Source organism: Epargyreus clarus, unplaced genomic scaffold, assembly GCF_041222505.1.
Source record: "Epargyreus clarus isolate Ecla_fem2 unplaced genomic scaffold, WU_Ecla_fem_2.2 ptg000035l, whole genome shotgun sequence".
NCBI classification, from domain to species: Eukaryota; Metazoa; Arthropoda; class Insecta; order Lepidoptera; family Hesperiidae; genus Epargyreus; species Epargyreus clarus.
The window spans coordinates 3,176,405-3,753,120 of record NW_027332240.1 but is presented as its reverse complement, the minus strand read 5'-3'; the positions used below and the strand labels follow the sequence as shown (position 1 = coordinate 3,753,120).

The following is a 576,716-nucleotide window of genomic DNA, read 5'->3' as shown; positions in this document are numbered from 1 at the left end:
GAATAGGGCTACGGTAACCCCCGCCTGTCGTAAGAGGCGACTAAAAGGGGGCTTTCGGTCTTGCGGGCGGCAACTGTGGGAGCTCGAGCCGTCCAGTAAGCGATCCCAGGAAGGACGGCGGTATGTGTGGTCGCATACTGTCGTGAACACCAGATGGTGCGGGAGGAGCAAAATCTGCTCCCCCAGGACTCCGGTTGTGTTCCGTCGGAGATCACGAAATTCTCCAACAAGCGTTGAGGACGGCCACCGGCGGGTTTTAGTGCGGTAAAAATCCCACATAACCCGGGGTCGCTCTCACGTCGTCGGGTACCTTTTGAAGGTTTCCTCCTCCTCAGGAAGAAAAGATGTAATATACAAATACCAAGAGTCCATATATTGTAGGTATGCGTTTCATTATTATTTGCTATCATAATTATTTGCTAAGTTCCAATCGAACTCGTCATAGCACATTTTTTTTCTTTGGATATTTCTTATCACAGCAGCTAAGTAAGCAGAAACGAACGCTTTGTGAAAATATAAAAGTCTACCTATAACTGTCCAATACATAAACGAAAAAAAATATTCTTAAAAACGGTAAATGATGGTACCGGTGAAAACCATACATGAAGTTTTACTTAAATGCACGTTATTCATAAAAACCTTGCACGACAATTGACAAATTGCACGTTATTCGTAAAACTGCACGGAAATCGTCTACAATGCACATAATTCATGAAAAAGTTGCACGGGAGTCGCCTGGGTCGCACGTTATTCATAAAACTGCACGGGAATCGTCTACAATGCACATAATTCATGAAAACGTTGCACGGGAGTGGCCTGGGTCGCACGTTATTCATAAAACTGCACGGGAATCGTCTAAAATGCACGTTATTCATAATAAAGTTGCACGGGAGTGGCCTGGAATGCACATTAGTCATAAAACTGCACGATAATCGTCTAAAATGCACGTTATTCACAAAAGACTTGCACGGCAATTGACAATTATGTGCGTTCTTTGTACAAACTTTGCATAGAAGTGAACTAGAGTGGACATTCATATAAAACTTCCGCCAGGATTGCCTGAAACGCATTTTTTTCATAAAAACCGCGAATTTAATCGTAAATATTATTATATTTCTAAAATACTCAGGTGATTTGCTTATTTTAATACCACATAAATATTATTATATTACGTAAGTGTTACAAAGGAATTGCCCTAGATAAAAAAAAATATCGTAATGATAAAGACAGTGATAACAAAAGTATTATATAAATAGACCTGATTATGATATGCTATTATTTATACATATTTAAATATTAAAACATACCACACAACAAGCACAGTTGGGGACCGCATAATTGTAACTGATTTATTATTTATCTACATGTATTATTTATCAATGAATAAAGGAATTAATCAATAAAATACTTATAATTCAATCAAACTAAGTAATTGATATCTTGGTAAGCTTGTTTGACATTTTTTTATAATATAAGAGTAGCAGACGAGCATGCAATCCACCTACCGCTCATGGACGTCTGTAATCAACCCCACATACGGTTAGATTCCTACCTGAGATTCCCCACAAATGAGCCGCTACCCCTGAGAACTAAGCTGGAATACTTAGGATCAGTATGTCTCCCTTACACACCCTTCAAATCAGAACACAGCAGCGTTTCAGACTGCTGTTATTAGAAATAGATACCGCCGGAATAGGGAATATGCACATTTTTATTTTATTATTTTAAACCAATTATCACATCGTTTTAACATAGTAAAAAATATAAACAATTTTATTAGTGTTTGAAATAGTTTTTTTTTTTTATTATTTAAAGTATCAATAAAATTTGACACATTTGAACGCCGCCATTTTACGCGCTCTCTGAATGACGTCACGTAGCGTGATTTGTATTGATATTAAAGATAACTGTATGCACATAAAGTTATTATTTAACGTTTTCAGGTTTCATCGCTATTTACATCATGGGAAAGGCTAAATAACCACTTTATAAATATTTCCTAGAGTTATTGTGCAAACTACTACTATAAATACATTAGGTATATAGTGTTTTTTTCTGTTACAAAAGATGCAAAAATACGAAAAAAGTGGTGCATGATTATAGGAAACAGATAAAGTATCTCCAAAATCGCATTAACATTTGCATTTACAGTAACAAACAATAATTTTAGGTAAACAATTTTAAAATATTGCATTTATCAGTTACTTCGTACTTATCGACTTCTACATAGAACACTATCATTTGAAACACACATAATGCATTATAATATTATAATAATAGGTGAATAAAAGTTATGATCAGTTTAATATTTCTGAATTGACCTATGCATAAAAACCAGTTTATCCATTTTGCATATTTTAGGTATATAATCCGATTTTGATTTGACAAAACTACTTTCAATCATTGTTCTTGATTATTCCTAATAATACTATGTAGAAAAATCGCACTAGGCAATAAATAACACTGTAGGGATCTACACGAAAACAATTTTTCTCTCAAACAGTTTGAATATCGGCGCCGATAACACGCTATGTGACGTCATTTTTCGATTCGACCAATGGGAATGCGTTTTGCAATTTGAATATCGCTCGCATAATTTACGATTTTTGATTAAAGTTTTAAACAATTTAATACGAAATAAAGAAAAAATAACGGTGTAGATGTAATTTCAGGACCGTAACGTACCGAGGAAAAAAATAACAAGCAAATCTAAATCACATGCATATTCCCTATTGAACCACAGAGGATTATTCAAATTAATGATCCCCTTGTTCTATCCTCGATGATGATAACATTTCTGATTAGATGTTTAAACCCTTTTCGTGTAATAGTTATGTTTATTTATATTAAACTGTAAACATTTACACTGTAAGCATTTTGTATTCCATACTCCTCTCAGAATGAGAAGGATTAGACGATAGTCCACCGTTGTGGCCAAGTGGGTATTGGTCCAAGACTTCCCAAGGTGTGCAGGTTTTCTCACGATGTTTCGATGATGCGATGATTCACCGTTTAAGCAAGTGATTATTAATTTCTAATACGCGCATAATTTTGAAAAATCAGATATGAGTGCCTGGGATGTAAACCTCGGACTCCTTAATCGAGTTTCCTAACCACTAAGCTATCACTGCCCTTGTGATACGTGATCACTATACGAGTCTTAAATGCAGAGGGTTCGATTGCCTTACAGCTAAACATCTAAATGGTAGATTTCTACGACACTAAAGGCAATAACAACACAATTATACAATAACAACCCTACCCCTACCCTACCCTATTTCCCTAACCCCTACCCTACCCTACACCCTACCCTATTTCCCTAACCCCTACCCTACCCTACACCCTACAACCCTATTTCTACAATAACAGCAGTGTTAGGCGCTGCTGTGTTCTGCTTTGAAGGGTGTGGTAAGGGAGACATACTTTTCCGAGGCGTCCCAGTTTGTCCTCAGGGTTAGAAGTTTACCAGCAGCCAACCTCAGATAAGGGGATTCAGTCTAATAAAATTCTAATGGGGTTGACATTTCAATGGGAGTGACCACTAATCATTAGTCGGACTACATCGTATTTTTTATTTAACTTCTTACACTATTATATTTAGTACTATGAATTGTTTATTGACATAAATTTCGTAATAAAACACAGTTAAGTATAAAAAAGTACTTTATTTCTTTAAAATTTTCTCTAACTTCAACAACGGTTCATTCTTTCCTTTCCTCTTCTCTTTCTTCAGTTCCCCGGTTTCTATAGCCTTCTTCATTACCTGAAAACATAATGGTTATTATACACTTCTATTAAAAACTATGTTAAGTTCTTAACCATAGATTAGTAAAGATACTTCGCCGCCTTGAAATTGAATGAAGCCACAAATGGCTTATTATCGTAAGTTCTTTTTTTAAATTCTTGACAAATAAAAACATTTTTAGAGAAAATTTACGAATAAATAACTAATACTGCGTAATTTACATGAATTTACATAATAAATAAATAATTATTTCAAATAATTTAGGGATATTTTAGCACGGAGACGTGGCAAAACTTTTTTACGCAAGTATTTCAATTTTCAAAACTGGGTACATTTTCTAGTTAGGAGTGAGTAGTCTTTACTAATCTATGTTCTTAACCACGTATTTTGGATGCCAGCTGATTTACGTATCGAGGCGATCATTTCAGTCATCATTATCGAACCTTATCGGAACTAAAACTTCGCATTATGAGTTTTAAAATGCTGAATAGTCAACTGTAACGACATTTAATTTTACAAATATAAATAGAATGCATTTATTTTTACATTTTTCATTTAACTTTGATAGCGTTAGAGTTCCGTTTTTTAAACTTTTACTCGAATTTTAGTTCCGATACGGTCCACGGGAGCGCTGTACGAACGAATTCATAAACGTTGAACGTTTTCGAGCAAACGTAAAGACTCGTACTAAGGGTACAGAACTGGGAACGGTAGCACTACCATGAGTTGGCATAGAAACGTCACTATAGAAATTGTAAATAGAAAACTATTGTCATTTTGCTAGTGAATAACATAACTACTATCGTTACGGTATTTCTTGACAACGTCTGTCAAATTAATGACTCATGGGACCGAATTTGTATGGCAATAGATCATAATGACATTCGCTAGCGATTTGATTTCGATAGGTTTTTTACGTTACGAGTGGCTCACACTACGGAATTTAGTTCTACGAGTAACCACCAGAGGCGCTGTACAATTTTTCATACATTTATTTTACGCAGTCGCTAGCGAGTAATACTTTTGTAAACTCATGGTAGTGCTACGGATCTGTGATATACTTCAGGTAGACTGGTCTGTATGAAACTGGTTACACGTAGATAGTGGTCACTGCCTTTACATCAGCTGCTTGCTGCATAAAGGTAGAACCTTTTCTGGTTCGACTCCGGCGGCACCAGTATTAAACGCTGCTGTGTTCTGGTTTAAAACGTTCCAACTTAGTCCACAAGGGGTAAGAACGCATCTGTGGCCGACTTTACGTCTTTTATTCGTCTTTTCCACTTATTATTTTAATTAAAAGTGTAATTTTATAAAGTTTAAAAATATGTCACACGAACAATATGAGATTCTCAGTCATTTTCTTTCCATAGGGAACCCAAAAGCCAATACTATGTGTCCATTATATTTGGAAAGGGAGGGAAAAAAGATTTTTGGCAAAGGGAGATCTCCCGCCATGGTGGGTGATCATGCCCGGACAGTGGCCGTGCTCCGCCAGTCTCAGCTCGGAGCTTGTATATGTAAAAGATGTTTAGAAAACTTCGATAGCGTAATTCAGTAGCGCCATCTCTTGACGAGTAGCGGGAAGTCGCTACAGATCAACCAAACTTACCTGCAAAGCATTTTCCTTAACACCAAAGGTGCTATCATTATTCAACGTTGGATATTTGAAGGAGAATCCCTTAGGGAATAAAGGTCTTGTTAAGAGTAGATCTAGTTGCTTCTTCTTAGCGCTTAACGCTTTGTCTATGGACGGGTCTACTTCTGTCATTGGTCTGTGGTAAAGTTAAGGTTATAAAATAATAAAAGTGTTTAAATACAAAAATAAATACGCTTATTATATGGCAACACAACGTTTGCCGGGTCAGCTAGTAAATGATTAATATTTACAGACTTATATTGAATCGTAATGCCCAAAATATCCGTGTTAAGTAAACAATGCATAACCTTGTAACCTCATTAAGTCATACAAAAGCCTATCAGGATTATATCTGTATAGCCCGCGCCAAACTTCTAGTACGCTGTGAAGTTGTTGAGTGCAGGTGTCAGAGAGTCAATCCAGTCAAACACTACTACAAGCATATACTCCGTAGCAACGTAAGGGCACACTAACGCAGCTATGTACCCGCGGGCGAGAGCAGCGGAGGGTGCCGGAGGATCCCTCGCTGTCTTCGTCCCGCTAATATCTACAATTTGCTGTTGCGATGCGACTCGTTATATATTCAGAGCGAACTAGAAGTTTGGCTCGGACTGAATGAATGAATGAATAAACAAGACGAAAATGCAAAATTTACATTATAGAAATTTACAAGTTGTTTCACACCCTAAGAGAGACATACTTTTTCGAGGCGTTCCAGCTTAGGCCTCAGGGGTAGCGGTGCATATGTGGCCGACCTCAGGCAGGAATATCTCCTATATAATAGAAATATAATCCTACCCTACAGATGTTCATGGGCGGCAATAGCCACTTACCATCAGGTGAGCTGCATGCCTGCATGCGTCTACTCCTACTATATTATAAAAAACACGTATTTATTTTCAAAGGATACACATCGTCCTCATCTATGATGATGTCCATTTCCTTGGCCGCGCGTTCTCTCCAACCAACCGCCTGGGCGGTCCGCTTCTTCTTCAGCATCAAGGCATCCAGGGCTCTCGCGGTGGACACCAGGTCCTTGAGCGTCGTGATGCTAGAGTGGGGTATTGGGAAGGTCGGGAGCTCTGTACCTGGTCACGTAAATAAAAAATAAAATGAACAGAAAATACTATAAAAAAAAACAAAACCTGACGGCTAAACAATTATTAATTGACAGTTAGGTAAGTAAGTTAAGTTAAAAACAAAAATATTGCCTATGTCACGCTATCAAAGTACGCTTAAAAACCCTTTCATGGTTCAGTTTTAGGAAACAAAATATGTATATTTTAAAAGTTTTATAATAATAGCAATATAAAGTTCTGAAGTATTCGATTATTACTTATCAAAAAAACGTTTATTATTTAATCAGTAAATAGATGGCCTTATATAGGTTTAGAAAATTGTATTTACAAATACAACAATCACATTTAATTATACGTTTTCCAATGTTTCTCGATTAAAAAATCTATTTTAATTATAACAAGTAAAATATCTCAATAGGTACTTACTTTTATTAAGTGTCCTACAGATTTTAGCATACAGATACGCTTCAGAGGAGTCCATCATAAGGATTGTGAGACCCTCCTTATTAGCCCGAGCCGTCCGTCCGCTCCGATGTACGTAGTTCTAAATGTTTAAAATATAAAAACTAAGTATAATATTTATTCACACATTTTAATTAAAGAACTTGTAGTCCCAGTGGTAAGGGCAGGTAAAATATAATTAAATGAATATATGTTGTTCAGATTTTCTGTATTATCAAAATAGCGACATGTACACAAAAAAACAGGTTCAAAACAGATATTTTGCGTTTAGCTATCTGCGCGATCGGGAATCGAACCCAATATCATCTGCGCATCGAACGGGTATTATTACCGCTGTTCTATGAAATTGTCAAAACTGGGACGTCCACTTAAATCAAAGGCTCTCCTATAATTAAGAAAATCCTTTAACATCAGGGAGGTCTCCGAATATCGGAGTCTCCTAAAATTAAAGATATCGCTTAAAATTAGAAAAGTCCCTTCTAACAAGGATCCCCTAAAATCAATTAAATCTCTTTAAATCACAGAAGTTCCGAAAAAACAGTAATTCCCTAAAATCAAAGAGGTCCCGTAGAATCAGAACCAGAGTCACTTCCTAAAATCAAACAGGTCCGGTAGAATCAAACAATTCGAAATCAAGAGAAGGTTCCCTAAAAACAATGGCATACCTCAGCGGTCTTCGGCACCTGGTAATGCACCACATGGTCCACATTGGGTATGTCGAGACCGCGCGCCGCTACGTCAGTTGCCACTAGAACACCGTTGGGATCGTCCCGGAACCTGCAAATAATATTTATGGCAATTAAATTCACCATTTCACCATTGTTTACTTAGTGAATTCAAGAAACATTGACGATTAAGTCGACAACACTTAATTTTGTCAATTATTTTGAACTATAGGTTATTACTCAATTAATAGATTAATTATTTGTTATATTGATTAAATATTTGGAAATGTATTGATCACCTGTTTATCTATAAGCAACGCTTAAAGATTGGTTATGGTTAAAGTAATTTAAAAATTGACTTATCGGTGAATCCCCTTATATTTGGGGTACGTAGGCATAAAATTCGAATGTAGGACCCATGGCGTAATGTACTATATATTTTTTGTTACTAAAAAATAATTCCGTTTTTATAATTACCTTTCTAGATTTTTCAATCTTTGCCTTTGCGGCATGCTCGCGTGCAACGGCAGAGGGCGACACTTGAGTATAGTTAAAAGTTGTGCTAATCTGAAAATAAAGTTAACTAAAATGATATAAGTTCAATTAAATAACTTTAATGAAATTACATTACTAAGTGAGTATACAGTCCATGTAGGTAAGCGGTAATTGCCGCCAAAGGGCATCTGTAACTGGCGCGGTTGTGTTGTTATGTGAAGACTACGTTGGAAATGCCTTGAGTAAGGCCGTTTGTCCACCGCCACCGCCACCGTCACCGAGCCGATACCGAGAACGAGATTATTTCGGGCCGATTTTAATATGACGTGACGACGATAGTTTGTCCACCGCGACCGATATCGGCGGTTTATTTTGCTCCAGCTGTCACGCGTGTTACGGCAGTCACGCGGATCTACTCGAAATATCGGCGGCCGGATGACGGTGCTCGGGTGACGGACGTGCGATGGACAAGCGGCTATAGTAAATGCATGTACGCTACTTCGGCGTCGTCATTAATTATCGGTATCGGCTCAGTGACGGTAGCGTTGAACAAACGGTGTTACTAGTCAAATAAGGGCAGTCAACTGTTTACATTAGGTAATTTGGCCGTATTCGTCTAGAAACAATTTCGGTCGCCGACAAATATAAACCGACACTCGAAATGTAAACTGTTTTGCCGGAGATCTCCCTGTGGGCTACGTGAACATGCCCGAGGAGCGGCCGTGTTCCAACAGTCTCAATTCGGAGCTAGTATATGTACAAGATATTAAGATAACTTCGATAGCGTGATTCAGAAATGTAACGCCATCTATTGACGAGTAGTGGGAAGTCGCCACACTGTTATTTATATTTGGACCCATTCGGTCACATTGGTTCACCAAGCCAATTCAGTTAAACCGAATGCGCAAACTTATAATTCAGAAATAGGTGCAATAAAGTGTAACTTTTACATTTTAGCAAATCATATAAAAATCTTACAAAATTACCTTCTAACACTGCCTATGGAATTACAGAATACAATAGCCCTTCCCGGGTGCATCTTCAGTACATAATACAGGTAAGCGTCCTTATGATCCATTGAACATACTATCCTACATTCTGTTAGTGTTTCTGCTGTACCTGTGGACGAAAATACCAAATATAATATATTATACTATACAGGGTGAATTTTTAAAACGGGCCTTCAGGGCCAAATCCGAAACTATAAGGATTAGCGAAAAATGCTGAAAGGAGTTACGAGGCCGATTTGAATAAAAACTAAAACTGCATCATTAGTTTTTTTTAATATTTTTTCCTTAGCCGGGAATCGAACGAGTTCATTTTGAAAAAAAATGACACCTCTATATTATTCCACTTTATCTACAAAGATGTAATTATAAGAGTTTCACATTACCCATACTTGATTTATAAATTTCTTACCTAAATTTTGTGTAGTGATATCGACGACCTTAGGCTCAGTCATGCCAACCAAGTCTACAAGTCTTTTAATTTTTTGTTGTGGTGTCATCTTCTCTATTTTTCTGTTTAGGATCTTACCCCTTTTTGTTACCTGTAAATACGTGAATAGGCTAATACAAAACAGTAGTATATTAAATTGCACAACGAAAATCGTTAATCCTGATTCCCGACGATCCTGATAAGGAGAATAAGATAAAATTATTAAAATCGTGAATTGTCATCGGTTCTTGATAATTGTTCAAAATTTTAAATTAATCGGGCCGTTCAAAGTGGATCAAATTCGAGTTCAAAGACTCCGTTACATACATACATACATATATACATAGATAAAAACAACCTAAGCTAATAAAAGCGTGTTAAAAATGGCAGTATCTATGTATGTAACTATTATGAAACATTACCTTCTTTCCCTTCATATGCGAGGGTAGATCGTGGACAAGCGTGAGAGTGGCTGAGAAGACGAAGTTCTGTCTTGTGGACCGATGCGCATCATCAGCATTGAGTCTCTCCAATAAAGGAGTCAGCTCATCGAAGTGACCTCGCTCAATCATACGGTCAGTCTCGTCTATCGCCAGGAATCTGGAATTTAATATTTTATATGTGGGATGGTGTTAGTAAAACGTGTGTCAAGAGAGCGAGTAGGAAGATAGTAAGTTAGATGGGTAGAGAGAGATGGAAGAATGGAAGACTTATCGAGTGAAAGAGATAAATGAAGTAATTTCAAAATGGAGTGTTATTGGGTTACTGGGATTACTGGGAGTTTACTCAGACGTTTGGTGATAGTAAAAAATAAAGGTCAGTGAAAAGAGTTAAATTATCATTTTATTCCAACCGCACCACGCCACATATATTGGAAAATATTTATTTATAACAAAATAGTAACAAATGACTGTTTATGACTAATCAAAGCTAGATAGGATTATTGTCCTGAGGTTGGCTACAGGTGTATTGTAGGTGTATTACACTTGTTTCAGTCTTATTTACTTAACAACATTGTTATGTGTGTTTAGGTTAGGTTAGGTTGGGAAATCCGAAACATGCAAGTTTCAATTTAATCTTCATATAAAATGCATCTCTGACTAAATAAGACTGCAATCCATTACAAAGTTAATTATTCAAATATCTGTGAAAAACATGTGTGATATATGTACTAATATTATAAAGAGGTAAAGTTTGTAACTTTGTCTGTTTGTTTGTAAGGGCTAATCTTCGGAAATACTAAACTGATCATGAAAATACTTTCACAATTAGAAAGCTACACTATCCAGGAGTGCTATAGGACATTTTATTATGATTGAACAATAAACGAGGGAAGCCGCAAGTACTGCTAGTTTTTAATAAATAAATGAAATAAAATTTAATGAATTAAAGAATTGAACAGATGAATGATATACACAAATTGTTTCATCTACTTACTTGACGCTGGCCAATTGCTGCAGATGCGGTTGACCCTGGGTGATCAGCTCCCACAGCCGTCCTGGAGTCGCCACCACCACCTCGGGCCCGCAGCGGAGCACCCGCTCTTGTTTCACCGCCGCCATGCCGCCCACTATTGTTGCTATCCTTATACCTAAGGAGATTAAAGTGAATTTGCAAATGAGCATAGTCTGAAGGTGGTAGAACCCTTTGTGGTTCAACTTCGGCGGCACCACCACACCTATTTCTGTGTTAAGTGTGCAGTGTTAAGCGCTGCTGTGTTCTGATTAAAAGGCTGTGATAAGGGAGACATACTTTTCCGAAGTGTCCCAGCGTAGTCCTCAGAAGTAGCAGAGCGTCTTTGGCCGACCTTAGGTAGGAATATGTAATCCTTGGCCATGTACCCCAAATACATATGAAATAAATGCATACTCTAATAAAATGTGAACTTTAATATTATTGAGAATTTTATGGTGTACTCTCAAACATAGATTTCTTCCATTCTTTCCATGTCCATTAAAGCAAATAAAAATCATAATACTTTCTAATAAGGGGAGGTAGCAGATGACTCCCCCAAAAGATCCAAAAAACGACTTTTTTCAGTTTATTGTTGCCAAGGGGAGCAGATGCCCTCTAAATAAAAATGCAAAAACTGTAAAGGTTTTTGCATGTATGTATTTATTTTTTTACTCCACTATTATGTCAGCTAAAGGTTCATTGGCTTGCGACTCCATTGCTTAATGATAAACATATAATTAAAAAAACAGGTCTAATATTCCAACTATGGACCTCACATTTGAGACCGAATTCCTAGCGACCACGACTTTTTATGCATTTTTCCTTATAATAAGCATAATATATAGATTTCGTAAACTAATCTTACCTGTATACTTAGCAACAGCTATCAAATGCCTGCTGATCTGAATAGCCAGCTCTCTGGTCGGAGTCAGGATGAGGGCGTACAGTGGTTTACCAGTCTTGGTCACCACATTGCCTGGTAGCTGCAAGTCATCAATGACTTTCACACAACCTATACCTATTTACAAAGAATGGGTTATTAACATAATGATTATATATGGTGTTTTTCAAGTATAACATTATTAGATTTGTTAAAAATATAGTATAAGGCTTAGCGAATAATGTAAATTAAATGGTTTTCAGCAAGGTAGTATGTATTTTCCAAAATGAAAAGCACCTTGTTAGATTACCAGCGATAAATAAAAAATCATTTTTTTTAAATAATTTTAATTTTAATTATTAAAGTATTTTGGTGATTGAATCTTCTATATAAAATGAATTAATGTTTGTCTGTATGTCCTTTATAAAATCGTAAACTATGCATTTGATCATGTGATGATCTTTAGCAAAGTTGTTTTATATGAGCCCACGAAGGTTTCTGAGTTGGCACAACCAATCGACAGATTGTGCCATCTTCAAATTCCTTATAGTGGTGGCATAGCAACGCCGGCAGGGTACAACTAATTATATAAATAAAATTACCTTTCTTTTCAGTATCCACTTCATCAATACCATCTAATTCTTCATCTTTTTCACCATCCTGACCATTATCAAGTGTTTCATTAACATCACTAGTTTCATCACCCAATTTATCACTGACTTCATCATCTGAATTTTCATTCTCATCATCCGAACCATCAGAATCCAACAAATCTGATAGATGAACGTAATTATCATCATCGCTATCATTGCCTTCATCGACTGACTCTGCTCTCTTTCTTAAAGGAACTTCAAATTCTTCTACAAATTCTTCTTCAGTACTTTTATCTTTATCAGCTTCATCAGCAGAACTGTATCCATCTTCTGATGAATCTTTAGTTTGTTGAACATTTTTATCTTTACCTTTCTTTTTATTATCTTTCTTAGGTTTACTTTTGACAACTTCTCTTTCTTTTTTCTTAGCCGATGTTTTTTTGTAGGGTATTTCATAAACATCTAAACCCTTTGCTAGAGCCTTTTCTTTGAGTTTCATGATACCAGATAGTATTGGAAGGCCGAATGCTAGTGTTTTACCGCTACCTGTCTCTGCTGCGCCGAGGATATCTCTACGTCCTGTAAAAGTATAAATATACTTACTTAATAATTCATTAATACTTTTAAATCATACATTGAACTTATAGATAATATGCCTAATATGGATGTAAATTTGAACAGAAGAATATGGTGGAGATAGGAAACAAAATATATTTCTTTGAAGAAAAATGCTCAGCCCATGTGAATATGATATGATATATATCCCATGTGATTATTGCGACCAGCAAGAGAAATAAGGATATAAGGCTTACTTCTCGTCATTCTATAAAAGTTTGCAAACAAGTTTTTAAGGTGGTAGAACCCTTTGTGGTTCTTCTCTGGCGGCACCACCGCAGCAGTGTTAAGCGCTGCCATGTTCTGGTTTGACGGGTGTTGTAAGGGAGACATACTTTTCCGAGGCGTTCCAGCGTAGTCTTCAGGAGTAGCAGCGCATCTGTGGCAGACCTCAGGTAGGAATATCTAATCCTATCTGGGGTTGATTACAGATGTCCATGGGCGGCAGTAGCCACTTACCATCAGGTTGTCTGCTACTCCTATATTATATAAAAAAAAAGTACATAGTCCACCTGATTGCAATTGGTTACTTGGTAAATGAAATTAACCCCATATAAAATTAGGTTTCTACTTAGTTATTTTATTTTTAACTCTGTGGTAAATAGAGTCAGTCTCTTAAGTTAGCAATTAATTTTGTTAATACATCATTAATATAAAAGAGTTTTAATTGTTATATGCAATACTTTTTATGATGTCATAAGTTGATCTAACAGGTACATTACCATGGATAGCTGCTGGCAACGATAACTGCTGAATTTTAGTTGGTTGCTTGAAACCTAACTCCCCTAATGCTTTCAATATTTCCTCCGGCAACTTAAACTCTGCCCAACTTAGCATATCTTCAGACGTCAAATTTGAAACTTGTTCCGATATATCTTCACCTAGTTTTTTTCTTAATTCCTTATTTGAAACCTTTTTGTCTATGGTTACTTCTGGTTCTATTTTTGAATTCTTTTCTTTTTTATTTTTAGGCTTTTTAATTTTCTTCTTGTTTTCCTTTTGTGTTTCATTATTCTCCTCTTCTAATGCATTTGTTAGTGATGGTGTGACAATGTTGCAGGATTCTACTATGAAGCCATTGCTCAGTCTTTGTTTTTTAGGTGGAATCTCTAATTCTACAGGCTGTGTATCATCAGAGCCTTTGCGCTTTTTATTCTGCTTTTTCTGAAATAATTAAAACCTTAATTAGTATTGGTAGTAGCACATAGCACTGGTAGAAGATTTGTCGCCTGTTTCTTACATTATTCTTGACAATACAAATATTTCTTTACAATATTAACAGAACTACTATTTACTTTCAAGCTACTTATATTATAAATATATTCAAAATAAAAACTTTCAATTATGTTCTTATGCAGTTTTACGGAAGCGATATGATAAGATACTGATTAAAAAGAAAATTAAACAAGTAATTTTATCATACAGAAAAACGTTTTATTAAACAAAATAACCGGCTACCCTACCTTTCGTGCATTTTTCTTCGGTTCTTTATCCAAACCATAATCGGTACATTCTTCTAAACCAACAAAACCCTGTAGTTGTTCCATGGTCATTGGGAACCCATCTAGAGGTACTGACTCCCATTTTAGACTTTTCACCTTCTTGGACATGGTAAAATAATTTATTTTCACCGTTCTACAGTAACTTTTATAACCTCTTACAAGGAAACGACGTGATTTTGACAATCAGCCTTGTGTGACAGTTTGTGTACGATTTAGTTTCGTTCTGAAACAATGCAAACACGCTTTTTAACATTTTGAAAAATATCATCTGTATAATATAGTTAAAGAATAACCGATATAAAATACTTATATATTGTTTCTTTTTAGCTCTAATTTATTTATCTTTAAGTGACACATTTATAAAAGTAAATAAAGGTTATTCCTAAACGTTTACTAAAATAGTGATGTAATAGTACATTAACGGTGTAACCGTGGTGTAACCGGTACTTAATTATTATTATAGATATTTTGGATACTTGGGTAATTTGCTATAAGGCGTTTTAATAGTGAGGGAATTTAGTTCTATTAAAGCAACTTTTGTGTTAACATTTGAAGAGTTATTTAATAAAGCATTAAGTATAATATCTTATACTCTTAGAGCATCTCACTACTGCTACATTAATTATAAAATTTTCTGTATAAAATTGATCGATCATTTAATACAATTAGATCATAGCTAACGATAATATTTGTGAATATTTGGTGAAATAGGTAACAAATTAAATTACTTTTTTAGGATGTTTGGATGCAATTATTTGCGATTGCTTTTCGAGCGAAGAAAAAAATTAAATAGCACGCTGCCGCCACAACCATAGATAAAAGGAGGGAGGAAGTTTGTGAGTGATCGATTTTACACCGGCCTCCTAAAAACTTCTCAACGGCATTTCTTTGTTTGCCCGAACGCGCGTGCATAATACCCAAACAGTAGTAGCTAGATCGCGTCGTGTTTAAAAAATGGCGAACATGTTTCGCGGGGTGACGGTTTCGGCCGTCAACAATGACGGTGCTTTAACACCGCGCTTCAATTTCCCTACAAATGTAAACGTGGATTACGACCCTCAGGGGTTGAGTGTTAAAGTGATACGTGCGGATCCCGTGTTGGCGCAGGAGGTGCTAGAGTTCCCCGTCCACAGCCAGAGTGAGTGTTCGCGAGTCGCTGGCCAGTCCTACATCTTCACGATTGACAATGAGACATTATTTTTCAAGTTCGCGTCCGATGTGGACTGTCAGAACTTCCATTTGCTGGTCAGCAAGATCAAAGCGGGTCGCTCGTCGTCGGTGTTCACCGTTCGGACGGAAGACTCGTCGGCGATGCAGTATTTTCAATTTTACGGATACTTGAGCCAGCAGCAAAATATGATGCAGGACTACGTTAGAACGAGTACGTATCAGCGCGCGATACTGTCGAATATAAACGATTTCAAGAACAAAGTGGTGTTAGACGTCGGCGCGGGATCAGGTATTTTGTCATTCTTCGCGGCTCAAGCGGGCGCGCGTAAGGTGTACGCGGTCGAAGCGAGCAACATGGCTCATCACGCTCAAGCGCTGGTGCGAGCGAACGGCCTCCACGATCGTATAACGGTGGTCGCGGGGAAAATCGAGGAAATCGAGCTACCTGAAACTGTCGACGTGATCATATCCGAACCCATGGGCTACATGCTTTATAATGAACGTATGTTGGAAACGTACTTACACGCTAAGAAGTGGCTGAAACCGAACGGTAACATGTACCCCACTCGCGGAGACTTGCACATAGCGCCGTTCACAGACGATGCTCTCTTTATGGAACAGTACAACAAAGCCAACTTTTGGTACCAGACATGTTTTCATGGTGTTGATTTAAGTGCCTTACGCACGGCTGCCATGAAGGAGTACTTCAGACAGCCAATCGTAGACACCTTCGACGTCCGCATATGCATGGCGAGATCTGTGAGACATGTGGTAGACTTTTTAAATGCAAACGAGACTGATCTTCACCGTATCGAAGTGCCATTCAGGTTCGAGCTAACACAATCCGGCACCTGTCATGGGTTGGCATTCTGGTTTGATGTACTATTTGCAGGCACCACACAGCATATATGGCTGTCCACTGCCCCAACGGAGCCTCTTACACATTGGTACCAGGTCCGTTGTCTACTAGAGACTCCAATTTTTGCCAAACAGGGACAAGCGCTCAGTGGGCGTGTCTTATTATTAGCCAACAAAAGACAGAGTTACGACGTCACTATGGAGATGAGCTTGGAAGGCACGAACATCACTTCATCAAACACGTTAGACTTGAAGAACCCTTACTTTAGGTACACGGGCGCACCAGCTGCGCCCCCACCGGGTGTGAATAGCACTTCCCCTAGTGAATCGTACTGGAACTCGATCGAGTCGACCGGTTCCTTGAGCAATGGACAAGGTGTGATCCTCACGGACGGCACACAGCAGTACTGTTCGACGCCCGATCAAACCATTACTTATGGGCCTCACACAAACATGATAAAGACAGTGATGCTGCAAGAGGAGTTCATCAAGAGGATCGGGATTAGTCAAAATGGCGACATTTAATCCGCGAAGTCGCGCCGAGCGCGCCTTAGGGCTTTAAGGAACCGTCATAACCGGTTGTGAACATTCTTCCGTTCAAACTCTATAGTGTATAAGCGGACTTATTTATTAAAGAAATGAAACATCACAGTGACTACTGCAAAATCGTGTAACTGACGAATTCTAGATATAGGGCGGCTTGCCTTATAAATCTAATCTCCCACTAGGGGTGATAAGTATGATATGCAATAATAAACATTGTGACTCTATGGGCGGTTTTGAATTGACATTTTTTAATATATGACATATGTGCACTGAGCGTTAGACTAAGAATCTCTTACTTTCTTAGTACATAATCGGATTGATTTGATAGACTTGCAATGTACAAAACCGTCTGTAGTTGTGTATTTAACGCTTTTCGGTGTATGTTTTGGCCTCAGTTCTTGGATGACGCTTATTAGTGTAATTCGACACTCCACCTGATATAATGTAAAAGTTAGTTATATTTTTTTTGTAAATATACTCTCCAAACCAGTGTTTTTTGTAGACAAAACATGCCAAGAAGCGTTATAACTGGGCTATGGCAGCTCTTTAGGTTGTCACTGCTTTCTTCAGTACCTAATAAACAACTTTTTTCTCAAGAGAATTATTTTTACAGTGCCTTTTATCAAAGCAATACTGATATAATTTGTTAGTCTTAGTCACACCTATTATTTCCATTAGATAGTAATTAGTAACTATCAGTAAGTTTTTGTGAATATTCTTTTTTCATAAACCAGTCTCGATTACATCTTTTTTTGGACATTAGTCCAGCCAAATGTTATACTTCCCCCTTTTTGGGAGACCAGTAATAAAATTCAGACCTGTGCTTGTAAACTAGGGTTCCATGTTACAAAATGATACTTCCTGGAAAAAATAGAGAAAAAGTAAGAAATATTTTGGCTACAAACTAGAGTTACAATATAAATCAATAATTTGTTCATTCCTATTTTAATATGCCCATTTTATTACATGACTTATCAAACTTGAAAATGACCCTAGATTACATGACATTGCATATACAATATTTACTAATTTTGAAGGTCACTGAATTGAACAATTAATTCTAGTTATTTGAATATTCTTTATACACCTAAAGTAAGGTTTATCAGGTACTGAGGCGACAATCAAGTAATGTCCCTGTAGGTTAAGTTATTAGAGGTTCAAGTACACCTAGTATAAGCAATAAGTGCTGAAATGATGATGCTTAACATGATCAATACTCATTATCATTAATGATTTGTCGTCATTCGGTTTGATACATGTTTTGAACCTGTAATTTAAATGTTTGTAACATCTGTCTGCCGGTCTGTAATTTCAGATTGTATTAAATGCGTGTATGCAATCACATGACTTGCACATTTGTTCTTATGTACACATCCTGTACTTACTTGAGTGATTACAGTTGAAAATTCCTAAGTATTATATATTGTATAAAAGTACCTTATTATAACTACACATTGCTACGGTTTTGTCTCATAATGTCATGTCAGTAGGGAAAGTAGTAATAATTATAAAAACAATAAACTCGACCGCTTAAAAAGTAATTCACTGAAAAGGGAAGTAAGGGAGCAGATGTCACTCACAATTTAGATGAATCCACATACACTTCATATTCAAAATCCGTCAAGCCGCTTGTGCTGTAGGGCGTGCTAAAGAATGAGACGTACATAACTACGCTCGGAAAACATTACTCTCCGCCGTCGGATAAAAATCACAATAAAAAGGAAAATGTGATACTGAAAAATAATTTTCCATTTATATGTAAACTTCGTGAGACTCTTTTTCTCAAATTCAATTTCTTGTTCCTTTGGAAAAGTAGATAAACGTACTTCTTTTGAGAAAAACAATATTGCGCGAAACATAAGCTTATTTTGTGTTTTGCAGGTACATATATATGGAAGCTGATTTTCATTACATAAAATATACATAGGAATTTACATTACTTCTGAGGGATTTTCAATTTTAATTACTTTTGAGTAAGTTCAGTGGATACTCATACAGATTGCTTTTGTAAATATAGGATAGTTTAGGTCCATTAGTTACGCTTGAGTGAAATGAGGCCATTTCCTTCACTTTATTTATCAGTATTTGATTCCATCATTTTTGTAAACAGAAGTATTATTGTTGTGAATGAAAAAGGTATTTTTTTTTCGGCAATCCATTATGGTCCCACTGCTGGGCACAGGTCTCTTAGAATGAAGAAGTGGATAGTTCATAGCAGCAGCCAAGTTCAAATTAGAGACATCACACCTTTGAGAACTTTTTTATAGAAATCTGAGGCGTGTAGATTTTCCCACGATGATTTTCCTTTATCGTTAAGACAGTGATAATTAATATCTAATACACATATCATTTTGTAAAATCATTGTGATACTCGAACTTCGGATTCCTCGATTTAGAGGCTGAGTTTCAACCACTACGCTTAGTGCATTTGATTTGAGGACAGACTAAAATTCATTTTATTTCAGTTGTAATTGTATTTATAATCAATTAATTATTATTGGTGTTCCATTATTGGACATTGCTCTATCAGAATTTTTAGTACACAACTTCATGTTGCAAGCACGCATATTCACTTCATACACGTTAGGGCTTTATAAAAAATATACAAATCTCTTATTTCCCTTGCGATAAAAATCTTACATAAAAATAAATATTAATCCATGCTTCGAACTCTAGGCTTTCTCAAAATTCAGGCCACGACAGTCGCTCATCGTTCAAATATTTGTAATAACATCAAACATGCTATGCAAGTAGGTACCTTACCTTGAACTTGGGAAACTGCCAAACGCCCGCTGAAAATGTCTCGCCTACATTGAAAATATTCGTTCTATTTAATAAATGGATCGAGTTCATGTTGCAAATGTGTAACACATTTTTCGGTTAGGTACATTTCTTTAAGTAGGTACTTTCTTGTACAATAAATAAAGTTTTCAAAGGTATGTGAAGTCTACCAATACTTAGCCATCGCGGTGGACTATGGCCTAATCCTTATTCTGAGACGAGACCCGTGCCCAGCAGTGGGACAGTAATGGGTTGATGATAACGTAAGATTTAAGTGGGAAATCAGTTTCCCACTTACCTATAAGCCCTGGCGGGGGGGCAGAGGCGATTCGCCCTGGCCTCTGGTCCTGGGGAGTCTCTAAATGTCTACCTGTAAAAGCTTGTAAAATGAGATCAGCTACGATGATGATGAGTGGACCCTTTTTGTAATTTGTTTTTTACGTTGAATTAATAGAGTTGAACGAACCTATTGATATTTTGCGTTAAGTATTTTTCGGATTTTGATTGTGTGGCACTATTTCTCCCACTCATTAGCAAGTTTAGTTATCTGTCGCCATTTTGTGTCCCACTGCTGGGCACGGGTCTTTTCACACTACCACGCACCAAAACTAGGGGAGTGTTACTTATACCAAACCAGGGCAGAAATGTATTGCAAAAAAATAATTGACCTCTACAACGACGCCATCTATCAAGTCAAAAACGAAGAATTTTATGTAGTACAATATTTAGTCAACTGTTTTTTTCTTTTCATTCACAATAATAACATTTCTTTATTTTCCTTTACAAGCACCTAAGCCATCATATCCTATTAGTTGTTAGTGTAAAAATGATTGTTTAGTCGGATTTCTGAAAGAAATTGCCTGCAATTTGTATTATAACCGATTTGGTGCTTAGTCCTGTGTCTGCACAAATTTCAAATAGATTTTGCTCGTAACTCTACTACCTCATGATTTGGCAGACGGATTGAAATCATATAATAAATAAACGGAAGTTGTTTTATCGCATGACTGTGTTTAGTGTTGCCACTACTGAGAATTATGTTTTTTTTTTTCATTCCTTTCATCGGTATTACAAACATTGTAATAAATAAAACAATTTAGAAATATATTATATTTTTTTCTATTGCAAAGTTGCATGTGATCAATTTTTTTCTAGTGAATTATTTTTATAACTCATTTGTGGCAACCCTACATTAATCACAATAAAATGGAAGCCAAAATCACTTGCCATTATAAATGAAGTTCAGTTTTTTTTCACGAAATTATTTGTAAAGGTTTAAATGTGGCACTAAATTCATTAGAATAAGATGCGCAAATAATCATTTCTCATAATCATGTTATTCATAATTAGTATAACGATGACGATTGTACTCAGCCGTGTACAATTAAATATTGTACCCAAATTGATAGTGAATTTTTATTACAAGAAAGCATGACTAGAATATATCAAATCTTTGTTAAGGTTTGGTAAGGCATAGACAAAGTTACCAAATGGACCTCTAATTGGTAATAATTTTTCATACGAATTAGTACTTTACCGAGCCAATCGGTAAAGATAGCTACAATATTAATCTTGCATAAAAAGGCTCAAAACGGGCAATGAAAATTGCAACTTGCTGGCAATATTGCAAAAAACTCCGCAATATTGCCAGCGAAACTCTTTGGATGTAATATTTCCTGTGTTATTTTGTAACACAGCCACTAGACAGCAACGCATTATGGTTACATCAAACTATAACTGCATTAGGGCTAGTAACGGTCTGTCAAATTTGCACCTTGCTGGAAATATTCCTGAAATCCTCCGCAATATTGCCAGCGATACTCTCCTCTTGTAATGCTTTATTGTGCAACACTGCTACTAGATAGAAATGCATTGGTGTTACATCAAAAACTGCAATATCGCCGAGCTTTATTGAGATTGCAGCAAGTATAATACTTTGCGAGATAAAGATTCATCTTGCGGAAAATGTTACTATAAACTCGGCAATATTGACATACTGCAATATCGCCGGGCTATATTGATATTGCTACTTTGCCCGGTAAAGATAACTATGATTGGCAATTTACAATACATTTGCAGTTAAAAATGCCACAAAATAAACGGTTTTGTGCTAAGCTCATTTATAAAGTCAGTCAATTTGGTTACTTTGTGTATACCCACTTCATACACATTTGGTTATATTTGACATGTTCGGCGTTATTCGTTGAAAAAGAACTCCATTAAAGAAATATTTGTGTCTAGTATTTTGACTTATTATTGCAGCCTTGATCAGTCTACCTGCCTAGAACAATAAAATAAATATTTTCGGCAGCACGCATTAAGATATTATTCAGCAAAAATCTTCAAAATATTTTGAAAATAATAATAATTATTGTACCTAATTAAACCCTTATTTTTAAGTCGATCAGTAAGCTCTTACAATTCTAGATATCTAGATAAAATGCGTCCTTAAGGAATGACATGAAGTTAATTCTAGGGAGAGATCATTCAGATTCAGATATAAATGAAAATCACTGCCAAACCATAAGGTAATATTATTACACTGTTAAATCAGTAAAATCACGATAAATATTTTTGTTATCAAGCCATTTTTTGGAAATCAAAAATAAATAGATGTAAAGTTACTTTTGGTCTCCATGTTCTGCCGTTTAACGCCGAATATGTTTACCCTAAAGGACTACAATTCAATGGTAACTTAGACAAAATTGTAATTGAAAATACTCTTATTTATATGACTTATGGGTATAATATTATGGAAATGTGGGTGAAAATTAAACAAGTTTTTGTGAAATGAAATGAGTTTGTGTGAGTGAAATTGGGGGCGTTTATACACCACGTGACGACAGGGGGCGGGACGGGTGACGAGTACCATGTCGTGGCGTTGCAACGGTTACGGATTAAATATTAGCGTGTCAAATTTATTTCTGTAATTTTAAATAGGATGCTTGGATATTGGCCAAATATTAAGATTAAAAAAAGACTACAAATGTGACTAATACACATACGCTTATTTCGCCACCTTGTTGAAAATATTGTACATATAATTTCAATGACGTCACATATTTAAAAATTTGACCAATATTGTCTACCATTCTAATCGTAGGAGTTTACCCCAGCTTGATATCACCCCCATTTAACCCTAAGTTTTGTCTTCATGAAAGAGTGAAAATAGAACGAAAGTGGTATATAAACGCCCCCTTTAACTTACCCAAGGAACATACTACAAAACATACCTAAATGACTACACAATATTCTTAATATCACTACTTAGTTTCATATTGGGAGAACACATGCTCAGTGTTAGAATAATTAGTATACATAAATGGCATTGGAATTATGAACAATGGTCTTGGAAATTAAATGAGGAATGGCGAAATTCTTTCTTTTAATTTGAATCATCAATCTTCAATTTGACGGTTAAAAAAGGAAAAATTACCTATATTCGTTTAGGCGTAAATCAGTTTACACAATTAGTGACCATGTATGGTCATTTGTAGGGGAGCCCACGATGCTAAATGTGTACAAACTCGAACGTCATTAGGACCTATACCATTGTGTAGATTAGACGTTAGAATGAAGAGGAGGTTATATGATATTTTTTGATTAGCGGGGGTTTTTCTTATTTGAAAAAAAAATATAAGTATGTTTGAAGATTAATGTATTTTCTTAAAAAAATAGCCTTTTCGTTTACTTTGTGATATATCATTACTTCCCAGGGATTCATGCTAATAAGTGAAACTATGAGATAGCATAATAATACAGGGTGTTTTTTTTTTTAATATATTTTTTTTCACTACTTCGATGTGTGGTAATCGGCAAATTATGATATTTCTCGTTTTTAGCATCATTTCCTTTATATTAAAAAGAGACTTGACCGCGCTCGAGCATATCCAGTGATCGATTTTTTTTGCCTTTGCAAACTCCCCGACATAGAAAGCTCATTTATGGTTTGGATGTATGTATGTAGGTATGGATATTCTACAGTGTGTGAGGTATCTCCCATATATTAGTCTGTCGCGCTCAACAAAATCCCGAAATTCCCTCTTGGGCTCCCCAGCTACATTCAATACATTAAATATAAAAATACGCTTTCTACATTCATAACCCTACATTAGGATACTGTGTCCATGGCGGACACATACATAACCGAACACCTAAACCCAGAAGAGAAGCCTAAATTAATCATAGATTTCTGCTTGCCGGGAATGAATCCGAGACCCATGGCGTGTCAGACCGGTATGGCGACAGTTCCGTTAAGCGCATTGTCAAAACAAAAGATTTAGTACCAAAAAGCCTACATGCCTACTTCCATCTTACGAGTTATAATCACGTCTTTAGTTCGAGCGACTTCGCTTCCAGAAAGAGAAATAAATTATATAAAGAGTAAGGTATCGATATTCATAAGTAACAATAGAGTTTAAGTTAATTAAATTCTTTATTTCACTTTACATAACTATAACAATAGATAAATTCAAGCCTTAAATAAATTAATAATATTTTATTATATGCCTACTTCGGTCATATGAAGAATAATATATAGTTTAATATCTATTATGAGTGGTTACAACGTCTTATAGATGATAGAACCATAATTTTCTTTTTTTTTTTGCCAAAATAGAATGGTGTTTACATTTCTATATTAATTAATTTTAATTATTTCGTAGTAGACACAAATATACTGCAAAGTTGTAGATTAAAAAATCGCAACAAAATATACCACATATGACTGATAGAGACGACGCCTACGATGCAAAAATCCTGTTAAAATTCTTAAGTACCTATAACTACAAATTGATTTTTTGTGTCACAAGATTAGTGTTTTGCAAGTTGCAACTATATTTAAGTAGTTATCATCCTTAACTCAACTTCAAGCATTCCGCTACATTGGGTATAGTATCACTCTTATGTTTACACAGCATCCTCAATAAGTTGAGTTTCTTCTCCTGTGTGTTAGAGGACTCCAGTTCATATAGAGTGCAGAGGTTGGTCAACAGGCTCTCGTTTAGACCTCTCTCAGGGTCAGAGTGGATAGCTTTCTGTAGCACTGCTATGGCTTCCTTTAGACGACCCATGTAGAGGAGGCATACTGCTAGGTTGTTAGCTACCTGTAATAGAAAAATGCTTAAATTCAAATCAGATGTGACAATTTTTTTTAATTATCTTTGTATTCTTTTCGTTTGGCCCAAGTATATTTACATAATTATTGTATTTGTTATAAATTACACAAAATATTTGTTCAAAAGTAATTCTGAATGGTATTTATTAAAGAAAAATTACGCTTTTACTATTACACTGAAGGCTTAAAAAATGTGACAGCCATAAATCTTTAAGGAATTACTTTACATTTATCCAGTTATCTGGATCTCTGAATAACTGACACTGCTATCCATCCCGTGTATTGATTTCCATTATGGTTATATGAAGTGTCTCATATAACCACCAAAAAAGGAGAATGGGATGAGATTAATAAAATCGTGTATTGTCACAGGTTCTTGATAATTGTTCAAAATTTTAAATTAATCGGACCGTTCAAAGTGGGTAAAAATCGAGTTCTAAGATTCCGTTACATACATACATACAAACCAAGCTAATAAAAGCGTGGTAAAGATACTAACCATAATATTAGTAGGCTCCTGGTCTGCAGCTCTCAAGAAGTTGTTATAAGCATCCTGATACTTCCCCATGGCTATGTCTATTAATCCCAAGTCTATATACTCTCGTACGTCTGGAGTAGGACATCTGCAAAAAGGAAAGTAATGATAGAATTCTTTTTTTAAATAGTGACAACCTTGCATTGCCAGATTGCGAAAGGTAATATTTTTGGGCTACTTGTATTTCATAGAAAAACATTATGCTGTAAGTAATAGTATGGTGTAAATTAATTACTGTTTAGAAATAGAGCTTATAGTCACTCACAATTTAGATGAATCCAATAACACCAAAGTCAAGACGTTTGACTTTGGTGACGACTAACTGGTGACGACTGTGGGGGCTGATGTGTTCTGATTTGAAGGGTGTGGTAAGGCATACTTTACTGAGGCATTCCAACTTAGTCCTCAAGGGTAGTGGCACATCTGTAAATGACCTCAGGTAGGTATCTAATCTTATCTATGGTTAATTTTGTTATGTTAACTTTTGATGTCCACAGGCGGCAGTAGTCACTTACCATCTACATCACTGAATGCTTGTCTGCTACTCCAAACCTTATAAAAACTCCGACCAATACTCCTAAATACCTCGTCCTCCTAAATTTGTTATAAAAAAGTTAAGTAAAAATAAGATGGCTATGCAAAATAACTCACAAATGCAGCCTATACGTTTTAGAGTCCTCCACATGTGCGGTGGCGGCGCGAATGTTCCCCGCCAGTAGATGCAGCCGGCAGAGGGCGCTCGCGATCGCGCGCTTTTGCATCGGACTCGGTGCCTCCTCCTTCAGGGATTGGAGGATGTTGCTCGCTAAGCGGTAATCCTAGAAATATAGTAGTTGTTGAGAAACTGTCTGTAGAAAACATGTGTTAATTATCATTTTAAATTGTTTCAGGGGTGTCTGAAGTAGGGTTACGTCAATAATGTATATGATGGCACCCTGCTAATATTATAAAGGCATCTTTATCTACATGATCAATGAAACTCTTTTGTTTAGATCCGATTCATCAAATCAGATTACTATTCAGATTTCTGTCTAGTAGAAATTGTTAAGTAACAATCTTTAATAGGCAAAAATGGACAAACTTGTTATTTATAGTAAGTTAATAAGGTTCTAATAGAGGTTCTTATTTCATTTTGAGGCAATACATATACACAATATGATCAGTCACAACATATTGAAATAAGATAGCGATATATCCACACTTTTGCAATGTACCTACCTTGAAAACAATAATTTAACACCAAAAATATTTGTTTTCTTCCTTATATCACTTTTAGCAATCTTGCAGGACATAATACAAATTTTCTTAAAGGCACAGCCCTGAAATACATTACTTAATATAATGATAACTTACCTTCAACGCTATAGCACAATTTATTATAGAATGTTGGACTCTAGTGTGTCTTCCCGTCCAGAGGCGTATGGATTCAGTCTTATCCTGTTCTGATGTCAATGTGCCCGATCCATCTTCTGTCTTGCCGTTCCGAAGGTTTAAGAGCATCTGTAAAAAATAATTGTATTATACATATGTATATATTAAATATTTAAATAACAATAACACACATTTTACGTATTAATATACAAAATAGACATTCAAAATTATTTTTTATTTATATTTTTATCTCTTATTTTTTATATCTATATATAAAAGGAGCATTGTCTAAGGTTAGCCGCAGATGTGTTTCTCTTATTACCCCTGAGAACTAAGTTGAAATACCTGTTGTAAGTCTTCTTTACAATCTTCAAACCAGAACACAGCAATGTTAAAATGGATATAGACATGACAGTAATCACAAAGGGATTCGCCTTCTTTTAACAATCATCGTTACATTCAATATTTTTTGTATCATACTATTACAATACCTTATTAATGACATCCAGCATAGCATACAATCTGTCCATCGCTTCCTCGTACTTCCCGACGTGCCCCGGCAGCTCAGCGATTAGCAAACGGAGGGAAAATGGAGCTATAGAACCGGTTCGATCTCCATAAGTGTCCGGATAAAACTGAAAAAAGTTATAAAATTAAATTAAGTGTTTGTAACACAGCCCCATCAGAGTACTCCGTGTTGTGTCTATCGCGAACACACAGAGAAGGGCACAAACACATTGCCCCAGAATGAAATGGATTTATTTTTATTTTATTTAGTTTTAAATCTCTGTCTAGACGGAATCGAACCCGAATCTTTCGCCTATCAGACTATTCCACCACGCGAGTCATTAAACTTTTGAACAAACATTAATAACAAGAGTCAAAACTTTAAGATGATTAAAATGGCGAAATTCTTTTTTTCTATAAAACTATTGTTTTAGAAATCCCAACCAAAAATTTTAAATTTATATTAGCCAATATTCACTTGCTATATAATTTATTAATATTATTGCTATATATAATTATTGCTACATAATATGCTATTTTATTGCTATATAATATGCTATTTTAATCGTATTTTAAAATATTGTAAAGAATTAAAATGCATAGATACAATAATTATCATACACCTAGTCTATGTCAATCCCTTTAGGCGAATCCAACGACACCTCATATGTTAAAATCAGTCAAAGCGTTTGATATGTAGGGCGTACCAAATAATGAGACTTACATACATAATATAGTCCCCGCCAAACAGCTAGTCCGCTCTGAAGTTGTTGCGAAGAGGGGTATTCATACAATTTATTATGGCGACGCGATTCATTTCTATATTCAGAGCGGACTAGCAGTTTTACGTATTACGTAGCAGACTATACATGCATACGTTCGATTAACATTACCTCCCACAGTTGTTCTAAAAACAAATACATACCTGATAAAACATATCCGGCTTGCTTAAATCGCCAAACGGTTCCGCCTCCTTCATTAGCGGCTCATGCAACTTGATGCGTATCATGACCGCGAACCTGGTCAGCCACAGCTGGAGTGACCGCGGCGTGTGCTTCGTCGGTCTGTGCATGCGGCCGGGGCCTAAGATGTTATTTCTTATTAAAAATATGTTTGAGAAACTTATATGCAATCATCATCATCAACTCATTAATATCCCACGGGTTTCCTCTCAGGATGAGAAAGATTAGGCTATAATCCACCGCGCTGGCCAAGCGAGTATTGGTAGACATCACATAAGTTTTAAAACATTTTCTTTTTTTTAGATTACTCAGCTATGCACGTTTCCTCACGATGTATTCCTTCACCGTTTAAACAAGTGATAATTAATTTCTAATAAGCACATAACTTTGAATAGTCAGAGACCTTGGATTTCCTTGGATAACCTTTCGGCCGAGGGTCGAGGCCCTTCGATCAAAAGGCAGAGTTTCTTAACCACTAGGCTATCACTGCTTATATTATATGCAATGGTATTGGTATAAATCGGTTACAGATGCAGTGGTCTAATTGAAACTCCTCGTAACCAAAAGCGTTCTACGTTAGACACTCATTAGTCCAAAACACCACACGCTATATTATTTTATTAGTCACTTTTAAACACGACCAATTGAAATTCATGAAGTTAATATCTCTATCAGATTTTTATTTGAATGATAACTACACAACAACATATTTTGGACATTTAGTTGCAGTTATAAAACAGTAAAATTAAAAAAATATTGCATCAACACAGGATTTCAAAATAATTGACAACGTAAACAAAGCAAGTCTATTACAAATATATCGGATATCGGAAATAAAAATATTTTATAACTACCCCCATGTCATACAACATTTTCAGTTCAAATATTGACCAACAGATGTCACTGTACCAATCCCTGAATCACGCTGTTGAGATTTTGCCACAAAAGTATAAGACCCATGTGATATTAGGTATGTTATGGTTACACTGACTTTTATTGTTTTTATCTTGTAAGGGCTACGATCTGTCGACGGATTGTGGCCTTCGCAAACAAATAACGGTACAATCTAATAACTGCCTAATAACTATGACGAATGTAGTCATAAAAAATCTAAAACATATTAAAATTAATAATTTGTATAATTAAAATTAAGAAAATTATATATTTGTGTTGAAAGAACTGTAAGTTAAGCCTATGATAAAACTTATTATTTAAAAAAATGTATATAATATTATGTACATCCTTATTTATGAAGAATTATTATAATAGTAGTAATTTATTGTTTATTGACTAAGCGCATAACACCTTAATCAATATATTTTTAATGAGAACCCGAAACCCAATTATTCAATTCATATTTTAATTGTTTACCTCATTAGTGATAAAACCTGGAGCCCTCTCAAATCATATGGGTATGATGATCTATTATTTACGTCAACTTACTGACCTCCTGAAGGATGCATACTTATGAGTATCAATACTTCGGAATACCATTAATTTTACTCCCAATACACTGCTATTGAATAAACTGCCCCCTGAGCTCAGTCCCAGGTATTGCGCCACGATTGAGCATCAACCTACCATGCATCAACCTACCATGCGCACCGTATTGCGACTGCCCGCTGAACTCACGCCCAGGTACTGCACCTCGACTGAGTGCAGTACATCCGCCTACAGTGTGATCATTACCCTGTCCCGCAGCGGTGAGGTTGGCAGCGGCGAGGTTCGCAGCAGCTCGGAAGCAGCCGGCGCGCAGCAGCTCCCGCAGCCCGGGCTCGTCGCGGGCCACGTGGTCAGCGCGCACCGCGTTGCGACTGCCCGCTGAGCTCACGCCCAGGTACTGCACCGCCACTGAGTGCAGTGCATCTGCCTAAGGAACATGTTAGGTACTAGGATCACAATACCGCCATCCGATTATCAAAAGGCCGCTATATATACAAATGTTTGTACTAAAAAGTGGGTAATAATCGATTGAACTTATTTTTAACACCCTTTTTAATTTTGCAAAGCTTGTAAAGTGACGTGTTGTATCATTTGCAGTTATGATAGTGATGATGATGATGATGATTATTAGGTAATCATGATATTAGGTAATCATGATACATAATTGGAATGCCAGTAAAATGATATACTTAGTTGATGAGGTTGTCACCAGATATTGGTAAATAGAACAAGGATGTGAAAATACAATTTTTAACTTAACAAATGCTTGATGCTTGTGATTGTGTAGACAAATCACTTACCAATTCTTCCTCCAAGACAATACCAGGCATAGTAAGTACTTCCCTCTCAGGGAAAAATGACCCTTTCGGAGAGGATTGTGCCTAAAACATATAAGGGCATTGTGAATTCAAATATAATATTTTCTATCATGGTCATTGTTTATAATAGCTATAGATTCATAGTCAATATTAGGTACACCACATACCTTTATAAGTGTCTTTTTGGCCTCCTCAGTGGGAATCCAGGCATCTCTTCGGCGATCGGCTTCCTTGTCTACAGGTTGATTTTGCTAAAATATTAATAGCATGTGTAATTATTTAAGAACTCTATATTACTAAAAGAATAGTAAAATTTATGCTTTTTTTTAATCTATTTTCTCGCCAAAAATGTTTCTCTGGAACTCAGGAGGTTAAGAGACTTGATAAAAAAAAAACTTATTACTTTTACATTTAATCCGTCCACAACTTCTGTGATCGGCGGTGGTGGTAGTTTACTTTTACTAGCCCTCATTGGAGGCTCTGGGCCAATGGTGTCGAAGAACGTAGACGGATCAGGCAAGCTGGCTGCTGGGATTGCTGTGGTGTGTGGCCCGGTGAATGGTCCACTAACGGTTGGGAGTATGAATGGGTCATCTTGCTGAAGCGAGAATCCTGATGCCTGAGAGATGGTCGCTGGTGGTTGGGGAGCTGTGGAGTTGAGTGTATTTTAGGTGATTTATGGCTAATATTATTGGTTGAGTGATACGTTTTGATATGTAATCGGTACATATTGAAATATTTGATATATCTAATAGAGACCATCTGGTATGTTTGTTTAAACACTATACAAAGAAATAATTTCCTTTTTAGAATTTAGGAAGCAGTAACATATTATTTTTTTAATATCCTGTCTGTAAACGAATGAAATTAGTTCAATAACTTTTGATCAATAAGATCAGGTAATATTTTTATTATTGTGCAGAACTATGTGTGGCAATGGTTTCTACAGAGTCCTACAATCTACGCTTATTTTTAAATTACAGGATATTCAAATATTCAAATCACTTTTACCTTCAGACTCTCCAAGATAGATACTTTGTATCATAGGATTATCAGATGGAGACGATCCAATTTCGTCAAAGAACTGAGAAGCAGGAGGCACATCGGAACCGCCAAAGTACTGGCTCAACGACGGCTTATTCTCCATTTTGAGCTATTTTAGTTATCTTTAAAGATACATTTAAATACTAGAACATGAAAGATGAAAGTAATGTTTACGTTTTACGAGAAAAACTGACTTGGCCATTCATTGATTGGCTCAATGACAATGTCAACATTGTCAAGTAACAGATAAGGACATTGAAGCTTATTGCTCTGAGTATTGAAGAGTAATCTTGACATTATTGACCGAATCAACTGATCAATCATCATTTTTTACCAGATTTATAATAAATTAATAGAAAAAACATAAATCGATTATACGATTTCTGAAAATAATTTGAATTTTAAAATAATTGGAGCTCAATATGGCTGGAATAAAAAAAAGGAGTCCATAAATCCATAGAGTTTAAAAATGTAACCCGAAAAAAATTTAAATGTCAATTGTCAACGTCAAACAAAAGTTACGAACCTGGGAAACGGAATTACGGATACGGACGGATATTCCGGAAAGTAAAAACATACACCCACTTGACGAGATTTTTATTGGAAGAATCTTTAATAGTGCTAATTGTTATCCATTTTTCTGTGGTGTAACTAGTGTAAGGTAATAACCCGGTCAAGTTAAGTACAAAATAATTGAAATCAAACTTAGTAATTAACAATTGCATACTGTTAAAAAACGATTACATATTTGTTTTGCATGTACAGAGTACATTTACAGTGTACAATTACCTATAGTAATATAAGTTGGATGTATATTTTTACACATACGAAAAAGACTAATAAAAATATTATGATTATAAGTGTTATGTGTTACTGTTTTCTAGTTTGGAGGGTGTAGTAAGGCTCTTCTATGATTTCGACATAGTCTTCAGAGGAATCTGTGATCTTGACCTTAGAACTCCAATACTAGGGGTTAATTAAAGATTGAATTGCAGAAGTAGCTAATTAAGATATGTCGTCACTCGTGGAGACTAAGATAGTCCCCTCATTTGTAAGGTGTATCCACACTCTTTCACTGAAACAATAACTGCTTCACTCTAGAAATAGGTCTCACATCATTTGGGCTGAATCCTCCATTGGTTTATTTTTAATCCTACATTTGGGCCCAACACTTACTCCAAAAAAAAGTACATACAACAGACATAAAACCTCCTTTTAAAAGTTGGTTACTAAGTATTAATTTCTATTTTCTCCGTGCACAGGCAGTCAGATGACGAACCAAGCATCACCAGTGGAGGAGCAGGAGAAGCTCCTCGATGAGGCTCTCAATGTTGTTAAGGCTCAGGTAAGTTAGCATCAATCTTTTCCAGTCCTTTACATACTAGTTACAAAACACATTTATAAACTTTATTTTAAATGTTATTTTAACAACACAAATCAGTCGAAAATTATTACATTTTATCTAGTTCAAATATGGGTCTAATCACTTGCAGGCATAGAGCCTTGGTGATGTCACGCCTAACCTTTTTTTTTATATATTTATACCTATACAATGAGGCAGACGGCTACTTGATGAAAAGCAGTCTCTGTTGCCTATGGAACAGCAGAGGAGCCAATGCATCACCAGCTTTGGCGGAGTGTTTTTTTTGGACCTTATTGGAGAAGCCCCATGTCATAGCGCTCTGGGAATACCTCAAGAGGAATTGCATGTCGGTGGCAAAAATTTTTAATGAAAAAAAAATTCAGCGAAATATTGTATAATTGCACAAAGGCATGATATCATTTGCTTGATTGTATTAAACGAGAAATAATTGTATTACTCTATTACTTTATGTCTTTAAATATAATGAATTCTTTGCAGGCTTTCCAGATGAAGAGATGCCTGGACAAGTCCAAGCTGATGGATGCTCTGAAGCATGCTTCCACTATGCTGGGAGAGCTGAGGACTTCCTTGTTGTCGCCCAAGAGCTATTATGAACTTTGTATCCTTTACTAAATGATTATGTTGCTTGTTACCTCCTATGTAGGCGTATATACTTCTAAGGTATATTTCATATAGTGGCATGCGACCCCTCCTAAAAGTTTCGTCATTATTATCATCATCAACAACCCATTGCTGTTCCACTGCTGGACACAGGTCTCCTCTCAGAATGAGAAGGATTATATCATAGTCCACCGTGGCCAAGTGCAAATTGGTAGACTTCACATACCTTTGAAAACTTTTTTTTTAAGATTACTCAGGTATGCAGGTTTCCTCACAATGATTTCCTTCACCGTTTAAGCACATGATAATTAATTTATAATATGCATATAACTTTGAAATATCAGAGGTGCGTGCCTGGGAATTGAACCTCAGAACCCTCGATAAAGAAGCTGTGTTTCCTAACCACTAGGCTATCACTGCTATCTGTGCTGCATAAAAAAGTATAGAGAAGTAAAGTCTACTTATTTGCAGTTAAACTATTTACAGTAAGTCCTACTATAACAATTATGTCCTAAAATATTAGCTAAAATGAGTCATTGAATAATAAACTATATCATCTTTTGCAGTAGTCTGCTGCTTTTGAATTTGAAGGCACCCTTCGTGGTTCAACTATGAAAGCACCATTGTCATACCTATTTCTGCTTAACTGCTACTGTGTTCTTGTTTTCCACTTACCATCAGGTTGACTACATGCTGCTACTTTAATATTATCCCAACAATGTCAGATTAACTGTTTTCCTTAACCACCTCCTAGACATGGCCATAACAGACGAACTGCGTCACCTAGAGCTGTATCTCCTGGAGGAGTTCCAGAAGGGACGCAAGGTGGCAGACTTGTACGAGTTGGTACAATACGCTGGGAACATTGTACCACGGTTGTACCTACTCATCACTGTCGGATTGGTCTACATCAAGACTAATACTAACTTGAGGCGTGATTTGCTTAAGGTAAGCATACAACTGTTTTGTTTACAGGAAAGTATTGTTATAAATTTAGAGCCGTCCAAATGGAAAGACGTCATACGAGTGGTGGGAAGGGTCTGGTGGTCTGAAACTTGGGACATATGGATGTCTAGTGAGAAGGCCTACATCCAGCAGTGGGTGATAATGGGCTGAAGTAGAAGAAGGTTGTTGTAAATAAACGAATAATTATTAACTTAGAATGAAATGCAGATTGAATACATAATAACCTATTAATAATCATGAATAAAGGCAACACAGACTTATGAATAATCATGAATCAAGGCTGTCTTGTCTTTATTCATGATTGACATAGATTTTTAAGGAAGAAATTACAATTTTTGAAGTTATATGGCATTTAGGGCATTCGGGAAAAAGAATGTCATGTCTCTCATGTATAGAGTATTGCCAATACTAATTTAACAAATGTATAAAGTATTTTTTTATCGTTATGAAATGTTATTTTAAGGATCTCGTTGAGATGTGCCGTGGTGTTCAACATCCTCTCCGGGGCCTCTTCCTGAGGAACTACCTGCTGCAGTGTACGCGTAATGTGCTGCCTGATACTGCTGAAGCTCCTAATGAGAATGAAGGGACTGTGAGTTACGCTTTGTTATATATCTTAGCTAACACATTTATTTGGCTGCAATACTTCTTACTGTAAACTACTCAGAACATGGGTTTATTTTCACAATTTAAAATGCCTTGGCGATTTTACAAACACTTCAACTATTTGGAGTATTTCCATACTCGTTAAGCTTGGGGCAACGACTATTAGCTTCTACCACGTTGTTACGCCAGATTGGCCGTCGGATGTCCAGTAGTGGCAAATCGATCACTTATGGGACATTATAGATATTTGTTTTATCTGCAGGTCCGTGACGCCATTGACTTCGTATTAATGAACTTCGCAGAAATGAACAAGTTGTGGGTTAGAATGCAGCATCAAGGACATTCGAGGTATATTGTATTTAAGTATAATTCATTATAAGACACCTCCAAATTTTTATATATTTTAGCAAGAAAGATGTGTCATGAATATCATACAATTTTCATGGTATAAAGAAGAACATTTTAAATATTTTCATAAGGATAGATTACTTATTTTACTATGAATTTATTAGCAATCTTACTTTATTTTCCCTGTCATTAATGCTTTTGTTGCTATTCAGAGTTTTTCCTGCACTTATAGTTTATCTTATTGTTGCACTTATTGTTACTCTTACAACCGTTATTAATACTCAATCTATCCAAATTTTGTATGTCCATATCCTGAATTTCCTCCTAATTTTTTTCACTTCCCCAGGGACAAGGAGCGTCGTGAGCGCGAACGTTCCGAGCTCCGTATCCTGGTCGGCACGAACCTGGTGCGCCTCTCGCAGCTGGAGTCCGTGGGCGTGGAGGACTACCGGCGGCTGGTGCTGCCCGGCATCCTGGAGCAGGTGGTCAGCTGTAGAGACGCGATCGCGCAGGAGTACCTCATGGAGTGCATCATACAGGTGATCTTACCTACATAGGTAGCTTGTAGAACCCCCTATAGTTCTCCCTGTAGTAGTAGGTGGTAGAACATTGGGTGGTAGAAAAATGGGTGTAACCACCCATTTTTGCTTTATAATGTTTTTATTAGCACTGTTGCCTAAAAAAGTGTGGTAGGATACGTATGAAACAAAGGAGGCCCCCGACATATGAGGAGCCTTGAAAGGGCAATATATTCGCTTACTAGAGAATAATACAACCTTAATGTAAGTTACATATTTTTCCTAGTTAGCAATGCGTCTATGATCAAACAAATGTAAGACAAAAATCCTAATTGAGGTTTAAAGAGATCCATTGGTAGTTAAATTACTATCAGATGCACTTCATGATCTTGCCCTTATAAGACTTTTCAAACTAGAACAGATTTGGTAGTGGAGTCTCTGGAGTCAATCTAACTCTAATTTCTTCCATTCTCCTACTATGATAGAAAATATAGTGAAGAAAAGGTGTGCTAGCAGTTCAATAACATATAAGTAATTCTCCACAGGTGTTCCCCGATGAGTTCCACCTGGCCAACCTGCAGCCTTTCCTGAAGTCGTGCGCAGAGCTGCAACCCGGCGTTAACATCAAGAACATCATCATATCGCTGATAGAGCGGCTCGCGTCCTATAGTCAGGTGAGAAGATGATATAAACAATTGACTAATGACCAATTAAAGGCCAGGCATTATCCATTTTTAAGATTCCATACCCAAAGGGTAAAAACTGATCCCTATTACTAAGCCTCTGCTGTCTGTCCGTCTGTCACGTGGCTCTATCTCTGGAAGCATCATAGATAGATACTTGAAATTTTCTATTTGTATCTGAAAATTTCTTGCAAGTTCATCTCGCAATATAGGTCAATTATTTACATTATAGGTACACCTATATTAGGCAGACTAACATGCGGTTCACCTAATGGTAAGTGGATACTGGCAGCCATGGACATCTGTAATCAAGCTATTATAGGAATTTAAATTTCTACCTGAGGTCGGCCACAGATGCGCCTCTACCCCTGAGGACTAAGCTGGATCGCCTCGGAAAAGTATGTCTCTCTTATCACACTCTTCAAACCAGAACACAGCAGTGTTTAACACTGCAGTTATTAGGCAGAAATAGAATAAAATTTAGTCCTCATTAATATCTATAGACATTGAATATATAAGACATATTATACTTTTATATAGAGTTGAGATTTGTTTATTTTCAGAGGAACGAGGGTAACGTTAATCTGAGCGTGGTGCTTGAAGATGGGAAGGAGCAAGAGGTTCAGTTGTTTGAAGTGTTCTCCGACCAAGTAGCTGCTATCACACAGGTATTCATATTATTATTATGATCGACAGTGGTGTAACTATAGGGTGGCAGAACAGGCAAAATGCCATGGACCTCCGGCCTGATAGCGCCAGCGGCGAGTTCAGAAGTGTCCATAAAAATCTCTGAATTGTTTATAAATCAGCTAAACATACATTCTCTTGAAATGTTTTTAGGTAAATGCATTGAAGAAAAAAATGTCGCCAAGACAAAAGAATGATCAAATTATGTATTTGTGTGCGAATATAGGGCACCATGCAATTAATTTGCCACGAGTCTCATACAGTATTGTTGTGTGGTATAGTTACACCATTGCTGAACGAGACTAACCAACTGTTTTGAAATTAAATATGTATATAAATTAATATTCTATATAGTTAAATGTACAATTGAGGCTAAATAATGAATTTCGGTCTAATTTTTATAGCTTTTTATTGGTACCAAGTAGTTGACACATATTTAAACTGACATTGCATATCGTGTACAATACGGTATATGTGCGTGTATGATATATGCATGTGAAAAGAGTTATTTACTTATTCAATATATTCGATATTATCTGTGTGTTAAAAATTAATGAATTATGCCTGATTTTAGTCATTTTATCTATTCGTTTTATAACATTTATATCTTTCTATTAAAAAAAAGTCACAGAGAGCATACTTAGTCTGATTAGTAAAATCGTAATTGTTCTTCAACAGAGTCGCACAGATATGCCTCCTGAGGATATGTTGAGTCTTCAACTGGCCTTATTAAAATTGGCCCAACGCTGCCATCCGGACAAGTTGAACTATGTGGACAGAGTGCTGGCGCATACTGACAAGATCTGCGCTGATATACATCAGAATAGGTGAGATTTTTTATGATATTTAAAGATTAATTTATTTATTAGTGACCCACCGAAATTTCGGTTTAGGTAACATTTCGGCTAATAAAGGTAATTCGATGAAGGTTTCGGTTACAACCAAAATGGACCGAATTTTCCGGCTTACCTTTTGATGAGTGGGCGTTTCTTGTCCACTTGATCTTGAGTACGCCGGCGAGCCGCGTCTGAAAAGTCAGAGTTTTGTTGCTATTCTTTTTATTAAAATACCCCTATTAAATCAAACAATGTAAATAAATTTTAATCAAGATTGAAGAAAAAGGAAGCATTTTCCTTAAAATAAGATCTGTTCCTTAATTTATATTATATGGATGGTGATTAGGTATGTGATTTGTAGGTATAATAATTACATTACAGCAGCAAACCCTACCTAGAACACAACACACCGGTCTTCAAGGAGCTAATGAAGATCCTGAAGCTGCCAGCGGACCACTACAAGAACATCCTAACGTTGATTAGACTGCAGAACTACGCGCCACTGATCAACAAACTGAACCAGCCCGGTAGGCTGATGATAGCGGTTCATCTGGTGAACGATGTGCTGGAGAGTGATACTACTGTTACTACGCCAGAGGATGTGAGTGCCTGAAAGGTTCAATTATTTCAAGGTTGACCTCCATTGGCTATGAGCGTTTAGCACAACTGTCAAAATGCTGTCAAACTGCACTATGACGTATGTGACTATCTCGTATAGTTTCCGCCAAATTGCTAGTCGGCTCTGAAGATTTTGCGAACAGGTGTAGTCATACAATTTGCTATGGCGACGTGATTCGTTTCTATATTCAGAGCAGACTAGCAGTTTTACGCGGACTATACCTTATGTGCATACAGACACATACATTACGTGTAATCGGCTGTCTAAGACTAAGGTAAGGCTGTCTAAGACAAACAATTAACCAATGATGTCTTGGTTTAATAGAGATATGCCAAGTTTCTTAGACTACAATCAAACAGCGTCAGAGTGTAATGTGAATATTTAAATATTATTATGTATTAAAATAAAATAAAAATAATGTTATCGGATATTTTCAGGTGGAATCAGTTCTGTCAATGCTGGATGTTCTAGTGAAGGATCAACCAGATCAAAACTCCGCTGACTCCGATGTGGAGGACTTCATGGAGGAGCAGGGCTTGTTGGCAAGGTAATCATCACATCATCGTAAGTAATATAGAAGTAGCAGAAAGAACGCAGCATCATTTGATGGTTAGTGGCAAGGTGTCTGTGGATATTGGCAATCAACGCCAGATAGTATTTGAGTTCTACTGAGGTCAACCGCAGAGGTTGCTACCCCTGAGGACTAAGAAAAAATTTATTAGCTAAATATTACAATAACTTGAAAACAAAAACATTACAATCATTTAAATAATATAAAAAAGATGAAACATATAATATAACAATGTTAATTATATATACAAAAAAAAATAATGACTAAGTTGGAAAATATTGAATAAAAATGTCTCCTATACCATACCCTTCAAACTGGAGCGCAGTAGCACTGAAGAGTGATGTCGTTATGCAGAAACAGTTGTGGCGGTGGCGCCTCCGGACTTTAAACTCAAAGGGGTCTACCACCTTTAAATCCATCCAGAATGCAGCCAGAATTTAACCACAGAGTTGAAAATTACTTAAAAACTAAAATCAATAAAATATATTACTAAATATTCAATTTAAATTAATAAATCTTATATGCTTCCAGATTAATCCACCATTTCAAATCGGACTCAGCGGACCAACAGTACCTAATCCTGAGCGCGGCGAGGAAGGCCCTACAGAGCGGCGGGGCGCGGCGCATACAACACACGTTCCCGCCCATCGTGTTCCACGCGTACCGACTGGCGTTTGTCTATAAGGAACTCGAGAATCAGGTGAATGCACATGTTAATGCATTACATTTCGTTTGTGCGAAATCGTTAACTTGTTTATTTATTTATTTCTATTACACTAGCTGATCCGGCAAACTTTGTACCACCTCAGAATCTATTTATGTAATATTTAATATTTACTCACCTTTTAAGCCTTCCCTGGACTTCCACAAATTGTTCTAAACTAAAATTTGCCAAAACGGTCCAGTCGTTCTCGAGTTTTAGCGAGACAAACGAACAGCAATTGATTTTTATATATATAGATAGATTTATATGCTTAACAAACATGTCTAATGTGTTTATTTAGCCAGAAAACGCTCGAACAAATTTGCCGGCCGTACTACGAAATATGAATTTATTCATATTTTAATTGTAATTGTAATTTAAATATGAATTTTAATAATACAAAAATAAAATAGTTGATGGGTTAACAATAACATAAGTGTCTAAATACATAAGGTAGTTATAATCGCATATTTGTAACCTGAAAGTTACACTAGGTAAAGAATAATCAATTCATCTGTGTTTTGTGATCAGATAAGATTAGAACTACTCTACATTTTCCTAGTTATAGGCCAACTTAACCTAAAGTGGGAACCGGTTATTAATAATTCTATTAGAGTCAGTGCAATCTAAATATATATAACTCAAAGGTGACTGACTGTCATAGTGATCTATGTGCACACAACGCACAGCCCAAACCACTGGACGGATCGGGCTGAAATTTGGCATGCAGGTAGATGTTATGACGTAGGCATCCGCTAAGAAAGGATTTTGATCAATTCTACCCCCAAGGGGATAAAATAGGGGATGAAAATATTACTTCGTAACGCGAGCGAAGCCGCGGGCAAAAGCTCGTTAAGCATATAAACAAAATAGCGTAAAAAAATCTTTAAGCGTTTTTTGTCTACTCTACCTATAAGCTAATATTATGATTCTATCATTAACATTGTACTTTATTTATTGCGTCTATTAAACGTCTTTCAGGATGAAATGTGGGAGAAGAAATGTCAGAAAATCTTCCAGTTCTGCCATCAGACCATCAGTATGCTGGTCAAGGCCGAGTTGGCTGAGTTGCCATTGAGGTATGTATTGGAAAAATCCTGAAAATATTGTACCTATATTAGATTTTGTAACCAATATCAGATAGAATTGTTGTAGTATTTGCTAGCGGCCATAGTTATGCAGAACTTATTACTAATACCTTGTTAAAACAAAGGGTAGGGGAGAAAGGAATGGCCTTATACCTCTGTTTTACCACAATTCCTCCACAGTAAGATTGTGTGGGATTTTAAAGCGACTTTACATTCTCGCGAAAATCTCGTGAAAACGCTAGAAGAGCACGAGAAACGAGAATGTGGAGCCTATACGAAACCGGTTTTTCTCGCGTTCTCACGAGGTTCTCGCGAGAATGTGGAGCAGGCTTAACATCTGCAGCTACAAAGAGCTCTATCAACTAAACTACGAAGGACTATACCACAACCATGGATAAATCTGCTATTTTTAAATCATAAAAGGCTTCAACAGTAAAGGGCTCTTCTACCTTCAGCCGCGAAAAGTTCTACTACCTTCAATATCTCATAATGTTTCTATCCACAGATTATACCTCCAAGGCGCACTGGCGATCAGCGAGATCGGCTTCGCAAACCACGAGACAATCGCATATGAGTACCTATCTCAAGCTTTTTCCCTGTACGAGGACGAAATATCTGACAGCAAGGCGCAGCTGGCTGCCATCACGCTGATCATAGCCACCTTCGAGCAGATCAACTGCTTTGGTGAGACTAACTGTATCTACTTAAGAGCATGTTAAGCTTTATATGTAATGACTGTGGCAAAAGGTTCGTGGGCTACTAGACATTGTACATAGGCGACATTTGGCGTTTTTGGACACGTGCTTACAAGCGGGCATTCATTGGCAAATGTCAAATAATTTTTCGCAAGATCAAAGTGGAACTGCTAGAGGACGTTTTTAAGCTATTGCATAGCTTCTATCGCGGGCCTTGGGCGTGGAGACCGAATCCAGAAATTCCATAACGAAAAAACCTAACACCCCCCACTCCGACCGGCACAGCGGTGATACTTTTTAGTAGCGATCTGTGCGCCCCGGGGCGCACACGCCAGTTGACAGGTTAATGACTTTTTGCATACTGCATAAATAAAATAAATATATAATTGTAATTGCATAAGTTGATAAAAAAATGCTATGCAATAGCTTTACCGCGGCAGTCTCCGAGTGCCACACGTATTTTTTTTTTAAATAATCTTGCTATTACATTAAAAATAAGAATTTTGAAGAATCTCGGGTGATTTAAGAGGGCGGTGTCGCGACCAATCTTACATTGTCAAAGTACAAAAATTGGGTGGGAGGCGAAAAATTGCCTAAACCTTTCACGAAATTAATGTATGCCCCTTAATTGCTTCAAAACGCATAATTTCTAGAAGTTGTTACCAGATCTATTCTCTGTAGATAGAATTAACCACTACTTTTACTTTTCAATATTTAATAGATACGAATTTTCAATAGGCCTTTGTGTAGCCATCTGCATTAACTCCATACTGTGTAATAGGTGCTGAAAATGCAGACCCGATGCGTACAGCGTGCGCTCTGGCCGCTAGCAAGTTGCTGAAAAAACCCGATCAGAGTAGGGCGGTGGCGTTGTGCGCACATTTGTACTGGAAACCGCCTAAAGATGGAAAACAGGTATAGTATTATATTTGTATTATTTTTTTGTTGTTTGAAGGTGGTAGAACCCTTTGTGGTTCGACTCCTCTGAGGTAGCGGCGCATCTATGGTGACCTCAGGTAGGAATATCTAATCCTATCTGGGGTTGATTATAGATGTCCATGGGCGGCAGTAGCCACTTACCATCAGATGGACTGCGTGCTTGTCTACTACTCCTACGTTATAAAAAATAAATAAATCTTATATATAAAATTCTCGTGTCACAATGTTAGTTACCGTATTCCTCCGAAACGACTTTACCGATTTTCTCCAAATTTTATATGCATATTCAGTAGGTCTGAGAATCGGCTACTATCTATTTTTCATATCCCTAAGTAATAAGGGTTGTTCACCTTTAACGTTTTTATTTATATGGCAACTCAACGTTTGCCGGTTCAGCTAGTATATATATATTTTCTAAAATGTATTTACGCTAATTCTCAATAAATGAATAATTTTGTCCCCAGTGGGCACTAAACGAGCCGTCCCGCGCGCTGGACTGCCTGAAGAAGGCGGCGCGCGTGGCGCAGCAGTGCATGGACGGCGGCGTGCAGGCGCAGCTGCTCGCCGAGCTGCTCGGCCGGTACGCGCTGCTGCGCGAGCGGGGCAACGCCACGCTCACCACCAACCTCATCGAGGCTGTACGTACATGTGCATTTTTATTTATGTAACAAGCGGATTGGTGCGCTGGAGTGTCTGAAGAAAGCAGCTTATGTAGTCCAGCTGCTCGGCCGGCACGCGCTGCTGCGGGAGAGGGGCAACGCCACGCGTTTTATTTTTAAATCCTGCGTGCTGGAATGCCTGAAGAAGGTAAAACACATGGTCCAGTTGCTCGCCGACCTGCTCGGCCGATACGCGCTACTACGAGAGAGGGGGAACGCTACGTTGACCACTAATCTTATTGAGGCTGTACGTATATGTGCATGTTTATTTTCAAATCCTGAGTACAGGAATGCCTGTAGAAGGTAGGGTGCGTGTGGTCCAGCTGCTCACCGAACTGTTCGGACGATACGACTTGCCAGGAGAGAGGGCGAACGCTACGCTGACTACTAATCTTTATTGAGGCTGTACGTACGACCTTTCCTAAGAAGGGCGTATTCAAATTAGCTGGTTATGTGTAACACTTAAAAGGCTATCGTGAAACTGAAGAAATAACACCATTAAAGTTAGAAAATAGATAGAAACTGTATAATTCGACCGGGAATGAGAGAAAGGGGGAGGTTTCCACTACTATACCTTTTTCTAGCGTGAATAGTGTGAAAGGTAGCTGTCATATATATAACACAAATTTCTTAATGCTCAGAAGGGGCAAAATCGCTATTTAAAAAGGGCAGAGATAGCTAGCCCAAAATATACCAATTTAGTCTACAAATTATAGTGTAGCCGGCTTCTATATTATTTGTACATCATAATATCACCAGATACACTGGCACTACATTTAATATAATAAACTATCGTGTACCATGTATCTGATAATAATAATGATTTCATTTAAAAATGTATTTGTCTAATCCTAACCCATCTCTCCAGGTGATCCAGAAGATCCGCGAGGAGCTCGCCAACCTGGACCAGTCTGAGGAAGTGGAACAGATCACGAAGCACTTCCACAACACGCTGCAGCACTTGAAGAACAGGATGGAGTGTCCCGACCCTGACGGCTTGGGTTATGATGGATTGGTTCTCTCGTAATTGAATAGGAGAAAGAGTAAGAGTGGGTGATTAGTTGTTGTTGTTTGGAGATGTGTCCGGGAGCCGATTATCGCGTTTTTCATTAAAATTCAGTTTTTATAAATGAATCGTAGAATCTTTGTGGTTCGAGTCCGGCGGCACCACCGCCGCAACCAAGTCTGCGTAATAACGACAGTGTTAAGTAATGCTGTGTTCAGATTTTAAGAGTGTGGTAAGGGACAGACATGCGATAGTCACTGGTAGCAACGTCTCTGTGACTGACCTTAAGTAGAATTACGAAACTATCTGGGGCTCATTATAGATCTGTATGGGCAGCAGTTGCCACTTACCATCAGGTGGACTGCATACTCGTGCCCTACCTCTATAGAACACATGTGAAATAGTCGTCCATTCGATAAATCGCGATAATAACTCCAAACTGTTCGAATCATTTTCAAACATTAATAAAAAGTAAGGTAAAATGTAAGACCTGAGTTATATCTGATACATATAAAATGTATTTATTATTAACACATTTTTAATATTTTAGTTTATAGGTATATTTAAAGTGAAAGATATGAAAGCAATATATTACTTGTTTTACATTAATGTGCTTTTTTATTCCAAACCCTAATACCGAAATGCCCAATAATTTTTAATTGTTGCCTTAGACTGGAGAGGTCTTCTGAATTGTCTCCGTAATTAATAATTAAATAAATCTATTCTGTATTTTTCCTACCCAATATTGCTATATGACAATTACTAATACCACCCGTTTTGATACCAAGACATAATTCCTATAAAACATTGTCCAATATTTCGTAGATCTTTTTCGATAATCTTTAGTAGATCAAAATTGGATAGATTGATTATTAATTACGGGCGTTAGTCCTTAGAGATAGCAATGTATCTGTAACCAACTTCAGGTAGGATTAATCTAAATACCCAAATCCTGTTTGGAGTTGATTATAGATGCCCATGGGCGGTTGTAGCCACTTCCCAATAGGTAAACTACATACTAGTCAGCTAAGTATATTATAAAAATATAAATAAAACCCACATAAAAAATACATAAATATATTCTACAAAATTCTGTTCCCTTGCACATTATTCTTATTGTTCATCATGATCTTCTCCTGTCGTTTCTTCTCTTCTTTGAATGCTTCTTTATTGGCTTTCTTCTCTACTCTTCTTTCTTTCCTATACTCCTTGAGAAGACGTTTTCTTTCTTTCTTTTCGCCTGCTGACTCGTCTTTGGGCCTGTTACGAAATTATCGATATTATGTAAAACATTTTAATTAGAACTCAGGAATTTAATCCTATCTATCTAATATATGGTGGTAATTACAGATGTCCATGAGGCGGTAGCCACTTTACCATCAGGTGGACTGCATGCTCGTCCGCTACTCCAATATTACAAAATGAAAGTCGGACTACCGTGTTTTAGTTCTTATTACTGCTTACATATATTTCTGTCTTATGATTGCAGATTGAAGCTGCTATTTTGGGGAAGGTGTAAGAGCCCGTTAGTATTATGTCAATATACTAATTTACATAAACTTCTATAAAAAGATAAGTGATTCCTAATTTGCGTAAATTTAAAATCGTAATTTACCACATTAAGGTATGGCACACTTACCGTATCGACAAAACACTTAAGGTCGACAGCACACTCTCCGCATTCGTGCGTCCATCGTCATCTGAATCTTTGACTGCATTCTGTTGCAACGAATTGAACTTGGCCAAAGACTTCATCGTCAACTTATTGTCTTTTCCCAGTGTGTCTTCTGGTATGCCTGTTTTGGGGTTGATTTTGATTTTCCTCTGTGACTGAAAAGGCATAAAATTTTAAAAACACATTAAAAATGTTATGAAATTAGTACGCCATCGTGTATACGACTTAAGAAGCATGTCATATTTTTTACTATTAGCAAAATATAAATAATAGAGGTCGCGTTAATAGACGTATACGCGTGCAAATAACTTATATTATTTTCCCAGTTCTATGGGACAGCAGTTTTCGCAATGTGACGTCATATCTCGCTTAGTCGCAACCGCAACATAAACACACATATGTGTGAGGCTCAAGCTACTTTGATTGAGCCTCACACATATGTATTCACACACAATTTGAATGAAACAAAAACACCGTGTTTGTACCTTTGGTTCCTCGATAACTTTCGGATGATTATACAGGTTGGAATAAGTGGACAGAATGGTCTCACAGTCCCACTTCTCCTTGGGCTGCACTTCTAGCGTCACCAAATCATCTTCCTCTGACTCCTCCGCTATTTCTTGGAGACGTTGCAATCTGTAAATAAAATGAACTTTATATCATTTATTATTTCAAACAAATCTTGAGTTTATTGTGAATTTTCCTATCATTCAGCCGAGTTATAGCAACTATGAATGTGTTGTTTCAAAGGTGTGTGGGCCATATATTTTCGCACTAATTTACGCGAATGTCAATTTGGCCGTCAAAACTTTCAAGCAACTCTAAAATAAATGAACAAGTTTTGTTAAAAGTTGTAGAGATAAATATCAGGGATATCACTGTAAACCAAGTGGCATTGCATGGCAATTCTGACCTGACGTTTCCAAATCCATAGTTGAAAAATTAGACACACACGCACGCACGCACACAACACATTCCCAATTCGTAACATATGTGCATATGTTCACATTTCACTTTCAAACCACTCAGTGGTGGACTAAGGTCGTCCTAATGATTGGTGGCCCTCAGCTTAAAAAGTGACATTTTTCTATTACTGATATTATACACTCTTCACAGATTATTTGGTTCTGACCACCTTGTTTTAGCAATTGTGTTTGGAGGCCCCCTAGGATCGAGGGCCCAGGGCGAGCCGCCCCTTCCGCAATTAGACCGCTAGAGCCACCACTCACCTAACAATCTCCTTCTCCCTCTCGAGCTGGTGCCGCCGCCGCGACTCCTCGAACTCCTCCGCCGCGCGCAGCAGCATATCGTGCGACTCCGGCATGAAGCCCTCGATCTCGTCCAGGTCCAGAGCACCCACTTCCGTGTCGTCGTAGTCCGCGAACATCTGCAAAACGAATATACTTTTTTATAATGATTTCTAGATGGGCTTTTTGATGGAATGGATGATAATTTATAAAGATTTTAATCGCAAGTAGTCCAAAAATCATTAGATTTTAGATAGATCATTAACTTAGAAATTGATTTCACGTGTTAAACTATAAAATTTATATTATTGACTATGCACTAAGATTCCCTTGTGTCGTGAGCGCTATGAAGTAATACAAAGACGAGTATACATCTGATGCAACTCTGAATTGTAATCATCGTTTAAATTTCTACCAAACCCAGGATCGAATCCAAAACCCTCTGCTAATTAGATCCCGTAGTATGTCGCGTAGAAAGTTTATGGTTAAAAATTTAAAGTAACTTTGAAATGACATGGCATATTTTTGAAGGTGGTAGAACCCTTTGTGGTTCGACTCCGGCGGCACCACCGCCACACCTATTTCTACCTAATAACAGCAGTGATAGGCGCTGCTGTGTTCCGGTTTGAAGAGTGTGGTAAGGGAGACATACTTTTCCGAGGCGTTCCAGCTTAGTCCTCAGGGGTAGCGGCGCATCTGTGGCCGACCTCAGGTAGGAATATCTAATCCTATCTGGGGTTGATTACAGATGTCCATGGGCGGCAGTAGCCACTTACCATCAGGTGGACTGCATGCTCGTCTGCTACTTCTATATTATAAAAAAAAAAAAAAAAAAAATTACCTTTTCAAACATATTGTCCAATAGTGTAAGGCCTTGATTACGTTTAATGACGCTGGAAGACATGGAGTATTGTGAGAAGCGGGATTTCGTGTCGTCCTTGTCGCCCCACTCTGGCATTCTTGGTCTACCACGCTGAAATAAATAAAAAATATGAAATAATATAAAAAAAAACCCTAAAATCTCCTAAATAAAAATAAGATTATTAATAAAGAAAAAATCTTAAAAAAAATCCTTGAATACAAGTAAATTCACTTTACGCGGATTTTAGCTCATTGATATAAAATCTATAATATAGTTGTGGCTTAATCACCACCAACCCATATTAGAGCATACGGGGGATAATCCAGACCTCTACCAGTTGTGGGGTGAAATCGGGACAAAATAATGATGCATTAAAAGACTAACATTAACATAACAATCTATTTGACTTATGTGATAGCAAATTTATTTTTGTTCACTCTTTGTTTTAATTAAAATGATGATATACTTACCCTTTCCTCATTATCATCATCAGAATCCATGTCAGACGCAAACGCTTTCTCTGAGTCATCATCACCTGACACACTTTCACCATCTTCATATTCTTCATCACCTGTAAACATTTTAACGTTATTTTAAATAAGCTTTGATCTGCAAGAAATAATATTAGATGTAGAGCTATTTTAACTACAATTTTATGCTCTGTTTCATGTGTTAAGTGACAAAGGTTTAGTTTTATATAGAAAATATAGGATAACTAAGTGTGAATACGAATTTATCATAACGAGGGCCTCATGAGGTCACAAATAGTTTATTTTATAAGAGAGTACAATCACTGACATAAGAAAATATATGTTAATTTTCATATAAATACATCAAGCATAGGAAAAAAACAAAATTCTTGAGATTTTACAATTGTTGTAGGAGAGCATTGTTGAGAATAATAATGGTAAAACAATTACAAAATGTAATTTGTCAAAATAACATATACATTACCTTCACCCATAGCCATTTCTATGAAGTTATCTTCAAGTTGATTGTCAGGGTCATCAAAGTCGAAATCTTCATCCAGGGCCGCCACAACATCTGGGTCCAAGTTCAGACATAACCCTGAAACAATACCATTATGACATAACGCTGATTAAGACCACTTATGATTAACCGTCAATCTATTTCAGGGTTGAAAAGGGCTTAATTATGATGTATAAAACTCTTCATGCCCAAATGTTCTTCGCTCCCTTTGAACACCAAAGTATCATATGTGCAATATATACTATCAAAGAACAAGTTTTGTCAAAATTGAATGTGTGCTCCATGCTAATGCCAAATTTCAAGTGCCTATTTATTTATTTATTTATTTATTAAATGGATTACCCACATAAGAAACAGTATTTACATGAATACATTTTAAACAAGCTCAAAGGATACATTCCAACTGTTACTTACTATTACGAGTAATCACATCATGCATTATTAGGTACGTGTTACACATTTTAAAATATCACATTAAGTACATAAATTTAATTTCTTAAGGTAAAAATAATTAATAAGTCAAGTACATTGGAATTAAGTTAGATTGAATGAATGAATTGAATTAAATTTATTACGGTCCAAGAGATAGAGTTCTGTGACAGACATATAGACAGTGAAGGCCTTAGTAATAAGGTTCCATTTTTATCCTTTGCCTAATGATCCCTAAAAAACCTTGTTGGAAAGTTGTCCTTATGGGAAGTTGTCATTTTGGGAAGTGGTCCTTTTGGGAAGTGGTCTTTTTGGGAATTGTCATTTTGGGAAGTGGTCTTTTTGGGAATTGTCATTTTGGGAAGTAGACCTTTTGGGAAATGGTTGTTTTGGAAATAGACCTTATGAGTCTAAAGGGTTTCACCCGCATTACGTTAACATGTCTTTTAGTTTCATATATAAACTTAATTTATAGCCTATGTTAATGCGGCAATTCCAGTGTACTCATAAATATTTTTAAAAACAATTTTAACTTGGTCCTGTAGTTTTTGTGTTTATTCATAACAAAAATACAAAAATATAAATAATTCTTCTTTTTAATATCAGTTAGGATACCTTGAGAAGCAGCCTTGTTCAGCAAACCGACATCTTCCTCCACTTCTGAGGCAAACACAGAACTAGGCAGGTTTAATGTTTCCGCCACATCTGTGCCACTTGACTCTATGGTAGTGTCAACTGTTTTCTCTTTCCTTTTGTGTACTGGTTTCTGGAATACAGACGTTAATGATTAATATAATGTCCACCTCATTGTATTAAGGATTATATTATATAAAGGACATAATTATTGCAGGCTTCAAACCATAGAGGTATACGTAAAAGTGTTTGTTTTTGGTATATTATGTCATTTGTATCCAAATTTGGAATACATAATCTCTCAAAAGATCATTATAATAGATTAATTATTAAAAAAAAAAAAAAAATATTAAGTTTTGTGTGTGTTTTTTACATAAGAATAGCAGACGAGCATCAACTCTAGATCAGGTTAAATTCCTATTTGAGTTCAGCCCCGGTTGCTACCCTGGAAGTCTTACCGGCTGTACCACCATAGTGACCTCTCTGGTGTCCTTAAGATGTTGTAAGTAGTTGTAGTCATCATCAAAGTAGATGCCATACTTCTGTTGCTCCTCTCTTCTCTGTTCTGGTGTAAGATCCTAGAATATACATGCAAATAATGAATTATCATATTATACCACAATTCTTACATCCTATAGGCACACACTACATATACAACTATGTCTATGTCTACATAGATATTAAAATTTAACATTTATATATATAAAGTTTAACTATAGGATAGGTTCTATAAGAATAGAACAAGATACTAATTATACAGACAACAGAGTCAGTACAATTTTCTATTGGGTAGTATTTAGACTAGTGACTGCAAATAAAAGTTTTAAATGACAAAAATAATGACATTTGGTTATAGTATTACTAAGTGAGCGACTGGCTGCGAGTGACGAGAAATCAACAGAACCCTGCACGCCCTGCACTCTTAATTTTATATTGTCTTATATGTTCCAACCTAACCTAACTAATTCAATTAGAAAAACCTAATCTACTTACTAATCACTACTACTATCACTTAGCAATGTAGTCGCACAAGTTATTAAAACAGTATATCATTATCAGTCACTAAGTTTTTTTTTCTTCGATCGTTTTATAATTTCCCTTTTCTATTTAAAATAAGTACACAGATGCATTACTTCCTTTTACATTTTTTTATATTAAAAAACAGTTATAAGCACACTTCTATTAACTTAAAATGAACGGAATACCACTATGTTTATGTTTGTTCTATTTATTGCTGTTTACATGTCTAAAATGAACTATATTTAGCTATTTACGCATCTTTATCAACAAATATTTGTTCACAATTTGTCAACAATTTGTTTTATGAAGGTTATGATGCTACTCACTGGGTCCTTCTCCTTCTTAGCTGGTATATTAGCATTTACAGGCACCAAGACACGCTGCGGCGCGGTCTCATCAGCCACCAGAGGATCTCTTTGAGAACGATGCACCAAGTTGAACGTCACTGCTTTCTTACGATCTATGAACTTCTTCTTAGCTTTCGGCTGAAACATAACAACTTTATTATTAAGTGACAAGGAATTTATACTTATAGTTTAGAAATATTAAAGAGAAAATTACCATTTTGTTAAGTTTTTAATTGAAAATCTGTTTGAGAAAGTGTCCAAAACATGTGTTGTTTTGGCAAGCACAGGTTAAAAAGAAAAACATTTAAAATGACAGCCATTTTAGTTCCTTATGTCAACAATGTAACGTTTACGGATACCGTTTGAGAATCAAGAAAAAGATAAAACTATCAAAATGTTTGCATGTCTTTTTTTATATTTTTTGCGGATTTAAGAGTGATTAAAGATCCAAATCAAAATTTAGCTTAAATACGAGTAAAATATTCCATAAAACATAAATCAATACCTAAAGCAAAGCTGGTCATCACTGTTCAATGTCAAAGTCAAATTTGTCAAATTACATAAACGTCAAAACAAACTAACCACAAAATATGCTTGCCGTTAGAAATTTTACAGATATTTACTTAAAATATCAAAGAATACACACAAAATGGGTCTGTATTAACTGCATAAGAACTAAGAGTTCCGCCGAACCTAAAACCAAGACCTACTCCCATACAATTTTGTTTCCAAAAACTAACTTTCCGGCGAGGTCTAGCAATGCTAAGAAAGAAGAAATCCAGAAGGTAAATAAGATTTTCTATGAACTCTATTCTACACCTACGTTTTGAGTAATTCATGTTTTATTTATATTATTAATTTCAACTTGCATCAATAATAAACGATTTTTAACTATGCTGCAACGATCAACGCTTCTCTACTGAAGTGCGGTAAATGTTATTTTAGAAACAATTTGACGTAGTGCGTGTTATTTAATATCAATATCAAGAATTGATATAAATATCAATTCTCGTTGACGTTGACGTGACGTTGATTCGTTGAACGGTTGATTTAACTTGTTCGTTGATTCAACGACCACCGTTACAAGATACAATTTACGTTGAAAATAACGAAACGTTCCGTTCAACGTCGTTGACGTATTTAACTAGTTGATTTCTATTGGATTAACGTTGATTCGTTGAAAGTGAATCAACAGTTGATTTAACTAGTTCGTTGATTCAACGACCACCGCTAATTTATATACACATCTTTTAAAATGCAATCAGGGTAATTTATTTGAATTTTCAATTATCATTTGCCATCCCATTACTGGGCTCTAATCTCTTTAAATGTAGACGTATTTAGGCTACAGTCTACCACCAAATGTGTATTGATTAATAGGCATATATAATTTGAATAATATTAATTATAAAGTACAAATGTTGTTTCGTAATATTAAGGACATTATTTATAAGGAAAATATGAAATTGGTGTTGTTCTTTTCAGACAGCCCAATTCTCTGAACTTTACAGCTGGCAAAGACAGCATTTAACTGGTAAAGAGTTTGTACTCCATGATGGACCTCCCTACGCTAATGGAGATTTACACATGGGCCATGCTGTTAATAAAGTAAGAACTTTTTATTATTATAGAGTTGCAACCTTTTTATGTGCTACTGTTGGGTACATGTCTCCCACAACTGAAGGGGGACTTAGAGCGTCACATCACCGTGCTGTATTCATTGTACTGTTGTACGTTGGTGTAGATTTTAGACATACATTTTGCATAAAATTAGTATTTGTGACATTGAAGTATAGGATTGAGTGTCAATCATCCACTAAGTATCTTAGTAATTTGTGATGGTCTTCACCAATTTACTAAATATGATGGTAGGTTCAAGTTTTAATAATTGTGATTGTAATTTCAGATAATAAAAGACATAAATAACAGGAGTCAAATCTTACAAGGCAACAAAGTGCATTACGTCCCTGGATGGGACTGCCATGGCCTGCCAATAGAGTTCAAAGCACTCCAAAAAGCCAAGAAAAGTGCCAACAAAAATGAGCCACAAGACCCTATACATACTAGGAAAATTGCTAGAGAATTTGCCCTCGAAACAGTTGAAAAACAAAAGAGGGTGTTTGAAAGTTGGGGTGTTATGGCCGATTGGGAGAATCAGTGTTATTTAACGCTGAATAAAAAGTACGCTCAAGATCAGTTGTGGCAGTTTTATAAGATGTACAAGTCTGGATTGATTTACCGAGCTCTGAAACCTGTGTACTGGTCTCCGTCGTCTAAGTATGTTTAAATATAAATTAGTTTATAACCTAGTTGTTATGTCCTGTTATGCTCATTATTATGAATGATCAATTTATCTAATGTTTTGCTTTCCATTGATCAATGTTTGACAACTTATTCTGCTAGACAAGATCAGATATTATTATTTTTCTATCTGTGATTGTTAAAAATTAGATAGATCAACTATTTATTAAAAGAGGCGTTATTAAGCTTTGTATATATAGAATTTATATGTATCATATAACTTAGAATTTAATTAATTTTGGCATGGTGGTAGATTTTATTCATACATTTCTTTTCATAAAGCTCGTCAAAAGCTCCCAAACAAAGTGTAAAAAAAGAAAATTGGTTGACAAAATAAAAGGATAATGTTTATAGTTGTTTTACCTAGCCCAATATAATTTAACAATGTTCTTAACTGTTTTATCTTGTATGTAATGATTTTATATTTCAGAACAGCATTAGCAGAAGCAGAGTTAGAGTATGATCCTCAACACAAAAGCACACAGGTGTACTTGACATACCCTATGGAAAGAGTGCCAGATATCGTCAAGGAGACAACTGCTGGGTATGTGAAATTAAGAATTAATTTTTGATTACCACAAAATATTTGTAAAGGCACTTTTCTGAGTTCCATATGCAAACCGGATCTTCTCAGTAGAGGTCGCGTTCCGATCTGGTAGTAGTTTAAGAAAATATTGTAACTGACAATTTGTAAGTGCCGCCGTTGGCCTATACAAAATAAATATATTTCATTTCATTTCATTTCAAAAGGAAACAGAAATCGGTCCGTCTGATAGGGCCATATCTCTTGAATGTGTCCAATATTTTGGCGAAAATCTCCAAAAAAGATGGTTTAAATTTTCACAGTGCACTTGCTATTACTATGTTTTCTGAAAATTTGGTGGTACAGAATTCTCCATGTGCGAATTCGACTTGTACTTGGCCAATTATTAAGTCTTCGATTTTTCATGCACTGGATGAATATCATATTTTTGTATCTGATTACTACTTCATAACTTAGAAGGCATTGTTACAAAGTATTAAAATCTTAATCTAATGGTGTTCAAATATGTTTAAAAAGTTCATTGAACCTGTCGTTTTCATGTTTTCATAATGTTAAGAAGTAGAGGTATTCCATTTTTAGTCAAAGTTCTGTGGATGAACTATCTAATCTTAAAAAATATTTACAGTGCACCAGTATCAGCGATTGTCTGGACAACCACACCCTGGACCCTCGTCGCCAACAGGGCCATATGCTACAACCCTCAGATGAAGTACAGTGTGGTCACATTGGCCACTAGACCAGACTTATTTCTGGTGGCCAGTGACCAGATTGAAGACCTCGGGAAGATATTGGCTACGGAGATTACAAAGCTTGTGGAGTTTAGTGGTAAGATGGAAATTTAAAAATTCAGATGCAGATTTATCGTATTGAAATTACGTTCTTTGTATAATTACTCTTAAAATATATACTACCTGTTTCGAATTTCTCTTATTCATGGAATTATTTATAGAAGAAGTAGCTATTAATCCATAAAGCGCGAGTTGTATGCCCATGAGGCAGGAATATTACCCAAAACACACCTGTTTTAAACCTGTGTTCCACAAGAAAGTTATTTGATTTGAGCTTTGCATACAAAATCTGACTTGATTTACTCTTTCTTCATATTCTTTTCAAATTTCTCTTGCTTTTTTCATAATTTGATTTTAATTTGGTCTAGACTAGAGTTTTTCTCAGCAATATGTTTTTATTTTCTTCTGGTTACTTATTTTATGGACAAATGATCCTACATTGCAACTCTTTCAGTTTGATAGCATCTTTATCGCATTTGTTTCCACAGTCTATTACTATTTGAATAGTAAAATTTATTTGTTATTTACCTTCAGGGGATAACCTCAAAGGCAGCACCTATAGAAGCAAGCTAACGGAAGGTGTTCTACCGTTTCTTGAAGCAGACCACGTGACCAGGGGCAAGGGAACCGGATTGGTTCATACGGCGCCTGCGCACGGTCCTGATGATTTTCTTGTAGCATTGAAGAACAACATGAGTGTAGTAAGTAATAACAACTCAAAGGATTTGTTTCGCATTGTAGATGCTCATTAAATAATGTGACATGTTTGTAATATAAGACAGATATACCAATAAAGTTCTGAATCGTATAAACGCGTCCATTTACAGTCAATTACAAATTTACATGTGGTTGGTTTCAGAACTTTTACTCCATTGGCACCACTAACACACCTATTACTGTCTAATAACAATGTTAAGTGCTGCTGTGTTCTGGTTTGAAGGGTAAGGGAGACAGAATAGTCATACTGCATTTAATTAAAACCTTGTTACGCAGTTGAAATACCTCGGATAAATATATCTCCCTTACCACACCCTACAAAATGGAACACAGAGCGCGGTCTACTGCTGTTATCGGGCAGAAATAGATGCGATGGTCATCCCTCCGGAATCGAACCGCAAATGGTTCTACCACCATCAGTGCCAAAACTAAAATTGTTTAAAATTTAAACCCTACAAAAAATGTATTTTAACCTTTTTTCCAGGAATGTAATGTAGACGAACTCGGTCGTTACAAAGATTTGCATCCGGACATCAACGGGTTACCTGTCCTTACTGAAGGGCAAGAGGCAGTTATCAAGAAACTGGGCGACTCTGTCCTGTACAGAGGCGTGTATATACACTCGTATCCATTGGACTGGCGTACGAAGAAACCGGTGATCGTTAGGGCAAGTCAGCAGTGGTTCATTGATACTGATGCGCTTAAGGAGAAGGCTTTGGTAAGTAGAACTAGGGAGAGAGGATTATTGTAAAAAATATAATTAATGTAACGTTTTTATATGTTTAGTATTATAATAGGGTTATGTGTAGCGCGTGCTATGAACACACACAAAGGCACATACGAACAAAGACACCTGAAATAGAAGAATATAATAAATAAATAATTAATTGTAAAACATTTATATTCATGTGTAGTTTCTATTACAACAATATATATTTTTTTGTATAATACGAGGAAAAAGTCCACTGATGTCAGTCATTTGATCACGGTTTTAAAAAATACGTTATTAATATTAATTTATAATTTTCAATTAATTATTTAAAAAAAATATTTATATTATTATCTGCCTATTCGCAACATGTAGAACTAAAAATATGTAAGTACATGTCTGACCAAATACTATTTTGGTATTCTTCTGCTAAAATAATTTTTTATGTAAATAAATTAATATTTCTTTTTTTCAGGCAGCATTAGATAAAATTAAAATCCTGCCACCATCTTCAGCGGAGCAATCCAGGATAGGTTTTCGAGCGCAATTGGAAAAGCGGCCGTACTGGTGCATATCCCGACAGAGGTCCTGGGGCATTCCCATTCCTGCAGTGTACAAGGGGGATGAGCATATCGTTGATGAGTAAGTGTTTTGTTTTAGTATGTTTTAGTGTAAATTATGTTTATGTTTTTATTTTTGTAAAAGTCAAAAGAAATTAAGTTGTTAACCAACTTGGTCCTTGAACGCCTCCCTTCTTCCCTTTCTACCCTATCGTCAGACCGATTATCAAACTTTCCCTTTCAATCTATCTCTTACTACTATTACTTTCTACTACTACTTATACATGGGATTTTCACTTACACTCACACATTTTCTCGTGAATGTCTGGAATATCGGTTTAGCTCCTCGCGAATGTCCGGAATATCGGTTTAGTTGCCACGCACTTCACTCTATCTTCTCGTAAAGGGGTAAATGGGTGCATCCGTTTTCAATAAGTGACCATGGAAGCCAGATAGCAGTTAATTAAATCCTGAGTACGCAAAACCTGACTTAGAGGAGGCTTCTAAAGGCTGGTTTTTAATGAAGATATACATTTTTCAGGGCTATTATCAAGCGACTATGTTCGCTAATCGACAAACATGACGCAGATGTCTGGTGGACGTGTGCTGTTGAAGATTTGGTATCGGATGACGTTGCTAAGAAACACAATTTAAACATCCAGGAAGTTGCTAAGGGGAAGGTATTGTTACTTAATTTGATTGTATATTTCATTTGCTGCACTTATAGCATTTAGCTGGATTTCTTTGTGTAGTAGATAATACAATATTGTAACCTATGGTTAAACCAGGAAAAACATTAAAATAAATTAGTTTAATGTAGTAATATAAAACCTTAAAATATTTTTATAGACTGAAGACTATACAGGGTGAATTTTTCAAACGGGCCTTCAGGGCCAAATCCGAAACTATAAGGATTAGCGAAAAATGCTGAAAGGAGTTACTGATTTTTTTAGTTTCGATCAAAATCGGGCTCGTAACTTCTTTCAGCATTTTTCGCTAATCCTTATAGTTTCGGATTTGGCCCTGAAGGCCCGTTTGAAAAATTCACCCTGTATATTCGGTAATCGATTGCTATGGCCTATGCTGTGCTATAATAGTCACCTGCATAAAAAATCTACACATTTGCATGGTAGTGTATTCCATTTTTTTAAAACGCTACGATGATTTTTTATACACTGATTGTAATAGTATGCAGCAGGGTTACACAGATTTAATGCAACAGTGCCATCTGTTGTCACAATATATAAATAGAAGTAACATAGACATGTAAGTTACACCTAAGACCTCGTTATTTCACGAGATGGCGTGAACTGGCGAAACAAATTATTTTAAATACTTTTATGAGGAAGTTTCATTCTAACACCTATTTACATACATACAAAATAACTGCACCTTTAAATTTACTAGTTACCCCTACCATCTCAAAAATAATATCTATCGTTACTTTTAGGATATAATGGACATCTGGTTGGATTCTGGGCTATCCTGGCAAACGCTGGACGGTCGCAAGGCCCAGCTGTACTCCGAAGGCGTGGACCAGCTGACTGGGTGGTTCCAAGCGTCTCTGCTCACTTCCTTGGCGTTGAGAAATGAGGCACCTTACGAGTATGTATTTTTATATTCTCAGTTTTGGTAAGATCTCTCTGTGCTGTTGATATTCGCTTCATTGATACGTAGATCTAATACGTCATCAGCTCAATTCGGTCCTAAAAGAATCCTCTCAAAGTGAGAGCTGTCTGTGCCATAGTCCGCCGCGTTAGCCAAGTGCGGATTGGTAGTATTCACACAGTTTTGAGAACATTTTTTTTTAAATCACTCAAGCATGTAGGAAGTTCATGATGTTTTCCTTCATCGTTTAAGCAAGGCAATCCTAATTTCTAATATGCACTTAACGTTGAGAAATTTTCAATTCCTTTTTCTTTACTTCTTAGTATCTTTCATCTTATATCATAATATTTTTAAGGTCGATATTCGTGCACGGTTTCGTGGTGGATGACAAGAAACGCAAGATGTCCAAGTCTATTGGCAACGTCATAGACCCAGTTTCAATTATCAATGGCGACAAGAAGTCGCCGGCGTATGGCGTGGATACTTTAAGGTAACTTTGTATCTTTTGGTTATATTTTTTGATTATATTGAAGGTAGGTGGCACCAACGCTACACCTATTTCTGCCTCATAACAGCAGCGTTGAGTGCTGCTGTGTTCTGCTTTGAAAAGTGTGGTAAGGGAAACATCAGGGGTAGCGGCGCATCTGTGGCCGACCTCAGGTGGGAATATCTAATCCTACCTGGGTTTTATTACAGATGTCCATGGGCGGCAGTAGCCACTTACCATCAGGTGGACTGCATGCTCGTCTGCTACTCCTATATTATAAAAAAAAAACAATCCAAAACTTTTTGTACACAGATGGTGGGTTGCTAGCCACGCGACACAGCACTCCCAAATCGTGATCAGCAAGAAGCTTCTAGAAGATTGCCAGACCGAAGTCATCCGATTACGGAACATCATCAAGTATCTCCTAGGAGTTGTCAACGACTTGGAAAAGTCAGATTTTGATCAAAAATTACAGTTAAACTTCTTTGATCAGTATTTAGTTAGAGAAAGTCATACGTTTTTGAAGCAAATAAATGACCATTATAACAATTTTAGATATAATCATGTCGCACAAAGTATACTACATTTTGTTAGTAATAAGGTCTCTGGTTTGTACTGTCATTGTATTAAAGATAGGTTGTATTGCTCGCCAAAGGATTCGAACGAAAGGTTATCCGCTCAATTAGTAATTCATACGATATTTGCCGTTCTAGCCAAAACAATAGCTCCCATTTTGCCCCATTTAGTAGAAGAAGCATGGCAACACCATCCTTTGCGAGAAAAACCGTTTTATTTCACCCAAGAGTTGCCAGTTTTGCCGCCAACTGAAGTCGACACGTCACTTATGGACGCCATCTTGGAAATCAAAAGGGACGTTTGTGTCATATCGAAGAATGAAAATTTAAAAAAGTACGAAATGCATTTAAAAGTTAATTCTGAATTGTTTGATAAATTAGTTGTAATTAATAAGTCTGATGGTCTAAATGATAGTGTTTTATGCGAAATTCTAGAACTGTCATCGGTTACATTAGAAGAGGTTAGAAATAGCGGGAAATGTTGGCAGATCGAAATGTCACAGAGTAAAAATAGTCAGTGCTTAAGATGTAGGAAATATAATGCCATAGATAATAGTGATAAATGCTTGCGATGTGAAAAAGCTATCGCTTTACTATAGAAGTAATAATTATTAATCTGCATATTCCACTTAACTGTCAGAACGAACGTCAATTATTTTTACATATTATTTTGTGTATTATGATGTTAATTAAGTCAGGACGGCTTAGGCGTTCGAAAATAATGGAATGTAAAAATTTGTAGTTGTTCAAATGATATAAAAATAAAAATGCATTATTATTATCCAATCTAATAGAATGTTCAACTTATTTAGAACTACACGAGACTATGAAATAAACTACAGTTATATTAGTTTTAAGGTAGTAGGTAGGTAATTAACTCTGTAATGAATAAATTAATAATTTATTGCATTTAATAAACTATTGTTGTTGTTAATATTCTGGTTTTCGTTTTATGACATAAGGCACCTCTAAATACTAGTTAGATATCCTCTAAATACTATTAACATTACTTTGGTTAGAAATAGAATTCATTAAATTAAGTTTTAGGATTCGATTACGCCGATAGAGTCCGCGCCAAACTTCTAGTCCGCTCTGAATATAGAACCTAATCGCGTCGCAACAGCAAATTGTAGATAATAGCGGGACGAAGACAGCGCGGGACCCCCTGCACCCTCTGCTGCTCTCACCCGCCGGGACATAGCTGCGTTAGTGTGCCCTTACGTTGCTACGGAGTATATGCTTGTAGTAGTGTTCGACCGGATTGTTTGTCTGACTACACCTGCGCGCAACAGCTTCAGAGCGGACTAGACGTTTGGCGCGGACTATACCAATGCTACTCAGTAACACAAATGGCTTTTTAATCGAAGCGTGAAGTTCTTATCTAGTAGTTATTGTCTTGTAACTCAATGAATGTAAGAAAAAAAAAACAATTTTCTACTGTTTCCATATAACATAAGTTTCGTGTCTGAAACGTTTATTGAAGGTTCGCCTATGCTTAGGCAGTAAATGTTCCTGTCGTAAGAGGCGACTAAAAGGGGGCTTCCGGGGTTGCGGGCGGCAAGAGTGGGAGCTCGAACCGTCGTACGCACTAGACGGTGTGGCGAGCGTCAAGCTCACCAGGGCGGAGCCCGACGGGGCAACGCGCTAAGAGGACTCCGGTTGCGTTCCTTTGGAGATCCCGGAGCCCTCTACGCAGCGCCGAGGACGGCCACCGGGGGGGTTTTAGTGCGGTAAGAATCCCACATAACCCTATGTCGCTCTCACGACACCGGGTACCTCAAAAACAAAAAAAAAGGCAGTAAATGCAACCTGTGCCTTAGGTTTACGTATTTACAATCCTTTGCGCTATTACGCTACGCCTCTGTCTATATAACTCCTTAGAGGAGGACAGAAATATCAATATTTCATACTTCAAAAATCAAAGTTTAAGTAACAGGAAGTCACAAATAAATCCCCATTCGCACCCATACATACATGCTCAAAAACCCTTCTATGGGAAAAGATAACATAATATAAACAATAAGATATCACCCGAAACGTATTGTTTATGTGAAGGAATATTAAAATATCACAAACTCACATGGTATTTCAATAAGAGTGGGAATGTGGCGGAGGGGAGCTTACATACCTACTTGCTCCCATAGTCAGACCAAAAGAATAGACTACGCATCTGAAACAAAATATGGAAGTTAATACATTTGTCGATTTGCGTAAAATACACGTGTTACATAAATACAATTCAAATCATCTCGATTGTATTAATATGAAGCGAAATCTGAGATGAGTTACGTTATTGTATGATGTTTTAAAATTTCTGCTTCAGATGTCCATCAGGTAGACTGCATGCTCGTTCGCTACTCCTACAGTATAAAAAACTAACTTGCAAACTAACTAGAAAACTAATTCAATTGAAAAAAATATAATAAAAATCTTCGCATATCATTAGGGGGCAAATATTTCGACACTACATAAAAATCGTCATAAACCTTTTACGTGACACTTACCAAGTTGTGCTTTGAAATAATGTTCTACGAAACGAAGTCTTTCTTTTTTGGTCTGAGTTCATATATTGCAGAGTTGTGTAGTTGTTTGAACAATTTCCTAAACAAATGTTTGCGGCTACTGTTTTCTCTCTTACAATTTCTGCACTCATATTTGAATTAAATTTGATATACGGGAATCCCTGCAGCGTAGATATTTTCGAATAAAAAGTTGCGAAATACATTAAATATCACGTTTAGTTATAGCGTAATCTGCTATAGATTAGGAAAGTATTAGGAAAGTAAATAAACGTTTTAGTTCGCGTTCCCATCAAAACTTCAAATTAAAAACACTCAAGATATGTAACGTTACTTAGAAAAATATGTCATTTCATAAACTATTTTTCGTTTTTTTTTTAATAAAGAGCATAATATACCTATCTAAAGCACTAGCGGACTAAGGGCTAAGGACTAAGGGCGCATCAGGGCCTCTGGTCCTGGGTGCCCTCTAAATAATTATGTAAAAGCTCCCTTGTAGACGGTTTTAAAAGCTTGTACTTAAAATTAGATAACTTTAGACGGGGCCTCTTTCAACTTATCCCCCGGACCTCCATCTTAGTGCGCCACTGCAACATAGATAAACGTTAAAAGGTAAAAGGACTAGGGATAAAAAATTAACAACACGTACAAGGTACATAAATATCTATCACCATTCCCTAGATTTATTTTACCGTCGGAGCGTCGTGCCGATGTATCCTGCGGGATCTTAAATCGGCAACGATGTGCGATCGCTTGAACTGGAGCTAATGGCTCTTTTACAGAAATACGAGGTTCAGTTACATTTCGTTCGTCTTACCTACAACTGGTATTATAAAATTCTGTAGACTTAGAATTTTTCAGAAAAAGGTTTGGTGCCTAATTCCGTCGGTTTAGTAAGAATCTAGTTTTCTCTAGTAAGAATAGCGCTTTTCGAACCTGATAAATGCACCCCACGCTTTTTTCACAATTATACTATTTACCTACTGTTCCTTAATTGATTCTTAGATTGAAAATTATTCTCTACTTTTTAGTTGATTTCTTTGCTTTAAGTTAAATTGACAAGTTACTCGTACTTCTTATTATATATAATAAAAAGTAATCTCCATGCTTCGTATTATTTTAGAAGATAAGATTAGATTCTTACTTGAAGTCGGGCACAGATGCGCCGCTACCCCTGGAATAAGCTGGAATACCTCGGAAAAGTATTTAGGTATATTTATCTTACCCTTCAAACCAGAACACAGCAGCGCTTAACACTGCTGTTATTAGGTGATAGGTGTGGCGTTAGTGCCGTCGGAGTTAAAGCACAGAAAATTCTACCACCTTCACGTACATACAAGACCAGTAGCGAATTAAAAAAAATTAAGGTCTAGGCTGTACAGTTTTTGCCGCCCCTGCTTCTACAATTGTCATGTCTTACTAGAGGTGAGGCGTATATACTGGAACAGGTTCAGGGACTAGGTAGTTTCTGGACTAGGTAGTTTATCGGACTAGGTAGTATATCGGACTAGGTGGTATATCGGACTAGGTGGTATATCGGACTAGGTGGTATATCGGACTAGGTGGTATATCGGACTAGGTGGTATATCGGACTAGGTAGTTTATCGGACTAGGTAGTTTATCGGACTAGGTAGTTTATCGGACTAGGTGGTATATCGGACTAGGTAGTTTATCGGACTAGGTAGTTTATCGGACTAGGTAGTTTATCGGACTAGGTAGTATATCGGACTAGGTGGTATATCGGACTAGGTTAGGTTAGGTTAGGTTAGGTTAGGTTAGGTTAGGTAGTATATCGGACTAGGTGGTATATCGGACTAGGTGGTATATCGGACTAGGTGGTATATCGGACTAGGTGGTATATCGGACTAGGTAGTTTATCGGATTAGGTAGTTTGTGCTCCTGGTTTTTTTTTTGCTCGCCACGTCGGCTCAGAACATGTTTCCCGTTTTTTTTTTGCTCGTCACGCCGGCTCGTGACACGGTTCCCTTTTTATTTGCTCGCCGCGCCAGCTCATGATATTGCTCGTCACGCATGAACGAACTAGCTTCCTAATTAGCAAAAAAAAAAACTTCGGTCCCCAAATTTGCCGCCCCCCAAAAATCTGCCGCCCTAGGCTGAAGCCTACTCAGCCTGCTGGTAAATCCGCCACTGTACAAGACTATAGTTGAATTTTTTTGTTTGTACATAAACACCAAGCGCCATTTGTTCGATTTATTGTTTGGGTTCCGAAAATATATTTTGCAATGCCCTTAAATCAGGAGCAATGTACGATCGTTTGTTTTGAGAACATTCGTTTATTTTCCCCCCAAAATTAATAGGTATTACGTTTGTTATCTATTACCTATTCTGTCTTATTTAATACTCTTTTTATTTTTGGCTAGATTTAATAACAATACGGCTTAATGCTTTTGGTATTTGTAACTATCATTTCTTATTAATATATAGAAGCTTTTTTTTTTACATTAAAAGAAAAAAGGTCTCTGCACTTGTACATATGTAATATCTGAATCTACTTCAAACATTACTTATAAAAGAATCCTATCCAGATATATATATAAAAAAATATAATTTTATGGTCCCGAAATCTCTGGCATATAAGTATCAAGTATTCAACAGAAAACGTTGCTATCTTAGCCCTTAGGACTAAATTAGAACGCCTAAACTAAAATAAAGTTTAGTTCTAAATTATTGAAATAGTTTAAGTAACTTTTAAACAATGGTCTGTCTTTAATAAGGCTTCCAATATAATTATGACAAAGCAGCAAATAGTAAAAATATCTAAAGTTAAAAAAAAATACTCCGTCTTCATGCAGGTATCAATAAAATTTTGTAGGTAAATCTTGTACGATAAAAAAATGCTATTTATATAAATAAAAAAACTGACTCGTGAAGGATTTGAACCTCCGCCCTCCGATGATCAAATTTGCTTTATATATCGGCGCTCTAACCTACTGAGCTAACGAGTCTTATAGACGAGTGGCTAAAATACGGACACTATCGTCAATATGACGTCATTCCTCACGTACCGCTTCGATGAGTTTCATTAAATGACGTCACGCCTGTCGTCAATATGACGTCATTATCGCAATTACTACTTCAATCATCAAATGACGTCACGCCACTTACCTCCACGCGACCCTACCAACACTATATTCGAACATATATACCCGTATTAGATTTTGTTTGTTATGTTTGAAAAACTTTTGTCAAATTTGGATTATTTTTATGGCTTTAGCTATTTACTGGGAAAGATTTTAAATTGTAAGTAATTCATGAAAATCGGTAACCTAAAACCGGTTATGCAGCTTGACCTCTCTGAGGACGAGGTCTCTTAAATAAGAGAGGCCTATAAAAATGGTCCTTAATTATTGAAGGTCGTTAATATATTAAGGAAATTGAATTATACGTTGTCACGTTAAAATATACTTTGTATACGTGGATGGAACCTTAGGAAACCGTTTATAAATTACTAGCTGACCCGGCAAACTTTGTACCGCCTCAAAATCTATTTATCAAATATATTTCATATAAAATATAGCCTATGTTACTCGTGGATAATGTAGCTTTCGAATGGTGAAAGAATTTTTAAAATCGGTCCAGTAGTTTTTGAGCCTATTCATTACAATCAAACAAACAAACGAAGTTTTCCTCTTTATAATATTAGTATAGAAAAAAATTTATACAGAAAAAATGCGTCAGAGCAATATGTGGCGCTTCCCCAAGTGATTCATGGAGACCGCTATTTAAAAAATTAAATATACTAACTTTAACAGATATATACATCCTGGAAACATATAGTTTTGTAAAAAGGCATAAAAATATTTTTAGAACAGCCAAGGAAATTTATCTTAAAAATACAAGAAATCCTGACAGACTGGTTTTTCCTGACCCACCACGTACATCCCTGCTCCTAAATAATGCATACAGCATGTGTATAAAAATTTATAATGGACTGACGGACTGACGGAAAAATCGTTTAAGTTAAAACTTAAAAAAATCATATTAGAACATAACTTTTATGACATTCGTGAATTTATGACATTTAATATAAATTAGTTAACGTTTAATATAGTAATAATATATAATGTAATGTTAAATCTTTGTTGAATTCATTGTATTTAATTATATTGAAATTTAATTGTAATATTTGCATGCTATTAAATTAATATAGCTGAATATGATACAAATGTATATATTGTAAGACCTGTAATGACTAATATTCATGGCAAATAAATGATTAAATGATTAAAAAAAAAGAAGGTTGACTCGTGAAGGATTTGAACCTCCGCCCTCCGATGATCAAATTTGCTTTATATATCGGCGCTCTAACCTACTGAGCTAACGAGTCTTGTGAATCAGTGGCTAAAATACAGGGAAGATCGACAAAATGACGTCATTTCTGCGCGTACCACATCTATGAGTATCGTCAAATGACGTCCCTCTACCACCGCGCAACTCCGCCAACACACTACTATTATATTGTTTTGAGATTTTTTTCTGTCTAGACCAACTATTTGTGGAAACGATTGAATCAGCTTTAAGACGGTGAACGGAAACGCAGATTTTTTGTAATTCATATTGACGAGTGGCGCAGTGGTTACAATCTGACAGGCAGTGTGGTTTCGATTCCCAGCTAGACATATAAATATCTAGCTTTGCCTTAGCTACCTTACCTCGTAGTCGACGATACCAATAGTTGTATTATCTATCCGTCGGGATCAGTATTTTTTTGGAATAAAAGCTTAGTCCTCTAGAGTAGCGGCGCTTCTATGTCTCAGGTAGGAAACTAATCTTATTTACGGTGATTACAGATGTCCATGGATGGCAGTAGCCACTTACCATCAGGTGGACTGCTTGCTCGTCTGCTACTCCTGTATTATAAAAAAGTAGTATGTCTGCAAAGGCCCTATCGCTGACATTACCATCCATATACTCGTATCATTATTATAATTATTATCTATTTATCAAACTATGTCTTATCAGTGCCCTTATAGCGCTTATTGTAATTTAATTAAGTACCTGTTTACCTTAGTGGTAGAAAAGGACAAAAGATGAGATATAATTGTATAACTGTAGGGATCGGGAGTTCGAATCCTCATATTTGCAGCTCTGAGATACCCTAGTGGTTTATTTTCGGTTTTTAATCAGCAGGTTGTAGGTTCTAATCCTAGGCCAGTCCACTCAATTGGTTATATTTTCAAGCACCCGTCTATTTTTATTTTTGTAATAATTCTGTAGTCAAAAACAATAATTTTCATGTGATGTTGAATTATTGCACTCAATAACACTCGATGGTACTTAAAATAACTTATTTTAAAATATTATTTTTCGTACTTTATATAGGAACCCTTTGTGGTTCGACTCCGGCGGCACCACCGCCACACCTATTTCTACCTAATAACAGCAGTGTTAGGCGCTGCTTAGTTCTCAGGGGTAGCGGCGCATCTGTGGCCGACCTCAGGTAGGAATATCTAATCCTATCTAGGGTTGATTACAGATGTCCATGGGCGGCAGTAGCCACTTACCATCAGGTGGATTGTATGCTCGTCTGCTACTCCTATATTATAAAAAAAGTGAACTGCAAGTTCATTTGCTAAAAATTGGTGTTCTTCAATATATTATTCGCAAAGATAATAAGCTTTTTAGTTCAGAGCGCAGCGATGTGTACGAGGGATCTGAATTTTTTTAAGCAAAAATAGATAATACATAACGCTATAAAATGGACATAGTCAAGATTTTCATAGAATGGCTTTCATCTCGGGGTAAATACACACATACCTATAAGAAAGAAAGAAAGAAAGAAACATTTATTCGGATAAGACAGATTGGTTTACTACCAATTGGTAATAACTCGTGGATTTTCTTTCCCGTTGTCCGGTTTTGTCACAGATATAAATCTAAGCAATTTATTATTATTAAATTTATTTGATATTAAATCAGTTGTATTGTTCAATGACTGGATTGTCTTATTAATAACTTAATATTCACAACGAAACACAAATCTAATTTTACTAACTGCTTTTGAAATTTACTAAACAAACCCTGAAAATAATAAATCAATTGAATACAAAATAATAACGTCTTACTCGCCTAAAATAAATTGCGGCCAATTAGAACGTCTTATTTGAATTCGGAATCCTCTTCCAGATTTCGAATTTCGAATTTGTGTTTGGAATGAAAACGCGACTAATTCCTTTGATTAGCGCGTATTCATTATTTGAAAGCGTTCATTTAGAACTTTTTCTCCTGGTTTCATCGAAGAAAACGTAATTCTATTCAGCCAATTAAAAATTGAAATGTCGTATTCGCATTTTATGAATATCATTTTATCGTACAAGTGATAGGTAAATATTAATTATAATTATTACATCGTATTTAAAAGCACATTTTATTTTATGATACAATGTATTTAATAAAAAATTCAAATTTAAATTATAAAATTGTTCTTTACAAGGCACCTAAGTATGCAGTTCTCTCTTTAGTCGTTCACTCTTGACAGAGCGGTCGTGGTTTCACGATGTTGCATCAGTTCTGGACGATTCCGCCCTTGCGATGCGCCTCCACATGTTGCGGTCTTCAGCGTTGCGGCAACATTGGATAATGGACGCTTGTGTGGTACTCTTTATTAGGTCTGTCCAACGCGTAGGAGATCGTCGGCGTGACCGCTTGCCTTCCATGTGCCCTTGGACAACGAGCCGTTCCATGGAGAAACATTTAAGGATTAGTTTTTGTAACGTCGACGATAGCTCTCGACGATCTCTTTAATGTTAAGTTCCTCCAAGATCGAAACATTGGTTCGAAACGCTGTCCAAGGGATCCGCAGCAATCTCCGCCAGCACCACGTCTCAACGGCGCGCGGCCACGGCGAACCGTCCAAGTTTCTGCACCATACAGAAATATTGGGAAGTCACTCTCACACAAACTTCTCATAAGGCGTACTTTTGTGGCTTTGGTGATATTGCGGTTGCACCATATTCTTTTGAGCTTGTCTACGGCAGATCTTGTGATAGCACATCTCCTTCGTATCTCGTCCTCACATCCACAAGTATGCAGTTATTTCTTTGCATTTACGTAGATCTGTTTAAATTTAAACATTAAATATTTAATTTTATCAATAATAATTAGATTACTCATTACTAATGGTTAGTACTATTGTTTTCAGTTATTATTAAAGTTTTATAACCAACCTCAATTGTCGCCAATACCGTCATCAAATAATATATTTTTTACGGAATGACAGACGTCAAATTGTAATATTCATTTCATAGGCCTTCACAATGAACTGAAATGGAAAAAATGTAGACTTTTTTTATAAATAAAAACTATAATTACAGCCACCCAACACATAAAAATGTTCATCATCAAAATTTTACTCTCATTTTAATTATAATACAAGTTGTTTCGTTTCAATAAAATGGGTAAGGTGCCGTACATATGTACAGATTCTGATGAAACTGAAGATACATCCAGCTCAGTGGAGAATGTGAAGAAGAAGAAAAAATTGTCGTAAGTATTTTTATCATATGAAACGTGAAGATTGTTAGAGCATTTGGTAAAACCTCGGAGGCACCAACGCCGTACCAAATGTTTTTTATGATATACGAGTAGCAGATGAGCATGCAGTCCACCTGATGGTAAGTGGCTACTGCCGCCCATGGACATCTGTAATCAACCCCAGATAGGATTAGATATTCCCACCTGAGGTCGGCCACAGATGCGCCGCTACCCCTGAGGATTAAGCTGGAACGCCTCGGAGAACTATATGCATTTCGAACACGAAATTTTCCGATACTAAGAAACAAGTACATTAATGTTTCAAAACTTTGAATTATAAACTTCCATCGAAAGTTTCGAAGCGATTTTCGTAGAATATCGTAAAATATACTTGCCTGTTATTACGGAAGAGTATTGTAGACGAAAAATAGAGTATATACCTATCGTTTCTTTGCTCAGCAATAAATTTTAGCAATCAACTACCTATAATATTTTCCTAAATAGGTACCACTTCTGCTCTACTACATTTTTATAGATACTTTCTTAGTCTTTTAAATGCATCAAAATACAATGTTTCTACTCCATTTTGGCTTAATCATCGATGGTATAAATTTATATGGTATTTATATCCATAAAGCTTTTACAAGGCAGAGTTTTACGATTGTTGGGATACTCTTATGCGTTCAAAATTAGTTCATAATCATAATCATTTATTCATTTGTCAGTAAGGATTACAATATTGGATGTTTGCACTTTGGGAACAACGCTTACTGTACCAATTATTGGCGTACAAATGATAACAAAATTTCTAATCTAATTAAAATTACAACAATTATTACAAGTTTATGTCAAATTATTACAAACACCACAATTACAAACACTTACAAATATTGATAACAATGAAAATTAATTTAAATTTAAACATTTTGCGCTATTTAGTAAATCAGATATAGATATATGTTACGTGCATTAGTTGTCATTAAGATATTCATTAACTGTGTAGAAACATTTCTCTACAAGGTATGTTCGAAACTTTTGGAAGTTCTCAGGGATAGCAACGCAAGGGCAGACCTGAGATAGCACTAACCTTATCTGGGGTAGATTACGGATGTGAGTAAGGCGGCAGTAGCCACTTACAATGACGTGCTCCTTTACGAATTTCCTTTAAGAATCTTAATTTACACCCATATTATTCTCTAGTATCCTCAAATACACACACGGGAATTTCCGCAAGAAGAAATGCAAGCTGCACACCAAATCGGAACCGGACGACTCCGATTACCGGACACGGAGCCGGACCAGCCACGGCAGCGTCAAGAGCAAGCTGCCCGGAATACTGAAACACAGAGAAACTGAGAGAGAGTTATGTAAGTTGGAAGGTATTGGTATTATATCTTTAATCTTTACTATAGTCGTCACAATTTAATAGGCCCATTTTGACACATGCCATCCCAATGTCATTAATGTCTTAAACTAACTTTTTAGTAGGGAAATTACGACCACGTGACGGTTAGAGCTTGCAGCTACAAAGCATTCGGAAGAAACCATTAACGATTAACTTTCAAATAATCGAAACTTAGAATTACCAATAACTAATTATTTATCCCTTTTTCATTATAACAACAATAAAATAATCAAAACTTTGTTTCTTAGTGAATGATAAAACGAAAAAAAAAATACAGTTTACGACCGATGCTTCATTTAATCTTCTAAAAAGGATTAAATTTTTAAATTACACTAGAATTTATTTTCTATTCTCCTTTTTATTGAATATTTAGATGATTTAGAAAAATATAGAATAACTATTCTGTTTACAAAATATTAAGTAATTTATACAATACGATGTATGGTTTTAATCGATTTGACGTAAAAATTGGTTTCTTTGGTTATCGATTTGTATGTCACATGCTTAGAGCCTAGCGATGGCATGTGTCAAAATGGGCCTATTAAATTGTTAGACTATAATTGAATTAAAATGACGCTATCCCTCACACCCCCAAATTAAGATTTCTGGTGTGGTGGGTAGCCTAAATACACAACCACTCATACTCATACTTTAAAGGTGGTAAAAGTGTAGAACCCTCTGTGGTTCAACTCCGGCGGACCACCGTCGGACTTATTTTGCCTAATAACAGTAACGTTAAGTGGTGCTGTTTCTGTGAGAAAGACGAGGTAAGTAAGACATACTTTTTTGAGGTATTCGAGCTTAGTTCGTAAGTTATAAACCTAACCCATTCACTAGTAGGCTGTATGTGTCTTGGACAAATAAGAATCGATACTCTTTCTTAAAATAGACTACGCGTTAGGTCTCCCTCAGATGAACGTACGTAGAAAGTGTTGTAATGTTCGGATAGTTGGTAAGTATAACTGAAACGGCAGTGATAGCCTAGTGGTTAAGAAACTCGGCCTCTCGATCGAGGGGTCCGAGGTTCAAATCCCAGGCACGCACCTCTGATTTTTCAAAGTTATGTGCGTTTTAAAAATAATTATTACTTGCTGAAGGTGAAGGAAAACATCGCGAGTAAACCTGCATACCTGAGAGATTTATAAAAAAAAAGAAAAGAAATCTCGAAGGTATGTGAAGTCTACCAATACGCACTTAGCCAGCGCGGTGGACAATGGCCTGATCCTTCTCACTCTGAGAGGAGACCCGTGCCTAACAGTGGGACAGTAATGGGTTGATGATGATGATGATGATAATGATGATGATAATTGTAACACGCGCGTTATGGTTGAAGGATTTATCTCAATCAATTTTTACTACACTGTAGTTTAGTAAAAATTGATTTCGATATGTATTCCGTTTAAATTTAATTAGAATTATTACCTATGACATATTTGCATACCCTTTGGGTTAGGGTAGGAGCACAAAACTAATGTATTCCATATATAATGTACTTCACCTTATCCTGCAATAAATAAATGAATTGAATTGAATTGAATAAAATATTATTAAATTTATCAAAAGCCGTAACCGACATTTTAAATTACTATGTTATTATCTTTTCGTAATTTCGGGTGGAGTACGAAATAATAAATCTTTTGGATCAATACTGAACAGCAATGGATTTATTGATATTGATGTTTCGTTTCTTCGCCAGAGTCGCAATTAAAAACTAAACGCGTGGTTACAACCTTACAACTGCACATAAGGATCCGTTTACACAGACCGGCTCGGAGAGGAGAGCAGATTTTTTTTTTTTTTTTTTTATAATATAAAAGTAGCAGACGAGCATGCAGTCCACTTGATGGTAAGTGGCTACTGCCGCCCATGGACATCTGTAATCAACCCCAGATAGGATTAGATATTCCTACCTGAGGTCGGCCACAGATGCGCCGCTACCCCTGAGGACTAAGCTGGAACGCCTCGGAAAAGTTTGTCTCCCTTACCACACCCTTCAAACCAGAACACAGCAGCGCTTAACACTGCTGTTATTAGGTAGAAATAGGTGTGGCGGTGGTGCCGCCGGAGTCGAACCACAAAGGGTTCTACGAGTACCACCTTCAAGATTTTTGATCACTTTGGAAACAGAGATTTGAGTACCTAATAGTATTAAGGTTTATTTTTGCATGTGCACTTCTTTTGTCACTAAGAATGCTTGAACGCGCTACGTGTGAAATAATAAGAGGAGCCGGCCGGCTCTGATTGCGTGCTCATTCTCCCTCGCGCAGCCGATCGGCTCCGATTGCGAGCGCACCCGTTTTCAGATCGTTACCAGCCGGTCTATGTGAAATAGTTGGCGGCTCCGCTCCGGTAAATTCCAAGCGTATACGATCCGATCTGTGTGAAAATAAAAATGCGGGCCGATGCTCTCTCTGTGTGAACGGACCCTAACTGCATGTAGTTGAACTTAGTATTGGCGATCGTTTTTTAATGCCGACCTCATGCGCGCAATCTGTCTGCGGGAGTCCTTACAAGTATCGCGTCCCGATATAAATATCATTTAATAAAGTTTCACGCCAATCCGTACAAACCTATACTTATATTATCGTTGTTATTATTCGAACCTTCAAATTGTTACCTATCGTAGATCGATCAGTTGTCGATCGATTTGGTAAGCAAAAAATTGGACAGATTAATTATTAATAACGGGCGATAGACATTCTGAAATGTTTTAGTAAGTACTGATTTATTATTTGATAAGTAGATAGGGATAAGTACGTTAAAGTGACGTCATTTTGTATGAATAGTCTAGAGACTAAGAACTAGGTTAGAGCGCCGAATGTCCTACGGTCCTTGTCTACGGTATCCCCTGCCTAAAAGGGGGCTTCCGGAGGTGCGGATGGCAAGAGTGGGAGCTCGAACCGCCCGGCCAGCGGCCCCGGGATGGACGGCGATATGTGTGGTCGCATACCGTCGTGCACAGCAGACGGTGTGGCGAGCGTCAAGCTGGGCGGAGCCAGACAGGGCACCGCGCTACGAGGACTCCGGTTGCGTTCCGTTGGAGATCCCGGAGTCCTCTACGCAGCGCCGAGGACGGCCACCGGGTTTTTATTAGTTTTTTTTTTTAATTTATTATTCCCTAATTAACCCCAGATAGGATACCTAGCTCGGCCACAGATACGCCGCTACGAGAACTTAGCTGAAAAGTATGTCTCCCTTACAAGAAAACCCTTCGGAAACAGAACATAACAACGCTTAACACTTTTAATATCTATTGTCCAAGCCAAAAAAAGTATCAAAATTTGACAAACATTTTTCAAAATTAGAGTGTTCAAACAAAACCTATTAAGGTATAAATGTTTGTATATACAGTGTTGGTAGAGTCGTCTGGTTGTTAGTGCCGTGACGTCATATTGACGATACTGTCTGTATTTTGAGCCACTCGTTCATAAGACTCGTTAGCTCAGTAGGTAAGAGCGCCGATATATAAAGTACATTTGATCATCGGAGGGCGGAGGTTCAAATCCTTCACGAGTCAGTTGACGGACCGATTTAGTTCGTTTTTATAATTTTAAAATTTATGTTAACAATTCTACTATAATTTAATGTAAATCCCATTCGAATCGGGTTAGCTATATTATTTTTTAATAATTCATTGTACAAGTCTACACGGCGAACTGTACTCTTAGTACATCGTGGATACAATGCCATCTATTGACGAGTGCAGTAACTATACATAAAGGGAAACATTTTGACTTTTTTGACACTTTAGCTATGTAATTGGATGAGGCCTGGAGTCTGTATTTTTTATAATATATATACACGTAATAAATGTGCATTGTGCATATACTCCACATGTAAGTGGCTAGTGCTATCCATGAATATCAAGATGAGATACGCATAGAGGTCTACCAGTTTACCATCAAACCGGAACACTGCGGCACTTATTACTGTTGTTATAAGGTACAAATTGGTATAGCGGTGGTGATTTCGGATTTGAACACAAAGGGTTATGTCTACCTTCACCCCATAGCGATTCCTTTTATTAATAATCAATCTATCCATTGGATTGGATGAAGGATTGAATCGTAAACTATGCATTTGATCAAGTGATGATCTTTACCAAAGTTGTATTCCATGAGCCCACGAAGGTTCCAGATTTGGTACGACCAATTTTCGCCAGATGGTGCCACTGTCGTTCCAATGAAGGTACGAATTTTCAGTTTTATGTATGTTAGTATGTCATATTATTTTCTTGCGGGCGAAGCCGCGGGCAAAAACTAGTACCTATTATATATTTTCATACTTGGATCTTTGGTAAGTGAAAAATTGTCAGAATTGATTATAATGGGCGTTTGTGGGTAAAATTATTATGTAATTACAGCACTTAAGTAAAGATACTTCGCCGCCTTGAAATTGAATGAAGCCACAAACGGCTGATTTGTCAGTTATTTTTATGAAGTCTTAACAAAAAAAAAAACATTTTTAGAGAATTTTTACGAATAAATAATAATATTGTGTAATTTACAAAATAAATAAGTATTTCAAATATTTTAGGGGCATTTTAGCACGGAGAAGTGGCAAAACTTTTTTACGCAACTATTTCAATTGTCAAAACATTTTCTTGTTAGGAGTGATTGTTAAAACTGTGACATTTTTTTTGTTAGAAGTGAGTAATCTTTCCTAATCTATGTTACAGCATCAGAAGATGAAGAAGACAGCGAGCCGGCCAGGCCACTCCGTCCTCTGGACAGGTACCTGGTGGGGCGTGTCCCCCGGCCCGCGGGGGCGAAGCCCGGCCGCGGCGGCGGCGTCGCTATCATCGTGAAGAAGAATATTAGTGTGAGTTTGTTTATTGTATTCTTGTATATATATACCCCCCTCCCCACCCCCTTAAGCCGCGAGAGCTTATACGTTCGAACTTAGTTCTCAGGGATAGCGTCTGTAGCCAATCTCAGGCGGGAATCCAATCCCCTTTGAGATGGATTACAGATGTTTACTATCCTTTGATCAATTTATGCAGCTTAGGCCAATTTCCGTCAAGTGGACTGCAAGCTCGTTTGCACCTATTTTACCATTTTATTATCTTATATATAAATTTATTTTGTAACAATGTTAGTTACCGTACTCCTCCGAAACGGCTTTACCGATTTTCACCAAATTTTATTTGCATATTCAGTAGGTCTGAGAATCAGCTACTATCTATTTTTCATATCCCTAAGTGATAAGAGTTGTTCACCCTTAACATTTTTTTATTTAAATAGCAACACAACGTTTGCTATGTAAGAACATTGTTTCTAAGTTCCCTAGATAAGATACATCAATAGTATAAAACGACATTAATGTTATTTTTCTGCTATTATTTTCAAATTTAATCCAAACTTCATAAATAATAGACATGAACAAAAAGATATTTAAATCATAGACAATAAAAAATATTAAAGAAAATAAACTTTTTATTTACAAACATTACATTCAGACAGAATTACAAATATATATTACACAGTATCTTTCGATTAATGTAACGGTCTACAATCCAGGATATTCGACTAATAGATTCCCGTAGCGATAACTCAGACAGCGCTGGGAAATTGCAGATTTATCACTCTCCGTAGAATCCATCTAGCTTGCTGCTAACGGGATTTTACTTGCAGATTATAACGGGATGCTAAACGCTTAAATATATCTAGCTGAGTCGACATATATCTAGATTAGTCGTTCGTATAATTCAATTTATTGCAATTATATTATGACAACGAGCTAAGCACCGCTGTTTTATCCGCGTTAAAAATTATAAATATTCTTGAGATTACAATTATTTTAATTTTTATTCGCGGAACCCTAATTATTTTTCTTAAATAGAATTTAACCAAGTTGCACCTCATATCATTAACTTACTGCTAGTAAAAATACCTTAAAAATCGGTTTAGCCGTTTCTAAGATTAGCCAGAAGAAAATGACAGAAGTAACGCATAGATCTACTTTCATATGCTGTTATACCGAATTTATAAACAGAATCATTAATGTTATTTCTTTGTATAGACATTCGGTACCTATATGTGTACAGAATTACAAATATACATTACATAGTATCATCCGATTAATGTAACGGTCTACAATCCAGGATATTCGACTAATAGATTCCCGTAGCGATAACTCAGACAGCGCTGGGAAATTGCAGATTTATCACTCTCCGTAGAATCCATCTAGCTTGCTGCTAACGGGATTTTACTTGCAGATTATAACGGGATGCTAAACGTTAAAATATATCTAACTGAGTAGTAGTCGTTCGTATAATTCAACTTATTACGATTGTTATTACAATTATATTATTATAATTTTAAAATTCTAGAGTTTTCTATTCTTTTTTTAAGGAATTTATCATAGAATATTCTGGGATTTGAACCTCGTTCGAGAGGCCCAGTTTCAGTACAGTACACTGACGTGGAATACTTTCCATTCTTTCCCTCCTTGTAAATTTCAACGTAAAAAGTTCCTGCAGTAACGTTCCACTTTTAATTATTCATTTTTACAGCTGTTAGTGAATCTATAGATATGTGTAATAAACTTAGTGTGTGTGAATTTCAAAGTATCTTCCTTCTTTTGACCGATTTCCAAAAATGATCTAATAATGTACTGATTTCAACGGAAGCCTAAATAACGATCGTTACTTTCTTTGCTACTAACTTTGTTTTTCAAATAGTCTATAGTTCCCGCGTTAAAATCGAAGCACTTTGCACGGAGGTGCACTAGCGTAGCCTCGAAATCTCGTAAGTAATACATTAGCAATGCAATCCTCTCGGACATTGAAACCTTCGCACGGAGATAACGCCTCCTCTGAGACCTCTCAACTCTGTTACGTTGACGTGGAACACTTTAGAGGTACCGAGAGTTTGCCTTTTAAATAAAATATTGGAGCTGACTGACTTATGTTAATTGGTATACAAAATTAAATAGTAGAGACTTTCGTGGTTTGGTTGGTGCTACTCGCAACTATTTTACTTTATGACAGCAGTTTCACGCGCTGCTGTGTTCACAGAGACGGCTTACACGAAACATTCTTAGACCTCAAGCGTAGTAAAGCATCTTTAATTAATCCCAGTTGGGACTCTCAGAGTCGTCTGAGAGACACCACGGCTTCTTAACGTTGATAGAAAGTATAAATTAGTGGTCCGTCAAATAAATTATTGTAGATATATTTCTAAGATTCATGATACAGTTTATCATCTTCTGTCCAGTCTAGCCTATTTCTGCTTAACAACAGCAGTGTTTAGCGCTGTTGTGTTTCGGTTTGAAGGGTGTGGTAAGGGAGACAGACTTTTCCGAGGCGTTCCAGCTTAGTCCTCAGGGGTAGCGGTGCATTTGTGGCCGACTTCAGGTAGGAATATCTAGTCCTATCTGGAGTTGATTACAGATGTCCATGGGCGGCAGTAGCCACTTACCATCAGGTGGACCGCATGCTCGTCTGCTAGTCCTATATTATAAAAAAAAGCTTTTTGGTCATGGAAAACATCTGGCCTCTATAATTTTCGTACGGCAACAAACCGAAAACAGTTTGAAACTTGCAGAACATTTTTCCATACAAATCCACGGCGTAAAGCCTTGACGAGCGGTGGTTATCCCGAGGGAGGCTCCCGATGTTAATGTTCATCCCGGTGTCGGTGTGTGGCTCTGATCCCGGGATAATTAGCCTCCAGAGTGCTGGAGTCTTGGAGATGTAGTTGGCTCATTTAGGTTTTTATGATTATGGTTATGGTGTAAGTATCTGACTATTGTAAATGTGAATGAGAGTTTGTTTGTTTGCCTTTCACTCCTTTACTATATAACCAATTGTGGTGAAATTTTGTACACACGTTGTTCAGGGTTCAGAAAAGGACATAAAGTACCGTTGATCTCGTATAAAACACCGATCCCAAGAGATAGATAAAGTCCTCTGAATGCGAACGAAGCCGTGGGTAAAAGATAACCAATAATTTAAGAAGAAGTCTGCGCTTTCTACACTCACCGCTCCACACTAGAATTACCTGTGATGTGTGTGTCGTGGACACATACATAAATGAATACACAAACACAGCCGGAACCAGAAAAAAATATAAATGCACCATTTGCACATACAAACTCCGCGTCAGAACGGTATAGTGGACCATCAGCCACGCGGGTCGTATACGTTTTGTAGGTATATCTGAAGGTGATAGAATCTTTTGTAGTTCGACTTCGGTGGCACCACCGTCACACCTATTTCTGTCTAATAACAGCAGCGTTAAGCGCTGTGTTCTGGTTTGAAGGGTGTGGTAAGGGAGACACACATTTCCGAGGCGTTCCAGCTTAGTCATTTGGGTTAGTGGCGCACCTACGGCCGACATTCAGGCCACATAATCCATAGGTTTTCCAGGTGTAAGATAAACTTTTTTAAGTTGTCTCATGTATGCAGATTTCCTCACGAGGTTTTCCTTCACCAATAAAACAAGAGATCATTAATTTCTTATACGCACATGACTGAGAAATTAGCGATGCGTGCCTGGAATTCGAACCTCAGACTCCAAAAACTCCTAAATTAGATCTTTATTATTTTAAATCAGAGAGCTAAATACCAATTTTTATCGAGTTTGCTTTAAAATTGACGGACTTTCATACTAACTTTCAACCCCCTATTTAACCCCCTTAACGGTAGAATATCAAAAAATCCGTTCTTAGTGCGCATCTACATTGCTAAAATGAAGCTATATTCCAAATTTCATGATCCTCGTTTCAGTAGTTTAGGCAAAACCTTGATTAATACGTTTTGAACGTGAGTATCTTTTCGTTTTTATATACTCGTTTATAGATAGATGTATGCGATTCGTTTGTGGATAAATGGACGAAATCAGTGTACATGAGATACTGTGAGAGAGATGTTTGACTTGTGCGTCTTTAATTTAATGTAATTGGTTTTGTACCGTATAAATTAAAGTAAAATAAATAAATACCCTCAATAATTTACGACCCGCGTTGCGGAGCGGTCACTATACTGGTCTGACGCACAGAGGGTCTCGGGTTCGATCCCCGGCCAGACAGAAATCTCAATGGTGAATTTAGGTTTTTGTTTCTGGGTCTGGGTGTTTGTGTATTTGTCTCTGTGTGTGTCCATAGCACCCACGATATAGGGAATCTTCGTGTGGGGCTGTGAGTGTAGAAAGCGTCTTAAATAAATGAGTTAATATATTCTTATTATCTATTTCAGAGCCTTCAAGCCCAGCAGAGTTCCACAAGCAGTACCAAGAAACGACGTCCTGCCAAGAGGCTTGCAAGAAAGAAGTCATATTGAAATGAGAGAAGAGAAGTAGGTATGAAATAAAGTCAAATTTTAATATGCAGTCCTTTTTATTCAACTATTTAGGGTAATGTTTTTCGAGCGTATGTCTGTATGTTTCATTTTTTGGTATGCCCTTAGTATAAGTTTTTACGTTTGCTCGAAAACGTTCATGGTTTATGTTTTTGGACATACAGCGCCCCCGTGGACCGCATCGGAACTAAAATTGCGTTGTTAGTTTTAAAAACGGAATAATAATTGTAACGACATTTAATTTTACAAATATAAATATAATGCATTTATTTTTACATTTTTAATTAAATTTTGATATCGTTATTGTTCCGTTTTTGAAACTTATACTGTGGAATTTCAGTTCCGATACGGCCAAATGGCTTCACGAATTTTAACAAACGTAGCAATATGAGCTATCGTTGGGTTAGTAGAAATTGTGGGAGTGACATATACAAAATTTTAAGCAGTCTGGCTTTTGTTTTTCTAATAAATCTCTAATAGAGAATTACTACTTGTATTATGACAATGGAATTTTAATCACGGCGTGAACAATAGCATTGATAATTTGGCGTACTCACCGTAAGTCAGGATGGCCGAGCGGTCTAAGGCGCTGCGTTCAGGTCGCAGTCCACTTCTGTGGGCGTGGGTTCGAATCCCACTTCTGACATTCATCTGGAACCACATGGCTTTTTTTTATTCATAAGAATGTACTTATTAAATTTATTTAAGTTACATTAAAAATCGATAATACCCAAGTATTAATAGTCAGTTTTTGATCATTTTATTAACTGAAAAATATTTACAATTATAATTACACTTAGAGAAAATAAAAAACAATAAATTAAACTATAAATATAAAACAACTTATTTACAAATTGTCTTTTAAATTAATTAAATCTTAATTGTTTCAGATTGTTAGCCGTTTTTACTACGTGGCACATTATTGCAACGGAAAAAATGATGTTGAAATGTAATATTATATTTTAAAATAGACGCCATTCATTTAAATTTATTTCATCTGATAGACATAATACAACAGATTGCTTAACGATAGAATATAAATGTAACCAAAGATTTTTTGCAGTTTTATTTTAAGACTTAGATTTGTAAAATATAGATTTATCACTCCTAACAAGAATGTGTAACCAGTTTTGAGAATTGAAATTGTTGCATATATAAAGTTTTGCCACGTCTCCGTTCTAAAATGTCTCTAAAATGTTTGAAATATTTATTTATTACGTAAAATACGTAGTATTTACTATCAGATAAATACATAAAGGACAATGCCCATGAAAGTATGGACCGCCGTCCAGAATTGCATCAACTTGAAACTTGTTGTGGACGATGTATAATTAACCAAATACTACCACCAATAATTATTTTTTAGATCAGCACCCGGGTTCTGAACTTATTTTTACCGAAATGTTACATAACCTCAAAATCGAAAATATCCGATAGTAGGTAGCTATAACGTAGTTCGATTAACATATTCCATTTACTTTTAAAGGTAAAAAACCTAAAATAATCCTAATAACCTAAAATAATGAATTCCGAGTATAAAATACCGCCATTTTAATTTTTAAGAACAACAATCAACATTTAGTCTTATTTTATCTTAAATGGAATCCCCTCTTGAATGAAACTATTCTGATCGACATTATATGTAAAAAAATAATTTTAATATCACTTTCATTTTGGCGCATGAGAAAAATCATTAGTCAAAACACTAATAGATCTTATTGAATTCCGAGTATAAAATACCGCCATTTTAATTTTTAAGAACAACAATCAACATTTCGTCTTATTTTATCTTAAATGGAATCCCCTGTTCAAAGAAAATATTCTGATCTACAAATTATGTAAAAAAATAAAAAAATAATTTTAATATTAAGTACTTTCATTTTGACGCATGAGAAAAATCAGTACCCAGAATGGGCATTCTCCTTTTCATTCATTAATTTTTAAAAATAATACATTAAAAATATAAGCGTACCAATGTCGAATCGGAGTCAAAAATGCAAAGTAAATCCTTTCTCAATTCTTTACATATGTTCGATAGCGTAAAGCTTTAAGTAGATTACAAGACGCAGATGCACTGTCTCAGTGTTATCAAGATGAGGCTTTAATCCCAGCGTGAAGGGGTGAAGGGTACAAGCTGTAGGACAGGGAGTGACAGGCGGACACCTGGGGCTAATCTACTTGAGTATTCCCTGTATTTCAGCGGTTAACTGACCTCTATATTGTTGGGTTTATAGTAATCTAGGTCGGAGTTAACTTATACTACCCCACTGGTGGGCAAAGGGTTCCTCTCATGCAATGAGTTTGGCCGGTAAAACACAGTGACCTAGAGAAAACTGTTAGACTTCTAACGCCTTGCGATATTATTATTTAATAAAATAAGTTGGTGCGACATCTCATAGTGGGACTCCCTAGGTCCTGTACCCTTACCAGGAGTTTTTACGTTTCGATAAATATGACTGTTTTGGTATTTGTTAACGTATTGGCCCATACAATTTCCAAGTTCTGATATAATCCGCTAGGGACGTTGATTGGAAATAGTATGGGTAAATACGTAAACAAATACCAAAACAGTCATATTTGTCAAAACGTAATAACTCATGGTAAGGGTACTGGCGACGTTTTTCTTTTTTAGCTCGCAGCATCTCAGGCTGGAGGCCGTGGCATTTTGTCAGTCTTGCAACACTATAGTTATGTTGAAGCTATGTAGCTTAAGTAGACGTTTAAATAACAGATGGCTTCTTTACTAAACGATGTCGCTGGGTGGATTCGCCGCTTCTCCTATGAGCATGCATGGTGCATGGTGTGGTCGTACTGCTCGCGCCTTATGCCCGCCCCTAACTACATTATATATTTTTACCCCTGAGGACTAAGAACTGAGGTTAGAACACCTCGGATATGCACATCCTTTAATCAGAATATAACAGCGCTTAATACTGACTGTTTGACGTTCTTTGATTGACGTTCTTTATTTAACATATAATTTACTTTATGTCACAAATAGATGTCTCTGTACCAAAATTAGAACACGGTGACGAGATTTTTTACTGGGCATATATATACCCCAAAGAAATAAATATCAGTGCTCATTTGGAAAAGTTGTTTCATTGCGTTTGCTCCCCTTTGGACCCTTGGACATTATTTTGGTCCTTCGAGCCGGATATTAAGACTAGTTTTCCATGTCCGGGTCCAATTTTTGTTAAGGCACAGAAACCAGTGGCCAATTGTCACTGAAGTGCCTGAGTGCTGCACGAGTTGCAGCCTCACCCCAGCAGCGACCGCCGAAGGTGCTGCCGCGCGTCGCTCCGCACAAGGAGTCGACGGATTGTTCTGGCAGAGGGTGCCACTTGGAGGTGGTGTCTACTGTCTATCAAGGAAGCAGACGCAATAAGATGTGGAATCGGATGAAGCCTTAAATGGAATATCAAGTGGAGTAAACAACAAAGGTGGTTACTTGGCAACAGCGTGAGTTGACTTTGAATAATTTGTGCTGTGCTCAAACAATTTTCAACTTTATCTTTTCGGTCAGTAGAGTCATTTTATTGTGTGTGTCCTTACTAAAGACTTGTAATTTTTTAGGTAGAAATTGGACTTAGAATATTTTCACTAAAATTGTTCAGACGTGGAATCCATGTCCAATTTTCTATTTCTTTAAATTAATTTTAAAAACACTTGTAAAACTTGCAATTTTCTTTCCTTAATATATTTGTGCTGTGCTGATTTTAGTTTAAGTCAAAAACACTTGTAATTTTTTCGGTTCAACAATACTACAATATTTAAATTTTAAATAATTATACAATTATGGAGTCTTTCCTAAAGGTCCAGTTTGAGAACAAAAAGTTAATTGAGAAGGCGAGAATTAATTTTAAAAAATTACCAAAGGATAGGCTTACTCAAGTCTATCTAGAAACGCGATTAGAATCACTTGAAGACCGCTGGAAAGATTTCATTAAAATCCATAAAAATATTATAGAAGTAGCTACTGATGACGATTTAAATAATTCATATTTTACGAAGGAAATGTATGACCAAACAGAGGAATTTTATTTTATGTATAAGACTGAGTTAAAGGAGTGCATGCGTGGTAGCACGTCTGTAAGTAGTGAAGGTAAACAGGTTAAAGCAAATAATAGTAACGTAAAGCTACCAAAAATTTCTTTGCCAACATTTTCAGGACAATACACAGAATGGACGACGTTCCGTGATTTGTTTCTCTCACTTATTGATAAAAATGATGCATTAGATGACGTTCAGAAGTTACATTATTTAAAGAGTCATTTATCAGGGGAAGCAGAACAACTGCTACGCCACACTCCAGTAACTGCTTCGAATTATAAAGAATGTTGGTCAATTTTAACAAAGCGTTATAATAACAAACGGTTTTTGTCTAATTCTATGTTAAAACGTCTTTTTAATCAACCGACAATTTCCAAAGGATCTTCATCAGCAATAAAAAATCTGTTAGATACTACTGTGGATTGTCTTCATGGCTTGCGCACACTTGATATTAATCTTAACTCTTGGGATACTATTATTGTCTTTATTATAAGTGCCAAACTAGATTTTGAATCTCGTAAGCTATGGGAGTCACAGATTAGCGCAGGCGACGAATTAGCTACATTTGATGATTTCAAAGATTTTTTAGAATCTAGGTTTAGATCGTTAGAATACTTAGATAGCAAATCGGAAAAGCCTAATGTTAACCGATATAATACAAGGTCTTTCCATGTAGCTTCTCAAATATGTATGTTATGTTCCGGCGATCATAAGTTATGCCATTGCAAGGACTTTGCAAAAAAGGACACTGACTCTCGTCGTGAGTTCGCTCGAGTTAATAAAATATGTTTTAATTGCTTGTCTAAAACTCACAATGTTTATTCTTGCCGCCAAGCCACTAGATGCCATTTATGTAAGAAAAGGCATCACACACTACTTCACCCTAAATCTATCACTACTGCTGCAACAATTAATACAAATAATTTTGTTGCACCAGTAGCCGCATCATCCAACCAAATTGAGCCCACCGCTGGTGTATGTTGTTACGCAGATGTTCACAACCATGGACTGTTAGCCACAGCCTTGGTCGACGTCGAGTCAAAGACTGGATCACCTATTGTTTTAAGGGCCCTGATGGATCAGGGCTCTCAGGTCTCTTTTATTACAGAGTCCGCGGTTCAGTTGCTCGGCCTGAAGAAAACATCAGCTCACACTGACATTATTCGACTAGGCGATGATGAAGGTGCTACAATGCCCTCTAGATGGATAGTAAGTTTTAAAATACAATCACGCCTAGATCCCAATTTTGTTTTACCCGTCAGTGCTTATGTGTTGAGAAGACTCACATCACTTCTTCCTGAAAGGAAGATTATTCAGGTTTTACCATCATCGTTTGCATCCTTAGAATTAGCTGACCCATCGTTCAATACTCCTGGGAAGATTGACTTACTGTTGAGTACGCGTGTAGTGGGCGAGATTCTTCAGGAAGGTTTAGTTAAAGGTCCACCTGGTACACCTATTGCGCAGAAAACTAAGCTTGGGTGGATTTTATCAGGCGAAGTCAGCAAAACGATGACAGTACCAGTATGTTGCAGCGTAGTCGCACGTACAAATGTTGACGAGCTTTTGCGAAAGTTTTGGGAGCTAGAATCCGACGAGTCTTCAACCCGACATCAGGTCATACTGACAGAAGAAGAGCAGAGATGCGAAGACTTCTACTCTAGCTCAACTATACGTGATGCTACCGGAAGATACATTGTCAAGCTGCCCTTCAAATCTGAAGAGCCGCAGAGTCAATATGGTAGATCAGAGGAGATAGCTCGAAAACGTTTCCACATACTGAAGAAGAAGTTTATGAAAAATCCTGAACTGGGAATGCAGTACAAGTCTGTCATTCAAGAGTATCTTCAACTGGGACATGCTGAGATTGTTCCCCAGTCGGAAATTGAGAAGATTGCGGCATATCTACCGCATCACGCCGTGGTACGCGAAGATAAGAGTACCACTAAGGTCAGGGTCGTCTTCGACGCTTCTTGTTCGGGATGCAATGGAGTTTCGTTGAATGATGATTTGATGGTAGGCCCTACCTTACAACCCGATTTACGTCATACCATCATGCGTTGGCGTTGCCATCCAATATGTTTAGTTGCTGACATCGTGAAGATGTATCGTCAAATAAAAGTGTCCGACGAACATGTGGATTATCAGCGTATCTTATGGCGCGAAAGCCCAGATACTGAATTGCTACATTTGAGGTTATTACGTGTCACATTTGGTACGTCCTCAGCTCCTTACCTTGCAGTTCGCACTCTTCAACAGGTAGCATATGATGAAGGAAAAGATTTCCCTTTAGTGTCAGAACGAGTTTTAAAGGACTTCTACGTTGATGATTTTCTCTCAGGTTGTGAATCTGTGGCGGAAGGTGAACAGATTTATCATCAAATGAATGAGATGCTCGGTCGAGGAGGTTTCCAGCTTCAGAAGTGGTCGAGCAATAGCAACGATCTTCTGACTAAATTACAATCCTCCGAATCGAAAGGTGACGAAACTCTTCATTTTGAAATAAATGCGTCTTTGAAAATTTTAGGATTGAAGTGGAACAGAAGTTCAGACGAATTCCAGTATGCTGTCCATCTCCCTCCACTGGAGACACCCGTAACCAAGCGAAGGGTGATCTCTGATATCGCACGCCTTTACGATCCTCTTGGTTGGATTGCACCTGTAATAATAACAGCTAAGGTGTTCATCCAACGACTGTGGCTCTCAGGCATTGGTTGGGATGAAGAATTGCCTAATTGCCTATTAAGAGATTGGCTGGATTACAGAAGTAACCTTCATAATCTTCAGAGCTTTCGTCTGCCAAGATGGATTCATACAAGTCGTCAGGACAAGTCTCTTGAATTGCACGGGTTCTGCGATGCTTCTTTAGATGCATACTCAGCTGTTGTCTACACGCGATCTATTGATTCGAATGGCTATGTTCACGTCAGTCTAGTAGCCTCGAAAACTAAAGTGGCTCCCATCAAACAGGTTTCTATACCACGTTTGGAATTGTGCGGCGCTGTGCTGCTTTCAAAACTTCTGCTAGAAGTTTTAGACACTTTAGGAATTGTGAGGGATAATATACAGGCTTGGACTGATTCTTCAGTGGTACTTGCTTGGTTGAGTAGCCACCCCAGTCGTTGGAAAACGTTCATAGGCAATCGAGTGTCAGAGATTCTTAGAGTTATGAATAATAATCAATGGTTTCATGTCCAGTCAAAGGAAAACCCAGCAGACTGCGCGTCACGTGGGGTGAATCCGTGTGATTTAGACAAACTTGATCTATGGGTGTCCGGACCTAGTTGGGTTAGAAATGAAGTGATTGAATATAAGAAGAGTTCATTACTTGATACTAATTTAGAAGAAAGAAAATCAAATGTTGTAGTTAGAGCAAGGGGAAAAAGATGATTTTATATCGAGATTTTCAACTTTACAGAGATTAACTCGAGTAACTGCTATCAGAAGAAAGGAAAAATCACTTCATTGTGTCCTTATTTACTCTGACATTCGAGGAGATGACCACGGTTCTTGCATAAATCGAGGCGTGTCTAAACTCTAGGCCCCTCTCTGCTATCAGCTGTTCTGCAGAGGATCCATGTCCTTTAACCCCTGAACATTTTTTGGTTGGGGAACCGTTGTTACTTGTCCCTGATGCTAATTTTGAAAATTCAAATATAAGCACTTTAAAAAGGTGGCATTTGACTCAACGTATGGTCCAGGACTTTTGGCACAGATGGTCTCGTGAATATCTTGTTCAATTTCATCAAAGGCATAAATGGTCACGCGATTCGCCTGAACCAAACGTGGGTGATGTAGTGTTAGTCATTGAGGATGACTTGCCTCCTGCAAGATGGCTTCACGGGCTTATTGTCGAAAAACATTGCGGTCCAGATCACATTACGAGAGTCGTGTCTTTACGTTGCAAAGGGTCTATAATAAAAAGACCTATTTCAAAACTAATTTTATTACCCATAGCATGTTAAAAAATCATATTTTCTTATTAGATTATTCTATGGCGTAATTTTAAGGCTATTATTTTTATTTCAATTGAATGTTTTTTTTAAATTTAATTTAAGTTATTGAATTGTATACAGTCCGCTTATTTCGAAGTGCCCAATTGTCATCGTTTTTCATGGTGGGCGGTAATTTGGAGACATGATGTACTTAATTAACTTTAAGATTATGGACATTTTGTCCATGGTGGGCGGAATGTTTGACGTTCTTTGATTGACGTTCTTTATTTAACATATAATTTACTTTATGTCACAAATAGATGTCTCTGTACCAAAATTAGAACACGGTGACGAGATTTTTTACTGGGCATATATATACCCCAAAGAAATAAATATCAGTGCTCATTTGGAAAAGTTGTTTCATTGCGTTTGCTCCCCTTTGGACCCTTGGACACTGACTGTTGTTATTAGACAGAAATAGGTGTGGCGGTGGTGCTTGCCGAGCGGTGTCAAGCACTGCTGTGTTCTAGTTTGCAGGATGTGGTGAGGAGGCATACATATCCGATGCGTTTCAACTTTTTAAAATTTTCAAAGAAAACTTCAAAGTAAAACATTAGATGGATTGTTTATTAATAACGGGCCTAAATTGGACTTAACAGCTCTTCTAAAGCAGTGGTCATCACACCGATCTGACACGAGATCGTCGAAGGTGGTACAACAACCTTTTATGGATCGATTCTGGCGGCACCACAACCTATTTCTGCTTCATAACAACAGAGTAAAGCGCTGCTGTGTTGTGGTTTGAAGGGCGTGGTGAGGGTGACATAATTTTCCGAGGCATCTTAGTCCTCAGAGGTAGCGCATCTGTGGCCGACTTCATGTTCGAATATCCAATCCTATCTGGGGTTGATTACAGATGTGTTATATGTATGGGCGGCATTGATTAGCCAATTACCATCAGATGGGCTGCATGCTCCTCTGCTACTCCTACATTATAAAAAAAAACACGCTGAGGATTCCAGGTTTAATCCCTAGTCAGACAGACCCATAATATGATGAATAAACATAATGTTTTGGAAATGGGTGTATCCGTTATTGTGTGAGTTCATTGCAGGAAAAATGAAGGTTGTTCTATTAGTGTAAAAAGTCCATTCTAATTTAAAAAAAGTGTAGATACGTATAAAACATTCGTACAAATAAAATTGAAATGTCTATTTTAATGTCAGAATAACAGCTTTTAACAGTTTAAACCATATGAAAGTTTTAACATACAGTAATTTCGTATGCATATATCGAGGGGTCCGATGTTCAAATCCCAGGCTCCTCTGATTTTTTAATCTGCGTTTTAGTAATGAATTGTCAATTGGTTTATTGGTGATGGAACGCGTGCGGAAACTTGCATATATGAGAAATTTAAAAAAGGGCATTGTATTGGGATTTTATGAAAGCGCGGTGGACCATGCCCTAATTATTCTAAGAGACTCATTCCCAGCAGTGGGACAATGATGGAGCGATGATAATAATGATTAATTTTTTTTACTGTTTGTCTCTTTATTCTGACTTATTTCCGAAACAGATAAACTGATTTTGACGAGCACCTAGCTGATGGTACACGGAGTAACTTATAAAGTTTGATTTTAGGAAAAATGTTTAGCGCAAAAAAAAAAAATCTCCCACTCGTTTCAATATAAGAATTGCTTAATATGAATAAATTCGAGTAGATCGGCATACGGAATTTGGCGCTACAATCATGTGTCAGGATGGCCGAGCGGTCTAAGGCGCTGCGTTCAGGTCGCAGTCCACTTCTGTGGGCGTGGGTTCGAATCCCACTTCTGACATTCATTTGGAACCACATGTTTTATTTTTAATTTATAAAAACGTACATATTCATTTTTTTCTTTTTTTACAACTTAATATGAAATGTAACCTACTTCCACTTCTGATACACGTAAAAAATGTTAAACTTTTTCATGAAATATGTGATTTTATGAAGTGCTTGAAGCGTCTTTATAGTTTAACTGGAAGGTTAGAAAATTGGATCGTAACAAAATGGTCTACATTATCTCGCTTAAATCCTTCTTTATAAAACATAGAGAAAAAACTTTGGTGTCAATAACTCAATATATTGATTATATACAGTAGAAAGAACGAAAGAAAGAAGCACTTATTCACTACCAAGTACCACAATAACATTCCTAGAAATATGAGAAATTATTCAAGAAATGGTAATGCTATATATAAGTGAGATGTAATGCTTACATAGAAAAAATTGTCAAAATTGTAATCGACAAATTTAGATTTTTGCTAGTCATATTCATCATTGGTTGATTAAAATCTTGAGTTTCTGAATCAGATTGATTAAATTCAGTATTTTCAGTCCTTGTTTGATTTTTTATAAATAAACGACCCGCGTGGCGGAGCGGTCACCATACCGGTCTGACGCGCAAAGGGTCCCGGGTTCGATCCCCGGTCAGACAGATATATAAATGATGAATTTAGATTTCTGTTTCTGGGTCGAGGTGTTTGTGTATTTGTCTCTGTGTGTGTCCATGGCACCCACGACGCAGGGAATTCTAGTGCGGGCCGAGTGTCGAAAGTGTTTTTTTTTAATTAGAGTAGATACGGATAGAGTATTTGGCGCTACAATCGTGTGTCAGGATGGCCGAGCGGTCTAAGGCGCTGCGTTCAGGTCGCAGTCCACTTCTGTGGGCGTGGGTTCGAATCCCACTTCTGACATGCGAGAATCGACGGTTGTTTTTTGGAGTTTACTCCTTAAGAAACGATTTGAGTTATAAGGCCCGGTACGGAAATTTTATGAGGAGTAAAATCAAGTGTAACACGAAAAGTTGAGGCGTAACGGTAACCAAAATATGAATCAAGAGTGCTTTTATTAATTTAAAATACAGTAAGTTCAAATCCCATATGAAAGTAATTATTACAATAAAAATAATTAGCAATATATAAAACGTCATTAACTAATTTGTTTACATTTTTGCATAAATTAAGTTATAGGTTTGATCATTTATAAACACTGTGAAAAATATGAACATTGGCGCCATAATATGATTAACAATCTTTTATGAACGTTTTTAAAGAAGAGTAACATATAAAATCAGTAAGCAATTGAATAAGATATAATATTAGCAAAATAAGTTTTTAACATAAAGAGGCTTTTGTAAGTTACTGATATATTAATTTAACTTATAAAAATGGATGCATTATTGATCAGCACCATCTATCAACGATAAACGGGCAAAATCAAAACAGTATTATTTAATATTTATTACAGAATTATTGCTAATGAATTATGTTCAAAATAAGTTATATAAAATTAGCAATACGTTTTAAATGAATTCTAGAATTATAAAACATTCAGAAACAATCCAAATTACATATAATAACATGTTTATTGAGTCTCTATAAATTTCATCCGTAAATTGCAACAAGGATATTTTATAGATGGCAAAGAAATTATAATTATTAAGTTTTAAGTTATAAAACGTTTAACATTGTTTTAAATATAAATAATTATATTATATTAAAATTTACTTTAATATAATCAATTATATTAAGTTACCATTATAATATTTGGAACCAAAATACATAGATTGATAAACTTGCAAACTTACAATTTATAAAACTTGCCACTAGATGGCGCTATTTTATATTATTTTGTAACATACTTTATGTAATACGCATTATTGAAGTTATATAAATAATCCGAATAATTACAGATATATGTTTGTTTCTCTTATCATTTTAGCAGATGCGTTCATTTACCTACCCTTTTTTCTATTCGATATATATCATAATTATCATTCGTAAGGAGTAAACTCCAATCGTGCGTCGTAGCTGACACACACACACTTTTTTTTTTCTATACTAATATTATAAAGAGGAAAACTTTGTTTGTTTGTTTGTTTGATTGTAATGAATAGGCTTAAAAACTACTGGACCTATTTTAAAAATTCTTTCACCATTCGAAAGCTACATTATCCACGAGTAACATAGGCATATTTTATATGAAATATATTTGATAAATAGATTTTGGGGCGGTACAAAGTTTGCCGGGTCAGCTAGTTTATTTTATTTTACTTAACCAAAAAATAAATTATTTACCGACTTAAGAGAAATGTAGGCGGAATAGAATTATTACAGTTGAATTAATTAAAATACAATCTACGATATTTTTTTATGTTATGTTTTTTTTTGCATTCAAAAGAAAAATGACGAAATAAATTATTCATCAAATAAAACAATGCAACAGAAGTAAATATATAAAATAATTAATCCTACTATATTTTCTTACATTAAAAAATATATTCAAAATATTATATATATAAAAAATATATTGAATGTCGTCCACATAACCCACCGCGCCAGCTAAGTGCGAATTGGTAGATTTCGCACACCTTTGGGGAGATCCACAAATTACGTGAGGTGTTTTTTTGAATTTTCTGTCCCTCCCTCCCCCCTGGTGAGATGTCGTGAGATTTTATTCAACCCCCTCCCCCATCCCCCAATCTCACGTGAGATTTTTCAAAATGTGCGTTTCTTACATATGTAAACGCGTTGGAGTGTTATTGTAAAAAGAAAAAAAAAATTGCTTCGTACTTTTATTTACGACTAGTTAAGACTAGTAATCAATATTGCTGAGTTATAAGTGTAATAAAAAATTAACAATAGAATATTTAAATCGTAACTAATGCGATTAAAAAAATATATCTACTCTAATTCAGTCCATAGAGAATCATGCGTGGTCTCAAGAGAGACTATTGGAACCAACATGTCCATATGATTTTCAATAAAATCATCTGCTCCTTCAACTTCGTTCTCACTGTATCGTAAACTCTGATTAAATTGAACTATTTGGTATAAAACAAATATGGTACTTTGACAGTCAGTAGTAATGTATAACGTCGAAGTATGAATGAAATTATTTTCTTTCGAACGAATTAGTGAATGATCTTAATCGTATTACAGTTATGCTTAAATCTTAAGCATGTAGAATCTGGATAATGGGTCAAAATAGTATAGTGTTTTTTTGTTTCAATAAGAAAAAAATTGCGTGATATTTGCCGAGACCCCCCCTCTCTCCAACGTAAGATTAGATGAGATTTGACTCGACCCCCCCTCCCCCTTAACACGTTAGCTGCGGAACGCGGCTTAAAACACCTCGTCCATGTCTGGTCGTTATAGCGGTAAGAAAAAACTTTAACTTCTCTGTGGGGCGAGAGGAATAACTTCCGTCTGGTTCAGTGTAGGAGAGTGATAACTATATGTTTGTGATGTGCTACTGATTCCTAGTTCTATGGTACACCAACCTAATGTCGGGTTTGTTAGACCTCGTACCGCACTGAACAAATAATAATGCTAACACAGTGCGGAACGAGGTTGGGAACGCCTCGTTTCCCCACGCACCTCGTACCGCACCCCACGCTAGCTTTACGTGGTTAGTGTTGTGCAACGCAGTCGAGGCTGCGTAGCGACTAAGTAGGACCGCTGTCTTTATGTTGAAAATTATCATGTCGAAGCGTTGCCGAAAAAAGTTGATCATGGAGGAAGATGAAGAAAAACCGGTTGAAAAATCTGAGCCAGAATCAGAATACAGGAAGATATTTCAAAAACAGGTAAGTCACAAATATACTCTGTCTAGGTGAAAGTCCAGTAGTGAGACTTGGCAGGCTAGGCGTATATCCGTATAGTAAGAAATTACATTATAGATAATTACGTTTCCTTTTATGGTTCAAACAAAAGTTAAGTAGCTACATTATTGATATAGGAAACGTAGGCAAAATCGTTACCGAGTATTCCGATTACTCTTTACCGTAATCTACTCGCTCCTACTTTTCAGAATCCACTGCAAAGAAAGCACATCATCTCGATAAGGGTCCAAAGAAGAAGAGATGTGTCGGATGCTACGAAAAACTCCGCACATTCTTGACATGTCGTGAGGCAGACAAAAAACCAAAAAAAAAATCTCACGGAATGCACTGTTTGCAAAAAACCTTATTGTCTGAAATGTTTCAATAAAAAACATCCATAACTTTTCCCCTTTTTGTATTCATTCTGTCCATAACGTTGATAAATAAAAACAATAAAATAAAATCGATACTTATTTTCCCATCACTAAATTATATGGAAACCTGCCATTTTTCAGTGCGGTCCGAGGTGCATTAGACCCACATTTTATTTTACCCATAGAATCTAAAGTAACGAATTTAACCAAGGGCGGCGGCAGTTTTAGGTTAATCAACTCATTGTTAATAATAATCAAGACAAAAGCCGTCGATTTTGTCTTATTTGGCGCCAAAAAAAGGATTTTAGTCTCCTTCGGGCGGTGGGAGTTAACACGCCTCGTGCCGCCACAATGTCGGATATAGGACGAGGTTTAAAACAACTCGTAATGCAGTAATGGAAAGTACAGAAAAATCTGTGCCGCAGGGAACGTGTTAAACATCTCACGTAATTTGTGGATCTCCTTTAAGATTTTTTTGCAGATTTCCTCACGATGTGTTTTAATTTTATAATTGTAATGTTTTTGTTTTCGTATTATTCTCATGTTCTGAATTTAGAGAGATATTTTTATGAAGCGAAAAATACGTACTGATTTTAGGTTTAAAGAATCTTTATTTTTCTCATAAGATATGTATATGTTGTGTTATCTATGTATGTGTTTGTGTATATCGTATACGTTCGTGTGTGTGATGTATGTGTGCGTGTGTGCGCATGTATGTGTGCGTGTGTGTCTGAATGTGTGTGTGTAATTTTTATGTATAACGCATACATACTTGACATTGTATTATTTATGTATTTGTATTTTTTTTGACTGCTTGTTATATTAAATGTTAATATTGTATTGTATGTTTATTCGATGTTGTTGAGAATTTTTAACCGACTTCAAAAAGGAGGTGGTTCTCAATTCGGCCGGTATATATTTTTTTTATGAATGTCACGAATTACTCCGCCGTTAGTGGACCGATTTTAATTATTTTCTTTTTATTATGTAGAGACGAGCTAGAAGTTGGTCCCATTCCATCTATGGGTTCTGCAGAAAATGAAAAACTCCTCAACCCATATAAATATAACAGTCATAACTTCGCCGTTTCTAAACCTTTTAATGCCTTTAATTTCGTGTGTGGTCAATTGCTACAAGTTGGTCCCATTTAAATATGATGAGGATCAGAGTGGGTTCTGGAGACAAAATATATAACTCCTCAACCGATGGGTATAATTGTTACAAATATCAAGTATAGTTAACGTTTACGTTGTAGTTTTTCTTGGTGAATTGGACCGAGTCACTCGCAGAGTTTACCACTTAGTTAGATTTATTTTATTTTCTGTCCCAACCTTACCTAGCCAATAATATACTATTTCATATAGCCTCGCCCATAGTGTTTCGTATTGAATTGGTTAGGTTAGGTTGGAACATATAAGACAATATAAAACTAAGCGAACAGGGCCCAGCAGCGCCCTGCGAGCGGGTGGTTCCAATCCGTATGAATTTAGACCTTACCTTTATTCATGATCACGTTTATACAATTTTATATAATCTATATATATTAACGGTAGTATGTCATCACTAAAAAGGGTGAAATTTTTTTTTTAACAAAAATACAACCGACTTCTAGGTCACTACAAAGTAAAAAATAATTCAAATAAATGTTGGTTTAGTTCATAGTTCTGAAGTTGGCGCTCAATATATTTCGTTCGATAACGGCGTAAACAGCGAGTCCAATATGAGCACCGACTAGAGAAATCGGTTGTATTTTTTGTTAAAAATTTTTTTTGAAGTCGGTTAAAAAGGATATGTATCGATACTTTTTCGAGTACGGTTATTTTCGATACCACTAATGAGCACAGTATCGATACTTTCTGTTCGATACTCTCACTACTTGCAAACATGTCAACAGATAAGTTATCAAAGTGCTGAGGTCAGAAGTGCACACGATTGCACCTGCATTTTTGTCATTCTTGAATCAAAATGGTTGCAATGAAGTTGTTTCTCATTGCGTCATTATTTTGTTTTACGAATGGTGATATTCAGGGTTTTCTGGGAGAGTGGTCAGTAGCAATGACCTTCCCTGAGTCTCCAATGACGCGGGTGTGTAATCGTGTACAAGTAGGTATGTATACTATCGCAGTGAAGGCGGTGGTACCCACTGTGGTTCAACTCCGGCACCACCGGCACACCTATTTCTGTTATAACAGCAGTGTAGCGCTGCTGTGTCCTGGTTTGAAGTGTGGTAAGGGAGACATTTTACGAGGCGATCCAGCTTAGTCCTCAGGAGTAGCGGCGCGTCTGTGGCCGACCTCTGGGAGATATACCCAATGCTATCTGGGATTGATTACAGATGGGCGACAGCTTACCATCAGGTGGACTGCATGCTCGTCTGCTACTCCTATATTATAAAAAATACATATATAAAAGACAGAAATGGGTCAATGATGATAAAAAAGTCAGCAATCGTGGATTGATTTTAAAGTCATTTGATTTGTAGATCTGGATCGTTCCACATGTATCTGCAATGGAACGACTGTTGCTGTAACCAGAGCTCGAGTACTCGCTAGAACTTTAGCTGTGGCAAAGCTACCAACTGTGGTGGTAGATACCCCAGAGGACGTGACCATCGCCTTGTCTCAAACCTGCGAATGTGATGGGCGGAACCTTCCAATTATTGTGTTTAGAAGAATCAATGATAACTGCTTCGTTCAATATGAGAGGCATGTGGGAAGGAAATACACTGAGAAGGAGCCAAATCATGCCCATTTGTTGGTCAAGACAGCGCCGAAGACTCTGCAAGAATTTGAAGAGCTCTGTAAAGTTGAGGATTTGAAAGATAGGTCTGGACATTTATTTTGTCCGAGTATGTTCTCTGATTAATACTTGTGGCTCTGAAGGAAAGGGAAAAGACTGGATTTCGCAAAAGGCGTGCGGTTACTTCCATAAGAGAAATAAAATATTTCGAAATTTTGATTTTACTTTTTCATTTATTCGACTTTTTCATTTTTTCATTTCTGCCCTCTTTTGCATTTTATCGATTAAACTTGAATTTAATTAAAAATTATATATTTTTTGTTTAATTAATTTGTATTTTTCTTTTATATAATGTCGTCTTGTTTAAATATTACAATAATTTTCTATTAAAATAAAATAAAGATTACTTACCTGAGTTAAGTGTAAGGGACAGCCCTACACGTTTGTCCCTGTAGTTCCGGGACCAGAATAGGGCTACAGTATCCCCTGCCTGTCGTAAGAGGCGACTAAAAGGGGCTTCCGGGGTTGCGGGCGGTAAGAGTGGGAGCTCAAACCGCCCGGCCAGCAACCCCGAGAAGGATGGCGGTATGTGTGGTCACATACCGTGGTGTACAACAGACGGTGTGGCGAGCGGCGTGCTCACCTGGACGGAGCTCGACGGAGCAACGCGCTAGGAGGACTCCGGTTGCGTTCCTCTGGAGATCCCGGAGTCCTTTACGCAGCGCCGGGGACGGCCACCGGGGGGGTTTTAGTGCGGTAAGAATCCCACATAATTCTGTGTCGCTCCCACGGCACCGGGTACCTTTCGAAGGTTTCCCCCTCGAAAACATAAAAAAGCCCTACACGTTAATACCTCGACGCCCAGCTCCCATAACTCCTGTCATAATAATTATTTCGTTTCATTGTCGAGTACCTACCTATACCTACTTATTCTACAACGGCTTCGAAAATTTTAAAGAAGTAGGCATTATCAATCAAAAATTTATACGTGTAACATCTTGCAATGAAATATTATAAGTATATGTAATATAATATTATCTTTACTAATATTATAAAGAGGAAAAATGTTGTTTGATTGTAATGAATAGGCTCAAAACTACTGGACTGATTTTAAAAATTCTTTCACCATTCGAAAGCTACATTATCCACGAGTAACATAGGCTATATTTTATATGTAATATATTTTATAAATAGATTTTGAGGCGGTACAAAGTTTGCCGGATCAGCTAGTAGTTAATAAATTTGTACAAAAGTATCCGGCAGTAGTTTAGTTTTTGACATTTTGTGAAAAAAAACGGGTCTGTTATCATGTTACGTTTATTGTCATAGCTCCTATAGTAATCATTATGTGTAGCACATCACTACACACTGTCCATGAAGTACAGTATTATCTGTGTGACATTTTAACGTAAATAACACGAAATTACATGGGCTTCGATCTGTCATCGAGAAAATAAAGAAATGGAAATAGTATAATAATAGTGTGCCGTTTATATACACCTGAGTACGGAACTCTAAAGAATTCTAACAAAAAAAAAACAACCGACTTCTATGTCAATACAAAGTAAAAAATATTCAAATAAATGTTGGTTTAGTACATAGTTCTGAAGTCGGCGCTCAATATATTTCGTTGGATAAAGGCGGAAACGTGTCCAATATGAGCGCCGAACATAAAAGTCGGTCGTATATTCTTGTTAAAAAAAAATTTACAAAGTTATATACGTATTAGAATTTAATCCTTATCCTTATCGTTATTTCCTTACTAATATAATAAATCCGAAAGTAACTCTGTCTGTCTGTCAGTCTGTCTGTCTGGTCGTCTCTTCTTCACGCCCAAAGCACTGAACCGATTTTAATGAAATTTTGTACAAAGATAGTCTGAGACCCGAGAAAGGACATAGGATATTTTTTATCCCGGAAATCCCACGGGAATTCGGGATGGCGATCTAAGGTCGATTAATCGGAGAATCGATTTTTGGACCCAAAACATCGATTATTTTAATCGATATTAGTAAGGATTGAATCGTAAAGTATGCATTTGAACAAGTGATGATCTTTAGCAAAGTTAAAGGTACAAATTTTCAGTTTTATGTATGTTAGTATGTTATATTATTTTCTTTTAAATGCGGGCGAATCCGCGGCAAAAAATAGTTATGATTAAGTTACGTTTTTTTACATTATAAAAAACCAAGTGTATCGTCGTGTATGTCATATATTAAAACGTCTCCAAATGCCACATATTCCCAGTTTCCCATCCTCAAACATACGCTACTTTATTTAGTTTCATACCGAGCGCCGCCCGCGGCTACATGTTTATCTTGAATCGGGACGGCTCCGCACGCTACATGTTCCGTTTGAAATGTATCAGCCGAGTGTAAATGGAACACGTATTCAAATGGTTTCGCTTAGGATTACGTCAGTCTTAGATAAAATATCTATTGTATGAGTACCAATAAGAGGCTTCTTATTGTTTTTTGTGTTTTTTTATATATCTCTTTACCTATAAAGAATGGTGACCTAGTAGTAAAAACTCTGCCTCCCAATCTGATTTTATAAAGTTACTAGTTTTTGCCCGCGGCTTCGCCCGCGTTTAAAAGGAAATAATATGACATACTAACATACATAAAACTGAAAATTCGTACCTTCATTGGAATAACAGTGGCACCATCTGGTGAAAATTGGTCGTACCAACTCTGGAACTTTCGTGGGCTCATGGACAACAACTTTGCTAAAGATCATCACTTGATCAAATGCATAGTTTACGATTCAATCCTTACTAATGTGGATTAAAATAATCGATTTTTTGGTCCAAAAGATTGATTCCCCGATTAATAGATCTTAGATCGCCATCCCTAGTTCCCGTGGGATTTCCGGGATAAAAACTATCCTATGTCCGTTCTCGGGTCTGAGACTATCTTTGTACAAAATTTCATTAAAATCGTTTCAGTGGTTTAGGCGTGAAGAAGAGACAACTAGACAGACAGATAGAGTTACTTTCGGATTTATAATATTAGTAAGGATATGCGTATTACAATTAAAATCCCGTCTTTTTTAATGGAGAAGGAAATTAAAGCCAAAAAACTTACATTACATCTTCGCACGGCGACAAATTTCCTCTCTTTTTATTATAAACATTCGCACAGAGAAACAAAAGTAGTATTTTTTATATAATATAGGAGTAGCAGACGAGCATGCAGTCCACCTGATGGTAAGTGTCTAACACTGCTGTTATAAGGTAGAAATAGGTGTGGCGGTGGTATAAATTTGTATTATTGAAATAAATTTTTAAATTAACATACATGCTTCGAACTAGAACCTTTTTCAGAACAAGGTTTAGATCTAAAGCTTAAAATAATTGGGTGGATGTTGTAAAAGCTTAAAATACGGCACTTTGAAACGTAGAGCAATCTTCTTACGGGGCGTGGGAGTACGTGAATTAATTCCTCGGTAATTGGTACAAGATGGAGGAATAAGCGTTATGTGAAGGTAGACTTTGTGGTGAAGGTGGTTGGACCCTTTGTGGTTGGAGTCTGGCGGTACCATGCTACATCTATTTTTGCTTATAACAGCAGTGTTGAGCGCTGCTGTGTTCTGGTTGAAGGGTGTGGTAAGAGAGACATACTTTTCCGAGGCGTTTCAGCAGTCTTACGCGATTTGTAACAGACATCAGGTAGAAATCCAATCTAATATAGGGTTGACTACCGATAGCCATGGGCGGTAGTACCCATTTACCCCTAGGTGGATTGCATACTCGTCTGCTACTTATATTATACTATCTAACCCGGCAAACGTTGTGTTGCCATATAAATAAAAAAAATGTTAAGGGTGAACTACCCATAGCACTTAGGGGTATGGAAAATAGATAGTAGCTGATTCTCAGACCTACTGAATATGCATATACGTACGGTAACTAACATTGTGACACGAGAATTTAATATATAAGATAGAGCGTAGTAATAATAAGAAACGCTCTAAAAACATTACACTTCTTCTGGAGGGTATACATATTCGCTACAGCTTATAAATTAATCACCAAAAGTCTACATTTCAAAGTGTATCAATCGATAGGGAGTCAGGATTTATTATCAGAATCAATTTCTTTAATCCCCACACTGAAAGAGCTACGGTTATGTGAATTGAATTGGAAAAGTTTTTTTTTTATTTTTTACAGAAAGACACATTAAAGTCACACACACATTATAAGGTGACAAACGTCGGGTATTATTACTTGCTTAAATAGGGTAATAAAGGACTTTTGATTTGATTTTTTTAATAATATAGGTGTATCAGTCGAGCATGCACTCCACCTGATGGTAAGTGGCTGCTGCCGCCCATGGCCATCTGTAATCAACCCTAGGTAGGATTAGATATTCCTACCTGAGGTCGGCCACAGATGCGCTGCCACCCCTGATTATCAAGCTGGAACGCCTCGGAAAAGTATGTCTCCCTTACCACACCCTACAAAACAGAACACAGCAGCGCTTTATGCTGTTATTAGGAAGAAATAGGTGTGGCGGTGGTGCCGCCGGAGTCGAACCACAAAGGGTTCAACCACCTTTAATTTTTTAATATAGTTAAGTGTATTACATTTATATGTAGGACGTACGTGTAGGTATAACACCTGAATTACTAAATCGATTCTAAAAAGCAAGAAATTTGCAAAACTCATGAAAACATGGCGCTGATTCGTATAAGTAGGAGTTTTACTTCAATGCAAAGTCCTGCTACCCGAAGTTTTTTAATTTGACAAAGTAATGGATATTTTTGCTTAAATCATACACTTATGATTATGTATTTCTGTTTGAACAAAACAAACGTTTGTGATGTCATATCTATAAATTTAAATACAAAATCTATCTTTAACTGATATTACTTATTTTTGGACAAATAAAATACCTTACGCATTTTAAGTTAAAAAAATTCCCAGGTATGTTGAGAATAAGTCTTTATAATAAATACATAGGTTATTTATTTTAAGCTACGTCGGCGCTACGAATGGTCTACGAGCTAACACTTTAGCTACGTAATACGATACGTAAGTACGATGACCTGTGCTACGAGCTACGACAGTGCTACGAGATGTTATCACGAGATGGCTTGATCGGTTCATCATAATAATTAATAGGTGGCGCTACCAGTTTACAAATTTAGTACTAATTAAACTACACACACCTATTAAATCATGATAAGTGCGTTACATTGAGTTTTTTATTAATTGAAGCAACAAATAAGCTTGCACTTGATCGTATGTCTCTGTGAGTGCCTGAGTTTCAGTAGAAACTGGATCACAAATGTGATACTAACTAGAGCATTGAGTAAAAGTCAAAACGCCTGGTCCCGACCTTACTTCAATTTTCAACTCAGAATAACTCAATACTGCTATTATAAGGCAGATATAAGTATGATAGTCTTTGATATCAAAATAAGAACGGTTCTATGCATTGGAAAAGGTTTAATGTAAAGGGATATATAGAGCGAAAATGATAAAGATTTTCATTCAAAAATTGTTATCCCACTTCGCCCGTATTGATGGACATGTGACAAATATATATTTCAAAACTTAATACCAAGTACTAATAAGTTGTGGACGACCTTGTCATGTCCCGTCTATTACTACTATATAGTTGAATGTCTTTTATACGCATTACTAATTAAGATTGTTTTTATAATATAGGAGTAGCAGACGAGCATGCCGTCCACCTGATGGTAAGGTGCTACTGCCGCCCATGGACATCTGTAATCAACCCCAGATAGGATTAGATATTCCTTTCTAGGTCGGCCACAAATGCGCCGCTACTCTTGAGGACTTAGCTGGAATGCTTTGGAAAAGTATGTCTCCCTTACCAAACCCTTCAAACCAGAACACAGCAACGCTTAACACTGCTGTTATAAGGCAGAAATAGGTGTGGCGGTGGTGCCGCCGGAGTCGAACCACAAAGGGTTCTACCACCTTCAAAATCACTTACTATCAAGTGGACTGCATGCTCGTTCTCTAAGAAGCTTGTAGTGTAACGTTATTCTATTACGAAGAACGTTAAACTACAAAACTTCGCAGTCCAATAAATCAAAGAAGGAATCAATCGTCGACAATAGCAATTTTCTCGAACATCGATTGCTAAACAGTGGTACATTCGCACGTATCCCACGGGAAATTATGTTCCCTACAATGACGTTAGACTGCGTTACGGCTTAACCGACAGTGTGACTAGACTGCTCTAAAAACAGAAATGAATTGTTCCAGCGTAAATTGATAAAAGAAAATGTAAAGAAGACATAGTAGAAATTAAAAAATATAATATGGTCTTTCTTACTATGACGACATGTAAACAATCATAATATCGACCCCTTCTACGTATAATATCGTAACTACAAAATTACAACTTTACAGGAAAGCGTTTCAAAGTTTCAAATATGCTAAAATGTGCATTTCTTGAGCTGTCTCTATGAAATTTGGTATGTATATTTTATTTTATACGCTTGAAATTTATACATACTAAGTATATTTTATTTTATACGCTTTATAACGTTACTTATGTCGATAAACACATTAAAATAAGGCAATTTATGCAATAAAAACGAAAAGGTACGTTTTGGGGGTTACGATATTATACGTACGACGGGTCGATATACCAGCTGACAAACATATACCAGCAAAGTTATCAGTAGCCTTACCAGGAGTTTTTACGTTTCGACAAATATGACTGTTTTGGTATTTGTTTAATGTTTACGTATGGGCCAATACGACTTCCTAGTTCTGACACAATCCGCTAGGGGCGCTGATTGGAATTTGTATGGGCAAATACGTAAACAAATACCAAAACAGTCATATTTGTCGAAACGTAAAAACTCCTGGTAAGGGTACAGGAGTGGCAATGCATCTGTGATGGACATTTTGTAGATCCATAGACTTAAGTTTTTTTCGCTACGCTAGTAGAATCACTGTTTTATGTAGAGTTGGTTTTACATTGCCATATACGGTGCCAGTGATCACTAACCATCAGGATCAACTCCTGTTCCACTGCTGCACGCGGGTATCTTCTCAAAATTGAAAAGATTAGGCAATAGTATACCGCGCTGTCAAAGTGTGTTTGATTGTGATTGTGAAGCGGTATTAACCCTTACCATGAGTTTTTACGTTTTGACAAATATGACTGTTTTGGTATTTGTTTACGTATTTGCCCATACAAATTACAATCAGCACCCCTAGCGGATTGTATCAGAACTATAGTGTCAGTACCGTAACATTAAATGTCTAAATTGACAAAATGGCGCTTTATGTCTTGTCTCCCTCTTTTGCGAACATGTGAGGCAGACAAAAATACTTGAGCACTTACTTATTGTTACGTTTACTCTACTGAAGCAAACGGAACAGACTAATGGATTGAGTAAACGTAACGTAATTGTGGGATGTTTTGAAAACTCATGGTAAGGGTACTGTTCTTTCATTATAAATTGAACTCAGTATACTATTTTCATCTCTTGCACCTTCAAAAATAACAATTTCGTTATTACAGTATCAGAAAAGATAACAGCCATTTTCAATTTCAGCCAAAATCGATTGCTAAACAGTGGTGTTTTTTCGCACGATCCCGCGGGAAATTATTTTCGCTACAATGACATTACAGTGCGTAATCCGACAGTTTTGTTATTGCCCTTAAAACCTTGAAGGATCTCGAACGTAAAAACGTCTTGAAATAATCTTTTTAGTGTATTCGTTGCGGTCCACGATAATGGGTAAATCAATACTGGAGAAAATATCTGCTTTTCTTATCACTTGCAAAATTTGTGGTTTGACTGCAAAGGTTGACTTTTGTACAAAAGCGGTGAAGTATAAAGGATGTGGGCAATTTAAATATAAAGAATATGGCAAATTCTGAGGACAACGCTTCTTACGCTTCTTCTTATGATCGCCCTTAGATAGAACGGTTTTGTTTGAGATCGGTTACAGATCATTTTGAAGGTGGTAGAACCCTTTGTGGTTCGACTCCGGCGGTACCACCGCCACACCTATTTCTACCTAATAACAGCAGTGTTAGGCGCTGCTGTGTTCCGGGTGTGGTAAGGAAGACAGACTTTTCTGAGGCGCTCCAGCTTAGTCCTCAGGGGTAGCGGCGCATCTGTGGCCGACCTCGGGTAGGAATATCTAATCCTATCTGGGTTTGATTACAGATGTCCATGGGCGGCAGTAGCCACTTACCATCAGGTGGACTGAATGCTCGTCTGCCACTCCTATATAATAAAAAACAAAATCATAGAAAAAATGTTTTGTAGTTTAACATTGATTTCTTACGCTTTAGGTTCGGGATTTTTCAATAATAAGTGCGTATTACATAATATTATTTCCTCCCTACCTTTTACCACGCTTTTATTAGCTTCGCCTGCATATATGTATGTAACGGAATATTTGAACTCGATTTTTACCCACTTTGAACGGTCCGATTAAATTTTATGAACAATTATCAAGAACCAATAACAATACACGATTTTAATAATTTAATCCCATTCTCCTCATCAGGATCGTCAGGAATCAGGAGTAACGATTTTCCTTGTGCGATTTCAGCGTGCTTTTTAGTTTTTAAACTATAATTATTTAAATTCTCAAAGTTGTTTGACGTCTGTCATTTTGCACATGGTCAGTGCGGTAGATGGCCTATCCCTCTCACTCTGAGATCCGTGCCCAGCAGTGCGACAGTAGCGCGTTTACCAACCAAACTAAAACAAAGGGCATTCGACCGATAACCAATATCGGTAATTTGACCCCAAAAACTGTCAACCATCAATAACGCAAGGTGACCCGCCGGCTTACGCTCAAACATTGAATATTAAATTTGCTAACGAAAACAAAACTTCCATACAAAGTTGTTGTTATAGCTTTAATAAAATACGCTACAGTTAACCTGGTTGATGTTAATAATTAACTGCTATTAAATATAAACTATAATAATGAAGGAAATATTGGGAAACCTACACACCTGAAAGTGTATAGGCGAGTATTTGAAAGTTCTCAAAGGGTGGATTCGGCCCAATACAGCAAGGCCGTTTGTCCACCGCACCTCCGTCACCCGAGCACCGTAATCCCGGCCGCCGATATTTCGAGTCGAGCAAAGATGGAGTGCATAAGCCCATGAAGGTTTCTGAGTTGGTACGACCAATTTTCGACAGATGGCGCCACTATCATTCTAATGAAGGATAGTGGATAGTCTTCTACACATTTTCAGTTATAACTATGTCATGTCATTTTTTTTAAACGCAGGCGAAGCTGCGGGCATTAGTAGTTACTGAAAAAAGTCGTATTTAGTCCAAATCAAACTATCGCATGTCGAGTTCAAAGATTCCGTTACATACTCAGATAAATATAGATTAAGCTAATAAAAGTGTGGTAAAAATATAAACATAAATATATCAGTTTAATTAATGTCATTTAAATTCATGTTGTTTCATTTCATTTCCAATGTATTGCTTTTCTATTGCTAAACTGTATGCCCTTTTGTTATTTTCACTAAACCCCGACTTAACAAAGTAGTTTACACAAAAGTCGGCTCACAAAGGCCCATAACAGTTTAAGAAAAGTTCTCAGAACATTACCTTAAACGTGGAACTACCAAACTAATATAAGTTGGCCGATCCGGTAAGTTTATCGACAAAAATGAAGTTTGGTGAGATAGGTATCGTAAATAGAATATTCTCGAAGAAAATTGATTATTTGACGTATTTTAATAATAGACCTCCTGCCTATATAAGAATATATAAGAATAATATTATGTAATGTAAAATATAAAGGGAATAAGTGATTATAACTGATATAGTTAAATTTAATTACGATACGGATTAAGCTGCGGAATTTCGAATTAGAAATGGGATCTTGAATGATTTTAATTATGAATTTTAATTGTATCTGGTGTTGTATAAAATTTCTGATTTAATATTTATCTGAGTGAGTATTAAGGATGGGAATTAAATTAATTTTAATCAGCACGCACTTTCAACGGGAAGCAATGTTTAACACTGCTGTTATAGAGCAGAAATAGAGGTGTCTCCGGAGTCGAAAGTAGGAGACGAGCATGCAGTCCACCTGATGGTAAGTGGCTACTGCCGCCCATGGACCTCTGAAATCAACCCCAGAAACTGAGGACTAAGCTGGAATGCCTCTGAAAAGTATGTCTCCCTTACCATACCCTTCAAAGCGAACACAGCAGCGCTTAACACTATTGTTGTTAGGCAGAAATAGGTGTGGCGGTGGTGCCGCCGGAGTCGAACCACAAAGAGTTCAACCACCTTCCAAACTATGGCAGTTAAACCTTATTACTATGGCAGTAAATAGATATACTATCTGGGTTAATATATTTAATATTCAACATAAACACTTTAAATAGGAGGGGAAGAAAATCTGGTACCCTGCTTTTGTTTTCTCACATTTTATCATGTATTATTCAGCTCAATCTTTGAAAAGTTATCGGTAAAAAAAGGCTAAGTGTGAGTCGAACCTGCACACGAAGGGTTTCGTGTCAAAATCATTTATTTTGTTTTAAATCTTTGTCTAGCAGCTATAAAAGTAAATGCGCTGACGACCCGCGTGGCGGAGCGGCCACCATACCGGTCTGCCGCGCAACGGGTCCCGGGTTCGATCCCCGGCCAGACAGATGTATAAATGATGAATTTAGATTCCTGTTTCTGGGTCTGGATGTTTGTGTATTTGTCTATGCCTTGCTAGTGCAGTTCAATAAATAAACCGAATAATAACAGTTTCTTATATGGCGACGTCATTTATTATTACCCAATTTATTTCTGGTCTTTCTGTTATACCGGCCAAACTAGAAAAATATAAAGTATACGCATTCTATAAAAAAATTAGTGTCTCTCTATTACGATTCAAGAGATAGAGTCCTGTGAAGAACAGCGGATGCATATTACGGTTCAGTTATGACCCTATGGGTACGGAACCCTAAAAATGAACTTTTGTAATATCGTCGCCTCGTAAATAGGTTATACGAACAGATTGAAAGTTCCTCAGAACTTTGTTCGGAGTTTTGTTAAAAAACAACGCCTTTTCTGCGTCATTTAATTCTTTATTCGATTAAACATTCAATTATTTACGGGCTACTTGAACCAATGTTGCATTAAATGTCTATTTAAAATATTATAGATAAGTAGATTTTTATAACACTGAATGTAGAATCTTTTAGACTTTAGTGGCACCGCTGCGACACCTGTGTCTGTCTAATAACAGCAGTGTTAAGCACTGCTTTCTTCCGCTTTGAAGGGAGGTAAGGGAGGATACCCTCAATCAACGATTTCCAATCAGTCCTCAGGAGTAACATAAGTGTGAACATAAAACGCATCTTTTGCGGATCTTGGGAAGGAATTTAATCTTATCTAGGGTTGATTACAGATGTCCATGGGCTGTAGTAGCCACTTACCATCGGATGGGCTACGTGCGTGCAACTTCAGTATTATAAAAAAATAGTAAATGAGCTTGCAGTCCATCTGGTGGTAAGTGAATACTACCGCCTATGAACTGTAATCAACAACACATAAAATTACATTACTACCTGAGGTCGGTGCCAAATACGCTGTTGCCCCTGAGAACTAAGTTGGAACGCCTTGAATACGGATGCCTCTATGACTTTTTATACATTTTAAACCAGATCGGCGTTTAATATTGCTGTTGTAAGGCAGAAATTTATGTGGCAGTGGCTCCGGTCGAACCACAAAGGGTTTAATCCCTCAGATAATAGTTTCTTAACAACGTGCATAAGCTACAAGGCCATATAAAACGACTTGTATTATCTTAGTGTAATTAGATACTTGGACACGAACAAAATACATTGACACGTCTGTATAGACTTCATTAAACAGAACTTGTATATAACTCGTCATGTACTAAGCTGAAGTAATAAATACATTTTTAATAACCCTTTGACAATAAGCAAACATTCGGTGCGAGGATCAATAAACAATGAGCATCTGTCGTCTGCGCTCATTGACGACACTCATTAGTGAGGGCTCAGTGCAGAGCAGTTACTCATAGAGAATGGTTTTGTGGCTACAAGTTTTGCCAGTATTTAGTTAGTTGTCAACCCATAACTTAGTTTTCATGATAACTTTTATCAGTGACAAGTCGTTGTCAACCCTTTTCTGTTGCACTACTGGGTTAGAGGGTCTTAGAGTGAGAGAGGTAACTGCGTTAGCCTGATGGGGTTTCAAAAACCTTTAAAAACGCCACACTTACTTCTGCCTAATAACAGCATTGTTAAGCGCTGCTGTGTTCCGTTTTGAAGGGTGTGGTAAGGGAGACATACTTTTCCGAGGCGTTCCAGCTTAGTCCTCAGGGGTAGCGTTAAAGCTAGGTTTTCTATAACTTAGACCTTTTTCCGTCATAATTATAATAAGGAATAATTAATTTCGAAACTACCATCCTGACCGCAATAGAACTACAAAAAAAAAATTAACTAAAAAAATAAAACCTTTTTCTATGTCACTACAAAGTAAACAATAATTCAAATAAATGTTGGTTAAAAATGGGTTAAGACCTAATATTTTCAAATTTCTACGAAATGGGACCCTCTGTGAAACTAGCCGCAAATTGTGTTACAATTGTGTTGACGATAAGTCGCGGCATCGTGAAAAAATCACTGGACGTACATAAATATATACATACATATATATATATATATATATACGTGTGGAATGTATAACGTGTCTTCTGTGGGAATTTGGTTAAAAAAATTATCTCTTTTGAATAGTCTGCATATTAGTGATGACTATATGATTTTAGACTAAAATATCGGCAATAAATAAATTAAAACCGCGTATCGTGAGTATCCTTTCCATATTAAAGTGATTACTCTGTCTAATCTTACTCTATATAAGCTGAATTATTAAGCCAGCTGTGTCCGTTTGTCGCGCTTATAATCCTAAGTAGCAGTGCGACTCGTCTGCTTTCGACTTAAGCACGTTTGGCGGTTATTTTATAATTTAAAACGTTCTGTTATTCTGTTTTCGTTAATGGGAATATTGAAAGGTATTCATTAATGTGATGTTCCGTCTAACAAACAGTGTTTTGGGCGTTAAATATATACCTTATTCTATTTTAAACATTGCAGTCTTTATCTTATATTTGAGATGTTGTCAATCCATGATTGTTCCACTGCTGGGTTCGTGTCTCTCTCAGAGTTTATCTCATATACCTATGAGACTGTTTTCGTTTTACTTCGCCGTTAAATCAAGTTATAAATATGTTTTTATACTTATATGTTTTATTATAAATTACCATTAAGTTATAGACTGAAGACTAAGTTGGAACGGATAGGAATGACTCCCTTACCACAACCCTCCAGACCAAAAAATGAAGTGCTTAACATTGCTGTTCTAAGGCAGCAAAAAATGTGACGGTAGCCTGAGCCAAACGTTTAAATAAAAGTCTACAAAAATGCCACAATTAATATCTATAAAAGGCCGTGTCTCATACAATCTTGATACAACTTTTTCAACATAACTTACAATCCTGATAATATACCAGCGGAATTGGAATCGCGGAAAGTTTCAATAGTTTCACCAAACTCAAATTTACCTTTAACTATAACTTGCCGACGTTAATATGAAAACTTTAATTCCATATCCCATATTACCGTTCTGCACCACTGCGGAAGAGTAAGCGAGAAGCGAGTAACTATTCACTCGCTTGGAGATATGTTTATATTTATGTTTAAATTGGTTGAACGCGCTCCAAGCTGCCTCTTAGTTGTGTGGAACTGTGGAACATAAAAATAATTTCATAAGAATATTGATTGTAGTTTAGGCCATTTGTCCCGACATTTACAAAGTTTGTTGAGAGCAAAAAATACGAGGCTACGGTGTCGCAGTTGTTAAAAGTTTATAATTTTTTCAATATGAAGTAACAAATGAGCAAACAGCATGGCACCTCATTGAAGTGCTCACTTAGAAGCCTATGGACATCTGCAACCAACTCCATATACAGCTGGATTATGTTTGTAGCCTCGCATGTAACTCAGCTTGTTTAATTTGTTTTAACAAAGATTTTTTGTTATAACGTAATGATCATGCCTAGCGAGCTGCTGTGCTCATGATGCTGGCATATAAAAAATCTTCGTTGGCGTTATCCGAGATTGTATAACGATCTCTCTTGTCAAGGAACAAAATACCACATTCGTTTACGGATCTGTTTGAACCCTAGTGACAGTGTACTATAAGGTAAATTGCTATTTATTATATAAGAAAATACCAACGGGCGTGCTCGCCCGTTGGTATTTTCTTGTTCTTGTGCTCGCTTATCGCTTTACGACGGCAGTAAAACAAGACCTTTATACTTGAGCACTGTGTGGAATATAACAAAAGTTGGGAAAGTTTCTAGTATAAGACTTTTTCTGTTTGAAGGACTATAATCAAATTTTTGAGGATCTGATACCGAAGTTTCTACGTTTTATTATTTTGGTAGTGGTTTATCATATCATTTTATGGTTCTAATATGACAATCATCATAAAATCTTCATTTTTATGGAATTGTTTGTGGTAATGGTAAAAGCCTTTGTTGGGCTCCGGCGGCACCACCGCCACACCTATTTCTGCCTCATAAAAGCAATGTTAAACGTTGCTGTGTTCTGGTTTGAAGGGTGTGGTAAGACATAATTTTCGAAGGCGTTCCAGCTTAGTCCTCAGGGGTAGCGGCGCATCTGTGGCCGACCTCAGGTAGGAATATTCAATCTTATCTGGGGTTGATTACAGATGTCCATGGACATCTAAATCTCGTCTGCTACTCCTATATTATAAAAAAGTGGACTCTGTCGTCGATGGACATACTTCTATATTATGTGGTCTATTAAATATAATTTAAATCCTGAGGTTGGCCATAGATGTTGTTGTTCCTACGGACTAATTGTAGATGCCTTGTTAAAGTGTACTCGTATTTCCAATTGCGCCGTGACCACAATCCATGCAACTGGGTCGAAATATCGGCAATGAAGAAATTTAAAAAACCGCATATCGTGAGTATCCGTTATGTAGTAAAATGTCTCAATTCCGTGATAATATTTGTCAAAAATCATGTAATCCCAATACGAACCCTTTAACACAACAGCGCTTAACACTGTTGTTATATGGCAAGTATAGGCGTAGTGATGGTGCCTCCACATTCGGAACTTGAATAATAAATAATTAATTTCGTTCAAGCCTTGTCAACTTTTAGGTGGGTAGATGTAAAATACCTAAGTTGTCGTTTAATGTGACGTCTTGCGACTTGTCGTATTACGCTCGGCGAGATCATACATACGTTTTGTATTTGTCCTCTCGCTCTTGTTTCCCGCGTGAACTAGCCGTGTTACAGCGTGTCTTGTGAAGTGCATAGAGTCTACTCCTCAGGAAGACCAGGCCGTGCCTACTTCGTTGTGGTCTGTGATAGCGCTCTCGCCCCTATTTTTAGGTGGATTAACCGTGCTACCGCGTGTTCCTTGTGAAGTGCATAGTGACTACTTCTCAGGAACACCAGGCCATGCCTATTTCGTTGTGATCTGTGACTGCGCTCTCGCTCCTATTCTTTACGTGGATTAACTCTGCTACGGCGTGTGCCTTGTGAAGTGCATAGTGACTACTCTCTCTGGAACACCAGGCCGTGCCTACTTCGTTGAGCTCCGTGACGTCATCGAGCCCATCAGGTTTGACATAATTCGAGTCGCAGATCGGCTTGGAACGCAAGGTAGGTTTTATCTATTCATTTGCTTTGACGAGAAATGTGTTACATCTCTTACAATCTACACAAAACAGTCTCCTATGTCGTTAGGTAGGCGTACGAGGCCTATGTGTAACACACGTTGTACCATTTAATTAAAGATGATAATCTTTTCTTTTAAAAAAAATGTTCTTTTAATATTTTAAACCGATAATTGTTACTTGTAAATATTCCAAGAAATGCATCGCCATTTTCAACCATTTTCAATTTACAATTCCCACAAAAGCGTGTCACAGGCGTCGGAGACATCGTGATAACAGACGATCTATCGTCGCCTCGAGCGATACGTATCTCTTAAAAACGTGTCGCAGATAAGATTACGAAATAACATTTTTGCATTTTGTTTTAGAAGATACTTATGTGAAAATAGAGAAATTTGTAACATAAAAGTGTTTTTGATGAAACATCAGAAGTATACGAGTATACTATAGTATGGAGCTTTTTCTGTTTGAAAGAATATAATCAATTTTTTGAGAATCATATTGTAACACTCTTTAAAAAATAATTGTTTAGCGCTTAAAACCTGTTTTAGGATTCGAACCGCGAAGTGTTAATAATAAATTTATGTATTTAGTTAAAGAGGATAATTCTTTCATTATGTCCTTTATATCACATTTAAAACGTTATTTTATAATATTTTGTATCGATTTGTAAGTTGTTTTAAATTTCAACAAATATATTTATTTACAATTCCACTATAATATTTCAAAAAATTCATAGTCATTTTCAACCATTTTCAATTTACAATTTCCACAAAAGTGTGTCACAGGCGTCGGCGACATCACGATAACAGGCGATCTATCGTCGCCTCGAACGATACGTATCTCTTGAAAACGTGTCGCAGTGTAGTAGCTATTATTATCTATCGCATATAACAGAAGATTACAAAATAACTTTCTTACATTTTGTTTTAGGAGATATATTTATGAATATCGTGTAAAATTGGAACATAAAAGAGTTTTAAATGAAACATCTGAAGAAGATAATATATTCTAGTAAGAGATTTCTTTCTGTTTGAAGGAATATGATTAAACTTTGATAATCTGATTGCGACACCCTCTAAAAAAGAATTTAATATTGCTTAACACTATTATTTTTAGATAGAGATAGGTGTGTAGGTGGTGCCTACAATTTCGAACTGCGAACTGATAATCATAAATTTATTTATACGATTAAAGAGGATAGTCCTTTATTTACATCCTTTATATTATATTTTGAAACTTTCTTCTTATAACATTTAAAACCAATATTCGTAACTTGAAATATTTCAACAAATATATCACCATTTTCAATTTACAATTCCCACAAAAGTGTGTCACAGGCGTCGGAGACATCGCGATAACAGCGATCTATCGTCGCCTCGAGCGATACGTATCTCTTGAAACGTGTCGCAGTGTAGTAGCTATTATTATCTATCGCGTATAGGAGATTATGAAATAACATATTTCGTTTTAGAAGATAAATGTGAAAATACTGAAGAAGTGTTTTTGAATGATAGGTGAAAAAGATCTACAGATGAAGTAAACAGGTAGACTCCTAACATAAAACGTGTTTCTTGTAATACTTCAGTCAAGTAGTAAAAGTAGTAGTAGTAGTGTTAATATATGACTTGTTTATCAGAGAACCAATTAGAGTGTAATTTGAGTTTAGCAAGCTGGAGTCTGGAGAATTATTATTTATTGTGGCCGTTATTCGTCGATATGAGATGTTCGTGGTTCGTATTACGTATTACAACAATGTAAGATTGATCGTCATCAATTTTTTCTACCAAAGTTTCAATGTTTTCCATTCCTAAATAGTCAAATATCGAGTCATAGTAGCTTTTTTAGTCCTAATACGTTCTTACTTTGTTTAAGACAATATCTGCACAATTTCTGTTAATTTGGAATTAAAATACCAGTTCTATAAACAAATGAAAGTATATAAATTATTACCTACAGCTAGATAATAATTTATATTTCTCTTACAGTCTCTTAAATATTTTTTACAATAATAATTTAAATAAGAATCGATACTTTACAAGAAAACCTTACAAAAGGAGTAGCTATTTTCTTCTTAATTTCATGGTTACTGTCTATGAAATCCTTACTTCCTTACTAATATTATAAATCCGAAAGTAACTCTGTCTGTCTGTCTGTTTGTCTGTCTGTCTGTCTGTCTGGTTGTCTCTTCTTCACGCCTAAACCTCGGAACCGATTTTAATGAAATTTTGTACTAGGATAGTCTGAGACCCGAGAAAGGACATAGGATAGTTTTTATCCCGGAAATCCTACGGGAACTAGGGATGGCGATCTAAGATCGATTAATCGGAGAATCGATCTTTTGGACCCAAAACATCGATTATTTTAATCGATATTAGTAAGGATTGAATCGTAAACTATGCATTTGATCAAGTGATGATCTTTAGCAAAGTTAAAGGTACGAATTTACAGTTTTATGTATGTTAGTATGTTATATTATTTTCATTAAAACGCGGGCGAAGCCGCGTGCAAAAACTAGTATGAAATAATAAAACCCGGGTAAGTAAATATTCATTGTGTTCACCGGAAATTAAGTCGGACTTTGCAAAGTTAAGAGCTTCTAAGATCGGACTTTCTTAAAGTAAAGAGCCTCAGATTGATCTTTACAAAAATAAGGTTATTTTTATGCGTAGCGTCGCGCCAATACAACAATCCCTTTTGGTTTTTGCTTTTGATAGAAATTATTGCCGACAAAAGGGGGTCAGTTGGGCAAGCAATGTTGAAAGATAGCGTTACGAACATGAAAATTTATTGTTTGTCCCAAAGAACTAGCACTCGCTTAAGTTAAAATTATGTTAGCGAATACAGATAGTTATGAAGGTGGTAGACCCCTTTGTGGTCCCCCCCCCCGATTCCAGCAGCACCACCGCCACACCTATTTCTGCCTAATAACAGCAGTGTTGAGCGCTGCTGTGTTCCGTTTTGAAGGGTGTGGTAAGTTAGACATACTTTTCTGAGGCGTTCCAGCTTAATCCTCAGGGGTAGCGGCGCATCCGTGGCCGACCTCAGGTAGGATTATCTAATCCTATCTGGGGTTGATTACAGATGTCCATGGGCGGCAGTAGTCACTTACCATTAGGTGGACTGCATGCTCGTCTGCTACTCCTATATTATAAAAAAAATAAGTAAACTTTAAATACCGTAAATTGCTGCTGATAACCGACTGCAGAAACTACCTTGCTACTGAAGATTAAGTGCGTATTCTATAACAAAGTAAAATAACAACAGATACTGTTAAGTTACGAATTTGGATTGCCTTTTCATGTTCCAGGGTTTGACCTCAGACATGTTTTTCAAAGTCAGCTGTATATTGGAAAAATGTAATTTGCTTTCACATTAAATTATCGTAAAAAAATACTTAACATTTCTTCACAATGTAGTATGTGATGTACTTATCTGTATGTGACCCATTTCATTAAAAGATACCCTTGACGAGTGGTGAAACAGTTAACGGTTGGTATTGAAAATAAAGGCGATACACTCTACCTACAAAGATTCTAAAATGTAAAATAAAATATTGTTAGTCATAATTTTCAATAAAGAACTAATGGCTTTCGATTTCGTAACAAAGTTCCTCACCGCTTCGCTTACCAAACATTGTGTGCTAGCCCCAAAGCATTATTTCAACTTTCAATATTTCGTTCCGTATTCGAACGGGAATAAATTCTGAAAGAGGCTTTTTAGATGCTGCACGGGCTGCGTTGCTTTTTTTGGCGTTTTTTTTATAATATATTGTAGGTGTAGCAGACGAGGAGTCTACCTGATGGTAAGTAGCTACTGCCGCCCATGGACACCTGTAATCAACTCTAGATAAGTTAAAAGTCCTACCTAAGGTAGGCCACCTTTGAGACAAACTTGGACTGCCTCGAAACGTGAAATTTGAAGGTGGTAGAATCCTTTATGGTTCGACTCCGCCGGCACCATCGCCACACCTATTTTTGCCTTATAACAGCAGTGTTAAGCGCTGCTGTGTTCTGGTTTGAAGGGTGCGGTAAGGGATACTTTTCCAAGTCGTTCCAGCTTAGTCCTCAGGTGTAGCGGCGCATCTGTGGCCGACCTAAGGTAGGAATATCTAATCCTATCTGGGTTGATTACAGATGCAGCGCTTAACACTGCTGTTATTACGTAGAAATACTCGTAAGTGTGGCGATGGTGCCACCGAACACAAAAAACAGAGGGTTCTGCCATCTTGAGCTTATTTCGGCGACATTTTTATAATGTAGGAGTAGGTAACGAGCATGCAGTCCACCTGATGGTAAGTGGCTACTGCCGCCCTTGAACACCTGTTATCAACCCCAGATAGGATAGAGGTCCTACCTGATGTAGACAACACCTTTCTATCCTTGAGACTAAGTTGAAATGCCTACGGAAGTATGTCACCTTCATACCAGAGGATAGCAGTGCTTAATACTGCTGTTATTAGGCAGACATAGGTGTGGAGTAAAATAAGAGTTTTGCCTGAGGCAGGTAGATGCCTTGCTACCCTTGAGACTAAGTTGGATAGCCTCGGATAAATAATTAAGTATGTCCCCTTACCAATATCTATGTATCTACGGCCTTTGGAATTATTTATTAGGCTTTGCCGTATCGTATTGATTAACGGCAGAATACTAGTGACGTCATAGGTATAATATGTGTGTCTTTAGATATATTTTGTAGCGTGGCTTATGTAGATTGGAACTGATTGTCTAAGTTGAAACTGATTGCCAAGCAACGCTGGTTGTGGATTGGATGGGTGACTGATAGTACCTAGGAAGTTTTGTACGAAAGCGCTCAAAACAATTGGCCTTTTTATTTTTGGATGTAAGTCCCATGCCATTACATGCCATCCGGTATTTAGCACGATAGGTTCAAATTAAAATTATGTCTGTCAGTGACTGTCTTAAGCCGCAAACGCAAGTCGCATAAGCCGCAAGCCGTAAGCCACTTTACTGTAAACTCCAATAACGGTTTATCAAAATCGTTGTCGGTTTAACGTTGTCCCTTCAAACCATAACAGAGCAGCGTTTAACACTGCTGTTATGAGGCAGAAATAGGTGTGACGTTGGTACAATTTAGTCTGTGACTGTCTCAAGCCGGAAACGCAAGTCGCATAAGCCGCAAGCCGTAAGCCGCATCTCTTTACTGTAAACTTCAATAACGGTTTATCAAAAACGTTGTCCCTTCAAACCATAACAGAGCAGCGTTTAACACTACTGTTATGAGGCAGAAATAGGTGTGGCATTGGTACAATTTAGTCTGTCGCTGTCATAAGCCGCAAACGCAAGTCGCATAAGCCGTAAGCCGCATCACTTTACTATAACTCCAATAACGGTTTATCAAAAATGTTGTCGGTTTCCAGAAAATATTGCCGATTCAATTTACGCTACGCTTTGTATCGGTGCTTTGTGGGTTTAGATAACTGAATTCATGTTTTTAAAACGACGCATCTTTTATCAGGGTTTACCTGGTGAAAAGTATGTTTTTGAAAACGAAGTTACGGATTCGCCTAAAATTCAATTTGAAGTATCTATGATGACAACTGTCAAGTTATTTTGTTTAATCTACACACTAATACTTTTTTCCAAAACCCTGGCAGGTGTATTTTGGGATCTTGGGCAATATTATCCGATGAAGCTATCTTTTCTTTTTATTTATTCGTCTCTTTATTTATTTAGGAAGGGATTTAGGAATTTAGGTGTATGTAGAGTAGGCTGCTAAATAACAAATATAATTGATTTTTTGTCACCATCTGATACAAACATCTCTAAGTGATTTGGAATAGGGAATGTCCAATTTTCGAACTATACTAAAGATTTCGTATGTAAGTAACCAGCGGAAGAAGATGTCCGAAGTTTCGAAGGAAGTTACGGATGTTTGCTAACAATAGATTTCCTGATTGATCCTGAGTACTAAACAAAAAATTTAGAACGAAACTATGGATTTCGTGCCTACATTATTTTTTTTTTCGTGGGGAAACCCATCATGGGTTCCTCTCAGCCGCGAGGGTAGCGGAGAGGATATGCCGGTCTCCTAACGGCTAAAACCCCATGGTATTCCTTTGAACGCCTCGGGACTGCGGGTACGCTACTACGTCTACGTGCCTACAGAACCTAGACCAAGACCTACTATGTCTTTCATTCATAACTCGTAGCATCCAATAGGCCTGACATTTGAAAGTATGAAGGTGGTAGAACCCTTTGTGGTTCGACTCCGGCGGCACCACCGCCACACCTATTTCTACCTAATAACAGCAGTCTTAGGAGCTGCTGTGTTCCGGTTTGAAGGGTGTGGTAAGAGAGACAGACTTTTCCGAGGCGTTCCAGCTTAGTCCTCATGGGTAGCGGCGCATCTGTGGCTGACCTCAGGTAGGAATATCTTATCTTATCTGGGGTTGATTACAGATGTCCATGGGCGGCAGTAGCCACTTACCATCAGGTGGACTGCATGCTCGTCTGCTACTCTTACATTATAAAAAAAAATAAAAAAAAAGTTCCGTTTAGCATATTTCGGGTATTTCCAAAGTTTTGTATGAATCAACGTATTCGCGCTGTAAAATAAAGCCGTGTACTGTACGGCTTTATTTTACATGTTTCCATGCTAAATCCATTCTTTTATGAACTTGACAGGCCGATTTAGATAAGCCCATAGTTTTATGTTACCGGCTCCCAGACAGATTCAATTTATATTTTATTCATCTGCATTTGTTTATTTTAGTGTCAAAAGGGATTTTTGAATGTGTGATTGTTTATTTACTAACATTTACTTCGAATTGGGAATGTTTTTCTTTTAACATTATAGAGACTATCGTAAAGGTTCCGTGAAAAGTGAAGTAACTAGATAAATATTTTTAAACAAAACCTGATTACTTAAGTATAATAGTCTTCGGTTACTCCCGCAATTAAGACAAATCCAACGACACCTTATATATCAAAATCATGCCGTAGTGGCTCCAGAACATGCCTGAGAATGAGACAAACATATAAACATACGCTCGAAAAACATTACCCTCTGAATTTTCAGGTAAAAATGTGGAAACCCTTGTCTTTAAAGTTCTAAAAGAAGTCTTCCAATTCCCATTTAAACTGCGTAGACTGTGACTTAAGCCTTACTCGTTTTATAACGAAACCGATGCCCAGCAGTGGGACAATAACAACTCTAGCTAGCTGTAGGAAGTATTACATAATGTAAGTGACAAGGAGGCAAGACGGACAATAGAACGAAAACGGATGGGTGTGCAACTGTCTCAGCTCAAGTTGGATTAATTGATGTAATATTAATTGGTCCACTCTAACTTGGAGTTGTTTGCTCCCTTCGGACCTGTGATGTGTGGTGCAAGTCACAAGCTTAAGGAAATTTCACTTTATGTAGCTTATTAGTAAAAAATAAATAATCAATGACACCATAATATTTCTTGAGTGTACCAATCCCAATAAAAAACAATTAGGTGTAGATATTTTATAAAATATTAAAAACATTTTTTTTTTCAATTTTCAAACAATAATGATAGCTCCGCCGGATGTCAATCTTCTTTCTTCATGTTTCTTCCCTTTGCTTCACTCTATTCGACACATTAAAGCACCTCATCTTGGCAGGCAAAAATTGTCTGAGTTTGATTATATAATTCTAAATCAATTATATTTCTCTCTTTATACGTACTGGTTATGCGACATGAAACGAAATGACACGGGACAAGACGATACGAGGCGGTACGGAACGGAACGTAATGAAACGTAATGAAATGATTTATTGCGTAATCTGTTATTTACATTTACAACACAATGTAAGTGTTTGTCGCTATCATGGAACAGAAGTGGTCGCTATACTCTAACATGTCATGCAATAGTATATCGCATGATATAATATTTTGGATTTCTTAAGAATATGTTGCCAATAGAAACATGGTCTTGGATTCATTAACAGTTGAAATATATGACAGAGTTACTTACTACCAAATGGTAATAATTCGTGTACGACATTTTTCCTTACCTTCTTTAAATGCCTGATCTATTGATACTGTATGTTTGTCTACCATACATTATATTTCTAACGAGCTTTTGCCCGCGGCTTCGCTCGCGTTACGAAGTAATATTTTCATTCCCTATTTTATCCACTTGAGGGCAGAATTGATCAAAATCCTTTCTTAGCGGATGCCTACGTCATAACATCTACCTGCCTGCCAAATTTCAGCCCGATCCGTCCAGTGGTTTGGGCTGTGCGTTGATAGATCACTATGTCAGTCAGTCATCTTTAAGTTATATATATATCTATTTATAATGTTTTTTTTTATTAAGCTTACTTCCCTGATTCAGTCCAAAATCTTGTAGTTTGTACCAAGGGCTATGCACTACAAAGTATTTATTATAAATGGGCAAGGTAAGGACCTAACGGCAGTTGGTTGTTTGACCTTAACTTAGGTAAAATATCACCACACCGGAGTACTATTTTGGGAGATATAAATTAAGATACGATTACGCCGAGTAGTAATAAAAATTAATGTTCTATCGATAACTATGACATGTGTTCCGGTTTGAAGGGTGTGGTAAGGGAGACAGACTTTTCCGAGGCGTTCCAGCTTAGTTCTCAGGGGTAGCGGCGCTTCTGTGGCCGACCCCAGGTGGGAATATCTAATCCTATCTGGGGTTGATTATAGATGTCTGCATGCTCGTTTGCTACTCTTATATTCCCGCCCGTTATTATTAATTAATTTAATTTTTTACCAACGAAAGATATAAATTTGACAATGTTAAGTATGCAGAAATTGCCTTTGAAACGTGGTGGTCTAATAAAATTGCAATTAATTGCAAATAGATTGAGGTCGACATGCAATGGTCTGCCATAGTTATCGAGTTGGCCAAGTGCGAATTGGCAGTCTTCACTTTTATGTGTAGGGTTTATGATGTTTTTCTTCACGGATTGGACACATATTTCTGAGATTTGAGAGGTGCATGCCTGGAATTCAAATCTCGGACTTATTGACAGATGAGTACTTGATAATTGTATTTGAAATATGACTTGGTTCATTAAAAACTGTATATCAAAATGTCGCGTTTTGTGTATATAAATTTCTCAGTCGCATTTATAGAGAAAATGCAATAAATAGAACACCGCCATTTTGGATAACAATCCTTATTGAACCGCATTATACGAGTACATAGGTAGTTGACCGAGTACAGGTAATATTGCAAGGTATCTGTTCATATATTAATGCAAGCTTCACTAACTAAAACTTCAGTAAACTTACACGTTGATCCAGCGAACTATTAACGTAAGTTAGTTCTTGTCTAGTATATTGTTACTTCGGTACTCTGAGCTACTTAGATACCTACTCTCCAATATAGTCTGAGAACTGATACTTTCGCACCGGTGCACTGGGACTTGGTTCCGTGGTAAGAATAATGAATTTGTGATTTTAAAAATGATTCCTTGTTTATTTTAAAATGGAGAATAATTTTATAAAGTCCAGATAAATGTATATTGAAGCCAAGGGGTATAATCCAATAATACAATTTTCTTTCTTTTCACTACTGTCCAGTACCCATACCATGAGTTTTTACGTTTTGACAAATATGCCTGTTTTGGTATTTGTTTACGTATTTGCCCATACAATTTCCAATCAGCGCCCCTAGCGGATTGTGTCAGAACTTGGAATTTGTATGGGCCAATACGTAAACAAATACCAAAACAGTCATATTCGTCAAAACGTAAAAACTCATGGTAAGGGTTTGATCTCTAGTCACACCATCGGATAGTGCAATAATGTAGAATACTGTTTTAAATGAAGTTGTTCGATTCCTGGTTATGACAACAAATTACAAACAACTTATTACGTAGTTGTAGGCTTCTAGTAGTCTTAAAGCCTCCTTTGAATATTTTTAGTTACGTCCTATATTTTTGAATTAGACTATTTAAGCAAGATTAAACATTATTTTGTTTATTATTTATTTTGATCAAAAACTTGTTTTGAAAAAATATGTATTCTTTGCAGAACAATCCTTTAGATCTCAAGAATAGTTATAAATTTACATATATTCCCCAAATGACTAAATCTATATACATATAAATAAAATTGAAGTGTCTGTATTTAATATAGAAATAACCGCTTTTTACTACATGCATATGAATATACATACGGTACATACACCAAAATAACATTTTTTTCTGTCTACTATGTACTGTCTGTCCGTTTTATGTTCCGGCTAAACTCTGAAATGACTTTATTGTTAGATTTCCTTTTAACGCGAGTGAAACCGCGAGGCACAGCTAGTGAAGAATAAATTTTAAGTAACTCATAAGTGAATATTACACTTGAAACTTACACAACACGTGTGCTTGCAAGCTAATAATCGAATTTAGCTCGTGGGTTGTGTACTCGTACTAGAGTATAACTTTGATACTTCGCTAAGTAAAGATCTAACTTAGTCTGTTGTTCCTATGTCCTCGATTCAGGTAATTGTATGATATTGCAAATTGTTTGTGAAAATTATATGTTGAATAACCTTCACATAAAAAAACAATAATTTTATTCGAAAATTCATTGTTATTTTCGAAGTTCTTATTTGCATTTTGTACGCCGTAAATTATTGATGAAGTAAAACGATAAAATGTGCTGATTAAAGGTGATAGAACCTCTTGTCGTTCAACTTTGGAGGCACCATTGCCGCTCCTATTTTTGCCTAATAATAGCAGTGTTATGCTGTTACGCTTTGAAGGAAGTGGTAAAAAGACGATTTTTTTTCGAATATCGAATTCCTTTTCGAATATCGGGTAGGAGTCAAATCTTATCTAAGGTGACAGATGTCCATGTGTGGCAGAAATCACTTAATATCAGGAATCCGTGCTCAAGCTCATAAGATTGTATGATCGGAAAAAAATATTTAAACTTATTTTGTTCTAACACATCCAATTTAGGATTAATAATGTACACGTTCAAAACATCATTTAGTAAAGCAGTATTACAATGTAATGCTAATACATATGAAACGTAACACTCAACATTGGATCTTGGATTGTTACGATACAGAATGTTAAGGGGCGCCTTAATGTAATGCACTTAATATTCAAGCTAGGTAACATTGTACATGTTGCTCACAAGCTATCAATTTAGGTTCAACCTTGTTCATCGTGTTATACATTTGTCATACTCCACTAAACTGAGTTAATTACACAACTGCCCTGTATGTTTGATTAAAGATCTGCTAGCATAGATTATAGGGTGAATACAGATGGAGCATAAAACTCTAGAGAGGGAGGGACGAGGAGAAGGGAGGAGGAGGGAAACACGTAAGTATATTTATTTGAAGTATTTTTATTATAATATAGACATAGCAAAGAAATACCTGAAAAGCAAGAACACCTGATGGTAAGTGGCTTTTGCCACCCATGGACATCTGTAATCAACGCCAGATAAGATAGAAGTCCTACCTTACGTCAGCCACTCGTTTCTACCCCTGAGGACAAAATTATAACGCCTCAGATAGGTATGTCTCCTTCAAACTCATCAAACCGGAACACAGCACTTAACGCTCCTGTTATGAGGCAGAAATAGATGTAGCGGTGGTGCTACCGAAGTCGAACCACAAAGGGTTCTATCAGCTCTTCAGTAAGTGGCTTTTGCCGCCCATGGTCATCTTTAATCAATCCCAGATAACATAGAACCTAAGTCCCTATCTAAGTTCGGCCACAGATGCAGTGCTACCCCTGAGGACTAAGCTGGAACGCCTCGGAAAAGTATGTCTCCTTTACTAGACTTATCAGATCGAAACATATAAACGCTAAAACATTGCTGGTATAAGGAGCAATAGGTATATTTGTGGAATCGCACCACTTTCAGTATAACCTTACAAAATACACGTAGATTCGTTATGAAAAAGTTTGTTAATTTTTGAGACAGAACCAGCGAATGCAGACTCGTTTTTGCGAGTACAAGTTCAAATAATTTTGGAATCGTAACTGTGTAGGCATGAGCGAACATTTTTAACGATATTTTCAATAAACTTTTTGTCGATCTCCCGAGTAACTAATTGGAATTAAAACGAAACAAAAAATGCTCTGCTCTTATAGCCTTACAAGTACACAATGATTTTAATTTTTTAAGTGCCAATGTATATGCATGAATGCACACACACATGAATGCACGCACGCACTCACTGATGCACACACGCATGCACGCATGGTCGTACGCACCAACTCACACAAATATATTCACCATATATGTGGATTGAACTTCCTCCTAAGGTATACTCGGAACGCTATGACATGGTGCTGTTAAAAAAATATGCAAAAAGTGCTCTCCTTCAAAGCTCTGGTGTTGCAAATGTTCATAGGCGACGCTGACTCCTGGGACGACAGCTTTATCGTTAGGCTAAAATATAAAAAAAAAACACAAGCAGAATAATGCAGACTCAAGAATAGATTTCCAAATTAATTTTATACTTTTATACAGGGTACGTATAAAAGTAAAACCACACTGGGATTCTTTCAGTACATAGAACTTTTTTATTTATATTATAAATATTCAATTATGAATGTTCATGGGATACTTACTGATAAAATTTATCTTGATTTTCTATTCCAATCTTATGAAACTTTATAAGAACGGTATGATTAAAAATGGTTCAGAGATTTTTAATCTATACCCGATTTCGGCAACGTTCTCTTTCAGCATGAGTAACCAGTTTTAATGATTACCTGAAAAGAATTCCCAGTTAATCCAGTGAGTTAAATAATTGAGAAGTAATTGTACGAATAGTGAATTGAGTGAATAATTTTGAATGAAGTTTAAATCGCAAAAGAACATACAGTTCATGGATGGTAAGTATTTATTGCCTGTAATCAATGCCAGATAATTATAGTTTAAAAACTAAAAACCAGGCTAAAATCGCACAAGGAAAATCGTTAATCGTGATTCCTGACGATCCTGTTGAGGAGACTGGGATAAACTTATTAAAATCGTGTATTGACATCGATTCTTGATAAGTGTACCATTTTAAATTAATCGGACCGTTCAAAGTGGATAAAAATCGAGTTCAAAGATTCCGTTACATACATACATATATACAACCCAAACTAATAAAAGTTTAGTAAAAGTGGATACACGAGATCAACTGCAGGTATATTGCTACACCTGAGAAGTAAGAATGCTTTGTATCAGTGTCATTTACGACACCCAAACATACAGGAGCTTAATACTGCTGTTATGAGGCAGAAATAGATGTGGCAGGGGTGCCTCTGGATTCGGACCAAAAAGGGTATAAGAAAATCAGGGTATTATTATAGCTATTGTAATTTTTAACAGACTGCGGAAGGCATTTTTTTAATGTATGTATCGCTATGACACTTTTATTGATGCGCCCTGCAGGACAAACGGTTTCACGGATTTTATCATATGAGGTGTTATTGGAGTCTTAGGTAGTCTTACTATAATTTTAAGTGACAGTGTTTTTTGTTTTTACAATATATCTCTAAATATAAATGCAATTTAGTCGGCTCTATACGCAAATGATGTTACTTCTATAAATAAAATCAGAGGTACAAAAATTATAACCAGAATACAATGTAGTACAAAATTAATTTAGATTAAATCCCAGAGTCGCAATGAAAGCGTATACATTGTAGCTAGCAGTAACATACATCCATCACGCGATATTAACTTACTTCAGACACAGAGAATAGGCTAGGAGTCGGATGTTTATTCTGTTCACCCATCAATGCAGTTTCAGATCCATTAATAAAACAGTTTTTTTTTTATAATATAAGAGTAGCAGACGAGCATGCAGTCCACCTGATGGTAAGTGGCTACTGCCGCCCATGGACATCTGTTATTAACCCCAGATAGGTTTAGATATTCCTATCTGAGGTCGGCCACAGATACACCGCTACCCCTGAGGACTAAGCTGGAACGCCTCGGAGAAGTCTGTCTCCCTTGCCCCACCCTTCAAACCGGAACACAGCAGCGCCTAACACTGGTGTTATTAGGTAGAAAATGGGTTGTTTGAATTATTGCTTATTTGAACTCTTCTTTTGTTATTAAATGATTTTTATGCGTAAACGTAATGATGAGGTAGGCGAGCTACTTGATGGAAAGTAGCGTCTCCTATGAACATTTACAACAATCGAAGAGTAGCCTCCAAAGAAGGACTCTTTTTTCATATTTTTTGAAGATCCCTTCATAAAATTATTTTATACAATTTACACTATTTATGGAGTTTTCTGCTTTAACATAACTGAGAAAAATAATGTGAGAACTGTTATTGTTCTTGTATTAATCGCGGAACTCAAGTAGAACTCTAATTCCATCTAGAGTTGATTACAGATATCTATGAGCAATGTTTTGCCACTTTGATTTTTGAATAGAGTGTTTTTGCAATAAAATCTGACAATTTCTTTGGACTGCAAGCTCGTATACTACCAACAAAATAACACGAAGAAAAGTTTTATAAAAATACTAATAATACTTCTCAATGGATAACGACGCAAGCTCTCAGCCTACGCCACCCACCGTGTATCGTCATACATCATTCATATTTGACTACACCTGTGTACCCCGCGAATCAAGAGGGGAAATTTCAAAAACTACCCAATTATGTACCGTATGTGCCACCTGAGGCACGCTTTACGAAATATCTATTGAAAGCTGGAGATTTATTTATAAAAATCTGCATATTGTAATATTTCTTTTGCTTTTTACCATGAATATGGTAATATACGCGTTATATTTGCATGCATGCAGTCCACCTGATGGTAAGTGGCTACTGCCGCCAATGGACATCTGTAATCAATCTCAGATAGCATTAGATATTCCTACCCGAGGTCGGCCACAGATGCGCCGCTACCATTGAGGACTTAGCTGGAACGCCTCGGACAATTATGTCTCCCTTACCATACCGTTCAAACCAGGACAAAACAGGCGTTCGGGGGCGTTCCAGCTTAGTCCTCAGGGAAGCGGCGCATCTGTGGACTCAGGTAGGAATCTAAACCTATCTGGGGTTAATGTCCACGCGCGGTTGTAGCCACTTACCATCAGATGACCTGCTCGCTCTCTACTTCAATATTATACAATAATCCGAAGTTTTAAGTGTAAATTGGAACTCAATTAGTTCGTAGCTCAATGGTCTTGTTGTAAAAATACAGTGGTTGTGTAACCGTTGAGCGAAACGTTTCGCTTTATAGACATTTCGTTCCATTGGTTCATTAACGTTCATTCAAACAGATCGGTCAGGCTTTATATTGTTAGCGATCCGCGAACCGACGGTAACTGTAAATGCATACGTTGGCACAACTGGGAACGGCCTGAAGCTTTAATATTAGTGTAGTTATGGGTTTATGGCTAACAAGGCAAATATTATCGCTACTACAATAAAATACCCGACCACATTTTGAATCTCATAGAGAAAAAATCAAACATGTCATTAAACAGACGCTGTGTAAAAAAGCGTACTATAAACTAAGCGATTATTTAACTGACAAAACCGTGTGGTCTGAAGTAGCTCCAGCTCCACATGTACCATTACATTAAGTTTGTCATTGTATATTACTTTTTTTTTAAATATGTGTGTTATGGAGTTTCTTTCGCCGCTTCTTCTCCATAACGAAACACCTTGTGAAGTGGTGGTAGTTGTATTGACATTCAAAAAGTGCTCTGTAAAGAACCTATTTAGAATTTAAAAAAATGATTTGATTTTTGATTAGAGGTGACAAATGAGTTTGAAGGGAAGTTCAAGGTGGTAGAACCCTTTATGCATTGACTCCGGAGTCACCACCGCCTCACTTGTCGGTGCCTAATAACAGCAGTATTAAGGGCTGCTGTGTTCCGCTTTAAAGGGTGTGGTAAGGGAGATATACTTATCCGAGGCGATTAAACTTAGTCCTCAGGGGTAACAACACATCTGTTGTCAAACTCGGGTAGGACTCTAATCCTATCTGGGGTAGCCACTTACCATCAGATGACCTGCTCGCTCTCTACTTCAATATTATATAGTACAATAATCCGAAGTTTTAAGTGTAAATTGGAACTCTATTAATTCGTAGCTCAATGGTCTTGTTGTAAAAATACAGTGGTTGTGTAACCGTTGAGCGAAACGTTTCGCTTTATAGACATTTCGTTCCATTGGTTCATTAACGTTCATTCAAACAGATCGGTCAGGCTTTATATTGTTAGCGATCCGCAAACCGACGGTAACTGTAAATGCTTACGTTGGCACAACTGGGAAAGGCCTGAAGCTTTAATATTAGTGTAGTTATGGGTTTATGACTTCATGGCCAACTCTTTTCGTTTAAGCAAATAAGTATGAAGTTCAAGGTGGTAGACCCCTTTGTGGCTCGTTTTCAGACACACCACCGCTACACCTATTTCTTCCTTATAAGTGTACGCTTACCATGAGTTTTTACGTTTTGACAAATATGACTGTTTTGGTATTTGTTTACTTCATATATATGGTAAGGGTACAGGAGTGTTAATCGCTGCTGTGTACTGCTTTAAAGGGTGTGGTAAGGGAGACATACTTTTCCGAGGTGTTCCAGCTTAGTCCTCAGGGGTAGCGGCGCATCTGTGGCTTTATATTGTTAGCCGCCGCTAGGCGTGTCTGTGGCCGACTTCAGATAGGAATATCTAATCATGTCTGGGGTTGATTACAGATGCCCATGGGCGGCAGTAGCCACTTGCCATCAGGTGGACTGCATACTCGTCTGCTACTTCTATATTATTAAAAACGGTGGTAGAACCCTTTGTGGTTCATCCTTGGACGCACCATCGCTGCACCTATTTCTTCCTTATAACAACAGTGTTAAGCGATGCTGTGCTTTGGTTTGGAGGGTGTGATAAGGGAAACATAGTTATCCGAGGCGTTCCAGCTTAGTCTCGTGGGTAACAGCATGTCTGTGGTTTTATATTGTTAGCGATCCGCAAAAACGGACTGTAACTCTAAATGCACACGTTGGCAGATGTAAAGATAAAATAAATTGGCTCTTTATGCCCACTCTTGGGCATGTGCTAGGTTTGAGAAAGGCTTGAAGCCTTAACATTGGAGTAGTTATGGGTTTATGGTGAATAATTTTGCTTTTATTACATAGAAGTAGCAAATTTAATGTATGGGAAACCTTATTTTTTCTAACCATAAAGCCGGTGACAATCTTTAACGACTGCTACAAGGACCGACAATTCTGCGTCCTTACTAAAGCATGGGAACCCGCATGTTATCCACTCGTGGGCACCCATCCAACCTACATCCTCGACCCGCATATTATTTACTCGCGGGCACCCATCCAACCTACGTCCTCGGCCGACGTTGCTTAACTTTCTTTACACAAGCCGTAGCTGCCCGTGCTTCATAGCTACTTACATAAACAAGGTACATAAGTATTTTTTCCTTAAATTATTACATAACCATAAAAATTAGTCGTAGTAGTTATATGTGTTTCAATGCCAAGGGACGGCCGAGGAGCTTTCTAATAATATTATTTTAGGACTAATACCATACATACAGAGACTATGAAGCTGTATTTGTAAGGCGTGTTATGTTATACTTAGAATATATCTAGACTATTCTAGTATAAGGCCCTTATAAATCTAATACATATATAAATAGGTATAAGCTATAATAATATTTTAAATTAGTCGTTCACCGGATTTTTACCCTACGGCGAAAGGAAATGTTTTAGTATCTATGTGTGTGTTCGCATGCTCTGCAGCCCAAACGGCTAGATGCTAAATATGGTTAAATCGCTCAAGCTGTTTGGGCGGTAGGCCACTTCAAAAAATATAAATATAAATATATTTTAAATATAAATATATTTTATTGATCTTAACACAGTCACATTTACAAGTCGCAAGAGCCCTGTACGTGGTTCTAGACCTGTGTTACAGGTACCCCGCTCATCCACCGGAACTTCATACAGTGTGTTATTCAACAAACATGACATTAGATTTTGTTAAAAAAATTACAAATGATACATACATAGGTACGCTTAAAAACATTACCCTCCGCATGTAATATGCGGACCGATGATTAGTTTTTATATAAAATAGTGCCAACTCCAGTAATGTGTGTCATGTAGCGTTCTCACGGACAGAGCTTCATTCTCGATACCAACATCGTACGAGTTTCACTATAGAATAATTAAGATTTTAGTTTAGAATATAGTATTATATCTTGAAGGTGGTAGAACCCTTTGTGGTTCGACTCCGGCGGCACCACCGCCACACCTATTTCTACCTAATAACAGAAGTGTTAGACGCTGCTGTGTTCCGGTTTGAAGGGTGTGGTAAGGGAGACAGACTTTTCCGAGGCGTTCCAGCTTAGTCCTCAGGGTAGCGGCGCATCTGTGGCCGATCTCAGGTAGGAATATCTAATCCTGTCTAGGGTTGATTACAGATGTCCATGGGCGGCAGTAGCCACTTACCATGGACTGCATGCTCGTCTGCTACTCTTATATTATAAAAAAAAAGAAGTATCCATTGTAGAAATTTAATAAAAAGTTTAAGTAACCATCGACATCTCTCAATCAAACACCCTCGTCTGCACCCATACGTAACTCGCAGCATAATAAAAATATTATAGCATCACAGACAGACGCTTAATTTTTATTATTTTGGTATTTCGTGTTTGGCAGCATCAATAAAGTGCAAATATTGGATCGCCATCAATCAGGCGGCCTGTTCCGTTTTGAGTGTTCAGCTGTTTCTTGTTTATTTGAAGTTTATCGAGGGTTTTTATTATAGACATAATTTATTTACTCAATAGTAAAAAATAATAATCAATCTCAATCAATATTTGCCCACGAAAATTCCAAAATTTTTAAGTGTACGGTGGTATCTTCCCGATTGAAATTGCTGGCTCTACCTCTTACTGTTATGAAAATCAGCGTAGTTTGAACATATATTAAAAGTTAGACGTGCGCCTGATTTTTACCCAACTGCGGAGAGGAATGTTTTTCCGGCGTATGTATGTAAGCCCAAACGGCGTGACGCTAAATTTGGTTAAATCCGTCAAGTCGTATAGGCTGTACGATGCGTCAAAGAATTAAACATACATGGCATACGCTCCAAAAACATTACCCTCTGCAGCATAATAAACATATTTTAGCAGCACAGACAGACGCTTAATTTTTATTATTTTGGCATTTCGTGTTTGGCAGCATCAATAAAGTGCAAATATTGGATCGCCATCAATCAGGCGGCCTGTTCCGTTTTGAGTGTTCAGCTGTTTCTTGTTTATTTCAAAATTTATCGGGAGTTTTTATTATAGCCATTATTAACTTACGACCGATAGTAATAATCAATCTTTTTGCTAACCCCAGTTCAATATTTGAAAATTTGTTGGCATTTTTATAATTTTAATCACTGATTTTTTGCCATTTTTGTGGGCTAAGAAGGTCGCGTCTATGTATGTCAGCTGGCATCCACATTTTAACGAAAGAACTGCTTCACGTAAGAAATAGGTAAGGTGATACCTTCGCGATTGATCCATACTGACTCTACCACCTCTTATACCATGGAAATGTTTTTCCTAAATATAAAATTACATAAGGCAGACACGAAGCATTGAAACTTAGTGTTCAAATTAATGCATTAGAATGCTTACTTAGGGCATAGATTAGTAAAGATTACTCACTCCTAACTAGAAAATGTACCCAGTTTTGAGAATTGAAATACTTGCGTAAAAAAGTTTTGCCACGTCTCCGAGCTAAAATATCCCTAAAATATTTGACATAATTATGTATTTATTATGTAAATTCATGTAAATTACGCAGTATTAGTTATTTATTCGTAAATTTTCTCTAAAAATATTTTTATTTGTCAAGAATTCAAAAAAAGAACTTACGATAATAAGCCATTTGTGGCTTCATTCAATTTCAAGGCGGCGAAGTATCTTTACTAATCTATGACTTAGGGTAAGTATCTAGGTTGGTTGCAGGTTATAGGCGGACTGACCATTCAACATCAGTTGGCATACCTTCACCTCCCACAATTTAAACGAATCCAACGACACTTCATATTTAAAAATCTGTCAAGCCATTTGAGCTCTAGACAGAGCCTAAGAATGAGACACTTACAATTTAATTATACATGTACACACAAACATACAAATATACATACATACGCTCCAATAACATTACCCTCCGCAGTCGAGTAAAATACACCGTTAAATAAAAAGCAGTACCGTCATTTTATATCGGATCGGATGACGTGAAAAGGCTTTATTTAACCATACTTCGATATTCAAGACAAGATTTCCAACAGTGACAAGTAGCGGGTGGCAGCTCTCAATATGTCACCGAGGATTATTCCATCCTATCGCGTTTACTGCTCTACTCCACTATAATAGGATAAGCTTGAAACGAGTATCGCTTTGTTGCAAGTGTTTTAAATACTAAAATACTATAATTTCCAACAGTGACAAGTAGGTGGCAGCTCTCAATATGTCACCGAGGATTATTGCATCCTATCGCATTTACAGACTCGCTCCACCATGATAGGGTAAGCTACAAGCGAGTATCACTCTGGTGCAAGTTTAATAAATACCAAAATACTATAATTTCCAACAGTGACAAGTAGGTGGTAGCTCTCAATATGTCACCGAGGATTATTCCATCCTATCGCATTTACAGACTCGCTGCACTATAATAGGGTAAGCTAGAAGCGAGTAACGCTTTTCGCAAACTAATAATTACTAGATAATTGTCACGTTTTCATGTTACTATCACTCATTGCTGTCCTAAAATAATTCATATTAGTCCTTTTTGGGGACTGTCGTCAAGTACAAAGATCGTGTGCTTGTGTTGTCCTAAAATAATTCATATTCTTAGTCCTTAGTCCTTTTTGGGGACTGTAGTCAAGTCCAAAGATTGTAGCTTATAATTTTTTTTAATTAATTTTATCTTATTTAAATGACAACGTTATTTACGCCCTTTATTAACAATCAATATATCCATTATTTGCCTACAAGAAATCGACATTTAACAATTTATTTTAGTTATATGATTTTAGTTATTGACATGTTAGATAGAGATGATCTGACAGATATGAAATATGTCAGAAATTTTCGTTATATTTGAACATAGGCAGAATGAAATAAAGGCAGTGATAGGCTAGTGGTTAAGAAACTCGGACTCTCGAGCGAGGGGTCCGAGGTTCAAATCCCAGGCACGCCTTTGATTTTTCAAAGTTATGTGCGTATTAGAAATTAATTATCACTTGCTAAACGGTGAAGGAAAACATCGTGAGGAAACTTGCATACCTGAGAGATTTATAGAAGAAAAATCTCAAAGGTATGTGAAGTCTACCAATACGCACTTGGCCAGCGCGGTGGACTATGGCCTAATCCTTCTCATAATGAGAGGAGACCCGTGCCCAGCAGCGGGACCTTAATGGGTTGATGATGAAGACTCTCACCTCACATCTAAGTCAGCTAACGACACCCTTCCATTAAAACAAGAACTGCCTCTCGGTAAAAATAGTTGTGACGGTGGTACCATTATATTTGGTGTTAATCAGACAGTTACCTAAGATCCTAATGTGTTTAGTACTTGGCATGCAAACTAATGCACTTAGTGTTGTAGTTGTTGCAGCAATATTATCTTACTAGTTCTTGTGCCAAGTGTAAAATAACACGAGTGGAACATAATACGTTGTTAGAAAGTGATTGTTTAAAGTATCAAACGAGTGTGCAGTTTTAATGGTAAATGGTGATTACCGCCCATGGATTTGTAACAATGCTACATAGAAAAGAAGTTTTACCAGAAGTTGATCATAAATGCGTTGCCATTCCTGAGGATTAAGATGCTCACATCATCCTTACTAATATTATAAATCCGAAAGTAACTCTGTCTGTCTGTCTGTATGTCTCTTCTTCACGCCTGAAGAAGAGACATACTCTCTTCTTCACGCCTAAACCACTGAACCGATTTTAATGAAATTTTGTACAAAGATAGTCTGAGACCCGAGAAAGGACATAGGATCGTTTTTAATCCCAGAAATCCCATAGGAACTAGGGATGGCGATCTAAGATCGATTAATAGGAGAATCGATCTTTGGGACCAATAAGTCGATTATTTTAATCGATATTAGTAAGGATTGAATCGTAAACTATGCATTTGATCAAGTGATGATCTTTCGCATAGTTGTTGTCCATGAGCCCACGAAGGTTTCAGAGTTGGTACGACCAATATTCGCCAGATGGCGCTACTGTCATTGCAATGAAGGTACGAATTTAAAGTTTTATGTACATATGTTAGTATGTCATATTATTTTGTTTGAAACTCGGGCGTAGCCGCGGGTAAAACTAGTAATTAGTATAAGATGTAAATACCGGTTCATTATGATGAAAATATGATTTAAATAGATGGAAGTAGAATCCTTTGTGGTTGGAGGGAGTGTCATCGCCACACATTTTTCTGCCTATACTATTTCCATTTCTTTATTTTCTCGATGACAAATCGAAGCCCATGTAATTTTGTGTTGTTTACGTTAAAATGTCACACAGATAATACTGTACTTCATGGACAGGTAGTGATGTGCTACACATAATGATTACTATAGGAGCTATAACGATAAACGTAACACGATAACAGACCCATTTGTTTTTTACAAAATATAATAAACTAAACTATTAATTTATTAACTATAATATTATATTACATATACTTATAATATTATATTTCATTACAAGATGTTACACGTATAAATTTTTGATTGACAATGCCTACTTCTTTTAAATGTTCGAAGCTGTTGTAAAATAAGTAGGTATAGGTAGGTTCGACAATGAAACGAAATAATTATTACGACAGGTAATATTTATTTATTTATTTTAATCAAAATTTGATGAATCATCACTGTCATATACGCGTTAGATATCATTGCTTATTTGGTCACAACATTACAAAGAACTGTCATCGAGAAAATAAAGAAATGGAAATAGTATACTGATAACAGTATTAAGCGCTGCTGTGTTCTGGTTTGAAGGGGTGACAAGGGAGACTTATCCGAGGTGTTCCAAATCAATACTAATGGTAACAATGTACCTATATGTGGCCAAATTTAGGTAGCACTCCAATCTTATCTGTGTTTTATTACAGATGCGCATAAGCGGCAGTAGCCACTTAAACAAACAATACGGCATATAAGCGACAATCAAAATTTTAAAAATAAATTACACGAATATCTCATTGACAAGTCCTACTACCATATTAATGATTTTTAAAATGACATTAACTGAAACAATTATTTTTCTATTATATCTTGTCTGTTTTAAGTATGAGCCATTATTTTATAATAAAATATTTTTATTTGTACTGACATGCTATTTTGTTGTTTAATTATTAATTTAATATGATGATTTCTATTAATTTTATTATTGTATCCATTTCTAGTTCAATAATATTATTTTAATTTAATTTTAATTAGAATTATTACCTATGACATATTTGCATACCCTTTGGGTTAGGGTAGGAGCACAAAACTATGCATTCCATATATAATGTATTTCACCTTATCCTGCAATAAATAAATGAATTGAATTGAATTGAATTACCATCAGGTGGGCTGCATGCTTGCTTGCTACTTCTATATTATAAAAACGTGCCCAGTAAATGCGGTGTGACAATTGTCTCTTTGCGGTCGTTTCCGCTTTCCCACAGGAAGCCACAGTTTCCTCTATTCCACCCTACAATGACAACGGGAACTGATTGTGCGATGCTAAACAGAAGTGACATACTACAATAGCTAATTACAATAATGACAGTGTATGTTGTTGGTTATCTAGCTATTGAAATACATAATTATTGAGATTTGAAATATCTGTTAAAAAAAGAATTAAAAAATGTGAATAACTGTTTGTAACAAATTGCAACGGCGATGCTAATATTTTGAAAAATAGATTATTTTAGAGAAGCTACAAATTTCGTTTACAATTTTCGCTACACGACTTCTATCATCTTTAAATCAAAAGTGATAATTAATCTCTAATACGGACATAATTTTGAAAAATCAGAGATGAGTGCTTGGGATTTGATCCTCGCACCGCTCGATCGAGAGGATGATCTTCAACCTAGGCTATCGCTGCTTTTTTGCAAGTTTTTTAAGGTTGTAGAACCCCTTATGGTTCGACTCCGGTGGCACCACCGCCACACCAATTTCTGCCTCGTAACAGCAGTGTTAAACGCTGCTGTGTTCTGGTTTGAAATGTGTGGTAAGAGTGACATACTTTTCCGAGGCGTTCCAGCTTAATTCTCAAGAGTAGCGGCGCATCTGCGGCCGACTTCAGGTAGGAATATCTAATCCTTTATGGGGTTGATTACAGACGTCCATGGGCGGCAGTAGCCACTTACCATCAGGTGGACTGCATGCTCGTCTGCTACTCCTATGTTATAAAAAAGTCAGTTGCCACTCTCATACTCGTATTTCGTAGAGATCGACGTTAAAAATTCAAAGCGACGAGGCAAGACGGAAGAGGATTTTCGAGTCCTGAAATTTCTTTTTTTAGAAAGCTTTTGTTTGCTTTTCTTAATGCATGTGTAAATTTATAATGTGTTAAGTGATAAGAAATACGAAAACACACTCTATATTTGGCTTTAAAAAGATGTAGCTAAATTAAGCAGGAATTATAAATCTATTTTACTAACCTTCAACATGCAACCGTAATATAAAATATTAACAAGGTATATTTTTTATTTTTTGCCATAAGTATAACAGAAATTTTGATAATCACTAGGATTAGGAGGTCCAAATCCCAGGCCACTGATTTTTCAAAGTTATGTGCATTAAGAAATAATTATCACTTGCTTAAACGGTGAAGGAAACATCATAAGGAAATTTGTATACCTGAAAAATCTTAAAATAAAAGTTTTCAAAGGTACGGTAAGGTGGTAGAACCCTTTGTGGTTCGACTCCGGTGGCACCACCACCACACCTATTTCTACCTAATAACAGCAGTATTACGCGCTGCTGCGTTCCGGTTTGAAGGGGAGACAGACTTTTACGAGGCGTTCCAGCTTAATCCTTAAGGGTAGCGGCGCATCTGTGGCCGACCTCAGGTTGAAATATCTAAACCTATCTGGGGTTGATCACAGATGTTCATGGGCGGCAGTAGCCACTTACCATCAGGTGGACTGCATACTCGTCTGCTATTCCTATATTATTAAAAAAAAGATAGGGTCGTCAATACTATTCGTATTAAATATAGTACCTAAATTAGTAGGGAGGGATTTCGTCCGAAGAGGTGCCACCGCGGCAGGCAGAACGTTGCATGCAACGTTACAAAACAAAACGATAACTACCCGTATATTTATCCTAAGTAACTTCTTCTTAAAGTGCCTCTCCAACTATTGAAGGTTGGCTATCAGCTTCTTGCTATCCTCTTTGCTTTTAGCTCTGCGAAATAGCTCAGCGGCGCTGGCTATTCCGGTCCACTCTCGGATGTTACGTAACCACGACTTTTTTCTCCTGCCAACGTTCTGTCTTCCAGCGACCTTTCCCATCAGTATTAATATCACTTGCCTAATTTATTATATCACTTACGAGTTTTTGACCGCGGCTTCGCTCGCGTTACGAAGTAATATTAATTAATTAAGAAAATTTATGCAAACTTTCATCCCATATTTTATGCCCTTGGGGGTAGAATTGATCAAAATCCTTTCTTAGCGGATGCCTACGTCATAACATCTACCTGCATGCCAAATTTCAGCCCGATCCGTCCAGTGGTTTGGGCTGTGCGTTGATAGATCACTATGTCAGTCAGTCACCTTTGAGTTATATATATGTATTTAGATTATTATCACTTGCCGAAGTATGTACTATGTTGTTTAATTTGTGGATTGAGTAAGACTTGCAGTTATTTCAGCGCGGTTCTTATTTTACACATTTTAAATATTTTATGGTGTTTTTATTATTTTTTGGCGATTTACAATTTACCATTAGGTGGATACTGCTCGTTTGCAATTTAAATTTGAAAAGTAAAAAAGTAAAGCGCAGAATGACAGAAAAATTAATAAAGAAAGCTCCAACAAAGCTTCGCGAAGGAAATCAGTAGATCGGAAAGGAAAAGGGGTTTTCCTTTTTCCTTTGCTTTCCGTTAAAGTTTTTAATGAATTTATCACTTGTTGTGATTGAAAATGTCGTTTTTGTAATGTTGAAGTAGCGAGCATGGTAGCAACCTGATGGTAAGTGGCTACTGCCACCCACGAATATCTATAATTAACGCCGGATAGGATTAGATACCTACTTGAGGTCGGTCACAGATACGCCGCTACCCCCTGACGACTAAGCTCGGAAAAGTATGTCTCCCTTACCACACCTTTCAAACCAGAACACAGCAGAACACTGCTGTTAAGAGGCAGAAATAGGTGTGGCGGTGGTGCCGCCGGAGTCGAACCACGAAGAGTTCTACCACCTTAAATTGAGTGGAGGTAATTAAGCACCATACAACTTATTCTTTAATAAATCATTTCGTTACATTGTAAACATGCAATAGTGTGTTACATTTTATGTTAGTTTGCGTGACGGAGCTAATTGCGAGTTACTTAAAGATTTATGAATGTGTTACAGAAATGTATTAAATTCCGTAAGAATTATAAAGGGATATAAAATGATTTATCTTTAATAAATTATTGAACGGGATTGAAAAGGTATGGAGTGGGCATTGTCAAGATTATGTTAAGAGATCGATTTACTACTAATTAGTAATAACTCGTGGATGACACGCTTCCTCCTCTTGTCCGTTCTATTGCTGTATAGTTGAATGGTGAATAAACAGAATCTTATATCTTGAAGGTGGTAGAACGCTCTGTGGTTCGACTCCGGCGGCACCACCGCCACACCTGTTATTGCCTAATAACAGTAATGTTAGGCGCTGCTGTATTCCGTTTTGAAGGTTGTGGTAAGGGAGACATACTTTTCCGAGGCGTTCCAGCTCAGTCCTCAGGGGTAGCGGCGTATCTGTGGCCGACCTCAGGTAGGTAATCCTACCTGGGGTTGATGACACATGTCCATAGGCGGCAGTAGCCACTTACAATTTGGTGGACTGCATGCTCGTCTGCTACTTCTAATTTATAAATATATATTATATATATATATAGATATAGTTTGGTATTTCAGTAATTAAAACATTTAAACCACCCTCCCTACCTCTTTTATATAGGCTTCTAAATGACTTCTCATTAAGAGACAGCAGGAGTCCTTTTGTTGCTTCCCTAAAAATAAAAATGTAACTGGCAGTCTACAACGATTTCTACTTATTGAAAACCCGATACCTAAATATTAAAAGGAAATTACTTTCTTCGTTCCATGTTTAAATTGTACCTATTTTATTTCAATTGTAATCGACGATTCGAATTTTAAAAGAAAATGGAAGGCCAGTGATGTATGTGTTCAGTTCTAAAAAAGTATTCAAATGGAAAAGGGCACGTCCAGATTCGGACTCCAAGATTCTATTAGATCCGACCTCTTTCAAACGATAAATAGATAATTAAAAAAACCATTAATTATTCCCGTGGCTACACCGAATTTGCCGAAGTGTGGAACGGGCATTGGTAACATTTTTGTTTTAAGAACGTCCCTACATAAACTAGTGTTGTGTCAAATGGAACTCTGTGTTGTTGTGCAAAAGCTCAATCGACGTTGCGAGTATTTCAGTCATGCGCTTTACTAGAAAATTTAAATTAGGAACGGTGTACTGTCATTTCTCGTAGGTATCCAGCAGTTTCCCTCCGCCAGCCGAGGAGGGTGGACATTTCGGGAGAATAGGCGATTTCGCTCCGCGCGCCATAGACGTGTGTTGTTGAAAATAAAATCGTATGAATTGTGAGTTAAAGTGCATTTCATTTTGTTTTTATAACGGTGTGTTCAACTAAAGTTTTGCCGATTCGAACGTTAAAAGGTGAGTTGAATAAATTATAACAAAGTTTAATTCAGCTAATTTACGAAACAAGTTTAATTTTTGAGTAAACGGTTTTCGGAGTAAATTTTCGTTATAATAAATATTTAATCTTCTTACGCGAGGGTCCATTTAATCCCTTGAGCTTTTAAAGAGTTTTCTTTTCGAAATTGTAAGTACGTAGGTACTCTCTTTGGTTAGGCACTTTGACTTGATTATGTTTTATTTGAGAAAGAAAATTGTTTTTCTTTCTGTAAATGTGACTGCTGAAAAATCCGTATGAAATTTAAGAATGAAATCAAAAATTTGTGCTTAGAATTCTTCATTCTTTATTACTATTGGAGTTTATATTTATAAACTCTATTTAGACCATAAGTCTAAACAGTACTATTTTTCTGTACATTTTTACGCCTAAAGTAATATTTAAATAAAATATAAATATTAAAACCTTGGAACACTGAAATTGAAGGACGATTTCAGAACTGTAAAATATATTCACAATCTTTGTGTAAAACATTAACAATAGAAATGGTATCCCTAGAGTAATAGCAATTTTCGTGTAAATACCATTTTCTACTAGAAACAAGTACTTGCAATAGATAATTAATCTGAAGCCGAATAAAATGCATTGAAGTACATCTAGAATTAACGAGAGTCAATTCCTTAGAAGGTATAATCCGGGAATATTGTGCATGTGATGTCGAATTACCCATACTTTTATGTTTGTACGACTAATGCCATAAAATGACATTTTTCCAAACGTTTAATAACTTGAAACAACGTTCTGCTTTACTCAATCGAATCCGGATGATTTCATGTGTTTGTGTACGCGTATTTCGTGTATTTATTCAAATAAATTATAGAAGGAAGTGAAAATGTACTCCACGTGATGATAAGTGGTTTCCGTATCTCATGAATATTTGTATTCAACATGAAATAGATTCGGAAATCTATAAGATCATTAATAGATGCGTTACATCCTCTGAAGACTAAATGTGAACGTCTTATTCAACTGTGGTATTCTGACAGGCAGAAACACTTAATTAAATGATTCTAATGGAGCTTTTAAGGGCTTATTTATATAAATGTGTACCTAAATTCGGTTACGGTTTTCTCCGATTTAACCAGTTATTAATTATGTAGGAAATATTTATTAGACATTTATTAGAAGTGTTTTTTTTAAACTTCGAATAACGCTTGGGATTTTCTATTTTCGAGGAAACATGATCATAAAGAGTATGTAAAAACTCTCTTATATAAAATCAAAACGTTGTGTAAAAAATTAAAATCAATCCATGCAGCAATTATTGAATTTTGCGGTTTAAAACAAAACAAACCACAATTTTATATGCAAAAGATTAATCAGTCAGCAACCCCTTTGAAAAAGTCACCCTTTCTTCACGTTTGCATAAAATGACTAGGAAAGTCGCGGTGAAACTAACTTTTTGTTTTTAATTACCAGTTTTTGTGTGAACCGTGTAATGCCAGGTAATGGTCATGCCTGGTTGTAAAAAGTTCCTTCATTATGGAAAAGTTATGCGAAGCATGAAGGCAGTGAGTTATTACACAAAACAGAATAAAAAGGATTAAATTTCCTTTGATTCTTTCTTCTATTTTTATAAGGAAGAAGTAGTAGAATAGCTTATTCCACCTGGTGGTAACTGGTAACTGCTTATGTACATGGACATAGAAACACTACTCTTGGGAACTAAGTTGGAATGCCTCGAAAAAGTGAAACTAATCGAATTTGCCAACTTTTCGCTACTCGTTAATGGTGTCACACGGTTATGAATCACGCTGTCGAAGTTTTTTCAAAATCTCTTATAAATACAAGCGGCAAGAGTGAGAGTTCGAACCGTCCAGCAAGCGATCCCGGGGAGGACGGCGGTATGTGTAGTCTCATACAATCGTAAGCACCAGGTGTGCGGGAGAGTCAGATAGAGCATCGTGATCGGATCACTCCGGTGGTGTTCCGTCGGAGATTCCGGAGTTCTCCACCAAACGCCGAGGACGGCCACTGGGGGCTTTTAGTGCGGTAAAAACCCACATAACCTGATGTCGCTCCTCCAGCGTCGTGTACCTATTGAAGGTTTCCCCCACGTGAACAAAAAAGATTGAATATAACTATGGATGTATTACATAAAATATACATATTTACATCTACGCTTTCGTCAGGCTTCACGTGTTCTTCGCAAGGAACTAATTTAGGTTTATTAGTAGTTATTAACCTCAAGGTTATACCAACAGAATTAGGTAACTAAATTAGTGTACACTTAACAAAATGGGGTATTAGAAGAAAATTGCCAGTCCTCGTAACCCAATCGTTAAGTTTCATAAAGGCTCGTTTTGGGCCATAACGCCATACTTATTTTCCATGGCTATGTCGAAGGGTACAGCAATTTCCATAATCTTTCCCATTCGTTTCTGAGAGCAGTAAATAGGCAATTTTTCATTTTGGTATTTAAAGCAACATGGATTTGAGCTATGAAGATTGTTTATGGAATTCACATATGAATTTACTATGCAGTGCACCTGATGATAACTGCTGATGATTTCACTGCTGTTTACTGACTTGTCACCCCATATAGATTTTATGTATTGCTACCCCTGGGAACTAAGTTTAAATGCCTGGAGTGCCTAAGTGTCTTTTCCTACCATACCTTTCAAATACAACACAACAATCCAACACGGTTTTATATAGCAGTAGGTGTACCGCTAGTGCCTTCAGAGTTTTTATATGTATTAGAGTGCAGATTAGTAGTGCAGTTTTTTTAATAATATATGGAAATAGCACACTAGCATACTTTCCACCGGATGGAAAGTGTACTCTGCCGCCCAAGGATTTTCGAAATCAACTTCAGATAGAATTAGTGCCCTACCTGAGATCGCTCACGAATAACTTGACTACTGAGGATTAAGTTGGACTCTCTCTTGTCACACCCTTTAGCAGCGTGTAACTGTTGTTATTAGGCAGAAATAGGTGGTGCTGGCGTCCCTCGAAGGGTTATACCCTTCAGTATAACATAAAGTAGTTGTAGAAATGAAAGCATAATATCAATATAGTTTGGCGCACTAGAGGTGACTTGTAATAATCTATTTAGATTTTCATGAAAAAAACATACAACGAGTAGTTGTGCCAAGTTTTATACCGATCGGTCAAATGGTGGCGAAATCTATAAATCTCACATTGTTATTTCTTATTGCTTTACGTAACAATAAAGATAGACAAACAAAAACAAATTATCACATAATTATGCGCTATATTTCTTAGATTTCTTTGATTTAATTTGTTATGCCTACAGACATAATAAATTACATCCTAGAGAACCACCGCTACACCCGTTTATGCCTAATAAGAGCAGTGTTAAGTTTTGCTTCGTTCTTATGAGAAGAGCGTGGTAAGGGAAACCATACGTATCCAAATTGTTCCAACTTGTTGAAGGTGGTGGAACCCTTTGTGGTTCGACTCCGGCGACACTACCGCCACACCTACTTCTGCCTAATAGCAGCAGTGTTAGGCGCTGCTGTGTTCCGTTTTGAAGGGTGTGGTAAGGGAGAAATACTTTTCCGAGGCGTTCCAGCTTAGTCCTCAGAGGTAGCGGAGCATCCGGGGTTGATTACAGATGTCTATGGGCGGCAGTAGCCACTTACCATCAGGTGGACTGCATGTTCGTCTGCTACACCTATATTATAAAAAAACTGTGGTCAACTTCAGATAAGACTGATCTTGATTTGGGGTTGAATATAGTTGTCCATGCGCTACAGTGGCTGTTACAGTGGTACTACTTCTATATTTAAAAAAAATATAAGCCAGTAGGCGGTCAGTTTTAATATTACAGCATTATTAGTTTTTATGTATCCCTCGGGAACAGTAAATTTTTCTGGAGATAAAAGATACCCCCTATGTTTCATTCTAAACCCCTGACAACAGGTGTGCAAAATTTCATGACAATCGGTTATTACGCTTCTTACAGTCACAGTCCCCACATTAGGATTCCCTGTGTCGTCAGTGCCGTGGACGCACACAAAGCCGGATACACAAACACCCAGACACGGAATAAAAATGTAAATTATCATTCAGCTATCTATGTGGCTGGGGATCGGACTCAAAACCCTATGCGAGTCAGACCGGTGACCGCTCCGCCACGCGGGTCGACAAACAAACAAAGATTCGCATAATATTAGTGGGGATAAAGTCGAAAATTGCTGCCAAAATCTATCATATTTGGCAAGTTTAACCATTCTTCCAGCATAACCTTAATCCTTCATGATAAGGCAAATCCGTAAGCCTATAGCCTTAAACGACCTCAATTTGCTAAAAGCTTAGCTCAATAAAGCTAAAGTTTTACCTAAAAATGATTGATAGGATATTACATGAATGCGGCATTACGCATAGGAAGGGGGTTGAGGGGTGGTAAGCAAACTATTGGTTGTAAATAAACTAGTTCTGATTGAAGGATTAAATGTATTTGTGACGGCATAGACGATGGCATAGATTTTTTGTATTTTAGAGGAAGTAAATGAGTATGCAATCTATCTGATAGTAAGTGACTACTGCCCATTGACATCTCTTGTGAATTCCAGATAGTATTGGACTCTTACTTGAGGTTGGACACTTTGCCTCCTCTAAGAGCTGAATTAGAATGTCTCGTATGTCTCGTCACTCTTATCATACCCTTCCTGACCAGAGCACAGCAGCACGAGTTAAACACCGAAAGTTAAACCAATTTCATGATATTTGAAGGTGGTAATTTTCTTTTTGGTTTGACTCTGAAGCCACCACCGTCACAACTAACCTAACCTAACCTAACCTAACCTAAGCACTGTTAACAGTCTAATAGCGCTTTAACAAGTTGTGCTGTGTTCTGCTTTGAAGAGTGTGCTACGGGAGACATTCTAATCCGAGATGTTCCAACTTAGTCCTCAGGAGTAGTAACGCATCTGTGGCTTACCTCATGTAGGAATTTAATCTTATCTGGGATTCATGACAGATGTCTATGGGCGGCAGTACCATTTACCATCAGGTGGACTATATGTTCCTTTATTTCTTCTATTCATGCCTTATTTTTAAATATTCTGCGTATTTGACATCAGAAAATAGTTAAGTTAATTAACCCCATACCAACATGACTTAACAGCTGACTAACGTGCGTTAGTTTTATCTTGCTATATAAAGATTGATATGACGTTGAAAGGATAGCTATTTAGTAATTGGATCACCGTGATTCGCATATCTTTTGTAGCAACCTTTCACTAGTTCGATCCTTCGGTGTCGCTTGTAAAGGTATTGTGTAGGAATTGTATACCTGTATACCTGTTTCGGTCCCTTTTCCTTTTTCGTAGAGTTGCCAACTGTACTGCATTCTTCAGGATATGGTTCTGTTTTTTAGAGTTTTTTGGGTGGTAGAACACTTTGTGGTTTCGTCTTTGGAAACACCACCATCACTCTTAGATTTTTGCCTTATAACAGCTATGTTAAGCGTTGCTGATACAATTATTCTTTTTAGGATTTTTTTATATAGCGTTAATAATTTAATGTATGTATAACGATACGCTTTAAAATAAAAACATTTATATCGGAAATATATATTGTACTATACATAAATATCTACTACGATAAATCAATATTGAAGTAAATGTGTGAAAAAGGAAGGCGATCTTTTCGTGAGGCGCCAACGTGGGGCATTGAATAATTTCGTATACTGAAAAGTTCGATACTAGTGATGTGAAATAATATTAACCGACGAATACTCTTTATACAGTACATTAAAACTTAATTTTTAGACTAAAAACTTCATGCGTCGCTTATAAATCTCTACTGCCTATAAATAAGATGTATTCTGGTTTTAATTTTTAACTGTGTTCTAAAGTATGCAACAGGATATTATTCTTGTCTGATATTATTGTCTACGACTTATTCAATATTTATTATTGAATACGTAGCTTCTTTATACATTTTTAATATATGGATTTGTGATTAGTAAATAGCCTACATATTCTGGTCGTTATTCTGATGTATTTGAAGCATATGCAAGGCACACAAAACATAGCTCTCATACAAAGCTGGCGATGCATTGGCGACTCCTCTGTGTTGCAAATGTCCATAGGCGGCGTTGACTACTTTCCATCGGATAGCACGTCTACCTAATCGTTAGATTAAACTATAAAAAAGCCGTTTCAACCGAATACTCAACGCTACGCATTTATGATCATGTTTAGGTAGCACTCTAATCCTTTTGAATTGATTAAAGTGTTCATGGGCAGCAGTGACTTCAAGCATCAGTAGACTGCAAGCTCGTTTACCATTCCAAGTTTTTTAGGGTCCCGTATTATAAATTTTATATTGCACTATTTGAAAGTGGTAGAATCCTCTGTTCGACTCCGGCAGCATCACCGCCACCTATTTCTGCCTAATAATAGCAGTTTTAAGCGCTGATGTGTTTTGATTTGAAGGGTGTGGTGAGGGAAATATAGTTTTCCGAGGTATTCCAGCTTAGTTTCGAGCGATGCATCTGTAGCCGCCTTCAGGTATGAAACTAATCTTATCTAGGGTTAATTACCGATGCCCATGCGCGGCGTTAGCTACGTAGTATCAGGTGGATATGTAATAGCGCTCAGGGAATACCTCAGGAGGAAGTTCATACCACATTTTGTACGTACGCGGCAAAAATGACCGTGTAAACCGAACCGCGGAGTACCGCCACGGGTCCAGTTGATGTGGATGGAACTTCATCTTCTCTTCAAGTGGTGGTGGACTGTACTGTATTCTGGTTTGTTACTTCAAGTTTTAATTAAATCGATCGCATCACGAAGTTCATTTGTCGTTCATTCAGTATTCGTATTCAAACAGGAACATCACTAGCGCGGATTTAAATTAATTAATGTCACGGAGAGCCCTGTTTTTGTACTTCTGAGAGCACTTTCGTTTTTTGCAAACAAAGTGAGAAGTGTCTTTTACTTTTTATAGGATAAGGTGACAAACGGGAGTGAAGTCCACTTTTTGTGTTATTGTAAGAAGCAATTTATCGGATACGAGCTTTAGCTCGCGGCTTCGCTCGCGGTTCGAAGTAATATTTTCATCCCCTATTATCCCCTTGGGGGTAGAATTGATAAAAATCCTTTCTTAGCCGATCCTACGTCATAACATGTACCTGTATGCCAAATTTCAGCCCGATCCGTCTAGTGGTTTGGACTGTGCAATGATAGATCACTATGTCATTCTGTCACCATTGAGTTATATATATTTAGATTGAAGATTGGTTTTAAATAAAATGTTTTATTTTTGAACATTTTCGTACCGGAACTAAGGGTATGATATTGTGGTTTGACTGTGGCGAGTAAATAACCACAGCTATTCAGACATTCGTGTAATTAAAGTGAGGACTATTTAAGAACGGCTTTCATTTTTTAAGGTGACTCCAGCAGCACCACAATATTTCTGATTAATCACAGCAGTTTTAAGCGCTGTTGTGATCTGGAAGGAAGATATACTTTTCCGAGGCGTTCTAGCTTAGTCAGGTCGGAATATGTAATCCTATCTGGGGTTGATTACAGATTACCATGAGCGGCAGTAGCCACTTACCCTTAACCCTTTAACCCTTAAAACCTTATCCCTAGCTTAACTATCACTGCTTCTATCCATGATGATAACTACGATTATTTTCTAGAATTGCAGTATTTCGTCTAATAAAATTATAATTCTAGATAAGCAGCTTCGAGGTGGCAGTACGAGGATTTCGCCACCTCGAGGGAGAAATAAAACATTTTTAAGAACATCCCCGGACTCAGAGATTTAAATTAATTAATGTTACCGACACTCTGGTGTCGTTTGTTCTTCCGAGATGTTTGAACACTTTTTAAGCTACCTTCAACATTGCTATAGTTTTTATAAAAGATAAATTTTCTTTCGTTTAATTAAGTTTGGATTTCTGAGTACAATTTCTTAATTAGTTTACGTTTATGTTAAAGTTTTTAAGATTTTCTAGTTTTTGTCATAATGACCCATTTCGCAAAGGAAAAGTAGGCTCTACTATTAGTAGCATGTTATTTGCTGTTTACAATACCTATAAACCAGAAAAAATAGAGCTTAACTGGGTATGTTATGTATATTATTTGCTTTAAACATTGTGCAAATTTCGATTTAATATGACGGAAACCCTTACCTACAAATTTCTCCTTCATAGTAGTTGTATGGGCAAATATATAATTTGAATTTAAGGTTTCATTTACCTACGTCTATATCTATAGATATAAAACGTGTCGTAGCAGACTTTCTGAAGTGAATTTTTGAGATGCTACGCACTTTTTGTGATGAGTATAAAATATTAAACTCGCGTCAGGACACGTGACCTGATCTAAAATTCGTAAGAATGTTTGTGTACGATAGCGCAATAAATGAAAATTGTATTTTACCACATAAATTATAGTACTTGTATACTGATCATTACAGCAATTTATGCAAAATTATTCCCTAACCATTCCAAAATATCAAAAATGCAAATCGTTCATATTTAAGTTATCATTAATGCCGGTACTCCCGGAGTGCAACCCGTTGATTTCTTTAATATAAAATGTGTATTGACGAATTTATATCTATACTGTGTAAGAAATAATCATATCTTTTCCTCGTGTTAAGGAACATATAAATACGTTCATTCTTCGTTCTTCGTACTTCGCACATTGTATGGTACGAGTACATAATGTTTTTTTTCTGCCACGGCCTATAGATACAAACTGCGCCTGGTCCCTGTAGTTATGGGACCAGAATAGGGCTACGGTATCTCCTGCCTGTCGTAAGAGGCGACTAAAAGGGGCTTCCGGGGTTGCGGGTCGTAAGAGTGGGAGCTCGAACCGCCCGGACGGGAACCCCGGTAAGGACGGCGGTATGTGTGGTCGCATACCGTTGTGCACACCAGACGGTGTGGCGGGATGGGGCAACGCGCTAAGAGGACTCCGGTTGCGTTCCTCTGGAGATCCCAGAGTCCTCTACGCAGCGCAGAGGACGGCCACCGGGGGGGTTTTAGTGCGGTAAGAATCCCACATAACCCCGTGCCGCTCCCACGGCACAGGGTACCTTTTGAAGGTTTCCCCCTCGTAACAAAAAAAAAAATAAATAAAGAAAATAAAAAAGATACAAACTGCGCCTAAGACATTAAATTCCTTACACACGACACTCTCCTAATCCTCACTGTGTGCCCACCATTTTCCTTCGTATTCACCCCCAAGCTTAGTACACAAGCTTGGGGGTAAATACCACAAGTGAAGGGTTCCCATATACTTAACGTTCAGCGTTACATAATCCTAAACAAATCGCAAACACGCCGACGATTTATTACCAACGCGACCGAATTAAGTGAGCCGTTTAGAAAAGCGCGGATGTAAACAGAATTTACATATCTGTGTAGTCATCACGCCGCCTACTTGACTCTGCCGTTTAATTTTGGCAAGAACGGAGCATCTTTAGCTGGTAAAATGCTTAGGAAGATTGGGTTATGTAATATTTTTGACAGAAAAATGCATGTTCTTGGAGACTTTCAAAGGTAGAACCAGTATGTTCTGACTGGGAAGGTAACGCTGCCACACCTATTTCTGCCTAATACCAGCAGTATTAAGCGCTGCTGTGTTCTGGTTTGAAGGGTGTTGTAAGGGAGACTATACTTTTTCGAGGCATTCCAGCTTAGGCAGGTAGCGGCACATTTGTGGCCGACCTCAGGTAGGAATCTAATCTTATATAGGGTTGATTACAGACGTCCACCGGCGGCAGGGGCCGCTTACCATCAAATAGGCTGCATGCTCGTCTGCTACTCCTATATTAAAAAAAAGGTTTCTGCTATGCCACTCGGTAGCTAATGTTCAGTAACTTTTGAAAGAACTATTAACTTTTAACAAAAGGTCACCAGGTAAGAACCCTTTACGTTTTAACCTTACCAGTACGTAAACCGAAGTTTAGCAGCGCAAATGTTGTTGCTATCAAACCAATACTGTCCCACTGCTGGTCATGGGTCTTTAGTTAGAGTAAGAGGGGTGAAGGCCATAGTCCGCAGCGCTAGCCAAGACTGCAAATACTAAGTCTAGGAGATATCGTAGCCCAGAATTGGGACATGAAACTTGAAGCCAAATTAGACATAGGTGTGGCGGTAGTGCCTCTAAGCCAGAAAGTTCAAAAACCCTTTGAATTAGTGGTATAATTTAGTACAGTGATTGTGCAAAGTGACTCACAGAAAATAAGAATAATTAGCTAACCTCTAATGTATCCATCCATCAATCTTTAGAAGTCCAGCTCTGGACAAAGGCCTTTAGGAATCTAATCCTGCTTGGCTATACGTGTCATCGACATTGAGAATTATTTTAGAAAAAAAATCAGCTTTTAAGGGCGCTATACCTATAGGGAATTTGGTTATTTAGGGGGTATTAGTATAGTATGAATAATTATTGGTAGAGGCCTAGTTTGGAATTTAAAGCATCTCCAGCAGAACGCCTCATGTGCAATGTTAATTAAAGCAATGGTACATTGGCAGTTGGGAAGGAGACCGGATGGTAAGTGCCTTACTGCCACCCATAGACATCTGTAATCTATGTAAGATTACATTTCTACTTGAGGTGGGCCACAGATATAGTCAGCGTAAAACTGCTAGTCCGCTCTGAATATAGAAATGAATCGTGTCGCCATAGCAAATTGTATGACTACACCTGCTTGCAACAACTTCCGAGTGACCTACTAGTTTGGCGTGGACTATACGCCGCTACACCTCACTAAGCTGGAATGCGAGGGAAAAGTATGTCTCTCTCACCACACCCTTCAAACCAGAACACAGCAACGCATAACATTACTGTTATTGGGCAGAAATAGGTGTGGCGATGGTGCTTCCGGAGTCGCACCGCAAAGAATTCTAGTAGTCAACACTAATATTGTAAAGAGGAAAACTTTGTTTGTTTGTTTGTTTGGTTGTAATGAATAGGCTCAAAAACTACTGGACCGATTTTAAAAATTGTTTCACCATTCGAAAGCTACATTATCCACGAGTAACATAGGCTATATTTTATATGAAATATATTTGATAAATAGATTTTGAGGCGGTACAAAGTTTGCCGGGTCAGCTAGTGTGACATAAAGCACTAGTAGTAGTACCAAAAGGGTAGCCTAGTTGTGACTTTGCAGTCGAATCACGAAAGGTTCTTTTTACCTTTAACCCAATGTAATTATGATTTCGAATACCCTCGATATAACTATTTCACCTTTACAATGTAGCAATAATGATGTTATCATTGCAAAGGGTTGGGTTGGGACATTTAATATCTTCATTAAAATTTATGGTACAGAAAAGGTATGTTTGATAACAATTGGAACTTATATGTTACGATAACCTCTTTTCTGTTGATAGGAATATGTGTTTTTTTAATTATCAGATTTATTTTCTATTATGTGTTCCGATAAAGTTTTTTAAATGATACGTATAAAATAAAAGTTTAATTTATTAATTTCTTCAACTTAAAATAATAAGTGTGGTACCATTCTGAAATCTCTATTAACTAGACATATTTTGTGAGCGATGTGCACTTATAGTTCAGTACATTTTCTTTTCACCGCGAATACACAAAGTTGAGAAAAAAATAGTAAATAAAATAAAATCTAAAATACGCCCTATTTTTTTTTATAGTTACTTTACATTTTTTAACCAATTTACATGTCAATAGGGTAGACCAACTATCTGATAGTATTTAACAGAAAAAATAAACACTGCATCACCAAATTTGTACATGTAGTTAACGAAAGAAGATGAAAAGGGCTTAATTAAAAAAATATAAAATAATCGATAGTGCAAAAACGGTGACACTTTTAATAAGGTTTTTTTCTCTCAGAGAGGACAGACCCTAACCTATGCTATCTCCAAGTTTGTCGTGGTACTTACGGGACACCTTGTATATACAGTGTATACGATGATATTATATAACCCTTACGCCTGCTACCGTATCACCAAACCCTTTATAATTCCTAATACATTAGATATATTCTGTTCATAGATAATTAGATATCAGAATCTATCTCAAATTATCACTAATGAACTCATGGTTCAGTGAACATAGTTAATTATCGTATTTCTATTACATATTATAAGTGCGTTTATAGTATATGGTTAGGATATGTGTAAACAATACGTTAAACCAGAAAGGCAAAAATGCCCTCTAACAGCGGTGTAGTTCGTGATTCGGAAGGTGGTAGAATTCTTTCTGGTTCGACTCCGACGACATCACCGCCTTCTGCCTATCAACAGTAGTGTTAAGAGCTGCTGTGTTCTGGTGTTGAAGGGTGTGGTAAGGGAGACATACTTTTGTGAGGCGTTCTAGCTTAGTACTCAGGGGTGGTGGCGCATCTGTGGCCGACCTCAGGTACGAATATCCAATCCTACCTGGGGTTCATTACAGATGTCCATGGGCGGCAGTAGCCACTTACCGTCAGGTGGACTGCATGCTCGTCTGCTACTCCTATATTATAAAAAAGTGTGTATATTATTCTGTCATTTTGGGAATTAATTTTAGCAAACTTCCCATTTAAGGAAATTTCCAATATGTGGCAATCAATGTGTATATCATATTATTTGCGCATTTAAAGTAACCCGCCAAATTACATTATAATAACATTATTCCGACATATCGGGAATTAAATTTAGCAAATTTCCTACATAAAATGACGGGTTTAGGGAATTTTCCAATCATCTGTTTCGTGAGTAGTTAAATGAAAATCGGTCTCGCAGCGCGATGAAATCTGTGTCCAGGGATTGTGGTTTAAAGTTAATGGGTTCAAAGTTAATTTGTGTTCGTGTATCGGAATTAAATTAGTAGATTATCGTGTGGACAAAATTAATAAAGTTAATATGACATATGGACGTGTGATTTTCTTTGCAGTTTTTCGTTTTTATCATACATTTCATATACAGGATGAGTTTTTCAAACGGGCCTTCAGGGCCTAATCCAAAACTATAAGAATTAGCGAAAAATGCTGAAAGGAGTCACAAAGCCGATTTTGATAAAAACTATAACTGCATCATTAGTTTTTTAAAATATCGAATCGAACGAGATCATTTTGTTAAAAAATCACATCCTATATTTTTCCACTATCGAATAGTGTCGCTAACAAGGATCTAATTCTGGGAAGTAATGATATATGAATCACTAAAGGAAAAAGCTTATTTTGAAGAATATAAATACATACCAAACAACCATAAAACAGTCAATAAGTCATAAGTGGTAGCTTAAGAACTAGTACACGACAAGGAGTAAGTAATGAAAATCGAAAGAACTACTGAAAACTAAAACAAACTGACTGGGGTTGTAGAAAGTAAATAAACTTCTCGATGGTAAAGACGCGTCGATTAAAGTTTTGCAGACGTTTCTAAGTTATTTATTAGTTTTAGCTGTTATATCGTAAACGAGAAGTAGTAAACGAAGATGCATTCATCTGATATTAATTGGCTACTGCCGCTTATTGTATTTATAATTAAATGTCCTTCCTAAGGTCCTATCTGAGATCGTCTGTAAATGCGTTGAGACCCCTGTTTGGCTAAGTTGGAACGCCTCCATCACCATATATCACCTATCTGAAATTTGCATATCACACATTACATAATATAGAAGAAAAAAGTCGCTTTGACCTTTCGTGTAGTACACAGTACTGCGTGCATTGCCAAAATTTGGGAAAGCACTCCGTGCTTATTTTACGGTGAATCGTCAGAAAACTTAAGAGATTGTCATTATTTCTCATAGGTAAATACCAAAACCTGCAGCAGGGTAACGTTCATTGTCCCTGTAGTCTCGGGACTAGAATAGGGCTACGGTATCCCCTACCTGTCGTAAGAGACGACTAAAAGGGGGCTTCTGGGGTTGCGGGCGGCAAAGGTGGGAGCTCGAACCGTCCAGCAAGTAACCCCGGGAAGGACGACGGTGTGTGTGGCCGCATACCGTTGTAAACACTAGGTGTGTGGGAGGAGCGTAAACTGCTCTCCCAGGGAAGAGCCCGATTGGGGCATCGCGCTCGGAGGACTCCGGTTGTGTTCCATCGGAGATCCCGGAGTTCTCCACCAAGCGCCGAGGACGGCCACCGGAGGGGTTTTAGTGCGGTAAAAATCCCACATAACCCGGCGTCGCTCCCACGTCGTCGGGTACCTTTTGAAGGTTTCTCCCTCGCAAACAAAAAAAAAAAGGGTAACGTTCATATAGTTATAATACAGTACCCTTACCCTGAGTTTTCAAAACATCCCACAATTTTACGTTACGTTTACTCGATCCATTATTCTGTTCCGTTTGCTTAGTAGACTGAGTAAACGTAACAATAAGTAAGTTCTCAAGGCTTTTCGTCTACCTCACATGTTCGTAAAAAAGAGAGACAAAACATAATGGATCATTTTGTCAATTTAGATATTTAATTTTACGTTACTGACACTATAGTTCTGATACAATCCGCTAGGCTGATTGGAATTTGTATGGGCAATACGTAAACAAATACTAAAACAGTCATATTTGTCAAAACGTAAAAACTCATGGCAAGGGTACTGTTAGCAACGACGATAGAAGAAAGAATATAAATTGTCCAATGAGGATATTAACTAACAATAGATCTAAAAATAGATAGAACACTGTAGATCGCCTTCTGGGCAGTTATTTTCTGATTATTGTAAAGAACGATACTCTGCCGTTTTTTGTTGTCGATTCTATAATTTGTATGCTTACTTGTTATTTTGTTAACTTAGTAAAGTAAAATGTTCTCGGTCTACAAAAGTTGTTTATAAATAATTTCCTAACGAGTTTTTCCTGACAATACATTTACCTATATCAAATATTATTAATATTACTGCAACAAACACAGTACGTTAAATGTTCTAGGAATCGTGCAGTTAACAAATATACGGGAATAATTGTAAATATTTACCTCATTATTTCAGGAAGCGCTTTGATCAAATAAGGTAGTGTATACAACGGTAATATTACCATGTAATATGATACATATTAACTCTGAATTTATAATGTAAATATATTAATATAGTTTTACTAAATACTGCATTATAACAAGGCGCTTTGAGCAAATAACGTAGTTGTGTGGTACAAAGGTAATATTACCATGTAATATGATACATATTAACTCTGAATTTATAATGTAAATATTTTAATATAGTTTTACTCAATACTTTATTATTAAAAACGAGCTGTGGCCTGCGGTTTCGGATGTGTTTAAAAGTGAAAATAGTTTAGAGATTTTATGCGTTTAATTTGTTACGAGGTTTCCTAATTCTTTTTAACACGCTTTTCTTTTTTAAAATAAAAGTAACCATAGTAACAAATAATACACTAAATTGTTTCTTTTTGTTATAATTTCAATTAAATTGTGTATGGTTGCTTATGGCTTGAAATACACGATACTTTTGGGACCAAATACTTTAAAAAAATAATTATATGTTTTATATTTGCTGTAACAACTTAGTATGCAGGTATTCTAGTAGAATACCCGAATTAAACACGTAAAGTATGCCAAATACTACGACAAACAAACATACGAAAAAAAAACCCTTTGCAGTCGGTTCAAAGTACATTTTTTCCATACATTTTTGTTCCAACCATATGTATTTTTTTCTCATGGTCTAGCTAAGATTGTAGTCCACCTACTTCGTTATAAGCATTATCTACATATAATATTGTAAACTTGTAAACTGTCTCGTCAGCTTCTCAGCCAGAGGGTCTGGCCCACTCGAAACCGTCAATATTTACTCGAGCACTTCGCAAAGGTTCGCCCTTCCGGATCTTTTAAAGGTCGGCTTCTAATACAAACAAATTTCTGAATACATTTACTGAACGAAATGTTTTTACTTATAAATAAGTGAAACATTTTAGCGGTATAATAAATATGCTTGAAAGGTTTTTTTTATAATATAGAAGTAGCAGACGAGCATGCAGTCCACCTGATGGTAAGTGGCTACTGCCGCCCATGGACATCTCTAATCAACTCCAGATAAGATTAGATATTCTTACCTAAGGTCGGCCACAGATGCGCCGCTACCACTGAGGACTAAGCTGGAACGTCTCAGAAAAGTCTATCTCCCTTACGACATCCTTCAAACCGGAACACAGCAGCGCCTCACACTGCTGTTATAAGGCAGAAATAGGTTTGGCGGTGGTCGCCGGAGTTTAACCACAAAGGGTTCTACCACCTTCAAAGTACCTTGTAGAACCATTATGTTTTGGCCTGAGAAGTACTACTGTCATAGCTATGAAGGTGGTAGAACCTTTTGTGGTTTGACTCCGGTGGCACCGACGCTACACATATTTCTGCCTATTAACAGTGTGTCAAGCGCTGCTGTGTTCAGGTTTGAAGGGTGTGGTGGAGAAAACATACTTTTTCGAGGCTATCTAGCTTATTCCTCAAGGGTAGCGGCTTATGTGTGGCCGACCTCAAGCAGGATTCTTATAGATAGATAGATTTTATTTATTTTAAGAACTTAAGCAACAACAATAAATTATAATACATAATAAACAATGAAATCCAAAAACATACATACAAAAATACACACGAAATTATTTATGAACAAAATTTTCTTAAGAAATAAAGTTTCACAAAATATATCAACACTAACAATAATAAAATTAATAAAAAAGAAACAAACAAAATAAAAAACTAACAAACAAAATACATAATCAAGTATTGCAGCTAAACTCTATGAAGAGGGTTACGGAGCTCAGAAAAAACCGAGTTTGGATCACGGCAACTGATTTTCAGCCCGGACCGTATGCGAACGTTGCTCGAAAGGCTGTTCACTGTACAGTACCTCACCATGAGTTTTTACGTTATTACAAATATTACTGTTTTGGTATTTGTTTACGTATTTACCCATACAAATTCCAATCAGCGCCCCTAGCGGATTGTATCAGAACTATAGTGTTAGTACCGTAACATTAAATGTCTAAATTGACAAAAAGGTGCTTTACGTTTTGTCTCTTTTTTGCGAACATGTGACGCAGACAAAAAGACTTGAGCACTTACTTATTGTTACGTTTACTCAGTCTACTGAAGCAAACGAAACAGAATAATGGATTGAGTAAACGTAACGTAAAATTGTGGGATGTTTTGAAAACTCATGGTAAGGGTAATGGAGTTCATTACAGATGTCCATAAGCATCAGTGGCCACTAACCACAGATGGATTGCATGCTCGTGTGCTACTTCTTTATAATAAGGCAAAAATAGGTGTAGAGGTGGTGCCTCACTGTCAAACCACAGAGAAGAACTTCACTAGCGAAAATATCAATATTTTTATTTATTTAATAGTTTATCTTTCAAATATTAAATGTAATTTACTATCTGTAGTCATAATGATTTAGAAGTAAAAGTCTCAAAGAAATATTTAATTTATTTTATACTCAGAGCAAAGAGAAATGGAAAAGGATATAGCTCTTTGCAGCTATTTTCAATATTCCGAGAAGGTATGATTAGGTACGGCTTAGACTGTAAGCGAGTAACTAGAAACGATAATATAATAGTTTTAATAGTTTCATAATATAATAGTTTTTAAGTTGTTGTTCATGAAAGGACCTTGATGACCCGTGGCGCAGCTTTCCATTTAGCAACATGCTGGGTACCTTATTCGATCTCTGGTCAAACACATATATAAATTACGACCGGAAGTTCCAACTTTGTGATTGGGTGTTTGTGTGCTCGTCTTTGTGTGTGTACATGGCACTACATAGATGTTTTTTCCATGTTATTAGCTATGCACAATAAGAAACTTATTGTACATCATCATCAACTGTTCCATTACTGGGCACGGATCTCGTCTTAAAATGAGAAGGATTAGGCCATGGTCCACCAGGTGGCCAAGTGCGAATTCGTAGACTTCACATACCTTTGAAAACTTTTAAGATTTTAATTTATGCTGGTTTTTATATAATGTATTCTTTCACCTGTTAAGCAAGTGATAATTAATTTCTATTACGCACATAACTTTGAAAAATCATAGGTGCGTGCTTAGGATTTTAACTAGGCTATCACAGCTTTCCTTATTGTACATATTTTTTATCTGTCATATAAACTGTTTCTAAATATCGAAGTAGTCATCATAACGGTCTAACACACAGAGGGTATCAGTTTCGATCCCCGGTGAGACAGATATCGTCATGATCAATATAGATTTCTTTTCTGGGTCTGGGTGTTTGAGTAGCCACTATACAGAAAGTATGCTAGTGTGGAAGCTTTTTTTATAATATAAGAGAAGCAGACGAGCTTGCAGTCCACCTAATGGTAAGTGGCTATTGCCGCCCATGGACATCTGTAAACAACCCCAGGATTAGATATTCCTACCTGAGGTCGGCCACAGATGTGCCACTACCCCTGAGTACTATACTGGAACGCCCCGCATAAGTATGTCTCCCTTACCACACCCTTCAAACCAGAACACAGGAGCGCTTAACACTCCTGTTATGAGGTAGAAATAGGTGTGGCGGTGGTGCCGCCGGAATCGAACCACAAAGGGTTCTACCAATGTGTCTAGCTATGTGTGTAGAAAGCATTATATAGCTAGTGCCTTACTTAAAGCTGATCATAACTACCATGTAAATGTAGGACGACCATCGCCTACCATTAGACATGCCCCAGATAAGTACAAATTTAGTATTTCAACTATGGAGTTCTATGAATTTCTATCCGTATATAATCCGTTTACACAGAATCCAGTCTGAAGACGATGTTAATGATATCTTCCTTGAAGCGAATTATTAACTAAAGTTGTCTCAAAGTTTACCGTAGCCAACAAGACAAGTACCTAACAAACGGTATAGAAGTGAATATACAGTGTTGGTACAATTATGGAGTTAATTACTCGCTCTGTTAATTTTGTTTTCAAATAGGACTTCTAAACACGATTGTACCATCACACATTGAATTTGTCTGCGCGATTGTACCGTACATTAAGTTCTCATATTGTACCGGTACAACGTACAATGGTCGTTTTGATTATGTTTGCCTAATTGAGTTTCAATGAAACTTAACATGCTGTTAATTGTTCGCATAATATGTAACAAATTGAACTTTTAACGCAATTGTACGTTAATTTGAGGTACTGTTACGTAATACGGTGTAAAAAGTGACATAACAAGTTTTGTGCGTGATTGTACAAATATAAAAAGCTAGAAATATAAAGAAATAGAATTTATACAGTATTATAAAGTAACACATTTTACTGACTGCTATTCTTATTGTAATAGAAAAATAAACTTTGTCTATTATATGGAACGTTGGGCCGTCCATTTTAAAAAGTATTTAACTTAAAATAATTGTATATTACAATATTGTTTCCATTAATTATGAAAATTTATAAAATTTTACATATTACATAAGCTAATAAATATTGTAAAGTGTATAGAGTGGAATAAATGTTTTTCTTATTCTAAATTAATTAAATATTACTAGTTGACTTTTCCGAATTTTCTATTTTTCATAATAATGTAATAAGAAGATTCGTGAAAACTTTCTTTAAAGGACAACACTACCGATCCCTTAAAAGGTATACTGATAAAACTAACTATTTAGTTTGACAGACTATCAAAAAGGTCCAATCAATATTTAGTACACTCGTCCTGAAATTCAGTAACCCTGCCAATTATTTTTTATTTAACCAACGAGTACCCTTTGTCTGGGCTATTAAGTACCCGGTCCTTTGTTCAGCTGACAACCCTCAGGATAGTGTTCTGTCTCGACACAAAGAGAGGATTATATCGATTCTCATCTGAAGAAGAATGTTACATTTAATAACCGAGAGGTAGGAAAGTTATCGAAAAATGTCTAAGAAATAGTACTAGCAATTGTTTGAGAGTTACATCATGTAGAGACATTGCGTTTTATTGATTTTAAATTAACATACATTGATTAAAGTTTCATACTGTATAGACTAGAAGGTGGTAGAACCCTTTGTGTTTCGACTCCGGCGGCACCACCGCCACACCTATTTCTACCTAATAACAGCAGTGTTAAGCGCTGCTGTGTTCCGCTTTGAAGGGTGTGGTAAGGGAGACATACTTTTCCGAGGCGTTTCAGCTTAGTCCTGAGGGTTAGCGGCGCATCTGTGGCCGACCTCAGGCAGGAATATCTAATCCTATCTGGGGTTGATTACAGATGTCCATGGGGGGCAGTAGCCACTTACCATTAGGTGGACTGCATGCTCGTCTGCTACTCCTATATTATAAAAAAAGATAATCATTGAAAAATATTGAACTTTGTTAATCAAAACTTGGTGAAGTATGATTACTACTAACGGGCGCGCTTGCTACACTCACGGCCCCACACTAGGATTCCCTGTAGCGTGGGTGCTCTGGACACACATAGAGACAAATGCACAAACACCCAGACCCAGAAACAGAAACCTAAATTAACGGGTACCCTAAATCTGGTAGGTTTTGAAGGTGATAGAACCCTTTGCGGTTCGACCCTGGCATCACCACCGCCACACCTATTTCTGCCTCATAACAGCAGTGTTGAGCGCTGCTGTGTTCTGGTTTGAACGGTGTGGTAAGGAAGACATACTTTTTTGAGAAGTTCCAGCATAGTCCTCAGGGGTAGCGACGCATCTGTGGCCGACCTCAGGTAGGAATATCTAAACCTATCTGGGGTTGATTACATATGTCCATGGGCGGCAGTAGCCACTTACAATCAGGTATGCAGTCCACCGTCTACTACTCCTATATTATAAAAGAAAAAAATCTGGACTAATAATAAATTTAACTGTTAATATTGACCATAAATCTGTACACAGCGCCATCTATTATTTTTGTTTAACCAACAGGTACCCTTATTTTGGCTATTAAGCAGCAGGTCCTTTGTCTGACAGCCTTTAGGATAGTTCGTCGTCTCGACACAAAGAGCAGCTTATATCGATTCTCATCTGGCGAAGAATGTTGCATCTAAACCCGAGAGTAAACGTGGAAGAGTAATCGAAAAATGTGGTGTAAGATATAGTACAAGCAATTGTTCGGAAAATCTATCTGATGATGAAAGATCATTGGATTGTATGACACTTACAAATATGCCATATTTTCTAGTTTCGTTCATAGATTAGTAATGATACTTCGCCGCCTTGAAATTGAATGAAGCCACAACCGGCTTATTAGACAGTTCTTTTTTTGAATTTTTGACAAATAAAAACATTTTTAGCGAAAATTTACGAATTAATAACTAATACTGCGTAATTTACATAATAAATAAATAATTATTTCAAATATTTTAGGGACATTGTAGCACGAAGACTTGGCAAAGCTTTTTAACGCAACTATTTCAATTCTCATAACTGGTTACATTTTCTTGTTAGGAGTGAGTAATCTTTACTAATCTATGGATTCGTTGCTATCATCATCAACGTATAATAAATACGTTGATTCACTGTTAGCACGGGTCTTCTCTCAGAGTGAAAAAGATTAAAGCCACTAATTTAAATTTTAAGAAATAAGTTTTCTGAATTTTAGGATACCTTATCGTATTTTCTTTTTACCTGAATGTCGAGGGTAATGTTTTTGAGAGTATGTTTCTCTCATGTTAGACATGCCCTATAGATCCAACGGCTTAACGAAATTTAACGTTTGAGGTGTTATTAGATTCGCCTAAATTGGGTATGACAAAGGCTAAATTGCTTCCCTTTTTTGTTAATTATCTTTTAGGGGTCGAGATTTTTGTTTTCTTTTCATTAATTTGAAGGTGGTAGAACCTTTTGTGGTTCGACTCCGGCGGCACCACCGCCACACCTATTTCTACCTAATAACAGCAGTGTTAGGCGCTGCTGTTTTCCGAGGCGTTTCAGCTTAGTCCTCAGGGGTAGCGGCGCATCTGTGCCCGACCTTAGGAATATTTAAGCCTATCTGGGGTTGATTACAGATGTCCATGAGCGGCAGTAGTAACATACCATCAGGTGGACTGCATGCTCGTCTGCTACTCCTATATTATAAAAAAAATATTAAACGCTTTCTACACTCACAGCTATTACTAGTTCCTCTCGAGTTAAAGGTGGTAAAATTATAGTAAATTACATTATCGCGGCATATATAAACAGGAAAGGCGACATGAAAAACAGTATTACATAATATTGCTTAATACAGCAGAATGTCAATTATTTTTCATTTAACAAGTACCGTTTTGTCTGGGCTATCAAGTACCCGATCTTTTGTTCAGGTAACAATCAGTACCCTGTTCGTCTCGATGGTAACAAAGGGACTTACATTGCTTCTTATCGGGCGAGGAATATTAGAAAAGGTAGATTAAGATTTTTATAAGTAATAACTCTAAGAAACGAGTCGGATCAATTTGAAATTAACTGTAAATCATCACAGCTGCCTAAATATTAATTAAAAATAGGACAGAAGTCTGTTGGCTAAAAGGACTAAATTGAAATTCTTCGTAGAAGTGAAGAACCCTATGTGGTTCGATTCTGGCGACAACACGGCCGCACCTATTTCTGCCTAATAAAAGCAGTGTCTATCGTTGATGTGTTCAAATTTGAAGGGTGTGATAAGAGAAATAAAACACTTTTCCGAAGCATTCCAGTTTAGTTCTCAGGTACTCAAAAAATAAAGTACCTACCTGCTTTACATTTTTAAATGAGAATACAGTAGTTCACAGCTGTTATGCAGAATTGCTCTTTTTGGCAGTCGGACCAAGAAAATTATTTTTATGATTTTAGACTAAAATTATCGCGGAATTGAGACATTTTTTTATGTAACGGGTACTCACGATATGCGTTTTTTATTGCCGATATTTCGACCCAGTTGCATGGATCGTGGTCACGGCGAAACTGAGGTGGAGGGGAGACCTCAGAATATCGGCAATAAAAAAACGCATATCGTGAGTACCCGTTACATAATAAAATTATTTTTATCTTTTAATAAAGCTAGTCCATTGCATAAAAATATAGATCGAAGTCAGGAGCAAATTGAATCTGTTTTAAGCTCTTTTTAACCCGAAAGAACTTGTCTCGTTTTAAAGTTGAACTCTTTGTTCGACCGCGGTGGCAGCCGCTGGCGCTCGTTCGTTCAAAAATTAATTATCGATCGATCAAATTTGCTCTGACCGATCAGAGACAATTATGTTCCACAATGATCTATCGTTCTAAATGGATCATGCTATCAAAGAACGTGATGAAGTACGGTAGACCAGTAATTTCATTTTAATTAAATTTGCGACGGTGTAATTAAATTTTAAAGTTTGTCGTTAAAAATATTAACATTATTCACAACTGTGATATTTAATGAAAACTGACTGTTTTCAATTAGCACACATGATATCATTATAATAGGTTAAAACCACAGTTTAAACAGTTGTGGGAGAACCTTTTTGTCATTCTATTATTATAACCACCGCACTTATTTCGAGAGTGTGGTGTAGAAGAGACATTTACCTACACGAGATAAGACGTTCCAAATCAACACTTGAGGACTGTTCTGATATGAAATGTGTGGTATGAGACATATATTCCCAGGCATTCCAGGTTATTCCTCACAGGTAGGTGTATATTTAACATTACAGATATCAGCTAAAGTAAATTTACCATCAGAACCTTTTTTCATACTTCATTTTCCTGAATAAAATCCTGTACAAAAACATAATTCTATATAAAAATTCATCCTTGAAAACTTAATTTAAATACTTTTTGTAATCCAAATCACCACGTTGTAATAAAAGCTAGTTAGTAATTTATAAGCATTTGACTTTACGATGGGTGTAAATCTAGCTGAACACAACAGTTACGGAATTAAACATTTAATATTTAAATCCTAGAAATTAACTGGTGACGAGTCACATGTGAGCCGACGTAAAGCTAAGGGTGTGCTCATAATTGTTTTAGACTGAAATATTAACTGACGGTGCTAAAAAGACTAAAATGGACTGTATATCTCCTTACGTGTGTAATGTGCAGAGAAATAATGAATTGTATATAATAAACTGCTGTTATTAGGTAGAAAGAGCTGGCGGTGGTTCGCACAGAGGGTTCTGCCACCTCTACAAAGTTAAAGTTGGTCAGGTTATATCCAGTCACCGGTGTTTTTTTTTATAATATAGGAGTAGCAGACGAGCTTGCAGTGTACTGATGATAAGTGGCTACTGCCGCCCATAGACATCTGTAATAAATCCTAGATGGATTAGATATTCCTATCCGAGGTCGGCCACAGATGCGCTATTACCCCTGAGGACTAAGTTGGAACGCCTCGGAAAAGTATACCTCCCTTACTACACCCTTCAAACCAGAATAATGCAGCGTTTAACACTGTTGTTATTAGGCGGTTTACTTGTTTTACTTTTTAACCTATGTAGAGCCGTGTCCGCTAGTTTGTCAAACCACCACAAATTCAAATGTGTGGATGAAGAGTTTCATTAAGCTTAACACAGTTTGTACAGATTTGGAGTTAGCCACACACTGCGAGAATTCTTTCGGAGGAAGTTTATTCCATACCTATCTTGTACATTTTTTGTAAAAAATATGTATCTTATATTTAAAATTCTCGTGTCACACTGTTAGTTACCGTACTCCTCCGAAACGGCTTTACCGATTTTCACCAAATTTTATATACATATTCAGTAGATCTGAGAATCGGCTACTACTAAGGGTTGTTCAACCTTAATATTTTTTTTATTTATATGGCAACACAACGTTTGCAGGGTCAGCTAGTATATGTATATCTGGATGTTTTTCTTATGCTTTTTGTGTTTGTAGCACTGAGATCCCGGAATATTCTAATGTTAGAGTATGAGTGTAAAAAGCGCCTTTTTCAAAAGCTTACATATGTGGCGGTCAATTTTAAATCAAATCAAATCACATCAATTCTTTTTTATTCAAAATAGGTTCTTTACAGAGCACTTTTTGAATGTCAATACAACTACCACCACTTCACAAGGTGTTTCGTTATGGAGAAGAAGCTTTATTATGTAGGAGTGCCAAACGCATCTGTGATGTGCTTCAGGTAAAACCCTGCTCTATATAAAGCTGGTTACAAGGGTCTTTGGGTGGCAAATAACCACTTGCCATCAGATGGACTGCATGCTGGTTTGCTACTCCAGTCTTACAAAAAATATCGTTTTGAATAAAATACTTCATCAAGCAGTTTCACATAAAAATGCATTTAAATTGAAAGCCTACTAAATATTTATTTTTTAAACTTCATTCAAAAATGTTTTTCCCGGCAAATACCTACTTAAGCATAAAAGGCTGTAGCGTGAACGCAGCCTTATTATGCAAATTACCAGCAAGTAGTACTTCAGTGGGATTTGCGGTGTAAGGGCGTAATCGTAACTTATGTTATAAACAAAAATTGGTCAAGTGTGAGCCTGACTTGCGTTGAGGGTTCCGTATTATGTTCCCGGTGGGAAATTAAGGGATTAGGGGTTTCTATGACTATGACGGATGCCATGCTTCTTATAATAACAACCACTATTTTTTCAAGTTTTTTAGACACTTAATGTATTTTACAACACGTTTTAAAATTCCACTTAAAATTGTGTGTTTCACTCAAGAGGCCATTGAACATTAAAATTAAATACACATGAATTTTAATTTCCCAATTTTCCCTAAAATACGTCTTATTGACACTTATCGTTTTTGAGCAGAACTCTATATAAGTGTCATAGTTAAAACATTTTTATTGAGAGTTACAGAGAAAATGGGCAAGATATATAAGTTGGAAGGTCAAATATTAGCTACCATATGTTCCTAAATAGGTGAACTGTATACGGAACCCTAAGTAGCTAAACTCACCGAAGCGTTATCGCAATACCAATTTATTCCGTTCTATTTGTTCTGATTTAAACGTTGTATGGCAAACATCCAAGCCGAAATGAGGCCTACAACTTAGACTCCAGGTGCAATAAACGTACCAAATTATTGAGTGATTTCATTTAATTTTTGTGCCTTTCGTTTCGACTCATTCGCTCCCGTTACATTCCGTATCGTCACGTCTCGTTGCATCTCGATCTCGACTCGTTTCGTTTCGGTTCACGTTTTGAGGTATATTTGGATACCAGGTGTATATCTGTTTTTTTTCTTAACGAGGGGAAAACCTTAAAAAGGTTCCCGACAACGTGGGAGCGACGCCAGGTTATATGGGATTTTTACCGCACTAAAATCCCCCGGTGGCCGTCCTCAGCGCTTGTTGGAGAACTCCGGGATCTCCGACGGAACACAACCGGAGTCCAAGCGCTATGCCCGGATCGGACTCTGCCCTGGTGGAGCAGTTTTCACTTCTCCCCCAACATCTGATGATTACGACGATATGCGACCACACATACCGCCGTCCTTCCTGGGTTCGCTTACTGGACGGTTTGAGCTCCCACTCTTGCCGCCCGCAACCCCGGAAGCCCCTTTAAGTCGCCTCTTACAAAAGGCAGGGGATACCGTAGCCCTATTCTAGTCCCTAGTAGAAAAAAAAACAAAAATGTGGTACTAACCATTTAACATTAGACAGTAGGCGGAGTATATTACTATTGGATTTTACCAGAGGCTTGCGTGAAAGTAAGGCTAATTGATTTAATCCCACTTATAAATTTAATACAAATCCTATTGTACCTTAAGATTACCTTGAATTATAATCCATTAAGGTTCTGTTTATAATATAATGAAATATATGAATAGTAAGTTTGCCGGCCTAATAAGTTATTACTATTTTATTAGTCATAAGGTCAGTAGTTTAACCGCAAGATTTCTGAATAGTTAAAGCCAATCAATCGACGGTCAATAGAAAATCTGGGTAGACTTTGATAGCCTTGAAGTTTGTATTGAAAACTATAATTTATTCTATTCATTTAATATGAAGAATTAATATGATATTAATTGTATACACATAATACTTAGGGAAATAATGAACATAGGTAGGTTCCGCGTAAAACTGCTAGTCCGCTCTGAATATAGAAATGAATCGCGTCGCCATAGCAAATTGTCTGACTACACCTGTTCGCAACAACTTCAGAGCGGACTGGCAGATTGGCGCGGACTATACAAAAGTCGCTTTCTACACTCACAGCCCCACACAAGGATTATCTGTGACGTTAGTTTTGTGGACACACATAAAGATATGGTCTGGGTGTTTGTAAATGCGACAAGCACCCAGACTCAGATCAGATATTATCCAAATTCATCAATGAGATATCTGTTTCAACGGGATCGAACCCGGAACCTTTTACGCATCAGACGTGTATGGTAACCGCTTTGTCACGCGGGTCGTCAATTCCCGAAAATTTCTGTATTATTGAGTAAAACACTAATAGTCATACAATTCAATTCAATTGAAGGTGGTAGAACCCTTTGTGGTTCGACTCCGGCGGCACCACCGCCACACCTATTTCTACCTAATAACAGCAGTGATAGGCGCTGCTGTGTTCCGTTTTGAAGGGTGTGGTAAGGAAGACAGACTTTTCCGAGGCGTTCCAGCTTAGTCCTCAGGGGTAGCGGCGCATCTGTGGCGGACCTCAGGTAGGAATATCTAATCCTATCTGGGGTTGATTACAGATGTCCATGGGCGGCAGTAGCCACTTACCATCAGGTGGACTGCATGCTCGTCTGCTACTCCTATATTATAAAAAAAAATTATAAAAAAAAATTCAGTTAGTATTTTCTTGATCCCTATTATCCCTGATATCCCTGCTTTAAAGCCCTGTTTTAGAGTACGATTACGATAACTTGCTCTGCATTAGGATATCTTTATTTAAAGGAAGCTCGAGATAAAGTCGATAAATAATAGATGTGCGAGCCTTGTTAAGCTAAGTTGAAACACTTTTTAAACTTACTCATAAGTGAGAGAACGTAAGTAAGTAAGTAAGGAAGAACTTTCTTAGTTTAAAGTCAAAGGCACCACCGATACGTCCACTAAGGAGGCAATACCTGTATATCTACTTAAGCTTTATTATAACGGTATCATGAACTGTTGTGATATGAAACATGTGGTAAAGGACACTTGTACTGGCTGAACAATGTGGTAAAACAGATACTATGAGGCATTCCAATTTAGTCCTGTAGGGAGCAATGCATCTGTTACCGATTTTTTATAGGACTTCAATCCAATTATGAATCCTAATTAGCCCATGTAATTCATACATGGGCTGCAGCGACTACTTACCATCAGATAAGTTGCAAATTTGTTTGCGGCTCCTAACATAAAGAGAATCTACATACTGGCAAGTTTAGAAATATTTGTTAAAAATGTACCCCTATGTACTCATTAGGTAAGAAATAGATGGCGCTGCAGTCGCACAGAGTTTCACCTTTACGTGTCGCATGACTTCAAGCGATTTCTAGGCTTCCGGCGATTGTGGTACTAACCCCTACCTCCTCTAATTCGCAAAGCGTAGCGCAGTGGGTGTGTTCGGGTTCGCTGATTTGTTGGATTTGCTTATTACTAACGTTAATAATTATTGTCTTTGAGTTTTGAATTTGGAACATTATATTGAGGCTTAACCCCTATCTCCTCCAATTTGCAATATAGCGTATTGGATTTATCGTTTATTTTATATTAACAATTTTGTTATTGGTTTTTTTTTATCTAAATACGTTATTTTTAACTCTTTATTGTCTTACTACTGGGCACGGGTCTTCTCTCAGAGTGAATGGGCTTTAGAAAGTACTCCACTAATCTGAACATATGCTGACTCGACTTGACTTAGGATCCACATACACTTGAGAACTTTCTTTTACTTATCACCATTTATGCAAGTGATATAATCTCTTACAAAATAATTAATATGATTGTAATCAAGGATATTTTTGTTGACTATCATGATAGAATTGTGCCCAAACCCTGCTCATATTGCAAGAAGGTAGGTTGTGGGTTTACTCTAACGGCACCACCGCCACACCTATTTCTGCCTCATAACAACAGTGTTAAGCGCTGATGTTTTCTGGTTTGACTAGTGTGGTAATCCTATCTGGGTTTGATTACAGATGTCCATTGGCAGCAGTAGCTACTTACCTAAGATGGATTGCATGCTTGTCTGCTACTCCTATAGTATAAAAAAGAAGATTTATTAACCTGAAGTGAAACTTCTACCACCTTTAAAATATACAACACTGTAAATGAGTACTATAAAGTTAATGGCTGTGGTTATTAGGCTATTACTATTTTGGTAGTTCGAAAGATCAATTCAACGTTGTAACCGCAACGTTTATAGTTTCGTCCAGTTTATAATGAACTATACTTTAATATTAGATAGAACATAACAGTAAAATGACAGTAATGCTAAAGGAACACGCAGTCGACTTCACGGAAAGTGGTCATCGTCTCTTATATCTGTAGTCAACCCCAGATAGGGTTGAAGTCTTGAGGCTCGCTACAGATCCGTCGCTACCTGAGGTTTAAGTTGGAACGCCTTGTAAAAAGTGAATAATATGTAGTTGTATTTTATAGGATACTACAGGAATAATATAATATCAAGAAGAAATAATTAAGATGTATTTATTTTAAGACAATTAAATGACAAGTAAACATCTTCTAAAAATGTATATACATGCCAAAAAGTATCTCCCTTATTACACTCTCCAAAGAAGAACAAAGCAATGCTTACACAATTATTATTAGGCAGTAATAAGTGTGTCCCTGTAGTACCGGGACCAGAATAGGGCTACGGTAACCCTTGCCTGTCGTAAGAGGCGACTAAAAGGGGCTTCCGGGGTTGCGGGCGGCAAGAGTGGGAGCTCAAACCGTCCAGCAAGCGACCCCGGGAAGGACAGCGGTTTGTGTGGTCGCATATCGCTGTAATCACCAGGGATGTGAGAGGAGCGTAAATTGCTCCCCCCAGGGCAGAGCCCGATAAAAGGGCATCGCGTTAGGAGGACTCTGGTTGTGTTCCGTTGGAGATCCCGGAGTTCTCCACCAAACGCTGAGGACGGCCACCGGGGGGGTTTTAGTGTGGTAAAAATCCCACATAACCCGGCGTCACTCCCATGGCGTCGGGTACCTTTTGAAGGTTTCCCCCTCGTCAACAAAAAAAAAAAAAAAAAAGGCAGTAATAAGTGTAGTGGCCTCCTCGTGTCGAGGCACTAAGCATTGTACCTTTAACGTGCCAACATAATTTCTTTTTACAGCCAAATAAATAACGCACCACTCATCAAAACTTTGACAATTCAATAAAGTTGCTATTATTATTCAAATTTGTAAAAGTTAACGTTTGAGAGGAGAATTTTCTTATAATCAACTTGTCTGATATGGAAGCGAGTAACGATAATATATTTTAAAGCTGACATTGTTCTTTATTTAAACTGCATCGCTGACTATAATAACGCTGCATCTTTGCCTTGTAGAAACAATTGAACTGTAAACGTATAATTACGAGTTTTACAAGTAATTTAGTTTATGTGGTCGTTAGAAGTCAAATATATAGATAGACTAGTTTTTGCCCGCAGATTCGCCCGCGTTTAAAAGAAAATAATATGACATACTAACATACATAAAACTGAAAATTTGTACCTTCATTGGAATGGCAGTGGCGCCATCTGGCCAAAATTGGTCAAAACCTTCGTGGCCTCATGGACAACAACTTTGCTAAAGATCATTACTTGATCAAATGCATAGTTTACGATTCAATCCTTACTAATATCGATTAAAATAATCGATTTGTTTGGTCCAAAAGATCGATTCTCCGATAAATCGATCTTAGATCGTCGTCCCTAATTCCCGTGGGAATTCCGGGATAAAAACTATCCTATGTCCTTTCTCGGGTCTCGGAATATCTTTTTTACAAAATTTAATTAAAATCGGTTCAGTGGTTTAGGCGTGAAGAAGAGACAACCAAACAGACAGACAGACAGAGTTACTTTCGGATTTATAATATTAGTAAGGATAAGGATATTTCTCTATTGATATAGTGTTACATTTTAGATAAGTTTAGATAATAATAAATAAGATTAAATTTATCTTGGGTTTTACAAGATGTGTTAGGTGTAAATTTCAACTTCGTTTAATGATTAAAAAAAAATATTAATCTTTTTGAACTCATCAATTAACGTAAAAGTACCTAATTCTTTCTTTTACATTTATACAATTGTATTATTTTATACACTATAAACTAATTATTTATTCGCTACCAATAGAACAAGTACTTTAACTTTATCGAAACCTTAGACTTTTAAAGGCTAAAGCTGAAATGGCGTTTGTTGGAATAACAATCTAAAACAGATGTTGTAACAAATTTACTAAATCACCTAACTTAGCGATGGGCGTAAAGATTAAGTTTCATTTATTCTAAAATTAAATTATAATTATAATTTAAGTTTATAACAAAAATTGTAACAATTGTATTAGGTTTAGTATGAAAATAATTCGCTACCAAATCAAACAGGAACGTAGCAGGGAACTATCCTACTTCCTACTAATGCTACTAATATTATAAAGCCGAAAGTTTGTGAGGATGGATGGATGTTTGTGTGTTCTTGTAGTAAAAACAGCTAATCGGATTAGGATAAAACTTTCCAATAATATGGTTTATACATCAGAATTAGCTGACCCGACAAACGTTGTGTTGCCATATAAATAAAAAAATGTTGAACAACCCTATCACTTAGGGGTATGAAAAAAGATAGTAGCCGATTCTCAGACCTGCTGAATATGCATATAAAATTTGGTGAAAATCAGTAAAGCCGTTTCGGACGAGTACGGTAACTAACATTGTGACATAAGAATTTTATATATAAGAGAGATAACATTTAAACGAAATAATTAGTTGGTTTTTTTATGCTTCGACTATAAAGGACTCGAATAGTGGCTTGGATCTAAATTACTTGTTTGACCGCGTATGACAAGTTATGAAAGTCAACCATAATAACCATAAAACTCTTGAACGGTCTATTTTTATGGCTTTATAACTTTTGATAACTGCGAAGGTCATTTTGGTAAATAATCTAAAAGTTCGACATTTCTGAACACTTAAATTTAAGCCTTATATTTAAATATAAATTTTATAACATTTTTGACACTCGAGCGAAAAAATTCTAAGTCTATGCTTAGAAATATATATTATATATTCTTTGATGCGTAATTAAATCTCATAGGTTGATCATATGTTTACTATATGACTTATTCGCCCAAAAATAAATGAAAAAACTACATCAAATCGATTGCTGTGTATTATATAAAGCATTAATATACGATCCGCATGGCGGAGCGGTTACTATACCGGTCTGACGCTTAAAGGGTTCCAGGTTCGATCCCCGGCCAGACAGATATCTGAATGATGAATTTAGATATCTGTTTTGGGTCTGGGTGTTTGTGTATTTGTCTTTGTGTGTGTCCATTGCAAGATATAGAATCCTAGTGTGGGGGCTGTAAGTGTAGAAAGCGTTTATTATTATTTGTTCCTAGCTGACCCGGCAAACGTTGTGTTGCCATATAAATAAAAAAATGTTATGGGTGAACAACTCTTATCACTTAGGGGTATAAACAATAGATAGTCCGATTCACAGACCTACTGAATATGCATATAAAATTTGGTGAAAATCGGTAAAGCCATTTCGGAGGAATACGGTCACTGTGACACGAGAATTTTATATATAAGAGAGAGCACACACAACAAGTAATAGTCCACCATGAAATAGTTTATCGCTAATCGGTACTAGTAAGACAAGTCATTATAACTATTCCAAACCTCATTCGACCAATAGCATTACTATTGTCCATTCCAATAGACCATTTTAGTTATAATTAATGGCATTCAATTCAATAGAATATGGCATTCCAGATTATATTCCAAGGACGTTATTCAGATTATTATCTTAACTATAATTAGTTTTAGTATTTAATCTACCTTCCATTAAATTGCTATGGATATCGGCTACTTTACATGTGTGGCGATCATCTTACGCCCGATTTTAATACATAATCTATCCGATGTTTTGCTTAGCAAAGATTCTTCGACAACTGTTGCATATTTGAATTTTGCAAATATCGATCTTTTGTAGGAAAAATTTAGATAAATCTAAATATATATAACTCAAAGGTGACTGACTGACATAGTGATCTATCAACGCACAGCCCAAACCACTGGACGGATCGGGCTGAAATTTGGCATGCAGGTAGATGTTATGACGTAGGCATCCGCTAAGAAAGGATTTTGACAAATTCTACCCCCAAGGGGATAAAATAGGGGATGAAAATATTAGTTCGTAACGCGAGCGAAGCCGCGGGCAAAAGCTCGTGCTTCATGTAAGTCTCACGGACCACACTCGTTAAACTAGAACACAATACCTCTTAACACTACTGTCATAAGACAGAAATCAGAGGTGGTATCACCAAACTACCATAAAGGGTTCTACCACAATTCCCTTTAATTAGGTCTTCAACTTTGCAATAAGGATTAGCTACTAATTGGCTGCAGTAAACCCTAGAAGAAAGAACCCAAAGGCACAGAAGGGTTGTATTAAGTTGTAAAAAATGTTAATTTAAGGGTCGTTGCCGGCTCAACGGACCCACGACCCTAATTGGTCTGTAAAATAAGAACGGTTCTTTTTGGGTGCAACAATGAACTGGAATAAAGTTAATAAATGCCTGAATAAATAAAATGTTGTTGGGTTTATTTTGGATTTCATTTGGATTAGTTCTACTCTAAGTAATGGACTATTCCAAGATACTTTTAAGGCCCGGACAAACAGAACGCGTATTTTAGCGCTCCGTTCCCAGTTTCCCGTTTTAGGGTTCCGTTCCTAAAGGGTAAAAACAGAACTCTATTACTTAGGATCCGCTGTCTGTTCGTCTGTTTGTCTGTCCGTCTGTCACAGTGCTCTATCTCCGGAAGTGTAATAGAGAGACACTTGATTTTTTACAGAGTAGAACAATTAAAAAAAGTTGAAAATAATTGGGGGTCGCCATACACACAGGATTCATAAGTCGCTTTATATATTGAATTGTCATAGATAGACAATTCAAAATTTGGGTTTATTTCAGCATTTCAGAACATTTTAATTAATTCCAATAAATAAATAAGAAGAACAGAAGTTTTATCTAACAGGTACCGTTTTAAATAACTTTTGCTAGATATTTCTATCTTACAGATTCTTTACTCGAATCCCTTAAGAGATAAGTTCCACCGTATAGTCCCGTGAGGGGATGAATTTTCAAAATTCATTTCTTAGTGCTCTTCTGCGTTATACAAGAAACTATTGTGCAAAACTTCTTGCTTCTAGATCCACGGTCTTAAACTATGCTTTGTTTGTTAGTAAGTGTTAAGTTTTATTGAGTATAATATAAGTACCTTTTTTATAATATAGGAGTAGCAGACAAGCATGCAGTCCACCTGATGGTAAGCGGCTACTGCCCTTGGAAATCCGTCATCAACCCCAGATAGGATTAGATATACCTACCTGATTTCGGCCACAGGTGCGCCGCTACCCCTGAGGACTTAACTGGAACGCCTCGGAAAAGTTTGTACCACAATCCTTGGAAATATAGTAAAATAACGTAATAAAATATGTCTCTGCTTCACCATGCCCTTTCAGGGTTCCGTAGCCAAAAGGTAAAACGGAACCCTATTCCTAGCCTATCCGCTGTCTGTCCGTCTGTCGCGGGGCTCTATCTCCTGAACCGTAATAAATACCAATCGGTTTTCCCGTAATTTAAACTCAATCTATCCAATGTTTAGCCTACTAACGATCGAAACCAGACAATTTTTACATAGCCGACATTGTAAACCTGCGATCTTTGATTGGTAAAATTTGGATAGTTAACGGGCGTATATCTACACCTTAAAAGATACCGACCTATACCTACCTTTTTTTCGAGGGGGAAACCTTCAAAAGGTACCCAGTGCGGTGGGAGTGACGCAGGGTTATGTGGGACTTTTACCGCACTAAAACCCCCCCGGTGGTCGTCCTCGGAAAGGAACGCAGCCGGAGTCCTCTTTGCGTGTTGCCCCGTTGGGCTTCCGCCCAGGTGATCTTGGCGCTTGCCACACCGTCTGGTGCGTACGACGGTATGCGACCACACATACCGCCGTCCTTCCCGGGGTCGCTGGCTAGGCGGTTCGAGCTGCCACTCTTGCCGCCGGCAACCCCGAAAGCACCTTTTAGTCGCTGCTTACGACAGGCAGGGGATACCGTAGCCTTTTTATGGTCCCGAAACTACAGGGACAACCTACCTATACCTATAGCACCTTTATCTATTCAGCTAGAGGTGCCAAGTATGTAGTTTGAGAGCTCATTTGTAGCTAGTTTAAACTTGTTTTGCTATTCTCTTTGTGGCTTCACCTAGCGCATGTGAAACTTTAAATTAGGTGTTTTATCTATTTAACTTTTAATTAGTTGTAGTTGGGAACATATTCTAATTATCTTGTTATACAAACATAAAAAAATAAAGGAGTTTTGGTGTTTTGAAGTTATTTATTTATTTACGTACATATGGGATAGAGTGACAAAGTAAATAAAATGAGTAATATATTTCAATGGTAATTATTTTAAAATGCAGATAGACATAAAAATATTTATTAAGATCGCACTCATTATATTATATCGATCTAACATACTGGGCACACAGAAGGTTCCAGGTTCGAACCCCGGCTAGACAAACGCTTAATTAAAGAATTAAGACGTTTGTCTGTGTGTATAAATATGTTTGTTTGAGGGTACGGGGGGAGGGAGGGAGACTGTAGCACCCATGTCACAGAAAATCCTGATTATGATTTTAAGAAGCCTTATTTTACATTATTTCAACATACTGTAAGCTTAGTAACATGCAGTAGAGCACCTAGGTAAATAATGGCTCCAGCATTCTCATGCTCAAAGGAGACAAGTACTAGTTAGATACTCGTACTAGTGAGTAAATAGACAACAAAAATTAAATTTAACTTCCCGTGTGTAAATTTGCAGAGAATAAACGCTTTTAATTTTACATGAAACTTTATGATAAGTACTACTTATTAGTACTACCACTAACGTCTAGGGAAAAGCGCCTATCGGTTGTATAAGTATCGTATGTTTTAAACTGGAACCTCTCTACTCTCTTGTATGTGATTTACACAATATAGGTATGTATTAAGATATTTATTACCCGGCTGCCAAAAGCATGTCTCCCTTACCACAACCTTCAAATCAGAACACAGCAGCGCTTAACACTGCTGTAATGAGACAGAAATAGGTGTGGTGGTGCGGCCGCCGGAGTCGAACCACAAAGGATTCTACCAGTCAAAACACAGAGTTCTACCACCTTTATTTATACTCCGGTCAAATTAGTGCTGTCAACACACACATAAATAACATAAAGGCGAGGTCTCATTAACATGCAGAAGTCGGCTTTGCCTTCGGTGGATAAATACCGTTATTTGTATTAACTTTGACCTATCCTAACGTTTAACTTTCTATGTATTTTGTAAGTTTACACTGGTCAGTCTTTGGAAAATAGTCTTGTATTTCTATTGTATATACATATGAATCTTTGACTAAAATACATATGAGACGTAAATCTAAAAAGATAATTCTGTCTACAATTGTATTGGTTGTTCGTTTAGTATACAGTACCTGGATAACCAAGCCTTGTTCGGTGTTTTTCAACCGACTTCAAAAGAGGAGGAGGTTTCTCAATTCGACCGTATATATATTTTTTTAAAACGACATTTTCTGAAAATAAAACCTAGCCAGACCTATTTATCGCCCCCAAAACCCCCTGAATACAAAATTTCGAGAAAATCGTTGAAGCCGATATAAATATATATAAATACGAGAATTACTCGTTTAAAGGTATTAGATAGATAGATTCATAGAAAAGACCTTAACACTTTGTATGTATCGGTTACTGTCCCACTGCTGGGCACAGGTCTCTTGCAGTGAAGGGATTAGGCCCTAGTCCACCGCGCTGGCTAAATGCGAGTTGGTAGATTTCAAATGCCTTCGAGAACTTTTTTAAAGGAATCAGGTCTGTAGGTTTACTTACGATGTTTTCGTTCCGTTTAAGCAAGCGAAAATTATTTTTTAATTGACACATAGACATAGGTGCGATAGATGCCAGAGAATTGAACTACGGACCTTCCGATTGAGAGACTGTGCTTCTAACCACTAAGCTATTGCTACTTTTTAACGACTTTATAATGGTATTTTTTACATAAAAATCATAAATAAAACTTATTAGGCTATTGCTGCCTTTTTTATAATATAGGAGTAGCAGACGATCATGTAGTCCACCTGATGCTAAGTGGCTACTGCCGCTCATGGACATCTGTAATCAACCCGAGATAGGATTAGATATTCCTACTTGAGGTCGGTCACAGATGCGCCGCTACCTCTGAGGACCAAGCTGGAACGCCTCGGAAGAGTCTGTCACCTTTACCACACCCTTCAAACCGGAACACAGCAGCGCCTAACACTGCTGTTATTAGGTACAAATAGGTGCGGCGGTGGTGCCGCCGGAGTCGAACCACAAAGGGTTCTACCTTTACGACTAGTGTGAAGTTTTCTACTTTTGTAACAAAAAATATATATTACAACCTGGACCATACCCACTGGTATTTTTCCTAATGAAGCGATAAATAAAACGGTATAATAACACCCGTTGACAAGTATCAGTCTATTTAAAACTAATTTACGAGCGACTCCCGTGGTGTCAACGCAAATAGTTTTACAACCGAACATATGTGTGGATGCTTTATGAAACACACGAGTATGTTTGTGATAATTTGTTAGCTGGTTTTCACAAAAAAAATATTAAAATTATTAAGCAAAGATTGTCTGAGATTAAAATAAACAATATTTTCGAATCTAAAACCTAATTAAATAGAAGTAGGTAATGAGACAGAATAATGGTAGCTCATCCATTTACAAAGTTGTAGAAACTTTTGTGGTTTGCCTCCGGTGTATTCACCGACACACCTATTTCTGTCTAAAAACAGCAGTGATAAGCGCTTTTCTGGTCTGTGTTCTCTTCTGAAACGCTTGGTAAGGAACATATTTTTCCGAGGTGTTGTAGCGATTTCCGGTTTTGTGAACTTTAAACAGTAGATCTTAAATAGTTTCTTATAAATATCTCTAATGTACAGACATAACCCAATTACACTTTTATAAAAGTAAAAATAGGACGCGATAATGTGTGTTGTCACGTTTTATTAAAAACATATTGTGTCTTCAAAACATTACTTTTTATAATCGGTTTCATAGAGTTAGCATTTGGCCGAGGAGTCATAAAATAAATAGATAAATTGTGATTTGAATCTTATCTCGGATTGGTTATAAATGATGGGTGGCAAAGGCAACGTACCGTCAGCTTGACTGCACTTAACTCCAAAGTATACGGAGTTTAGTGTATAACAATATGCACTAAAGTGATAACATTCACCAAGCCATATAAAATATGACTTATAGGAAAAAGTTACATTTATGTATATAGCCATAGTACATTCGTTTTTAATACACAAACGAAAAAATCCTCCGTAAAATTTTCAAACTTATGCACACAACTCGAAGAATATAAAGTTTGTTATTTCCAAGAGATTTCCTGAAAATGCAGACATTTCAGTATTCGCTAAATTGTATAAATATCAGCCACTTCTTATCTGAAGGCGTTCGTGCTAAAACTTAACAAGTTTCAAGTAAGTTGTGTCGATAAATTAAACTTTCAACTAATCCATACTAATTGAAAAGCTTTCGCTTAAGCTCAGATAAAAAATTAAGGGAAGCTTTTCGAGAACCCGGGAAGTTTTGAGAAGCGACGAAAGTTGATCACTTGAAACTATAGTTTTACAAAGTGGGACGGGGAAGCTGTTCGTGTAATATTATATAATATGTGGCTTATGTTATAAGCGTGAGCGTGTTACACGTCAATATATACTGCCCACTTTAACCTTTAAATGTAGAACTCTTTAAATTTCACCAGACAGAGCTACCACCCTACATATATTTCTTGTTTCTTACACGTTTTTATTTAATTGTTAGTTCGTTAATATGAAGGTCTTGTAACTGAAACTTTAACCAGTCTATCCAAACGGATTTGGCTGACATGTTGCAGGCTCGTTTAGTTTGCGTAACATTGCATTATTAGATTCGCGCAATTGTGAAGTGCGATGTAAGTGTATCGATATAAATACGCAGGTATTTAAAACGTTACTACCATACGTCATCATACTGCAAAAAGTGGCAATGTTCAGCAATTATTTCATTGGTATATTGTTAATCAATGTTGTACTAAATTGGAAGTAACGGTCGAAATTTTAAGTATCACTGCAAACTCAACTTATTTACCAGAACACAACAGTATTTAACTCTGTAATTATAATGAATAAACAGGTATTGCTTATGTATAGTTAACTTAACTTACTGTATAGTTAACTTTGCGGAAATCCATTAAGTTAAGATTAAAACTCTTCTACTTAAGGATTAACCGTCGTAGAGTCACCTTACCCTGATGATGCTCCGTTTTGGAGCGGAAAAAGTTTTTGTGGTGGTATGTATGGTGGTGTATATTTTTAATATTTGCATCTGCACGCATCCTTTGTGGGAAGGAGGTTGGTACATACTAAATGTTTTAAAATATATACCATCATACATATTTGTAGCAGAGTGTTGCGAAGTAGTTTCAATCTAAACTTTATAGCTTATGTAGTTTACTTTAGTATCTATAAAAATATTCCGACATAATTGTATTGATCCTTCTCTATTATTGAAGTCGGTTAAAAAAAAAACGATTTCTAATTTCTTATCATTCTCCCTGTACGGATTAATAATGGAAATTACACTAAACCGAGTAGTAAGTTTCATATTACTCGTACGTTTATTTAAAACTTTCTTTGGTGTATACATATTTTTGTCGCTCGTACGGTATCAGTCATAACTTGGACCACACAGCAAGAGTTACGTGCCGTGCGCGAATACGTGAGCCGCCTATGTTATGCTTCTTCGGCACGGCACCACTTTAATACTATTTTATTAGTTGATTCGCACTTTTCCGTTTTATTGGTCAGAGCATCGCCAATTTGTTGAGGAAATACGGTGATGTCTAAACGGGAAAACTTAATTGTATTTTTAAAGGTTTTATTGGGCTTGTATAGTGCGCGTAAAACTGCTAGTCCGCTGTGAATATAGAAATGAATCGCGTCGCCATAGCAAATTGTATGACTTCACCTGCTCGCAACAACTCCAGAGCGGACTAGCAGTTTGGCGCGGACTATACTAAAATGAGAGGTATTTGGGTATATCGAATGATATTAAGAAAATTTGATCGTTATAAAAGATTGTAGTATTTATTGAGACAAATCTAACAAGCCTAAAATAATCAGTTTATTTTTTATAATATAGGAGTAGCAGACGAGCACGCAGTCCGTCTGTCCGTCTGTTCGTCTGTTACCGGGCTCTATCTCTGGAACCGTAATAGATAGACAATTGAAATGTCTACAGAAGATGCATAACGGTGGCCGCTATAACAACAAATACTAAAACCAAAAAAAGTTGAATACAAAAAGGGGTCCCGTACAAACTGCAATTCGATATTTTTCCAACGAACTTTTGAACCGTTATAGGTAGACAGTTCAAATGTTCACAATATATGTACTTCAATGGCTACTAGAGTAATAATAGTAGAAACTTAAAAAAAAAAAATTGGTTGTACGGAACCCTCCGGGTGCGGGTTTTAGCTTTTCAAATTGTACATCATACCTATTCAATATTGCGTTTCAATATTGATGTTTTGCATATTTTTTTCACAAATTTAGAGTTTTTAAACGCGGCTCGTATTCTAGTAGTTGGTTGGTCAATAGCAATAATTCTGAATTTTCTATTCCACCGAATAACACTTGATATGAACCACTAGTTGTAGAGTGCTCTCTACCGTCCATTTAAATTTATATCCCGTTATTCACTACATTTACGAATTTAGATTAAGTGCAATTCTAAAATTCTGCCTAATATGCTGTGAGTTGTGCTATGTTCTGGTTTGAAGAGTGTGGTAAGGGCACCACCGCCACACCTATTTCTACCTAATAACAGCAGTGTTAGGCGCTGCTGTGTTCCGGTTTGAAGGGTGTGGTAAGGGAGACAGACTTTTCCGAGGCGTTCCAGCTTAGTCCTCAGGGGTAGCGGCGCATCTGTGGCCGACCTCAGGTAGGAATATCTAATCCTATCTGGGGTTGATTACAGATGTCCATGGGCGGCAGAAGCCACTTACCATCAGGTGGACTGCATGCTCGTCTGCTACTCTTATATTATATAAAAAAAAAGAAAAAAAGGATGAGATATTTATGTAAATATTGCATTGAGTTATCTTACATATTAGCTTCTATAAACAAATAATATATTTGGTATAATTTTGATTTGGTTATTTCAAATTGTGTATAATAGCATAACAAAAAATATACCGCAATAGATGATATAATAAATTAGTATGCAATTTATTGATACATGTAAGTACATAATTCTGAAGTGGCGCTCAACATATTCCACTGGATCACTACGTAAACAATGTATCCAATATGAGCGCCGACTGTATTTCTGATTTTCCGGGAAAACTGGCTAACTTTTTTCCAATTTCCACGAAATGGGACTAACTGTAAAAGTAGTCTCCATACAATGGCGTTTGCATCATGTCGAAATAATCGCTGGACATACATAAGAAATATATACACGACGAATAGATAAACTCTTTCCTTTGGGAAGTGAAAAAGTCTACTATTTTCTAAGATTTCGCCATGTAGAGTCAGCTCCAAAAGTAGATAAACATATTCGAATTGCAAAAATACCTACACACCCGAACGTTCATAAATACACGTCAAAAGTAACTGAACACCGTTTGTGTAAAAATAGGTACCGTCACGAATATGATATCATTGTTCAGCTACATTGTTCAGCTAGTTCATTGTTCAGCTTTTGACACTGTAGTGTTCATTTACTTTTGAAAGTTTACGATGTTCATCTAATTGTGATACTAGGGGTTTTCAGCTTGACCCTTATCCCCTGCATATCGTAAGAGGCGACTAAAGGGGGCTTCTGGGGTCGCGGGTGGCAAGAGTGAGAGCTCGAACCGCCCAGCCAGCGGCCCCGGGAAGGACGGCGGTATGTGTGGTTACATACCGTTGTACGCACCAGACGGTGTGGCGAGCGCCAAGCTCACCGGTTGCGTTCCTTTGGAGATCACGGAGACCTCTACGCAGCGCTAAGGACGGCCACCTTGGGGGGGGTTTAATGCAGTAAAAGTCCCACATAAGCCTGTGTCGCTCCCACGGCATCGGGTACCTTCTGAAGGTTCCCCCCTCGCTACGATCGCTTGGATGTATAGGTATTTCTAAAATCTTTATCTGCTCATCCACTTCTTGAGCTGACTGTACCTAGTTATGAACTACTCGTAGTATCAAGCACCTAAATTTGCAAATGATATTTAAATGTCAGCGGATTGAAAGCGGTCTGCCAGCCCGATAATTAGAGGAAACCATAAACTATGTTCAGAACATTAATTTACGAGTCAATCCGGTGGCTGCCCCTAAATCATTTCTAAATTATGTGTTCACTGAAGTTCTTAGAGATGTTTTGGCAGCAATGCGTTATGTGGTTCCCGTCTGCTATGTTTCTGTTGGTATTGATATATGGTCGTTAGTAATAATCAATTCTGACCAATTATTCCTTACTAAAGTAGGCAAAGTTCGAAAAAGAAAGAATAATGAATAATAATAAGGAAAAAAAAAGAAAGAAAAATGTATTCGGATAATTTAAGGGAGACATACTTTTCCGAGGCGTTCCAGCTTAGTCCTCAGGGGCAGCGGCGTGTCTGTGGCCGACCTCAGGTACGAATATTTAATCCTATCTGGGGTTGATTACAGATGTTTATGGGCGTTAGTAGCCACTTATTATCAGGTGGACTGCATGCTTGTTACTCCTTTATTATAAAAAAAGTTTGACAATTATTGCTCCAAAATTGGTTAAATTTATGAACTTTAGTTAAGTAGGCAATATTGGTTAAGGTTGAATATTACTAATAGGGTTTAATGACAAATGGTCGTTGGGAATAATGGTGGTTGGGTGTGTGATAATATTTTTTCAATTAAATAGTGTAAAAAATAACATTTTTACAACTGACTAAAATAACTTAAACAAAAATCTGTCAAGCAGATAAGACTCAAATAACGTTAATAAAAAAAGTAACACATATTTTACTACTAACATACAATATATTTATAAATAAATAAAACTAAACTTTTTTTTTCACTTTTGAATTGATTTTTTGCCTAATTTATCACACAATTTATTTTATGTTTTAGCCTGTTTCGAATAAGTATTTGATAACTTACGCCATTGTAATTTCTACGGCATGTAACACATATTTTGCATGTTAATTTAAATCTATTAGTTCGTATGCCAATTAGCATGTAATTGGCATACGAACTAATGGATTTAAATTAACATCTTCGAATGTTCGAATCGAATCTTCGAATGTTACATGTGCTAATTGTGAACTCAGACTAGTCTTACAACATATAACATGCTTGTTAAACATGTTACTGAAAGTTTATATAGTGTTCTATTTTGTGAGGTTTTTCAAGCATGAGTAGCACTGGAAGTCGATTTATCATAATAGCATGTAGGGCCAGCGGTCAGTACTTTTTGAAGGTTCTGTACGTAAAAATTAGGTATAGTAGTGTGTGCATTGTCAAAATTGAAATTGGTTATATTTTACGGTAAAAAAATACACCGAAAAACAAAAATGTATCGGTTTGTTTGTGGACGCACTTTTTTTATTTTTATTATCTGCTGTTATACGCTCACTATGAATAATAAATCTATTCAATTTCTACTATATATTTTTTTATATCATAGGAGTAGCAGACGAGCATGCAGTCCACCTGATAGTAAGTGGCTACTGCCGCCCATGAACATCTGTAATCAACCCCAGATAGGATTAGATAGTCCTACCCGAGGTCGGCCACAGATGCGCCGCTACTCCTGAGGACTAATCTGGAACGCCTCGGAAAAGTATGTCTCCCGTACCACACCGTTCAAAACGGAACACAGCAGCGCCTAACACTGCTGTTATTAGGCAGAAATAGGTGTGGCGTAAGGATTAAGCATTAGGTTGGCAAAACATTGGATAAAATTCCAAGTATCCATCTATACATGTAAGAGGTAGAGTCGGTTTGCTGGCGGAGGCTTAGCAATATGGTCCCGATTTTTGGCTACGGAACCCTAAAAAACAAGATCACATTTCAGAGATTGTATATTTATCAGATTATGAATTATTGTGTTCTCTGATAAATTATAAATACCGCTCTCGGCATCCGAGGTCGTGTACGTCTTTCGTAAACAATGCTCGGGTTTGACGGTAAAATATTATTTACACGTCGTATAAATGTGGTAAAAATAGACCACTATAGTACACTTGAAACTTTCCACAAGAAATACAAACGAGTCAGAAGCAGCAGGATATGACGTGGAATAAGTATATTTTAAGTCGTGATCAAGCTATTACTGTTCCTTTGCTGGGCACGGGTCTCCTTTCAAAATGAGAAGGATTAGACTTCACATACCTTTGATATTTTTTTAAGATCTCACAGGTATGCAGGTTTCCTCACGATGTTTTCCTTCGTTAAAGCAAGCGATAACTAATTTCTAAAAGGGACATAACTTTGAAAAAACAGAGGAGACCTGGGATTCGCACTTCTGACCCCTTGATCGAAAGGCTAAGTTTCGACTACTAGGCTATCACTGCCCTTTGATTTGCGGATTTTTCTAGTCGCTGTTATTCTAAGATTTATTTTAGCTTTTCGACTTTCTAAAAGTAAGATTTACTCATACTACTTTTACGGCACTCACCTTTTCTTCTAAGTACTAAGTACTTCTTCTAAGTAAGTTATAGCGCGGACCAGTCATTTGTTTCCCTTGTTTTTTAAGCTTAATGTGCTAAAAGCTCATATGGATGAGCTTTCGTTTAGTTTCATGGGTTACCCAAATGATATATTTGTATTGTTCAATAAAATACGACCGTCTGGAGGCATGAAACTAAATCTTAATATTTCTTAATTATTCTTATGATTTAAGGTAAGGATTATTCTTCTTATATTATATTATAATTATTTAAATAAATATTTTTTATACATATACATTACCCTCCGCGATCGAGTAAAAGTATTCTCTTTACCCAAGGCGTGGGGTGTGCCACCGGTGTGGGTGCAGCTGACTAATCTTTTGAAGGTGGTAGAACCCTTTGAGGTTCGACTCGGGCGGCACCACCGCCACACCTATTTCTGCCTTATAACAGCAGTGTTAGCTGCTGTGTTCCGGTTTGAAGGGTGTGGTAAGGGAGACATACTTTTCCGAGGCGTTCCAGCTTAGTCCTCAGGGGTAGCGGCGCATCTGAGGCCGACCTCAGATATGAATATCTAATCCTATCTGGGGCGGCAGTAGCTACTTACCATCAGGTGGACTGCATGCTCGTCTGCTACTCCTATATTATAAAAAAGTCTATATATGCCTGACATACATTTTCATCACGTTAGTCATCAGGAGTACCAACGTATCTATGATCGGCTTCAGGTAATTACCTATTTTTACATATGCCCGAAAAACATTACCCTCCGCAGTCGGGTGTTTATAATCAACAGTTTTATATAAAGTTGTATATAGATGTCCATTGGTCTACATGCACGTTTACTGTTATAAAAATAACATTTTATTTCCCATAACGATTCTTGCAAAAATCAAAAAACTACACCAAAAAACATTCCTTTCACAAATACAAGAAAATTCGCTATTACCCGCTAGTTTCATCGGTATGATTTTTCCGTTCCCCGCGGAATTCCCGTCCATTGGCATTATCGGGAACAGTTTGGGAATTGCTCGAGAATATTCCTAAACTGTTCCTGTTATTCGGTTTCGCAGTTTGGAAGTAAACACGCGTTTTTATTGGATCCCATCTCCCGATTTCCCGAAACAGTAGTAGGAAAGTCGGGAATTTTAGATCAAGATTTTTATCAGGTAATGGTGGTCTTCAGTTCACCTTTTTATGGTATTGAAGTTGCAAATGTGCATGCAGTCCACCTGATGGTAGATGCTACTGCCGTCCATGGATATCTGTAATTAAGCCCAGATAAGATTAGATTTCTACCTGAGTTTGCCCATAACTTTTCAACCATTTACAAGGTGGTGGAACCCTTAGTGGTTCGACTTCGGCGAAACCATCGCCACACCTATTTCTACCTAATAACAGCAGTGTTAGGCGCTGCTGTGTTTCGTTTTAAAGGGTGTGGTAAGGGAGACAGACTTTTCTGAGGCGTTCCAGCTTAGTCCTCAGGGGTAGCGGCGCATCTGTGGCCGACCTGAGGTAGGAATATCTAATCCTATCTGGGGTTGATTACAGATGTCCATGGGCGGCAGTAACCACTTCCCATCAGGTGGACTGCATGCTCGTCTGCTACTCCTGTATTATAAAAAAAAAACCCTGAGGACTAAGTTGGACTCTGAAAAGTAGTCACCTTACCCAGGAAACACCAGCACTTAATTCTGCTGTTATTACACAGAAATAGGTGTAGCGGTGGTGACGTTGGAGTCTAACCACAGAGGTTTTTACCATATTTAGACAGAAATAGGTGTGGAGATGGTGACGTCGGAGTCTAACCATGGCGGTTTCTACCACATTTAGACAGAAATAAGTGTGGCGGAGTTAAGGCTGGAATTAAACGACAAAGGATTTTACCACCATTTTACCAAGAGATAGAATATTAGCGCGTTTGTTACTTCAATCTTTTAAATTAATCTAAAACCTACACAGAAATAATGTATGACGGAAATGTTCTCCTTAAAATTATATAAAACTTATCCCACGACAGCATATGTCTATCTTTTATGGTTGACTCACAATAACACGTGTAACCTGATAGCTTAGCAGTTGAAAGCTTTCTGATTATATTTGTCTACTCCTACGTTTATAACACTCTCAGTCATCCCTAATTAAAAAAGTTAACAGTATTAACTCTTCCATATAAAAGAATCATAGAAATCATACCCCTCAATGATAAGGGCTGTTCACCCTTAACATTTTTTTATTTATATGGCAACACAACGTTTGCCGGGTCAGCTAGTTTCATAATATAGGTGTAGCAGACGCACTGTCCAGTTGATGTTAAGGGGCTACTGCTGCTAATGGACCTGTAATCAACCCCAGAGAAGGTTAATTCCTACTTGGGGTCGGCCGAAGATGCACTGCTACCACTGAGGACTAAGCTGGAATGTCTCGGAAACGTATAACTCCTGTACGAAGTGTTTGAAGGTGGTAGAACCCTTTGTGGTTCGACTCCGGCGGCACCACCGCCACACCTATTTCTGCCTCATAACAGCAGTAATAAGCGCTACTGTGTTCTGGTTTGAAGGGTGTGGTAAGGGAGACATACTTTTCCGAGGCGTTCCAGCTTAGTCCTCAGGGGTAGCGGCGCATCTATGGCCGAGCTCAGGTAGAAATATCAAATCCTACCTGGGGTTGATTACGGATGTCCATGGGCGGCAGTAGCCACTTACCATCAGGGGGACTGCATGCTCGTCTGCTACTCTTATATTATAAAAAAAAAAAAACACCAAGAGATCTAACACCGTATTTTTTAAGTTTTATATTTTATAAATATTTTTTTATTATTAATTCATTATTTAAGGTTCAAGATTATAAAATTTGAAGGTAACTTGTCCTTACGTAGTCTTCAAGACCAATAATTGAAATAGTCGGGTATTCTACAGGGAATTTAATAAGCTTCGAATATTCTCAGAGATGAAATCTGAAACTCATTCAATTTGACTTAATCACGGGTCCCTGAATTGTATCATACATACGTGCATACATACATGCATACAAATTATGTGAAGTTTGTACTAATATGAATATGAATGGGAAAGGTCTGTTTATACTTTCAGGTCTGATTGAGAACTGAGTTGGCCATTAATGCCTCATTTGAATCTACAGACGTGTACCGTGTCAGACACGGGTCGAGTCAGACAAAGTAATACTAAACGCTTTCTACACTCACAGCCCCACTAGGATTCCCTGTATCGTGGGTGCTATGGACACACACAGAGACAAATACACAAACACCCAGACCCAGAAAAATAAATCTAAATTCATCTTTTAGAAATCTGTCTGGCCGGGGATCGAACCCGGGACTCTCTGCGCATCAGACCGCTCCGCCACGCGGGTCGTCACTACAAAATACTACACAATACCTAAAAGTAGAACCCTCTGTTCAGCTTCGGCGACACCACCACCACGTTGATTCAGGCATGATAACAGTACCCCTACCATGAGTTTTGGTATTTGTTTACGTATTTGCCCATACAAATTCCAATCAGCGCCCCTAGCGGATTGTATCAGAGCTATAGTGTCAGTAACGTAACATTAACCCTATACTTGACATTGTGCACTTAAATGCACATTAGAATCAGATTTTTTTTTTCGGATAATGCGACATCGAATCTTACTAATAATAACTGAAAGCGAATTAGCAAACGTTTCTTTATGTCAGAAAATGAAATCAATATCTGTCTCGTTCACACATTGTAAATGGTAAACAAAATAGCGAGCCGTCATTCAGCGCCTGCGCAACGCTCTCTAAGAATCTTATTTTATCTGAATGAAATTAAGTTATATGTACGAAATTTATATAATCTTACTTTCTGCAAGCTTTATGCAATGTTTTGGTGATATTATGTTTTGAATATATAGTAATTCATGACTTTTGTTATGTGTGCATTGAAATGCACACTGCCAACGACATACAATATTACTGTTTGTCAATATTGTGTCTTTAAATGCACACTGCCAACTTTGCTACTATATACTAAGGTTCTGCACACAAGGTAGGGGGTTGGGTGAACAAAGTTCAGAGTTTTTTTTTATATAATTCATGACTGAAGTTAATATTTCCCCGTTTTCACTAAATTCCCAGTCCCTAGCTTGCAATATTTTTTTCAGATGACTGGAGGCCGAAAAATTCTAGCTTTGGTGTCTAAATTGCGTAATTAAATCGGATGTACAATCCAGCAAATCCCTAGAAAGATGAATTCCAGATGTCTAGGTCTCATAAAGACGTCCCTGAACTCAAGTCCTGTCCAATCAATAGCGTCTTCTGTCAAAAATGTAAACATCTCCAATAATGATGATTTCAGAACATCTGCAATATCAATCCCAGATAAGACCAAATTCCCACTTGAGGTCGGCTATAGATGCGCCACTAGCCCCGAAGACTAAGCTGGAATGCCTCAGAAAAGTATATCTTCTTACCATCCTTCAAACAAGTGGAATAAAGTCCAATCATATGCGCAAATTTAATACAACATTCTAACGGAAACATGGATGCAGGTCTAAACAGACAAGTCGCTTTATAGCGTACAAATGTGATAGGCCATTGTTAGTATTGTCCTCACAGATCCTGGACATCTTCGTTTGTAATTCCTGGTTGCTGTTTCGTCATAGGAACAGCGGTAAACAAAAATTATTGCCACTCAAAAAGTTTCGAGTCGCTTTATGTGAGAACTGTGTTTTTTTGGGAGGAGGTCTTCTAATCTCTCAACTCAACTAAAATATCTCAAAACTTGTTGACATGTCATAACTTCCGAGACTTTTATCTTTAGTATTTTCAAAATGTATGATATTTTTTATAATTTTTAATTATTTCTTAGTTTAGTGAGTACTTGGCGGTGTGCATTTAAAGACACATATTTTTTTTCTCGTGAACCTGGCAGTGTGCACTTAAAGACACATACTATATTCTGAAAACTGAAATTCAGAGATTTTTTATTTTATTTTTCCTAATATCCTTATAACCCAATTAACGCAGGGAAGTAGCAAAAGTATAATTTTTTTAGGATAAAATTCTCTGCCAAGTATAGGGTTAAATGTCTAAATTGACAAAATGGCGCTTTATGTTTTGTCTCTCTTTTTTGCGAACATGTGAAGCAGACAAAAAAACTTGAGCACTTACTTATTCTACGTTTACTCACGTCTACTAAAGCAAGCGGAACAGAATAATGGATTGAGTAAACGTAACGTAAAATTGTGGGATGTTTTGAAAACTCATGGTAAGGGCACAGAAATGTTAACGCTGCTGTGTTCTGGCTAAAAGGGTATGGTAAAGTAGACATAGTTTTCTGAGACATTTCAGCTTAGTCCTAAGAGGTAGCGGCGCATTAGCCGACCTTAAGTAGTAAACTGATCCCACATGGAGTTGATTACAGATGTCTATGGTCGGCAGTGTTAGGAATTTACGAGTATAAACTGCACAATTTTTAATCTGTTTCTTGCTACTTGTCAAAACTGTCAGTTGCTGTTGAAACGTATTTCCATTAAAAGAAATAAAATCTTTATATATAATAATACTCGAGTGTTAGTCTGGCCTTAACCCATCAGGCAGTAGTTAGAATGAGGTGGACTGCATGATCGTCAGCTATTCCTATATTATAAAAAATAATCTAACCTTCTATAAGTATAAAGTAAACAACATAGTTCTGTGAAAATCCAGACGTTTCATTAGTATTTCCAAAAATCTTGATTCAATTACATGCTTAGTACATTTGATGAGAAGGATGAAGGGACACATTGTGACTCATTCGGGTAAATGTAGGTAGAGGATTTCCTTTGCGCTAGGGTTGGCACTACCGCCCATATTACTTTTATACCTAGCAACTTATGTACCTGAATACCTACTCTTTTCTAATAGTATAATTTTAAATTTTAGATCAAAAACATTAATGAAATAGTACTTGAGGTTTGCATTTAAATAACGAATGTATTGCAAAGGTTTTAGTGTTCATATATAAAAATATAAGAAGATGGACTGCGCAAAAAAGTCTCTAAAGAAGACTTGAATTTTGTTGTTTTTTTTTAAATAAAGGAGTAGCACTTGAGCGTGCTGTCCATCTAATAACCTGTCCAGTTGCTGTAAAGCTGGAATTTTCTGAAAAAGTATGTATCCCTCACCACACTCTTCAATCCAGCGAAAAATATTCGTAGTTTGAAAAAAAAAAAACAAAACAGCTCAAAACAAATGAACTTTCAAGCAAATCTCATTTCGAATCACTATTTTATATTCTTAATAAATTCTCAAAATATCAATGTAATGATAATAAATTAATATATTATTGTGTAAACAAAAGTATGTGACAACCCTAGCGATTCAAGGCGATATTTAATGAAAGAAGCTAATGAAGCAACAGGGCGTAACAGTGAAAAGGTTCAAATCCGGCCTCGCACCTAAATGTATGTAAATCTTCTAGCGATCTTCAGCAGATGGAGAGTTAATTATGGAGAGAAATGCCTATTTATTCTATCTCATGCTCATATAAATGCGTATGTGAAATGAATTTCATTTTATTTATTTAAATTAGATCTTAGGGGAGATCCACAAATTACGTGAGATGTTCAAGGGGTCGAGTCAAATCTCATCTAATCTTACGTTGGAGAGAGGGGGGTCTCGGCAAATATCACGCAATTTTTTTTCTTATTGAAACAAAAAAAACTATACTATTTTGACCCACTATCCAGATTCTACATGCTTAAGATTTAAGCATAACTGTAATACGATTAAGATCATTCACTAATTCGTTCGAAAGAAAATAATTTCATTCATACTTCGACGTTATACATTACTATGAAAATCATATGGACATGTTGGTTCCAATAGTCTCTCTTGAGACCACGCATGATTCTCCATGGACTGAATTAGATAGAATAATTAGATTTTTTTTTAATCGCATTAGTTACGATCTAAGTATTCTATTGTTAAATTTTTATTACACTTATAACTCAGCAATATTGATTACTAGTCTTAACTAGTCGTAAATAAAAGTACGAAGCAAATTTATTTTTCTTTTTACATTAACACTCCAACACGTTTACATATTTAAGAAACGCACATTTTGAAAAATCTCACGTGAGATTGGGGGATGGGGGAGGGGGTTGAATAAAATCTCACGACATCTCACCAGGGGGGGAGGGAGGGACAGAAAATTCAAAAAAACACCTTACGTAATTTGTGGATCTCCCCTTATGTATAAAATTCTCGTGTCACAATGTTAGTTACCGCACTCCTCCGAAACGGCTTTACCAATTTTCACCAAATTTTATATGCATATTCAGTAGGTCTGAGAATCGGATACTATCTATTTTTCATACCCCTAAGTGATAAGGGTTCACCCTTAACATTTTTTGATTTAAATGGGAACACAAAGTATACCAATCTTCGTTTGAACATTATGGTGAACTATGGCCTAAACCTTTGACACTCTGAAAGACCCATGCCCAGCAGTGGGATAATATTAATATTAACCATATTGATATTGCCTTTCGTTAACTTGTCTACCTTTTCAAAATTGACATTTGAATGGCATGTTCATTTTAACTTCAAAAAGTTGAGCGAAACAATGCAGCCTCTATAGATTTTCGACGAGAAAATAGAACGTGAATTTTTAAACTGTGCCTGTACGGGCAAATTCGAAGAATGTGGAATAGCTCAAAGGAGAAAATAGATAAATAAGCTCAAAGGAGAGTGAGCATGGATTTTGATAAAAACTCCTTTGATATTGACGCATTTCTGTGCCCTATATTATATATCAGGGGACAGTTAATACATATCTTTGATATATACGTATTCCACGCTAATTACACACACATAGACACCCACACACATGAACGCACGCACATGCACACATCCACATAGAGAATGTGTGTGAGAGAGAGACGCAACACGGTATCAAGCACGCACACACATACTCGTACATACATACACGATGGAAATTACCCAGACTCTTAACTAAAATGGAAAATCTTTTGTTAGTCGTAAACTAATTCTTGTTGACCAAAATTGTGGCAGAACCAATATGAGTCGACCGAGGACATACCACCGCCACATCTATTACTAGAATAAAGCAGTTCTTAGGTTTCTGTGAAAGGTTGCATATACCGGCTGAATTACATATGAGGCAACTTAGTGATCAGGAGTAGAAAATCATTTGCGATCAGCTTAAGGTAGAAACCCTCACAGTTCTTTCTCCCCTGTTTTCTGGCGGTTGCCAGCTGTCTTAGATATGATTCAACCGTCATAAACCTCTGAAGTGGCAATGCATCTCTGATCGGCTTCAGGTAGAACTTCTGTACCTTATGGATTCATTTATCATCATGATGATGATCATCAACCCATTACTGTTTCACTGCTGGGCACGGGCCTCCTCTCATAATGAGAAGGATAAGCCATAGTCCACCGCGCTGGCCAAGTGCGTATTGGTAGACTTCACATACCTTTAAGATTTTTTTTTTTTTATATAAATCTCTCAGGTATGCAGGTTTCCTCACGATGTTTTCCTTCACCGTTTAAGCAAGTTAATTTCTAATACGCACATAAATTTGAAAAATCAGAGAAGCGTGCCAGGGATTTGAACCTCGGGCCCTTGATTGAGAGGCCGAGTTTCTTAACCACTAGGCTATCACTGGATTCATTTATGGGCGGTGCGGTACTTCTGCAATATTATAAAAAATATATTATAAATTTACACTCCAAATCAGAATCAGATTCATTCTTAATTTAGAATTCATAACGTTGAGATAAAACGAATAGCGTAACAAACTAGCCATTTCATTTTACGCGAAAACTTTTGAATCATTTAAATTGTCTATTTTCCACTTGAAAGCTTGTTGGAGCTTTTAATTTTTAAAGCTCTAGTACAACGAGGCTTTGTTTATTTAAATCTGTATCAATTAATCATGGAGGACTTTTTGTAGTATCTTCTTAATCAGTTTAACTGTTGAGTGCAACGTAATTCATTACTATGTTATTTAAATGTTTTTATTTATATTAAATTGAAATAGAAAACGATAAATAAAGAAATAAGTGTTCATTGTTCCTAATGGATGTAAAAGATAATAATTAAGCTTTAATAGGCCAGTTGTCCTACCTTTTTAGTAGGACAGAAGTAGTATGAATCACAGGAAAAGTGCTTTTCGAAGGACGCTTTCTACACTCACGAGTCACGATCCTACACTATGATGCACCGTATCGTGGGTGCCATGGACACACACATAGGCGAATACACACCCAAATTCCCAACTAAAATGTAAATTCATTAAGATATCTGTCTGGCCGGGGTTCGAACACGGGACCGTCTTCAGACCAGTATGGTGACTGCTTTGGCACGCGGGTCGTGGGTCGAAAGCATTAGAGTCCTATCCGAGTTCATATACGGAGTTGCCACTCCTGACAACTATGGTCACTGTAGTGTAACTTGTGGGTTGTTTGTCTCGAGGGCATACGACACGGAATGAGAGCGGACTGTGTGGGGGCAGTCATGCTAGATCGTCGGTGAGGACGGGCGTGTTGGTGCGTCAGCGAGCCAAATGGTGTTATGTGATACTATCCCGACGTTGAGTCGGGAACACTACAGTCACCGTATATGTAAGTCAACCGGCATCAACACCCTTCTACCGAAACTTAAGAACAGTAGGTAACCTTAGTATGAGATTTTAAGTTTCTACAAACATGACTGTTTTTGTATTTGTTTACGTATCTATCGACTGTATCAGAACTAATTGGAAATGTACGGGAAATATGTAAACAAATAAAAAAACAGTCATTTTTGTAAAAACTCTTACTAAGGGTACTGAATGCTAGAAATAGGCATGGCGGCTACCTCCCGAGGCATACCACACTAGTTAGCATATTTTAAATTACCATGTCGAATTATTTCTAATATACCCGTGTTAATGACCCAGTGCCCCCTATCTCGAAAAATGATAAATAACCTTACACTTAAAATACAACCACTAAAACAAGTTTCATGTTCGGTTGAAACGAAAGAATTTTCCAGTTACTAGCACGAAGCCTTACGATCGCCGATTAGATTCTTGATTAAAGGTTTCATTGCTAAAATTACAAATTCATTTAAACTCACTAACCTTGGAATTCGTTGTTTAGATCGTGATTTCATTAAAAATATATTAATTAGGACTTTAGTAATTGCTAACGTGTAACAACAACCTTAACATATTTTGAACATGGTGAAACCTTTTGTTCTTCAACTTTGGCGGCACCACACACAGCAGTGTTAAGCGCTGTTATGTTCTAGTTTGAAGGGCGTGGTAATGAAGACATACTTTTCCGAGGCGTTTCAGCTTAGTCCTCACGGGTAGCGGCGCATCTGTGGCCGACCTCAGGTAGGAATTTCTGATCCTATCTGTGGTTGATTACAGATGTCCAATAAGCGGCAGTGACGACTTGCCCTTAGATCCTTGCTCGATTATTACTTAAAAAAAATCACCTACAAGTGCATGCTCCACTTGATCATTATCATCACCATCACGCTTAGATTCTCATATACTCCGCAATTCAATATGTAATAACACCTGAATTGTGGCCATTTCCGGTGTTTTGGTAAATGGAACTGCTCATGCGCGGTGCGTTCGTATCTTGTCTCAAGTGGAACTTATCGTAAGGGATGTGTAATGTGGTAGATAAAATGATACTTGATATTAATAACGGGCTTGAAAAAAGTAAGATGTATACAGAATATTGGTATTATTACTGTTATAAGTATTTTTATTAAGTTGTGTTTCTTGAAAGACTTCAACTTTAATTATTATATTGAACAAAAAACGAGCAGTGCGGTCAACCTTATAGTCAGTGACTCCCGTGCCCATGGGCGTTAGTAATAAACCCCAGATAAGATAAGATTCCTACGTGACTTTGACCATACGATGCTACTTCTGAGAACCAAGTTATTTTACCACCTTTGAAAGGTTAACCCTTTGTGGTTCGACTCCGGCAACACCATCGCCACAACTTCTTTTGCCTTATAACAGCAGTGTTTATCGCTGCAAATCGGAAGATTTGAAGGGTATGGTAAGCGAGACATATCTATCTGAATCGTGCCAAGATTCCTCAGGAGTAGTAATGCATGCAAGACCGACCTCGGATAGGATTATTATCTGGGGTTGCTTATCAATGTCCATGGGAAATAGTAACCACTTGCAGATTTTGGATTGCAGGATCGTTCGCCACTTCAATATTATTCACAAAACTCTCTTATTACAAAAGTTAATTAATTTTATCAAAAGGTAAACCCCAACGTCGTAATATTTTAATATTATAATGACCACGGACTTAATTTTATTGTCGGATTGAGCTAAAATTTTTTAGTAATTCTCCATCTTGAGATTTTTTCACTTGCTTCAGACGAATGGCGTATTAAAGCAATTGTCTTACCGCGAGCGAGGATTCGAAAGCGTTAAACGATAATTCTTAGCTAAATACTTCACTAATTCTTATATTACTAATGATAATTATTCATTTTAATTAATATTTTTATAAATGATATTGTTTATTATTATATTTCAATTGACAAATAATGGTAAAACTGTGCGTTTTAATACGCTTTTATTAGCTTGGGTTGTATGTATGAGTGAGCTTTTGCCCGCGGCTTCGTTCGCGTTACGAAGTAATATTATTAACTAAGAAGATTTATACAGTCTTTCATCCCCTATTTTATTCCCTTGGGGGTAGAATTGATCAAAATCCTTTCTTAGCGGATGCCTACGTCGTAAAATCTACCTGCATGCCAAATTTCAGCCCGATCCGTCTAGAGGTTTGGGCTGTGCGTTGATAGATCAGTCACCTTTGAGTTATATATATTTAGATGAATGTAACGGAATCTTTGAGCTCAATTTTCACCTATTTCTAGAAGTTGATAAATTTTAAAGCGGCTTTTTTTAGTTTTATTAAACTATTATTTTTTGAGCTCCAAAGCGTTACCGCTAAACATATTTCTGCCTTAGAACAGCAGTGTTTGTATGCTGCTTTATTTTTACAGAGTTTGTAAGCGACAGTGACCACTTATGATCAACTAGTTTTTGCCTCCGGCTTCGCCCGCGTTTAAGAGGAAATGATATAACATACTAACTTACATAAAACTGAAAATTCGTACCTTCAACTTTGCTAAGGATCATCACTTGATCAAATGCATAGTTTACGATTCAATCCTTACTAATATCGATTAAAATAATCTATGTTTTGGGTCCAAAAGATCGATTCTCCGATTAATCGATCTTATATCGCTATCCTTAATTCCCATGGGATTTCCGGGATAAAAACTATCCTATGTCCTTTCTCGAGTCTCAGACTATCTTTGTACAAAATTTCATTAAAATCGGTTCAGTGGTTTGGGCGTGAAGAAGAGACAACCAGACAGACACACAGACAGACAGACAGAGTTACTTTCGGATTTATAATATTAGTAAGGAATAAGGAATGTAAGGATAATAAACTCACGCTGCAAGATAGCCGTTGTTCTCTCGCTTTGATAAACGTTGGCGGTGAAACACATACCTAATTGCGTCATACTTTATATTCTGAAAGCTGAATTCAGAACCATTTCATTATGTAAAATACTGAATAAATAATAAATACGGAATCATTTACGTAGTACTAGCAGTAGAGTATGAACTTTAAGTTGGAATATTTTTGGATATAAAGGGGTAAAGAAGTGGAAGGAAAATAAAATAATTTATGTTCATATATTTGGAATGTAAGAAATATAAAGGAGAGATGTCATACAATTAATATATAATATTATATATTATTGAATACATATAATATTAGTAGCTGACCCGTTTTTAAATGTTAAGGGTGAACAACCCTTATCACTTAGGGATATGAAAAATAGATAGATTTTCAGACCTACTGAATATGCATGTAAAATTTGGTGATAATCTGTAAAGCTGTTTCGGAGGAGTACGGTAACTAACACTGTGACACGAGAATCGTATATGTAAGATTATTGAACGCCATTATGTTTTTAAATTTTATTATTTAGACGTTGTATGTAAATTTTGAAAATTAATAAGAAGTATATGTCTTTGTTTCAGGTACGCTACAAATAGTAAATAAGAGTATAATAATACATATGGTAAGTTTAGTACTGTTTGATTCTCTGTGCATCACAATAATACTAATAGAATTCATATCACGTCACATCACTAAATAAATTAAGATCAGAGAAAATATAATACGGAAAACAAACGACGATATAATTTGATATGATGTAATCCGATTAGTCAACGAGATTCCCGAGTGAGATTCTGAACATGTCATTTAAGATAGAAAATAACATAATTTGATGTGCTGACCTATATGATTTGATTAGTCAACGCGAGATTCCCGAGTCAGATTCTCAACGTGTCATTAAAGATATTACATAACACGATATAATAGGTATGTAATTTGATATGTTGACCAATGTGATTAGTCAACACGAGTTTCCCGAATGTGATTCTGAACGTGTGATTGAAATGATGGATAGTATTTCCTTCTTTTTTGCACAGCAAAGAGAAAGGAAAATATTTATAATTTTTTTGTTTGTGACGACAAATAGATATATGAAAATAGTTAACAACAAGATTCGGTAAAACCGTTTCGGAGGAGTACGGTAACTAATATCGTGACACGAGAATTTTATATATAAGATAACCTAAACAGTAGCATGGTTTATGTTTGAATCTAGATTTAGTAGTAGAAAATTATACTACAGCAATCACTACTACAGACATCTATTATCTACCACAAAGAGTTTCGTGTACATGAAGTAGTGTATGTGTGCGTACATGAACAGTGCACACATGCACGTATCTCATCACATTACATGCAACACAATGCAATATAATCTTGAAACGATTCGTATCTAAAATAAAATTAAACTGAGTACGCCATTGTTCTGTTCCTACATAGAGTCGGTTGTTTTACTTCGAATCTTTCCACGTAGGGATGTGAAATTAAAAATGGTGTGGAGCTGACGTGAGAATGGAATTCTCTTCATGAAAATTCTATGTACGAGGATATGTTTTGTTCTGTGTTGGATGAAGAAAATTATGAAACTCGAGCGATTTAGTGCAAAACAATAAAACGCTCATGGCATACTATAAAACGTTTTTGAGTAGGTAAATGTTTTTTAATTTATGGCGTACTGGGCCGTTTTAGAGTACAATGGATATGATCATAGAAAATGATTTAGTGCTCTAAGGTCGTAGGTCTATTTTTCTTTTTTTTATAATATAGGAGTAGCAGACAAGCATGCAGTCCACCTGATGGTAACGCTACTGCCGCCCATGGGCATCTGTAATCAACCCCAGATAGGATTAGATATTCCTACCTGAGGTCGGCCACAGATGCGCCGCTACCCCTTAGGACTAAGCTGGAACGCCTCGGAAAAGTATGTCTCCCTTACCACACCCTTCAAACCAGAACACAGCAGTGCTTAACACTGCTGTTATGAGGCAAAAATAGGTGTGGCGGTAGTGCTGCTGGAGTCGAACCACAAAGGGTTCTACCACCTTCATAATAGTTCTTCAGTGCTACCGGCTGCTGTAGTGCTGCAGTGTTTAGGTTTGCAAATGTGTAAATTCAATTGGGGGAGGATAGGGGAACTATTCAAGGTGTTACAACACTCTGTGGTCGACTCCGGCGGAACCACCGCCACACATTGGTGTGTAGGTGGCAGAAATAGTTCTGCCTTATAATAGTAGTTTCACAGCTAATGTGTTCTGGTTTGAAGGGTGTGATAAAATAGACTTAATTTTTCGAGTCACTCCAATTTAGTCTTAAGGGGTAGTCACATCTGTGGGCGACCTCAGATAGGAATTTCATCTTAACTGGGGTTGATTATAGATCCATGAGCGACATTAGTAACTGACCATCAGGTGGACTGCATACTTGCCAGCTTCTTCTATATTATAAAGAAAAAACAATATATGAAATGTATATTATTTAAATACAATTTAGTAGACATAAAGTAAAACAATTTATCGATTCTTTTACAACTATACTATTATCATCTCATAATTTTATATGTGATAAATCTTACATAATTATGACGGATAGAATTGAAAAATATTTTTTAAATCTCACGCCTCACCTTTTCATGTTTTTGACAAATGGCCCATTGGTGTATTTTTAACCCCACAAGTGGAATATATTTCATAAGAATGCAAATTTAATAGCTATTAGGGCACGCCCACACGGTGTAGTCTGACTGAAAATCGTTTTATATTATTATCCTTTGTAGATCGTCTGATTTTTATGCTAATATTTATTAGATTAACTTCTTAACTGGTTGTTTTGTGAATATATTGAAATTTGCTCTTTTATTCTCCAGTGAATTATTTTTTTTATTCTCCAAAAAGTATACAATTATTGTTACACGACAACATAGGTAGTTACTAAAACAATTTTGGATGATACATAAATTTGCTTGTTGTCTTTACTTTTTTTAATTGAATGTACATGTGTTTTTAAGTACATTAATTGAAATTTCATTCTGTTAAAAACGCCAATAAATATTGCCTATTTTTTAAATATTTACCTGAAAGTATAAAATTCATTCATACATACAAGCTACATAAATTGAAATTTCATTGTGATAAAAGCGACAATAAATGTTGCCTATTTTTTAAATATTATCTTGAAAGTATACCATTCATTGTTACATTTAAAATCGCAGACTGAAAAGAGTTCAGTTCAAAGTCAATATGCAAAAATACGTCGCCAGTAACAACAATTCGGCAGTATTAGTCGCGAGTGGCACCCCCAGGCGCGGTGCCAAATTGAAAAGCTGAAACACCGTAAGTCTTAATTTCAGACCTCTATTGGAGTGAAATAGTTTTTGGCTGAAATAATACAAAAGTTAGAAATAAAAGTGATTATTTGGTGGTAAATCGTGACACGTTGCTTTAAGGTAGTCAGAGGAAGATGGTTCAACTCCGGAGTCACCATGGTATCAATATTTGCCTAATTACAGCAGCGTTAAGCCTTACTGTTTTTTAGTTTTAAGGGGGACATAATTAATCCAGGTTCCAACTTACTCCTCATGCGTAGCAACGCACTGCTGACCAACCTCAGATAGCTCTGATCTTATCTGGAGTTGCTGCTACTTCCTTATCACACAAAAATAACTACTACTCAAATAATTAACTTTAATACTGTAGGGCCATGCAAGTTAAAAATAAAACTATATATAGCGGTATAAAAGAGCACGTGGTCAAATGATTAATTGTATTGTTGGTCACCACGGAGGTTAATAAAATAAAAATTAGCGTAAGTTTATTAATTGCAAGTTGTGGTAAATTATTCACTAATTTTATTTTTCACGAGCCTTAGAGCACTTGATTTATTAAGGGTCTGTTTAGGAAGAGTTCTCCAGGTTTGATAACCACCTAACATGGTGGACAAAGAACATTCAGTACTTGAAGGGAAAAGTATGACCTCTACAAGTTAAGTAAATTTTAGATCTAGCAATGTTAAAGTTGCCTTAGTGTTTATAAAAACTGACAGTAAAGAGTCAGTCTCGCTGTATTTTTGTAGTAATTTCGACAGCAGTCGAACTGTATCGGGCGTGTGGACATGTCATATGTTCTAACTAGTTAAGTTATATATCAGCAACGGAGAATGTCGTTATCGCCATCAATAGAACTCTTGATTTCTCATTGCAGCTACTGCTTCTGCTGCAACGCTGCTGTATTTTATTTTGAATGCTCAGAGTTACCTTAGAGCTGTAAAGTATTTATTTTGACTTATCAGTGGCATAAAAGCATGTGGTGGATAAAAGCTGTCACTGCTATACATCAGCTTAACTGTATGCTAGTTCTTAATAGCACAACGTTGAATATGATATAAAGTGTTTTCTAGAGAAGTTTCCTAAATATAACCGATCTTAAAACACTAAAATTACCATAGTTGTCCAGCACATACGCTCGTAAAAGCTAACAACTTGGGAAGTATCGCGCTGCGTTTGTAGTTAAACTGTATCGGGCGTGCGGCCAAGTCGAGTTGTAACAACGTGCTACCGTGTCGTACAAGTTGACGACAGAATCCCTAGTAGTAGCTTAGTAGTAACTAGTAGATTAGTTACGGGTTATGCTCACTTAGGTTCCTTTGTGTTTGTCCCTGTAGTTCCGGGACTAGAATAGGGCTACGGTATCCCCTGCCTGTCGTAGGAGGCGACTAAAAGGGGGCTTCCGGGGTTGCGGACGGCAAGAGTGGGAGCTCTAACCGCCTAGCTAGCGACCCCGGGAAGAACGATGGTATGTGTGACCTCATACCGTCGTACGCTCCACACGGAGTGGCGAGCTTCATAAGCATCTGGACGGAGCCAGATGGGGCCACGCGCCAAGAGGACTCCGGTTGCGTTCCTTTGGAGATCCCGGAGTCCTCTACGCAGCGCTGAGGATGGTCACCGGGGGGGTTTTAGTGCGGTAAAAGTCCCACATAACCCGTCGTTGCTCCCACGGCGTCGGGTACCTTTTGAAGGTTTCCCCCTTCAACAAAAAAAAAAAAGGTTATTACCCTTAACAATACACAAATAAAGAAAAAAATCATCAAAAATATCCAACTTCTACTAATAAATTTATAATTTTCCGCTTACGTTTTTAACTTGTACCTATTTCTCAGATCGTTTTTAGCAAAGAGACTGGAGGTAACGAGGGGCGTGGAATACAAATTGTCATCTGCCATGGAAAAATGGTTCTAGAAATACTTTTTCTATTTAGGTTCCATAGATTTTGTGTTAAAGATCTTGCTTGGTATACAAGGCACGTAGACTTTATCATTTATTTTTCCCAATTCAGCTTGAAATTTGTATGTAGATGCTTCTCTTATAAGGATTTGGGAACGAAGCTTCTTATTGCTTCCTATTTTGTTTTTATTTTAACATATTTTTAGTGTTCACAGGGTAAAAATGGAACCATACTAAGGCTCCGCTGCTTGTCCTTCTGTCTGTTTGTTACACTGAAATTTATGCAGATTATGTAACACCAAATAGTAAAATTAAAAAAGCTTTGGGATTGTAATACGAGAAATTTTTCAACGTTTTTGGCTTCTTAAATTTAGCCGTAATAGGTAGACACTAGACAGTTTTAATTTCACAGTCTATTTAATTCCATGGTTGATATTACTTATAACAAATACTCAAATTAAAAAATAAATGAAAATTTTTGCGAGTTCGACTCGCACTTGACCAATTATGTTATTTATAATATTGAAGTAATAAATAAGCATGCAGCCCACCTGACAGTGTCACTTGCCGTTCATAGAAATTTATGATAGGATTAAACAATTTTGGACACATATGTGTCCAAAAGTGTAAAATGTGATATGTATGTTACTGGATAAAATTTTTATTGAACATTGTACAGGATGGTAAAAGAACATAAAGAATTTTTGAAATCCCTTCTGAGCGTTATAATCTTATACATAAAATTTTCCTGTCACAATGTTAGTTACCGTACTCTTCCGAAACGGCTTTACCGATTTTCAACTAATTTTATTTGCATATTTAGTAGGTCTGAAAATCCGCTACTATCTATTTTCATACCCCTAAGTGAACTACCCTTAGTTCACTCTAACATTTTTTTATTTATATGGCAACACAACGTTTGCCGAGTCAGCTAGTACTTATATAATTACAATCATCGTTAGTTGAACATAATCTTTGTTTTGATAGCCATCTAGCTGTCAAATTATTTGGTGATAACTCCTCATTATCCCATGATCGATCCGCCCGCCCAAGGTCCGCCCAATTATGTGTAATAACCGAACGCACATTATAACGTGATTCGACAAATTTCACGATCATTATGGTATATGGTACATTAATCTTTGAAGTAGTTTGGAGGTCGACGTGAATTTTCGTATTACAGCTTTATGTAATTTAACAATGTATATAATGAAGCTTAAGGCTTTTTAATGATGTTGTTCGGCTTGTGATCGAAATTTCTTGTGAGAAAAAATATTTTTGAAATTGAATAAAACTAAAGCTCGTGAAAATATACGAAATAAAATTACTATGACTAGATAATCTCTTTTTTTTTTGGGGAGTCGGTTAATAAGTAGCAATTATTATGAACAAAAAACATACGGCTTAAAAATAACCTATGGTCACACACACAATTTAGACGAATCCAATGACACCTCATATTTTAAAATCTATACAGCAGTTTGGGCTGTAGGGTATGTCAAGGAATGGGACTTACAACATGTACAGTATGTGTACATGCATACATACATACATGCACACATACGTACGTACATATCAAAAAACATTACCATCCGCAGCCGGGTGAAACGAAAATCTGAACCCTTAGTATGAGTTTTTGCGTTTTGACAAAAATGACTGTATTTGGTTTTGTTTTCGTATTTACCATACATTTCCAATTAGTTCCGATACAATCCGCTAGGGACGCTGATTGGAAATGTATGGGCAAATACGTAAACAAATACCAAAACAGTCATTTTTGTAAAAACATAAAAACTCAAACGAAGAGTACGGTAAACAAACAAAACAACCTTTACAACAAGCATGAATCACACTTCTTTACTGCTTTTATTATGCAAAAAATATTAAAAAAATAAAAATAGTCGCCTTACTAAAGATTCGGCTCAAAATTAAGCGTTTTATTAAGTGTTAAATATTTATACATTAATTTATTTCATCCAAACAACTCGAGCTAGTCATACAAGAACTTCTAGGCAATAAAAAGGTCGCAGAACCTTTTCTTTGACCTGTGTTACAAAGGGCATCTAAACATTTCTCTCACTCTTACTTAATTAACAAAACTTAGACATGACCTTTGAATGGGGTCAAAGTTTTTAATTGTTTTTCGCATTATCAGCTGTTAACCTATGAGAAGCATAGTTAGGTAATTCATAGTTTATGCGAATTAACATTATTAGGGATATATTATTAACAATGGTAATTCGTAGATCTACTTTAGATATTTTGAAGGTGGTAGAACCCGTTGTGGTTCGACTCCGGCAGCACCACCGCCATACTTATTTCTGCCTCTTAACAGCAGTGTTAAACGCTGCTGTGTTCTGGTTTGAATGGTGTGGTATGGGAAACATACTTTTCAGAAGCATTCCAATTAGTCCTCAGGGGGAGCGGCGCATCCGACCTCAGGTGGGAATATTTAATCCTATCTGGGATTGGTTACAAATATACAGTGGCTATTTAACATCAGGTTGACTGCATGCGCGTCTGTTACTCCTATATCGTTAAAAATAATACTAAGTTAGGATAAAAACTACTTCGCAACAATTCGCTAGTACCATTATGTATGAAGGTATATATTTCAAACCATGCAGTATGTACCACCCTCCCTTCCACAAAGGATGCGTACAGATGCAAAAAATAAATATACACCACCAGTCCACCATACATACCACCACCAACATGTGTTTCGCTCCGAAACGGAGCATCATCGGTAAAGTTGACTCTACGACGGTTAATCGTTATATTAGGCAAAAAACAGTGTTAAATCTTATTGGAAATACGAGTAGCGTCGCCTGCATGCATCAATATCGATATTCCTACATTTACTATGATTTATTTTACTTATTTAATTGAGTGAATTTAAAAATAAACATATAAATAGCCTAAGAACTTAGGCACTTATTTCTTAACAATATTACATTAATAATGTACCAAAATTTACTCGTTATGTTCATTATTATTCTAAATGGTATTTACAATGAATACGAATTATGTATCGAGATGAATTTATTGCCCCAATCGAGTAGATTTTATGTAAGCGTTCATATATTAATTACACTTCAATAATTTCATAATCATTTGCGCATCACTTAATTTATTTGTTAAATAGAAAACCGCCAATCACAGCTATTCTCGTGTTTAATTTGAATTGTTATTTTGTAATTTCGTACGTGTACGTGTAGTATATGAACTTGCGGCAGGTTGTCTCAAGCCTATTTGTATTAAATTGTGTTTACATTGTCAAGGCGTAGATCAAGATCAGATCAAGGTTATAATGAATGCCCCACTATATAATAATACATCAGGCGGCGACGAGAAAAGAGTGGCGGCGTATTGTTAAGCGTGCCACTAGGATCACATAATGACCACGACCACTGTGACAAAGGCTTAGGAAGAAGAAGTGTTTACATTTCATCGCGGAATTCTCTCTGTGAGCTATTAATTGTGTTTGTATGAAATTTCGTTAGTCAATTACGTTGGCACATACATAATATATAAAAAATGAAAAGAAGGGAAGAGATGTAGTGTATCACTTTGTGAGTAGTTTGTCTCGAGCGCATACGACACGGAACGAGAGCGGACTGTGTGGGGGCAGTCATGCTAGACCGTCGGTGAGGACGGGCGTGCTGGTGCGTCAGCGAGCCAAATGGGGTTTAAGTGATACTACTATCCCGTTGAGTCGGGAACACTACAGTACGTAAGGGTCTAATCTTGCAACTGAATAGTAAATTGATTAAGCTGAAATTCTGTAGACGGTTTCGATTGGTTTGTTCATTGCCTTATTTGGTAGAACAATGCTGTTATTCTCAGTCAAATATGGCGGACTATAAACATTTTTCTCTAATAGAATAAATAACTTCTGTATGTTGCCCTTGTAAATTTGCTTGCTCTCACATAACAAAGAAGAGCGAGAGGTAAAATAGGCCGCAATTTTGGTTTATAACCTTTATTGACCCAAGTTATACCTTTTATTTCCCTTTTCGCTTACTGTGGCTCCACAATTTCCTACCCAGCTCTTACGCGGGGCGGAAATGTCGGTAATCCATCAAGCGCTAACTGATCCAGCGCAAACAAGCTAGTGTTGTCCAAAAAATGGCCTATTCAATTATTTTTATTACTTTGTTCCAAAACTAGGAAGTGTATAACCGCGATTTTTTTATATATAACCTAACGATAAGGCAGACGGGCTACCTGATGGAAAGCAGTCACCGTCGCCTATGGACATTAGCAACACCAGAGGAGTCGCCAATGCATCGCCGGCTTTGAAGGAGAGCTCTTTTTACACCCCTCTTGAAGAGCCCCATGTCATAGTCCTGAGGGAATACCGACTTGCGTAAATCATAACTGTAATTATATTTATGGGCCCTTTTCTTGTCATGCGGATCTATTTATTTCCGCGCGTGTTGTAGATCATAACTGTAATTATTTATAAGGACCTTTTTCTTGTCACGCGGATTTATGTGTCGTACCCGAGTGCGTGGAAACTAGCTGCTGTGTCTCGCGTGCGTGTAGCTTATCTGGTTACATGACAGGAAAATTATCTTTGTGAGGGACACGCAGGCGGACCACAACTGCACGCGGGTTTAAACCTTTGTGATGAAAAAGGTGTTATTATCAGACTGACCGTCAGCGAAGCGTGGCCAACTTTAGATAGTCTTAGATAAAGTTTAAGTAGGACCCTTAAGGGTTAACTTAAGGTTATTAACATTAAGGTTATAGTATAAACTATTTGTTTATGATTTACTGTGAATGAGCCATTTTTTGGAGGGCTACATTGAATAGGCTACGTTTTGGTTCTACTTTTGGTTCCCTATCGTTAAACCTACGTCTTCTCTCAAAATGAGAAGTATATAATATAGGGCCATAACTTACCACACTTGTGCGGTTTGAAAACTTTATCGAGAACTCTGAAACATGTAGAATTTCTAATTATGTTTTTCCACGTTAAAGTTAGTTTTAACTTCTAATATGCATATAACTTCGAGCAAAAAGTACGTACTTGTTATCGAACCCCAGACCCGATTCCAAACCTTTTTGCCTACGATTGTCACTTCTTATTAGTAACGTTACTCATAAAAAATGGCACCCTTAAAATTAGCAATCCAAAAACTGGCGTTTTAGAAACGTTGTTTTCCAAAGTCTTTCCTAACTATATTTTTACTAGCTGACTCGGCAAACGTTGTGTTGCCATATAAATAAAAAAATGTTAAGGGTGAACAACCCTTATCACTTAGGAGTATGAAAAATAGGTAGTAGCCGATTCTCAGACCTACTGAATATGCATATAAAATTTTGGTGAAAATCGGTAAAGCCGTTTCGGAGGAGTACGGTAACTAACATTGTGACACGAGAATTTTATATATAAGATTATTAAAGCTCTTAAAATTATCTATTTCCCAATTTCAAAAACAGCTAAATCTAAACGATAAAGGACTCAGACTAACTTACTACGAGGTTCCTTTCTTTATCTAATTAAGATGTATTACCGCTTACAAGTCATGCTGCTCAAAGGACAACTTCCAAACTCAATTACACGAAACTACACACGACCCGCTTTGTTCTAAGAAATATAAAGTACATAACATGTATGTGAGTACACTATTTATCTTTATGTATATATATATATATATATATATATATATATATATATATATATATTTATTATGTGCGTGTGTATGTCACTGAACTCCTCCTAAACGACTGGACTGATTTTGATGAAATTTGTTGTGTGTGTTCAAGGGGAACGGTTGAGAATGGTTTAGATTCACAATTTAGTCAGTGGGAGAAGGTTTTTTTTAATTAATTTTTAATTCGTAAGTAGTTATAGAATCGGAAACTATGCATTTGATCAAGTGATGATCTATAGCAAAGTTGTTGTCCAACAGCCCACGAGGGTTTGGGAGTTGGTAAGACAAATTTTCGACAGATGGCACCACTGTCATTCCAATGCAGGTACAAATTTTCCGTTTTATGTATGTCATATTATTTCTTTAAAATGCGGGCGAAGCCGCGGTCTACGACTAGTCTCATATATAAAATTCTCGTGTCACAATGTTAGTTACCGTACTCCTCCGAAACGGCTTTACCGATTTTCACCAAATTTTATATACATATTCAGTAGGTCTAAGAATCGGCTACTATCTATTTTCCATACCCCTAAGTGATAAGGGTTGTTCACCCTTAACATTTTTTTATTTATATAGCAATACAACGTTTGCCGGGACAGCTAGTATTTCTAATATTAAATCTTAATATTAGTTTTATGCGCGTTTAGTGTGAAATTAATTTAATTGTTGTAAAAGTAAGTGTCTAAAATGTTTATGGTTACAAAGAACCGTGAATATATATTTTCAATTTAGGAGTCTGACTGGCCGAGGTTCGAACCTGGATCCCTCTGAACATCAGGTCTCTATAATGACAGTCTTATCTAAGTCTCACGTTAAGGTAGATATCTGACTTGTCGGGGTTCGAACCTGGGTCCCTCCGAGCGTCAGATTCATACAGGAACTGCGTTAAACGATTTGCTCCCAGAAATTAGAACACAAAAACGTCTGCTTTATATCACGGTCCTATCACCGCTATTACGAAAACGCTAGACATTAAGGCTATTGTGTCCAGAATATTATTTTCTAGAGCCTTTATCCTTATTAGGACGCCTTTCCACTTCAGATGCGCGAGGTAGCTAAGCTATGGATGATGTGAAATATACTTATAGGATTTTTTCATTTGCTTAGCTTAGCTTTTTTATATAATAATAATACATTTAAAATAGATATATAATATAATAATAGATTTTATAATAATTAGCTTACATATTTTGGTGGCTAAGCTATTTTTCATATTGAGCGATGCGAGCTAAAGACTTCCACTCTTAAGACGCCTTAAGTCACTTTTTACGACAGGATGGTGAGTCCCTAACTCAATTCTGGCCCCTAAACTACAGGACTAAGATTAGTGGGGATACCAGATTACATGTGAATTTTTCCATTTATATCCCCTCCGGTGGCTGTCCTCAGCGCTACGTACAGGACTCTAGGATCTAAATTTAATTTTGACCTAGCACGCCGTCTAGCTAACTTGCATTTATCTGGTGGAAAAACACCTTTATGCCATTAGTATTTACAGCTAATTGAACGCGCAGAATTCTAAGAGCAATTATATAAGTCGTAAACGCCTCTGGATTACCGTCTTAGCCCCAAATATCGGATTATGAACGAATCTATTTAGCACTGAAAGAGCTTGCAAATTGAATCCTGATTAGTTTTCTTTTATGTGTTTAACGTAGAGCTTTAAGTTGTTTCTTTATACTATAGAAATAGCGAACGGGTATAACTACCAGATATATCTTGAATCTTACAGAAAGTTTATACAGCTCATTAAACAAACGATATATAAAAGTGGTCACGGAAACAAAAAATCGTATTATAAAATATGTAATTACATGACCTTCTACTTGACAGATAAAACTGGAGTCTGTTTTGCCGCTTTTGATTTATAAAGAAACACCTTTGACAGTGGTGGTTCGTTCAAAAGGTTTAGTATTTATGTTTTTCATTTTATTTTTGCGTTCATTCCAACAAAATTTCAGTTAATGATATAATCATGAATGATATGTCTCTTTCTTAACAATTTCCAAGCAAGCAGTGCTTAAATTCATGTCAAAGCCGAGAAAAGAAAAATTGTACTGGTCTATTTCGGAAAATAGCACAATCTGTATTTAATAGTGCAATTAAGTTAAACCACCATGACTTGTAAGTTCGCTCATACATAAATCACACTTAATGTAATAAGTTTCGTTCCCTTTAATTGCGTTGGTAGTGACAGGCTCATATTATTCACTGGTCTCGTCGACTTTTTATGTGCTCAAGTTGTGCACAAAGTTTGTAACCCCTTCGTCTATAAGCGGCGAGTAGCCGTAAACGATGTCTTTCTGATTTCCGAGTGTATGTTTGTGTGTTTATGTATATGTCTCATTGTTTGGCACTTTTTAGGGTTCCGTACCCAAAGGGTAAAAACGGAACCCTATTACTAAAATTTCGCTGTCTGTGTGTCTGTTCGTCTGTCTGTCTGTCACAGGACTATATCTCCGGAACCGTAATAGATAGACACATGAAATTTTTGATTTTAACATATGATGCGTCGTTGAATTACTCTAAATTGTGGGAGTTACAGAGGGTACATTATTTTCCTTTTCAGTGAATTAATTCAAGCAGTCGGTTTTTTATAATAATTATATAGTCCTCCAAATTCCATAGTCCATAGTGTCCATAGTGGTAGACTCCGGCGGCACCACCGCCACCGCCACAACAATTTGTGCCTAACAACAGCAGTTTTATGTGCTTTTGTGTTCTGGTTTGAAGAGCGTGGTAAGGGAGGCATACTTTTCCGAGGCTTTCCACTTTAGTCCTTAGGGTAACGGCGCATCTGTGGCCGACCTAAGATGGGAATATCTAATTCTATCTGGGGTTGATTACAGATGTCCATGGGCGGCAGTAGCCACTTACCATCAGGTGAACTGCATGCTCATCTCCTACTCCTATAGTATAAAAAACACTGTCTGTAAAACATTACAATCCACGCTCTGGTAAAATATTTTGCTAAAGACCATCCAGACCTTCCACTTCCACTATCATGTAAAAAATTACCCTCCACACAAGGCAACACATTACCTTCCGCAGTCGAGTCCATAAAGTGTTCTAACATATTACTACTAGCTTACATGTCTTCGCTTGGGATCTCACAGTCGTTTAGTAGCCAACAACTTTGTAAGCTCTAACTTAAGTTTTCCTAGGAAGTTTTAAGTTTCCGAAAATTGTGTCGTGCTCGGAATAAAAACTGACTAGGAAACTCGAGTTTCTTGAGTGTCAAACGTTCTAGATTAGAAGTTGAAGGTGAGGAAGAACCCTGAAGTTTTTGAGTTTTGTCTAAAAGTAGGAACTATTCGAATCAGATACCGTAGGAGTAAATAATCTTTCTTGAAGTTAGGATAGAAGTAAACTGACTTTTTTGAAGTTAGAAAGTATGTCGCAACAATGCTACTAACGTGTATGATGGTATTTGATATATGAAACTACGCAGTATGCACCACCGTATAATATAAGATACGTGCGCATGTAAAAATATGTATAAGTACCACCATCAACACGTGTTCCCCTATAAAATATAGCTGAAAAATCGACATGTCTACAATTCGACTTGAAAATTCGAATTTGGTTCGACTCCGGCGGCACCAACGCCACACCTATTTCTGCCTTATAACAGCAGTGTTAAGCGATGCTGTGTTCTGGTTTGAAGGGCGTGGTAAGGGAGACATACTTTTTCGAGGCGTTCCAGCTTACCAGATGTCCATGGGCAGCAGAAGCTATAATCAGGTGAACTGCATGCTCGTCTGCTACTACTGTATTATAAATAAAAAATGCCGATCCCTTGATTCCTTTGACAATAATGACGTCATTTTACGAGTACAATGTATCTTAAACTCACGATTGAATTCATTATTAGGAGCTTATCCACGAGGGATAAAAGGCAAGTACAGTAGATTCCTTTACGTCAGATAAGACAGCGATACTTGTGAGAAACAGAGGGATTGTAAAATATTTGAATAATTCCTTTTTCGACAAAGAATCGGGTCATTTCTTTCTTCCCGTGGGTATTAAGGGCTAAGGGACTTTGGATATTATTTACTCTACTAAGTGTCTTTACAATTTTGACTTTGTTAAAGCTGATGTAATAATAGCTTTGGTAAGTTAAGCAATGTTGGGCGCGGCCGGCAATTGATGGGTGACCGCTAGTGGTTGAAAATACGCAGGTTTATTGTTTGGCGCCCGCATGTCTTGGTTATTAGCATCTCATTAGCGATTCTTAAAGTGCCAGAACCTATTAGCGCTACAGTGTTCCACTTTGAAGGGTATGCTAAGGGAGATATACTTATCCGAGGCAATATATTTTTCAGGGTATAGCTACGCATTTGTGGCCGACTTTAGGAAGGTCAATAATCTTATGTGGAGTTGATAAAAGATGTTCATGTGCGACAGTAGCCACTTCCCATCAGTTACCATCAAGTAGACCATAGTAGAGTACTTTAGCATTATAAAAAAATATATTTTTTTTTCATATATATGCGGATCAGAACACGATTTCAATAAAATTTCCTTATATGGGCTAATCCGCACTTTATTACAGAATCTGTACCATCATAGGACCATCGCCTATTGTTTCCTAATAACCTTACTGAACTCGACATCAAAGGGTCAAGGGTTACAATGGATCCACAAAGATCCACATCCATTGTCCGGAATCATTGGCTCGTAATTCTATTATCGTTATATCTTGGCTTGAAACGCTGGATTCATCGCGTAATCAGTTTAGTGAGACGATAAGTGCTCAGTGGATTCAGAGATTCCAAGAGGGCACAGACCTGCCGAGGAAGTTATTTTATCATCGTCGATATTAATGAGGTTTGCGGTAGAAGTTTTGTCGTGGAAAGCGTCACGTAAAGAAAAAACGTTATACGTGTTTCATCATCAATCTTTCTTTATCTATGTTTTTTTCTGTTATAAACTGAATTGTGTGTGTGTGTGTGTGTGTGTGTGTGTGTATGTGTGTGTGTGTGTGTTATAATCATCTTAACCTTTTTATTTTTTATAACACTGAAGTAGCAAACGCGGCAATTATAATATTTTTTCTCATACTACTACTGGATCAGAACACGATCTCACCTTAGTTTGCCTTATAGATCTCATATACTGTAATCTGTACTTTATGACATCGGACAATCTAAGCCTATTATTTCCTAATAACCTTACTGAACTCGACATCGAAGGGTCAAGGGTTACAATGGATCCATAAAGACCATCCATCCATTGTCCGGAATCATTGACTCGTAATTCTATTATCGTTACATCTTGGCTTGAATCGCTGGATTCATCGCGTAATCAGTTTAGTGAAACGATAAGTGTTCAGTGGATTCAGAGATCTAAGAGGGCAGTGACCTGCCGAGGTATTTCTTTATCATTGTCGTTATTAATTGGGTTTGCTGTAGAAGTTGTATTGTGGAAAGCGTCACATAAGAAAAAAACGTTACACATTTCTCATCGAACTTTCTTTGTCTATGACTTTTTTCTGTTATAAATTGAATATTGTGTGTGTGTGTGTGTGTGTGTGTGTGTGTGTGTGTGTGTGTGTGTGTGTGTGTGTGTGAATATGTTTCGAAATGTGGCTTATTGTAGAAGTAGGATAGTAGAAAACGTCACGTAAAGAAAAATGTTACGCCCTCTTCATCCAATATATCTGTCTATGTCCTTTTCTGTTATAAGTTACACTGTGTGTACTTGTGTGTCATAATAACGATCAGAATACGATTCGATATTCGATAATTCGTACTTTATGATAGAACTACCATCATTAGACCATCTAAGCCTATTGTTTCCAAATAGCCTTACTGATCTCGACATCAAAGGGTCAAGGGTTACAATGGATCCACAAAGATCCACATCCATTGTCCGAAATCATTGGCTCGTAATTCTATTATCGTTACATCTTGGCTTGAATCGCTGGATTCATCGCGTAATCAGTTTAGTGAAATAAGTCCTCAGTGGATTCAGAGATCTAAGAGGGCAGTGACCTACTGAGCAACATTTTTTTATTATTTTTTGGAAAGAAAATTAAGTGGTTTACTGTTGAAATACAACAGTGGAAATCGTCATGTAATCATAATTGGCCAAGTGCGAGTGAAATTTACACACGGAGGGTTCCGTTCCACCATTTTTGTATTTATTTTTAAAATACATAGTGAACTGTCTACCTACGGTTTAATAGATAAAGCGAAATATGCCGAAAAACACAGTTTTCTTGGATGGAGACCCATTTTGTTTTTTTTTTTATTATTTTTAGTTTTTGTTGTTATAGTGTCCACCGTTATATGTATGTACATGATGCGGAAGCTTAGTATTAGGGTTCTCTTTAATAAGGCACATACAAGAATAAAAGCAAAATTCGGATGTTCCTGCTCGATCCATTTGTGAACAATGAAGAACACAAAAGGTTTTGAAGGTGGTAGAACCCTTTGTGGCTCGACTCCGGCGGCACCACCGCCACACCTATTTCTGCCTAATAACTGCAGTGTTAGGTGCTGCTGTGTTCCGGTTTGAAGGGTGTGGTAAGGGAGAAAGACTTTTCAGAGGCATTCCAGCTTAGTCCTCAGGGGTAGCGGCGCATCTGTGGCCGACCTCAGGTAGGAATATCTAATCCTATCTGGGGTTTATTACAGATGTCCATGGGCGGCAGTAGCCACTTACCATCAGGTGGACTGCATGCTCGTCTGCTACTCTTATATTATAAAAAAAAAAAAAAAAACCGTGATAAAATATACTTTAACCTCTGGAGCAGCGTGGGGCAATATGTTCCAGATATTTGGCAATTTAGATCGAAAATCTTAACTATTACTTACTTATAGATTTTATGTTCTATATATTAGCAACAATTAATGTACATTATTCAGGAGCCAATTAACTGGTTGAGCGGTTACCACGCTGAGGGCTAATTGAATTTAGCGGTTTTGAGGTATAATTATATTTAGTAGGTACTTAATTACCTTTATATTATCCTTCCAATGAATAGTTCTTCTTATTTGACTCGTACATATTTAGTACAAAAACAAAACAATTACTTCTACATATATACGCAATCTCCTGTTAAAAGGGATGGAGCCAAAATTGCCGTGTGAGGCATAGTTCCCAAAATGTTCCTCTCATTTTTCCAAGTGTACGTATTGTTATAGAAATTAATTATCACTTTCTTTAATAGATGGAAAACACTGTGAGGACACCTACACACTTAATTTTTTTTTTAAATAAAGTTGTCTAAAGCGATATACATCGTGACGTTATCTATCAATCGGTCCGTCTCTACCCACCCTTCAAACCAGAACACAGCAGCGCTTAACACTGCTGTTATTATGCAGAAATAAGTGTGGCGGTGGAGCCGCTGGAGTTGAACCACAGAGGTTCTACCACCTCCAGCACACCTGCAGTAACAGGTTTATGACAATCTAATGATTTACTATAAGTTACAGAAAGAAAACACGACGTGGACCAAATTTACTTACACAATTTATAAGTCACATGACATGAACAAAATTTACTCACACAAACCTCATTTCTCGGCAAAATTTCCCAACGTTTGTTTAGTGTAAATTTAACAGAATCTGCACCGACCTGGCCCGGATATTCGGTCCATATACCGCGATATCAGCGGAAGCGCCACCTGGCGGCTTTATCTGCGGACGAAATGGGATACATCCATCCATCCGTCCGTCCCTATTTTATATCGACTTTGCGACACAAATCTGTTTTTGAGTAGCTACGTTGAAGGTTTGAAGGTGACTCCCTCATTATTATCGATTATTTTATGAATTCCCATACAATATTAAAAAAATCTAAAGTAATATTTATTACGACAAATAAACAATAGTAATATTTTCATTGTAAATTCGACGTCACTTCAAGGTTACATCATTAGAATTCGATCTGTCAGGAAAGGCATTTTCTCACCGGTCAAATTATAGTATAAAAATAAATTAATTTCAGTTTTAGTGCCGTACTACCCATTGTATTACTGGTAGGAAAACTATTAATGAGGTTTGGAACAAAGGAAAAGCGTTAAAACTTCGATAGTAAAGCTTAAGAGTTTATACTTACGGGAATATACTTCTTATCCAATTAAATTGGTGGGATGTTTAACTACAGATTATATAATGTGCCTTATCTAATACCGTACCAGCTGCTTTTCGATGACACATTTCGGTTCGGTTTTAATTTACCTCTTTGGAGTTCTGCAGTTAAATGGCAAAAAATGGAAACCTTCTAATTTCGTTATTTGTTTGTCCGTCTGTCAGTTCGTCAGTATATCTCAAACAGTTGAGTAAAACATTATACAATAGTTATCATAATGAAATCATGAAATAAACTGTGATGATTTTGGCTTAACGACTGTAGCAAATATAATAAGAATTTCATAAAATATTGGAGGCACAAAGTAATTAATTTAACGGACTATATTTTATCCAGAAATATTGTTACATCTGCAGCCATGTAATGAAGCTATTTTTATCTATAGAGTCATTTTAAAACCAAAGAAAAGTCATCACCTTAATTGTCGCATTAACATAACACAAAAACAGAAGCAAAAACTTTAACTCTTAAAACATAGCCTGGTAAAAGAAGAAGGGAATGTAATGAGACCGGTAAGCATATTTAAAGGAAAATTGTTCCAGTTTTCCAACTTAGCACAGTTATAATTAATGAAGCTGCGTCTGTTAGGAAAGGAGATTATAGTACTAACTTTCAGTGCAATGCAACATTAACGAGGTAATAAACATTTGATACTTTATAATACGCTAGCTTTCCCCGCGGCTTGGTTCGCTTTCAGAGGTTTTTATCTATCATTCTTATATTATGTATCTATCTTTTCAATTTCAATTTCAATTTCTTTATTTGCATAAGGATAAGGTACATAAAATGATCTTAATTTATAAATTACATCGTCTCTTATTCTACCTTTATAAGGTGTGCAAATTATCATTATATTGTTACAAAATAACATCATTATTACAATTAATTTATTAAAATATATTATTGTTCAAATAGCTAAAAAATATATATTAAATTTGTATGTCAATTTTTTTTTTTTTTTTTTTTTTAATATAATAATTCTGAAGCCGTTGTCAGCGTGTGTACAAAATTGCATGACAATCGGTTATATAGTCATGCCGTGAAGGCAAGTTAGCTTGCCATGATGCTGGATAAGTGTGGATTTGTAGACTTTACAATTTGGAACCTTTTGTTTTGTTTTATTTTTCAAGTATTGTAAGACAACCTTTTTTTCACGATGTTATTCTTCATGTAAATGATGATAGCATATGAATACGCACATTACTTACAAATAAGAAAAAGTAGCCTGGTATTCGACCAACATTCTAGTCACTTTTAAATCTGTACTCTTTGTGATCGGTTAATGTGCTTTCGCTATACAATTATTACCATCAGAATTCAGATATACTGCAAGCTTTTCTAATAAATAAAGAATAGTACTTCCAAGCGACACCTGTTCCGTAGAAAAAATACTATCTCACAAAATGGCCGACACGAGCCAAACCGTAAAAGAATAAACAAATAATAATTCACATTAATAATAGAACAATTTATCACGTTTCAGACAACGTCGACCTGAATGCATTCCTGAAACTTTTTTTCATTTATTCACGTATTTTTCAAGCGTCCAACAAGAAATATGGCGTCGCTATAAATTCGGCTATTCAACGTGAAAATATTCTAATTAATGACAGAGTGTTATTTCTTTTTATTTACAAATAGGAACTCATTTAGAAATGTTATTTAAAGCCCAAGAATTATGGGGTGACAAACAGCTGGTGAAGTGTTGTGTGAAATGGAACGTATTTCCCAATGAGTGAGTTGAGAATGGATTGAGCGGTTAAAAATATCTGTTGCGTGTCTGTCACTTCACAACTTTTTCATCTCAATTTGAAGACAACGTGGAATGTAGCAGTGAAGCTGCTCAAAATTGATTTACATTTAAATCTTGTGCTAGATTTTTTTAACTATGTAAATTGTAGACGCATCAAATAAACATCAATTCAATTGATGTTATACATTCAGTATAGCCCATAAACTAAAATGTCACACGTGCAGAAAAGTTGACTAAATTAGAACGTCTTAAGAGTCTAGATTATTGTAAGTCATAGGTACCTATTTCTTCTTATAAATGCAACAGTAGAGCTGTAGTATCTATCCCTTTGTTTGCGCTAAAAATGTAATTGTTATATTTGCTGACCGATGGCCATATTCACTTCTGAAGCTGACTGTACACAAACTTTTTTTATTCTAAATTTAAACTTAATAGCCGTTCCTAGAAATCCAGTTAAACAGTTAGCTGGTATGCTAATCATTAATTATGGAGTTCCATTTTTAGCCTTTGGGTATGGAACCCTAAAAATGGAACTTTTTTATTCTAAATTTAAACTTAATAGCCCTTCCTAGAAATTCAGTTACACAGTTAGTTGGAATGCTAATTATTCGGTAGTTTGCATAAACCCGCAACTTGAATGCATCGCACTTTGAAATGAACAAACATGTGGTCTTTAACAGTTCGAAATTGCTTTGATAATGAGTTTTTTAATCGCGTTGATAGAAGCGGTCTTTATGCACCACCGCCACACACACGTTTTTATGTAATTGATGTAGCAAACACGCATGCAGTCCACCTGATGGTAAGTAGGCACTGCCAGCTAATACCTGTACATGAAGCCGATCGCAGATGCGCTGCCTCTCCCGAGGATTGATTCGCATCTTATGTAATTTAGCTGATATCCGCATTCTTTAACCGAAACGCAAGAGCTGCTTCAAATGCTAGAAATAGATGTGGCGGTGGTACAACGGCTTTAGGTAGAGCCCCTGTTATATGGAGTTATTATGTTCAGGGCAGCAAGGAGCTTGGTGGCAGAAACTTAGTGGGCCGATTCCAGAGGCACTACGGCTTTAGCTTTTTCTGCCTAATGACAGCAGCGTTACGCGCTGCTGAGTTCCGGTGTGAAGAGGTAAAGGAGACATACATGCAAGACATTCCAACATTATCCTCTGGGGTAGCAATCTGTGGGTAGGAATCCAATGTGATGTGAGCTTGATTACAGATGTCCATAGACGTCAGTAACCACTTCGTAATAGTTGGACTGCATGCTCGTTGCTACTCCATTCTTATATTAAAAATCAATAGCTCAGTCAAACCAAAACACAATTAACTATTCAAACAACCGGATTGTGTACAAGTACTCGTCGGAAAATAAATAGAATCGTAATTAAATTTCCTGTTTGAATTTCAAAATGAAAACAATATGGAGTGAATATACGGACGCCATTAGTATTATTATTATATACGGTTTACGCAAATAGCTGGGAATGAATGTGGTTGGCGAATATATCGTAACTCCTTTGTTTCCTTGAGGTAGACTGTAGTTGAAATATTGAAATGTGAAGTTGAAGTTTGAAGGTGGTGGAATCCTTTGTGGTTCGACTCCAGCGGCATCACCGCCACACCTATTTCTGCTGCATCACAGCAGTGTTAAGCGCTGCTGTGTTCTGGTTTAAGGGGTGCGTAAGGAAGACATACTTTTCCGAGGCGTTCCAGCTTAGTCCTCAGGGGTAGCGGCGCATCTGTGGCCAACCTCAGGTAGTAATGTCTAATCCTATCTGGGGTTGATTACAGATGTCCATGGGCAATATTAGCCACTTACTATCAGGTGGACTGCATGCTCGTCTGCTATTCCTTGCTCCTTGTTTCTTCTTAATAAAAACATACGCGGTCCACCTGTTCAATGTTCCGATAGACATCTATAATCTAATTCATTTTGGATTCCTCTTGAAATTGATCACAGATGTTTCTGAAGATGGATTGTTCCCAAAAACGAATCTATCTTATCTATTCTTTAATTATGTTTATTGCCTAGTTAGTTTCCCCGGCTAGAAATTGCTAAATTATTTGCTCAGCTACGTTAGAAAATTCTGACTAAAAGTTTATACTTCTAACATGGGTGTAAACTATGAAGTTTAAGTTATTTATTTGAAAACGGTTAAATTACAATAATTTAAGTATTACGTAAATATCGAAACGATCAGGTCCAGTTCATACAGAATAAAATATCACTACGGTTTTTTGAATCTGCTGCCTTATTACATCATGAAGCTTCAAATTTTGAGAAGAGATCCGTATCAAGAATTAATTGGCAGATTTTACAAGCTCTTGACAATTTTCTGAAAACTCTGCATTTTTTCAACATGAGAAGTGCTATGCTTTCATATTTCGTATTTAACCCATAACCAGAATACAATTTCACATGAAAATCCCATTGAGTTGTTCGATCAATAGTTGAGTTGAGGCGACTCAATCCGAATTACAGAAACTCCGATAATACAAAGGTTTATCAGAACAACCAATTAAAACAATGAAACGAAAAAGTTAGGAAAGCCAATTAATTTTACGGAAAACGAAGTTAATTTTACTGGGCCGATCTCACTCTTGCGTAAATTATAAAATGGAAGGTTGCCAAGTGTGAATGCGTATACATTATAGACTATTCGTGTTGTTCTTAGCGTCCGTTCGAGATATCCCATTTGCTTCGTAATTACTTGTTTATATACATTCATTTGCAATTTAATTCCTGTGTTAACATTACACTTATTGTGTGATAAATTAAGAATTATATAATTCTTTTAAAATTGTTTTGTTTTGTTTTATTTTCATTACTTATTTTTTCTGCTTTGTTTAAATGCTGCGTCACTTGCACAAAATAGTATTTAACAAAATCTATTAAAATCTTCATTAATACGTTGATATACATAATTATATTTCACTTTTTCTTTTCTTAAAAGTTGTATTTTATGTACATTCTATAAATTTCTATGTATTTACGCCTTTTCTGTCATTCGTTTTAATTCCCACGTTAGCTTTTTAACCCTCCTTACCCAAAGAAAATTGCTTTTATCGATAAGATTGGTATAACTGTTTGTATTATGTAATTTATTGGTATACTTTATTTAATCTGCGGTGTGAATTAAACAGTATAAATTAGAAAAAAGTAGATAACGGTAATGATGTATTTTAACACCTATCAATAATGTTGTTTTAATTTCTGTACTAGTTGGAATAGATCTTATAAATCTTATGCTACAGAATAAACTAATGCTGCTTAAACACGATGCACAATTAAAACTTTATGATATCTGATTACTGATTCTAAGAGTGATTTCTGTGTACAGTACTTTTGTCGTGTGTGATACGCATAATTAGAACAAGGAAGCCATTACGCACTGTCAAGCAAAAACGTTGGTAAAAAAAACATTATTTTAAATTAGTTCAAAATTGTTTTATGAAACGTAATGCCCAGCTGTCACATTAAAATTCTTTCACAGATAAAATATGTGTGTTAAATGTATGTTAGCCATTATTTGTTATGTAATTATATCGATGACATAGTTTTTATTGTGTATTACTATGTTTTCAGTGTGTTGATTAATCTTTTTGTATCAATACGTCTATATATATTTTAACGAAATGTGAAAAATCGTAATACTCGTGTTTTTCATTTTTCGATTGCATTAATTTTAGTGAAATACCATATTTATTTATCGACGCCATTTTTACCTGTCGTATGCATGAATCCAGCGGTCAGTAGTTGTTTTCTTCACGTCTCTGGCTTTCTGAACTGATCATTAATTCATCGTTTGCAGAGGGTAATGATTTTGAGCGTTGATGAGCGTGTATTTATATCTGTTTAACTCTTTGATACGCTCTGCAGTTCAACGGATTTTAATACAAAGGTGTAGTTGAATTCGTCTTAATTGTGGAAGTGACAAAGGCTACATTCTTAAACATTTCTTATATAATACATAATTACTAGTAATAATAATTATCTAGTATCTAACTTTTATATTTATTGTACAAACGATGTAACTCACTGTCAGTTTCGAATGTTTATATTTATGCTACATTAGTAGCTCTCATAGTATTATTTATCTCTTCAACAACAGTTTCTTCAGTACCCTTAGTATGAGTTTTTATGTTTTTCAAAAATGACTGTTTTTGTATTTGTTTACGTATTTCCCATATATATCCAATACAAAAAAAGGCATTTTTGTAAAAACGTAATAACTCATACTAAGGGTACAGTTTACTATATGCAGTAAAATTTCTACGTTTACTGTAGGGATAATTTATGTAAGAACCAGTTCTAGGTATAAGCAACGCCCTAGTTCGAAACCGATTCGTTATGATAACATTATATTCAGCAAAGTTATAAAATGCTAAGCATTTCGCCCTCGGCATCTGGTTCTGATGTTTAACAATTAGCATAAAAGAGACAGACAGGCCTGAATAAAGACGATATAAGTAATATTTATGTGTTACACTTTGTGTTATAACCTCGTTTAATAGTGTAACTATTTAAATTAAAAGACATAAATAAAATAAATACACAATTAAGTGCAGAAATAAAGTTTATAGCGGAAAAAGAGAGTAAAGTAAATATTAATACATGAATAAATAAAATCATCATATTACAATCTATGTAGTACCGCCACTGTGAAAGTAGTTTTACCGTCTAGAACTTTCTAAAACCTGAAAATATATTTATTACCTACCAACCTAGTCTTTTAATTGAGCTGTTAAGCTGAAAGCCTAAACAATTTGATATGCGTACGCAATAAAACTACTTGCTAGTAAAAATATAAATACACAGCATTGAAATGTCACTTTGAATCATCAAAGGAGATTCTTACGTCGTAAAATGACCGCGCTTGGACACGCAGACAGATAAAAGGGTATGCTTATAAAATTTTGATATATATATTTTATTACTAGTTAAAATATGAGGTCTAGTTTTTATTTTTGTGTTATTGTGTAGTATAGGGTGTGGTAAAATAGTATGCTCGCGAAGAGTCTCGTCATTATATATTTCATTAACACGCTTTTATTAGCTTGGGTTGTATGTATGTTTGGATGTACGTAACAGAGTAACGGAATCTTTGAACCCGATTTCTGAACGGTGCTTTTCGAAAACTGATAAATGGAGCACCCCACGCTTTTTTCACAATTATACTATTTACTGTTCCTTAATTGATTCCTAGATTGAAAATTATTTTCTACTTTTCAGTTGATTTTATCACAAAAGCGTGTTTTTTTGGTTTTTGAACTATATTTATTTTAATGTTTTTGACGACACACATAGCAGAGAGGTCTACCAGTTGACCCGTAGAGTAATATTCCATGTGTTTAGATATGACTATTTCATTATTTTTTTTATATGTAAAATAATGTATCTAGCTCCATACAATCATTAATTATTTCATTGTTTTACTCGTTCGTTCATTCTTTCTTTCTATAATTTATTCAAAGCTTCATTTTTCAACTAATTCTTTTTTCGTTCTTTTTAAATTCAATTTATCTTTCATTAGTTATTCCACTATTTGATTCATTCGTTCGTTCATTCATTACTTTATTTCACCATTAATTTAGAGCTTCATTTGGTCACTAATTCCTTATTTCATTATTTTGTAAATTAAATTTAATTTTTTCCTGTAATATTTTTTTCAATATTTTACCCATTCATTCACTAGTTCATTCAGTAAACTCCCTATTGATAAGTCCATAAAGCGATACCCATTGCTCATTCTTAAAGCAATATCGCTTTATTCAAACTAAAACGCAACGAAAGGATTTCTTGAAGCTTTAAATAAAATTCGCGCTCATTTTCCTTGCAAACTTCCTGCTAATTTTATATGCACTTACAATGTTTTCCATAAAGTTCAAATTCGGTTTAACTGCTGCGTTCATTAGATAGCCTACAGAACGATAGCATCAAACATCTCGGTTAATAGTCAGTACACCTGACGTTCTATTTTTAATTTGAATTATGAGTATTGTCAGGATGCTGGTGGTTTTTATATACTTTACTTTTTCTTATATATGATAAAATAACGTATGGACCTCCAAACATTCATTATTGCATTGCTTTAGTCGTTCCTTAATTCATTCTTTCTTTCCATAATTTATTCAACGCTTCATTTTTAAGTAATTATTTTTGGAGTTTACTCCTTAAGAAACGATTTGAGTTATAAGGCCCGGTACGGAAATTTTATGAGGAGTAAAATCAAGTGTAACACGAAAAGTTGAGGCGTAACGGTAACCAAAATATGAATCAAGAGTGCTTTTATTAATTTAAAATACAGTAAGTTCAAATCCCATATGAAAGTAATTATTACAATAAAAATAATTAGCAATATATAAAACATTAAAACGTCATTAACTAATTTGTTTACATTTTTGCATAAATTAAGTTATAGGTTTGATCATTTATAAACACTGTGAAAAATATGAACATTGGCGCCATAATATGATTAACAATCTTTTATGAACGTTTTTAAAGAAGAGTAACATATAAAATCAGTAAGCAATTGAATAAGATATAATATGAGCAAAATAAGTTTTTAACATAAAGAGGCTTTTGTAAGTTACTGATATATTAATTTAACTTATAAAAATGGATGCATTATTGATCAGCACCATCTATCAACGATAAACGGGCAAAATCAAAACAGTATTATTTAATATTTATTACAGAATTATTGCTAATGAATTATGTTCAAAATAAGTTATATAAAATTAGCAATACGTTTTAAATGAATTCTAGAATTATAAAACATTCAGAAACAATCCAAATTACATATAATAACATGTTTATTGAGTCTCATATAAATTTCATCCGTAAATTGCAACAAGGATATTTTATAGATGGCAAAGAAATTATAATTATTAAGTTTTAAGTTATAAAACGTTTAACATTGTTTTAAATATAAATAATTATATTATATTAAAATTTACTTTAATATAAACAATTATATTAAGTTACCATTATAATATTTGGAACCAAAATACATAGATTGATAAACTTGCAAACTTACAATTTATAAAACTTGCCACTAGATGGCGCTATTTTATATTATTTTGTAACATACTTTATGTAATACGCATTATTGAAGTAATATAAATAATCCGAATAATTACAGATATATGTTTGTTTCTCTTATCATTTTAGCAGATGCGTTCATTTACCTACCCTTTTTTCTATTCGATATATATCATAATTATCATTCGTAAGGAGTAAACTCCAATCGTGCGTCGTAGCTGACACACACACACTTTTTTTATTCTTTTATAAATTAATTTTATCGTTTATTAGTTATTACTCTATTTGATTTGTTCATTCGTTCATTCATTCATTCTTTTCATCATCAATTCAGAGATTTATTCGTTCACTAATTCCTTAGCTTTCTTTTGTTGTAAATTCAATTTTACTTTTATTCCTCTATTTTTTTTTTCAATATTTTACCCATTCATTCACTAGTTCATTCAGTGAACTCCCTATTGATAAGTCCACTAAGCGATGCCCATTCCATAGTATTCTTAAAGCAATATCGCTATATTCAAATTAAAAATCAACGAAGGGATTTCTTGAAGCTTTAAATAAAATCCACGCTCATTTTCCTTGCAAACTTGCTAATTTTATATGCACTTACAATCTTTTCTATAGGGTTCAAACTCGGTTTAACTGTGTTCATTAGATAGTACAGAACGATAGCATCAAACATCTCGGTTAATAGTCAGTACACCTGACGTTCTATTTTTAATTTGAATAATGAGTATTGCCAGGATGCTGGTGGTTTTTATATACTTTATTTTTTTCTTATATATGATAAAATAACGTATGTACCTCCATACATTTATTATTGCATTGCTTTATTCGTTTGTTAATTCATTATTTCTTTCTATAATTTATTTAATGCTTCATTTTAAACTAATTCTTTTTTTATTCTTTTATAAATTAATTTTATCGTTTATTAGGTAATACTCTATTTGATTTGTTCCTTCGTTCATCTATTCATTCTTTTCATCATCTATTTAGTGATTTAGTCGTTCACTAATTCCCTAGCTTTCTTTTGTAAATTCAATTTTACTTTTATTCCTCTATTATCTTTTTCTATATTTTATCCATTCATTCGCTAGTTCATTCAGTGAACTCCCTATTGATAAGTCCACTAAGCGATGCCCATTCCATAGTATTCTTAAAGCAATATCGCTATATTCAAATTAAAAATCAACGAAGGGATTTCTTGAAGCTTTAAATAAAATCCACGCTCATTTTCCTTGCAAACTTGCTAATTTTATATGCACTTACAATCTTTTCTATAGGGTTCAAACTCGGTTTAACTGTGTTCATTAGATAGTACAGAACGATAGCATCAAACATCCCGGTTAATAGTCAGTACACCTGACGTTCTATTTTTAATTTGAATAATGAGTATTGCCAGGATGCTGGCCGTTTTATTTGCTTTTCTTTTTCTTTTTTAATATACACGTAGATTGTACACGAGTAATAAATGTAGGAAACCGAATAAGAATAAATTATTTACAAAGCGTTTTAGCTACTAATGAAAAGTAAATAAAGTTTAATTTAAATAATAATACTTTTTATAAAACTGAGCCCGCATTAAGATTATCAGTGTAATTTTGGCCATGTTAAATACAAGGAAGTCAAGGAATTACTTTCAATTTTTTTACTTAACATTGCCTCTGTAGGTAAATAAAAACGAATTTACATTTGGACAAAAACTACGAATACATATTTTTTAGATAAGTCGGTAATCTTCCATTGCCAACATAATAATATTAACAATTAATGTTATCAGCATGTCTATAAGCGGACCCGCGATTTTAGAACAAAGCCGATTTATGAACAGAGGCAGGTATTTTGGCACACGAATCGGGTTTAACATTTCATGTTACTTATGATCGGTACATGACTAAACGACGCGTGAAATCATTAGGGTGTTTGTACACTCTCGTTTCGATCCATCATGGTTGACGGCTCGCAAATACAGCAAATAAGGCCCATGGTATTCCTTATGGTGAGAAACATGTGTATTTTTCTGCCGATTATTTTTACGATTATTTTGCACGACGTACGTGATTATCTACTGTTTAGCTTTAACTGTGGGTAGTTCATGTTGATCTCTTTTCGTTCAAATAGCAATTGTTTTACGCCGAGTTTGCGGTCAATTTTGTAACTGCGGCAGATATATAACTGCAGAAAGCAGCGGTCTCGTGTGTTTTTAAATAAAACGCGTCCGCGCGCGACTACGGAAGAAAAACGCTGCGTACGTGTTACTCTTAATGTTAAATATGTTTAACAAAATATTTATCTATTTTACAATATTTCAAATGTAATCTAAGCTGAATGTGTTAAAAGATATTTAAAATGCAGTTAAGATAAACCTAATGCTTTGTATGCAGGAAATGTGTCATCAAGAGACACTTAGCGAAGTTTAGATAAAGGAGCTTTACGCTCGTATTCTGAGCGGAACCCAGTTGCAACGCTTATAGTGCTGTATGGCATAGTTATAATCTCTGATATTCTCCTATTGGGCTTTCTTATAATTAACCTTGAAGATTTTTCTATGCACTAGCATAGAAAAAGATAGACAGACAGATATACAAAAAAAAAACAGATTTCATGTCATTAAAATCTGAATTTAGAACTGTTCATAATTCTGTTTACGAACTACCCCACGCTTATTACTGATGCAGTAATTCCTAGTCTAAAGGGTTTGCTGAGGTCACCTTACCTGTCTCATGTGCAGAAGGTTCCGGGTTCGATCCCAGCTCAAACAGATATCTGAGGGAATTTGGATATCTGTTCTGGGTCTGGGTGTTCGCATATTCATTTTTGTGTGTACATGGCACCCACGACACAGTGAATCCTAGTGTGTAGCTGTAAGTGTAGAAAGCGTCTATAATTACCATTTAATTGCTATTTAACAGTACACTTGTTCATATCGCTAAACACAATAGCATTTGGATTGAATTGTAACGATTAGCGAGAGTCTACATCTCACCTCTCATTGCAGACTGCGCACGAGTCGCTTGGCAAACATTACAATTATATATTAATGAATGAGCTCCCATAACGGTTTCCGTTTTATTATTTCTGGGGGATTACGTCACGTTACGTTTCTTAGAACGTCGACACTTCCAGATTACAAAGTATTTTAGTTTTAAAAGTGTGTCAAGTGTAAGACGCTGGGATGTACTCGTAGCTGTCGACATTTGGCGGGAGTGGTTAGCGTAATTGGATTTCTGGTTAGGGTCTGGGTGTTTCACCCGTTGTACCCGTGGTATTTAAATAAAAAAAACTAGGAAAGATAAAGCTTTGTTCTGTGAATTCTAATTGTTTTTAGGTACATAATATCGATGTGACTAATAATCTGAAAAATTTACATTTTTTAGGTAACTAGCTGACCCGGCAAACGTTGTGTTGCCATATAAATAAAAAATGTTAAGGGTGAACAACCCTTATCACCTAGTGTGAAAAATAAATAGTAGCCGATTCTCAGACCAACTGAATATGCATATAAAATTTTGTGAAAATCGGTAAAGCCGTTTCGGAGGAGTACAGTAACTAACATTGTGACACGAGAATTTTATATATAAGATGTAGAAGTAGAAAACGCGCTTGAAGTCAACCTGATTGTAAGTGGATACTATCGCCCCATCAGCTCCAGATAAGATAAGATTCCTTTTCTGAGCCACAGATGCGTTGTTACCCTCTGAGAACTAAGTTGAAATGCCTCGGATAAGTATGTATTCCTAGCTACACCCTTTAAACTAGAACACAGCACCTTGCACAACACAGTACTTAACACCGCTGTTATTAGGTAGAAATATGTGCGGCGATGGTACCGGCGGAGTCGACCCACAAAGGGTTCTACCACCTTCAAATATGTGTGGTCCGGGTGACACCGGAAATCTGATAGAAATATAAATTTTAACTCACCTACTCTCATTTAATAGGAAAACAAAACCATTTCCATATAAAAACATTTCAACGTGAAACTTTCTGAAAACAGATCCTGTTTTAAAAGCAAAACGCACTGAACTTTGCGCTAAATTTATTCCATGAATATAGTCCGCGACTTTACCACTTTTCCAAACAACTAACACTGCCATGAATTTAGAAGCTTGCATTTCAGTATGGCGCGGCGCATCCATTTTTTTAAAACGCTTTCTACACTCACAGCCTCACACTAGGATTCCCTGTATCGTGGGTGCTATGGACACACACAGAGACAAATACACAAACACCCAGACCAAGAAACAGAAATCTAAATTCATCATTTAGAAATCTGTCTGGCCGGGGATCGAACCCTGGACCCTCTGCGCGTCAGACCGGCATGGTGACCGCTCCGCCACGCGGGTCGTCAAATTTCAATCTTAACGCATACCTATATTCCTCCAAATATATGCATAAAAAACACGTGTTAGTTATTATTATTATTATGTTAGTGTGTCGGTACACGCTTATCTGAAGGTGGTAGAACCCTTTGTGGTTCGACACCGGCGGCACCACCGCCACACCTATTTCCACCTAATAACAGCAGTGTTAGGCGCTGCTGCGTTCCAGTTTGAAGGGTGTGGTAAGGGAGACATACTTTTCCGAGGCGTTCCAGCTTAGTCCTCAGGGGTAGCGACGTATCTGTGGTCGAACTCAGGTAGGAATATCTTATCCTATCTGGGTCGTTTACAAATGTCCATGGGCGGCAGTAGCCACTTACCATCAGGTGGACTGCATGCTCGTCTGCTACTCCTATATTATAAAAAAAAATCTCTGTAAGCGATTGCAGTGAGTTTTACCTGAAGTGAAGGGCAATGTTTTTCGAGCGTAGGTATGTGTTATTCCTTGGCACACCCTGTAGTTAAAACGGCTTGACAGATTTTTACATTTATGGGATGTCGTTGGACTCGTCTAAATTGTGACAGCAACATTACAATATTAAGCAGCTAATTGCAGTTCAATTTTTGTTTTTATAATAATTGTGTGTGATTTTAAAATATAGGATACTTTTGCACCCTAGAGGGTGAGCCGTTATCCACGTTTATCATTTATTTTTTTTTGTTTTTAATGTACAAATATTTTGAAGAACACACTTGAATTAGACAGGACATTTATTGAGAAAGATTTAAGATAAAAGTTATGACCACTGTTTTCGAAGCCAGGTAAAACCGAATACCATAGCTAGTCGTATATAAACTACATAACGCGCCGTCATGAAATGAAAAACCACGTCCATTGCACTTCACGACGGCACGGCGTTAAATCAATTTTCAAGCTTATGTTAGTTAAATAGACATCACGTAGCGTGCCCTCGTGAAATGGATTCACGCTCGACGTGCATCGCATTTCTGAAACAGACGTGCATCTCATTATATCGTGTGCAAATGAAATTCTCAACGAGCTTGTAATTTGTATGCGTACATTTGTTCGTGAGGATTTTCTCGAGGTACTATTTACGGAGTGCACTAAATTTGAATAGTTAGTACTTTTTATTAGGGTACCATATTTATGTATCATTCTACATCACGCCAACGCCGTCTATTTTTGTTTCAAATTACTAGGTATTGTTGAAAATAATAATTGGCCAAGTGCAAGTCGAACTCGCACACGGCGGGTTCCGTACCACCAATATTTTTATTATTTTTATTTTTAGTATTTGATGTTATAGCAGCCACTGAAGTAAATACATTGTGAAAATTTGAACTGTCTACCTATTACGGTTCAATAGATAAAGCGAAAAACGTAGATAAATAGCGGTTTCTTGTATGGCGACCCCCATTTATTTTCAACTTTTTTATTATTAGTATTTGTTGTTATAGCGGCCACCATGATGCACACCAAAAATCAAAGCCTATTTATTACGGTTCTAGAGATAGAGCCAAGCCTGTGACAGACGGACAGACAGCGAAGTCTTAGTAATAGGGTTCCGTTTTTATCCTTTGGGTACGGAACCCTAATAAAATGAATAAAAATAAGTAAAAAATAATGAACGTATTTTTTACTTATTATAATTTTGTAATACGGAAGCCTCTATGTGCGAGTTCGACTCGTATTTGGCGAATTATTAAAGTAAGCGTATAAAAGTTAAAGCGTATATAAGCCAACACCATTAATGGACATCTTTAATCAATTCGAATTAGAATCGAATCCACTTTTTGAGGAGGGTAGATCCCTCTGTGGTTCGACTTCGGCAGCACCATCGCTACACCTAGTTCTACTTAACTTTTAACCCACAGCAGTGTTAAGTGCTCCTGTGTTCTTGTTTGTAGGGTATGGTAAAGGAGACATACTTTTCCGAGGCGTTCCAACTTAGTCCTCAGAGGTAGTAACGCATCTTATCTTCGAGTAGAACTAATCTTACTGGGGGTTGATTACAGATGTCCATGGGCGGCAGTAGCCACTTACCATCAGGTGGACTGTAAGCTCATTTTCTACTTCAGACTTATAAAAACATTACAGTAAAATTTTACAAATTTTTACTCCGAAAATTATGAGAGCCTGGAGTAAAATATAAAAACTTATAAAAATAAGTTTCAAAGTTTAATTCATAATGATCCCATCTAGGTTAATTACTTAAAAACTACACAGGCTTAATTACTTTTCAGATACTATCTCTATGTAAATTTACAGTGTCGTGGTTACGCGTGTTCAACTAGTTCTGAATATAAATCATTAATTCATCAGCTTTAGTGCTTAGGCTTCTTCTATGAGGGATTTTGCGGTAGTTAGTAATTTTTTTTATAATATAAGAGTAGCAGACGAGCCATTCACCACCAGGAGGACAGCATCCTCCTGGTGGGGAGTGGCTAATACCGCTCATAGACATCTGTCATCATCCCCAGAAAATATTAGATTTCTAACTGAGGTCATCTACAGATGGTCCGCTATCCCTGAGGACTAAACTGGAATGTCTCAGAAAAGAATGTTTTCCTCACCACACACTTCAAACCAGAACACAGAATACATCATATAGCTGGATTTAACTACATTTCTTCATACACGAGACTGTTTTCTTAAAAGACTATTAATCTGTCATTATGATGCATAGTGAATATGTATTGAGAAATGAATAAAACAAAAAATGTTTTTTTATCACCCGTATGGTTTAATAAAACAAAATTAAAACCACATAAAATAAAATAAAATTACGTTTTTTGGGTAATTTTCTTGTATTACTAACTGACCCGGCAAACGTATTGCCATATAAATAAAAAATGTTAAGGGTGAATAACCCTTATAATTTAGGTGTATGAAAAATAAATAGTATTCTCCGCCGATTCTCAGACCTACTGACTATGCATATAAAATTTGGTGAAAATCGGTAAAGCCGTTTCGGAGGAGTACGGCAACTAACACTGTGACACGAGAATTTTATTTTATTGTATTACTACGACACATTACAATTCTAATTCTATTCTTATGAAAAAAAAATCTTTTGAAATCCGAGTATGTGCCATTTGAACAGATCTCCTTAAATAAACATGATATCCGTATCCAGAAAGAAAAACATTTGAAACTTTTCATCTTTCCAACCTGATAATTGACGTAATCAGCGCGGCCGTAAATCAAAATGACTTTAGTTCAACTATAATTAGTCACGACAAAAAATGTACGTCATTTCACGTCCGGGCCAATATTGTGTTTTCTTTAGTGACACTTTTATTTTTGGGTTCGTGAGAAATGTTTATTTCGGGTTGTCGTTTTTAGGGTTTCGTGCCGTAATAACAGAACTCTATTGCAAAGCCTCCGCTGCCTGTCCGTCTGTTTGTCTATCACAGGGCTCTATCTCTGCGTAATAGATAGGGACTTGAAATATGTACAGATTATGTATAACGGTGGCCGCTATAACAACAAATACTAAAATTTAAAAAGTTAAATAAGCGGACCTCATTCAGCCCGGTATATTTTGGTGGCCTTCGGCTTATGTATTGAACCATATAATTATCACTGTTATTGCATTGCATTGCACTGTTATTGTAATGATAAAAAATAAAAAAAATAGGTATAGAACCCTCCGTACGCCGGTTTGACTTGCACTTGGCACCTGTCCATTACAGACTTCCATAGAATATAGTCACTACTTAACATGATATAAAAAGCCAGAAATACATATATACTTACGTATATCTCCAAAACAGCCCACAACAGGTAGCATAAGCAAAAATATCAATTTCACATTATTTAAAAACGTCTTCAGTTTTTCATTTAAAATACAACAAAACAATGTACTTTTGTCTAAACAACACGTATTCTATTTGCTTCGCTCTACAACGTAGCGTCAGCATAATATTTGCTCTCACTTGTACCGTCAGCAAACAAGTGGGGCGTGAAATTCGTAGAATATTTGTTTAGACTAGGTTTTGATTTAAAATAAATAAAAACGTAAAGTTCGTATAGGTATAGTCCGCGTTAAACTGCTAGTCCGCTCTGAATATAGAAATGTATCGCGTCGCCATAGCAAATTGTATGACTACACCTGCTCGTAACAACTTCAGAGCGTACTAGCAGTTTGGCGCGGATTATACTTATATGGGCATATTGTGTGTGAATTATAGCGTTTAATAACATATTTTTTTTTGAGATATGTATTTATGTAATCTACCAACATCTATATCATATACAGTAGGTATACCTTGTTTCAATCATTTTAATTTAAAATAGCGGCATTTTGTTCTTTTCCCACGCAAAAAAATCACTGAGAATTAATAATCGGCATTTATTAAACATGTAGGGTTTAGTTCAAGCGAAAGCGACATACATCGCGGATAAAAAGGACGTAGCATTTATTTCTATGAGTATATTTTCATAGGGTGGATCATCCAATCATTTGTCAGCAAATGTCAGGTTCATTTATAATAACAAACATATTTTAAGTTTTATTGTTGTAGTGTTATACTACTGATGTAACATTAAGATAACTCTTGCGGCCTTGTGTCACAGACCGAATTGAAAAAAGCTTAAATAGATTAATCGGTCGTTACGTCTGCACTTCGACCTCACCCGACGTTTCTTCTATCTCGTCTACTCAGAGTACAAAAACAAAGACTTCCTTGAGCACAAGTGTTTATACATACATCATATATGTTTGTCTGTTCGTATTTTTATGGATACAGACTTTACAGCTTAAGTAGAATGTTAGATAAGTGCAGATTAATCTACCGTCATGTCTGCACTTCGTCCTCGCCCGACGTCCCTTCTATCTCTACTTAGCTTACAGAGATGAATACTTCCTTGAGCAATCCCAGTGTTTATACATACATCATACTTATATGTCTGTTCCTAATTTTATGGATACAGTTAAAGCTTAAGCAGAATGTAGATTAAGTATAATTATCTGCCGGCATGTCTGCACTTCGTCCTCGCTCGACGTCTCTTCTATTTGATCTACTACGCTTACAGAGATGAAGACTTCCTTGAGCACAAGTGTTTATACATACATCATATATGTTTGTCTGCTCGTATTTTATGGAGTCTGTTGGATAGTTTTACTACCATCGGTTTAGCATCTTAAGTGTGGTGTGTTAATTTGAAATACTACTGGTCGTATATCTTAGTTTTTTTGGCAAACTTTTTATGATTTGTGGGAAGTCTGTTTTAGTTGATCATAAAGTAACATAAGTGATGTAAGGAATTTGTGTGGTTTAATTTAATCTTGAGTTTCTATTAAGATAATAAAATAGATACAACGAATATATTACTGCTACATGTAGTAACTATTTATTTTTATAAAAGCAAGAAATACATCGACTGCTTAAAATAATAACCTTAAAAGGGAAGTAGCGTATGCCTCATTCGATATATTGAACTAAAAAGGTAAGTAAATTAGGCATACTGATTCAAAAATAAAAAGAAGGAATAAATAATATTGTCCTCCGCAGTGGCTAAAAAAATAGGTTCTTCTATTTTATTTTCTGACGAATACACAAACACTCAGACCCAGAAAAGATATCCAAATTCATCATTCAGACGTCTGTCTGGCCGGGGATCGCACCCGGAAAATTGCGCGTGAGACCGGTATGGTGACCGCTTCGCCACGCGGGTCGTCAAATGAAAATATTACATTTTTGGATTCAATCTTATATTTTTAAATTCTAAAACCGGGACTTAAACAGTAAATTTCACATTTTTGGATTCAAGCTTACATTTTTAACTCCGGGACTTTATACAGTAGAGAGAACAACTTAAAAGTGTAAATACATCGCTCTAATGTTTCCATTTTGACGTGGACAGAGTGGTAATATGTATAAAACAGCTCTGAGCACGATTACTCAGTGTTTTATAGTGTGTATACAGTACATTTTAATTTATATGGTACTTTATAAGCTCTTTGTATATTAAAGTTATTTATTTTAGCACACCAACATTTTACATTTTTATCTTTATTTGACATTTTATTGTTATTGACATTTTATCGTCTTACAGTTTTAATAATATTGGAAATTAGTTTCTACAATTTTAAAAAAATAATTTATAAAATGCGACTTAAAATTATATTTGTACGCCATTTATGGCAGAATGAGCGAAAATTCTTGACTATAACACCAATGTATACACCTTATTCTACAAATAAAGATTTTTGTATTTGTAAAAAAAAAACAACTAACAAAACTTATAATATGTAACATTATTAATTTAAAACGGTTGCGTAGAAGATGGTAGAACCATCAGTGGTTCGATTCCGGCACCACCCCCACACCTATTTCTGCGTAATAACAGCAGTGTTGCTGTGGTTGCGCGTTGCTGTGTTCTGGTTTGAAGGGTGTGGTAAGGAAGACATTATTTTCCGAGGCGTTCCAGCTTAGTCCTCACGGGGAGCGGCGCATCTGTGGTTGACATCAAGTAGGAATTTTATCTTATCTGTGATTACAGTTGTCCATGGGTGACAGTAGCCACTTACCATCAGGTGGCCTGCATGCTCGTCTGCTACTCCTATATTATAAAAAAAGTTGGAATTTTTTTTGTGTGTTGGGAGAAATGAGGAGTTCATTTATTTTTACAAGCAAACGAGCATGTAGTCCACCTGATAGTAAGTGATCACTGCAGCTTAGGAACATAATCAACAATACAGAACAGTTGTTTATCTGCAGTTGACTCAGAAGGCCACCTCATAAGTAAATCAGTATTATATTCAAAATTACACACAGACCACATATTTTTAATACACAGGTAAATAAATACAGGCAGGGCCTCTATTATAATAATGAAGTGAGTGAACCTGTTTGCAATAAATAATACTGCTAAGCTGCGAATATTCAAAATTCGGTACGTGCCGAATGTATGCGTGGCAGTTGGCACGTTGTGGTTTGGTGTTCTGGTTTGACTACCAGCGAGTAACGATAAGCGAATAGAATGAGTGAAAGGTGAACAGGTGAAAGGTATCAGGTGGACTGTAACATCGTACAAAGTGAAAAAAAAACATATAGTATAGTCCGCGTAAAACTGCTAGTCCGGTCTGAATATAGAAATGAATCGCTTCGCCATAGCAAATTCTACGACTCGCAACAACTTCAGGGGGGTCTAGCGGTAGCGCGAACTAAACCTATAGTTCAATCGGATATTTACTTCTAGCGTGGAGCAATACTGCATTTCGGTGGAAGCGTGTGGATGCCGGATTATTACGACCTTACTAGTCCTCAAAAGTGGCAACACATCTGTGATCGGTTTCTCGTAGAACCTGTTCTACATGGTCGATTAAAGACTTCCATAGGAAGGAGTAATCATTTGACAGCAGATGGACTGTATACTGTATACTCGTTGCTTCGTCAATTTTATTAAAAAGAAAACCATAGAAATAATACATGTTAGAAATGTATGCGTAACAATGACATGCTGTGGCCAACAGTCATAGATTAGTAAAGATACTTCGCCGCCTTGAAATTGAATGAAGCCACAAACGGCTTGTTTTAGTAAGTTATTTTTTTGAATTCTTGACAAATAAAAACATTTTTAGCGAAAATTTACGAATAAATAACTAATACTGCGTAATTTACGTAATACATAAATAATTATTTCAAATGTTTTAGGGACATTTTAGCACGGAGACGTGGCAAAACTTTTTTACGCAACTATTTTAATTCTCAAAACTGGGTAAATTTTCTTGTTAGGAGTGAGTAATCTTTACTAATCTATGCCCACAGTGTACAATGTATATATTCGACCGCCTTGCCTGACAATAATAAATATAATAATATTGGAAATGTACTCCTATGACATGTTGTGGCCCGCGGTGTATAGACATTACCACCAGTACATACCCAGTAATTAGCAGAGTAGATGCTCAACATTATTGATTTATACGTAACGGAAGTGTTTGCGTGGCGTTGACACGTTATTGTGGCTAGCGGTGTACGTGCATTGGTTGTATTGCCTACGAGTAACTGATAATAAGTTAAGTGAAAAGTATACATTATTTTGATGATCGTGACATGGCGATCTTTTGTAGTCCTACTTACTTTGAATTAAGAGTTTGTTCCCCGGCCTTCAAATTAGAAACGACTGTGTTAACAAATTAATATGAAAAAAAATTTAATAAAAAGAAATGGTAACGTCATTTGTTCACCTTTTTCATATTCTCAAAAATCTTTAATTTTGTACCATTATAACGTAGGTGCATAATAAGTAATTGTCATGCCATAGTAGGGCCGTCCGTCATACGAGATTTAAAATGACGTCACAAAGCATTAACATGTAAAGTCAACTTTTCAGCAAAGTTTCCGCTCAATCAGCTAGGGTTAACTAGTTTGAAGTTCAGGAAAAATTCAACAATTCAATTCTTACAGACGAACCAACAAAACAAGTTAAATAAAAGCTTGAGAAAGTTACTCGCTTACAAGCCAGTGGTGAAACAAAGGCTGCAGTATGAATTGAAACAATTCTATGTATCCCACATAGTAACGTGTTGCTTTGTTTGTGTTTGATTTGAAACGTTGTAAATTGAGTGTTACGTGGTATATTAAACTACAATGTTCTATGAAGTTGGTACAACCCTTTGTAGTTGGACCACTACGGTACCACCACCTGCCTTATTTCTGCCTAATAAGCGTGTTTCAGTTTTGTTTCAGCTTGAAGGGTTTAATATGAGGAGATACTTATCCGAGGCTCTCCAATTTACTCTTCAGGGGTAGCAACGGATCTGTTGCCAACCTCGAATAGGACTGTTAACTTACCTGGGATACCTGTACGTATATCATATGTGCATAAAGAAAAGACGTTAGAACCAATAAGTTTCGAACACGGTGGTACTACGGCCACAGCTGCATGCAAATGCAGTGTGGATTCCGCTGACTTACACATCATATGACGATACAATTTTAGTCCTTAGGAATGGCAAGGCATCTGTGATAGGCCTCGGGTAGAGCCCCTGTTCTGTTTGAAGTTGATTACAGATGTACACAGGCGGCAGTGGCCACTTACTATCAAGTAAAGTGTATGCACGTTTGCTCACCACTTGTAGAGACGTTATTAAGAGTGATAAATAAAAGATTTGCTGCCCATTAGTACGTTAATTTTTCAAATATACATTTTAATACAAATTATTTGTTCCATACTACTTTCACACATTTATATGCAAGTTCCGCATTAATTTGAGCTTATGTATAAGGATTAGTGGTAGTGAGTCTGATGAAATGGATTTATGAAACACGAGTAAAATTACATGCATATTTAATACTCCACTCTGTTATTGGTACAAATTCAACGGTATTAATTACAAGCGCCGACGGTAGTGTACAGCTGATTGAATGTCAAAATAGCGAAATTTTGTATGTAATATAATCCTTTGTGGTTCGACTCTGGCGACACCAACGCAACACCTATTTCTGCCTAACAACAGCAGTATTAGCGCTGCTGTGTTCTGGTTTGCAGGATGTGATAAGGAAGACATACTTTTCCGAGGCATTCCAGCTTAGTCCTCACTCTCAGGGGTAGCGGTGCATCTGTGGCCGGCCCCAGGTAGAAACAACTTATCCTATCTGGGATTGATTACAGAAGCCACTTACCATCAGGTGAACTGCATGCTCGTCTGCTACTCCTATATTATAAAAAAATCAAAGGCATTAATTACAAGCGTCGACGGTAATGTACAGCTGATTGAATGTTGAAATATGCGAAATGTTGGAAACGTCGCAGAGATTTTAAAACAAAAGCTTTTTTATTAATTTATACGTCGTTTTTAAAAATCTCGAAATAGGAAAAGAGCATGCGGTCCTTTTAGGGTTGTGTACCCAAAGGGTGTAAACGGAACCCTAATACTCAGTCTCTGCTGTCTGTCCGTCTGTCTGCCTGTCACAAAACTCAGTGAATACTAAAAATAAAAAATAAACTTGAAAATAAATGGAGATCGCCATACAAGAAACTTTCCGGTATATTTCACTATATCTATCGAACCGCAATAGGTATATGTACCAAGTTCCGCATTAATTTACGCCTATGTATAAGGATTAGTGTTGTAGTGAACTGATGAAATGGCTTTATGAAACACGAGTAAAATTACATGCATATTTAATAGTCCAGTCAGTTATTGGTATACATTCAAGCGCATTAATTGCGAGCGTCGGCGGTAATGTACAGCTGACTGAATGTTGAAATATGCGAAATGTTGAAACCAGAGCTTTACTGCAAGTGCCTGTGATTTAAAAACAAAAGCTTTATTATTAAATTACATGTCATTTTTAAAAAGATCCAAATAAGAAAAGAGTATGCAATGCAGTCCTTTTTAGGGTTCCATACCTAAAGGGCAAAATGGAACCCTATTACTAAGCTTCTGCGCTCTGACCGTCTGTCTGACTGCCTAACAGGGCTCTATCTCTTAAACCGATATAGATAGACACTTAAAATGTGTACAGAGTATGTATAACGGTGGCCGCTATAATAACAGATACTAAAAATAAATAAATGTTTAAAATAAATAGGGGTCGGCATATATAAATTTTCGGCATTTTTCGATTTATCTATTGAACCCTAATAGGTAGTCAGTTCAAATTTTCACATTGTATTAACTTTTATGGCTGATCTATTATAACATACTAAAATACTATGAAAATAAAAATTATGAAAATTTGGGTCAAACAGAACCCTCCATATGCGAGTTCGAGTTGCACTTGCCAATTATAAATTAAAAAATAATAATGTCGCCATAAGCTTTTATATCACGAAAAATGTGTTACGTAATAAATTTATGGGTTTAAGTAGTTTATTTTCAATGAAAACTTGTTTTTAAAATACTTATTTCTCTCCACAATCTCTACAGAATTACCTGAATAACCCATTCAATAATATTATATTTTACGGGTAAAAGCGCACTGATTATGGATATAAATTCGCATTCCTATCGCATACATATTTGAAAAACCAAACACGTTTCCTATTCACTTATCTGGAAGAAAGATGACCGGATATGAAAAAACATACGTGATTTGATGGCAAATACTAACTTAAACCTTATGGGGTTTACCAACCCTTGGAGTTTAACGACCTATGGCATGATAACCGTCGATAGCGCGGCGGGTACCGCGTTCGATTCTTGCCCACAAAATCTTATATATATACCTCTCGTGTCACAATATTAGTTACCGTACTCCTTCGAGCCTTACCGATTTTCACCAAATTTTTTATGCATATTCAGTAGGTCTGAGAATCGGCTACTATCTATTTTTCATACCCCTAAGTGATAAGGGTTGTTCACGCTTAACATTTTTTTATTTATATAGGAACACAATGTTTGTCGGGCCACCTAGTATAATATATAAAGATATTAAGTAACCTAGGACCAATTGCTTATATACTTTGCTTTGTCGTAGGGACCCGCGTGGCAGAGACACCATACTGGTCTAACGCGCAAGGGGTTCCAGGTTCGATCCCCGGCCAGACAAACATCTGAATGATGAATTTGGATATCTGTTCTGGGTCTGGGTGTTTGTGAATTTGTCTTTGTGTGTGTCCATGGCACTCACGACACTGACTCCTTGTGTGGGGCAGTGAGTGTAGAATGCGTCTCTTGTGTTCATAGTAACACAATTAGGTATATCCTAGTTCCTTAGACCAAAAATATAAGACTTAGCAAAGTATTTGCATACCAAAGTCTACCCTCTACCAAAGTCTACCTTGTGTATTATACGCACTATAAATACATACAATATAAATAATGTTTATTGTAAATATATTCGTAATATTTGTAAAAAATGCTCGGTCCAATTAATACAGAATTAATTGTTCTCCATTAATTGATCTGAACTCTGAATTTAACGGCTGCTTGTTACAGAGCTCTGATCTCAGTTTCCTAATTATTTCAAATAGGCACCAAGTAATTAAATGTTGATTCTTGTTTAATAGGTAAGCGTAGCCAATTAAATGTTTCATTTTGTTTCTGTTTGTGTCATATTTATTTTTTATTCTAGCGCTTAATGTGATTTTGTCCCACTGCTGGGCATGGGAAAGGCTGGAGCATTTGTGGTGCGACTCCAGCAGCACCACCGCCACACATATTTCTGCCTAATAATAGCAGTGTTATGCGCTGTTGTGTTCTGGTTTGAAGGGTGTGGTTCCAACTTAGTCCTTAAGGGTAGCGCGCATCTGTAGCCGACTTCAGGTAGGAATGGCTAATCCTATCTGGGATTGATTACAGGCGTCCATGGGCGGTAGTAACCACTTACCATCAGGTGGACTGCATGCTCGGCTGCTACACCTATATAAAAAAAATATCAATTGACAAATTTCGATCTTTGACTGACTAAATTTGGATAGATTGAGTATTAATAACATCCGTTAGTACATAGGTACGTTATATATAAAATCATAGATAGGTATTGCGTTTTAAAATCGATAGTGTTGGTTTGTTTACATTATCTTTGTTGACTTATCTGAACTATTGTCTTTACAAATGGATTCGCTGAAACGTGTGTTACTGGCGTTTCAGTTGAAGGTGTCACGGAGAACTTTTCCATATGCAGAAAACAGAACAAAAATGTTTGCTTGAACAAATACCTTATAACAATAAATTGCATTATATTTGTAGCTTTAGATATTAACCATTAAGGAACCCTTCGGAATAATGCATGTTACATACATATATATTATTATGTATATTATCTTAATGGTTTAGATATCTTGCTCTAATTCCAAAAAAATATGAAGCAGACATAGTTTCGATCTCAAGAGACGAACTTGTGATCGACCAAAGTCCTTGAGGACTAAATTGTAATGTTGCGTTTAAGAGTATGAAATTTATTAGCTTAGCAGAATATAGTCGAGCTATACAGTTATGTTACAAAAAGTTACGTGGTGGTTTTTTATAATATAGGCATGCAGTTCACCTGATGAGAAGTGATTATTGTCGCCCATGGACATCTGTAATGAACTCCAGATAAGATTGGATTCCTACCTAAGGTCGACCACAGATGGCATGCTGAGGACTAAGCTGTATCACGGATAAATGTGTATAATTAAGCACAGTTTCCAAGCCAGAACAACTCAGCGTTAACCTTACCGAAACAAGGCAGGAAGAGGTATCAATAGTGCCTTTGGGGACGAATCACAAAAAGGGTTCTACCACCTTCACCCACTTATTTGAACGTATTAGTAGTAGACTTTTAGCTTTATTTAAAGTGACCGGTGGTTAAACACGACTTTGTTGAATTCGCGTGCATTCCCGAAGAGTCGTTGAAGCGTGCTTAATCCGATGTTCCCGTGGGATTTGTGGACGAAATAGTTTTTGTTCACAGTCCTTTGTATTGGACGGTTTAGTTTTGTGTCTGGATTTTTGTCATTTATCTAAAAGTTATCATGTTGCCTAGGAGATGTTTTCATTCTATTTTGAAAGTTAACGTTAAGTTAAAAGTGGTTCGATTCCGAAGATACGTCCACCAAAAGTATATTCTACTTTTTATTTATACAAAATACTAGCTGACCCGGCAAACATTGTGTTGCCGTATAAATAAAAAAATGTTAAGGGTAAAGGGTGAACAACCCTAATCACATAAGGGTATGAAAAATAGATAGTAGTCGATTCTAAGACCTACTAAATATGCATATAAAATTTGGTGAAATCGGTAAAGCCGTTTCGGAGGAGTATGGTAACTAACATTGTGACACGAGAATTTTATATATAAGATTATCTATAAATCAAACATTAATCTAAGTTACTACTTATTTTTCTTGCTTAGAAATGCTACTGTATTTCTAAATTTAATGTTCAGAAAGTAGAATTTTAGCTTTATTTAAAGTGACCGGTGATTGAACACGACTTTGTTGAATTCGCGTGCATTCCCGAAAAGAGATTTGATTTTCGTGTGTCTGTGTTTTTGTCATTTATCTAGGAGTTATAGAGTTATATAGGAGATATATTCAGGCAGGTCCATTTAGCAAGTAGAAGCATAGCTCAAGGTTCGATTCCAGAGGCCCCTCCACCAGTTTTTTCTACTTTGTATGTATTTTACGTGGTAAAAACCTCGACGGCACTACCGCCCCACCTATTTCTAGCTCATAACAGCAGCCTTAAGCGCTGCTGTGTTCTGTTGCGAAGTGTAGTAAGGGAGATATACTTTTCTGAGTAATTCCAGCTTAGTCTTCAGGGGTAGTATGTGGTGGTACGTCATAATGACCAAACTCAGGTAGCAATCTAATTTTATCCAGGGTTGATTACAGATTTACACTTACCATTGGGTGGACTGCATGCTTCTCTGCTACTTCTATATTATAAAAAAATGACTTTTCCTTACCACACCCTTCAAACCAAAACACAACACTGTTGAATACTGCTGCTAAGAAATGTGGTAAACTGTCTTCAACACATTAATTCAAGAGGAAACCCACTGCAAAAATCTAACGATCACTTAATATAGGTCACATCTAAAACATTTGTATCGAAAATAACCGTTTATTTAGAGAGAATGGCTGAAAAGGTCGTTATAAGAGAAACAATATAATCCCATTGATCGTAATGAAGAGAGATTGCTTATTTTTGCTCGGCCTTTGTTAAGTCACTTGCTGTACTATCGACGAGTAAAATCGTTTACGATGATTTTATATTCTTATTTATTCAATCGTAGAAGCAAATGTGCAATCCACCTGACGCTATTGCTGACATTTGAGAATAATTTCATATAGGGTTGGAGGTCTACTGCTAAGACCCCTTATTCTTTAAAATCTTACGTGACTACCATCAGTTTTCCTATTTTAACTGCTTTAAAGTCGCATCATCGTCATTGCATCGTCGTCGTCAACCCTTTACTGTTCTACTGCTGGGCACGGGTCTCCTCTCAGAGTGGATGTAGGCCATAGTCCACCACGCTGGCCAAGTGCGAATTGGTAGACTTCACACACCTTTGTTTTTTCGATATCTTAGTTGTGCAGGTCTCCTCTCTTTCACCTTCACCGTTTAAGAAAGTGATAATTAATTTCTAATAGGCACATAACTTTGAAAATTCAGAAGCGCCTGGGATTTCAACATCGGACCTTTCGATCAAGGGATTACTTTCTTAACTACTAACCGTTCACTTATAAAGTCGCTTACCGCTTAACGCTTACCGTTGACACTGAGACAGAAGTTAGCAAAGAGCCAAAGTCATTATTCTAAAATAAGGTACAATAGACCTTTATTAATTTATCGCGACGGAAACAAGTCACGGAGACCGTTTTGGGATCCGCAATTATGAAAAATAAAATTAAAATATAATACGCTGAGATTTCTTTAACGTTTCATTCTTCTTTGGTTTTGAATAATAATTTCATAATTCGTTTTAATCTGTGGTTAAGATGATTTTCCGCGTCGTGCTCTCTGAGTAATAACATTTTTATGTTTGCTTATAAATAAATGTCATTTTTTCATAAATAGGTTACTACCGTTTTTTTTTTCAGTTTTCTATCTGTCCCTTTCTTTATTATGTGTCTTCACATTTCTCTTCGGTTGTGTATTTATGTGTGTGTGTATTTAAGGATATGTGCATTTATAAGTATGCAAGTAAAATAAAATTTTAATAAATAAGTTTTATTTCTAATAATTTATTATTTTATTATTACATTTAACATTTATTTCAAGTATCGGTACCATAAATTAAACAGAAGAATTATATAAAAAAAATAATTTATATAAATCCTGTTGTTAAGTGTATGTCTTTTTGTTCGTACCTTTGAATGTACGACTATAAAATATATTCCTCTGTATGTATTTGTCTATCCGTTTTGTGACAGTTTGTTTCTTTGTTTGCTTGTCTGTAGGTCTGTTTGCGTTATCGCATTTGAAATACAACAAAGAAACTCAAAATTTACACTTACTATTTTAACACTAAACTTATCGCATAATTTGCTTCCAGGTACCCAAGTGGAGTGTAGTGTCCAGTGAAGTGATGTCGGTGTAGCCGCGATGGATGCGAACCCGCTACCCCTGGAGGTGGATGACGAGGCGCGTCCGCCGCAAGGCTCCTCGACCGGCAGCGGCTCTTCATCTGGCACTGGATACTATGGGCATAAGAACGGTGAGTTCGATTTTACTTTATAAAAAAATGATATGGACAAAAAAAAATCGGCCTCTTACTTAAATTTGAAAAAGCTGGTGGTTGTCTACATAGGACTTTTTGGAGTTTTACATTTTCTTGTCTAGATATGGTCTTGAGATTCGATGAATTCCAATGAGATTTGAATTAAAACCTTAAAAGAAATATGTTTAGCTACGAGCACTATGAAGAATGAGAACTGTTAAAAATTTATAAAACTTGCTGTCCTACGGACATAAAAGGGACGAGATATGGTTTTACTTAAAAATAAATAATGATTTTTTTAGTGTTTTAGTACCGTAGTGTTTCGTACCCCCGTCTTTCCTGAGGTCGCTGGCCGTATACACAGAAATATGTGTGACAGCAGACACACTGATCTCCACCACCTAATCTGAATTTAAAAACTTCACAAAACATTAAAACACGTCACATACAAGGAAATCACGAATACACCATCATACTTATCATTAATGATAGGAATCAGTACCAAGAACATAGCATCGAACTTCGTACCGAGCGATTACGACACTTTTTCAACTTTCATAGGAAATACAGGATCTGATAAAAGTGTGTCCAACTTTCCGTCGCTTTATTTACGACAAAATTACCTTTCGGTGTGATTTATATTATTTTTAGGGCCCCCTACGCAAAACTGATCGAAGGATACATATATTACAGTTATTACAGGAAACTAAGCAGACCCTTCGCCGTTCAACTGTATTATCTACTAGCTGACCCGGAAAACTTTGTACCGCCTCAAAATCTATTTATTAAATATATTTCATATAAAATATAGCCTATGTTACTCGTGGATAATGTAGCTATCGAATGGTGAAAGAATTTTTAAAATCGGTCCAGTAGTTTTTGAGCCTATTCATTACAATCAAACAAACAAACAAAGTTTTCCTCTTTATAATATTAGTATAGATTCCTGCTTTATAAAAATAGTTGTGGATAGTCATGTTTTGGTTTGAAGGGTGTTATACAACTCAAATTTTCAAGTCAACGTGTTATTGTCCTGCTGGCAATGGATCTCCTTTTAGGGGAGAGGCATTTTGGTCATAGTCTCCCGCGTTGGTCAAGTGCGAATAGGTAGATTATGTTTTTGAAGTCTGCCGTTTATGATTCGTTACGATATTTTTCTTCGCGCCTAAGCGATAATTTTTTTTTTTAATATAGGAGTAGCAGACGAGCATGCAGTCCATCTGATGTTAAGTGGCGACTGTTGCCCATGGACATCTGTAATCAACCCCAGATAGGATTAGATATTTCTACCTGAGGTAAACTGGAACTCCTCGGAAAAGTCTGTCTCCCTTACCACACCCTTCAAAACGGAACACAGCAGCGCCTAACACTGTTGTTATTAGGTGAAGAAATAGGTGTGACGGTGGTGCCGCCGGAGTCGAACCACAAAGGGTTCTACCACCTTCAAATTACTTTAATTAGATAATGAAATACGTGCCTGGTATATAAATCTTGTAACCATAGACTTAGAATTTTTACAGTACGCTATCCAAAATCTATGCTTGTAACCACTACGATTCACAACATTTACACGAGGCAGTTCTAATTTAGTCTTTTGTGATAGCAACGTATTTGTTCCCGACCTCAGCGGCCTCGGAAGTGTGATTAGCCGCCTACTTAATTTTGAAACATAATTCACAATTGAGATCTAAAGGTGAGGAAACGGAATCAAAGCAACTGTCCCATACAATTGAACGTTTTCCCAACAATAACGTTAAAGAACAAAGCGGTTAATGTACCGTGACGTACTCAGAGCCACCTGCTCTTTTATGGACTTTACCGATTATTGTTGCTACGGTCAATGCTTGTGGATACCATCTAGAAAAAAATATAGTCTTTGAAATAGAAAAAGCAAACGAGCATGCGTTCCACCTGATGATAAGTGGTTACTTTAGCCCAAGCATCTATGGTCTCAATCCAAGATAAAATTAGTGTCCTACCGAAGGTCGATAAACAAATGCTTTTTACTGCTAATAACTAAATTGGAACCCTTTACGCAGCTGTTACTAGGCAGAAAAGGTGTGGCCGTCGTGCCTCCGAAGTCGAAACAAAAACGATTATATTACCTTCAATCGTATAAAGCCTACAAAACTTCATCGGAAATATGATTAGCAGCCTTCTTAATTTTGAAACATAATTCACAATTGAGAACTAAAGGTGGGGAAAAGGAATCAAAGCGACTGTCCCATACAATTGAACGTTTTCCCATCAATAACGTTAAAGAACAAAGCGGTTAATGTACCGTGACGCACTCGGAGCCACCTGCTCTTTTATGGGATTTACCGAATATTTTTATGGACTTTACTGACTAATTTGTAGAATTTACCGATTAACATCGTATTGTTGTCATAGAGGTCTAAGTTTGGTTACCGTCTAAAAATATAACCTATTAAATAAAATTAGCAAACAAGCATGCAATCCACCTGATATTAAATGGACACTGTCGCCCATGGATATCTGTTTTCAATCTTAAAAATGTGGAGTATCAACAAAGGTACAATACACAATTTCATTGCTACTCCTGAGGACTAAATTGCCTCCTAATAAGTAAGTCTATACGTAAGTATATTCCGCGCTAAATGCTAGTCCGGTCTGAAGTTGTTGCGAGCAGGTGTAGTCATACAATTTTCTATGGCAACGCAATTCTTTTCTATATTCGTATAGTACTCGTATAATCTCTACGTAAGCTATATCTTATTATCTATCTAGAAATTTATCTTGCCTCATGTACTACCAATAAATACCTTTGAGAGCTAGTAATGAACCAACCACCCTCAAATTACCTAACAACACCTGAGCAATCAAAATCAATCTGTATTCTTTATTGAAAGCTATTCATAATCCGAATTATATCATCTATAGGCACACACGATTCTAACCCTTATCACGTGACACATAAGGGAGGATATCGTATGAACATAATAATGATATCATTAATAATAACACGAGAAAAATGAATATGTTTCTGCTTGTGTAGTTACTCTGGGAAAATAATGTATCGTCCCTAAGGATTATTACGTTTGGTATTGCTTGATAACGTTGTGTTAATTTAGGTGATCTATCAAAATATGGTGCGGAATAACATTGGAAACCATAAGTGATTATAATGACCGTCTGCCTCTGCAAAAGTCTGCCTCGGAGTTAAAACGGACAAACGGACGGAATAATTTGCATATTACTTTTGTGGCTTTGAAACTGAGCATTTTAAATAAACGTTGATAGTAGAATCCTAAGGGGTTCGAATCTATAAATACTATATAGTCTCCTTTATCTAATAACAGCAGTGATCAGCATAGCAGTGCGGTCTAACCGAGAAGTCAATCTAAATACAATTTACCTGATTTAGGAGTGTTGTTGTTTATTGAGATTATCTCCGAAGACTAATTTGTAATGCCTCATGACATGATATAAGGTGACAAATTAAATGTACATGAAACTGCTATTAATCGACACTTGTTTCCGCGGCGTAGCGTGAATTCGTATCGCCTGGAGCTGAAATTCGCTGCCACAATAAGGAACAAGTAATTAATTAAAAAAATCAAAAACCCGACTGCACCAAAAAGGCTGAAGTAGAATTTCCAAAAGCAGTGAAATAGGCATTTCATTATTTTTATCCAGAAAGCCAAATACAAAGTTTCATAGTAGGTGTCTGCTTCAAAAACAAAAGATGTTCAAACAATATTATCCTATTTTATCCTCGTAGTGTTCATTTACGCTATATAAAGAACCTATATGTAAAATTCCAGCACGCTTAAGTTCAGCGGTTTCCCTTTGCGTTGATCTCTGGCACAGCAACTCACTCATTTAGTCGTACAGTCATCTCGATGTGTATATACGAGTCTATATGTACTAGCTGACCCAGCAAACGTTGTGTTGCCATATAAATAAAAAAATGTTAAGGATGAACAACCCTTATCACTTAGGTGTAAAAAAAAATAGATAGTGGCCGATTCTCAGACCTACTGAATATGTATATAAAATTTGGTGAAAATCGGTGAAGCCGTTTCGGAGGAGTACGGTAACTAACACGAGAATTTTATATTTTAATATTTTATTTTAATATTTTTAATATAAGATATACTATATAATGTATGTGTAATCTCCTCTTAATTTCCTTTATTTTGACACCCTACTCGATAAATTTGGTTAACTTTTTTTAAAACGTGTTACTATTTCGCGAAAAAATTCACCATTTATGGTCTATAAAATATATAACTTCGGTACAACAAAGTTTCGGTCATTATTTTACCTCGTTAGAGGTAGCATTTCATTATTTTTATCCAACAAGCCTGATACAAAATGTCATAGTGTTTGCTTCAAAATTGACGATTGTTCAAATGAACTTTTAACCTACATTTTACCTTCTACGGGGTTGATTTTTCGGAGGGGGATAAATAAGTGCGTCCTTGTTCCTATCCAGAAAGCCAAATACAAAATTTTATAGTAGTTGCTTCAAAATTAAAGGATTTCAAAAAAACTGTTTTCCCCTATTTTACCCTCTTAAGGGTAGAATTTCCAAAAGGCTTTTCTTAGTACTTATTCAAGCTATATAGAGAACCTGTGTGCAAAATTTCAGAACTGTAAGGTCCTTGGTTTAGGCTGTACGTTGATTTCTGAAAAATGAAAAAGTCATTTAGTTAGTCAGTCAGTCAGTCACCTTACTGTTTTATATATATACAAATATGTTTTTATAATCTCCATTTAATTTCCTTCCATTTGATACCCTACTCGATAGGTTCGCTTAACTTTTTTTTTTAAATGTGTTACTATTTCGCGCCAAAAATCCGCCATTTTGATTTTTTTTTACTAACACCTATCTAAGGACACTCGGGTCATTGAGACAAATATAATGACACTTTAACTGTTGAAATTCATCCAGCCGTTTGTTAGATCGGATCAAATAAAGAAAGACAAACATACAAGATACGCGCGAAAAACATAACCCTTCCTTGGCAGTCGGGTAAAAAAGTAGAGTCTCTGCAATATCTGCAATTTGTTAGAGAAAAAATTGGTCCTTCTAAATAAAAATAAATCAGCATCCTAATTATACCACCCAGGAAGACATACAATACACGAGTTATATGAAAGCTATATGAAAGGTTATATCACGAAATTGTGTTATCTGAGGCTGAGGGGATAGAGGCATATAGGGGCATAGAGGGACTGTGCCCGCAACGTCACTGACTGTTTCAAAAACTGGCGCCCAACGTGGGGCCAAACAAATGAACAAAATATATGCAAATGTTTTGAATTATAACTACACTATATGTTGTTGCAATTTCAGCATCAGAAATATCTTGTATTTCGAGACAGTTTGGTTACAATTTACGTCTTTAACTAACGATAAACAGGTATACATGATTACCTAAATAAGTACTAATTCATCCTTTGAAACACGTAACAAGAAATTACTATTAAACATCTGTATTACACGACATAAATAGAGAAATTTCGAACACATTTCGACCAAATGTACTCGCTGGATATTTCGCATTGACTACTCGCGCCATTCAAATCACGGGCAGATTTCAATTGTTTCGTCATTAAGGGAGCTTTGGATTTACCGCAGACAATTCACAACTCAAAGCCCGTATGCTGTAATTCTGACCGCGTGTAGATTTGTGGTTAAGTTTACACTAGTATTTGGGTATATAAAATTAGCGCCCAACGCGGGACTACAAAGGCTATTACTTAATGTTTCTTTAATTTAATAGTATGAAGCGTTAGTTTCCGGAATTCCACAATAAAAAATAATATAAACTACTTCGCTACTGCTGCTATAATAGTACACAGTATACAAAATTGGCGCCCAACGTGGGACTACAAAGTCTACTACTTAATGTTTCTTTACTAAATAGTATCAAGCGTTAGTTTAGGGAATACCACAATAAAATTGAGATAAGATACTTTGCAACTGCTGCTATAATAGTACACAGCATAGAATTGGCGCTCAACATGGATCACAACAAGCACGACTATAAGTCTATATTTCTAGAAGGTTTAGTCATAGTTAATGCAAATTATTATTATGATATGTAATTTCTGCTTGATAGCGCTAGTGTGCTAATTTAGGCCACCTATCAAAATATGGACCAAATCAACACATTCCGATGACTGGGCGATCTGCATTAGAATAGATACCGGTTAACAGACACATTTTTTTGCAACAGACAGAGACAGAGATAGAGTTCAGAGAAGTAGTGAGGATTTACCGCAGTGACAATTTGGGATTTCCAAGCCCGCATGTTGTAATTATGACTAGATCTAGCTTTGTGGTTAAATCTACTCTAGATATTATTATTACCTATAAGATTGGTGACTAACGTGGGCTCTATTTCTATAAGTTTTCCATTAATGCAAATTGCTATAATGATGCGTATTGTTCGGTTGATAGAGCTGGTGTGTTAATATAAACGATCTATCAAAATATGGTCCAGAATAATACGAGTATATTCCGTAGGTTGACGAGCTACCTAAGTATATATACAGACAAACAGACGGACCATAGTTCAAAGAGATAGTGAGAATTAACCACAATGATAATTTGCAAATTACTATTATGGTACGCATTGTTCGGTTGATAGAGCTGGTGTGTTAATATAAGCCATCTATCAAAATATGGTCTAGAATAATATGTTCCGTAGGTTGGACGAGCGACCTAAGAATATATATAGGCAAACTGACAGACAATAGTTCAAAGAGAGTGAGGATTTACCGCAATGACAATTTGGGATTTCCGAGCCCGTATGCTGTAATTGTGACTGATGTCGCTTTGTAGTTAAGTTTTACGAGTAGTTATAGTTAACACTTCGATGCTACAAGCTACGCTAGCGCCCATGGGGCTACAAACACGAGTAACTCTCATTTGTTTTTTTATTTACCGTTAATGCAAGTTGCTATTATGACATCTACTTATTTATTTATTTATTTATTTATTTTCGTACACCTTAAACTAAGGGTTACAAAGGGTAAACTTAATGCCTAATGGCATTCTCTGCCAGTCGACCCTGGGTGATGGCGATAACATGTGGTAGGCATAAACAAGAAATACAACTGTAAGAGAAAAAAAAACATACAATATCTACGTTTAATAATAATAAATATAAATAATATATAAATATATAATACAAATATAATATATACAAATAAATATATACAACACAGTGAGTTAAGGATAATTGGAAGACTCAAGTATTGGAGGACATGCGAAAGTAATGCTCCCACTTACCGCTTGATAAAATTGATGTTAATTTATAAAATCTATTAAAATGTTGACAAACAAGAAATCAAACCAAATAATGCTAATAACATTCACAAGGTTGTATTGCCGTATAGTATGTATAGTCCGCGTAAAACTGCTAGTCCGTTCTGAATATAGAAATTAATCGCGTCGCCATAGCAAATTGTATGACTACACCTGCTCACAACAACTTCAGAGCGGACTAGCAGTTTGGCGCGTACTATAACAGTCAAATAATCAAACAATATCTTAAGATATATTACACGAGTGTAAAGAATTACACTAGCGTACTAATAGTTGTTCGCTAACTGCAAATGCGATTATCTCAAGCTCTATTTCTGATCCTTTCCTTTGCGCTTAAGGCGAAGCATATTTAATAAGTTTCATCTTTATTATGCTCCATTAGGCGATGTATTTCAAAATTCATTTTTTAAAGCTCGACAACGTTATATAAGAAACTACTTAGTAAAATTCCGTGCTTCTAGATTGGTTTAATTCATCGCATATTCTGTCCCCTTAGGGGCAACATTCTTAAAAGTATTATTAACGTTCATCTACGTTATATTTCTGTGCATAATGTTATTCATGGAGTCTTGTTTACGCCGACCAGTGTCTGTCAGTCAATTTTAGTCTCACTGAAACATAATTCACACTTGGATCTGAAATATCTGAGAAGGGATTCAAACCCTTTTTCCCAACCCAGTAGATGAAAATAACCCTTCAAGGGTATCACTGCTCAATAGGTTAACATGTCTACGGTACAATAAGGTTAGTGTATTTTACGGTATATCAACCTAGGGTTTGCTTTTCGACTGTATAATAAATCTAATTTTATACGTTACTTCAGAAAGGGTCCGACCTTCAGACCTAAACTAAAATTGGCGCCCAACGCGGGACCGCAACTATTACGTTCGAATACTTATACGGGTGACCTTTTGGATTATATTAGCCATGGGGCTAACCGCTTTAGTTTGATTTTTAGAAACTTTTCAACATTATTTTCGTACACAAACCTGTAATTATCGAGAAGAATCTTCACTGGCTGTAACCTTTTTTAACCATCTGGTCAAGGTTTCCACAAATATTGAACTTATGGTGTCCACTTTTGGGCTTTTGGAGAGAGCAGGTGTAATCAACTAAATCATTTTCTTGTTGTTTAATGTTGAAAAAAAAATGCTGTTATGTTTTTTTGTGTTTATACATTTTTCATGATACATCCAAAAATGTATACTTTACTGCAAAAAAAGAGTTCTACCTGAAGTCTCCTCCTTTACTAGTCAGGGATCTTCAATCATCAAAAGACCTTGTGTTAATATCCCGTCTTATCAGAATCTTTAAACCAGAACGCTTAACACTCATAATGCAAAGTAGACAGTGTTTCCACCGGAACTAATCACGAAGGGATCCACAACAAAATATATGAGGGTAAACTGCAACGAAAAACCCGGTACTAAATAATAATCATAGATGGGTTTTACCCGAAGTCTATAAGAGATCTTCCTTTACTCAGAGAGAAGCAACAAGATTTTGTATTAGTATCCTACCCTATCAGAGCCCACACCAGCGCTTAACATTTTTTTTATAATATGGAGTAGCAGACGAGCATACTTGGCTCCTGTCGCCCATGGACATCTGTAATCCGCTACGAATATCTAATCCAGGTAGGATTACATATTCGTACTGGAGGTCGGGCACAGATGCGCCGCTACCCCTGAGGACTAAGCTGGAACACTCTTCCTTACCACACCCTTCAAACCAGAACACAGGAGCCAACCACAACGGGTTCTACAACAAAATATATGAGGGTAAACTGAACAGCAGCGAAAACCCGCGTATAATATAACGATCGTAACAAAGTTGTTAACGACGAAATTAATTTGACACGTACATTCCAACCTTATTTTATCTGAAATCTGTTACGATCTATAACTTACGACTCAAAGCTAAGGAATAAATCCTAGTGTAAGTATCCTAACCTATCAGAACCTTTTTTTTTGTTATCGAGGGGGAAACCTTCAAAAGGTACCCGGTGCCGTGGGAGCGACGACGAGTTATGTGGGATTCTTACCGCCCTAAAACCCCCCGGTGGCCGTTCTCGGCGCTGCGTAGATGACTCCGGGATCTCTAAAGGAACGCAACCGGAGTTCTCTTAGCGTGTTGCCCCATCGGGCTCCGCCCAGGTAAGCTTGGCGCTCGCCACACAACGGTATGCGACACCACACATACCGCCATCCTTCCCGGGGCCGCTGGCCGGGTGGTTCGAACTACCACTCTTGCCGCTCGCAACCACAGAAGCCCCCTTTTAGTCGCCTCTTACGACAAGCAGGGGATACCGTAGCCCTATTCTGGTCCCGGAACTACAGGGACAAACATATCAGAACCTACAAACCAGCACACAGCAGCCCTTAATACTTATAACACCGCAGCCACCCACACAAGTTTCTACAACAACATATATGAGGGTAAACTGTACCCTTGTATGAGTTTGTACGTTTTTACAAAAATGACTGTTTTTGTATCTGTTTACGTATTTCCCATACATTTTCAATCAGTTCTGATACAGTCCACTAGGGGCGCTGATTGGAAATGTATGGGCAAATAAGTAAACAAATACAATTACAGTTATTTTTGTAAAAACGTAAAAACTCATACTAAGGGTACTGAACAGCGACAAAAACCCGCGTATAATATAACGATCGTAACGAAGTTGTTAACGACGAAATTAATTTGACACGTACATTCCGTATGGCTGACTTTTATTGCTTCCGCGAAATAAATAGCGGGGAGACACGAAAATCTGGTGAAATTCGTAAAGCGATTACTGTGGATCAACGTAATGATATTGGCATGTTTTCGCGCTGTCAAATCTTCCTGCGTATAGATTTATGCGATGAAACTTCTTTAGGTGTAATTCGGGTCGTTTGTCGGATGCACGTAATGTTTGTAAGTTATATGTGTTTATGATAGTTGATTTATTAGTATTTTATGTATTTTAGTCATAAGTTAAAATAATAATGATAACTTCTTTAATAATAACAATCATCTTTAGGTGTAATTCGGGTCGTTTGTCGGATGCAAGTAATGTTTGTAAGTTATATGTATTTATGATAGTTGACTTATTAGTATTTTATGTGTGTTGTAAATTTCATAAGTTAAAATAATAATGATAACTTCTTTAATAATAATAATCAATGTTACGGTTATATAGTAAATTTGAAGTAATTTTTTATTATGTCGTAAGTTTCACTCATAACAAAACTTCTTAAAACATATTACTTTTATTTGGTTTTATATAAACGTTGTCTCCTCCTGAAATATTTTTTTATTTATACATAGTAAATATTCTCAATTCTGATGCATCTTTTTATTTTTCGGTTATTATTTTATATAAACCTTTTTTGGCAATATGACATATTATGTACGACGTACATACCTTCAAGCGACGATTAAATAAATACATTTTCAATTACCTTGCGTCGAGCTCAAAGTAATTAAATTCTGCTACAAAAATCAATTTATTGCATACATTTTACCTTAATAAAATTCGCGCATATTTTTAAAGCAATAACAAACGTTTATACAGTTTACTTAACAGTGTCGCTTATAGATAGTATTCTATGGTATCCATGGACATGAATGATCGATTTTCCCATGCAAATTACTATTTTAAAAGTATAAAAAATCTGATATATTTCTGTAGTGTTTAGAAGCAGCAAACGAGCATGCATTTCATTTTACGGAAAGTGGTCACTGCTGTCCGTGGACATCTTTAATCAATCCTAGATAAAATCATAGTCCTAACTTAGATAGATCACAATTGCGTCGCTACCCCTGAGAACTAAGTTGGAACGCTACGGATAAGACAGCCTCCCTTACCACACCCTTCAAACTACAGCTAGAGATGTGCCGAGTCAGGTCGACTCGAGTCAGTACTCGAGTACTTACATAAAGTCGCATACTCGAGTACCAATAGTGATACTCGAGTACCAGTAATACTCGAATACTGACGATACTCGTACACTACAACTACTACTCGTACAAGTAAAAACTTTTTTAATTTTGTGTAGTGAGTGGCGTTTTTTTTTTTTGCTCTTCCGTGCTATTGGACTGTATGTTGTGCAAAGTACTCGAGTACTTTGTGAATACTTTGGACTCGAGTACATCATTAACTACAACAGCAGTACCTAATTAACACTGTTGTTATTAAGCAGAAATAGATGTGATGGTGTTTGTTGTTATACTCATCATTATACACATTCTGTGAACATTTTTAGTTACTATCTATTACAGTTCCAAAGATAGAGCCCTGTTACAGACGGACAGACAGACAGCGGAGGCTTAGTAATAGGGTTTCGTTTTTACCCTTTTTGGTACTGAACCCTAAAAGACGTGCAGCTTCCCAAAATACAAAATAAACGCTCATTATTGCACCAATTAAAACGGCTCCAGCTCACGGAAAATTTACCATTTTAATGAATATCGTAAAAAGCTTTCAAAATTCACTTTAGTAAAATTATTTTCGTAAGTTTTAATAGCATCGCAAACTCATTATCGAACAATTTGTCGCACGATTAAATCCATTATATTGATATTTTATTACGCCCTAAAGAAAGACGAATTACTTTTGTGATGACTGTACTTCGTTCTATCTTAGAGTAATAAAAAATAGACTGCGAAATGAAGGTCTTACTTTATATTGTCCACGAAGGTGGTAGAACCCTTTGTGGTTCGACTCCGCTGGCACCACCGCCACACTTATTTCTGCGTCATAACAGCAGTGTTAAGCGCTGCTGTGTTCTGGTTTGAAGGGTGTGGTAAGGGAGACATATTTCTCCGAGGCGTTCCAGCTTAGTCCTCAGCGGTAGCGGCGCATCTGTGGCTGACCTCAAGTAGGAATATATAATCCTATCTGGGGTTAATTACAGATGTCTATGGGTGGCAACTTATAGTTCGACCATGGAGATACCACCGCCATAGCTATTTGAAACGGGAAGCATTCTGCGTTTTGGTGAAAGGGCGTGAGTGTCGGCTTATATATAAGTATAAACTAAGAATTAGGGAGCTGTTTTATAAGGAATTTGTTACAAATATCCATGGCCGGGAGTGAATACTTACTGACTCACTCACGTGAACGTGGTAACTAATTAACTGAAAGGATAAATTTAACCTGTCATTCCCACAATTTAGACAAATTCAACGACACCTTATCTGTTAAAAGCACTGACTACAAGGTTTGCCAAGAAACGATACGTACCTACCTCAAAAAACAATACTCTCCGCAGTTAAATAAAAAATGCAAAGATTTTTTTACTGACTTATCTTAACTCGGTTTACAAGATAGTATCTTTTACGAAAAACATCGTAAAGAATTTTAACGCCTACCATGCCTGCGTGTAGATTGTATGCCCAAATCGTATTTTATAAGCTGAAGGAGTCCCTTTAATGACGGAGATTATAAATCATTGCTAGGGCCCGCATGATTCCGGAATCCGTGCGGATAATCCCATTCAACACGCTACGGATTTGTATTAATATGCAAAATAGTTCCGGATGTGAGTATGGATCTACGGATTTTACTTTTATGATGATAATACTTTTTACAACAACACTTATTCATACCTGTTTTAGTAGATATATATACTTTAGGATATTCTACGAGTACTATAACTATAATTTATTGTAAATTACTAAAACATAATACCAAATTCTTAAATAATAGTGCGGCTTATAAGGTTTCTATACTGAGAGAATATTGTATGTACTTAAACATAATTGTTTAAAAATACTCGTATGTCTAATGTCACTCTCATAACTGAAAGGAATTCTACGTCACCTCATATGTTACAATCCATCAAGCTATTAAGGCTTGCCAAGGATCTTTACATACTTATGTTGAAAAAAACATTACTCTGCGCTAATCTATTTCATGTTTAAAGCTAAATACATGCAAATTAATCCCAATTCTAGGACACCTATGAAATATTAAATTTAATTTACATGAATTTGGGTTCATATTTTCGTTTCCAATGCAATTATTTTAATTAAGCGTCTTATTCGACGCTTAAGTAGCGTGATTCCAACTGAAATAAATGCTCGTAAAAATAATAATTATTTCTACTTATTACGATTATTTTTATCTTAAAAGATTATACTAACGATTTGGATGATAAGATCGGAACAATCCTTAATAAAAGCCATTATATGGTCACCCTTACCTCACGCCCTTTGCTACGGTACAGTAGGGCCGCACGCAAGTATGCTGTAATGTATGAATTAATTAGTAGAACTTTATTACGTAAATAATGAACCCCGATCGAAATATTTCATAGCCGGCATTTTTATATGGCGTTAGTGTTGTTTTAGTAATTGACGAATATTTTATAACAATCTACCTATTTAACGATTACGATTAACCGTCGTAGAGTCAACTTACCCTGATGAGTGAAAACAGTAGAGTCAACTTACCCTGATGATACTCCGTTTTGGAGTGAACACGTGTTGGTGGTGTATGTATGATGATTGATGGTGTTTATTTTTTATTGTTTTGCATCTGCACGCATCCTTTGTGGGAGGGAGGGTGCTACATACAGCATGGTTTAAAATATATACCATCATACATATTAGTAGCGGATTGTTGCGAAGTAGTTTTAATCCTAACTTAATAGCATGGATTTCCGCAAAGTAACGCCCGATACAATTAATAATCTACGTATTAATAGTGTACTCAAGTAGACGTTGACTTGCCACAAACAATCGATCAAGTGAGAGTCGATATCGCACACAGAAGGTTTTGTACATCCATGAAATCACACAAGGGGTTGCATACGGCGGTACGCATGAAGAATTTGACACTATATGTTTTTAAAATAGTTAACAGATAATTAAAAAATATTAGTCCTGAGAAGGATTAGTTGTCTATGTTTTTTAGTCATCAGTGGCATTAGTGGCATTCTAGTGGTAAAAAAATCGGCTCCTCATTCTTAGAGTCTGAGTTAAAAGTTATGTGCGTATTAGAAATTAATTATCACTTGCTTAAACGGTGAAGGAAAACATCGTAAAGATTTGCACGCCAAGTTCTCGGAAAAATGTTCTCAAAGGTAATAATTGAAGTGCACCAATTCGCACTTGGCCAGTGCGTTGGACTACGACCTAAAACGACTCTGTATTTGACTAACACGTCCCCTGCCTGACACGTCCTCTGCCTGACACAATCAATGTCTGACGACAAACGAGGTCTAAAATCCAAATTTTGTTACAAAGTGATTAAGCTTTGTAATCGTAGTATATGTTACATTAATAGTAGTAACCCTACATTTGTGGGTCTAAAGCCCTCGTCAACATAGTTTCAGCACCCATAATCTGGTCTAATCTAAATACGTTAGAACTTAGTTTGATCGTGAGTGTAGTTAGTGAGGGAATTTAGTTTTATCTAAGGATATCTAGATGGTATTGAATATCAAAGTTTAGTTTTATCTGTATATCGGGGCAACGTATTTAGTAAAAATAGGGCAATCGAAAACTATCAGGAATATTAAAAAATACTTCAAGAAATTACAAGGTCCTTTTTAATAATGACCATCATCAACCTATCAATGTCCCACTGCTGGGCACAGGTCTTCTTTCAGAATGAGAAGGATTAGGCCATAGTCCACCGCGCTGGCCAAGTGCGAATATTTGATTTTTTTTTAAGATTTCTCAGGTATGCAGGTTTCCTCACGATGTTTCCTTCACCGTTAAGCAAGTTATAATTAATTTGTAATATGCACATTTTTTTTTGCATGTATAAAGTACCGAATGAGTAATAAGGTACTTTATATTAATTACAATCTAGCCTATTATAAGACTAATGAGTAATTTTACGCTAACTTAAACTGCTAAATAATCATATAATGAAAGCGGCGTCCTCTGACACTGCACTTCTTTGTCTTATCACATAAAGGAGTAGACACATTGCTCTTGTGTTCTATAATGTTCACTTATCACTATTTCACTAACACTACACTGTGTCATGTCACTAACTCAAATGGTTTAATCCTTTTGAGTCTTCTCACTAGGTCCGTTGTATCGAGGAGCTGGATCGCCTCGATATTGACGTGATGGTGAAGTCTTTTTTGATGACCTTCAGCATAAGTACTAATCAGTTTTTTAATACGCACATAACTTTTAAAAATCAGAGGTGCGTGCCTGGGATTTGAACGTCGATCCTCTCGCTCAAGAGACCGAGTTTCTGAACCAGGTAATAGGTACTTATTCAAAGAAATATATCCTCCAAAGCTAGATGATAAAACCATTTGACAAAATATATATCTTAGTTTTCGATACAGAATCAATAGTCAATGAAGCAAACCCTAAAACTACTCCAGGCAATAACTAAGAGACTAGGTACTATTCTATGAACTTGAAACGACATAGTTTCGGAAACATTTGCTGCTCAACGCCGCTCAGTTCAAGACACCATTCTAACTTAGTCAGTTAGTTTTACTGTCTAGTCAACGACCCGATATCGCAAATAGCTTTAAATTCTATATCTGTTTAAGTGTATCTTATACATCTGTCAACAAAGTTTCGAATCCATCCAAAAGTTTGTGAAAACTTTTTTAGCGGCGTTGTGCACTTTTTGTGATATATAAAAAATATTAAACTCGAGTCAGGACACGTGGCCTGATCGAAAATTCGTAAAATAGCAAAGCAATCTGCAAAAGTCATAATGTCATCCGGTGTCAGCGTAGAATAAAATGTCAATGGGTGTCAGTTTAAATTTTTTATTTATTATTTGTATTTTATTATTCAGGTTAGGTTTCGAAAGTTTTCACGTCTGCCGACACCCTGGAGTGCGACCCGTTGATTTTTTTATTACATAGAAGTAGCAGAGTATGCATTACCTGAGGTCGGCCGCAGATGCATGAGGTAGCGGCTACCTCTGAGGACGAAGCTAAAATCCCTTAGAAAAGTATTTTCTTACCATACCCTTTAAACCAGAACACAGGGGCGCTTAACTCTACTGTTATTAGGGAGAAATAGACGTGGATGACATCCTGACTTTTGCAGTTTGCTTTGCCATCTTACGAATTTTCGATCAGGTCACGTGTCCAACGCCAGAACATTTTTTACCTATCACAAAAAGTGCACAACCGCTAAAGAAGTTTTCACTTCAAAAAACTTTTACCACGAAGGATAAACATAAGGACGCAGACATCATTACAAGTTATTGCTGACTTAATTATCGTACCTTCAAAATTCCTCTCACGCCCACCGCAAAATTAATTCGGCAATTCTGTCACAAAATTCTAATTTACATAATCATCTCCAGTTAAATGAATACTTGGAGCCGCCATGTTGTTTATACATTCAAATATGGCGCTTATTTTCGTAATAACCGGCTAAATTGAGAAGGTACGTTCGGTACTTTTGCATAACCGGTTTTATGGATAATCTTAAATGGCATATTCTATTTGCGTTTTTCTTTTTATTTATTATGTGTGAGCAAGATATTTGGACTAAAGCTACTTCGTATTAACTGTTGCCTACTCGTATGTTGGGATTCGATTCTTTCTGAAACAAACAAATAATTAAGCGCGCACTGTGATTTCCCATTTTGCAATGTGTTATGGACTATAAGTATATACCGAGAATTGGACCCTTTTTTTAACGAGGTTTTTAAGGTTTCCCTTCAAAAGGTACCCGATGCCGTGGGAGCGACACGTGAGATTCTTAACGAACTTAAGCTCCCCGGTGGCCTTCCTCAGCGCTGCGTAGAGGACTCCGGGATCAAAGGAACGAAACCGGAGTCCTCGTAGCGCGTTGCCCAATCGGGCTTCACCCAGGTGAGCATGACGCTCGCCACACCGTCTGGTGGGTACGACGGTATGCGACCACACATACAGCCGTCCTTCCCTGGGGTCGCTGACCGAGCTCCCCCTCTTGCCACACGCAACTCCGCGAGCCATCTTTTAGTCGCCTCTTACGACACGCAGAAGATACTGAATCCAGGACTATGTACACACATAGTACTACTATTTATGGCATATTGATACGCTTTATAATAAAGCCTAACAACAAATAATTAAATTTCAAACCACATCATTAAATTCATGAAACACTATTTATTTTAATTGTATCATCAAAATATTCCTATTTGAGATTATATTACGAACTCCTATTTGCGAAAATTACAAATAAATATGATTACGATAAAGTGTTCATACCTAAAATATTACTGGCGAATTTTGCATAAACCATTCATTCGTGTAATGTCGCCGGCGGGCGTATTGATTGGTCGGCGATAACCACGAGTTTTAAGTAATAATTTAAAATTATAAATGGTTTAAAATTTCAATTATTTTTTGTAAAATTTATGTTTTTATATTACGAGTTTATAGAAGTAGCGAGTGAACATTCGGGTTATCATTAAGACAGGATTAGAATGTTTCGAGAGATTGACAAATTCAGATTCCTTATTTAAGAAAAGAAAAGGTTATCTGTAAAGTCGGTTTACTTACGATATTTGAACGTGACAACGTCATAACAAAATACTGATGTAATGGTTGCATTTTTCAAAAGTAAATTTTAATTTTATTTGTTTGATAGATATTTTGTATGGGTATAGAGAAGGAGGTAAATACGCGGAGGCCGATGGTGCCTCTTTGTCGCTCGTTCCGCGCTCTCGTTTGCACTTCAAGCCTTAAATGGAACGCCTCAGAGCGAGGTAACGCCGCATGAATCATGTTTTTTGGTGCGTGCAGTCGGCTCCTTCGAATTATAAGACGTTGTCACGTCAAAAATAATTTGACGGTTCCACGCCCCTTGTATTCCGAAGTTTCTCGCTGTCTTTTTCAGGTCGTCGGTCCATCTCGTCGGTCCACCTGGTCAATCCATCGGTTGGTCGAGAGGCGCCCTATGTTCCTTTTGCTTGAACGAGGTCGACAGTCCTTTCCAAGACTTTTCTTCCCTATCGGGTATCGGTCCTACGAGCGATATGGCCAGTCCAATACCACTTCAGCTTGCTTAATTTTGAGAGCTATGGCTGTAAGCTTAGTCATTTTAACACGCTTGTATTAATTTCTAATAGGAACATACCTAATATTTCAAATGAAAGTTGTGTGCGTAAGATGACCACACGCAAGAGAACTAAATATACATAATAAGGATTCCGCTGCTATTTCTGATATATAACATAAATATGTCCTTACTCCAATAAATAAATAAAACAAGACAACGACATAAAGAGTTATGTCCAGAACAAATGATCATTTGAGAATATATTTATAGAGGTCATCTATTTTACGAGAGAAACAGGCCATGTTCATCAGAGTCGATCATGGCGGAGTTATAAAATCATTTTATGTGCCATATGTCGTCGGACAATAGAAGAACGACCAGTATAACTTGACCCCTTTGACGGGCATAAGATAGCTGACAAAATAGAGCTATTTGTAATAAAACGCTTTGTGTCCCATAAACAGCAGTGTTACATGCTGTGTACTGTTTTGAAGGGTTTGGGTAAGGTTTTTTTTATAATATAGGAGTAGCAGACGATCATGCAGTCCGCCTGATGGTAAGTGGCTACTGCCGCCCACGTACATCTGTAATCAACCCTAGATAGGGTTAGATATTCCTACCTAAGGTCGGCCACAGATGCGCCGCTACCCCTGAGGACTAAGTTGGAACGCTTAGAAAAAATATGTCTCCCTTACCAAACCCTTTAAAACAGAACGCAGAAGCGTTTAACACTGCTGTTATGAGGTAGAAATAGGTGTGGCGGTGGTGCCGCTTGAGTCAAACCACAAAGGGTTCTATCTCCTTCAAAATTTACGAGGCATTCCATCTTAGTCTTAGAGGTAGTAAAACGTCTGTGGCCGGTAGAACCGCCGATAAGTCTTCAAAGGTAGTAGAGCGATTACGGTTCGATGGGGAAGGTACCATCGTTAAAATTATTTGTAGCGTAAAGCAATACTGCGTTTCGATGTAAGAGTGTGGATACCGGGTGACTTATTTATTAGGTATCTTAAAGTTAAGGAGTGGCCATGCATCTGTCATCGGCTTCAGATAGAACTCCTGTACTAAATTGACTTGATTACGGATCTTTTTGGGCAGTAGAGGTCACTTACGATCAGATGGACTGCATACTCAATGCAGTCCATCTGATCGTATGTGACTCGTGATCGTATGTACTCAGTTTCGTAAAAGAATACTGGAAGCAACTTCAAAAGTCAAAGCACCGTCGTATCTACAGTTTTGTCAATGAAAACTGTATACTTAATTGGCGAAGAAATTGTTTAACGAACTGTAAACGAACCATTTCTTCTTACGTGACAATTACAAGTTGAAAATAACGAGCAAGATGCAAATGAGTCCAATTGAATGAGTAAAAATTGAATTAGTAAATGAACTAGTGAATCATAAAATTACTTAGCACCTGTTGAATACATTTTTCTACAACTTTAAATAAGATTTTTTTTGACTAGTTTGAAATTTAGTTTCAACATTTAACCCTCACAAAAATACAAAAAACAAATGAAAGATAAATAAAAGCTATAATTAATAGGCAATTTTTTTGCAATCGTTTTTTTTTAGAATATTTTAAAATGCTGATCAGAATTACTAAAGATTCAGAGACTAAATCTCAGAGATAATTAATTAATGGCCGACCCCTTCATCCCAAGAACAAAACCTTCAATCATATTGATAATTAATAGCAAACGACCCGTTTTAAACGGTTTATTGTTTAATTGGACTCATCAAGAAATCATTAATCGAGGGACAAAGGAAATGTCCGGGAATAATTGAATTAGAAGGAAACTCGAAGGGTTCACGAACAAATTGGTTGGTATTAATTATTTAAAACGGTCTTCCTAACTTGTTTTAGGGATTTCTTGGGTGTTGGGAATTTTGTGTGACTACCGTCAGGAATTTCGAATTACTGACTTTGAGTGTTCCTTTTTTACGCCGAGTCATTAAAAGTAAATAACATTAATTGAGATTAAGTGTTTACTTGGTTTAAATTATAATGGAACCAAGGGAATAGACTTGCTGTTACCTTTTATATCCTTTAGCTAACAAACAACAAAACTAAAAAACAGTGAAAAATGCATTTTTATTACGTTATGTTTTTATGGAAATGCAAGCGATCATGCAACCTATATGATTTTGAATAATCAGTAACCTCTGTTGTTGTTACAGTGGCCTGTGGTTCTATGTGCTGCTTAAAGGATGTTGTAATGCTTAAAATCAATTTGAAAGAGCTCATGTAAATTTATATACATGAGCCTTTTCTAATTAATTTTAAGCATCTCATCTGTCTGAAACGCATCTGTTACTACCTTAGGCTTAATCCTGATTTGAAGTTGATTACAAATGTCCTTGGATGGCAAATACCTTACCATCAGTCAGATTGGACACTCGTTTGCTATTATAACTTCTTTAAAAAATATTTGTTGCTTTCTTCTTTACGGAACGTTGAAAATAAAATTACCGTGATATCATCCAATGTGTTATATTTTTCAAATTTTCGTACAAATTATCCATTACCCGCCTTTGTTGAATATACTGTAATGTGTGAATGACCTTTAAATTAGGGTACGGGGAGTTGTGAAATAAATTTGCGGACCGGGAATTTTGAAAATTGACCACCTGTTTCTCATGTCCCATGTGTATTCATGTTCTCATTTTAAGCTCATATTTTTTCTTTTATATAGATGAGTGTAATAACGCTAAGTGTTTTTTTGATGTGAAACATCTATAGCCGCACGTAAAACCGATTTCTGGCGTGGCGACGCATGAAATCATATGTATGTATAAATATACAGTCTATATGCAGTAGTGTGTACGGTGTGGCGACGCGTCGCCATGCGCAAAATTAAGTAGTCACGATTTGAAATAAATTCGTAAATTTTTGTATTTAATGAAAATAAATGTTTATTCAATAAATAGTCATCGTTATCTGGAAAGAATCGTCATATTTTATTTTATCATTATGACATATTTAGTTCATATCACAATATGTTCTTTTCTGCATATTACTTTTACAAAATAATGTCGATGTTTCACATCTGCCAGGCGTCCCGTGACGGCTCACATTTTTTATAATATAGGAGTAGCAGACGAGCATGCAGTCCATCTGATGGTAAGTGGCTACTGCTGCCCATGGACATTTGTAATCAACCCCAGATAGGATTAGATATTCCTACCTAAGGTCGGCCACAGATGCGCCGCTACCCCTGAGGACTAAGCTGGAACGCCTCGGAAAAGTCTGTCTCCCTTACCACACCCTTCAAACCGGAACACAACAGCGCCTAACACTGCTGTTATTAGTTAGAAATAGGAGTGGCGGTGGTGCTGCCGGAGTCGAACCACAAAGGGTTCTACCACCTTCATGCATATGCAAAGCAGCTGTTTGTTTTATTTAGACCAGTTGTAGCCGTGACTATGTCTGGGAATTTTGGAAAGGGAATTTTTATTTAGCTTCAGAGGTAATTTCTCATAATTTGCTTGCATAGTTTCAAAGTATTTAATTACATAATTTTAAGGTGACTTTGTATTAGCAAAATTAAGAACAAAAGATTGTTATTACAATTAACCTTTTGTGTAAATGCTTCGTTACTGAAGTTAAGTCAAGTAAAATCTTTAATTGACATTTTTTTCACACAGTGATCAAAGAACAAAGTAATTGCAATATTGCTCGATTTAACACGTTTCAGTGAGCACTGTGAATTGAACTCTTTTACGTTCATCTCTACGTTATGTTTGAACGCTATTATGTCCCTTGTTTCCGTTATTTTTAGACCATTGCTAATTCTTTTATCATCACCATTAAGAAAACCCTAAAGAATACTTCACCATGCTGTTTCTCTGTGGAATGTTGCTTCCATGTGAATATGTCACAATATTGCCTCTTAAAATTGCAGTCTGTTTGTAATTTACCAGTATAAATTGATCTCTACTTAATATCAAGTTGAGAGTCAGGACCTCAGGTTGTAAATTTTGTTATATATCCAGCTCTCCTCATCATAGCGAAATAAAATGTATACCAGTTTTTAAGTCTGAATTTAAGCTCTCAAATTGAAAGCTTTAATTAAAGTCAGTCCTGTACGCTCCGACTAAAAAACAAGAACTTTATAGATAGAAGATGGTTCTTCTACCTGTGAAAAACGCTTCATCGACTCAACATTTGGTGTAAAACAAAAGAAACCCTTCTTTAAAGTTACCACTTTAAGTGACAAAGCGTTCCTGGGAAGCGACACTCGAGTTGATTACGCCCGAGTCTGTTCTCCGCACAGTGAAGTTAAATGAGCGGAATTACTGTTTCACATTATTTTTTCGTAGTCTTACTACTACTTCTTCTTAATAATATTATTTCTTTTCTGTTACCACTGTTATCGATTATGTTATTATTAGTCTATTAGTTCTGCAGTGCTGCAGTGATCTCTGCTTAATACAATTTCAGTCATCGACATCCTACCGGCATAAATTGTGCACTAGTTTAGTAATTCAGTCGTTCAAATTTTGCGCGACGGTCTTACAAACAAACACAAGCTTTAAAAGCTTTATTGATCCGACAATTTGGTGTAAAACAGAAGAAAGTCTTGAGATTTACCACTTTAAACAGTTTTTTTTCTTTTTACCCAGGATCATTTCGTCACTAACAAAGCGTTCCTGGGAAGCGACACTTGAGTTTATTACGCCCGAGTCTGTTCTCCGCGCAGTGAGGTTAAAAGAGCGGAATAGTCTCATACCATTTATTCATGTCTTACTACTGCTAATTAATATGATCTGTTACTGCTACTGCATTTTCTGTTACTGCTATCATCGATTATGATATTATTAGTCGACTTCGGAGAGTAATGTTTTTCAAGCATTTGTATGTATGTCTCGTTCTTGGCAAGCAGCAGCTCAAACAGCTTGACAGACATTTGACCTGTCATTGCATTCTACTTAATTGCGAGAGTAACATACAGTTTATTTTTTAAATAGTTTTTGTTTTTGTTTTTATAATAAATATCTAGTTATTCTATTTATTAATTTTTCTATGCATCTGTCCTATCAGAGCATCTTATGTATTTGAACAGTGTATACTGAATCTTTCTAAATATAATTTGGCGTAAAACAAAAAAACTCTTACTTAAGTTCATCACTTCTAGTGACAAAGCGTTCCTGGGAAACGACACTCGAGTTGATTACGCCCGAGTCTGTCCTCCGCGCAGTGAGGTTAAAAGAGAGGAATTATATTTTCAAGACAGTCTCACACTATTTCTATATTTTTACTAGTATTTGTTAATACTATAATTTATTTTCTGTTTCCGCTGTCATAGATTATGTGATTATTTTCTTACGTCGAAGGGGAATTTTTTTCGAGCGTACGTATGACTCATTCTTTGGCAAGCCCTGCAGTCGAGGCATGACGGGTCATAACATAGGATGATGTGTAGTTCGATTCATTTAAATTGTGAGAGTGAAATAGGCATTTCTTTCAATTAGTCAGATTTATTGTTTTTGAATTTTTTTTTTACTTAGTCTGCCTATTTGTTCACTTCTCGATGTCTGTCATGTAATGTAATTGACCAGTCTAAATTGACTCCTGCTTAATACCGTTTAATGTAAAAAGAAAATAACTCAGGATCGCTTTGTCACTAACAAAGCGTTCCTGCGAAACGACACTCGAGTTGATTACGCCCGAGTCTGTTCTCCGCGCACTAAAGTTAAAGGAGTGGAATTATAGTTTCAAGGCAGTCTCACACTATTTCTTCATAGTTTTACTAATAGTCGTTAATAATATCATTCATTGCCTGTTACTACTTCCATTGATTATTCTATTATTACCCGACATAAAAGGGTGATTTAAAGGGTGATGTATTTGAGCATATTTAGCTATATCTCTTTCTTTGATAAGCCCTGGAGCCAAAGCGGATTGACGGATTTAACATAAGTATGAGCTGTTGTTAAATTCGTCCTAATTTTAAAAGTAACGTAGGCAACGTTTTAAAGTACTCGTGGTTTTGATTTTATAATATTTTTTAAGTATTTGTTAATTTCTCTGTGCTTTTGTCATAATAATTACGGTATCTAATATACTTAATCAGTCTAAGTTGACCCCTGTTTAATACAGTTTGGTGTAAAACGAAGAAAATTCTTTAAAGTTACTGAATCTTTCTAAATATAATTTGGCGTAAAACAAAAAAACTCTTACTTAAGTTCATCACTTCTAGTGACAAAGCGTTCCTGGGAAACGACACTCGAGTTGATTACGCCCGAGTCTGTTCTCCGCGCAGTGAGGTTAAAAGAGCGGAATTATAGTTTCAAGACAGTTCACTCTTTTTCACCTAACGTCTCTAGCACATCGTAAATTGCTTGCTTTCTTAGAATTAGATCTAGTTTTTCCTTGGTTTATTTAGTGTGACCATTTTCACGTTTTATTAAAGTGGAAATTGCTTTAGACACGCTAAAAATCATTCAATATTTTTATATTAGAAAGATTTTAAAAAAAATTTGTTCTTTTCAATCCTGTAACCCTTTGATTTGATATCATGGGGGTGGATAAAAGAATTGATCCACCATCCTGGGGCGCCATATTAGATTTAGAATGACGTCACTTAACACGTTCCCTGCGGCACAGATTTTTCTGTACTTTCCATTACTGCGTTACGAGTTGTTTTAAACCTCGTCCTATATCCGACATTGTGGCGGCACGAGGCGTGTTAAATCCCACCGCCCGAAGGAGACTAAAATCCTTTTTTTGGCGCCAAATAATACAAAATCGACGGCTTTTGTCTTGATTATTATTAACAATGAGTTGATTAACCTAAAACTGCCGCCGCCCTTGGTTAAATTCGTTACTTTAGATTCTATGGGTAAAATAAAATGTGGGTCTAATGCACCTCGGACCGCACTGAAAAATGGCAGGTTTCCATATAATTTAGTGATGGGAAAATAAATATCGATTTTATTTTATTGTTTTTATTTATCAACGTTATGGACAGAATTAATACAAAAAGGGGAAAATTTATGGATGTTTTTCATTGAAACATTTCAGACAATAAGGTTTTTTGCAAACAGTGCATTCCGTGAGATTTTTTTTTTTTGGTTTTTTTGTCTGTCTCACGACATGTCAAGAATGTGCGGAGTTTTTCGTAGCATCCGACACATCTCTTCTTCTTTGGACCCTTATCGAGATGATGTGCTTTCTTTGCAGTGGATTCTGAAAAGTAGGAGCGAGTAGATGAGGGTAAAGAGTAATCGGAATACTCGGTAACGATTTTGCCTACGTTTCCTATATCAATAATGTAGCTACTTAACTTTTGTTTGAACCATAACAGGAAACGTAATTATCTATAATGTAATTTCTTACTATACGGATATACGCCTAGTCTGCCAAGTCTCACTACTGGACTTTCACCTAGACAGAGTATATTTGTGACTTACCTGTTTTTGAAATATCTTCCTGTATTCTGATTCTGGCTCAGATTTTTCAACCGGTTTTTCTTCATCTTCCTCCATGATCAACTTTTTTCGGCAACGTTTCGACATGATAATTTTCAACATAAAGACAGCGGTCCTACTTCGTCGCTCCGCAGCCTCGACTGCGTTGCACAACACTAACCACGTGAAGCTAGCGTGGGGTGCGGTACGAGGTGCTTGGGGAAACGTGGCGTTCCCAACCTCGTTCCGCACTGTGTTAGTATTATTATTTGTTCAGTGCGGTACGAGGTCTAACAAACCCGACATTAGGTTGGTGTACCATAGAACTAGGAATCAGTAGCACATCACAAACATATAGTTATCACTCTCCTACACTGAACCAGACGGAAGTTATGCCTCTCGCACCACAGAGAAGTTAAAGTTTTTTCTTACCGCTATAACGACCAGACATGGACGAGGTGTTTTAAGCCGCGTTCCGCAGCTAACGTGTTAACTAATCACGCATTGTCATCCATGCCAAACGTGTATGCAAAATTTTGGTCAATTAGTTAACTGATTCAATACTCAGTTGCAATATTTACCTAACATACACACAAACTAAAAAAATGCTAAATAAAGCTTCTAATAAAATTATGAATAGTTTGTTGTCCAATTGTTACATTGTTCACTCGTGCATACCACCGTTCTGATTATCATCAGCCAATCAGCGGCCGCTGTCCCAACGTCATTACATGGATGGATAGGCTTATGCAAATGTAGTCCATTTCGATGTCCACTTCAATTGGGAATAACATTATTTTGTACTGGATTTCGTGATATTTAGTCTCACGTCATTGAAATTAGCAAGATTATAACAGAGAAACATAGAAAATACAACTACGTCACTTCTTCAATTTAGACGAATCCAAAGACACCACATCAAAAAATGTGGAATGAACTTCCTCCTGAGGTATTCCCTGAGCGCTATGACATGGGGCTCGTCAAGAAGGGTGCCAAAAGAACAATTTACACACTAGACGCGGGTGCAACTAGTTTCTAATAAGTGAGATATCTTCGAGAAATCAGTTCTTGAAATACAAATCTCGAACCATCATCACATAACCCTGAATTACATACATCTGTCCTCTGTCCACTATTTAAAAGATTTACGAACTACGTAGACTGTTAATAAGATTTAGGAATAGAAAATTACAAGCAACGGACTGTTATGCGCAATTTCAATTGAGTTCTGTAAAAAAACTAGTTCCACTATATCCCAATTAAAATCTTTTAAAGAAAAAATTGGCCAAGTGCGAATCGAGCTCCCACATGAAGAATTCCATAACGCCATACAAAAATTTACGCTTTATTTTCTTTTAAACATGGAATACGTTTAGTTATATTAGGAGCTATAAAGCTGTACAATATACATCTATTATGAATTTAAAGTATATAATATTAAAATTCGATAGATAAACCGAAAAATATAATTTCTTGTGCTCTTACTCCCAAATCCTTTTTTACGATTATTTTATTTTAGCGGCCGTAATAACACACATTTTGTAAAAAAGTCAAATACTCGTATCTATCTATTACGGGAGACAAAGTTCTACGACAGACTATCAGCGAAAGCATAGTAATAGAGGTTTTTACCCTTTAAGTACGGAACCCTAAAAACTACGAGCTACGAAACAATTTCCACGGATAATCCCGAAAATGTTTCGTACTATACATCAAGCAATATAACGTAGCCGATAAAAATAATCCACACTCGCTCGTAAACTTCCCAGAACAAAGATACGCGTAAAATTAGCCGTAACATAAATTAGACTCGTCTAGTGAATAAAACAGGCCCGAGTTAAGCCTAGTTCACACTGAACCAAGAAAAACTGTAAATGTATTGCGAAAAACAATGTATAGATGTTTTAAATGCTTTGTTTTTAATGATTTATTAAAAAAAACTTTTACGGATTTATTTTTAGACGTAACATAAATAAGGCTCGTCTAGTAAATAAAACAGGCCCGAGTTAGCGTAGTTCACGCTAAACTATACCATAAAAATGTAATTGCATTCCAAATACAATGTTCAGATGTTTTAAATGATTTATAAAAAAAAAAACTAGTATGGATTTATTTTTAGCCGTAACATAAATTAGGCTCGTCTAGTAAATAAAACAGGCTCGAGTTGAGTGTAGTTCACGCTAAACTATATCACGAAAATGTAAATGCATTTCGAAAAACAATGTTCCGATGTTTTTAATGGTTGATTTAACACTCTTGAAGGGTGTGGTCAGGAAGACATACTTTTCGAAGGTTTTAAGGGATAGTTACTTGAAGCGTTAAAACTTAGTCCTCAGTAGTAGCAACGCATCTAGTTGGCTTCAGGTAGAACACCTATTCTATTTGGAGTTAGTTACAGATAGTGTTAGCTGTATAACTTATTTGAACCCTAAAATGATTATTGAAAGTACATTCCCTAAGGGATCTAAAAAGGGACTTGTAAATACATATTCTTATAAAAAGTTAGTTCAATACGTCTTCATGTAATATTTTACAAGCAGTACATAAAATAACATTAAACAGAACTGAAATAAGGTATCGTTCACATTGAGATATTTGAAAAGTTTGGGTTTTATTATTTTGTAACGAATATCAAATTTTCTTTGTTTCTGTTCGTCTGTCGTAACTATTTTACTAAACACACTATGTAGACACAAACTACATACTACAAAACGATTCTAGCGACATCTATTGACCTTTCAAATACAATCATTCAAACATTTTCAAATTGTTTTTACAAACATTGTAATAGTACACTCGTCGCCAAAAACTTCTAATATTCATAATGCATTTCTGAAATATTATTATTAGTTTTAGTAGTCACGTTTCAGCATACAGTACAATCCAATTTAATTATCTGTGTTTCCAAATGTCACACCAAACTTTGCTTGTTACATAAGTTAAAATGAATTTTCATTAAAATTTTCCGTTTCACGGCGACACGAGTCTCGCAAACTATTGTTTTGTAGGTGTAGTTGTAGTTTTGTAGTCGTCAACCTATTATTGTCTTACACGGGTGTCCTCTTACAATTATAGGAGGCCAGAGGTCACCGCACTCATCACATCACACACCATTGAAAAGCTTTTTTTAAAGAAACCTCAGGGATGAGATTTCCTCGCGATTTTTCTTTCACCGTAATAGAAATTTCTAATATACACATAACTTTGAAAATCAGAAGTGTGTCCCTGGGATGCAAACCTTAAACCCCTACTGACCCCTACTGAGACGCTGAAATTCAACCATTAAATTATTTCTAGTTAGTGGTAAAACACTTTAATTTGGAATATTCGCAACTCCATATGTGGTTGGTCCCGCGTTGGGCGCCAGATCTGTTATATGACCGCCCAAACCGCATACTAGGCTAGGATTACTGTATGCGGGCGTCTAAAATAGAGTTAAATCTGAAACAAGTAATATAACTGTATGCTATATTATTTTATAAAATTTAGGTATGTACCTAAATGTTTTATTATATACTGTAAACAAAATTTTAATTTTAGTCATTCTTTTTATTTTTTGTTCATTTAAGAAAGAATAAAATAGAAAGAAGTAGAAAGAAAATTAAAGAAGACTTAAAAAGGCTGTTTTAAGACAATAATAAGCCTAAATGATAGAGACACATAAAAATAAACCAAAATATATTAAGAGTTATATACAGGGTGTTTTTTCAAAGGGTACCCAATTTTTTTTACCATATTCTAGACATCAATAATGTTATGTTCAAAATGTCAAAACTTTAAAATCCCCCTTAATTATTTAATTACATTAATTCTAAGTTATTCCAAATTCTGCGTACATTATGGACAACCATTGCATGGTACGCGCAGTCATTGATAATACACTAGCACTAACGCACACAAACTCGTAATACAAGTATGCCGACGCGCGGTTCTTTTCATTGAGACTGACACGCACACAAATAAATGATCGGTTAAAGATTCCAATTTTTCCTTCATACTTTTCACGGGCTTAGGACCGTCATAATGAACAAATACACACTACCTACATTACGACTTTATTGTTTTAAAACGAATGTGCATGTTTAATTTATTATGGCGTATTTAAAAAATTGGAATCAACTATTTACAACAAATTAACTTACCTAATTGCATAATTAATCAACTTTCTTTAAGTCCCTTATAAAACACACTGGTATTTACATTGTCTGCATATCACTGGTATTTCAAAAACTGTTCAAAGTGGAGTCCATTTCTCTCAATACAAAGCTGAGCACGCTTTCTTAAATTGTTTTTTAACATTATTTGTGTCTGAACACTTTTCACTTCACTAAAAGCTGTAATTATTTTATTGCGTAGGTCCTCATAACTCTGGGCTTCCTCAACGTAAACAAGTCTTTTAATTTCTCCCCATAAATAAAAGTCTAACGGAGTAAGGTCCGGTGACCTAGGTGGCCACGCTATTGGCCCCCCGCGTCCTATCCATCTATCACCATATTCATTATTTAAATAATCACGCACAGCAGTTGAATAATGGGGTGGTGCACCGTCATGTTGGAAATAAAAATTATTTAATAATGCTAAGGGTACATCTTCCAATAATTCCGATATGACACTTCGTAACATTTCTAAATAATTACCGCCAGACAACCGTCCCTCGATAAAGTACGGGCCAACGATTATGTTACTAATGATACCAGCCCAAACATTAACGCTAAATCGCACTTGATGATGGCTGTCTTTAATTACGTGGGGATTGCTCAGTGCCCAATAATGTTCGTTGTGACTATTATAAAGTCCTACCCGCGTAAATAACGCCTCATCAGTCCACATAATATTTACAGAGTCAAGGTTTGACAATAACCATTGACAAAATTGTATCCGAGGAGGACCATCGTTGTCATGGAGTGCTTGAACACGTTGATAATGAAACGGATGATATCCTAAAGAATTTAGCAACTTCCACACGTAATAACGGCTTACGCCGAATTGTCGGGCTGCGTCGATGGTACTAGCACGAGGATCTCGCTCAAAAAACTCGAGAATAGCATTCTCGACGGCCGGACTAATTACAACATGACCTCCTCGAGATGATGCATGGACCGGCACAGTGAACTGTCCAAAATCTAACAACCTTTGGTTAGCTGCTAAAATCGTCCTCGTATTAGGTACTCTTAAGTTATTTCCATGTATTTGTAAACGCGGTAAAGAGTCACTTTCGTAAAGTCTTTGCGCACCACCTAAACTTTCACCACTTAAAATGTAGCACCGTACCATCTCATAATACTCGCGGTTCGTATAACTTATTTGACTTTGTGCCGCCATTTTCACTCATAAAAAATAGCAAACGCATTCGAAAATCGGTCACGGTTGACTGGCGCCACTGGCGGCCGGCGGGCGGCGGTTGCGCATCACAGGTGTCTGCGAGGGCGAGGGGGAAAGGGGTTGTACGAAACTAGGCGATCGCTAGCCGAATATTACCGATATCTCCCTGCATAGTTTTTATGTTTGTGTGCGAGCGCTCAGAGTAGTGTGTGATAATAAATAGCAGAACTTATGAATGAAAATTTTCGTTGTTGAAATCATGTCCATGAGTTCTGTATTTAGCGGATAAAATGGTTCAATATTTCTTAATATTTTTTTTATTTTTTTATTTCAAAAATCGGTTATATTACCGCTTCTGAACCATCTGTGTCAATTTGGGTACCCTTTGAAAAAACACCCTGTATATATAGACATGGTAAAGTTATAGATTAATAAAAAGTTATTGTTATTAATATCGAAAGTAGTGAGAATAATTTAATTGGACAATAAAAAAGCTAAATTGCGGCCGGAGTATATCTTTCTCGCTCATACACATTAAAATAAGGGAGATGTAGAATAAATGAGTTATTATTAGTTGAAAACACGTAAAACAAAGTCATGGTTCACAGTTTAAAACGTTCCACTTACACTAAACCTAGTTACGGTTTTACAATAGATCTAATCATTTCGTTATAATATGTAAATTGTTGGCTTACTTGCCAATTACGGGCGCTAATGGTTAAATTGGTACGTTGAAATTGCATCCGAAAATAGAATTATAATTGATTCTACTTAAAATTATAATTAGGTTTAGTAACTAGCTTATGCCTACGGCTTCCTGTGCTTTCTCTGAAAAACGATTATTAATAATTCCGTTGATCTCTTCCTCTGATTATTAATTCCTTTGATTTTGACTGGACGGATTTTAACGATTGAAGTTTCGTTGAATTTGTCTAAATTATGGGAGTGACATAAGCTACATTACTTTCGTTTTAAGTTAATTATTTTTGAACTTACGGTTTTTAATTATAACTACTCATTATAATAATATTTGGTTTTTGATGTATAAAAATATTTGTTTCAGTTTTGCACGTGAGCGCCAATCGTTACTTTTTTAATAGTTATTGTGAATAAACCCTTATACACGTGTCACGTGAACAATCCGCGCAGGCCTAATTGGCCTTAACCAACAATAGGCATTCACCTTAACTAAATTTATCAGGAAGAAATCAGATTCCTCACCGCCGTCGTGCCGTGGGAACGCACCTACGTTGCCACCTTATAGTCCCGAACGTGGGAATCACTCTGGGCGCTAACATTGCCCCAGCAAGTCACCACTTAGGATAGTTAGTTTTAATTTAGGTTAGATTTAATCCAAAACATGTAATATTCTGTTTTGATTAAATACGTTTATATAAGTAATTCGGTCTTTCTGTATCCTGGCTGCTGCATCCCGACGCATTATATAACTAATACGTAAACAATGGGCGATTCATGGTAATTGTAAACAGACCCTTATATACGAGATAAACAATGGATTACAAGGCCGCTTATATTTGTGCTACTTAAAATAAATGCCAATAGTTATTTAGACAACAAATTTGAATTCAAACAATACCGAGTAAAGATCTCTGTTCTGTTTTAACTTCAATATGGTTTTCGTTTGATCTGTCTATTTTGGGGTGTTTACCGCTTGTATTTGAATTATTATGACCTAGATTCTAGGCACCACATCAACACTTTGTATTCTAAATGGTTTTTCCAATTTACGTAGGAACCCTGGAAATTTTGAGAACTGTTGTGGTCGAAGGGGCCTTACGTATCTGTGGTCGATCTCTAGTAAGAATGAATACCTATTTCAATCCTTTTCCATGGTCGATCTCTGGTATAACTTCAATCCTATTCCTCTTACCACAAAAATAAAAAATCTGGAAAAATAAGAATATGTGACATGCCTTTCAATTTTCTCTTCTTTTATTTTAAAGTATCCTCAAAATGATTAATTCAAATATTACTGACATTACTCGAATGCTGCACAAAGACGGACAGCAAAATTTGGAAATGTCTACTATTATTTAGTATACTGTTACAAATAGTACATTACAATACGAGGACGAAAAATTTTTTTCTGACAAGTGTGAGTTTGCAGGCCGAGCCGCAGGCAAGGACTGCAATCACACGAGTCAGAAAAACATTTTTCGTCCGCGTGTTGTATAAAATTTTATATTACGGGGTCGGAAATGGGGGTTTTGCGCACGCGAAGCGTGCGTAAAACGTCAATTTACGCACGCCGTGATATAAAAAATATTTCTACACACATACAAATACGAATGATGTGTTCATGTAACAGTGATAGCCTAGTGGTTAAGAACCTCGGCCTTCTCGATCGAGGGGTCCGAGGTTCAAATCCCAAGCACGCACCTCTGTTTTTTCAAAGTTATGTGTGTATTAGAAATTAATTATCACTTGCTAAACGGTGAAGGAAAACATTTTAAGGAACCTGCATACCTGAGAGATTTATAAAAAAATAGTAATAATAATCTCAAAGTTATGTGAACTCTACTAAATCGCACTTGGTCAGCGCGGTGGACTACGGCCTAATCCTTCTCATTATGAGAGGAGACCCGTGCCCAGCAGTGGGTCGTTAATGGGTTGATGATAATGATGAAAAATACGAATACAAAAATACCTAAAACAGAATCTAAATTCATCCGGTCAGTCTGACCGGGGTTCGAACCTGGAGCACTGTGCACCTCACGCCAATATGTTGACCGCTTCGCCACGTGGGTCATCAATGTACTAATAAACAAGAACTTTAAAGTTTACCCCTAAAACCATTTAAGGATCAAATTTAGGGCTTGCATAATGCCTCTAAGAATAAGACGATCCCTATGGAACTTCTTAACTTTGAACACTCCGCTGGCAGATTGCCTGTCCCCAAAATTGCCTATTTATTCAACCCTCATTATTTCCCGTTACAGCAATATAAATCCTAGTTGCCTATCATTTGTAGATAAGTTTCAAATTAATGGCAAAAGTTCAGCAAGTAAAGGAATAAACGAAAGAAAATGGGTCATTGCTAAAATTGATGGTATTTTCTGGATATTGTCGCGTCTGCTGAGTGCTACAGTTTATCTTAATGTGCTTGTATTACTTAAAATTTGTAATTATAAAGTTTAACATACGAGTTAAAATATATCTCTTACCCATAGTAATCTATTAGCAAAGATTACTCACTCCTAACAAGAACATTTAACCAATTTTGACAATTGAAATTGTCTCTGTCATCTATTTTCGTGTTTGAAAAATATTAAAAAAATGTAATTTTAAGATCATATCATATCGTGATTTTGCACCACTTCACTGCGCATATCGGCGTTATTCCGCGTAAATTACACCATGACAGCCATTAAATGGCTGACAGAATGGTCAGCCGTTTAAGCCATTTAACGGCTTCCTTCAATTACAAGGCGGTGAGATATCTATACTTATCTATGTTCTTACCAAAAGTACTCGATTGATTAACTCACAACTTACAATTACGTGTACAACATCGGCTATAAAAGCAGTTATAATCTAGTGGTTGAAACGGCCTCTCAATCGAGGAGTCCGACGTTCGGATCCCAGGCACCTCTGATTTTTCAATTTCTTTTTCATCTTATCAATTCCTTCATCGTAAAAAAATAACGATAAAGGAAAACTACGCGAAAAAACCTGTAAAACGTTTTCAAAAGTATCTAATGTCTTCCAATTCTCACTTGGCCAGCACGGTGGACTATGGCCAATTCTTTATCATAAGAGAAGACCCGTGCCCAGTAAACGGACAGTAAGAAATGATGATGATGTTAAAAAAATTGTCTGTAACTATTTACAACATTCTTAAACAGTTTCTTGGTTTCTTGCAATTCTATAATCCTCGAGTACCCGTCTACATCGTTCAACGCAGACTTGCCACAACTTCAATATCGCCTGATGATATTGCAATAGTTTGCAGCCACAGCGTTCGATATCTAGATTGCAGTGTTTCACAAAAACGGATAGCAAGCAACAAGAGAGGTATGCAATATTGCCGGGCTATTCGCAGTAAGATTTCCACCACTGTAATGTTTATTGCCATGCCATTATTAAGTTTCTTTTGAGCATAAGAAAGCCATAAGAATTCTATTAGCTCTAATTTCTAATTAATAAGTTTAAAGTAGATTTAAAGGTGGTTTGACTCCGGTAGCACTACCTCCACACGTATTTCTGCCTCATCACAGAAGTGGTAAGCGCTGCTGTGTTCTGGTTAAAGAGTGTGGTAAGAGAGACATACTTTTCCGAAGTGTTCCAGATTAATCTTCAAGGGGCATATCTACTCCTATCTGGGATTGATAACAGATATCCACTTATCATCAGGTGGACTGCATTCTCGTCTTTTACTCCTGTGTTATATAAAAAACAGATTGTCGTAAAAAGTCATGGAGTTGATGCCTATAGATTTGTCAAAATTAATTAATTTACTACAGTTTAATAATAATATTACGAATTATTTAATTCTTAATAGGTTTACTCTTATAGTGAAAGTAAAACATTGGTAGACGTAATGGTTTAAATTTGGAGGCACTACCGCCCTATAGTTTTTGTCTTAGAACAGCAGTGTTAAACGCTGCTATATTCTGGTTTGAAGGATGTTTTTAAGGTAGACATTGTAATCCCAGGCGTCCTAACTTAGACTTCAGGGATAGCAGCTCATCCCATCTGGATTTGATCACAGATATCCATGGATGGCAGTAGCTACTTATCTCCTAGTGGACTGTATGCTTGTTTACTTCTTTCATATTATTAAAGATAGTTACTTACTCAATTCACTCACTCTCACTTACCTTACTCAAGAGATGTCTGAAACTCTAATCTTAGACAGTTGTAATAAACCTATCCTACCTATCTACAACATGATTCTACTACAACTAATTTCCTTGGCGCCAATTTTTAATCACTGCTTATCTATGAACCGCACAGAGATTTTCTTATTGTATACAATCTATTTAAGGCTATTTTCTTCAGAACTCATTTAAAATTTACAGTCACTTCGAAACATTTATTAAACAATTTATTACAAAATTTTATTTTATTTGTATCACCGTCTAGGTGGCCGTTTTAATATCTTATTGATGCTCCGCTGTCAAAAAATAAATCTTCTCTGTCCTATTGGGATATATATTTATTCATAACAATTTTATTAAATAAAATCGTAACAAATGGAAATTATGGATTATATAATTCTTATTTTGGTTTTAAATATTGTAACTTTAACTAAATTATTACAAAAACAAATTGAAAACGGTAGAAGTTTCACGTTTGAAAAAATCAAAAATGTTTTTTCTTCAAAATTTTCTTTTTTATTATTGATAATTAAAGCATCCAAATAGGTTTTAAAGGTCTTACCATCTGCAGCATCAACACCGCTACACCAATCTTTGCTTTATAACAGTATTGTCAGTTTCGCAAAGGTCATTTTAAAATTAAATTAGACACACCCATAAAGTCATATATCGCTATAAACCCTTTAATATAATTATGTTCTACAAAATGACAACCCTAGTTATACAACAGGGATTTGAATTATATATAAGAACATAAGATGCAATTCTACAGAGAAATATCGAATCTAAAAGCATTTATTCTTGTCAACTTGTATAAATTTATTTTATACAAGTTAACCACCCTAGTTATATAACAGGGCTGTGAACTATCAAGAATTTATTCGGTACGAAAACTTTACGATACATTCGATGCGACGCCGATTTTATTATTTGGCACCCATTTGCCGTTACATGATGTAAATTCTACGGGTAGAACATAAAACTTTATGGTTTTGTATTAGATATTAATCAATTCGAGGATTGGTATCTTTTTGAGTGTTTCTATGTGAGATTTTATTTTATAGATCACATTTACACAACACAATATTTAAACTCCATGTGGTGTGTTTTATGTTATTTATTTTGTGAATTTTATTTCATTCATATGTAGGCATAAACTTATCACAATTTTAGAATGATTATAGACAACTTAGTAAGCAAAGCCAATTCGAAGCAATTTCAAAAATAGATGACAAAAACAAAACGATTCAAGCGTTCCAAATTAGACCTCATAGTTAACAACTCCTCTGTCTCACCTCCTATTCGCAATTTATTATACGAGTAGATGTCCATTAACTGCAGTGCCCACTTCAAATGAACTGCAAGCCCATATTCTACTTCTCCAAGAAAATAAAGGTACTTCTTAGGAAAATTACTGTCTATTATAGATATTTCCCAAGTCATAATACAACTGACGTATTTATTGGAGCTCGCGAAACTTTTCGCGCGCCATCTCCAAATATTAAATGTCATTCCGGAAACGACGTGAAAACAATCTCTTAAATATAACCTTCTTTGTTCGCGCCTTCTGTATTCGTATTATTTCGTATTGAATGTCTGTAATATTTTGAGGATACTGTTTTGTATATTATAAGTTGTATTCTTTTGTAGTTGTTGAGTTTAGTTTTCAGACTTTACTTATCTGTGTAAAAATTTAATAATAAAGAATTTGATTAATTAAAACTCTATCGAATTCGTCTTGTTTTTGTCGTATATTTTAAAAATTGCTTCGAATTGGCTTTGCTAACTAAATTGTCTTTTTTTTTTTATAATATAAGAGTAGCAGACGAGCATGCAGTCCACCTGATGGTAAGTGGCTACTGCCGCCCATGGACATCTGTAATCAACCCCAGATAGGATTAGATATTCCTACCTGAGGTCGGCCACAGATGCGCCGCTACCCCTGAGGACTAAGCTGGAACGCCTCGGAAAAGTCTGTCTCCCTTACCACACCCTTCAAACCGGAACACAGCAGCGCTTAACACTGCTGTTATTAGGTAGAAATAGGTGCGGCGGTGGTGCCGCCGGAGTCGAACCACAAAGGGTTCTACCAACTTCTAAATCTAGAATCATTAGAATTGTAAATTTAAAAATTATTATTTTCGTAGTAATTTATCAATACTATAAGAAGCTTATCTGTATATTATTTCTGTTTTAAAAGTCGTTTCACCAAAAATAACGTCTTTCGATTTACCGAATGAAAAAAAAATATTTAAAATTTTAATCGCACTTTGAATTTAATTTCATATTTCTTTGTTTTTTCAATTGAATGTTAATAATGTCTTTAGTTAAATGGTTAGATGAGTAAATTACATAGATTGATCACTCCTAACAAGAAGGTGTTACCAGTTTTGAGAATTGAAATTGTTGCGTAAACAAAGTCTCGCCACGTCTCCGTTCTAAAATGTCCCTAAAATGTTTAAAACACTTATTTCTTTATTAGGTAAATAACTTATAACGTTGTCAAGAATTCAAACAATAAATAATAAAATCATTCCATTTCGTTAGTTAGTTGTTTGTAGTTAGTTAGTTTGCTTAGTTTTTGATTTTCAAGAACTTTCAGTTTGACCCTCGTAAATTAGACTTTTCATAATAAAATCTCAACTAACAAAACTCAAACAACCAATCCTAGAATTGAATAATATCTAATACAAGACCATAAAGTTTTATGTTCTACCCGTAGAATTTACATCATGTAACGGCAAATGGGTGTCAAATAATAAAATCGGCGTCGCATCGAACGTATCGTAAAGCTTTCGTACCGAATAAATTCTTGATAGTCCACAGCACTGTTGTATAACCATGGTTGTTAACTTGTATAAAATAAATTTATTAGCGGATTTATAGTGATATCGGACTTTTATAATACGAGTGTGCGAACGCCTATAAGTTGTCTATAATTTGAAAAGTGAATTTTATGAAGCTATGCTTATTTTCAGAATAGAAAGAAATGCTTTTAGATTTGACATTTCTCTGTATAATTGCATCTTATGTTCTTATATTCTAGATATTTCACAGCCCTGTTGTATAACTAGGGTTGTCAATTTGTAGAACATAATTATATTAAAGGGTTTGTAGCGATATATGACTTTATGGGTATTTCTAATTTAATTTTAAAATGACCTTTGCGAAACTATATTTATTTTGAGTATAGATATTGTCTTTAGGTTTGTCTGTTGATATGTGCATTGATTGTGCGTAAGCTCATCGTAATCTGTCTGTACAGATTAATCTTTCACACTAAAGGTTAAAATATGTTATTATTAGAACTAGAATGATTATACCAGTTTAACTCAAGCAAGCCTTTTTTGCTACTTTTATTGTTTGTTATTTTAAATCTTCCGTGGGAAATAAAAAAAATAATTAATGCTTTCTACACTAATTGTCCCATTCAAGGATCTTGGTCATGGCTTCCATGAACACACAAAGACTTCCATGAATACACAAACACACAGATAATTCAGATATTTGTCTAGCCGAGAATCAAACACGGATCCCTGTGCCTGTCAGACTAGTACCACGGTTATATTGGACAATAAAACGCGTTAAAAGTTTATGACATCATAAATAGAAATGCAACGTAGAAACCATTCAAACGACCAACAACTTTGAGTTATGCTATCACAAACATAAATACGATAAAATCTACTTCAAAATAGTACAAATTGAAAATTGAAAAACCGTCCATATCTAATTCAAAAGGGTCATAAAATGTTTTATGTCTATTCGTGCATGTTACGACAAATAGGTGCCAAATAATAAAATTGGCGTGTCGTAAAGTTTTCGTACCGGTAAAAATTTTGATAGTTGACAGCCCTATTATAGGATTAGGGTTGTCACAATGGTTATTTATGAGTATATAAAATGATTTGCACATTTATATAGAATGTTTATGTTCCAACACTAAACTAGATTAAGCAGTGATGGCCAAGTGGGTTTAAATTCAATCTCTCGATCGGGAGGTACGTGGTTCAAATCCAAGGCACCTCTGATAAAATAAGTACAAATAACATTATGATTCATAGCTTTCTTTAAAATTTCCGGACCTTTATAAACCCTTTTTCACCCTTTGAGTGCTAATATTTAAGCAGCCTTTCTTCATCTTCTTCTTAAAAGCCACTCCTGTGATGTGAAATTTCACCTTTCTTACTCCAAGGGCTTAGGTTGAGCGTTGACGAGTCAGTTAGGACTCATTTTTTATATATATGTCGGAGTGGTCACCTGTGACGTCATCCAATTTTACTCCAGAACACAAGCTATACTTCTAGCACTTGGTGCAGCTTCGACAGAGTTTCGGTGCAGCGGTCGTATGGAGCCAACGCATACAGAGCGAATTGGAAGGTAACGAGTAAAGTTGACTCGCGCGCGCCGAGGATCTGTCTCCGTTTCTCTCTCCGTTTTGATAGTGTCCATTTAGGAGTAGTTCGATTAATTAGAGTATGCTCAGTAAATATAATGATTTAGGGACTATGTAAAGTATAACCAATGATTGAGTTAAGAGACATAAGTAAGTGATGTGAATATCTGAGATTGTATACCTGTATCATAATCATCCTGACAAATGAGAAGTGTCAAAGATGTCAGTTTGGAAATACATTAGATTCAACTAATTCGGCCATATTGTTCCGACATCAAAAAAAAATAAAAAACATCAAAAGAATTATTTACGTCTCTACAATGTTTTTCCTTATATATACAGTTATTGAACATATATAAATAAAATAGATAGATATAGATACATACATTTAATATATAAATAATATCCTGCCCTTTAATAACTGAGAGTACCGCTATATTACACTATCTCAAAATATGTTTAAATATCAAAATATGGCGAACAAACGAGAAACTCTAGCTCCGATGGGCTTGAACATAATTTTGCATATGAAATGGCGACGTGTTCACTTCTCTTCACATTATTCCAAACAGTTTAAGACCATTACACCAGACCAGAGCTATTGTGAGGTTGCTAAGCTTTTGTTTTTTTTTTAATATAGCAGTAGTAAGCTAGCGGAGGTAACCACTTATCACCAGGTGATGATAAGCGGTTACCTCCGCCTATGGACATCTGTGATCAACTCCTGATAAGATTAGATTCCTACCTGAAGTAGGTCCAGTAGCGGACTAAGCTCATCGGGGCGCCCGGAACGGTAATGAGGACCGAAATCTAAGAAGTTGATCAAATTGTAGTCTTACTTAGTTTACCTGTCTAGTCAGGCCGTCAAGCCGTTTGACCTACCTACTAAAAATGAGAATGTACATTCATACCTACGTAACGCTCGAAAAAAATTACCTTCTGTATTCGAATAAGAAATAAAAATGAAGCAGTCCCATAGGTAAAGAAACACATCAATAGCTTAGCTACCTCACACATCTCTAGTGGAAATGCACCCTTATATTGACGTTTATGGCACGATGCTGTTTTGTTGGTCTTTGTAGGTATAAGATTTAAGAGTAAACTGAGTCTGATGGTCTAATCTCGACATTTATATAATTTTAAAGATGGTGGAACTAATATGGTTCACACTTATATCTACCGTTTTTTATATAATATAGGAGTAGCAGACGAGCAAGCAGTCCACCTGATAGTATGTGGTTTCTGCCGCCCATGGATATCTATAATCAACTCCAGATAGGATTAGATTTTTACCTGAGGTCGACCACAGATGCGCCGCTAAACATGAGGCCACCTTACTTCTTTGGTGGTGGCTGGTAGCAACGCACCTTTGATCGACTTTAGAGAGAAACTGTTCCTTAGGAAGTTAGTCGCAGATGTCCTTGAGGTAATGACTTACAATCAGGTGAACCATTACTACTCGAATTATAAAATTATTAAATGTAAATACAAGCCTAAGTACTTACATTCAAAGGAAAGGCATACAAAGCTATATTACACATTGAAAATAATTTTATAAACTTTATAAAGAGAAACGGTGACATTTTATAAAATTAACAGACTTGAAGCCCTTAGCCGAGTTACTAATAAGCTCTTGTTTTAAATCATTTTCATTTTAATATTCAGTTTATTCTGAATAACTCTAGAGCTGTTATGTTTGCTCCACGAATGGTGAATGGTGAATGGGGTGAATGAAACATGTTTTGAAAATTTTAAATGTAAACTTGTTTTATTTACGTTTGCTGTTTTTGGGACTTTTGGCTCGAATAACCACAATTTCACAGCTGTAATTTAAATATTTTTGGTAATATTTCTATAGACGGACCGGATTATTTTATAATAGCTGTACTTTAGGTAGAATTTTATTATTTATAGAGTGAAAAGACAAAGAGACAAATTAGTGAAAAGGCACAATTTAGTGATTCGGATTGACTATGTCCAGGTTTTTTTTTAATAATTTAAAAGTAGCAAACGTGTATGTAGTCCATCTAATGGACCACCTAGTCAGAAATATCTAGATAATGAATTTAGGTTAGGTTAAAAAAAAGGTTAGGTTAGTTTTCTGTTCCGGGTCTGGGTGTTTGCGTATTTATCTATTTATGTGTCCATAGCACCCACTACACGAATCTTAGCGTGAGGCTGTGAATATAGGAAGTTTTTTTAAAGTTGCGGCACCTCGTGTGCGTGCCTCACCACACCCTCCAAACATTGTAAAGGTTTTAATAAAGATTTCCGTATATTTTCCCTCCCTGTTCACTCTGATATTTGGGTCAGATATCAATATGGAAGGCAAATACACACAGTCACGATGGTAGTACAGAGTAGCTTTATGTAGAGGCAACTAATAATTTTAGTTTTACAATGTTTCAATGCCACTGAAGAATGATGACCATTTAAAAGCACAGTTTTGGGCTGAAACTAAACTTTAAAGGTTATTCTACCAAAGATGTGTGTAGCTTAATTATGGATGTGTGTAAAATTTAGTAAAATAGAATCAATTAATGAGTTTGATTCATATCCATATACCGCATCCACACGCTTGCCAAACCACAACAGAGCGTTACAAAATCAAAAGTGTGTGTTATATATTGGCCTTAACCAACAATAGGCATTCGCCTTAAACAAAATTATAACGAAGAAGTCATCCGATCCTGCACTGCCGCCGTGCCGTGGGAACGCTGACTCCGCACCACCGCTCCGTTTCCACCACATAGTCCCGAACGTGGGAATTTACTCTGGGCGCTAACATTGCCCCAGCAAGTCACTTAGGATAGTTAGTTATAATTTAGGTTAGATTTAATCCAAAACTTGTAATATTCGGTTTTGATTAAATACATTATATATACAAGTAATTCGGTCTTTCTGTATCCTGGCTGCTGATCCCGACGCAAAACATAACTTGTGGATAAGTACTGGAGTAGATTGTGTACCAATTTATACCAAACAAATTAAGCCAAATATAGGTTAGTTTGGATTTGGACTTTGCAGCACCGCACAGCGGTGAAATTTACTGTACTCCGTTTTGAAGAATATGGTAAGGCAGGAGAACTCTTGGACCTTAGGGGCAATAATTCGCCTGTAATCCACGTTAAAGTCCATCCTATCCGACTTCTAAACCGACCTATAAATTATATTATAAATATTTATTGTACGTCAATCCATAACAACACTGCTCCATGAAAATATATTCAAGAAGCTAGCAGCGTTATCTCACTTAATAATAAATATTTTATAAAATAAATCATACGCCTCTGTTTGATCCCTACTCTGTGTGTTCCCAAGGAGTGTTAGCATATTTAATTTAAACCTACCCGAAATAACGTTTCTATTGGCAACCTACGTGAATGTTCATTATTTTCTCAGAAATGGCTAGTGTGTTTGATGAGTAAATACAGGAGAATTCACAGGAATTTAGTCCCTTTCATAATGTAAATAGGTATCTGTAGGCAACAATGAGATTGGATTTCTGACGTCATAGGTGCTTTGTTATGTAAAGACTAAGTTGCTTCATGTAAATGTTGGTCAAAGACTTCTAGCTCCTTTGAGCATACGCTTGAAATGCTTTAACCTCAAAGCCCTTTACCAGGTTTCCGTAGCAAGCGTGTTATGGTACAGCAACATAGTGTAGGTGACACACAGGTTATATAACAGACCCTTTTTTCTTAACGAGGGGGAAACCCTCAAATGGTACCCGCCGACGTGGGAGCGACGCCGGGTTATGTGGGATTTTTACCGCACTAACCCCTCTAAGTGGCCGTCCTCAGCGCTTGGTGGAGAACTCCGGGATCTCGGACGGACAGCAATCGGACGAACTCCAAGCGCGATGCCCCGATCGGGCTCTGCCCTGGGAGAGCAGTTTTCGCTCCTCCCACAGCATTTGGTGTTCACGACGGTATCCGACCACATATACCGCCGTCCTTCCCGGGTCGCTTACTGGATGGTTTGAGCTCCCACTCTTGCCGCCCGCAACCCCGGAAGCCCCCTTCCGTTACAACTTAATATTCAGGGGTATCATCTGTGGTCCACCTCAGGTAGGAATCTAATCTTGTCTGGGGTTGATTATAGATTGATTAGTTCTGGCTATCTATATCACGCTTCGAACAGTGGTGCCCCTGAATTAAAGCACTGGGGATTCTACCACCTTCGTATGTTACCTCCCTAACACTACCTAGAGATTTCGGGCCCTTTTTTGATAACGATACAAAAGTTTTATTTTCAGAACTGCTGAAACAAGTAACAATGTTTATTCTGTTGTAACGTAACACAGTTGTGATGTAGACGCGCAAGTTTGTCCCAGATAATATGTCGGAGTCTTGTTGAGTACGCGAGAAGATCGACGTCTTAAGAATTCTTTTTGTTTCGAATCCTTTTGTTGGATATTTGATGCAAGGACTTCGAATATTTTGATAGAATTTGCTTACGTTATGTCCTAGGCACGGGTTAATCTGTACAATACAGAGTAACTGGAAAGTACGTACAGGCTTTTTACCACGATATTGTAAAACCGTCCCACATATTATCTGGCAAGGTAAGCAATAGCACTACTAGACACACAACACCATTTAACTTCAGGACACAAATCTAAATTCATACTTTTGATATTTCTCTGATATTCTCTGGCAGCGAATCGAACCCAGAAACCTCTGCGTGTCAAACCGATATGGTTAACGCTCTGCCGCGTAGTTCGTCATAAGTCACTTAGTGTTTTTGTTGACTACCGGTCAACTGAGTGTCAGAAGTCGAAACTCAGTGCTAGACCAGTATAGACATTGTCACAACTCTCTGAAACTAGTTTTGAACTGGTCTTATTAAGCTTGCTAGCAGATGGCGGACGATCTGACATGTAAATCTATCACTTACTAAATGTACCCTAAAATATTCCACTAGAATATTCCGTCCAATCTCAGGAAAATTAATCAGTATTACATGCAAGTATTTAAGACTGTATTTGGTCTCATTAAGCTCGTTTGATGGAACAGGTAAATCTATCACCTACCTACTAGATATACCTTAACATACTCCACTAGAATATACGGTCCAATCTCGGGAAAATTAATCAGTTACTATACGGACAAGCAGACAAGTACTCATAATCTTTAAAACTGACTTTGGACTGGTCGATGTATCAGATAAATCTTTCAGCTACATCCAGATGTATCGTAAATCATTCCCCTCAAAATATTCCATACATTCTCGGAAAACTTAATCAGTTACTGTAAGGCAAGCGCCATTAAATCTTTTTTTATAAGTATATCTACCGATGAGGCAGATAGGCTACCTGGTGATAAGCAGTCACCGTCGCCTGTGAACATTTGCAACCCCAGAGGAGTCGCCAATGCTTCGCCGGCTCTGAAAGAGAGCTCTTTTTGCACCCTTCTTGAAGAGCCCAAAATCATAGCGCTCAGCGAATACCTCAGGAGGAAGTTCATTCCACATTTTACAAGTTCGCGGCACCCTTAATACTGACTTTGGACTGGTCGATGTAACAGGTAAATCTATCAGCTACATCCAAATGTACCGTAAATCATTCCCCTCAAAATTCCGTCCAATCTCGGGAAACTTAGTAACAAACTAATACAGAATTATCCAATCCTCCAATCTCAAGAAAATTTATCAGTTAGGTACTGTACAGGCAAGCACCTTTAAAACTGACTTTGGACTGGTCGACGTAACAGGTAAATCTGTCAGCTACATCCAGATGTACCGTAAATCATTCCCCTCAGAATACCGTCCAATCTCGGGAAATAAATCAGTCACAGCTGTACGGGCGAGTATATCTTATTCTAACAATGTGACAACTTTGCTAACTTTGTTCAACTTCGAATCCCTAGGAAAAACTTTGGAGACGTAAATAAAGAGGGTTGTGCCCTTAGATGTAAACGCATAAATTATATTGTAATCTTTGTGTAATTACGGTTATTAAGTTGTGTATATTTTTGTAAGATTTAAGTAGCAATGAGCATCATAATCGAGATGATGAATGGTCATTGACGCTTATGGGTATATGTAAAAAACTTGGTTTCGTACGGGATTATCTAAAACTGATTACAGACGCGTCGTCATTCCTAAAGACTAAGGTAGGTGCCTCAAAATAAAAGCTGCCGCATCCACAATCTACCACCGAAAAGAAAGTCGATTACACCTAGGCCGTCAATCTTATTTAGAAGTTATTGTAGACGAAGACGAAGGTGGTAGAACGTGCGACTCCAGTGGCACCACTGCCACACCTATTTTTGCCTAATAGCGGCAGTGTTAGGCGCTGCTGTGTTCCAGTTTGACGGGTATGGTAAGGGATACACACTTTTACAGATCTTCCAGCTTGGTCCTCAGGGGTAGCAGTGTATCTTTGACTGACTTCAGGTAGGAATATCTAATCCTATCTAAGGCTTACTGATGTCCATCGGCGGCAATAGCCACTTACCATCAGTTGTACTGATGCTCATCTGCTACTCCTATATTAAAATTAATTTCAAAAGCAAAAACTAAGTAAATTGTTTTCAAGAATTTTTTCATTGAACTAATCTTGTGAATCGGTAAACTGATTTCACGGTACTTTCACGCTGAAATAGAGTAGACGTGGAGCAAAAGTATGTAATCTCGGAAAAATGGAGCGAGAATAAGTTAAGTTAAGTGCTATTAGGTGAAGATTTCTCAGAAAAAAGACATGTTAAGTAGAAGCTTTCTTAATCAATTTGGGGAAAATTTGTTCAGTGTCGATGTTACGTTTTAAGTATCAAATTAAATGATTTTAAATACTTTCATTAATGTAATATTACTTAAATGATCTCACATGACAACGAATTTGAAACAGTTTCGGCGAAAGGATGCTCCCGTCTAGATAAGTTTATTTACATTTTCAAGACATATGTATTTAAATTGTCGACGTCACTTTAGCAGTAACATTACTTATATTAGAACATTCTCAGTGCAAGAAAAACATCTTCAAATAGAAGCTGTTTGGAAACATTTTCTTCCCACTGTGGACTTTTTTCGAGCGTATGTACGAGTATATATCGTCATTAGAAAGGCTAAAATTCTAACATTCATAGGGATCGCTTTGCGTGTTAGACTTTTAGCCTTTCCAATAACGACATGTATTCTTTAGCATGCCATACAGCTCAGACAGCTTGCGGACTTAGTTTTTTTGTATGTACGATGTATCTATCTACTTGTGTCTCGTTCTTTAGCATGACAGCCTCAACAGCTTGACAGACTGTAACATATGTCATTATTTGGGCTTCGTCAAAATTATGGGCATACTTTTAAACGGTTGTTTTTTGTTTCTATAAGAATACTCTAGTTGAAAACGTTAATGTCAAGCTTTAAGTCTAACATTACACATTTTATTATACGAGTAAAACAACTCGTCTCTCAGTAAAGTCTAAATTGCAGAGAACAGCGACGTCAGTGTTCTATTACTTGACGTACGTAATTTGTTACCAGGACAGATGGACGGCCCCTACTCCGGTACGTCACACACTGACGTGCCGGTAAATTTACCGGGTAACTTCTACTAGTACTACTATCGCGTTATTTATAGCTATAACTTAAATTTTGAAGGTAGAATCTTCCGTTGTTCGATTTCGGCGACACCACCACCACACCTATTTCTGCCTTATAACAGCAGTGTTAAGCGCTGCTGTGTTCTGGTTTGAAGGGAATGTATGGGCTGTATGGGCGACATACTTTTCCGAGGCGTTGCAGCTGCTTAAAAATATAGCATTTATGGATTTTTATATTCTACCTCTATGGGGATAATACAGGTTTATTTGACAATGCACCAACTGTGAAGCAAGTTATATGAAACTTAATATTTAGTTTCCTGATAGGAAATTATGAATCAAACTGGTTTTAGTAAAATCAACCCCCGATTCGTCATGCTTCAAAGTTCGTGGTATATAAATGTGAAACTCTCAATACGTAAATACAATATGTACCTTAATGTTTATGTCAATGTTACATTATCTGACGTAAGTAATTTTCTACCGGACAGGTAGAGGACAGCTTTTATTGCGCTGTCACACATTGACATTCTTTATAATACTTCCGATGAATTTCCTTTAGAATAAATAATAAAATATACTCTGGGAATATGTTTTTTACTTACAAGTGTTTCTCTGTTTCATTATAAATGAAGTTTCTTTTGTTTTCTATAAGTGAAACCTGTATTCTTTATTCATAATATGTCAAACAGAAAGATATTATCATCATCAACCCATTATCGTCCCACTGCTGGGCACGGGTCTCCTCTCATAATAAGATGGATTAGGCCATAGTCCACCGCGCTGGCCAAGTGCGTATTGGTAGACTTCACATACCTTTGAGTTGTTTTTAATAAATTTCTTAGGTATGCAGGTCTCCTTACTATGTCCTTCTCCGTTTAGCAAGTGATAATTAATTTTCTAATACGCACATCATTTTGAAAAATCAGAGGTGGGATTGGGATCGAACCTCGGACTCGGATTTAAAATGACGTCACTAATCTTTTCATGCATTGTCATTGAAACCTAATGCGTATGCATATCAGCTCCATTAGTTAGGGTTAACTGATTTAAAATCAATTGTAAAATTTAATCCTCAAATACCAACTAACATACACATTGTATAAAAATTGTAAAAGTGGTGGCTTCCCTGTTTGTATCACAATATCCTTGCCTTTTCTCAACTATACTTGAATCTTTTAGACTTGCTTTTGAATATTCCTTTGTCTGCCGTTGAGAATTTGTTTTATAATATTGTACAATAGTAAGAGCCGTGTGTTCCTACTTCAGTCAGGTAGAGGTTGTGTTTTTCATATTTTTGAGGATGCATTTTATCTGATATGCCAGTGCAGATAGCTTTTTTTATAATATTGGAGTAGCTGACAAAACGACATCTGCTACAGATACAGATCAGCTACAGATGCCCCGTTACCTCTGTGACTAAGATGGAATTACAAGGCAAAGAATATGTCCCTTATTACACCCTTCAAACCAGAACACAGCACTTTACCAGTGTAAAGCAGTATGTTATGAGACACAAATAGGTAAGTAACAAAAGCTTGTAAAAAGTGGCTTACATGTTCGTTTTAGTGTCCCTCTTTCCTTAGGTAGAATTGAATCTCTTAGACTTGCTTTTGAACAAACCTTGGTCCGTCGTTAAAATTTGACAATAGTAAGAGCCGTGTGTTACTTCAGCAGTTGAGAGTCAGATAACTCTGTCCTCGGGATAGTTACGTGACTCGCGGCAGTCGTGACCGCTTTGTGTCTAACTCAGTTTGTTTATTGTGTGCGCTTTTGAAATATGCACTGGACTGTGAAAAGCTATAGTACAGTCAGGTGCAGAAATTGTGTTTTTATTTCTTATATTGTACGTAGTTATTCGGATATGAGCTGTTAAAAATCAAAAGTGGTTTAAATTTAAAATGACACCATGTAAATGGTTGGAAAGGTTAAGAATTATATAAATAACGGGAAAAATAAATTTAACTCGATCTGAGGTATGAGGGTGAAAGGATGACGGAAACTTTTAGGAGCGTAAATGTTCACTAGCGAAACAAGACTTCTTTTAAAAAAGGTAAAATGGAAATTTATTTTTAAATTTCCTATCTATTTCAAGTTTCAGTGCTGTATTCTTTTTCCAACAAAATATGTGCTCTAGTCTACGTTGCTGTGCTTTTGTAATTGTCACTCATTCTCGCGTAATTCAAAGTAGGTAAAGAATTCTACACAAAATTAGTCACATATCGGTAGTTACTTTTAAGAACTAATTTAGAACCCCTTATTTAAATCCGTAAGTAGTCGTATGAAACTCATAAAAACACGTTCGCGGTTCTCCAACAAAGATTTTATTAGATGTTCAGTCACGATTTTACCGTAGAAATGAGTAAAACATCGGAAAGGATCGTAAAAGTCGGAAATAACAACAGAAATACGCGACAAGCCGGGTGACTTTTAAAGCCGTAAATTAGGCTATTATTTTATTTTTAATGCATTAGACACCATGAAATATACTTATGTAGTTTCTTGACAATATTTTTCTAGACTTGCAAATATATTTTCGACCTGGATTTTTGCAACTTTTTTTAATCAATCGCATATCTATATCGAACTTAAACGCGTTGCTAAACATTAAAACTAAATTGAATTAATTGCGTAGGCATCTTTTTTTTAACATCTGCCAAACTAGAACAACAGCATTTAACAGATTTTATAGGTTCCCGTGCACGCATAAAAGAGATAGGCATATTTCCGACGTTCTTGCTTCAAGTAGGTTTTAATTTTGCAGAAAAAAGTACGGCATGTAATGTTGCCGTAACGCACAGGACCAAAAATATTTATCACTCGTGCGGTACGGCGGGTATGTTGCCGTAAACCTAATGCCGTACCGCACTGTTGGGGGGCGCGCAGCTCAGTGCGACGTAGTGTTATACGCTGCACGGCGATCGTACGTGTTGGCTGGGTAGGTGATGCTTTGTCGAAGCTCGAAAATAAAAATGAAACGGTCTCGTAAGAAGCTGGATATACATAAACGGTAAAGATAGAAGAATAAGAAATGTCGTTACTGCTACTGCAAAGAAATGAGAAAAGAACTAACCAGCCGAGAAACTTACAAGAAGTTCTGAAATATTAGGTAGAAATTCCGGCGGCGGCGGCTGTGTATAGTCTATCAATTCGTACAGTTCTTTTTAGAATCTATGGGTTTTCATGTTTTTATGAATCTTTGAAGTCAAGTGCTGGTACGGCAAGATACAAGCCGTAACGCACAGCTGGCTCTACTGGTACGGCAAGTATAGAAGTCGTAATGCATGGGAAGTAAATTTCATTTCTGCACTAACGCGGGCAATGTGTTAACACTTCTGTTGTTAGACAGAAATAGCCGTGACGGTGGCACCTTTCAAAATAAAATGTAAAAGAGTATATACTTTTGAATGAATAAAAATATGGAAAACGGTTTAAATGCCGAAAATTATCACGTAATATAAAAACGCCTCAAATTTAAAACCCTTTTTGAAAACAAAATTTAGCTTAATTTTAACTTTTAATTAATTTAACACTTCAAAATAAACATTCACAAATTTTCACCCGCGACTGTACCTCCACGAGCAGTATTTTTCTAAAACATGCAAATATATTTTTTGGTTACAAAAGCGAAGCGTTGTTTGTATAACAATATGACTTCTGTTTTTACTGTTTTTAGTGGAAAGGAAGTCGCTGGCCAACTGTTATTTTTCCATGTAGCTTTATATTAAAGAAATTAAACCTGTCAGAGAATTGTAATAAAAACAAAAACAGGATTTAAAAATATAGTCTATGGTACTCCCACCATTTAGGACACCTCATATGTTAAAATCTATTAAACAGTTTTGACTATTGAGCCTGCCAAAGAATGATACATACGTACATACATGTATATATACATACATAGGGTAATATTATTACCCTCTAGTCGAGTAAAAAAATACATATTACTATTTAATATTGAAGGTGGCAGAACTCTTTGTGGTTCGACTCCGGCGGCACCACCACCACACCTATTTCTGCCTCATAACAGCAGTGTTAAACGCTGCTATGTTTTGGATTAAAGGGTGCGGTAAGAGAGACATACTTTTCCGAAGGATTCCAGTTTAGTCCTCAAAGTTAGGTACGCATCTTTGTCCGACTATCTAATCCTATTTGGGGTTGATTACAAATGTCCATGGGCGGCAGTAGCCACTGACCTTCAGGTGGACTGTATGCTCGTCAGCTACTCCTGTATTATAAAAAAAACATATAATTAAAAAATGGTAGGCTTCTGTCACATCGGCATCTTTAATATACGGAGACATACTTTTCAGAGGCATTCCAGTTTAGTTCTCAAAGGTAGCGGCGCACTTGTGGCTGACCTCAGGTAGGAATCCAATCTTAGCTGTGGTTGATTACACATATCCGTGGGTGGCAGTAGCCACTTACCATCAGGTGGACGGCATGCTCGTCTGCTACTCCTATATTATAAAAAAAAGATTATTATCTAAGACTTGCCACAGATGTATTGCTGCCCCTTAGCAGAGTTGAAACGCCTGAGATAAGTATGATGGTATGCTATATAAAATCACTTATCGCTCGTAGCTTCCTCGCTAACGGTGAAACAATTAGGTTAACTACCGGAAACATAATTGTTTTATTATTACAACTCATTCCATAATTTACGATAATACGGATTTTATTGTGCTTTCATACTTTTTAATCCGAATCCTCGTAATATAATTTTAAATGTATGTAATTGCAACTTTACTGGGAAATTTGCTTTTAAATTTACATTTTGCGAAATCTGTTTTTCATTATTATAATTACATGTAATTATTAAGTCACAAAGGGCTTGTTGTACTTAGTAATATGATAATTGGCTTATATATGACTTATAAGAGTTCATTTACTGGACAATTCGTACAAATTCAATTTTTTATTTTATTAAATATTAATTGATTTATCATAGTCGTGGAATGAGTTTGTCATTTTCAAAATGCGAAAAATTAACACACACACAGACTCAAAAAGTGTCAAAGCTTTTATAATCCGACATTCGAAATAGGAAACTTGTGGAAATGAAAAGACCTGAGAATCTCAGAAAGAGAAACCACAGATAAGATTAAAATCATATCTGAGGAAACCGCTACCCTGATGACTGGGGTAAAATGGATAAGTAGCTCACCCTTGCCACACCGTTCAACCCAGAATACAGGAATGCTTAACACTGCTATTAGGCAGGAAACTTAGTGGCGATGTTTCCTCCAGTTGAACCACAAAGGGTTTTACCCATAAGTTTCAGTTTCTTTAGGATGCGCCCATACCGAACACATAAATCATTGTAAAATAGCCCACTACAGGGCTTGGGTCATATTTTAGAATGAGAAAGATCTCAGGCAGCTCAGGTAGATCTTATGCCAAGGAGTGGGATATAAAAGCTTCAACCAATAAATAATTCATAACACTTTCCACTCTTGTGGACTCAGACTAAAATTCCTTATACCGTTCGTGCCATGACCACACAAATACTGCTTTAGTGTATGCATTGAAGGTGTTAGAACCTTTTGTGGTTCGACTCTGGTGGCACCACCGCCACACCTATTTCCATCTCATAACAGCAGTGTTAAGTGCTACTGTGTTCTGGTTTGGAGGGTTTGGTAAGGGAGTCATACTATGCTATCTGGGGCTGATTACAGATGTCGATGGACGGCAGTAGCCACTTGCCATCAGGTGGACTGCGTGCTCGTCTGCTACTCCTATATTATATAAATAAATGTTTATGCATGGTGTATACGTCGCCGTCAGCACATTACTGTCCCACTGCTGGGCATGGGTCTCCTCTCAGATTAAGAAGGATTAGGCCAGAATCCACTGCGCTGGCCAAATTCGTATTGGTAGACTTCACACACCTGTGAGATTATTTTTAAAGATCTCTCAAGTATGCAGATTTGCTGCGTATCCCTTCACCGTTAAAGCAAGTACTTATTAATCTAAAGATTAATTACTAATTAAATTATTTATGTGCATATTAGAATATGCACATCAATAAAAAATCAGACGCGTGTTATTCGAACCTTGGAACCCTCCATTTTTAAATTAAGCTCTAATACGCGCATAACAGAAAAATCAGAGATGCGTGTTATTAGAACCTCGGTCCCCTCGATTGCATCCACTAAGCTATTACACCCTTTATCCAAAATTCGGCGCCAGCCATTGCAAAATAGATGCGGCACTCGTAAAACCGAAACACGTACGAACATAAAACCAACATGTTTTATGTTAGATGTTTTACAGATGTAACGGCTTAGTAGAATTCTCAACACCTGTCGTTCTCTGATTGATATTTGTTTTTCTGGACTGCGGAGAGTAATGTTTTCCGACTGAATGTTTGTGTCATCTGAAAAGAAAAAAAAGTTTTCAAAGGTATGTGAAGTCTACCAATACGCACCCTAGCGCGGTGGACTATGGCCTAATCGTTTCCATTCTGAGAGGAGACCCGTGCCCAGCAGTGGGACAGTAATAGGTTGTTGATGATGTTTGTCTCATTCTTTGGCATGCCCTGCAGTTTACACAGCTTGATGCATTATAATATATAAGTATCGTATGTTTCGTCTAATAAAAGCAATGACATAGGCTATATAGGCAGTCAGATTTTTGTTTTTATAATAATTATCTAGTTAAGATTGAAGTGGCAAACAAGTCTGCAGTCCACATTATAAGTTCGTGGTTACTGCGCCCAAAAGTATCAGTAACCAACTTGTTAGGGTCCTGGGACTTAAATGAGAGAGTGGACTGTATTTTGCTGGTTTAATAGGCCTCTTAATTACATTAGGGTTTCCCGGTCAAACAATATTTAAATAGAAATCGTCCGTGGCCGTCGGAGGTCGCAAGCGTGAGTGATGTTCGGCTCGTACCACCACCGCACCGCCCGCGCCGATGACGTTGCCCGCCTCCTCCGCCCGCGCGTCTCTTCCCGTGCGTGTTACGTAGGTATCTTAACATGCTCCCCGGGTTGAAGCGATGAAGAAGACTTCAAAACTCTGGAAGGGGGCAAATATTATTAAAGGCTCGACGAATTGTGCCTCTCCTCGTCCTCAGTTCCGCGACTCTACTGATGCCGTCGCTACCAGGATAGAGCTGGATGACGCGCCCCAAAGACCACAAAAGGGGTGGAAGATTCCGATCCTTTATTAAAACAAGCGACCCAAGTTTCAGTTCGTTGTTGGATTTTTGCCACTTGACCTTTTGCTGCAACAGACTGACATATTCCGTGGAGAACCGGTTCCAGAAGTGCTGCTTGATGAGCTGAATTCTCTTATATCGCTCCAGACGAACTATGTTGGTGTCAGGCACTGCTGGCTGAGGAATGGCCAGAAGTGAGCGTCCAATCAAAAAATGACTTGGTGTAAGAGCCGTGTAATCGGAAGGATCAGTGGCGAAAGGAGTAAGAGGGCGAGAATTTAATATAGCCTCTATTTCGGCGAGACAGGTTGCCATCTCTTCGTATGTAAAATGAGTTGTTTGTAATATACGCTTAAGGTGATATTTCGTGGAACGAACAGCAGCTTCAGCTAAACCATTGAAGTGGGGGGTGTAAGCCGGCACAAATTTAAAGTCGATGCCTTCCTGAGCTACGTGACCTTGAAGATCGGAGTTTAAAAGGAACTGAGCCAACTCGTTACTAGCGCCTACGAAATTGGTACCATTATCGGACGTGATGGATGATGGTACACCACGACGTGATACAAAACGTTTTAATGCGGCTATAAACGCGTCGCTGGACAACGCCGTGACGAGCTCGATGTGACAGGCCTTGGTCGAATTGCAAATGAAGATTGCTAAAAAAGATTTAATAAGTTTGCAACCTCTTCCTTTGCGATCTGCTATCAACACCGGTCCCCCGTAGTCAACTGAACAATGTAGAAATGGATATTCTAAATTCGTTCTCGATGTGGGCAACTGCCCCATGATGGGCTGAACTGTTTCAGTTTTGAACCTGAAGCAACGAATACATTTGTGTACAATATGTTTTGCAAGATTCGTGCCACCTAAGGGCCAATAAATCTGTTTTAAAGTTCCTAGAAGAAGTTGAGGTGGGGCATGTAAATATTTAATATGGAAATGATGAAAAAGTATTTTGGTGAAATGATGTTTACTACAAAGAATGATGGGGTGCTTGATGTCGTAACTATAAGGTGAATTATCTAATCTGCCACCAACTCTCATGATATTATTTGAATCTAAGAATGGAGTTAATGAAGTCAATCGATTTTTCTTAGGTAATGATTTGCCAGCTTTAAGAATAGCATATTCGTCAGGAAACATTTCAAGTTGTGCTTTATGTGTTATTAAATTTAATGAATTTTGAAGCTCATGAACTGTGAGACAACCAGTTAACTTATTATTTTTACTTCTACAGTTATGAATGAATCTCAGTAAATATGCTATTATATGTTGCAAATGAGTTAATTTTGATTTATTTTTCATTAGGTTAGTTATGGGATCGGCATTAGAATGATTATCAAGCGCGAATGAACACATAATCAACTCAGGTAGATCGTGCTTCACATTGGGCATTTTAGGCCACTCAGTTTCGTCTTTAGTCAGAAAAGACGGTCCTGACCACCAAAGAGACGAACTGCTGATTTGGTCAGCCTTCACCCCGCGAGAAACAAGATCCGCCGGATTATCCTTCGACGGTACGTAACTCCACGTGTAACTTTCGGTGCTCTCTTGAATTTCGTTAACTCTGTTACGAACAAAGGTTTTAAGATGTGCTGGTGGTGTACTTAACCACCCCAGAACTATGGTCGAGTCACATCAGAATTTACATGTGATAATGGGTATGGTTAATGAATTTAAAACTTTATTACACAACCTTGCAGCTAATAACGCTCCGCAAAGCTCAAGACGAGGTGTCGTTGTGGGTTTTATGGGAACTATTTTACTTTTTGAGGTTAAAAGGTGTACCTGAATCGACCCTGAGCTATCAACTGAACGCACATATAGGCAAGCTCCATAAGCCCGCTCTGATGCATCTGAAAAAACATGAATTTCATGACTTATGGAGTCGTCTGCGAGTACCCAGCGAGGAATCTTTAAATTATTTAGAAGTGGCATAGTGTTAACAAATGAAAGCCATATGTTTCTTAAGTATTGCGGAACCTCTTCATCCCACGAACACTTTTCAACCCAAAGTCTTTGCATTACAATTTTGGCTTCTACAATACAAGGATTTACAAGACCTAAGGGATCAAAAATTTGACTGATGACTGATAATATTTGACGTTTTGTAATTTTATCATTATGTTCAATATGTATGGAAAATGAAAGTGTGTCTGCATCACAAATCCAATGGAGTCCTAATGTTTTTGAAGATACGTTGTCAGTACTTGAAATATTTAAAATATTATCTGGTTCAGTATAAGGTGAAATTTGATTAAGGATGTATTTATTTATTTATTTATTTATTTAAACTTTATTGTAAACCTAGTGGTTACAAAGGGCGAACTTTGGGGTTGATATAACGCCTTCACATATTCTAATTGTATCTTCGATAGTCGACGCACCGCTTATGTAATCGTCAACATAAAAATCGCGTTGAATTGACCGCTTCACGTCACTATCGGAAGTACTACATGCTAAAGAAACTAAACATTTAGTGGCCAAGTATGGCGCTGAAGCTGTACCGAAGCTCAAAGTATTTAAAGTATAGGTTTTTAAAGGATGTGATGAATCATACCTAAATATTATTTGTTGAAGGGAGCGTTGAGACGGGTTCAGTTCAATCGCTCTGTACATTTTTTCGATGTCCCCGGTGATGACGTATTTGTGCTGTCGAAAACGTAACAAAATGGAATAAAGGTCCTCCTGTACAACTGGTCCGACCATTTGAATGTCGTTAAGTGACACACCTGTATCGGAAGCTGCCGAAGCATCAAAAACGGTTCGAAGCTTCGTAGTAAGACTCGACTCGCGAAGCACGCCATGGTGAGGAAGAAAATAATTAATTTTATATTTAAGACTGCCAGACGAAGACTCTTTATTTTCAGTCATATGACCTAAGCTTTCATACTCGCCCATGAACTCCATGTACCTGTCTTTAAAAACAGGTTCTCGCAAAAACTTACGCTCCAAGGAGAGGAAACGAAATTTAGCTCGTTGAAACGAATCGCCTAAGACCGAAGGGTCCTCCTTCAGCGGCATTGTTACAACGAAACGGCCATCGTCTTTGCGAGTAGTCGTTTCTAAGAAGCTCTGCTCACAGGCACGTTCCTCAGAAGATAAAGAGTGCTTGGCTGCTATGGTGTCCAATTCCCAGAAACGAGTTAAGTCTGGATTGGTTTCCTCGTTTACAAAATTGCAAACTGCAGGAGAAGACGGTGACTTAAGGCGGGGTACATACCCAGACACCAACCAACCCAATTTCGTTTCATATAGTTTAGGTTGATTTTTACCTAAATCGATGGAATTGTTACATAAGACTGACCAAAATACATCGGCCCCTACTAAGATGTCAATTTCTGACGGGACATTAAAAGAAGGGTCAGCTAGACTTATTCCCATTGGAAGAGGAATATGGTCTATGTCAATAAATGAAACCGGCAATGCTTTAGTTATTTGCGGTAAAATAAGACAATCAATAGTCATGCTATAGTCATTATAGAACGACTTTATAGTAAGGCTGCAAGACTGTGTAATAGATGAAGTATTATTGTTGATACCTGTTACTGTGGAGCTCGTAGTACGCCGCGACAAACCCAGCTTACCACAGAGTGATTGAGTAACGAAGTTAGCCGTGCTGCCATTATCGAGTAGCAGCCGAGCCGAGCGCACGTCGTTCGCGCCGGCGACCACCTTCACGAGCGCTGTGGACAGCAAAATGTGCGCAGGAGTAGTATACTGTTGCACATTCTTTGAATTTGCAAAATTACTAACGGAAGGCATAGGCGGCTCAGAATGCACTATAGGCTCATGTATGTGTAATAATGTATTGTGCCTTTTTTTGCAATATTTACACGGTACAAGGTTACATTTATTTTCTAAGTGCCCTGGACGTAAACAATTAAGACAGACCTTTGAATCTTTGGCCTTTTGTATACGACTTTCTATAGGTAGGGCTCTGAATGTGTCACAGGCAAAAAGATAATGATTTTGATTACAAATTGGGCACGCTATTGATTTTTTATGAAATTTATTTAATGATTTATTTAAATTGTTATTATTTGTTGCTATTAAGAGATTGGTATTTGATTTATGAGACTCGGATTTATACGTTTTACCTTTACTTTCTTGCAATGTTTCTAATAAGTCCGCCCTGTTATTGAGAAATGTAATAAATGTTGTTAAAGAAGGTGGCATCTCGAGAGTATTTCTGTGTTCCTCCCAAACCCTGTGAGTAACACTGTCAAGTTTTTCTGCCATCATGTGGATAATTAATGTATCCCAATATTGAGTCGGTTGGTCTAAAGTTGAAAGTGCGCGAAGGTTTTTATTAGTAACATCTATAAGGCGACGAATACCAAAACATGACTCACTACGCATATGCTCAACATTAAAAAGTTCCCTGACGTGATTATTAACGAGTAATCTTTTATTGTCATATCGGTCGCATAATAATTTATACGCGGCCTCATAATTATCGGCTTTAAAATCTAAATTGTCGATGACCAACAATGCACTACCTTTAAGAGATGCGCGCAGATAATGTAATTTACTGATATTATCCATGTCTGATCTCGAGTGAATTAAAGAAACAAATGTATCCCTAAACTCTAACCAGTGTTGATAGTGACCGTGAAAAACGGGTAAATCTATTTTAGGCAATCTAACGCAATTGGATTTAAGACCACCTGCACATGCGTCCTCGAAGCCCGACACGGAGCCGTCCCGCGCCGCCTCGGTGGAGCAGCTGGGACGCGCGCCCAGCAGGCTGCGCGCCTCTGCCACGAGTTGGTGATATTGCGTCTCAAATTCCTCTCGCTCATTGTTCTCGTCGTCAGACGATTCGGACATCACATCGATTGCATCCTGTAATTGATCATATTCTGCGTATAAGGCATCGAATTTATTAAAGCGGCTTTCTAAATCTAAGAGTTGTACGGTAGTAGGCCGGGCTATTGTTTTAAATTCATCAAGATATTTATCAAAAATAGTCATCTTGCCCTTCATACAACTACGCTTTCTAATAAGCGATTTCAATTCGGAAGCCATTGCAAAAAAGGGTCAAATTAAATAAAAGGTGCGTATGAAAAAATGGAATGCAGCGCTCGAAGCGATAACAAAGAAAAAGATGCGTTAGCGATAAGTACTTGCAAACACGTGCCACATGTTCCGTTGTTCGGGCGCTAAAAAACAAATTGTGCGCTAATGCAAGCTTTATGGCTATAATATTTTAGGCAATGAAATTAACATTTATGGTTTTAAATGTGAAATAATGGAAAAGAAGTAAGAAATTGAGTAAAAGTGAAGAAATGGTTTGTCTCGCAGAAATAAGCTGGCTGATTATTATTTTTATAAGAAATTGTTATAAATAAAATTGGAACGACTCACGAATGACCAATCCACCAAACAGTAAAACGTGGCTTAATCCTTTGTCTTAAGTGGCGATCGCTTGGAATATTCCACGGGTCCAAAGTCCGTTGCACGTGGACGACTTGTTTTCTCGAGCGTAGGTGTGCGGTTGCTAAGCGAAGTATCCTCGATGACACGATGATAATGAAGAGTGCCTCGAAGCTCCTCCACAGCTGAAGACCACAACTAAGGTGCTTCGAGATTTGAAGTTGCACTGACCGTTAAATCCGCGTTAATTAAGACGGCGAATCCCGAAGGACCAATGTTAGGGTCCTGGGACTTAAATGAGAGAGTGGACTGTATTTTGCTGGTTTAATAGGCCTCTTAATTACATTAGGGTTTCCCGGTCAAACAATATTTAAATAGAAATCGTCCGTGGCCGTCGGAGGTCGCAAGCGTGAGTGATGTTCGGCTCGTACCACCACCGCACCGCCCGCGCCGATGACGTTGCCCGCCTCCTCCGCCCGCGCGTCTCTTCCCGTGCGTGTTACGTAGGTATCTTAACACAACTCAATAAACGTAAAACTTAAGCCCTTAGAATTGAAATGGTTACTTCAACTTCTTGCGTTTCATGTCCAGACCAGTACCTCTAATTTATCGAAGTCAGATAATTGGTTTTAGGAAATTCATTATCACTACTAAAAAAATCAAAATTTTGTAGTTTCAACCTGCAAGTGGAAAATGGCATGTTGGCAATATATTTTATTAGCTCTTTGTTGACAATGGAGGATGGAGACTCTTCAAAAGATACCCGGTACTGTGAGAGCAACAAAAGCTCTTTGTGACTTCGGCACGGTACGGTTTGGGCTCCCGTTCGTGTCCAGAACCCTATTTTAAAAAAAGGTATTATGGAAACGCTTTGTCTTTCTAATCCAGCAATGGGACAGCAGTGGGTATACGATAACGCAATAAACCGCCAAAACAGTGACATGACACATATAAAAAACAGATTTTGATTTAAAACTCACATAAATCAAAAGTGAAAAGACATATTTTATGGTTCCGCGTCTGTAATGCGTTTTGGACGCGTTTTGAGCACCTGCCCCCGCGATTGATATTTTGTTACCTGTCACTCGGTGTCAATTTTTTTTATTTTTGTACCTGTCATTGGCATTTTAGAATCGATCGAGTGTTTGTATATCCAAATAGTGATTGGATACGTTAAATATCACGTACATTTATATTTTATTTGACGACCCGCGTGGCGGAGCGATCGCCATATCCGTTTGACGCGCTGAGGGTCCCGAGCTCGATTCCCGGCCACAGACATCTAAATGATGAATTTAGATTTCTGTTTCTGGGTCTGGGTGTTTGTGTATTTGTCTTTGTGTGTGTCCATGGCACCTACGACACTGGGAATCCTAGTGTGGGGGCTGTGAGTGTAGATAGCGTTTTTTTATTATATTTCTGTCTAATAACAGCAGTGTTAAGCGTTTCTGTGTTCTGGTTTGAACGGTGTGGTAAGGGAGACATACTTTTCCGAGACGTTCCAGCTTGGTCCTCAAGCGTAGCGGCAGAACTGTAGTCGACCTCAGGTAGAAACATCTAATCCTATCTAAAAAGGTGGCAACGGAGCATACAGTCTACCTAATTCGAAGGTGGTAGAACCCTTTGTGGTTCGACTTCGGCGGCACCACCGCTACACCTATTTCCGCCTAATAACAGCAGTGTTAAGCGCTGCTGTGTTCCGTTTTGAAGGGTGTGGTAAGGGACACATACTTTTCCGAGGCGTTCCAGCTTGGTCCTCAAGGGTAGCGGCGCATCTGGGGCTGATTACAGATGTCCATGGGCGGCAGTAGCCACTTACCATCAGGTGGACGGCATGCTCGTCTGCTACTCCTATACTATAAAAAAACACCTGAACCGAGGCGTTCCAATTTATTTGGCGTAAGAATGCATTTGTTGCCAACCTCAGATAGAAATCCAGTCCTATCCGGCACATTACAGATGTCCGTGGGCAGTAGTGGTCACTTACTATCAAAGGTATTGCGTAACTATTTGTCGTCAACCCATTATATCAATGAATGAAATAGCTTATGTGTGTGTAATGCACAACGAATAAATAAATCTATTGTTGCACACAAATACCTATAAATCCACTAATACCACCAATACAATAAATCCCGCACACATAAACCAAACATACTAAACGTCAGTTATCCCCTCTCTAAACAGACTAAAAAAATAAAACATAAAACGAGTTTGAGATAAAAACAGAAAGTTCTCATAAATCCAAGTGGACTTTGTTTTGCACGTCTGACGCACATCCTATACAAACAGTACAGATTATAAATGTTGAGTTTTTTTGTCATAGATTAGTAAAGATACTTCGCCGCCTTGAAATTGAATGAAGCACAAACGGCTTATTATAGTAAGTTCTGGACTTGAATTGAATTCTGGACAAATAAAAACATTTTTAGAGAAAATTTACGAATAAATAACTAATACTGCGTAATTTACATAATAAATGAATAATTATTTCAAATATTTTAGGGACATTTTAGCACGGAGACGTGGCAAAACTTTTTTACGCAACTATTTCAATTCTCAAAACTGGGTACATTTTCTTGTTAGGAGTAAGTAATCTTTACTAATCTATGTTTTTTGTATTAGAGTCAAGGACGACTAGATTAGTAGCAGATATTATATCTTAAATCACTTTATCATTATATTCGTTTATGTGTTTAAAATATCGTACTTGCGTAGTGTGACAAGTGAGCGTCCTTAATCGAGGCGTTTCCATGTCCTTGGTGGTCCCTTAAATAGTGGTAGAACCCTTTGTGGTTTGACTCCGGCAGCACCACCGCCACACCTATTTCTGCCTCATAACAGCAGTGTTAAGCGCTACTGTGTTCCGTTTTGAAGGGTGTGGTAAGGGACACATACTTTTCCGAGGCGTTCCAGCTTGGTCCTCAAGGGTAGCGGCGCATCTGGGGTTGATTACAGATGTCCATGGGCGGCAGTAGCCACTTACCATCAGGTGGACTGCATGCTCGTCTGCTACTCTTATATTATAAAAAAGTTTGCTTACGTCACACCTAATCTTGACACCAACCTTAAGCCACATATGGTATTCTGTATTATCTGTTCCTCTGCCCCTATTTTATCTGTGGCAAGAAATAACAGACGGCGCGGTGTCGTAATGAAAAATGCGTACATTTTCTTTTCCCCATTCGCAACGTTACATGTTTATTTCGAACACATTCTGGGCGGAATTGTGTTGTTTATACAACTACTCATATGTTACTGATATGTCAGAGGTCAACATCCTTGATATTAATGCCGGCTAACATTCAGAAAAAAATAGTATGTAATAATCAGTGTATTATTTGTGTAGATCTTAGCAGATTTGAAAATTAAGCAATATTAGACGCAATTAAAATTTGGATGGATTCCGACCACGATGACGAAAATGATTAATATCTGCCACGAAATTTAAAAATGGCGGCACAAAAAATGTTCTGGATCCCGATTGTGTTACCATTATCACATTTTATTTTTCTACTATAAACCTTGTTTTTATTATTACTCTAAGGAAGGAAATTGAGTTAATATGAATATTAGAAAATGTGAATTGATCATAATTTCTTTAGATTATCATTTTATTACCTTAATATCGTCAAAAATGAGAAACTACACCTATTTATGAATCGGACTATAGTTGTTATCCGTAAGTAGTAAGTATACTGGAAGGTGGTAGAACCCTTTGTGGTTCGACTCCGGCGGCACCACCGCCACACCTATTTCAGCCTAATGACAGCAGTGTTAAGCGCTGCTGTGTTCCGGTTTGAAGGGTGTGGTAAGGGAGAAAGACTTTTCCGAGGCATTCCAGCTTAGTCCTCAGGGGTAGCGGCGCATCTGTGGCCGACCTCTCAGGTAGGAATATCTAATCCCATCTGGAGTTTATTACAGATGTCCATGGGAGGCAGTAGCCACTTACCATCAGGTGGACTGCATGCTCGTCTGCTACTCTTATATTATAAAAAAAAATAAAAAATATACTAGATAGCAACTAACAGGATTTTATCTTTAACTCGTAACTGCTTTCACCAAATTCGTATTAAAATATGCTGAAGTATTCTCCAAGCTTACACCAGCTTTAAAATGAGACCCAGAATCGAGTCATGAAAAAGGCCAATTATTCGTAGCAGACTACGCCGTATAACCGTTAAAAGAATCAAAATAAGGGAATAAAACCCTTGGTCGATCCAAGGTGGTGCCACCATCCCTCCTATTTCTGTCTTAAAGCAACTGTGTTAAGCGCTGCTGTATTCTAGTTTAAAAGAAATTGTGAAAAAAGACACTTATATTATAAGGCGTTCCAACTTAGTCCTCAGGGATAACAAAGCATTTGCGGCCGAGGTCAAGTAGAATCCTATCTAGGATTGATTGTTGATTACAGATGTTTATGGCAGTGGTCACTTACAATCAGATGGACTGCAAATCTACTACTTTTATTTTATAATAATAAAATATTTTTAAACCCGAATCCTGAAAACCCCATTCATTTTACAAACACCATAAAATAAACAATCCTGAAAAAATAAAAAGACGCGTTATATTAAACACTTATTCAGCTGAAAGATTTACGCACCTCACACTACGAGTACATATATCTAAAACAAATGCCTTAGATCTCTATGTTCTTAAAGGATTGAGTCCGCAGTACTCCGCAGGGTAGGCCCTGAAATATTCGGGGCACAGAATTAGACTTGTCACTGTAACCTTTATAAATGATAGCCACTTACCAAGTTGGGTGTTTTAGTCGCTTAGAACTAAGTGGGAATAGTTTATGGTTTGTCTTTGACTCTGTTTATTGAGAATAGTTATTGTTTGTTAACGCAAACCTTTAAGATAAAAAAATGTTGCATAAAATGTTTGATATCTTATGTGCGTGTGTATGTCACTGAACTCCTCCTAAACGACTGCACTGATTTTGATGAAATTTGTTGTGTGAAATTTGTTTCGCGTCGCTATAGTAAATTGTGTGACTACACCTGTAGTCACACAATTTACTATAGCGACGCGATTCATTTCTATATTCAGAGCGGACTAACAGTTTTACGCGGACTATACCTACTTAAATCTTATAAAAAACGCGTATAATCCAAAAAAAGAAAAATAAGAATAAAGAGTTCGAAATTCAAATAGTCACCAGATTTTTGAAACAATACATTATCAACAGGAAAAAAATCCGTTTGAAATTAAAATAAAAAAAAAAAACGTCACGGCCAAATTTTCGGAACGCTACGCACTTTGTGCTGGCAACAAAAAAAGAAAGTTCGAAATTCAAATACGTCACAAACAATCACCATTCTAGTTTCGTTTTTCGGATGCACCGGACGTGCTTTCAAAAAGTTTCCGCTATTATTCGACAACTTTGTAAACTATATTGAAAAGTTTTAGTATCCGTAAAATCGGGGAATATTTTATTTCATTTTAGATGCACTTCAGTTGTAACATGAAAACAAAATTCCCTTTGTTCCTGCAAATATCTTTTTAACGCGTTTTTTATTAGCTTAACTTGTAACTAAAAATCTTGAGTCATATTTAACCCACTTGAATTTTAATATCGGATTGAAATGAAACTTTGAATGTAATAGTTACAGTCAACAATGGAAATAAATAATCTTTAAAAATAATTGTGAAGAAATTTAGTAATACTGTTCATAAAAAGTCAATAAATTTGATTTTCTTTTCATTGTTTTTTTAAAGCATTTTATGAATAATTCGTAATATCCTCCTATCCTCCTTCTACCATTTAATTAATACAATGGGGACTAATGGCTTTGTTGGCTAAACATTTCCACATATATTAGCTATTGGCGGTCACCCATCCAACTTCAGACCTTCAGACGTTGTCTAACTTTGTGATCAACAAAGAAAAAAAAACTAGTTACTTTAATTCTATTAAAGTCTCATATAAAAATCAATCCTAATAAAATATACTACCCAAAAACATACAAAAATTAGACACCGCATTTTAGAAGTCAGTTAATAAAATAAAAACGCACCCAAAAACAATTTACTAACAGATATATGCTCTTACCTTTTTTCACCCTAGGCCCTGTAAGTGGATGCCATTTGTTCCCGTTACACTGACAAGATAAGTCCAGGACCCCAAATATCTTAGCGCTACTTTAAGTACAGTGTATTTGAATACTGGGTTTTGTTCCCGGTTTTGTCTGCATGCATTCTTGTCCGTTATTTTTATCTGTGGATTGTTATCTGTCACATGTGTCATTTGTGAAATCTCTTTTGTGGTTCGACAAATAAAATAATGAAAATTTTGATGGTACGGAACCCTCCATATGTGAATTTGACTTGCACTTGACCAACTATTTATTATTATAGCAACCATAGACGTAAATGCGTTGTCAAAAATGGAATTGTCCAACTATAATGGTTCAATAGATAAAGTAAAATACGTCGAAAAATACTTGTTTCTTGTATGGCGACAAGGCGACCCCCAATTATTGTCAACTTTTTTTATTTTTAGTGTTTGTTGTTATAGCGGCCACCATTATATATACACACTCTGTTATAAAACAAGTTTTTATATATTACGGTTTTGGAAATAGAGTCCTGTGACAGACGGACAGACAGCGTAAGCTTAGTAGTAGGGTTACGTTTTAACCCTTTGGGTGGGAAACCCTAAAAATTAGAGTAGCCTGGGTTTGAACCTCGGACTTTTGACTAAGCGGCCATGTTTCAACCACTAAGATAGTACTGCTTGCCCTACAATTGTATAAATAAACTAGATGACACGGCAATCGTTGGGTTGCCATATAAATAAAAAATGTTAAGGGTGAACAACCCTTATCACCTAGGGGTATGAAAAATAGATAGTAGCCGATTCTCAGACCTACTGAATATGCATATAAAATTTGGTGAAAATCGGTAAAGTCGTTGCGGAGGAGTACGGTAACTAACATTGTGACACGAGAATTTTTATATATAAGACTAGTGGTGCCCGCGGCTTTGCCCGCATTTTAAAGAAATAATATGACATACATAAAACGGAAAATTTGTACCTGCATTTGAATGACAGTGGTGCCATCTGTCGAAAATTGGTCTTACCAACTCCCAAACCTTCATGGGCTCTTGGACAACAACTTTGCTAAAGATTATCACTTGATCAAATGCATAGTTTCCGATTCTATAACTACTTACGAATTAAAAATTAATTAAAAAAAACCTTTTCAGACGGACTAAATTGTGAATCTAAACCATTCTCAAGTCCCCTTGAACACACACAACAAATTTCATCAAAATCAGTGCAGTCGTTTAGGAGGAGTTCAGTGACATACACACGCACATAAGAAATATATATATATATATATATATATATAAAGATAAAGATATCAAACATTTTATGCAACATTTTTTTATCTTAAAGGTTTGCGTTAACAAACAATAACTATTCTCAATAAACAGAGTCAAAGACAAACCATAAACTATTCCCACTTAGTTCTAAGCGACTAAAACACCCAACTTGGTAAGTGGCTATCATTTATAAAGGTTACAGTGACAAGTCTAATTCTGTGCCCCGAATATTTCAGAGCAGGTGCTCTCAGCAACGTCAGATCGGGCTAGCAGTTTGGCGCGGACTATACCATCAGGTGGACTGCATATTCGTTTCCTATTTCAATATTGTAAAACAATAGCGTTGTCGAAAACCAATTAAACAATCTAGCAATATTCAATTTATATCCTAGGAATTACCAATAATACCTATTTATTCTGTTACTCTATTATGAAATCAAACCAATTGAAAATTAATTTGCAGTAGATTCATGGAATTTTTCAGTTGGATTGTTGATTTGTATTTCTTGGTATTGCCTATTATCTGCGTTTAATGTTGGTATATATTATTTCGAACAAAGTGCAAATAATATGTGCGAGGTTATCCGCAGACACGTAGGTCAGTTGGTCAGTACCCAATTAGGTACCAATTTTCGGTATTCCACAGAGAACAACTTGTCAAAGCACGTAGTAACTACATCAGCTTTTGCAACAGTACAAAGGATGACGAAAACGAATCATAACTAGGTGTGGGATTTGAGTCAAACCGGTTTGAAAAGTTGTGGTCTAATGGCTTCAACATGGAAGGTCAAGGTTCGAATCCCAGGCACGAAAGCCTAATTTTTAAAGTTATATTAGAATAATAGAAGTTAGACATTCGGCCACAGATGCGCCGTTACCTTGGACTAAGCTGGAACGCCTCGGAAAAGTTTGTCTCTCTTACCACACTCAAACTAGAACACAACAGCACTTAACGCAGCTGTTATCAAGCAGAAATAGGAGTGGCGGTGGACACCTGGATTGCAACCACAGAAAGTTCTACCACCTTAAATCACTTACATCATTGTTGATGAGATAGTCTGATCAAAAAATACAACGGCAGATTCGAAATTCCGACTACAATTTCGCAATGTCACTTCGTAACTCGATAATTTGTGGTTGCATCCCAAAATCGATTCCCTGGAGCTTAACTACGACTTCTTAATTGGTTTGTCCAATGGATTTTCTCGTATGCTAATGGCCTTTCCCATTTGTTTTTCTTCCTATAAAGCCATTACTTTTATCTACTTGTTCTACGTTTTTTAATTATTTAAATGCATTTTCTTTACCTTATGCTGTCTTTGTTTTATTTTATGCTGTCTTCGTTTTATTTTATGCTGTTTTCGTTTTATTATTATTATTCGGTTTTCGGCTGATTTCGTAGCAAAATGACTGCTTTATACTTGTTGGAAAGTAGAAATTGTTATCAAATCTAGATGCACTGCTGTGCGTCCACCAAATTCTGAGATTGCGTGCTATTTTGAAGCGCACGAATTTTATTAAAATTAAAATATACATTATATATATATTACAACATTATTGGTACATATCATAATAGTCGATATCGATAACTGATACTAAGGTAACGCACCAGCGTAACTGTTTCCGTAACAAACAATACTTTTTTTCTTCTCTCCAGTCCACAGGGTCGTAAGTAGAAACTATCTATCATGGACATCTATAATCAAACTATAGTCCTACTTGAAATTGGCCACAGATGCGTTGCTACCTTGACTAAATTGGACCGTCTCTGATAACTATGTCTCCTTTACAACACTCATCAAAGCGAAACACAGCAGTGCTTAACACTGCTGTTATTAGGTAAAACTGGATATAGCGGTGTTACCTCTGGAGGCGAACGAAAACGCCTAATATTACCTCAATAAGCGTCATACGAACATTTGAACCAACATTTGCGCCAACGTAATGATCACATTATCCTTCGTCTACGATGTGCAGAACCTTTGTGACTAACCGCTTCAATGCGGTTTTAGCAGAGGTATGGGACGAGTGATTAACCAATTTGCTATTCAAATGAGTTCCTACTAACGTTCAAAGTGAGGTAAAGTTCTACGGAATCTTAATGGATATTAAGAACTTATAGAAAAAAGTATAGAAAAAAGTGTGCTCGAAATCCCTGCGTATTCAGGTAAAAATTGTTGAAAAATTGAAAAAGTTGAAAATTGGTAAAAATAAAGTTGTTGCTCCCCGCCTCCCTCGTCCTGCTCTCCAACCCTCCCTCGTCGTTAAATATTAACTAATGGTAAAGTGAACCTATGTGAATTAAACTTGTTGAACTTGGCATTGGCTCTACATCGCATCTTAAGCGGCACGCGTCATACCAAATACCAATATATATCCTTATAGTTTCGGATTTAGCCCTGAAGGCCTATTTGAATTTCATATTTCAATATTGAAATTCACCTTGTATATGAAAGAGCGACATGTCGTGTCAGTGAAACTGAGCGACAGAGCGTGTTAGTGATAGGTGATGATGTCTCGAACTATATATTCGATTAATTGATGATCTATCACATCTAAGCATCAGTAAATGTCAAACTAAGTGAAGGTGGTAGAACCCTTTGTAGTTCGACTCCGACAGCACCACCGCCACACCTATTTCTACCTAATAACAGCAGTGTTAGGCGCTGCTGTGTTCCGGTTTGAAGGGTGTGGTAAGGAAGACAGACTTTTCCGAGGCGTTCCAGCTTAGTCCTCAGGGGTAGCGGCGCATCTGTGGCCGATCTCAGGTAGGAATATCTAATCCTATCTGGGGTTGATTATAGATGTCCATGGGCGGCAATAACCACTTACAAACAGGTGGACTGCATGCTCGTCTACTATACATATATTATAAAAATAAAAAAATAAAAAAGAACGTGTTAGTGGTAGGTGATGATGTCTCGAACTATATATTCGATGAATTGACGATCTAGCACATCTAAGCATCAGTAGTTTTCAAAGTAATGCTACCATGAAAACTATAGTTGTGTCATTTAATTACTGAACGTCTATAGTCACCTGCCATCATTCTACTATCGGATCACCTAAGATCAAAGTCCTGTCTAAAACGAATCAAACGAACTCCTAAATTTCGGAACGGCTTAAATAAATATAAGTTATAAATTATATTTTTAATGTAACATTTATTGCGCACTTAGATTAAAACGAACAAAAAATATGCCATATATATCGTCTGGAAACAATATTGAATTTGAAACCGATAGTGCAAATAACCGAAAACGCACCAATCAATCACACTATTTACTGTTCCGAAAATGCATGATTCGGATCTTTCGTCCGTGACGATACCTAATGCGATTATAGCGTCGACGACGGAACTATGTGGCGAATGATTAAGGGATTTGCTATTCAAATGTGTTCCGTATAACCGTTAAAGTGGGTTCGGTCCAATGAGTCACGTTTTGATGATTCGTCACTCATTTCTATTCGGAAGGATATATTTTGAAAATTATATAGTCATCATAAACTCATTATTGTCCTGCTCCTTTGCCTTACACGGCTTTTCTCAAGTTAGAGGGATTAACCAATTGTCCACTGTACTGGCCAAGTGCAAATTGATAGACACATATCTTTATGAACTTTCTTCAAAGTTTTCTTATGAAGTTTTCCTTTACCGTTAAAGCCAATTGGCAAAACATACATAAATTGGTATCATAGGAACGTCCTGGAATGTCCTGGATTTGAACCTAAGACCCACTGATCACGAGTTCCAACAATACGCTGACTAATAATTATATCGTATTTATTTAAAAATCCTTTTTTATTTAATAATACTTTTTGCAGATGATATCTTTATCAGACTAAAGAATAACATTTGTATTCAAAGCCAATATACTATGAATGAACCATATATTACTAAAGATTACTACAAAAAAATGTACCCAGTTTTGAGAATTGAAATAGTTGCGTAAAAAAGTTTTGCCACGTCTCCGTGCTAAAATGTCCCTAAAATATTTGAAATAATTATTTATTTATTACGTAAATTACGCAGTATTAGTTATTTATTCGTAAATTTTCTCTAAAAATGTTTTTATTTGTCAACAATTCAAAAAAAGGACTTACTAAAATAAACCGTTTGCGGCTTCATTCAATTTCAAGGCGGCGAAGTATCTTTACTAATCTATGGAATGAACAGAGCAGTTTCTCTGACAATCACGGTACAATATTTGCAATCAGAAAATTGCAATCGACCAACACCGACGCCCGTCAACACGTGTTTTCGATAGCGATCTATTCTGCCCGGAAAATTGCATTTCGAAATGAAAATGACGCTTTCCACACTCAAAGCCAGTCTTTGTTATACAGACAAAGATGGAAAATTTAATAGGGGACAGGTGAAATTCGTCAATTAAGCTTGGCTTTCGTTATTAATAATGAATCTATCTAGATATTATTTACCAAAGATCTAAATTTATTAATGATGCATCTATCTAGATTTTACTTACCAAAGATCTAAACTTGATAATGTCTAGTATGAAAAAAAATGTTAACAGTCGATCTATGGTGGCAAAAAAAATACGGTTCAAGCATAGATTAGTAAATATTACTCGAAGACAAGAAAATGTAACCTTTTTACTACAAGAAAATGTAACCTTTTGACAATTGTCACTGTCACCTATTTTTGTGTTTGAAAAATATTAAAAAATGTAGTTTTTAGATCATTTACGAATGAAACGATATTTCTTCGCACTTCTTCTTCGATTTCGTGCCTTTACTGCACATGTCGGCATTGTTTCGCGTAAATTACACCATAACAGCCATTAAACGGCTGACAGAATTGTCAGCCGTTTAAGTCATTTAATGGCTTCCTTCAATTACAAGGCGGTGAGATATCTATACTTCAAGATACATATTTTCTAAAAGAGTTCGACTGTATTACATAAGAAAATTCGTGTTGTTATTTAATAATTTGATATAGTCCGCCTAAAACTGCTAGTCCACTCTGAATATAGAAATGAATCAAGTCCCCATAGCAAATAGTATGACTACACCTGCTCGCAACACCTTCAAAGCGGACTAGCAGTTTGGCGCGGACTATAACTGATTACATATAACAGGTGTTATTATAGATTAAACCTGGAGCTTTGTCTCTCTGACCGGTAATTAATCTAAGTCTATCTATAAAGGCGATACATACATACTTTTAAAAAAATGTGAGCCGTCACGGGACGCCTGGCAGATGTGAAACATCGACATTATTTTGTAAAAGTAATATGCAGAAAAGAACATATTGTGATAGGAACTTAATATGTCATAATGATAAAATAAAATATTACGATTTTTTTCCAGATAACGATGACTATTTATTGAATTCGATTGCGCATGGCGACGCGTCGCCACACCGTACACACTACTGCATATAGACTGTATATATATACCATCGTACCACGGCATGCGTCGCCACGGCAGAAATCGGTTTTACGTGCGGCTATAGATGTTTCACATCAAAACATTACCCTCTGCATCGAGCAAAACCCACCCTACACGCTAGCGATACCATATATTTCAAAGTCGATCCTAAACTCATATATTTCAAAGTAACTCAAATTCTCTGTTATCTTTTACAAAAATCTCCAATGTGGAATGCAATTTCCCGACAAATTGTTACATTACAGTCCATTACACAAATTGAATCTATTGTTGGCGTCGGGAGCTGTTCATATTTCGATCTTGGGTAATGCTATTTAGGTATTTTTTATTAGATTTTTTTATAATAAATGAGTATCAGACGAGCATGCAGTCCACCTGATGGTAAGTGACTACTGCCACCCATGGACATCTGTGATCAACCCCAGATAGGATTAAATATTCCTTCCTGAAGTTGGCCACAGATGCGCTGCTACCCTTCAGGACTAAACTGGAACGCCTCGGAAAAGTATGTCTCCCTTACCACACCCTTCAAACCGGAACACAGCAGCGCGTAACACTGCTGTTATTAGGCAGAAATAGGTGTGGCGGTGGTGCCGCCGGAGTCGAACCACAAAGGGTTCTACCACCTTCGATTATTATAACTAGATCTAACGATTGATATAACTAGAGAATTATTAGGTACTATAAAAACAAAAACAAAACTTATAATATAACCTATGTCACTCCCACAATTTAGATGAAACCAACGACACCTTATATAAACGCTTAATTCTTTCTGCACTCACAGCCCCACACAAGGATGTATCATGAGTGCCATGAACACACACAAAGACGAATACATAAACACCCAGATCCAGAACAGATATCTGAATTCATCATTCTGATATTTGAATTCATCATTCAGATATCTGTCTCACCGGGGATCGAACCGGAACCCTTTGCGGTTCAGACCGGTAGGGTGAACGCCACGGTAGACGGGTAGGGCTACGGTATCCCCTGCCTTTCGTAAGAGGCGACTAAAAGGGGGCTTCTGGGCTTCCAGCCAACGGCCCCGGGAAGGACGGCGGTATGTGTGGTCGCATACCGTCGTATGCACCAGACGGTGCGGTGAGCGATAAGCTCACCTGGGCGGAGCCCGACGGGGCAATGCGCTAAGAGGACTCCGGTTGCGTTCCTTTGGAGATCCCGGAGTCCTCTACGCAGCGCTGAGGACGGCCACCGGGGGGGTTTTAGTGCGATAAGAGTCCCACATAACCCTGTGTCGCTCCCAAGGCATCGGGTACCTTTTGAAGGTTTCCCCCTCGTCAACAAAAAAAAAACAAAAAAAAAAAAAAAAAGGGTGAACGCCACGCGGGTCATCGTTATGTTAAAGTCCGTGTAGTCGTCTAGGGTGTTGGGCGTACCAAAGAAGGTAACATATAAATATCATCATCATCATCATCATCATAATCAACCCATTACTGTCCCACTGATGGGCGGATCTCTTCTCATAATGAGAAGGATTAGGCCATAGTCCACCGCGTCGGCCAAGTGCGTATTGGTAGACTTCACATATCTTTCAGATTTTTTTTTTAAATCTCACAGGTATGCAGGTTCCCTCACGATATTTTCCTTCAGCATTTAGCAAGTGATAATTAATTTCTAATGCGCACATATAAATATACATGCATAAATACATACATACACGCACACATCCATACATGTAGAAACAGTTGGGTAAAAAGAGATAAAACGACTACTTCTTAACATCTTCATCTTAACATGAAACTTACAATAATTACCAAATGATAATACATTACATTACATAAGATTTGACCCACACATGCTTAAAACAAGCCTGTCCAATAACTGTTTGTAAAATATTTAAAGTGTTATTACAATTTAAAATTCCTAATTATGTGAACCTAGACCGTCAAGCAAGCAGTGCACAGTGCCAAGTTGCGCAGCACCGAGTGCCAAGCGACTCCAGCCTGGCATTCGTCTAGACAAAATTTGTCTGGCTGACACAGACCACTGTTTACGGATTTGTAATCATTAATTAATGTCCAAATAATGACTGGTCATTTATAAATGTCATTTACATAGTCATAATTTCACGTTTCATTGAAATTATTAAAGATGTTAACTAGATACTAGACGAAATGGTCGGTATGACGGTGGAATGACATTTGGCGATGTTAACATGAAGTATGAGGTATTTTCGAGCCATTTATAATAATTTCAAATTTAAATACTGTGTGCAGTTAGCCTATATCATTCTCATCGTGGTTAGATGAGTCCTAACTATTATTTACCGTTTTCTGATTTACAAAAGCAATTATAAGCGTCTGTATATAAAATATGACATAATAATATATTACGCAACGATGTTTATTACAATTACAACAAAATTAATACCTTATCTGTAAACCATTATTTCTTAACACATAGTGTTGATTAAAAAAATGAATAACCATTCATTACAGAGATTTAACTTACAGCACTTATTATTCTCCATTGCTTTTTTAAAACTTGGCTGACACACTCCCGTGCGTCATTTATTCTGTTCGTTTCATACTACCTCCTTTATACGGCCATAATTCATACAACCACATAGTAAGACAAAGCTTAAGTGCCGGTGGAAACACATTTAGGAATTATTGCCTCCAACGGTTTGACGAAGATCATCCCACGTCGGAACCAACGTTTGGGAAATGGAATGGTTTGTTATGTATTGGTAAGCCGTCTTTAGATTTTATATAAGTAAAATATTTATACTTTTTCTCTGGTAGAAAGAAACAATGTTGTTGTTCTGAAATTTTAAAGGTGGTAGAACCCTTTGTGGTTCAACTCCGGCGGCACCACCGCCACATCTATTTCTGCCACACTAGTGTACTGCTGCCGTGTTCTGGTTTGAAAGGTGCGGTAAGGGATACTTTTTCGAAGCGTTCCAGATTAGTCCTCAGAGGTCTGTCGTCGACCTCAAGTAAAAGTCCAATCTTACCTGGGGTTGATTGCATGTCCATGGGCGGCAGTCGTCACTAACCATCAGGTGGACTGCATGCTCTGCGCTTAACACTGGTCTTATTAGGCAGAAATAGGCAGACAGGAATACGGTGCGATGGTGGTGCCGCCGGAGTCGTACCACGAGTTCTACCACCTTTAAACTACTGTATTAGCTTACAGTAGTTTAGTAGAACCACAAAGGATTCTACCTTGTAACAACTAGAATTAATATCAAACACTATTTCAACCAGAGTCCAGCTTGAAACTTCATGCTGTTGGCCACCCATAATTGACCAACTTTAGAACTGGCTTTGTCTAAATTAGGTCAGGCAAACTCCAAATTAAACTGAGTACCTAATAAACATGCACCTAGGTAAACTAAAGTTCTGAGGTCTCGGTGCAGCGTTTAATAACAATTTGAATTTAAACCAAGTTATTTGATTTCTAGTCCGAAAATGCTGGGTTCGATACCTCTTTTCTTTTTGTTGACGAGGGGGAAACCTTCAAAAGGTACCCGACGCCATGGGAGTGGCGCCAGGTTATGTGGGATTTTTACCGCACTAAAACCCCCCCGGTGGTCGTCCTGAGCATTTGGTGGAGAACTCCGGGATCTCCAACGGAACACAACCGGAGTCCTCCTAACGCGATGCTCTTTTATCGGACTCTGTCTAAGGGGGAGCAATTTACGCTCCTCTCACATTCCCTGGCGATTACAGCGATATGCGATCACACAAACCGCTGTCCTTCCTGGGGTCGCTTGCTGGACGGTTTGAGCTCCCACTCTTGCCGCCCGCAACCCCGGAAGCCCCTTTTAGTCGCCTCCTACGACAGGCAGGGGTACCGTAGCCCTATTCTGGTCCCGTTACTACAGGGACAGATACATTTGTTTGTTAACGACGACGGGCAACGGTCAACCGTTTGTTTGTTTTAAAAAGATTTGTACAAAAAAAAATCACATAAGTAACATTTTGTATTAGTCCCACCTGTCCCAGTCCCAAAATATGTATCACATAGATATCAAATTACCTTTGAAGTAAGAATCAAATCACCATCAGGTTAAATTTAATTAAAAAAACGGTAAAAAGAGCCTAAGCTACCCAAACTTCGTCTTATATAAAAGTACCACATAATTTTATCTAGAAGCTGTGTACCCTACTAAGTGCCCTTAGTAGCTACCCAGGTACCCTCACACCACCTTATTAAATGGAATGCGATACTCAACTACTCATTTACCATAAATAGTACGAACGAATAAAAGTACGAGAGCCCTTAATTACCTTCCAAGTAAGTGCGCCGTCTAGAACAGAGCAGTATAGAAGCTTTTAGGTACTTAAATGTAAGACGGCTTCACACAATGGAACTTATTCATAAATAATTTGCTATTCATATATTGTCATTTATTTATTTATTTATTATTTATGCACACACAATACAGATACAAGAAGAAAAAAGAAAATATATAATGAAATAGTATGTACAATGGCACTATTCATATTGGCATACTATCAAAGGCCATTATTCATATTGCTTTTGCAATTTCTACTTAACATAACGATGATAAGATGTCATTTCTGACACATTTTTCTCTATTTAATGTTGTGTCAATGTCGTTTCATTTATAATTATTATTAATATCCATATATACTGCATTTGCACTTTATAGTTTCAGTTTCTTGGCTTCATATTACATTTTCACATACATTCTGAATAAATAACAGCCATATAAAATTCAATATGGGCAATATGGACTTCATAAAAACATTTTAACAAAAATTAAACCCAGTTTGATAACATTACAAACTAAAAAATATATAAAATGTAGTTATATAGGTGCCCTATGCTATTTATGTTGCATAAAAATCTGAAAATAATATGTAGTCTAATAAGCTTGGCAATTGATTTCTTAGAAGTTGCGTAGGGTGTAGGCAGCCTTAATATAATGGTCAGTCAATCAATTTAGCAATACAATAATATAACTTCTGGTTATTTTACGCGTGAAAATCTAGTTCCATATAAAATATAACACCTTATGGTACGTGCCGTTGCTACTAAATTAGTTGTTTTACGCTAGATCGAAATAGTAAATCACCGGTCAAAGTTCTCAAAATAACACGGGCTTATATTTTCGTATATTAATGACATATTTTTATATGTTAGTCTTATGCCAGTAAAATCTGGAAATACTACAGCTACTACAGTTAAGCGCTGCTGTGTTTTGATTTAAAGAGTGTTTTGTTATAAAAAAATACACAAGGGTTATTACATTACATTACATTGACCGTTAGGGTAGCAACACATCGCCATCGGGGCCCGACAAAGGGCGTCCAGAGGAACACCGTAGTTCTAGGTGGGATTCTCAGGTAGGATTTAAATGTCGTTCGGAGTTGACATTGACATTGGCCCCTTAGAAAGAAAGAAAGAAAATACTTTATTCAGCAATATTGCAACACACAGTACAATTGCAAATAAACAAAATAAATAAACAAATTGCACAGTTATAAAACTAGATAATAATAAATAAGACAATCAATTTAGAAAAGAAAATTAAAAAAAAATAAGAGTAAAAAGATACAATACATAACTAAACTTTTTTTTTGTTTATTACACAATAAATAAGTTTATTATAACATGCTATGTGCTTAGGTGGACTGCATATTGGCTAAACACTTCAACTTCATAAAGAAATATAACTAAAATGCTTCAATTTAAATGCTCACTTAATAGTAAGTGTATTTATAGAAATATTCATGCTAAAAACTTTAAAATAAAATTATTATAAGCGAAAGAACTTACCGCAAATCTATTGAGTAGACGTTTTTATTCTTTTATTTATACGCCTGAAATACCTCACGGGTTAAGATTGATATTGCATTGGCTGTAAATGCAAAAGTTTTTCAAAAATAAAACCATTCAAACTCAACCTTTGATCGTAAATCTATCATGCTATGGTTGTATAATGCAGTTTTAAATATATTTTCATCTTTATAAAATAAAGCGAATTCTGTATTATAATTTTAATGGTCTGCTGTTTGTTCATCATCATCGTCTTTAACCCATTACTGTCTCACAGCCACATGAGCCCTTCTAAGACGTATCCCCACACCAGATTTTCCCTTTCGTTCTAACACATATACGAATACACAAACATTCAGTTTTTTTTTTTATAATATACGAGTAACAGACGAGCATGCAGTCCACCTGATGGTATGTGGCTACTGCCGCCCATGGACACCTGTAATCAACCCCAGATAGAATAAGAAATTCCTACTTGAGTTCGGCCACAAATGTGACGCTACCCCTGAACGCCTCGGAACACAGCAGCGCTTAACGCTGCTGTTATTAGGCAGAAATAGGTGTGGCGGTGGTGCCGCCGGAGTCGAACCACAAAGGGTTCTACCACCTTCAATACCCTTCAGATCCAGAAAAGACATATGAATTCATAATTTGAAATTTCTCTACCCGGGGATCGAACCCGGAACCCATTGCGCGTCATACTAGTATGTGTCTAACGAAGAAATGTCCATTATATATTTCTACCAGCCGCAAATGAGTGAATGAAAATATACGCGAGTTGAACCGCAACATAGCTAGCGAATTGTACAGGATATAAAATTGTAGGATCTTAATTACCCTTTTCCAGCGGAAGCAGGTGCACTACAATAACAAAGTCTAGCAGCTCCCGAGGCTTTGAAGAAAAATTTAGTAGAAAATGCTGTAAAATCCGTAAAGGTATATTTATTCATGAGAAGCTTTTCGCCTGTGGCTTCGTTCACATGCAGTTGCACTCAGCAAAAGAATTTTTCTTTTTGAGAATTTGCGTTTTAAGTTAAATGCTAATTTGCAGTTTTATAAATATACAAAATGCACTGAAGTTACTTCATTGAGGTTTTGTGACATCTTGTGAAGAACGTAATTACGTCTTACATATTGCAATTGCAATATGACTATGATATTAATAGTTTTGAGTATATGTATACTTTCAAATTACCTTAAAAATAACTAATTTAAAAATAATTACCTACAAAAAACGTTTATTCTATCCATAATCAGTATTATAGAATAAATGACTTGCTAAACTACTTTTTATACAAGAAATAAAAAAAAATGACAAAGGTAATGACAGTCGACTTATTCAAAAATAGTAGTATTCGTTGTCTCACTGCTGGGCGTCTCCTCGTCGTGAGTGAGTGAGTGGTGTAGAGAGATTTCAGGCCATAATCAACCCCTCTGGCCGAGTACGGAAATCTTACTATGATATAGAAATACATGCATATTCATAACATACTACATATTTCTTGCGCAGATAACAAGATAAAGATTTTCTTTTCAAATTAAATTTAATACCTCCGAGTCTTTCAAATCGACAGGACACAAAAGCAATCTAAGCACAATTCTTAAAATAAGTCCACTGGAACAGACACGATTTATCTTTTCCTCCAGTTTTCCTTTCAAATACTCTGAAAGGAAGCTTTCCCAGGGGAAATACGTATGCACAGGGGAATGAGCTTCTATACAAGTGAAGTCATCTTAAACGCTGATGCACTCACGGCTTATTATGTATTTGTAAGGACTCTAAAATGAAGTTGAAGAGTGTTTAATTAACGGTCTTGTTTCAAGCTTTTTAGCTTTTTATATTCATTTATATTCATTAACTAGAAAGGTGTCTAAGGTTGTTTATGTATGTCTGACCATTATTCTTTTTTACTTATTGATTTCTAATATTGAAACACATAAACACGGGTTACATGAAATACGGGTTTCAAATAACAATGGCTAGCGGTCATTGCCCCCATTATGGAATCCCTAACGAACTCCATATAGAATTGAAGTCCCATGTGAGTCAACAAACCGCTAAATTGGTACTCCTGGGAACTAAGTCGGAATGACTCATGAAACTGTCTCACACTTACCTCACCCTTCAAGCCAGGATACAGGATAGTATCGTCCCTTGTGAAACCCATTATTAGGCAGAAACAGGCGTAACGGTGGTAGCACAAAAGTTGAAACCTTTGATAAAATCTATAGGGATTTTTAAAATTTTATTTTATTATTATCTTATTTTTATTTTTCACTGCTTTTTTCCATGGCTATTCGAAGCGGTGGTTTCCTATGAAATTCACGAACACTTTGGAAAAAATGTTGATAGAACGAAGACAATTTTTTAAGCAACTGACCACTACGCCAAAATATATATTCCAGACTACCGGTAGAGTCCATACGGCAACCATATAGCTGCATAAATTGTTACTTAGTTGCGGTTGCTAGGACTGTATAAATGTTTGATCGTGAATATCTCAACGGCAGCGCCATCTACTGGATGCAAATATCGTAAAATTTATTAATATCGTTGCATCTATGGTTTATGAGTTTGTTTAAGTTATAAGCGACTAGCGTAATGGATACCACCTACCCATATGCATATGCATATTATGTGGGTACAACAAGGGCGCTTTTAACATCACAATTTCAATTATGCAATGCGAATTATTTTTACACCTGTTACCGACAAGAGATATGAAATATTATTAGTGTTTTGTTTAAACATAACTTATTTCTTCACATTTGTTACTACTAATAATAAACTTATTTATTGTAATAACATTTTTTCTTGTTTAAAATGTCAACTCTGATCTTATTTTTACTCGCTAGTATTCTCTTAGAGACCTGAAGTGAAATTTTATCTTCTATTCTATTTTTAAATTTTCACTCGAATATTTATTTGCTATTTTTTTTAACCAAACGTATTTATTAATTATTTATTTAAAAACAATACAATTTAAGATACATAAAATACATACAATAAATTCTACAGTAAACTTCATAGCAAGTAGCAAGAAATTAAAACAGTTGGACATTGTAAATTTGATCTCAAAATGTAGCAAGCTTAAAAATAATTGTGACAAATTAACAAACCGCATACCTACGTTCATTTAATTTATTTCCAGAAAATTTCTGTTGTAGACACGTAAACACAAAATATAAAGTTGGCGTTCATTTCTTAAAATAAACGGTCACAGATGCAATTTATACTGTAGTGAAATGAAAAACTGATGGGAATCAGTACGAATTGTGTACAAGAATAGTTTCAGGCAATTTGGATCGGTACCAAGTGCATACAATGATTTAGGCCAGCCACAAACTATCAGGTTTACTATAGGAATGTAAATGTAAATTTATTTCTACGATGTAACTGTATTTTAACGTAATGTGAGCATTTTAAATTGATGCTAATGAAATGCAGATTAATCTGTTTATTTCGTAGAATTTATAAATAAAAAAAAATGCTTTCTACTCTCACAGCACACTAGGAATCCCTGTGTCGTGGGTGCCATGGATACAAACAAAGACGAAGATACAAATACCCAGATCTAGAACAGATATCTAAATTTATACGTGACCGTTCATAAGTGACCGTTCCGCCACGCGTCAGTATTCTTATTGTATTCATATTTTAAGGACAATTTTTGATGCAAGACCTTGCATTTTTATAAGAACAGCAGCATTACACTCCGTACTGGTCTGACGCGCAAAGGTTGACGGTCCCCGGCCAGACAGATATCTGATTGATGATTTTAAATATCTGTTCTGGGTCTGGGTGTTTGTGTATTCGTCTTTATGTTTGTTCATGGCACTCACGACACAGGGAATCTTATCGTTGGGTTATGAGCGTAGAATGCGAAAAAAAAGCAACGAAATTAGGCAGAAATAAGTGTGGGGGTGATGCCTTGAGAATCTAACTACCAAAGATTCTACGTCAAAAACTACACTTACTTTACAATTTACTTTAACAACTTGCTTTACAAAATATTATGCATGTTTATTTCAAAAACTCTTAAATGTCAATCGTGTGCAAGTAGCCTTAGTGCAAGAAACATGTCACTCGCCTGGTTTTATTATTTTATATGTCGACAATCATTTGAATGTCTCGTTTCGTGACATTTTTGTTGCAGTCTGATTTTATTGATCACTCTATTTTATTCGTAGCTCATAGACCACCCACGGAAGAAAGAACTTTTTATATATGTTTGATAAACCTTTGTTCAAAGATTGTCTACATTTTAATGTTGCATTACACTTTTCTTAATAAATAGATGTAGCAAACTAGCATGCAGTTCACCTGATGGTAAGTGGCTACTGCCGCCCATGGATATCTGTAATCAACCCCAAATAAGATTAGATATTACCTGAGATCGGCCACAGATGCGCTGCTCCCTCTAAGGACTAAGCTGAAACTCCCTTCAACCCAAAACAAAGCACTGCTTAACACTACTGTTAGTGGACAGAAATAGGCGTCGCGGTGGTGCCGCCGGAGTCGAACCACAAAGGGTTCGACCACCTTCAATTGTCTGTCATGACACACAAAAAACACATTTTTATGGCCCCACATTAGACTATAAAAACTACAACAAAGTATAATGTGGGGCCATGAGTGTAGTGACTTTTATCTTTTTATCAAACATGCTACATACTCCCTTACAATTTGTATTATATAAAACACACGATATATTATTTAAGTGTCCTATTTTTAAGATATATTTATCTAAGTGTCGTTAAATTTTAACAAGCGGGTATTCATTCTCATAAATGTAATCTCGCAAAGTTTAATAAACCCGTATTCATGATTCAATTCTATGCCTAATTACAAAACATAATTTGCTTCCTTTCTTGTTTCAGGTAACGTTGACAATAGCAGCTGTTTTAATACTGTAATAGGATTTGGTGGGTTAGTAAAGGGAAGTTACACTGGATTATTTTGCTGGACAAAAGAGAAGATTGAATTATGACCTGAATATTCTATTTTAAGCGTAGGTGAGTGTTTTTTTATAATATAAACATTAAGCCTACCTTTTTTATAATATAGGAGTAGTAGACAAGCATGTAGTCCACATGATGGTAAGTGGCTAATGCCGGCCATGGACATCTGTAATCAACCCCAGATAGGATTAGATATTCCTACCTAGGTCGGCCACAGAAGCGCTGCTACTCCTGAGGATAAAGCTGGAACGCATCAGCAAAATATACGGAAAAGACAGCGATGCATGGACTTTAAAGAAGAATACATCAACGTTTAACACTGCAATTATTAGGCAGAAATTGATGTGTCGGTGGTGCTTTCGGAGTCGAACCACAGAGGCTTTTACCACCTTCGTTAATTACATAAATATACCTACAAACAGACAGACATACAAAAATTATAAACAATTATATTTTGGCATCGAGTACACGCAATTTTGAAATACTATTCATATTCGAAAATAATTAAGTTTAATGGTAAATCGTATCCAACATTTAAACTGCAAAGCATTAATCATGATAATATATTAAATCACTCCCGGACTTTCGCTAAGTAGTCTTATAATTAATAGTGATTTCGGTGGAAATTAATTTTACTACGGTCTAACTGGGTCGCGATTTGTGTTACTTAGAAATTTGGTAAAGCAATGCTTAGGAATACTTTTTGTTGCACGTTTTACCCGGCTGTCAAGGCAGGGTAATTCGCGCATATCTTCTGTTTGCGCATATCCTTTATATCCTCGAATCTTCCAAACGGCTTAGGGTCATCCCTGATGGATAAGATTAGATTCCTACCTGAGATCGGCCACAGTTGCGTTACTACCTCTGAGGACTAAGTTGCAACGCTTCGAAAAAGTATGTCTCCCTTACCACAATGTGAAACCAGAACACAGCAGCGCTTAACACTGCTGTTATTAGGCAGAAATACGTGTGACGGTGCCACGGTGTCCCGTAATCGAACCACAAAAGGTCCTACCTATAAAATACGCATAACTTGAACCATTCCATATTAATTTACATCGAAATAGCTTTAATAGCCGTCATTTTCTTCAAAATTGCTTCAATAGTTTAGTCATGAAAGCGTAACAAACAGTCTCACATTCATAATATTAGTATGGATTACCATTTGCTTATTTTTTTTTTAAATATTTAACCTAGCGATAAGGCAGACGGGCTACCTGATGGAAAGCAGTCACCGTCGCCTATGGACATTTGCAACACCAGAGGAGTCGCCAATGCATCGCCGGATTTGAAGGAGAGCTCTTTTTACACCCCTCTTGAAGAGCCCCATGTCATAGTCCTGAGGCTTATGTCATTGCTACTGTAATTAACCCATTGTTTCAACCTTTGACTTTGTAATAATAGTTTACAGCGTCTCTAGTATCACAAAGAGCGCGACTATAATAGAGATATTAATTGTAGTGTGCTATTAATTATCCCTATGCTAAACAAGTTATTAGAATTTGAATTATAACGTACAACTGGCAAGTGTTTTTACCACTTCTGGGAACGGCTTCCCATTTTTTTTATAATATAACTAACGATCACTCAATCCACCTGATGGTAAGTGGCTACTGCCGCCCATGGACATCTGTAGCCCCAGATAGGATTTGATATTCCTACCTAAGGTCGGCCATAGATGCGCCGCTACTCCTGAAGACGAAGCTGGAACGCCTTTGAAAAGTATGTCTCGCTTACCATACCCTACAAACCAGAACACAGCAGCGTTTAACACTGCTGTTATTAGCTAGAAATAGATATGGTAATGGTGCCGGAGTCGAACCACAAAGGGTTCTACCACCTTGACAACCAAAGACGTACGCTTTTTGGTTGATAAGCCAGCCTACTAAAAATTGTAAAATTGAATAAAAAGTTCGCTCTTTGGTACGCAAATCATTATATAGCTTCATAATTAACAGGCGATACTAGACATTGTCAAATTTCGATCTTTACTAGCCAAATCAGTAGACACATTGATCCAAATAGAACACAAACAAACATATTCACTCCTGTCATTAGTAACTTCATCGAGCCGATAGCAATACGTTGACATAACTACGTAGCCACTTATATATCAAGCGATTCTCTGCTGTATTACCACAACACATGGGTCACTTTCCTATGAAGTAGTATCATAATTTAGCCCCTGTCATCAGATATTACATGATAAATCTCAGCTACGTTCGTCTGTTTGTTATTACAGTTTAGTATCATGATTCGGTTCAATTATAATTTCGATTAACTTATTTGTTTACAAGGTATCGATTTGTCTTCTATCTCGACTTATAAAGATGTTGTTTGTTTGTGTTAGTAACATGTGAACACTTAGTGGCTAGAATTTAATTATATAGTACTTATTGTGTTTACAATCCTATTTTGGATACTTAACATCTTTGTTTTGTGTGAGAATGCTAAGCCACACCCACCAGATAATATGGGATTTTATCCACTGAATAACGTGATGGCCCACAGAAATACATAGATGATTCCGGGATGTCTATCGGAACGCAAGCGGAGTCCTGTGAGCGCGGTGTCCGGGAGAGCTTTACACTCATCCCACACCTTCTTCCATATGCTTACTTTCGTGTACGGCCACACGTAACTTCCTTCCTGAAAGTCTTCCTGAAAGTCCTTTTAGTCGCCTCTTACACAAAGCAGAGACATGTGTTAACGATATTCTTGTCCCCAGATTACAGTCCATACAGATCCATTGTCATGAAGGACCTTTTTTATGTATACCTTTTTATGTATGCTGTAAAGACGTCAATGTCGCATATATATATTTTGCAACACAGGAAAAGTTTCCAATGCATCGCCGGGTCTACCTAAATAAAGACACTAAAAATTTAATTTAATAAAAATTACTAGTGCTAGTAACTAAACTGGAATGCTTACCAACCAGACCACATTCTTCAAACGGAACGCACGCTCGAATTTATAGTACCTACTTACACTCATATATTTACGGAAGTGATTTTTAAAATTCACAGCCATTCCAAGCGCTCGAACCCTGTAAAACCCCTCGATAAACCTGAATAACATTATCGTGATCGCTGAAAAATTTTCAACGGAACATTTCCCTGAATTTTCGAATGGGAACGGTAATGCATGTTTTAGTATTCTGAAGCGGTGTCGTAATGCCAAAATCGATTTGACTGGTCCAAATGTGAAATCGAATTTGAGTTGGCAATACGAAAGATTTTGTTTTCATTGTGGTTGGTGGTTTCGCGTTCTTTGAGATGTATAGCTTTGATTAAAATTGATGTATGAGTCAAAAGTGCCTAATTTAAGAGATTATTTTATAATTTTTAGAAGTTTTAAATAATAAATCCTTAACTTCTTTCAATAAATCTTATATATAAAATTCTCGTGTCACAATGTTAGTTACCGTATTCCTCCGAAACGGCTTTACCGATTTTTACCAAATTTTATGTGCATATTCAGTAGGTCTGAGAATCGTCTACTATCTGTTTTTCATACCCCTAAGTGACAAGGGTTGTTTACCCTTAACATTTTTTTATTTGTATGGCAACACAACGTTTGCCAGGTCAGCTAGTATAATATAAGTAATGGCCATTAAACTAGCGGGATTTGTCAAATGCGGATCAATATTATTCTGTTTTCGGACACCCATATTCAATCTATTCAAAATTACCCCATAGATTAGTAAAGATTACTCACTCCTAACAAGAAAATGTAATCAGTTTTGACAATTGATATTGTCACTGTCTCTGTTTTCGTGTTTGAAAACTATTAAAAAATGTAGTTTTTAGATCATTTACGAATGAAATGATATTTCTCCGCACTTTTTCTTCCATTTCATGTTTTTGCACAACTTAACTGCACATGTCGGCATTGATCCGCGTAAATTACACCATGACAGACATTAAATGGCTGACACATTGTCAATTACAAGGCGGTGAGATATCTATACTTATCTATGAATTACCCTAGCAAAGATAGTTTAACAATATCAGATATGGAGAAATTGTTACCTTGAAGGCAATAAATTGTTTATTAATAACATTAATAACCAGACCATATTAAATTTTATCCAAAAATAATATTTTCTTCACACATTATTTCCGTGTGTTCTTTTAATAAACTTATTTATTTTTGCACACCTTAAACTAAAGGATACAAAGGGTAAACTTAATGCCTAATGGCATTCTCTGCCAGTCGACCCTGGGTGATGGCGATAACATGCGGTAGGCATAAATAAACAAGAAATACAATTAATTTAGTACGTGGGTACGAGATCCGACCATGTTTAGTCAATGAATAATAAAATTTTCGTTTCATAGTAAGTGCACAGTGACTATTAATGCTAACAGAGGGCGCTTTGACAGACTCCCGTTTATTATCTGTCATGTTATGACAGATCACCATACATCTAGTAGGAAGGAAAATATTAGGAAATGGACCGAGAAAATTGCGAAAACTAATAACAGGTAAGAGGGTGTGGATATTAATATCATTTTCAAATTTAGGTTTGTTTGTTTGTTTGACCATACGATATGAAGGGTGGGTTGCATCGAAAGCCCGGTTAAAGTTTGCGTTAAAGTTAAATATAACAGTAACTTTGACGGTAGCGATGGAATGTAAGAATTCTGTGTTGCACATATATATATAACGTCAGTAGGATAATATATCTATGGTGTTGCACCAATTCATTTGTCATTAATGTCAATGTCGCCGTCACCGCAATTTTTAGTCGAAATTAACAGAAAGGGAAGTTGACAAATACAGTAACTTTAACCAATCAAAATCGAATGGTGCAACGAATTATTTTTTAACCATGGAATTGACGGTTGGTTACGCTTCTGTAAATATTAAAGTTACATGATGCAACCCACCCTTATTTATTTAATTTTTGAAACACCTTAAACTAAGGGTAACAAGGGAGGACTTAATGCCTAATGGCATTCTCTGCCAGTCAACTGGGCGATGGCGACAATATGTGTAAGGCATTCACTTTTGTGTGTAATATTCTTAGATTATGCCAAGATGAAAAAGTTATTTGGTTTTTTGGAGTTTACTCCTTAAGAAACGATTTGAGTTATAAGGCCCGGTACGGAAATTTTATGAGGAGTAAAATCAAGTGTAACACGAAAAGTTGAGGCGTAACGTAGAAAGAGACAAACATATATATCCACACTATTCGAATTCGGAGAGAGGTGAGGGGGCTGAGGGGTTGTTAATAACCACACTTGAATAAAAAACACACTTATATGTTCCACTGAATATATATTAATAAATTTACAAGGGGCCTCTTATAGTATCTACGAAAGGTTCTCAACAGCGTGATTCAACGGCTGTTTTAGCAGCGCCATCTAGTTTAATATTACGGAACTATCATATACAAATTATTTGAATATTGAACACAAATTTGAATATTGAACACACACTTTACGCGCAACACCAGTGAAGTCACTGAATAGAAATGTCATAATTTTATTTTTTTGTACTAGTGACGTGAAGGAATGCGTTGTATCGGTAAAATAGGTTCACAGACTACATATTAAAAGTATTTTTAGCCACAAATAAAACATAGATAATTTAAAATAAGCCAAATACTAATATATTAATGATCCATTACAATCCCTCCTTTTTATTACAATCATCATATCCTCTCAAAAAGGAAGTAGCGTTTTTAACCAAAATATGAATCAAGAGTGCTTTTATTAATTTAAAATACAGTAAGTTCAAATCCCATATGAAAGTAATTATTACAATAAAAATAATTAGCAATATATAAAACATTAAAACGTCATTAACTAATTTGTTTACATTTTTGCATAAATTAAGTTATAGGTTTGATCATTTATAAACACTGTGAAAAATATGAACATTGGCGCCATAATATGATTAACAATCTTTTAAGAACGTTTTTAAAGAAGAGTAACATATAAAATCAGTAAGCAATTGAATAAGATATAATATTAGCAAAATAAGTTTTTAACATAAAGAGGCTTTTGTAAGTTACTGATATATTAATTTAACTTATAAAAATGGATGCATTATTGATCAGCACCATCTATCAACGATAAACGGGCAAAATCAAAACAGTATTATTTAATATTTATTACAGAATTATTGCTAATGAATTATGTTCAAAATAAGTTATATAAAATTAGCAATACGTTTTAAATGAATTCTAGAATTATAAAACATTCAGAAACAATCCAAATTACATATAATAACATGTTTATTGAGTCTCATATAAATTGCATCCGTAAATTGCAACAAGATTATTTTATAGATGGCAAAGAAATTATAATTATTAAGTTTTAAGTTATAAAACGTTTAACATTGTTTTAAATATAAATAATTATATTATATTAAAATTTACTTTAATATAAACAATTATATTAAGTTACCATTATAATATTTGGAACCAAAATACATAGATTGATAAACTTGCAAACTTACAATTTATAAAACTTGCCACTAGATGGCGCTATTATACCCATGCGCCCATATATACATCTATATACAACGTACATAAACAGCAACCTAACCATCAAGTTTTAATGTTTTGATTTTAAAGTTTTCTTGTACTTCTATGCATTGATACGTGTATTTTTATGTACTATTAAACAAATCATCAAGTGATTAAAGTTGAAAAAATATTTGAAAATATGCAAGAAATTGATTTAGATGATAATGAAGAAGAATCCAAAAAACACATGGATGCGGTTAATTGGTATTTTCTATTCGATATATATCATAATTATCGTTCGTAAGGAGTAAACTCCAATCGTGCGTCGTAGCTGACACACACACACTTTTTTTTTTATAATATAGGAGTGGCAGACGAGCATGCCGTCCACCTGATGGTAAGTGGCTACAGCCGCCCATAGACATCGGTAATCAACCCCAGATAGGACTAGATATTCCTGATGTCAACCACAGATGCGCCGCTACCCCTGACGACTAAGCTGGAGCGCCTCGGAAAAGTATGTCCCCTACCACACCCTTCAACACGGAACACAGCACCGCCTAACACTGCTGTTATAAGGCAGAAATAGGTGTGGCGGTGGTACTTACATTAATAACATATCAGAAATATATCTCCCGTCTCCCAGACTTTTAGAAGACTAAAAACAAACAAACTTCTACGTCAACTATAGTTTTGAGCGGTGTAAAACAAACTTTAGGTGTGGCGTTGGTTTGGTACAAGTTATAAAATATAAGCGTGCTAGTAAATTCACCGTTTCAAATCGTCAAATAAAAGGAAGTTGTGTAAGGATTCCATTATCAATTTCCTAAAGGGATATAAAATCATATTGAGTACACTTAAACACCTAAAAGTTCTTAAAAAACTTCAAAGTTGTGTGAAAGTGTAACAATTTTCTAAGTGATGAAAATTATTGTAGAGCACGATGTAGAGTCACTGAAAATTTTAGTCAATCATATAAAATTCTAGCTCTACCTGAGCTCGGTCATGCATTGCTACTGTTGCTACACCTTGAAGGTGGTAGAACCCTTTGTGGTTCGACTCCGGCGGCACCACCGCCACACCTATTTCTACCTAATAACAGCAGTGTTAGGCGCTGCTGTGTTCCGGTTTGAAGGGTGTGGTAAGGGAGACAGACTTTTCCGAGGCGTTCCAGCTTAGTCCGCAGGGGTAGCGGCGCAATTGTGGCCGACCTCAGGTAGGAATATCTAATCCTATCTGGGGTTGATTACAGATGTCCATGGGCGGCAGTAGCCACGTACCATCAGATGGACTGCATGCTCATCTGCTACTCTTATATTATAAAAAAAAATCCTGGAACGCCTTCATGTGTCTATCTGATCATTGTAACCCAAATACAGCAGTTCTCAATTATTGTTAAAGGTAAGACATGATTGACATAACTTCAAGTACGTCTTCATTTTCATACAAAAATGAAAAAAATTGCCGTCAATAATCATTTCTAAAGCTTAAAATGTCCTAAGGAATCCAGTATCATTAAACCATTATTGTCCTACCTTGACTCAGAAGGTTCATAGGCTATTCTAATCATAATTCAAACAAAGCTTTAAAAATCTCTCAAACATATAAACTCTCTCACAATATTGTGGGAAAGATAACTGATATTAAAATACTTGAATACTTTTATCGTACTGCAGCAGTTTGTTATCGTTCCAATGCCTCTAACAGTCTCTAAAGAGGAGCATTATTTATCCACCTGCACTCAAAATAGTTTCTCGAAACAAACTAACAAACTTTTTGAACAAAACAAATAAATATAGCTTTGAACGGTGTTTGAGTTCGGTGACGTGTGGTACAAAGTATAGGCGGAAGCGGGTAATGAATTAATAAACAGTAAAAGGTAATGAATTTACTGAAGGTAATGAAATTGGTAATAATCGGATTTATATAAGAGATGTGGACTTTACGTGAGATAATCGTTTTTTTCATAAAAAAAATAATTTTATTTATGGATTTATTTTTTAATTATTCTAGCGACTTATGTTTAGCTGAACTTAATTTTTATACGAATACTTCTAATGGTTTCAGACTTCAATACTAATTAATTAACTAATTGATTTACTAATTATTATAACAAGTTGGTGCTACTGTAATTGTACCACGGAGAGTTCCACCACCTTTTTTGTAATATAGGAGTAGCAGACAAGCATGCAGTCCACCTGATGGTAAGTGGTCACTGCCGCTGATGGACATCTGCAATCAACCCCAGATAGGATTAGAATTTCGTACCAGAGGTCAACCAGTATAAAAAGTATGTCTCCCTTACCACGCCCTTTAAACCAGAACACAGCAGCGCTTAACATTGCTGTAATGAGGCAGAACAAGGTGCGGCGGTGGTGCCGCTGGAGTTGAACCACAAAGGGTTCTACTACCTTCTAACTTAATTTCTTGCAGGAGTGTTTACCTTGATTAATCGCTATCTCCTATGCCTTAAATCGCTGTGTACCCAACCATATCACAGCGTTCAGTTCCTCTCCGCTGAGGACGTAAGGAACGACTTTTGAGTTTGCAATTTATGGTCATATCCACCACAACTACGACTGTCTCTTAATGAAATATCTCGATTCTTACTGTGACGTAACTAGAGTATCTAAATTAAATCGCTGTATGGTAGGTATCATATAATTTTAGACTTAAATTATCGCGGAATTGAGGCATTTTAATATGTAACGGGCACCAACGATATGTCGCCGCAAGTTTGTCGTGACCATTCATGACACTGGGCCGAAATATCTACACTAATATTATAAAGAGGAAAACTTTGTTTGTTTGTTTGGTTGTAATGAATAGGCTCAAAAACTACTGGACCGATTTTAAAAATTCTTTCACCATTCGAAAGCTACACTATACACGAGTAACATAGACTATATTTTATATGAAATATATTTGACAATTAGGGGCTCTTCAAAAAAGGTGCAAAAAGAGCTCTCATACAAAGCCGGCGATGCATTGGCGACTCCTCTGGTGTTGCAAATGTCCATAGGCGGCGTTGACTACTTTCCATCAGGTAGCACGTCTGCCTAATCGTTAGGTTAAACGATAAAAAAAAAAAAAAAAAAAAAAAAAAAAAAAAAAAAAAAAAAAAAAAATTTTGAGGCAGTACAAAGTTGACCGGGTCAGCTAGTCGGTAATAAAGAAGTTAAAAACCGCATTTCCTGAACGACCATTACATAATTTAAAAGACTTGTATCTTAATTAAGAATAGGGAATATTTATTGTTTCACAAGACGCGCGGCAGAGCGGTCAGTGTCGGTCTATGCACAGGGCTCCAGGTTCGGCTAAATGATAAATTTAGATATATGGTCTGAGTCTGTAGGTAGCGTCTGAGGTGTATCCATCTTTGTATAATATATGTTCATGGCACCCACGAGACAAAGAATCCTAGTATGTGGTTGTGAGTGTAGAAACCGTCTTTTCACAGTAAACACTGGATGACCTACATTTAAACGCATATATCGAGCATATCGACCCTGTGAATTCATGAACAATTGTAATGTGTTCAATGGAATAAAACATAAAATAAATAAAACACAACTTATAAAAGTTCATCAATTTATTAGGAGATTATACTTGAAACCATATTACGGTTAATTTGAAGTTTTGTCAAAGATGTTGTGCATTGTCTGTTAAATGATTCCCACAATATATTTAAATGTGGTCCATTTAACTAATATTTGCCGCTAAGCGAGTGATTTTTAAATTAATAAATAAAATTAATAAATAAAAATAAAAATAGTTTATTGCTTTCAAATGGAGTCTACAAAACAAGTGGCAAGGGCCCCTGTACTGGGTTGAAAAACCTGTGTTACTGGGTACCCCGCTCTTCCAAACAAGGCAATAATAACAATTTGAAATATAATTTTAGTCGAGAAAAAAATATATTAATGGTTACAATGGAGTTAAGGTATGTTGTAAAAGTGTGTGAGAGGGTGTGTGTGTGTGTGTGTGTTGTGTGTGTGTGTGTGTGTGTACATGTGAGAGTGTGTGAACGTGTGAGCATGCGCAAGAGTAAGAAACTAAGAGATAAGAAGTTCTGTTTCCCCATAATTAAGGGACAGAAGAGTTTTGGTTAGTGTATTTTTAACTTCGACACAAGTAAGGGGATAAATATTTAGTGTGAGATTTAGTTTATTATATATGTGCCGCGATTTATTTGCAAATTGGTTATTTTTAAATTTAGTTTTATTATGTATAATGTTAAGGGCAGGTGGACTTCTGCGTCTTAGTGTCGGAGGAGCAGTATACGGTAAGGTTTTGTGGGTTTTGATAATGCTTTTTAATATATAAAGTTGGCGAGTTGTTAGAATTTTGTAAAAAGTGTGTAGTTCATGCGTTGAAAATCTAATAGGTTTAAAGAACATTACCTTCAGTAGCGCTCTCTGAGCCCTTTCGATTTGAACGTACCTACATAATGGACGAACATACGTTATTTCTTAACTCTTTCTAATTCGTTATTCGTAAACCAAGTAGCCTTACGGATCTTTTATAAACGTCTGATATAATCATCCACACTAAATCATCAGTATACTGACTCAGTCTCTACATATTGTCTTACTGACGTCACGTCCACAAAACCCAGAAGCTAAACACAATAAGGCAACGTCCTTCACCCACCCGCTGTCGCTTATGAATTGTCCACAGACATATCTGTAAGTACCCAACCGTATCGCACCGCGCAGTTCCGCTTGGCTGCGACCGTAAGAGATCTCTTTGAAGTTCTGCAATTTATAAGAACGCCGCGGCCACTGAAGACGCTTTTAATTGCACGCCGCTCGGGATCCTGGGAGTTATTTTATTTTCTTTAAAATACACTATTTTAAAAGAACAGTCATAGACAGGCGATATAAAGGCTTTCTTCCAACATGATCTCAATGGTATTCCTTGTAATGGATTCCATAAACATACTCGTATACTGAAATAAAAATGTTTAGCCGAGAATTAAACCCGGAAAAATTACACCGTTGTCTTTGTGATTTAAGAAAAAAAAAATAACAAAAAAATACAACCGACTTCTATGTCACTACAAAGTAAAAAATAATTCAAATAAATGTTGGTTTAGTACAGAACCCACTCTGATCCTCATCATATTTAAATGGAACCAACTTGTAGCAATTGTCCACACACGAAATTAAAGGCATTAAAATAGGTTAATAAACGGCGAAGTTATGGCTGATATATTTACATGGGTGGAAGAGTTCCCCTCATTTTCTCCAGAACCCATCGATGGATCCTAACCATATTTAAGTGGGACCAACTTCCAGCTCGTCTCTATACAATAAAAAAAGAATTATTAAAATCGGTTCACTAACGGCGGAGTAATTCGTGTACATACATAAAAAAAAGATACCGGCCGAATTGATAACCACCTCCTTTTTGAAGTCGGTTAAAAATCTTCGCCAACCAGTATCTTTTTTAATAGTGGACATCTGAATAGTCCTACCTAAGATTGGTCGGAGAGGGATTGCTTTACAAAAAGTGGGTAAACCTGTATGATTCTAGATGGAAAATCATATCATAGAAACACATATTTTTATCGTAAAGCAGGTTATTAAAATAAATAACACCTTAAGCAAGAACATAACACTTTACACGAAATAAAAGTAATCGTGATGCCTCCGAAGTCTAATAAAGAACCTTTATCTATCCACCTGTTATATAAAAATAACTTGAGTCAAAAATTTATTAGAACTTATATATTATCGATATTTTAGCAAACCATCGAATTTCTAAGCGTCGACATTATTCGTACTTTATCTGATATTCTGAGACAGCAACGCAATATTTTCCAGTGCTTCGAGATATTTATTATCACCTGAAGTTCCTATTTTATGAAGGCTGTGAGAGAGGATTTTAGTAATCAATTTTCTTCATAAGCCTATAAGTAACTGTCGTCGTACAAATTCACGCCTTTCAACGTATTTTCTTCGGTATAGCCATAGATTAGTAAAGATACTTCACCGCCTTGAAATTGAATGAAGCCACAAATGACTTATTATCGTAAGTTCTTTTTTTGAATTCTTGACAAATAAAAACATTTTTAGAGAAAATTTACGAATAAATAACTAATACTGCGTAATTTACATAATAAATAAATAATTATTTCAAATATTTTAGGGATATTTTAGCACGGAGACGTGGCAAAACTTTTTTACGCAAGTATTTCAATTCTCAAAACTGGGCACATTTTCTAGTTCGGAGTGAGTAATCTTTACTAATCTATGGGTATAGCAAAAATATATCGATCTCTTCATACGCACAAACTATCGTGCTTTAATCTTTACAGCTCAGATTCAGTGAATCGATCATTCTTTAGAAGATTGTTAAATGTGCTATACACATTTTTTTGCTGACGGAGATACGTATTTCAATGCTTGTTTGGTACTGATTACTTTTTATTTGCTGAAAAGATCAAATATCAATCTTTGGAGAATAGATTATTTGGGCCTCGATTTTTTTGTGAATCGGTTTATTGCACTTCGATTCGAATCGATTCAGAAATCGATCGTTTTCGGAAAGATTCGCCATCCCTAATTCGATTTTCATAAATGACACCTATTAGCTAAAGAAGCCTTTGTGGTTTGACTCCGGCGGCACGCCTGCCACACCTAATTCTGCCAAATGACATCAGTGTTAAGATAGATAGATAGATAGATAGATTATTTATTTCAAGAACTTAAGCAACAACAACAAATTATAACACCTAATAAACAATGAAATCCAAAAATACACATATGGAAACACAAACTTAATTATGAACTTATTGACTAAATTTTCTTAAGAAATAAAATTACACAAAATATAAAAAAAAACTGAAAATAATAAAGTAAATTAAAAAATAAAAACAAATATAATATAAGCGCTTCTATGTTCTGGTTTGAAGAGTGTGGTAAATATCCAAGGGGTTTCATGTTATTCCTAATGACAACAACGCATTTGTGGTTCACCTCATGTAGAACTCTGAATTTTACAATGAGAGTTTTATCTGGAATGAATTACAGATGTCTATAGGAGACAGCAGCTAATCCTTACCATCAGACCTACTGCATGCTCGATAGCTACTTCACTACTATAAACAAAACTTTTTTTTTGCTTAAAGCACACTTTATAATGTAACGGGTACTCACGATATGCGTTTTTTATTGCCGATATTTCAACCCAGTTGCATGGATAAGGATATTGTCAGTGTTGCGTGTCGTGATATGAAACCTAGAAAAGAAAAACGAACTAGACGTAGGGTAGATAGATTAATCTACCACTAGTACTTGTCAACGGTTTCTCCCCTCCACTCAGTTTCGCCGTGACCACGATCCATGCAACTGGGTCGAAATATCGGCAATAAAACACGCATAATGTGAGTACCCGTTACATAATAAAATGTCTCAATTCCGCGATAATTTTAGTCTAAAATCATAAAACACACTTTATTTGAATCCACATATCTCCACTGTTTGATCTTGATATTGAAAGTGATACAAAATTACAACAGTCGCTTTTAAATATCCAAGAATCTACAATCTACATTGTAGCCATTCCTTTGAAAAAACGATTTATCACGTCGCCCTTAGACCCTTCTTACAATTTTTACCCTGAAATGTTATTCATAAATAAATCTATAATTCCTCGCAATATCTCCGCTTCGATATTAATATTTTTCAATGACTAGACGGGAAATTATTTGACTGATGATACTTTGGGTGGGTTGCACCGTAGACTTGCAAAGTTAACTAAAAATGAAATTGAAATGAAAATAATTTATTGACAAATTTTATAAGTTGGTGTTCAAGCATAATTTTAAGTGAATCCAGGGCCAGGATGCCCTGCTCTTACTTATTATAACAATGACTTAATAATGTTGTTCTATTATACAATTAACTATAAAAATAACTTTAATGATAGCGATGGAATGTAACAATTCTGTGTTGCACCAAGTTATTTGTCATTAACGTCATTATTTCCGCTGTCATCACACTTTATAGTCAACGGTACCATGCTTAAGATAACGAAAACAATAACTTTAACCGACCGAAACCTTTGTATTAGTTATGACGTCATTTCAACAATAACTCGTTAACCGTAGATTTGGTAACCGTAGATATGACGGTTGGTTAGTCCTGAAGGGTAGCAGCATACCTGTGGCCGACAGGTAGGAATCTAATCTTATCTGGGGTTGATTACAGATGTCCAGTAGCCATTTACCATCAGCTGGGTTGCATGCTCGTCTGCTACTCCTATGTTATAAAAATGTATCTAAGTGCCCGTACAAATGAGGTCGGCCTGACAGTTTTACCATTTGTCGTCTGTCAGTTCTTGCTGATCACAATATAATGACAATCAAATTGTCGGTCTACTAATGGTAAGTAGCTACTGTCGCCCATGGACATCTGTAATCAACCCCAGATAGGATTAGATATTCCTACCTGAGGTCGGCCACAGATGCGCCGCTAAGACTTTAGAGTAAAGACTTTAGAGTAGTTTTTGTGACTAACGATACCATGCAAGCCACATCGGCTGCCCTCACATCTGTTTTTTTATATATATTTGAGCTTGACGATAAAGCAGACGTGCTACCTGATGGAAAGTATTCACCGTCGCCTATGGACATTTGCAACACCAGAGGAGTCGCCAATGCATCGCCGGCTTTGAAGGAGAGCTCTTTTTGCACCTTTTTTGAAAAACCGCATGTCATAGCGCTCCCCATCCTAGGATGTACATTTAAAGTATGCATTAAATATTAACTATTAAATATTAATGGTATATTTTAACGAATATTAAATACAGTAAGCGGAGATTATCTTGACTGGAAATATGTATGTTATGTTTAAACAACAATTTCGATAATGTTTAAATTATGCATGTATTCGACTGCTCTCAGCGAGTTTTAATTAAGAGTTTCGATTACATTTTGCGAAATAAAAACACTGCGTGCATGCTGTAAATAACTTTGTATAAAACGTTTTTGGATGGAATTTCCAATAACCATGAATACTGGTTTTGGAATATTATGAATATTTTATTTTGAGCTGGTAAAACTTTGTTTATTTTATTATTAACTGCGACAAAATAGATATGTTTCAAAAATTATGCGTACATATACGGACAGTATAATTTATATTTATTTTGTAGTACCCGCGATTTGAATAATAAATTTAACATTGCAACGTACCGGTCGATTCAAGTCAGTCCTACTCCGGTAGCGGCGAGAGGCGGACGTGTCGCAAGCTCACGAATTACAAGTAGATAGTTTCCTTTAATTTTAACTCTTGTGGTGAAATCATCAGGCAACAGTAAGTATGTCAAGAAATACTTTGGTGCAAACAGTGGCCCAAACGGCTGGGGCTTCAATATGGGTTTTAACTTTTTAGGTGTTGGATTTCATTTAGTACCGCGACTGAGACAGATTACTTGTATTAAAATTTCATAAAATCAAAAGACGTTTTAATTTTTAGAGGCATGTTATGAAGCCCAAACTGGTTATTATATAACTATGTTGAAGACCATAAATGAAAATAAAACAATGTATAAGAAGTAGAGACCTCAACAATATAATTAATTTTTCACTGAATATATTTAAAAAACTTTTCTATTAAAAGTGACAACCCTAGTCCCAACACTGAGTTAATTTATTCATTTACTTGGCCAGATAATTGTAAGTTCCCCACCAAAACTTTTCATCCCCCGAAACTTCCGTAACAACCCTTTCAGCAAAGCGCGACTGTCCGGCCCTGTTCAGCGAGCTAACTGCATTGAACTAGTTACAACTAGTTGGAACTGGTTATAGCCGGATTCGGTCGGAACTAAAAAGCTCTTACCCAGGTGCAAAATTTTGGTCGTCTCTGATTAAATTTTACAAGCTTATTAATTAGTTAGTCTGCATATATGGGCACATGCGGCATTCTAATTTAGAACACATACGAAGCAATTTAGTTATATTTAATCTAGTTTACCTGAGTTCTGGTTTAAAGTATTTTGTGCTATTAATAGAATGTTATGCAAGGTAGAAATTTTGACAAATTTTGTTGGTAAAATTTTGCAGTAATAATTGGATCAAATCGTCCTCATAAAATACTGAACAATGGAGAGCATAACTTTAATTAACGCAATGAAAAGCAATAAAAATCCCAAATTTAATAATGTTAATATTTTACATTTTATAAATAAAATAAGACTTATTTTATTACTACATGAACCATGCCAAACGATTGCAGTAAGGGACACAAAGGATAATAATAACATAAAGATAAAATAAGATTACCCGAAATTAGATAAGATATAAGATAAGATAACAAAGGACGAACTGAACGCTTCGCCAATGTACATAAATCTGAAAGCTTTTGCAGATCAGTGGGAAACTAGAAAACTTTGAATGGGTTCGGTCGCTCAGATCCCAGACTAACTGAAAACTACAGTTAGTCTGGGATAGAACAAATGTAATTAAACTTGCTGGCAGTTGCACTGTTTCTTTTAGAAATAAGGTTATGCATTATCTTAGGACAAAGCTCCTAATTCTTATCATTAATAGACAATTTTTGCCTAACATAATTGAAAGAAGAAAGAAAGAAAACATTTATTTCGGTAAACATTATATTACATTTATCGGTACATAATACTTAATACATAAAATAAACAGACAGAAGAATATAACATGACACGAGGTAAAAATAAATACATGAGTGGATGGATACCGAAAAAAAGTTACCTCAGTCTGTGTCGAGGAAAACAACGACTGCTGGTTTTCGGTGAAACCCCATATTACTTTTCACGCAATTTGACAATATTTGCCTACCTAAATTGTCTTTCGAACTGTATAAGCAAAAATTTGCTGAGATTGTATTACTAACGGGGATTATAAGAGAATGATCAAATTACATATTTTCTAAAATGAAGATTTCTTGGTTGCGTAAAATTTCATACTGAAAAAATTCCATTTTGATTTTTGAAAATTAAAGGGATCTTTAAGAGCTACTTCTTTCCCCCATTACATACAAAATACAAGGTATGAGAACAAATATAAGTTATTTTTTTTCGTATATTGTCGGCTAGTATTATCATGGCATTGACTATAAAGTATATTTATTAAAAATTAATGAATTATCATTAAAGCCAAGAACCACTTAAATAAAGTAAGTTTCATTAATTTCAGTTCAGTTTTTGCATATTCCACCCAAAACAACAATATTAAACTTATGTGAAGTATGAAAATATCAGATTCTATAAAACTATATTTAATTAATTTGAACAATGTACTAGCAAAACGCTTTGTTAATGAATCGAGATTTAATTAACTTTTACCTTTTCAATAACACTGGCTGGTTGTAATCATTTAATTAAAACAATCCAAAAACAAAACAATAACAAACAAACACTATGATTGCTAGATGGTATCGCTGGCGAAAGTTTTGGGTTAACTCTCTTGTTATCTGGGCGTCGCTTGTCTAATGTGGGTACAGTAAACAGGGTTAATATATATAGATATTTATCGGTATATGTTTACCTATGTATAGTTGTACGGATGTTTGTATTTTTTTTTGTTTTGTTGTTTGTTGTTTTTGTTGTTGTCGTTGTTGCATGTTGTTGTAGTGTTCTTATATTTGTGGATTGAAATTCGTGTATATATTTATCTCTAGATATCGGCAGTTATGGCGTTTTAAATACATCCGACAACTAATGATCAATTTGGAATTAAAGCAACGCAATAGGAAAACCTGTACTCGAGAGTAGAATATAAAAAGAGTAACAGCAAATACAAAAAAAAAAATAAGGGACCCATATTTATCGGCAGCACTTCTAGGAAGTCTTATTATTACCAACCTTTTAGCGGTCGAAGGATTACCTTAATAGCCTACTATATAACACAATGAATACACAATTACAGGCAATCCACAATCCATCAATCAGGTGCTATTGTGCGCGGTCGCTACAAGCCATTTCCTAGCGAAGCCTCTAGCAACCTAATTGCATATCGTAGAGAACGTTTATATCGTATTATCGCAGAGAACAAGAGGGCATTTAAAAGGGTAAATATAGATTGAATGAATGAGTAACACCCAGAATGTAGCGATTCCCCGACCTCCCCCCGACAAAAAGGCGAGCGTCAATAAATTAAGCCATCGCAGCCTATATTACGTACATTTTGAAGGTGGTAGAACCCTTTGTGGTTCGACTTCGGCGGCGCCACCGCCACACCTATTTCTACCTAATAACAGCAGTGTTAGACGCTGCTGTGTTCCGGTTTGAAGGGTGTGGTATGGGAGACAGACTTTTCCGAGGTGTTCCAGCTTAGTCCTCAGGGGTAGCGGCGCGTCTGTGGCCGCCCTCAGGTAGAAATACCTAATCCTATCTGGGGTTGATTACAGATGTCCATGGGCGGCAGTAGCCACTTACCATCAGGTGGACTGTATGCTCGTATGCTACTCCTATATTATAAAAAAAAAAACATAATGACTACTTACTACTAATTCTAATTAATACAGATACAGATATTGGACGTGGCATATCAGAAAAAATATAATTCTCTATATTATATTTTCACAGGCACGACCCATGTCATTCGTATTACGATAGATATAAATATGTTTGTACATTTTGTATAGAATTATATGATTTTATTTCCACGGACCGTGTCCAAGGGCTCGTACACAAAACTGCGATGCGAATTCGCAACGCGACACGAATTGCTGCGATGCGATTTCGTGCGGCAAGATGTCTCCCAGGGTGACCATTCCTTCGACGACCGTCAACCGTACTGAACTTATTTTGAAAACTAGGTCGTGACATGGATCGTCAAAAGAAGTGTGCAATTTTGTATTTGCTTAGGAGATACAGGAAAGAGTAACAAAGAAAATTTTGGGTTCATCCATTTATCATATATCTTTTATTTTATATTTAGTTTCCCAAAGAACAGGGCGCTCCTCAATCAGTAATATAAAAAAGTCAACAACGTACTTTGTCATTTTTATACATTAAAGTATACGTCTTCCCACCCAACAAATACAGCTCTGTGCGTCTTCCCAACACGCTGTCTCAGAACGAACTAAAAATGGCGTCAACAAGTGTGACGAAACATCGCAGGAATGTGTGATGCGAATTAATTCGCAAGTTCTTGCGATGCGTCGAGGGAGCTCGCAGATTTTTACGATGCGACGTGGCATCGCAGTTTTGTGTACGAGCCCTAATACGTACAATGTCTGGATATACACCATAAGTACCATAACAGCAGCACAACAACCGCCAATCAGCCGCTATTATGCACAGTCACTGATTCGATCGCAAACTCGCAATTACCTTTGTGCAACGTAATTTCTTAGTATGTGGATGTTTGTTTTAGAATTCATATGAACACCTTGAAAGGCAAATATTCAAATACAATGTATACTTAATGAAGCAATCACCATAATATACATGTTATACGCAGGGTTTTCCGGGTTCACGGCACGCCATGATTACCGCAACAAATAGAATTATTAAGATATTATTAAGATAATTTACAAATAATCTTTATATATATGTATATTTCTTATATATATATGTGTATGTCACTGAACTCCTCCTAAACGACTGTACTGATTTTGATGAAATTTGTTGTGTGTGTTCAAGGGGACTTGAGAATGGTTTAGATTCACAATTTAGTCCGTGGGAAAAGGTTTTTTTAATTAATTTTTAAATTCGTAAGTAGTTATAGAATCGGAAACTATGCATTTGATCTAGTGATGAAAGCAAAGTTGTTGTCCAAGAGCCCTCGAGGGTTTGGGAGTTGGTAAGACCAATTTTCGACAGATGGCACCACTGTCATTCCAATGAAGGTACAAATTTTCCGTTTTATGTATGTCATATTATTTCTTTAAAATGCTGGCGAAGCCAGGGGCACCACTAGAATTTATGTAAAAATTTAACGGATATTTAGATTCGAGTAAGTAGATAAACTTGGAAAATAAATTACTTATCTTTAAAATATTATTTAAATCATTTATTTCACGAATTTTCTTGTATAAACAAATTTACGGTGATATAATAAGTACAAAACATAATAATAATATAAGATCGCAATATGGCAACAAATTATTAAAAGTTAGGTCACCTCTCGTTCATTGCCTTTAATGCGCGAAACATAATTATACAAGCCGCCATTTTTTATTACAACCTTTATTGATCTAAGTTATAGTATATAAGATTAATACCGCCTATATAGAAAGCATAATAGGCAATTTTATGCTAATAACTAATTATTAGGTTATACCACGACGCATTATTACAAGCATCCACGACAGTACCCCTTACCATGAGTTTTTACGTTTTGACATGTATGACTGTTTTGGTATTTGTTTACGTATTGGCCCATACTATTTCCAAGTTCTGACACAATCCGCTAGGGGCGCTGATTGGAAATTACTCGTACACTGACTCTTATGTACTTTATATAGGCAAACGAGTGAATACAGCAGCAATTGCGCAAGTAACAACTTGTTTTATTATATTAATTAAGCCCTTGCTCGTGCTATTGGACTGTGTGTTACAAAGTACTCGATAGAATATAAGTGTAATGCCGCCTTTATAGAAAGCATAATAGGCAATTTTATGATAATAACTCATTATAAGTTATACGTAACCACGAACGCATTATTACAAGCAATCCACTACAGGCGTCAATCTGGCGCCATTGTGCGCGCTCTAAACAAGCCATTTCCTAGGGGCTACGTAATTGCTTGCACGACGCACTGTTCGATGCCTTTTGGGCGTATCCAGGTGAATTAACAATACTATACAAATCGGAATTTAACATGCAACTACGATACAATACAATTTCGATATACTAAAATATGAATCACTAAGCTCATCGCACTATATATATAGGGGTGGTGCAAAATTAATCACCCTATTTTGTTTTTTAAAAACTTTTGTACTGAATAAAACAAAGTGATTTTTAGTAATAGAAATCTTTGCCAGGACCTGTAACTTTTTTTGCCAATTAGAAAATATGATATCTGTCAAGTGTCTTCCACCAGTGTTGACACAAATTCGCGCCCGATTTTCCACGACTTTCCTTAAGATTTCCGCCGATAACACTACGCCTTCATGTCGAATATTCTCCTTAAGAACTGCGTCTTTTTTAGGCTTGTTGCTATTGTTGAATCATTACATCCACTTAAAGTCACTGTCTGGGCGCCGTTCATGCGGGAGGAGTGATTTCCGTATTCCTTTGAGGACGCCACCGGCAATACAGTAACTGTTACTGGCGAACGCTACAGGGTCAAGATAAACGACTTTTTTTACCGGAATTGGATGATCAGGGCTTGATGTGGTTTCAACAAGATAGTGCAACCGCACACACAGCACGAGCCCTAATGAATATACTGAAGAAAACGTTTCGTGATCGCTTAATCTCCCATTTTGGCTATTTGGCATGGCCAGCAAGATACTTTGTCATTTTTATACATTAAAGTATACGACTTCCCACCCCACAAATACAGGTCTTCCCCACACGCTGTCTACGAACTAAAAATGGCATCAACAAGTGTGACGAAACATCGCAGGAATGTGAGATGCGAATTAATTCGCAAGTTCTTGCGATGCGTCGAGGGAGCTCGCAGATTTTTACGATGCGATGTCGCATCGCAGTTTTGTGTACGAGCCCTATTACGTACGATGTCTGGATATACACCATAAGTACCATAACAGCAGCACAACAACCGCCAATCAGCCGCTATTATGCACAGTCACTGATTCGATCGCAAACTCGCAATTACCTTTGTGCAACGTAATTTCTTAGTATGTGGATGTTTGTTTTAGAATTCATATGAACACCTTGAAAGGGAAATTTTCAAATACAATGTATACTTAATGAAGCAATCACCATAATATACATGTTATACGCACGGTTTTCCGGGTTCACGGCACGCCATGATTACCGCAACAAATAGAATTATTTTAATCTTTATATATATATATATATATATATATATATTTCTTATGATACGCACATGTATGTATGTATGTCACTGAACTCCTCCTAAACGGCTGGACTGATTTTGATGAAATTTGTTGTGTGTGTTCAAGGGGACTTGAGAATGGTTTAGATTCACAATGGTTTAGATTCACAATGGTTTAGATTCCCTTGCTCGTGCTATTGGACTGTGTGTTACAAAGTACTCGATAGAATATAAGTGTAATGCCGCCTTTATAGAAAGCATAATAGGCAATTTTATGCTAATAACTCATTATAAGTTATACGTAACCACGAACGCATTATTACAAGCAATCCACTACAGGCGTCAATCTGTTCGATGCCTTTTGGACGTATACAAGCGAAATAACAATACTATACAAATCGGAATTTAACATGCAACTACGATACAATACAATTTCGATATACTAAAATATGAATCACAAAGCTCATTGCACTATATATATAGGGGTGGTGCAAAATTAATCACCCTATTTTGTTTTTTAAAAACTTTTGTACTGAATAAAAAAAGTGATTTTTAGTAATAGAAATCTTTGCCAGGACCTGTAACTTTTTTTGCCAATTAGAAAATATGATATCTGTCAAGTGTCTTCCACCAGTGTTGACACAAATTCGCGCCCGATTTTCCACGACTTTCCTTAAGATTTCCGCCGATAACACTACGCCTTCATGTCGAATATTCTCCTTAAGAACTGCGTCTTTTTTAAGCTTGTTGCTATTGTTGGGTCATTACATCCACTTAAAGTCACTGTCTGGGCGCCGTTCATGCGGGAGGAGTGATTTCCGTATTCCTTTGAGTACGCCATCGGCAATACAGTAACTGTTACTGGCGAACGCTACAGGGTCAAGATAAACGACTTTTCTTAACGGAATTGGATGATCAGGGCTTGATGAACATGTGGTTTCAACAAGATAGTGCAACCGCACACACAGCACGAGCCACAATGAATATACTGAAGGAAACGTTTCGTGATCGCTTAATCTCCCATTTTGGCTATTTGGCATGGCCAGCAAGATCGCCCGATTTAACCATCCCGGACTTCTTTCTTTGGGACTACTTGAAGTCACGGGTTAATCGAGTCACGAGTCACGGGTGAAGGAGACTATTTGACTGGAATGCGAAGTGTTACCGGCGGAAATCCTAAGGAAAGTCGTGGAAAATATGATAAAACAGGCGCAAATTTGTATCAACGCTGGTGGAAGACACTTGTCAGATATCATATTTTCTATTTGTCAAAAAGAAAGTTACAGATCCTGGTAACGATTTCTATTACTCAAAATCACTATGTTTTATTCAGTACAAAAGTTATTCAAAAACAAAATAGGGTGATTAATTTTACACCACCCTGTACCTATGTATACGGATCTACAAATTTTAAGTATCTGGCGATAGAAAATATAACTGCATTAAACATAATGTTTTATAACAACCTAATAACCTACTTATGTACTCGTACTTACTTACATTTTATTCACAAGTTAATAAATTTCACTTTACTTTTTATTTATCCTGAAATATTTGTCATTTTTATTAAAATGGACTTAAGTAATACTCTAAGACATTTTCTATCAGTAATCCGATAAATTCAATGTATGCTATAGTTCACGCCAAACTGCTAGTCCGCTCTGAAGTTTTTGCGACCAGGTCATACAATTTGCTATGGCGACGCGAATCATTTCTATATTCAGAGCTAGCAGTTTTACGCAGACTATACAACGTTTATCTAACTTATGAAGACAAGCAACACATTATATTATACATATTTAGACCATAGATTAGTAAAGATACTTCGCCGCCTTGAAATTAAATGAAGCCACAAACAGTTTATTTTAGTAAGTTCTTTTATATCACGGCGTGCGTAAACGGACGTTTTACGCACGCTTCGCGTGCGCAAAACCCCCATTTCCGACCCCGTAATATAAAATTTTATACAACACGCGGACGAAAAATGTTTTTCTGACTCGTGTGATTGCAGTCCTCGCCTGCGGCTCGGCCTGCAAACTCACACTTGTCAGAAAAAAATTTTTCGTCCTCGTATTGTAATGTACTATTTTTGAATTCTTGACAAATAAACACATTTTTAGAGAAAATTTACGAATAAATAACTAATACTGCGTAATTTACGTAATAAATAAATAATTATATCAAATATTTTAGGGACATTTTAGCACGGAGACCTGCTAAAATGTCCCTAAACTTTTTTACGCAACTATTTCAATTCTCAAAACTGGGTACATTTTCTTGTTAGGAGTGAGTAATCTTTACTAATCTATGAATTAGACAGTATTAACACATTCTGCTGTGGTTTATAACACTGATACTCATACGAATATATCGCTGTATCAGCAAAAATAATCTGTAGGGAATAAATCCGTTTCCTGAAAGAGAAAATAAGTGAATGTTCCACATCTACGCGAAATATCGAAGTAGGGCGCCATTAATCTGGGTTCTTGTTTTATTTCATACGTCTCTGCTTGTTTTGTTTGTGTAGACTTCAATCTGTAGTTTCGCGCGCTTTTTTAGTTTGTTTATGGCCACATACGTCAGGCAAAGATAATTGTGAGTGTTATGCCGAGTTCTCCGAGTCCGATGTAATATTTTTTACATTTTATGGCGACATAAATTAGACAAAGATAATTTAGAGTAAATGCCAAGTACCCTATAATTTTGAAACTTAATTATTTCATAAAATCAAATATTTAACGAACAATTCTAGTATTTATATTTTTGCGGCTACCTATACACGTGGCCACAGGGATTATTACGATATACAAAATAAAGCTTCGGACGCAGTCAGGTTTTGGATTAATGACCGCTAGTGGCTACATATACTGTGCCATGCCATGCTGTGATATGTATTTTAGTGATTTGAAGAGCATTTATCGTTCCGGTAGTTGTCATCAAATAATCGTAAAATCTTGTCAGAGACATTACGAAAGGTTCGCAATACATCTAACGTGAAGACATTGACAATTTCATCGAAGATTTGTCTTTGTAACAAAAATACATCAACGGAGCAGTAACCAAAGTTACATTGTTGTTACTCTGCAGTTGTTAAATCAACCCCTCTCCCTCCAAGCTAACTTCTGTTTATTTAGTAAACTTGGATTCAACGAGATTCATTCATTAAATTCAAAGGTTTCTAAGGTTTAAAAGGTGGTAGAACCCTTTGTGGTTCGACTCCGGCGGCACCACCGCCACACCTATTTCTGTCTTATAACAGCAGTGTTAAGCGCTGCTGTGTTCCGGTTTGAAGGGTGTGGTAAGGGAGACAGACTTTTCCGAGGCGTTCCAGCTTAGTCTTCAGGGGTAGCGGCGCATCTGTGGCCGACCTCAGGTAGGAATATCTAATCCTATCTGGGGTTGATTACAGATGTCCATGGGCGGCAGTAGCCACTTACCATCAGGTGGACTGCATGCTCGTCTGCTACTCTTATATTATAAAAAATATTGGTTTGATTTTACCAAAAATAGTAGCGCAGCAAATTGTCTTTTTAATACGCTTTTATTAGCTTCAGACGTATGTATGTTGGTATGTTAGTATGTAACGGAATCTTTGAACATGATTTTAACCCCCTTCAAAACGTCGGATTAACTTGAAATTTGGCATACTTATTAAGGACCGATGACAATTCAATATTTTGACCTGACCTGACCTGACCTGACCTGACCTGACCTGACCTGACCTGACCTGACCTGACCTGACCTGACCTGATCTGACCTGACTTGACCTGACCTGACCTGACCTCAACTTCGACGCGTCCGTTGTTAATAGCATCATGAAGCGGTGTCTCATCATCCTTATTCATTCAGCACTTCAACATCTGCACCTTCCTTTAACAAGATTTCCACTATTTCATTGTTCCCATTTCTTGCTGCCAAATGTAAAGGCATATATGATTTCAGCTCATCGTCATAGTCACAACTTATATTATTAACTCGAGCTGTAAAATTAATTAAACTACTAACAGTTTTAAAATCTCTGCAGGCAGCAGCAACACAAAGAGAAGAAATTCTAGAATTATTTTTAAAATTAACATCATCATGCTGTAATATTAAATCGATGATTGGACGACGTCCTTTTGAAATGGCTAGATGTAAAGCAGTTGACCGTTTTTCTCTTGAGTATTGCCATCAGCGCCTGTTTTTAAAAGATGCTCTATCATCCTTTTTCCGTGATTACTTTTATCCAAGATAGAGGACCTGGGATATGGTATAAATTATGAAAGAAAGCAGTTAGCATTGGGAATTCGGATGTTATTCAACAACTCCTCTGGGATGTTCACGTTAACAATAAAAATAAACACCAATGTAAAACACCACTTCATACAGCTGTGTTAAACAATGGCTCAATATTCATTTTTGCACTGCTAAGCAAAGGTGCTGATGCTGATTCGAAAGATAAACTTGATAATACGCTACGTAATAATCGTTAAAATAATCGCTAAAGTAATCACTAAAAAATGAAAAATAAATAATAGTTAAAAAAAAACTAAAAAATACGCTTTTATAAAAAATTCGACCAAAAAATGAAAAATAAATAATAGTTTAAAAAAAATACACTTTTTATAGAAAATCCAACTAAAAAATAGAAAATATTTTTTTTTTAATTTGAATTAAGAATAGTGTAAATAAGATAAAAATATTTTTTATTGTAAAAAAAGCGTGGGGTGCTTTTTAAGATATTATCAAAATGATAATCCTTCTACTCAATATCTATCAATAAAATATTTATAACTATTGACACCATGCACCCCACGCTTTTTTTACAATAAAAAATATTTTTATCTTATTTACACTATTCTTAATTCAAATTTAAAAAAAAATATTTTCTATTTTTTAGTTGGATTTTCTATAAAAAGTGTATTTTTTTTAAACTATTATTTATTTTTCATTTTTTGGTCGAATTTTTTATAAAAGCGTATTTTTTAGTTTTTTTTAACTATTATTTATTATTGTTACTTCGTACTTTTATTAAAAGTTAGTGTTTAATATGTTTATGTTTGATGTTAATTTACTACAAAAAAAATTATATTCAAAGTGTTTTCTTCCAAATACTGTAATGTAGAAATATCATTCTAACAGTTAAATCTCATAAATTTATATAATCTGTGCCGTAACTTATAATCTGTCACAAGCTTCCCGCTTATATTTTGGGAATCTCTTCATTTTTGCGTCCGCATATGCTCAGTTTTACCACAAAATACTCAGTATTCCAACAATACTGTCAATATTTCTTGTTTCCTTTTTTTTAATGCTATTCTTCATTCATATTTATTACTTATATTAATGGTCGAAGAGAAATATAGTACGTAGTCTAAATTAGAAGTAGTCATCATTTATTTCTAATGCGCATACAACTTCGTAGGTACATGGGATTCGAATCCAGACCTCCAAAATAAAAACACAACTAGTACTAGGCCATTACTGCTTGTAAAAACATTTATTGTGAAAATCATTCAGTTGTAAAAGATTAAATAAAGGAATTCCTTTCGTTAATTGTATCAGGCGTTACTTTGCGGAAATCCATGCTATTAAGTTAAGATTAAAACTACTTCGCAACAATCCGCTACAAATATGTATGATGGTATATATATATATATATTTTTTTTTAATTTTAAATTTAAAATATACACCACCATACATACCACCACCAACACGTGTTTCGCTCCAAAACGGAGCATCATCAGGGTAAGTTGACTCTACGACGGTTAATCGCTAAGTGACGCTGTCAACCTAATGCATGCCTTTTATAATGGTATCCAACCCTCCCCTCCACAATAAAATGTAAACAACTGATGACAGTTGTGTGATCACACAACAGGGGGCCTAGCCAAGTTGACATTCTACAGTCGCTTGCGCTGTAGAAACGCTAAAATGTATGAAATTATCAATGATCACGTGATCAAAATAGCGAAGTAGAAAAGTCGTAGCCAAGTTACACGATAGAATAGAACGCTAGCGATTCTACAATGCTCATGTCATTGCTTTTTTCCATACAAATGACAATCTTTGACAACCTTTCAACAACCTTTTGACTTTTTTGTCAAATTTGTTAACGAAGCGTATTCTAAGATAAATGTCATAGTGAGCGATCGCGCCGACCCTGTAGAAAACGTAAACGCTAATAAAATGGCGGATATTGTATCAGCTGTTTGTTACTTCACGACGCGCTATCACTGCATTATAGACTTTAATTACTTTTGATCATTTGAAAATGTATACTTTAAATGTGTTGAAATTTGAATATGGTTCTCTATAACTAGGGTACCCTAAAATATTATAGAAATGTATTACACAGTCGTTTTTCTATTTTAAATTAATAGGAGCATATAATATAATAGATAGATACGATAGAACATAGAGTTTGGTACAGGATCCCTAGTATAGTTTTCATCATTTATTACTAACAAGCTGATTTTTCGTGAGTAGCTTCGTTTCGACAAGACGCCCAACATTTTTCCTTACAGCAATGTTGGTAAATGGTAGCTTGATGGGGCAGCAAGGATAAAATATGTTGACCGGACGAATTCTAAAAATTTATTACTAACCAAATTTTTCTTTGTTAATTATCAAGATAATTATTTAAATAACGTGAAAAAATATTTGTCCTACAAAATATAAGGTTTTTATTAAGGCGTCCCCCCTCTCCAACATGTATCATAAACAAGGTCATGAAAAATAATTACTAACCAGCTGATTTTTTTTTATTGGCTGTCTACCATTTACATAGTCTACCATGCACATTGTCCTACAAATTGCATGGTATGTCATCTCGGACCTACACTTAAAAGTTGTGTGGCATTTTCATTTATAATAATTGCCTCCTTGGAATCCGCTCCTACGATGGAAGAAGATCCTGAGTAGCCCTCCTTTTGATGAGCTTTAAAGTGCGGGTGGAATTCATAAGTTCACTAGCAAGTTCATTGAAGTGTCTTTATATGAACGAGTATATGATTTTAGTTTATTTGTCACTTTCTCTCTCACCGTTGTCTCTGTGGCATAAGCATTTTCGATTGGAAGCGCTGTATGATGTCCAAGTTTGAGTTGGATGCGGTTCCCCCAAAGTTCGGATCCATATGACCATATCGGTTTTAGTATGGATTTGTAGTGGACAAGTTCGTTGCTGAGAGACTTTCGTGCCATGAGCCAGTAAATCTTAACAAGTTGGACGTCCAGATATTTTCCTTTGGGCATACGTATCCTAAATTACAAGTACAAGTAGGTAATTTTATACAAAATACATGCAATCGCTGTAACTGTCATTAGTAATATCGCTATGAACAATTTGTATACTCTTTGTAAACAATCACTAATCACCATAGTTACCGTCCATAAACACATTATTAAGTTTAGTTTTTGCAAATAATTTTAAATAATAAAATACATGTGCTATAAAATATGGTATATTTTTTTATTTATATTATGATGATATATTGTAATATTACTATTAAATAATTAATCATTACCATGTAGCTATTTGGCTGGTGTAGAAACCAGACGATATTGTATTCGACGCCTAATTGATGTAAATGTGATAGCTAACCATAGACTTATCATATATGTAGAATGATATTAGCTAACGAATAGAATAGAAAACGAATAGAATGCAAAGTTTGTAACATGGCTAGCCCCCCTGTCTTGATGATGCTCCGTTTTGGAGCGAAACACGTGTTGGTGGTGGTATTTATGGTGGTGTATATTTTTAATTTTTGCATCTGCATGCATCCTTTGAGGGAGGGAGGGTGGTACATACTGCATGGTTTAAAATATATACCATCATACATATTCGTAGCGGATTGTTGCGAAGTAGTTTTAATCTTAACTTAATGGAATTCCTTTCGTCCACTTTGAAAGAATTTTCGTATCAAAAAAGCGATTAGGTGTTTCTTATGATACTTATATACCAATTTGTTAGTTATTGGTATCATGATTGACAAATTACTTACCAATATTTGTTTCTGTCAAACTATATTATCTTAAATGTGTTTTTATATTTAACACAGCTGATGTGTTTCTAATCTATATAAGAATAATTAATTTACGTAAACAAACGGCTAACAAAATCCTACGTACGGCAAAAACTTCATCTCTAAACCACCTTATCTCAAAGTTAAATCTCTATATAATCTGTGTTTTAAAGTTATAATCTGTTACAATCTCAGATGTCAAGTTTCCCGCGCAATATTAAGGTAAACGTCGGCCACGAGTTTAAACTCGTGATGCTTCTTTAAATAAGATGAATGTTTTATATTAATTATGTACTTAAGTACTCTTATACTTTTAATAAGAAAAAATATTGTATTAATCAAGTTTGAGGCTTGAGACGTTATGTTTTTTCTTTAAAGACCGGCGTCATTTTAAACTTGTCAATATTAGAACCATAGATTAGTAAAGATTACTCGCTCCTAACAAGCAAATGTAACCTTTTGACAATTATCACTGTCAATAATTTTCGTGTTTTAAAAATATTAAACAAATGTAGTTTTTAGATCATTTACGAATGAAACGATATTTCTTCGCACTTTTTCTTCGAATTCGTGTCTTAACTGCGCATGTTGGCATTATTCCCCGTAAATTACAACATGACAGCCATTAAACGGCTGACATAATCCTCAGCCGCTTAAGTAATTTAATGGCTTCCTTCAATTACAAGGCGGTGAGATATCTATACTTATTAGTTTAGATTAGAATGATCATAATGCCAATCAATCTATTGATAGACTTGATGTAAATTAATCCATTGTTGTCGCTTAGTGTGAAAAGCAACATCTGTCATTCGATAACAGTTTAGAAAACATTATTCTTCTTCTTAAAGTGTCTCTCCATACTATTGAAGGTTGGCTATCAGCTTCTTGCTATCCTCCTTGCTTTTAGCTCTGCGAAATAGCCCAGCGGCGCTGGCTATTCCGGTCCACTCTAGGATGTTTCGTAACCACGACTTCTTTCTTCTGCCAACCTTCCGTCTTTCAGCGACCTTTCCCATCATTATGAGTTGGACGAGATTTTTTTTTTTTTTATAATATAGGAGTAGCAGACGAGCATGCAGTCCACCTGATGGTAAGTGGCTACTGCCGCCCATGAACATTTGTAATTAACCCCAGATAGGATTCGATATTCCTATCTGAGGTCGGCCACGGATGCGCCGCTACCCCTGAGGACTAAGCTGGAACGCCTCGGAAAAGTTTGTCTCCCTTACCACACCCTTCAAACCGGAACACAGTAGCGCCTAGCACTGCTTTATTACTCGTAGGTAGAAATAGGTGTGGCGGTGGTGCCGCCGAAGTCGAACCACAAAGGGTTCTACCTTCAAAAATTGTATCGTGGATGTCGAAGGACGTGGCCCAAAAGAGAATAAAACATCTACAGCCATAAAAACAACCAGTGCACTACTTTATTATTCCACTTAAAACTCCCGACGAGAACCGTCCCAATCTACAATATTCTTCATATTATTGGAATCTTTTAATCCCTTAAAGATTCAATCGAATAACTTCAGAACTATATTATTAAATTATCCGCAATATACAAAACCGGATTAAACTCAGTCAAAGAGGAAACCACCATTGAAAACTGCGGGAACAGAACTCTAACAAAGTCTATAGATTAGAACTTAGGTTTAGGAAACCCTTTTGTCCCGAATCAAAGTCCTAACCAGTATGAAGAGCCGTGGTCATAACATTAAGTATCAAATTACTCCTCGAGCCTCGCCCAAACTCTGTTCAAGATAACTATTGAGAAACTATGTTATACATAGTATTAAGAGTAGCGCTCAGCAAATTCGTCTACGTATTATGTAAGCCACACTCGCTATGGTCTGCCGGACGGTTTTGCCTGTACAGTACCCTTACCATGAGTTTTCAAAACATCCCACAATTTTACGTTACGTTTACTCAATACATTATTCTGTTCAGTTTGCTTCGGTAGACTGATTAACGTAACAATAAGTAAGTGCTCAAGTCTTTTTGTCTGCCTCACATGATCGCAAAAAAGAGAGACAAAACATAAAGCGCCATTTTGTCAATTTAGACATTTAATGTTACGTTACTGGCACTATAGTTCTGATATAATCCGATAGGGGCGCTGATTGGAATTTGTATGGGCAAATACGTAAACAAAGACCAAAACAGTCATATTGTATTTGTCAAAACGTAAAAACTCATGGTAGGGTACAGTACCCGTATACAATGCATTTATTTTAACATTTTTAATTTGATTTTGATAGCGTTATTGTTCCGATTTTTGACACTTATATTGTGAAATTATAGTTCCGATACAGGCCACGGGGGCGCTATGTGAGCCAAAACGTAAGCGGAGAACGTTATCGAGCAAACTTAAAAACTCGTATAGTCCGCGCCAAACTGCTAGTCCGCTCTGAAGTTGTTGCGAGCAGGTGTAGTCATACAATTTGCTATGGCGACGCGATTCATTTCTATAATCAGAGAGGAGTAGCAGTTTTACGCGCGCTAAGGCTACAAGTCGATCGCACGTCGTTAGCGTGTATGGAAACATTCCGGTGTACCGTACAGTAGCACTACCATGAGTTGGCATAGAAACGCCACTATAGAAATTGTAAATAGAAAAAAGTTTGGAAAATCCAAAAGTGCACGACTCATAATGCTCATTTAATTATGAAATATAAAAAAAAAAAACTTAAGTCGTTCAAAATTAATTGCCGAAAAAACAGCTGTAGTAGGAAGAAGGTACTGCACAAGCGCCCCTGGTGGAATAAATGTACATAATATCTATAGATATACAGTCTTGTAGTTTTCGTTTTTTATTAATTGCAATTAAACGACACTGAATTAATTAATCATTCGCATTCAGTGACCTACAATCGTCGATTAGAATTAAAAAAAAAAAAAATAACTCAAATGATGGATTTTTTCACAAGTTACAGTGTTTTCAGGTTTCACACATGACGGACAGGAAATTTTTTTGACCTATTTTGGTGTCTTTTTCCAATTCTATTGCAGTAAATCAATTTTTAAAAAGTATGGAATTAATCTCCATTAAATTATCTCGACAATAGTATGCAAAATATCTTGATTCCGTGAACTATCAAGGCTATAATAATAAAAATAGCCGCCAAAATGAAGCGAAAAAAATTTTTCGATCGTAAAGCACTCTCTAATGCTTCGCATCATGAGTCGTGCAACTATTGTCATTTTGCTAGTGAATAACATAACTACTATCGTTACGGTATTTCTTGACAACGTCTGTCAAATTAATGACTCATGGGACCGAATTTGTATGGCAATAGATCATAATGACATTCGCTAGCGATGTGATTTCGATAGGTTTTTTTACGTATCGAGTTACGCCACTACGGATTTTAGTTCTACGAGTAACCACCAGAGGCGCTGTACAATTTTTCATACATTTATTTTACGCAGTCGCTAGCGAGTAATACTTTTGTAAACTCATGGTAGTGCTACAGTACTCAATTCTGTAGCGATGGCGTCGATTGAAGACGATGACGCACCGTACGGTGTCACACGAAAGAATTGATTTTTGATCTTGCGCCGGTCGCCTGCAAAAACTGCAAACAGGTAGACTTATCCGGTGCGTCGTAGGGTGTATGGCAGGCATTGCCAACTGGACTATAGATGTGGTCGTTTTAATTTGGTTGTGTAATCGATATTTGAATATATCTATAAGGAAAACCGTGTTGAAAAACGGTTACGTTGCCGATATTTGGTTACCTTTACGGAAAACTATTTTGTTATAGATATCAGAGCTTGTTACCGATATTGAGTTGGTGGTTTCAGTTACTAACGATCGACAAACGTGCTTTGACACATATTGCATTTTATTCGCTTTGTCGTCTCTTTCATAGTTTATTCGGTCTTTTTTTCGCCTCAACAAGTGTTGAAAAATAAGCAGGGACGTAACAAATATAAGATTGAGAATTATTTGAGTCTCACGTTTGGTAATTTGGTTTATTACGAGTACGTTAAGTAATTTGTTGATTCTATTATTATGGTTAGCTTCATCTACAGTATCGATATGGTAAGATATATCATATCGAATGCCGCACGTAAAACCGATTTCTGGCGTGGCGACGCATGCCGTGGCGACGCGTCGGCGCGCTATACGATGGTTTATATATACTATATGCAGTAGTGTGTACGGTGTGGCGACGCGTCGCCATGCGCAATCGAATTCAATAAATAGTCATCGTTATCTGGAAAAAAATCGTAATATTTTATTTTATCATTATGACATATTTAGTTCCTATCACAATATGTTCTTTTCTGCATATTACTTTTACAAAATAATGTCGATGTTTCACATCTGCCAGGCGTCCCGTGACGGCTCACATTTTTTTTACCTATGTATGATATAGCATCGTAACCATACTAGATATTCCCTCCGGATTTTAAGTTAAAACCAATATGAAGAGAACCTTATCCGGATAACATTAGATCTCAAAATGTCTAGTAAATTGGTCTAAATTCTAACTATCTCGATTTAGACTAATCTGAGTTCAAGACTTCATCCTATAGTAATAGGGGTGGAAGTGCTCTGGCAATCTGGATTTCAAATGCAATTATGAATAATTGGGGATGGGGATGTAATGGCATTGGATGACTTGAAGAATTATTGAGTGCGGTTAGTGATCTGCCCATTAGACGGATCGGATATTAATGGATCTGTCGATGGATTTGTAACTGTACTAGCTATTCCGATGAGATGATCAAATGTTTGATTTTTTAATTAAACTAAAGTACCACAAGCAAATGATCATGACTCGTTTAAACGGTGAACGAAAATATCATGAGGAAACCAGCACTCCTGAGATTTCTTAAAAAATGTAATTAAGCGTATGTGAAGTATACCAATTCGCACTTGACCAGTACGGTGGACCATATACGCAGAATTGACGTGACGGCGCGGTTAAAACGTGAAGTGTTCTTCTTTCTTTCGTAATTTATTTCTTTAATTTGGATTGGTTTCATAAAACATAAGCATAACCGCTTAGAATAATACTCGTACTAATGGTCTTCCAAGGGCAACGCGGCAATTGCAAATTAGTAAACTATTAAAACCTTTCCAATGACTTCATTTCACCGAGTTCATTGTAAAAACATATTTAGTTTACTTTCTCAAGTACTAGCAACTAGTAAATAACACTTGATTTATCCTTTGACTTCCACCAAACAAAACAAACCTTTTTTTTTTTTCTTTTCGAGGGGGAAACCTTCAAAAGGTACCCGACGACGTGGGAGCGACGTCGGGTTATGTGGGATTTTTACCGCACTAAAACCCCCCCCGGTGGCCGTCCTCGGCGCTTGTTGGAAAACTCCGGGATCTCCAACGGAACACAACCGGAGTCCTCCAAGCGCGATGCCCGAATCGGGCTCTGCCCTAGGGGAGCATTCGCTCCTCCCGCAACATCTGGTGATTACGACGGTATGCGACCACACATACCGCCGTCCTTCCCGGGGTAGCATACTGGACGGTTCGAGCTCCCACTCTTGCCGCCCGCAACCCCGGAAGCCCCCTTTTAATCGCCTCTTACGACAGGCAGGGGATACCGTAGCCCTATTCTAGTCCCGGAACTACAGGGACAAAACAAAACAAACCTAGCTACTGTATTGACTGACCGACCGTATTTACCTTCACGATATCTAGCAACGAGCTTGGGATAAACTTCGTGCTTGCATGAAAGCTTTGGTTACAGCGAAATTGAGTTTCGGGAATAATGGGCGTTGAACGTACTTGTAGCGATGTGTGTGGCTAATGGACGGTTCGCACACTTTTGCAATTTGTAAATATGTACGTCAGTCTTTATTTATACAGGACTTGTAAAGTTTCACTTACAGCGAGTTGCAATTAACCTGAAGATTTTGGCTTTTGTTTCAAAACAGTAGAAATATTATGTCTTAAGCATTCTTAATTTCAATTATAACAATCTTAAATAGTGCTATAGCTTTTGTACATATTTAGGAATACATTTAAAATATTGAAGTATTTTTTTCTTGTTTATTAAAAAAAATTTTCATTGTCCATTTAAATAACTATGACCAGTAAATCAGTAAAGTAAAAGTTAGGAATGTACTTTACTACAAACATATTGATATTTTTACAAGGTTTTAATTAACTTGTTGGTATGTAAGTAACATATTTTTTTTAAACGTTGCAATCCATTTTTCAATCACTTCCGAAGATCCGATTGATCTGACCCCTTTGACTTAAACCAAACAAAACAAATCTAGCTACTCTATTTGCCTGACCGACCGTATTTACCTTCACGATATCTAGCAACGAGCTTGGGATAAACTTCGTGCTTGCATGAAAGCTTTGGTTACAGCGAAATTAAGTTTCGGGAATAATGGGGGTTGAACGTACTTGTAGCGATGTGTGTGGCTAATGGTTTTGTTTGAGCACTAGATTATGATGCCACATTCATTTTGGAATTTTGTAAATTCATTTTGGAATTCGTTTTGGACTTTTTGTTTTTTTTTTTTTATTTTGTTTTCGAAGTTTGTATATCGAAGACATCGTATTATACAGACATAGGTACTTAAAAAGTTAATGTTTTGGCGCAAACATTTATTTTATCATTTTGTTTATTTTTGTTTTGAGGTCCCGCTTTGATGGGAGCCCCTAAATGCTTGTTTTTTTCTTCAAATCGTGAATCAGTATTTTTTGTGTCATTTTACATGGTATTGCCGTTAAAATGGATATTCCAAAATATTTTCAAGGGATTTTCATTGATTAAGTATATTTAAAAAACAAAAAAAAATGATTCTGTTTCAATTTTACAAACGATATAAATAATTTTTTGTAAGTATAGTATTCAAATTATGAGTATTTAATTTCGATTCATTATATAAATTACGTCGATCGAGGAGTGCGGGGTTCAAATCCCAGGCACGCCCTCTGAATTTTCAAAGTTATGTATGCGTATTAGAAATTAATTATCACTTGCTAAATGTTGGAAGAAATCGTGAAAGAAAGGACATCGTGAGGAAATCTGCATACCTGAGATTTATATAAAGAAAAAATCTCAAAGGTATGTGAAGTCTACCAATACGCACTTGGCCAGCGCGGTGGACTATGGCCTAATCCTTCTCATTCTGAGAGGAGACCTGTGCCCAGCAGTGGGACAGTAATGGGTTGTTGATGATGATGATGATGATGATATAAATTACGTCAACCAATAAGTCAATAAAATATGAGTACATAGGTACATACAGATATTTTATAACGACTTTTAACTTTGTTACAAGGACTTTATATGCGGTACTGATGTACCAAATAAAGTGGATAAAATCGACCAAACCAAACCGACCCCAAGTCTTCTAATTAAACTGGTCGATCGATCTTCAGATTAAGACTTAGACGGAGACCTAATCCAGAATTAATTTGCAACTGATACTTGCTCCAGTTTAATTACAGCCACAAACGGCATAGCAATTAGATTAGAGACCGCACAAACACAAATGCGGACATGTATATAAAATACATATATAACTTCATGAACAGGTCTTAAGATATATTTTTAAGATTGTTGAAGCTTTTGAAGGAAGGCCACTGGGAGAGTTTTTTAAAAGTACCAACGCCACACCTTATAAACGCAGTGTTAAGCTGCTGTGTTCAGCTTTGGAGGGTGTGGTAAGGAAGATTAGGGTAGGGGATCAAAGGTACACCTTAATCCTCAGCGATAGCAACGCATCAATTACCAACCTCAAATAGGAACCTAATCTCATCTGGGGTTAATTACAGATGTGCGACAGTAGTCACTTATCATCAGCTTTAACAGGTATACTTAAGGGCAAATACAGCAGGCTCCAAGCTTATTTAGCATAAGTCAGCAATTTTTAGTCAACAGGAGTACTCCTTCCTCTCATAAAGAGTTCAATTTCATTCGGAGCAGATGCAGAATCTTAGATATAGTCCGCGCCAAACTGCTAGTCCGCTCGGAAGTTGTTACGAGCAGGTGTAGTCGTAGAATTTGCTATGGCGAAGCGATTCATTTCTTTATTCAGAGCGGACTAGCAGTTTTACGCGGACTATGTACTACCCTCAAATAGCCTGCATACGTTTTCTATGATCACCAAACATATAAAACTGTTCACAGATTTATTTTACGACACGTTGCAAATTTCTCAATCTTGGTTACCCGTCGTCTCCGACAACTCCCCAGACGGGACCTAATCCGGAATCAATTTGCAACTGACGCTTGCGTCGGCTTAATTACTGCCGCGCAGGGCATGCCAATTAGATGAGCTTCATCATGTAACGCATTTCTAATGGACTGTACCTGCCATTAAGCCAAAACATTGTATAGAAACAAGTGTTATTATGACACATAATGTAAATCTTAAGATAATTAAAGTCAAAGAAAATAACTGATGTGTTATCAAGTAGTACAACTAGAAAATCCGAAAAGTCAGATTTTATTACGTCGAAGACACCTGCGAATGGAAAATATGTTTATGGAAAAAAGGTAGTAAAGTACGTTCCAGGCTTTCTCAACGAAAGAGACCCGCATTAAGCAGTGCATAAATAAATAATCTATACTTCTGTTTTTGTCAGTCCCTTGAGTTATCAGTATCATATTTGCCATGGACACACACAAAGACGAGAAAACAAACGGACGTAGAAATGACATTTCAATTGAATTCGTCAGTGGTAATAAGGATTGTAACTCAAGGATTTATATTACAGAACATTTCAAATTTCTCAATCTTGGTTACGCGACCTCTCCGACAACTCCCCAGGCAGGGACGTAATCCTGAATCAATTTGCAACTGACGCTTGCGTCGGCTTAATTACTGTCGCGCAGGGCATGCCAATTAGATGAGGTTCAAAATATGACGCCTTTCTGTTGGACTGTACCTGCCATTGAGCCAAAACATGGTATGGAAAAAAGGTAGTAACGAACGCTCAAGGCCTTCTTACCTGTAGAATAAAAGCGTGTTAAAAAGTCCCGTATTAAGCAGTACATAAATAAATAAAATTTACTTCTCTTATTGTCAGACCCTAAAATGATCTATGTCATAGTTGCCGTAGACACACAAAGATGAGAAAACAAACGGACCTAGAAAAGACATTTCAATTGAATTCGTCAGTGGTAATAAGGATTGTAACTCAAGGATTTATATTACAGAACATATCAAATTTCTCAATCTTGGTTACGCGACCTCTCCGATAACTCCCCAGGCAGGGACGTAATCCGGAATCAATTTGCAACTGACGCTTGCGTCGGCTTAATTACTGCCGCGTTGGGCATGCCAATTAGATGAGCTTCATCATGTAACGCATTTCTAATGGACTTGGAGTTATAATTCTTATAGCTGATTAGGGAAAAATGAAAAATGTATTTTCAAGTTTCAGAAGTGTCTAGTATAAATTTAATTAAATTCTAATTAAAACATTTATAAAACCTACGTTGCTTGACAACTCCATAGTGTACAGGTTACCATAAAAAATTGAGACAGAAATTTCAGATTCGATGCTTGGCCAGAGAACGTCTAAAACAGAATCAATTTGCTTGTGACGTCTACGTCTTAATTGCAGTCGCAAATGGCATAGCAATTAGATCAGCCTAGACACTAACGCAATTCTGATGGACCCCAGAACTGTGTGTTTAAGACAATAGTCTGTTCATGGTATATGAATAGACATTGATTAACAATTGAATTTAATTGTAACTAAATAAATTTGTAATGTTTTATCTATATATCTTTTTATATAAAAAAGCGAATACTAACTCACCGCTTAATTAATCACCACATAGCCTAAACAACGGAAGCTACTCGTATAACTAAGAAATTTGAACGATAGGTTCATTTTATGACGTAGACGCGCACGAAGAACAATTTCTTGAGCTTCCATCCCTAAAGATTAAAATAGGAGTTAACAGATTGTTTGAAATTGCGCCAATTTTGTAGTTAATTCTACGAAAATTGGTTGTCAAGTGTGATTAAAAATAATGAAATATCTATTTCATCGTTCTATCTATCTTTCATTCTTGAATAAAGATAGAATCAATTTCCCTCTGACGTCTACGTCTTAATTGCAGTCACAAATAGCATAGCAATTAGATAATCCCCAGATACTAACGCAATTCTGATGGACCCCAGAACTGTGTATTTAACACAATACATTGTTTATATGGAACATACGTGTATAGTGTATTTTGATTGACAATACAAATAGACTCCTGATTGGTTATACATTATTCGTATGCGATAACGTAATGTACAAACAAAGGAACAAATCAATGTACATTGACAGTAATGGTTCGTATTGAGACAAGTAGTATTTCTACCTAATAACAGCAGTGTTAGGCGCTGTTGTGTTGCGTTTTGAAGGGTGTTGTAAGGGAGACAGACTTCTCCGAGGCGTTCCAGCTTAGTCCTCAGGGGTAGCGGCGCATCTGAGGCCGACCTCAGGTAGGAATATCTAATCCTATCTGGGGTTGATTACAGATGTCCATGGGCGGCAGTAGCCACTTTCCATCAGGTGGACTGCATGCTCGTCTGCTACTCCTATATTATAAAAAAGTTGGACATTTGAAGGTGGTAGAACTCCTTGTGGTTCGACTCCGGCGGCACCACCGCCACGCCTATTTCTACCTCATAACAGCAGTGTTAAGTGCTGGGTTCTGGTTTGAAGGATGTTGTAAGGGAGACATGCTTATTCGAGGCTTTCCAACTAAGTCCCCAGATAAAGATAATTAAAGATAATTTAAGATAATTTATTTGCTTTGAACAGTGAGAAAAGTTGTTACATACAAAGTGAACACATCTGTAGCCAGCGTCAAGTTAGAGACTAATGTTATCTAGGATTGAGTACAGATGTTCATGGGCGACAGTAGCTACTTACCATCAGATGGACTGCATGTTCATGTGCTACTTAAACAGTAAAAAAGGTCAACTGCAAGCTCGTTTAATTTCATAAAAAATTACCTATTTTAAAAATTGCAGCTTTCGAACAACGGAAAATGGTAAAAATAAATCAAATGCAAAGCAATAAAGAAAATGCATTTTTTAATATTTTTGACATTTCCTTTCGCGATTTACTCGTATATTTCCTTTCGAATTATTCATAATTTTATAGCGAAATTGTAATAATAACAAGAAAAATATTATTCTTCAAACATAAGGCCATTTCATTTCGGTTCCACTTCAGTTTTAATTAAGTTCGCCCGCGTTGAAACGTAATTCTTGTACGATGATTATTGTATACAATCTCAGACCAAAAAAACAGACTTCACCTCGCGAAAAAATATTTATAGACTATAAACCAAATTCCGCCGACGAATTTACATATTAATGAGTGATATAAAGAAATAACTGATGAAAATAGGACATAATTACCTATATTATACGAATCTACACATCTCACGGTAAAAGATAGGACGAATACAATACAAATTATGTCTATTACGTTTAGTAACTTGCAGATTCTTGCGAGAGTGTGCTTGTGGCGTGACGATAATTATTTTTCCTTAAAAATCACCGTGTATCTTTTAATGGTGCAAATGAAATTCGACAACACTTTAAAAGATCACATTGGGGACGTTCTCTGATTCTCAGGCCCTCCATCACATAAATTGTGCTTTAAAGTTTTAATGCAACGTTCGAGGAAGCTTTGTCTGCCTTTTTTAATCTAAGTTTAGTAATGTTTGGTTTCGCTTGATATTAAACCCGTTTCCTTTGACTTAGCCGTGTGAGCCGAACCGATTGTAAAACGTCATTAAAAAAGTTATATTTTAAGTACTCGTACATTACGGTTTGAATTATAAATTGTACATACGTTTTTTACATAAATTATATCAAGAATAGTCGTAATTGTACTGCAGTGGCATTACTTTACAGTTGTTTCATGAAATTAAAGCAGTAAAACTCTTTGGATTCGACTCTGAACGCACCACCGCCGTACATATTTCTAATAACAGCAGTGTTAAGCCCTGATGTGTTTTGATTTGAAGGGTGTGGTAAGGAAGTCATACTTATTCCAGACGTTCCAACTTAATCCTCAGGAGTAACAACGCATGTGGCCAGCCTCAGGTAGGACTCTTATATGGTTTGTGGTTCAACTCCGGCGGCACCACCGCCACACCTATATCTACCTCATAAGAGCAGTGTTAAACGCTGTGGTGTTTTGATTTGAAAGGTGTGGTAAGGAAGTCATACTTATTCGAGGCGTTCCAACTTAATCCTCAGGAGTTGCAATGCATTCATAGTTGGCCTCAAATAGGACTCTTATGTCCATGGGCGGCTGTAGCCATTTACCATCAGCTGGACTACATCTCGGTTGCTACTTCTATATTATGAAAATTATGATAATAATTATACCAAAAGTTAGCATTAATCCTACCATTAACGAAGCAATAAGCCGGCAAATTTCAAGTTTCTCCAACGTAGCCATGAAAAAGCAAATTTTGCATAACATTCCCTGATGTTGCAATTTTCATGCATTAGCCAAATTGCCTGAAGACGCCATTTGACCTCGCTGCGTCAAATAGGGTGGCCACCCTTTCAGGATTTCCATTTCGGATGACACTATGGTAAATTATAGGCTAGTCGTGTGAATGAGACATCTCATGGCACTTGCTAAACGGTGAAGGAAAACATCGTGAGAAAACCTGCGTACTTGAGAGATTTATAAAAAAAATCTCAAAGGTATGTAAAGTCTACCTATACGCACTTGGCCAGCGCGGTGGACTATGGCCTAATCCTTCTCATTATGAGAGGAGACCCGTGCCCAGCAGTGGGACAGTAATGGGTTGTTGATGATGATGACGGCACACATATATCTTTATTTTTTTATATTATAGGTGCATTAAAAAAACATACTAGCACAAATGAAGGAAGCTATCAGGAGGAAACTTTATTGTTTGAGAACGCCATAAGAAGTGTTTAATTTTTTTGTATAACACTTACACGCACTTAATAAAAATAAATTTTAAATTATAATTTTGCTTGAAGACTTGACATGTGTAAAGTAATGTTTCAATTGACAGTTTATCGACTAAGATAATCACGTAGCCTGTTTATAAGCCTCTGATTTGTTATCGTCTGACACAAGGCTTTGTTTTTTTACAGACAACAATAACAAGAACAACAAATACTCTTTGTTTGTACACCAAATATAAGATATATATAAAACAATAAATGAGATAGCATACAAAAAGGCGGCTTTATCGCTTCGACACTGGATTTTAAAGTTTTATGATGACAAATACTAAAAATGTAAAAAGTTCAACTCGCAATTGGCATTTTTTGTTTTATAAAAACGAAAAAGAAAGTAACTCTGGTCAAAAATCTCTATCGATTTGCCACAAAATTTATTTACACTGTTGTAACCTAGATGTAAAGGAAATAGAACTATACGATCTGCAAGAAAACGAGACACTCAGTATTTTGAAAATTTATTTTGACTGTTAGAAGCTAGGTTTGAAGCAAGTTGTCCCTGTAGTTCCGGGACTAGAATAGGGCTACGGTATCCCCTGTCTGTCGTAAGAGGCGACTAAAAGGGGACTTCCTGGGTTGCCGGCGGCAAGAGTGGGAGCTCAAACCGCCCGTAGAGCAACCCCGAGAAGGACGAGAGGATGGTCGCATGCCGTCGTAAACACCAAATGTGAGGGAGGAGCGTAAAGTGCTCCACCCAGGGTAGAGCCCGACCGGGGCATCGCGCTCGGAGGACTCCGGTTGTGTTCCATTGGAGATCCCGGAGTTCTCCACCAAGCGCTGAGGACGGCCACCGGGGGGGTTTTAGTGTGGTAAAAATCCCACATAACCCGGCGTCGCTCCCACGTCGTCGGGTACCTTTTGAAGGTTTCCCCCTCGAAAACAAAAAGAAAAGGTTTGAAGCAAGTAGGACTATCCCGCAAAACGTAAAAAGACAGACACCCTAATTTAAAAGTGTTCGTTAAGAATAAATTTGGGAAAAATCAGCATACGAAACAGGGAACAATTTCGTGACATAGTTAATTTTTACTTTATGCTAAGCCTGAGATTTTCATCTCATTTGAATATCGTAGTTTTGAATATTTATAATCTAAGTACTCCATAGCATTGGATGACAAAGCAAAGGTCTAAATTTATATTTATATTTGCCCTTTGTCTAAATTTTGTATTCAGAGAGCGATCTTCACAAGGAATTGATAATGTTTCGAGTGGTACGTTTTAAGAAGAGTTTTCTTTGACTGTTTTTTAAACATTAAAGTAGAAAACGAGATGTATTCCAGCTAATGGTAAGTGGTCATTGCCGCTAATGGACATCTATAACCAAAGGCCATATTGAACTGCGGTTCTAGCTAAACCCGTTCAAAAACGCGTTAAAACTCCTAAGAACTAAGATAGACGCCTCATTTTATAAGTTAGCTGATATCCATACCGTTCCACTTCAAGAACAGCTTCACATTAGAAATGGCTATGGGAGTGGTACTTTTCTTTTTTTATTTACGACGGGGAAACCCTCAAAAGGTACGCGACGCCGTGGAAGCGGCGCCGAGTAATGTTCCCACATTAAAATCCCTTTTTACCGCACAAAAACCCCATGTGGCCGTCCTCGGCGTTTTGTGTAAAACTTCGGGATCTCCTACAAAACACAATCGGAGTCCTCCAAACGCGATGCCCCTATTGGGCTCTGCCCTGGGGGGAGTACAGGAATTTACGCTGCTCCCACACCATTTAGTTATTACAACGGTATGCGACCACACAAATTGCTGTTCTTCCCGGGTTGGACGGTTCGACGGTTCCCCTCTAGCCGCCTGCAATCCCGGAAGCCTACTTTCAGTCGCCTCTTACGATAGGTAGGGTATACCGTAGCTCTATTCTAGTCCCGGAACTACGAGGATAGTGGCAGTGGTACCTGCAAGGTTACTAGTTTCAAACTTCCTTTACTTACAAGTGAAAACTAGGTAACCAAATTCCTCTCAAAAACACATTCTAGTTTACTCGTGCTGCAATAACACGGACGCCTCAACTTTTGAAATTCGAACAAAAACAACTGTTTGCGGTTACCCACAAAACTCGCGCCGAACTGTGGAGCTTCGTTATTTTTCTGGAGAGAAAAAATATTATGTTAAACGTAGACTAGTTTTCATAAAGTTTTTCTATCTTAATATGAAATTCTAAATTGTGTGTGTAGTGATATCGTGATTATGATGAAGATGAATCGAATATTTCTGAAGTTACACGATTTTAAGTGATAGAGAAATAAAATGAGTGTTGTGCAAGTGTCTCAAGAAAGGACAAGATCGAAGGACAAAATTCTTAATACAGTTAATTAATCCCAGTTATTTCACCAATCAGTGATCATATCAATGATATTTCTTAAAATGAGTATATAACCAAATGAATATAAACAATATTTAATTTGTACAAAACAATGTTATTATCTATGTGCTTAATAACATTCACTTTCTCTCAGAGAATTTGTTATTTTTATGGGTTCCTTTATTTGCTTAATATTAGAATATTAATTATTGTTGGATTTTTATTAACACGCATAGATTAGTAAAGATACTTCTCCGCCTTGAAATTGAATGAAGCCGCAAATGGCTTATTATAGTAAGTTCTTTTTTTGAATTCTTGACAAATAAAAACATTTTTAGAGAAAATTTACGAATAAATAACTAATACTGCGTAATTTACATGATAATTAAATAATTTATAATAATAATTTCAAATATTTTAGGGACATTTTAGCACGGAGACGTGGCAAAACTTTTTTACGCAACTATTTCAATTCTCAAAACTATTTCATATTCTTTTTTCTGTCCAAAAATATTTGGTAGATGGGAGTTTGGGTTCGTACACAAAACTGCGATGCGACGTCGCATCGCAAAAATCTGCGAGCTCCCTCGACGCGTCGCAAGAACTTGCGAATTGATTCGCATCGCACAGTGGTTGTTGTTGTTGGTCACCCTGAGAGACGCTACGCCGCACGATATCGCATCGCAGCAATTCGCATCGCAATTTTCTGCGTTGCGAATTCGCATCGCGTCGCATCGCAGTTTTGTGTTCGAGCCCTTTAAACGACAATTATTATTATTTTTTTTTTTGTAACGGACGGAGTATTCCAAAATCCACCACAGAGAGTTGCTAGCTGACATTTTATATTCACACCCTATATAACCATTCTCACTAATTATAACCGTCCCAAAATATTTGAAGTAACGCCCAATAATTTGTCCATTAGCGAGCACATAAATACGTCAACTTAAGTGCAATTCAAAAGATCAGAATTCAGATCGCACCTGACGCCGCCGCCATATTTAATCCGAATATGACAGCTGTCATTTTTCCCGCCCACTCCACGCCCTTTCGGCGCGCATTATTTTTCATAATGCCAAGCCCGATCACATGTCAAACCCTAAAGCCGTAATATGAAAACTGGGAATATTCCATGAATTATTTACACAAATGTACCTATCCGAGTTTGGCTTTGATTTCGCGCGTGTGGATTGAATTTTAATTTTGGGAATATTTGATATTTGATTGGTTATTGTGGTGTTTTCATTTGTTATTAATTAACTGGCTGTTTGTTTGTTTTGTCTTCGTTGCATTTTATTTCTGAAAAAGTTGAAGTTTTTGGAAACCAACTGGTAAGCATTCTTGACGGCCTATGGGCGATTTGAAAAATATCCTTAACTTTCATGAATATCAAATGCAACTTCCTTTGCTACATCTGATGCATAAATAGCAGTAACAACCGAATTATTACAGAGTACGAGATACACAGATGTATTAGGCACTCTCAAAACTTGGTAAACATTACAAGCATCTTCTTATTTTTACCAAGTTTTCGGTAATATTTTTCTAAAGGGCTTACAGTCGACCATTCTGCACTTGACTTCTAGTGAACTATAGCCTAAACCCTTCTTCATGTCCCGTGTGAGATGTTACATAAGCTCGTATTCTTCATTTTAACAGATTGATGTGGAAGAATGTTAGATTTTTTCTTACTCTTGTATACACCGTCATATGCGAGATAGCAAGCGAAATTACATACTCTTGTCAGGAAGATGTAAGTGGTAGTACCTTATCAAATCCCAGTCTATGAGGCTCTGACTAACCCGATATAGAGAATATTACTATCCCAGTAGTGAAAAAAAATCTTGTTCATCTAAATATATATAACTCAAAGGTGACTGACTGACTGAGTGATCTATCAACGCACAGCCCAAACCACTGGACGGATCGGGATGAAATTTGGCATGCAGGTAGATGTTATGACGTAGGCATCCGTTAAAAAACGATTTTGACCAATTCTACCCGCAAGGGGATAAAATGGGGGATGAAAATTTATATAAATCTTCTTAGTTAATAATATTACTTCGTAACGAAGCCGCGGGCAAAAGCTCGTTATGAGATAAAATTCATAAGCAGTATAACAGAAACGAGTTGATTATGACGAGGACATAATAATAACAAATTTGCCTAAGCATCTTCGGTCTTCATAATATTCTCGTTTATTCACCCAAATCCCGGAGTACACTATGAAACTCACATGACCATTGTTGTGTGAACTGTATCTGTGTTGTGGACGTCGTTAGTGGCGCTGCTAAACTGTTTGTTCATTAGTGTGATATTGTGTGGGCTTTGCATTCATGTGATATCTATACTAATATTATAAAGCTGGAGAGATTGTTTGTATGCACTGTTCTTTGGAAATACAAGTCGGTTTTTGTCGTGAAAATATTTTTGGGTTCGATAGATAGGTTGTTGAGGAAAATTTTACTTTATAATTTACTAGCTGAGCGGTACAAAGTTTGCCGGAAACTTTGTATCGCTTCAAAATTTATTTATTAAATATATTTCATATAAAATATAGCGTATGTTACTCGTGGATAATGTAGCGTTCGAATGGTGAAAGAATTTTTAAAATCGGTCCAGTAGTTTTTGAGCCTATTCATTACAATCAAACAAACAAACAAAGTTTTCCTCTTTATAATATTAAGTATAGATAAAATTCGATAGGCTGAAATTGGCGAAACATCTTGAGCCGTATGTAGTATGCGTCATCTTATATACGAGAGATCAGTGAAATTGGAAGTGTTGGTTTTAAATGCGCGGCATATTAGTACTTTATATTCCTATTTTTCTTTATGATTACTAACTATAACTAGCAATGGATATTATGGCAGTTTCATTGTAATGCCACATGAATGTATTAAAAAATACATCCAGAGTGTCGCCAATTTGATTATATCACAACATTAAATTCAATAAAACCTATTATATTGCAATATAATGTATTAATATAAAAACACCAATCACCAACACTCTTTATTTCTTTTTTCTCGATGATCTTCAACAGTTCAACTTGTAATTTGTCACTCTTCTGTATTCTGTAAAATAAGTCCCACCGTGTACAAAACAAATACAGGTCTGTGATATACCCCACAGGTTATTAAAATACGATATGTTTGTTCGCAGGAGAGTGGCGTGGCGAGAGAAGGATGTTGGACATCACACGCGACAAGCCTGTCAAAGTGTGTGTGCGCGTCGTCGTGCCAGTACGCGATCACCCTAAAGTAAGTATACAGGATGATCTAAATAGAGACACCAAATTATTAGAATTTATTGTGCAGTACAATACAGTGTCTACATTTACACATAAATAAGGGATATAATAAAATTATTCTACTAATAAGTTACGAAAGTATAATGTATCTTAATCCAGGTAATTCTGCAAAATCAGTGTGGAAAATAATTAGAACAATAGTCACTAAGATAATTCAAAACATTTTTGAACAATTTATCATATAACGTCATCAAAATCCTATGTGAAGGTACTACAAGATTTTTTGTCAAAATCTGCCCTGTGGATCCTGCTCTATCCTAGAACTTCAACCCGCAATCTCAATAGCCTATTTTAGACGTCTCCTAAACAAGACAGGAGATACCGTAGCTCTATTTAGGTGTCGAAAATACCAATACTTTACCCATTATGTAAGTCACAAATAATAAATGTGAGTGGGTCACTATAATGACTTCTTGGAAGGTTTGCCACACTGAAAGCAAGAACATAAATCTAGCTATCTTTGTCCTGACTTCCTCTATCCTGACGAAACACCCTGTATACGTAGGATTGTACGTTTTGTGCATATTAAATGTCATAATAACTATGACAGACCGGATTAAATTCTCCATTCATCATGCAAATGTGGTAATTGACAAATTGACACTGATTAGTCTGCAATATATGTATGTACTGCATGTATACTGCATATACCTACATATATATGATAGAGCAGACGAGACAATGACATATTATGTTTCAATATTTTTGTATGGAAACTGTTAAATTTACTTTAAAAAAAAGAATATTATATTCGTGATCAGTAATGAATCATGAAATGTGTCAATTGATGAATGATAGTTATAGTAAAAAATATTTTGAGAAAAAAATGCAATCCCATTCTGTAATAGTTCAACAGATAAACCGAAAAAGTAGTTCCTTATAGGGAACCCTTTATTTTTTACTAGCGGACCCGGCAAACTTTGTACCGCCTCAAAATCTATTTATCAAATATATTTCATATAAAATATAGCCTATGTTACTCGTGGATAATGTAGCTTTCGACAGGTGAAAGAATTTTAAATCGGTCCAGTAGTTTTTGAGCCTATTCATTACTACCAAACAAACAAACAAAGTTTTTCTCTTTATAATATTAGTATAGATTAATATTCCTAATTCACCCTCTGTAAAAATATCAAGTGTTTACTTACTACAGCCATAGATTAGTAAAGATACTTCGCCGCCTTGAAATTGAATGAAGCCACAACCGGCTTATTTTAGTAAGTTCTTTTTTTTGAATTGTTGACAAATAAAAACATTTTTAGAGAAAATTTACGAATAAATAACTAATACTGCGTAATTTACGTAATAAATAAATAATTATTTCAAATATTTTAGGGACATTTTAGCACGGAGACGTGGCATAACTTTTTGACGTAAATATTTCAATTCTCAAAACTGGGTACGTTTTCTTGTTAGGAGTGAGTAATCTTTACTAATCTATGACTACAGCTTAAAAGATATAACCTCATGACAGACGGACGGACAGCACTATAGTAATATGTTTCCGTTATCACCTTTGTACGGAACACTAATAACTTTTCTTTTCTGTCAATTCTTTTTTATCTGTCTATAGAGGGTAATGTTTTTTGAGTACGTCTCATTCTTTTCCACGCCCTACACCCTCAATGGCTTAACGAATTTTAAAATAAAAGGCGTCTTAAAAATTACTTTAATTGAGGGAGTAACTATAGGTTATATTTGGAAGCAGTAGAGTTTAAATCATTGCTTATTAATTATTTTCTGCGAACAATATTAATTTAACATAATTTATAATTAATACTATCCAATTAATTAATCAATTACTTCCACGTAGCAAATTAAAGTCAAATTAATAGTTTAAAGGAAGTAATTAGCCGGTGTAATTTTCAAAGGAAATCTCTCGGAAACTTTAATCAAATCATAGTTTATAGAAACCTCAGCAGTTGAAAGATGCCTTCGGAATCAGGAACTCAAAGCATATTTTAATATTCATTAGTCGGATCTATAACGTGGGTTATCTTTGCCGCTTTAAAAACTTAATTAATACATGATTCAGTGATGGCGGGAACTTTAATGAGGAAAAATTCAAGTTAGTTGAAGACTAAAGTACGCGTGTTATCCAAGGCAATAAAAGTTAAAATCAAAAATCTTGAAACATTTCGTTTTGTTTGATCTGATCCAACGAAACATAAGTTGAACTCCAACTTCTTGACTAAATACTAAACCATATTTTGTGTGACATCGAATTCATAGTAATATTTTTTTTGTTCAAAATTTTTTTGTAATATTTTTACCATGCTTTTATTAGCTTGACCTGTATGTAACGGAATCTTTGAACTCGATTTTTACCCACTTTGAACAGTCCGATTAATTTTAAATTTTGAAATATTATCAAAAACCGATGACAACACACGATTTTATTAATTTTATCCCATTGGCCTCATCAGGATCGTCAGGAATCAGTATTAATGATTTTCCTTGCGTGATTTTAGCGTGGTTTTTAGTTTTTAAGCTATTATTATTTATTGTTGATTCTTTTGTGTAACATGAGTAAATGTTCTATTATTTTATCACTTTACTCCAGTCACTAGATATTATGTCAGTTATCGAAATTTCATACACATTTTTTTCCTAAAATTCATTGCCAATAATTTCAAAAATCAAAATGCAGTCCCAACACTTTAAATCATCGAACACGTGTTACAAAAACCGACGTTACCATTACAAGTTGCTTGTTCATTTCCGTAAAGATTTATAAATCTTGTAAAGAAACCCATCTCACTCATCCTCTGAGCGATCACGCGCTGAACTCATTTATCGGGGCGCTGGTGAAAAATTACGTGAATTTGGACAGGGTACAACAGGTCTGGGGTACAATGAGCACTACGTTTTGTTAAAAGACATGTTTCAGCGAACTAAAGGTCGTTCGTTAAAAATGAATTGTGATTCAGCTTGTTTTATAAAAATAAATCTTGAAATTTGGGATGAGCTGTTTCTGTATCTTATACGTATATACGTGTAGTACAATTGTTTTCTTTTTATTTTGAAGTAACACATGAACATGTAGTTTTCCTGATATGGACTAAGTCCCAAGATTGGGACCATTTCATGTTTTAACTCTTAAATCAGTAGTAAGCAGTAAAGTGTCTGTAATCGACCTCCGTTAGGATTACGAACTTCGTTTCGGCTTATTGCAGATACTTAATTATGGAAATTAGTGGCCTCTTCCAATCAGATGCACTGCATGCTCGATTCATGGTTGCTATGTGTGTGTATGTCTTCGATCAATTAATGTCCCACTGAGCTGAGCATGGGCCTTTTCTGGGATTAAGAAGGATTAATTAATATATCTGCTGTTTTTATTATTGTTTGTCTCTTTTTTTAATATAAGTATTATACCGGCTCCAAATTCTCTACATCCACCCAGGGTTGACTGGTAGAGAATGCCATCAAGCATAAAGTCTGCCCTTTTGTACATTTCTTCATAGCGGTGAGACAATAAATTTTAAATAAATAAATTAAAATATGCTATGATCTATCGCACTGCCCAAATGCACATTGTTAGACTCCAAAACCTTTGAAAACTTTTTTTTAAAGAACTAGGTGTGAAGGTTTCTTTTCGATATTTCCCTTCATCGTTCATGATTAATTTCGAACATCTTATATATAAAATTCTCGTGTCACAATATTAGTTACCGTACTCCTTCGAAACGGATTTACCGATTTTCACCAAATTTTATATACATATTCAGTAGGTCTGAGAATCGGCTACTATCTATTTTTCATACCCCTAAGTGATAAAAGTTATTCACCCTTAACATTTTTTTTATTTATATGGCAACACAACGTTTGCCGGGTCAGCTAGTTTTAAATAGATAAATATGCTATACTTCATCGTGCTGTACAAATGCAAATTGTTACACTCCAAAACCTTTGTTTTTTTAACGAACCTTCAGGTGGAAAAGTATTCTTCACGGTATTTCCTTCATCGTTAAAGAAAGTAATGATGAATTTCTAAAATATTTTATAATATTTGCGTTACAAATAAAACCATTCCTCTCAGTGTGCTCCCAACCTAATCAGTATTCTGTTACAAACGCGTGCTACTGCCTAATGCCCAATTCCACCTTTATTCCTTAACCAAATTGCCCCGGACCCTTCGCCCTAAGACACCTTCACGCTTACAGACCTCTCATTTTTTCGGCCAATTGAGAAAATTTGATACGATAGTTACGTAAAGTTGAGTCTATATTTTTCGTCCGTCCAAGGGGAATGTTTTGGACATTTATGTGAGTTTTACAAAAAAACATGGCGTTATTGGTTATTGCAATTTGTGAATATGTAAAGAAATATACATGATGTTCCTTTAAGTAAAGCAAACAGGGAAAGAAGGAAAGGTGGTAGTATCAGTGTAGTACTACCGCGACATCTACTTATATCGTGAAGAACACAAGAACGTTTTGGTGGAAGTATGTAGATTCCAGCTGACTTGCACAATGCATATGAGGTGACCATTTTAATCCTCGGTTGCAAGGGCAACGCATCTGTTTGCCAATTGTTCATGCCTAAAGACAGTCATGTAGCCCAGCTGATGTTAACATTGCAACTAGAAATAGAATTGGGTCCTTTTTTTGTTTACAAGTGGGAAACCTTCAAAAGGTAACCTATGCCGTGGGAGCGGCACGGGGTAATGTGGGACTCTTACCGCACTAAAACCCCCCCGGTGGCCGTCCTCGGCGCTGTGTAGAGGACTCCGGGATCTCCAAAGGAACGCAATCCGAGTCCTCTTAGCATCTTGCTCTGTCGGGCTCCGCGCCCTCCTCCCACCAATGCTACCCTTGAAGCCTAAGTGGAAAGGCCTCGTCTGTCTGTTTATCTATGTTTCTTTACGTTATATAACCAAAACAAAGTTATAAATTAGAAACAGGTGTGCAGGTGTTGTCACCGTAGCACAAAACGTTATTAAATTCTAATTGGATAGATTATAAGGTAAAGGTGACACATACTAGCCAAAAAGTGCAATACACAGTCGTTTACCAAACATATAGCTTGGAGGGTAGGCGTGCCGACACACTTTAGGACATGGGGAACACTTTTTTCAGGGCAAATCTCTGACAATTTTTAGACCTTTCGTCTCATTTGTCGAAGGCAGCAATTTCAATTTGGGCATTTTGAACCTACGCCACTCCCACTGTCATTTCCCACTTAAATTTTAGAAATTTTGGAATAGAGGCTTTGACCTTTTTAATTATACATCCCAAGTGGACTCTACATCCATTTAGGGTTTAATTTCGTTATAACAACAACCCTTAAGTGTTATTGTTTTATAATATTTGCTTAGGGGCTTTCAATTACAATCTTCAACTCATTACTGGGCAGGGTATCGTTTGATGTATTTTAAGGGTAATAGTGAAATACTAATATGGGATGTTGTAATTCAAGATAATTGTTTCTTAAGTACCATCGCATTTGTTTCATTTTTTGAAGTTGAAGTGTACCAAGATATGAAGTACGGCGCCACAAGTATAGAACAAATTGCAACGAAACAGATTAACACCCGTTTTTAAAAATCAATCGATCCAATGGTTGTCAACCAAAGATGGAAATTTGAAAATTCTTTGAAAACGGTCAGACACAGTAAGTCGCAAAAATGCATGCGCTCCTTAAAACTCGTGTTTTCTATGCCGCGACCGAATGCAAGAAATCGCCAAAACGTACATTGCCACTGCTAAAAAAGCCTTTTCTTTTCTTCCTTAACATTGGACCAGTATGAAGTCTGCTCGAGGCATATCTAATTGCTAATTTATAATGGCTGACTTACATATGAGGCGACTGTCAAGAGTGGAAACATATCTATGATCAGGTAGAACTTGTTCTATTTGGAGTTGGTTACTGCCCTCCATAAGCTGGACTGCAAGTTCCTCTGCTACTCCAAACACTTCATCGTAAAAGCATAAAGTATAGTCCTAAATATCACCCTTCAACGGTTAGGGAAAAATCAACCCAATGAATCATAATACAGCAATTTCCGAAAGGTTTAACGTAACGAAGAAATAGGCTGAACCTTTAGGTAAATGGGTTCGACCTTAATAAATAACAGGATCAGGTGGCATATAATGTTACAAAAATAAAAGCTTCTCGAATCATAATTACTATCCATCTTCATTACTGCTTTAGTTGGGAACGAGGCAGCTATTTATGTATAGCAAACGAGAATGCAGTACACCGGATAATATGTGACCCGTAAAACCTCCCCGGTGGCCGTCCTCAGCGCTGCGTAGAGGACTCCGGGATCTCCAACGGAACGCAACCGGAGTCCTCTTGGCGCGATTCCCCGTCGGGCTCTGCCCAGGTGAACTTGACGCTCGCTACACCGTCTGGTGTGTACGACGGTATGCGACCACACATACCGCCGTCCATCCCGGGGTCACTGGCCGGGCGGTTTGAGCTCCCACTCTTGCCGTCCGCAACCCCGGAAGCCCCCTTTTAGTCGCCTCTTACGACAGGCAGGGGATGTTGTAGCCCTGTTCTGGTCCCGGAACTACAGGGACACCGCGCCGGTGAGCGTTACCGACGCCTACGGCGACTCCTGCGAGCGGGTTCAGCGCGCTCCCTTGCTCGCTCGGCGTCTTCCTTCGCGGACATGACAACCGCGCAGGTGATCATGCCGTCCCAGGCTTATGTGGTAAAATTTTCAAAGGTGCGTGAAGTCTACCAATTTGCACTTGGCCTGTTTTTTTTTTTGCTTTGATTTAGCCTAACCCCACGCTCTAAGTGTGGACTCTTGCCCTAATAAGTAATAGGTTGACAATGAACGAAATAATGGAACCAACCACCCATCCAAAATTTGACTGATAATGGTTAAGCGATTTCAGAGATTTACGTACGAATACAGTGACACCCAATTTATATGTATTAAGCTAATACACATAACTAATAGTATTACAGACCCTAAGTCTATAAGATAAAACTAGGCTGTGATTGAACGAAGACTGGATGACAGCTGAATCAACCCTTATCATCGACATAGCTTATCGCCGAGACTGGGCTAGGGATGGCGCCAAGATCGCCATTCGATTAATCGAAGAATCTACTTTTTGGTACTTTTAATCGATTTTAGTCGATCTCTAGTAATGAATCGATTCATCCTATAAAATCAAAATTGGATTTTTCGGAGTTGATTGAATATTAATAGCAGCTTTTTTGTTTTTTTTCTATCGTTTGGTTGTTAGAAATACGAAATAATAAGAACAATATTTTCAAAAATCGATTCTTAAAGCCTCGATGTTTTTGTGAATCGATTTATCACACTTAGATTCGAATCGATTCAAGAATCGAAACAAATCGCCATCCCTATTGGGCACATACATATGAGGTTTATGAGGTTACCCGAGATACGGGTAGCTGTCGTACGCAGGCTATATTTTAGTGCCCTAACTACATTAACTGACAAAGTTTAATATTGAATTCATTTTTTATGTGATAATGAACTAGAAAACGATCGTGCAATCCACCTAATGGTAAATGGCTGCCGCTCGTGGACATTTATAATTATAAATTATAATCAACCCCAGGTAAGATTAGATTCTTAACATAGGTTGGCCACAGATGCTTAGCTACCTTGAGGACTAAATTGGAATTCCTCTGATAAGTAACGGAACCATCCTTGCCAAACTTCCGACGAAAAACACACCAGTACATAATACTGTTGCTATTTAGCCAAAAATAGATGTGACGATGGTGCCTCCAGAGTTGACCCGGACAAAGGGTTCTACCATCTCCGAAAGGAGCCAGTAATGGGATGACAATGATGAACCGAAGGTCCAAGATTCGAATCCCAGACTCCCTCAGGTTTTTTAAATAGCCTTTCTCATAATATTCTCCTTCACCTGAAGCAAGTAAAAAATATTTTTTGTGAAAATTAATTTTTGAGAAAATTCCATTTCAACACATTTTTCTCAAAAATACCATGTAAATGAGCAAATCGATTTGTAAGACAGTTATCATTATCAACGGAGTATCAAACGTTAATAACATTGTCTTTTCATAACGACACGTTAATGTGTACAGCGCAATTATAGCGCCGCTCTGTGCTGTCACGCGCATGCCTAGCGTGGTACAAGCCACAGGCGTTATTACCTATATAAATATTTTTTTCAATAGATAACATATTCTCAATTCGGCTTGGGTTGATTAGGATTAATACAATACCACAAGGTAAACAAACTTCAATTTGGGCTAGACTAGACTTCTAATTATACTTCTCAGGAGTAGGGTAGTAACTAGTGCCTTGTTTCCAAAAGGATCGCGGGCTACACATTTAGATTATGTACTGCGTCCAACCTTACGCGCATTCTGCGAGCCGAAGTATATAGTAGCATATAGCGATAGTGAGTTGTAAAAAAGGGGCGCGCAAAATGTGGTAATTGTTGACGTGCGGCGCATTTGGTGGATTTGTATGAACTCTAAGGTACTTGAGCACAGTTTACGCCATGATCCAACGACATACATGTCGAGCTCCGACTTCAAAACTATATAGCAAACCAGATAAGTTATGTAAACATTTATCACTTTGTCGTGATAATAGAGACACGTTTATTTTTTTTATTTTTCATCGCGTCCTCTCATACCTTGTACCAAACACTCGTAGGTACTCAATTTTAGCCGGTCGGCCTTGTTTGTCGTGCTCTCGAATTGATGAGTACGTTATTAAGTGACGTCGAGTTTTACCGATGCCGTATACCACGTTTCATACTGTAGCACTACCATGAGTTTACAAAAGTATTACTCGCTAGCGACTGCGTAATATAAAGGTATGAAAAATTGTACAGCGCCTCTGGTGGTTACTCGTAGAACTAAATTCCGTAGTGTGAGCCACTCGTAACGTAAAAAACCTATCGAAATCAAATCGCTAGCGAATGTCATTATGATCTATTGCCATACAAATTCGGTCCCATGAGTCATTAATTTGACAGACGTTGTCAAGAAATACCGTAACGATAGTAGTTATGTTATTCACTAGCAAAATGACAATAGTTTTCTATTTACAATTTCTATAGTGGCGTTTCTATGCCAACTCATGGTAGTGCTACTGAAATATTTTTGCCTGCATGGACTTTACCACACTGCAGTAGATAATATTTTCAACCGTATCTATGTTATATCCTCCTATGTATATGTATGTATATCCCATTTCTAGCTCATAACCGCAGTGTTAAGCGCTGCTGTGTTCTGGTTTGAAGGGTGTGGTAGGGGAGACATACTTATCCGAGGCGTTCCAGCTTAGTCCTTAAGGGTAGCGGCGCATCTGTCGCCGAACTCAGGTAGGAATATCTAATTCTATCTGAGGTTTATTATGGATGTCCATGGGCGACAGTAGCCACTTACCATCAAGTGGATTGCATGCTCGTCTGCTTCTCTTATATGATAAAAAAATGTGTATCGCTGCTTTCTAGAAATAACCGCACAACTCGAAATTATTTTTTCAATTAAAGGTAGGTACAATTTAATCTAAAATATTTCCTATTTTAATGTGTCTGACTTACATCTCTGATTGTGGTTACATATATTAGTACGTATGACTGTATTCTTCATTATTTTAACTACATTTATGAAAAATATGTAGAAAGAAAACTTTATTTAATTTTAAACTGTTTCTCCTAGAAAATTACCTTTTCTGAGTTATGCGATTATTCTTGCAAAGCAATAATACATTATGTAAAATTATATAGCACAATTGCATTGGTTGTTGGATTCATCTAAGCCGTTGGAGTGTCATAGGTTTTTCATTTTTTAGCAGACGGATTTTTTTATTTTTATCATTATTATTTACTTGTTATTGCAAATAGCGTGAAACTAGTAACCGGTGAGCTATTAACCAGTTGTGTCACTAAAAAAAAAATCAAACTTAAAAGTTATTAGTTTCTTCCAAACTAATATTTCTTTGACAAAGTTTCATTTCAAAAATCTCTAAAACTGAAAAACGCACCAGAAGAGTTGCGTTTCCTGCTTTAAAGAGCTCTTTTTGCGTCTATTTTGAAAATACGAAACACGAAATAAAAAGCTATTCGACTGAAGCTCCACTATCGATTATTTGGCCGTGTTTTGGGTGTCTACTTTGTATTCACGAAATCTGTACTTTCGTGTGAAATTTTAGACATTTTTAACTTGACAAAAGGTGACCTATTTTACATTTTTTTCTGTGCGTGTGACAGTTTTTGAAAACTGTCATTTGTTGACAGCTTTACGAGCGATTTTTCAATTTTTCCAAGATTTTTCATTGTTTTCTTGCTCTTTTGAGCTATATATCTAAATTGGACCTACAAACACATCTCGTGGCAGACAAAATGGGATTTTTTTACAATGTTTTGACAGATCATGGAGGTACATAAAAATAATTGGTCCGCCATCTTGACACTTCCGCCATATTGGGCTTAGACCCGCGTGGCGGAGCGGTCACCATGCCGGTCTGACGCGCAGAGGGTCCCGGGTTCGATCCCGGTCAGACAGATTTCTAAATAATGAATTTAGATTTCTGTTTCTGGGTCTGGGTGTTTATATATTTGTCTCTGTGTGTGTCCATAGTACCCACGAAACAGGGAATCCTAGTGTGGGGCTGTGAGTGTAAAAAGCGTTTTTATTTTTTAGAATGACGTCACTAAGCCAATCATGTATTGTAAACCAAACCAAAGTGAGCAATATTTCAGCTCAATCACTTGGGGTTACCTAATATTCATTGAAAGTTTTGTCCCGCACATAACTAAGATAAGTCGAAAATACTTACAGCGGTACTAGCGGTATGGCGATACTCCTTTTCCAGTAATAAAAGCTAGTAAAATTGAACCAGAGTTACTTGCCACAGTCGAGGCAATGTAAAAGAATTCTTTCTGCATTATAGTGAGATCCTACCGAAAACACTTCCTACCTGATCCAATATTCGTAATGGCATCGCCAAAGCAAACGCCGGACTTCCAAAAATATTGTTGGTTCAACTCCAAATACTATTTCCCTGTTTTATCTATTTGGCTGCTCGGATACGGAGGAAGATCTGAATAAATAGAAGATGATAGACATGTTCAATAGTGCTCGGTTTGTCTCCGTAAGTGATCTGTGAAGAACAACGTAGCGGTTGGCAGTTTGATGGGTGACCGTCAGTGGTGAACATGCAGTGTCCGTACTTCGGAGGGCATGTTAAACTGTCGGTTACGGGTCTCCTATAAGAGTGAGAGGAGACAAGTAACTGACAGTGTACGATCTCCTTTAGAGGAGATCCGTAATTAGTAGACTTTGGACGTCTTTGAGAACTTTTTCTTTTTTAAGTTTAAGGTTTCTTCACGATATGTTTCTTATAGTAAGTGAAAATTTATTTCAAATATGCACATAATTCTAAAAAATCTTTGGTGTCTGGTACAAAATTACAGGGAATTGATCCTCCGGAGGCCAAGTTTCGCCATCTATTCTAGCACTCTTTTTAAAGTAATTACTACATCAACATCACAAAAAAACATACACATACGCAGCACTCTCGTAATCTCACTCACACAAATGCAGTGCTTCAATGCAAATTTCTGTTTTTTGTTTTTTCCTGCTTCCGTGCAGTATTTTTGGAAAAGCTCCAAATAAAATGTTACTCCACCGTCGTTTGCAAATGTCTCCTGATCAGGAGACAGGTGACGACAATCCGATTGGAAAATAAATGGAAAGTAGAGTAAAATCTTTCCAAAACATTGGTAGAATCGCACTGAAAATATCTTAAATTCATGGAATACTATTTTTTACCGACTTCGAAAAGGTTGTACTGTGTTCAGTTGTATGTATTTTTATCGAAAAAGGACGCGGACACATTCGATTGTGTGTAAGAACTTATTTTTTTGTCACGATTTTGTAACGAAATCTTTGAACTTGATTTTGATCCAGCTTGAACGGTCAGATTTTAATAATTTTGTCCCATTATCCTGATCAGCGTCGTCAGGATTAACGATTTTCTTAGTGCGATTTTAGCATGTTTTTTTTAAATATTTTAGAAGTAAACCTCTGTTTATCGTTTATCTGGACATAAGGATTACTTATCTCGTTAGTGATTAAATATTATATACGTTTTTATAATATAGGAGTAGCAGACGAGCATGCAGTCCACCTGACGGTAAGTGGCTACTGCCGCCCATGGACATCTGTAATCAAACCCAGATAGGTTTAGATATTCTTACCTGAGGTCGGCCACAGATGCGCCGCTAGCCCTGAGGACTAAGCTGGAACGCCTCGGAAAAATCTGTCTCTCTTACCACACCCTTCAAACCGGAACACAGCAGCGCCTAACACTGCTGTTATTAGGTAGAAATAGGTGTGGCGGTGGTGCCGCCGGAGTCGAACCACAAAGGATTCTACCACCTTCAAAACTTGTAGAGTAAGTGAAATTTACGTTATAGTCTACCTTTCGGGTCGATTAATTGACCAACCTTTGAGGATTTTCCTTTTTTTATAGACAAGGGTGCTGCTTTTTCATGGCCGTTTGATTTGACTTGCCTTTTGACTGTTGATGACTTTTCCTTGACCGTTTCAGCTAGCAATAATTAATTTCTAACACGCATTTGAAAAATCAAGTGCGTACCTGGGATTCTTACCTCTAACCCTTCGAATGAGAGGCCGAGATTCTAACCACTAAGCTATTGCTTACGTCAAGGGTCTACCCTAAAATAAAGGGCTCCCAAACAACCCCGCTATAACAGAAGTGTGGCGGCGCCGTGTTTATATCAACGGCTGACTGGCTGCCCTTCAGGCCCTTCGACTTTTATCGGCGTTGATTGATTTATGTATTTACTTTGACAGAAAATAGGATTAAAGGGTTTATGATTTAGAAGTGGGTGAATAAAAACGTTTTGCTGAAGGCTTTATTTTAGGGTTAGGTAAACAGCCATATGTGAGTCGTATTTAGTAATTTGGTTTGAGTGACTACAGTTAGATACAGTATTTCAAATTCTTTCTTCCTACTTTCCGAAGCTGACTGCGTAAATAATCTTAATGTGAAGTAAATATTGTAATACATTTTAGTCAATAATAATAAATACTCTAAGCCTATGATTCCATGGGTACCACATATATTACCTAGTGTGAAATGTACCTAAATACACAGGCACATTTCAGATGTATTTGGGAAAATGTCCGTTGGGAGTGACGTCACACGATTAATTACGGACCGGACTGTAGTTGTATTGGGATGAAATGATGAAGGGTATTACGGAAGCATTTAATAACCAATTCCACTATTGCAAAGCTTTGCAGTTATTATCAATCCATTACTGTCCTACTGCTGGGCATGGGTTAACATTTTTTTTAATTATATATGAGTAGCAGACGAGCATGCAGTCCATCTGATGGTAAGTGGCTACTGCCGCTCATGGACATCTGTAATCAACCCCAGATAGGATTAGATATTCCCACCTGAGGTCGGCCGCAGATGCGCCGCTACCCCTGAGGACTAAGCTGGAACGCCTCGAAAAAGTCTGTCTCCCTTACCGCACCAACTCAAACCGGAACACAGCAGCGCCTAACACTGCAGTTATTAGGTAGAAATATGTGTGGTGGTGGTGTCGCGGGAGTCGAACCACAGAGGGTTCTACCACCTTATAACACAGCTAACATAACTTCGTCAACATAATAACACACAACATAAAACATCCGTCATCAATGTATCCCTTCCGTTACAACTCCGCCCGCGCCGCGGTTCCTGTAATCAATCAGACTTTGATCGGAATTCGGATTCGGATCGGGATATTTCACCAATCATTACTGAAATGTTATGTTTCAGATCGTAATAACCGAAATAACTTCTGTGGCTAATGATTAATTTTTGACTTATATACGAAAAACTCATTTTATTTCATCTTATTTTGTTAAAAATATATTTTTTTGTATGTTGTAAATACCAGAAATACATTTTTTATTCGTTATTCTGAATCGAATGAGCTATCTTTCATTTTTTTGAGAGCTTTCTCTATCTATTTTTCACGTTTATGAACTTGTTGATTAGACTACTACTAAAACATTTTGTATAGTTAGGATATTCCTGTTATCACGGAGTACATTACAGTCTTTTATTAATATCAAAATACTAAACTATCCAATTTATGCTTATGAAAGATCGAAAGACAGTTTGTTGTAGATACATATTGTCATTGTCAAATGATCTTTGGTAAAAAATTGAGTAGATTTATCATTAATTAAGGAAATAGATTTTTCACCGAACGAAATTATTAGGGGGAGATCTAAATAATCTTGCAACTGGCGACGACCTGCGTGGCGGAGCGGTCACGAGTTGGTTGCGAGTTCGATCCCCGGCCAGGCATCTGAATGAAAGAAAGAAAGAAAGAAACATTTATTTCAAAGCGATGTATTTGGATATCTGTTCTGGGTCTGGGTGTTTGTGCTTTCGTCGTTGTGTGTGTCCATAGCACCCACGACACAGGGATATCTAGTGCGGAGCTGTGAGTGTAAAATTCCTTAGGTAATTAGTAAACAGTGGATCACAGAAACAATAACACAGAATTCCTCTTCCTCCCGCGGCCCCGACGTGAGCGGACGTGTTTCTTGTGCAGTGCTACGCATTATTAATTAATTCAGTAAACAATTTTTTATCCCGCTCCGTCCCGCCGTAATACTGAGTGCTCGGCGCCATATTTTGTCTCATTCTTGCATCGCATCGCAGACCGTTCGTGATACCTACCGCTTACGTCACAGAAACGCATAAGAAATATTTTTTGCTAACTGCAGCCGGCCTCACCTATGCGTAGACGATCGTTTCTTGCTACGCTCCGTGTCGTACCTTGTGCTACGTAATAAGCTACGGTCTACGGACACTATTATCTGCTACGCCAGTGTTATTGTCTACCAGAAGTATTTCGTAATCCTTTTTTACAAATATAATCATGTATCGCTCACCTGGTAAATCGGGCTCCGATTCGAATTTGCGACAAGCCGCAACAAACCTGCAAACGCCACCATCAGCGAGTTTTGTCAGTACGCGCACCAAGCGTATGCGCACAGAGGACTTGGTTACTGACCTCTCCCAATTCAAAGATGAGATGAGGGATATGTTTTCATCGTGGATGTCACAACAGAAAAATGAAACGGCTAAAATTACGTCCAGTCTAAAAACGATAGAAGAATCAATGAATTTTTTATCAAACCAAATTGAAGACGTGAAGAAGAAAGTTACTGATATAGAAATTGACAGACAGAAAGATAAGGACTACATATTGCTATTGGAAAATAAAATTGAAGATCTCGAAAAGTCCCGGCGTAAATGCTCTTTTGAGATAAAGAACGTACCCAAGGTAGAAACTGAAACAAAAACTTCCTTACTTAATATGGTCACCCAGTTAGCTTCAACACTCAAAATTGACCTTAAACAAAACGACATAAAGGATATTTATAGAACCTCATCTAAAATTGATAAAAGACCGATTGTAGTGGAACTTGTAACTTATATACAAAAATCAAACATCATATCAGCAGCAAAAAAATACAATTTCCAGAATAAAAACAATAAATTAAATTCGACTCATCTGGGCTTAAAGTGTTCTAATACACCAATCTTTCTATCGGACCACTTGACGCAAAAAGGAAACCGACTATTTTACCTTGCAAGAGAATTAGCCAGAACAAAAAAATATAAATTCTGTTGGACGTCCCTTGGAGATGTCTTGGTGAGGAAGGACGAAAACTCTCCCATCGTTAAAATAATAAGTGAATCACAAATAAAAACCCTCAGTGATTGTGATATTAACACGTGACTATTTTTGGTAAAATTTAATAGGTATTTTTGTTATAATTATTATGTGATGTTAATGTTACACTTACACTCATACACTACTCACACACTCTTACACTATAACGACACAAAAATTATCAGTACACACTTGGATATAAAACTTTACACACAATTTATTTCACAACACAACATTATAATAACATCTTGTTGCCGTCTTTCTACTATTACTTATATTGACACAAATCATTATCTAAAAGTTTCCTATAATCAACTAAAACTAACATCGAATTTTGCGTGTATTTTTAATTTGGCAAAAGTCAATTCCGATTATTTTTTCCCTGGTTACACTAATAAGACCATTAATACCAGTGTGTTAAGTGAAACGATACCCTCTCCCTTCTTGTTTCATAATGGATAGTACGGCCCAAACTAGTGCAGATTTAGACAAAATTGAGGTGGCACAGGCTCTTATGTGCAGGCCTGAGGACTGTTATATTCATCTTGAACATTCGACGAGTTATCTTACCGTCCTCACCCAAAACATAAGGAGCATTTACAAAAATTTAGACGCTTTCCAAGTGACTCTTGACTCACTTAAGTTTGATAGCGACATACTAGTCATGACGGAATGCCACATCACAGATAACAAATCTATCCCTATTCTTAACAGTAATTATAACACACATTATACAACTAAAAATCAAAATCGATGCGACGGGGTTATCCTTTATGTTAAAAAATCTCTTAGCTACAAAGTCACAGAACCTTATATTTCTAATGCTTCTTGTCTTGCTATTACGTTCAAAGATGTTATTTTAATCGGAATCTATCGAACTCCATCTATAAGATCCACGCAGGACTTCACAGAATCACTTCAAAAATTATTGCATTCATATAAAAATTACAAAAATGTCATTATAACGGGGGATATAAATATTGACATCAAAGATAATAGTATTGACCCTAACTGCTCCCACTATTTAACATCACTTTCTTACTTTGGCTTACTCCCTGCACATAGACTTGATACACGTAATGATAAGTGTTATGATCACTTTATGTTAAAAACGGTTTATCCGGCTAAATGTCTTGTACTTACGAATGCACCCACTGATCATTCTACGGTCATTTTAAATTTAATGATGAACCTTAAACGTAACGCCGTCTCGTGCTACAAAATCTCTTTCAACTATGACGCCACCATTGCCGATATTAAAAATAACCTCTGTGATATTCTGGACATACAAGACCCGAATTTAGCAGTTAGTCTCCTATCAACTAGAATCTCTGAAGCAATGAACAAACACAAAACCGTAAGTTCGATCCCTAGAAGGAAACGATGTATACAACCGTGGATTACTCCTGGAGTGCTACGTTGTATCCGTAACCGCGATAAATTACATCTCAAAGTAAAAAAGCACGCTGACGATCAAATACTGAAAATAACTTATACACGATATCGGAACTTTTGTCACAACTTAATCTGTAAACTCAAAAATAATTATGATAAAAAAAAATTAGAAAACTCTAACAAAAACTGCAAAACATTATGGAAGTCTATAAAATCTATCTGTAATTTGACTAATAATAAATCTGTTGACTCACACAAACTTGAAAACATATCGTCATCGCCCGTTGAATCTGCTAATCTCATTAATTATCATTTTGCAAATATAGGTAGATCGCTAGCCGAAAACATTAATAAACCGCCATTTCCTACAATAAATCCTAATCTTAATAAAATTTCACCTGCTAATTCATTTGTCCTCTTAAACACTGACGCCTCTGAAGTAAACTATGTTATAACTAATCTTTCTAATGACTCTGCTCCTGGATCAGACAATATTCCAAATTCATTTATCAAAAGAGCCAGCCATATCTTAACGCCGATTCTCTGCCATATTTATAATCTTTGTTTTGAAAAGGGTATATTTCCTTCTGTTTTTAAAATAGCCATCGTTACCCCCATTTATAAGAGTGGGAATAAAGAGGACGTAAATAACTATAGGCCCATTTCGGTACTTCCCGCACTATCTAAAATATTGGAAAAGTTAATTAATTACCGCTTACGTAAGTTCTTCGCTGATAACGATCTCCTATCTAAAAATCAATTTGGTTTTAGGAACGGTATCTCTTCAGAGGACGCTGTTTTAGCCCTAACCGAGGAGATTTGTTACCAACTTGATTCTGGTAATAAATGCCTTGGCGTCTTTTTGGACTTATCCAAAGCCTTCGACACAGTTTCTATCCCCATTCTCTTAGAAAAACTGTATCATTTTGGTATAAGAGGTGTTCCACACTCTTTTCTTTCAGACTATCTTACAGACCGTCAGCAACAATTAAAACTTGGCCAAATTATAAGTAGCCCGATGAATATCTCCTATGGCATTCCTCAAGGTAGTGTTTTAGGCCCTACCTTATTTCTCATATACGTAAATGAGCTCTGTAACTTTAACCTCCCAAATTGCAAAATTTTCACCTATGCTGATGACACTGCACTTGTTTTTAACGCAAATTCTTGGGAAAATATTAAGGTTCTCGCCGAATCTGGAATGCATTATATCTCTAGTTGGTTAAGAGGCAATCTTCTAACGCTAAACATTAGCAAAACTAAGTTCGTTCCATTCTCCATACGTAAAACATCTTTGCCACCTTCTAACTTTTCTTTAGTTGCACACAGTTGCTTAAACCCAACTTCTAATACCTGTCTATGTAATGAACTAACACAATCTAATAATATAAAATACCTCGGAGTCTTTATAGACCAACACCTCACCTGGAATATTCACATTAACAGTATTGCTGACAGAATTAGAAAGCTGATCTGGATTTTCAAAAAGCTTAGGCATGTGGCCAGCAAAGATATCCTCATCATGACTTACAAAGCGTTAGCACAATCAATAATAAGCTATGGTATACCGGTGTGGGGTGGAGCAGCTAAATCACACCTAATTATTCTTGAAAGAGCTCAAAGAGCACTACTAAAAGTAATGTTTTTCAAACCCATTCGTTACCCGACGTTTGAACTTTATAACTCGCTAGAACTGCTTACGACACGCCAAATGTATATCTTAAATTGTATTATGAAAACACATCAACAATTACCGTATACTCCTCAACTTGCATCTAAACGTAGAAAATTCGCAATCTGTAGCGCACAAAACAAGAAAACTAAATTTAGGCATATACAATTTACATCCCAATCTAGTCATCTTTATAACTCTCTGAATAGCAGACTCAACGTTTACCCACTGACACGTATAAAATTAAGACACTATATAACAAAATATCTACTAAGTTTAAATTACAGTGAAACTGAAAATCTAATTTATTAACTATATATAATGATATAAAATAATCACTATCTACTAATAAGAAACGGCAACAAATTAGTTAACGTTAGGTACACAATCTTACACACACACACCCATACACACAAAACACATCACTCAAACACACATCCTCACACACACACACACACACCACACATAAACTCACACACGCACATTCAAACATCACAAACGCACAGTGGATATATCAAACTTTGTTATTGTTTTCTACATAATATATTATAAGTTGATTCAATTGTATTCTAGGAGGTTTGAGCGGGGTACCCAGTAATACGAGTTGTACTCAGTACAGGGGCCCTGGCAACGTTTTGTAATGTATCTGTGAATCAATAAATCATTTTTTCATTTTCATTTTTTCATTTTCATTTTCAATAAAGTTAGTCCATAAAATAGACATTAACTATAGACATAAGCTACGGTTGCGATCCATTAGCTGCAGGCCACTTAGCAGGTGATCTAAAGAAGGGTGGCCACCCTTCGAGCACGTCCACCTCGCGTTGAACAAATAGGGGTGGTTAAGTTGAGTACCTCATACGAGAGTAGTGCAAACGTGCTACGGGCGCCCTCTGTAGGATTTAATACGTATTAAACATTTATACGCCGTTTAGTGGAGTGAAGTATCTTAGAACTAGATCTCGACAAGTTCGTGCTAAAATGTCTGCATACAAAAATACAGGATGTAACTTAAATTGTCTATTATATAATCAAGTTTCATTCTATACCAGTATTTTTTTTCAATTCGAGTCAATTGTTTTTTTGTAATATCAATGGTATTTTAATAAAAGAAGAATGTTGCAAACAATAATACAATAACAATAACAAATATTTGTTTTTTTTTTACTTCCAAAGTTTCGAAGAAGCTACGTTACCACAATATAATAATTCATTTTGTCAATTAAACATATAAATGCTAGTAGAAATGCCTATCATACTCTTTAATCCGTTATTTATGTAATATTTAATATAGGAAACATAATTATCTGCTATTTACTACGGGCCGACCGGTTTCCGTTTCCGCCAAGAAAGAGGTTTCGACCGAAATATTGGTTTTCGGAACGTTTCCAAAACTAGTTTCCGACGAGGCTTAGACTTTAGGTAAATTTTAAAACTGTAACGAACTGTGTATATTTTCTTAAGTCTACAAAACGATTCGGTTTTCATTTCAGCCGAAAGTATGACAGAAATCGGTGGCGTTAGATTAGGTTAGGTTAGTTACTTAGGTTGGTTACTTGTTAGATATTAAATTATATTGTCATGATAATAAACATAAATAAAATATATAACTTAATTTCATATTTGAATAAATAGTCACAACAGATTCACAATCCGAAAATAGCCATCAAAGTAAGTCCATTGAAAACGAAATGCCCGCATAATTTGATTTGCTTTGAAAGCTATATAAAGCAAAAGGAACTGAGCCGAAAGTAATCAAACTAACAGACGAATAAACATCAAAGTTGCATACTGAAGTCGGTTTTATGTACTTCCTTGTCATACTGCAGGCAAGTAGCGATAGGCGATAATCGCTTGAGATACACTAAAGCACTTATGGCTTCTATAAGTTGTAACGAGGATTTTTTTTATAATATAGGAGTAGCAGACGAGCATGCAGTCCACCTGCTGGTAAGTGGCTACTGCCGGCCATGGACGTCTGTAATCAACACCAGATAGGATTAAATATTCCTATCTACCCGTGAGGACTAAGCTGGAACGCCTCAGAGAAAAATATTATTATATTTAACGCTTTCTACACTCACACACCACACTAGGATTCCCTGTGTCGTGGGTGCCATGGACACACACATAGACAAATATACAAACACCCATATCCAGAAACAGAAATCTAAATTCATCATTTAGATATCTGTCTGGCCGGGGATCGAACCCGGGACCCTTTGCGCGTCAGACCGGTATGGTGGCCGCTCCGCCACGCGGGTCGTCAAGTATGCCTCCTTTACACCATTCAATCCAGAACATATCAGCGATTAACGCTGCTGTTATGAGGCAGACATAGGTGTGGTAGTAGTGCCAACGGAGTCAAACCAGAAAGAGTTCTACTACGTTCATTGAGGCAGAAATTGATGAAAGGCGTATGCCGGCTAACTTAGATATCGACGCAATGAAGGTTAACGCAATATCGCTTTGTAGGGGTGGCCTTTCAAGCGTCGATATAAGAACGAATATCTGAGTAGTAGCAATGCATCTGTGCTTTACTTCAAGAACAACTTTTAAAAACAAGTGTACCGCACATATCTATTTAGGATCACACTGCCCAACTATTTAAATATCAAATAGGCCATAACTCCTACACGTATTGAATTTAACTAGAGATTTGATGCATCCCTAACAAACGAGCTTGCAATTTACCTAATGGCAAGGAATCACTGCCGCCCACGGAGATCCGCAACCAATTCCATTGAGTAGTGTGTCTAAAGCTGATAACAGAGCTACTCCTGATAATTACATGATAATTTTGGTCTCGTATGTAAATGTGACGGTGTTCATGCTCTTCTACCGAAAAGTAAGAACTGATACACTTACATAGGTGTGACGAATTTTATTGCTAATCGAAATTTAGTAGCTAAATAATCTAGCTTTACCACCTTTGAAAGTATATAACGTAATAAATAAGGATGCAAAGATGTCCCTATAGTTCCGGGACCTGAATAAGGCCACGGTATCCCCTGCCTGTCATAAGAGACTAAAGGGGGTTTCCGGGGTCGCGGCTAGGAGTGGGAAAGGTGGCTCGAGTCGCCGGAAAAGCGACCCCAACTAGGTCGGCGGTATGTGTGGTCGCATATCGTCGTATCAGATGATGTGGCGAGCTTCATGCTAACCAGGGTAGAGCCTGACAGGGCAACACGCTTAGAGGACTCCGGTTACGTCCTTTGGAAATCCCGGAGTCCTCATCGCAATGTCGAGGACGGTCACCGGGGAGGTTTTAGTGCGGTAAGAATCCCACATAACCCCGTGTCGCTCCCACGGCACTGGGCACCTTTTGAAGGTTTCCCCCTCGTAAAAAAAAAGTATGACAAAAATCAATCTGATTTTTTCGCCTGAAAAAAATCGTTACACGTTGATAGTGAGACTAGATCCTTATGCGAGAGGAGACAGCAATTTATTGGTCCATAAACTGTGGTTTGACGGCAGTCTAGATTGAAATGTCTTTAACGGACTACACAGTGAAAAGTTTTGTTCAAATTATGTAGATGTTTTCTATTTAAATAATTTCAGTGCTGGTACTATAACTTGAGGACATTTTGTGGTCTATCACACTACGTAGCTGTATTCTAAATACGTAGTTCTATATCTATATCTTTGTTAAGCCCAATTCTACGATCTTCTTCAATTCAATTCAATTCAATTCTACGTTCTTGATTAATCCCTATGTCTTTAAAAGTATTACCAACAATGAAAAAATCTGGGTGTACATATATTTTTCTATTAGGTGTGTGGTATTTTTTTTATAATATAGGAGTAGTAGACGAGCATGCAGTCCACCTGATGGTATGTGGCTACTGCCGCCCATGGACATCTGTAATCAACCCCAGATAGGATTAAATATTCCTACCTAAGGTCGGCCACAGATGCGCCACTACCCCTGAGGACTAAGCTGGAACGCCTCAGAAAAGTATGTCTCCCTTACCACACCCTTCAAAACGGAATACAGCAACGCCTAACACTGCTGTTATTAGGTAGAAATAGGTACCGTGGTGGTGCCACCGGAATCGACCCACAAAGGGTTCTACCACCTTCATATTAAAATGGTATATTGCGTGTAGAAAGCGTAAATAAAAATTATAGACGTAACTTAGATTTAACTTACTCCGCGTAAAATTGCTAATCCGCTCTGAATATTGAAATGAATCGCGTCGCCATAGATGCCATTAGAAATTGTATGACTACACCTCCTCACAACAATTAAAGAGTGGACTAGCAGTTGGCGCTAGGGATGTTCATATTAAAAAATATCGATATTTTTTTCGATATAATATATCGTAGTGTTATATCGATACTTTGCGATATATCGAATATATATATCGATATTTTAAAAATATCGTAATTATTTGTATTTAACTAGTCTATAATATTAAATAGTGATCAGGTAAATTATGAGTAAAAACAGTTTAGAGCGATGAAACATATCAACTTTATTTATAAATCATACGAAAAAGAATCCAATGAAAGATTTATAAATCCCAGGACTTTTTCTCTAAACCTTGCAAAAACAAAATTTTATTTACTCTTTTGACTTGCAATCTGCTTCTCTGCTGTGTAAGAACCTGTGCGGCTTTTGAGAAAAGTCGTTCAGATGGAACTGAGCTAGCCACCATAGTAAAATATTTAAATGCCACATTGACAATGTTCCAGATTTAAAGGAATAAATCAGTAGATATATAGAATAAAAATGGAATGTACCACGATATTTGATATATCGGATGAAATTTATCGATATTACATTCGATACTAGATGATTCGATTGTATCGGATTGAAGCAATATATCGCATACATGTATCGATATTTATTGAAATATAGATTTATATCGCCCACTACTAGTTGGCGCAGACTATACTTATATAACGGTTTTCTTTGGAAGAATACACAATGTTCAAAATGTTTAATTTTATATATTCCATTGTCTACAGTTCAACTTCGTTGGTAAGCTGCTGGGACCTAAAGGGAACTCGCTGAAACGGCTCCAAGAGGACACAATGTGCAAGATGGCCGTCCTCGGACGAGGCTCCATGAAGGATCGTCAAAAGGTAAGGTTTAATTAACTATCCCACTGCTGGTTACAAATCTCATCTAATAAGAAGGATTTACCCATTAATGTTCCACTGGGCACGGGTCTTCTCTCAGAGTAAGAAGTATTAGGCCATAGTACACTGCGCTGGCCAAGGGCGGATTTACTTGATACACCTTTGATAACCTTTTTTTAAACTCTCTGGTGTGTCGGTTTCTTCACGATGTTTTCCTTCTCCAAGTGATTATTAATTTCTAATATGAATATGACTTTTGAAAAAAAGAGAGTTGCGTGTCTTAGATTCCATCAACGGACTCCTCGAATGAATCTCTAACACACTAATACACAGCGATAGCAACATTCTATAATATTAAAAAAAATAACTCTATATAATGAAAGCAGTGGTATTTCAAATTTCCTAACGGCGTTTTGAATACCCGAGCCATTCCAATTCATAAACATTTAATTACTTTGTGGTTTTAACGATTTTTTATCTCTGAATTGAATTAAACTGGGCTCAATTGAAAAGCTTATTTATACCCATAAGCTATTAAAAAAAATAGAAATTGGCCATAATAAGTCCAAATACATATCACAAATTTTTAATGCTTTTTATTCATGAGTATTATTATCACAGGAAGAAGAACTCCGCGTGTCGGGAGACCCTAAATTCGCGCACCTGTCAGATGAGCTGCACGTGGAGATCAGCGCCTTCGCAACACCAGCTGAAGCGCATGCGAGGATTGCGTATGCCCTCGCTGAACTTAGGAGGTTCCTTGTACCGGTAAGTTCATCTTTTATTTGCACCCAGAAGAATATGGAATAGGGCAACGCTTTGCGGAGGGAGGCAGGTGAATGCATCTTAGCAAGCCCAGGCCGCGACGATACATGGGGAGTGTAGGACTCATCCTTAAGGGATGCCTAAACTAAACGAGGTAAGTTCATCATGACGACGCTATCCTATAGAAGCTAACAACCGCCACAGACTCACATCGAGAACAGCCGAGAACACCCGAGAAGCATGAATGTGATAGCTTTCTTGCCTTCTCGTTCTCGCGCTCGCCTGTTGTCCGATCGGTGTCGGTATTTTTGCCCGCTACATAGGGTTTTATGGGCGAGAAAAGAGAACGGCATCACATTCTTCTTCAGTCTCAGTGCGACCATGACATTGTATGTTGTTGTGTAGGTCTGCTGCACTGTCGTCCGTTCTGGATACCAGTCGGGAATGCGAATGAGAAGGTATGAGTGTAAATGCCTTCTCGACTCTCGTGCAATTTCTCGGCGAGACTTCTCGCGTGAGTCTGTCGCCGGCTTAAGAGTTCGAGAAACAAATGAAGGTAGATGAAGCATTTGTAGTTCGACTCCGAAGTCACCACCGCCACATGTACCTATTTGTCCCGTAGTGGATGCAGGGAGCTAAAGTCCTCAAGCCAAATGAAGATGAAACCACTGGCACCATGAGGCACCACTGCTCGTCCCTAATAATAATTATAGTTTAAAAACTAAACCACGCTAAATTCATTATCCTGACGATCCTGATAGGGAGAGGTCCGACGAAAACCGATGTTTTTGATAAGTGTTCAAAATTTTCAATTAATCGGAACGTTCACAATGGATAAAAATCAAGTTTAAAGATTCCGTTGCATACATACATACAGGTCAAGCTAATAAAAGCGTGGTAAAAAAGAATTAAGCGCTGCTGAGTTCTTGTTTAGAAGGTGTGGTAAAGGAAAGATATACTTATCCTGCGTTCCGGCTTAGTCCTTAGAAGTAGCCCTTCTGTGGTCGACCCTAGTCAACTCTAATACTATTAAGAGTTCATACTCGTTTTTTATTACTGATATATAAAACATATTTATTTATTTGACTACTACAATTATAGGTACACCAAACAAATTACTTACAGAGAATATTTGTAACATAAAAGGTGGTATACAAAAGGTGACCTTCCCGCTTATGTTACGACCTTTGTCAAGCAATCTTAGAATAAAAGATAGAAAATAATAATAATAGAAATACAGTTAGAGGTGTTCGTAAAGAAATATATTAGGGCCCCTGAGAAACCCTATTTCTTTAGAGACAAATTAATATTTGCCGTTCAAAAAATCAAGTACTCTGACTTATAGTCTATACCAGGGGTTCCCAAAGTGTACGCCGTGGCGCCCTGGTGTGCCGTAGAAAGTAAAGAGGGGCGCCGTGAGTCGATCCTCTAATTATTATCGGACACCACAAATATTGATTTGACTGAATAAATATCGTATTTATTTTTTGTTTTTTTTAAAGTCTGTTCTGTTGTTTTTCCTTTAAAGTCTTTTATAATAACATAATATTGTACAATTTCATATTGTGGTGTTTTAATTTTCGTTTCGATCAACCTAACGTAACTACTATTATTGTAGGTATTTCTTTCGACTGTCTCCTTCAAATAGTTAACTAGGACAGGGCGCCGTGATAAAATATTAAACTTGTAACAGCGGATTACAAAAGATTGGGAGGCCCTGGTCTATACAAATAAAATTGATTAGAATCTCAAGTGATTTAATAAATAACATGTCTATTATTTTACATATAATTCAAATGGTGAATTAAATGTATTTCTATGTTCATCGATTGTCTCGAAGACAATATTTATTAGGACTGAATAATTAACTACTTTGCACAGCTTACTTAGGGAAATGTAAATTAATAAATCTAGATGTGATTAAAATAAGTATAAATTATTTAATTAAACTGAGTTGTAATGAATTTTGTAGTAAACAAGTTATACTTTGACCTCTACGGGTCCTCCTCCGGGTAAGTCCCCTACGGGTTGACTTCTGACCTCCATTTTCTATGATTAAACACATTTTAGGGTTTCGGTTACAACCCTTCGGTATTTCTCTGAACGCAGTTTATCGGGGCTGCAAGTAAGCAAATTTCCAATATTATTTCTACCCAAGAACAGCAATGTTAAGCGCTGCTGTGTTCTGATTCGAAGGGGTTGGTAGCGATATATACTTATCCAAGACGTTCCAGTTTCGTTCTCAGGAATCGCATCTATAGCTAACCTCAAGTAGGACTCTAACCTTACTTGGTTTTGATTAAGCATGTCCATAGGCGGCAGTGGCCAGTAACAATCAGGTGAGTCGTTTACTACTTTTACGTAACGACAAAAATCCATTAGGAGTATACACATTAAGCCAAAACGCTTTCTACACTCACAACCCCACACTAGGATTCCCTGTGTCGTGGGTGCCATAGACCCACACATAAACAAATACACAAAAACCCTTTTTTTTCGAGGGGGAAACCTTCGAAAGGGCTCGAAAGCTGCCGTGGGAGTGACACAGTTGTACACGGCGGTATGCGACCACACATACCGCCGTCCTTCCCGGGTTCGCTGGCCGGACCGGCCCGGAATCCCCTTTTAGTCGCCTCTTACGACAGTCAGGGGATACCGTACCCCTATTCTGGTCCCGGAACTACAGGGACAAAATACACAAACACCAAGACATAGAACAGACAGAAATAGAAATCTAAATTAATCATTTAGATATCTGTATAGCCGGGGATCGAACCTCGACCCTGTGCGCATCAGACCGGTATGGTGGCCGCTCCGCCACGCGTCCTCCCCAGTTATGGAACAACTCTTGCCCAGCAGTGGACAAGTGAGAGTTCGCAACTAAAAGACGTTAATATAATTATTTCCATTTCGAAATGAACATTAATTAAATAACAAAAGCCTATTGTATGTCAACAGTGGAATTATATCGCGTTGTTCAATTTTCTTTGTGACTTCGACTCGTAATTAAAAACACTTGAATCATTAATAGCACGAACTTGTTATTGGTTTCCGATTATTTATTCTGTTTTGTCGAAAGTCACCATTGTTTACGTTTGAAAGTCAGTGAAATTAAATTTGAAATGAAAGCGCATTATTGTGCTATTGTAACAATGAAACATACAAAGCGTATGCGTTGAGCGTATGACCGATCTAGTACGTATTTTTACCACGCTTTTATTAGCTTGGGTTGTATGTATGTATGTAACGGAATCTTGGAACTCGATTTTAACCTACTTTGAACGTTCCGATTAATTTAAAATTTTGAACAATTATCAAGAATCGATGACAATACACGATTTTAACAATTTTATCCCATTCTCGTCATCAAGATCGTCAGGAATCAGGATCAACGACTTTACTTGTGAGATTTTAGCGTGGTTTTTAGTTTTTACTATAATTATATTTACCCCACTGCGGAAGGTAATGTTTATTAAGCGTGTATATCTCATTAATTAGTACGTCCTGCAACATAAATTACTTGTTAAATTATAACATATTAAGTGTCGTTGATCTGTAACCTACCCCTAATAAGATTAGACCACAGATTCGTTGTTACCCCTAAGGACTAAGTTTGAATGCAACGAAAAAGTTTTGAAGGTGGTAGCACCCTTTGTGGTTCGACTCCGGCGTCACCACCGCCACACCTATTTGTGCTTCATAACAGCAGTGTTAAGCGCTGCTGTGCTCTGGTTTGAAGGGTGTGGTAATGGAGACATACTTTTCCGAGGCGTTCCAGCTTAGTCCTCAGGGGTAGCGGCGCATCTGTGACTGACCTCAGGAATACCTAATCCTATCTGGGGTTGATTACAAATGTCCATGAGCGGCAGTAGCCACTTACTATCAGGTGGACTGCATGCTCGTCTGCTACTCCTATATTATAAAATAATAATAACAATAATCTAAAATCAGATATAGAAGTATAATGGTCAGTATCTCATTCGATGTCGATGTCTCAGTTGAAGATCTTCTTCCAGGACTACAATGACGACATCCGGCAGGAGCAAATGCTGGAGATGCAGATCCTGTCGTCCCAGAACGATCAGCGGCGGCTGACGCCTCCAGACTCTTCTAGAAGTGGAAGCGAGGAAGCACTGCCGCTCCGTGATAATGCACATAAACAGAGGGTGAGTTTGTAATTAAAATGTAGTGTAAATAATTTGAGATACATTTCAGAATAAGAATGTAGTTGTGCTAACGATATTTTGCTGTCTAGGATAAATAAAGGAGTTTTTAAAGTAAAGTAAAGATAGAATCTATATTGTAGTCGACAGCACCACCATGCCTATTTCTACCTTATAGAAGAGGCCTTAAGTGCTAATGTTTTAATACGACGGTCGTGGTAAACGATAAAGTGATTAAGGTAAAGTCTAGAATTCTGCGGAAAAAATAAGTTAGCAACTAAATTAGTAAAATAATTTTCAGTTGAATAAAATATTATCTCTCACATGGTTTTAAATATTATGCTACAACCATTTAATGATTTGCGGATCGTTAAAATTAAAATAAAAAAGGTTTTAAAACGGCGGGAACTTACTTGCCAACCTTTTTACTTTTCATATAGACATAAAAAGATAAAGTATATACCCAGAGTATATTATAAAGGGTTGAACAGATACGTAAGGTAAGTTCCTTTAACGTCAGAAACTGTTGCATTGGAGATGTAATCTTGCAGTTGGATCCTTTGTGCGGTCCTCAAAGGATCTGTGCGCGCAGTTTAGATATCCCTCCCATTGTTAAATTGGGTTCGTAATGTATTATAGTTGGGGTTGAAGTAACTTAGTAATCTTATGCACGTGTTACCATATGTGAATGAAATTGGCACCGTAACGCAGTTTACTATGTTTTAAGGACGATTCCTATAAAAAATCTCATAAAAAGCAGTAATTCAACCAAGTTGTCTATTTTGCACATAGATTTTGTACCCGTATGTCACAAAAATCCGCGGATAGCTACATTTCATTCCATTTGTAATTAACCTGAATTGAATTGAACTAGAAAAAAATCACCATCCCAGCCAGACTAAAACATCTTCTTTTAAATGATTTAATTTAAAACATTATGAACTTAAATCATGACTGGCGAAAAGTTGAAATTACAAAATGGCGGATACTTAGTTACCAACCTAATAAACTTTTTATACACACATACAAAGATCCCGAGTCTATTATTCTATCCGAGAGGGTTGAACAGATATGTAAGATAAGTTCCTTTAACGTCAGAAACTGTTGCATTGGAGATGTTATCTTGCAGTTGGATCCTTTGTGCGGTCCTCAAAGGCTCTGTGCGCAGTTTAGATATCCCTCCCATTGTTAAATTGAGTTCGTAATGTATTATAGTTGGGGTTAAAGTATGGTAACGTAATTATATGATGCACGCGATTCAATATGTGAGTAAAGTTAGGACCGTAACGCAGCTTATGATGTGGTTAGAAAATCGGCAGCTCCATGGAAGTTTCCGAGGTTTGAATTCCAGACAACTTCGATTTTTTAGAGTGCGTATTAAAAGCTTATTAACACTTATTTAAATGCTAAAGGAAAACATCGTGAGGAAACTAGCACGACAGTTATTTAAAAAAGTTCTCAAGGGTGTATTAAGTCTAATACGCACTTGGCCTGCGTCTTAGATTGTCGGCTAAAGGAATTTCACTCTGAGATACGATTACTACCTCGTAGACTGCATACTCATCATCATCAACCCATTACTGTCCTAGTGCTGGGCACGGGTCTCCTCTCAGAATGAGAAGGGTAAGGCCATAGTCCACCGCGCTGACCAAGTGCTTATTGGTAGACTTCACATACCTTTGAGAACTTTGTTTTGTTTTAATGATCTCTTAGGTATTCAGGTTTTCTCACGATGTTTTCCTTCACCGTTTAAACAAATGATAATTAATTTCTAATACGCACGTATTTGAAAAATCAGAGGGGCATGTCTGGGATTTTAACCTCTTAACCACTAGGTTATAACAGCCAATAAAAAATACCTTTAAAATACAGTGTAGGATGAATATCAAACAAAATAAAAAACCTTTCCCCTCCACAGAACGTTTCTAGCCTCTCAATAAGCTCCTATTTACGTCTGCAACTGATATTCTAGCCAATGTTTGCTCCAATTTGCGATCTATTGATATCAAACGTGACTCGTTTATTTATAGGTTACAAAAAAGACAAAAATTGTTCGAAAAATGAAAAGATTTGAACTATGTTATTTATTATTCATTTATATTCGGTATCACTATATACAGGGTGAATTTTTAAAACGGGCCTTCAGGGCCAAATCCGAAACTATAAGGATTAGCGAAAAATGCTGAAAGGAGTTACGAGGTCGATTTTGATAAAAACTAAAACTGCATCATTAGTTTTTTTAAATATTTTTTTCCTTAGCCGGGAATCGAACGAGTTCATTTTGAAAAAAATGACACCTCTATATTATTCCACTATCTGATAGTGTCGCTTATTAGGATCATATTCTGCGAAGTAATGTTATGTGACAAATCAAAGGAAAAGGAAAATTTTGAAGAAAATACGTATTTTTCCATACATTGGCATACTAATCCTTAAGGATTATACATAACAAATGATTTATGTATAATTCTTTAGAAACAGACATAAGTCATACCATTGAAGAATTTGTTGGTTAATCAACTAATTATTCGATGTTATGACTATGACATACGATTTAGTATGAGAAAGTAATAGTTTGGCAAGTAAGTTACCGCCGTTTTTAGGATTTATTTTTTAATGAAAATAGATAACTGATTAAATAGTAAATTCTTATTGTTTGTTGTTTACAACTTCGTTTCAACGTTAAATATGATTTTCTATATTTCTGTTTTAAGTAATCACTCGGATTTGACTCTAAAAAGTAATTCTCGCAAATTGTCAACTTTACATCTGTATTAAAGGAAACTCCGCCCATAGCAAGTAAATCTATTTTATTGGTCCTAAAAATAACCTTAGCTAAGTCGGACATAAAAATATAAATTATTGGGAAACAAAACGTCCATTTCGAATGATTAGAAACATTGAGCCAAAAAAATGTTAATACACGAAATGTTCAAATTAATGAATGGCGGGAACTTAACTGCCAAATTAATATGAAAAAATATGTATTTTCTTAAAATTGAGGCTATTCCTTTAGTTTGTCATTTATCATTACTTTCCAGATTTTGATCCTTATAAGCAACGCTATCAGATAGTGGAATAATATAGAGGGTGCATTTTTTTTCAAAATGAACTCGTTCGATTCCCGGTTAGGGAAAAAGTTATTTTAAAAAAGTAATGATGCAGTTTTAGTTTTTATCAAAATCGAACTCGTAACTCCTTTCAGCATTTTTCGCTAATCCTTATAGTTTCCGATTTGGCCCTGAAGGCCCGTTTTAAAAATTCACCCTGTATACCTGGTTTTTACTCGGTATTTATTTCAGTATTGTAGTAGTGATCGCTACAGGTATGTATTATGCGTGCTTTCGTGCTTTGGGCGGCACGTGTGGTCTCGGTCGTTGAACCAAATCTTTATGTATTTTTTTTATTATGTAAAGCATTGGGTTTACGCATCATTAACTCATCACCCTAGGGGGTGGATAGCTTGTATCATTATGTAAATAAAGTTTATTTCCTTGTTAAAAATCCTTGCAATACAAAACTGATAGTACTCGTATATGTCAAATTATGATATTCATATAAAGATTTTTCTCTTTCCATGCATTTCCTCGCAATAAAAACTAAACAAGTGTATGTAAATATACACCGCCGTATTCCGCTCAGTCCCCTGCTTCTAAACAAGTTGCGCAATTGATACGTGTATAAAGAAACGCGTCCAATTTGCGCCATTGAACACGTACGTGCCGGGGACTGGTTTACTTATCTTGATTTTGATACGAGCCACGGCTATTTGTTAGCGCTTATTTTTATAAAGGTTCCTAAAAAATGTGTGGATAAAAAAAATATGGATAGAAGTGGTTAAAACAAAAAGTTTTGTTTTATATATTTTTTAATTATGTACAGCATTGGCATATTATGCATAGCTTACTCATCATTAATTAATCGCCTTCGGGACCTTAAACTTATATAATATATTGTAATTTAAAAACTTACATTATGGAAATAAAGATTATTTCCTTGTTAAAAAAATCTAAATAAAAAACTGTTATGCTAAATTATGATATTCAGATAAAGATTTCTTTGCATTTCCTCGCAATAAAACTAAACAAGTGTATGTAAAAAAACACCGCCGTATTCCGCTCAGTCCCCTGCTTCTAAACAAGTTGCGCAATTGATACGTGTATAAAGAAACGCGTCCAATTTGCGCCATTGAACACGTACGTGCCGGGGACTGGTTTACTTATCTTGATTTTGATACGAGCCACGGCTATTTGATAGCGCTTATTTTTATAAAGGTTCCTAAAAATGTGTAGATAAAAATATTATGGATAGAAGTGGTTAAAACAAAAAGTCTTGTTTTATATAATTTTTACTTATGTATAGCATTGGCATATTATGCATAGCTTACTCATCATTAATTAATCGCCTTGGGAACCTAAAGCTTATATAATATATTGTAATAGAAAAACGTACATTATGGAAATAAAGATTACTTCCTTGTTAAAAAATCTAAATAAAAAACTGTTATGTTAAATTATGATATTCAGATAAAGATTTCTTTGCATTTCTTCGCAATAAAACTAAAAATTGTATGTAAAAATACACCGCCGTATTCCGCTCAGTCCCCTGGTTCTAAACAAGTTGCGCAATTGATACGTATATAAAGAAACGCGTCCAATTTGCGCCATTGAACACGTACGTGCCGGGGACTGGTTTATTTATCTTGATTTTGATACGAGCCACGGCTATTTGTTAGCGCTTATTTTTATAAAGGTTCCTTCATTCGATATTCATGCTATAACGTTTTACGTTTTATTATTAAACATTAACTTTCATCTGCCTCAGTTTTTCGATGCATAAAAACGAACATGCTCTGTCCCCTATTTATCCTCCTTAGGATAATAATAGATCAAATGTTTGAATATTCATTCTGTTACTTGGTACTCATCTTAACTTCACTTCTTTTATTAAGAACTCTTGTAATATTTAATTCTTTGTGTGACGCTGAACGCTTACATTTTATTAAGTAACGATACACGTTTACAAAATTTATACGTTTCCTGGTTCTAAATGGCATACAGCATTCGAAAAATAGGTACTAAGGAACAATAAAGTCATAAGTATTTTCTAAAAATTTGCATTTGCAATTCAAAATTTCTCTCCAAAATTGAGACAAAGAGCACTGTATCTCAATTTTTTTTATGTGAATTTTTGGATTCTTTGCGTGTTTTTAAACTGCTGACGTATTTTAATTAAACTCTACCTGCTCACTTATATTGAATTAAATTAAAATATAAATCGTGTACAAACCCCAACCAATCGACGATCAAAGGGTAGTTCTGAATAAGTTTTCAAAGCATACCTTATAATGAAACGGAAATTGTTTGTGCAGTCAAAACTAGCTATAATCCTCGCATAGTTCCAAACTTTACCTCACCGATTGTTTGCAAACTATTAACAAACAGACAGGTGGCGCTGCCGGCTTATGAAGTTATTTGTTGGAATTTGAGGTCGCAAAATTTCATGGACACGGAGACATTTTGAAGGTATATTTGTAACTTGGGCTTATTATTTATTATTATTGGACTTGGATTATTATTATTATTACAATTGGACTATGTTATTAATTATACTTTTCTGAAGTACATTGTAGTGTAGGAGTTTTTATATTAAGAGAGTCAAAAGTGAAAGATTAATCATGGTATAGTCCGCGTAAAACTTGTTAGTCCACTCTGAATATAGAAATGAATCGCGTCGCCAGTAAATTGTATGACTTGCAACAACTTCAGAGCGGACTAGCAGTTTGGCGCGGACTATATCTGTTATCTATTCATTAATAGTATGGTTAGTGATTTATTCTCAAAGAATCATTAGCAAAGAATCTGAACTTAAGTTAAGACTAACTACATGTTAACTTAAGTTCCATCAACGCCGATAATTAAAATACAAATTTTAAGTAATGACATAAGTAATACAAACTTAATTAAATGTAATAGATCCCTTCATAGATAGACGCTTGTTTTCAGCTACTATTTACTACTAGCCTAACCTAACCTATATGGTTGTTTACTACTCAAATTTCATAAAATTATCTTAATTACACATAGATTTCCATTACAATTTATCATTACAGCTTCAATCAGACATAATATGACCGAAACTAGTTTTTGGTTGTAACTAAACTATCTCGCAATTCAATTGGATTGAACCGCAAATCAATCATGCGGCACAGAAGTGTCGGTGCCAGTAAATCTATTACCGCCGACCACATGTTCAATTCATCAGTACCCTGGCGTGTCTCCTTTGGATATTTCATTAGTGGGACTCATCTATGAAACGTTCAATCTAATAGATTGATGTAATTAAGAATTAATGTAATCGTATTTAAGGAAAATGTAACATTTAAGTTAGAACCCGTTTAAAATTTAAACCGTTGCTCATAGATTAGTAAAGATTACTCACTCTTAACAACAAATGTTGTGACAATTGAAATTATCACTATCATCTATTTTCTTGTTTGAAAATATTAAAAAAAATGTAGTTTTTAGATCATTTTTGCTGAATGAAACTATATTTCTCCGCATTTTCTTCTTTTTTCGATTTCGTGTTTTTGCACCACTTAAATGTGCATGTCGGCATTGCTCCTGGTAAATTACATCATGACAGCCATTAAATGGCTGACAGAATTGTCTCCGTTTAAGCCATTTAATAGCTTCTTTCAAGCGTCCTTTCTTTAAGGCGATGAGATATCTAAACATCTATGCCGTTGCTGTAAACGGTCAAAATAATATATTAACAAATTCAATCTTGTTGTAACGGTGGATTAAGGCTTTTAGGACCGAAAATGATTTATAATCTGCAGACTACATCTAAACTCGATATAGGTTTAAGGCAGTTGATGGTTGAGTTAACTTTAAAAGTTGATAAAGCTGCTAAATGTCCTATTAACTTATGTATAAACAATTTTTACTTTGTTTATTATAACTTTTTTATTTATATTTATTATATATTATTTATCGGCTTGAATTGTTAAATATAATTACATGTTTTTTTAAACATTTAATAGATACATTTAGGCCATTAAATTTGCAGACTTAACTAATTGTCAATAATCTGTAACAGATGACAACAGTGCCACCGGCGCCCGCCCAGCCCACTCTCCCTGGCATACCAGTGAACCATGCCAACGCTCGCGACTTCTCCCCGCCCGCCCCTACACCTGCGCCGGAACATCTTGCTGCCCATCATCAGGTAATGTTGCATATTTAATTTAATATTAAAAATTGTATATGAAAACTAAAGAATCGTCGATCAGAAACTAAGCAATAAAGAATCCCTAAAATTGTTAATATATAATGATTTAACATTATTGAGGCATTTGTAACGTGACAACTACAACATTAACATTTTTTGACGATCATCGAGTCTAACGCGCTTAAAAAGATTTTCGTCTCAAAAAGGCGTATGCTCGTATAAAGACACAATAAAAAGTACATTAGATCTATGCATTCTATTTTTGTCACATTATGCTTACAGTTAGTGTCTTATTGTAGTAGTTTTACGCCGCTGTTCTACTTTTAGGAATATTTAATGGCAGATTTAGTAACGTCAGACGTTTCAATTGTTTCCTTTACCAATAATACTTCTGTACCACATTGGATCGCTCTTAAGCCATTACTTCTTAGAACGAAAAGGATTGCATTTTCTTTATACGGTTTAAGAACTATCTTCGAATAAATTGTACGAAGAAATGCCTTATTTGCATTACCTTTATCATTAGTTCTTTTTTCTTTGACACTTTTGTAAAACACAATGTAATGCATGTTTTGTTTACAGCTGGCAGCTGGTCCCACTGGACATGGCGTCCTAGTAGGCGGTGGAGTTCTGCAGCAACCCCCTACACATCATCTGCTTGCTCAAAACTCCATACTAGGTCAGTACCCTGTTACAAACTAATATTTTACAAAATTTGCTGCTCCAGTTCAATATACATGGTCAGTACCCTGCTCTATGTAATTGAACCGATTTCAAGCACGTCACGGGACTCTATACTAGGTCAGTACCCTGCTTCGTGTATTGCATATTCAACAAGTGTATATTATTCACCTACTAAACCTGCAAATAGATTTTTTTAAATATCTACATATCTTACATAATCATACCTACTAACTAGCGATGTATGCAAACACAATCTTGTAATAATTATTTTAATTAACCATTTATGCTTGTTAATAATAACCTGTAACACTTCTGATATTAAAGCGAAATACATTTCTAAAATAAAACTTGTTATCCTTTTGAGACTTATGTGAAAGAAATTTCTAACATAATAATGTTATCTTTTGTAACAGAAAACGAAAACTAATTGCTGAGATCCTAATCAACCTCGTAATGAGTAACCCACAATAACTCATACTAATAAATCCAGATTATAGATATATTTTCTAACATAATAACCTGCAAATTGTAACATAAAAACCTGCCTTGTGTAATGAACTCATAAGCCCAATAATACTTTGGTAATTGGAGATCTCCTATTAGCTGAGGATATTATGTCTGTGGACGCCGTACTGTTTATACTCGTATCTCAGTTCGGAGCTCCTGTATACCCAAGATAATTAGAAAACTTCAATAGCGTGATTCAGAACACTTGCAATGCCATCTGTTGACGAGTTGCGAAATGTCACACAAACTAACCTTTTAACTAACCTTACCAGTACCCTTACCAGGAGTTTTTACGTTTCGACAAATATGACTGTTTTGGTATTTGTTTACGTATTTGCGCATACAAATTCCAATCAGCGCCCCTAACGGATTGTGTCAGAACTAGGAAATCGTATGGGCCAATACGTAAACAAATACCAAAACAGTAATATTTGTCGAAACGTAAAAACTCCTGGTAAGGGTACTGTAGCCTGTGACTAACCAACGTAACATGACCTATCTGTGACTAACCAATTCTAACACATAGGTGGAGGTGACATCCTCGGTATCACCACACAAACTAACCTTTAGTAACATGACCTGTAGCCTGTGACTAACTAACACTAATACGTAGGTGCAGGTGACATCCTGGGTATCACCACACAAACTAACCTTTAGTAACATGAACTGTAGCCTGTGACTAACAAATACTAACACATAGGTGGAGGTGACATCCTGGGTAAAACCACACAAACTAACCTTTAGTAACATGACCTGTAGCCTGTGACTAACAAATACTAACACGTAGGTGCAGGTGACATCCTGGGTATCACCACACAAACTAACCTTTAGTAACATGACCTGTAGCCTGTGACTAACGAATACTAAAACATAGGTGGAGGTGACATCTTGGGCCTCAGCAGCCCCGTGCTGGGCGGGGTGCTCCACGCGCACCCAGCCCTCAGGGGTGTGAAGCCCGCCGCCGTGCACGCCCTCGCCCAAGGTCGGTACGTCACTTTATATCCGTCACATAGATTAATAATTCATCTCCGTATACGCAGCGGAGATTAATAATTTATCTCCGTATACGCAGCGGAGATCAATTTTCATCTATGCGTTCAGTTGTTATAGTTTATACGTACTACGTTTTTGTGGATTACAAAATAAATGACAGTGAAAATATATTGGCTACTTTTGTATTAATAAAACAAAGATTAAATATGTGATATAAATATATTGTTTTATGACATTATATTTACATTTCTTTAATTTTTGGGGTACCGTACACGACTATAAAAATTAAGCGACAACTTTAAATCATCACTTTTGTAATGCACGTACGCAGTATGTATTATTATAACTTTACTAGGAGTACGCAAAATGGATTATTTGAAAAAAAAATGATGTAGGGCGTACTTTTATAGACGATCAAACCTTGTATAGTTATAAGCGATTCAAATGTAACTGTTTTTGTAAAAAAAGAAAGTTCGACCAGAGAAATCTCCATTTACAGAGCTATAACACATTTTCGTGTCAAAAACATTTGGCAGCTGTTTCCGGCTAAAAAACGGTAGTGTTAAGCTTTGCTTTGTTCTGGTTTGAAAGGTTATTTTAGACTCTTATATGAGGTATTGCAACTTAGACCTCAAGTGGGCTTTGAAATTCTCGTAGGGATTACTGATGTCTCTTAGCAGCAATGTCTTCCCGTCAAAATGGAGTACATACTCGTTTACGACTAAAGAACTATCTGTCTCTATTATTTCATTGCTAATCTAGTATATTCAAATCTTAAGTTAGTACTAGTAGAATACATAAAATATCAACGTAGTCCTCAATGGTAGCAAAGAATTAATCGCAAAAAGAAAAATAAAATGGTCCCAACTTTCAAAAAGAAAAAATTACAACATCCAAACATTAATAGGCTGTCTAAATGTAATGGAATACAAAAAAGAAAACATCATCTGTCTGTTAATCTGAAACTCTTTGAACATCAAAGCTTTTTTGACTAACAAAATACCAAATTAATAGTGGAGACTGACAAACCAATTAATTCCAAATTCTTTGTTGTAAACGACTTAAATGCAATTCCATCAGATGCTATGATTAAAACTGGACCAACATTCTGTTAGCATCAAGGTGCGGTTATAGAGATGCGAAATTTAAAAAGAAATTTGGAACAAGGAAAATTTTGTTTCGCTAGTCATCGGGCAAATGCTCATGCAAGCATATAAATGGGCTTGCCGTCATCGGACATGATGAGGAGGACACAATATCTAATCTGCTTGTGCTAGTGCTATTACCACATGGCTGAATATTGTAGTCTTCTTAAGCGTTACACTCTTGTCAGAGTGGTCGTGGTCATTATTTAGTCTTCGTGGCACGCTTAACAAGACGCCGCCACTCGTATTATTGTAGTGTCGAATATTGTAGTGGCACCACCATAAATATGTACTCGTATCTCTTTTTTACCAAACACATTCTTCTTCACCAACATATAACAGTGGTGTAGAACAGCTGTGTTTTTAAGCGACCTCAGGTAAAAATCCAATCTTACTTGGGATTGATTATACCTACATGTCCATAAGCAATAGCGGTTACTCAGGAAGACTATATGTTCGTTTACTATACTACTTTTATATTATAAGAAAATATAAAACTAGAAATTGCTTCATTATAAACGTACCCAATGTAAATGTAAGTATCAAGTCTCGGACAGCCGTTTTGAAATTCCTATTCCAAATTTACCGCAACAAAGACTATTTTCGTTGAAATATGAAATGTAAAAACAGATGAAATTTTGTTAAAACCTTTGTGAAATCAGAGTAACCGAATGACGTTAAAAGAAATTGAACTTGATAGATGATGTATATGTAGGTGATGTGTACTATTAAATGGTATACATTGATAGCCTTGTTGTTAAAAATTCGATATCTCATTAGAGGTGTTCCAGGTTCAAATACTAGGCACCTCTGACTTTTTAAAATTATGTGCATTAGAAACTAATCATCACTTGCTTTAACGGTGAAGGAAAATATCGTGAGGAATCTTAAATGCCTGAGAGATCTTTAAAAAATATTCTCAAATGTATGCGAAGTCTACCAATACGCACTTGGCCAATGCGGTGGACTATGATCGAATCCTTCTCATTCTGAAAGAAGATCCGTGAATAGGTTGATGCTGTTGATGATGATGTTAACGATGATGATACAGTAGGACTTAAAACTAACTTAAATAAACAATTCAATACACAACTTACTGAAACTTAAAACTAACTTCAATAATCCAGTTAATACATAACTGTTGAAAACACTGACCATTTTCTCTTACCGCCAAATAACAATGAACAATATTTGTTCCCCAATACCATTGAGTCGTATCTATTTGTACAAACAAAGAAGCTCTCGAGGAAATTCGATTTCGCACAAAAACTTGTCCAAGTAATCCACTTGAGGGCGTGTTCTCGTAAAACAAAGGCTGTGGAGACGAAAAATACAAAAGCTATCGATATTATTACAATATTTGGCGTTTCAAGACTCTAAACTTAGGTGTGCAAGAGACTTTATTTTAGAATTTGGTGTGGTAAGAGATTTTTCCGAAGTGTTCCAGCTTAGTCGTCAGGGGTAGCGGCGCATCTGTGGCCGACCTCATGTGTCTGGTGTTGATTACAGCTGCCCATGGGTGGCAGTAGCCACTTAGTATCAGGTGGACTGCATGCTCGTCTGCTAGGAGTAGCAGTATATTACAAAACAAAACTGTTATTTATCTACTATACCTATTGCCTCCTCATAACAGTGTTAAGCATTGCTGGTTGAAGGTTGTGGTAAGGTAATACACAGGAATTCTTACGCCCACTATTACCAGTCAGTCTATGTGGCTTTGCCTATCTCAAATCGAAAAATAAGTAATTTAACTACATTAGGCAGGATTCAAGTTTCGATCTTTGGTCAGCAAAACATTGGATAGATCGAATAATAATAGCGGACTTTAGTCGTGTTGAGTGTCTACACAAAAATTATTATATCACACAAACTATTTTACGACATATTAAACAGAATAAGATAATTCAAACACAAGACAGTCACAATCTACACTTCATACACGAATATGTCCCTTCGCAGAGATATTCAAGAAACTAACATTATTATCTTCTGTCTTCGCATACCGGCTCTCGGCTGTCTCATTATATGACACTGCTGTAATATGTGTCAGACGGATTTAGATTTATCTTGCACGTCACACGTGGACGACAGGATAGGGGAAGTCTAAGATTTCCAACGTCTTAGAGATTTGAAGATAACTTATGTTACTACATATGACAATTGAATCGCGATTGTAGGACATTTTATTTGTAGCACTTAATTCTCGGACGATTTTGTGCTCAAACCCCATTAATTAATCAACAATACTGACAAAAACTTGAAATCCGTTGTGACAAATCTTAATAAGTCAACTTTTTGTCTAATATATTTAATTTGGACTTTTTTATATAACATTGAAGAAGCCAACGAGCATGCAGTTCACCGAATGGTAAGTGGTTACTAGCGCCCATAGACATCTGTATTCAACTCCACATACAACAGCAGTTTCACCTAAAGCCGACAGTTGCGTTGCCACATACCTATGCTTAAGTCAGCTGGCATCCACACTATTCCACTGAAACGCTACCTCCCTGATTGAACCATGGTTCTACCACCTCTAAAATTAATAACACATCTTAAGAAATACGAGTTAGTCAGTGCTCGTTAGTCAATAATCTTAACTGATTCTTCAGTTGAACTTCAACTTAAACGACTATGGATCGATTGTGACTTTTTTACCGACATCAAAAAATTAGGTGCTGTATTCGACCGCTGTGTATGTAAGTCTGTATGTATGTGTGTTTGTATGTATGCATGTAAGTTTGTATCAGCGATTTTCTCAAAAACGACTCATCCAATTTTTACGGGGGTTTGTTGAAAGTTAACCAACTAACGCCTTTAAGTTCATTCTTCGATCAATGATCACCTTCGTGTGTTGTCAGGTGCGGGTGGGGCTGCGAGCGCGGCTCGCAAGCGGCCGTTGCTGGGCGCGCGAGTGGCCATGTCGCCGACTAAACGCGCGGTGATGACGCTACTGGCCCGCGCGCGCGCCGCCACGCACAAACATGCGCCGACATGGCCCGCGCCCCACGAGTAAGTTCCCACTGTCTTCTACTGACTATTGTCCTCGTCAGCCCATTACTGTCCCACGGGGTCAATGACCCGCACCCCACGAGTAAGTCTCACTGTCCTTTACTGACTCTTGTCGTCAGCCCATTATTGTCCCACGGGGCTAATGGCCCGCGCTGCCACGCACAAACATGCGCCGACATGGCCCGCGCCCCACGAGTAAGTTCTACGTTTTGACTGTCCTCTACCGACTCTTGTCGTCAGCCCATTACTGTCCCAAGGGGCCAATGACCCACGCTCCACTAGTAAGTTCTCCTCTGTCCACTACCGACTCTTGTCTTCAGACCATTACTGTCCCACGGGGCTAATGGCCCGCGCACGCGCTACCACGCACAAACATGCGCCGACATGGCCCGCGCCCCACGAGTAAGTTCTACGTTCTGACTGTCCTCTACCGACTCTTGTCGTCAGCCCATTACTGTCCCACGGGGCCATTTGATCGCGCGGCCATTTGATCGCGCGGCCATTTGATCGCGCGGCCATTTGATCGCGCGGCCACGCACAAACATGTGCCGACATGACCCGCGCCCCACGAGTAAGTTCCCACTGTCCTCTACTGACTCTTGTCGTCAGCTCATTACTATCCCACGGGGCCAATGGCCTGGGCCGCCACGCACAGACATGGGCCGACATGGCCCGCTCCCCACGAGTAAGTTCCCACTGTCCCTTTAAAACTCTTGTCGTCGTCAATCCGTTACTGTCCTACAGCTGGGTACGGTTGTCCAAAATGAATAAAACCACCGCGCTGGCCAAGTGCGTATTGGTAACATTCATATACCTTTAATTTTTTTTCTAAATCTCTCAGACAATCAAATTGAATTGACTTCCTGATCTAAATAAGCCCTAAATCGTTATTATCCTATGTTCAAGTCATAGCCTAGCAGGATCCAAGTGATGGTTTTATCAAAACGCTAAATTGATTTGCAACATTGAAAATATTGATGATGATAATTTTGTTGATAAATATTGATTGATTCATGATAAAAAATACGAGTATGTCGATTACATCCAAGTCATCATCCACTTTAAGATCTAATGTGGAGCTATAAAATCGTAGTAAAAATAACATATTTTTAAAGGTGGTAGAACGAGTATAGTTCGTAGAGGAAGGTATCACTGCTACACTTATTTCTAGAAGAAGGTCTTGCGATTCAGTGGACGATTGTATATGCCGCCTGTCTCATATATGACGCGAGCATCTTAGTCCTAAGTTGAGTTGACTAAAGATTCACGTTGAATCGCATTTTCATTACATCAATCTTAGAAAAAAAACTAAAACATCGATTAATCTTTATTAATATTAATAAAAAAATGTGAACCATAAACACATTATAGATTGAAAAATGAAATTTTCGGTAAACGATAAAACGCCACTACATAATACGTTTTCGATAATGCACCCCACTTAGTGGATTGGCCGAAGGCTGTATCCATTAAACACCTGAGCCTCACACGTAATAAAGGCAAACTACAGCGAAATGTCACTTCTGACACCTCGCTTAATGAAATGGCTTCCGATAAACAAAGCTCCTTTTATTTTAAAAGCTTTAAGCACCGAAAAGCTCTTTGTTGTTTTCTGATAGAATTGATAGCTTTGATAATAAGTAATGAATACTGAAGCGAATTAATTTTAAACATTGTGTTTTAGTGTGACAGTCTTTTTCATTCTAAAATAAGTATGGACCAGACAGCAAAATAATTTCAATAAATTCGAAATAAGTTATCTTAATTTATCCCATTAAGGACTAAATCAAATACCTTATATAAGTGTTTCTACCTTACAACCGGAACAACGGTTAATCCTACTGTTATATAGGAGAAAAAGGTGTTTTAAGAACCATAAAAGGAACTACATCTACTTTTTTACAACAAGTTACAGTTCTGATATCATTAATCTTATTGATAAACAATAACAGTTCCAATACTATTAATCTTATAGTATATGAAATAATAATCATTTTAATATAATCACTATAATTCAATTTAAAAACTCTGTATTTTTACGAAATGACGAAATATCATTGTGTATTGAGTAAATGCTCTAGAAGACGAGCATACAAGATTATAGTGTTACAAATATTATTAAATTTTAACACTAAATGGAATACGAAACACGACACTTGAATCATCGATCAAATGTAAGAGATAACTGAACACAAGAACTGCATTGCTACACCTGAGGACTGGGTTTAAAACCGTTTACAATTTGTCTTACCTGACTTTCATTACATTAAAACCTTTCTTTACAAACCATGATCCGAGCGCTTAAGCGATATTCTTAATTACTTTCTGTTATAAATTACAATTGCTATCAATTTAAAGGTTCACTGACGGAATAATCAATCAAGGTGCCTCGTAACATTTTTTATTTAATCTTCACTTTGATCGCAGTGGTCACTATACTTATAAGTTACGATACCATATAGTCAACAGATGATTGTTACCGATGATGTATAATAACAGTTATTATCATCATCAACAACAAAAATACTCTAAATGAGTATTTTTTTATATTTATAATGATGATTATTTATTCATTTTTATTATCATCACAATAACAACACTAGATTACTTATTCCTACCCGGCTTCGAAGGGTTGTATTTTTCTAGCGTATGTTTATATGTATGTTTTATTATTTGGATCGCTACCGCCCAAACGGCTTAACGGATTTTAACATATAAGATGTCGTTGGATTCGTCTTAATTTAGAGAGTTACATATTTTTATGTGGTCGGGTAATTTGTTTTTGAAACAATCCTCTTGTGTTCCATGCACTCAAACAATGATATTGGTGATATTGATTATGATGATGAAGTTGATAAAGATGATTTACAGTTTTCTTTCTTTTTCAGACACACTGCTCTACTACCGTTGATAAGAGACGACTTCGTGACCGGTGTGGGAGTTAATATCAATTTAGCGTAATGAATTTTACCTAACTACATATTCTAGTCAAATTCAATATAGTCAGATGTCGAAGTATTACATTATTTACTCAATACATTGTATATAAGGCTTCAATATATGTATCTATGTATTTTGTTGCTATGTGTTACAAATTTACAGGCGTTTTAGTTGAAGCAAAGTGCCTACGGGATCCTTAACTAACTTGTTCGATGAAAGTTAACTTTTTAAGTTATTTACATGAAAAGTTGTATCTGCATACTGTTGAAACTTTCGAAAAGCTTTTCATTATTAGTTCCTCATAGTTCGTCCGTTAAACTTTGAAAACAGTTATTAATTTCAAACAATTTATATTACGTACTTCGATGTAGTTTGAATAATCTTATTTGTTTGTGAAATTGTTAGAAAGTGTACTCCGTTTGGTGAAATAAAACTGACAGAAATATATTATGTTACATAAGCAAATTGTGTAAAATGCTTGTGCCAAGAAGGAATATCAATTTCTTCTTCAAAACAACTACACATAATAAGAGTAAGCCAGGAGATTTGAGTGCACATATATATTGATGTCTAAAAAGATGACAGATGACGTGAGTGGTATATTGTCTTACCTGAACAATCTCACTCTGACATGATTTGACTGACGATGATCTGACACTGAATTAAGATCGCCCTGACTTAACTATGAAATGATTCTTGCCCTGCTTTTAATTTTAACGTGACTCCATTTTAACTAACTTCAACTACAGCAACCTAATCGAACACTGTCTTGAATAAAACTTGACTGACTATCTTATATATCTTTAATCTGATCCCAACCTGACTATCTTAAAATGTCTTTAACAGATCAAGATTTTAGTCAGTAATGAGCCGTACGGGAAAATTTTAATTGCGCTCATCTTTGAAATGTATAACTCCTGATCGACAGATTTATAAACTAATAACACTTACTCTATAAGTTAGTAAAATACTAAATTCTAACAATTACCCTTCTCGTCTTTTAATATGGCATGAAAACATTCTCAAGTTCGTAAGATTAAACGTCTATACCAAAATAGACGAATGTCCTACGATATTGTATGACAAAATATATGTTTACTTCGCTTTAACCCTTTCAGAAATATGACAAATTTAAATTTGTGTGCCCGTATACCTTTGACTCATATTTTTAACACGCTGTCAAATATGACATCTGTCAAAATCTTCTTTTATTCTGTCAATTTGATATGAACCCCAATTTGAAGTAGCTTTTACTTAGAAATAAAATAAAGGACCACGGTGTATTTAAGATATACTACGCCTTCTATTAGAGTATGTAAATAATTTTATCCTAGTATTTATCGAATCATTTATATTTAAGAAATATTATTACTTAAGATGATTTATGCAGACGAAAATTATTTAAAAAAATGCCGTAGCCGCATTATTGTAGTGGAAAATTAATAATTATAAAGATTTTAATGTTTAACAATGTAAATGCGTTCGTAGATAATTAACTAACCCCATTATTCATAATAACAATTATTAATTATTAAATGTAAGAGTATAAAATTTCGAAAACAAAATTCCGCACACCAAGCACATACCCGAATAATGTTAACAATATTCGTTATTAAATATAATTAATAATCATTAAGGTAATACGATTATTGGACACTTGCACAGATTTACTAGCTTTCAATATATCTACATTCATATAATAAGATAGTTGTACCCCGCATGACATATTTTGTTTATAAAAGCGTGTATGTAGTTATGTACACACGTGAGAAGTTATACTTCTTTGGCGTTAATAATGAAAAAATGCATGCAAAAAGATTTTACCTAGACTAGGGACAAATAAATGAAAATAAATACTACAAATAAAGTATGTGCAACTTCGATCCACGCTAAAAGTAGACCAGAACATGTTTTCCTAATTGCGCTCAAAGAAATATAACTTCGAATACCAGAAATCAAAGGAAGCAACGGTGTGTTATTAAATAATGTAAAATTTAATGAAAACATAATTAATAATGATGTCTAATAACTAATTAATAATGATAAGCTAACTAACTACTTCTAATGTTTTTATTCACTTTTATTGTGTAAAAAAAGTAGATTTAAAACTTTTTATTAAAGCAACGTCCAGGTGGAGTTCAAATTTTGCTACAAATATAGTCTCAAAATGTTTGATAATTACAAATTTCGATTATTAATTAATTATTATGAATTAATCTGCCTCATCAAATAGATAAAACAATATGTTATTATTTAAAAGTCTGATTATAATTACAAATAATTAACACTAATTACTCGTGTACATTATCAAACATTTTGAGACAGATAACAGTATTTTCTAAACGCATGAAATAAATCTACAACTAAAGCTAAGTATACTAATTTTTATAATTTACTGCTATGACGAACTTATTAGATGCTTCCATGATTATTAAATAATAACTAAATATAATTATAATTACATAAAAGTCGCTTCGAACCTCGTCTGTTTTGTGATACGTAGTTAGATGAATTTCTGCAACATCCCTTCTTTAAGGTTTTAGAATAGACTCCTATTTTGTTGTGTGAGTTTTGTAAATAAAATATTAATTTGTACCCTTAGGGCCTTTTCTTGTCACGCGGGCTTGTGTTCGCGTGCGTATCTGGGCGACATTTGCATGCTATCGTTTCATTGTCACCTTTCCTGTCATGAACCCGCCGGTCGCATAGAGACTCCAGAGAGTTAATTCATGCGTGCGAAAGACACGACCGCGGACATATACCCGCGTGACAAGAAAACGGTCCATATGCTATTTCCGTATTTTTAGACCAAAGTATACCTATCTATAATTCGATGAAAGTAAATTTTGGTGTATTTATCTTATATAACTGTACTTATATTGAAATATGCTGAAAATATTTTATGATCTTCATTATTCACTTTGTAATCTTCAAGAATTTTATTATGAGACACCAATTTAATAGTTGCTATCTTTATATTGTTAGTTTGTTTTGTTTTATTTGTGTAGGAATTAAATCTAATTTTATTAATTATGATTGAATGGATTGAGTTGTTTCCACGAATTGAATCAAATCTAAAGCAGTATTACCCATAACGATGTAACAGTAATTATGTAGAGGGGTATAGTAATGAGATAAACGCATTTTTCCCACCCACTATTCCTTTTATCACTTACTTCATGATTATTACGGAAAACATGAAATTATTAACAACCCTTAAAATATTCTATACCAAAAACAAAAAAAAATCTATTATATAAAATAAATAAAATAAGTGCGCCAACTTGCGTTTAGAAACCCGTCTCACGCATGCGTGCTTATGGCGTGGCTCTATCTAAACTATAACATATGGGTATTCTATACCCAAGCGTGTACCCGTGTCAGTTTCAGCGGACGTCCTTAACACTTATTTCAATTTAATTCAAAATCTCTAGCATATTCAAGGTTAAAATTAAATTTAAGTTTAATTTAAAAGTAGTACTACGAGTATATTTGGGTTCAATTCGTGTATTCAACTACACAATTTCAGCGTTCTTGTAATAGTTAAACAATTCTGTATTGTAAGTGTTGTGGAGAAACAAATTACGAGTATTTAGTTCCAAATATGTTAATCTGAAGCGTTTATTATTAATCAATAAAATATTTTAAATAAAATAACTTTTTACACAGTTATATTGCTATTAGCTAAATCAGTAAAATATTATACTTACAATCAAAATTAAGAGAGAAACAAAGAAAGAACAGGATCAGAAAAATAATAAAAGAAATAATACTTTATTCCACACGAATACGCGGGCCTAAATACACTTTTTATTTATTTAGTTAGTTACGAAAATTTGACAAGACTAAAAAATGTAACAACTACTTTTCAATGTCTCTATTCGAAAGTACGAAAAAATATTCAATTGTTTTCTTCTACTTATTCATTTCATTTTTAATTGACATTTTATTTTGAAAAATATTATTATTATTTAATATAATTATTTTATATTATTGTCATTGTATCTTTTACAAACATGGTTTAATTATAAACGCTTTAAGATGACAATCTAGTCATCATTGTGTTATTTAAATACCTATTGTATTATTTTCAGTTATGACTCGTATGATGTATGTATATGATATATATAATATAAGTAATCTGGAATATATGCCACAACACTGAAAATTGATTTCGCGCCTGTGCACTGATTTTATGAGTAGAAATAAAGATATTATAATAATATTTTATCCTTTTATTTTGTAACTCTTTTGAAGGTGGTAAAACCCTTTGTGGTTTAACTTCGGCGGCACCACCGCCACACCTATTTCTGCCTCATAACAGCATTGTTAAGCGTTGTTGTGTTCTGCTTTTAAAGTTGTGGTAAGGAAGACGTACTTTTCCAAGGCGTTCCAGCTTAGGTATCAGGGGTAACGATGCATCTATGGCTGACCTCAGGTAGAAATATCTAATGTTATCTGGTGCTAATTAGAGATGTTCATGGGCAGTAGCCACTTACCATCAGGTGGACTGCATGTTCGTCTGCTACTTCTATATTATAAAAAAGGCACGATTACTAGGCACTGGTCTTTCCCTACGACTGGAAAAGATTAAAACATAGTCACTTCTTAGGAGACAGAGTAGTATACAAGTTATTGACGAAGGTGGATTGGATATTGAAGGCCACCAACTATATATCGAAAAAAATCAGGATCTATGGCTTAACGTGCCCTCCAAGGACCGGAAGCACGATTGCTTAGCCACTAGCGGTCACCCATCCAACGAGAAGCGCCCGAAGTTCCTTAACTTGTTAATCCTTACTAATATTATAAATCCGAAAGTAACTCTGTCTGTTTGTCTGGTTGTTTCTTCTTCACGCCTAAACCACTGAACCGATTTTAATGAAATTTTGTACAAAGATAGTCTGAGACCCGAGAAAGGACATAGGATAGTTTTTATCCCGGAAATCCCACGGGAACTAGGGATGGCGATCTAAGATCGATTAATCGGAGAATCGATCTTTTGGACCCAAAACATCGATTATTTTAATCGATATTAGTAAGGATTGAATCGTAAACTATGCATTTGATCAAGTGATGATCTTTAGCAAAGTTGAAGGTACGAATTTTCAGTTTTTTGTATGTTAGTATGTTATATTATTTTCTTTTAAACGCGGGCGAAGCCGCGGGCAAAAACTAGTCTAATACATAAAATATGTAGCTATGATGCTGTAACTTTGAATTACTTTACTTATAACCTTCTAATAGAAAATGTAATATATGACAGATATTAAAGTAGTCTCATGCCATATATTATTTAAAGGCCTTGTTTAGTGTACCCTAGAGTGTATGATAATGTGTCCCACAATACCCGTTATGGTAGAAAACTTAGATATTGATCACTTTAGTGTTAACTTATTTATATAATTATTGAAGTCATAAGACTTAACTTACACGAATGAGATGTAGATATGAGAAATGATTTGACTTGAAAATTTTAAAATAATGACATTTTGAAGGTGGTAGAACCGTTTGTGGTTCAACTCTGGCGGCACCACCGCCAGGCGCTGCTGTGTTCCGGTTTGAAGGGTGTGGTAAGGGAGACAGACTTTTCCGAGGCGTTCCAGCTTAGTCCTCAGGGGTAGCGGCGCATCTGTGGCCTACCTCAGGTAGGAATATCTAATCCTATCTGGAGTTCATTACAGATGTCCTGGGTGGCAGTAGCCATTTACCATCAGGTGGACTGTATGCTCGTCTACTACTCCTATATAATAAAAAAAATCGTTATTTGTACAGTCTATTCTATATAGAATTCGGTGGACGCTCTGCCGTGCATCTAACGCAATTTTATATTGAATTTGCACTTTTAAATTTAACACGACACATCAAAACGTTTCGGTAACAGACTTTTTCAACTTTAATTACAATGTGCCAAAATCTGTAGCTGTCATCGTGTCAACCACAGAACAAAACATTGTGTTCACGCCGAATTCTAAATACAAAAATTGGTGGAAACATATTTTTTTATTAAAATAGGACTTAATTTTTAGTAAAAATATTTTACATCCTCTTCACTTCTTATTTTATTATTTTAATTTCAAATCATTTGTTTCTTTTTATAAACAATTTATTGTAATTTTACGATTTATATTTTTATTTAATAATAAATTAATTTCTCTTTTACACACAACACACATTTATTATAAAAAAAACTGCTATCTTTTTACGCGTATTCCAAAGAAAACTACCTAGAAAACTGTCAATAAACGAAACTAGGGTGACGACAAAATCAGATATAAACGGGAATTGTCGGCCACAGGGCACACTTTGTTCAGATTTGAATAATTCCTCCATTCCGAGGACTATTCATTGTTTATACCAAGAAACTTCGCCCTTCGCCCAATACTTATTTTTTCTTTCTCGACCGTGACGTAAAAACAGCGTGACTGTGAATAAAAAAAAAATAAAACACTTTATTTTTGTGAGAATGAATTTGGTGTTTTTCAAAGTAACTTTATGGTTCGGTGATGCCACTTATTTTCTGAAATATCTGAATAATAAACAGCCTTATCTGTTTTTTTGTTTTCAAAGTAGGTACTGCTAGTGCTAATAATGTTTGGTGCTTTATTTCGTTTTGCTTTTAATAGCAAACGAGAAGTAGACCTGATTGTAGCAATGGGTAAACATATTCGAAAGTTACTACTAATATTATTCCATAGTCATCTGCACTAACCAAGTGCGAATTAGATTTAACACATCTTTGAGAACTTTTTTAAAACACATTCAGGCGAGTAGGTTTCCTTATGGTTCTTTCTTACACCGTTTAAAAACTGATAGCCGTTGATAAATCATTAATTAATACGCAAATCCCCCGATTGAGAGCAGTATGATTAAGCAAGTGATAATTAAATTCTAATACGCACATAACTTTAAAAGATCAGTGCGTGCCTGGGATTTGAACAGCGGACCCCCCTTGAGAGGTCGAGTTTCAACTAGGCTATCACTGCTCTCAAGCCGCCCGGCCAGCAACCTGGGGAAGGACTGCGGTATGTGCGGTCGCATACCGTCGTGCACAACAGACGGTGTGGCGAGCGTCACGCTCACCTGGGCGGAGACCGACGGGGCACCGCGCTAAGAGGACTCCGGTTGCGCTCCGTTAAAGATCCTGGAGTCCTCTACGCAGCGCTAAGGACGGCCACCGGGGGGGTTTTAGTGCGGTAAGGGTCCCACATAACCCTGTGTCGCTCCCACGGCACCGGGAACCTTTTGAAGGTTTCCCCATGGTTAACAAAAAAAGGCTATCACAGCTCAAACTTTTAAACCCAAAAGTCCATAAATCTATAAGTCCTACCTACAAAGCTCATACGGGCCTTACTGCAATACGAGGATAAGTTGCATAAGCCGCGAAACCACAAAAATACATGAAAATCCGTCTCTGGAAACCATATATTCTATGGCTCTATCTTCGTATGAATAGACTCGTTAAGCCTCGAAGAGTCTTTTCAAAGAATTATGTCATTTAAGTTAAACAAAGCGAGTGTGTTTCAAATATTATTAGTAATATCTTATATGTATATAAAATTCTCGTGTCACAATGTTAGTTACCGTACTCCTCCGAAACGGCTTTATCGGTAAAGCCCAATTTTATATGCATATTCAGTAGGTTGACAATCGGCTAGTATCTATTTTCATACCCCTCAGTGATAAGGGTTGTTCACCCTTAACATTTCTTTTTTAATTTTTTAACAACATTTTTTGTTTTTATTGTTCTAAAATGTGTCATTAAAATACATATAACCCTAATTTTTTACCCTTTTATCACCAACCCCTATTTTTAATACCCATTTCAGTAATTTCATCATTTTTCATACCGCTCGATGTTAGATTTTTAAAATGTTTTATATGGCAACACAACGTTTGCCGGGTTGGCTAGTAGTATAATATTATTCTTAGAATTTAACAGACCATATAATTTTGTTTAAGTAAATAAAATTTTAAAAAGAATTATAATTTTAGACAAGTTTTATCACAACTGCGTTACTTGTCACTCATGAGGACTAAGTTAGAATGCCTCATAAAGTCGCTTACTACACCTATAAACCAGAACAGCAGAATTCCTTATTTAAGTGGAAGTCCAGTCGAAATTATTCAAATAGTTTCTAACATTTACTGGTGCAAATACTCGTACATGCCAATCTATACTTAAATATATTTTGAATTGCACCGTCACCGAGCCGATACCGAGAACGAGATTATGTCGGGCCGATTTGAATATGATGTGACGGCGATAGTTTGTCCAACGCGACCGATATCGCCTGTTTAGTTTGCTCCAGCTGTCACGCGTGTGACGGCGTGTATTTTATATTGCCGGCACATCGGCCCGTCAAAATCTCGGTGCCGATCTACTCGAAATATCGGCGGCCGGGATGACGGTGCTCAGGTGACGGACGCGCGGTGGACAAGCGGCTATAGTAAATGTATGTACGCTACTTCGGCGCCGTCATTAATTATCGGTATCGGCTCGGTGACGGTGGCGGTGGACAAACAGAGTTATGTTTTAAAATATAAAACCGCGCCGTTACCTATTTTACAAAATGTAGGTCTACGCAAATAAACGTAAAGCCTTTGCCTATTTCAAAGTCTAAAATGGAATTCTAAAACTAAAAACTTATCATCAGATAATCAAAGTTTAATAGGCTCCGCAAAATTCACCAACTATGACATGAATAGCATATAACACTCGTGAACTTTGTAATAACATTAGTTTAGTATGACAGTTTCCCTTGTGACGTCATGAATCCAAAATGCGGGCTGTTTAATTTAGTAATTAGTTTTACGAGATTGCCATGTTTTATAATGATAGAGTGCCAAAAATAGCAATTTGACAGTTATTTTGGATAAAACTTTAGGTGAAATGGTTTATTATCGCGTGGGCAACAGTTGCGTCGACTACTGTAGCTTAATATTTTTGTCGCTCGGGCGTCCAATTTGTTGTTTGAGCGAGCGAGAAGCGGTAAGTGTTTGATTTTATGCAATAAATTTGTCTTCATTCGATTGTGTATGTGTCTATATAAATACATAAGGTACTAAATAGTTGCCGAGCAATATTTATTGCTAAAGCTATTTGTTCAAGTGATATATTGCAATGATATAATATAAAATGCGTTTATATACAATGTATGGAATGATACTTTTGAATACCTTTTTTTATCAAGGGGGAAACCTTCAAAAGGTACCCGGTGCCGTAGGAGCAACACAGGGGTTATGTGAGATTCTTACCGCACTAAAACCTTCCCAGGTGGCCATACCCGGCGTAGAGGACTCCGGGATCTCAAAAGGAACGAACCCAGAGTCGTCTTAGCGCGTTACCCCGTCGGGCTCCACCCAGGTGAGCATGACGCACGCCACACCGACTGGTGGGTACGACGGTATACGACCACACATACCGCCGTCCTTCCCGAGTACGCTGACCGGACGGTTCGAGCTAGCACTCACGCCTCCCACAACCCCGGAAGCCCCCTTTTAGTCGCCTCCTACGACAGGCAGGGGATACCGTAGCCCTATTCTAGTCCCGGAACTACAGGGACAAGATTCAAACCTACCCTAGAGAAATTCCTGAATAGAAAATGTTCTGTGTTATACAGTTAATTAGAATTGTATTTTATATCTTATTGTTTAGATTTTTCATTACTCAGCAAAGTTTGATAATAACTATTAAACAAAAGCAATCCTTGCAATCCTTTTAGTCGCCTCTTACGACAAGCAGGAGATACCGTAGTCCTATTCTACTCCCGTAACTACAAGGACGATATTGAATACCTAACAATGAAGTAGCAAACGATAATACGGACTGTCTGGTGGTAAGTGACCATCTAAGGACATTTGTATTCTTACTTGAACTTGGCCACTAGGGCGTAGCTACCCCTAAAGACTTATTGGAACGCTTCCGAAAAGCATATCGCCCTTACCACACCCTTCAACCCAGAACACAGCAGCGTTTAACCTTTCACTAGGAAGGTTATAACAATAATATAACAATAAACACTTAATCTTATTAATGTTTCACAATTTCAGAATGAAACACAAACATTAACTTGGTTTAATTTACTTTGTTGATTTAATCCTTGTTTGAAAGATACTTCGCAAAGATATTAACCGGCTTAACAAGTTATTTAGGAGCTTAAGCACAATCTGATTTAGTTGTTATTCAACCACTTGTGTTACTTTAGATCAATTGGAGTTGTATAGGTTTATATGGAAAGTTGTAGAGCGCTTTGTGTTTCGACTTCCCAATAATAGCGGTGTTAAAGCTGCTGAGTTCTGGTTTAGCGCTTTTGTGTTTCGCTTTGATAGGTGAAGAACAGGAGATATACTTACACGAGAAACGCTTCTATTTTTACCTTAGGTAGGAATATAATCTTATCTGGGATTGATAGCAACGACCGCCCGACGTTGCTCAACTTTGCAGGTAGAATACATAAGCCGGCACAGAATAAATATTTTTTTACACGCTTTATATTAGCTTTACTTGTATGTTTGTCAGTGAGTAACTCCGTTTTTCAGTAGAAAGAGATCAACATACACCCTTATCTTACCCTGCATTTATGAAAGAATGAAATAGAATACCAAGAGCTTTTTAGTTGATTTTATCATAAAAGCGTATTTTTTAGTTCTTTGAACTATATTTATTTAAGGTAAGCTTCTTTCGAGCCTTTTGAAAACATGATACATTTTTTACTTAATACGTAACTTCTTACGTACATAAACACACAACATTTGTATACAAGTCTAAAGTAGCAAATGAGCATGCAGTTCATCTGATGGTAAGTTTTCATATATTGACGTGAATGAACATAACTGTTACAATGTGAAGCCAAACACAGATGCGTTGACACTCCTGTACCCTTATCCAGGAGTTTTTACGTTTCGACAAATATGACTGTTTTGGTATTTGTTTACGTATGGGCCAATACGATACGAATGGAATTTGTATGGGCAAATACGTAAATAAATACCAAAACAGTCATATTTGTCAAAACGTAAAAACTCCTGGTAAGTGTACTGAGCATAGGTCACCTCATATGTAAATGAGCTTTCCACCGAAGCGCAAAAACTGATTCAAAGTATGATATGTATGTAATCGTATGAAAGCCAGTAATCTGCACTTTGACTAAAATCAATTTCGATTCGAGATTATGCATTAGTTTGGATATTATGATGAAAATGGATAACTAATTCTATTTCAGTAATGTAATGCAGACGCAATGTATTACGACAATAGATTTTGTGGATGAAATGTACTAATCTATAGGAAAATGGAAATGACTGGATTACCGTACAAATGGTAGTTTGTTGATGATTTTGTTAATTCCTCCTCGTATTACAAAGTGGCGGTCGCCAACATTTTTGGCAATATGTACTACATACCTAGTAGCTACTAAGTAATTTGAAATTTTGAACAACGAAAAAAAAGATTGTCAGTTAGAAACAGTATTAGTATCCATCTGAAATTTTACGGCCAAAAATAATAGATACCTACTCGTATTAGGACCGCTTCCTGACAGGACTTAAAAAGCCCGTGACGAACCTTGCTATGGGCCGTCGCGACCCCGGACGAATGTTCTTAGCTAACCCACATTCCTGACAAAGGGCGTGCAGAGGAACACCGTTAGAGTGCCAATTAAGAGAGACCTGTCCCGCAGTGGACCTTAAAGGGTTGTTGCGTGGATGTAGGGCGCAAGAATGACGCAAGATGATCGCGAGCCATGGGTTGCCAATAGCTGATATACTATAAGCCTATAAGTTAAAATAATACATCTGATACTAACTAATTTGACATAATAATTTACTGTTAGAAGATAAAAGAAACCTGTATAAAAATATTTTAATTCATAATTTTAAAGTTTATTTATTATAGTAAAAGTCTCTAGAATACTTATTTCTTTAGACCTAACATAAATTTTGCAATTCATAAGGACTTGATAAGACAAAGGGACGGGCAATTTATATTTTTCTTACAAAACCCTAACGTCGTGATCACACGATATTTATTACCTTTTTTTGAAGTCGGTTAGTAAAAACTATGAAGGTAAAGACAAATAATCGTATATTATCAGTCTTTATTTCTGCAATAATAAAGGCGTAACAAAGCGATTTTAAACGAATACTATCGCGGACTTGAAATATCATAATATTGTAAACATCATATTCAATTCTGCCATAACATTAATATATATCACTAGAATGTTGTTGTGTTACGATATGGCACCTATAAAAAAGGAACTAGACGTAGGGAAGATAGATTATTATTCTACCACTAGTACTTGTCAACGGTCCATCCGCCATCGCAGTTTCGCCGTGTCCCCAATCCATGCAACTTTGTCGAAATATCGGGAATAAAGAAATTAAAACCGCATATCGTAAGTACCCCTTTACATGTTATAGGTAAAGCTTTGCTGTGTTTTGTTTTGAAAAAAAACTACAGTTAATGATGATGATAAGAAATCGCATTTTTTTATTTACAATAATTATTGTTCTTTTCTAATTTTCTTATTTATTGACTTCATAATAATCAGCCTCAAGCCAAAATGAAGTAAAATTATTTTTTCATTTTCCGTGGAAAACTTTATATTGTAGAGATGAAACATTCCATGTAATGTCTAATTATATTTGCACCTCTTATGAGACACTATAGTATGTTTTCTTGTTTTATGATTTTTGATATTTACATATCAGACAGCATGTTTTCTATTAAATGTAAAGTATTTGTGTAATTCTTAAGATAAAATATTTGGTTCGAGATCCTAAGTAAGTCAATATTTTTGCTTCATAAGTCTATTTTTTAGTCTGGCCATTTTTTCGCCTTAAAAACATTCCCCCAACATGTACGAAAGGTTTTATTGAAGATGTAACAAAAAATGACTCTGTTTACACATTGTTTTGTTGCTGTACAAATGGACGGTCGTTTGTCTACGCACTTACTTATATTTGCTAGCCTCTACTAGAGATTTGACGATTACCCAAAAAAGATCGATTTTTAAAAAGAATCGAATCGAAGTCTCAAGGATTGTTCCACAAAAATATCGCAAGTAGAAAATCGATTAATTAAAAACATTTTTTTCAATTTATTGCAACTGCCACGACATTTTGACTGTAAAAATCAGATTAATTAAAAATATACATATATGTATACGTGATGACAATAGATAACCACTTTCCTTTGGGAAGTTGGTAAAAATAGTAAAACGTATCAATAAATCTTCGAATGTCGTTTTTCCAGTTTCTCGAATCGATGAACTGTAACTTTTCTACCGAATATCGTTTTTACTGGCATCTAGGATCGATTGATTGCTTGTATCGATTTAAAAATCGACGCTTTTCTCAGTTCGCCATCCCTAGGTTCTACATAAAAACAAGAATATAATAAATCAAGTCCATCGCCTGTCTTTGTCCATTCTTGGTCGAGAAGCCCAGTTATTTTTGACATACAACGAATGGTGTGTATTTTTTCAAGTCTAACATTATTCTTTTAAATGGTTCGATCAATTTTGGTTGGTATCAAAGATGCTCTATAAATAAATACAGTTGACGCCAGAAATGTGTAATCAGTGAACCACATAGTACAGTTGACTTATACGAAGCAACCATACGAAGTCCTCAAAAATGGCAACTTATTTATAACAAGTTTCAAGACTAAGTGAACTTGTCCTATATATTGAGTTAGTCACAGATGTTAATGGGTGGTAGTGTCACTAACCAACATGTAAAATAGATTCTCGGTACATTACTGTCCCACTTCTGGACACGGGTCTCCTCTCAGAATGAGATGGATTAGGCCATAGTCCACCGTGCTGGCCAAGTGCGAATTGGTAGACTTGATATACCTTTGAAAACTTTTTTTTAAGATTTCTCAGGTATGCAGGTTTCCTCAAGATGTTTTCCTTCACCGTTTAAGCAAGTGATAATTAATTTCTAATACATTCCCGGTTACTACTTTTCTATATAAAAATAACTTGCTACTTATATTAGCGTATCAACTGTAGCGCGGATTTAAGAAAAAGATATCATTCAATAACCAATAAATCTAGCGTTGACACAGTCAGGGTATACAAATGGTACCTCATAAGGAACAAAGTCCGCATAAGACAATTACAAAGTCACAAACAAAATATCGTCGAAAACAATGATTATCTCGAATCACTCGAAACGTCTCAGTAAATAAAGTGACAAATAAAAGATGAGAGTCAAGTTCATCAAGTTGTTTTTGTTTCGACGTATAAATCCAGAATAACGAGTCTCGGTTGAGCTGCGGACAAAATAACAAAAGGTATTTTTGTTTGGACGACCTACGTGGTGTAGAGGTCAGTGTACTGGTGCTGAAGGATTTGGGTTCGACTCCGTACCAACGATTACCGTATAAGTCTTTTGATTAAAGAAATAAAGATGGATTGGGTTATGTTAAGAAGGTGGAAAGGTGGTCCAAGTTGTTCCAACTTGTTGAAGGTGGTAGAACCCTTTGTGGTTCCACCTATTTCTACCTTATAACAGCAGTGTTACGCGCTGCTGTGTTCCGGTTTGAAGGGTGTGGTAAGGTAAGACAGACTTTTCCGAGGCGTTCCAGCTTAGTCCTCAGGGGTAGCGACGCATCTGTGGCTCAGGTAGGAATATCTAATCCTATCTGGGGTTGATAACAGATGTCCATGGGCGGCAGTAGCCACTTACCATCAGGTGGAGTGCATACTCGTCTGCTACTCCTATGTTATAAAAAAAATGTTAGTATAAATGTTGTTAAATTATTATTGAAAATAATGACAAAGTTATTAGATAAAAGAACAGACAAGAACAGGCAAGACTTGTGTTTTTAACGGTATATTTTATGTTTTTAATGGTATGCAGTTTTCACGGTCACATCCAAGTGGAAAAGGCGAGTTTGTTATTTTGATATTACTTATACTCATAAGTTATGATTGTAAAAAAATCGTTTTTTGATCGTTTCGTTTAGATGTTAATACATTTATTTTACTCGTAATCCAATGAATTACATAATACAGTAAAATAACTTAACACCACACTGCAATTATTAGTTACAAATATTTTAATGGATGATGATCAATAGTCACACCAATTGACTTATATAACCAGTTGACTTACATACGAGTAAAATATAATAATAAAATTGAGATCGTAAGCTCATAAATAAATATAACAGATTTCAAACATATAGATTAATTATTTACAATCTGTTGCAACAGGTAATAAACCCCACGTTCTTATTTCAAACTGTTCCACAGATAAAACACCTCGTTCCGTTACAGATAATGCAGAAGCTTCCTGCACCGGATGTGTTCTTGCCACCTCTAGTTTATGGGCCATTTGCTTTATAATTTCTCTCTGGTTACTCCACACTATATACATTAAATATATGTATGATTGTTCGTAGCGTTTTACGTGATTTTATGATATTGTTAATCATCATCAACCCATTACTATCCCACTGCTGGATATGGGCAGAATAATTAAACCATAGACCAACATGCTGGCCAAGTGCGTATTGATAGCATAGATTAGTAAAGATTACTCACTCCTAACAAGAAAATGTACCCAGTTTTGAGAATTGAAATAGTTGCGTAAAAAAGTTTTGCCACGTCTCCGTGCTAAAATGTCCCTAAAATATTTAAAGTAATTATTTATTTATTATGTAAATTACGCAATATTAGTTATTTATTCGGAAATTTTCACTAAAAATGTTTTTATTTGTCAAGAATTCAAAAAAAGAACTTACTAATAAGCCGTTTGTGGCTTCATTCAATTTCAAGGCGGCGAAGTATCTTTACTAATCTATGATTGATAGGCTTCACATATCTTTGAGGACTTTCTTCAAAAATCTCTCAGGTATGTAGGTTTCCTCACGATGATTTTCTTCACCCTTAAAGCAAGTGTTAATCAATATGTAAATAATATGAAAAAAAAAACAGAGGTGCCTACCCGGGATTCGAATCTCGGAACCCTTGATCAAGAGGCCGAGTTTCAACCATTAATCTATCACTGCTAATTATTATATTGATAAAATTAACTAAATTTTACGAATTCTAAAATGATTGATAAGATTTTCTCTACCTATAAATTTATAGGTACACAAATAATAAATATGATTTCATGGTAAATGATTGATCTTCAGTCTTATTTATCCAATATTTGTTATTAATTTGTTTAATATTAACGACTCAAAAATATTTTGCAGAAATGTATAGGTACCGTTACAAATAAAAACAAATCGTACACATAAATTTTCTTTGCTACGCTAATATTATGTAAAATCGACTCTTATTTTCTCGAATGTCTAGACGGTAAATTAACATATTTATGTTTACTATCAAAACAAATATATTTTGGACAACATTAGAAAACACGCGAAGATAAAATGTAATGTATAGAGCCTGATCTTCCACTTAACTTACACGTGCAATACATGTCAAAGATTTGTTTAAAAAGAGACCCTTGCCCAATAAGACAGTAATGGCACAAAATAAAAACGAACAGAAGTCAATCTTCATACAAACCTTTCCTTTTTAAACGGTTTTATTTAGCTCACCCCGTTGGTTTGTTCGGGTCAAATTTAGTAATTGAAATTTAACCCTCTTCCCGTTAATTATTTTATGGTATAGTCCGCGCCAAACTGCTAGTCTGCTCTGAAGTTATTGCGAGCAGGTGTAGTCATACAATTTCCTATGGCAACGCGATTCATTTCTATATTCAGAGCGGACTAGTAGTTTTAAGTGGACTATGATGGGTTGACGATGAATCTAGGTATAAACCTACAACGTGAATTTTTAACTGGTCGTGGGTAGCGAAGTTAGAAAATAAATAAATTCATTAGATTCGCAGCTAAAAAATAGTTTTTTTTAAATAAAAAAGCCTTACATGAGTATTCATTAAAAAAGACTCCATGTCTTCGTTGAAATTACTTCTGCATTCGGTATACATGCGAATTCTCTGCTGTTATACATTACTAGATGACCCGGTGAACTTCGTACCACCTAATTATGAGTGACTATCTGTACCTCGTGGTTTCACTCGTGTAATTTATGTATTATGTCCATAAACTACTGGTAAATATTAGGAAATGGCCACAGGAGAACAGGAAAATAAAAAATACAATTAAATAAAATTCACTCTACCTCTCTGCACTCTGTTATTTTTTTACCGACTTCAAAAAGGAGGTGGTTATCAATTCGGCCGGTATCTTTTTTTTATGTATGTACACGAATTACTCCGCCGTTAGTGAACCGATTTTAATAATTATTTTTTTATTGTGTTATTTTTTATTGTAGGTTCTAATGAAATTACAAAGTCAGTTCATCATTGACTATTTAAGGGTCTGATAATGTGGCTCGGAGACAAAATATGTAACTCCTCAACCGATGGGGATATTTGAGTTGTGTTTGAAGATATTTGGTGTAAGTTCTAACGAAATTGCAAAGTCAGTTCATCATTGACTATTTAAGGGTCTGATAATGTGGCTCGGAGACAAAATATGTAACTCCTCAACCGATGGGAATAATTGAGTCGTGTTTAAAGATATTTGGTGTAGGAGGTTCTAATGAAATTGTAAATCATTGACTATTTAGTTAGGTTAGGTTGGAACACATAAGACAATATAAAACTAAGCGGGCAGGGCGCGGCAGCGCCCTGCGAGCGGGCGGTTCCAATCAATGTAAATTCAGACCGTACCTTAATTCATGATCACGTTTATACAATTTTATATTGTATTAATATAAATGTTATTATGTCATCTCTAAAAAGGGTAAAAAAAATTTTAACAAAAAATACAACCGACTTCTATGTCACTACATAGTAAAAAATAATTCAAATAATGTTGGTTCAGTACATATTTCTGAAGTCGGCGCTCAATATATTTCGTTCGAATTATTTTTTACTTTGTAGTGACATAGAAGTCGGTTGTATTTTTTGTTATTTTTTTACAAACACGCGAAAAGAAGTACCTATAACTTCAATAACGGTTTTTTTTAAAGAATGTTTATTTACTTATAGTACTCTAATCGGGTTGTGGAATAGCTAAAAATGCTGAAACAGGTGTGTAAATAGAAAGGCGATTTATAACAGTCTTAAGGGTTGATCTAAAAAAACAAACAGTGACTCAGATGCTTCATTATGTCTTATGATAATTTTCTTAGTGCTCCAAATTAACGGATATTAAATTAAAGTTCCATACCCGATTAAACGACCCTAAAGGTTGATTTTCCAAAAACGGTGAAAAATGTGTTCTATTATTTTGAATCAAAAAGCTAAATTCCAATTTTCATAGACTTTGCTTCAAAATCTGCCGATTTCTAAACGAAGTGTCTTCTAAAGCCAAATGCAAATTTTTACAGTCTTTGCTTCCAAATTAACGGATTTTAATATAAAATTCCAACCCCTACTTAACCAACTTAAGGGTTGATTTTGCAAATATCGTAAAATAGATATTTAATTACTTTCTATCGAAATCCTATCAAATACCAATTTTCATATAGATTTGCATCAAAACTGGGGGACTTTAATACAAACTTTCAACTCTTATTTATTCACGGAAACGCGGTCGAACAGGATAAAAAGTATCCTATGTCCTTTTCCTGCTTCTAAGCTACCTCTCGATTAATTTTCAGTCAAATTGGTTCAGCCGTTCTTGAGTTATAAAATGACTTCACGGAAACGCGGTCGAACGGGATAAAAAGTATCCTATGTCCGTTTCCTGGTTCTAATCTACCTCTTTACCAATTTTCAGCTAAATCGGTTCAACCATTCTTGAGTTATAAAATGACTTCAAGGAAACGCGGTCGAACGGGATAAAAAGTATCCTATGTCCGTCTCCTGGTTCTAAGCTACCTCTCCACCAATTTTCAGCCAAATCGGTTCAGCCGTTCTTGAGTTATAAGTGGAGTAACTAACACGACTTTCTTTTATATATATAGATTACTATTATACATTCGGTTTTCGCCATCTAGGGCAATTTAAAACATCCCTACATAATTATATAATACCACTAGTAATAATAATATAGACTTTTCCGAGGCGTTCCAGCTTCGTCCTCAGGGGTAGCGGCGCATCTGTGGCCGACCTCAGGTAGGTACATCTAATCCTATTTGGGGTTGATTACAAATGTCCATGGGCGGCAGTAGCCACTTACAATCAGGTGGACTGCATGCTCGTCTGCTACTCTTATATTATATAATATATACAACAATCAACAAATACTGCTAAATTAACTCGTATAATCTGTTTCAGCATAACGATCTTACAAAGTTAATAAGCACGCAACTCAATTTATAATTTACCTACTTGAAAGAAAGTTGATTTTAATTGTACGACTTCGTTCGAAGTTGTGCAAATAACAACCCGTATGTAGAAAGTTTGAACTAATTTATCAAAGTTACCGAGTCGAAAACACATCAAATTTCAGTGAAAAGGGCGAATACCTTCTAATTCAATAATTTACGCTGATAAGATTACAAGATGATAGATTGAGTAAAGTGGTTTTTAAGATAGCAAGCGTTCGTAATAAATTATTTTAACTTCTTTATTAACAGTTACAATAAAAAGGTTATTAGGATATTTTGGTTCGACTCCGGCGGCACCACCGCCACACCTATTTCTGCCTAATAACAGCAGTGTTAGGCGCTGCTCGGGTGTCCATAGCACCCACGAAACAGGGAATATGGACTAAAAACAAATAAATCGAATAAAAAGGGACCACCAACATAAGATACGAAATATCAAACCATTATTTCACTATTTTATTATTCACTTTTAATAAATTCTTACCGCTACGCTACTTGTATACACAATAATCGTTATTATAAGCACGCTATATTAAAATTTACTTTCCACGGTACCATAAAAAGAAAATAAAAATGATACGTAATAATCACGTTTTCAATTTCCATTCCCACAAAAACGAATGCAATTCCATTTTAATTGAATAAGCACACGTGAATTATTTGCTATTCGGACGTTCGAACGTACAAAAAGATCCGTGTTAATATCAGGGAAACAATTTATGTGTGCGGTCTAAAATAAATTAATTTCGCCGAATGAAACAAATACATGATGTTGTGTGGTCCAAAGTATTACAGTTTTGTTTCATGTCGTGGTCTGAGGCTGTATTGTTTGCATAAAATGCGTTATTATATCAGGGTGCCCGTAAAATATGAATCCAAAATTTAGCAAATATTTATTATTTTTCCGTAACTTTTTACTACTTGTCTAGCCAAATTGTTGATAAGATCTACATCTATTGTTTATGAAATATTTATTTATATTTTCAAGATATATATAATATTATATCGTAGTTTACTAGTAGAGGTTGTAACATCTGAACATGAATAGAATGGACATCTGTAATCAACCCCAGATAAAATTACATTTTCCTACCTGATATCGGCTACAGATGCGCCACTACCTCTCAGGACTAAGTTGGAACGCCGCGGCAAAGTATGTCTCCTTTACCACACCCTTTAAACCAGAACACAGCAGTGCTTAATTCTACTGTTGTTAGGGAAAATTAGGTATGGCGGTAGTGCCACTAGAATCGAACTACAAAAGGTTCTACCTCCTTTAAGTTTGATGACTCCATGATGATTATGAGGATAAACATAATACATGCATTTAATTCCTTGAAGTAAATCGCTCTCGCTTACGTTTTAAGTCAAACGACATTATCAGACTTTAATCAGAGTCAGAATACACAACTTTATAGCGGGTAATAATCAGGTTCATATTTCGATTTGCTTTATATTCATTTATGTGTGCCTTTCCAGGAATATAATTTGAGAGTGGTATTGTTTTGAATAGGAATATAATTTGAAAGTGGTAGCAGTGATATAGCCTAGTGGTTAAGGAACACGGCCTCTCGATCGAGGGGTCCGAGGTTCAAATCCCAGGCACGCACCTCTAATTTTCAAATTTATGTGCGTATTAGAAGTTAATTATCACTTGCTTAAACGGTGAAGGAAAACATCGTGAGGAAACCTGCATACCTGAGAGATTTATAAAAAAAAAAAAACTTAAAGGTATGTGAAGTCTACCAATACGCACTTGTCCAGCGCGGTGGACTATGGCCTAATCCTTCTCATTCTGAGAGGAGACCCGTGCCCAGCAGTGGGACAGTAATGGGTTGATGATGATTGTTTTAAATATTTTTAGTCTACAAATAGATCTGTACTCTTATTAGAAGGTGGCGAATCCCTCTTCACCATCGCCACATACCAGCAGTGTTAAGCATTGTTGTATTGTTGAAGGTGGTAGAACCCTTTGTGGTTCGACTCCGGCGGCACCTTCGCCACACCTATTTCTACCTAATAACAGCAGTGTTAGGCGCTGCTGTGTTCCGGTTTGAAGGGTGTGGTAAGGGAGATAGACTTTTCCGAGGCGTTCCAGCTTAGTCCTCAGGGGTAGCGGCGCATCTATGGCCGACCTCAGGTAGGAATATCTAATCCTATCTGGGGTTCATTACAGATGTCCATGGGCGGCAGTAGCCACTTACCATCAGGTGGACTGCATGCTCGTCTGCTACTCTCATATTATAAAAAAAAAAAATCTAGTTTGAAGGGTGTGGCAGGGGAGGCCTACTTTTGCGACGCGGTAGTTAGCTCACCTTAGTCTAAGGGATACTCTTTTGCGCGGTTCCAGCTTAGTCCTCTGGGCTTTTCACAGCAGCGTTAAGCGATGCCACTTTAAATTTTATGTCTTAAAAAAATTATATATTTAGAAATTATTTTGTGAAGGTGGCAGAACCCCTTGTGGTTCGACTCCGGCGGCACCACCGCCACACCTATTTCTACCTAATAACAGCAGTGTTAGGCGCTGCTGTGTTCCGGTTTGAAGGGTGTGGTAAGGGAGACAGACTTTTCCGAGGCGTTCCAGCTTAGTCCTCAGGGGTAGCGGCGCATCTGTGGCTGACCTCAGGTAGGAATTTTAATTGATGCCGATCGGAGATGGTTTACCTGAGGGGTACGATATACATCACATTTTATGGAAGTCAGCCGGCATCCACACCTTTCCACTGAAACGAAAAACTACTTAATGTTAAAAAGGTAGGGTGATGAAACTTTCCCTAGCAGGACATAGCTGTTCTATAACGACCCGCGTGGCGGAGCGATCACCATACCGGTCTGACGCTAAAGGGTTCCGGGTTCGATCCTCCAATCAATGATGAACTTAGATATCTGTTCTGGGTCTGGGGGTTTGTGTGTTTGTCTCCGTACAGGTTTGGGATTGATTACAGATATGGACATCTGTAATTAATCCCAAATAATATGGAAGTAACCACTTACAATCAGGTAAACATACAGTCCATCATTCGTTTGCTATTTTACTAGATAAAAAATAGGAAATAAGTGAAATTGCGCGCTTCCAGCCACGCTCATGTTAAAATGGCAGCTAAATACATTTTTCCGCCATAATTTCCACAAACAAAAGTAGGATTTTATATAAAAATAGAACTAACATGAACTTCTTTTAAAATATTCGCTACAACTAACAAAGCTCTCTTCAGAACTTCAAAGCTAAAGGAACTTTAATTATCTGTGGAAAAATTGCACACGACATGCAATTATGGCGGATAATTCGAAGGAAATTCCGCATTATAAACGCACAAAACATCTATGTTAAGCGTCGCTGTGTTCTGGTAGATGTGGTAAAAGATAATCCAATATTTATTAACTTATGTTACAATGTTTTATAAATCTACATTACATTATTCATAAAAACATATTTACAATACATATATTAAAACTATATTTATGTACATATATACAAAAAGGGGGGATAAAAACAAAAATCATTATAAATAAAACAAACCATCTAAAATAGCCGTGTGAGGCATGGTTCCCAAAACGCTGGCGGCGTTACCTTGCTGCACCGCAAGGCTCAGTCTTTGGGCGAAGTAGCCGCCAGCTCTTTGCTCACCAGAAGCGACGACAAGTCTGGTCGACATATCTAACATCTATATATGTCCATATATAATCTCTTCATGTCAGATGACCATGAACAATTGGCTCTACTGCAAGCGCCGCAAACAAATAATTATCCAAAATATTACTATATTTGCGGCGCTTTAGTATCTGGGCATGGTCGGCTACAGCGAGAAAAAGTAAAAGAAATGTATTTATACGAGGCTTTAATGTCCATGTTTATGGGCGGCAATACCCACTTACCATAAGATGAGCTGCATGCTCAGTTGCAACTTTAATTTCATAAAAAAGTGCGTATATCGATGTGAATACGCGCAAGTAAAACGCTTCCAAAACAAACAGCATATTACAAAATTATTGTTACATAATTATCATATCATATGACATCACATCATATCACGTCATATCATAGCATATCCCATCACATCGCATCGCATCACATCGCATTGCATCGCATCGCACATGGTAACGTAAATTAAAATAATTGTTTGTTACGGAAATACAGGGTATGTGAAGTCTACCAATACGCACTTGGCCAGCGCGCTATATTATGGCCTAATCCTTCTCATTCTGAGAGGAGACCCGTGCCCAACAGTGGGACAATAATGAGTTGATGATGATGATGTATTATTAATAACAGTAATTCAGATTAATAATAACATTATCACGAAACATTTATCAATAACGCGAACATCACATCCTCCGACAGAACATTTCCATTAAACTATATAACAATAATTACCGCCATCTACGCAATTTCCGGCTAGATTTGCAAATGGCGCCCACCGCCATTTTCTAATACCGGATGTACGTAATGGTGCACTAAAAACTAGTGTAGACTTTAACTGAATATGACAAAGTTTATAAATAGATTTTATAACGTGCTGAAACCCGAATAATTATGTTTTAGAACTAATGTCGTTTACTCAAATAGTGTTCTATGAATATTTTGCATGTTTGAATTGTTTTAATGGAAATAATCATGAAGAGTATATAAAACCTATATAATGCTTTAGAGATAGGAAAAATATGTTCATTGGTAAATGTTTTTAAAGGATTGCTAACTATAAGTAAGAATAAAAGTAAAATTATTTTAAAATTTTTCACAATTTTCTCATGGAATAATTAATCTCTTTACCGTATGGTCATAAGAGTATCATCTATTATGCCTTAGAGATAGGAAAAAATATCTACCTATGTAAAAATATCTACCTATGTAATTTTAAAAATAAAATAAAATTTCACAATTACCCTTATACATTTAATCTATTTACCATGACTTGGTAACTCAAATGGACTGTAAGTCCGTTTGCTATTTTTTGTGAAAAATATGTCTACACCCAATAGAACGCGATGTCCTCCTGAAAACCATTCATGATTGGCAAATTCCATATTCCTTGTTTAATATCGATTCTATGACGTGTGAATTCCTCGAAATCACCGGTACAGACCCATCGGTATATGACAATCCTGCACTGTGGAAATTTACCCGTGCTATGGGAGTTTTATTGGAAAATGCTTCGGTCCTTAACATCCTCTATAAGGCTATGGTAGGTACAATATTATATGCTATACAAAAAGGAGCAATTAAAAAGTAATTGGCGACTTTTAAATGTGTCTTAAGATGTAACCAATAGTAGTTTAAAATATAAGTCTACATTTTATTATTGTAACGAGCTTTTGCCTGCGGCTTAGCTCGCGTTACGAAGTAATATTATTAACTAAGAAGATTTATACAAACTTTCATCCTCTATTTTATCCCTTTGGGAGTAGAATTGATCAAAATCCTTTCTTAGCGGATGCCTACGTCATAACATCTACCTTCATGCCAAATTTCGGCCCGATCCGTCCAGTGGTTTGGGCTGTGCGTTGATAGATCACTATGTCAGTCAGTCACCTTTGAGTTATATATATTTAGATAGATATCGAAACAATATTAAGTCTGCCAAGAAGCTACTAGATGGCGTTGTTCTCACAAATTTAAAAGTAAATTATGTATTTATTTTTTTACCAACGTTACTGTTTAATACTCAATTTTGGTATATATTTATTTTGTTTAACATGTTCCAATCATCATTGTTATCCAAAACGATCACCATTATCTCTTTTGTTTCTTTCAATATCGTGCTTATTACAGCAAAAAAACAGAATAATCTTATATATAAAATTCTCGTGTCACAATGTTAGTTACCGTACTCCTCCGAAACGACTTTACCGATTTACACCAAATTTTATATGCATACTCAGTAGGTCTGAGAATCGGCTACTATCTATTTCATACCCCTAAGCGATAAGGATTGTTCACCCTTAACATTTTTTTATTTATATGGCAACACAACGTTTGCCGGGTCAGCTAGTATACTTATAACTATAAATATAAGCTGTCATTTTACTTACATTATTTATTCTTCATATTATATTGATCGTCATCTACCCTACCGTGTCTTACAAAGCAATAATCATTAGTTTTATTTTCTCCAAGGATGACAGCGGAATCCGAGAAATTGCGCGATATTATCACGTCCCTACTTTGCAAATGGCGGAACGAGAAACGTGCTAACAGGTCAATGGGTTACCTGAGTATTTTACGTGAGAATATTAGAATTGTATTCACGAATTATCGAGGTTCCTAGGATTCTAGGGCGAAATATGGACGAACTTGGACGAATAATTGCAAATAGGCACATATGGAAAGCTAGAAGCGTTTCCGAATATCTATTCAAAATGTTTTCTCAAAATGAGAAGAGTTACAGACCTAATGCGAATTAGTCTACTGCACACACTATAGAAAACTAAACAGATTATTTACGATAATATCTTCGTTCATCTTTTTTTATAATATAGCAGTAGCAGACGAGCATGCAGTCCACCTGATGGTAAGTGGCTACTGCCGCCCATGGACATCTGTAATCAACCCCAGATAGGATTAGATATTCCTACCTGAGGTCGGCCACAGATGCGCCGCTACCCCTGAGGACTGAACTGGAACGCCTCGGAAAAGTATATCTCCCTTACCACACCCTTTAAAACGGAACACAGCAGCGCCTAATACTGCTGTTATTAGCAGAAATAGGTGTGAAGGTAGTGCCGCCGGAGTCGAACCACAAGGGTTCTACCTTCCACCTTCCAAATAATCTTTAAACCAAGTGATCATTAATTATTATTTATTAAGTTTAAGTATGAAAGTGAATGACCAAAAGGTTTTACTTCAAAATTTAATAGTTAATATCTACGAAAGAGTCCTTGTTTTTTCTGTTTCATGAAAGAGCCCCATTAGCAGTCGGTTAAGTCATGGTCGAAGCTAGAACTAATAACAACAGCATTAGGAAAGATCTACTGTTGGAATCGAGAGATTGCAGTAATAGTACCGACCAGTATAAGATGACCTGTAATTTATGACTTTTAGGGTTCTGTAACAAAATGAGGAAGACCTGTTGCGGGCACGAAATTTTTAATCCATGATATTCGTAAAAAATATGAAGAATCTTAAAAGAGTTTAATAAATTAAGAGTTGTAATGAATTTGTAAATAATGTTATTCATGACATAAAAAAATAATAAGGATTCCACGATTATTGTACCTTACTTGCACCTTAATGCAGTTTCACACTAAACTCATATTATCGATCCATAAATGCAATGAGTATTTTAAAAATATAAATATGCAATAAACGCTGTTCTTATAATGACTAACAAGATTTTGGACATTTCTAAGATTTATAAAAATACTAGCTGACCCGGCAAACGTTGTGTTGCCATATAAATAAAAAAATGTTAAGAGTGAACAACCCTTATCGCTTAGGGGTATGAAAAATAGAAGCCGATTCTCAGACCTACTAAATATGCATATAAAATTTGGTGAAAATCGGTAAAGCCGTTTCGAAAGAGTTCGATAACTAACATTGTGACACGAGAATTTTATATATAAGATAAATAAATGTAAAACTACATCATATAAATCAACTTCTCGAGAATAAAAAGTCTGCTCCAAAATATCGCTCCATTTTTGTCAGGACAAAAAGTATCAATTTATTTTGGTCGAGATAATGTCGATGTACGCTCTCGTAATAATGATATATTGTTGCTCTTCGAAGGAAACGAACACGCTCGTCTAATGGCAATTCTTGATTACACCCGGACTTGGCTATAAATTATTTTGATGTTCATTTTTCCTATTATTGGATCTCTGATTATTGTCTTGTTTTGTTATAAGTTGTTATATAATTATATTACCTACGAAACCGTTATGCTTGCCAGAAACAAATTCTAAGTAAAAGGATGTGAGGTAAGGAAAAAGTAAATTAAAGGGTGTGATTTTTTTTTGATGTGAAACATCTATAGCCGCACGTAAAACCGATTTCTGGCGTGGCGACGCATGCCATGGCGTCGCCACGCTATACGATGGTATATATATACAGTCTATATGCAGTAGTGTGTACGGTGTGGCGACGCGTCGCCATGCGCAATCGAATTCAATAAATAGTCATCGTTATCTGGAAAAAAATCGTAATATTTTATTTTATCATTATGACATATTTAGTTCCTATCACAATATGTTCTTTTCTGCATATTACTTTTACAAAATAATGTCGATGTTTCACATCTGCCAGGCGTCCCGTGACGGCTCACATTTTTTTTTTTTTATTGGTGATATTTTTCCTTAAAATATATTAAATTTTGTATGAAGATAAATAGTGTGCGTTTTTTATTATACATTGCACACTTTTGTTGTTAATTATTAAGATTTTACTGACTGATATATTTTGCCATTTGGTCGGTGGTTGATTTGGATAGAGGTTATGACACAGAGTATATAGAAACAACGCTCATAATGTCATATTAGGTCACAAAACTAATAAGTTGGCGTAAAAATAAAAACAATTACTTTTTCAATCAATATAATATACGAGTATCTTTGTTTTCTTGAGTTATTAATTATTTTTTTTTATTTCAATTTAATTCAGACATAGTCCATATTTTGTTAGTATTTACATTGTACTTAAAAACCTATGTTAGTAAAATTTATTATAATTAAAAATAAGAAATAAAAAGTAATAATAATAAATAACAAATATGACAATACAACTAAAATTATTTTCTATACGACATTCCCGCGGAGATCACGTGCACCATATTCCAGTGGCTCATTATTGGGCTGTTGATCTTATTACTAATGACGCTTACGAGGCTGTTGGTGCTGCCAGTCACACGTCGCATCAGGGATGCGATCCTCTTGCGTATGATCGCATAGAAATCATCTACACGCGCTTCAGTAAACATTCCTGATGCACTGCAGTAACGTGGCAGCCCCATCAGCACCCTAAAAGCGTCATTGTACTGAACACGCAGAGCGTTGTATGCCTTCCGCGAATATTTGGTCCAGAGGTTGCAGGTGTAAAACGATTGGCAGTAGGCTTGAAAAAGTGTGACTTTAACACTTTTATCGCATCGCGCAAACCTTCGGGCCAGCATATTGCATCTGACAGCCAACGCCCTGCGTTCCCTCTCTATGTCCGTGTCGTCCAAGCCATCCTCGGTGACCCAGTGACCAAGGTATTTAAATTTTGTTACTCTATTTAATAGGGTACCACCAAGATATAACGGTGGTACCGAGGAATAAGTTTTGCTACCTGCTTTGAAGATAAGCACCTCACTCTTCTTAGCGTTATACCTTAGTCCATGTGTCACCGCGTACTTCTCACAGACCGACAGCATTTTCCTAAGACCGCTGATTGAGGGACTCAGCAGCACCATGTCGTCAGCATAGCTTATATTATTAACAAATGTGCCATCAATAGAGCATCCAACACCAGTGGTGCTGAGCTCCTCAATCAGGTTATTCACATAAAAGTTGAAAAGTGTAGGTGAGGTCAACCCCCCCTGCCTCACGCCACACTCCAACCTGTATGGATCCGAGAACTCACCGGCCCACCTAACTGAGTTGGTCTGATTCCCATACCAAAATTTAAAAATTTCGACCAACTCCGCTGGAAGATCTGTTTCACATGATATCTTCTTCCATAAAACATCATATGATACCATGTCGAAAGCCTTGGACAGATCCAAAAAACACGCATACACAGGCGTCCTCCTTCCGGTGTAATAATGTACGACACTTTTTAAGCAAAAAATTGCTGCCTCCGTAGACAGCCCTGTTCTAAAACCAAATTGAGCCTTGTGCAAATGCAAGTGTTTGCTGAGGTATTGCTGTAAAAGGCTGTCTAATATTTTGGCAGTAATGGTCGCTAATGAAATCGGCCTGTAATTGCTTATATCCGATATTATACCAGTTTTGTTTTTAGGGACAGGCACCACTATAGTCCGCATCAGGTCTTCTGGCATATATGAGTGACTAATACACAAATTAAAAAACATAGCTAGGATTCTCGGAAGGTGGACACCCGCGTTTTGCATGTGCTCAACACTGAGTCCGTCGTGCCCTGGAGATTTGCCCCTAGTCATATTTTTAATTGCATTTTGCACGCATTGGGCTGTAAATCGTACACTCAGTCCACTCAGACCAGTGCTGAGCACGTGTGACGATCGTCCAAGCGGTGACTCAATTTTAAAATGCTGCCGAAAGAGATTTGTGATTTCCTTAGGGTCACATACACCCTCTACGCTCCCCGGGATGCTCGCCTTAGGATTCAGTTTATTAGTTTCCTTCCAAAACTCACTAAATTTCTTTGCTTTGTGATGTGAGGCAATAATATTCAGTTTTATTTGCTGCTGATTGTTTTGACACCACTTAAGTTTATCTTTAAAGAGTTTTCTTGTCTTACACATATTATTATAGACTGACCCATTATGCGGCTTCCCAACAAGTAACCATTCCTGAAAACTGAGCCGAGCATCCCTGTGCGATTCTCTCACATACTTATTCCAGCCGGTTGTATACATACCACGACTACGATGTGTACGCCCAGAATATGATGCCACTGCGCTCTCCGTGAGAATGCCTATTAAATTTTTATAAAATTCGTCTATCAATATCTTATGCTTATTATCATAGCAGTAATCTCTACTACAGTTTTCAAATTCTTTATTAAACACGATGTTCTTTAACTTTTCATTACACATTTGATTATACATATTTATTTGATCAAAATTCCTCACACCCCATATGACTTTATTACAATGGCTCTCAAAGTTCGTTACTTTCGGTTTAACTTTATTTAGATTTGTTCTTATCATGAGCGGCAAGTGGTCAGACCAAAATACTTCATGTTTCACCTTAACGTCAATTAATGTCGCGTATGCTGCTTCGGTAACCAGACAATGGTCAAGCCACCTACGGCAATTATGATGTGAGTCACTAATGTACGTGTATTAATAAAACTAAACCGTCTCGTAAAATTATAATTCCAAAAAACCAATAATTAGTTCTAATAATTGTCTTGTGGATCAAGTTATAATGGTCGAGTTTCTATGTACGATCTCAATATGAAATATTGTCGCTCTTCGAACGAAAAGAACCCGCACGTGTAATGGCAGTTCTTGATTACACAAAGGAGGCTATAAATTATGTTGATGTTCCTATCTCCTGTTATTGGATCTGTGATTGTCCTTTTGTTATAGTTTGCCTGTGCAATTAATTGCGCCGAATTCATAATAAGCACAATTGATTTGGTGACCTTTAGAAATAAATTAGTAGGTACAATTTACAGTTCATACAACAAACAGTTCATATTATAATAATACTTTGCAGTTTTTGGTTTAATATCAGTAATGAATTCTGTTTTCTTACAAGAAGTATGGTACATTTGATTTTTTTTTGCTTTGTTAAAAAGTGAAGACTCATTTTCATTACGAAGACTTTTATTGAATACTACATGTAGGTAAATTGTATATGTTTAATGTACTATATATATAAACCATGACGTGAAACTATTATGACAATCGCGCGCCAAAATAAACAAAATGGCTGAAACGAATTTCAAAGCAGATTAATAGTCGTCGTCTTTCTATAATGCCACTTACTCACTGGTAATATTTTTTTATGTTACATTTAAATAATGTGTAATACCTTGAATACATTTTAAATATAAATTCGATTACATTTCCATAGTAATTTCGATGCAATGTTACAGTTTATTTATTTATTTGAGCGCGAATACTGATTTTTTATTCTGTGCCCGTATCAATCGCTTACGGACGTGCCGAGGCTTTCGTGCAGTGAATTTAAAAAACTGTAAAACCCGACAGATTTTGTTCTTGCAGTTGACCGAAAAGAAAAAACGTTTCTTTTTATCCTTCGACGAAGTTTGGGTTCTTTTCCGGTTTGTTAAAAGGAAGTGACGAAAGTGAATAATGGGAGAAGTTTTTTTAATAAATTGTCGCAAAGGCATTAGGCAAAGGTTATTTGTATGAACCATTTTATTTTAAAGTATAGAGCTACAAGTATATAATAATCAAATAATATTCGTATTCTTTATTTAATAGAACACAACATTTAATTATTCTTATTTTTTAATAGAAATAAATTTATACAGCCGCGGCGCCTCCATCACTAGCGCGAGATATTTTATTCAACGTCCAAATATATTAACCTTTAAAGTTACTGTTTTAAGGTTTATTTATCATTCACGTATTTTATAACTTCAATAACAGTAAAAAAGTTTTTTTTTTCTAATTCTTACTAAATAAATCAAAAGTCTGTATTTGTATTATGCCCATATGTGCTTGTAAGGGCCAATTGAATCTTAAAACGGCTTTTTTTATAATATAGGAGTAGCAGACGAGCATGCAGTCCACCTGATAGTAAGTGGCTACTGCCGCCCATGGACATCTGTAATCAACCCCAGATAGGATAAGATATTTCTACCTAAGGTCGGCCACAGATGCGCCGCTACCCCTGAGGACTAAGCTGGAACGCCTCGAAAAAGTCTGTCTCCCTTACCACACCCTTCAAACCGGAACACAGCAGCGCCTAACACTGCTGTTATTAGGTAGAAATAGGTGTGGCGGTGGTGTGTGGTGTGGCTCAATCAATTTTGATAGTAACTAACTGATGTACGTAAATAAATAACTCTGATTCCGCCGATTTTATTTATTACTCAATTAAGGACCTATTTAATGCCCAAATAAGCAGTACTTACTTTTCCTTGGTTAAGAAAACTATTTGAAGAATCCCTACACCTTACTTAAAATTTAGATATATGATAGCAGCATAGATTAGTAAAGATGACTCACTCCTAACAAGAAAACGTAATCAGTTTTGACAATTGAAATAGTTGCGTAAAAAAGTTTTGCCACGTCTCCGTGCTAAAATGTCCCTAAAATATTTGAAATAATTATTTATTTATTATGTAAATTGCGCAGTATTCGTTATTTATTCGTAAATTTTCCCTAAAAATGTTTTTATTTGTCAAGAATTCAAAAAAAGAACTTACTAATAAGCCGTTTGTGGCTTCATTCAATTTCAAGGCGGCGAAGTATCTTTACTAATCTATGGATAGCAGTAAAACCACCTTATTTCTATATTGACAACCGTCCGGTTCAATAAATTAGCATAAATATATAAAAGTATATAAAGTGCAAAAGTAATATAAATAGAAAGAAAAGTTTCATAAAAATTAAGTTCATAAAACTTTCAACACTTAACTTTAGAACCTATTTTTGCTTTTTCTCGAAAGTTTTTAATAAAATAAAGATATCTGAAATTATCTACGTAAAGTTTTAATAAGTACGAGACACTAGGAAAAGTTTAGTAAAGTTCTAGCTTAATTTTATGGAGAAAAACATATTTTTCATCCAAACTTTTTAGATTTAGTTCGACATTAAGGATCCTTTAATGATCGGGATCTTAGCCTAGTGGTTGAGAAACTCCGCCTCTCAATCGAGGGGTCCGAGGTTCAAATCCCAATCAAATCGCAGGTCAAATCTGATTTTTCAAAGTTATGTGCGTATTAGAAATTAATTATCACTTGCTAAACGGTGAAGGAAACATCGTGAGGAAACATGCATAACTGAGAGATTTAAAAAAAGTCATAAAGGTATGTAAAGTCTACCAATACGCACTTGGCCAGCGCTGTGGACTATGGCCTAATCCTTCGCATTATGAGAGGAGACCCGTGCCCAACAGTGGGACAGTAATGGGTCGACGATGAAGATGATCGTAAAGTGTCTGACGGGCTAATAATATTAGTAGTGGACCCCAGTTACGTTCATTTAGAGATTCCAGAGTCCACACAGCGTCGTAGACGATCACCCGGGGGTTTTATTGCGGTAAAAGTCCTTCATAACCCAGTGTCGCGCCCACAGCACCGGGTACCTTTTGAAGGACTTCCGCATAAACATAAAAAGGCTTTTTGTACTTGTATTTGTAATATCACCATCACAATACTACGCTTAGATTCGAGCATAAAATAAAATGGAGGATATTATAAGAAAGCACAACTCCTACATAGAGACACAACCACTAACCAACGCTAAATACCAATATAACTTGTACAACTCCAAGATGCGGGCGTCCAATATTGTTGAATACAAAGCGCAGTCGAGATAATAATCTGTGCTCGCATTCCATTATGGGTCGCTGAGAGCTGACTTACATTCCTACTAAGCACTTGGGTTAAGTGATACACGCTGGCCGTACTGGGCGTTTAAACCGCTCGTTTAAAACCCGCTCAGCTGTTTTATTCGTGTCACGCGGCTATGTCCTTACACGCGTCCTCTACGGTAATCTGCTCATGGACTTCTGTAAACAACCCTTATAAGAATAGATTCCTACCTGAATCCACCACAAATCTTATCCCTTGAGGAATAAGTTGGAACGCCTTGGAAAGGTATGTCTCCCTCAGCACACCCTTCGAACCTGAACACAGTATCACTTAACACTGCTGTTATGAGACAGAAATAGATGTGGCGGTGATGCCGCAAAGGGTTCTGTCACTTTCAAAATTATTGTTTGTAGAAACATTTAGTGAATAAAATGTTTTATCAAAACCTTATAAGGTTATCTAATAATAAGGTATACCTTATCTAATTCTTAGTGATCTATATTTATATCATTGCCATGCGGATTGGTTGATTTGACATAACCTTACAAGCGAACTTTTTACAGAGTTCTCCAGAAGTTAGGTATAACGCAGGCTTTTCCTTTATTGTGAAAACAAGTGAAAAAATTAATTACGTACGCATAAAAAAATACTAAGTGCGGTTCTCATGCTCCGTCCGAAAAGGCCTTAGCACAGATGTCACTGTACTGTAGGTAAGCGCTTTGTGGCACCAAATTGAACAATTTGCCGAGGCCCCGCCATAAACTTCAGTTAATTTTAAACTTGCTTGATTTACAGCCGTTGTTTCAGTTTTACTTGAGTTATGGAGCCAAAATATTAAAATTGACTAACGGCAGTTTTAATTTTGCAAATATTTGTAAAATAACAAGATAAGTCTATTTTAAGTCTATAAGACTTTATTTTATTTATTTATTTTGTACACCTTAAACTAGGGGTTACAAAGGGTAAACTTAATGCCTAATGGCATTCTCTGCCAGTCGACGATTTACAGTTATATGTGCAGACAAGTATCGGTGAAGTTGACAAAACTATTCACACTATCAATAATAACTTACAGGCTGTGAAAGATTCGTCTAGTCAGTTTGGCGTTTCTGTCAATCTCTTGAAGTGTCATGCCATTGTAGTAGGTAGTTCGAGACTGCTGCGACGGGTCCTACGTAAGCTGGTGCAAGGTCGTTTTCACAACTTTACAGTAGAGCGATTTGAATGTTCTAATGCGTGTAACTTTAACATTATTCCTTTATTACACGCATTAGCACATTCAAATCGCTCTACTGTAAAGTTGTAAAAACGCACTTGCACCAGTTTACGTAGGACCCGTCGTGCTGTCTAAAGTCAACTTTGCGAATTTACCCCCTATTACATATGACAATGCCACTTTTCCACTTTGTAATTCCGTGAAAAACCTTGGGCTTGTCATTGACAGCAGTTTGAGCTGGCGAATGCAAGTCACCGAGCTGAGCTGGGTCGACTTTACTTAAACTAAAGTAGGTATATTTTTTTATCCAATGTCTGATCATTAGAAAGCTTGACTTAAGCATGAACGCAAAATAAACGACAATTCATCGATCTATTGGTATTACTTATGTAGCTTACGAATCACCGATAGATTGATGCTTGAACCATCGTCGATCGAACATAACTGAGAATTATTAATAATAGACATTATTCATCGCTACATCGTCAATGGCATCGATCTACCAGTGTAAAATCTAACAACTGATAACTAATGCCCGTTATTATTAATCAATCTATCTAATGTGTGCCTATCAAAGATTGAAATTTGTCAATGGCTGTTGGCAGTAAGAATGATCCACTCATAGATATGCTATCCTACTGAAGTAAGTATAACATATCTATGGATCCACTTTACCTTCGACCGGTGACAGTGACGATCGATCGCTCGTATGTACGGGCACCCTAATATTTACGAAACACACTACGAACAGCATCTTAAATTTATTTATTCTTAGATCTTTTCTTAGAGTTTTCTTTCGATTAGACATTCTGCGGGATCGCAATCTCCGCAAGAATGTACCTTAACGTTATTTATCAGAATTTCATGAGGTCCCGACGTAAAGGCGGACGGCACTCCTAGCATTTTAGTTTTGAAATCTTTGCGTTACATTTACTACTATACGATGTTATTGATAATATTTCAAATTTTGATAGCCATAATTTTTTGAAGATTAATCATTACTAATAAAAGTTTCTACATCCCTTCTTCATAGGTAGAATATATCTTTCAACGACGACCATTTGTTACCACACCAATCGACGGATTCGACCGACCGACGACTGCATCGGTGTATTAGTGTGTGAGCAACCTAATCTTTACAAAATACATTCTATGATCTCAAATAGATACTTCTAGGTCGAATTTTTCTTCGATTTTTCATTTGCTCGACATTCTGAGGGCCATGCAATCTCCGCAGGCATTCCTTAACGTTATTTATCAGAATTTCATGAGATTCCCAGCGTGGAGTCGGAAGACACTCGCACTTCAATGTGCACTTTGTATCTCAGTTTTATGTAAGGAATTCTAGCGAGCTTCTGACACTATTTTTAGTTTTTAAATTTTATGTGGAGTTATTTCTAGTACTAGTATAGGTTTAGGTATGTCATACAATATCTAATAGAAAATAAAAACAAAAATTGCGCAACCTGCTGTTACTGCGAATAAAGTATTCATTCATATTTATCAAATTACGAAATCTATTAGCTAAAACTTGGTTATTATTATTACTAACGGGCGTTGCTCATTACTCTGTTGTTCTGTCAAATATTACCATACCAATCGACCAATGCGATCCGTCGACGATTACATCTATCCTTTGGTGTGGGATCCTCATACGAAGACAAAACCAACTACGATACAAGAACAGATACGATACACATACGACAAACAGCATCACATGAGAATGAGATACACAATTACACATACGACAAACAGCATCACATGAGAATGAGATACACAATTACACATACGACAAACAGCATCACATGACAATGGGTATTTCTAGATCGAATTTTTCTTCGATTATTCATTTGCCAGACATTCTGCGGGCCATGCAATCTCCGCAGGCATTCCTTAACGTTATTTATCAGAATTTCATGAGTTCCCAGCGTGGAGTCGGACGGCACTCGCACTTCAATGTGCACTTTGTATCTCAATTTTATGTAAGGAATTCTAGCGAGCTTCAGACACTGTTTTTAGTTTTTAAATTGTATGTGGAGTTATTTCTAGTACTAGTATAGGTTTAGGTACCTAATACAATATCTAAATGAAAATAAAAAAAAAATTGCGCAACCTGCTGTTACTGCGAATAAAGTATTCATTCATATTTATCAAATTACGAAATCTATTAACCAGAACTTGGTTAATATTGATTATTACTAACGGACGTTGCTCATTACTCTGTCGTCCTGTCACATGTTACCATACCAATCAACGAATGCGATCCGTCGACGATTACATCTATCCTTTGGTGTGGGATCCTCATACGAAGACAAAACCTACTACGATTCAAGAACAGATACGATACACATACGACAAACAGCATGACATGAGAATGACATACACATACGACAAACAGCATCACATTAGAATGGGTATTTCTAGATCGAATTTTTCTTCGATTTTTCATTTGCCAGACATTCTGCGGGCCATGCAATCTCCGCAGGCATTCCTTAACGTTATTTATCAGAATTTCATGAGATTCCCAGCGTGGAGTCGGACGGCACTCGCACTTCAATGTGCACTTTGTATCTCAATTTTATGTTAGGAATTCTAGCGAGCTTCGGACACTATTTTTATTTTTGAAATCTTTGCGAAGTTACTTTTCTTATTGTACTACGATATAATAGAGTACCTAACCTTTTAAGAAATAGATAGTAAAACAATGCATCAGATGGTACGAGACTGCTACCAATATAGTCATCAATAGTTACAAAAATAAGATTGTAATCTACCTGATGCTAGCCACAGATCCTTTGTGGGATACATTGAAATAACGTATATAAAACGTATATATTGTAATATAGCAGTGATAGCCTAGTGGTTAAGAAACGCGGAATCTCGATCGAGGGGTCCGAGGTTCAAATCCCAGGCACGCACCTCTGATTTTCAAATTTATGTGCGTATTAGAAATTAATTATCACTTGCTTAAACGGTGAAGGAAAACATCGTGAGGAAACCTGCATACCTGAGAGATTTATAAAAAATCTTAAAGGTATGTGAAGTCTACCAATACGCACTTGGCCAGCGCGGTGGACTATGGCCTAATCCTTCTCATTCTGAGAGGAGACCCGTGCCCAACAGTGGGACAGTAATGGGTTGATGATGATGATTGTAATATAACGTAGGTAGCAACCTATCCTTCCTTACCACACTCCCAATCGAGAATAGGAGTCTTACGTGAAGTCAGTCACGCATACATTACTAACTGCGAGTACATAATGCCACATAAGCGTCTCCCCTTTCCACGCCCTTCAAACCAGAACACAACAGCACTTAACATTCCTATATAAGGCTTGTCTCTACAAGTGGCTTTCAAAGTCATACTACCAAAAATACCTTTGTAGATGATGCAAGAATAAAACTAATATGTATTACACTTGTTTTAAAATACCCGTCATATATACAAACAAATAAAGTTTAACCAGAATATAAATCCTTACTAATCCTTATCCTTATTAATATTATAAATCCGAAAGTAACTCTGTCTGTCTGTCTGTCTGTCTGTCTGTTTGTCTCTTCTTCACGCCTAAACCACTGAACAGATTTAAATAAAATTTTGTACAAAGATAGTCTAAAACCCGAAAAAGGACATAGGATAGTTTTTATCCCGGATCCCACGGGAACTAGGGCTGACGATCTAAGATCGATTAATCGGAGAATCGATCTTTTGGACCAAAAAGTAGATTATTTTAAATGATGTTAGTTAGGATTGAATTGTAAACTATGCATTTGTTCAAGTGATGATCTTTAGCAAAGTTGTTGTCCATGAGCCCACCAAGGTTTCATAGTTGGTACGACCAATTTTCGCCAGATGGCGCCACTGTCATTCCAATGAAGGTACGAATTTTCAGTTTTATATATGTGTATGTCATATTATTTTCTTTTAAACGCGGGCGAAGCCGCGGGCAAAAGCTGAAGTAGTGTTTAATATTTACGTTATAATTCACGAATTTTGAATTATATATATATAATCCTGAACTTACCACTGACTGACTGACATGCCGTTCTCCATGATGCCGGCGAGGAGCGACTTTGTTGTCTATGGCGGGTTTTCTTCTCTCCCCCCCGAGGCAAAGGGAAAAATATGAGATGCCATAGATTCAAGATGGCGGCCGATTTAAAATTTTTAACTTTTTCATTTATTGACTTTATGCTGATGTTTGTTTCTTTTTCGAATAATATTCGGGTGGGCGTTACGTTGAAATTGGAAAAAAATGAAAAACCAAGATGGCCGCCGAGATATTTGAGTTTGAAAATTTTCAATTTTCGAGGTGTTTTTGGGAGGTCGTATCTCTTGGGATTTTTAATATTTTGTTGCCATTTTTTAAAGTTTTCTCGGATATATCCTCAATTTTGCCAAATCGGATTTATTTTTTTTTTTTACAAAATGGCGGGTCGTCTGTTAGGCGATTTGTAAAATGTACGAAAAAACGGATTTTTTGAAGTGAAATATTCGGAGGTTGGCAACGTTTGAGCTATTTGGTTTGTTCGGGGCGGTCGTGGAGCTCGGTCCGAAGTGTTGCCAGGTTTGAGTTTTTTTCTCCCCACTCTTACAATTTTTCAAACTTTTCATTCAAAAATATGAAAAGTAGAAGGAGAAATATTTTTGATGAACATTTTTCACAGGAATATTTTTTTTGGCTGTCGTAATGACATTTGACCATTTTCGTCGATGTCGACTGGCAACACTGGCCGCAGGATTTTTTTTTCAGTTTTACGAAAAATCGACTTCATCGACCTGAAGGAGTGGTGGGGGGTGGGTTTGATGTATGAGTGGAATTTTTTATTTGCCTCCGTGTCTATGGGAAAAATCTGAAACTTTCAAAATTCAAGATGGCGGCCGAGCTGGATTGGGTAATCTTTTTTTTTTATTTTGCACCTATCCAAGATCGGTATCGTTTCCGGCTAATTTGAGGGCGACTGATACGATGAAATTAGAAAAAGTTGAAAAAACAAGATGGCCGCCGAAATACTTGAGTTTAAAATTTTTCATTTTTCGAGGTGTGTTCGCGGGGTGGCACTGATGTGTTTTTATTTATATTTTTTTGATTTTTTTCGTTTTTTTTCTCGGATATATGCTCAATTTTACCAAATCGGATTTATTTATTTTTTTAACCAGATGGCGGATCGTTGGTCAGGCAATTTGTAAAATGTATGAAAAAACGCATTTTTTGAATTGAAATATTTTGAGGTTGGCAACATTTCAGCGAATCGCCTTGTATGGGGCGGTTGTGGAGCGTGACTTGAAGTGTTGCCAGGTTTAGGATTTTTTTTCTTCGTTCATACTTTTTTTGGAACTTTCCATTCAAAAATATAAAAAGTAGAAGGAGAAACATTTTTAATGAAAATATTTTACATGGGTATTTGTCAGGGGGGTCGTAATGACATTTGACCATTTTCATCCAAATTAACTGGCAACACTGGGAGCTAGATTTTTTTTTCACTTTTTTGACATTTCGAGTAGCCCAGCCTAAACTATTGGTGGGGGGTAGTAATAATGTATGAGATATTTTTTCAGTATATTATGGTGGTTATAGGAAAAATGGAAAACATACAAAATTCAAGATGGCGGCCCTCCTGCGATTTTCAACTTTTTTTTTATTCTGCGCACCTACCTGAGATTGGTGTCATTTTCGGCTAATTGTGGGACGACTGTTACGATAAAATTAGAAAAAATTGGAAAAACAAGATGGCCGTCGAGATATTTAACTTTGAAATCTTTCATTTTTCGAGGTGTGTTTGTGGGGCCGTAGCGCGATGGTTTTATTAATATTTTTTCGACATTTTTATTTTATTGGCCGGAGTGTATCCTCAATTTTATCATATGGCAATGTCATATTTTTTAAACCAGATGGCGGACCTTGTATTAGCCATTTTGTAAAATGTACGAAAAAATGCATTTTTCGAAGTGAAATATTTTGAGGTTGGCAACATTTGAGCGAGTCGCTTTGTATGGGGCGGTCATGGAGCTCGGCTCGAAGTGTTACCAGGTAAAGTTTTTTTTTTCTTTGTTCATACATTTTTTGGAACTTTTCATTCAAAAATGTGAAAAGTAGAAGGAGAAATATTTTTAATTAAATTTTTTCACAGGACTATTTTTTATGGGTGCCGTAATGACATTTGACCATTTTCGTCTTAATCGACTGGCAACACTGGGATACAGAATTTTTTTTCACGCTTTTCACTTTTTGAGTACTTGGGCGGAAACCGTAGACAGAGCATATAAGTAATGTATGGGAGATATTTTTTATTTCAAATGGACCCTATGTAAAAAATCGAAAATCCAATGTTGCCATATACAAAAAAAATGTTTTCATACAAATGCATTTTCTACAGGATTATCGAAGATTTCAAGCTGTTGCCACCATTTGACGTCATTTTTTTGTATGAGGCGCTTAATGGCACTTATAGACTGTACCAATGTGTAAAAAAATATTTCAGTGTTGCCATACAAAAAATAATAATTTTCATACATGTGCATTTTTGTATGTCACATTTCAAGCTGTTGTAAATTTTTGACAACGTTATAATGTATGACGCGTTTGTATGTACTAATATTGTGCACATTTTGATTAAAAAATATCTTAGTGTTGCCATACAAAAAATAATAATTTTCATACATTTGTATTTTTGTATGTGGTGTTTCGGGCTGTTGTCTCCCTTTAAAGACCACCACCATCATGCCCAGCATCACTTAACGTCAGTTTTCTGTATGAGGCGTTTAATGGTACTTATAGACTGTACATATTGGTGGAAAAATATTTCAGTGTTGCCATACAAAAAATAATAATTTTCATACATGTGCATTTTTGTATGGCACATTTCAAGCTGTTGTAAATTTTTGACTACGTTATAATGTATCACGCGATTGTAGGTACTAATAGACTTCACATTTTGGTAACAAAATATTTAAGTGTTGCCATATAAAAAAATAATAATTTTCATATATATGTATTTTTGTATGCAATATTTCAAGCTGTTGTATATTTTTGACAACCTTATAATGTATGACGCGATTGTAGGTACTAATAGACTTCATATTTTGGTAACAAAATATTCAAGTGTTGCCATACAAGAAATAATAATTTTCATATATATGTATTTTTGTATGCAATATTTCAAGCTGTTGCCTTCTACTGATATCATTAGAATGTATGAGGCGTTTGTAGGTACTAATATTCTGCACATTTTGATAAAAAAATATTTTAGTGTTGTCATACAAGAAATAACAATTTTTATAAATAGTTATTTTTGTATGTAATATTTCAAGCTTTTGTCTCCTTATTATGTCTTTAAAATGTATGGCTTATAGACAAAAAAATCACGACCCAAATTCTTGGTATTTTGCAAATATTAACTCATATCTTTTCCAAACAGCCCCAATCAGAATTAATAAAACTTCAATATAGGGGAAAAAATGTAAAAAAATTTTGCACGCAAAACTAAAGAAGACAACCGTTCCGCGAGCTGCTTTAGCAGCGAGCGCACACAAGCGATACCTAGTTTAAATATAACTTTAATAAGAATGACGTTCATCGAAAACTCTTCAAGGATGTATCATGTATGTTTTGCGCGTCTTATCTCCCGATAACCATAAGCAACCATAGACCTCATTAACTGATAGAGGTGTCACGGAAAATAAATATTTTTAGTTTACTTAGGAAAAGTATGCGGTAACAAGATTGATAATGATAACGGATTTAAAATTATTAATGATAAAGATTCGAAGTTGTTTAAAGGTGGAACATAGATTAGTAAAGATTACTCACTCCTAACAAGAAAATGTACCCAGTTTTGAGAATTATAGTTGCGTAAAAAAGTTTTGCCACGTCTCCGTGCTTAAATGTCCCTAAAATATTTGAAATAATTATTTATTTATTATGTAAATTACGCAGTTTTAGCTATTTATTTGTAATTTTTCTCTAAAAATGTTTTTATTTCTCAAGAAATCAAAAAAAGAACTTACAAATAAGCCGTCTGTGACTTCATTCAATTTCAAGGCGGCGAAGTATCTTTACTAATCTATGAGGTGGAAGAATCCATTGTGATTTGCACTCCGGAAGCTCCACCGCCACACCTTTTTCTTCAGTGCTGCTGTTTTACAGTTTAATAAGAGCAAACTTTTTAGTATTCTCAGCAAACTCTTTTATTATCAACATAACATAACATTCATATCATGGGGATACATAAAACGTCTACTGTTTTATATTAAGAATGACGTCACTATGGCAACCATATATTGTAATCTTAGATCATAGATTAGTAAAGATTACTCACTCCTAACAAGTTTTGACTATTTAAATTGTCACTGTCAATTATTTTCGTGTTTGAAAAATATTTAAAAAATGTAGTTTTTAGAGTATTTACGAATGAAACGATATTTCTCTGCACTTTTTCTTCGATTTCGTGTATTTTTTGCACCACTTTATTGCACATGTCGGTATTGTTCCGCGTAAATTACATCATGGCAGTCGGAGACGTAATGAGAAAATGGCTCACTGTTTATCAGCCATTTTGCCATTTGTGGCTTCCTTCAATTACAAGGCGGTGAGATATCTATACTAATCTATGTCTTAGATCACCAACCTTTTTCAGTCCACGGACCCTTAGGAAATCAAGCACATTTTTCACGGACCCCCTTAATAAAATGAAGAGCAAAAAAAAAACAATCCCCGCCGAAACATAATTTGGAAGACCGATTTATGTATTTAGTATTTGTTTTTTTTTAGATGAATAATAGTGTTATACATCATTGGATTTAATTTTTTGAAATACCGTGTGAATACATCACGTTATTTTCTAATAAAACTGGTTTGCTGATTTTTCGTTTAGCGACTGTTTTGCATTTAATGAGCAATTTATGTATGATCCGGAGATGACACCGCGGACTCCCTTACATATACTCGAGGACCCCCAGGGGTCCGCGGACCACAGGTTGGGAAACGCGGTCTTAGATCAATCTATTGGGGTTGTCGGGCTTAAAATTCAATTGCAAGATTAAGACCCTCACATACATACAAACTAATAACAAAGCAGGTTACTCAAAACTTGCACTTAATTATAATTGCATTATTCTTATCAAATATTTATTATGTTATATTTCTTACATACTCTCTATGATAATCACTGGCTACGCGCAGTTAGTATTGATAAGGCGGTTTTAAATAAGCGTAATGTTTTAATAGGAATGTTTATTTAATAGATTATTCTTTGCAAAAAATGTCGAAGTCTATGGATTAATCAATTATTTTAAGTAACAAATATTCTCACAGCATTTCTAGACATTCTATAAGTAGATTTATCAGTATTTCAGTGAAATGATAACAATTATCGTAAAGACGCACTCATTCGGCATTTCATATGTACACCAAGTACTAGTACAGGTTGATACTTGTGATTAGTGCAGTGGTACGTGATGTGATGTGATTTGTGATGTTTAAACACAGAAATGGCGTTATTTAAAGGTAAAAAATTGAAGATTTTTTTGTAAACAAAAAATAGAAATAATTATAAAAGAAATAATAAACGGTGCGTAAAAAAAGTGATGTAGTAATAATAATCCTAATTATAGTAGATACCTACTCGTCGCGAACTAGTCTTATAATTTTATAATATTCGTCGTTTATCGTCGAAATTCTATCATAATCATATTTTTTATCGAGAACCCTAAAGGCCATCAAAACCTACTATAAAATAAAATAAAAATAAATAAATAATAAATTATACCATGAATAAACTGTACTTACAAAACACAATAAATATTGTTAATCAAACTAAAAAGTAACAAATAATTCTTAATAGGTATGTATGACATAGATTAGTATAAGAATAATATTAAAATAAATCCATTTTTTTAAACCACTACTCCCTTCTTTTCCTTTGTTGTGGCATCCCACATTTTGCCTATAACCATTTTATTAATATACCTATCACTGCATTTTTTAATCTATACTAAACGGTGTGTTTTGCAAACGGTTTGCATGCAGACACATTTAAAACAATTTATCTTTATTGCAATTATTTAAGGCGTTGATACTTTATATTCTAGACCAGTGCCTGTAATAAGTCGTTAACCCTCGAAGTAAAAAGCGACCAACAAAAATTAATTAAGTAAAACTTGGCTGTATGTGGCCTAGTTACTTGCGCCTTTTGTTAAAGGAATTTTAAACAAGGACCAAAGTGTGGTTGGTTGAGGCGCGAAATGAATGCGTAAGATTTTATAAATAAGAAATAACGATTACTACGCTTTTAGAATACTTTGTTATCGTATGTGGATACACACATATTATGAATGCAGAAAAATCCAGATATAGACTAGAAATTTACATCGCTCAGAACTGTATGGCCGGAGAATCGAACCTCTACAATTCAAACCTTGAGCAAGCACAAATTATACCAAGAAAACATAAAATCCATTCACGAATAATTTACTTTGCGAAAAGAATTTGCACAAAGTACCAGGAGCATATAAGTCTGAAAAGGGTTAGTTGAAGTTGAACATATGGGCCCCGGGGACCGCGGGGTACGTTGTTAATAATGGCCTCAAATAGAGCCATTCTTTAAACGGCTTTCTCGTCGACCAGTGAGTATTTTACAATTCTTTGTTAAAGTTATATGTGGATTTTATATAATAAAGAAATAGGAATATACCCGTTACATTAAATACAATTTTGAAACAAAGACTGTCGAAAAAAATGTTAATGAATACAAAATTTTGCGTATCCTTAAAGCATATAAGTAAATGAATTATGACATTTACACATCACTGTCCCACAGCTGGGTACGAATCTCCTCTCAGAATCAGAAGGGTTTAGACAATAGTAGTGCACTAGTACCCTTCACAAACCTTTAGGAACTTTTTTCCAAAAGTATATAAAGTTCTTACAAAATCTCACAAGTGAAGTCCACCAATTCGCACTTGTCCGGTGCAGTCATAGACTTCGATTTGTTTCGGTGCAGTGGACTATGGCCTAACCCGTTTTACTCTGAGAGGATATTCGTTCCCAACAGTGGAACAGCAAGAGGATAACGAGGAACACCAGACTACCAAGAGTTTCCCCTTAAAAAACTTCATAAGTTAACTCTACGGGTGTCCCTGTAGTTCCGGGACCAGTATATGGTTACGGTATCCTCTGCCTGTCGTAAGAGGCGACTAAAAGGGGGCTTCCGGGGTTGCGGACGGCAAGAGTGGGAGCTCAAACTGCCCGGCCAGCGACCCCGGGAAGGACGGCGGTATGTGCGCATACCGTCGTGCACACCAGACGGTATGCATCAAGCTCACTTGGACGGAGCCCGACGGGGCACAGCGCTAAGAGGACTCCGGTTGCGTTCCGTTGGAGATCCCGGAGTCCTCTACGCAGCGCCGAGGACGGCCACCGGGGGGCTTTTAGTGCTGTAAGAGTCCCACATAACCTTGTGTCGCTCCCACGGCACCGGGTACCTTTTGAAGGTTTCCCCCTCGTAAACAAAAAAAAATGTTAACTTTACGGGAAATAAACGTTCCTAAATGCATTTTCCGTATTATAAGTCAAAAATTAACTCAACTAGGAACGCAAACCCGACTAGAGGTAAGGTGTCCCCCGAGGTAAACCACTGAGGTTTAATAGCTGTAACATCTATACAGATAAATTGTAAATTTGTATGTTTGTTTGTATGTTTACTCGTATCTACAATGTAGAAATAGGAAATAAGCTTGCAGTCCATCCGATGCTACTGCTACCCATGAACATCTGTAATCAACCCCTGAAAAGATTACTTTGCTATCTGAGGTGGACCACAGATGCGTTGCTACCCCTAAAGACTAAGTTGGAACGCCTCGAAAACAAAATACAAGTAGTAGCAATCAAGAATGCCGTTATTATACAGAAATTGGCATGAAGACCACTACCATGCCTATAAGTCGAATCTCAAAAGGTTTACTTTTTATTCGCTTGCATCTACACCCTGTTATACTTTATCCCCCCTCCAGACGGACCCTATATTTACAATTACGTGTAAAAGTTCCGACAACGTTTTTTCGAATTGTCTAATGTCAAATGTGAGCAAAAGAATAAAAAAAAAAAGAAATTAATTTAACAAAAAAAGTTAAGAAAAAACACAATTTAATATTGCTATTATTTAGTAAATTAATGGGTTGGGATTTGAGTATTAATGATGATAGAACGTAATTTAAACAGTTAGTTATTTCTTAAACTGTCACCGTACATAATCGACACAAGAACTCAGAGTCACGCAAAAAATCGATTATGTTATTACGAAACTTTACAACTATTTTTTTCTAAAAGTGAATCATTTATCCCATTAAGAATATTATAAATACAACATGTATTACAAGGACGGATGACAAAAATAATTTAATAATTATGGGAACGACAAAAATAGTAAACTCAGTACATTATAAACCACTAAGTCTACTAACTCTTTATTATAACTTTTTATGAGTAGGTGCTAAGTATTTCAATGTAATAAAAATAGGCTTTAAAAGCTCTACGAAAAACATTTAATTAATAATTCATTTCAGTAATAAATGAAACTATTATTATTTTTCTCTTCTCTCATATCAGACATAAGCCTAAACCCGAGGGGTTTTCTAATAGCTACTGAAGTTACACGATCCACCGCCTTGGATCATTATCATATCGGCATCATCATAACAACACAGAAGCGCTTACCTCTGCAGTTGTTAAGCAGAAATAGCTGTGGCAGTTGTGCTACTGGAGTTGAACCTCAGAGGATTCTACCACCTTCAAATAAAAAAAGCATGTAAAAAATATCTCGTGCCACAAAACGCTTATGTAGACAATCCCGCAAGTAATAACCTAGTCTCGACTGAAACACACGTTTGAAAAGGGTTATTTAGTTAGACATTCCGTCCCCAAGGAGCCGAAGCTTAGAAGTTATCGTTAATTTTCACTGACGACGGTAAATGTCAATCTTGTAAATACATTAGAAGTTAGATAAGGGCCTTATATTTCCACAAGTTGCAAGGGGTAGGAAAATTGTTTGAATTATATTCGGGCTTTTCGACAATCAGCCCCCGTTCATCCGCTATCCCAAGGGTGCATATTTTGAAATATATAAACTTTTAAGGATTAAAATAAGTTAGATACTAGATAAAAATGTATGTAAAATTATTAAAAGATACACAAGTTTTAGTTAAACCTTTCTAGATAATCTAGAATAATAAAATAAAACTCAGTAGATAAATATACTTAAAGCTAACGGAGTCGAAACTCCGGCGGCACCACCGCCGTACCTATTATTATTCTGGTTTGAGGGTGTGGTAAGGGAGACATACTTTTCCGAGGTGTTCCAGCTTAGTCCTCAAGAGTAGCGGCGCATCTGCGGCCGTCCTCATCCTATCTGGGATTGTACAGATGTCCATGGGCGACAGTAGCCACTTACCATCAGGTGGATGCATGCTCGTCTGCTACTTCTATCTTATAATACAAAATACCTCAATTCCAAAACCACCGAATGAACTATTAAACGCTGATTAACCACTATAAAGGAAGCGAAGTAACGTCCTTCAACGGGACTACAATGTTTATTTTGTCGTTAGTCACTTGTTAGTCAGACGGTAAGTGCCTCTCGCGCTGATTGTGTTACGTGACACTTTATCTGTCTTAAATAATACTTAACGTATTGTTTCGTGTTGAGAAAGTTTAAAAATATGTATAAAAGTGGAAAATATATGACTTGTGTCTGTGTTTAGTTTGTGTTGTGTGTATAGTGAGTTAACAGTTAGTGTCTTCTGGCATTAAAACTAAGAGATTTAATCCTATTTACATTACGGTCATCTAAATAACTTGTCGATTTTATACATAGACTAGCTGACCCGGCAAACTTTGTGCTGCCATATAAATAAAAAAATGTTAAGGGTGAACAACCCTTATCACTTAGGGGTATAAAAATAGATAGTAGCCGATTCTCAAACCTGCTGAATATGCATATAAAATTTGGTTAAAATCGGTAAAGCCGTTTCATAGGAGTACGGTTACTAACATTGTGACACGAGAATTTTATATATAAGATTCCCTTAAACTTCATTTACAATATTGATTTTTATATAAATAATCCAAACTCGCCTATAAATTCTTTCAAAACTTAAATAACTATGCAATAAAGAAAACAATTTACTTTGTTTATAACATTTATATACTGTACAAGTATAGACAATTACGAATAAATTAATTCTAAATATTTAAGTAGGGCTGAAAAATCTAAATTTAACGGTCAACCTATACCATTACTGTCCCACTGGTGATAAGTGCTGCCGGTAATTCTTACGCTGGCCAAATACGAAATCGTACACTTACCACCTACTACTTTGCAGTGATAGCCTAGTGGTTAAGAGACTCGGCCTCTCAATCGAGAGGTCCGAAGTTCAAATCTCACGAACCTCTGATATTTCAAGGTTAGGTGCGTATTAGTAATTAATTATCGCTTGCTAAACGGCGAAGGAAAACATCGTGAGGAAACCTGCATACCTGAGAGATTTATAAAGAAAAAACAAAAATCTCAAAGGTATGTAAAGCCTACCAATACGCACTTGGCCACCGCGGTGGACTATGGCCTAATCCTTCTCATTATAAGTGGAGACCCATGCCCAGCAGTGGGACAGTAAGGGCTTGATGATGACATTGATGACACTTTCCACGCCTAAGAGAACATTTTTTTAAGAACTCTCTAACGTCACATGAGTAAAAAAAACTTTTTATTTACTCATTTGCTAACATCTATGTTTCCTTGTGATAGTCGTGGTATTTCCCGTCACAGTTATATCAAGTGATAATGTATTTGTAATTAACAGTTAACTTTCATTATTTTATTTATTGATCGCCATGTGGTCCCTCGAATAGCAAAACTCCGCCTCTTTTGATAAATAACATCGGGACATAGGGATGAAATCCAGGGGATGTACAAAAACATGTTCATGCGAAGTTATTAAATGCATCATCAAACGGTGACTACGGAAATTCCCTTTTCTGGGAAAGGATTGTGACGAACAGGTCACGAATGAAATTCTACATTCATGTTAAATTTATTGAGACATTTTCCTGGTATTTTACGTACTTAATAGTATATACTCTGAAGGTAGTCTCGTATTACTTTCTGGAAGACAGCTGCCTAACGCCAGTTAGTAATAATATCCAATCTTAAACTTAGCCGATAAATATTGTTAAATTTCGATAGACGGTAGACAAAATGGTTAAGATTGATAATAAATAATCAATTCGTAATACTAATAACTACCGCGGCATGAACCGTGATAAGATGATTACATAATTATCGTAAAAATAATCCAAATCTAAATAATTATAGTTTAAAACTAATAACTACCCTAAAATCATACAAGGAAAATCGTTAATCCTGTTTCCTGGCGATCCTGATGAGGAGAATGGGATAAAAATATTAAAATCGTGTATTGTCATCGGTTCTTGATAATTGTTCAAAATTTTAAATTAATCGGACCGTTCAAAGTGGGTAAAAATCGAGTTCTAAGATTCCGTTACATACATACAGGTAAGCTAATAAAGGCGTGGTAAAATCAAACTTATAATATGACAAAAATGTTGACTATGTCATACCCACAATTTAGACGATCCGGACGACACCTTAATCATCATCAACCCATTACTGTCCCACTGCTGGGCACGGGTCTCCTCTCAGAATGAGAAGGATTAGGCCATAGTCCACCGCGCTGGCCAAGTGCGTATTGGTAGACTTCACATACCTTTAAGATTTTTTATAAATCTCTCAGGTATGCAGGTTTCCTCACGATGTTTTCCTTCACCGTTTAAGCAAGTGATAATTAATTTCTAATACGCACATAAATTTGAAAATCAGACGTGCCTGGGATTTGAACCTCGGACCCCTCGATCGAGAGGCCGCGTTTCTTAACCACTAGGCTATCACTGCTGTACACCTTAAGGTGCATTAAAATCATCAAGCCGTTTGGGCTGAAGGACGCGCCAAATAATGAGACATTTATAGATACATACTTAAAACATTGCCGTCCGATGTGGGATAAAACATTATCAATATAAAATACTTAATTAGATATGAAAGCGTGGTGTAATAAAATATAAACCGCAATAATACACGATTAGTAGTAAATAATAAATATGCAAAACAAATCTCTTAATGCAAAACACTCATGGATTGTTTGCTTTGCTAATGACTTTAATATATGATTAAATGGATCGCCATTAGTTTATAACGATTTGCTTTGATAGGAAAAATAGAAAGATTCGCCTTCACCGCCTTGAAATATAATGTCCACAAAAGGATTATTTTATCATTTATTGTTTAGTTTTGACAAATAATGAAACATTTTTAGAGAAAATGTACATACTTATAAATAATTAGTACTACGTAATTTACTTAAAAAATTTAATAATTTCCAACATTTTAGAACAGAGACGTGGCAATTTCAATTCTCTCAAATTGATCACACCTAACAAGAAACTGTACCTAACACTTTCTTGTTACGTGTGATCAATCTATGTATTTTATTCATCTAAGACGATGTGTGAAATTATTGTTTTAATCATAGAATAATTTTAAACGATTCGTGATTTGCTTTTAACCTCATTACATTATTTATTACATCGTCCAAATATCTTTAAAACCAGAAGTGCTTACTCGATTGTACGTGAACTGATATTTACTATTAGACTGTGCGATTCACCAATTGCTTTATTTCGTGGCCCTCCTAGATATTTCGGTCGACGAAAAAAAATCGACAAGCTATTTAACTCTTCAAAAATGTTTATCCCTGGCTATTGTCGACGAAAAATAAAATATATTATAAATTTCAATAAATTTTAACACATAAAATATAATTTCTTCATTTATCTGCCATGAATCATTTTCCTGTTTTATTTTTATATTAGCTTAAAAATATATAAGATATAAAAAAGTAATATAAATTTTATTACTGCGGGCTTACTTACTAAGGACTTACGAATCCTTATTATCCTCATGTAATTCGTAAAAATATTAAAAACCCGCTTTAAATGACTTTTCCTGTTTGTCCGGTCAAATTAACTACAGTTAATTTATGTGAGAATACTTCCACTGTAAGCTTTGTAGTTAATAACAAGCGGTTACTTCTTAAATAAAAATCAATATTGTGAATATTTCTTATTATTATATGCTGTATATACAGAAAATGTAAAAATTAATTGCAATTTCTTAATAACCAAAACAGTAGGATATAAGTAGATATACAAATGTGGAGAAAAGGCAGCATTTTAACGTTACTACAAACAGGTAAGTTAATAATAATCAATTAAATTGACTTCTAAAAGATGTTCATAGACCTACTAATATTAGCAATTGCATTATAAATAATGACATTGTTTTTATTATTAAAAGAGATATAGGTACGTCCAAAGATCTCTGTGGGCGAATCTTAGCAGTAGCATTATAATTAACAGTAACAATTTTAGTATTCAAAGAGACATAGAGATATATAGGTACTTTTAAGGTGGTAGTATCATCTATGGTTCGACTCCGGCTGCACCACAGCTGCATCTAATTCTGCCTAATGACAGCAGTTTTAGACACTGCTGTCATTAGGCGTTCTGGTTTGAAGTGTACGCTAAGATAGACTTATCAGAGGCACTCGTACTCAGTCCTCAAGGGTAGCGACAAGCTAATACAAGATGGTAGAACCCTTTGTGGTTCGACTCCGGCGGCACTACCGCCACACGTATTTCTGTCTATAACAGCAGTGTTAGGCGCTGCTGTGTTCCGTTTTGAAGGGTGTGGTAAGGGAGACATACTTTTCCGAGGCGTTCCAGCTTAGTCCTCAAGGGTAGTGGCGCATCTGTGGCCGACCTCGGGTAGGAGTATTTAATCCTTTGTGGGGTTGATTACAGATGTCCATGAGCAGCAGTAGGCACTCACCATCATGTGGACTGCATGCTCGTCTGCTACTCCTATACTATAAAATGAAAAAAGAAATTGATCAAAACTGTACGCTCGTTTGCTATTTCAAAATCACTTTATAAACTTTAGGATTATATACTTAATATTTGACTAATTCTAAAGAAAACTTTAATAGTTAAAAGCCTGTAATAGAGCCGCAGATGGCGGCACTATTCTCTAATTGCGGTAATTAGAAGAATGCAGCATTACCCTACTTGCGCTGATGTAGCTCTTAAATCTACACTAATGTAATCCGCTTTTTATGTCTATTATTTTAATATATGCGGGAAACTGTATATTTAAGTGGATTATTTAAAATTCAAAGAATGATATTTTTTTTAATATGAAAGTAGCAGATGAGGATGCAGTCCACCTGATGGAAATTTGCTATTGCCGCCCATGAACATCTGTAATCAACTCCAAATAAGATTAGATTCCTACCTGAGGTGGGACCAAAGACCTATATCTAAAGGTAAATCTAAAAAAATATACGTCGTAAAACTATGTCTTACCACACTCTTCAAACCAGAACACAGCAGCGCTTAACACTACTGTTATTCGGCAGAAATACATAGGTTAGGCGGTGGTGCTTCTACCACCTTTTGAACATGTCGTATAAGTAAATACTAAATACTATAAGTAAAATATCACCCGGAATCCTAAAATGTAAAAAACTATTTTATAACCCTTTTTGATCAACCATTACCTTTTCTAGATATAAAAAAATTTCTAGATATAGAACGTGGTATTCCTGAGGAGCCGGAGAATCTTCAGCCGCTGTTAGGAGCCAGTGATGACAATGGAGTACTCAGACCCTCCCGACCTCCAAGGCCTCAACACTTGAACGTTGGCGGTAACATCACCAGGTAATTAGGTTGCAACTAGCTAACATTCAATATATAGGATCAAATGAAAGTCCTACCTGAGGTCGGCCACAGATGCATTACACCTTTAAGGATTAACTTTGTTTTAATGTTTACTTTACAACATCCTTCAAACTAGAACACAACAGTGCTTATACATACGTTGTTATAATAGAGAAATAAGTTTTTTTTACGAATAATACCCAAATACAAAACGAGAATGCAGTCTACCTGATGGTACGTGGCTACTGCCGCGGCTGGGCATCTATAATCGACCCCAAATAAGATTCCTACCATAGATCGGGCGCAGATGCGCCACTACTCCTGAGGACTAAGCTGAAATGCCTCGGCCTGCCTGCCTGCGTAGGTCTCCCTTACCACACCCTTCAAACCAGAACATAGAATCGCTTAATGCTGCTGTAATTAGACAGAAATAGATGTAGCAGTGGTGCCGCGGTCCAACCACAGAATTCAACCACCTACATGAATGTAGAAATATGTATGACTTCACTGCAGGTATGACTGCAGTCAAGTCACACGTATATCTGCCTTTATTAAGTATTAAATATAAACCGCAAACTCTTGTTTGTACTCGTCACTATTTCCTAGCCACTAAATCTTTTACTGCATATAAAGCAACAAGTTGGCAAGCGGTGTGTTTGCGAATGAAAATTGGCGAGAAAGATTTATTTAGTAGCATCTGCAAGATCCGGCTTTAACTAAAACCTCGGAAAAATCCTGCAGTATAGGATTAAAGCATCTGGACTCTACTTTTTTATTTGGATCGTATTATGAACCGACACTTATAAATTTATATACAATAAGGTTCTTCGCTACATATATATACTTAATACCTTATTAAAGTTACACATAGTTTTATTATCATCGGATAAAAGGATTAGCGAAAATAGTACATTACAATACGAGGACGAAAAATTTTTTTCTGACAAGTGTGAGTTTGCAGGCCGAGCCGCAGGCGAGGACTGCAATCACACGAGTCAGAAAAACATTTTTCGTCCGCGTGTTGTATAAAATTTTATATTACGGGGTCGGAAATGGGGGTTTTGCGCACGCGAAGCGTGCGTAAAACGTCCATTTACGCACGCCGTGATATAAAAGACATTTTTAATTTCATTTGTTGATACACATAATATGGCGACTAGCCATATCGTCTTCGACTCAATCTTATATCATGGCACGATACAAAAAGCAGATTCCTGAGTTTTAAGTTACAAATATTTTACCTCCTTCATAATTAGAGACCTTACATGTTGGGTCAGCCATGCTCTTAAGTCTTACTTTCTTATATATCATAAGTGTTCCACTGTGAACATGTATACGTCTCTAGATTTATTCCCTCAATTTACATCGCTCCTATAATTCTTCAAATCAATCAGATTCCGACTTGTTTACATTTTCATCTAAATTAATCGATCAGTCAATATAATTACAATTTTTACAAACAAGGCCACCAAACAACACCCACCTTCAAAAGCTGCTACTGGGAACACCGTCAACGATATCAACACCAGACAATACCCCGGCACTGGAGACAGCTGAAGGGTTCCCGAAGAAATGGCGACGGAGTGACAGAAGATTAAGAAGACTGAACACTGAGCTGCTGGAAGCTATCGAGACCCATGACGTTGAAGAAGTTGAAAGGTAATTTATGTCTTTCTTTCATCAAGACAATAAGTATTCTTTAGGAATTCTTTTTCTTTTTGAAAATTACGGGTTCACAGCTGCTACACAGGAAGTACTCATGCCACCATTGTTAAACTCTGGAAGTGCGAGTGGTGCATTGGTGATAAGATGCTATTAAAAATAAATATTTATGTTTTGAAGGTGGTGGAAAAATTATTTTAGCCTATTTGTTAAGTAATCAGTTTTCATTCAATTTATCTACTTTCAAAACCTTCCTTCTACTTCAATTTGGTTATTTTAATAATAAAATAATAACTAATATAATTCTTCAGTAGTGTTAGACATACATGGGCGCGTCCAGGATCAAATAAATAGCAATTTTTAGCTGTCGCATACGTATTTCAGTGATTGTTTGATCCTGGCGACTGCTTTTTCTTCGTTCCTATACAAATTTTACAGATTGTTTTTGGTTCTAGCGAGCATTTTTTTGACTGATACGAGTAAATACACATTTCGCCTATGTACTTTCTTTTCGGCCAGGCACCCCCTGCCGGCACCCATGTACACACAGGACATTATCAATCTATAGTCTTAGCATTTTAGACTTTTTTTACTTTCAGACTCCTCAAAGCAGGTGCCAACGCCAACGCAACATGTCGACTGGACCTGGTCTCCGCTTGCCACATCGCGGCACTCACCGGAGGGGACTCCCTCTCCCTCCTCATCAAGCATGGGGCAGAGAAGCACAGGCTGGACAGGCTTGGAAGAACGCCCTTGCACCTCGCTGCGTTCGCTGGGAATGCAAGACAGGTGGCTATCTTGCTGGACTTCCCGGAAAGTAAGTGTGATTTGTTTTTAATCATATAGGAGTAGCAGACGAGCATGCTGTCACCTGGTGGTAAGTGGCTACTGCCGCTCATGGACATTGGTAATCAACCCCAGATAGAATTAGATATTCCCTCCTGAGGTCGGTCACATATGTGCCGCTACTCCTGAGGACTTAGCTGCAACGCCTCGGAAAGCATGTCTCCCTTACCACACCCATCAAACCAGAACACAGTAACGCTTAACCCTGCTGTTACGATGCAGAAACGGGTGCGGCGGTGATGCCGCCGGAGTCGAACCGCAAAGGGTTCGACCTTCAAAGGATAGGATTTATTATCTATTAAAAATTTGTACCTTCATTGGAATGACAGTGATGCCGTCTGTCGAAAATTGATCGTACCAACTCAGAAATCTTCGTGGGCTCATGCACTACAACTTTTCTAAAGATCATCACGTTATCAAATGCATAGTTTACAGAATCGTAAAGGACTTACAGACAAACATTCATTTTTATATATACAGATTTTAGAGTTCCTTTTCATTTAAACGGAATTCTACTGTATAAATCCTGCTTTGTTTTGTAGAGTTATGTGCGTTTTAGAAATGATTATCAGATGCTTCAACCACGAAAGAATAATTATATTATGAGGAAAGAATGCGACTTCTGAGCATGGGCGTCTCAGAGTGGTGTAGGCAATAGCCCGTAGCTGACAAAGTGTAAATTGATAGACTTCTCACACCCTTGATAATTTTATTTTAAGAATTCTCGGACATGCACGTTCCCTTACTATGTTTACCTTCACGAAGTGTTAGTCAAGTTAAGCAAGTGTTAGTCAATTTGTAATACGCACATAACTTTGAAAAATCAGAATATCATAGGTGCGCCCCTGGGCATAACGCCCACCGGCGCGGGGTCCCTGTAGTTCCGGGACCAGAATAGGGCTACGGTATCTCCTGCCTGTCGTAAGAGGCGACTAAAAGGGGCTTCCGGGGTTGCGGGTCGTAAGAGTGGGAGCTCGAACCGCCCGGACAGCGACCCCGGGAAGGACGGCGGTATGTGTGGTCGCATACCGTTGTGCACACCAGACGGTGTGGCGAGCGTCACGCTCACCTGGGAGGAGCCCGATGGGGCAACGCGCTAAGAGGACTCCGGTTGCGTTCCTCTGGAGATCCCGGAGTCCTCTACGCAGCGCAGAGGACGGCCACCGGGGGGGTTTTAGTGCGGTAAGAATCCCACATAACCCCGTGCCGCTCCCACGGTACAGGGTACCTTTTGAAGGTTTCCCCCTCGTAACCAAAAAAAAAAAAAAAAAAAAAGGTGCGCCCCTGGGATTTGAACCTCGGATTCCCAATTAAAAGAATTCCTAACCAACAAGCTATCACTGTTCCAATGTATTCTACTAACGTTAAATTATTAACTTATTGCCGTGTTATAAAAATTGAACTATCAACTTGTTTTACCTTATTCATAACATAATTCACAATGCAATTGTATGACAATAAAATAAGACTGCCTGATTCATTGGAATACCCGACCTTCGCGTTTGTGATTCATATTTGCATTGCAATCTTAGACCAAAAAGACAGACTTCGCCCATAATTTTAGAGCCAGTCTTTTTGGGTTATTTGACTATATATTTAGGTTACAGCATAACAAATTGATGAAGTGTTGCATTTAATAAATTATTTACACGTGATTTGCAATGCTATGTGCATAAATACAGATTGCGTTTAGTATTTAACACTATCTTGAAAGAATCGTAGACGGTCATTTTTTTTTGTGTAATTTTGAGTTATTTTGGAGACTGTGAACTTATATTTTTCGTAAAAAGAAAGATATTTTATTGTCACCATCAATATTTTTGGTGACTTTCAGCTGGGTTCAGGCCACAAACGAAAATCGTGAATCCGCCACTGATAATATAATCAGTGTGATAAGTCAGTGTTACAATATTAAATGTTCGAAAAATTAACATCAATTAACATCTTTAAGGAGTAAAAATATAACTCGACATCACTTCAAAATGCACATGTAATTACGATGGTCAAAGTGTATACTGAGACCCGTGCCCAGCAGTGAAACAGTAATAGATTGATGACTTATGATGACTATGATTGATGAAAAATGTATTCAATTGTACTTAAATGCATCTTCCTTGAAGCTATCTTCCTTATTTGTTCCAAGATTGCAATTAAACAAGTGTTATTCATTCATACTCGTAATTACCTAACATGTCTATTTATAGCAGTGAACTACACTGACCTCTTCTGTAAAAGATAATATTTAATAACCGTCAATACAATACACCTCGAAACATCCAACCGCTGGGTACATATACACATCCTGAATTAGATATTATTAGTACTCAAACAAAATATAAATGGCATCTATGTACTCGTATGAAACATACAGAATAAAAACCCGGCGTTCCAACTTAGTACTCAGAGGTAACGTCGGATACCTTAAGTAGGAATCTTTCTGTTTGGGGTTGATTATAATATAGATTTACATAGATAGCACAGTAACTGTAAGTAAGATCTACCTACCTATATCAGTAGCACTACCATGAGTTTACAAAAGTATTACTCGCTAGCGACTGCGTAAAATAAATGTCTGAAAAATTGTACAGCGCCTCTGGTGGTTACTCGTAGAACTAAAATCCGTAGTGGCGTAACTCGATACGTAAAAAACCTATCGAAATCAAATCGCTAGCGAATGTCATTATGATCTATTGCCATACAAATTGACAGACGTTGTCAAGAAATACCGTAACGATAGTAGTTATGTTATTCACTAGCAAAATGACAATAGTTTTCTATTTACAATTTCTATAGTGGCGTTTCTATGCCAACTCATGGTAGTGCTACAGGTGGACTGCATGCTTGTTTAATACTACATTATACATATATTACATCAATAAGTTCTATAAGTATATAAAGTCTACGTAATTCTTTACTTAGGAATTCTTGCAAAGTTTACACATATAGAAAATATCCGTTACATTATTACGCGGGGAAAGAAAACACGTATTTTTGGATTAGTGCTATCCAAGAGTTATTACAGTGTAGAAGATGTTTTATTAAATTCCCAGGATCGAAATTAAATCGAAAGGGAACGATAGCCGACATTACTAGCGATATTGCTATTACACGGTACGTGATTGCTGTTTTATAGGATAGGTATATTTATAGGCCTAGGTTCTTATCTAACGGCTGGCTACAGTAACTGTAGGAAAAAAGATGATATGCTTCTAAATGGTACTTTAATTTAAATAGTCTGTATTACTTAACCCTTTAGTTTCGGGACCAGAATAGGGCTAGAGTGGGATACTGTAGCCCTATTCTGCCTGCCGTAAGAGGCAATCGCCTCTTTTAGTCGAAAGGGGGACCCCGGGGTTCTGAGCGGCAAGAGTGGGAGCTTGAACCGCCCGCCAGCGACCCTGGAAAGTATATCGGTATGTGTGGTCAGCAGTCGCATACCGTCATACATACCAGAGTGTGGCGAGCGTCATGCTTACATGGGCGGCGCCCGACGGGGTAACGCACCAAGAGGACTTCAGTTGCGTTCCTTTAGAGAGCCTGGAGTCCTTTACGTAGAGCTGACTGACACTTAACAAAATTGACTTAATATTCGAAGATACACTAAAAGTCAAACAAATCTTCAGATTGTAATTGGATAACAACTAAAACTCTTAATTCCTCCATAGATATATTAACCAAAGGAAATGTACAATAAACGCCATTTAGATGTTTCATGATTTACATCGTTTTCATTATCAATTTTTTTCATGAAGACCTCAAAATTTAGCTCCTTCTCATAACAACAATCAGGTGGAATTCGTGATCAGGCGCCACCACCGCTTCCGTCTTCTTGGAGACCAGCCTCAATACCATGAGCTCATCTGTCACGTCCTGAATATATTATTTCTTTATGAGGTTTTCTGTTTATTAACTATTTTATAATATAGACGCAACGCAGAGATTGCATTACTTTATGTTAAGTGGCTAATATCGCCTATAGACACCTTAATCAACCCCTAATAAGAGACCTACGTGAGGTCGGCCTCCTGAGGAGAAAGTTGGAAATAACTCTTTGTCTCCTATATCACAACCTTTAAACCAAAACACAGCAGCGCTTAACGCTCCTATTAGGCAGAAATAGGTGTGGCGACGGTGCCTCCAGAGTTACCAACTTCAAATGGTCATAAGACACAATATGAGGCTATAGTGCCTGTAAACCCCTACCGTTTAACTTAAGAAACTTGACCATAACTAACAATTTCTTTTAGCGCATTCGAAGCGTGGTGAGACAGGTTCCGCATGTGCGTAGAGTATGTCGCTGCGGTCAAGCTGTCCAGGGTTGTAGTCTCCGGAAACCCTGGGGAAGGAATATGTAAACTTTACCGACTTTACTTACAAGATGGTGCCTTCTCTTTAGGACTTTCTGACTGTCTTACTTTCATCCTCTTATGTTGCACCAGTTTTCTACTGTTGCCTTTTATATATGAGAATTGGGAATATGAGAATTCTTGGAACTAATACTTGGACTTTCAACTTAGGTAATGTTCCAAGAACTCTCTTTAAGGGTCTGCGCTCACTGCCGACGCAGTAGTAAGTACAGCAAGGGATTTTGAAGCGACAAATATAATTATAACTTAACAGTAAATTTGAAATTGCTACCTTCATTCCACTAAGTTATTTATAAGTATAAGTTAATTCCATTCGCCGAATTCTCCGTACTGTGCCGGCAGTACAAACTGGCAGTATCCTTAAACGGCGATGTAGCACTACCGTGTACAGATTCGAGTAATAGGTAAGGCTATTATTAACTATAATACCAGCATAATACAGACAACAGATTACGTATCATAGTCACGTGTATATAATTTAACAAAATTATATCTTTGTTGAACAATTAAGTAAGAAAACAGGATACAATTATTACAAATATAGAATTTGAAACAGCATTTTATTAAAAGGTAAACTGCTTTGAATGTTTCTTACACATCCGTATAAATTGTTGTAATGTATGAAAGTCGTCAACCCATTACTGTCCCAGTGCTGAACATGAGTCTCCTGTCAGAATGAGAAGAATTAGGCCATAGTCCACCGTGATCATCGTGCTCGCCAAGTGCGTTGGTCGACTTCACTTACCGTTGAGGACTTTTTTTTAATTTCTCAGGTATGCAGGTTTCCTCGCAATGTTTTCCGTCACCGGTAAAACAAGTGACGCACATAACTTAAAAATCTTAAAAAACTTAAAAATCAGAAGTGTTTGGGATTCGAACCTCGGACGCCTCAATTGAGAAGTCAAATTTCAACAACTAGGCTATCACTGCTGACATTATTCGTTATTCCATTCCATACTTGCCTTCACAATTAACTATAATGGTTCCAACAACATTCCCGTTTTCATTTATCCTGGTCATTGTGTTAGTTGCGCCTGGACCCTGAGAATTTAAAAACGGTTTTAAATGTACTGTGGAAAATGTGAATTATTTGAGTGTAAATTTGTTGACTAAAGCCAACGTATCCTTTAAAACATATTTCCTTCTCAAATTTTACGACAACTTTTTCTTCTAAATTAAAATAAAAAACTACTACTGCCGTCCGCGGACATCTTTAATCAACCCCAAATATGATTAGAATTCTACCAGAGGTCAGCGACTATACCTTACAAAATTGCACAAACTTGCGATGTGTTGCACAACTACAAAGAGCAAAGCTAATTATATATGTAGATTCATAATTCTAATCACTTATAACTATACTAATTTGTAATCATAAATACATACTATAAGTTTGAACCCGACCTCCGTTTGTAGAACATACGTGGACTATCCTTACTCATTCTGTTTCTATGTTTACCACAAGATACCGAACTGATCTAACAGATGATCTATAAAAACTCAAAAGCTTTCAATCTTATGAAACGCCCAAAAAACACCTCAGGCTCTTAAATTTTGATAGGCACTAACCATAAAATTCAGAGCAATCTCCATGATAACGCTGTAAAAGGTCTTCGGAGCTGTAAAAAATCTTAATTTTATTAAATAACGAAAAACACTTCGCTACGCTGAACCCTTGACTCTATTTTCATAAAGAAATTTCTTTGACGCTTACATCACGTCTTTTTTGTTTGCGACCAGTCTCATAGAATATTTTGTTACACTGCGAAGTTTGTATATGTTCTGGGTTCACGTGTGCTTTAAATATAGTTTTTATATCGCTGCTTAAGGCATATTATTATTTTTATGGGCCTGTAGTCAAACTGACTTCTTCCGGATCTAAGTTAGAAGTTTTTTTATATAATATTTTTTTATATAAGTTGTAAACGAGCTGCATCCTCCTGATATAATACTGCTACCCATGGACATCTGTAATAATTCCCAGGTAAGATTAAATAGCGACATGAAGTTGGCCACAGATACGTTTTCTACCTCTGAAGATAAGATAGGAATTCTTCAGATAAGTATATCTCCCTTACCACATCCAATGACGGCAATGCCTCCAGAGTGGAACCACAGAGGGACCTTCAAAAGTCCAAAGAAGCTTAATCTTGCAAATTCTCCTATGCTTTCTTGAAACTATAATACATGGATCAACTATCGCTTCATACCATCCAAACGTCCTTCATCTAGTCTTGAAAATATAAAATCATTATTTCTCCGGGAGGCGACACCGAAGAACTTTATTACGATATGCGCCATTAATTACGCCGGCGATGAAATGAGGAATAATCTAACCCAACTTTTTGTTCTTCGTTTCTTCACATGCAAGGAATTCTCCATAATAAAGTTGTCTGTTATTTGATTAATTAAATTTCATGGACATTCTCACAAATTCAATTCAATTCTTCATAAATTAAGCTTGGGTTCTCTGGAAGACTAAAATTTTGACCATTGTTCGTACGAGTAATATTTTCATACCAATATCATCAAACTTTTATGTCGTGGAGTTTCCTTCACCACGTATTCACGATTTCAAAAATGTATATTTTGCAAAAAGGTGATAGTACTCTCCAGACCATGAAGTTCACCTGAAGGTCGTAGAATCCTTTGTGGTTCTAGTCCGGCGATACCACCGCCACACCTATTACTGCCTCATAACAGCAGTGTTAAGCACTACTGTGTTCTGGTTGGAAATGTGTGGTAAGAGAGACAGACTTTTCCGAGGCGTTCCAGCTTAGTCATCAGGGGTAGCGGCGCATCTGTGGACGACCACAGGTAGGAAAATCTAATCCTATCTGGGGTTTATTACAGATGTCTATGAGCGGTAGTAGCCACTTACAATAAGGTGGACTGCATGCTTGTCTGATACTCCTATATTATACAAAAAAAAGAAAAACAAGAAATAAATAACTTAATTTCAATATCTATATTTTCAGACATGCAAGACCGAGTCGACGACGAGAGCATGTCATCAGACGCAGAGGAAGATGTGAAGAAGATGTGCTCGCTCACCAAACAGATGGTGAACGTTCGCTGCGACATCGGGGAGGTCAACATACTGCTCCCCAAGACCTGGAAAGACAACATTGATCATAACTGCAAGGATATCAAAGGAAGTGTGAGTTGCTTTAACTTACCCTGCTGTTGTCGTCTAAAAATTTTAGTTTGCTATTTTTATAGAAGTGCTTGCAATCTTTTTTAAGTTGCACTGATAAGGTCTCTTTCCATACCAAGGAGATCTGGATTTGGACGTGAGGGATTTTATTATAGTTGTCATAAGTTGTAACCACACCTGGTACGAACTTATCAGATACCTTCTCGTTAGTGTCTATCCGACAGGAATCTAATCCTATCCTACCTATCCGACAGGAATCTTGCCAAGGTACTGTTGGATTGTCTTGTGTTGCCTAGCCGGCCGAAATAATTTAAAGGTATGACCATAGTACAATCACAGACAGCAGAAATAGCCAAGTATTTAAGAAAATTAGCCGCTTGATCGAAGGGTTCACGGTTCAAAATTTCAAATCCGTACCGCTCAGGTACCTCTGATTTTTCAAAATTATGTGCGAATTACAAGTTAATTATCACTTGGTTGAACGGTGAAGGAAAATATCGTGAGGATGGTAGGAGGAGGTATCGATAGTTTTCAAAATTATGTGAAGTCTACCAATTCGCACTTGGCCAGCGTGGTGGACTATAGTCTAATCCTTCTTCTTCTAATCTAACTCTGAGAAGAGACTCGTGTCCAGCTGTGGTACAGTAATGAGTTGATTATAATTTTTTTAATTTCTAGTTACCCCTCCTCAAACCGGGCTGGACTCCTCTCCACGTCGCGGCGTCCTGCGCGCGGCGGCACTGCGCGCGGCTGCTGCTGGCCGCTGGCGCTGATCCAAACATCTGTGACGTCACCGGCAGAACTGCTCTCGATGTCGCCGGTTCTGGATACTACTATGGCGAAGAAATTAATTCTGCAAAGTAAGTCAATTATGTATTTCGAACGTTTTGATTAAACCCTGGCTCCAACATCTGTGACGTCACCGGCAGAACTGCTCTCGATGTCGCCGGCTCTGGATACTATTATGGCGAAGAAATTAATTCCGCAAAGTAAGTATCATGAATATTTTGATTGAGTCCTCTTCGTCATCGCTGCATTGCATTGTTTCTATGGTATTCTGATGTAGTGTCTATTAAGTTTGAAATTCATCAATCAACTGAATCAACGTCGGAAATTTTAGGAAAATATCCTTCAAAATGTCTTTAAAGATCTATTCAAGATTAGCAGTTATTAGGTTTCTTTTTTGCACCAATAAATGGTCTGTTTAAAAGGATAGCTATTTCTGGATATTGCTCTAAGATATCACAAAAAGAAATTATGATTTACTTTACATTCTATAACGTCTATTACATTGATTCATTGGTATCTATTACTTGGTACATATGTGTCTATAGAATCATCGTCATCATCATCAACCCATTCCTGTCCCACTGCTGGGCACGAGTCTTCTCTCAAGTATTAGACCATAGTCCACCGCTTTAGCAAAGTGCGAATTGGTAGACTTCACATACCTTCGAAAACTTTTTTTTAAGTTATCTCAAGTATGCAGGTTTCCTCGCGATGTTTTCATTCACCTTTTTACTGCCTATTAAGTTTAAAATCTTTTATTTATTTATTTTAGTTACAAATTTGTGTACACAGAAACATAACAAAGAAATATAGCATTAAAAAGAAAGTAGTACAAAGGTCTTTTTGGAATCAACGTCGAAAATTTCTTTGGAAGATTTTCGAAATATCTTTTATTATAAGGACCATCTAAGATAGCAGTTGTTTTTATTTTTGCACCAATAAATCATCTGTCTAAAAGGATAGCTGTTTTTGCATTTTTTTCTAAGATACCACAGAAAGACATTTCTGTACTTTACATTCCACGAGATCTTTCACATTAATTCATTAATATGTATTACTTGATACATCTATGTCTCTAGAATAACTATATTTAATTCCAAAACTACGATAGATACGGTACCCTCCTACGGATAAATACACTATCCATCAGTATCGCTCATTTTTCCATAATAAATATTAATAACCGTTACAAAAACAAATAATTCCTTGGTAAGCGGTTGCCAAATTAAACATGGCCAGATTTCCCTGGAGAGGGCGCACTAAACGAATCTGCGCCCTAATCTTGTTCCGGCTCGTTTATCATTTCTCTCCGTAATCTGGCGGGTTTGTTACCAGCCCTGGTTATAAGGACCAGTTGTTTCCCTTTTAATACCTACTTACTTTTTCCCGACTTCGAAGGGTTTTATTTTTTCTTTTTAAAAATATAGGAGTAGCCAAGCATGCAGACCATCTGGTGGTAAGTGGCTACTGCCGCCCATGGACATATGTAATCAACCCAAGATAGGATTAGATATTCCTACCTGTGGTCGGTTACAGATGCGCCTCTACCCCTGAGGACTAAGCTGGAACGCCTCGGAAATGTATGGCTCCCTTACCACACTCTTCAAACCAGAACACAGCAGCGCTTAACATTGCTGTGGCAGAAATAGGGGTGGGGAGTGGTGAGGCCATGTCGCCGGAGTCGAATCACAGAGGGTTCTACCACCTTGAAACGGTGGTAAATTAGACATGGCCACATTTCCCTGGAGAGGGTATACTAAACGAATCTATGCCCTAATCTTGTTTCGCTTGTTTATCATAGCTCTCCGTTATCTAGCGGGTTTGTTACCAGCCCTGATTATAAGGACCAGTTGTTTCTATTTTAATACCTACTTACTTTTTCTTGACTATGGAGGGTAATGTTTTTCGAGCGTTTTTGTCTCATTCTCTTTCTCGCGCTCTTTTCGATTTTAACATATGATGTGTCGTTGCTTTCGTCTAAATTTTAGAAGTTCAATAGGCTACATCTACATATAAGAGGGAGGTCCTCTTCAGTTACATATTTTAAAGCCGTGAGGTTTTGTTTTTTTAATATTTTTTCTCATATATAAATCTAATCTTGGTTGGTGTTGATTGAAAATATCCAAGGGCGACTGTAGCCTTAGCTTTAGATGAAATGCATGCTTGCTTGCTACTTCTATATTATAAAAATACCCTCACATAGATAAGTACTATCGGAAAGACAAAATAAGTTATTATGTACTTTAGGGAGTTTCTCGAAAAATAATCGTAAAAATGAAATATACTTAATGTGCTACAACATATTTGAAATATAAATCAACATTTATTTTATGTTATTGGAGGAAAGGACACCAAATTGTACGTCTATAAATTCTCGCCTCAAACGCCATCAATTGTTCAGCGAAAATCACATTTGTACTGCTTTATTATGAACTAGCGTTGCCGTGCGGTTTCTCTTGGACTTTAAACGATTTCACAACACTCCACATTCTTGTAGTATTGTCCGTATTTGCCCTCTGGGGTAGCAACTCATTTGCGGCCGACCATAGGTCACAGATGTCTTGTGCTCTTATCTTATTTAGGGTTGATGACATACGTTCAATGTCACTAGCCACTTACCATCATGCGGCTGCATGCACCTCTTCAGTTTTACGATATATAAATAGACATAAATAAAGATCCAAATATATTTCCAATAGCCAAAGTAAAGGCATTAGACGTATTTTCACATGCATTGATACCTTTAAGCAAGAATTAGGAAAAAACATACAGAACCATAAATACCACTTTAAAAATTTTTGCGATTTTTTAAATTAAAATCATGATTTTTTATCAGTTTCACAGAAGTCATCAAAATGCTACACGCAGCTGGTGGAACCCACAACACCATGAAAATCCATGGCATCAACAACGTAGACACACCTCTCCACACAGCAGTCGAACTTGAGAACATGGATGCTATAAAAGAACTGTTGAATGCTGGAGTGTCCATCGCCTGTCTTAACGCTGCTGGTGAAACGCCACTCCATGTTTGTGTTAAGAAGGAACTGGAAGATCCATTAGCGGTAAGCAATCATTTTTAGAGTACAGTAATAGGTTGATGATGACGATGATGAATCATTTATAGTTGTAGCCTAAGAACGGTTGGGTGATCTTTAATAGCTGATTTTTTTGGCGAACGCTTCTGTCCTTCAGAAGTTTTAAGTGTCGATCATGGGGTCGTCGTTCACTGGTTGTTAATATTAGATAGCAATCTTTAAACCTGATAGTCCTTATAGGCAGTTTTAAGACAGCTTACAAAATTCATGAACCCAACCAAATGTACCTTACTTTTGAGTGTCGATTGATGATGGAGTATGCTCTCTTGTCTAGACATGGGACATTAAAAAGGGTTGCAGCCAGTATAACTAACAGTAGAAGTCCAAGTTTCAATGAAAGGTTATTTATTTAAATGTATAAGATGGACATGTACCTATTAGAAATAAATTATCTATTTAATAAAATATATTTTTAGGTACTAGCAAACTATGCCCACAAGGACGCAGACCCGATGTCAGCCACAGTCGACGTGAAGGACAGGGACGGGCACACAGTACTCCAAGCGGCGGTGGAAGCAGCATGGGTGCCCGGGGTCTGCATTGCCCTTGAAACTGGTGCTGATGTTACTTTGAAGGTAAATTATCTATTCTACCTAAAATGTGAACACGTGAAAATATTACATATAATCTGATAACTGATGACTTGATGGTAATAGAGAAATAAGGTTCATACAGGAAAAAGACATGCTTATAAATTTCAATGTTTATCACTTGAATAATAATTATAATCTTGCAATTTTTCAAATCATTGTTCCTCGTTATGAATTAATTAATAAGTGAATGTGTGTACATATTATAAAAAAAACTATTGAACAGGTTAGGTTAGAAGATCAATTTTTAGGTTAGGTTAGTTTATAGATCAATGTTGACGATAAAATATTTTACCAAACTGTACTTACTATATCCCTTACAGGCGAACGACGGCGAAACACCTATACACTCAGCTGCAGCTCTAGGTAACATAGACGTCCTAACAGAAATACTCAGTGTCGCCAAACAAAGAGACTTTATTAACTGCCAAAACGAAGAAGGAGAAACACCGCTGTTCAAAGCTATAGTGAACGGCCATCTTGAATGTGTTACAGCTTTACTCAATGAGGGAGCATCAATAAAAATTACATTACCAGGCGATGTAAATGTACTCCACGTAGCAGCAGAGTATGGGCATACGGATATACTTAAATTCTTATTAGAGTATGATAAAACAATAACTCAAGACATGATAAATGCGGTATCAGCAGGTGATAGAAGGGGATTTGGACCAATACACTTCGCTGTAGCAAATGACAAAGCGGACTGTGTGGACCTACTTTTATCTAAGAACGCTGATGTGAGACTGAGAACGACTTGTAGCCCTCATAAGTCATCAACACCTTTACATATCGCTGCCGTCAAAAACCACGCTGATATAGCCAGAATCATTCTCAAATTTGACAAAACGACCATACATGAAGTGAACAGCATGGGCTGGTTTCCATTACACAGTGCCGGTCATCATGGGAGTCGGGATGTCATTATCCTTCTTCTTAGAGAAGGAGCTGATTTATCAGGTTATACGGACGGTCCGAAAAAGTTTAGGAGAACAGCAATCGATATGGTCGTAAACAACTTGTCTAAACCCACAGAGTTTCTAGAAGAAGTCTTCGATACGTATATTTCGTCAAATTGTCAAAACTTTCAGGAGGCAAATTGCGAGATTACTGTGGATTACAGAATTCTGATGCCGACGACATGTGAAATGGAACAGATGAAAGTTATAGACGCGCTATTAAAAACTGGGAATAGATATGGTCAGAGGCGACTACTAGTACACCCTTTGCTTGAAAGCTTCCTCTGTTTAAAATGGAAGGCTCTCTTACCGTTCTTCTACACAATCATTGGAGTTTACGGTCTCTTCGTGTCGTCCTTAACTATTTTTATTGTGTCTGTCTTCTTCTATAAGGATACCAATGATACCGCACCTGTCTGGTTGAACGCCAATATCTGGGGATACACTGTTTATGCAACGATATGTCTTATTTTATTACAGGTGAGTTCTTTTATGTTGTGAAAATAGATATAACTGTAAATATGTGTGTATGTAAAGCATAAGTTATAACTATATATTTAACCTGAAAGAAGTGAAAAACACAAGTTATTAAAGTAATACATAAACTAAACAAATAAGAAGACATAACCTATATGTAAGTTAGTGCCATTTAAGACAATCCTAGGAATGCTCTATATATGTTGCTACTAAACGCAAGATGAAATATCATAAAATATTTTGACGCTCTTTTACCTTGTTAAATTCATAAATACAAATTGTTACAACCACATAGATATATTATCCTACTGACGATCTATCTATGTGCAACCATATTGAAAAAGGAATAAATGTATAACTTTTCTTTCCTCACAGGAACTCTTATACATGAACGTGAAAAGCAGTAGATACTTCCTCCAATTAGAAACCTGGGTGAAATTCGGTTCTATTGGTCTTGCCACCATCCTCCCACCAGCCGTCACCGTGGCTTCCTGGGCTACAGCGGAGTGGCCAAGACATGTGGCCACTTTATCTTTACTACTATCCTGGTTGGAGCTAATGTTTCTGCTGTCTAGATTTCCTAATGGAGGGTACTATGTACTCATGTTTGGGAAAGTGGCTTCTAATGTTATAAAGGTATGTATTTAGATAAGATCTAATTTATAGTAGCCATTTAAATTAACTTTCTATTAAATTAAAATTAATCGTATAGACTGACTCCCTAGATACGACAACCAATTATGGAATCTCTTTTTTTTAATTTTACTTATATTTTTTATTGAACTATATCTCATTGAATATGTAAATTATTATCGATTAATGTTTCAAATATCATGTCATTATTTTTTAAAATACTACATTATTTTATTAATTCTTCTTATTTTTTCAGATTTTATTAACATTCGTCTTTCTAGTCATCGGATTTTCTTTAAGTTTCATGGTACAGTTCCATTCTCAAATACCGTTCGATGGTCCTTGGGCTGCAATTGTCAAAACTGTAGTGATGATGACGTCAGAGTTCGACTACGCGGCGCTCTTCGACGAAGAACATTCAACCCAACTCGCCACATCCTTGATTATAGTTCGTTTGATTTTCCTCGTATTTTTAATCCTAGCTGCCATCGTCCTTATGAATTTAATGGTTGGTGTTTCTGTCAACGACATAAATGATTTGGAGTTGCTAGGGAATATTAGAAGATTAGCTAAACAAGTTGAGTTCTTAGGGACGTTAGACAATCTTGTCTACAATAAAGTATTCAGCAAGATACTACCAACGAGAATAAATAAAAGTATCAAGAACAAAAGAAAAGTTTTGGGGACTATAACGATATGCCCAGGAAAGCCTCGTTGGAGGCACTACAAGATCATTCCTTCTAGGATACGGGACGCAATATTGGACAAAGCTGCACTCCAAAAGAAACAAAAAGAAGATGAACTAGGCATGGAGATGTTTGTTAAGAAAATCGACGAAATTCACGATGCAGTAGTCAATAAGAATAAAGTTAAGAAAATTGATTATCCATTTACAATTGATGGTGAAGATAGACCAATTAAACAAAAAGGTAAATTTGACGATATTATCAAGAGATTGGGTGGTTTAGATGACGTCATAACTAAAGTTAAGGATCAGATGACGGAACAAGACTCTACTTCCCAAGTGGAATCGTTGAATGTGAAAATGGACCAAATGGCTCTTGAAATCGAGGCTATTAAAATGTTCTTAAGTAGATTAGAAAGTAAACTAGGTAGTTAATACGTGGTAATATTGATAAATGCATTTAAATTTTAGGCCTTTGATTGTACTTACATCATGAAAGACTTTGTATTTAATAAATATTTTTATTACTTTTGTGTATATTGTTATTTACTTTAGATATGGCAATACCTATGTTCTCAAAGGTATGTGTATATATTCCTACCTGAAGTCGGCCACAGATGCGCCGCTAACCCTGAGAACTAAGCTGGCCCGCCTCTGAAAATTATGTCTCTCTTACCACACCCTTCAAACTAGACTCATAACAGCAGTGCTTAACACTGCTGTTATGAGACAGAAATAGGTGTGGCAGTGGTGCTGCCGGAGTCGAACCACAAAGGGTTCTACCACATACAAACTAGAATACTAATTGGATATTAAACGGGATAGTTGGTTTCACTAACATTATTTAGACAAAATTTAAACCGAAATCACATCTTCACGACGCAAATCCCAGGGGATATTACACAAAACGGTTCCATTCTGCAAATCTCTTTAAGCGATGCATTAAGAACATTTAAATTCGTGCAATCCTGATGCAAGCTATAAATTTAGAAGCACGATGCAACTAGACGTTAAATAAAACAAGAACTCTATCTGAGACCGTACTTGAAGTGAATGGATAGATCGGGGAGAAATGGCTTTAGAGTGACGTAACTGAACCGCGGACTAAACTGTAATTTATTATTAGTTCCATTAGCAATATGTTTTTACATATTTGGCGAGTACAAACGAATAGACACGAGTACGAGTGTGTAATCAACCCACTCGGTACTCGCCACGATGTCCGTCTGTTCTTCGCAGGACATTTTCAGTGAGAGTCAATTAGACTACCCCCCTTTAATCGTACAACGTTTACATACTGTTCATTGTTCGGCAAGTTACTCGTTGTCTCTTACCAATTGTTCGCAATTATCTAATTGAGGCAATATATTATATAGTTGCCAATTTTATACAAGCCATTAACTGAGAAGCACGGTGCAACTAGACATTAAATAAAACAAGAACTCTATCTGAGACCGTACTTGAAGTGAATGGATAGATCGGGGAGAAAAGCTTTAGAGTGAGGTAACTGAATCGATATTAGCAATTTATTATAATGACAGGTTAAAATACTAGCCGAGTGTAGACGAAAAGATGCGAGAGTACGAGTATGTAAATGACCTACTCGGTACTCGCCTCGACATTCGTTCTTAGCAGGATGTAGGTTTTACAGTAAAAAAAAGAATTACGCGCGTAATCAAACGTGGCATTTACACATTCGTCATTATTTGGAGATTTGAGTTTAATGTTTTTCTTTCAGTCAGTGACATTTTCCAAGCTTTATATATATTTTACGAATGAATATGTTCATATCTTTGATCATAAATAATATTTAAGATCTTTACGCTGAAAAAATATTTGCCTTTCGCTAGGCTTCTAAGAAATTCTTTGTTAATACATAAATATTATTTTATTAAACGGTTTGCGTAATTTAAAGATACGCAAAAGAAAAAATAATTCCATAAAACATTAACGATATATACCTAGAAATCAAAAACATTATATATTTCTTCGAATGGATGTCTGCTCTCTCAAATGGACCAAACCCAAGCCATACCGACCATAATCTATTACACTGTAGATACTGGCATTTTGATTTACAATTCAATTTCCACATTACCTATCAGAGATTAATCTCAGCCCGGGAATCCTGCAGCTCAGTCCATTGCGAATTTAGCGAGCTAGAAGCAATCCAATTGATTGCTAGGCGAAATGTGACAGGACTAATGCACCAACAAATTGCTATGTTGCAGTCAAGCTGCTGCGAAATTAGCTTTGGTCCTGATATATCCCGTAAATCACGGACCAGCTTGGTAAGATTATTATACTGTAATAGACTTAAAAGTAGAGACATTCAGGTTTCATTCCGTGTGTCGAACTAACTGCCGCCAAATCTGTTTTAATAGTTTTAATGGTACTTAAGCGATGTTATATACTCAAGATAAAGAAGATACGTAAGATTTAAGGTGTTCAGACTTATTCCTCAGGGGTAGCAACGCATTTGCGACCGACTTAAATCGTAGGACTTTAATGGATAGACTAGAGAACAATTGATGTATCCATTGTACTATAGAGAAAAAAACTCTAGCAAAACAGAATCTTCATAGCGTTGTTTTCTTCCACCGTTAAAGCAAGTAATAAGTAATAGTTTATTAGAACTTCGTACAATTTAATAAAAGTATTATTATTAGTATTATTTAATCATTTTCTAGCCGTATTTGCTATTTAATATGCAACGACCTGTAACTGTACACATTCAACAGATACAAAATAAAGACATGTTAGCTGTACAGTTAACCGCTAGTGCGTAGGAGGGGGAACTCCACAAAAAACACAACTATCACAACATCACTACCAACAACCCGAATTCCAATCAAGAACACCCATGGCGAACCATTATTTATTTTGTTGTTTGCGTTTCCTATTTACTCCATCGGTTCGTTCGTATGAAAAAACATCTCAACAAAGTAGTTATCTGGCCGTCAGTTTGTTTGCACGGCAGAACTGAATGCCCAGTCGCTCGGATTTGAAAATTTTGGAGCGGGAACTGGATGCGATTTTTTTATCACGTACGTTTTTATGGAATTGCAGTAGCAGGCAGTCGTACATTCCTTCGGACAGTGCTGTGCAGTCTGATCACAGGTTCAATATATTCTGGAACCAGCTGGAAGGGAACTGGTCAATGGTCTACGGAAAAAATATCGAACACCCTATCTGAAGTCCGACTTATGCGTCACAGACGTATTTCTACTATTCAGAATTGAATATATAGCTATCTGGATTGAGTATATATTTCATTACATTCAATCCTCAATATAATGAGATATATATTCAATCCTGATCCCTGATCCTGATCAGGATTTAATCTATATCAGGATGTTTAAAATATGATCTATCCCTTACCACATCTTATATAGGCGAAAGTGCCACTGGAGTCGTACTATAAAGGGTTCTACCTCTTTCAAACGTTCAAATATGTCCATTTAACATTTTACTTTCATTTATAAAAGACATATAGAGAACCATGGACCTATCCTTGTATTGAATGAAGTTCATCTCAAAAACGAATTAAATTCTTAAACTAGTGCAGTAATTGACAAACTTTCAGAAGTTGCGAATGCTCCAACTTAATTCATTCCATTTCTATGTCTCACTCATTCTCGGAAAGAAACTTAATTCAGATTCTGCGAAATGCCTTGATTCGAGTCTATATCTAATAGCCTAGTAGTTTGAAATTTGGCTTCTCACTGGAAGTCCGGGATTTGGATCCCAGGCACTCTGAGTTATGAGTTTTTAAATTTATTAGGAACTAAATACTTGTTTTAATGGTGAAGCAAAACATCATAAGGAATCCCACACACTTGAGTATTCTTCAAATAAGTTGTCAGAAATGGAAGTCTACCAATCTACACAAGGCTAATATGGTGAACGATTGCTTAAAGCTTTGTCATTCAAAGGAAACCAAGATATATTTTAAGAACTATTTATAACAGAGAATATAAAACCAAAATAAAATTAAAACTTTTGAGTGGGTATAGTAAAGAATATTTGCATACTAAATTCCCCGAAGTTTCTCAGGAAAAGCAACCTGATTCAATCCAAAATTCAATAGGGACAAGAGACAATTTCTACTCCAAAATTTAGTAGGAATAGCAAACTGAGAATGGAAGCAACGTAAAATTCGACCAAACAACATATACAGCTCGACGCGATTCGGTAAAACCACAGAACTAAGTATAAATAGACACGGCATACTTATCTATGTAAATTATATAGGGATTTTAGAATTACATCTTTGTAATTCTAAAATCTCAAAGTTTATTCAACTAATTTGGAAATAAGGACATCACAAATCCCTATTTCAAATGTCTGTTTTTTTGTTCATTTGAAGTACATCATAACACTCACGAAATTATAAAAGCTACTTAAGACATACTTTTCCGAGGCGTTCCAGCATAGTCCTCAGCAGCGCACCTGTAACCGAGCTCAGGTGAATATCTAATAGTATCTGTGGTTGATTACAGATGTCCGTGGGCGGCAGGAGCCACTTACCATCAGGTGGACTGCATGCTCGTCTGCTACTCCTATATTATATAAAAGAAAGAAAAGAAAAGCGTTTACAAATAGTAACAAGGATTTTTAGGAGATCTATTGCGATATAAATAAGCTTAAGAACTATACGTTCAGGATATTTTTTCCTGACGCACGCTCGTCTCATCCATACGCATATGACTTGTGCATCTTTGTTTATGATGCACAGTTACACATACAGATCGAGAAGAAACTGTAGGGAGATAATGTGTATGGGTGGCACCCGCTTGATATAGACAGACGAGACAGGAAAAGCTCCCTTATTTAGATAAAGAAATCGCGTGTCTACGTACTCCGCTATGCCATGCGGCTTATTTTTGACTTTTTTATAATAATATAGGAATAGCAGACGAGCAGTCCACCTGATGGTAAGTGGCTACTGCCGCTCATCTGTAATCAACTCCAGATAGGATTAGATATTCCTACCTGAGGTCGGTTACAGATGCGACTCTACTCCTGAGGGCAAAGCTGGAACGTCTGGGAAAAGTATGTCTCCTTTTCCACACCATCCATCATCATATCCAATCCAAACCAGAACACAGTAGCGTTTAACACTGATGTTAGGCAGAAATAGATGTGGCGGTGGTGCCGCCGGAGTCGAACCACAAAGGGTTCTAACACCTTCTTGTCTACACATTGTCAACTCTATGGGATTAACTTTTCATACCGCTGCGGTGCCTCGGCCATTCTGAACCCGTTGGGTTCGTGTACTTCGTGTCCATTCGCCTGAATGTTGCAGTGAAATCTTTGTTAGTTGTACTTACTTTTGGTTTGTATGTAATATGTGGAATACGTTGGCTGAATAAGATGGCTCGCTTGTCTAAACTTACAGTATAAACAGTATAAACCCTAAAAAATACATTTTACATACATAAAATGTATTTTTTAGGGTTCCGTAGCCAGAAGGGTATAAACGGGAAGCTATTACTAAGCCTCCGCCGTCTATCTATCTGTATCTCTTAAATCTTAATAGGTAGACGTAGTATCTAGTAGACACTACTTCGCAATGTATGCACTTCTGAAGTAATAAAAAAATATAAAAACTAATGGAATGGATTTGGGTTTTGAGGTATAGAATCCCCCTCGTACGAATCCAACTCTCACTATGCCAACATATTTTATGAGCACACAGTCCACCGCTAAGGAAATAGCTACTGCCGCCTATTGATATCTGCAATCAATCCTAGATAGAGCTAATTCTATCTGAGCTCGGTTATAAAGGTAGCTGACATGTAGTTATTTTTTTCTAAAACACACATCGTCAACCCATCCCACTGCTGGGCAAGATCCTCCTCTCAGAGTGTGTGCAATTAAGGAGTTAACCGAGCAAGTCAAGTATGAGTTGGTAGACTACCTTTGAGAACTTTATTTAATAAAAAAAACTCAAGTATCTTAACACACACAAGCTTTCAAATACACATAATACATCGAAAAACCAGAAATATCAAGTTGTACGCCAGATTTTCCAAAGCTATATGTATTGGACCCCGTGGGTAGGTTTCATACCACTAAGCTCAATGCTTTTCGAGTATATGATGCATACAATAATAAAACGGGGAAGATATCGTAGGCTGCGATCGTGACCCAACTGGAAAAAGTCCCTGAAAATTTAAACGACCTAAAATATTCACATATACATTAGCTAAGTATATTTTCATAGATCATGATTCGAATAGACTCCTAGTGTATATTTTCTTTGTGACATCAGTCAAGTAATTCGTATAAAAACCATGGCTGAGACTTTCTTTCCATGTTATATAATTTCAGATCAAAATTTTAATTTATTTATAGCAACTTGAAAAATAATTGACAATGTGAAGGAAAAGCACGAGAACGAATGACCAATCCACCTAATGGAAAATAGTCAAAAATATGTTCTACTAGCTGAACATGGCAGGCTTCACTGCGACTTAATCTGACATTAATTTTATTAATTAAGAATAAAAATCGGACCCTTCCTGTAGAACCTTCGAGATAATAAATACTTATATAATATATACAAGATAATATATACAATACAAAGTCAAGCATATGGAAATGCGACGTGGTCATAAATAGCAATGCATAATTTCAAGTCACTTCGTCAACTACTACATATTTGATTTTTACGAACACTTACATTCGGAAGTAGTTTTTATATGCAAAATATTAGCAGTCTACTTTAATACTTCTTCTATGTCACACATACTAGCTGCCCCGTATTCACGAGTTTATTCTGCATATTGATTTAAATATTGATGGAGTAGTGGTTTTACTCATACAAAGGACCATACTGAGCACACGTCATCATTATATGCTATTTAAAGGTCGTAAAACCCTTTGTAGTTCGAATCCAAAGGCACCACCACTACACCTTTTTCTATCTAACAACATCAGTGACAAGCACTTCTGAGTTTCAGTTAGAAAGGTGTGGTAAGAATGCCACTGCAAAGGTCTCAGAGGAGAGAGAGAACTTAGTCCTCAGTGGTAACAACGCCCTGAAGTCGGCCACAAATGCGTAGTAGTCTAGTCTTATGTGGGGTTGATTACGGATGTTCATGGGCGGCAGTTATCACTTACCATCAGATTAACTGCAAGCTCGTTTAAAATATAAATCTCGTAAAATACCTTTATACCTTCTAACTTATGAAGTGTTTTAAGCACAACCATTTATTATTATTTAATACTATAAAAACAAAAAAATCTTTTATACGTGTAGATTTTTTCACCATGTTTTCATTAACCATTATTGTCAAAATGCACGTACCTAAATAATTTCAAAAGCAGAGCTGTAATTTGAACCGATTTCACCCACATTAATTGGCTTACTTACATTCAGAAGCTTACTCAATTCTAAAATGTTAATTATAAACCGCACATTTAATCCTTATAAAACCACCCTTTGCAGCAAGAAAATAGATTTGTTTGTGGCAAAAACTGCGGACAGAGACGGATGGCCCGACACTTGCACTAGCCGCTCTAAGGCTGCACCGGGTAATTGAAAACACACGAAACCGCATTTTAATAAAGCTTAAACTGAATCATCATTATCATAATCAACCCATTACTGTCCCACTGCTGGGCGCGGGTCTCCTCTCATAATGAGAAGGATTAGGCCATAGTCCACCGCGCTGGCCAAGTGCGGATTGGTAGACTTCACATACCTTTAAAAACATTTATTTTCTTAAGATTTCTTAAACTGAGTAATATAAATAGTAAATATTTTTTTAATATTTCTTTTTAAAAACTAATATACCTACTAGAACGAATTACAATTTGTTTTAGTAGGTACATTAGTTTGACTGTACACAGTAATCAACCCATTACTGTCCCATTGCTGGGCACTGATCTCCTCTCTGAATTACAAGGATTAGGCAATAGTCCACCGTACCCACCCACAACCAACCCACATTTAAGAACTGTTTTAAGGATCTCATAAGTATGCAGATTCTCTTACAATGTTCACCTTCACCGTTAAAACAATTGGCTATTAATATACAAAACGCATATACCTTTGCAAAATCAGAGGTGCCTAGGATTGATACCTTGAACCCTTCTATTAAGTGGCCTTGTTCGAACTAGGCATCACTGCTTTGTTATCATTTATTTCTCTAGATTCATCATCAACTTAGATTCATTTCCTCACAAACTTTTACTTAAACTTTTCAACTAAAATGTTAATTATAAACCGCACATTTACTCCTTATAAAACTACCCTTTGCAACTAGAAAATAGATTTGTTTGTGGCAAAAACTGCGGACAGAGACGGATGGCCCGACACTTGCACTAGCCCCTCGAAGGCTGCGCCGGGTAATTGAAAACACACGAAACCGCATCTTACTTAATATCTTACTTAAACTAAGTAAATAAACTTGTTTGAAAATATTTCATTCTAAAAAGTAGTTTTTTTTTTTCACTTATAAATATATAATTTTAGTAAAAATGATTCGTGAAAGGTCGTAGAAACCTTTGGTTTGAATGTGCAGGTATCATCACCACATCTATATACTCGTAATATACGCCTTATAACGGCAGTACCAACACAGTCCTAAGGGCCGGCCCTTACCAACTGTACGAGAATTCTCGTACAAATACGAGATTTGTGGTCTTTCTTACGAGGTACAAGGACACTATCAATATCGTACAAATATGTACAAGATTTTGACATAAAAATGGTAATGATTTTAAAAAGAATTAGAAATTTGAAGACAAATACGTATTTCAGTTATTGATCCTGGCGACCTTTTTAACTTATAAATACATCAGAGATTTATCCGCCAGTATACCGTCTTTCCGGGGGTGTACGGTTTAAAAGACAAAAATGAGATTTTCTCTGTTTACGTACGAAAAAAATCTACAGTTGGTCGAACCTAAACGAGTAAGGTGTAAATTTTATAGGTATACCGGTCGCCGTATTTAGTTCGTATACATTACTCCAAGTCTTAGCTCGGAACAGTTAAGCTGCCAGAGCTAAGCTAAGAAATGAAAATAAAGCAATCTTATTGGTTCATTTGGCATCCATTTGAAGGTGGTAGAACCCTTTGTGCTTCGACTCCGGCGGCACCACTGCTATTTTTCTGTCTCATAACAGCAGTCTTAAACGCTTCTGTTTTCTGGTTTGAAGGGTGTGGTAAGGGAGGCATACTTTTCCGAGGCATTCCAGCTTAGTCCTCAGGGGTAGTGGCGCATCTGTGGCCAACTTCAGGTAGGAATATCTAATCCTATCTGGGGTTGATTACAGATGTCCATGGGCGGCAGTAGCCACTTACCATCAAGTGGACTGCATGCTCGTCTGCTGGAGACATACTTTTCCGAGGCATACCAGCTTAGCTCTCAGACTAGGTTATTCTGCAGGTAACTACAGTAAAACCACAATAATTTCGTCATTAATTTATTACCTATTCTGTTTTCTGTTTCAATTTATGTCTACCATGTTGAACCACTATAATATTGAACTCCCGATGCGGTGCGACCATTATTTCCATTTTCTTCGTATTTACTCTTAATATTAAAACTTCGTCTAATGGATCCTGTAAATAGTACACATTTTCTACCTATATAAAAAGATAAATATAAGCACCCAGATCCACAAAAAATATCGAAGACTATTTTCATGACACTCTGAGTTATTCAAAGAGAGTATATAGTATGATCTCGTGTTTTATAAAAGGCCTGAATTTAAATAGTGGATAAATACAGGTATATCTAATGTTTATTTTGATTACTGGGTATTAGAAAATATTAAGTAGAAGCTTAGGTAAATCGCGAAAGGAAAATCGAAGTAGGTATGCCTAAACTTATATACCTAAGACTTTACCACAACCTTACATACTCATTACTCATACCCAATACTTTATCAAAACATTAGCAAAGATGTCGATGTCTACCAAAAAGCAGTTTACCAACGTACGTACATCTTACTCTTTGACGTTCACAAAGGATTTTGTCAACCAAAAGTACAAATCCCAGACATTCCTAATTTTTCAGAACATTGCGCGTTTTAAAGTTAATTAAGACAAGATTTAATTGTAAAGAAATAAAATCTCGAATTTTGCGGCGTACTCCATGCATTTTGATACTGATAGGAAATCTACATCTTTGTAAGTTCTCTGAGATGTGTGAAGTGATGTGTACAGTCTACTTATCCAGTTAACGATGGAGCAAAACTACATGTTCGAGTATACTAACAACTTCTGTGATGCATATCTGTGTCATAACTCCCAGGCGGCTGAGCGCGATGCCGAAGTTTGTGGCTGACGTCAGATTAATGTTTGTGAGGATTGGTGCACCTGCAACGACACAATGGCTGAGATGTCCTTTTATACAGGTTGAATGGTAAAAGACTCGATGGTGGTAGAACCCGTTGTGACTCGACTCCGGCGGCACCACCGCCACACCTATTTCTGCCTAATAACAGCAGTGTTAGGCGCTGCTGTGTTCCGTTTTGAAGGGTGTGGTAAGGGAGACATACTTTTTCGAGGCGTTCCAGCTTAGTCCTCAGGGGAAGCGGCGCATCTGTGGCCGAACTCAAGTAGGAATAATCTTATCTGGGGTTGATTACAGATATTCATGGGCGGCAGTAGCCACTTACCATCTGGTGGACTGCATGCTCGTCTGCTACTCTTATATTATAAAAAAAAACAGATAGATAGTTCTACCTAAGGGCGATCATTGATGCGTTGCTACCTTTACGGACTAAGTCGGAACGCCTTGGATGAGTATGTCTCCCGTACCACACCCAAACGAGAACACAGCAGCGCTTAACTTCTATTGTTCGGTTCCGAAGTCGAACTACAAAAGGTTCCACGACCTTCAGAACTGTCTCTCACATTCATTAACCATTTAAAGAATCATCATCATCATCATTGTTCAAGACAATCTAGAAACACATAGAAATTTCATCTTAGAGATATTACGGTGCTTGGAAAATCAATCCTTTGCGTCAATCTTTCAAAGTTACTACATCAATTCCTAACTTATATCCATACTAATTTATGATTTAAATTATTGCGTATGTTGATGAATGACACATCCTGGTTCGTTTTACCTTCTTTATTTGTCATAATAACGCTTTCCACTGATTCATCGTCCATTATACGATCGATTATCGGGTTTACGTTGTTTATAGAAGCTGTCTGAAAGCAGTAAACCGAATACAAAACAAATATAATTACTTACAGTATGAATACATACGATATAATGGAGTCTAACTAAAATATTAGCCCTACTAATAAAGATTAATGGAGATAGATCCCTTTGCGGTTTGACTCCGGAGGCACCACCGACACACCTTTTCTTTTTTTTTTGTTTACGAGGGAGAAACCTTCAAAAGGTACCCAAAAACGTGGGAGCGACGCCGGGTTATGTGGGATTTTTACCGCACTAAAACTCCCCCGGTGGCCGTCCTCAACGCTTGTTGGAGAACTCCGGGATCTCCGATGGAAAACAAACGGAGTCCTCCGAGCGCGATGCCCCGGTCGGGCTCTGCCCTGGGGGGAGCACTTTACGCTCCTCCCGCACACCTGGTGTTTACGACGGCATGCGACCACACATGCCGCCGTCCTTCCCGGGGTTGCTCTCCGGACGGTTCGAGCTCCCACTCTTGCCGCCGGCAACCCCGGAAGCCCCCTTTTAGTCGCCTCTTATGACAGGCAGGGGATACCGTAGCCCTATTCTAGTCCCGGAACTACAGGGACAACCACCGACACACCTGCTAAGTTATTAGCAGGCTGTAACAGTGTTAAGCGCTACTTATCCGAGGTTTCCCAACTTAGTCTTCAGGGGTAGCAACAGATCTGTAGCCGACTTCATGTAGGAATTTAATCTTAGGTAACTGGGGTTGATTACAGGTGTCTATGGGCGGTAATGCCGGTATTTGCCGTGTGTTGCCGGCCTCGAATAGCACCACTCCCTCTCTTCCCGTGGATGTCGTAAGAGTCGACTAAGGGACAATACCAGGAGATGGGCAGCAGCATCTTCCTGTGTAAAATAAATAACACCCACTGCGGTCACCAACACGCATGCCAGGCGCGGTGACTATGGCAATAACCCCCCATGAAAGGTGCAGAAAAGCCACGGCCCCCAGTCCCCGGCGGCCCCGCTATTCCGGGCTATGGTAGCGGCCAAGGTAACGGCGGGGCAGGGGGTGCTAAGAATCCCCGGAAGAGAGTCGGCTACCACACACGACGACTTCTGCACCTGGCAACATACAATACCAGGACACTGAGGACCGACGAGAAGATACAGGAGCTGGAAGAAGAGATAGACAAGTTAAACTGGAGTGTTTTAGGATTATCAGAAGTCCGAAGACAGGGGGAGGACACGGTAATCCTTAAATCCGGTAACTTGTTCTATTACCGGGAGGGCGAACACCTGTCTCAAGGAGGTGTCGGGTTCCTCGTCCACAAATCCCTCGTAAACAACTTGGTAACGGTCGACAGTGTGTCGGCAAGGGTAGCGTACCTTATACTCAGAATATCTAAACGGTATTCGCTGAAGGTCATACAGGTATATGCGCCGACGTCGACACACCCAGACGATGAGGTTGAGGTTATGTATGAGGACATAAGTAGAGCCATACATACCTCAAAAACCCATTTTACCGTTGTTATGGGGGATTTTAACGCAAGACTGGGCGTGCGGAATGGTGACGAACTGAAGGTGGGGCCCTTTGGAGTTGGACAACGAAACCATCGAGGCCACTTGCTTGCCAACTTCTTGGAGAGGGAAGACTTCTTTATGATGAACTCCTTCTACAAGAAGAAGGCACAGCGAAAGTGGACTTGGATAAGTCCCGATGGTACCGTTAAGAACGAGATAGACTTCATTTTGGCAGACAAACGGCACATATTTAATGATGTCTCTGTGATCAACAGGGTGAAAACCGGAAGTGATCACCGGATGGTAAGAGGCACATTAAATATCAACGTTAAGCTCGAACGGTCACGCCTGATGAAGTCTACGCTCCGCCCAACACCTGTCCAGATCCAGGGCTCCGAAGACTTTCAGATTGAGTTACGAAACCGTTTCGCGTGCCTCAATTCTTGCGTTTCCGTGGACGATATTAACACCCAGGTTGTAGCAACTGTCCACGAGGTAGGGTCTAAGTACTTCAAGGCCCCCTCCGGTGGTAAGTCTCGAGTTCTCTCAGAGCATACTCTCGGTCTTATGCGGGAGAGACGAGAACTATGTGTGCAGTCTCCAACCTCAATGTCGAAATACAGGCTGCTTAATAAACAGATCTCCCAAAGTAGGCGACGCGATTGGCGTTCTTATAACGCTAATCGCGTAAAAGACGCTATTGAGCGAAACCGCGGCTCGAAAGTGTTCGCAGGAGATCTGTGCATTGGGCAGAGTCTGTTGACGAGGTTGAAGACCGACCGGATGGTAAGAGGCACCATAGTTTCGTCTAAGCCCGAAGTTCTGAGAGAAATCGAGAATTACTACGGACAGCTGTATACTTCCGCACGAGTTCCAGCCCGTAAGATGGTGAACGACAAACGTGCCAAGCTGACCCGACACTACACCGAGGACCTCCCGGAAGTCAGCCTGTACGAGATTAGAGGGGCTCTCAAACAGCTTAAAAACAACAAGGCACCGGGAGATGACGGAATCACAACAGAGCTGCTAAAAGCTGGCGGGAAACCCGTACTAGTGGCGCTCCAAAAGTTGTTTGATTCCGTGATCAATAGCGGAACTACCCCGGAAGCGTGGAGCAGAAGCGTAGTGGTACTGTTCTTCAAAAAGGGCGATAAAACCCTATTGAAGAACTACAGGCCCATTGCGCTTCTGAGCCATGTTTATAAGCTCTTTTCGAGGGTCCTCACTAACCGTATTGCACGCAGGCTTGACGACTTTCAGCCTCCCGAACAAGCCGGATTCCGAAAAGGCTACAGCACCATGGACCACATACACACGCTCCGGCAGATTATACAGAAGACCGAGGAGTATAATCTGCCGCTATGTGTTGCCTATGTGGACTATGAGAAAGCCTTCGATTCTATCGAGACCTGGGCGGTGCTGGAGTCCCCTCAGCGATGCCAGATCGACTATAGGTACATCGAGGTGTTGAAGTGTGTATACAAAGCCGCCACCATGTCAGTCCGAGTACACTACCAGAGGACGAACCCTATCCAATTGCAGCGGGGAGTCAGACAAGGCGACGTCGTATCGCCGAAGCTGTTCACCGCTGCGTTGGAAGATGTGTTCAAGCTGATGGAGTGGAAAGGTCTTGGCGTTAACATCAATGGTGAACACCTCACACACCTTCGATTTGCCGATGATATAGTCATCTTGGCAGACTCGCTGAGGGACCTCAGTAAAATGCTAGGAGACCTCAACAGTGCCTCACAACGGGTGGGTCTTAAGATGAACATGGACAAGACGAAAATCATGTCCAATGTCCATGTCACACCCGTACCGGTAGTTGTTGATGGCACTCCTCTCGAAGTTGTCGACGAGTACAATTACCTGGGACAAACGATCCGGATGGGTAAGTCCAACTTTGAGAGGGAGGTCACTCGAAGAATCCAACTCGGCTGGGCTGCGTTCGGGAAATTACGGAGCATCTTCTCGTCCAAAATTCCTCAGTGCCTGAAGTCGAAACTATTCGAGCAATGTGTTTTGCCAGTGATGACCTACGGCGCCGAAACGTGGTCCTTTACCGTGGGCCTCGTTCGAAAGCTCAGAGTCGCTCAGCGTGCTATGGAGAGGGCTATGCTTGGTATTTCGCTACGAGACATGATTCGTAATGATGAAATCCGTAGACGAACTAAGCTTACCGACATAGCTCTCAAAATTAGCAGGCTGAAGTGGCAATGGGCCGGCCACATCGCTCGGAGGACCGATAACTGATGGGGAAGAAAGGTCCTCGAGTGGCGACCACGCGTAGGCAAAAGGAGTTCAGGCCGCCCCCCGACCAGGTGGACCGACGACCTGAAGAAGACGGCGGGAAACCGCTGGATTCAAAGGGCACGGGACCGGTTGGAGTGGCGCCAATTAGGGGAGGCCTATGTCCAGCAGTGGACCTCAAAAGGCTGATGGATGGATGGGCGGTAATAGCCATCTACCATCAGAAGATTGTTTGGTACTTCTATCATAAGTCTTAAAAAATAGAAAAATATATATTCGCTACCACGTACTACTAAGTACGAACGCCTGTTACAAGTACCTATATCTGATTCAGAATAGACCTAAAATTCAGACGAGACGTTGCACAAGCATTATACTTTATTAGAATGTTTACGAGGCCTTTATTTTAGTCTAAGCCTAAGAACTTAGGGTATTAAAGGTGTTGACAGTGATGGATTACGAGACAGCCTTACGCTTCTAAGTGACTAAACTTAGTCTAATAAGTTCAAAAAACGAACCGTTTTCACCAGCCATTCATCACGAGAATCCTTTAGTAAGTTTGACATTATTTTCATGATTACCTGCAAAAATTATCATTAATCTGATTAATCCGATTACCTACCTACCTTCCTACCTTCCAACCAACCTACATACCTACGTACCCACCAACTTTTACTTTTATCCAAAAGTTGTGTATATTATAAAATAACTAGCTGGGCCCGGCAAACGTTGTGTTGCCATGTAAATAAAAAAATGTTAAGAGTGAACAACCCTTATCATTTAGGGGTACGAAAAATAGATAGTAGCCGATTCTCAGATCTACTGAATATGCATATAAAATTTGGTGAAAAGCGGTAAAGCCGTTTGGGAGGAACACGGTAAGTAACATTGTGACACGAAAGTTTTATATATAAGATAATCACTTGTTATAACGCTGAAGGAAAACATCGTGAGAAAACGTACACGGTTGAAAGTTCTTAAAAATGTACTCAAAGATGTGCGAAGTCTATCAATTCGCACTTGACCAGTGGGGTATGGCCTAAACCCGCGTTTCCCAACCTGTGGTCCGCGGACCCCTGGGGGTCCGCGAGTATATGTATGGGGGTCCGCGGTGTCATCTCCGGACTATACATAAATCGCTCATTAAATGCAAAAGGGCCGCAAAACTAAAAATCAGCAAACCAGTTTTATTAGAAAAACGTGATCTAAGCACACGGTATAAGCACACGGCATAAAATCCAATGATGTATAACACAATTATTAATCTATATAAAAAAAAGAAAATATACATAAATTTGTTTTTTTAAATTTTGTTTTGGCCCTCGTGTAAAAAGATGAAATTTGGGATTGCGTTTTTTGCTGTTCATTTTATTAAGGGGGTCAGTGAAAACTGTGCTTGATTTCCTAAGGATCCGAGGACTGAAAAAGGCTGGGAAACGCTGGCCTAAACCCTTCTCATTCTGAAAGGAGACCCGTACCTAGAAATGATTTGATGAATTTCCTCTAGAAGTTTGCTTAAGTTATTTTCACCTATGATGAGTTATTACAGATTAGCAGTAACCACTTCGAATGAACATCGATAAGTATTTATTTACTACTAAGTAAGTTACGTTTCCTAAATTAAAAAAAAAACCTTTTCATTATTCCTTTCTAAGTTGAAAGCGAGAAAAAAATATCAGTTGCCATTCATATCAATCAAGTTACTGCTTATATCAGTAGCACTTATATCATAGTTAAATGGCACAGATCGTAACCAGTGGGCAACAGTTTCGGTTCTTTCAGTATTACCATGCTCAGTCAGCATCATAATGGTTGCGTATGGTTCGATTTGTTCCATGTTGAAGGGTGTGGTAAGGGAGACAGACTTTTCCGAGGCGTTCCAGCTTAGTCCTCAGGGGTAGCAGCGCATCTGTGGCCGACCTCAGGTAGCAATATCTAATCCTATCTGGGGTTGATTACATATGTCCATGGACGGCAGTAGCCACTTACCATTAGGTTGACGGCATGCTCGTCTACTACTCTTATATTATAAAAAAAATACAAATTAAAAATATAAACTAATATGTAAACGTTGTTCATGTCTATAATTGGCACTCATACGACCCTTATTATTAACACTACTATAGTGAACTTCTAAGTACTATATAATGTATTGTGTGTTGCTGTTGGCATGTAAATAAATAAATAAATATCAACATAGCTAACCCAGCAACATAGCTAACACATTGATACTTACATTTACTTTAACAATTTTCCCAATCACAAATAGTAAGCTTCGCCTGATCTTCGGGAACCTCGGCTCCAATCAACTTTATCCCGGTTTCGAGTTCAATTACGTGCTTTTCTCGCGTTAGAATCGCTTTTCTCCTTTTTCGCCGGTTTGAAAACAACACACGTGGTGAAATCCTTGCTGGGAACCACTGCGATTTGTTTCCGCTTCGACTCTATTCGATATCCGATTAATTCGTCGTGGACATCCTGTTGGTCATGCATTTGTCAGTAATTTTCGCCAGTGATGAAATTTATAGCTAAAGAATTAATGGGTGTTTATAAAGGGAGTTTTAGGGGTCCAGACCCCAGCCTAGACAAGAAAAGAAAAGTTCTTCATACAGGAGAACTTTCTTGTTGCCGACAAATTTTCTCCTCGCGCTACTATCGAAGCTAGCTGGACTAGCTGGAATAAGGTTTAGTCTTAAACGAGGCGTTACCAATGTGAAGCAAACCCCTAAATTATACACCTACACAATGGCATTTTATATTAAGAGCGATGCACCTACACAGATTAATATTTCTAAAACATAATATAATATCATATGAAAAAAAACTAAAATTATCTAAACAAATACAACTTATAATAGAAAAAAAATATAAAAAACTGTAATTAACTAAGTAAATATATAACTTAAAATTATAAAACTTTGAAACTTTCGCAGCCTCTTTTATAAAGGTGTGATTATGGGCCATTACCGAACCGACACATAAGACCCATCTATATAGTCTTCAGAGTTCAGCGGTCGCAACGCATCTAGCAGAAGTAAGCCTGCAATCCAATCTGAAGTTGATTACAGAAATCCATGGACGGCACTGACTACTCACAATGAAGTTTACAACATATTGATTTACTACTTTCATATCATACAAAATATATGTATTTTTACATATAAATCAGTAAAATCTCGACGATATTGGAACGGATACATGCTGATTGCCTGATTGGATCAGGTTGTAAGCCGATTGGTTAAGGCTCCACGGCTCAGGCCCTACATTTGTAAGCCTACGAATATTGTTATATGAGTAAATGGGATTTATTTTAGTGATACGATATCGGATATTTGTCTTGTATTAGGAGTCTATTACTTTTTTATTGGATCGAGATAGATAACATAGTAAGAGATCATGGATCAAATAGGATTCGAGTCTTTCTAGTGTTATTGACCACAGATATCCTTTATGACTAAATCGAAACGTCTAGTGTGTTTCTCTTTATACAAAATATAGTGCTTATCATATTTTATTATTAAAACCAAAAAGAAAAATATTTCGAATATTCCTAAGCTTTAGTTCCGCGAATTAAGAAACTCTTAAGTTTTATTTTCTTTTTCACGACAAGTGTATTAGATAGCGTGCAGAGAATGCAGGTCGCCTTTACTGCCAGCACTTCACGCTGGTCGTAGTGTACCACTACTCTAGCTAATGTACCCGGACATCAAGTACAGACACTAATGTCCATCGAACATGTACCACGAAAGGACACATCTAAAAAAATATTTTTAGAACATTGTAAGTAGGAATAAATAATCCAGACCGACATTACCACCCGCGAATTATAGAATTTTAAATATAAAAGGAAATAAAGTTAAAATAAAGAAATATAGAGATATTCAATGAAAAGTAGATTTAGTGGACATTATATACAAAATATTTTATGCTATTTCTATGTGAATCGTACTGTAAACGAAATGAAATTTATATTTATATAAAATAAAGTGGTTAACAAATTTTATTATGATAATAAAAATTAAAAACTTTCCAATATCATTAAGTTTTATTTCCACGAATTAAGAAACTTTTAAGTTTATCCTCTTTTTAACGACAGGTGCATTCGATAGCGCGCAGAGAATGCAGGTCGCCTTTACTGTCAGCACTTCCCTTAGTGTGCCACTACTCTAGCTAATGTACCAGGACATCAATTCCTTAGTCAAGTCGTCAAGTCGGACACTTATGACCGTCGAACATGTAGAAAGGACAAAAATTAAAAAATACCACACAAAAGGACATAAAAGTGTTCTTAAAGAACAAAATCTTGTTCGTTATCTTCCACAACCTGTTAATTATAAAAAATAGATGAAAAATAAAAGATAAGAGAAAATTAAGAAAGAAAAGAAATTAAAAGAAGTAGTCTTCCACAAGAAAAAAATAACAGCAGAGTTAAACGCTGCTGTGTTCTGGTATGAAGGATGTGGTAAGGGAGACATACTTTTTTGCGGCATTCAAATCAAATCAATTTTTATTATTGAAAATAGGTTCTTTACAGAGCACTTTTTGAATGTCAATACAACTACCACCACTTCACAAGGTGTTTCGTTATGGAGAAGAAGCGGCGAAAGAAACTCCATAACACACATCTTTTTAAAAAAATGTTTTTTACAATGTTAAATTTAACCTAATGGTGGAGCTGGAACTACTTCAGACCACACCGTTTTGTCAGTCAAATAATCACTTAGTTTATAGTACGCTTTTTTACATAGCGTTTGTTTAACGACATGTTTGAACTTTTTTTCTGTGAGATTCACAATGTGGTCAGGTATTTTATTGTAGTAGCGAATACAGTTACCCATGAAAGATCTAGCCACCTTGCATAATCTTTGTTTAGGAATTAAACATTCTACTCGTAACAGTATAAAAAATCTTAAACGTTCTTCGACACAATTCAAATTCATAGCTCAGAAAAACTACCAATTATGTGTTGATATAATTACTTAACCATTTCTCCTACAGCTCTCCGGATCGCTGAAGTGAGAGGCGGGAGTTTGGTACTCAAAGATTGAACCAGGTTCAATGGTACTGTGCACATCTCTAAAAAATCTGGAAACATAGTGAACATATTATATATTAATTTAATTACAATAACACATTACAAAAAAAAGTAAAAGTTAATGAATCCTTATTTGAAAAATTTATAATACCTAGTAATATGTAACTACTAATACACACTAAAATGTACCTTGAGATACAATTCAATAACGTAAAAACTTGTCTAATGTATTTTAATACACAAATTGTTGGCACTCAAAGTCTAGATAACGTATATTAAGTTAGCTTAAGATGTCGTAGTACATGACTAATGGGTCCAAAATACAATAAAATAAAAGTAAAATAAAATATGAATATACCTCACCTCAATCCACAAAAACTTAACTGATATCAGGTTGGAAGATCTACTTGGGACCCATATATCCATCTATCTACAGGCAGCATTACCTAGATACTTATTATACTACTTATTAATACTTATTATAGTACCTTTGCTACACAAAAAAGTTGTGACCCGTCCTCGAAACACATACACAGTCGTTATTACTTATTACTGTCTCCAGAATTACTACACAAATGTCGCATATAGATACAATAACAGAAATTTAGTATTCATGTCGATCTGAATACTTCCATTACCCTCATAACCTCCTAGTACTCTATTGGAGCGAGCTGGTCTTTGAGGAAATAATTCTACTAAAAATAACATTATTTCATGTCATCAGTCTGCTGTTGCTATGAAAATAAATAATTGACCAATTATATGCCCCAAAATTGCTTTATAATTTCTCTTATGTTTTATTCGTTTCTTTGTTAGTTTAGTTCATTCATACGTTCTTAAAATTTAATTACGTCGTGTTGCATTATTTGAAAACTAGATACTAAAACCATTTAAGTTTATAATTATAATAATGTAAAGTATCTTTTGATACTACGAAAATACAGTATAAGTATACTTCATAATGTAGAAAAAGTGGAAAATATAATAATATTTTAACGTTATTCGTACTTAAATTTGAAAGTAGGTAAATGGTGGTTCGAGCATTTACCGCTACTAGGGCGAGCTTGAACAAGTTTTTGGGTTTCAGTGAAATGTGTAGATGCCAGCTGTTTAACATGTGAGGCGGCCATCTTAGTTTTGGAGTGACAAAGCATAGACAATTGTTCAGTTTCAGATAAAACCCATGGTCTATGTAGAGTTCGTCCTAGATGTCCGTGGGCAGCAGTGACCAATAACTATCAGATGGACTGCATTTTCTCTTGCTACTCGAATTTATAAAGAAAAATATACAGTACGTAATTTATAAACGACTTAGTTATAGCAAAATCCTAAGCAGAATAGGTCTAATTTCGATCGGGTATAAATAAATCATTCGGTGATTTGAATAACGTAAGGATTCAGACTAATTTATACATCTGTTTTTCAAAGGAGTGTTCTGAAATGTATTGGTTATGGAAAAATATTCTCATACAATGTAAAGCTTGTTTTTGGCGCGGATGCTTTGTGGGATCGACTGAGATTTAATATTCCTGTCGTTAACAGTAAAATGTGGTTATGGGCTACAATTTATATGGCACTTGCTTTTGCTCGCTACTTTGTTTGCGTGATGACGTCTCTTTTAGATTTAATGATTGATTTTCTAAAATGTTTCTAATTGTTGAAGGTGGTAGAACCCTTTGTGGTTTGACTCCGGCGGCACCACCGCCACACCTATTTCTACCTAATAACAGCAGTGTTAGGCACTGCTGTGTTCCGGTTTGAAGGGTGTGGTAAGGGAGACAGACTTTTCCGAGACGTTCCAGCTTAGTCCTCAGGGGTAGCGGCGCATCTGTGGCCGACCTCAGGTAGGAATATCTAATCCTATCTGGGGTTGATTATAGATGTCCATGGGCGGCAGGAGCCACTTACCATCAGGTGGATTGCATGCTCGTCTGCTACTCTTATATTATAAAAAAAAACGTAGGTACGTGGTACAACAAATCAAATAACATACAAGTCTTGGAGATTACCTTCTACAGTCCGGTAAAAATAATTAAAATCGTGCTTACTGTTACGGAAAAACATGACCCCTAGCACATAAGGGTTCGATTCGATCCGTTTTATGGTGTTTACCGTAGATTCACATAAATCCTGAAAATAGTGAACAATTATATTTTTCACTTATATTATTTTATAGAAGTTAGAAGAGATTCCAGAGAAATTCCTATTAATATCAGGCTAGCCGTTTCGGAAACCCGGAACAAATACAAAAAAAATATTATTGTCTTGTTGCAATAAGTTCCGTATATAATTACTAGCTGACCCGGTAAACGTTATGTTGCCATATAAAAATATGTTAAGGGTGAACAACCCTTATCACTTAGGGGTATGAAAAATAGATAGTAGCCGATTCTCAGACCTACTGAATATGCATATAAAATTTGGTGAAAATCGGAAAAGCCGTTTCGGAGGAGTACGGTAACTAACATTGTGAAACGAGAATTAATATAAGATATATATGTATAGATTTATACATGTATACTTTCATATTCATTAAGGTGAAAGCTTTAATTTTACCACTACAAACAGACACTTTGATTTTATTTATGGGTACAGATTATAAGCCACCCAAACCAGACGTTACATCCCTCAGGGGTAGCAAGCGCCTGTGGACAATCTGATGTTGATTACAGATGTCCAAATCAATATTAATTGAACCACGGTTAACGAAAATATCTTTCACTTACGTCTGGTATGTGCCTTTCTAAAATGTTCTTTTTACAACCCTTAGACATTTTCAAACAGAAATACGTAATACAATATTACATATTCAAAATATTTAAAATATTGTTAAGAAACAATGTACATTAGTTACAAAACATTAAAATATTTTAAAACTTCGCAAAGACAATATAAAGTAAATGAAAATCTAGTTGGTGTCGACTTTTTACTTGTTTAAAAACATAGATTAGTATTTAAAAATAATTAAATTGGCTTGAATATGTATCACGGTGAAACGCCGTCTACAACAAAGAGTTTTAGGTTCATTCTGAAGAATACATTTATATGTCTACTGGGTCTGGGTTTGTGCTTGTGTGTTTATCTTTTTATGTGCTTCTCCACAACAATACATTTATATGTTACGCGTTTAAAATATATATGTACCTATATTTTATTTATGTACACTTAAAAAATATACAAAATCGACTGTTTGAAATTAAACCTATGTCACTCCCATAATTCATATGAAATGATAAATCCTTCAAGCTTTTTGGACTGTAGGGGTTTGCCAAAGAATGAGACATACTTATTTATTTAAACAAAGTGAGCTAAAACAATATACAAGTATATATAGGTATCAATTTAATTTATTTCTAAACCTTTATAAATTAAAAGTAATATTTTAATATTACTTATCGCGAAAACAATCCAGTAAAGAGCTCTACAAACTGTCGGGCAGCACGAGTATCAATTTTGATAATGTTCCAACGAAAATTAATTATAAAACTGCCACAGGGTGGAACTCGCGACAGATTGGAGCGAAACTTTGATAGAATGTTGTTAAAAACTGCCAAATACACGATCGACTATACCGCATATCAAGGTCGCATCGGACTTTTAATCAAAAGTCTGTAAACGGAATGAGAGACTTTAATAATTGCTTTATGGTACAAATTAAATATGAAGCTGTAGATTACTTAAACTAATTAAATTGTAGCGGGTTCCTCGATGTACGCCATATAAAAGATAATAAAACAACTTTGGTTACACAGACGAGGTAAAACTGCAGCACTTATTTCTAACTATTCTTGCATAGATGGAATGGTGTGGTTGTCGGATAACTAACATTTATAACGCAATTAACAATCAATGTACTTACGTCGGAGATCTCGGAGTTTCTGAGATCGGTCTCACGTAGAACATTTTTTTGTATTATAATACAGGAGTAGCAGACGAGCATGCCGTCCACCTGATGCTAAGTAAGTGGCTACTGCCGCCCATGGACATCTGTGATCAACCCCAAATAGGATTAGAACATCCTATCTGGGGTCGGCTACAGATGCGCCGCTACTCCTGAGGAATAAGCTGGAACTCCTCGGATAAGTATGTCTCCCTTACCACACCCTTTATACCAGAACACAGCAGCGTTTACCACTGCTATTATGAGGCAGAAGTAGGGGTGGCGGTGGCGCCGCCAGAGTCAAACCACAAAGGGTTCTACTTCCTTCAATACATGTTCTATATAAAGTTAGCTTCAGATATTAATGAGTGACAGTGACTACTTACGGATGAACTGCATGTTCGTTTGCTACTTCCAACATCAACATAAAAAATAGCATACGTTAAGAAAAAATAATAGTAGGCCGAAAAGGAAGAATCCAAAGCCGATTTACTACAAAAGAACAGAGACAATGTTGCCAGATTTAGAATAAATTATCTCCAAAATATTAATATGTTGTCTGATTTATTTTGTAGCACAATGAAAATAGACAGGTAAAGCCTCTTTTTTCGGTAAAAAATGCTATGCTTATTCCTTATAATATAACCATTATAACTGTAATATTCCCTTTGACATAGACAATATGCTGACATTTCTATCTGGCAACTCTGACTAAACGAATATCTTTTTGGCGTCGGTATTGGCGGCGTCTTTTCTTTTCTTATCTTTCGTGATTTGTGGCTGTCAGTGTAGTGATTATTTATAATATTCAATTTTCAATAAAACTAGGTTTTCATTTCACGATATTGTTAGGAAATAAGTGATGGCAGACAAATATGACAAAAATGGCTACAACAGTAGCGATTTCAAGCGCAATTCCAACCAAGACAATAAATTGGAGCACGACGACCATCAAGATGGCGAAGACGGTGCGAAATTGAATAAAAAAGCCGGAGAATACATGAAGGAGCTGTTGAGCGAGAAAATTAAGATGAATAATGTGAAATTTCCATTGTCTTCCACCCTACTCGATCAAGGTTAGCGTGATTTTCGAATCCCGTTATGTACGACGTGACATTTTACCGCTATTTTTTGGTAAACACTAGTTGTTACACCCGGGTTTGTCAGCATTACTCACGATGTTCATATAGCCGAATAGTATGAACTTCAGCCTTGGATGCTGACCACTGCCATTTAGACAGATAGCTTTTTACATTGAACAATCACTTGTAGAACTAGATTGTCAGTACCACCCGTCGACAAAGATCGACCACAAATACTTTGATACCATCGAGGATTCATTTTGAATACCTCCCACTTAGACGAGTAATGTATTTTACTCATCTAAGACCTCCCATAAGAATCTCTCCCTTATCACAACCTTCAAACCAAAGCACAGGTTAACCGCGGGAGTAGCTAGCCAATTGTATGCATCGCCACAAAATAAAAAGGAACTGCTAGCTGATTAGCAGCATCTACAGTTAATGGCTAGTGCTTAGAAACTGTTAAAGCTGCTCATTATGACCTCATTGCTCAGTATGGATAGAATGAATGGAAGTGTGTTCTCACATGAATACAACATCTTACTAAATGTAAAGAGAAACTAAACACATCACTTATGTAATATACAAACAGCTTGTTATGAGGCTTGTTACAGCCCTAGGCTATTTGGAGATTGCTGACGCCGCGCACTGACCTGCACCGTCAGTACATGTGTGCCCCAAATTATGTGTTATTACTAAGTTTCCTTATTGATGTAATTAAAAGAATTGGCATTCAATATAAGCAACTAAAATCGTGCTGTATTGTTTGATTAGTTATAATTTAAATTGTAATTTCAATTTAATTAAATAGTTTGTAGTAAATTTGTTTTTTTTTAAGTCCTCCGGCTGTCGTTAACGTAATTGGCTCTTGTTTTATTTCAGAGGTCAACAGATTACAGGCGTCCGGCAGGGTCCCTCCGAGGGACAACAAGTACTTAGATGTGTACAGGGAAAAGCCTATCAAACTCACAGTTAAAGTTCTTGTACCAGTTAAGGAACATCCTAAGGTAAGCACTTTTAAGTTAAGAAACCTATACTATTTATTTTATTACTTTTTTATTGATTCTTTTACTAGTCTTTTTTATTTATACATGTGGCTACTGCAGCCTCTGGACACCTGTAATTAACCTGTAATTAAAATCCTATCTCAGAGTGCATATAGGCGTATTGCTACCCCCAAGGGCTAAATTGGTATATCTGTTGTAAATATAAACATTGAATGGTGTGGCAAAAGAGACCTTATCTCGCCCTACAAACTAGAACACTGTAGTGCTGAACACTGCTGTAAATTGGTAGAAATAGGTGTACCGGAGTTTAACCTCAGTGGGTCTAACTTCCTTTCTTAAACTTTACCTTTGTAAATAAAACAGGCAGATTTACCTTTTCTTATCACATAATGTCTTAACATTTATCTTTTTTTTTATTATAATATAAGAGTAGCACACGATCATGCAGTCCACCTAATTGTAAGTGGCTACTACCGCCCATTTACTTCTGTAATCAACCCCAGATAGGATTAGATATTCCTACCTGAGGTCGGCCACAGATGCGCCGCTACCCCTGAGGACTAAGCTGGAACGCCTCAGAAAAGTCTGTCTCCCTTACCACACCCTTCAAACCGGAACACAGCAGCGCCTAACACTGCTGTTATTAGGTAGAAATAGATGTGGCAGTGGTGCCGCTGGAGTCGAACCACAAAGGGTTCTACCACCTTCTAAACTCTGTCCACAGATTAATTTCATTGGCAAGCTAATGGGTCCTAAGGGCAACACAATGAAACACCTACAAGAGGAGACCATGTGCAAGATGGCCGTGCTCGGCAGGGGATCCATGAGAGACAGGTAAAATACAGATTTTGTATAATTGATAGAACATTTTAATACAGCAAATTTTTTTTTATAACTTATTTAAGTTTTTTTCAGACATTATGTATCTTATCATCATACAATCAGTCAACCATTTTTTTTTATACAAACAAGCATCTATTTTTTAAGATAAATGGTATAACAATAAATATTTTTCCTGCATACCTAGCGCTTTTGTGATGTTTTTCTCGTGACCATACAAGATTTTTTCACAACTCTTGATTTAAACATTTTATGTTACTGTACCTCATGAAATGAACCAAAACATCCTAACATTATAACAGACAAAAGGAAGAGGAACTACGCAACTCCTTAGATCCGAAGTACTCCCATCTGACAGATGAGCTGCATGTAGAGATATCTGCGCTCGCCCCGCCCGCAGAGGCCCATGCGCGCATTGCATATGCACTTGCCGAGGTTAAGAAGTATCTGCAACCAGACCCCAGCGACTCAGGCTGGCAGAATCCAATCAAAATGATGGAGAGAGGTGAGTATTTTTTATTTAATTTTCTGCTTTGGTAGGGAGGGTGAGTCTGTCTGCTAACTTTTAAAAGGCATTTTAGTCCTAAGAAGTGGCAATACATTTTTGTTTGACTTTAGGTACAACTGCTGTTTTATATAGGGTTGGATATAGATGTCTATTAAAATTACATAAGATTTAGTATGTCGTGAACTTCACACTTATTTGCTGTTTTAATCTTAATAACATAATAGACTAGATTACAATTGTATAGTCGCTGTAGTTTAATACAATGATATTAATTAATAAAATTGAAGTGTCTGTTTGTAATGTCAAAATAACAGCTTTGTACTAAATGTATATGAAAGGATGATATGCAGTATTTATATTTTTTTTTTTTATATTTCTTGTCTTTCTTATGCCAAAATGAATGAACCAATTGTGACAAGACTTTGAATGGCATTTAATTAATGTTAGAAGCAGTAAGATGTATAGAGAAGTGTAGATTTACTGTAGGGCACAATTCGCTATGAGTAATATCAATCTTACACTATTAATGACTAATAGAAATAAAACCGCAAAGTGTTCTCACCCTCAGCGGGCCCGTCGCACCCGGCGTACGCGTCGCACGCTCACCCGGCGCACGCGCACGGGCGGCCGGCGCCGCGCATGCCGCCCGCGCCGCCGCCGCTGCGCGCGCTCGCGCCGCCCAAGCCCAGCAAGGTGCTCAGCATCCTGGACCGCGCGCGCACCGCCATGGAGACCAGCTACAGCTACGAGGACACGTACGCGCAGCCGGAGCCCGTGAGTTAACGCTGTTGTGCTGTGTTATTGTCATTCACGATGTGTGCATATGTTTTGGTGTTTACTAAAACCTTACAAAAATTACAAATAGAGCATCACAATCATAATATCAGTCAAAACTAATGCCATTTACAGTTAACTAGATGAATATCTAGTGAATGTGATCTTACAAATGTAACTTATCCTTAGGTGGCCTACTTGCTAGTTTAATATTTCTATGACAATAATATTTAAAAAAAAGAACCTAATTTTGTACTTGTACATTTTTAATTCGAGTTTCTGGATATTTTCCCGTACTGAAGAAAAATATATCTACCAATTTATTTATTATCAATTATATAAAAAGTGACTTGCAGTTTTTAATAAGAAAATTTTACAATTTGTAAGGATTTTAAACTAATGTTATATTTTCACACACAGATGTACAATGAGGAGTATACTAAGGTATTTATTTTGTATTTCTTGGCATGGCAAAAATGATAATTATATTCGGATTTCCATATTTATGCTTTAAAAAGCTTCAGGGAGTGGTTTGAATGCTACTCGTCGACCAAGCCAACTAGAACCAGTGGAATGCAGGATCCCTCATAGAGTACCACCCCATGCCACGCTCACATCCTAGTACAATTCGCAGCTCTCATTCTCACAATTCACATATAATTTCTGGATTATATTTTTTGTTTAATATTATTATTAGTTGTCCATATTTATTGGTTCTTTGTAATTCCATACGTTATTTGTCAAGTTTTGACTATGCCGTGTGCTAAGACAACATCAAAATGGGGATAATTAATACTATTTATTGGGAAGAGGGAACAATGATATTGCGAGTTTTACGTTTTACAATGGTTAACAGTCGTTAAAGTATAAATTATAAAAATAAAAATTAATAAAAATCACAATTCATAGGCATACTTATCTATGTTCATAACTGTAGATCAACATTTCACGACAAGTTATTATTTTTTTTGCCAGCGGTTACGAGTGACGTCACATTTGACTTTCGCCTAGTTGGCTTGGTTGATTAGGATATTGCTTTAATCTTCATAAAAATAACTGCTTTGCAGATTGTTCCAGTTTTAATTATATTGAAAACGCATTTAACAATATTGATTTATCAAGATCATGCTCTCTAGAGTGCTTACTCCATTTAACGCTAACACGTAATTTTTAATACTAAAATTCAACAAAAATGCTGGAAATAAATATAAACATTACAATTCCTAGCTATTTACAATTATTTCAATGAACAATGAATTCAATTATTTATTATTCATTGATAAATTCAATAATAGACATTGTAAATTCATTCAATTCCAACCTAAACATAACCCACCCACCATTCACCCTAACCTAACCTACCCTATATGAACCATCATTCCTCATGTACCCACAACAGCCGGCGCCACGCGGCCCGCCGCGCACGTCCGACTCGGAGTTCTACTACGAGCGCGGGCCGGAGCGGTTCTACGAGGACGAGGGCTACTACAAGGAGGAGGGGCGGGAGTACGAGGCGGCCGCGCGCGACGTGGGCACGCGCCGCCCGCGCCACTACGCCCGCCCCGCGCCCTACTCGCGCGCGCCCAAGTAACGCACGTTCGTACCCATTTTGTGCACGGGTTGCAACTGGATCTCTGGTTATGACGACTTGTTTGGTAGCGCTTGTTCTACCTAATAGATTTAGATTTGAGACGGTCGTGTTTCTACTGATAAGTGATCACCTTCAGGTAGAAACGCTATTCTACATGAGATGGGCACAGATGTCCATGAACGGCAGTCATCACTTAACATTAGATGGACTCGTTTGCTATTGCTAACTAAAAAAAATCTCAATAGGATAATACTATTAATGATGAACCAGTCTCATTCTTTAGAAACCAAACATACATATCTCATTGACAAATTACCAATTTTCAAGAGTGTATGTTCAACAAAATTTATGTTGAATTTATGAAACATTTAAAAAAATGTTATATGTATATACTATATCAAATGTTTTACGAATTTTGTCGTAAGTTCTAGATGTTAAGTCAAAAAAATTAACATATATTTCCAATATTACATTTACTCAGCATTCTTAAAGTTTTGGTCAAATATGAAAATCTCTTATAGGTATTTAAATCTGAGACTAAACCAACTAATGAGACCAATAAAACCCAAAAGTGCACACCTTTTTGTTTTGCTTTTTATTTTATTTGACATAGAATTAGTATTTATTACTGATTTGCATATTTATTTTTCATTTTGCTAAATACTTTATTTTCACTTTAGACCTGAACTGATGTATGTGTTACATTAAATTCCAGGGGAGATAAGAAGCGATCGCAATAATCGGTGAGTAGTTCAACACTATCCGGCAATACCACAAAATATGGTTAAACTCAAACATCAATATAAAAAGAAGAAAAAAACAAATTGAAAAATACAGAAGAAATAACATAAAATCCAGAAGAATTAACAATAATCAAGAAATAAAATAATTATGCATCTCAACAAAACTACAGAAGAATTGACAATTTTACGAGACAAAAACTTGTTCTATTAACATTTTTAACCAACTTCCCAAAGGAAAGAAGTTGTAACTTATATGATATGTAATAATTTTTTTTCCTAACTTTCTAATTTTAATATGTTATGGACCAATACATTTTTTCGTTCCACAAAAGCTGTTAAAATGTTTAAAAAAGACAATGGAGCCAAGGCGCCGTCATTTCGTTGTTTAAGAAAAAAAAATAACAATAAAATGAATTTTGAAAATAGTGCTAGTATTTTGTATACGCACGGCGATAAAAATATGTATTAGAGATGAAATATAAAATAGTTCTATATTCAGGAACAAAATCTTATTTTATATAAAATGTGTTTATTCAGAATCACTTTTAAATAAGGCTAGTTTTAAAGAAATATAATTCTCTCAATGTTATTATTGTTCTACAAACCCAGCAATATGCATTAAAATTAACATTAGTATAGAAATTATGTAGACATTTTATCAGAAATTTTAAGGAAATAAAAACATCTTATCTAAACCGATAAGTCTTGAAACATGTTTAATAATCTTTAAAATAATGTACTTTTTGTGTGACTAAATAAATCTTCTTAAATTAGAGACGCATTTTTAATTTAAATGCAAATACTAAGATGAAAATCCCTAATACGATTCAGGATAATTATAAAATAGTTATAAAGTATAAAAAAATACATGCAAAACTTATAAAACAAAATATTTGGAGAAAACATACTATCCTGAACATAATGCATCACAACTTCCAAAAAAAAGGTAAAATAATGTAAGCTTTTTGTAAATAACTAAAAAAATCAGACCAATAAAAGAAAGCAATGCATTTTATACAATACAAAGATATGTCTGATTTCCCTTATCAATCTAAGAATTTATTATGCTATATATATTAAATAAATAGCTATTTAAATTATTTTCAAAACAATAATACACAATCCATATAATATGAATGTTAAATTGATCCAAATAATTTAACACTCTATTTCCATATAGTCTTAAGATCTCAACGCATGATCTTCAAATACGCTGACATCAACTGCCCGACAAAATATGGTTGCAAATACTTAATACAAAAATACTTCTGATCTCTGACTAATATTTTATATTTTTTCTGAAAAAAAGACTTGTTCCCAGCAATGGGACCATTATGGGTTGATGCTATTCAATATCAGGTATTTAGGAGTATAAAGTAAGTTGAACACAGAAGCCAATGCTACTTTTACCATTGTTTATATATAATTTAACAAAATATTTAAACTAAACGGTAAAACATAATACTACAATAAATGTTTTTTAAACTGCAAAGGTAATATCGACAGACTCATTAATTACGCCCTTGGACTCCATGCACAATACATGCTACTTTTTATTAATAAAATATTACATTTAAAATAAACTAATATATTAAAGTCTAAATGCAATTGAAGAATGAGATGCCCTTAAATAAGACAGAAGTATGCAGAAATTGCGTAAGTATAACTGAAATAGTAAGAATAACAAGATTAAAATGATGTTAAATTTATTGAACTAAATAAAATAAGCATCGGTGTTAATTCAACTCACTGAAGTGGTATTTAAAACTGCATAAAAATGAGTATGACTAAACATAACCTGCATCTACACCAAAAACTGTAAGTATATTGAATCAATAGTTGTAATTATTTCTTATGAACAAAGCAGGTTCGATTCCTGGCCAAGCAAATACGAATATCCATGCCTCCACCTCATAATTATTTGAAGGAACTCATTTTACTCCTGATAAATCTTCATATATGGGATTGATTAAATGGAATTTTATCAATGCACACGTTTTTCCAATTCAAACCATCCTGCTATATTCACACACAAAATAATAGTGATTCATGCAATTTCATCGTAACATCAGATAAGTTGTATTGTGTGATCTCAACTTGCAAATAGATTTCTAGAAGTGCCTGTCGTAGAACAGTCTTGTGCCTAATTTTTTTTACACATGGCTTATAAATAAAATGATACATAACGTACATGGTTCAGCTTGCCTGACCTTACACATTTTCACCGCACACACAATTGAATCAAAATTGTTTACAATATTTTGGCTACACTTTGATGTCAAACTTTACAACCGTTAGCAGCATAGACCACATGACGTGACTTCAGCCTTGAAACCTACGAGTTGCTAAAACTATTCAATCCTATATTAAAATTTATAGACTATGGACCATTCCTCCATGGGCTGCAGTAGCCAGATACCAAACGCTTGCTCTTTACTTCATTCATATCAATCATTTTTGCTATTTCATTTAGCTGGTAACAATCGCAATAAAAAAAAATTCAACATATTGTCTTTTATTTCCTTCACCCCTGAAATAGTAAAAAACAAAGTAATAAAAGGAAACACGTTGTTATTACTTATAAATATTTTATTTTTACACTTAATACAATGTGAATTATTAAGTTTATTAACGAGAGCAAAATATACATACCGTTTTGCACAACTTAATATAATATTATAGTCTGTATAAGATATCGCTAACTACCCACACTAATTAAATATTATTTTATTGAATTACTTTGAAGAGTATTTGGGGTAGTATTGCACGTAAGCTTATATAAAAATATTCTACAGATACAGAAAACTATTAAGATTCCCTAGATTTTTTTGTGTTCCTGATGTTCAATGTTGCTGCTCATTTTTAGCTGGTGCTATCACTTCTACCAATGGTGACATGGCTTGGACAATAAATATATAGGTTTAGAATTGCTTCCTATATTTTTAGACAGGCGAAATTTTCCGTGTTAAATACAATCGTGACACCTTTTTCATCATTTGCTACCCCAAAATCAATAATACAAAAAGCTCTTCAGAAAACATCACAAAAATGCAAATTTATAAAGATGACAATTACCTTAAATGCATACCCTGCCATTCTAGTCTGAGATGCTTTCAGAATATAAGGGACGTGCATATGCATGGACAAAATTAGGCATATGCACAGAAGTGTCTTGACCCTATACAGATTCAGATTTGGGCATAAAATCTTTATTTGTTGGTAAACATGTAGAACAGACTGTAAAAACCTTCCCTGAACGTTATTTTTATCTCGCTATAATTACCTATTATTCACGAAAACAAATAAATGAGTATGCAGAAGAAACTATAATAGGGAATTTCAGGAAATATGCTATTAAAATGGCGTCTGTTGGGATATGAAATCAATAGTAAAATTTAACCTTATCTCTCGAGCTTTCTCTTACACAATTCACTTCAAAGAATAAGTATCTACTGGTGCAAATGAGTATCCATACACAAATATAAAAACACATCGAATAAAAATAAATTAGTCGAATCCTGCCAATCACTTCACAAAATAATACATTGCTTAAAGTACAAATATTATCACTACAACATAAAATTATACATAATTAAAATTAGGCTGAAGACATTTTTTCTGTGGCGCGGGTAGACGCCTATTCGCGTGCCACTCGCATCCTATCGTGTCACATACTTATGTTGTGTGAGTGTTTACCTGGGTCGTGATGAGACTGCAGCAACTTTTTTATAACATAAGGGTAGCAGAGGAGCATTCGGTCCATTTGATGGTAAGTGGCTACTGCCGCCCATGGACATCCGTAATCAACCTCAGAAATAAGATAAGGATATACCTACCTGAGTATGTCTCCATTACCACACCCATCAAACCAAAACGGAAGTGCTTAACACTGCTGTTATTAGACAGAAATACGTGTGGCGGCACTGCCGCTGTCGAACCACAGGTTTTACTGCATTCTTAAGTTTCATATGCGTGTAGGACGTAGGACACATGCGGGCGCGTAAACCCGCGCGACAGGAAAAGGCCTTTGGAGCATTCACTGAAACTGGCGCCTGCGCACGAAGAGGACGATCTACGATACATACGATACATAACCCACTTGCTTTGGTGAAACAGTATACAATCGGCGAATACGCCGTGTAACCGCCCACCACGCGGGTAAATACCTGCGCCAATTTTAGCGAATGCCCTTATAGCGATTTATAATATTCCATTCATGTTTGGTGCATCGTCGCCTGTGCCAATGTGTTGCCATAAATGACTAGTCTGAAGTATTCTGTATTACAATAAGTATAAATTCTCGATCCGGTGCTATCAGAATCTCATGTCTTCTACTCCTGACTCGGAGGAATGTCAGCTCATTTGTGGAGTCCTGTAAGTAAAATATAAACTTGACGATAGGAAACCAGTTGGGGATTTGACCTACCAACTTGTCTCTCAAGAAGACAAGATTTATCATAATTGTTGTAAATGAAATACACTATCAAAAATTTTAGAATTAAATCCTCCTTTGAACAAGAGTATACATCAACATTTACCAAATGTCATATGAAGAAGTCTTTTCTATAATATTGAAGTAGCAATCAACCTTGATGATCAGTCACTCTTACTCATGGACATCTCAAACTAGCTCCCATCTTCATATAAAACTAGGATTATTATTGAAGCTGCTCACAGATGTATTGCCACTAAGCAGGTTGCCACATTATGTAATTCAGCTGGCATCCACAACCTTGCAAGAACTAATTTACACTAAAATGTTTGCCAGTACTACCAGTGTGGGGCCTTCTTAGAGCTTCTCAGCTTAGAAATCACTATAGCCTCATTGGTATTTAAAAAAAAAAAGAAACTTTCTACACTCACAGCCCCATGCTAGAATTTCCTCTGTTGTGAGTATCATGGACACACAAAACACAAACACGCATACCAGAACAGATATTTAAATATATCACTTAAGTATCTAAATTCATTATTTAGATATCTGTTCGGCCAGGGATTGAACCCAAGGACCTCTGTGGATCACACCAGTAAGGTTCACGCTCCACTGCAAGGGTTGTCATAAAGGAGAGTTGTTTGTAGACCCTTTAAGGATAAATACTTACCATTTCCCGAACAACATTCCTAGCCTTCTCTGTGAGTTGTCCAATCAGACCAGAATACAGCACCGATGTGGCATTGTCCAGAGAACTCTTGATTGGGATACCTGAAATTGTAGAAACAACCTTTTAAGACCACTCATATATGTCAATAATTGCCATACAATGTTTTAAGTGGTCATTGCTAAAATTGGATGTCATCTTACGACCATCATATTAAAGAGGAAATATCCTTGTCTTCAACTTTTCATACAAGAATTTATCATGGAAAAGTAAACAACCTAGACACCAAAAATATTGATAAAACTAAAAGTTCAAAATAGCAATTAAAGATGTAATTCTTAAAATGCATACAATATAATAAGAAACAGTAGATATATTTTAAGCATAATGAGCACATTTCTACTATGGAATGCAAAGGTAATTTATTTAATACTGTTCTATTACAGTCTCTACAATTTAAATAACCAAATAGCTCATAAAAATAACAGGGACTGACTTTCAGACAATTAATGAAATTTTACACAGAAATTCCTTATGCAGATGAACAGTAAAAGGTGTTTTAAAAAAATTCTTCCTAAAACAGGCTTTAGGGGCTAAAATGTTGTCTTATTACAGTGCATAGAAAGCTTATTATAGTGTATAGAAACGCTATATGGATAATAGATTCAAATACTTTTATGGATGGATGTTTGTTTATTTCCATAAAATAGCAGTATTACTTTTAATTCATATAAAGATTGCGTTAAGGGTCGTAGGAACAATTTTATAAAATAAGTTATACTTTTATTGAAAATACATGCAGGTAACTATGGAAATCAGACTATTGACCAAACCTTCGTGGTTCACGATGACGACACCCATAACACCCTTATGGGCTTGGATCCTTTTGATAGTTTCTTCCACTTCGGTTGCCTGTAACGTTAAATTTTATTATTTTCGTTTGCTGCATTTCAGTTCTGCGTTTTAAACTTAACTTTGATGCAATTACCATTTTGCTTTCTCTTCAACAAGAATATTTCACTATTCCACTTCTCGTTCTCTTCACTAACTTGACGGACTTGAGTCACCGAATGGTAACGTCAATGTCAAAAGTCAAAACTCAAAGTAATAACTGTCACTTCTATAATATTTTATTGGAACATGTTCGTCTTGGAATCTAATTAGATTCCGTAAAATTTCTGAAGTAAATATCTAATAAAAGCCAATTAAAATCAATTTAGTTTAAAAAATACAAGGGGTATTAAATCAATTTTCTAAATTTGTTACCTATGTACTAATCTACTATTTTTTCTATTTAATCTATAATAAAATCTGACAATCCAATCTGACATGACAATTGACATTCAAAAAAAGCTGCATTGAGATTGGGCTTTGTGTTATAATATTTCGAGCCAATATTCGTTATTTAGCGATGGCGAAGCGGTGTATTACTATACAACTACAATAGCAGCAAATAAGCGATTATATTGAATGTAAATTTAGTTAAAATGCGTTTGTTTTGAGAGAAAAATGAACGAAAACTCAGCAGAATGTTCGGAAGCTTTAGACCCTCGGGTTCAGGTAAAGATAATCGATAACATAAATGATATGAGATAGCTACGAACACAATAGGCGTTTTTTATTATTGTGTAGGTTGTTGGCGTGACTAATTCTTACCAATAGCCGTTTATGTGAGTTCTAATTATAACTTAGAAAGCGCTTAAACAAGCATTAAAGTCGGTTGGAAAATAATAATATTTATAATTGGAATATACTGATATTATTATTTAAAATACTTGTCAATTTCAAATAAGACTCTATTAAAGTAAATAAAAATAATTATCTTTTTTTAGCTGGTAGAAAAACCTAAAATATCTCATTCAGCAATGATAATATTTTGTTATTTTAATGATTATAAATAAACTCGAAATTCTACACAGTAAACATACATAAATAGTAAAAAAAATGTCCTGTATAATTATTCTTATTAGATTGGTAATGAGATAAAAAATTATTTTCGCCGTTGCCGTTTCAGAGAAGTACAGTAACTAACATTGTGACACGAAAATTTTATATATAAGATGTATAATTTCACAGATCGAACTAGAACGTCTCAATACTGCGACAGATGAGATCAACAGGCTCGAGGTGGAACTGGATGAGGCGCGGCTGGCCTTCCGCCGTCTCCTCGCTGAAGGCCACCTTCGTATCCAACAGCTCACCAAGAAACTGGGCACAAGTGTCCATAAAGCACGGCCTTACTATGAAGCTAGGTTCAGAGCTAATATTGTGAGTTTCAAATTTTATTATAACAATCTGTGCCAGTGACTTTGTTTATGTAGCTTCAGAATATAATGTCAATTATACAGTGACATTTATTGCCAAAAATTCAATTCAAGTATAGTAGTAATAATATTCAATTCAGTAGTTTTGGTTTGACACAATTTCAAATACACAGACAAACAAACAAACATGATTTCTAAAGATGATAGAGATTGCTACTATCACTTATAGTTATAGTTCTCCTAATTACTTTCTTTGCAAAAATATTAAATATACAAAAATGAAAAGATTATTTTTTTATTTTATTTATATAAGATATATTTTTTTGTTGTTTAATTCACCATTCATTGCTGCCTATGGATATTTGCAACTCCAAAAAAGTTGCCAAAGCATCGCCGGCATTGGATGAGAGCTCTTTGCGAACTTTTTTTGAAGACTCCCATGTCCATAGATATAAATAAGTGTTGCTTAAAAAAACTTTCATCTATGCAGACATCGCAAGAACTCCAAACGGCGACGCTAGCGTACGACAAGGCGAACAGCGCGCACGCGGCGGCGCGGGAGATGGTGTACCTCGCGGAGCAGGGGCTGGCGCGGCTGGCGGACGGCAGCGGGGGGCTCACGCTCGACCCCGCCTGGCAGGAGATGCTCAACCACGCCACGCATCGAGTTAACCAGGTGAGTTATAATGCTTATAGGCTATACCTATGATGTCCCTGTATCCCCTGATACGGTATCCCCTGCCTGTCGTAAGAGGCGACTAAAAGGGGGCTTCCGGGGTTGCGGACGGCAAGAGTGGGAGCTCAAACCGCCCAGCCATCGACCCCGGGATGGACGGCGGTATGTGTGGAGGCATACCGTCGTGCACACCAGACGGTGTAGTGAGTCCGACGGGGCAACGCGCTAAGAAGATTCCGATTGCATTCCTTTGGAGATCCCGTAATCGTCTACGCAGCGCCGAGGACGGACACCGGGGGGGTTTTAGTGCGGTAACAGTCCCACATAACCCTGTGTCGCTCTCACGGCACCAGGTACTTTATGAAGGTTCCCCATCATTAATTACAAAAACAAGGCTATTTCTATACAAAAATTAATGGTACATGCTGATTGCTAATAAGCTCGAATTAAAAATATATTTCTAACCGCGAGTTCTATGAGTTAGAGAGAGAAAAGATTCATTGCATAAAATATAACAATTTTCAAATAAAATTTGTCCAAAGGCGGAGGCAGACCGCGCTTCAGCGGCGGTGACGCAACGAACCAAAGCCGCCGCTCACCGCGCCGCTGCTGCGTTAGTTCAACAACTGCAAAACGGATTAAAGAGACACATCGCCAAGTCTAGGTGAGCTCTACAAACAATATGAATATAGGAAAATAGCGGTCTATAAAACAATAGGTGAACTGTTAAGCAATAGTAAGGATATATGATAGAGTTAGGTTAGTTTAGGTTAGGCAAGTTAGGTTAGTGTACATATACATTGGGGGCCGACCTCTCGCTCCCGTCCGTGGTTCACGCCATGGTCAAGAGTGACAGGTCGTGGCAGGCAGTGCGCTCCTTTTGCGAAACAGTAATGCTCGCGAAGGAGGCGGCGGAAAGGGCCAGGGAAGCTATGTCTGCCCAGCCAATCCGTCGCAGGCGCACGGGATGCCGTAGAGCGGCTTTCGATAGCCGCTCTTTCCCCGTTCCCTGAGCCCACGGAGGTGGATTCGGGGGAATCCAATTCCGGTCTTTCGGGCTCGAGATGTCGTGTGTGCGTTCCGCACGCTCATCTCATGAGGAATATCACTGAGAGAGGCCCCTCCCTATCGGGACGTGGCTGGCGTTAACATCAGCGCCGGCCGAGGTTGTCGGGTCGCGAATGTAATGCTAACGCTTCTCGCGACCCGCCATCAAGCGTCCAGAGGAACGCCGCGGAGTTTTAGTCGGTAAGAGACCGACATATCCCTTTCGCCCCCCCCGGGCGGAAGTGAATCCACGAGGATTTCTCCGCGTAAAAAAAAAGTGTACATATAAATGGATTTTATTAGTTAAGGGGATCAAAATTCAAGTCTTGTCAGATTGAGATAGGATAGGTCAGATGGGAAAAATTTTTCAATAATTTTAGTTTATGATTGCTTTTAAATTTAAATTAATTTGTATTCTATAATTAAAACTGTGACCTAATAAATTACCTAAGTTAAGTTGCAACATATTTTAATGGATTTCCTTATTTAGGTATGTAAACTAACAATAAAAACAAAGTAAAATCTAGGTACGAGACTCATTACCCCGAAACGAATGCTGTCTAATTACTTAGCACATACGTCTTACTATTTGCATACAGTATACTCTAAAGATATCTCTAACAGTGTAGCCACATTCAAATCATTCGACCTTAGGTTAATTAACTATGAGAACAATATTGCTTCCGACTTCGTTTAGCTCACGACACAACGCTGCATAGCAATTTGAAGCAATGTTACGATGACGTTAGTTTTATTGACCAATTATATTTAATGATCATACATGTACAACATATAGAGAAACGATTGTTTCATGTAAAATTGTAAATAATGAAAGTAAAATCGAAAAAATCTTATTGAGTTAGAAATTAGATTGTGGTCTAGTACTAAGTTCACCAAGATAAACGTAAAATATTTAAATTTTGTTGTTATAAAATCAATTTGGAATGACTTTTTTTTTAATATTATTTTTTGTAGTTTTATTCATATTTGTATCACAATAAACGTTATTGTACGTACGTACATATTTAGTCCCTTGCTAGGGAAATTAGGGCATTATTACAGCTCTTTTCTGTTTTATAGCACATTTAGTTTAGACTTTTGGGCGTTTTAACTTGATATATTAGCGTCGAATTTAGTTTTAAGATGTTTTTAAACGCAGACTTAAAAGAATCTTACTAGATCAGTTACGAAGACATGCTTTTAGGTCGTAAAAAGATAGAACTAACTTGGAACTTTCTATAAATAAATATATTTTGTACACACTCTTCAAACTAGAATACAGCAACTACTGATTAATACTTTATACCATTCTTATATAATTTTATTCTTTGTATAGATTACGTCTTCCTTTCCAAATTGTCACAAATATGATGTGAAATAAATTAATTTGTAGATACCTGTTTTTTTCAATTCCATTAGTTTTATTATTTTTCTTATAATAACTAATACAACGGCTTGTAACATTTTAAGTTAAGCTAATCCAATTGTTTTGGCTGCAACTCATAACTTCATAGTAATGTAAATAAAAGCTTTGAAAAACGTTGCCTTTAGTCCTTGTTCAATGTTGGTAAACAGCATCGTAATTACGGGCTGGCCAAAACGGATGCCTGGGGCGCTAAAAACAGGCGTATTTTTCCGACCCAAAGAAAATATATTGTTGTCTACATTATAATCATTCTTCGACCAAAAAATTGACAATATTTTCTACCATTAAACTATCTGAGTTTTAGGTCATCTGAGTAGTATATCACTAAACTCAGATAGTTTCCTTCATAAAGGAAGTGTAGCGACTTCCCGCTATACGTAAAGAGATGGCGCCACGAGTCTTCTGAATCACGCTATTGAAGTTTTCTAAATATCTTGCATACAAGTTCCAAACTGAGCTGCCGGTCCCCGTGCATGATCACCTAGCCCGGCGGTAGATCTATCTCTGCCAAAGAAGTGAGGCTTACAAAATTGCAAAACTACATAATAACTTACCGGACGAGCAAAATTTAAATTTTATCAAGGGCATAAAATTCAAATCTTGCGAGGAGAAAAAAATTTCACCTGTATTATAGGCGAAAATTCATTTATTACGAGTATGTTATAAGTTGCAGCCAGAAAGTATTTTAGTATAAGCTAATCCATGCTTGACTAGTTTGCACAGAGTATAAATATCTTCCACAGGCCGCACGCAGCCGACCGCAGGCCATGCTCATGCTCACGTTTTGGTACATCACTTTTATTTCTTTCTTTTCTATGCATGCTCTTTTGTCTATTACCAATCTAGTGTTGTCTATGCATGCGTGTTTAGCACCTACTAGCCAGTACTGTAGTCTTGCATGCTTTTTTTCTTCTTGTTGTTGAATTTATTTTGAACATTGTCTAGAAGTACTTTTTGTAGTTTGTACTTTATGTGAATTTAATAATGAAACATTACGATTTTGGAAATTTTCAAAACGTATTTTTCGATTTTTTCATTAATTTCATGTACATTATTAAATAAAATGTCCGATGTAAAAATACTGAATTAGTCAAAATATTACAGAACAATACAAGAAAAATTACTGTCAATTTCTAGACAATGTCCTAGTTTTTTTCGAAAAAGTTGGTCCTTCGAGCCGGATGGTTGGTTGCAGGCCTTACTTCGAGGAGAAAGCGCGCATCAACGCGGCGCTGGAGGCGCAAAAGGCCCGCATTCAAACCCTGGAAGAGCAGGTGACGGAGGCCAAGCAGAAGTACTCCTCGGCGCTGAGGAACCTCGAGAGGATATCAGATGAGATACATAAACATCGGTCGAGGCGGCAGTCGGCTAGGAATGGTGAGGTTTTGATAGTTATTGCAAACAAATACAGGTTAATTATCACTTACTTAAGGGTCAAGTATGAAACATGTATGTTTTCAGGGGTGTGAAGACTATAAATTTGGATTAGGCTAGTGCCCACCTGAAAGGAGAGTAGTGCTTAGCAATGAGTCAATTGTGAGTTGATGACAATGACAAATATTATGTGACTAATTATAATATACTTTCTTGCTTTCCCTGATGTACGATGCCATTAAATGTTCATCAGCCCATCTATGTTTCGATATCCACTTATCACACGACACTTACTTGGGAAATTATGCAGTCACATATATACATATATAAATGTCAGCAACTACAATTACAACGAAATCACAGTGAAACACTTTAAAAATCTATTCATATTTTTACGTAACACATTCTGCCGACAGACATAGACCGTTCGACGATAACGGACACGGCGAGCGAGTCGAACGCGAGCGAGAACCTCGAGGAGATGTGCTCCCACAGCGCCGATGAGAACGTGCGCGAGTGGCTGCGGCGCGTGGACCGCCCCGACCACGACACCTGGACCGAGATCGACCTGGACTACTCCAGCCCGGAGGAGGTAGGCCTCGTGACACAGCTGCCGGCATCCACAGGAGCAGTCTGTAGCAGAACGTGCGGAGTGGCTGCGGCGCGTGGACCGCCCCGACCACGACACCTGGACCGAGATCGACCTGGACTACTCCAGCCCGGAGGAGGTAGGCCTCGTGTCACAGCTGCCGGCATCCACAGGAGCAGTCTGTAGCAGAACGTGCGGAGTGGCTGCGGCGCGTGGACCGCCCCGACCACGACACCTGGACCGAGATCGACCTGGACTACTCCAGCCCGGAGGAGGTAGGCCTCGTGACACAGCTGCCGGCATCCACAGGAGCAGTCTGTAGCAGAACGTGCGGAGTGGCTGCGGCGCGTGGACCGCCCCGACCACGACACCTGGACCGAGATCGACCTGGACTACTCCAGCCCGGAGGAGGTAGGCCTCGTGTCACAGCTGCCGGCATCCACAGGAGCAGTCTGTAGCAGAACGTGCGGAGTGGCTGCGGCGCGTGGACCGCCCCGACCACGACACCTGGACCGAGATCGACCTGGACTACTCCAGCCCGGAGGAGGTAGGCCTCGTGACACAGCTGCCGGCATCCACAGGAGCAGTCTGTAGCAGAACGTGCGGAGTGGCTGCGGCGCGTGGACCGCCCCGACCACGACACCTGGACCGAGATCGACCTGGACTACTCCAGCCCGGAGGAGGTAGGCCTCGTGACACAGCTGCCGGCATCCACAGGAGCAGTCTGTAGCAGAACGTGCGGAGTGGCTGCGGCGCGTGGACCGCCCCGACCACGACACCTGGACCGAGATCGACCTGGACTACTCCAGCCCGGAGGAGGTAGGCCTCGTGTCACACGCTGCCGGCACCCACAGGAGATTTACGGGAGTAATAGTAAAGGAAGCATTGAGTACACCACTTGAACAGTCCTCTAGCCCCAAGAATCTACTCGGCGTAGATCATTGCTTTAAGAATTTAATACTGTTTTTGTTCTAAACTTATTATTGTTATTTTACTTTTCAGATAAGCTTTGAAAAGTGCTCGCTACGGCCCCGTTCTACTCCCGAGAAATCATCACCCCCGAGTCCCCTGGAGTCCAGTAAAGTGTCGGCCGCTTCCCCGCGACGTATTATAAGGTATCTACTGATTTTAACACCTCAACACAAATGATCGTGTATAATACTAACATGTAATAAATTTATGTTAAAATAAAAGAACGTTTTTAAAAACTACAATTACCGTGACGTAATTTGTCTTTTTAGAAACGAAAGCATATATGTTGCGTGTGCGTTCCTACCTACGTGCTTGTGTATGCGTACGTGAATGTGTGTATGTACGTGCGTGCATGTGTGTCTGTGTGTGTATGTATGTGTGTAGAGTCCGCACCAAGCAACTGGTCCGCTTCTAATGTAGAAACGAGTCGCGTCGCAATAGCAAATTGTAAATATTAGCAGGACGAAGACAGCTCAAGACGCCCCCGGCACCCTCCGCTGCCTGCTCCCGCCCACGGATACATAGCTGCGTTACTGTGCCATTACGTTACGGTGTAGATGCTAACTAAACCTGTGCGCAACAACTTCAGAGCGGACTAGAAGTTTGCCGTGGACTATATACAGATATATGACCTGTACGCATGTTTGTGTTGCGTGCGTGTGTATGCTCTCTTGTTATGGTGATCAGCGGCACATTTATTTAATCTCAAATGAATGATTGTTGCCATCAGGTCAGGAGATAGGGGCGCAGCCCTACGTGCGGAGCTGGAGCGCGGGCGGCGGCAGAGCCTCGACGCCATCCTGCACGACACGGGGGAGAAGGTCAAGGAGATGTTCCAAGGTCCGTGGCCAAGTGTTTTCTTTTTTGGTTTAGGTGTTATGTGGATTTAGGTGTAAATAGGAACATTTTAACAAAAGTAAACATGATGAATAAAGATTTTTGATTTGGATGGGGCGGCTAACCGATAAGCTGGACGCTGTTCCGAGTTAATATGCAGCCATTTGTACTTAACCGCTATGAGCAGGAAGATGCCACTTTGGTTTATTTATTAAATTTATTAAAAAGGAACATAGTGTTAAATGTGGTTCATTCATTCACTCGTACATTCTAGATTATTTCTGTAATCTCACACCTACTTTCAAGTAATTATCGTAATATGTAATACGATTTAGTACTATACCCGGCTATCCCCCAGGTCTGTCCCTGTTCGGCGAGCGGCGCGGCTCGGGCTCCGCCCCGCGCACTCCGCGCAGGGCCTCGCCCCGCGCGCGCCGCGACGGAGACGCCGCCTCGTCCGCCTCGGACGAGCGGTACTCAGACACCGACAGCCTTGCCAGGTATACACACCTTACATTTTACGTAAAAGTACTAATTGTTATTTAAATAAATTATTATTAAGACAAAAATTCCGTCTACTAAAAAAATGTACTTAAAAATCCCAGAATGAAATATTATAACTAAAAAAAATAATATGCATTAACAACATATATTAAAGTACAAATTGACCAGTAATCATATATAATTTTGGTACTTTCTTTTTGAATTTTTTTGTTAACTGTGAAATCAGAATAATTTGAGACCTCCACACTTGCTTTAAGCCTGAAAGAGTTCTTCGATCACTTTAAAGCCGTTACCCCTCGTGGAGTTAGATAACCACTTAATAGACCACTTACCTTCAAATGAACTACATACTCATATGCTACTTTGATCTTATTAAAATAATAGGTATAGAAACCAAATGTTAACTACGAATACTTTTCAAATAAAACGGAAAACAACCATGTGTACTTAAAAACAAAAATAATCGTACAAATTTCATCCAAACACATATTTTTTTAATATTTTGGAAACTTAATTCAATCAAATTCAACATTTATTATTTTTAGTGTGGAAATGTTAACGGACGACCAGATAGCGTCTCTCATGCTGGACGCGCAACTAGAAGCGGTCTGCGAGCGGCTCGCCGGCGTGGCCAGAATGCCTCGCTCCCCACAATCTCCCGAGGCTCGATTCTGAACAATACCCAAAAGAAATCAGCTATTTACATGAAGTGACATATTAAGCGGTTTGAAAACTTGACACATACATAATTGTATGTGATCTCTATCTTATATGTGTTGTATAAAGAACATCTTTAAAAGGAATGTACGTAATGTTATTACCGACTGATGATGGGAATTGTAGGTGATTTTAAAATTTTGACTTCCAAAATTGTATGTGATTTGGCTTCGATCACTAATAAGAACTAACTAATAAGTTCTTATTAGTGATCGAAGGATTTTGGTCTTAAATACAAGACATATTGTGTATTTTGTAATGAACACCAGTTAAAAAAGTTTGTACGAAATACTTATATATGTACCAATAATCCTTACTACCAAATAATAATGCATTTATATCGCATTAAAAGGGATTGTACAAGAATGGATTATTAAATTCAGGCAATAATGTGTATTTTGCTATGAACATTGCGAATGAAAATTTGATTGACCATGACAAATGTGGCATTTTTAAATAATAATGTTGATATGGCAGGTTTCATAATATAAAAAATGTGTTTCTATAAATAATATAAGAAATAATTTGATGGCGAAAACACAGCTATTGTTTGAAAGCGTAATCGATTCAAAGAGAAAGTGAATATGTAAATTCCTAAATTATATTGTTGATCGATATAAAATGTGATAATTATAATTATTATCATGCGTGACTTTAGGAAACTTGTTAAAATTTCTAATCTTAATTCTTATAAGGCCTACACTCATACGTAACTCAATAACTATTTAATTATATAGTACTGGAAAAAATTAAGGGATCAAAAAAAATTCCAAATTTTTCGGTAGTTTTCAACAGGCCGTAACTTTGAGAGAAATAGTCGTACAGGAAATTAAAAAAAAGGAAATTGTAGCTTCAAGTGTCTAGTTATTGGATTAGAACTTCAAAATTTTGTACCCTCCGCGGTTTCTGAGTAATCGTAGAAAAACCAGCAACAAAAAAATTTTCAAAATTTTTTTAGTTTTTTTTTTGGTCTACGGGCGTGGAAAAAATTTTTTTAGCTTAACCACCATAAGGATCGGATACTTTGCTCATTTTGATTTAATTTCTTTTTTTAAACACCCTGATACGTCCACTCCTCGCTGAGATATCGGTCTTCAAATGGAAAAGGATCTTTTTGTCTTTGATTATCGATATCTCAGCAACCAATGATCGTACAGAAAGTTAAAGATGACTTTCATGAACTTGAATAAATTCCCCTTAACGACTGTCCATTGTTTTTTCGAAAAAAAAATTTTTCTTTCTGTCACATGAATTTGAAAATGCAACAAAAAAGGGCTTTTGGTGGTTTTTTGGAAAATCAAGCGCTGGATCGTAAATATTGAGGAAACCACTAATGTTAAGTGTGCCTTTTACAGTTCAATATGTCCACAAAAACCCTACAAAGAATCAAATTAATCCAGCCAGCCGTTTTTTTGTTTCACTTGATCGAATTTTTGAAAAAATTAAAGGATCATGTTTTTTGCTCTGAAAAGCTCATAATTTTTAAAAATGAGAAAAAAAATTGTTTTTCCGAGCTTTTTCCACATTTTTGTTCCAGAAAGTGCTTAAATTTTCAAAAAGAAAAGAAAAAAAGACTCCGAAAAAACAATGGACAGCCGTTAAGGGGAATTTATTCAAGTTCTTTAAAGCCATCTTTAACTTTGTGTACGATCATTGGTTGCTGAGATATCGATAATCAAAGACAAAAAGATCCTTTTCCATTTGATGACCGATATCTCAGCGAGGAGTGGACGTATCAAGGTGTTTAAAAAAAGAAATTAAAGCTAAATGAACAAAGTATCCGATCCTTATGGTGGTTAAGCTAAAAAAATTTTTTCCATGCCCGTAAACCAAAAAAAAAACTAAAAAAAATTTGAATTTTTTTTTGTTGCTGGTTTTTCTACGATTACTCAGAAACCGCGGAGGCTACATAATTTTGAAGTTCTAATCCAAAAACTAGACACTTGGAGCTACAATTTCCTTTTTTTTTAATTTCCTGTACGACCATTTCTCTCAAAGTTACGGCCTGTTGAAAACTACCGAAAAATTTGGAATTTTTTTTGATCCCTTAATTTTTTCCAGTAGTGTATATAATGACGTCGTTTTGAATGATGACAATTTTAATGATCGTAGTGAAATTTAATGAGAATAAATGTATGAGTGGTTTTAAAGGTTTTAAATCCGCATGTCGGAGCTATCGACATACCGTGACGCGCAGGGTTCCGGGTTCAATCCACGGTCACGCAGACAACTAAACTCTCTCTGTCAACTGTCTCTGTGTGTGCATGACATCCAGGACACAAAGAATCCTTTTGTGAGAGTATGAGTGTTTAAAACGGATATTTTTAAAGGCCTGACATATATCTAAGACAAACTGAAGATAATTTGGATTCTCCTTAAACAGCTATCATTCGATGAGTTTATATTTCCACCTTCAAATAAGGTTTGTGAACGACTATTTTATCCAACATATGCGTTTGAAAACGATTATACGATTGTCTTGCCTGACATGCGACTCGTGCAAAGTTAATGCACGCGTATGCAATTATAATTATGTAAAAAATTTGATAATCTTTGCACGTGTAACATATGTTAATTGGAAATATACCTATGTCATTAATGATATTGAAAATTAAGCAATATGTGGTAACTTAATTTAAAATATATATTTGAAAATAAATTCATATCGTTACTTGGAATTGTAATAAAATACTCTCATAAGAATAGCGGCGTTTTAGAAAGCGATATACCAACTTGGTAAAGGAAAATACTTTTTAATTAAATTTGTAATTACAAATAGATTGAAATTTTGTAAATTAGTAGGACATCATTTTAATCCAACTGAAGTGAAATTAAGTTAAAATTAGATATCTCGGTCCATGACATTCCTAATTATGAGAAATATTTTATATTCTACTATTTATTGAAAAGTTCCTTAAATTTATTAATTTCTATTTAGGGTCAGAAAATAAACCTGCGATTCTTTGAAATTATGGCAGCTTTTATGAAATATATGGATGATGTAAATGGACAAATAGACTCCCAAAATTAGATTATCATTTCAAATATTTCCAAACCACATTCTTTTGTTTAAATGTATTATTTTTATGAAAATACAGAAGTACATAGTTATTTGACGATAAGTGACGAATTATTAAATACTAGGAGTCTGTTTTATTATATCATCCTTGTATTATAAACAAAGAACATATTTTAAAAGAAAAAGTATTCATTGAAAAGTGTATGGTAAAATAATTTGTATTTCTTTTTTATACGATGCTATTAACCTTGCCATCAATAAACTATTTTTATTTTACTAAATATGACAATTACTACTAAAAGTATTATTAATTTATAATTATATAATTTAAGTACAAGTATTCTTAAGTGTGTCGAAATAAATATTTTATTTATAAAAAAACAATACACTGGTATAAAAATTAGACGAGTTAGGAAAATGTTAACATTTTTATTGATGTTTTAATGTATTTTTTGTATACTCCATTGTCTTTTTATTAAGTTTTCTTTAAGTGTGTTATTTTTTCTATGATTTATATTTATTTTACAGTTTTATTTTATTTTATACAATTAATATTCAATAACACAAATTAAAAGATCTGATATTCTCTTACTCATGTGTGTGCAATGTAAATTTTAATTTTACAATTAATACTTTATTTCATTATTATTACATAAAGCTACTAAACAAAAATGAGATATCACATGTTATTTTTTATATGTATACCTAACGATAAGGCAGACGGGCTACCTGTTGGAAAGCCGTCACCGTCGCCTATGAACATTTGCAATATCAGAGGAGTCGCCAATGAATCGCCGGCTTTGAAGGAGAGCTCTTTTTGCACCTATTTTGAAGAGCCTCATGGCTTATTCTGCCTTACCTTTGACACATCAGCTAACATCGAAATTTTAGGCGAAAATAACTGTGGTGTTAAACTAGAAAAGTGTTCTACATCATTTTTACAAAATCCTCAAATGGTTAATTTTTGGTTGTATTGTCTTCCAATATTCCCTTTACATATATTATAATTGTTTTCTCTCAGAGTGTTTATTGAATGTGACGAGTGTGGTGTAGTGTTAAGTATGTTTAAATGTAAGTGTTTGTGTGTGTTTCGATGTATTTTGCTTTAGTATACAAAAAATAGATATTTAATACGTGAGCCTACTCACCCATAGACCAAGTTAGTGATTATTTACTCATACTTCAACGGAATTTGACCAAAAATATCAAAATTTTATTGTCACTTCTAAAGAAAATATTTTGAAACATACTCAAACAAAAATAAATTTAAGTAGATTTGCAATCAATTCTACAAAGACACTTGTTAACTATTAATAATTAGAACAGTTAAATAAGTAGTTTAATTAGGCTTGTCAATAATAATACGCTTTTCCCCATGTGTTCGCACAAACAAATCACTAAACTGTAAGCACGATGAGCAGAATGCTTACAGTAAGCGGCGGCTTATACGCAATAAGCGACTGCTTATATGCAATAAGCGCCCGCTTCTACGCAATAAGCGTCTGCTTATACGTAATAAGCTGTTTAAGCAGACCAGCAATAGATCGTTGTAAGCAGACGTGCTATAAAACAATCACGTAGTGCGTTTAATATTTATAGCTTCGTAGAGGCCTAATTTATATATCATCTTGCCATTTACCAATTCTTTTTTAAATGTTGTATGAAATTTAATGTGTCATATCACTAATTATTAATATTGCCTCTGTATGCCCTTCTATGCTTGATACCATCTAAATAAAAATATTATATTTTTCAAAATATATAAATACATATCTAGAACTTTGTATCAGCGTGTATATCTTAGGCAGCTTATACACCAGCTACTAGTACGCAATAAAATACACGTAACTTACCTTTGAATGATTGTGGTGGAATTAATTAATTGCCAGGAGTGCGTACGATTTCATTACGGACAGCTATTTTAGACCAGGGGAAGGAAAATTCTTCCCCTTAGTGCAATAAAGTGGCGACTTGATTATATGGGTCCATCCATAATCACGTCACACGAACTTCTTGATTTTTTGACCTCTTTCCAGTCGTTGTCACATTTTGTGAGACACTCTTACTTGAGTGACGTATTTTGTGATTTTAGATCTAGATATTATAAAATTTCTGTTCTAGAAATTATAAATTCTGATTTTTTTGATTCATAATAATTGCGGAGATGTTGACATTTCTTAATGTGACGTCACGAAATTTAGGATTCCTCCCCACCACTTGTCACACAATGTCACAATTCGCCGACCCCTTCCCTCCCCGTTGACGTGTGACGTAATTTATGGATGACCTCTTCAACTTTTTAAATAGATAAATCCTGTATCCCCAAGATTATGTACTAAATATTTAAAAAAATCTTAATACATGTGGCGCCCTCTTATGGAGTAACAGAAAGCGATAATTTTATAAAGCAATGTGTCGCGGTGCTTTCGTTGTGCGGCTAAAATGAAATAAGTTGTTAAATCGACAATACAAGTATTATAATAAGTTACGATGGATTAATAACACTAAGGTAAACACCGATTAGATGTAATAATAATATAATAATGTGGTTAAATAAATATCGGACAGAAATGTTCTGTTGGCAAGCGATATAATATCTCAAATAGTCAATGGAACTATAAATGTTTTCGTTATTTAATTTTTCATTTTATATACTGAAAGCTGGCACGTTCATAGCAATATATTCATCAGTAACAAGGACTACAAGGATAAATGATAATAATATAAGTATCAATAATTGTCTTTTTCAACCTCACAAGCCTATGCACGTGCATAAAATATGACCTTTTTATATCAAAAGGTATTTATTTTACAGACACTCCAAAAACACTATGTATCGTGCCAATTTTGAGTAACCAAAACACATTACACATTTTTTTTAACCGACTTCAAAAAGGGAGGAGGTTACTCGATTCGACCGTATATGTTTTTTTTTATTATCTAGTAAATACAAATTGTTTTCAAATGTTCGCATTATGTAACATAATAAGCAAAAACTAAATTAATGTACATTTTACAAGAATTATTTTATATTTACAAAATGTTTAATTAGTTGGAATAATTTTCTTACAACCAATTTAGTTGGAATAATTTTCTTACAACCAATCTCTTGGTTGTAAGAAAATTATTCCTTTAAGTTGTACGTACTTCTGATAGATTAGTAAGGATACTTAGCCGCCTGAAAATTGAATGAAGCCACAAAAAGGGTGAATCGTCAGTTATTATTTTCAATTCTAGACAAATAAAAAACATTTTGTGAGAAAATTTAGAATAAAAAACTAATACTGCGTAATTTGCGTAATAAATAAATATTTTAAATATTTCAGGGACATTTTAGCACGGAGACGTGGCAAAACTTTTTTACGCAACTATTTAAATTCTCAAAACTGATTACATTTTCTTTTTAAGAGTGAGTAATCTTTGCTAATCTATGGTACTTCTAATGATGCCTTTCTAATGATGACAGATGAAAAGTGCAAAATGGAATTGATTTTGAATATATAAAAAAACAATTCCCCCTTATATGTTACATAAGTCGTATCATAGGTTCACATTATATTTTGTAAGAATCTGTAACACAAATCCGAAGTGTTCAAAATCCTGTATACATGTATGGAATAATTTCATTATTTATTAACATTGACATACTAACTAATGGACTGGTCAGCGCTCAAAAATGTCCCAACTGTAAGTGCTACGAGATAGAATGGCGAAACAGTTGTCAATTATCTGAAAGATGAATCATATATTGCTGTTTTATTTCAATTAAAAATAGAATATTAATAGTTTTAACACATACAATCAAAAACCATAGCTAAGTAACCACAATGTTGTCAACCCAGTTTGGGATTTGGTCAATGATTCACCGCACTGGCCAAGTGCAATTGGCAGACTTTACACACCTCTTAAAGACATTTAAGCATTAAAACATTTAGATTTCCTAACAATGTTTTCCTTCGCCTTTATAGCAAGTTATAATTTTTTTTTTTAAATGTAATTTTAGACCAAGTCCATTTGTTATTAAGTCAATGAAAGTGAAAATGATTATGTATTAACCCCTATAAATAAAGCGCAGAGTTATTTTTATCAAACGATAAGCAATGTAAGGAATAAAGAATCTCATCACATGTAGAATAAGCTTAGAGTTATCACGCAATTGTATTCTAGCATAATACTCGTAAATAAATAATTATTGTATGGAAAAGTATGTGTCGCTGTGTACCGGTTAAATAATGTCGACATGGTAATCATTTCGTAGGAAAGCGGTGCAAGAACAGCATAGAAAACAAGTTTTCTAAAATAAACTCTGGAATTTCCAGTTAGGGAAATGTGTATTTTAAAATTCAATTATAAAGTTTTAGGAATAGCATTTTTGCAGTTTCTTTCGCTTCTGATTTAGCCATCGACACCCAATTGAAAAATACATAAATTAATTAGTTATCTATCAAATGATTGGTAAGAAAGATACAACTTTGTAGTCTTGTACAGAATCTCTCAGGGTATAATATGATTTAAATCATATCATAAGATACTGTTTTTGAACACGCACATAAATACGAAAAATCAAATGTATGTGCCTGAATTTCAAGTCCGGATCCCGAATGGAACACCGAATTTCTTGCCACAAGTTTTACATCACTGCTAAATATTCTGAAGTCATTATTATGTCGAAATGTTATAACCGGTACAAAATTAGTGCAATTATCGACACGACATACTTCCTGATAATACTGAGATAGCTTTAAATATTATTTTCGCCTTGTGATATTACACTGTACAAACGTTAGCCATACATACGATAGTTATAGGCTGGAGTGTTACGTTGTAAATATCGTGTTATGACTTGCCTTCAGATGAATAAATGATATAAGTAGTTTGTGATTGTTTTATTTATATTGCTAGATTTGGAAATAATAACTTATGATTGTGTTTTATAAATATTACGAGTGTTTTACAAATCTGACTGAAAGTGACCATTGCTTTAGATATTTGTGAATTAATCCTAAGTAGATTTGCTACCAAAGCTTAGACACATATGTGTTACTACTCCTGAGAGCTAAGAATGCCTCACATTTCTGCTACACCACATGCTTCAAAGCAGAACAGTTGTATTTAACGCTGTTGTTAAAAAGGAAAATAGGTGTGTGTACCTGAGCAATGGAAACACGAAAACATCCAGCACTTCACAGAAGTTATGGAATCAATGCAAGGAAAAGTTTAAATCTGCCGTAATTGCATGTTTAAATGCGAAAAATACCAACAGTGTCATTAACTAAAAATGTATAATCGCTATTAAAGGCAATATTGTTAGGTACTGGTCTAATCAAGAACTAAAAATGTATAATTTATATATAAAAGACAATATCCATATCAATTATTTTTTATTCAGTACATAGTTACAACAGAATACGCACAGGGACGGCAAATACATTTATTAACATCTAACATAATAACATAGAAACAGCGATTAAACATACCCAATACGATCAATTACAACAAGGATATAAATAAACGATTTATACATAATTACACGTTTTTGGTTACAATTTGGCAATTCATATCAATAAGAGCATATTTGATTGAAAAATAATGCTCTGTAGCGATGCGGCGACGATAAAATGTTCCTACGGTACAATAACTTGTTTCTTTAGGGATTATAAAACAAAATAGCGGCCTTTTTACCTCTTGCTCGTTTTCCACAATGTGTGAGCTAGAAACATAATTGCCGTCATATTGGATTAGATTCTCATTGAAACAAGTTGTATATTTTATCGAGGCTGCGTTTCAAAAAGTAAGAGTAAAGCTTTTCTTACAAAATTTAAAAACATAAAACAAGTATAATAAATAATAATGTGAATAAAATATTTTTTATTGTACAATATTTTATTAGTATTTGTATTAATTCTATATGACTGGGGAATATAATAAAACATTACTGAATTATTCGTTTAATTAAAAATATCTAGAATCAGCTATATTGAAAATCACATTCAGATTTGGCGGTAAAATAATGTTTTTTTTTAGACTAATTATAACTTTTCAATACTCACCATAGCGGAATGTTTAATTAAGTCTATAATAAATGCGTCAGTACACGGGCAGGTCGAAGTATTAGTATTACGGTCACTGCCAATCGTTTGAAATACTAATTGTCCACCTTCAAGTCAGTACTTCATGAAGTGGGTGAGGGGGGAGCACCAGACTTCAACCAACTTCAATCTGTCCATGTATTGCCGCGTACTAAGCTGGAATGTTTACAAACAACTATCTAAGTCTATACTAGTAAGCTATCACATTTAATTCTCTATTTGAGCATGGAGTCCGTATTTGAATAAGAAAACTATCAAAATATAAGAGTATAAATACGCAAATATCTTTAGCATACGCGATACACTAGTGTTGACATTTAACAGTGCCTTTAGATTACAACGTATTATTATTTCTTAAGTAATTGTAAAGAAATGTAAAAAATATAATTTGACAGCATAGCAATTTACATTATATAAAAATTGCTCAAAATAATGTTAAGAAATTAAGTCATTTTTTATCCAAAAATGTTGTTTACTAACGATTCTATTCTAAACCTTCGCTAAGACAAAGATTTCTACATATAAGTTAAATAGTTTATCGTATATTATATACTTCTCGTATTTTCACAATTTCGAAATATATCGTAGCCAAAAATACATAATTCTGTGAACGTCTTAGATGACTAATTTTAATTACAAGCATTTAAGTACATACCGTAATAAGTGAAAGTTTACAACATTAACAATTGAGCACTATTACTATTATCCAAAAGTTTTTTACGCACTATCCTTCAGATTTGTCCATCAGTATAAACAATAGAAGCATACTTATTTTTTAAGTAAATAACATGTGTCGAACATGTCATTAAATACTGACAGGGCCATTTCAATTATTCAAATAAGATTTTCTAATTTAACTCTACTTTTCTACAAAAGATGTTCTTAGATGTATTCTAGAGATGTCCTATCAAAATTTTCCACAAGCAACATACTAATCTCAGACGTTCGTTTTTACGTTTTTATTTTTATACAAGGCAAGGTAGAGCTGGGCATGTGAGTGCAATGGACAAAACCGGTCATGGATAATATTTACTATACGGTCGAAGATATATATTTATTTCCACTATTTTACAAATCTATTTACATTGTGGTGGCCGTACAATCAGTAAATTATCATACACAATAATCAGTTACATAGTTAGAGATATAGTAAGGTTCAGTACAATCTCGTCACAGATTTTGCGATGTCTAGGAATTACACAGCAGAACCAAAGCATGCTTGAGTTATAGATATAGAAACTATTTTTTTATTAAAGTAGTTTTTGGTAAACACAACGCACCCTAGACAAAAATATTTTATTTGTTACTATAAAAGTTACATTAACTAGAGATGTTAACATAGTGTGCCGCACTGATTACTCAAGAATAAACATAATATTTTAGTATTTCCGCCGTTTTACGTCTAACTATAGTCATTCCGGCGTCAAGTATAGTTTTCAAATTACATATCTCACACAAGACTGCAATATCTATGACGTGAACTGTACAAAAGAAATAAATATTAGTTTGAGCAGATTGAGCGAGCAACTTATTACGGACGGATTATACAATATATTAAATGAATGAATACAAATATACAAAAAAGCGTATGCCAAACTGTTTACCGCAAAACAGACAACGTTATACAAAAATATACAATTTTCGGAGACCACTCACATACAAAAATTCAATGAAAAAAATCTTTTAAATACATATATTTCGTAAGATACAAACGTTAATTTATTACTATAACATTTTCCATATATACAATAGCAATTATACAAATTATACAATATTAGGTAATTATACAATTATTATAAACTCGCCCCTGACCACACAATTGACTAAGCAATCGATCACCCTGTACACAGTTACTTCAAAACATCCACTTATTTTTCTTCGTAAAACTTCATGAATTTTGTCGAACCAGTCGAAATTATGTCATTCAATTCTACAAACAATATTATACATCAAATATAACGGAGATTAACCATTGACTTAGCAACAAATGAACGGGTATACGCTCAAGTCCGAACAAAAATCGATACAAAAAGGAAAAGTGTTACAATTTAATATCAGTCGTAATTCATCATAGCGACTGTTAAGTTCATGTCATAAAAATGTTTTCTTGTGTTGTTGTGTACGTATAATATAATTATATAAAAAATCTACATAAAAATGTTGCCATGTTTACGATATATTTATTCAAGGTTACTTAACACATTTTCACATAATAATGTTTTCATCGAATCACCACAATTTACTTGTAGTTATCAATTTGTTACAAGTCAATGTGGTTAACACTACCGTTATACAACAAAGCTTTACCTAATGAAGTAATTATACATAATTAAATATTACTTATACACTATAATCTACAATTTGTCTAATATACTGTCAACTATAAGTAAATCTATGACAAATAAATATTTTCTCTTAATTTCTTAAATGTAATAAAAATAAAATTATGACTTAAAATTATATCTATTTTATGACTTTGTATTGAGCTTAGTTTCGAAGAATCAACTTCGTATGAAAGCATATGAACATATGACATTAAATTTACTTTACATGGGATGATTTAAAAAGTATAATCCGACAAACATTTCTGTGCGTGTGGCGGGGGCGCCACTTGTCATCATAATGTTGCTTGATTGTCAAAACTACCTAAGAGGTGACAGTTATATTATTCAATATTTTACATATCTAATAATATTGTTAAAAATTAGTCATTTTATTGACAAATAAAATATAATCTAGTTTTTAATGTCGCAATTTCATGAAATTAAAGTGAAAACTAAAATCCCTTTACCAGGGGAAATGAAAATCGCTCATAAAGGTCACAGCAAACGACCATCGACAATTAGATAGAACATAGATGTTTCCAAAAACTGCCACAAACACAGAAAAAATGTCGGACTATAAAGGAGGTATATCAACACCCACATCACACATAAGGGTAGTAATGCGCACGTCAAAGCCTGTCAACGCATACATCAATTCTAAACCACTCTTTCATATTATATAATGGCATATGTTCATCTCCTTCTCTTAAGAAATGAATAAATAAATATGAGAATAGAATTTGGCACCAAATCAATACTTTCGATAGGATTTGACTATCATAATACTATTTTTGGTATACGATTGCAAATTGTTACCAAGTAAGTCTATATAGCGAATTTATTTATTTCGAATTACTCTTTACAGGAAAATAGCGAATTTTTATTAGATATTTTTTATAAAAAAATAATTAAAGTACGAATAATTATTATTTTAATTTAAGGAGTAAATACAAGAATGAATAAAAATATAAAAATAATAATTATATAAACATGAACTAGGATTTTTATGTTTATAAAAAAATAGAATAATGTATAGATAAATAACAAAAATATCCACAAATTTAAGAATTGCATGCACTGTGTCTCAAAAATATACAAAACTTGTAATGATATTGTATAAACAAATGAATTAGGTATTATAAAGATTGTAATATAAAGAAATAATGAAAATAAATATCGCTATCATATTAATCTTACTACAGAAAGCATCTATTATTATTACAGTCAACCATCTTGGTATTCTCTTAAAATACTTTTTAACAAGAATATACAACAATAAATAATAATAAATTCAAATTTACCTTCGCTTCCTTCAATACTAGCTTATAACACTACAATACCTAATATTAATTTCCCTTAAAATATATTTGGAATAATTGTTATACATTTAGTCTTAACACAAATAATACAAGCCGATATATAAATATACAACAAAATTATACATTTAACATATTTTTGGCATAAATAATAACAAATTGTGAAATAAAACATAACCTTTATAGTATTTGTTCTTATGACCTTTTGTAATTACACAATTCTGTACTATTCTTATTAGATAACATTTGAACTTAATAATGTATTTTTATTTCCGTACTTTGGTGATGATCTTAAATAATAGCGGTTGTGGACATCTTTTTTTATTTGTGATTTCGGACTGTAAATTAAGTTTTTTAAGTTATATAATTTTACTGAACGATGGACCTAAAATATGACAAATCATTCATTCAATCATTATACATTTATAAATTAATTAGAAATAATTTTAAAGGAATAAATGGACGTTTGTAATCGCATGACAAATACGACACGAGCAATTTTAATATAGAAGTAAGTATATGTATTAATTATGTATTTTATTAAAATTCAACCTGTTTGCCTAAAACAGTCCGAAATCACTTCAATCACTCAATCTATAAACATTGCTAATAATTATGGTGCCACAGGTATTTTAAACACACATTAGAAGTCTTTTACACATTTTAACCGTACTCCAAGCCAGGTTGCCTAGTAGATCTTTCTCCGGTTATTCCATACTCCGTATTCGCTTCACAAATATATGCATCGTCAGCCGGTGTTTGATTGTTGCCTTCAAGTCGATTATGGTTCTGAAAGATACGAAAAAATAAGAGTTTTAATATTTTATATTAGTGCAACTACTGCAATGGGTATGGGTACGTGAATGACTATATTGGTACTCCTGGTGGACGTTCTTCTACTGTACCACTGAAACTGGCGTATCGATCGGTGACGCTGCCGTAGAGTGTTGAAGGATAATAATTTAGGGATTTAAATTTATGTCTCGTGGCACTGGCGGCAGGCGGGCCCCGGCACTAGTACAGCTGGGGGCACACCGCGGGCACACCGGCTGAGCGTGCGGAGGTGTCACAGCGCGGCGGCGGGCCCCGGCCCTAGTACAGCTGGGGGCTCACCGCGGGCACACCGGCTGAGCGTGCGGAGATGTCACGGCGCGGCGGCGGGCCCCGGCACTAGTACAGCTGGGGGCTCACCGCGGGCACACCGGCTGAGCGTGCGGAGGTGTCACGGCGCGGCGGCGGGCCCCGGCACTAGTACAGCTGGGGGCTCACCGCGGGCACACCGGCTGAGCGTGCGGAGATGTCACGGCGCGGCGGCGGGCCCCGGCACTAGTACAGCTGGGGGCTCACCGCGGGCACACCGGCTGAGCGTGCGGAGATGTCACGGCGCGGCGGCGGGCCCCGGCCCTAGTACAGCTGGGGGCTCACCGCGGGCACACCGGCTGAGCGTGCGGAGGTGTCACGGCGCGGCGGCGGGCCCCGGCACTAGTACAGCTGGGGGCTCACCGCGGGCACACCGGCTGAGCGTGCGGAGGTGTCACGGCGCGGCGGCGGGCCCCGGCACTAGTACAGCTGGGGGCTCACCGCGGGCACACCGGCTGAGCGTGCGGAGGTGTCACGGCGCGGCGGCGGGCCCCGGCACTAGTACAGCTGGGGGCTCACCGCGGGCACACCGGCTGAGCGTGCGGAGATGTCACGGCGCGGCGGCGGGCCCCGGCCCTAGTACAGCTGGGGGCTCACCGCGGGCACACCGGCTGAGCGTGCGGAGGTGTCACGGCGCGGCGGCGGGCCCCGGCACTAGTACAGCTGGGGGCTCACCGCGGGCACACCGGCTGAGCGTGCGGAGATGTCACGGCGCGGCGGCGGGCTGGCGGCACTGGCGGCAGGCGGGCGCCGCGCGGTGCCGCTCCAGCTGGAACGTCGCCGCCGACGCGCCCAGCTCGCGCGCCAGCCGCTGGCACCGGCCCAGCACCGCTTCCCACTCCGACAGGTCGTCTGCAAAAAACGTACATACATGAAACATCAATTTAGTAATAGATGACAGGTTTAGTACAAAATTACACCTTCCACATCGCAAATATTTCCGCACGCCCGGGATCGCCGCCAGCGCGGACACACCCGGACACACTCACCGAGGGCGACGTGCGCGGAGAGCACGGTGTGGTGCGTGGAGAGCGCCCACGCGTGCACCGAGTGCACGTGCCGCACGCCCGGGATCGATGACAGCGCCGACACGCACTCACGATACCTGAAATGACAAGAAGAAATTTTATTATTATAATAATAAGAAGGGCTATTTTGTAGATTTTTTTTTATAATATAGGAGTAGTAGATGAGTATGCAGTCCACCTGATAGTAAGTGGCTACTGCCGCCTATCGACATCTTTAATCAACCCCAGATAACATAAAATATTCCTAGCTGTAGTCAGCCACAAATGCGCCGCTACCCCTGAGGACTAAGCTGGAACGTCTCGGATAAGTATATCTCCTTTCCTACACCCTTCAAACCAGAACACAGCAGTGTTTAACATTGCTGTTATGAGGCAGAAATAGATGTGGTGGTAGTGCACCGGAATCAAACCACAAAGTATTCTACCACCTTTAAACTTATATATACCTTTAAACCTTTAATAAATAATGATAGACGATATTAATAAAGCCAATAATGATGATGATGATGATGATGGCAGTCCTCACCGGAAGTCCTTGGGCACGGCCTGCATGAGCATGGCGAGCGCGTCGCGCACCACGCGCGCTGACGTCAGCAGCACCAGCACGCTGAACACGAACGTGCAGATCGGGTCGATCACCTTCGCGTCCGGCTGCCGATACACATGTTATATTTTTACAATTACAATTTCAAAATACAAATAAGAAAATTCTAAATTACTTATGCGTTACTCTAACTCTCATGTAATTACTATTAATTCCGCTAGATGGAGGTACTATGCATGTCGGATTACTTGATTCAAATTTATAAGATTAGTTTTTTTTTGCTGGGGCAGTGACTCGTGTTTATTCAGCAGTTTGATCAGGTCATATTTAATTGCTGTGGAGGTTATTTTAAACTGAAATATTACTTATGTGTTTAAACAAAACTTACGAAGTCTATTACGACTTACACCTAATGATGTGCTACTAAACATCATATTTTGACATATTTATTTTTTACATTATCTCTTGGATTTAGAACTAAACGCCATATCCTTAATTAACTGAAACACACATTAGTCGTAATTGATAAACATACATTTATTTTAATGACGACGGCAGCTAGCAGCACCCCGCAGCTCTGGATCAGATCACCGATCACATGGATCAAGGCGGCGCGCAAATTGATGTTCCTGTAACACATTTATACTTTTAAAGTACATTCATTCATTAAATTTATTCATTCACACACAAAAGTGGTATAATTTTTGTTGATTTTATACAGGAAAAGGCGTCCACTTATTTTTATTTAACAGCAGTTTTGACTGTGTTTTACTTTAAAGAGTATATTATAGTAAGGCTAAGCCAATATTACAAGGCATTCTATTTTAGTCCTCAGGTGTGGTCAAACATCTGCTGCAGATAGAATTTTAACTTTATCTGGGGTTAATTCCAAATGTCTCTTGCGGGCAGTGGTCACAAACTATCAGGTGCAGTATACGCTCCCGCTCATTTCCTACTTCTAAACTTGATCAATTTTCTTTCTTTAAAAAACAAAAATAACCCTCATTATAAAAGAACGTGTTCTCACCTAGCCTGCGGTGTGACAACAGCGGCCTCGGCACCGGGCAGGTCCTTCATACCGTAGTCGCCGTTGACGACGCCGTTCGCGTGCTTGCGGTCGCGCGCGCGCCGGAACAGCCGGAAGCGCGGCCGCGGCGCCTCGTGCGCGTGCGCGTGCGCACACGCCGCGCCGCCGTGGCTGTGGTGGTGGGCTGTACGAAATAATATATTATTAATATTATTATCATAAACAGAGTTAAATACTTACAAAATAATTTTAATTGTAAACGCCGCGCCAAATTGCATGTCCACTTTGAATATAGAAACGAGTCGCGTCGCAATTGCAAATTGTAGATATTAACGGAACGAAGACAGCGCGGAAAATATTCCTACAAAGTTCTATGTACTGTGGTCACCAAACACAACAAAGACACTGCCCTGGACTTCTCCATTAGTACCCCTCTCTTAAGAACCTTTTTTTTTTTTTGTTTACGAGGGGGAAACCTTCAAAAGGTACCCGGTGTCGTGGGAGCGACGTAGGGTTATGTGGGATTCTTACCGCACTAAAGCCCCCCCGGTGGCCGTCCTCGGCGCTGCGTAGAGGGCTCCGGGATCTCCAAAGGAACGCAACCGGAGCCCTCTTAGCGCGTTGCCCCGTCGGGCTCCACCCAGGTGAGCTTGGCGCTCGCCACACCGTCTGGTGCGTACGACGGTATGCGACCACAAATACCGCCGTCCTTCCCGGGACCCTCTTAAGAACCCTACATCCAGAACAACATTTCTAAGAACATCCTCCTGAGATATTCCCAGAGCGCTGTCAGAGCTTTTAAAAAAAGGTGCAAAAAGAGCTCTCCTTCAAACCTGGCTGCGCATCGACAACTCCTCTCATGTTGCAAGTGTCCATAGGCGACGTTGGCTGTAAGAATCCCCCATAACCCCGTGTCGCTCCTACGACACTGGGTACCTTTTGAAGGTTTCCCCCTCGTAAACAAAAAAAAAAAAGGCGACGTTGGCTACTTTCCATCAGGTAGCATGTCTGCTGTATCGTTAGGTCCAACTATAAAAGAACATACCAATATCCGAAGCGCATCCGTGCAGCACCATCGCGAGCACCACGTTGAAGGCGACCCCGCAGCCGGAGACCAGCATCATCATGTCCGGGTCGATGCTGTAGTCGTCCGTGCGGATGCGCTGCGCCGCCATGTACACGAACACAGCCGTCAACGCCCAGATCAGGATCACGGACACCATCGCGCCGAGGACCTCTGGGAAGGTATATAGCAGATGTAGATAGATATTAGGTAGATAATAGATAGATAGATAAAGTTTGTAGATATACTTCTTCCTTTCTTTCTTATAAAGAAAGAGTTCTTTCTTTCTTCTAATACCTAAATACGAGATTCGTTTACTAAATCTCATGTTGTTGATGTGCTGACGTCGGTGGTCATCTGTAAATGACTCCATTTAAAAGAGGGATTCTACTTTAAGTCAACCACAGATGGGTGGCTTCAGGACTAAGGTCACACTTATGTCCACAAATCCACACCCTCACATCGAAATTCATGATTTGCTTCACGCTAAATGTAGCATTGATATTGATAAGCAATATGATCAATATAATAAATGTAAAACAATTCGATATATTTTTATTTACATTTACCATACACATTACACATGTATAGTATACATGTAGCATAATATTACCACACAAAACAGCTTTTATTGCTTGTGATTTATTGATTGGACAAATAAAAATTGACACGCCATTGTATTATGGTTCCATTTGTATTAAAAATAGCTGGGTTGTGTTTGAGGTCATGTTAATTTTCATTCTTTTTATTTTTTAATGGCAATATGCAATTTATATAACACGTCTTCTAAAATAGTGCAGATTCGTTTGCCAGTTGCGAAAATGTAAAAAAATCAATAAATCTTTGTAATATCCGATTATAATTTTAGATACGGCTACCCAAATCAAACATTTTTCGTCTAGTACAACTTATTTTAGGTACACTTATTGAACTTAAGAAAAAATTCATTACCAGCCCGTCGATAACCATAGGACATGGAGGCGGTGGGCGGTCGCCTCGCGCACCGGAACGCCAGCAGCGCGAGGGCGAAGCCCCCGCAGTCGCTCAGCATGTGCGCCGCGTCGCTCATCACCGACAGGCTGCCGGCCAGGTAGCCGCCGACCAGCTCGCATATCTATCATAGATGGGTAGAGAGTATTGAGAAATTTGAGAAATAAAACAAGTGACCGACCGAAGATTTGGTTTCGGGTTTCGGCCAGAAATAGGTAGCTAGTAAATTTTACGATACGATTTTGTATCTTTTTTGTTTTGTAAAATAATCCTATTTAATTAAATTCACCAAAGAATTAACGCAACTACCGAGAGTAATGTTTTTCGAGCATATGCCTCGTTCTTTGAACGCCTTATAGCCCAAACTGCTTGACATTTGAGGCGTTAGATTTGTTTGTGGAAGTGACTATAGGCTATATTTTTAAGCAGTCTGGTTTTTGTTTTTATAATAATTGTTATATAAAGACATTTGAAGGTGGTAGAACCCTTTGTGGTTCGACTCCGGCGGCACCACCGCCACACCTATTTCTACCTTTTTTTGGAGTTTACTCCTTAAGAAACGATTTGAGTTATAAGGCCCGGTACGGAAATTTTATGAGGAGTAAAATCAAGTGTAACACGAAAAGTTGAGGCGTAACGTAGAAAGAGACAAACATATATATCCACACTTTTTTATTACAATCATCATATCCTCTCAAAAAGGAAGTAGCGTTTTTAACCAAAATATGAATCAAGAGTGCTTTTATTAATTTAAAATACAGTAAGTTCAAATCCCATATGAAAGTAATTATTACAATAAAAATAATTAGCAATATATAAAACATTAAAACGTCATTAACTAATTTGTTTACATTTTTGCATAAATTAAGTTATAGGTTTGATCATTTATAAACACTGTGAAAAATATGAACATTGGCGCCATAATATGATTAACAATCTTTTATGAACGTTTTTAAAGAAGAGTAACATATAAAATCAGTAAGCAATTGAATAAGATATAATATTAGCAAAATTAGTTTTTAACATAAAGAGGCTTTTGTAAGTTACTGATATATTAATTTAACTTATAAAAATGGATGCATTATTGACCAGCACCATCTATCAACGATAAACGGGCAAAATCAAAACAGTATTATTTAATATTTACAGAATTATTGCTAATGAATTATGTTCAAAATAAGTTATATAAAATTAGCAATACGTTTTAAATGAATTCTAGAATTATAAAACATTCAGAAACAATCCAAATTACATATAATAACATGTTTATTGAGTCTCATATAAATTGCATCCGTAAATTGCAACAAGGATATTTTATAGATGGCAAAGAAATTATAATTATTAAGTTTTAAGTTATAAAACGTTTAACATTGTTTTAAATATAAATAATTATATTATATTAAAATTTACTTTAATATAAACAATTATATTAAGTTACCATTATAATATTTGGAACCAAAATACATAGATTGATAAACTTGCAAACTTACAATTTATAAAACTTGCCACTAGATGGCGCTATTATACCCATGCGCCCATATATACATCTATATACAACGTACATAAACAGCAACCTAACCATCAAGTTTTAATGTTTTGATTTTAAAGTTTTCTTGTACTTCTATGCATTAATACGTGTATTTTTATGTACTATTAAACAAATCATCAAGTGATTAAAGTTGAAAGAATATTTGAAAATATGCAAGAAATTGATTTAGATGATAATGAAGAAGAATCCAAAAAACACATGGATGCGGTTAATTGGTAAGCTTATCGTTTACATTTATGAATAATATACATTTTAAATACGAACAGCTAGATCTTTTATTTAGTGTTTTTATTATTATTATTTTTAATCAATTGATTAAATATATTTTATATTTATATAATATTTTGTAATACTTATATTAAATTATTACGACCCATTTCTATTTTTGAAGTAATATAAATAATCCGAATAATTACAGATATATGTTTTTTCTCTTATCATTTTAGCAGATGCGTTCATTTACCCTTTTTTTCTATTCGATATATATCATAATTATCGTTCGTAAGGAGTAAACTCCAATCGTGCGTCGTAGCTGACACACACACACTTTTTTTTTCTTTTCTTTTCTTTTCGAGGGGGAAACCTTCAAAAGGTACCCGACGAGGTGGGAGCGACGTCGGGTTATGTGGGATTTTTACCGCACTAAAACCCCCCCGGTGGCCGACCTCGGCGCTTATTGGAGAACTCCGGGGTTCCAACGGAACACAACCGGAGTCCTCCAAGCGCGATGCCCGAATCGGGCTCTGCCCTAGGGGAGCGTTCGCTCCTCCCGCAACATCTGGTGATTACGACGGTATGCGACCACACATACCGCTGTCCTTCCCGGGGTAGCATACTGGACGGTTCGAGCTCCCACTCTTGCCGCCCGCAACCCCGGAAGCCCCCTTTTAGTCGCCTCTTACGACAGGCAGGGGACACCGTAGCCCTATTCTAGTCCCGGAACTACAGGGACAACCTATTTCTACCTAATAACAGCAGTGTTAGGTGCTGCTGTGTTCCGTTTTGAAGGGTGTGGTAAGGGAGACAGACTTCCAAGGCGTTCCAGCTTAGTCTCAGGGGTAGCGGCGCATCTGTGGCCGACCTCAGGTAGGAATATCTAATCCTATCTGGGGTTGATTACTGATGTCTATGGGCGGCAGTAGCCACTTACCATCAGGTGGACTGCATGGTCGTCTGCTACTCCTATATTATAAAAAAAGACAGTTTTTACTTTTTTAATCTTTATATCATAAAGTACTTCCGTTAAAAATGTACCCACATTAAACCCAAAAATAGCAACTTTCAAACACTAGCCCCAACGAATCTGTGCCTAAAGAAACTTCGTTACAGCAACTAACGGAAAGTAACGATCGAACGATCTGGCGTTACTACAAAAACTATAACAGGTGAACGACCTCTATATTTGGCATTCTTTTTATTCATCTAGCCGTTCGGTCACTGAAATTTAATAGAATATATATTGAAAAACTAATCGAACATTTTGTACAGATGGTTGTGTAATCACCGCCTAAAGGCTAGAGCGCAATCGTTTTATTTTAAAAAGCCTCGTGTGACGTGTATTTCTTGGAGGGAACTGAGGAAAATAATCATAAACACATTAATAAGCAATAATTATAAAAAGACAGATTGCTTAAAAATATATTCCATGGTTACTCCACATTTTAGACGAATCTAATGACATCTGGGCTGCCAAAGAATGAGACATACATACATGCATACATATTGCATATCTTACACACACTCGAAAAACATTACCATCCATAGTCAGATAAAAAATATTTTTTATTTGTATACATTTTCCTATTTTTTCACATACGCTATTCTATTCAAATATAAACGCCACTTAAAAAACTTGAAACGTACAGTCACAGACCAACTAATAATTTATCCCGAGAAAACAATGGCAATATCAATTATTTTTATTACTAGTATCAAAAGATTAAAGTTTTTGCATTGTACATAATAATTTCTTAATTAATAAGCATAAAAATGTTATACCTGTAACTTATAAGCAACTGATTGCCCCGTTTTTTGCGAAATACCAAAATGTTATACATACTACACGTCTTACATACATAGTCCCAGCCTATTGATCCACGGTATGGGGAATCATGGTGGTCCATTACACTTAAATAAACCCTTAGATATTTATCTACCTATCTATATAGTGATGGTGACAATTTTTTATGGTAGTGTTTTTGTTTTTATATTTTTGTTTTTCATTTTTGTATATATGTAAATTTTGTAAATAAGTTGTTTTATATTTATAGTTTAATTTATTTCTTTTAATTTTCTGTAAGTTTAATTATAATTGTAAATATTTTTCAGTTAATAAAATTCTATATAGATATGACGAGTAGAATAGTGCAAAAGTTGGGCAGATGTAGGTTCTTACCATAAAAATGCCGCATAGCACCAAAGCAGCCAGAAGCTGGGGCACCGCGCTAGGGGGCTCCGGTCTCGTCCAGTGGCAGTGCTCCTCTGTATCGCTGGTGGTCGCCACCTGGACCTCTGTGTAGCTCTCCTGTGAACAATAAAATTTTTTGTATATACAGGTTCGGCTTCCGACAATCAACCAAGCAATGATAGCTTAGTAGTTGAAACTCGGCGTCTCAATCGAGGGGTCCGAGGTTCGAATTCCAGGCACGCACGCACGAAATTATGACTATTATGAATTGCTTTAACGCTGAAGCCAAACATCGCATGGGAATCCTCATACCAGAGAGATCTTTAAATAAAAGCTATCAAAAGGTATGTATGTGAAGTGTATCGATACGCACATGGCCAGCGCGGCGGACTATAGCCTAATTCTTCTCATTCTGAGGAGAGACCTGTACCCAGCAGTGGAACAGTCGGACGACGACGACAAATAACGAAATTCAGAACAAAAATCAACAATTATTATTAACATGTCTGGCTGGCCGGGACCCGAATCGGAAATCCACTGTCAGTATACTCAGTATCCTCAAATTAAAAAACTCTTGTTCTTTTTATTATTTAAAATACACTTTTAGACAAAAGTTCAAGCACCACGTGTCAAATCCACAGAACACCACTCAACACAGCGTATTTCGTTATCAATCAATAATTAAGTGTCTGCAACGTAAACAACCCGAAGGCCGATGGTTAAATTCTGCTCGCTTCACTGGTTTTTTCAATCCAATTGTTACGTGACGAGTAATCAAATATGATTATAGAAGATTATTAATATTATGCTAAGTTATTATGGCGCCTAGATGTTTAAACTGCGTCTTGTGAGGGAGAATTATCATAAAAAAATGAATCATAAAAAATAATGAAATATCACATGGGTGCTGGGTAAAAAAACTATACCAAAGCTTTTTAAAAGGGGTTTAAAGTTATACAAATTGACGGTCCCTCCTACGTATAAAGCGTCATGTCAAAAACGCAGGTTTACAGGAGAGCGTAATTAATGTTCAAACCACTCTAGAAATGATTCTCTATACAATTTTAAGAATATTTTTTTTATAATGTTGTTATAGCTTTCGTAACTTTGTACTAGTATTTTTAAATATTTTTTTTTTTTTAATATTTACCAGAAGAACTGACAGATGACTGTTTCTACGTGAAAAGGCAAATAAAAGTATGCCAGACAAGTCTGAGATACAACTTTATACGTAGGAAACATGAAAACGGTATTGATATCTTACTCAGATTTTACATTGATATCTTACTTTTATAGCTTAGAAAAATAATAACATTTTTTTTGTGTTTGTACTTATTATTTATAGCGGAAAATATGCTTTTTAGACGTGATGTTAAGTTAGACATGACCGCGTTCATGCCGAGTGGCGCGCTTTTTAAGACATCGTACACAGCGATAAGTAGGAGATATCCACATTTACGACACCTATTTCCTGTAAATGTTATACTTGTTCTCTTATACGAATGGTAAATCTAGTAAAATACATCATATTTAAAGAAAAATCTTATATAGGCATACGCGTATGGACAATCCAAGCCGTATATGCAATAAAAAAAATTGCAATTTTTGACATGTCGCTTTATACGTAGGGACCGTCGAAATAGACATAAAAAAGGTCTTTAAAAAGAACTCAGTAATTTATTCGGCGAAGGGCTGGAGCTTCGAAACTTAGTATTAATTTGGGGACTACTACACATAAAAAGCATCTTCGTTTACTAAAAATGTTTTCATCTCGCACATGCTAAGGATGACGAGTTTTAAGGCAATAAACAATCATTTTTTTTTTATAATATAAGGGTAGCAGACGAGCATGCAATCCACCTGATGGTAAGTGGCTACTGCCGCCCATGGACATCTGTAATCAACCCCAGATAGGATTAGATATTCCTACCTGAGGTCGGCCACAGATGCGCCGCTACCCCTGAGGACTAAGCTGGAACGCCTCGGAAAAGTCTGTCTCTCTTACCACACCCTTCAAACCGGAACACAGCAGCGCCTAACACTGCTGTTATAAGGCAGAAATAGGTGTGGCGGTGGTGCCGCCGGAGTCGAACCACAAAGGGTTCTACCACCTTGAAATCATCAACACCAAGTAGGCCTAGACTCTTACTCGAGGTAACAACCACCGATACGTTTATACCCCTGATGACTAAGTTACAATACGGCTACAATATGGACTTACTTTCAAACCCAACCCAGCTAGTGTGTAACACTACTATTATTAGGCAAAAAGGTGTGACGGGGCTTCCATTGCTGACGAACTATCAAGAATTCTACCACCAAAAATCGGAGTCATATTGTTTTGATTCAGAGCCAAGTTTCGTGTTTTTATAATTTATCCAAAGTTGCAAATGTTTTCATTAGAAGCCTGACAAAATCAACAAATAGGTATGTGTGTAATTAGCCAGCGAAATGTTGCAGTGCGAAATGAAGAGCCACTTTCGGATGTTGTAGATCAATTTCGAACATTGAATAGAAGACAGCTTTTCATAAAAATGCAAAGTTTTTCTGACATTGGGAAGTAGTGATGGATGTCGAAATGTCCATTTTCTTCTACTAACAAAACAGAAATAACTTTTGAATTGAAAATAGTGTTTTCTCAAAATGTAAAGTTTTTCTCTAACACCGAGAAATAGTGACGACGAAGTAGTAAGACATCCATAAAGCCTCCATAAATTTTCTCCTACTTACAACAAATGTAAAGTTTATTTCTGAACCCGAGACGAAGTAGTAAAACGTCCAAATTCTCCTACTAACAACAAATTTAACTTAATTGAATTAAAAAGAGTTTTCCTCAAATTCTGATGCCGAGAATTAGTGATAATGTGACGAGTTCTAAAAAGTACCCGTACCATTTTCCCCAACTATTAACAGACTTATCTCAAGACAGTTTCCTCAAAATGCAGTTTTGTACAAGTATAAGACACTCATTGTCTCGCCGAGTCGTCCCCGACCTCCATAAGAGTAGCAATTACGTTGAGAACTTTAGAACAGCTTAACGAGCTTGTTTTGTGCAAACTTTTCAACCACGAAAGCGTTTTTTTCTCAAAAGTTCTTTGTAACGTTGAGTGGCACTCGTGATGTTTAACAAAGGTGGCAGTGATAACTGACATAACCTCTGATAAACCGTGGAGTCACAATCGTCTACATAAGTTTACATAATTACATGACTTAATTATATCTTATCTTGACGAAGATACTAATACTCGTAGGGTCGTAGGTCTCTATTACTGTAGAGACTTGGAAGCCTTTAGACCTGTAGACCTTTGAAAAGAAGACAAAGTGTTTCAATGGAAATAAAAAATCCTTTAGTAGTACCAAGGTATTATATAAGTATATTGGACATGGTTAACCGACCCCACGAAAATTAGAAGTTATTACGTACGTCAGTCAAAGACTCATTGCTACTCTTACGAACTAACATGAAATGCCTCAAAAACCCTATCCACATTTGAACCCTTGCACTTCCATTCCTTGTGTCATACTACTAGCACAAATACACACTCAGATCTAGAACTAGATCAACGATGTGAGCAGTCTGGCTAGTCGGAGATCGAAGTCAGAACCTTCTGCGTGTCAGATCAATATCGTGACATGAAACTGAGTCTCAACACGCCTTCATATCAAAACACACTATACTGCTACTATAAGAAAAATATAGATAGTGAATGTTAAAAAGTTTTCCCACCTTTATTCCCCTCTTGTTTTTTCAACCGTCAAGTGCTCACTTACGTAGAGTAGACACTGCGTCTTCAGTTAAGCCAGCGAAATGCAATTAGCTAGAGTTGTTGCACGGTTTAACGGGTTTAATCTCTCCACTGTCAAGTTTAACTATATAGTAGTTTTCTTTGTGTTAGTTCTGTGATATATGAATTACAAAAAACCCGTTTAAGTTTTGTGATGTATGCTAATACAAACTTGGCCATCCTGATGTAAATTAAAGGATCTTAAAATTTAATGAAGTCGAAATGAATGAGATGAACTATTTTGCCACCGTGGAATATCCTCTTCTTACTGGGTGGAGACCCGTGCCCAGCAATGGGACAATAATGGGTTGACATCGATGTTATATAATTTTGTGCAGTTATATAATTCTATTCTCTCTTGTAACTCTTCTGTCGCTTTTATTAGATATTTTCAATCGATTGCAAAGGAGGATTAATATTTTTGAGTGTATAATATATCTTTGACAAAAGCTGTAGTCTAAAGGGCTTGATCACATGAGTTGTTATTAGGGGTCGGTAACGTGAGACAGCTTGCACTAGATTAAAAATGCATCGTTTATTTGTTTTTTTGGCGCCACATATGCTATTTACAATGTACCCACTTTGTCGTGTAATTGCGTCTGCTATGACGTAAGCGAGATTTATATTGTATTTCGAGATAGTTTAGTCTTCTATCATGGCTTCGCCAATTAATTTCTCGCTATGTGCACTCATAAAAAATATATTTAATTAGAAAGAAATAATTCAAATCATTTACGCGGGAATTCACCCTTACCTTGTGACATATAACATTTGAATAAAGTAGTCATGCTTATAGAATGAAATATTCTCTTATCAGTAAAGCAAAATTAAGTATAAATATTATAACAACGTTTATAGTATTATCATACATACTATGAGTATTTGCTACGTCCTCATCATCGGCCCACACATGGTAATCATGGAATCTACTTTCAGGGCCCTCTGATGCAATGATGACCGTAGGAAATAAATATGTATAAGAAAATTTATATAAAATAAAGAAATATATACAGCAGAACATAGAAGCATTTTCCTAAGTCGGCAATAAAAAGGCCTACAGTTGCACCGTATACGTTAATGTTGTGAAAATAACAACAATTCGAACAATAAAACCGTCAAACGTGATGCAAGCACACAATTTGTATTCAACACAAAAAGGTCGCGGCAAGGGCTAAAACAAAGCACAACAGATTAGAGTCCGCAGCGGCACTTGACCCGAATGTGACGTCACTTTGGTGGCTTCATTCCAGAAACTACAGAAACCATAAATTCCAAATTGAAGAAACAACAATCATTAATTCCAACTGAATGATGTATTCTAATCTTAAGAATTACTTTAGAATCTAGCATTTATTTAAAAAGCAAGGACTTAGACAGTTTTTTTTTTGTAAGTATTTGTAAAAGTAGCAAAGCCCGTTTGATATTAAAGAGTTACTATAGCCCAAGCACACTGAACCTCTGTAACCAGTATCATTGGTAATTATATCGATCACAGACACCTTGCTACAGTTTATTAAAAACTAAAACGGAACGTCTCAAGTATGTACTAATGAAGTCATGAGACAAGGGTTCAGAGTCATAAGACAGGGGTTCAGAAAAGAATATACGAGTACCTTATATCCCGAAAAAGTATAATTCCCGACGTAACCATAAAAAAAACCTCTGAATGCGAGCGAAGCCGCGGGTAAAGACTAGTTTACCATAAGAACAATAGCACAAGTATAATTCCTTCTGTTAGGAGAACTTGACCCGAATGCCGTGTTGCGCCATTCGCCGTGTGAGATCGCTTGATCATATTTTGCCAGTTTATTTATATGACGATTAGTATTTGCACGAGACCTCGGATTTGAGGAAACATTAGAGATACTTGTAGACTATACAGTTTTATTTTATGTTTTGCTTTGACTTTGCTGCTTGATTTACCTATTTAATTATCGCTTACTATTCAATAGTTCTTAATAGAGACTACTAATACTGGAGTTTTGAAGTAGGTATATTATTTCGTATTTACCTCAAAAAATAATAAATATCTGAATATATTAGCTAAGGGATCATTATGTCTGCGGAAAAATAAGGCCCCAAAATTTCGCAACAAAGCGGGTAGAAAAGTAAAAAAAAACATTACTAAAAATTATATTCTTTTGCCACAACATGACACATTCTCTGATCTTGGAGGGCTTGCAAATGTCTACAGTTCCCTCGTAGATATTTGAAAGATTGTAAAATTATATCAACTTCTTACTGGGGGCGCAATCAACTTTCCGCCCCGGGCCTCTATCAACATTTCCGCTATGGGCCTCCAACGAGCTTAGTCTGCCACTAAGCATATATTTTAAAACTATTCACATTATTATTCTGGATTCGGATGTTCATACTTTTGGTCACACACGACACGACGACAAAAAATCTCATCTCACCGCAAACAGCATAACATAAAAATACTTACTTGCAATTTATTCATTTTGGCACCGACTCAAAACAATATCCGATGTTGTTCAGACTATTGACCACACAATTCAATATACTATGTTATTATCTGTATTCTGTACATATTATATTGAGTATAAAACATTGACGTAAAACGATTTAAATCCACATGCAAGAATCACGATGTCACCATTGTCACCGTATGGTACCCTGCTCCGTATAAAATCAGTTATGCATAAGGCCAGCCACTCATAAGACGACAACTTCGTTTTTGAAATTATTTGTTGTAAATATATTTCAATTTATTATTAGGGTATGATTTAAGTAGCTTTTTATAGTTCAAAAGTACCGAACGAGATCGAAGCATACCTATTGGCTACCAGCATGGAACATTCAAGTAAACTTAAAATATCTTATAATCTTAGCGTAAATGGTAAATCATACGGCACAGGTAATCCGTGAATAGAAGTCCTTACCAAACAAGATTTAAACATTATTATGAGGGTAGTTTTAAAATACTTAAAGCCATGTTTATTTATATCAATATGTGAATATATGTTATTTCGTATGGATGTGATATTTAAATGTTGCTGCTGAATTATAAACCACCCAACGTTGGGGTAAGCTATTGAGCTAAAATTTTGCATACATTTGATGTGGATGAGTGTATATGTAGCTAAGAAAACAAATACAGGTATTTGTAGTTAAGTAACGTCATTCTACAAATGAAAGGATCTCTGTGAAGAATACAAAACACTTTTTTCTTAAAAACTTTGTTTTTATAAATTCACGTAAATAACACCGGGAGTCTCGTGAAACAAATGTTATGGCTTGTACTACATTGACGCACGTTATTGATAATCGATCTATCCAATGTTTCGCCTACCAAAGGTTAACATTTGTCAACTACTTCACATAGCACATTTTCAAGTTTTCATTTTTAGTAGGTAAAAATTGCATCGATTGATTATTGATAATGGGCGTATTGTAACTGAAACACTAGAGTTAGGTAACCCAAACAATGTACAACAACAATACAGTCGATAACGTAACAAAGTTTGCAAATAATGTACCTACTAGTACTAGTACATATAAGATTTACGATTCAATACGCCCTTGTGAAATCGTAATAGATTTCGCGAGAAAAGTATAAAATCGTCATCATGTTTCCAAGGGGCTTTTTATTTAACATATAATATAATAATATGGGAGTAGCAGACGAGCATGCAGTCCACCTGATGGAAAGTGGCTACTGCCGCCCATGGAAATCTGTAATCAACCACAGATAGGATTAGATCCTATAGGAGGTCGGTCACAGATGCGCCGCTACCGCTGAGGATTAAGCTGAAACGCTTCGGAAAAGTAGGTCTCCCTTTCCACACCCTTCAAACCCGAACACAGCAGCCCTTAATACTGCTGTTATTAGGCAGAAATAGGTGGTGCGGTGGTGCCGCCAGAGCCGAACCACAAAGGGTTCTACCACCTTCAAACAGATAACAGCCAGATGAATGTCTTCCTTACCACACCATACAAACCAGAACATAGCAGGGTTTAACATTGCTATTATTATATTATAGTACATAGGTATGGCGGTCGTGCCGTCTGAATCGTTAAACAAAGGATTTCACAAGCTTCAAAAACAGCTGATTGCGAAGGATTTACACGCGTGCGGGCGTACACACGCATTAAAGGAAAAAGGACGTGAAGTGTATGTTATTTAATCACTTAAGCAACTTTACATTATTACCTCAGATTTGGTATTATCTCAGAGCCCATATGGTTTTATGTTAATGAAATTACCATACTAGTTCTCGTTCGCATTTAACTTATGTTTACTTTCGACCTTATTAAGCAATCATATGTATACCTATCACTGATTTCCCAGTTATGGGTTTATTACTTACATTAACAAAATAAGGCCTTTTCTATTGCGGTCGAAGCGCATAAGCGTCGGCCATATAGGTAGATATAACTTTGTTTGTCTTGGGGGGAGTCCAAGAGCAGCGGTGGTAAAACAAAGGATGCAGAGCTTAGGAATAGACTCCAAAATTAATTGACAAATAAATAAATGCCCCCTGCTAATTGAATTATTTTCTCTCTTATGCAAAGGGTGTGAACGTCACAGTAAGCACAATAATTTAACTTGTTTTAACAGGAGAAGAAAATATTGTAAAAATACAGTGTTTCAAAGTAGCTTTTGCATACTGGACCTGGACATTGCACTCATGCCAGCTTATTAAATACCCATAGTCTAATCACATCTTTAACCAATTAAAAGAAGGATGGCATAATAACAAATAGTTAAAAAGCTTGTAATAATAAAACACTTAGCTGAAAGGAATTCTGAAACGTAACATAATTATTTTGATAACAGTAGCTGCATAACATTATCATGGGGGTGTTTAGTTAGCGACTCTGTTATCATACAATAATGTACTGTGGCGAGATAAGGTCCCTCTAATAAATGCTAATTATTTCAATACTGCAATGTTTTTACTGTGATAACTGCTAATATTTAAATAGGTACAAAGTAAAGCTGCACAATGTTTTTGTTATGTTTAATAATGTATAGCCCACATATAACTGCTAGTCCGCTCTGAATATAGAAATGAATCGTGTCGCCATAGGAAATTGTGTGACTATACCTGTTCGCAACAACTTTAGAGCAGACTAGCAGTTTGGCAAGGACTATAAATGTATTATTGTTGATTTCACAATAAAGGGATTTTGTTAAATGATGGGTCAATTAAGTGTCATCATATTGGAGAACAAGGACCGTTTTTCGTGAAATTAAATGTGAAAATAAAGAAAATAATACATATTATTAAAAATAATAATCAAATATAAAGGTGATAGCTTATAATGTGATACATTCTACTTATAATCCCAACTAATAATATAAATATGAATGTGAGCTTTTTCATATGCTACACTTTTATACCTTAACTATATAAATTTGTACATAATTATGTGGTCATGGGATTCAGATAAGGACATATGGTAACTTTTATCCAGAAAAAAGTACTGTTCCCGACGGATAGATAAAAAACCTCCAAATGCAAGCAAAGACAGAGGTATAAGCTAGTTAATTGACATAGAAGAGAATGATATTTTATCACTAAAAGAGCAAGCTTTTGTTTTTTCAATGATTACTTATTTTAGATTATAAAATGCCACTTTTCCTGTGTATTAGTATTAGTATTTAATGAGTTCTTATGACCTTGTATTATTATCAGCTTAATGATAATCTATGAGCCTAATTTTATTACATTCATCATTAATCATATCAAATGCGTTTTTGATAAATTGAGAATAAAATAAATATATAATTTTTATCAAGATATACTTCATACTATTATCAATTTACGATTGTAATTAATTATGAATCAATCATTCATTTTTAAATGGTATTTAATGATTTGATAACATATAGAATTAAATTATTTTACCAATTTTCCTAAATACTTACTAGTTTATATATTGTCTCTTTATTAATTATATCAGTAAATTATCTCCACTACTTATTATGCAAGTAGCAATCCTTTTTTTAATACTGTATTTATATACTGTATGAATACGCTACGTATTATAAAAAGCTTCAATACGTAAGCATAGATAAGTAACAATAAATTATCGAAGTACAATTCGTGAAGATATTTGTGTGTTTTGTATTTAATTTATCTATATCGCAGTGAATAAAGATATTTTGGATCAAAACATAAGCTTATTTAATTTTTTAACAAAGAATTTTCCGAATAGACTTCAATGAAATAAAAAATACTACTTACCTCGGATAAAAGTGGCGCTCGATCTAGGTGTTCCGAAGAAGCGAAGCCCCCACGGCCCCTGGACTCGTATCTCGAGCCCCCGTCGTCCCACATCCTCGCTTCAAGCTCATCAGACATTCTGGCGCCGTGTACAAATCAAACTAATCGTCACAAAAAACACTAGCACATTTCCATTATTTCCACACGAAATGTACAATTAACCCGAGCAAAAAAAAACCCATAAATTTTCCGACGTATACAAATAACCACTTAAGGCTTTTTAATTCACAAAACAAAAACGCACATCGAAAACACCATCGCGCATCACATCGGACAATAAATAAAATTATCAGAGGAAAGGGAAACTAAGAAAACGGGACCGTAGATTACGATGGGGTGGCCATGTTCAATCTTAAAATATCTACCACCATACGAAATTACGAATAAATTTGATGGTAGATTGACAACCAGTTTCCGCTATTTAGTCATACAAGTTTATTTCGCAGCAAAAAAATAATTGATTAGGTGATAATTTAAAAAAGGACTAATTAACTTATATGAAAAGAAGGATCTTGTTTTATAAAGAAACCATAAATTCCGTGAAAACAAAATTACGTTTTGTTCTTTTGTACCAAAAAAATATAATAATGAACAAAACGCGGGAAATCAGTCGAAAACTCGGGACGTCTACTATTAAGTGATTGTAATTTGTTTTAATATAACTATACATACATTATCATTTCAATAAATTATTACACCTAAGATTGAAGGAAATGTTTGTCAAATTTTCTCATTACTGCACTAAATATACATGATAAACAAATTTTGTTTATCTTGTCAGCTCTCACTCCCACAGTATTTTGACATTTATCATGACTAAAATAGGAATAATTCGATAAATGAAATCTGGCAACACAATAACACAAACATTTTCAGATCACAGATATAGAAGAGTACGTTTCCGATTTATTTATCGCACTTCGGATTATGGGAAATATTATTATTATTTTACTAATTACTATGAATGTTGCTTTTTATCATAGCCACTGTTTATCATAATATATTTAGTAATTATACCTTGCTTTGTGCTATTTACGTGCACCCAAAAGTTAAGGTTTAGCTGCGGACGCTGCGGTCGGGATTGCAGAAAGCGTCGTAGAGTAGTAGCTTAGATACATTGGTATTAAGAGTTCTTTTAGGTACGCATAGATTAGTAGGTACGGTTATGTTGTCCCAGCAGTCTCGAGACCAGAATAAGGCTACGGTATCCCCTGCCTGTCGTAGAGGCGACTAAAAGGGGCTTCCGGGGTTACAGGCGGCAACAGTGGGAGTTCAAACCGTCCGGCAAGCGAACCCGGGAAGGACAGCGGATTGAGTGGTCGCATATCGCTGTAATCGCCAGGCGATGTAAGAGGAGCATAAATTGCTCCTCCCGGGGCAGAGCCCAATAGAAGGGCATCGAGTTAGGACTCCGGTTGTTATGTTGACGATTCCGGTGTTTTCCACCAAGGGCCGAGGACGGCCACCGGGGGGGTTTTAGTGCGTAGACCTCAAAGAGGTTGTCGACTCGTTAAAAACGATGCAATCATTTTGTAGGGTCTCTATATCTCTATGGGTCTAAAGGGCGAAATTCATGAGCGAAATTCTCTAGCGCTAGGGCATCCATTACGGAAGTACCTATTTATGCCTTTGAAAGGAAAAGGTGTTCACACCATAGAAAAAAATTCTAAGTCTATGGTTCACACGTACAAAGATTAGAGTAATCTATTGAGTGCTTACCCACTTGTAATTTGTCTTTATTATTAGATTAACTTAGAATAAAATTGGAATAAAAAAAAAAACAAATATTACGCATGATTTTATTGAAATAATAGATCCTCTCCATATAGTTACGTAATTAATTATTCATTATAGTACACAATCACAAATCATTATTAAAATGTGGTCAGACTAGAGGAACAAAATGAATTTAATGAACCACTCCAATTAATCAATAACTAAAAATCGTACCGCACCTAATAAATTACGAGATTTACCTTAAATTACGGAAGTTATGATTTTAAATATAAACGACGTGTTATTTCTGGAAGACATATTCAAAAAGAAATATTTCTCTAGTATGACCACAATTTAATTACCTACAATTGTTCGAGCGATTTAATCTTGGAACATCCTTAATTAAAAAAGTTACAAAAAGAATAAAATACATAACAAAATTGAAACTATCCTTTGAAATAACATTGCTTGAGTGGCCGTTATTTTTAAATACAATTTTCAAATAAATATTTTGTTCTTAGTTGGTAATAAACTTATTTTAGATGTTTTGATGACAAATAACCTATTTAAATGCTGATACTTTGTAAATTATTCCACTATTTTTTTAACGTCGAAACATCACTAAGGGTGCAGATGTCGATCTGATATGGTCGTTTCTCTTTTATAAATATGGTAATAAAATTCACATATTTTAAACAATCACAACATTTTTCAGGGTTAATAAGGGTTAAGTATTGGGTATAAATTACAAGCGCTCAAGAAATATAATTCGTACGTGACAGATCTTACATATGGATTTATTACGTACTCTTCGAATATATGTTTCTTATTTTTTTCTAGACCCAACATCGACTTTTTAGGTCAATGGCATCAACATAATATTGAAATCAACAAACTTGCATCCATAAGCAATGTTATTTCAATACATTACATATTAAATATTAATACTAAAGTCCACGCGTCGTCACTAACGAAATCCACAATCGAAATGGAAGACGTCT

The 576,716-nt window shown here is 36.5% G+C and overlaps 17 protein-coding genes and 3 non-coding genes across 28 annotated transcripts; 13 read left to right on the top strand and 7 right to left on the bottom strand.

Annotated features, from left to right (window-relative positions):
• Window positions 1–3,650: 3,650 nt before the first annotated feature.
• On the bottom strand, window positions 3,651–14,774 carry LOC140756402 (ATP-dependent RNA helicase DDX24). The gene is made up of 14 exons (XM_073091881.1): window positions 14,526–14,774; window positions 13,785–14,226; window positions 12,457–13,026; window positions 11,840–11,992; window positions 10,957–11,110; window positions 9,942–10,119; window positions 9,502–9,631; window positions 9,069–9,201; window positions 8,065–8,154; window positions 7,588–7,699; window positions 6,887–7,004; window positions 6,292–6,469; window positions 5,355–5,517; window positions 3,651–3,763 (listed from the first exon to the last, which is right to left on the bottom strand). Exons 1-14 carry the CDS (start codon window positions 14,670–14,672, stop codon window positions 3,665–3,667), a joined length of 2,667 nt encoding a protein of 888 aa, XP_072947982.1. The 5' UTR covers window positions 14,673–14,774; the 3' UTR covers window positions 3,651–3,664.
• A 587-nt stretch (window positions 14,775–15,361) lies between these two features.
• Window positions 15,362–21,325, top strand: Art4 (arginine methyltransferase 4). Its single transcript, XM_073092153.1, has one exon. It carries the CDS (start codon window positions 15,519–15,521, stop codon window positions 17,115–17,117), a length of 1,599 nt encoding a protein of 532 aa, XP_072948254.1. The 5' UTR covers window positions 15,362–15,518; the 3' UTR covers window positions 17,118–21,325.
• A 3,010-nt stretch (window positions 21,326–24,335) lies between these two features.
• On the bottom strand, window positions 24,336–31,940 carry LOC140756462 (trafficking protein particle complex subunit 12). Its single transcript, XM_073091975.1, has 11 exons — window positions 31,683–31,940; window positions 31,075–31,319; window positions 30,839–30,922; window positions 30,654–30,734; window positions 30,100–30,280; window positions 28,374–28,531; window positions 27,433–27,576; window positions 26,924–27,070; window positions 26,222–26,388; window positions 25,535–25,658; window positions 24,336–25,024 (listed from the first exon to the last, which is right to left on the bottom strand). The coding sequence occupies exons 1-11, from the start codon at window positions 31,816–31,818 to the stop codon at window positions 24,776–24,778; spliced, it is 1,716 nt and encodes a 571-aa protein (XP_072948076.1). The 5' UTR covers window positions 31,819–31,940; the 3' UTR covers window positions 24,336–24,775.
• Window positions 31,941–32,216: 276 nt separating this feature from the next.
• Vps35 (Vacuolar protein sorting 35) lies at window positions 32,217–45,232 on the top strand. Its single transcript, XM_073091808.1, has 18 exons — window positions 32,217–32,376; window positions 32,978–33,060; window positions 33,577–33,697; window positions 34,454–34,647; window positions 35,129–35,257; window positions 35,534–35,619; window positions 35,966–36,158; window positions 36,683–36,811; window positions 37,384–37,488; window positions 38,186–38,334; window positions 38,725–38,944; window positions 39,400–39,509; window positions 40,065–40,233; window positions 41,218–41,315; window positions 41,830–42,008; window positions 42,801–42,934; window positions 43,423–43,596; window positions 44,486–45,232. Exons 2-18 carry the CDS (start codon window positions 32,986–32,988, stop codon window positions 44,642–44,644), a joined length of 2,424 nt encoding a protein of 807 aa, XP_072947909.1. The 5' UTR covers window positions 32,217–32,376; window positions 32,978–32,985; the 3' UTR covers window positions 44,645–45,232.
• A 454-nt stretch (window positions 45,233–45,686) lies between these two features.
• LTV1 (LTV1 ribosome biogenesis factor) lies at window positions 45,687–52,160 on the bottom strand. Its single transcript, XM_073091807.1, has 11 exons — window positions 52,041–52,160; window positions 51,806–51,964; window positions 50,918–51,037; window positions 50,442–50,592; window positions 49,362–49,475; window positions 48,878–48,978; window positions 48,387–48,518; window positions 47,528–47,685; window positions 46,784–46,934; window positions 46,263–46,453; window positions 45,687–45,883 (listed from the first exon to the last, which is right to left on the bottom strand). The coding sequence occupies exons 1-11, from the start codon at window positions 52,041–52,043 to the stop codon at window positions 45,706–45,708; spliced, it is 1,458 nt and encodes a 485-aa protein (XP_072947908.1). The 5' UTR covers window positions 52,044–52,160; the 3' UTR covers window positions 45,687–45,705.
• A 207-nt stretch (window positions 52,161–52,367) lies between these two features.
• IleRS-m (Isoleucyl-tRNA synthetase, mitochondrial) lies at window positions 52,368–61,049 on the top strand. The gene is made up of 12 exons (XM_073091969.1): window positions 52,368–52,611; window positions 53,312–53,434; window positions 53,733–54,103; window positions 54,558–54,671; window positions 55,297–55,496; window positions 55,994–56,160; window positions 56,661–56,894; window positions 57,361–57,527; window positions 57,987–58,125; window positions 58,896–59,050; window positions 59,409–59,543; window positions 59,853–61,049. Exons 1-12 carry the CDS (start codon window positions 52,417–52,419, stop codon window positions 60,712–60,714), a joined length of 2,862 nt encoding a protein of 953 aa, XP_072948070.1. The 5' UTR covers window positions 52,368–52,416; the 3' UTR covers window positions 60,715–61,049.
• Window positions 61,050–69,876: 8,827 nt separating this feature from the next.
• On the top strand, window positions 69,877–81,889 carry LOC140756367 (uncharacterized). Of its 3 annotated transcripts, none has more exons than XM_073091840.1 (5): window positions 69,877–70,140; window positions 71,329–71,507; window positions 76,212–76,354; window positions 80,733–80,831; window positions 81,725–81,889. In XM_073091840.1, the coding sequence occupies exons 1-4, from the start codon at window positions 70,049–70,051 to the stop codon at window positions 80,814–80,816; spliced, it is 498 nt and encodes a 165-aa protein (XP_072947941.1). In that variant the 5' UTR covers window positions 69,877–70,048; the 3' UTR covers window positions 80,817–80,831; window positions 81,725–81,889. The 3 variants fall into 3 exon arrangements, with proteins under 3 accessions (XP_072947941.1, XP_072947940.1, XP_072947942.1); XM_073091839.1 differs by having other exon boundaries at window positions 69,878–70,140; window positions 80,733–80,835; XM_073091841.1 differs by having other exon boundaries at window positions 69,881–70,140; window positions 71,329–71,495; window positions 80,733–80,835.
• TRNAL-CAG (transfer RNA leucine (anticodon CAG)) lies at window positions 81,397–81,480 on the top strand. The gene has a single exon. It is a non-coding gene; the product is annotated as a tRNA-Leu (tRNA).
• A 4,072-nt stretch (window positions 81,890–85,961) lies between the features above and the next one.
• Window positions 85,962–88,277, top strand: LOC140756711 (uncharacterized). The gene has a single exon (XM_073092264.1). The coding sequence runs from the start codon at window positions 85,962–85,964 to the stop codon at window positions 88,275–88,277; it is 2,316 nt and encodes a 771-aa protein (XP_072948365.1).
• A 2,299-nt stretch (window positions 88,278–90,576) lies between these two features.
• Window positions 90,577–90,660, top strand: TRNAL-CAG (transfer RNA leucine (anticodon CAG)). Its single transcript has one exon. It is a non-coding gene; the product is annotated as a tRNA-Leu (tRNA).
• Window positions 90,661–91,474: 814 nt separating this feature from the next.
• On the top strand, window positions 91,475–91,558 carry TRNAL-CAG (transfer RNA leucine (anticodon CAG)). Its single transcript has one exon. It is a non-coding gene; the product is annotated as a tRNA-Leu (tRNA).
• Window positions 91,559–141,029: 49,471 nt separating this feature from the next.
• On the top strand, window positions 141,030–425,770 carry LOC140756669 (protein quaking-B). 2 transcript variants are annotated; one of them, XM_073092222.1, is made up of 10 exons: window positions 141,030–141,190; window positions 246,504–246,665; window positions 379,382–379,479; window positions 403,272–403,388; window positions 404,007–404,153; window positions 408,167–408,316; window positions 415,415–415,543; window positions 416,129–416,225; window positions 421,737–421,887; window positions 424,776–425,770. In XM_073092222.1, exons 2-10 carry the CDS (start codon window positions 246,554–246,556, stop codon window positions 424,846–424,848), a joined length of 1,074 nt encoding a protein of 357 aa, XP_072948323.1. In that variant the 5' UTR covers window positions 141,030–141,190; window positions 246,504–246,553; the 3' UTR covers window positions 424,849–425,770. The 2 variants fall into 2 exon arrangements, with proteins under 2 accessions (XP_072948323.1, XP_072948324.1); XM_073092223.1 differs by lacking the exon at window positions 421,737–421,887.
• Window positions 394,556–398,975, top strand: LOC140756444 (uncharacterized). Its single transcript, XM_073091953.1, has one exon. The coding sequence runs from the start codon at window positions 395,685–395,687 to the stop codon at window positions 398,607–398,609; it is 2,925 nt and encodes a 974-aa protein (XP_072948054.1). The 5' UTR covers window positions 394,556–395,684; the 3' UTR covers window positions 398,610–398,975.
• A 47,344-nt stretch (window positions 425,771–473,114) lies between the features above and the next one.
• Window positions 473,115–496,133, top strand: LOC140756668 (transient receptor potential cation channel subfamily A member 1). 2 transcript variants are annotated; one of them, XM_073092221.1, is made up of 12 exons: window positions 473,115–473,277; window positions 476,751–476,812; window positions 478,206–478,338; window positions 479,803–479,997; window positions 480,600–480,817; window positions 488,192–488,373; window positions 489,049–489,230; window positions 491,996–492,224; window positions 492,674–492,832; window positions 493,171–494,286; window positions 494,659–494,919; window positions 495,173–496,133. In XM_073092221.1, the coding sequence occupies exons 2-12, from the start codon at window positions 476,773–476,775 to the stop codon at window positions 496,034–496,036; spliced, it is 3,579 nt and encodes a 1,192-aa protein (XP_072948322.1). In that variant the 5' UTR covers window positions 473,115–473,277; window positions 476,751–476,772; the 3' UTR covers window positions 496,037–496,133. The 2 variants fall into 2 exon arrangements, with proteins under 2 accessions (XP_072948322.1, XP_072948321.1); XM_073092220.1 differs by lacking the exon at window positions 473,115–473,277 and having other exon boundaries at window positions 476,663–476,812.
• LOC140756670 (dynein light chain roadblock-type 2-like) lies at window positions 484,527–486,941 on the bottom strand. Its single transcript, XM_073092224.1, has 4 exons — window positions 486,783–486,941; window positions 486,176–486,254; window positions 485,082–485,182; window positions 484,527–484,716 (listed from the first exon to the last, which is right to left on the bottom strand). Exons 1-4 carry the CDS (start codon window positions 486,804–486,806, stop codon window positions 484,609–484,611), a joined length of 312 nt encoding a protein of 103 aa, XP_072948325.1. The 5' UTR covers window positions 486,807–486,941; the 3' UTR covers window positions 484,527–484,608.
• An 8,893-nt stretch (window positions 496,134–505,026) lies between the features above and the next one.
• On the bottom strand, window positions 505,027–517,666 carry LOC140756672 (dynein light chain roadblock-type 2). Its single transcript, XM_073092225.1, has 7 exons — window positions 517,583–517,666; window positions 515,484–515,584; window positions 512,736–512,977; window positions 511,018–511,080; window positions 506,697–506,784; window positions 505,838–505,938; window positions 505,027–505,179 (listed from the first exon to the last, which is right to left on the bottom strand). Exons 4-7 carry the CDS (start codon window positions 511,072–511,074, stop codon window positions 505,048–505,050), a joined length of 378 nt encoding a protein of 125 aa, XP_072948326.1. The 5' UTR covers window positions 511,075–511,080; window positions 512,736–512,977; window positions 515,484–515,584; window positions 517,583–517,666; the 3' UTR covers window positions 505,027–505,047.
• Window positions 517,667–520,132: 2,466 nt separating this feature from the next.
• Window positions 520,133–526,734, top strand: LOC140756522 (uncharacterized). Of its 4 annotated transcripts, none has more exons than XM_073092043.1 (8): window positions 520,133–520,490; window positions 521,379–521,503; window positions 522,228–522,337; window positions 522,646–522,848; window positions 523,420–523,625; window positions 524,046–524,069; window positions 525,025–525,212; window positions 525,932–526,734. In XM_073092043.1, the coding sequence occupies exons 1-8, from the start codon at window positions 520,277–520,279 to the stop codon at window positions 525,954–525,956; spliced, it is 1,095 nt and encodes a 364-aa protein (XP_072948144.1). In that variant the 5' UTR covers window positions 520,133–520,276; the 3' UTR covers window positions 525,957–526,734. The 4 variants fall into 4 exon arrangements, with proteins under 4 accessions (XP_072948144.1, XP_072948143.1, XP_072948145.1 ...); XM_073092042.1 differs by having other exon boundaries at window positions 523,405–523,625; XM_073092044.1 differs by having other exon boundaries at window positions 523,405–523,625; window positions 525,025–525,221.
• A 3,327-nt stretch (window positions 526,735–530,061) lies between these two features.
• On the bottom strand, window positions 530,062–532,158 carry LOC140756559 (dynein light chain roadblock-type 2). The gene is made up of 4 exons (XM_073092084.1): window positions 532,047–532,158; window positions 531,892–531,970; window positions 531,062–531,162; window positions 530,062–530,331 (listed from the first exon to the last, which is right to left on the bottom strand). The coding sequence occupies exons 1-4, from the start codon at window positions 532,047–532,049 to the stop codon at window positions 530,221–530,223; spliced, it is 294 nt and encodes a 97-aa protein (XP_072948185.1). The 5' UTR covers window positions 532,050–532,158; the 3' UTR covers window positions 530,062–530,220.
• A 253-nt stretch (window positions 532,159–532,411) lies between these two features.
• Window positions 532,412–542,194, top strand: LOC140756499 (uncharacterized). The gene is made up of 10 exons (XM_073092011.1): window positions 532,412–532,618; window positions 533,135–533,326; window positions 533,813–533,998; window positions 534,541–534,662; window positions 537,667–537,848; window positions 538,262–538,437; window positions 539,437–539,549; window positions 540,137–540,246; window positions 540,602–540,743; window positions 541,293–542,194. The coding sequence occupies exons 1-10, from the start codon at window positions 532,568–532,570 to the stop codon at window positions 541,420–541,422; spliced, it is 1,404 nt and encodes a 467-aa protein (XP_072948112.1). The 5' UTR covers window positions 532,412–532,567; the 3' UTR covers window positions 541,423–542,194.
• An 11,799-nt stretch (window positions 542,195–553,993) lies between these two features.
• Window positions 553,994–574,328, bottom strand: LOC140756386 (proton-coupled zinc antiporter SLC30A2). Of its 2 annotated transcripts, none has more exons than XM_073091860.1 (10): window positions 570,192–570,357; window positions 563,949–564,077; window positions 559,966–560,128; window positions 558,997–559,188; window positions 557,952–558,135; window positions 557,460–557,553; window positions 556,907–557,031; window positions 556,342–556,457; window positions 556,028–556,204; window positions 553,994–555,001 (listed from the first exon to the last, which is right to left on the bottom strand). In XM_073091860.1, exons 1-9 carry the CDS (start codon window positions 570,204–570,206, stop codon window positions 556,059–556,061), a joined length of 1,164 nt encoding a protein of 387 aa, XP_072947961.1. In that variant the 5' UTR covers window positions 570,207–570,357; the 3' UTR covers window positions 553,994–555,001; window positions 556,028–556,058. The 2 variants fall into 2 exon arrangements, with proteins under 2 accessions (XP_072947961.1, XP_072947960.1); XM_073091859.1 differs by lacking the exon at window positions 570,192–570,357 and adding an exon at window positions 573,961–574,328 and having other exon boundaries at window positions 553,996–555,001.
• Window positions 574,329–576,716: the final 2,388 nt, after the last annotated feature.

Excerpts from the sequence above, each read along its gene's own strand:
- LOC140756402 (XM_073091881.1), bottom strand. The coding sequence starts at position 14,672 with ATGTCCAAGAAGGTGAAAAGTCTAAAATGGGAGTCAGTACCTCTAGAT. Across the intron at positions 8,155-9,068 it reads TCCATAGGCAGTGTTAGAAG|ATTAGCACAACTTTTAACTA; the intron begins GTAATTTTGTAA and ends CTTTATTTTCAG. Across the intron at positions 6,470-6,886 it reads CTGTAGGACACTTAATAAAA|GTACAGAGCTCCCGACCTTC; the intron begins GTAAGTACCTAT and ends TTACGTGACCAG.
- LOC140756522 (XM_073092042.1), top strand. The coding sequence starts at position 520,277 with ATGGCAGACAAATATGACAAAAATGGCTACAACAGTAGCGATTTCAAG. Across the intron at positions 522,338-522,645 it reads AGGGGATCCATGAGAGACAG|ACAAAAGGAAGAGGAACTAC; the intron begins GTAAAATACAGA and ends ACATTATAACAG. Across the intron at positions 524,070-525,024 it reads ACAATGAGGAGTATACTAAG|CCGGCGCCACGCGGCCCGCC; the intron begins GTATTTATTTTG and ends TACCCACAACAG.
- LOC140756669 (XM_073092222.1), top strand. The coding sequence starts at position 246,554 with ATGGATGCGAACCCGCTACCCCTGGAGGTGGATGACGAGGCGCGTCCG. Across the intron at positions 403,389-404,006 it reads CCATGAAGGATCGTCAAAAG|GAAGAAGAACTCCGCGTGTC; the intron begins GTAAGGTTTAAT and ends TTATTATCACAG. Across the intron at positions 408,317-415,414 it reads ATAATGCACATAAACAGAGG|ATGACAACAGTGCCACCGGC; the intron begins GTGAGTTTGTAA and ends AATCTGTAACAG.
- LOC140756670 (XM_073092224.1), bottom strand. The coding sequence starts at position 486,806 with ATGGAGATTGCTCTGAATTTTATG. Across the intron at positions 486,255-486,782 it reads AGATTGCTCTGAATTTTATG|GGTCCAGGCGCAACTAACAC; the intron begins GTTAGTGCCTAT and ends TTAAATTCTCAG. Across the intron at positions 485,183-486,175 it reads CATTATAGTTAATTGTGAAG|GGTTTCCGGAGACTACAACC; the intron begins GCAAGTATGGAA and ends TTCCTTCCCCAG.
- Vps35 (XM_073091808.1), top strand. The coding sequence starts at position 32,986 with ATGACGAACCAAGCATCACCAGTGGAGGAGCAGGAGAAGCTCCTCGAT. Across the intron at positions 37,489-38,185 it reads AAGTAGCTGCTATCACACAG|AGTCGCACAGATATGCCTCC; the intron begins GTATTCATATTA and ends GTTCTTCAACAG. Across the intron at positions 40,234-41,217 it reads ATAAGGAACTCGAGAATCAG|GATGAAATGTGGGAGAAGAA; the intron begins GTGAATGCACAT and ends AACGTCTTTCAG.
- Art4 (XM_073092153.1), top strand. The coding sequence starts at position 15,519 with ATGGCGAACATGTTTCGCGGGGTGACGGTTTCGGCCGTCAACAATGAC.
- LTV1 (XM_073091807.1), bottom strand. Across the intron at positions 47,686-48,386 it reads TGGACAATATGTTTGAAAAG|ATGTTCGCGGACTACGACGA; the intron begins GTAATTTTTTTT and ends TTCGTTTTGCAG. Across the intron at positions 46,454-46,783 it reads AAGTTATCGAGGAACCAAAG|TCACAGAGGAAAATCAAAAT; the intron begins GTACAAACACGG and ends ATGCCTTTTCAG.
- LOC140756367 (XM_073091840.1), top strand. The coding sequence starts at position 70,049 with ATGGGTAAGGTGCCGTACATATGTACAGATTCTGATGAAACTGAAGAT. Across the intron at positions 70,141-71,328 it reads AAGAAGAAGAAAAAATTGTC|TATCCTCAAATACACACACG; the intron begins GTAAGTATTTTT and ends ATTATTCTCTAG. Across the intron at positions 76,355-80,732 it reads TCGTGAAGAAGAATATTAGT|AGCCTTCAAGCCCAGCAGAG; the intron begins GTGAGTTTGTTT and ends TATCTATTTCAG.
- LOC140756499 (XM_073092011.1), top strand. The coding sequence starts at position 532,568 with ATGAACGAAAACTCAGCAGAATGTTCGGAAGCTTTAGACCCTCGGGTT. Across the intron at positions 533,327-533,812 it reads CTAGGTTCAGAGCTAATATT|ACATCGCAAGAACTCCAAAC; the intron begins GTGAGTTTCAAA and ends TCATCTATGCAG. Across the intron at positions 537,849-538,261 it reads GCGGCAGTCGGCTAGGAATG|ACATAGACCGTTCGACGATA; the intron begins GTGAGGTTTTGA and ends TTCTGCCGACAG.
- LOC140756668 (XM_073092221.1), top strand. The coding sequence starts at position 476,773 with ATGTGGAGAAAAGGCAGCATTTTAACGTTACTACAAACAG. Across the intron at positions 479,998-480,599 it reads GACGTTGAAGAAGTTGAAAG|ACTCCTCAAAGCAGGTGCCA; the intron begins GTAATTTATGTC and ends TTTTACTTTCAG. Across the intron at positions 488,374-489,048 it reads GCAAGGATATCAAAGGAAGT|TTACCCCTCCTCAAACCGGG; the intron begins GTGAGTTGCTTT and ends TTTAATTTCTAG.
- LOC140756672 (XM_073092225.1), bottom strand. The coding sequence starts at position 511,074 with ATGAAAATAATGTCAAACTTACTAAAGGATTCTCGTGATGAATGGCTG. Across the intron at positions 506,785-511,017 it reads ATGAATGGCTGGTGAAAACG|ACAGCTTCTATAAACAACGT; the intron begins GTTCGTTTTTTG and ends TACTGCTTTCAG. Across the intron at positions 505,180-505,837 it reads AGATATGCATCACAGAAGTT|GATCCATTAGACGAAGTTTT; the intron begins GTTAGTATACTC and ends TACTATTTACAG.
- LOC140756559 (XM_073092084.1), bottom strand. Across the intron at positions 531,163-531,891 it reads CGTCATCGTGAACCACGAAG|GTATCCCAATCAAGAGTTCT; the intron begins GTTTGGTCAATA and ends CTACAATTTCAG. Across the intron at positions 530,332-531,061 it reads GGAATGTTGTTCGGGAAATG|GACTCCACAAATGAGCTGAC; the intron begins GTAAGTATTTAT and ends TTTTACTTACAG.
- LOC140756462 (XM_073091975.1), bottom strand. The coding sequence starts at position 31,818 with ATGGAGAATAAGCCGTCGTTGAGCCAGTACTTTGGCGGTTCCGATGTG. Across the intron at positions 30,735-30,838 it reads CCAAAAAGACACTTATAAAG|GCACAATCCTCTCCGAAAGG; the intron begins GTATGTGGTGTA and ends TATATGTTTTAG. Across the intron at positions 25,659-26,221 it reads AAAACGTATAGGCTGCATTT|ATGTCCTACTCCAGACGTAC; the intron begins GTGAGTTATTTT and ends TCCTTTTTGCAG.
- LOC140756444 (XM_073091953.1), top strand. The coding sequence starts at position 395,685 with ATGGATAGTACGGCCCAAACTAGTGCAGATTTAGACAAAATTGAGGTG.
- LOC140756711 (XM_073092264.1), top strand. The coding sequence starts at position 85,962 with ATGGATCAGGGCTCTCAGGTCTCTTTTATTACAGAGTCCGCGGTTCAG.
- IleRS-m (XM_073091969.1), top strand. The coding sequence starts at position 52,417 with ATGCTTGCCGTTAGAAATTTTACAGATATTTACTTAAAATATCAAAGA. Across the intron at positions 53,435-53,732 it reads TGGGCCATGCTGTTAATAAA|ATAATAAAAGACATAAATAA; the intron begins GTAAGAACTTTT and ends TTGTAATTTCAG. Across the intron at positions 54,104-54,557 it reads TACTGGTCTCCGTCGTCTAA|AACAGCATTAGCAGAAGCAG; the intron begins GTATGTTTAAAT and ends TTTATATTTCAG.
- LOC140756386 (XM_073091859.1), bottom strand. The coding sequence starts at position 574,077 with ATGTCTGATGAGCTTGAAGCGAGGATGTGGGACGACGGGGGCTCGAGA. Across the intron at positions 564,078-573,960 it reads GAGCGCCACTTTTATCCGAG|GAGAGCTACACAGAGGTCCA; the intron begins GTAAGTAGTATT and ends TATTGTTCACAG. Across the intron at positions 559,189-559,965 it reads CTATGGTTATCGACGGGCTG|AGGTCCTCGGCGCGATGGTG; the intron begins GTAATGAATTTT and ends ATACCTTCCCAG.